This window comes from Phalacrocorax aristotelis, chromosome 5 (genome assembly GCF_949628215.1).
Source record: "Phalacrocorax aristotelis chromosome 5, bGulAri2.1, whole genome shotgun sequence".
NCBI lineage: Eukaryota > Metazoa > Chordata > Aves > Suliformes > Phalacrocoracidae > Phalacrocorax > Phalacrocorax aristotelis.
Window position 1 is genome coordinate 25,711,460 of NC_134280.1, and position 529,850 is coordinate 26,241,309.

General features: G+C 39.9%; 4 protein-coding genes and 5 long non-coding RNA genes across 45 annotated transcripts; 5 read left to right on the forward strand and 4 right to left on the reverse strand.

Moving 5' to 3' along the window:
- Nucleotides 1-76,535: 76,535 nt before the first annotated feature.
- LOC142057481 (uncharacterized) lies at nt 76,536-84,852 on the reverse strand. Its single transcript, XR_012660658.1, has 2 exons — nt 84,506-84,852; nt 76,536-78,350 (listed from the first exon to the last, which is right to left on the reverse strand). It is a non-coding gene; the product is annotated as an uncharacterized LOC142057481 (long non-coding RNA).
- A 423-nt stretch (nt 84,853-85,275) lies between these two features.
- Nucleotides 85,276-345,476, reverse strand: LOC142057482 (uncharacterized). Its single transcript, XR_012660659.1, has 4 exons — nt 345,396-345,476; nt 340,922-340,974; nt 243,880-243,926; nt 85,276-91,930 (listed from the first exon to the last, which is right to left on the reverse strand). It is a non-coding gene; the product is annotated as an uncharacterized LOC142057482 (long non-coding RNA).
- On the forward strand, nt 160,914-201,179 carry LOC142057092 (uncharacterized). Its single transcript, XR_012660532.1, has 3 exons — nt 160,914-160,998; nt 161,859-162,043; nt 200,978-201,179. It is a non-coding gene; the product is annotated as an uncharacterized LOC142057092 (long non-coding RNA).
- HNRNPA3 (heterogeneous nuclear ribonucleoprotein A3) lies at nt 345,448-367,509 on the forward strand. Of its 36 annotated transcripts, none has more exons than XR_012660648.1 (14): nt 345,448-345,547; nt 349,566-349,677; nt 350,147-350,170; nt 354,173-354,295; nt 354,386-354,532; nt 354,613-354,823; nt 355,066-355,155; nt 355,217-355,324; nt 355,410-355,520; nt 356,579-356,725; nt 357,986-358,111; nt 358,199-358,270; nt 361,330-361,404; nt 364,065-367,509. XR_012660648.1 is itself a non-coding variant. In XM_075093554.1 (13 exons), the coding sequence occupies exons 2-12, from the start codon at nt 349,612-349,614 to the stop codon at nt 358,249-358,251; spliced, it is 1,206 nt and encodes a 401-aa protein (XP_074949655.1). In that variant the 5' UTR covers nt 345,448-345,547; nt 349,566-349,611; the 3' UTR covers nt 358,252-358,270; nt 361,330-364,040. The 36 variants fall into 36 exon arrangements, 25 of the variants coding, with proteins under 25 accessions (XP_074949655.1, XP_074949666.1, XP_074949679.1 ...); XR_012660649.1 differs by having other exon boundaries at nt 364,120-367,509; XR_012660647.1 differs by lacking the exon at nt 364,065-367,509 and adding an exon at nt 363,725-364,040.
- On the reverse strand, nt 366,518-393,012 carry NFE2L2 (NFE2 like bZIP transcription factor 2). Of its 2 annotated transcripts, none has more exons than XM_075093552.1 (5): nt 392,847-393,012; nt 372,159-372,428; nt 371,902-371,997; nt 371,035-371,193; nt 366,518-368,984 (listed from the first exon to the last, which is right to left on the reverse strand). In XM_075093552.1, the coding sequence occupies exons 1-5, from the start codon at nt 392,874-392,876 to the stop codon at nt 367,776-367,778; spliced, it is 1,764 nt and encodes a 587-aa protein (XP_074949653.1). In that variant the 5' UTR covers nt 392,877-393,012; the 3' UTR covers nt 366,518-367,775. The 2 variants fall into 2 exon arrangements, with proteins under 2 accessions (XP_074949653.1, XP_074949652.1); XM_075093551.1 differs by having other exon boundaries at nt 371,035-371,214; nt 392,847-393,009.
- Nucleotides 393,013-397,526: 4,514 nt separating this feature from the next.
- On the forward strand, nt 397,527-405,118 carry LOC142057483 (uncharacterized). The gene is made up of 2 exons (XR_012660660.1): nt 397,527-397,869; nt 399,336-405,118. It is a non-coding gene; the product is annotated as an uncharacterized LOC142057483 (long non-coding RNA).
- Nucleotides 405,119-407,004: 1,886 nt separating this feature from the next.
- Nucleotides 407,005-416,982, forward strand: LOC142057485 (uncharacterized). The gene is made up of 3 exons (XR_012660661.1): nt 407,005-412,012; nt 412,709-413,007; nt 415,261-416,982. It is a non-coding gene; the product is annotated as an uncharacterized LOC142057485 (long non-coding RNA).
- An 8,047-nt stretch (nt 416,983-425,029) lies between these two features.
- Nucleotides 425,030-482,369, forward strand: AGPS (alkylglycerone phosphate synthase). The gene is made up of 20 exons (XM_075093580.1): nt 425,030-425,325; nt 435,433-435,522; nt 438,413-438,503; nt 444,102-444,222; nt 444,294-444,368; nt 446,031-446,102; nt 447,912-447,991; nt 449,888-449,968; nt 452,153-452,278; nt 454,338-454,446; nt 454,882-455,009; nt 457,561-457,612; nt 459,905-459,981; nt 463,506-463,618; nt 465,250-465,319; nt 466,300-466,361; nt 468,208-468,297; nt 468,738-468,837; nt 470,585-470,642; nt 478,977-482,369. The coding sequence occupies exons 1-20, from the start codon at nt 425,135-425,137 to the stop codon at nt 479,096-479,098; spliced, it is 1,908 nt and encodes a 635-aa protein (XP_074949681.1). The 5' UTR covers nt 425,030-425,134; the 3' UTR covers nt 479,099-482,369.
- Nucleotides 482,370-522,439: 40,070 nt separating this feature from the next.
- IFT70B (intraflagellar transport 70B) lies at nt 522,440-525,021 on the reverse strand. Its single transcript, XM_075093581.1, has one exon. The coding sequence runs from the start codon at nt 524,940-524,942 to the stop codon at nt 522,951-522,953; it is 1,992 nt and encodes a 663-aa protein (XP_074949682.1). The 5' UTR covers nt 524,943-525,021; the 3' UTR covers nt 522,440-522,950.
- Nucleotides 525,022-529,850: the final 4,829 nt, after the last annotated feature.

The window sequence follows — 529,850 nt, forward strand, 5'->3', positions numbered from 1 at the left end:
GTATGGAAAGACAGTTGCCGCCACTAGGACCTTAAAAGTCTAGCTCTGTCATCAAGCCAGACACGCTGTAACTTGATAGTCTCTCCTGACAATGTTAACTGGTTGCCTTGTGTTATACAACAACTTTGGGCACACCATAGTGAAAATTAATCTTAGTATATCTGTAGCCCTCTGTGACAACTTGCTACTAATTACAAAGCTTACATTTATTACAGGTGCATGAGGTCACTGTTGACATTTCAACTCTTAATGGCCTTCCTTCAAGTACACACTAGAGCACAGCATGTCTCTGTTGTTTAGTGCCATGCAGGTCTCAAACCACCAGTGGGGCCAGCCATCATCCAGTAGTGACAAATTCACTAGTTGCATGTAAATTTCCTACTGGATCCTAACGATTACTATGGAGAAAACCAACAGAAGTGAGTACTTGGTTGTCCTCTAACAAATGACTTAAAAAAGTTAAAAACCTGCACCACACTGCCTGCTACATGGCAGCAGTTTGAGGTGACCAAGTTCAAGTAACATGGAGGCTGTGAATTTCCCTCCACCCTGCAATGCATAGCTGAGGTACACTGGCTAGACACAGTGCAAGCTCCCTCTGCCCTACTTTTCTCTCCTCTCCTATAGATAAAGTACTATAATCTCTAGGAGCTGTCAGTCCCACCATTTGCATGAACATTAATTTCACAGAAAGATAGCAGTTCAAGCTTAGAGTGGGTCATCTCTCCAGGCTACATACCAGTTAAATTGTCTATTAAAAAAAGAAAAAGCTCTTAGATACCAGCACGCAGTAGCTGTAAATATCAATTTATGAATCATGACTAACTCGGAAAATATGAATAAAGATGAAAGTAGTGAAAACAGTGACTGAAAATTTTATGACTGAACATGCTGAATTTGACTTGTTATGATTAATGGGGGGCACATTTTGTTCCTTGTAAATAGTTGAGTACTTGCTGTAAATCTATGAAAACATTCACAAAAAGTGAAAGGTTTTAGCACAAACCTCAACCCACACAGGAAACCTGTAATGTGTTACTACAGAGCTGTTCAAAACCTAAATTCTCTACAGCTTATGATATTACAATCAGTTTTCCATTCAGGTTCTGGCATCATTGTCCATTTCCTCACCCGAACACGATCACAAAACACCCCTGTGGCAGCTGCAACTCCAGCTATGTAAAAAATATTATTAAAAAAACATGCACACGTTATTGGCTAGTTTGAATGTTTCCTTTAAAAAAATGTAATCACTATGTTCATGGATCTAATAATATCACGAATGCATCAGCTAAAAGTAGCTGGGGCCAAAATGGGGACATGTCAAAAGACAGATCTTGAAAACAGCTTTCAGTGCTTCAGCAGTGATCCAACTGGCTGCACAGAGTTTCATTTGGTTAGAGAAAGCAGGATGCAACTTAAGAGATCCACTTTTGTCATAAAGAAATCTCTATGACATCGCATTCAAAACATGATCAAAAAGTCTGCAGGGGGGAGAAATGAAAACTCCTGGCCGGTCTGTCCCTAGAGCTTGGAGACTGCTTCTCTACCCCTGCCACCCACCAAGCTGTCCACCAGCCTGCTGGCCCTCAGTCAGTAAAACTCCTCACATGGCTTGTCATAGGTCTAGTGCCCACGAAATCTATCACTGTTCAGGCTGAAAAAGCGTTTTCTTTATCAATTCAGGGAACTTTCTGAATTCTAATATCCGGCCATCTTACCTAAAGAATCTTCATAGGCTCTTCAGGTAGACTTTACAGTTAGTGTTTTAACTCTGTCTCCAGGAACAGACTATCAAGCTCTTCTTATCCAGAGTCCCAGTGGTGATTTAACATCCAGAAGTCCACACTTGAGTTCTTCAAACTTAAAATGTAACATTGCTGCTAAAAACTGAAGATGCAGCAAGATGTATTTATCAAAGTCATTTCCGTATTTGATGAATACTGCCAAGCTGTGCAAGCAATGTTATCGAACTGTATCTGCCTTAAGTTAAAAATATCAGCCAGCAAGTGCCAGACACAGGGTATAAAAATGTTCCTTATTGCTGCATATTTACTCAATCAGCTCTCCAGACAGGAGCATAAAGGATCCACAGGGAATATCTTTCAGCTGTCAGGCAAAACTCAGGTTGGTTTACCTCAGCACCGAAGGTGTTTAGGTTCTGAAAGCCCATTTGTCTGCAGAGACTCTCCTCTCTAATGAAAATCTGAAACATTTGCATTGCTTTTAAATCTCTTCAGAGGTTTTGTGTTTTCTGCTTCCAGTATGGCTAATGATATGAGTTTTCAAAGTAAAAAAAATTCTTATGTTAGCAATGAAAATATATTTTCATTCCAAGTGAGTTCATCTTTTTTTTCTCTCAAAGCAGTGTCCAACTTTATACCTTGACTTCTGCTTTATTAATCTGCCTTGAACAGACTTGCCAAAATTTTACCAAAAATGCTCCTTTCTATACTGCAAACCAGGACAATTTAGCTTTTTTCTTGTTCTTTGAAAGACCGTTTTTACAACACTCTTTCCTGATCAGTATCCTTTGACAGCAGTGAATCTCTGCTTTCCTCCAGAGATCCCTTGAATATGTCCTTCCTTCAGGACTGCTAATGCTGCTCCTTGCACAGCCAGGAGAGGCTGGCTAGTGGGTAACTTAATGTCCTCGAGTCGGTGTCTCCTTTGCAACACTGTCAGCCAGGAGTCTGGGTTAAATTGAAAGCACTGCCCAAGGCTAATGCCCAGCAATCTGGGCTGTAGCCTCTCTTGTAAGTGCAAACATAAACAACTATTATTACCTGGTGGTGCTGCAATATTAGCTGAACTGAGCAGCTTACATGGGATGCTTATGAAATTAATGACTGCAAAATTAACCTTCATTTTAGTTATGAAACTGATACAAGGATTCAGTGTTGTCTTCTTAACCCACAGCTTAAGTCTTTGTCACTGCATCCTCTCGTGCGCATGATGCTTCTGCACCAGAAGGGAATTGTCAAGGATAGGAGGAGTTAGCTAGAAGTAGGAGATTTATTTTTTCAGACAATGATATCTGTGTTTCTGGTGTCCAAGATGACCCAATGGTAACATCTGTCAGGTGAAAAGGTAGGAATTTTCACAAAATACCCAGGTTGCAGGGGAAAAGCCTACAGTCACCATCCACTTCAGTACCGTGATATAAAAGGGTTGTTGTGAAGGTTAAAATCAGACTGCTGGGAAGGACTTCCATAGTAATATCCTCTAAAAAGTCATGTACAAGGCCCAAAAGACAAGAGATCCAGACTGTCAGAGCATGGAGGAGATGATGGTGTAGACAGCAGGAATTTAGCTGGGAAGCAGGGAGCCATTTGGAACAGAGGAAACCTGCGCAGGATGGATGGGCTGCCTGTTCATCATAAAAATCAGCACATCGCTACAGGAGATGAAAACAGTCATTGAGAAGCATCAAACCCAGGAGCAGAGAACAAGCCAACAGGTGCAGAAGCACTCAATTCAGATGCATGAAGTGGTCATAACTAATGTCAATACGTTTCTGAAAGAGCTAGGAGGAAAATAAGCAGCACATTCTCAGTGAATGAGGAAAGGTAAATTATACTGCGTACCATGCCAGCTGAATTGCATGGGCAATAGTAAGCAATGGTGTAAGGCCAATACTTGGAAGTACTTCTACATTAATGCTAGAAGCCTAAAAAGTTAGAGATGGAGCTAAAATGCTTGGCACCAAATGACAAACTTGATATAATAGGCTTCTTGGAGTGTGAGGGAAGGAGGATAACTAATGAGATGTCGTATTATCTACTTGATAGGAATGATGGAATAGGGGACATAGGCCAGGGGGAGGCACTGTATGTGAAGGATATTATTCAGTGGCACAGCATAAAAATATTATGGGGGAAAAGAAGCACAATGGAATCCTTGTGGGTGAAAAGCATGGACGTTAATAATAATAGCATAGCTGTGCTGCCAACCCTCTGATTAGGGCAATGCCAGAATCATTGGCTCAGGAAAAGCTTCATGAAATTAGAGAAGCTGCAAATTTAGGTCAGGTACAAATTCAAAGAGACTACAGTTGACCTTTGCAGACTGAGTTAATGCTTCATTAAGATACAAAAATCTAAATTTTTGGACACACGCGAGCTTGCTACTTAAAAAAACATATTGGAGTTGGTCTCAGCTGGTGGACAGGACAACAGCTAATAATGGGAGAGGTGTTCTGCATTAGTGATCACCATACACTACAGCTTAAAACTAGAAAAAGAGAGGCTAAATAGATCTAGTTCATGGCTATTCCATGTCAAGAAAAAACTTATGTTGAAAAAATTAGCAATTATGAAAAGTAAAAACTAACACAGCCTCTCCCCTCCAAAAACTCTGAAAGGGTTAATTCAAAAGCCAAGAAGTCTACATAAAGCCTGATAGTCACAAAATACGCTATACTACTAGCTTAGGTAATGCATGGGACACAGACCAGGAAAAAAAAAAGCAGTCCAAATCCCTTCTGCACAGATGGGTCAGTAGGAAAGCAAAGGAAGCATTCAAATGCCGAAGATCAGCATTTTAAACAAACAAAAAAACCCAGAAAGCTTTCTGACATGAGGGCAGAAAAATCCCATAAAGTAAAGCAGCTCAAATGTAAACAGGAAATAGAGAGGGCTAAAAAACAATTTGAAAAGTGACTTGCAAATGATGCCCGAACTGATAGTAAAACATTCTTTGAACACATCAAAAGCGGGAAGCTATCTTGAGATTAGTGGGACTAGTTGATGACAAAGGCATAAAAAGGACCATAATGCCACTGCAGATGCTCAGTGAACTATCTGTTTCCACCTTTACTGCTGAGGTTGTTCAGGAGATTCTCATGCTTGACACACTTGTTGTAGCACAGAAGTATGCTGCTTGTATTGGATCGCTTTTTATTTTGAAGTGAAGTTACAGAAGATTTAGAGAGAACCAATGAAAATCATCAAGGGGACAGAGCAGCTATCTCATCTATGTAGGGTCTCCGACACTACATCATCTAGGACCCTCTCGTTGAGAGGGGAAAGTAAAAAAGCAGGTCTGTAAGAGTTTACAGTATCAGCAAAAAGTGGGTAGCTGAATGCCAGCAGGATCAAACAGAATAAAATCCTGCAACAGTAGAAAAAAGTTGTAGGGGACACTATGAAACTAATAGGAGACTGACTTAATTCAGATGAAAGTACTTTCTACAGTGAGTAGTGAACCTCCGGAACTTTCTGCCACAGGAGGCTGCTGAGGCAGACATTATCAACAGTTTCCAGTGGGAATGATGCAAATTCATGGGAAATGGGTTCATGAACACTAAAAAGACTATGCGTGTATATGGCCTCTAACATCCCTAATACACCAGCTGTGGTGCTGAGAGAGCATGAGAACAGACCATGGAAGTGGCCAAGTTACCTTGCTATCCCGAAACAGTCTCTCTTACTGCCTCTGCTGAAGACAGAAACAGGCCAGACCCATCATTGGTCTCAGGCAGTTAGGCATTTTTTTATGAACTTCTGCCCAGCTTCTGCATCTCGGCTTGTGTTATGCTGCCTTTTTAATTTCTCAGCTAAACAGCCCATCCCATAACAGGTGGTGTCATTCTTACCATTTCCAATAGATTGCCATTGCTTCTACAACTTGGGTATGGATGTTCTGTGGCTGATACATGAGTGAAGTCTGAATGATTCATGAGTGAATATCCAAAACTAAAAGTGATATATACTATTCCATAGCAGCAGTTACAGAGAAAATAACACCTTGGCATGTTGCAGATTTAATTTTCAGTATCAAATACTTCTGTGTTTAATAAAGGGGCCAGAAATCTGATTGGGAAACAGGTTCAGAAAATTATATTAGTATTGATTAACCAGGACATTACAGAAGTTAGTATCCTAGCGAGACCTATTCTAAGAGTAATAAGTAAAAGCATAAAGGAAAAGCTGGAGAACATTGGATCAGAGTTAAAAGGAGGAAATTTACTCTTCTGCAGAGTAATTTCTGAAGCTTCTGATCTACAGTGTTGCAAAGCATACAACAGCAGTAAGAATCACTGAAAAGATGAATGCTCTATCCCAAAAGAATTGTAAATTACAGCACATTAACAGAAGTCACTTGGATATGGTCATTAGTACAAAAAATAATGCAATAAGCAACAGCACCCCCACTGTCCTTCACTAACAATCAGAGGAAACACAAACAGATTCCTCAGCGCACATGTACCAGACTCCCATCTGGAATATCCTGTATTTCCTTTCCCCTCAGAGTTTGACGAAAGGTGATAACAGATACTACAAATCATCAGCACAAGCTCACTTATTGGATCGATGGAAATTCTGAGCAAAAAGATGTTGTCAACAGTATTCCAGCCATCTCTTTTTCTAATTTGTTGGTGCAGCACAACATACAATCATCAGAGAGAGAGTTTTACAACCATTGCAATAGTGCTTTCTATTTATAACTATTGGAATGTGAATTTATGGTCTGCGAAAGGCTTTAGAGTTCTGAGTGACAGCCTGGGAGTCTTATTTCATAAACACTACATGATTTAATAAGCAAGAAATCAGGAAGCTGATTCTAAGAAATGAACCTACAGAAAGTTATTTTTCAATCTGAAGACAACCATGCTAATAAGTCTGAGGTTATCCTCTGCGCGTTGTTACGCACAGATGCACATGTGTTGCTGTACAGAAACACAGCAAGTTGCAGGGTTTATACAAACTCCTAGAAGAGAGAAAATGTTAAAAAGAGCATGCTAGTGAGACAGCTGAATCAGAAACCCACCGTAAGAAATAAATGACTTTTCAAAGGAAGCATAATACATGCTTTTAGTAAGGACCATTTATTAGGGACTAACACATCGTTTATTTTGAGTGCAGCTTTGGAAAAAAAAATTTGCAAGGGCCATTATGGTTAAATCCGAAGATTAAATTACTAGTTTGGAATTTTCAACTGTGCTAGTTTAACCTTGCTCCCCTTAAAGTCAAGAACAGGTTTTTCCAATGATTTTAATAGGAAAGGAACCGAAGGAAGCAGAGCAATGCTTAAAGTTCTGCCACAGAGGTACTTCAGCTTCCCTCTTTACAGGAGTATTAGTTACATTTTTCTGTGAATATCTAGACAAACTGGGCTGTAAGAGCTGTCTCGAGAGAACGTTCTTATTAGCCCCATAGGTCTAGGAGTTCAATCAAACTTTTAAATATTTTGTTGAACTAATTTCATACAAGAATTTAGTGATGGGTCATATCTTTCTAAACGCAAAAGCTGTTGACAGAATTACATTGTTCAGCTTCAGAAACTCTCAATGAACATTACAACAGTGTCAAAGTTTATACTTGCACAGGCTTTCCAAGTGCCCTACAAACATTAATAGTTTTAGCTTAAAACATCCTGGTGAAGTGGGCTATACCCATGATTGCCTCCAACACCTTTCTTCTTTTTAATAAAGATGAGGGAGATAAAATATAGATGTTGCAGCAAAGAAGAACCTACATAGCCAATACAGTCACAACCACATGGAAATTTGTGGCTTCAGGCCATTCTCCTGCAGAGAAAAGGAGCAGTTGGGGTATTGCTGGTGAAGAAAATACTGACCAGTGCAGTTCCTTAATAGAAGATACCTTCTTGTCTGAAAACTCATGGGTTCCAGAAGGCTGGAAGCTGCACAGTAAGCCAGCCAAGTAGTCATTAAAGTACTGAGTGGGAAGAGGAAAGCAATCAGTCCTTGAAGGTACAAAGGGTCTGAAACAAGCTGGACACTCGGAAAAAAAGGTGAGCATGAAATAATAACGGGAGTCTGGTCCCCTTTACAGCTTTAGTTGCAGAAGTCAGTAACTGTGATGACACAACTTTAAAAGTGTTGTACTTGTTTTCCCAGAGGGCACTGCTAGGATTTGCAATGGAAAACCAACTTTGAACATTTTCCAAAACAACAAACAAAAGTTACATCTGTCAGCACTGGGAATAGATTTTACAATTACTTCTTAGGCACAGCTTCCTTTTGATATTATGGAGATGGAAGGACTTGTTTTCTCAGCAGCAATTTAGAAATATCATCTAGAAGTTTCAGAAAGATAACCCCTAAAGGTACTACATCCCACACCTTAAAAAGAAATCTGTTTTGAAAATCATTCCTGACCTACACTTCTCCCTCTGGGCATGCTACACACCAGGCTAACATCTGCACATCTGTTCTTCATACCTGAGTGTCTCTCAAATGAAGAAATATAGAAAATAAACTACTGTCTAAATCAACAAGATATTGTATTACACTTTATGGTTCCCATTAACTTAAAGCAATCACAAACTCTTGGAAATGAAACCCTATTATTAATCATAGGCGTTTAACTTACTTTATGTAATATTACAGTTAAGAGCCACCTAAATGCAATCGATTGGTACCAAAATCTGGAAATTTATTCAGATTGTGATTTGCTCAAGCCTGGCCTGGAAAATGCGCAAGGAAGAGATACTCAAAATTGCTGCTACTGTACAATAGTAGCACAATTTTCTTTTCAGCCAGCTCAAGCAACCTATTCTGCTGCCCAGTCTGTCTCCAAACTTCTCTTTGTCCTACAAAGTTTCCTTATATTCTTTTTGATCACCTAGATGCCCAGCCCTCCTTCTAACTTAGTATCTTAAAAACATACATCAGCTCATTTGCTATGCCTAGCTGTATGCAGGTTTCACAGTTATTACTGATTGGTTCCCCCCCTCTTTTCACCTACAATGATATGCTACCTGTGACAAGGTCACAAAAGCTTCTGCAAAAACAGTCTAATAATATTCATTAGGATATCCTATTTCAGACAAGCATAATTGACAGAGTCAATATGCAACACATGTTCTTCCAGCTGTTGCTAGATGTGATCACCATTAAGATATGAAAGAAAGAAGTAAAGGGAGAAGAATTCTAAAAACCAACCAAGAATAAATAATATTTCATAAAGGAACTAAATGCAGTCTTCCATGCTGAACCTACTCACATTTAATGGTGGGTCACTGTTCCTCCCTCTCAATGATGTCAATACATTCTCTGGCCAGACAAGCAACACTTTAAACTGGAAGAGGCAATGGTCTTTCATGCCCTTTTAAAACTGTATCTTGAAGCAGGGGTTTGATGAAATTCTGTGTCTCGTGCCAGCTGGCTTGTGAAAAAGACGACAAATACTTTGTCTAAGACAATACCAGGACTAGGGAATTGATTGTGCCCCTGTATTTGGCACTGGTGAGGCTGCACCTCAAATACTGCATTCAGTTTTGGGCCCCTCAGGACAGGAAAGACATTTTGTTGCTGGAGCGTGTCCAGAGAAGGGCAACAAGCTGGTGAAGGGTCTGAAGAACAAGCCTTATGAGGAGAGGTTGAGGGAACAGGGGTTGTTTAGTCCGGAGAAGAGAAGGCTGAGGAGAGACTTATCATTCTCTACAACTACCTAAAAGGAGGTTGTATTGAGATGGGTGTTTGTCTTTTCTCCCAAGTAACTAGTGATGAGAGGAAATGACCCCAAGCTGCGTCAGGGGATGTTTAGATTGGATATTAGGAAAAATTTCTTTACTGGAAGAGTGGCCAGGCATTGGAACAGGCTGCCCAGAGAGGTGGTTGAGTCTCCATCCCTCTCTCATTCCAGTTCCCCAAACTTCACAGTTACAACATCTAACCACACCAACCCTGTGGCAAGAGTTTACATTAGACAGCAATGGAACAGATACACGTCTTAATTCAAACTAGAGATGCTTCTAGTGAAAAACACATGAAACACACCTAGAGCTAATACTGCCTTTCTCACCCATGCTAATTGGGACCTTCTTTAGTGACTCCAAATGCAGAGGAACTCAAGCTTACAATTTAACTCTGCTTTTGCAACACAGTACCTATTGTTTCCTGGGACTGTCCACCATAAAACAATTACATGAGGTATTTTTGTTTGATGTTGTCTCGTTCTAGAAGTGGCTCATATAAAACCAAACTCTTAACACGTCACACTTAAGATTATTTTTTTCAGTATTTATTACAACAAAGTTGCTATCACTTGTTCACACAGCTTAAGTAAAGTGAAATTAAGTAAAATTTTTTGGCATGACATTCTTTCCACAGACAGATCAAATAAAATGGCATTATTGCTCTGCACATGTTCAGCATGCTCCTAGCAGCTAGAGGCACAGGAGAAGACAAGCCCTCCAGACACCATTGCACATTTTCTAGAATGGAATGAATACTGCTACATTTCCCTTCAGTTTGATTATTGGTCCAAACCACCTATTGCCTGCACACAGCTGAACAGTGGAATGACACAAAATATCAACACAACAGCTAACAAAAATGAGACAAAGTGTCCTCTCCAGTCAAGCCAAATATATAAATTCACCAGTCAACACTACATTAAGTATCTTAAAAAAAAAAAAAACCCACCCCAAAAAACCCACTTGAACTTCAACTTCCTTTCAACGCGCTTAATGATGCTGTTTACAGTATTTTAGCACGTTACCAGGTTTTAATACAATAAATGTGCTCAGCTCCTGTTGCAGTACTCAGTGTTTAACCCTGCGACACCCCTGGCCCAGCACACGTGACTGCTGCCAACAGAACGCACGCTCAGGGAGTTTAAATCTCAGCAACGAACATGCCTGAACGTTTCCTCTCTCAGTACTGCAAATGCTTGCAATAAATTACTTACAAAATATAGGCCTGATTCCTTGCTGCATTACACCATTTGTACACAGCTGACTTCAACAGAGTTATACTAGTGTAAAAGAGAAGTAGGGGAGGGGTGAAGCAAGCCCTGTGTGCAGATAATTAACCATCTTTTTCATTGAACCATAATATACTTTCTCCATAAACTGGCAACAGAACCAATCAGTGTACACATTTCATTTCAAATACAAAGTAATTTTAGGAGCTAGCATTATTGTACCATTTGAAATATTCTCTGTTCTCATCAAATGATTCCCCCTGTAATTGATGTCATAAAGAATATCTGTGTTAAGCTGTCTTCATTTCCACAGTTTTCAATCCTTATGATGATCAATTATTTATATACAGACTAGATGAAAGGCAAGATTGTAATGACTCCAAGAGATTTAAGAGTGATATAATAAATCTTGAAAGCAGAACTCAAGTGGGTGATGGTAACAAAAGCCAGTACTGGACAATCATATTTTACTATTTTTGGAAGTCCCCCTTCATGCCCTCCCAAAAAATGATCACCAAAGCAGCACCTCCTCCTGCAGTCCTTCTCCTTTTGTGCTAGCAGTAGACCTTCTGCTTCCCCAAGAGATCCCTGCCATCCTCACCCCTTCCAGCTTATTCTTCCTTAAAAAGTGCGTGTTTGTCACTGTCTTTATTAGCCCAATCATTCTGGTTGCCAGGATGACCTCACTGAGTGGCAGGGAAAATTCTTTGGTCTAATTTTTCAAGAAGTCCTCCTTGTACAAAGTACATTACACACCTTTACCATACTAACAATGACTCAGGGCTTCAAAGTTTACATTTGTATACAAACTTTCCAAAAACATCTGGTTGGCTTTGGTTCAAGGCCACAATAAACACAAGCATTGTCACCAGTCAGTATCCATGTCATATGTAACTTAAAAAGGACATATACTTCTTCATATGACTCTCATCAGACTTGAAAAAGAAGCCTGGCAAGAATATCAATTACTTAGATAAATCAGAGATTTGAACCCATGCTTCCATCTGCCTCCTTTTTACCACAATTCTCCAAAGAAAAGATTCAACAGCTAAGGGTCACCAGTCTGTTTTCTGTGATCACACTGAGCCATCAGATATGTCTAGGCATGTGGGTTCTGGCCTGCTTCCAAGTGCAGCTTCCAGCCACATTTAGGGACATACATCCCTACTAATTGTTCAAACAAACAAACTGACACTAAAGGATATCCTTTGGATTTCTCTCAAAATATAATAAAGACAACATCCTAGTCTTACATGTCGTCTTCATGCTTGCAGTGATTCTTTGTAGTAACTTGGACATGCATCAGGTATTAAAACACATAATATATTTATAAATGTATGTTGCAACACTGACCAATAATTTGGGCAACCAATTTTGGACAACCGTAAAGAACTTAGTTTTCAGATTTGTTCTCCACTGCATGAACTCCAAGCTCAGTTAAAAAGTCTTCAGTTGGGACAACAAAAATAAAGGATCACCAGATTACTAATAATTTTTCAGAGTTAAGGCCAAAATCTGAGGTTAAATATAAGGCAAATTCCAAAGCCTTTAAGTAATACAAAAATTCTCACTAGCATTTTGTTTCAACAAGCAATTCAAAATTTTATTACTTATATTAAAAAGATGTACAGTAGATAAACCTTGCAACATGATATTACATTTTTAGAGTGTACTAAAGAAAAGATTACATATTCTAGGACCAAGTTTTGCAGTAAAACAAATGGCAGTTTTCCTCAATTAAGACTCACAGAATATGGTCCTAATTGATTTGTGTAACAATAAACACAGCCATGGTTACAATTAGAGCCAAAGCTTTTTGCCAGTTTATTTCTCTTTCTCTCCTTTGGGATTTCTCCTTTTCATAATACACTTGCAAGAAACAATAACTCTTGAAAATGTCTGCAAGGAGTTAATTCTAAACGATAAAGCAATCCAGTCCAGCAAGCAGCTAAGATTGAGTTTATGTCAACAGGTAGAATTTACAGTCCCACAAAAAGAAATGTTTAACAGTCAAGTATTTAGCTGCAATAAATTAGACTTTCACTGTGTTCTTATCACTGCGATCTATAGATGAAAAGCAGTATATAGTAGCTAATTATTAATTTTATTTATTACCACAGGCAGGATTTTCTAGTAGTATTCTGTTCCTTAATGTGAAACTAGGGATCAGAACTTTATGATGACCTGAAGCTGATTTCTTAACAGTTTCGATTTCCTGCTCTTCATAGTCACCATAAATCTTGTTTTCCTCCTCAAAACTTCAGATGTTTCTAACTTCTTATCTATCAGCCTCTAAAGTGCTTCCAGACTCCCACAAATGTTTTAGCAGACCCCGCAGGCTTGCCTGCCACTCTGCTGAGTGTCAGGCCATATATCTCTTTTGGGGGAGTTCCCCACTGAAGACACCATACCATGAGAGAAACATATAAGTAGGAAGGACCCAGAGGCACCCCAGTCTCGATTGTATTTAAAGTCTGAACTCATGCTGTCATCCTACCTTGCCTAGTGTACAAACTGATTGGACAAGCCTATGCTTAAGCTCACCAGGCTAAAGCAAGAGACAAGCTTCAAGCAATTCTTCCCAGTGTCTGCAATCCCAAGGTCAGGCAAGGCTATGGCCCACGTCCCCCAGCAACTATTCCATAACGCTTTGCAATGGCATTGTATGACTGATCTCAACATGGATATGTGAAACCCAGATCATGGACCACATTATGCTTTATCCAAAACTTTGACAGCAGAGATCTCATCACATAGGCATTGGTAAGTTTCCAGCCTTAAAACTGGTTGTCTTAAAAAAGGAGGGTGGGGACTGAGGAAGGAGAGGACAGATGCTGGAGAGAGGAGTGGTGAGGAAGGAAAAGGAATTTGTAAAGACATGCTTCACCACAGCTTAAGCATTTGAGAAGTAGAACCGTAATGAAATAGCTTACATTTGCCCTATCTATGCTCTTTGCAAATCACAGCCACCAGGTCAATAGAACTGACACTTTTCTGTTCAATCTGACTTGGTTGAATCCCTTGGAAGTGTCCTCACGCAGCAAAACCAGGACTTTTCCTCAGCTCTGCTATGAGCTGTCAGGAATTGTCACACTTCTAGGGAAAGCACGGGGCAAAGTCAGAAGGAAAGGAAAGGGACTTACAATGCCTGCATAGCTGCTAGAGGTGCTTCTGTATTACAAAATGCTAACAGCAGTGCAGCTCAACAAAGCCATTCTTTTGAACAAAAGTAATCTTTAAAAGAAAAGCATGTAATAAAGGATATCCTGGTACTGAAAAACAAGCAGTGTAACATGGAAGGACAGTGTGATATGGAATAAGAAATTTTGCATGACACACTGGCTCCTCATGTAAAAAATGGTCTAAGAGGCCATTCATTACTTTGGTCTGCAGTTCTTCAAGAATACAAAGTGAATATACGAAGGGTTTCTGTCCTTCGATAGCATTATCCTTTCAAGTGTGAGGGTATGTTTGATTAATGTCTAGCAACCTAAGGGATAAGGTGTCATGTTTGTGTTGCATGAAACATGAAATGACACAGGACTCATTGTCATGTTTCCTGATGGTGCTTTTACGTTCAATTATGTTAGGTTTTAAGCTGTTTGTTTTGCTTCTGCTGTTTGCATGGGCTCTTGTGAATAGTTTAGTATTTGGGTCATGTGGCTTTGGTCACATGTGGCAGAGTTTATAGTATTTTATACATTCTATAAATAGGTGCTGAGAATATACTGCCTTGTCTCAGCATTTGACTCCTAGATGCAGCATTCACAGATGAAACTCCCTTGTGCGAAGCAGAGCTGAATGTTTACATATGTGTTTGACAGAACTAGCTTTTCTGCTAAAACCACTTTCCAAATCATGTTTCTCTTACTAAAATGAGGTTCATAAAAATGGGAATCCATGTCTGATGGGAAACATGCTGCTAAGAAATACCATCATGTTGTGAAACATAGGAAAAAAATGTGAAGGACAGTTGTATGATGTCATTGGAGACTGGTTTTCTCTAATTTTGTAGAGGTAAACAAGGCAGCTGCGATCCTGTTTATTTAGCTTTCCCCCCATCAAGAGGACCCTGTCAGTTGGATACTTCACTAGGTACAAGAATAACTGACTATTTTCCCCAAAGAAAATGGGATGCTCTTGTATGGGCTTGTTAAAATTTTTTTTTAAATGACTATTCTGTTATACCTTCTGCACTGCCTGCAGTTGCCAGAGCTTCCTTCTCTTCTCTCTGCCCCGTTTGCAACCCCAGGCAATGGAGTCTGCTGGGAAGCACAGGAATGAAACCGCGTTCTCGGGATTCCTTTTCTCCCCACACACCCTAACGTGGCTCTTCACTGCCGATGTAATGGGTTGCATTGACAGTTATAAAATTACCCTTCTGATTCTGATTATTTTTCCAGACAGACGCCGCTAAGTTGCTTTGTTATATTTGGATGCATTCTTCTTATTATTTACTAATTCACATTTCTCAAGCTCAGGGCCTGCCTAGGATCAGCAAAGGGCAGACAACTCTCATCTTGAGGCATCTGCTCTCAAGCACCCCACTCTATTGCTGTTGATTCTCACTGCATGCTTCCCCCCTCCTAACTCTTCTGTGCCTCAACATTTTTGTCCACTTTGCCAAGTCCCTCAAACATCTGCTTCCTCCACCCCTGCTCTCGCGCTCAAGAATGTCTCTGGCAAAAGTCTGTAATGAGAATGACTTTCCCCACCAGAAACCTATTCTTCCCTCTTTTGGTCTTGCCCCTGCAGAACACCTCTCCCAGCACAAATAAGTCTCTGGACTGCAATCTCTTGTGACCTCAATTCAGATCTTTGCCTTTCTCGACTTCCCTTTTCATTGCACAAGCCTGTGACAATCTCTCAAAAGAAGCTTGACAGAGCATGACTTGGTCTTCCTTTTATCAGTTTACCTTTGCCTTCAGTGATTACCCCCAAGTCTCTTCCATATAGCCTCTTCTGCAGATGCATAAGTTTCTCATGTGTTTTCTTCCACCCAGCCCATGACCACCTCCTGAACTTCACCCTCAGGCTCCTGCTGCACTCTTTTACTGTTTTCTCTTAAAATGGAAATATAGAACATTCTCTTCCTCCTAAAACACACGAACAAAAAAACCCAACCACACAGAAACACAACTGACTTCTTTCATCTCTATGCTCATTCTATGTCTCAATATCATTACACAGAGGTGTGGGGTTTTTTTCCACACCATTTCCAGCTAAGATCCTCTCTAGGATGACTTTCTTCCTCACATTTCAATAAAGGTGCTGTCATTAGAGTTTCAAGTGATTGTTTCCTAGACAAATCTCGCAGCCACTTATTCCATTTCCTTTCCATGTATCGTTATTTTCAACACTCTCCAGTCCATACGTTCAAATATTTACTTCCTCACACCCCTAATTTCATTGTCATCATCATATCCCAATTGCTTTATTACTTCAACTCTAGATCCTCTAGAAGAAATCTCCCATTCTTTCCTCCAGTTTTCTGTGGGACTTCTGCTCTGTCCCACATCTAAATTATGTTATCTTTTAATATATTTCAGCCTCTTTTCAAGATTAAAGACTTGCTTGTTGACTCCCCATGTTCATGGCAGGAATCTTTATTAGCACCACTGAAACCTAATAGATGAGTAGCCACCAGCTAAAGCCTAGTATTAATTAAGGGGCAGGCAAACATGGGTGACGCTGTTGTGGGTGTTTACTACAGGCCACCTGATCAGGAAGAGGTAGTTGATGAAGCCTTCTACAGACAGCTGGAAGTAGCCTCACAATCACAGGCCCTGGTTCTCATGGGGGACTTCAACCAACCTGATGTTTGCTGGAAAAGCAATGCTTCGAGACCTGCATGATCCAGGAGGTTCCTGCAGAGCATCGAGGACAACTTTTTGATGCAGTTGGTGGAGGAGCCAATGAGGCAAGATGTGCTGCTCGACCTTATCCTAACAAACAAGGAAGGGCTGGTTGAGGATGTGAAAGTTGGTTGATGATGTGAGAACTGGGGGTAGCCTTGGCTGCAGTGACCATGAGACAGTGGAGTTCAGGATCCTGTGTGGTAGAAGCAGGGCAGCAAGTAGGATTACAACCCTGGACTTCAAGAGAGCCAGCTTTGGCCTCCTCAAAGACCTGCTTGGAGGAATCCCATGGGCTAGGGCTCTGGAAGGCAGGGGGGTCCAAGAGAGCTGGTCAGTATTCAAGGACCACTTCTCTGAGCTCAAGATCTGTGCATCCCCAGGAGGAAGAAGTCAAGCAAAGGAGCCAGGAGACCTGCATGGATGACCTAAGAGCTTCTAGAGAAACTCAGATGGAAGAGGGAGGTTCACAGTATGTGGAAAAAGGGACTGGCCACTTGAGAGGGATATAGAAATGCTGTCAGGGTATGCAGAGATTCAAAGAGGAAGGCCAAGGCCCACTTGGAACTAAATCTGGCAAGGGATGTCAAGGATAAGAAGAAGGGCTTCTTCAAATACATCGGCAGTAGAAGGAAGACTGGGGAAACTGTGGGCCCACTGGTGAGTGAGTTTGGAGCCCTGGTGACCCAGGATGCAGAGATGGCGGAGTTACTGAATGCCTTCTTTGCTTTGCTCTTCACTGCTAAGGCTGGCCCTCAGGCATCCCAGCCCCCAGGGGAGAGAGGTAAAATCTGGAGAAAGGAGGACTTCCCCTTGATTGAGGAGGATTGGGTCACAATCACCTAGGCAAACTGGATCCTTGCAAATCCAAGGGCCCCAATGGGATACACCCACAAGTGTTGAGGGAGCTGGTGGATGTTCTTGCTGAGCTACTCTCCATCATCTTTGAAAGGTCATGGAGGACAGGAGAGGTGCCCGAGGACTGGACGAAAGCAAATGTCACTCCAATCTTCAAAAAGGGCAAGAAGGAGGACCTGGGAAACTATAGGCCAGTCAGCCTCACCTCCATCCCCAGAAAGGTGATGGAGCAGTTCATCCGGGAGGTCATCTCCAGGCATGTAGAGAAGGCGGCTATCAGAAGTAATCAACATGGATTCACCAAGGGCAGATCATGCTTGACCAACCTGATAGCCTTCTATGATGGCATGACTGGCTGGGTAGATGAAGGACAAGCAGTGGATGTTGTTTATCTCGACTTCAGTAAGGTGTTTAGACACTGTCTCCCATAACATCCTCACAGACAAGCTAAGGAAACATGGGTTAGATGAGAGGACAGCAAGGTGGATTGAGAACCAGCTGAACAACAGAGCTCAGAGGGTCATGATCAATGGGGCAAAGTCTGACTGGAGGCCCGTAACTAGTAATGTTCCCCAAGGGTCTGTACTGGGTCCAGTCCTGTTCAACATATTCATCAATGACCTGGATGATGGGATAGAGTGTAACCTCAGCAAGTTCACTGACGATAACAAGCTGGGAAGAGTGGCTGATACGCCAGAAGGCTGTGCTGCCATCCAACAAGACCTGGACAGGCTGGAGAGCTGGGCTGAGGGGAACCTCATGAAATTCAACAAGAGCAAGTGTAGGGTCCTGCATCTGGGGAGGAACAACCCCATGCACCAGCACAAGTTGGGGGTTGGCCTGCTGGAAAGCGGCTCTGTTGAGAAGGACCTTGGAGTGCTGGTGGACAGCAAGCTGACCCTGAGCCAGCACTGTGCCCTTGTGACCAAGAAGGCCAACAGTATCCTGGGGTGCATTAAAAGGAGTGTGGCCAGCAGATCAAGAGAGGTTATCCTCCCCCTCTACTCTGCCCTAGTGAGACCACATTTGGAGTACTGTGTCCAGTTCTGGGCTCCCCAGTTTAAGAAGGACAGGGAACTGCTCGAACAAGTCCTGTGGAGAGCTACCAAGATGATCAGGGGGCTGGAGCATCTCCCTTATGAGGAAAGGCTGAGAGACCTGGATTTGTTCAGCCTGGAGAAGAGAAGACTGAGGGGGGAATCTCATCCATATTTATAAATATCTGAAGGACAGGTGTCAAGAGGATGGGACTGGACTCCTTTCAATGGTACCCAATGACAGGCCAAGGGGCAATGGGCACAAGCTGGAACACGGAAAGTTCCACTTAAACATGAGGAAAAACTTCTTTACTGTGAGGGTGACAGAGCAGTGGCACAGGCTGCCCAGGGAGGGTGTGGAGTCTCCTTCCCTGGCGCCATTCAAAACCCACCTGGCTGTGTTCCTGTGCCCCCTGCTCTAGGGGTACCTGCTCAAGCAGGGGGGCTGGACATGATCTCCAGGGGTCCCTTCCAACCCCTGCAATTCTGTATAACTTTATTATGCTCTTCCTCTATTTTAAGTACTTCCCACCATCCCTTGATTTCAGTCATAGTGAACTACCCCACATGACTACTAGCCTCTTTGTGTCATAAATTTGAGAAGATTGTCTTTGGCTTGACCTCTCTAGTCTTCACATTCAGACTAGGTCTAATTTTCACAGCTGAAACTCCCCATAGCTCTCATCCTTTCACAGCTCGGCTGAAAATCCTTTCTTCATCTAACTGAAGTAGCTTTGTCTCACTGTAAATGAAAGCAAGTTACAAAGACCCTTTTTCTAGCTCCGGGGCTTCTCTCTAAACATCTCCTGAGTTGCTGCTCCTTCCTTACTGCATTTTCTTTTTCATTTTTCTGATGGTCATTTGACTTCTGAGGGTCTTAGAGACATGAGATTAAAACAGCCATGGAAAAACCAGACCAAAAGTTACTTACACCCCTCCTCTTTCCCTAAATCAAGCAGAACTCCTGCAACAGGCAGGAAGGGGTAAAATAGCTTGGGAGACCGAGGCAGCTGGTCTCATCAGACAACCGCACCCAGCTGTTTTGTATATGGGACAGGAAGAGGAAATTAGAAGCTGGAGTAGGAGGATAATTCCCTGTTCAGAAGCTTAATGTGAAAAGACTGTTGTATTAAAGACCATATTTGTTTGTACTACATAAAGACTTGAACAAATAGGAACTATTGCCACTGTTGCAGGGAAAAAGGGGTCAGCATTATTTTTCCTGTAGCTTGTGTCTTTTTTCTCTTTGCTGTGACACTTTTGCTTTGAACGTAGTTTACCAGAATACCAAAAATTGAAACTGGTTTTGTGGGATTTACCTTTCCATTTTTTTGCCCTGTTCTTATGTGTTTTCCTTTAACAGTCATTTGTCATAAAGTACTAATTATAAAAATTAATAGCTTCTCTAATTCCTATGAAGGTTTTAGTCTTGACTCCATGCCAATTTAGATAATTCTTCCAACCTAAACTTTAGCACAGGATCGCATAGCATGCTTGGTCTCCAAAATATTTGTATTAAATTTCTATGGCCTATCAAACATCTGGCTTGGACTATCAAAAGGTCACTGGAGCAAGTAGTGATTTCCCACTTTCAGTTTGTGAAGCATTTTGGGAAAATGTTGTAACTAGATTGAACTTTTTAGCTCAGTTGATATCAAAAGGAGCAACAAGAAGAAAATGCATGTTCTCCCCCTGCTCTTACTCTGTCAATAATATATCTATTTCTCTGTTACAGAGGTAACTTCTTCCTTCTAACACCTAAGTAAATTCACTAGTTTATAGCAAGAAGCCCTGCTCATAAGGAAAGAGAGGAATAGAGTCTCCTGTCTTTCTACAGTTTGTGATTACATCATTTTTTCATTAGGCATGGTTTGTATTACAAGGAATACACAGCTTAGTGCTAATCTTGTCATAATTTGCAGCAGAACTACTATAAGATGAAGCAAACTAATTTCTAAACATCATTACAATCTTTATAACTTCATTCTTATTTCTCCTTTCATTAATAAAAAGACACAGCTCATGCTACATTTTCTATGAATCAATGAAGACTAATGGAATCACACTTTACCCACTTGAAATGTGAATTAAGTAAAAAATGAATATGGAAATTAGTAGAATGTGTTTAGAAATTTACCATCACCACACTAAAAAACTACAGCAACATAATAAAAAAGGCCCATAATGGCTGCAGATCTATTTCATGGATTCATAGTTTCCCTTTTTATCACAGAAATTTTAAACACTTCTTAAAATGTTTCAAAAGTTTAATTTCTTACGTTTAGCTTCCAAACTCTTGCAAAATAATATCTCCTGCATAATGAGAAAGTTTTAATGCCAAGATCATTTGGTATATGTGAGAGACAGACAACAGTGTTTTCACCTGGTTTTCATAACCATTGCCTATTCAGCAGGTGTCAATTGCTGTATTTTTTCCTTTGAGTTCTGTCATCCTTAAAGCTCAAAGTGTGAGAAAGATTTGTATTGTTGTGGACACATCTCAGGTTTTTTGATGGTGCATCTTGTTAGAATGTCTTCTGTTCCACAACATTCATGGAGTGGAATTTTCAGTTGCACATGCCATCTGTAATGATGATGATGCTTCTTTCAAGTTTGGGAATAACAGAAGAAGTGGTTTTGTGTGATCTAGTTGTCTAGGTAAGTCACTTGCTGCAAACACCTCAGAGCAAACACACCAGCTGAGTTTTGATGGTGTTCCACCTTCTACAGGAAGCTTTAGGCATATAGTAGATTCCCAGATTTCATCTTAAGCTGTCCCAAAGTAAAATGAGCCTTGTGCTTGGAATCCAAATATTTTCCTGTCAGTGCTATATATTGTTGTTTACAACTATGCCAATGCTATTTTTGACTATGATTTTTTTTTTACTTTTGTCAACATCACTACAATGCCAATGAAATGTATTACTTCCAAGTGTTTAGCATCCCTGGAGTATAAATGAAGTATATGAGCTGCAGATAAAGTTTTCTTCACATACATAGAACTGGCTTCTGTGAGTAACCTTGCTGAAATCACTTGAAAGCCTTGCTTTTTAAGAAGTCTGGGGGCTTACATATATAGTAGAAACTTATATGAAATATTCTCCCGATTACTTATATTTGATGAATGCATATTGAATATGAGAAGAGGGAGAAAAGCGTTCATAATCACTTTAGCCATAGCTGCTAACTATGATATTAAAATAGATATTTGCATTTGTTTATACTTAAATAAGACTGAAAACCTGAACCAATGTTCTTAAATACGTCCTTAAGGACCACCTAGTGGACAAACTTTATACAGCAGTTTTACATAATATCACCTCTGCAGCATTACACACTCCTCTCTTTCAGGAAAAAACGTATGAATCTATATAGGGGTGTAAAGGAGAGGGGAAGAAATGCAAACTTCCAATAATATTTATCTTCTTTTGATAAATGTCAGTGTAGAAAGAAAATTTCTTTGCCCAAATAGATATATTAAAAAAAATAGTATGTTGACTTTGTTGTTGGTTTTTTTTTTCATGGAGAAAGACTGGAACAGCTGGGGTGTTTAATGAAAAATGTGGAAAATTGTTTTTCTACTAAACATATGTGTAAAATTCAGTAAAATACCTGCTTAGTTCTACCAGAACCCGCATTCCATGCAACCATGTGTTGTATCTTCAGTCTCCAAACCAGAGTAAATTGTAAAGTGGAAGCAAACAGCCTCTATATTAAAAACTAATGATGTAAAAAATGTCTTCAGTAATAATAATCTAAAATGTGAGTAACCTCAGACATGCTGCCTTCCTCCATTATGGAAAGTTAAAAATATATTTTCTCAATTCAATTGTATTCCACATAGTTAGCAATACCTATTCACCCTATTACATAAAGCATACCTTGTCATGTGCAATGTGGAGCTATTGCCTATGTTATAAAGAATAAAGATGTATTTGTTTGTCTTTATAACAGGATTTCCTCAATTTATCTTCATTCAGATTTGTTAAATATTCATTTATTCATTGCAGAATCTTGCATATTTCCTTATTCTGCACTCAGACAAAGTGTTAATAAGGGACCTTAACTATAAACCATACTTTTCTGTTATTTGATTTTTTCTAAATATACCACGAAGCACTTGAATATACACTGAATATACCAGGAAGCCCAGCTTGATGGAGGTATTTTTTCTTCTTGTCCTTTCTATCACTGGCACAAGACAGCATATTCTGTAAATTCATAAAAAAGGGTCTCATGATTTGTGCTACTTATTTTGATATCTTACAGATTCTGGAAATAAGGCCATTACTGTGCAGCTATGATGTAAATTAATTTTTACATAGCATTCTCTATGGCATTAAATGGTTATTTCTCATTATTCCTTATAAAGTGAAACCTTTCTATCACAGGAACTCTTTATAGGGTCAGGACCAACCAGTTCAGGGCAAGTGTTTGTACTCAAGAGGAATATGGCATCATGGAAATTCACATGGCCCAAGTTATTCCTGCAGAACATTCTACTGTTGGAGAAGCAGAAGACAGTGGGAAAAAAGTGCCCATTATGTGTGAAGCAGGAGTCCATGTGTGAGTGGAAAATACATGCTTTAGCAGCTACCAAGCTGTAGAAGCTGAAGTGGGCCAGCTCTGGCCAACAGAAAATTTAAAATTTGAACATGTTTGCTAATGAAAGGAAAAGCTTTCCAGAAATTAATGTGAATGGGGATAAGGTCAGAACTGAGTGACAAACACATATCTCATCAGATTTTAGAGATGGTAATGATTCATATTAAAATCCTAGTATTCTTCTGCTGTCTTAGCTATGGACACAGTCCTCTAAGGAGGTCTGTCTCTCTTGGCCTGAATGCTATTTTCATGTTGGTGTTATGCCACATAACCAGGATTAATCAGAGATTCAGATTAATCTGAACGCCCAGTAATGGGAGGGAGGGAGGGAATGGCCCAGCCTATTCAAGCCCTCTCCTTCAGTGGACTGGTAGGACATCTGGCACCTCTTGTCACTTGCCTGCCACTTGTGGCACTCTCCACGAGTTCCTCATCTCCCCTTTGCCCATGGGGTCTTGGTTCAATGAGGATTTGGCTAGGTGGCTCTGAGGAAAAGGGAGGTTTGGGCAGCTGCATTCCTGCAGGCTGGATTTTACCTGTGGGATTAGAAAAGGTTATGTCATACTCTAAATTTTGGAAAAAATCTTTTCTTCAAAAGAACACACAGAATGTATTCCCACTCACTTGAAACACAGAGCTAGTAGATGAGAACCAGGAATGAAAACAATCATAAATAGCCCAGAATAGCTGCACTGAACACAAGCTGAAAAACAAGCAAGCAACATAATTCATGTGAAGTCTACTTGATACTTAAAGGGTTTCTGTATGAATGAACTGCAGTTTCTTCAGGAATATGGGTGATGCCAAGATCTTTGTCATCCTTAAATAATGTCTATGAAATTATTGGGAAGGGATTGGAAAGTTAGGTGTAAAGTGGCTTAAAAAATTTCCCTGGTGTCCAGAGCCTGAGTTATTCTGAAGCCTCGGGTAAGTCAGCTAAGTTACTGTAGTCATGCAGAGGACTGTCTAAATTGCACAAGTTTCCCTCTGACATTCTAGGGGCCAGGACGCTGCTTAGACTCCACAGCGCCTCCATCTAGAACCCCTGCTCCTTGGCACACATACCATGTACTGGAGCTTGGAAGATCTCTACAAAGCTTATTCCACATTCTCTACATCAAAGGAATCCTTTTGCTGCAGAAATGGGACTTTTATGACTCCTTTCTGCTACATTAAAGGGACTGGATTGAGGGTCTTTACCATTTGTGCAAAAGACTTCCTTCTTCTGTGTTTACTTAGGGTTAAACAAACAACTTATTTTTATATGGCCCTCAAAACCAGCTTGAAAGCACCAGAAAATCAGCTGCACAAGCTGTGTTCTGCTACCAGCAGCAAAACAGAGGAAGACTTCAACATCTGTGATTTTATTTAGAACAACTGTGCCTGGGACAATTGCTACAACTGCTGGATGACAGGCAAAGAAATCTCACTTGCCTGTTCAAATTCAGTCCAGCAGTCCAAAAGGGCTGATAAGTGTGATCATCTGATGGTTATCCATATAAAAGAAGTCTGCAATTCTAACAGAGATCCTCTTACATACAGACTACTGTCACCAGCACATCTTACTGGCTGGGTTAACAGAAGATAGCATCCCTGCCACAGGGTTTTGTGGTTTGTTTGTTTGTTTTTTTTTTTTTCTCCAGGATGGACACACCTTGGTTGAATACTCACACTTCTGCTGTTCATGTTTTATTTATTCTATGGATAAATTAACAAATGAGGTTGGAAGTAACACTCGTAAGAGAACAACTCCCTGATGAACTCCAATCTAATCTGTCTAGTAGAGAAACAGTTACATATTCTCAGGGGTGGGGACTGGCTTCAATATGCCCAATTTTGCAGTAGTTGCAAGATGTTCTTTTGTTCTTTTTGCCTTTATTGATGTCAGGCCATGACACAAACTGCACACAGCAGGTTTTGGGACCCTGACACCTTTCCTATAGCAGCATTTAGAATGTCCATAAAACATGGGATTGCTCATTCCTAAAAACAAGGAAATTAGTAAAGCCGTTAAATGTGGTGGATTAGCCAAAGCATAAAACCAAAAGAAAACCCTTGTACTCATGAATTCCTTCTGGCACTTGTTTGATGTTTTCCCCAAGATCTGTGATAGCTATCTGCACTTTCTGATTCGTGTTATGCAGCAGAGACACTCAGTCTAGCTGCCAACAGCTTTTACTGAAGGTTAGCAGGCTGGTGGCCCCAACTCCAGCTTAACACATTAGTTAGTTTGTTTTATAAAGACATTTTCAACTTGTGGATATTCCCACTAAATTCTAGCTGGAACTGGCAAATTTCATACTTTTAATGACCATGAGAAGTGCATTGGTAAAACCACGAGGGATGATTTAAGCCTGTCTAGAAATGCTTGTAGTTACACACTTGTCTGTGATTTGCTGTCAGAGTAGACCTCTACTGAGTGTGTGTGCCTCTGTGTGTGTATGAGGAGGGAAAACCAAACAAAACACTACTGGCTCCCAATCTGTTCCTGCTGCTACTGTAAGATGTCTTCTCATAGACTGCCAATGCTCCTTGCATCAGTGCTGCTGATATTGATGAATGTAGATTTGTCATTTGAACTGCAAAATTTTAAAGCTGAATTTACACAGCAGTTTGCTGTGACGAGAACAGTTCCAAAGGTCCCCTCAGTCTAAAAGGGATTGCAGCACTCTTCAAATGTCTCATTTTATTATGGAGATACAAAACACCTCTCCCAGTAAAGTCAGGTGAAGGGCCACAGTCAGCTATTTTGGAAAGTTCATGGACTAGGGAGGAAAGGAGATGAGCAGAAGAACGTGTTCTTGTTTATACTGTAGTAACAAACTGCCACTAGTTCCTTCTACAACTTGCTAAGGCATCATAGACCAGAAGCCCGGTTGTGTCTGGCTGGTGACAGCTGTGTCTGTGTAAAGACCTTCCAGGGCATGAATGACAGGCTGCATCCAGCTCCCCTCCACCTCAGTTTTGGAAGGAAGAAGGGTGTAAATCCAAGGACCTCTCCCATTCCTGCTCTCTAATGGTGGCAGTGTCCCCAGAGAGAAAATCCCACACAGCAAAGGTGAGAGTCTGCCTCTGAAACACTGCTTGAGCTGGAACTATGCGTTTTTGCTCTAGCTGTTCCATCATTTTGAACAATTCAGAAAAAGACAACATCTAATTCTTTGACACACCCTCATTTGGGTTGAGTCTTTTTCCTGAAACAGTTAAAAGGCTTGATTCTGTAGTGGTTTGCATTGAGTCTACCTTTTTAAATCAACAGGTTATGTCAGAGTAGAATTGGTTTCTTTACACATGTCTAAAGCATTGAGCATCTTTCACCTGCGCATGCAGTTATCATGAGAAATTGTTTCTACTACAAGCTTCTCACCTCCTAATTTCCATTTTGCTTCACCTTTTTTCAGTAAGTGTTCAGAACACCCCTGCACATGGGAGCGGTTCCAAGCAGGCGTGCTGTAGGGATCTATCTAGACATGGCCTGTTGTTAAACAGCAGCCCTAGCCAGACAGGCCCCTTTCACTATAATCTTGAAACACTCCTGAAGATGGATCGCCCTGCATGATACATGGTACTGGGAAGAACCCACCACTGGGGCACTGTCCTTGTCCCCCTTTCTGGGGGGTCACGGCTAGGGAATGTCACCCTGCCACACGGGGCTACTGTGGGGATCGGAAACCACCTTCCACTCAGGACCAGGCAATGCCATCAAACAGGTTCATGAACAGCATGGCCTAAACACATCTCTAGGGACAAAACTCAGGGATAAAGTTGAGAAAGGTGTAAGTTACATGATGAAAAATGGCTCTCAATGGGACCTTCGCATGAAGGGACCAGGAAAGGGTGCACATTTCCCCAGCTTTTCCTCCCCTCTGGAGAGATAAAAACCAAAAGCACCTGCTGGGCGTTTACACCTTACACCACCTCCTCATGTCCTCTGCTTCTGAATGTCAGGCAGCTCAGCGTGCTCTGCCATTTCTACTGCAGCGAAATCCGTCTTCATCTGTGATTTCTAGGACAAGCCCTTGTTCAGCATTCTTATCACTTTTCTGTCCTTGATTTGATTTTCTCTTTGCCCCCAAATTCAATTTTCCACCAAATTATCCCAGCTGCTCATAAAGCCTCCCCCGAGCGCCGGCAGCAGGCTGCGTTCCTCTGTGGCACCCGCTGCTCATCACATCTGCCCAGCCCCGGCCGCCGCCCCCCTCCGCTCGCAACGAGGAGCAACGGGAGGCGCGGCGGTCCGCCCGCCGGCTCCGTGAGACTGCTGCCACTCCGGGCCTTCCGGCAACCGACGAGCGGCAACCCGAGGGGCGGCAGTGCCGGCAGCCTCTCCCTCCCGAGGCGAGCGCTGCGCTCGCTGCCACCAGGCCGCCCCTCACCCAGCGGGGCGCGGCAGAACAAAATGGCGGCCGGCGCACACAGTAACGCCTCGCCTTTTGTATTGCTGCTGCCCCCCCGCCCTCCCGCCCGCGCCGCGGGCGCCCAGCCACAGCGACACCCAGCGGCGCCTTGGCGCGCCGCGGGCTCCTGCCGGCCGCGTCCTCCCCGCCCTTGTCCCGCCTTCAGTCGTTGTCCCGCCTGTGACGTCAGAGGGATGCCCCACCCTCACTCCTTGTTACCGTCTATGACGTCAGAGAAAGCAGGCTGCACGCCACGCGTGTGTCTTGTGCCGTTGGCCGGGATTTCCCCTCGCTTCTGCCATAGTAAATTTAGCTGGTGGTGCTGGCTGGGGCTGGCACCAGGCCCCCCATTCCTGCCCCGTGCTGGGTGGTGAAGGCCACAAACACAGCACCTCTCACAGCCACCTACGGCTTGCAGAACATCCCCCTTCAGGCTCAAGGGAGCGGAAGAGGATCTGCACCAAAAGGGACTGTGGAGAGGATGGCCAGTGCTACCTTACCTGAGAGCCTTCAGGGATTGCCTTCAGTGCAATAGAACAGGGTCAACGAGAGCAAATATTAACTTGTGCCTTACTGGATGGAGATTTACATGCCCTGCCCTCAGGAGCAGTCAGCATTTAAGCAGTTAGTGTGACTTGCAGTGATCATCTGTGAGAGGCAGATGCCCAACTCGTACCAAAGAGGAGCAACAGATTTGTTCTTGAGTCACTGAGCACTGCAGAAGGTCTCATTCACTGCAAGGGCCTGTAATCTGCTTCTTTGAAGTGCAGTAGGCGGTGAGTCATGAGAATGTGACAATCAAATGATTCTTTCCTGTGCTTTTTACAATTCTTTACATTCAGCTGACAATTACAATATTCGCTGGCACAGGTGGTGATAGTCTATGGCCTTTGATATCAAGATTATTTTCCTTTATCTGTTTAGGTATTTGTATATTTTGCCTAATGAAAAGATGTTTACAGCTGGATATTTCTAAGAATAAATACATGAATAAAACCATGTATGATCTAGACAAAATCACACTATTTGCTCAACCTTCCAATTATTTGTTTATTTATATAACAATTTAAAAGCCCCTCTGAAATTGTACTTGAAAAGATAATAAGACCTGCTGATTTAAATCAAACACTCTGAACACATACAAAGTTTCATATTCCAAATACACAGTTTTGCATAAATGCAATACCTGAAAGGGCCTGAAGCAGTGTAGACTACAGGTTTGCATTAAATGTGTGACTGACCCTATTTGTGTAATATGAAAGAAAATCGTTGTCTTTCATGCATACCAACGAGCAGTGCTGTAATACAAGTTGACAGAATGGATCAGGTTGGGGATGACAGCCAGCGAAAGCTGATGGTCTGCAGAGGGTATGGAGAGGATGTATGGAAGAAAAAGAAGGGATTAATTATATTGCAATCACTGTAAAAACACGCACATCTGCAGTTTCCAGGAAGCTCAAAATCCCCGTGAGGTTTTGTACCAGCTCCCACCCTTACTCTGCGAGGAGACAGATTTGAGAACATTGAATTTAACTGAGGAGTTTGCTTTTCTATCTCACCCTCCATTTCTACAAGTCTCCAGTGTCTAATAATGTAGCTAGTCTTGATTTCAGTGTTCTATAGGGAAAAATGTCCTCAGGTGACAGCTCCATGCATCACTGGTGCTGCTCTGGAACTCGGTTGTTCTAAATACGGATCAGGCTCTGACTCTGGGTGCTTTTCAATAAGCTTTTTATTAATCTGGCATCGTTTCCTACCAAAGTATTAGGGTGGGAACTGTTCCATTGGCAAGATTATGCCTACGTTTATACTTAACTGCGAACTACTTAAACTAAATAATGTTGCTGTCAGATATAGTTATGTCAGCTGCATCACAACTGATTCAGTGCTTTTGGCACGTACACTCATCTGTAACATCTTCTCTTTGGGCTAGCTCAGAGAAGAAAGAAAAATAGCATAGGATATATAGCTTTTTTTCCACCTGCACAAGCAAATGCCTGCTTTGCTTTTGAGGAGTTGTTGCTTTCTGGGCTTTTGCTTGATTTACTTTGATTTTGGCACGTGATGAGTCTTAGATTTTCCCCATTGTCACTTTTCATTTTCAGGCAGCGTAGGACATCTTCAGCCCTTCTCACAGATTCATCCATGTCTAACTAGCCTTCCCATGTTCTTTTCAGTTATTTTATTCAATACAGGGGAAACCACCTTTCTAGTACCTTTAAACAAAATCCCAGATAAATTTCTCCTGTATACTAGCAACAGGTGCTGGGAATATGCAGCACCAGCCACCTTGTGCTAAAAGCCAGATGTACATTTCCACTGAGTTTCATCTTAAGGTAAATGGAAGAAGACAAATATGTACTTACTGGAGATATATGTAATAACTATCAAACTGGAAAAGGTGCAATTTATCACTATGCTATGGAAAATACCCTGAGATTATTCTTAAACTGTTGTTGTCCTTTGCTTCTCCAGTGACGATGTTTTCCTGAGGAAGCCATAGAATTGACAGTCTTTAACCCAGTAATGGACTTTTATTCTCTTTCTTTGGCTTTTCTGTTACTGTGAATAATTTAGATTCCTGTACTGCTTTGGTCTGTGCATCACTGTCCAACCTGAAGAAGCACATAATGCTTTTCTGTCTGGTAAACAGTTTTATTGCCATCAGCTGCAATACTGTCTACTGTTCTGCTGAAGAAGTCACTTGAATTTTTAGATTTTGTCTTCCTGTGCATGCTCTGCTGATGGCTCCATGCACATTTTCCCTGGGCTGGCACTTCCCCTGCTGCCTGCTGCTTGTGTCAGAGCAATCACTCCTGTGAAAATTGCCTTTGGACAAGGTGGGATTTTTAATGTCATGACAACTTATAATTACTCACAAAAAACCCCAAACAAACAAACAAACAAACAAACAAACCAACCAACCAACCAACCAACCAACCAACCAACCAACCAACCAACCAACCACCAACTAATCCTGTACTGTTTCACTGAGATTTTCATTCCAATTCACAATCCCCAAGTCCTACCAGTGGCCCACCCCAAATGGCTCTGTAGCAAATCTTCACAAACTTTTGCAACAAACTCTTTTGTTGCAAACCCCTCAGAAGGATACACAGTCCTAAGGGAACAAGTTTGCCCTCCCAGCCAGTGCTAGATCCCATATTATATAGGCAGACCTCTGGCATATGTTTGCTTTTCGCAGTGGCTAGCTCCCTCCAACCAGACCCTAAGTCGAGAAACCAAAGAGGACCCATGACATGGCACTAATGAATGAGCTTCCAGAACTGCAGCAAGGGGACGCAGGATAGGGGTTGATGGAGGGAGGTGATGGAGGCCATCACTACACATGGTGAGTCCATGACTGATTTTTATAACACTTTCTTCTTACAATGTCAGTGTGAAAAACTGTAGCGTGTATCTTGGTCACTCGGTGGGGTGTGTAGTCTTCACAATCTGTCTGTATGGTTCATGATTAGCCGTCTTTACCTAGAGTTAAAGGAGACCTGTTAAGAGTACAGAAAACTTCAGAGCCAGAAATAAAACCAGCTTGTCTTCCTTTTACTTTCAGGTAGAAGAGAATTCACTCTATTTCAGTGAATTTGTGTGTGTGGGGAGGTGCTCATTGCTCCACTCCTCCAGGTTGAACACTTTCTTAATTCCTTTTTACTCTTGTAACTGTGGCTATTCAAGTCCAGATAACAATGGTTTTGACACACTTTGGTATCACTGTCAGTAAGGTACCCATTGCCATTAGAAGATCTAAGATGCGACACAGAACGACATTTGCTGCAGCCCCGCTTTGTCCAGTGCCTGGTGCCCAAAGGTTGTGCGTAGCAGAGCATTACAGGGGCCCCCGCAGACCTGCTCCGCAGCAGGGTGCCTGCACCCTGGGTGTGACGGTTGCACACAGAGTACGCCTCAGCACTAATCACCCCTCTACACACTTCTTATAGATCCTCCCCAGCTGAGAGCCTGCTTGAGCCTTGGTGTTGATACTAATAGTTGAAGTAAAATGGTGTCTAGTTCTAGGTAACTGGCGTAAGCTTTTTAAAAACGGTTTTAGTACTATGGGACTTGTGTGTCTAGATGCTACTGTAACTTTATCATAATAGAAAACAGTGATACATGTGAGTGTTTGAATTGTAGGAATTATTTCAGAACAGTAGGACAGAAATGGCCCTCTTCTCAGCCTTTCCAGCTTATTGAAACTTGTTGTCTTTTCTTGCTTTTCTTGGTACACAATAACTGCTATTTACATCTAATTTATTGTAAGCACATGTTGAGTAATAGACCATAAAGCTTTTGGAACTTCTATTTTCAGTTACATTGTACCACTGCTGAATAAGAACTGCAATTGTTGAAATTTGTTTTCAATGGTATGTTGATTAAAAGCTGCTTGAGTTTAAAATTTCCAACCATCTAAAATGAAAACCCTTCACATGCTTCATATCCCTGGCCAGCCAGAGAGTTTATTTTCCTACAGTGTATAAATAATGGATTTTGCTGTTTATATGTATCCGTCATCAAACTAGGTTGAATTCTCAATTGGCAGTGTGAATTGTCTTGCAGTGAAGCTAACTAGCTGGAACTAATTTTGAAATGGGTATAGTGCATAATTATGGTAACCTAGTGTACAGGGACTGATCCACCTGAATCAGTCATATCTGATGCAGAAAAACATTAATAAAAATGACACTGAAAACATAGCTGCCTGGTTATAAACTAAATCCATTTTTGTTTAGTGATTTAAATCCCTTTACTTAGCAGAAAGCAAGTGTCAAAATGGAGTATTTCACACTAGCTTTTTCAGTGAATGCTTTAAGCATAACCATTGGCAACAGTTTATGGATAATCTTGCCTCTGAAGAGGAGGAAAAGATGTCCACAGGGGAAGTGAAACCATTCAAACAAACTTCATGGTTTTAAAATTTACTTTGACTTTAAATCTTTTAGGTTTTGAGTACCGGGGTTGTTCAGAAACCATCTTGTTAAAGCATTTGCCGTTGGCCTGGTGGCTGCAGGGAATTCCTGTATTCCAAGCTGAGCAGCACACAGGCAGATGACCAGCAAGGTCAAAAGATGTAGCAGGGACTTGCCAGTCGTGCTGGAGTTTGAGGATATCTGAACTAGAGAGGGACTGGGGGAAGGGATGGAGCCTTTGAACACAAAGAAATTTATGGACCGCTGAAAGCAGAGATAAAGATAAGGCCTTTCAGAGATGGCTGAAGATGAAAGACTCACAATTAATCTAACTTTGTGAGATATATCTAAGGGAGCTGCAAAATTTAAAACTTTTGTTGCTGCTGCATGACAGGTGTTACGGCGTTGTGTCTCCCTGGGTAACACCCTGTGGCTGGATGAAGGAGGATTCCAGTTACCTTCCAGCTCTGTGCCTTGCCAGGCTCATATCACTTCTCCAGTGTTATTAACCGGCACGAGCTTCCTGACACAACCAGAGTACTCAGGCTTCTTTTTTCACCTTAAAAAGAAGAAAGATACACTTGTATCTAATATTTACCTTGAATGTAGGTGATCATGAACCCAGCTGAGTCACTGAAAGGGTCTGTGGATATCAGACTGCTGATTTGTTATCTGCATACAGTAGTAAAAACAGGTGCTGAGACTTTCACCACAACCCTCAAGTAATGAAAGTACTTCTCTAACAACAGCTATTGTTTATTTCAGTGTGATGAATGCCAAGGTAGCAAACAGCACAGGGCAAATTACATATAAGAATGTAACACCTTTACAAATGCAGTTATTTCTCCTATGCCCAAGTCATCTCCCCAGAGAAAAGGGACTTGTAGACTGCACCCAGCTCGGCTACGTTGGGATGGATCAGAGAGGTCACTGAGTTCAGACCTTGGCAGTTGTGGGCACATGTTTCCTAAGGGATTTTTCAAGTCTGTGTTTAAAAGACAAAGGTAAAAGCTCCCTGTCCCTTCTACTGGGGAAATTATTCCACAGATTATAATATTTCCTGTTCAGGAAGAATTTCTTGATACTCAGAACATGTTTTTGCTTCTCAGTCACTCTCTGGGCTCTTTGCTGTTCCCTGTTAATCCTGCTGAAAAAAGCCTTTCCTTCACTGGTGGTCATCTTCAAATATTTGTAGGCTGTTATCATGTCCCCCATTAATCATTTCTTAGCTCAGCAATTTATATATTTAACTCTTCTAATCTCTTCTCATAAATCAATCCTCCTAGTTTTTGGATCATGTTTGATGCTCTTCTCTGAACTCCCTAATTTGTCAATATCCAGAGATGCATATAATATTCCAGATGAAGCTGTACCCGCACCATACAGAAAGTGGCTATTTTTTCCTTTCTCAGTGATGTGATACTGTTTACTCTGCCCAATATTGTACTGGCCTTTTCACACCATATCGTGTTGCCAGTTCATGTCATTTAGCATGAGATATCTTGCTTCAATCTCTTTCATCATTATTGCATCCCAGATTTGTCCTTCCTGTTATTCCTTCTTAAATGCTCTCCCAGACTGCATTTTTTCAAAGATGAGTCTCTTTTAGTTTTTTTCTTTCCACGGTTTTATCTTCTCTAGGAAATTCTCTATTATTTTCTTTGTACACTGATCTTTCTGTCTTTCATACTCGCATCTGTGAGTTTCATCAAAGTGCTGTGCACTCCCTTTTCCAGACCATTAATAAAGAAGTCCGACAAAGACTGTTCCTAGCGGTCATCTGCATGGTAGCCAGGAGACACTTCCCACCACCTTGCTACATTGCAGCTTATTTCCTGTAATTTCATTACTTCAGCAACTTGAAAGCCATATGGAAATGGCCAAGCCAATATGAATTACTTTTTCAGCTAAAATCTTATGAGATACAGTATCATACCTCTACTAATGCTTATCTGCACTTGTGATAGTTCCTTGTCCTTGCTAAAGGCTCTGTACCCGAGGCTCACTGAAGTCAGAAGTGACTGGCAGGAACAGAAAGTGGATTTACGAGAGACTGTCTGGCTGCGGTACCCTTGCTCTTGTTAAAGTTGGTAATGTTAATCTTCTCCTCTGCTCTAATTTTTCAGTTATTTGGTTTATGCACAGTGAACATAAAGGAATTTAGCTAATTCTTTTAAGTCCTGTAGGATGCAGGTTGTCCAGGTTTTTTAAATTGTTCAGGTTTCCCTAATGTGTTCTTTATCAACTGTTGCAGTTTCTTTCACAGGACATTCATCCCACCCTCCCTCAGTGCTCCAGGATTTCTTCTTGGTTTTTCCCACTGAGGAAGTAGCCGAAAAGGAACTTGGTATCAGAACCATTTCTGAGTCTTTCGTTTATTCCTCTCGTGTGTGAAAGGATCTGTTCTCACTAGCATTTCTTTTCTTCAAACAATACTTATAAAAGCCCTTGAAAGAGGCAAAGTCAATCTCCTTGAACTCTTCGGCTCACATAAAGTTTTGCAATATGTTTTTTTTCAGTTGGTTTGGGAGGGTTGGAGGTTTTGGGGAGGAGTGTCTTTTGGTTTGGGGTTTGTTTTTTACGTGTGTTTGTGTTTAACGTGCAATTCTCGATTGACCAACTCAGTCAGAAGAGAACAATTTCTTTTTAATATAGCTCCAGCATCTGTGTGAGGAAAATGAAATCTTTGCTGTGAACAAACTTTTGCACCATAACTTGATGCCAGTCTTACTGTCCCGAAGCACTGGTTAACTTACACTGTTTGAAATAAGCATAACTGACCAGGATTTCTTATGCTAGACCCCAAAAGTGGATTACAGTATATCTAGTTTGTCTTCGTTTCATCATTTCCATGTTTAATTACAGTTAGTGATCTCCAGAATAAGATGAAATTGAGTGGTTTTACACTTTTTAAATTACACAACTAAAAAAAATCATTAGAAGCGTAACCTTGGATGGTTCTCTCTCTCTTCAAATAATTGATGAGAGAAGGAGCAGAACATGATAGCTATCAGAGATGAGTCTTGGCTCTCAACACGAAAAGGAACTGAGAAACACAGTGAAAGACCAAATTATGTTTCATATTGCCTCTGTTCTTTCGGTTTGAAAGATTTTGGTAAGTGATAAGTAATCAGCATAACTGTTTTGGGGAATAGACAGATATTACTCTCTCTCTTATGAAAGATGCAAAGCAAAGGGGTGGAAGTGAGGAAAATTGTGTGGCATGAACCAGACTTATAGCGAGGTACCATTAAAAAGAATCTTTTTCTTATTCTATTTACCCAAGTTACTTTATCACTGCAATAAGGCATATTTAAAAAAAAAAAACAAACAAGCACCCCAAAGCACTAGAAAGTAATGTTGCATTATCAGGAGAAAGGCATGAAATCTGATTTAATAATTCTTTCACATTTCTAATACTTGCCTTTCTGAGTTATATTCCTGGATAGAGCAAATTTTTGAGATGCTGGCCAGTTCTATCAACATCTAAGTTTATGTTATTAAGGATATTTTTACAGTGATTAATTTTATTATGGGTAGGGCTCACTGTTTCAGAAAAGAAGTTCTCGAATATGCTATAAAGATTGTTTGTAGTCCCCTCAGATATGCTAGCAGTGCACTGCAGATGGGTTAATTGACAGAACCATTGTTTCACCCCACCGTATGTTGTCCTTTTTCCATACTGCTCAATGCAGCTAATGTTCAATACCGCCTATGCAAAGGCTGCTATTGATTTCAATGTGCTGTTAATCCATTGCGCTTATGTAGTATGGACTCAAAGCAAAGCATGTTTATTCTGCATGTGTCAAAAGATGTTTTGCTACAACCTGGTGCCTTACATGTGAATCTTGTGAAAGAAATGGATAAAAATTCCAAGAAGTGCCACATTAATAAGGCCAAGTCTCTGTCTTTCATTTGATTTTATCCTTTTAAACAAACTAATGCCCAGTTTTACATGGAATGCAGTAAATATCAATGTTAGGTTAGAAACAGAATTTAAAAAATGTATTCTTGGCTTGCTCAGAGATGAGGAGGAAAGAGATGTCAACTAATAGTATTGGCTGTTGAGAGCCTACTTGTAATGAACAGCTAGTTTCAGCCATGTTGTGAGAAAATGGATGACTTCCTTATAAAACTTTATCATAGTTGGCACTCTTTCTCCTATTGAAAAGAAACAAAAGACTGATCTGGCATGAAGCCTAACTACATTTTACCTTTAATGGAGATCTCTTCAGATCTATGTTTTAGGCAGACTCATGGGTTTTATCCATGACGTCCATCTTTATTGTTTGTTATGAATGTGAGTTTTATGGAAAACAGGGCTATCAAGCTAACAGCTTTGTGCACTTACTAAAATGTAAAGGTTTTTTTTTTAAACCTGGGACTAGATCAGTATTGGGACATGCACAGTGTGCACGCTCAAGAAATGAAAGCGCCTGAAAAATAGTGTGCATTTAGGTGACTAACAGCAAATGTGTGTGGTCTAAAGATAGAGCAGTGAATATTTAAGTAATGGCTGTTTCTCTGGCTACCTTCCCTCAACATAGGTGTCATGTGGGGCTCCCTCCCTCTTCCTTTGCACAGCTGTTCTGGAGATGCCATTGGTGCATGCAGAAGTATGAAGGTTTAATGCCTTCCAGTTGCAGACTGCTTGAACCTTGTAGCTGGTCGGTGCCAGCAGCAATATTTCAGCCCGACCCTTGCTCTCTGCTGGGACAGGGTTGGTGGTGGCTGTAGGCACTGGGAACAGCCTTGAGGGAGAGTGGGGATGTGCTGCCCGGCCCCAGCCCAGCAGCATGGCTGTCCCATGTGGAGGTGTCGCCAAGCTGCTTTCGTAAGTCTGCAGAGTCTCTCCTGCTGGTCTTTGTACAGTTGAACCTGAGTTATCTGAATTTATTGTTAGAAAAACCCCTCTGTTACTTGAAACATGATCTTAGTGCTTTCTGGTGTTTATTCATTATACTGGAGAGGAATGTGGTTATATTAACATTTGATTATCTCTTGTGTTTCGGCTCCACTGTTGCATTTCTGTAGCTGATGTTTTCCTTTTTTGGGCTGAAATGCTTTTCCCCACGTTGTGTGGGGCCCGGTCCCTCACTGTGTGTGCTGTAACCCCTGGCAACACCCGGCACCTCAGCACAGACACGATGGATGGTGGCTTCCCATGTATGGGTGCACGTCTCTGGCGCCCACCCAGCTGTGGACACCACCCTGTGGGGCTGTGGTGGCCCAGCACGCTCCCCGACTTGCTGCCAGCCACAGTCCTTAACCCTGGCCAGACTTTGTTCGTTAGCAGCAGTGCAGCTAATGAAGTTGCCGTGAACTTCTTCATGGTTTACAGCATGTGAGATTTTCAGACTCGTCCATCATTTGGTTTATTTTGTTTCAGCAGGTTTCGCTGACATCAATAGCGACAGAATGAGGTCAGCACTGAATTCTTCTGAAAATCTGTCCTCTAAGGAATTTGTTTTTTCCTCAGTAAACCAGTAAATAAATAAATCTGGTGCTCCTATAGTGGTTTAGCTTCCTGAGAAACTTCAGCGCAGCAGCAGTCTGTGACTTCCAGAGAAGACCTGGTTTTGCCTGGCTTGGTAACTGGCTTGGCAGAGGAGCAGCAAGGTCAGGTCACCTGTCCAAGGGCTTTGCCAGGAGAAGAATGGACCTGGGCTAGCCCCAGGTGTGTCCTGGATCTGTGAATTCACTTAAGCTAGAGGTGTTATTTTGCATTTTCTCTTATGCTTCTGCATCCACAGTGTACTAAATAGCCACACTAGTTTCAAATAATACTTCTGATAAAGAGAAGCAAGGAAAAATGTGGTGATTTAAGGAAGGATGGGCAGCTATTTCTGTTTCTTGTCTGTGTCTGTGTGGAGACGACTTGAATTAATGGAAACCCCTGGGAGTGTTTGAACACAAAAGTTGACCAACTGAGTATTTTGCCATCTGCTTTCTTTTGGAAGAAATATTCCAGAGAAAGTTGGGAAAAAGTCATGAGTGCTTTAGAGCTAGCATTGTGATATTATTTCCTGAAGATTTATTGCCCCTTGATGGCAGTCTTTCAGCAGAAACTCATGAGTAGTTATGTTGTGAAGGAATTAGGAACTTTTGTGGCTTGTCTTTAATTTACAAATCAGCAAGAGTATATCTCTCTGAGGTGACATGCGATCTGGAGTAATTTACATTATATGACACGGCAACTTTCTCCTATGTGCAAATTGCCCTCCAGGAATGTGACAAAATGGTAGTCACTCTCGTTTAAGTGCTGGCTTACACCACAAAGTTTAGATCCAACTCTAAAGTTTTTTTACAGTTGTGAGTGGTCCCATTAGAAAAAAAGAGATCCAAAAGCTGAATTCAAGTCAAATTGGAGTATCCTCTGTAATTTCAATTTGTGTGGATGTAGGATTTTAGTTGGCTCATCTTGTCTTTCAATAGAACACGAATCGTGATAGGCCTTTTTGTGTTTGGTATTTCTTTGTTTAGAAACATCCTTTTACACATTTAAATCCTTCCATATGTCTATGCACTTTATATTTTTGTTACATGTTTTATCTTATCTTATTTTGCTTCAGGATCTGGATAGTATATTAAATATACAGATTTGTGTTGGTTCTCTTCACCCTTATTGCCTACAAAATTCTTAATTAGGAGAGTATTTTCCTATTCATGTCTGGGAATAGCAGATTTCTAAAACAATTCCATAGATCTAGACTTACTGCAAGGTTTTATTTTGGAAGGAGTTATTCTCCTGATGAAAATACAACCATCATATCAATTTAATATTCAGTCTAACTCCCTGAATCCCATGTTTATGGCAAAGGATCAAGTCAATAAGGCTTTATGACTTTGTCACAGTAGAGTCCTTTCCTCATTCAAGGAGTAAATCCCAGACCACACAGAAACCCATTATGCATTCTTGATATGTAAACCATTCCAGAATAAAATTTAATAACAGTAATGAAACTAAATCAACATGACAAATTTCAAATAATGCAGTGGAACATTTTTTTTTTATCCTCCAGCTGTTAAGACTAACTGAAATGGCAGAATCATGATGTGCAAAGTCCTACAGAATAATGCTATGGACTTTGCTGCTGCTGCTGCAACAAGAAACAACCTTTATCAAAAAAACATCTGCTGAGTTCCCTTTGCAATCACCGGCAGCTGAGACCAGTGCACAGTAAATTACTTTCCCCATTCCATCAGCCCTCTTCTTTATTCCTGATAGAACATACAGTGCACCAGTAGTTGTTAGAATATTTGTGCTGCCTGTGAGCTTGCTCTTATATTTATAAATAAAGGGCTAAAAAGCAACAGGGAAAAGTCAACATACATAGGTTTCTCTTCAGGGCTTCTGCCCCTTGCATATGTTTAAAAGGAGGTGAAAACTAGATTTAAGGGGCCTCAGTCTCATTTCCGTTCAAAAGGTAACCTGCCTCAGATTCTATGGCAGGGAACATCACCTGGATAATAAATATGATCAGCCAGATTTTTGATTGATTCAAATCAGTGTATAGTTTGGACCTGGCCTAGTTTTTGCTAAGTCCCTTCTTGTCTATTGTTAGAAATTTTCTGAAAGCTGTAGATCTCCATTGGTGTGTGCTTCTGGAGAGCTAGCAAACAAAGGCTATGTTAACTAACAAATCATGTCCCCAGAGCTGTGGTGGTTGCTGACATGATGGATGGTGCTGCAATGTCAGGTAGGGCCCTACTTAGCCCCCGCCTTCAGGGACTCAGGAGACTTCGGAAGGCCTCGTGCATTGGTTGCATGTCAGGACTTCCTATGGAGAAGAAAAGTCAATCCCAGTTTGAAAGGCCCAAGAAAAAGAGCAAAATAAAATCACACCTTTCCACTGTGCAGTCAGTTAGCTGCTTTGCATTGAGCCTGTCTGCATCAGTTCCTCATTTTCTCTCTTCCATGAACCCCAGTCCTACATCTGGTAATCCTCCCTTAATGAAGTAACAGCAGTTACTGTAGCCCTAAATAATGCAGGAGGGAGAGGTCTGTGATATGATCTGGGTGAAATAGCCAAATCTGGGTTTTTAATGTGCTGGCCAAATCAGCAGTTAACACCTTCACCCAAGAAGAAGGCTCCCTACTAAGAATTTAGTTGTATTATGGGTGAAAACCTGGAAGTATCATAGGCCTGTTGCAGAGGGCTAGCACATGTGGTTGGGTTTGCACCACCTGTGGATACCACAGAAAATATGGAGAAACTGGGCTCTGTGAAAATCAGGCAGTCAGGGTGTAGATAATGGTCTAATAGGGAAGTAAATAAATAAGGGGGGAGGGGTGGTGGAGACTCCAGCCACATGTCCAGACCATGCCCATCACTGGCATCTCTAGGCCTACTGGAGACTACAAAAGCCAAGAACAGTGTGGGGCTGGACTGCCAAGGTGGGTGGCACTGGTGGATCTGCAGCTGTAGGGAGGGGACACGTGGCTTACGTGCTCTTCAGGGGGGTGACAAAATGCTGCCTCTTCCTCAAGGGGAAGTGGGGAAGGAGGGCCTGCCTCTGGGGGGAGTTCTGCATGTGGAACAGACTGTTCCCCCTTGTGCATTTACCCTTCCTGTTTATGCCTTACTCCCATCAGTAAGATAGTTAAAAACAACTCAGATCCTGATAGTATTTTTAATATACATGGTCTGTAACTGTAAAGGGCTATTTGCTATTTATATCATTCAGTATTTCTTAATTACTTGACGTACTTTTGCCTCTGTGGAGCCTTCAGCCTGTTGTGCTTGCAGAGCTATTTATACTCTGCCTTGCCTTGGGACTACTTTCAGAACAGTTGGTATTCAACCTTTCCAAAGAAAAGTCTTTAAGCTCTGGAAGCAGACAATAAAAAACTAGAATGCAAACAACACAACAAAAATACTATTAATTATTTTAAATTATTTTAAAATGTCCTTCAGCTCAATTAGAGAGGAAACTATTGGCTTCTTGGCTTAGAATGAAAACATAGAGGCTGCAAGATGGGCTGTGGTCATAAGCATTCCCCTGAGCTCTGATGGGAATGGAGAACAGGCTTGTGTTCACTGCCCTCACTGTGTACATAAGGTCAATGTATCAGAAAATAGCCAGTCAAACAGCTAGTTTCAAGTGCTTTCCTGCACTGATTATGAACCTTATTTTATTGTTAGTGTTCCTTTTAAGCTTGACATTAATCTTCTTATTGCATTATTCACACAATGCAATACATTTTTTTTTTTTATGTATAAAGGAAGATTAAAAATACTCCTGAACTGTCTATCCACTTCATGGAAATATTAAGCAACAGACCCAATGTGTGACAAGATGGGAATCCTCTCTCTCTGGGATTTCCCAAGGGAATAAGGAGTCACATGTAGACTGGTCCAGCGCTTTACATGAGAAAACAATAGTATGTTTTCTCATAAAACCAGTGAGTCATGACAATGATTTCAAGAAAGGGTCAGTTTCAAAATTTTTGGATTCAGAAACCACTGGGAAAATATTTTAATTTTTAAAGGGCTTGTGTCAACATTTTCTTAATGGAAAACAAAAATGGCTTGAAGTAATATTTTCCTTTGAAACTCAGGCTAAGTCAATACAAACTTAAATGGTCTGAAGGGAAATATCTTTAAATGAATATTTTAAAATTAATAAAAACATATTTGACTCACTGTCACCCATTTTATTTTCAGTTTAATGAATTTTGATTTCTTGTATTTTTCTAACACAAGGAAGCCTTTCTTGACTTGTCGTTCATGGATATATAGACTCTGAGAGAAATTTATTTGGATTAAATACACAAAATCTTATTAACCTGACTGTACTTTGAGTGAGGTCTCCTATGATTGACCACAAAGTAAGAGACATTCGTTACTCACGTTGCCTGCCTCCTTCCTGGTTTAGCTCTGAGATAGCCCGTGTTCCATGTGTGCATGTTACCCATCCCTGAATGACATTTTGGAAAAAATTAGTTCAAAAAGGATCCTTTTGGGGTGTTCAGAACATCCAGAGCTTGTTATATTGTCTCTTGGTTAGGAGAAGCTGAGAAAATGCTGTCCTGCTCACCTGCTTTCACTAGATAAATATCTATTTTGTGGGATGGAAGAAGTAGTAGCTGCTGTAATGTATATAGGGTAATTGGTAGTCTGAGTGTAAGAAAAGGTTTTTAACTGTCTTGAAACACACATACATCTTCAAAAATATGTTTAAAATGATAAAAAATCGCACGTAGTATGTGTCAGTGTTGTCACAGTCTAACCTGGTGATTTTTAAAATTCTACTTCCCTGCTTGCTGGTTACAGTTCCACTCAAACTCTTCCTGCAGTCACAGTGTAATGAAAAAAGGATATGCACAGGTATAGTGACTTAACTGGTAACTGGTATTCTGTCTAAAGTACAACACATCCTTGTGAGCTGGCAATATAAAATTTCACTGTATATTTTACGATCCCTGTTATAGCCCATCACTTTGTTTTTACTAATCATATTGTGATTTCCATGCCATAAATACACAGGAAGGCACGGCTGTGTTTTCAAGAGGTTGTCTGAGAGCTTTCCCATGCAACAGGAACCGCCAAACCCCTGACCCAGTTACAGCATACTTGTGGTGGGGGCTATCTGTAACTGTGGTTTGTGTCCAGGACAAAACTTTCCCAAAGTCCCTCAGACAGCTTAAACTGCAGGGTATTTAATTTGATTTTGGCCAACCATTGTTTGAATCTGGATTTCCAAAGAGAGAAGACGGCAAAGGTGGGATGAAGGGAAGCATGTAGGGGGGCAGATGGTAGCTCTCTCGCTGGTATGACATCCCCACCTAGACAGGTTGCTCCATCGCAAGAAGGACCATATCAAAAAATAAATGTTCTCAAGATTTGTCTAGCTATGAACTGTGAGGCCAGTACAGCCAGGCGTTGATTCCTGGACTCGTCCATCCCTGTTCTGTAGAATGTCTAGGTTTGACTTTAAAATTACCTAAAATTAACTTTATGTCTGGAGTGCTCTGCTGAAATAGGGCCTCCCAATTACTGAATAGCAAAAGGTGTTTTATAATTTGCAGTAAAAGTTGTGGCAGTTAGAATCTTCATTTATTTCCCTTTTACATAAAATGAGGCCATGTGCATAATAGAGGTTAAAAAAAATCCTTGTTATCTGAGTTATTTGAATACCCCAGTTCTATCAGTTTCTGTATGAGTGTTTCTGGGTAAGAGTCACCCTCTCGTGACAGCCATGACTAAGAGGAGTGGTTTGTTGCAACGTGTGAGCTGTTTTGCAGATATCATAAATGTGAATAATTTAGCAGGCTCTGGTAATATTCAGCCTTTCCTTCATTGACTTTCTCTGGAGAAAATCAGGATTTCTGACTACATGTTCTCATGTTTGAAAAATCCAGACTAACAGAGTTGTTGCTAGTTACAAAAATCCCCAAATGCTATTACTCTTGTTAAAATATTCATTAAAGAATGGGTTGAGGTTTTTTCTTAATTATACTGCTATTAATCTTTGAACTGTTTTGAATGGATGTGGCTTTATTGTTCTCTAACCAACTGAGCTTATAATTCTATTGCCATATTTGTGGTTGGCCAGGCATGACACATTGTACCACACTAACTTCTAATTTTTTTTTCATTCTGTTATTAACAGTCTAGTGATTTTTTTTAATAAGCAGAAGCGCTATATAACGTGCTGTAGTTGATTCTTGAAGTACAGAGGAGGATAAGCTTGTGGCAGTAAAGATGTAACAAAAAGAGGAGTATGAAATTATGAAGCAAAACTAGCATTCCTTACTGACAGCCTTCTAAAACAAGAAGTTAAATAATTGTTAAAAACATAGAGAGAAGTGAATAGTTCTGTGGTTGGCTTTTGAATACAGTTGCCTAAGAAATTAATATATGCAATTTAATGTAATTATATGAATTATAACTAATTTTTCTATTATTGCCATAATGACAGTACACATTTTGAAGTGTGCTGAAGTTCTGAAGAACTTTCTTTTGCTATTTTCGCTTTAGAGGACACTAACACTAATATAGCAGTCAAATTTGCAGCAGTGACGATGCAGCTGGACATTTTCAACATCAGTGCAAATGTATCTCACTCCTCTTCTGCCTGCATCTCTGATTACCTGTTTTTAGGTGCTCTTAAGATTGTGGGGTTCTGCAGTTGCACAGAACCCCCTAGAGGCAGATGAACAAATTATCATGGGTGGTGGTAGGTGCTTAAAAAAAATCAGTTGCTTCCAATTGTAAGAATTTAACATCCTGTTTTTGTCTTTCTACAACCTCGGCTCTCTCAGTAGTTCCAAAGCTGCATTCCTGCGTGTTTTTAACAGGATGCTACAGCCATTTCCTTATTTTGTATGGCTATTTTTATTAGATTACAATTACTTTACATTATGATTGATTGAGGGCTAAACCTCAGCTATTCATTTGATGTTCATATAGTAAAAAATATTTCTTTGAAGTTAGAGTTCTTTTTAAAATAATTTTTTCCCTCAATTTTGTATACAGTTTGCTAAATTAATTAAAAAAATCTATAGTACAGAAGAGTGCATATCATCTGTCCTGTGTATGCACAATCCTTATTGCTTTGCATGAATTGAGCTGTAATTTGAAACTGTAAAAAATTTGTTTTGTTAAAAAGACATGCTTGCTTTAAAGACTACATAATGCATTGTATGCACACCTCATTACTCTATGCTTTTCTGCTGCTGTTAAACTGCTGTCAAAATAGATCATGATAGCAAAAATATTCTCAGTTTCTTGGTAAAGTTAAATGAAATAAAATATAAAGTTTGTGATACATTAAATCACAAATATAAATATATTCTTTACAGCCAGCTGTTATCTCTAAATGTGCACATTTTAAAATGGAAACATTTATCCAACATGCTGATTAGCAATTTCAGTTCTGAAAAGCCTGATTACACTTCAGATGTAAAAGATTAAAATGACTCAACAGCTAATGTTAATAGTTCATCTTCCTTGATGGTTTTATATGTTTAAAATCGCACAAGTTACACCAGAACTTCTTGCATAGTAAACTCACCAGATATAGTATGGTTGTAATATACGTTACCACAAGTTGTAACCTCTTATGGCCAGTGTTTAAAAGAAAGATTCTTGTTGAGAATGCCTGTCTGTGCTTCTTTTATGATATTTACACACACGTCTAATTTAAGCTACAAAACTACATAATATATAGTTGTACTAAAAATGCATGAAAAGAATAATCAACTCAATTACTAGTAGAACTCTAACTTTTGTGAAAGTTCATGTTTGTTGTTAATTCATTTTTCAATTATTCTTCTGCTCTATGAATACAATTAACTAAAATCCAAAAAAAGTCTGGGTTTACATTTTGTCTAAAATTCAGTCCTGCATTACAGGTTTAATTCTTGCATTTTTGTTATCTATTTCGTATACGTTTGAACATACAAATGCAGAGGTAAAAATATTACTAGCCCTTTTTTATACATTGGCAATCAGTGGTTCAAAAGTTCATGCAATACCATATGTCCTAATAATATTTATCTAAATCTAAAATAATATGGAACTGTCAAATAGGATCCCACATGGTAACAAATGATGGAATGCAGGGGAACTCTTAGATTTAGCCTTTTCTTTTTTGTCCAACAAGCTAATGCAATAAGACCAATAATAAAAGGTTGTGTAGTAGGCCAAAAGTCTGTGACAGATAAAAAAGAAATGTTGGAAACCAATGAAGCTTTTGCACAATTAGATTTTTTGAGGCAGTGCTGTAAGGATTGTCCAGGGCCTGTTCAGTTCTGATTGATGGTAAAATCATAACTACATCACATTAGCTGTAGAGTTCACTGACAGGTTACTGCAGATTAATATTGCTACTGCTGTTCACTTACCATCAAACTGGTGGAAATATGAATTGAGCTGCTCCTACAACAAACCCTGCATATTAAGAGGTATGGTGTTTTACTGAACCATCTCCATTCTGTCATTAGGGAAGGAGATGCAAACAACATTTGTCTCCAAGGTGTGTAGATATATAGTAACATACCAATTAGGTTTTCCGGGGGACCTTGGTGATGCTGACCAGGTAGCAATCATGCGCGCTTAGTGTTGCTTTGAGGTTTAGTTTATGATTTAAAATAATACTTGCAAATGATAACAAACAATGTTTTCTTCTGATTTAAATATTTAGTCTCATGAAAATAGTAATAGCATGTAATGGATACATGCTTGTTCTGGAAGATGAAATGAGAGATACTTTTAGGGCCCAGGCTGAGGGAGGTGCTGCACCCCTTCAGTCCTGGCTGGAGATGCGGGGCTGGCGTGTGCTGGAAGTCAGCCTGTGGTGCCTGGTGTCCACAGCCAGCACATGCAGCTTGTTGTGGCGTGGAGAAGCCCAGGGCTGTGCCTCACTAATCACAGTGGTAAAAGCAATATTGTTGCATTTGAAGTCACAAAGAGCCCTCTGTATTTTGTTTCTCTCTTTGTTGATATTGGGACTTTGTTCTGCCAGGATCTCCTCTCACCCAGCACCTCTGGCAATATTTACTCTCTGCCCAGCAAGCCTTGAGAGATGAACTTCCTTTTTCCTGGGAGGAAAACCCAACTCTGGCTGTCCCCCTGCTCACCCTGTAGCTATTTTCTTGCCATTCCCACTGCCAATGACCATGACAAGTACTGTTTCTCACCATTCCCAGCTATGACAAAAGCATACTGACATCCCATGGTGGGCATCTCTTGCCCTCCCCTATCCCAACTGCTCTACATATTTCACCGAAATCTGCCTAAACCCTCCTGTTTCTTTCCTCACAAAACCACACCATATCACCGTGGTTTTGGCTAGAGAAAAATACGTATTTTTCTAACAAACAAAAAGTCTAAAAAGCCCATTTGATCTCAAAAAGAGCAGCTAGAAAAGTACTTCTCATGGGTAGTCAGAGTGGAAGCAAGGTCCCTGTTGCTGGAGTTGTCAACCATGTTAAACAGGCACAAGTAGCCCAAAGCCGCATTTACTCCTGCCCTCTGCTTTGAGCTTCACTTCTTCCCTGGTCACCTTAGTGAGGTCCTCTGCCTTTACAGTTTTTCCATCTGTAAATGAGAATAATCCTTCCAGCAATGTGGCAAGAAGCAATTCATTAGTGCTTTCTGGGACTCACAACAGGAAATGTACTACTGAAGTGCACAGGTTTACAAAAACAGTTCCCCAAGTGTAACATAATAGTATTTGTGACTTTAAAAATGTGGGCATGAATCTTTTCTGCAAATCTCAGCTGAGTTAAATGTATTTTTTGTCAAGGAGACATTGTTTTTTCAATGATAGCTACTCTGTGATTCATGAGTCAACATGCTATACAAATACCAGAAGGCATAAGTGAGTTATAGACATTTCTCAGGAGCGGCACAGTGGTTCTCCATTACCCAATTCAGTTAAAATAATCCTATTTATCACACTTTTTTTTCTTTTTAATGCATGAATCCTGTGATTTTTAGTTAAGTGAAAAGTCTGTGTGAGGGAATGTGCTCTTTAGCTGGAAATTAGTTTGGGTAAGAATTACAACTTACATTATAAAAACAATTTCAGAAAATTATATATAATAGTCTCGCTGTAAATTATACATCTTCAGTGGCATTTAATAGCCTTTCATTTCTATCAGTTGCTCATTTATTTTACAAGACACCTAGATTCTTTTATCTAGGTGTTTTTTGATATTATTTCCCCTTGACACGAGCAACATTTAAGTTCAAGTGTATCATCCTTTTAGAGAAGTTTTGAATGTGTTTGAGGATATAGGAGGTTGGCAAATTTGTGGTGATACACTGTTCATTGAAAAATACCTACCTGGCAATAGAATGGTTTGGGTTGGAAGGGGCCTCAAAGATCATCTAGTTCCAACGCCCCCGCCGTGGGCAGGGACACCTTCCACTAGACCAGGCTGCTCAAAGCCCCATCCAGCCTGGCCTTGAACACTGCCAGGGGTGGTGCATCCACAGCTTCTCTGGGCAACCTGTGCCAGTGCCTCACCACCCTCATAGTGAGGAATTTCTTTGTTATATCAACTCTGTATCTACCCTCTCAGTTTAAAAATGTTACCCCCCATCCTGCCACTACACTCCCTGATCACGAGTCCTTTGCCATCCCTCCTGTAGGCCCCCTTTAAGTACTGGAAGGCTGCTGTAAGGCCTCCCCAGAGCCATCTCTTCTCCAGGCTGAACACCCCCAACTCTCTCAGCCTGTCTTCATAGGAGAGGTGCTCCAGCGCTCTAATCATCTTCGTGGCCCTCATCTGGACCTGCTCCAACAGGTCCATGTCCTTATGTTGGGGCCCCAGAGCTGGATGCAGTACTCCAGGTGGGGCCAGATGAGAGCGGAGCAGAAGGGGAGAATCATGGCCCTCAAGCTGCTGGTCGCACTTCTTCTGACGCAGCCCAGGATGCGATTGTCCTTCTGGGCTGCAAGCGTACACTGCTGAGTCATACTGAGCTTCTAATCAACCAAACCCCCCCAAGTCCTTCCTCTCAGGGCTGCTCTCAGACCATTCTCTGCCCAGCCTGTATTTGTGCTTGGGATTGCCCTGACCCATGTGCAGAACCTTGCACTTGGCCTTGTTGAAATATGAACACGAATATGAAAAATGCTTTCTGGATATGCAAAAATCTTTCAATGAGAAAAGTCAGGTTCAGAACAGAATTGCTACTTCAGTCCAAAAAGAAGCCCACGTGAGGCCAGGAAAATGTACACCTGTGAAACATGGAAGACCCAGGTTCAAGTCCCTCCAAGAATTTGAACCTGGACTTTCTGCATTCAGGTGAGTACCCTGGCAGTAGGGCAAGGTTAGACCGCGCCTCTGTGCATTTTGAAAAAAGTCAGGATATTTTGCTTTTTGTTCCAGGGCAAGATGAGACTTCTTTGGGGACTTCTGAAATGTTCCAGGACAGATAAAGCTGTTTCTTTGACATCACTTGTTTTTGGAAATTTTGGGGAGACCGGATAAGTTTAAAGTCACTTAGGAGTTAAATGGATCACAGGGACAAATTTAGCCATGACATAAACTTGTTGACTGCCAGGTTGCTCTTATTACCAGCAGGATTGAATTTGGCCAGTAGACAATATTTATGCAGAAAAGCAGCACATTTAGTAAGGAGAGGATCAAATGCTCATGGGGGCGGGGGGAAGAGGACATATGGGGGTGAGCTGGAAAGAAGCAAGGGGAAGACAGAAAGAAAAAGGTCATAGTGTGAAAGGGTGCTGTGAATTCCAAAAGTGTCTAATTAGGTTTCTGGCTGTGGAATTTGCCTTTGCCCCAAGCCAAGAAGCCCAGCTGTTTTACAACAGGGCTTTTGCCTCCTAGCAATGACTGCAGACAATGTGTGACCTAAACTGCAAGTGTATTTATAAGGACAACTTCCTTCACTCTTCACAACAGATTCCATAAAATATGTTCAAATGTTATTTGGAAGGTCGCATAACTGTTTCAGGTTTTTATGCACTTTTTTTTGCATTTGTTGGGTGTCTAAATACAATTTGGAAAAGTCCTAAAAAGAAGGAGATTAATTTCATTAAAGGCACTCATCTGAACTTGTATCCCATTGGATTATTTTTAAAAAGTGTCAGTCTTCAAAATAAAATGTTTGATGGAATATTAAATTTGATGAATCATTGCCAGTTTCCATGTTTGTTAGCTTTTATATACCACATTAAAGCATTCATTAATAAAATGTCACACAACACTGCTTTGATTGAGTCCTAAAAGGTTAATGACTTGATACAGGCTGGTATTCTGAGCTTTACTGTTTGCAGGCAGTTTGTGGTGAATGTGAAGTGCTTTGAAATTGTAACAAAGAGAAATCTTTTATTTTTCTCTATTTCAAGTCCAGAGGTGTTCTCAACCGATCTGGATGTGCAAGATGAACTAGAATTATCACCATTAAACTACAATAATTAAACAACAGGAGGTACAGTCAGGAGAAGCAGGTTTTTTTTGCTTTGTTTTGTTTAGTTGGTTTTTTTTTCCTTACAGGACTTACTCAAATTTAACAGTAAAAAGCTTCGTGTTCATATGACTGCTCAGAGAAGGGTGCAGATACATACAAACCCAATATTTGCTGTCCACCTACTCCTGTTTGTATCTTTAAGCTGCCTAGCCAATCCATTTTGGGGGCTGCAGCTCTCTTTCCCCCATTTTGAAAGTGATTAACCAGCCCAGAATATTTTGCTATTTTTAGATATGCCAAATATTTTCCAAATTGTGAGAAGCTTTCCAAAAGTGCCTTTTAAGTGCTACTGCTGTGGACGTGTCCGTGAGGGTAGGCTTTGAACGAGTCAGAATGCAGGTTGGAGACACAACCAGTATTTTGCCCAGTGTCCTCTTGGTAATGGCCGAGATGGGTAGCCTTGTCAAGTACAGGCTTTTTATACACTTAGGAAAGTGTTGCATTTATGTTGCTCAAAAAATCCATGGGTGAATGGGCAATATGGACAGCAAAAAGAAAGGAAATAACATTTCCAAAGTCTGTCCTCTTAACTACACTGTGTCCAGATTTTATGAAATTTGAACTCTCCTGAGATGGAAATAAGCTTCTTGACAAAGTCATGTGTGAAGTTAATTTTGTTTTAAGATAGTATTGAGGTTCTGCTCTGAGGGGAGTTGTTAGTAAAACAAATGACTCTAACTGTTTTAGTATGGAAGACAAATCAAAGCATTTCCATGAAGTAACAGGGGTGACCTGCTGTAACTTAACCATTTCCTGAGCAAATACAAGCTGCTCTATTGGATGTGGGATAGTTCCCATGTCAGCCATTGTACAGAGAAAAATAAAAGTTCATATAAAAGAGCCCACCAAGGGTTATATGGCTGCAATTCTTTCCAAACCGAAACAACTTAGTATCTGTTTATGATTGTCAGTATCATGTTATATTGTTCTTGTAGAATCCATAAAACCTGAAAGTCTGCAGTATTGCCTCTAAACATCCAGTGGCTGCAGCCAGGAGATTTCAGAGCCAATGCGTTTAAACAGAGGGGTGGTAAAACGCAAAAGTTAATAAAAAGTTGACCTTGATTTTATTGACCATCTTAATCTAACTTTGATGAGGTGCTTCATTTGAACATAGAAGAACAAAAAGCCAAGCCCAAGATGATAAGATTAAGGAACTTAAACTTGCATCCTGTAAACATTTCTTTCTTTTGTTCAAGCATTGGAGATGTGAAGGAAGAAGCAGTATATCTGAATTCCAACTTTCTCACCCTCGGTCATGTTTCCACAGTTCAGAATCATGCCCATTATTTTTCTGAGCCATTCAGCTGTACAGCATGCTATCATATTAGCAGTACTTAGACGAGGTTATTAATTTGCATTTTCATAGTCACTTCCCTTGCATTGTGTATGACAAATGACGCAGAAAATGAGTGGGCAAAGATGTGGTTCTCCACTCAGCAAAACTCTCCCCTGGAAGAAGCTACAAAACCACTCAGTGTCTCAGAAGACAGAGGTGTCACTCAATACAAATATAAACTATTCGCTTTTTCATAAAATGCCAAAGTGTTCTTTCTAAGGAAATCATGTTTCAAAAGCTAATGATTGAAAAACAATGCATACTTGGGCTTGAAAGCAAGATGATGGAAAGATAGATAGAACAGTCATTTGTTGGTAAATCAGATGTACTGTCAAGTACTTGTACTGGCTAATTGCAGTGTCTTTTTACAGTCTGATTTTAGGAGTTTCAGGTTTCTCTGTGTTATTTCTAGCAGTTCAAACATTAAGACATTTAGGGATAGATACAAACAATCTGCTCACAAGGTGTACATATATCACATGGGTATCTGCATTCTACAAACCTTTCTGTAGGAATAGGACCGTGATGATGACAACAAAAACGACAACGATGAGAGAGAAGGAGGGAAAGAGGGAGAGAAAAAACCAAGGGCACATCATCTGATTAATCCTATCTCAAAGATACTTCAAAGCAAATTATGCAGAGTAGCTCTTATCAACTGCAGCTGCTTAGTGGGAATGTCATGTGAGCAACAGAGTTTGGAAGATAATGGATTTATGTCTAGCAGGAAGTCAAATGTGTGATGACTTCATGCAGATTCTGTTGGGAATCATGTTGCTAATATTTTTTCCCATCTCAGCGATGTCATACAAAACAATGAAAATTTTATATTTGAAGCTCATATCAGATGACACGGGGAATGCAGATGAGAGGGAGCTTTATTTCAAGGACAGATTGCATTAGGAATGATTCCTTTTAGAGTTGTCCTTGCCAGAAGCAAAGCTCTTAGCTTTCCTGATTCAAAAATAAGGGGCACATCCTCACGTGGGGTAAGTGTCATTGTTCTCTTAAAGCCATCAGTGAGATGGTAATTTATGATTTGGCCCATGTACTGATGAGTCTGATAGACGAGTTTATATTGCTTGCTCATAAACAAACCCAGTTTGTTCCAGTTCTCAAATTAGGACTCTATATACTCACAGGTGCTCAGAAAATGAAAGAGAAAAATAATCACACTTGCTGAACTTGAAAAACTCAGCACTTCCTATTTTAAACCAGTTGTTATGTCTCTCATAATAATTTCATATTTTATTACCCTTGCCTTCAGTGGTCTTTTTACCATGCCTATATAAACCTCATTTCTAACGGTCTCAAAGGACATACTTGGTATTTCCAGAACAAAACAAAATTAAAACATGCACCCAGAAACCACACACATGCACACACAGTACTATAATGCTTAAGGCTTGATTCAAAGCCTCTGGAGGTTTCAGTGTGAGATCTGGGCTGTGATGACTGACAGATTGGGCTAACAGAGCTGTGACATGCTGAAGAGCAGCTGAGCCTCTTGCCTTCTCCCTGGCTCCTCTAGTCAGCAGCACTTGTGGGGTAATTCAGAGAGATGTTCGTCCTCTGTGGAGATGGTACTTTGTGTCATCCTGAAACAGCCTCATCTGGCTGCCATCACTGCTGAAACACAGACCCCAGGGGGTAAAAATGCTGCTCAGCCCAACAGCAGGCTTTAGGAAAAGGAAGACTAAAAATGGCTTGTGTGGGGAAAAAAAGCTTTAGAAATTTTCTTAACTAATTGTTTGTTTTTGTAAGCTTATGGAAAGAGGAGAAGTGATCCAACAATGTAAATGGCAAAATATGTGAAATGGCTAATGAATTTAAGGACTTCACAGTAGGAACTCTACTGAACCGTTGCGACTGATTCTTATTTGTACTGTAGCAGGTTTACCAGGAATAGTCCAGGCATAAAACTCTTACTCCACAAAGCTCCCAATTTTAACTGGAAATCTGTCATATTCCAGTGGGAGGGATGGCGTTACACATGCAGCATGCTCACACACAGAGCATGCACACACATGCAGTACGTGCACATGCAGCCTGCACGTGCAGCTGTGCTGCCACATTTACTGGCATGCAGATAGCAAATTAGCAGGTATATTTCTATGCATTTTCATTTCCTCATACACTATCTCGAGCCATGCTACATGTATTACATATGCTTAGGTCACAGAAGGGTTAGGAACATAACTACTGGATCCCAAGGGACAGATGGAGCAAAGCCAGCATAATCTCTGAATCCAGCTTTCTACTATTGCTCTCTGATCATGAAATGCCCAGTGAACTTTGAACAGACACTTTCATCCAGCAGCTGTTTGCATATCAGAGGCTAAAAAGGTACATAAAATCTGAGGGAAGGATTTTTCACACATGCTCAAAGCAGGTAGGGAACCAGAGTTCTCTTCCTGACATGGCAGCAGCCCTGAAAGACCAGCTCAAGTTTTCTGTGCAGGCTGCTAGAGGCTTTGGGCTATTGCACTCTTCCAGTGCATGGATTGTCCTCTCCCTCTCTTCTTTTTTCTGTTTTTGTGCAGCTCCCAGCACAAAGAAGGCCCTATCAAAGCAGAGCACTAGAATTATATAAATGCTTAGTGCTATTACTATAAAAAGTAGCAAATATCCTCATATACTCCTGCCCCTCCCCATGGGAGTTCTGGCCATAAACTTAGGCAGTCTGAACTCAAAAGTATAGCCGTGGAATTGCACCCTATGCATTTGCTTTTTTTGACATAAGAGCTGTATTCTCTCCCACAGGCTGGTGTCTTCCTTTTTTCCCTGTAGGAAACTCAAAGTGCTTCTGTTTTACAGATCTCTTTCAAGAATGATTAAATTGGCCTCAAAGGAATGGGATTTAACTGAAAGAAGGCCAACTGGTATTTTTTAACCATGCCCTAGAATCCATGCTTCATAAATAACAACTGGTAAGCCCATCGCCATGCGCAGTCAGAACTCCACCAGATGAACTTAAAGCAAAAAGCGTGTCTTTATTACACTGTGCTAAAATGACAGGAGACATGTATTTTAGAAAAAATAGGTTTTTTTCTTTCCCCCCTCTGCTTCTTTTCCATAAGTTTGGTTTTGTAAATAGCTGCGCGAGTTTTAGTGACAAAGGCACACGAATCTGTTATGCTGCCCTATAACACCCCACTTATTAGTCTTTACTAGTTTTCCTACTGAGCTGTTTAATTTAATAGATTCTAAGGACTTTCACCTCAATCCTTGAGCCATTCAGGGTGTAAACCCCAAACAGCAGTTTCTGCATCAGATGGGGGTTTTCTATTTGAGAGAGGGAATTTCTTTTGTAAAGGTGCAGTCTTGATTTAAAGACTTCAAATGATCTACCACATCCTGCGGTAGGTTGTTCCGATGATTAATGGCCCATGCTAGAGAAAGTACAGCAGCTTCCAACCATTGGATCTTATTGTGCCTTTTTCTGTTAAGGCTAAATAGCTATTTGTTATCAGAAATCTCTTCCTTATGTAGATACCTGCAGACTTTGATTAAGTCACTTTTTAACTCCTTCTTGGATAACCTTAACAGATTAAGAGGTTTTCCTACTCTTTTTTGCTTTGAACTCTTCATCCCAACCTTTTTATAGTTTCATAATATACTTCAAGGACTGACCCAATATTTCCACAAGCATTTTCAGTAATGTTATATGCAGGTATAATAGCACCTTCTGAAATCTAGTTAATGCTGTGTATCTTCTCGTCTTCACCTCCTCCTCTGTATATTGTACTGAAAATCTGTGTTCCTTTGTTTAGCTACCATTATTCCCAAATCCATGCTGAGGCCCTGAGTCACTCTGCAAGCTCTTCCCCCCTCAGCCCTGCCATGGCTTTGGTTACTCCACTCCATGGCTGCTCTAACATGGTGCAATTGTGTAACCCTGGATTGAGCTCCCATGAAAGCAGCTATGCTGTGAGAGAGAACCATGCGAGAAAGAGCTGCGTAAGGAAGAGTTGGACAAAGCCTCGTGTGGGGCTTTTGTCCACTGGCCTGGAAGCTGCATTTAAGCTCAGGCTTTTGCCCTTGGTCCTTGGCCAAGTTACGTTTTAGGTGTGCCTGTGCCAGCCTTGTACTGTGCTGAGCCTGATCTAGCCTTGCTGAGCTGACTTCCCAGCTTGACCTCAGACCTGCCCTGGGGCCTATGGATTTGTCTGAGGTGCATGGACTTTTGGCTGACCATGGTTACTATTGCTAGACCTGCTCTTGTCTGGGTGGTGTGTCCCTGCCCCTGCCTTGCTGTTATCCTCAGCTAGGAATAGGAGCGGAAAAAGGGCCAGTGCCTGTGGGGCCTCAGCAGAGGATGGTGGCTTTCAGTTCCCAGTTACTCAATATAATGTTTCTTTGGTTTAGGCCATTTAATGTGAGTATGTTGCTTTGTTGGAGTTTCATCAAAAAGCCTAAGATCACACTTGTTTGACAAGACTTAACTTCCCTGAAAATGTGCCGAGACGAATGTTCTGCTGTGTCATTTAATTATTTACTGATTGTCTCCAACGTTAAGCTTCCAAGACTGGGACGACAGCTCTTTTCAGCTGAATAGGCTGAGTGACTATTAGTCATCACGTTTACCATTTTAAAACATTTGCATGACCTTAGCTTCTTCTACAGTCCTCGCAGACTCTTCCAGCTTTTCGAAAAGTCAGTGTATGTAGATCAGAGTGTTCCCTGGCAAGATGCTTTCATACCCCTGAGTAAAAGTTGGCCAGTGCTGTTTATTTGCTGTTGGGTAATATTTCTCTGCTGGCTGATGGGACAAGAGGCTCCACAGCCACTTCAGGATCTATGAGCACTCCCACACACAGAGGTGCTGGTGGGAGTATAAAGTAAATGCTATCATTAGAAGGACTTTAAAAGGAGTTAAAATATTTGCAGAAAGATTAAAAGATCGGATTTCCCATTATTCTGCTGTGCAAAGGAGACAGAATAGTAGCCCTGGCTGTAAGCCCTGCCTGTGTCTTGTATATTAAATACTGCCTGCCTTGAACTTGTCTAATATATGCCTTGCTTCCCCAGCCCAGCCCAAGTCTCATCTAGAATTACCATCCAGGCCATAATACCCAGACTCCTTCATGGAGAAGCTGGAAGCTTCAGCTCAACTCTGGTCCAGACGGCAGTCTGGACACACCAGCTCCCGGCCACGAGGAGCTGCCTTCCCACTGCTCGGGCAGGCACAAAGCAGCCTCAGTCCTCCTGACACCTCCTCGCTGTTTTGAAAAGCACTTCAGTTCTCAATGACTGGGCAGGAAGCGCCCCAAAGCTGCAGCTTTTGGGTCTTGCTGAAACATTTTCACTCATATTCTAGTGCAAAAGCTGGAGAATGGACCCAACCTTTTTTATTTTTTTTTTTAACAAAAGAAAGCACAGTAAAACTAGCCCCAGAGCGAGCAATTACTGGTGAAAGAGCATTTGTTTCAGGAGCTAAAAGACATGGGAAAGTGGTCAAAATAATCCAGATGACTCTAAAAAAGAATAAGTGTGAGAAATAATTGAAGTCACCAATAATCATGCATGGGCAAAATATTTTAAGTTTTTTCCTTTTACTTTGTTTTACTTGGAACACTTTCCGAGTTGAAGGCTATATTGAGAAATTCCATAATATGTTAAATAAAAATGTATTGATGAGCCACCTGCCATTATTAAAGTACACTATTATAAGCTAAAGGTATCCTTTCCAATCTGTAACCAGAATTTCACATCTCCCTAATCCTTCTTGAGCTTCTCTCATCATTTTCCCTAAGTGGAACTTAATTGTTTGCGTTAGTTTATTGGGCTGTGCCAGTGAGAAAAGCAAAGGCTAGGGGAAACAAAATAATGTTCCTAATAATTAATTTCTTAAAACAAGATCCTCCCAGCCTGCTGTGGTAAAGACGCTCATATGGTAGGGGTTAGTGCTTCTTCTAGGATACAGCATTTGCTGTGTCTGGGTTAGATCAGGGCCCCGTTGAAGTCAATGGGAGTTTTGTGCTAAAATGTATCTCGTATGCTGTCACTTGGGCAAATGTCCACCTCAGGCTACAGCAGAAGCAAAATCACCACATTTGTTTTCACTTCTGACTTGCTGAAAGTAGGATTATGTTACTTGTACACTTCATTCTGGGGTAGTTTTTTTTTTCCCCTGATTTAAACAAAGATACCACTGTGGTATAATCTGATACCAAGTACTGTGCGAGAGGCTGGAGAAGTCAATTAGAACTGAAGTTGCAGACTTCGTTTACTGTTGCCTTGCTTTTACCTCAGTGTTTTTCTTCATAGGCAATCAACACATAATTTCCTTTCTTTGGCTTGTACTTTCACATCTCACAACACAAGCAGTGGCACTGCTCACTCCAAATTCCCAGGTTCTTCTCACATTGTGCCACTCCCTTCATATTATTTAACTCCATCTTTCTCCTGCACAGATATATTACAGGGGAAAAATGAACGTAACTTCTAACAAGTTGCCGAAGGAGTGCAGCAAAACTGAGCCATGCTGAGACAGTAAACACTGAGTCAATTTTTCACTGTGCCAACTGTATTTATTAGTATTTCGTTCAGATAATCCAAGGGCTGAGAAACACTCTTCCAGTGACTGGCTAAATCTGATTTTTGTTTGTGACCAGAATGAATGCTGACCTTTGCCTTCCTGACTGATCTTTGCATCTCCTAGAAAGTTCATGGAAAGGTCACAGAGCGTCACTGACTTCCTCCACATGTGCGTGTGCCTGTGTGCCTGCGTGTGCCTGCGTGTGCCTGCGTGTGCCTGCATGTGCGTGGGGACACCTCTTTGCCACTAGCCCATGGAAGGGCTGGCCTTGCCCACTGATGCTTTAGTTTTGTGTTTGTGGAAATCTGGACCCACTTATGCCAGCAGCAACAAAGTCAAACCAGGCAAAAGGGCACATCATTCTTTATTAACCAAGGACCTTTGTTTGCCTTGCTTTTCACTGGCAATTGCTCCCTATTTAGCTTTAAAGTTTTGTCTCAGTTCAGATACATCCTTAGCTTAAGGAACTGGTACCACACAGAATATTTGGCTTTGTAAAATGAAATGGCTAACGTGGCTTTTTCTTAAATACACACGTATTAAAGAAAATGAGTTCTTCCCTTAGATTGCTTTGGCATAGGTGAATAAGAGAAATAAAAATGATTTCTTGTATATTCTTTCGCTGATTCCTTTCACGGAAAAGTTCAGTGCTGCTTGTCACTGCGAGAGAGAGCTATGAATCTCACTAAAGCTGCTCTGCTGACACCATCAGCTGTACAGCACCCGCTCCCAAACCAGACCTCGGGAAGCAGCGCTGTTAGAGGGTTTTAAATCTCTGCTCAGAAACTGTATCTATTTACAAACAGCAAGAATAGCTCTGAAATTGTGAAAAATGCACTCAAGTCATATTAGAATGATTGTATGTGGGGGATATAACAATCCTTTTCAAGACTGTAAGCACTGCGTATATTCATATCTTGTGCTATTTATCTTGCAGATATACAGCGTTGGAAGTTGCTGGCTGCAAGCTGGTAAGCTTGTAGCAGTGAGAAGGAAAGATCTCTCCGTTTGTCACTGGCCGTATATCACCGCAGCTGTGCCCTTTGATTACACAGAGGGCTGCTCCAGCCATTAATAATAGGAAACACTTTTTGTCTGGTGAATGCATCTCAACGCCGTCCTCTAACACCTAGGCTTTGCAGTGAGGTAGAAGAGGTAAATTAAGGATGGAGCTTGTTCATTTTACATTTACGCTAGATGTGTAAACAAGGATAACCTTTGTTTTCCTTGGAAAAGAAAATATGCCATTCTTTTTCCTACCACCGCCGTGGCTGGTTTTTTACAGAAACAATATAGCACTGCCAATTACAACTTGCTGAGGAAGTGACACTAATGAATCACAATAATGCTGCCACAGCATCATGGAAAGTCCTGTGACGCCAGCCTTCCAGATTAATTGCATCACATATAATAGCTGAGGCACATCTGCTGGCCAGGTGTATCAGTGCAAAAGATTTTCCCAGAAAAGCAGAGCTTAGAGGAAATCAATATATAGGCTGAATGAAGCGCTAGATATGAATACTGCATTGCCAAAATTAGATAGCTATCTGAAATTGTCACAAATAATTGATGCTAAGATTGGAAAATTCTAAACTGGTGTAAATCGTTTAGCGCCAGAGAGCACTACAAAAGGTATTTCATGCTTGATCTGCAAAATGAATCAAAATTAATGCTAAGCTCATGTGGCATGCTGTTGCTCTTACCTCTTGCAGCACAGTGTATCTGAGCTGCTCCAGAGAGGTGTTTGCAGTCAGTGGTGCGTGGAATCTCTCTGGGTCTGGCCTACATTGATCATCTCCCACAGCATCTTTGACACAATAGGAAAAAGCTAAAGATCATTCGTCTTAACACTGCTTTTAGTCATGTGTCAAAACCTTGCTTTAACCCATCCAATTTTTATTTAAAATTAGGACTTTTGAGTAGCAAAAAAGCCCAACAAAAACCATGAGCCCCTTCAAAACAAAGCCTGCTCTTCTTAGCCATTATCTCACATCCTCTGCTCTTCGATTGCTAGATGTAGCCATCCCATCAGTCAGCCCACAACTAGATTTGCACTGGAGGAAAGGATTCTGCAAAATGCAGTTGTTTTGGAGGTATTCCAAATATCGTACAGAAAGTTATAGTTCCTGTCTCTGCATTTATCCCAAACGGTGCCCTCTATTTATATTTTGGTAGAAGCCACAGTTACTTCATTGGTAGTCCTGTGACTATGACATGTTCCTCTTAAATCTGTGCTGACAACGTATTTTGGTCATGGAGTCAGAGTTCAATTTCCTCAAGTCAGATTTATTCCCTCAAGCTGTAAAGAAATAAGAAAGCGCATGCTTGTTGCTGAGTCAAACAAGGAGCTGAAAATCTCCAAGGTGGAGGCTTCAGCCAGCATACTGTGCATCTTTTTTCAGCCTTAGTTAGTCACTTCACAGTTTGAGAATTTGGAAGCTGAAGCAACTGCAGGATGCTCCCTGGCCTCAGCAGCGGGCACACACGAGCACTGCTGCCCACCTCGCTCCACGGATGTCTCGCTTTATTGAGTTCTGTCTGCAGGTGCTGAGGTAGTACGTCATTCTAGAAACTGCAGTAAATCCTTGGCAAGAGAACCCATCCTGAGTTATGTGAATAACATAACATATATGAAATGCTAAAGTATTTTATTTTTATATAGTGGTGTTCTTCCACGGACACATGACTTAGCTGAAAAATACCATCTATCTATATGAATACCCAAATAAGAATTAATTAGATGTAACTGGCTAAATTTCACCAAGAGAACATATCAATCAGTTTAACATATTTTTCTAGAATCCCAGAAAACTATACAAAGCTTCCTTTTTGCTATTTTTATAATCTACCTGCCCCAAATACAGTTATTATATTGGTCACTGAATTTAAATGACGAATTTCCCTGCTTTTAAAGCTAAGAGGAAAAGATTACTAAATTTCTTATCAGGAGATAGTGATAGACTTTTCAAAAATGCACAGCATCTTGAAAGTTTGGTTTCATATCACCATTTATATTCCTGAGAAATAGACATGTCTCACATTCTGTAGCAGTGTTTTGTGACATTTGGATTTACAATGCTCAAGTTTAAGTCTCTAGCCCTTTGCAGTCTGTCAAAAACAGCTTCTCTGTCCATTTATTTTTGTCTTCTGTGCTCAGTCTGAATATCTTTTGTAAATTTATACTTGACAACCCTCGTATTTCAGCAGCTGGCTTCGTTTCACGATCTACCTTGCTTGCTCTGTTGCATTAGCTGAAACAACAAATTTAATCCATGATATCAATAGTAAATTATAGTGGAGATGTAATATATGCCTGACATCACTAAGGTCAAGGCCATGGTGAAAATATTGCAAATAATAGATGCACCTATGAGGTGTCCTCACAGCAGTAGTTGCTTGCTGCACATTTAATGTTATGAGAAACAGATTAGTGCTGCACGCTGCATTATGTTAGCCTTTTAGTTATAGCCAGCATAAAACTCTGGCTAATGCGAGAGTGCTCCCACAACATGAAAAGAGGTTCCAGAGAAGTTTGCTATGTCATTATATTTCATATTTTCTAACTGATAAATAATTAAAACAAGAATTACTTTACTGAAAAGATTCATTTAGTGCGCACATTTTCCATTACTCTAACTATTTGGAGGGGTTGGGGAAACATTTATTGCATACCTTGCCTAAACTACCTTGCCATTAGAGTATCTAAATTACCTCAGTGAATTCTGAGCACAGAAGTGGTTGATGAATTGCTTTTTGCATAAATGCACTTTCCGTTTGCTAGAACCTAATTTTGTGTATAAACACACACACACACACACGGAGAATAAAGCAACTACTGAACTCTCTCAAGAAGAAAAATTGAAGCCTGGAATTTTCTCTGTGTAATGAAGTTTTTCTAAACGTTGCTTGTATTATAAGCATCCTTGGACTCTCAGAGGACAAGCCAAAAATGGGCTCTTCTACAATGGCAAAGGAGCAGTTAATGAATCATTTTTTCCTGTGTGAAAGTGCTCATTCTTGTTAATTTGTCCATTTTTACAGCCAGAGCTTTTTTAATATCAAAATTCACTTTCAGTTTAAAAGTCCATTTAGTGCCAAAGGGGAAAAAAATTCATGTTAACTGAACCATAAACAAAGTCAATGTATGGCAGAATATGGAGATTTCCATTCCATCAAGCTCTATTATTTGTTTTATCTGGCATAAAGAGCATCAACAACCCAAGGATTTTCAATCTGCAATTCATCCCTTTAACTTGGCTCCAAAGCATTTTCAGTCCTTAATGAGAAAGGATGGGCCAAATTTACAAAGCTACAGAATATACCAGAGTACAGCTACAGTGCTTGACTTTCCACATGCCCTGTCTGAATATATGTAATTTAATAGGTTTCCTTCTCAGAAGAGCGGGTTACCTTTGTTTCCTTGTTTTCCTACCTCCCACCGAATGGAGGAAGGCTTGTGTGGGTTACACCTTTTGACCTCCATTTCAGCAAGGGGCTTAGGTTTAAGACTGTGAGTAACCCCACGGGGTGCAGAAACATGCAGGGGAAAATGCTTGACCCTCCTGACTTGAGGGCTTTATATACAAATCCACATTTTTTGGAAAGATGAGCAATAACCCCTTCTGCAGGAGCTTTGGCCACCGTGTGCCTTCGCCTATATTCTTTACTCCTTCATTCAAATCCGTGCCAGACTAGAGTGACCAAAAGTAACGGCCATTTATCTTGTCACTGTATTTAGTGCTCCACATGCAATGAGTTGATGGATTTGGTCCAGTTCTTGTGGGCTGCATGTGCATGCCATGCATATATTTTGTTGATGCCTCTGTTGGTCCAAGCAGAAAAGAAATGGAGTGAGAGACCACCTGATAATCCTTTCTGTAGGTTGTCTGGCAAGCTTGAGTGAGGTAGGGTTAAAGAAGGGAATTACTGAATCTTGTGCTTTTGACCTCTGGGCTGGTCCTTTTGGAAGGGCAGTTTTCATTATTGATAATCTGGTGGTCAACTGCCATGAAGGTATTATTTTAAGGATGTAAATATTAATGAGAACCCCAAACACTGAAGTTCTTGTGATATTCTCTTATATGCAAACAAAAAGTAGAAAAGGGAATCAGTGGCTGTTGGAACAAATCAGCAGTCTCAGTATGGGCTGCTTTGATGACTATTTAATCTCTGCCATAAAAGAAGTTTAAATAATGCTGTTACGTGCTGGTGCTCTTAGCACTTGCTTTAGTGCATGATGTATGGCCAGTGTCTGCTCCAAGAATCAACAAATGTGCATTATTCCATTAGCAGTTTTCTGTTTTCTACAAAGCTTTACAATTTATTAGAGTTATTTATGTTAATGTACTAGTGCCTTATTTTACATATTTATAATATCTTCTTTCCTCTGCCATGAAAAGCAATGAAAAGTTTAGGTATTGCAGATCAGCTCAGCTTACATAACATTTACAAACGGTATTTATAAAAACAGTATCATAGAGAGTCCTTTCTAAGCTTGGAACTGCTGTTTTAATGTATGTGAAGCTCTTACTGACATCAAAACAAGACTGAGACTTTTCTAATCCTCTGCTCCTTCTTCCCTGCTATTTTTCAGAAAGGAAGAGAAAGTCCAGCTGTATGAGATGACACTTTTGATCCAGTAAAATTTGGGAGAAGTGTAGGAAGAGGAAGAACTCATAGGGAGCAGTGTGGTGGAGTCCCAGAGGGTTTCTAGATGCTTATTTATTCAACAAAAATGTAGCTGATATCACTGGCTACCTAGCAACTTATTCCTGTGCCTGCATCATGCAGCAAGGGATACAACAACTTAGACACAAATGAGTTGCTTCGAACTGACTGTCTTCCCTTTATTTCCATGGCACAAGGTCTTCACGGCACTTACTGATTCTGAACATTGTCAGCATCATGGATGCATAACAGACTTCCTAACTACGTCCTTTTAAGGTGTCTCCATTACACCCAGCACCTTAGATCTGCTCATACAAGTAATTTACCACAACAATGTCACTCTGGGTTAAGTGCAAGCAAAGGCACTGTGTTAGTGTGATGCTTTTAGCTTTGGGTGCTGACTGTATTGGGTCAATACTGAGGCATGGCTAGTTCCATCTCTGTCCAGCGTTGCAGTTTAAAAGCAGGTCCGTGGGATGATAAAAGAAAGTTTCATATTTCAGGATGCAAATTATTTGTTGGTTCCCCATATGTTCCTTAACCATGTATCATCAATGTTTTTAGGTAGATTCTATTCATTCAACACAGTGACCTACTCTACTACAGCACCTCAGCAAGGGCTGAAGTTCATTAGCATCTGATGCCTCCTAGGAGGCCTGTGTGAAGTGAGCTGTCAGTGTTGAAGCAGTTTCTAGATATTTTATTGCTGAATTTTCAGACATTTTTAGTTGCACACCTGCAAGTGAACATGTCCCTGAACACAATGACAGTGAAAGAATATTTTAGTAAAAATGTTAATGTACTGTTTCAGGCACAAATCTGCTTTATCTGTAGAAGAGTTTCAAATGCCTTTTGATTAGCCACAGACTGCATCTGACTTCCCCTTTTCTGCCCCCACAATGTGACTCAGCTTTAGCCACAACAGTTCCTCAATTCCAGTGTAAAACAATGAAGGATGCCATGCATGTGATAACCACTTATTAACTAAAAACTGCATCAACACTGACAACTCACTTCACACAGGCCACCTAACAGACATGAGATGCTAACGAGTTTCAGCCTCTGCTGAGGTGACATCAATTCATCTCAGCAATGGAGAGCTGTGCTTTGTTGCCAATACCCCAAACACTCCCAGTCCCAGAAGGCACCTGTGGACCCACATTCGATGACTTCCCACAATTTTGATTTATTTGCCTTTTCCACAGATTTCATTATTACTCTTGACATTTCTGAAAGCATTTCTCAGATATAGAGAAATCCTTCTCTTTCCAAGGACATTTCCAAGGCATTGGATTATTTAGGGCTCAATTGACTGTGTTATTTATTTAAAGGTAAATTTCTCTAAAACAAAAAAATTTAAGAGGACTAGAACTTGTAAATGTCCCCTAAGCTTCAGTTACCATCAGCTTGTCAGTTTGCCTTTTATTTTTTCTGAATATTCAGAAGTGAGAAATTTCACCCCAAAACCAACAGTTTAAAATGACCCATCTTATGCTACCTATCTTACAACACCCATAATGTTCATGATTCTCCTTTATTATCAGAAGCTTCTTAAGAGTCCTGATGGGGTGTCATGCCTGGTCAGGATCTGTTGATGGGATGACAGGGTTTCATTGGTCAGATAAAATCTGATCTACAAGGATAAAGTAAAAGTGCAGAGCAAACTGTTAACCTTTATGGAAAGAAAATAATGCCTATTTTGCTGTAATAAAGCTGCTTCAACCATTTTAATTAAATATATCTGTACTGATTTCAGCTCTCATCTATAATGTCATAGTCAGGATTAATTTGGTCATCCTCAGAACAAAACGCTTGCCTTCATAAACTGGTTTAAAAGTAATGCTAACAGTCCCCAGTCAAAAGTAGTGGCTGGGTGTTTGTTTAATTTCAAAGAACTGACTAGAAATTGAAGATTTCCAAGCTGTGACTGTTAGTGGTAAAAAGCAAATGCACAATATGAATCACAAGCTAGACACTATTTCTCCTATTAGAGTCTGTTCTTCTGCAAGCAAGCTCTCCCCATCAGGAATACTTCTTTTCTGAGAAATACTTTCTGGGAGGAAGGCTTTCCTGATGAGAAATGCCCACTACATAGAGAGGTCGTAAGACAGCTCTCTTGAGTTCTTCACATCCTTCCTGACAGAGAAGAAGTGTGCAGATCTAAGATGTTCAGGTGAGATGGATTATCTAACATAAGTAAGGGAAAGGATCATTTAACCTGGAAGGTCAGATCCTCCTGAGAGTTCAGCTCCATCTTCCTCTTCCCTTCATGGTGCACCCTTCCTATCTCTGTTCCTCCTGCCATAGTGCCTTGCTCCTTCGTCAGCAGCACTGGCTCCAGGGGGAGCTTTCCCTGCCTGACATGGGGTCTCTCTCACTAGAGCTTGTCCCTCTCCCAAGTAATGAGGGCCATGGAGCTCAATTCCTCCTTCATGCCACTGCACTGACCAGTGAATTCACTCCAAAGGTACGTTGCAGCAGAAACAGGTGAAGGAGCAGAGGGTGGCTTTATGACTGGGAAAGCAGGATGCACAAGGATAATGCTTTTCGGAAGAGCTTGTGTCAGGACGCAGAACATCAATGGCTCCTCTATTCCAAAGCAAGCCAGTGCTCATACTTCTGGTTCCTGTCCCAGTACTAGAATATACACAACTGCCCCAATCACATACACTGCAACCTTGCTCCTAGAACTTCCACTCTTTCCAAATGGCAACCTTCCTGAATTAAAATATAAATAAGCCCTTCTATAAAAGGGAAAGAAAAGGAAAGTTCTGTTTTCTGCAGAAAACCCAGCTGATTTGAAAATAAATATAGGGGAAATATAGGGCAACCAAGAGTAAATGTTGTTTCTCTTCAAACCTGTAAAACTCCAAAAAACAAATAGTCTCAAAATGTGCTCTCTGTCTCTAGTCTTCCAGCAGCAAGCTTACTCGGAGTTCAGAACACTGGCAGAAATAAGTTACAAGTCAGTTCATAGGAAAAACATTTCTGGAGCAATTTTTTTCTTGTTTGCAGAACTGTATATCTTGGTAGGGCTTGAAAACACCGCTTTGGGTTTCTCGTACAGCAGGTAACTTCTTTGGGGAAATTAAGAAACAATTTAAAGAGCCGTTTATGGCCACTGAAGCACTCTGAAAGCATTTATTAATTATTATGAACATGTTATTCTTCTAGATGTAACCATGTGCTGCGGTCATAAATTATTATTTGCACTGAAGCAGCCCCTTATGCCATATCTGAAAGAGGAGACCCAGGAGTGTCTCTGGAATGTGCACCCAGCAGTGGGAGTGCCTGCTCCAGCAGTCGCTGAGCCTCCTGCAGGTAAGACCCAGCTGTGCTCAGGTCTTCTTCCCCCAGCTTCTCCTTTACCCTTGTCTTCCCACGAAAGAGAAGCTGAAGGGCACAGCTCTGACGGCAGCCCTGAGTACTCCAAAGCTGCCTTGTCAGGGTTCCCAGGTGCCAGCTCCTGGCACATGCCAGCAGCTGCTCCAGCCCTGAAAGGGCAGTCGTGACCTGGACCCCCTTGTACTCGGAGCCATGCAAACCCAGGGCAGTTTTCATAGTCCCTGCATCAATGCTTTACAGTCTTACCTACAAGATGCTTCAAAGATGAAGACTAGAGAGATCTGCTCTCAAGAAAGTAAGTGTCCCGCAGAAGTAATAAATACAAAGAACTTGAGAAAAATTCTGTTCTTTATGCAAGTTCAAAGTATTTTAAAAATTTGCTTAATACCTGGGAAGGTAGCAAAGCCCGGTGAAGAAGTTCAGACGCTTTCCTATGGCAACCTTAAGTAAGAGATAGATAACATGCTTTATTCTGACAAAAATATTCAAAAATCTATTTTGTATTATTATTTGTCTAGGCAAAGTGAAGTTTAAATTGTAAAATCCATAACCAAATGCTGAAAGGTTTGATCATGCACAGACATAAATGGGTAGGTTGTTTCCAATGGCTGGGAACTTTCTGATTAGATAATTTGTTCATGCTTATTTATCAAAATGAGACATTTTCAAGGGAAAGTTTCAATATCTCCTTTGTCAGGGAAGTTTTCTTAGCTTCGTTTTGTGGTTAAAAACAGGGATAAAAGAGAATAGGCAGGCTCAGCCCTGCCTAGCAGAAGGGTCACATACTTAAAACACGTGAGACCTGCGTGGAAGTGTCTGCTGTTCCCAGTCCACGCAGACAGTTCATAGCATGACCTGCAGAACCCCTGATCACATCTATGATCTGTTTATCCATTTATTTGTTCCCTTTGCTTTTTTGCTATAGTTTCTCTTTTTCACTCACATTTTGCAAAGGTTTTAGCTTTTTTTTCTTTTTTTTTTCCTTTTTTTTTTTTAAGTGACTTGGCCGTATCCAGCTCAGAGCAGCTAACTGTTACAAATTTTGAAAAGTCTTATGGCCCAGAACAAGGTTTCTTGCCTGGCTCCATGTCATTGCCCTCACCTCTGAAAGCATGGAACCTGTGTGTGCTCAGTGCCAGGGCGTCAGGTCAGCTCCTGCGTATGCAAACCCATATTTTGTGAGTTGTCTCTAGCACAGTTACCAAAGGCAAGACAGCCCTCCAACCCTATTTAAAGCTGCAACATATTTTTGTGGTGGCTAGAAACAGGTCTTTGCCTTCCCTTCCCTGAGCTGGGCATAGGTATTTAGAGGTGCTTAAGATTCACTTGCGGAGTACTACAAAAATTCAAAACCCTACTTATAGCATGTACAAGGTTTTCTGGAAAAAAAACAAACAAACCCAAACCCTGTAAAGAGATCTTAGATTTTGTTCATCTTGGCATTTGCGTCTGCTCTGCTGGCAGAGAGCTCTAATTGTCAGGGACACAATAGGCTGTGCTCTTATCTGTGATTAATAGACATGATCTTTCCAGAATGATAAATGCAGGTAGGTAAAGCCTCTGTGACTATATCTACACTACATCATAGATTATCAAAAACCCTACAATGTGGACATGATAATAAGCATTCATGGTGTCTAAAAGTGCTGGCTAAGAGTTCCTAACGTCTAGAATTTGATTTTTATGATTTTAATGAGGCTTTGTGTGGGAATGTCCTCCACAACATTGAAATTCAGTATTCAGTTTCTTAGCTGTTGCTCAACTCTCTGTTCTGGAGATGTCCCCCACGTTCCTCTTTGAGATTCCCTTTAAGCAGAAAAAGGGATCAGTGCCCTGAGCAGTGGGACAGCCTGGGTCTTCAGGACAAGTGTGTACCATCCCCAGTGTGGGTCTTGGGGGTGAAGAGGGACAAATTGACATTCCTCACAGCAACTAGCAACGATCTCTTTTTTCCCCCCTTGCCATGGTGGCACCAAAACCCTCATGTACATTTTCAGCACACCACCAGCTATAATTATCATTGCTGAGGCAAGGGGTGTGCCAGCCCCTGCCCATTTCTTGGTCCAGCTCAGGGTGAGAAGAAAGCTTCTTCCCACAGCACCCCCTTCTCTTCCTTAGGCATCCCAGGACTGCATCCTCCAGACAGCCTCCTGCAGGCTATGTCGTGGCTGAAACAGGGGAGGCCCCACCACAGAGTTGTCTAAAAGTTCTTCCAAATCATTAACTATGTGGTCACCTCTTCAGGGAGACAGCGTGCCATGCAACATCCCCCTCCTGACTTGCTCTCTGCCGCAAGATAGAGTTTAGTATTTATCATCAAAATGATAAAATACAGTAAGTAGGAAAACTACCTGCTGGATTCAGCTCATTGACTGCAACATGAAGCCAACATTTAAATATGAAGTAAGAGTTGTTGTTCTAGACCAGCCCTGTCTGGCCTGTACCACAGTACAAAGTTTAGATCTGAGTGCCAGAAAGCTTGAAGATGCTCATCCCGATGATTTGAATTAAATCATATTGCTAGTACAATGCCTTTATTCACAGCCTGCTTTGGAAATCTTGTCTTTGTTAAAAGCAAGAAGCCATAGATAAGCGCCGGAGTGGAGGGGAGTGGGGTCACAGGGACTGGGGACAATGAGGCTTTGTTCCATACGTGTTCACACAGATCCGCACCAGACACTCAACAGGAAGGTCAGTAAAACTCCAAAATGCTTTATCTTTCTCACCCATCTTTACTTCCTTGTGTGCTCTTTAGTACTTCAAAGGAAAATGTTCCCTGGTTTGTAGGCAATGGTATGTATTTGTACAGGTGATGTGGCAATTGCCAAAGTATCAATTGCATTATGTAGATCAACAAAAGGAAATCAGGCTGGTGAAAATGTCTTAAGGCAAGGAAAGATAGGACTGGGAGCCCTTACTCCTCTTCAAAGCCATAGCCAGTAAAGAGTTTGCATTTGAAGCACTTTTTGACTAGGTACAGGTGTCACAAATGAAGTCTTTTGGGAAACTCACACTGCTACAGCCCCTCAAGGGAAGAATTTGGAACAAGATTTTCTTTTTTTCTGACAGCAATGTTTCAGAAGACTGAAGTCCTCTGAAAGTTGCTGCAGTGATGAGCTACCAACAGTAATATATCTCATACCATCCAGTCATGAGGGGAAGAATGGTGGTTGCAAATGACAGCCAGCATGATTAGAATCACCCATTAAAGAGATTATGAATCTGCAATTGCTGTGGAACGTAAGATACAGAGCACCACGCTACTATGCAGATGGAAACATCTGTAGTAGAGATGTGACATTCAGAAACGTGCAACAAGTTTTTCAAACGCTCTTGCAGCCTGAGAAGCAGGCCACACACTGCGAGCAGATGGCTCCACTATGCTTCATCATACACAGAAACATTCTGTTGTCATGCCATGGTGGAGATTTTTGTTGCTAGCAGGTTAATGGCATTTGGCAGTAACTGTTGTGCAGCCTTTTTTTTCCATTTTTTGGTGACATGGGTTATTTTTCCACAAAGGCACACGGTGAGGTGCTGAGGTATCCCTTCTCTGGTATTTCCTCAGACCACCGTGGTAGGTTTGGGGAGTCTGTGAGGCAGGGAAAGGAGCAGCTTAGTTCTTCTCTATTTGCATGGGAGCCAACGACCAAGCAGGAGGTTTTGGCTCACATACAGCTGTCTGAGGCAAGCTTTGTGATGACAAAGTTCTTCGTACTTGGATCCTGAGAAGCATTATTTTCAATATATATATTCTGTACCAGGCAGCATAAGGATTAAACATGGTGGAGAAACTTGCATAAAATTGAATGAGGGTTGTATCTGCTTTTTTATCTCAAGTTTGTGATAAACTTCCAGCCAGAGCAGTAATGGCCAGAAAAGGTTGGCAGCAAACTCTTACACCTCTTCCTCTTAGACAATTCCACCGCTAAAACAACTGATGGTTTTCTTGCCTCTGCATTAAACAAAAGCAAACTACCCAGACCTCAGGGTTGTGCTACCTGAAAGCTCCAGCGAAGTTAGCGTGAGCCTACCTGTGTTGCAGGCAGGCCAAATTTGCCCAGGTGCATCAAACCTCTCCTGTGGTGTCCCTGACAAGTGACACCCCTCTGGGGAGAGCTGACAGTTATGTTCTGTGTCCCTGAAGCCTTATCCACTTAACCCACCAAAGCCCTTCTCTTTCCACAGGGGCAACTCTGTTTTACTGAAGTACTTCACCTGGCAGACCCAAATTAAGAATTTCAAAGAAAGAGGAGCCAAAAAGGTCTGACAATGGTTTTCCCACAGAAAAATGTTTAAGTCCATGACTGGCTATGCCTACTTTGTAAGTCATGTCTCTTAAAACATTTTATTACATCAGGATTTATAATCTGTCTAATCTCTAGATTTTCTCCAGGACTAATTAGTTCCTACAGATATCCACTCCCATTTCTGTATATGAACAACTCTTAATCTTGTAATGCATACTGAGAAAATATGGGGAAGCCTGTCTCCTAAATACTGATGATAATGACCAAGGTGGTAATATTCAAACACATTTACTAAGCACATTTATTCCCATAAAGCACACAAGCCATAGAATCTTTGGGTACAGAGATAAGATATATAAACAGTTTTATTTACATGAATGAAGAATCATCTTCTATTTTTAAATAACAGAAGGTACAAAGACTGAGAAGATGAATTATCAACAAATTGAGAATTTGGCAGGCAGAAATACTGTCAAAGAATCAACAGGAGAGAGGAATCAAAAATATGAAAGAAATTTTGGGACAGCTGCAGAAAAACGCCCACTCTGAAGCCATGGGAGCATTATTGGATGGCGTACACATGGAAGACCAAAATAATTACTTTTCTATCAGCTTGAGGAGATTTTAATAGGTTGGACAACTGTAGGAGACATTTCAGGAGAAGCTTTAGACTAGTCACCTGATTAAACAAAGTTAAGCACGTGTTTAAGGGACTTGCTGCCTTGGGATCTTAATTATTACGGACAAGTTCCATGTGTGCGTTTGCTTTAACATTGTCTCCTGCTGGAGAACAGCTGGCTGCAAATGGGCTGGCAAGGTAAACAGAAACAGGCCTGCAATGCCTAGCAGCTCAGACAAGTCTCATCACCAGCACAGATCTGTTGCCAACCTGACAAGCATAAAATGTCTTGGAAGGATCCTCATTTCATAGCAGTTGTGCCTCGTGGACTGTGTCATAGTCCAGCAACAAGATATTCAGGGCATGGTGATCCAGTCATTGTTGCATGTCAAATGTTGAGGAAAGAACATAGATCTTTACCAAATAATTTTTCTTCTGAAATATGTAGGTTATTTTGGTGTTTGTGAATAAACTGATGCTCGGTTCACCTACAGCGTAATGCTGGCAGAACTGGCTGGTACTGTGCTAGTAAACCTCAAGAGCTTATTACTTTTGAGTTAATTCCTATTTGTTCAACTCCAAGAGTGAGTCAGGTGAGTCGCAGGTTGATATAGAAAGAAAAAGCTTGCCTTGAATAACCTAAATCAAACAGTTAGTTGGAAAAAAGAAAGGGGAGGTCGCAGTGGATATAAGACAGTAGAGCCGAGTTATGAACTAAGGGCTTAGTGAATTGGGGTGTCCGCACAGTCAGTCAAACAGCCAGGGATGTTGGTAATTCTGTTGACAGAAACTAATGTTCTTGTGCTGGGAAAAGAGAACTTAAATAGAAATGGTGATTATGTTTCTGTAGTTTCCTCACAGAACTCTTGTGCTTGGTTTTTTTCTTTTGGTCCTGGATTCCCCTGCACTGCTAACTGTACTAGCACAAGGACCTAGCTGCAGTGTGTACCTGTGGGACACTTCTCCAGTCACAAGTCCAGTCACAAGCTGACGAAAAACACCCCGAACAGCTCCAAACAGTAACCATTTGCCTATTAAACCAGGGTGCAAGTCAAAACCACAGCCTGGAAACTTGCCTGGATTTTGGATGGAATTTCATTGCCTCTCACAAAGCACAGCTACCACTGTCCAAAATAAGGCCATATTCTTCTGCCATGGTCTTCTGCTTTGGGAGACGGGTTGATCTGTTAGTCAGAACTACTGGTCTATCTGTCTACATGCCTAACTTTTAAATGACTATATTAAACAAATATAAACAAAGCCATGTGAAGAAAAGGCTGCCTGCATAGAGTTGAGTCACTCCATAGCTTGGATAGAGAGAAGCTGTATAGAAAGAGATGAAAACAGATGTACTAGGGAAAGGTTATCTATAGTACTGAGGAGTGGAATGGATACTGGCAAAAGAAAGCAAATACCTAATGATGGTGCCAAGGTTTTGAGCCTGACAAGATAAGAGAGTTGAGATGACTGAGGAGACAGATGGGATGTGATGGAGAAAATTAAGAGAAAAAATAACATGCTTTTGTTTTGGAGAATGACAGTCTAATGTAGTCATCTAGAGCAGGCAGCAGAGAAAGCAGCAGGGCAAGGGTGCTGGGTAAGACAAAGAGGCAAAAAGCAGGCTTTGAGGGGCAGTTGGAGAAGATGAGGTTGAAAAAGAGGGAAAAGTGGAAATAGAAGAAAACAAGCAAACAAAAAAAACCCAAGAACCACAATGGGGTAAAAGGGATTAGGAGACTCCGAGTACCTCACATTTTCCCTATCTGCCTACTCATGAACTTATTGAACTGTGCGTTAAAGTACACAATAAAGAGCTTCTCCCCTCGACTTCACTCATAATGAGCTAAGTATAAGTGATAGAAGCTGGTTATAAATGGCCTAGGACAAGTACTCAGCAGATGAAAATGCAATAAAAATAGAAGTTAAAATATCAGCCTTTGAGGAGTGGCTCAGCTTCTCAATGGCATGGGCTGCCTGACGGCCCTATCCATGCTCCCTCCTCGGAGGTCCTATGTGGGAGGCATTGCCCTTGTAGCCTCTCTTTTTACAGGCAGCAGGACACTCCCACCTGCATGATTCTGGTCTCAGTGGTCATGAGCCTGCAATGGACTGGGCTACTTTGCTGGCAGGGCTGAAGTATTAAGTCGAAAAATCTGAAATGATGTTCAAAGAGCAGAAATAATGAGTGGGGCCACCAGGGTTCACAGCAATGATACAGCAGCAATGATACAAGTATAATTATGTTCTTTACTCTCATATTCCACAGAGGCTTAATACTTCCCAGCATGTTGCCCTACCAATCAATAAATAACCAACATTTTCCTTACTTCATTAGTTTTCAGATTAATTAGTTCATTCCAGGTCCCCTATATTTTTTTGCTAACATACGCCAAATAAAAAGTTTAATATTTAATTACTAGGATGGGGAGATCAGCATTTTTGGAAGTTGTCAGACTTGAATGCAATGGGTTAAAATGAAGAAACTTTGGGTTTCACTGCTGATTGCCACGTAAAGGCAAGGCCATACTTTGCCTCCATTTGTCCTTCTCCGGACTGGCTTCACCTAGCAGGTACATGGAGAGAACAAATATTTACAAAGCATTGTTGAAATCACAGGGACAAAAAGCATCATGAAAATACTAGTTTACTTTTTCTTTGGAGCAGTGCATGACACTGCAGCAATCCTAGCGAGACCATGCACTCACAGACCTCTCAGTGACTGGAGGAGTGTGCTGTGTAACTACCAATTATGTTGCTACAGCTCCTGAATGGCACCATTTTGTTGTTAGAATGAACAAAGGGTGCCTACGAGGGAGTGAAATGTAAGGTGCTGAGAGAAGAAAGTTTTCTGCAGCGTGCTGGGGGAATGTGGGCAGCATGGCTAACATGACAGGTCGTGATGAATGATGTTACACGAAGAGAGGCTGGGCCAGATGTGTGCATGCAGTGAACGTCTGTCCTTGATGAGCTGGGCAACTTAATGGGAGTGAGCAAAGAAAAGCTCCTTTCTATGATAGGATTTCATCCCCCTCTCTCTGTCAGGACCTTTCATTTAAAAATGTTACTCTTGTAGCAAGGATGGCCATGGGCTACACTGCATTAACCTGTTTTGACACTAGGGTAACATAGTGGAACAGCTTCATCAGCAGGCAGGAGTGACACAGGCTCCCTCCAAATCAAACACTCAGAAACCAAGCTTGCTATTGATGAAATAATCACCACCTCAATTCTTGACAATTAGCACAAGCAAATTTGAATCTAGATATATACTGCAAACTCACTGAAATTGGTATTAGGTATTCAGAACCATTGCACAATTAGAAGCGTCTTGACTATCTTTTAGGATTGACTCTAAAGACAAGAAAGGAAAGAAGTTTCATCTAATGACAAAAAAAAGTTATTTCATTTGGGGAATTTTAAAAAAATTCTTTGTTTACGCAAAATTCTGATAAATACTTGACTGACGCATTTTGCCCACTTCTGGTTAGCAATGCCGTATCACTGAAATCTTTTATGAGCAGATAATATTTAGTTCCAGAACACAACTAACATCCTACTCTGTTGACTATTTGGATATATTATTGACAACGATATATGGAGAGGAGTAAAGTTAAAGTGGTAATCAGGTAGAATTTAGCCCAGTGATCACACCACTTCTAACACCTGTCATCCAAAAAAGAAACAAAGGAAACTACCAAAGTCTCCTCTGAGTAGGGATTTCCTTTACACTGTAGTTTTCTCTCTTTGCTAATGAAATATACATAAATGTGCCAATAGTAAGGACTTTTTTGTGCAGTTTTGCACTGAAATCTTCTGCGTTGGCATCCTCCTGTACTGAGAAAGACTTTTTATGTTACAGGCCATCTCCAGCCTAGATGTTGGTAGAAAATGCATCATGAAGGGAGGTGTTAGGTGTGGGTGGGCTCAGCATCAGAGTAATGTGACATTGCAGCCCATAGTGGTGAAATATAAACATTAGAGGTAGCAATGAAAAATATGGCCAGTCTGTGTGGCTCTGGACTAAAGAAAGTGTGCGTAAAACTTGTAAAAGCATTCTGCACCTTGCTGGTGATCAGCTCTCTGGAAGAACAGCATTTTTGAACAGCTAAACATTACACAAAGGGGACGACTGTGTGCCTTTCAGTTTTTTTTTTTCTTTTGGCTGACAAAATTTCAAGCAGATTAACAATAAAATCAATTAATGTAAACTTTATGTGACTCTTCATTTGCTGTCAAGGACAACTAGGACCCACCAGCTAAAGAACCATGTTCCCTTCCTGAACCCATCTCAGTGTATTACAGTGAGTTGTCCTTTCAGTGGATGTTTGGTGAGGAATGTTTTTCCGAGTCCTTTTTAAGGCAGGCAAAAATGAATTGGTCCCACTTTACTGACCTACATCAGGCAATTTATCTAAGCATTGTAATGTAGTCATATATAAAAGTTATGGCAATTCCTTCACTGCTCAAACCATGTAGCAATTAACTTTGTGTATTTATTTCAACATGCTAGAGATGTCAGTCATGGGGCTATAGTTAAAAGTGTATCAACATTTCCCCCTTTCAGACAATTATGTTTTAGAAAGCTTTAATTTTGCTTTACCTAGGTGTAGTCACAAGAAGAAATACATCTTTAACAATGAATGAAAATGGTTTGGATACATTGAAGTTACAAATAGGCACAAAATTAAAACAAAAACTATTATCAGGACAGGATTTTATTACAAAACACTTGTAAGCAGCTTTGTATTTTAGTATTTTTATTTGGGCATACAACTGGCAGCAGTTTCCTTTCTATTTTCTCTTCTCTGGGTCACTGGGCAGAGCAACAGGTGAGATTTGTAGTTCTTGCCCACCTACTTTGCTGTTAAATGTTCTTGCAGATATGCCCTTGATTTCCAATTGATATGGCGTGTTATAAACTAGCACTTGTATATATGAGAAAGGGGAAATGTGGGACAGTACCAGAAAAAATCCTTGAAGTATTTTCAGTGCTTTGAAATAGTAAAATAGTAAGAATAGTGAAATATTACATAAATCTTGCTATTTCAACACACGTACCGATGTCTACCCCAGCCCTTTGATGGTAACCAGTGGCCATGCACAGCCTCTCTGTGTTCACTGGAGCTTGCAGAACTAAGTGCAGGATGAGGGTTTCATGTTCTCCTGGCTCCGCTCATGCTGAGGAGTACCTTTCCTACTGCAGTCGGCTCAAGAACCTGCTTATTTAACTCAAGAAAGCAGAATCTGGCCTTTGGCAGATAGTCTTACCACTTCCCACGGAGTAAGTTGTGATCTCAAATGCACAATAAAACACACATTAAGTGATAGCCATGGAGTGAATGTCATGATTGTTACAAGGTCCAGACGCAATACATCAGAGAGAGAGCGCAGCATTACATGTTCACAGTCTGCATCTATTGTAGGGGTATCTTGCGTTAGCATCTGTTGGCGTTACTTCAGGAGGCGCTTGTGTGCAATGGTCAGAGCACTCAGCTCAGAACGGGGTCTGCCAGCCCTGGGGATTGATCCTGCTCCCAGTCTTTATGTCACACCTTATGGCTGAGAAAGCTAAAACTCATGCAAACCAGTATTTTCTTACACTGACTGGCAAAACTGGCCAAGCAGATCACCAAAGACTATACTGGCCTCCCTAAAAGGGGCATGGCAACTTGCAGTCACCAGTGTACCAGCAAGGTCTGAGCAGCGAGTTCTTTAAGGCTGAATCCATAGTATTTCTGGCAACCTGCTAGGAATGGGAATGAATTAAAATCAGGAAACTTTTGTTAGATTTCAAAGTGACAGTGTCACTGATGGATGGATGATGACTAAAAATGGTGGTGGCCCTTTAGAGGCTCTCAGTGATCCACATTACAGTCAGACTCACCATCAAGAGTCATGCATAACTAGGTAAAAATGCACTATTTGAAATACCTAAATATGTTGGCCTTTGGCCTTTGGCAAATACTATGTAGGGGTTTTTTTTGTCTCAGAAGTAAATAATGCATGTTTTATAACCATCAAGAAAATTCTCTGCTTTGCCTTCCTCACTTTAGATCATCACAAGAGAAAAGAAATGACACAGACAGCTATTGTACAATTAAATAGACTGACTGATGTTTTTAACATTGATATTTCTTGTTTTTTTTTTTTTTCCTTCTGCATTTGGAAATCATAGAAAAGAAACAGCAGCTATACAGCTTCAAAGCACTTTCTAGCACTGGATGTCATTACAGATATTTCAGCTGTTCTTCCTACTCCAACGGCTCTGGCTTTCACATGCAGCATGCTCTAAAAAACAGTAAGCAGAGAATGGATGACAGTTTACTCACACACAATTTTGCTGTAAGTATATACCAGAAGGGATGTGCTTTCCAATTCGATTTCAAAATTCTGCTGGCTTTGCTGACACTGCAATCATGTGAGCTTTGAGACGACCAAGACGCTTTGCTGGTTAATGGACTGAATGTGTAAACCATGAAGCAGGGGTGTGCGTGTGCTTTGGTGGGTGCTGCTGAAGAGCCCTGAGCGAGGCCGAACTGCAGGGTGGCAGAGGGGCTCCAGCCCATGAGGCTGGATCCATCCTGAGACCTCGCTCCCCAGGTCCAAAAGTTACAGAGTTTGAGGAGGAACTTTTTAGCTTATCTGCTACAGGAACGATGACACAAGAAGAGGAGACTTTATTGTCCAGAATGACCAGGACATCATACATTCAGCTTCATTTCTGTCTTAGATTGCCAGGTACACTGATGTAACTGGCTGTATGGTTTGTGTAAGAAAATTCTCTTCCCAGACAAAACTCTCCACTGACAAAATATTCCAGCTGCAGTCAGAAAAAAAAAAAAAAAGGGACTAATGGTCTCACCATTACCCACACTAGGATAAGGCCAAAGCAGGTATCTGCCACTCGGTATCTTATTTTGGATCTCTCTTGCTAATCATCAAAATTTTAACCCTCCTAAACCTAGCAGTCGTCGTCTTCCTATAGCACTCCACCTCATCCTGTATTGCTTGATTCTGATGTGGGCATAAGCCAGATTCTTCAGTGAAAGACAGTAGTACTAGATCCACCTGTATTCCTTCCACTTATCCAACTCGCCTCCCTCACAGGGCACACCAAATACATGCGGATTCAGCAAAGTCCGCAATGTGACACAAGGGAGCAGAGTGACAGGAATGAGAGGTCCTGGTACCAAACTGTGGCGTTCCCTTTCCCTGGGAATGCGCAAGGCCTGGTAAGTTTGCATTTCCCCTGCAAATGGACAGGCTCCACCAGCAGAAGAAGCAGTTTAGCCGGTTATTTGTGTTGACAGGGCTTGCCATTTAATAGTTAATACTCTCTTGCACTGAAAGCATTGTTATCAGGCCTCTGAGGTATCACATTTGATGGGCACAATTCACACTTCTCAGAACCATTATTCCAAGCTTCCTGCCAGCTCCTTAGTTTACTCAGGCTTCATATTTACAAGGTTATTTTTGCAGCGACAAAGGCTGGAAATGTAAGGCCCGATTCTCTGCCAGAAAGAACTGGCGCAGTCCCGCTGCCTGTGCCCTGGCTGCCTGCCTGCGCACTGGGGCACCGCTGGGGCAGCGGACGGGCTCGGGGAAAACCACGGCTGCCCCAGCAGGGACTCTGTCCAGCTCTGGTTACAAGCCAGGAGTCAGCCAGCCAGGCTGACGTGTCTCTCCTTCAGGTCCACGGTAAAACACTTCTACCAGCTTGAAAGCCATAAATTTTCTTACCCACCTTTTCACTATGAAAATCTGCGATTTCTTTTTTTCTTTATCCCTCTTCACTTAGGCTCCGCAACCTAGGCTTTACTGTACTACCAGACCTAAAAGTTTGATATCCACAGGCAGCGACTTGCAAATGAGAATCACGCAGCAGCTGATAACATTTTAGTGAAGATGGGTAAATATAGGGCCTGAGACACAAAGTATGAGCCACAAACTGAAGGGAAGGCGGGGAAGCTAATCAGGAGACAAAAACACTGCTCTCTACTTCAAAGTCAGGAAATAAGGACATTCTTTCAAAACAGCAGATTATGAGTATGGAAAATTACCTACAACCAGGAAAATGTGAAGCTAGTGTTTTCAGGTTTATATTTGTTCCAGTTTAATGGACTGTATCTGGTATATATTAAAACAGTCCTAAGCAATGCTGCTGTAGTTAAAGATAGGTCAGGTTTTTTTAATTGTAAACACAAATTTCAGAACATACAGTTCAGCCGTGTAAATCCACACCAGCTTAAGCTTGTGATATAACTGCCATGCCTGGGTGCAGTTCCTCCTCCCCTACACAAGACTATACAAACCAGCTACGTTGTTTTTACTTGAAGAACAATGAGTAAAAAGAAATTCGTTTGGGCTCAGTTCAAATATTGCCTGTTTTCCCTTTGATGAGAAAGAGAAGGATTTAAAATAGAGATGGGAATTTCATAACAAGTTCTTTCTCAAAGAATATCTACTACTTGCTGTGGATGTGGATCAACTCATTTTCATAATTATTTCCAACGCGGAGTTCTGTCAGCATCTGGCACTGTCAGTGGGATATTACTGAAATATACACAGTGAAGAGTTTAGTCCAATGAGGATATTAGGTCCCAAAGATGCTAGTGTGGCTTTCCACTTCAGGATATGCACAGTGCAGATTATGCTGCTAAACAGTAGCAACAGATCTTGTCTACACATGGAGTTATTCCTCCAGAATAATGTCTGGATCCTTCTTATTCCAGAAAAAAAGTGTGTTTGATGCTGTGCTTAAGTCGTTTTCACTGTAAATTAAAAGAACTGAAAGGAAGAAGTTTTATTCTACAGTAAGTGAGTCCATAGGGTTCTTTAAATATCTTTTGCATTATAAAGCCACATCCTACCATAATCTAGACCTGAATTGCAAATAATATTCTATTTATAAAGTATACATTCTCAGGGGATGAGAAATATTGCTCAAAATGCCATGCAAATGTTGAAAATGTAATATTTACACTGGATAGGTGCCATCGTTGACTGGCAGGCTAATGGATCAGAAAAAACTGTCTGTGAAAAGACGACTGTGGGAGTGGCTGGGAGTCCAGCAGTTTCTTCCCCCGCCTCCATTTTTAACAAAATTGTACTTCCTGGTGCTATGGTTTAAATCAGATTTTAAGAAGTCCATTATGATGCATCTGTTTAAAATATCAAGGGGAAGCACAATTCAATAACACTGAATGTGCAGATGCGAGGGCTGTGAATTAATACTGCCTCTCCCGCTTAACTAACTGCCTCTTGTGTTAAAGCATCATTGACATACAATTTCACATCTCCATGGTCCTAAAGAGTGTCAGGTACTGTAAATAGTCAGTTGTGCTTTTGAATGTCTTCCCATGCCCTTGCACCGTCCAGATCAGACCTGGTGGTCTTACACAGAGTAATCCAACCATGTTAATTTTAAGTTAATATTTTAGTTCAGTTATGCTGTAGTTACAGGAAATCAAAACGTTATACAGCTATTTGTCTTTTTGGCAGTTTACACTTAGCGTTGCCATTTATATTACCTGGAGAAAAAAAAACAGATAACAACCCATGCAAATCACTTGTAGAGGAGCTAATTTCTATTTCTTCTAAAGCCAATTTTAAATCTCCTCCATATGGCTGATACAAAATACTACGAAGCAGCTGATGAAAATGTGGCTCCAATGAAGTCAATGAGTTTTGTGACTGACTTCAGGAGAGCCAAGATTTCATCCATTATCTATTTCTGTAGCATAGGGCCCAGCTGTATTACAGTAAAAAAAATAAAAATAAAAAATCCAACAACAAAAGCCTGAAGCCATTAATCAACTCAGAAAGAACTGGTTAATGTATTGCAAGATAGGCCTCTGTTGGATGGTGCGTGCCTTTAAATTCTGCAAGCACTTAAAGAAACCCTGCAAAAGAAGTGACGCATGTGCAGCCCCAGTCCCTGAGCCCAGACAATATCCATCCCGCCTGCTGCAAGCATCATGGTCTGCTGTAACTGTGCTTTTCTTCCTCACCCTTTGAGGCCCTTCTGACAGGCAGACTGTAAACTTCCCCAGGCAGGACTCCTGCGTTTGCTTGTCGCAGCTGGGGGTGCAAGGCACAATGTCGGATATTGAAAGGAGCGAGTCTGGAGCTGGATGTAAACAACGTGAGTTCCAGCCTTGCCCAATGCAGGGTCAGACATTTGCCCATCAGGCCTTTATTATGTCCGTTTAGACATAACCTATAGTCGCCCATCGTATTTTTTTTGGAATTTTACATCACATTAGGCTGATATAAAAATTCCATTGTCGAAGTAATGCCGCATACTCAAAACCACCCGCCATAAATTAGAACGCTAAATTTAGGGGGGAAAAAAGTTTCTCTCACCACTGAAACCCAGATCCTGCACACATAAGCATGTGCCCTGATTCATGTCCATAAACCCCACGGAACAAATGGGATTGTTCACACAGTGATACCGTACGTGTACTTGCTCAGGCAGAGTGCAGCACTGAATAGCAAAAAGCTGATCCACCGGATGACAGAGTTAGGCTTTGAAAGAATGTATTTAAAAATAAAGTGGTGGGCGTCTGCACACCATAGCATAAAGGGGGACTTCCTAGAAATGTTCCCAAAATCCAGCAAATATTAGAACGGATCCTGAACAGCCTTTCAGTAATACAAACTAACTCCCCAACCCCTTTGTTTCATTTAAAAACTCTTCAAAGTTATGTAGGCGCGCACACACCTTAGCCACATGTATGTGGAATTCTATAATGCTTCGCTAACTTTTTAATTCCTCTAAGTTCAAAGCTTTGATCACACTGCTGCTACACTTTCTGTTTGCATTTTTGCAGTCTTTACATTATATCTGGTGACAGAAGACTGAAAATTTCATTACAGGGCAAAGAAAATAATTATTTAGCATTCACTGAAAACTTGTGTATTTCCATAGATGGTTTAGAGCTCGGATTTTTTTAAAAGGCAGTAGACCATGTGAGGTGGTCGCTTTCTTTGGCTTAAGAAGTACAACTTCCTTCTGTGAGCATTATTAATTGCAGTCATTACTGTGAAATCATTGAAGATTTATATAAAAATCTGAGATGGAATAAAAGCAAAGTTTTTTCCTATTTATTAAAACGTATTTTAATTCTGTAATTTGTCAGTAAATATATATATATGTATGAATTAGTAATAGCCTCATTCTTTTAATCAGAGGTGATGAACATAAGGGTATATAAAACATTACAAGTTTTGAATCAGTGAGATAAATATACATTTTATGGCTGTATGGTCTGCATATGCACACAGGTCTAGCCAACTTTATGTACAAACAGAAACACCTATTTTTAGAAATCAGATTTAATTTAAGACAGTCGAGCTGAATCAAGCACTACTTTACATTATACCTACAACTTTCCCATTAATTTATATGGCTCAAAATAAAGCAAAATACTGTTTATGGTTTTCTTTTTAACCCTACCTTAATACACAGTGTAGAGATCCAAAATTACTAAAGTGCAGTTTACTTACAGAGTTGGTGGAATTTCTGTTAAAAGTAACTTCATGGTTATTTTTTTCCCCTTAGTGAGAACAAAGCTCTTTGTTCCTGCTCATATACTGTATATCTTTGAGCCAGTTTTTGCCTAAAGATCTCTCACTGCCTGCTCCCCGGCGGGGCTGGTCCAGCAGCTGCACTTCTGGTCCACTTTTACAGCGCGCACCAGCCCAGGCTCAGAGACAAGGCAGGCTTAGGCAGCAGGTCGCTATTTTTCATACAGTAGTTGGCCTTGAACATCAGCCTTGCACATGAGAATCAGTTATCCTCTTCACCTGAATAAAACGAAACTTCAAATCTATTCTACCCACAAAGCTGAAGTCTATTTCCTTGTTTTATTACTATTTTATCCTCCCCGCCCCCACCCCCTGCCCCGGCCCCCCGCGGTAAGTTTCGGGCGGCTTTGCCAAGCCGCTCCATGTGGCGGGAGCGCGGGCGCTTCCTTCCCGGCCGAGCGCGGGTAATTCCCGGTGCAGCCCCCGAGGAGGGACATCCCGAGGGGGGCTGGATGCCACGAGAGCCTGGCATCGCCGCCTCGTCCGCTTCCCGGTGCCCACATCCCAGCAGCGGGGTGCTGCCGCCGCCAACACCGGTGCCCCCTCCCCGGCTCACGGGCAGCCGGCGCGCCGCGGCACGGCACGGCACGGCACGGCACGGCACGGCACGGCACGGGGGGAGCGCGGCGAGCGGCGGCAGCCCGCCCCGTCCCGTCCCGTCCGGCCGCCCCGCCGTGTGCGCGGCGGTGCTCGCCCTGCCGCTGCCCCTGCTCCTGCCCCTGCCCCTGCCCCTGCCCCTGTCCCTGCCCCTGCTCCTGCTCCTGCTCCTGCTCCTGCTCCTGCCCCTGTCCCTGTCCCGGCCGTGCCTTCTCCCAGCGCAGCACCGACGGCAATGGAAAGGTTGAACTTACTTGGCTCCTGCGGCGGGGGAGCACTCTCTGCCGCCTCGCCTCCGGCGCGGGACCCCCTGCCCCTGCCCCTGCCCCTGCCCCTGCCCTGTGGCTGGCGCGGGGGCGCGGAGCCGGGCCGGCGGCGGGGAGCGGCGCGGCCGAAGCCACCGGGAGCCCGCTCCACCGCTGCCCGCCCCGCCCGGCGCCTTCCAGCCCAGCTCTACCCGCATTGTTTTCCTAGCTCCATTTTTTTTTTCCCCCATTTGCAGGAAAACGCCAAAATCCCCGTAAATGGCTCATTTCTGGGGTGGGGGGGGGGCGCTCCCGGCGGCCCGCGGGGCTGGGCCGGGGGTCGCGGCGCGGCGCGGGCCGCCGCATTCCCGCTCCCACAGCGCCGCCTGGCGGCCGTCCCGCGCCCCGCCGCGCCCCGCACCCCGCCGCGCCCCGCGCGCCCGCCCGCGCGCTCATCCCCGCCGGTAACACGCGAGGATCGCCATAAACTAAACCCCCGTGACCCATATTTAGGTCAAGTGCAATCTTGCTGCCTTTTTCTTTTTTTTTTTTTACCTCTTTTTTTTTTTTTTTTTCCTTTCCCGGATCCTCTTTTAAACCCACTCCACACCGCCGCGCTATTACATGCTAATTTAATTTTACTATGGACGATATTTTCAGCATTTGCTGAGGACAGTAAATTTTGTAGTTTATGTTATTTCACTTTTTATGACTTTTTAACACTTAATAAAATTTTATTAGAGCACTTTTGTGTTTACAAGGCCACAAAACTCTTGGCAGGTTGTCAGAAGTCCTTTTTATTATGATCCTACTGATATACTGCGAGTAATGAAATAATCATGTCCAGAAATGTATCAAAGGCCAGAGGGATTATCCAATTTAATGGCTCTACAGATGCGCTGTGAGGGATACGGACAGGCAACGCGTCGACAGGCTAAAACGCGTGTGCGAGGAGGAGGCAGACCTGCTTAATTTCTTTCCCATTGCGGGCTGGTTCTGCGCTGTCCTAAAGGCTCCGGGCTGGGTCACGTGACTTTGCACGCTTTCAAGAAAAATGGGTTTATCCTATTGCAAAAAGCTCTTTTCTTTTCATTCTCCTTAGGTGTGCGTCTAGCGCTGATGTGCCCGTGCTGGCGTTTCCACCGCCTGCGACATTCATTAAAATACAATTTGCTGGAAAACAGCCAATGTCATCGTGCCATTGTGCAGCAAACAGTGGCCTTGGGCATTAGGATTTGGTCTTGCAGCCAAAAATTAAATAAATAGAAAAAAGAAAGACCAAAATAGGCAAACATAAATAAAAAGTGAGAGGCAGAACAGGCTGGTGAGATCAACTACAACCCAGATATTTCACAGTATTCTGTGAAATGATCGCTTTTTGCTTTTGTCTTTGCCAGGGTAGGGTTGCGGGAGCGCTCCCGCTTGCGCGTGTGCCTTCGTTCCACAATGGGCTGTTTTCCTGCGCTGCTGTCGGTGCTATAGCCTGAGATACTGCAGCTGTTTTTAAGGTCATTTCCTTTTATTTTAAATAATTGTTCATTTAACATATGTTGTTAAACTCATTCTTGCGTCAAAAGGAGGCGATTGTACTTCCTGACCCTGAAAGCAAGGTGGGTGGCTTTGTTTTATAATTAAATTTGCTGTGTTCAATTTTGTATTTTTCTTTCTCTGCTGTTTCCTAAAGAGCATGCCAAAAAAGATAAAAGGCAGCAGTGATATCAGGAACACTTCAGTGCCAGTCTTCTCCCTTTAACACATATTGTTCCAAACTTTTAAGCTTCACAGGGGCACCGGAAAGATAACCTTTCATAATTTTACAGTTAATTGTTTAATTCACTGTGATTTAAAATGCCCCATTAAAGCCTGGAACTAGAATGTGTTCCACAGTTTCCAAAGTAGAAGGAGGACTTCTTTCCTCCAGCACAAACATATGTAGCATGTTCCAAGGTATCTGGTGATACTGCCAATAGGGATTTCTTTTGAAGAAAACAAGTACTATCTGTGTGTTTTTAAAATATATTTGAAATATTTGCAAGGACTTTACAAACAGACCTGAAGACAAGGTTAGGAGAGATCAAAGAATTTAGCTTCGAAATCATGACAATATATTAGTGGACCACATGTTGGTATATTTATTCATATTGTGAATCTGCCTCACCTTGGAAGAATGCCTCCAAAATCAGCGGGGCTTCTGGGGGAGTTAAGATAATGTACAGGGTTAGTAAATACACCAGAACCTGGCCTGGGAGAAGTAATATAAATCATTAAATGCGGTTTAGCTTCAGGACAGAAGTTTTGTTATTCCAGAACAATATCATCTACTGTAAATCATAGGTTTGCAGGTCAAGGTCAATTTAAACTTCTTAAACCTTTAACAGCCATCAAACTGGAAACCTGCAGGATGAAATGATGTGGTGAAAGACGTGATGGACTGGAAACCGTTAACCTTGGAAGAGGAGCGTTTGCTATTGTTCTTTTGAGAGAAAGAGCAAACTTAGAAATGCCTTGAGTATAAATATGTAAACCTGCCACAGATTATTTAATCGATGAAGCACCTGACTAATTTAACCCTTTCCTGGGGGCTTCAGTTTTTTTCCTGGAATGTCAAAAAAGGCCCGAGGAAGCAAGTGTGCCGTTCCCACCATCATGGAAACAGAAACAGAGAGGCAGCATTCAGTAACTGGACCTGGGCTGGCTCCTAGGTGAGGTGTGCAAGGCTGGCAAGAATGTCCTGGCTGAAAGAGGACAACCTCAGTGGAGCAGCATGATTAGGGACGGCCCCGTCCCCAGCATGCACAAATGCCAGCCCCAGGAGAGGACCCTCAGACCCCAACGGGCACCCTCAGGTCAGTTATGTGGGGAGGGACGTTCCCTTCTACTGAGGACAGCCAGAAGATGCTGATAGAGACATGGGGAACGTGGGTCCAGGGGGAATCTGTGGAAACTGTGTTACCATATTTACACAGAACCCCTGTTTATAGCCTGGTTTTTCTCTTTAATAGGCCGTCAAGCAGGCGCACTCGTGAAATGCAGCATCCGCACAGCACACAGTACACTGCCGAATCTACTGATGCTCCGCTGAAAATGAGAAGATACATATTCATTTTAATGGGCCAAATCCTACACCTATTCAAGTCAAGGGAACCTGTGCCATTGTCAACAATGAGACTAAAAGTGCAGTCACAATTAATTAGTTAGTAATAGGTATTTACCTATGAGTTTTGTAATGACTTTTTACTATCAAAAGCACAAAGCTGGGCTATGGTGTGCTACAGACTGATGGAATGAATAGTAGTAGTTTAACAATTTATCATGTGCATATTTACATGCAACATGCCAACAGCCTTTTTCATAAAACAACTATGAAAACAATAAATTATGAAAATCAATCCTGAAGTCTTTAATTAAAGAAGACAAGATGTTCTTTGAGAGCTATTTGGGTTTTAGCCACAGAACTCCTATGGATTTGAGTGGGATTTGTGCATCTAAATCCCATTCATATTTCTGAGAACAAAGGTCAGGTTGCTGATGAAGGCACAAAGTCAAGCACACTCCCTTCTGAAATCTATTAAAGCGACTTCAATCAGGTCTCTAATTTCCTTTTTGCAAAGCTGATGGGAAAACAAGGGATAGGTACTTCTTCAGGGCTGCTTGTTATTCTTATTTTTTGGTTGGCAAATCACCTGCTTGTTAGGAGCTCCCATTTCACAGATCAGGAGAAAAATGTAACAAAAAATTTGGGCCCCTCAAAGCGAGGAAAATATTTCCAGAGGCTTGGTTACTATTACATGAGAAGAAAGACCTGATTCCTATAGATTAGATATTAATATACTCCCCTGATATTCAGGAGACCATAAAACAATCTCTTCTCTAAATTCAAGCAGGCTGGACATCCTGACTAGGTCATCAAATTGAGAAAAACACACCTTCCTATCGAAACTCTAGCCTCTTCTTTCCCGTGTAGTCCCCTGCTACAGGGATTAGTATATTGCAGATGTATGAAGGAATGAATGTGCATGAAGGTGATGATATAAACTTAAAGTATATAAAAATAAGACTGTTGAAATGCTACCTGCATCGTAGTTTTATTACAGCTTAATGGACATACGCCAATGAGCATTGTGCCTCTGTGTCCAAACTGATAGATGTACCCCATGAATGTTTTCCTCAAAAGAAAGTCAGATAAGTGAAACTCAGTAGAAAAATAGCTGTACTTTCTGCAGCTATAGATTATTCAATCAGTAAAACTCCTATCTAACTCAATACTGCCCATGTCCTTGGATTTCCTTTCTGAACCTGAAGTACAAACTGGCTTCCAAACTCCTCTGATGAGTGTGGTAGTTTTGAAAGCCCAGAAACCCTTCCTGGGGAGTAAACAGTAGCTCCAGACTATGGGTTTTATGGCTGAGACCGGAAAGGGATAGCGTTTACAGTTCTCAAGACAGAACTTGGGATTTGCTTTCTTGCTTAGGAGCAAATAATTTATAATGCAATGTTGTTTAAGTACTTAAGCTGAGTGGTAGTTATGGAATCATTTAATGTTCTTTATTATTTTGGCTTAGTCCCATTTTTATTTTCCTTTATTTTCACTACATCTATATCTATATCTATAACTATATCTATAACTATATCTATATCTATATCTATCTCATTACTAGTTCTCAAGAAAATGTTAACATTTCTTTACTGTCTGTTTCCTGGTAACTTACGGAGACAACTTTATTAATGGTAACCATAGTAATACAGAAACAGAAACTAACATGACCGCCTTGAAACACCCAACTCAGAATAACTACAAGGAACCCAAGGTGCGATTCTTAGCCAGAGGAATTATAAACAGGAAACCCAACTGGGGAACTTCCCACCTTATACTGGAAAGTCCTACCAAACTGCTGTACTCATCCTGCTGAACATTTAGGGATTAGCAGCTGCTTCAGTTTTTAACACCCCTGTACCTGTCCTGTCCTGTGCCTTCTGTGTGTGAGGCATTGGCACAAGTAACAAACATAGCAAGGGTGCTCCCAGAGCCACTGGGAAGCCTCTGGCTGCCCAAGTGCTGCTGTGGTTACTACTGCAGGACAGCACCTTGCAACTTGCTGGGTACAGAATCATCTTTATAACCATTTTTCAGAGGGATTCAGCTTGAAGGTATTTAGGTCCCTGGGAAATCTCGCTAGGTGCTCTGTTCTCACAGAAACTGCATGTCTTCTGTCTTCATCCTTACCTGCCTAAAATATTCTTGTAAGTTTAAATTATATTTCCAAATTCTGCAGGTTCAAATGGTGAAGGACTAAGATAAATTCATAGCCCCCACGTTACTGGCCTAGCCCTTAAGCACAGTGGGTAAGGTGGCATGAAATCTCCTACAGCAAACTGCCTGCACCATCCTGTGTAAGATATGGCGTGGCAGGGAATGAGCCTCTGTGGGAAGGATACAAAATGCACAGGTCTCATGGGCAAGTGGGTGCCAGGAGCAGCTACGGGAGACGAATTAAGCTGGGGTGTCATGTGTGGCCCAGTGCGGTGCAGGTGTCAGGGAGCTAGGGCTTTCAGGAGCAGCAGCTGCACAGCAGCCAGTGCACAGGGAAGCCTGGGCTCTCCTCCTCCTTTTGCTCTGGGCTGGAGAGGCAGCTCTGTTATCCTTTGGGTGGCTGGGGACAGGGGCAATTTCAAGCATAATCTTTTTGACCCAAATTCTGCCTTTAAAGGAGAATTATGGAGACTGCCTACAGCTCACCCTGATCTCTCAGACCACATTGCTTCTCCTTCTCTTCTTGAACAGTCCCAGCCACACTACTGGGATGGTTTGCAGGGGGGAGGAAGGGCTGATACTACTTGCAGGCTTTTTTCTCCCTCTTGATCTGTGTGCATGGCTTTCCTGATGCACTCTGAGGCAAGGGTGAGGAGATATTTATAACTCCCATATCAGTGAGAATTACCAGGATCTTAAATTACTGTTTAGAATTGCTGTAACAATGAATATGTTACATCAGCAGTAGCTCTTTAAAAGTTTCTCATGTAAATAAAGACTGTCTCCAAGAAGAGTCCCATACATAATATTACACAGTAATCATTAGCTTTAGAAGTTATTACAAACAAAATAAAATTCAACACATCAAAATAGATTTGGGCTATGTGACTGTTCAAAGGTTATTAAAATTACAAACTTGAAGAAGAAGCTGGAATGCTTAAAACTCAGCACTTGTTCATGTGCTAGTTTGATTTAAAGAAGACTCCAGAGGCTTTCTTGAGCCTCTCATGAATTACTCCGCAGACTTCCATGCTGGCCAAAATATGGCCATCGCTAGGCCCCAGGTCCCTCCCTCTGTGTGGTCTGGCTTTTCACAGAAGATTCAAACCTGACAGTCTTCTCTCTCACTCCCATACTCTTGGCAACTCTTTATTTTCCTTGGGGAATTCTAGGGCCTTTATCTTCTCTCACACTTAAAAAAGATATGGTTTGCATTGCTTTAACACTTCCACTAATGCAGCAGTTTCTTGGTGTGTACCATAAGCCCGGAGTCTTTTCTCTCAGTGTGAAGGTGTGCTAGGGCATGTTGGCACTGCAGCCTGTGGTGTACTGCAAAAGTGCCTGAGCTGGCACTCCACTGCCCAGCCTTGCTGCTGCAGCTCCCTCGCAGGCAAATTGCCACCTCTGATGTGTGAATGTGGCCAAGGCGTACCTCTACCTTTTACAGAAACTTCAGTGGAAAACTGCCTTTCTAGTTTCTCAGCTTGTTCACACTTCTTAGCTCAAGTCTCTCATGCCCTAGGGGTAAGAACAGTATCTTGTTGCAAAATTATTGCCCATAAAGTGAAAAGTTTACAGCAGTATGTGTTGAACCAGTCAACTGCAGGAGAGCCCCAAATGGTGATGTCCAAACAAGCGGTGCCTGTTGTGGGAATGGGAGTCAAGAAGGAGAGGTAGAGAGCCCATGAGGGAGTGGAGGCTACAGAGAAAGGTTTTGGTCATCCTTCACCATGAAGTCCATGAAGTAAGTTTGGCTCAAGGAACAGGCAAGGGTCTGGTCAGCTTTTAGTCTTCTGTGAATAAAAGTTTTGGCAATTCATCTGGCAGGACAACTTTGCACATCAGGTTGCTGTGATTTAAGTGACATCCTTTTTATCACGATGACATTGTACCAACCTGAAAAATGTTTCAAGATACTAAATCCTTCAAGCTTGATATTTGGAACGGGGTCCTCTTTCAGAATTGGAATTTTCCCATCACTGATGACATCTTTGTATTATGGAGTCCCTTATCTTTCATTCTAATGGTATTGCATAGACCAGTCTTTGTGAAATGCCGAAGACCTGTGATAAAGTGATGCAGTGAATTTTATCACTGGAATGTAAGAAAAAGATGACTCCTGGTCAGCTTCTGTTCTTTCTGACTTTCTTTTTTTCTTTTTTTATTTTTTATTCTACAAAATCCTGTTACAAAACACAAAATAATTCAAAGCAGATAAAGTTTTAATTAGATATCAGATATTTTCAAAAGACAGTAACAATATCACAGGAAGAAGGTGATCGTAAAGGCAAACAAAATACAATACTTATTTTTAAAGTGTCTGAAAAATGAGCTTATGTTTTGTTCACATTATTTGCATGTCTTCAGTGCTTCAAATTGTTACTGTCCAAACATTCTTCAGCCATTTCCCTGTAGGCTAACATTGTGATACGGTGAGTGTATGTCACTTTAACAGCACATTCTTTTAAAGATGTCACTAGAGCCAGATAGGACCTTGTCCACTGCCCTTGGAAAATCAGTGAAAGCTTTTCAGTTACTTCTAAAGCCTTTGAGTTGGTTGGTCTCATAGTGAATGTTAGTAAAGGATATGAAGATAAGTGATTTCTGTTGATTTCCCAAAAGCTTTGTACCATTTTCAGTGTACTCCCACATAAGCCTGTGCTCACTAACTCAGTAGGCCTGTGTAGGTGCTTCAGAAAAGATACATAAAATAGGATGCTGTTTAAAGAGAGAAGAATCTCTAAAAATTCCTACAAATACTATAAGGAACATACTTTGACATCAATTTTAGTGTTAGTCCATTTAAAAATGCTTTCAGCAGGTAATACACCTGGGAAGAACACCCCGTGCTAGAGAACTTGCTGCAAATGTTCCAGACATTTAATTTAATCAAGATATCAAACATCTTTTACTACTGTCCAGTTAACCTTTGTAAACTAAACAATTATTTACAGGACTTTCCTCACAAGGTGAACTTCTGCCAGTGGATATATAAACAGATTTTGTGGGCTGAGTCCTTTTCCACTAACATACTTTGGTTTTGGCACAGTAAAAAACAAGAGGGGGGAGGGTGGAAGGGTCAGCTGCTTCCCGACATCTTTATCTTTATCAGTACCAGCAACCCCTCGGCTGGTGTCAGTGATTTGTGGTATTGTTGTTTATCTGTGTATCACTCACTCAGACGCACTGTTTAGATCCAAAGGTCTCAAGATCATTTGCAATCTCTTCTAGGTTTGCTGTACCAGACAGGGCAGACATCTGGCTGTCAGTTATAATTGCATCCTGCACCAGAAGTTGGTTTTAAATACTCCTGATTCCCTTTGAACGCAGAACTGTGATGCACAACAGTTTCAAGCCATTACTGCAAGAGGCAAAGTCAATCCATGGCTTCAGCCCAGTTTGAAACAAGATTTATGAGAGACAGCGGGGAGGGGGGCCATTTTACAAAAGGGTGGCTGTTTGAGCCTGCCTGGGTTTTAATGATGCAGCAGTTTCCTTTCCAGCCCGTACAACTTATTCTTTGAATGCTGACAGAAATAGTGCATCAGAAAAGTATATTTGTGGTGTTGCCATGTTTACTGTTTCCTGTTGTCTTTCTTTGGAAGTATTTTAACAGAAATTAGGACTTCACATAAAAACCCCATAGGCTCTGGGATGAAAGGATTTACTATTAGTTTTCCTTCTCACTCTAACATGGTGGACTGTGATTTAAACCCTACAGACTCATGACAGGGTATGATCCCAATTAAAAACATGAAACCTAATTTTTTGACAGAATAATCACATAATCCCCTTTCTATTATCTGGCTAAAGGGTATTTGACAGCAACTTTATGTCTCGGCCCAAATCCTGGATTTATTAGGCTAACAAACTGCTCTTGTTTAAGTTATACAGGCCAATGAATATTGTTGAATGTCCAGGCGCAGAACTACATGCAATATTGTAAAGGGATGTTTTTCCCCTGGTAATTGTCACACTGGGTCAAGAATGCACAGAAATGTAAGTGGACAGCTGGGTTTGGTTGAAAGCAGAGTTCTGATTTGCTGTTTAATACCAAATCAATTACAGAGTAATTTAATAACAAATCTTATAAAGTGAAATATTACAGAGAAAAAAAATCAACTGGAGTCTCTTCTGAGCTCTGAATTCAGTTTGCATGGAGTACATAGGAAATTTGTCAGAAAAACATTACTGGATTAGAGGCAAGAAGGAGTTTAAGTTCTGCCTCTCTGAGTTGCCAGTCACGACTGCTTGAGCCCAATACGGGATTTGCATTGCTGTGCCAAGGCAAGACTTTTGGTAAGATAGGCCATGCTGGTGCACTGTTGGATGTGAACTATCCCTCTCTGCTTTGACACCTGATCTGACACCAGTGAAGAGTCCAGAGGCCAGTATTTGCCATTCAGTTCAGCTCCTGGTGGGGTGCTATCTATATTACGTATCGGTTTCCCCCAGGAATGTTTCACATTTAGACACATTTTGTGCAGCAGTGTCTGAAATGGGGAGGAATCTCTCTCTCTGTGTCACACACACACTTACATAAACTGGAGCCTGCAATTTCCCTAATCACTAAAATCCCTTCTCCCCACGTGTAAGTTGTTAACCTTCATTACATCCCCAAGGGGACATACACTAAGCAGAGGCCTGTTAAAATGAAAATAACCATCCCTCCAAATTGCCAAATCATCATATTAAAAAGTTCCCTTCCTATAAAGCGAGGTTCATCATTTGCAGTGCCAGGTTAATTCCTGCTCAGAGTTGAATGTAATTATTTCTGCTGTATGGTTTTATTTTTAAAAATACTTAATTGGCTTTCTTCTTAAAGTCACAAGTTCTAAGATGAAGGCACACCTTACAGTTATTAGAAAATTCATATGGAGGCTGCTTTCACATGTATACCTACATCATTTTCTTTGAGCTTCAAGGTTAATTTTTACCCTGTGTGTTTTCCAGATGCACGTAGGATTTCCCCCTCATTTCCTGTCTCATTCCTAATCTAAAATCTATTGCCATTTCATAGTAATTAAAAAAAGAGCTGGGCTGTTGAGTGAGCAGAGGAACTCCGGTGCTGAGTCGGGTGTGTTAGTCTTTCTGAACCACCATTTTATCGCTGTTGCATGTGGGCTGCAAAATGGTGGTTCCTATGATTTTGATGAACAGGGACCTGCAATACACTCGTTGTGTGGTCATGAAAAATGCCCTCATCCTGGCTAAAAATAGGCTGTCTTCTCTTGCCGGTGCTTGCCTTTGTGCTTTCACAGCCCTCGGTTGCCTCAGGACTGCCCGTAATTCCTCTGTGAGATCTTCAAAGCCACTAAACGCTGATTTCTAATTTAAAGTTCCTCAGGAATAGCTGCAGTGCTGTGTGCATGCCATACAACCCCAAATGGTAAGAGGACAAAATCACAGTAATTTTGTGTCTTGTGTGTTTATTAACAGAGGACCGAATGTCACACAGACAGTAGTCCCAGGACCAGTTTGTATGGAGAATGCATGTTTTGCTCATGAATAAACGGTCCCTCCAGATCAAGGTTGAGGTCATTGGCAAGATCTAGGCGTTAGCTCATTCTAAAGCTATGTGCACATGTGAATAAAGGAGTTAATATTTGGACTGTCAGTATCTCTCTTTCCTAAGAGATATGTTCAGCCTAATATTTTTAATAGTTGGATACAAACAGTTTAGCCCACACTTCAGTGTAAATATGTTGCTGGCAAAATAGCAGCCAAAGCAGGCAGTGACCTTGGGCTACCACTAGCTAGCTGTCAAAGAGCACCACAAAAGAGGGTTAGGAAAATGCTAACGAAATGAAAATTGCCTGTGACTACCCGCAGCAGGATGAGCATCCTCTTTTGCCTGTAAAGAAATAATTTCCTTTCAGCCAGGTACGCAGCTACTGTAGTGCGTAAGAGAAAGCAGCTTCACGGCATGCCAGTAACAGCGGATGATACATGAATATGCTAGCAGTTGAGAATCTATGCGTAGTTTCCCCCTGGATAAAATAGATCCACAGTAACAGTATTTATGGTCTACACAACAATATTATTTTTCTCTCTTTGGTTTGCAAGGGTTGTAAATAGAAAAAAAATGACCAAGCTATTAAATCTAGGAATAACAAGGCTCTTAAAGCCAGGTTTATTGTAGCGGGGTAGGTAAAAGCTTTACGTTTTTTGATCTGCGGGTGTTAAATATCCTGTCTGCGCCAGGATTCCTGCTCAGATGTTATTTATCTCTCTGAATCTTTGGGAGAAGAAGGAGCAGACAGATGTCCTTAAACTGCGGGCACCACCTGGCGGCTGGCGCGGGGTGGCCAGGCCCGGGGCCGGGGTCTCGGGGCTCCCTGCGGGCCCCCACCGCCCGCAGCCCTGCGCGGGTGGTGGTGGGCTGGTATTTTGATGAAAATGAAATGAAACACTCCCTAGTGTTTTGATTTTACTGACTTTTAAGTGCTCAAGCCAAGCGTTATCCAATTTTTCCCATACAATCTGTTTGGAGAGCTAGCAGTGCATTTCAAAATGGCTTATTTTGATGACACGGTCATAATTCTAAATAATTTGATTTCCAGATATATACATCATGTTGTGGCCTTGCCAGAAAATCATTCTATTGAAAGACTTCTGCCTTAAGATTTAGACTAAATAAAGGAGAAATTATTACATGATCTAAACACCTTTCTGGGGAAGGGGGTGGGGTAGGCTGCTGTTCGCTGGAAAAAAGCTAAATAAAGAAAATATTTTCCAAACCCAAAAGCTTCTTTCTGGGGGTCATGAACTGGAGACATTGTGGGTACTGTCAAAAATCTAAAGAGGAAATGAAAAATAGCACTTGCTCCATTTGAATGTGTGCGTGTGTTTTCTTGATGGCTGGAGGAGACTGCATTCTAACAAGGTTTCTCAGTGCATTAGAAAATGCAGAAATATGTCATAATTCCTTGATTCCTTCAAACTGAAAAATCAGAGGGTGTGTTTAGCATACAAGAACTCTGTGTGTGTGTGTGTGTGTGTGTGTGTGTGTATTAGCTTGTATCTGCAAAGCAGAACTTCTAAGTATATATGTATGTATGGCAGAATTTAAATCTTCAGCCTCCAGTAAAATTGTATTCTGTAATAAAACTGCTGCACCTTGACTCCAGACTACACTGAATCCCAAATTAAACACCCCATTTACTCTACTGTAACAAGCAGGAAGGGTTGCTACAGTGAACACTATTACAGACAGGAAAGGCATATTATAATTCTCTTTACCTTCTGTACATACAATAGCAACACCTAAACAGCCCCTGTGAGTCATATTTTTCTCTAGTTCCTGGCTCCTCTTACAAGAAAGAATGGATGAAGGGAAAAGGTGGATGGAAATGCGATATTTAATTTCACATCGCCCCCTTAATTATTTAGCTGTCTGGACAGACAACTCCAGCAGTTTAAAAGCAAGCAGGTAGCGTATTTTACTACAAAATGTCTTCCTGGATTTCATGAATAACTCAGTGTCATAAACAGAAACAGCTGGCATGCTGAAGGCTGTGTGAATTTCTTTATGCATTATATATAATGTAGATGCTTCCCACATAATGCACATGAACTATCCGCTTCATATCAATGTTTGTAGCCCACAAATACCATAAATAATATATCAGGGATATAAAATTAGGGGACTTAAACTTGTTAATTCAGGTTATATATTAAAATGCCATTGTTTAGTGGCCATTTGTCTATTGTTTAAAGGTCTAACATTTTCAGATGCATACTGTTCTAGGGTGCTAATTTCCCTATATTTCTCTAGGAGAGTCATTATAGGTTTTGATGTTTTTGTTGTGGTTATTAAATTAGAAATTGGAGCTCAGTGAGGGTAACAGGAGGTGAGAAAGACTGTTAATGTCGCTTTGTCACGTTAAGTGAACCGCAGGCGAGCCCAGCACGCTGTGTCTGGGGCTGGGCTGAAGGCTTTCAGCTGTGATCTAAGGGGAGCTACCCTCTAGTGGACTGATGGTGAATTTTACTCCCCTTTTCATGCCCCATCCTGGTCTTCATTTATTAAATACAAGGTACCTTCTCTAAGGATATTCTTGGCTATTAACCTTCATGCATGAGACAGGAGCTGAAAGTTAATAAAGAAAGTATTTCTAATCAACTGTGGTGATGTGAGGCATGGAGAAGTCATACTAGCAAGCCAAGAATGTGAATCCCCAGGCCTCTCACAGCTGAGGTTAATCTGAAAGGAGTTACAAGTTTGAAGTTGTTTTGGATCAGATGTCTAAGGCAAAGAAGGAGGGCTCCATTCCCAGACATCTGATCTAAACCCTTTGAGCCTTGAGAATTTTGACTCCAGCTGAAGGTTCCAGCTCTGCAGATGATCCTTATCTTTAATGGGACCAACTCAAACAACTACACACAGATTTCTTGCCATTGCAAAGGACCCAAAGAAAGAAGTTGGCTCTCAGCCAACTGTAGCTTTGGGGGAATTCATTCCTTAGGCACGAGTAGTCTGAGTTTGGCTCACCTCTGTTAAAAAGTGGAGTAACCTAGGAAAAAGAAACAGGCCAGGGAATTGGAAAGCTGAAGAATAAAGGATGTGACTGAATTAGAAGTTTTTCTGGGCCCATGCAAGTTGTTGTGTGTAGCATTACTGGGCTAGAGACTCTATTAGCATCTACTGTAAGTTTTGTTCCAAGGGATCAGATTTCTGGAGCCTGAGACCAGTTACGATACATCAGAGGAAGCCTCGTAATAGGAAGCTTTATTGCCTTCTGCTAAGTGAGCCAAAAGTCAGGGGCTTTCCCTTGTAAGCATAAGGCTGGGAAGGGGGGGAAGGGGAAGGGGAGGTGGGAGGCCTTTTTTTCTTTTTGCCTGATGTGTTTCATCCTTCTCCACCTCCAACATCAAAGTGTTTGCTAGGGCAAGTCAGCCCTGTGATTCTGGAACTGTGTATTTCCCCTCTCCCAGTAGTTTCCATGCCCATTTCCTATGGCCCAGCTGCCAGAGCACTAACCCTCTGCTGCTTTAATCACTCCATTAATCAAGCCTTTGCAGTGATCAGCACACTAGCTCTCACTGCCACAAGGAAGCCTGTTACTTCTTCAGGACACATAATCTCCCACTAACCCGCCTGTTACTTCTTCAGGACACATAATCTTCCACTAGCCCTCCAAGGGCTTTTACTCAACTGAGCCATATTGCTTCACCAGCTAAAAAGGGTATTTCACTCCATTTCGAATTAGCTGTGTTTTTAACATAATGTAGCTTACATAAGGCACAACTCAAGAATAGTTCTTATATTTTGGGTACTATGGAGGTGAAAAGACATACTTAGCCATTTCCTATCTCAGCTTCACAGGCACTCTGATTTCATTAAACAGATGAACACTGTCATCAAAACAAAGATCAGCAGATATAAACAAGTAATTTCTGCTGGCTCCTAGAGAGCCATGATTGCATCCCCATGGGCATGGGGGGCTGTCATACACAAAGGCATGTGTATAGACAGTCTTCAGTCCAGTCAGAGCAGTTTATCAACTACTATTTTGTACTGGGTAATGCCAAAAGATGGCAGATCCTATTATGCTAGGAGACTTCGAAAAATTTAAGTGTAGTCATAAAACAAAGGATCACAGTAAAGCCACAGACAGAGCAAAAATAAATTAAAGGAAAGCTTAGTAACCTTTAGTAGCCTCACACACTTCTGATTCTTGTCAGAAGTGTATCACTTGAAAATTATTTTGCAGTGTCTTTTGCAGAGTGAAGTCTGGGCATTCTGCTGACTTGCAGGATGAGGATGTCATTTCCGAAGGTTAAGGGGAAGCACTGAGAGTCCTGTGTGCTCAGGGAAGGTGCAACTCCTGCCTGGCGTGAGGTGGGGCAAGGCTTGTCGCCTGGTAGCTCGGCCTGCCTTTGCTAGGAAACCTCTCTTCCCACGTGTCTGTCCCCCAGCATGCCCTGCCTTTTCCTGAGCCATCCATTTCTTAAGCCAGAAAAATCAGGGAAAGGAAAGGAAGAAAAAAACCAAACAACCCAGAGCTGCACTAGAACTCACTCACATCACTACCACCATCATTCCAGCAATATGTGAGAGCAAAGGCACACGGGTGGGATGTGAACACAGCGGCAGAGAGGAAATGAGCTCGGGATTTGAGAACCCCAGCTTGCTGGGAAGGACAAAATCCTTCCAGTTGTGGCAAAGAGCAGTGTCTGAAGGACTGGAGACTGCAAGAAGTGGAAGTGAGACCAGCCTGTTTGCTGATGGCAATGGGGGCACAGAGAGCAAGCATATTGCCATTCATGAGCTTTGAGTCTTTAAGCATACGCACACTTTAAAATTTTCAATGTCCAGTTTATATAGCTGTTTATTCCCTTCCCAGACCCAGATTTGAATTCTGCAGCTTGGGCAATTTGTGACTGCTGTGAGCAAAGCAGTTCTCTCACATGAATGCACGCACGCACACGCGCACACAAACACCCACGCACTCTTGTGTAGGACATCTGCAAAATTATCAGCAGCAAATAGAAATGATAACACCTAGAACAGTTTCTGAATACAAACACTGATGCAGTACAATCAGTACAATAGTTTTGCAGAATCATTTCACTGAAGTATTTACTTTTCTGTCCGCTGTGACTGTATGTTTAAGCATGTCTTCCGGTATATTAATGCTTGTTTTCCCATTTAAGTTCTCTAGCTCTGGCTTCGTAAACATGCATCAAATCCAAATGACATGTTTGCATGTGTATTCTCAATGAACAACACAAATTATTTATCCCTTGGGATAAAGAACTTGAAAATACAGATGGTCTTGATACAGTCTGATAAGAATGTAAACAGGAAAATATCTTTGTTGACTTATTTCTTAGTAATCAGTAATAATTAGTTATTGTCTAGAGATGAATTATATTATTTCATAAACCTTGCAACAAACAATAGCTAAATAAAATCACCTTTGATTTTCTTAGGATTACTAAAGATAACATCAGATAACTTCCTTAGCAAAGTAACAAAAGCCATTTCCCATTGTTTTTTGGTCTACATCAAATCTAAAGGCAAAACTCAAGATCACAAAAAGTGTCCCAGAATATTATCTTGCTCCTCACTTCTATGGTTTTGCAGATGAGCTTATTTTATTTTATTTTTTAATTTTTTAAAGTGTGCTTTTGTATTCTTCTGGTTACCACCTTCATCAGATGTCAATATTAAATCTGTTGAGTAGCTTTAGTTCTTCTCAAATAATTTCTCTTTCTCACCACTTTGACCAATTATTTCCACCCCAGGAGCTATGGTTGGTGTCTTGCCTACAGTATGTTCTTCTCCTCCATTTCATCTGAGGAAACCCAAGCAAAATCTTTTTCTCTGTTTGTGGTTGTTCCATAGGCTGATTAGATTCCAGACAGTCATATCTATGTCTTGTGATAACTTAGCAATTTTTCAAGAATGTTTCAATTTGTGGATTAATATTGGCAAGAAACTAACAGCTGAGCTCTATTTGGCTTTAGTAACACTACGTTGTATAATGCTAATCCTTTCCCTAACTCCTTGTGTGAGGGAATCACAAAGTTACTGTGAAGGTCTGCACATACAGCTGTCCTCATGCCAGGGCAAATCAAATGCAAAAATGATCACAGGGAGAAATTGAAAAAGGATGTGAGCATGGCTGAATTAATAAAAACAGCTAGTGAATGTTCCTTTTTCAGCCCTTTTTGCAGAGCTGTGAACTTGCACTGCCACAGACTCTGCTGTTACTCCTCCTGGCCCTACCAAGCCTCTCTCTGCTTCCTGCCCTGCTTGCTTTTCTGCCTCACCTCTGCCTAGATCTGTTCTTGGATCACCTGCTAGTCACAATTCAGTGCTCCTCCACCAGCCTAAAGCAGTCCTCAGACATATTCAGTGTCTTGTTCCTATTGTGTTTCATACATTGGTAGCACCATAAGGAAGAATGGCTTAATCAATTGGTTAAGTGCAATGATGGCTATCTATCTTAAGGTGGTTGTTGTTGTTATTTATTTTGGTACAATTTCAGAAATACCAGGTATGTGTTTTTATTTTTCCAGCTGTAAGGCAATTAGAACCTGGGCTATATTTTCTAATGCATCTGTTAGTGTGCATTAAAATAAAATAGAAGGTAAATTCTGTTTCCCCCAGATAGTCAACTGTCTAATGCAGACTGTATTTCTGAGTGGTCAACTGCTTACAGAACGTGCCTGAACCTGTAAGAATTCATGTATTTTCTTTGCAGTGAGGTGACTCTGTGGTATAACTAATCTTGGACAATCAGTTGACAAAAATATTTGTTAATAATTACCTGTGATGGGCGAAGTTATCTGAACATCTGTGTTGGTAATAGGTGACTCCAAGGCAGGGCAGGTGGGGTTTACTGAGGCTGGTATCTGAGCCTCATTAGAAAAAAAAACACATTTTCTGTTGCATATACGTTGTCTGAGGATGACTCAGACATTGTTAAGGAGATCCCTATGTTGTTGCTCAACAGCATAACTACCAATGGCTAGAAACTACGCAGTTTGCATTACAGCTTTGTTTGAAGAAGTCGAAATATCCTTTTAAATATGGGAATAATCAAATTAGCACCCTACCGGAAAAGCCTAACTAATGCAGAAAAATACCAAGGGAAATTACTGAAAATAAAAGATATTATATGCTGACTTGTAGATTGGTATTGATATATGAAACTGTAGTGCTAATCTACAAGAACTGCTTGTCTTGTAAAGCTATGCTTTATACCTTACTAGTGCTTGACTTATACCAGTTTTTGACTTACACTAGTGTTTGACTAGTGTAGAGTTAGTGATTGACTCAGCACAACCATGTGGACTGGTGGTTTAGAGGGACCAGGGTTTGCTTCAGTCACTGATAGCCGTTTGAGAATTTTAAAAAAGGGGAGGAATGTCTCAGTCAGGTGTACCAACCAAAAGGTCACACAGGATGGAGAAACCTTCACCTACAAACCAGCCTGATGTAAGTAAAGGTACCCTACAGGGTAAAAATCACTGTGAGATTGCCCTTTTCTGGCAGCTTTCAGAGGAGACTGACCACATCCTGGGGAGAAATTATGGGACTCACATAGCAAGACATAGCAGCCCCCCGTTGGACTTTCCATCAGTCCACAGCAAATAGGCTCCCATTAAGCTGCCTGCTTCCTAGCTGGTTCTGCCAACAGAATAGGGCCCAGGAGTACAAGTTCACTCAGGGCAAAATTAAATTTACCTGCATACTGCCTAGTAATTAAGCCTACTACCAAACTGGGCTGTAGTTCATCACTGGCCAACTAAAAGCTGTGAGCTCAGCACCTGGGGGATAACGATCGGGGTGCATTATCTATAAAACCAAAAATTACTTGGGTGAATAAGGCATACACTTATTCTACTTTAGTATAAAGCTAATAAAAACAAATCATGCTAAGACAGAAAGGATAACATCCCCATATTATACGTATTTCTTCCTAATCTTCACAGCATTCTTTCAGAATTCAGGTACAGGAGTGAGGAAGCGAATCTACCCCCTGGATCTACAAAACAGCATCTTCGATCTCTAGCCCAGTCTGCCATGGATTCTTTCCAACACACTTGTCTGTCTTAGCCTCTCAGCTTTTTAAGTGGGGGTAATATTAATTCACCTTTGTAAAGTGCTATGAATTCTTTAGATGGAAAAAGTGCTGTGTATGTCAAACCCTGAACTCAATTTTGGCAGGTAAGTGAAGAAATTGATTTTGAGCCTATATTTATTTGCAGTTTTAAATTGCACTAACTTCCTTAGATTTACTCCAAATGCACAAATGTGTAATTGACAGCAGAATTCATCCCATACCTTCTTATAGACCACTCTTCTAACCACTGAACTACAGCAGGCTAGCAGACAGCAGAATCTGGTTCCTTGTATCTCAAGTTGTTTTACAAAACCAATAAAATCAACTTCACTTTTATAGGTTTATTTTTTTACAAACTGTTAAAATCTAGTGGCTTTTTTAATATGCAGTGCAGAAATTTAACGATGCTGCAGCAGAGTACAGTAAGGGCCACATTCTACTCTCCATTATTTGAGTAGGTAGATAACATAAATCCATTGGTATCAAAAGTGCTTCTTTTGGTTTAACTTTTTGATCTGTTGAAGTACAGGCGTGAAATATATTTATTTCATTTTGCAACAGCTGACTTTTTTTTGTAATGGCTGCTACAAGAAATATTGACTTTTTATCTTTTAATAAATAATATTTATAGATTTAGAAAAAATCATTAGATATGAATTATAGCTACTGTAATCATTATAAATACATTAACAACAAATGGTCAAGCCAAATTAGAAAAGCTCTATTAAAAATTAAATAAAAAGATCTATTGAGTAAACAGATGTCTCTTCACAGCAGACATATCCCCACAGTTATTGACTGAAGCACTTCTAAGTATTAGGAAATGACCAACCATGACAAAACATTACTAAAATAATGCTCCATAAAATACAACTTGCAACATTGCCTTGATCGGGGATGATCAGAAGGCTAATTAGCAGATTTGTGTGCAATATTCTCAGAAATCCATTGGCTTCTATAAGGAGATCTAAATGACATGCTTAGAAATAATTAAAGAGTTCAGGCAGCAAATTTTAAAAGAATAGCTATTGTCCAAGACGGCTGCACTTTAAAGGTGACCATCTATCTGTTGAGGTCCTTTTTTACCTTCTGCAGATAAAAGGTTCAAGAGAACGGTAGAGAAGAAAATTGCGGCAAATGGACCCTGAAGCTTAGCAAGGTAGAGCCCTCAATTCCGATTTGAATCAACTCAAATAGAGCCGGGAATGTGTAAAATCTGGTAGGATTGGGCCCCCGATTGCTATTAGCATGTTATAAGAACTTATTCAGCAAATAAGTAGATGACATAAAAGGTATAATCCTACAGTGTCAGTGGCCATCTTTAAAAAGTACATAAACAAGATTATACTTCCATTATTGTGCTACTTTGCTTTTACAGAGGGCTAAATCTGATGCTTTAGATTTAAAAGCAGTGCTAACTTCCAGGCTAAAACAAAGCTGGTTTAAGGAATTGAAATGGCTCCAGTTCTTGATTTAAAACAGGTTTTTACTCTCCATAATCTCTGGCAGTAAACACACATATTTTTCTTTTCAAGATGGTTTATGATCAGTGATTTCAGTCCACTCCACATTACCCTACCACATGTCCTGAACTGCTTGGGACAATCCCAGATTAGGAAACACATTCATAGGTCTCACAAAGACTACTTTATACAGAAATAACAAAATGTCCTAACATCTGTTCGCAGCCCATTTAGTAATAAGCTCATATACCTTGACACTTTCAAAGGAGGTCTTCCTGGAAGATACCATTATCTCTGGGAGACAAGGGAACCAGGTGGGGTTTGCCACACATGCTTTCTTTTAAACTAAATCTTATTATCACTGATGTTATTAGAGAAGCCATTAAATTCTGTCCTTGCTTCCAAGGTGGAAGACCTTACCTCATGTCGCAGATCTGAAATATATAGGGGCAAGAGTGAACACCCACTGCCTACCATGAAGTTACAGTTACAGAAAATCATCATATCCTCTCATATGGGGACAGGAGACCAGTGGTCCAGGGAAAGGGAGACCGATGGAGCCATCTCTATACTATGGTATCTACACTGGTAAGTCTCTTGAGAGACCCTGAGTCTTCCAAGAAAGAAGCAACATGGGGCCAGTATGAGCTATTGCTCTTTGACATTTACACCTTCTATTTCAGACCAGAAGGGGGGTTTATCCACTCAAAAGTTTTGAGTGTCTTTTTTTTTTTCTCAGTGATGGCAATAGCTCTAATAAAATGTCACTTGTCCCTATAAACTTGCTGCACTGGCTCCTTCACATACTCACAACAGCAAATCCCCATCAGAGTGATGCCTGTTTGGCACTCAGATGACCACCATTCAGGATTTGGCCTATCTGGACAGCAACAAACTGTTCTGTAATCTGGGTCCTTAATTTTTTAATACTGGAATGATAAAGTTTTTTGCAGTTTTAGTGCCCATTAGGAAATTGTCTTCCCACAGATACACTGATTTAACGTGAGACACTTGATTTATTATGAGGCACAATGTGAATACTTGTTTTCACCTCCTTCCTCTCTCCACCCCCAGTTCCCATGTGTTCTAGTTGAAAAGTTTTGCAGCATAAGTGCCATCATCATCAACACATACATCACTCAACCCTCTTGGTAAGGATTCCTTTACTGAGTGCTGAAGCCTACAAGCTTTACAGTGTGAGCAACCTAAATCTGTGAGATTAATGCTATTTTGGAATATGTGCATGACCTAAAGTGATATTTTTCATTGTAGTAGAGATACATCGTTATAAACAGGAGACATAAAAAAATCCAGTAGTGTCTGGAGTGCTTAACACTCAGAATAGTTTCTAATTTGTTTAAGGCAACTGTTTGAGGAAAGAGATGATACTGCAAGTAAAAGTAATAAAAATCTCCTGCAAAATCATTCATTAAAATAACAATTGAAATGTACATATTAAGTAACACAATTGACTTGCAGCTGGATAATTTAAACCTATTAATATTTTAGTGGGAAAAATGGTCACTGCTGCTGCTTGGCCCAATGCAGATCAGAATAACAGTGCTGTGTCACTTAATGTTGTGTGGTAACACTTATGCTCCATCTGAAAATGCATTAGAGATAAATAAGAAATAATATTGGGGAAAAAATTACAGGGTATAATGCACAGGAGAAGTGAGAAGATTTCAGCTGAGATTTGAAATCAGATTGAGAGTCAATGAGGTAGAGAGATAAAGAAAGGCTGTTCCAGATGGTGGGAGCTGCAGAGCAGAAGGCTGTCTTACCTCCAATTAATTTAATGAAACCCACCCACCAGTTTCCCATCCTGACTTTTTTCCCCGAATCATGTTAGGCTCATACCTCGTGGTGTGAAACCACAAGAACCCAATGTGAAAAATTCCATGCTCTCGGCATGCCGTGGTGAGAAACTCCCATGTGCAGATCTGTCTGCGGGAAGGCCCTGCATTCAGACAAAGGCCTTTCACTTCCAAACGTCACCGTTAAGTCCAACAGATGATCCTCTCGGAGCCTTTGCCTGCATGGTGATGAGCACCTCCATCTCCAGATCGCTCTGTACATCTTGGAAGTCACAGCTGATCACTGAGTAAGCAGCCTAGCAAAATGGGATAGGTACTGCTTTTTAGGCAGAGCATACAAGGAAAGGCTTTCACGGGTGTGCTGGGAGGTAGTTCATGTATAATATTTTTCTCTGGGGTGAAGCCATGCCAGCTTACAAGGCACATCATGGTGTGACTAGTTCGGCCTTCTACATAAGCAGAAGCACCCCTGAGATGCAGAGGGCTAATACCACCATAAAGCAGCCCAGCTCTTTGGCTGAGCCTAAAGGGAATTTCTCCCATCCAGGGCCGGCTACACACACATCATACTAATATGCTCCTTCAGAGGACTCTTATACATCTGGAGTTTAAGGCAACATAAACCGACCACTGTGATAATTACCTTTGCACAGTGGAATTCACTGAAGTGAATGTAAATATTAATCAAATGACCTACGTACTGTTACAAGAGAAAGCCTGCATCAGATAACATTTCTAAGCACAGCTTGCTAACGTAGGGTATCTCCTGGTAACTAAACAGTTCATCTAACAGCATCAACAGCTCATCCTGAAGAAAAGGGCTTTGTCCTGTCCTATGGAGCCCATGAGAACCAAGCTATTTCAGACGAGACATAGAAGTGAAGGTTCAGAAGTCATGCTCAGCTCAGACTGGAGCCTCTATTCCTTGGTACAGTGGAGCTTTTGCTGATATTACCAGCACAAAGGTAAGAGAAGCAGTAATTCAGACATTTGGATCTCAGGCAGCACAGGGCTTTCTAGGTTAAAAGCAAAGCCTTCATTTTCACATAGAAAGCTACAGGTACCTTATAGGTCAGTGGTCAGTCTGAATAAGGAAACATCCCGGACCATCAGGGTATTGTGCTCTCCTTCAGCTTCAATTTCTGGATAATTTCCCCTCCATATCTGGAAATCTGATTTTGTGTTATCCGATTTTGAAGCAAGCATAATCAAAAAGTCTGTTTTTATGGTAGCAATCACAAACTTTTGACTGTATGTAAGTGAAAAATATAAGCTGATTTAGTTATGGCTGTTTCCTCATTTGATAGCAGTTAAAAGTTCTGGGATATACTTCCACTGAAAAACAAAGAACCAGTACATGTTATCAGTTAAATCCATGACCTTCAAGTTATTTTGGGGTAAAACTGGAATAATGCGTGAGTTGCCTCCCAAACACTGTAAATGTAGATTCACAACATTATTTGATTTTATTCCTTTGCATAATTCTACTTATCACAACTCTAAGAAAACCTAGATAGAAACTATTAAAGAAGTGATGACAAAAATGCCATGTTAGATTTCCATTTATTTTATCATTAAAAAGATTTACAGCCTGTACTGATATCAGATTATAAAAATTAGGACCCTCCATAAATTAAGAGCTTGCTTTTGCTGAACTATAATAAGGGAGCTAATACGTCGGATTTGAAAGGTCTAAGAAGTAGAAAAACAAGCAGCAATGAAAAGTGAGATCTTAAAAGCATGTAGAGATTTTAGAAGTAGATTCTTGTGGAATGCAATGAAATATTACTAGAAAAAAAGTAACTTGCCAAAATAACTGCACTAATCCTCCTCTGATAATAGCCTTCATGGCAGAACTAGTAATACTCTTTTTTTTTTTTTTTTTTCATTAAACAGGCTCTGATATAATGACATTGAATTCCATGCAAATATTCTACTTCTTTAGGAATAATTTATTGTAGCTTTACTGGAAAATTTTATCTGGATCTTAAAGGTTTTATGGCCTCAATTATAGCACTTTTACTCCTAATAATCAATATTGATTTTACCCTATCATCCTTTTTAAAGTTTCTCTTGGTTTACCTAGAATCCAAATCTTGACTGAGTTTATAATGTGATAATATTTTCATTCTAAAATCATATTATTTTAGATAATTATTCCAGCTCTTCAATAGCTACTTCTGCTATACCACTGAAAAGACAAACCAAGCCTCACTTTCTATGTTAGTAGGAAGCAAGTGTAGTGTAAGGCAGTAGGAGAAAGACAGCTGATTAGCAGGATTGTTCAGTGACCTGCAGTTGCGCTTGTCCCTTTACATGTTTTCATTATGCTCCAGAGCTTCATTCACTGTATCACAGAGTCTGTGTCTCATCTGCAGTTGCAGCCTGCACTCCTGCTGCAATGCCCCAGAGAGGAACCTCAGGAAACACTACGCGCTGACCTACAAAGAGTTTTCACTGTACATTTCTGCTAGGAAGCAGAGTCTTCCGAATCAGCTCTGCGACCACAGGCAGATGCGGGGATCTGTCTCGCGTGCCTGCTCCTCTGCACAACCAGGCTTTTCCAGCTGTACAGCTCTCTCAGGAGCAGTAATACCGCTGCCTCTGAATTGTGACTTCTCAAGCCAACACATACCCAGTTATCATCTCCTGCAGATGCCATGCCACTTTCCTTAGCATTAACAGTACTGTGTGCGAACAGTCTGAGCCACAGAGTGCCCACCCTTCAGGTCTGCTGCCCCTGCCCGGGCTTCTCCTGGTCATGGACAGCAACGAGGTGCCGTCATGCAGGGTGTCCCAGTGCTCACCGGGGCTGGGAGCTGTGAGAAAGGCTGTGATTCAGGCTGCCAGCTGCTGCCTCTTTTCAGTCCCGCAGGGAATAACTTCCTTGTCCTTTCCATTGAGCGAAACAATAAGGAATAGATGCACTTTGATCGGTTAGCCGCATGTTTTATTCAGTTTTAGACAGATAAAGTTTGACTCACTTTCCCTGGAGAAGGGCAGTGGTCAAGTGAGATCTTTGAAGGCTCTGTCTGCAGTGGGCATATTTGTTTATATTTGCCAGGACTATCTCTATTTTCCACTAAAAATATAAGCCTCCTTATTTTGCCCTTGCCTTTTCTAACATAATTAAATGGCGACACAAATATATATACATAGTTTAGATATTGACTTGCCTTTTCAACTAGGAAGAATAGGGAACAAACATAGGACAAAAGTTATATGAAAGGAATAGTATATAGAAAATTTCTGTGACTGTTTCTATTGACTTATACACCTGCTTTCTAGGTTCTTTCACTCTGTCCTTCTGCTCCCTTACACTAGGTTTATTTCAGCATCTTTGGAAATAAAAAGATCCCCTTTTGTTTCAGAATTAGTATTTGACTGATGAAAAGAATGAACCCCAGGGGCTGTCTTTTCCAATCAGGCACTGTACAAGCACTTGAGCTGACTATGTTCTGCAGAACATTGAAAACATGGCATGCCCAGGAAATGTTTGCCATCACATTAGTGATGCTGTAATGGGCATCACAAATCACCTGGACATTAATAGAATGAAATCACTTACTGCCTCTGAAAGCAGCTCTATTCTCAGTTGGTGTCCTGAAGGCACCATGTGTGCAGTCTGGAGTTTCTACCACAAATGAGAAATTTTCAAATATTATAAAAGTCCTGTTTTACTTGCTGCTTTTGGAGTTTGTTTAAGTCTCTGCCAATTGTTTCTGATAGCAATCCCTTAAACACAACTAACGTTGGAAAAATAACATTAAAAAAAAATAGTTGTCTTACAAACTTTAAGTGATCTCTGATTTTTCTAAAAGCTGTAGCAGGGCAGGATACACATGACTTCTAATGACTGCCTTGCTCTCACTTAACTGCAATAACGCATCAAACGTGTTTCTTTACCCTGTTATTGCTGGTTTGTAATTTGACCATCAGACAGATTTGAATTCTCCCCAAGCTGTTCCAACGTGTCTGTAACAGAAGCAGAGGTACCTACGTGCACTTCCCATTTTGGTCAGAAAATAGAACAGCTTCAATGATCACAGCCCATGTGAAGCAGACAGCAGTGGTTAAATTAACGGTTGTGATCAAAGAAATGGGCTGTTAAAAATACCTGATTTCCTATTAGAGAAGACTTTTTAATTGTGCTTCTGGTGCCTAGAACAAGATGAATTTTTTATGAGATAATCCAGGTAACAGTCCATTAGAAAGTGTATTTGATTTAGCCTGAGGAAGTTTGGGAAAAGAGAGAGCACTCCTATGTGAGCAGTGGCTGTCCTCCACCCCCTGCCCTTGCCAGGGCTGCCACTCCTGGGTAGCAGAGCGAGTGGCATGCCCACTCCTTTGCCCCCACAATGCACAGTCAGCTGCATGGATGCACACCAAAATCAGCTGCAGGTTACCTTAATATGTCTGGGTGTGAGCTACCGCAAATGAAAAGCCCAGTCTGCTTTCCTTGTTACAGAAGCAGCATCCTCTGCAGCTAAAATCAAGACATCAGGTGTCAAATCCTTTACTGTACCTAAAAATAAAATACCTGGCATCTCAGGCTTCTCTTTCTGCTTTTAACTTATTTTCATTTTGTATTAATAGAATGTTTGTTATACCGTCTTCAGGAAAGCATCTAGTTTCTCCAGTGCTACTCTAGCAATAAAACTGATAGCTGTAAAACAGATAAATAGGAGCTGTACACCACCGTTTCTGCTGGCCCATTTTTCATTTTTTGAAATAAACCCCCCAGAGTCTTTTTGCAGAATAAATTGAAGATAAAGAAGTTATCTTTTGATGCGGATACTTTGAACATGTCAGATTTGTGAAGCATTTTCTTTGGCGAGCTTAACACTCTGCCTTTCAAAAGATGCATAAGGCAAAGCACAGCTGTCAGAATTTAAAAAAAATAGTTGTATAAGACGAAATTAAGTAGCTCTATTAAAAGCAGAGGATCTTGAAAGTCAGGTTTTACTCTCCTTGTTAATACCAAGCAGCATTTCACTCCACAATGCTTCCTTACTGAAATAAATTAAATTACTTGGGAAGGGGGGATAATAGTATGAGGAAACATGCCTAAGTCTGGCCTTAACTATTCTGTTTGTGGCAGTGAAGCTGCCCTTACAACCTAGGATCCAGCAAATGCCTCTTGCTCTTTTCCCCTTATTCCTAATAGGAGAGAAGAACAACATAATCCTGCACAGAGCTGAACAGTGGGCTCACTGGTTACTGGGGACCCATTTATTTTGAGGTGTTCTTTTGTGACTTTAAATTATACTGTGGGAATCTTTGGCTGAGATGGAAGCAATAAGGAATACTGTTTTCCTTTCTCATCCCCAGTTCCTCTGCAAAGCTAAAGACTGAATATATTTTTTCAGTATATTTATAAGCAAAATATCAAGTTTAAACATTGCAGAATTGAGTAATTTTACACACTATTCTACTTCATGGTAAGCTATAGAAACCCAATTACTTTCAGCTCTTGGAAAGCTGGTCATGTCAGGCTCTGAAATAATAGATCTGACATTATTAAAGTTAATAATTCTCAGTATTGTGCTGCTTCATTTTCATTTGCCATGTAGATCTTCAGCAGTTCAGCCAAATATGTGGCAAAGATTATTTTACACTGCACTGACTTCCTCAAATGTTCTTAAAGTCTACATTTACACACCTAAGAACACAAACTGTTGCAGTTTTACCCTGCTCCTGCTTCTAGACCATGGAACTACTGATTTTATTTACATTATTCCTGATTTATTACCTAAGTTAAGATTACCTAAGCAGGATTTTCCATCCTGCTCTCTGAACCTGTTTTATAGAAACCAAATCATGGAGGATAGGGACATAGTAGGATCAGGCATTTTTTGGAAATAATGAATTAAATCAACGGCCTTGTGTCCATTTCTTACTGTTGTTGCTAATAGGTGATTAGTACGTTTGTTCCAGCATGCCTGCATTTTTGATGCAGTGCAGTCCTCCAAACACCTCACAAAAGCAATTATCGATCAGGCAGAGTCCAAAACCACCAGGCAGGATAAGGTCCTCTAAAGTTTAAATTTTTGTATCAGTGCAGGAGTGGGGAGGAAGGAGAGGAGCAAGATTAGTAATCTTGCTAAAAATATCCACTTACTTGAGAAAGTAATAAGTCTCAACAGTTCTTGTTGTTAAACTTCTAGTCAGAAAGAAGGGAAATCTCTCTAATTGTCATGCACTTTAGTGTTAAATGTTCCACATTACAGGAAAAGGTACATTAGAAAAAATTAATCCTCCTTTTGGAAAGCTTTTGTACTAACTATGAAGACTGAATTAAGTTCTTACAGTCCAAGACAAACGTATTTTCCCCTGATCTGTAGGAATGTCAGTACAGCCTTTTATTTAGAAGTTACTACTGATGCTTACTAACATTTTGTTAAGTCATACAGGTGCATCATTTCACCACCCATGTGCTGATCATCCTCTTCTTGCCTGCACAGCCTTAGGCTTTAGGCAAATAAGTGCTTGCTCCACTTTGCCTGTGGAAGTAGTAACAATGATTTTACGTAGGGAAGTGATAAATTTAGTGCAAGTGTACACATCTGCTTCATCAGAGACTTCACTAGTAAGCTGCTGTGAATCAGGGGTGTGATAAGAAGCACCAAGCACAATGGGGCTCTGACTAGAGCTTTTAAAAGCCTTAATAGCATGAACAGCAAACATGATTAATTCTGCTCTGTGTTGTAATTTAGACTAGATCTGTTCAAGGAAATGAAGAAAATTTAGTTGAGTAACAGAGCTAAGAATTTTGGTCACTGACACTACCTTGAATTTCTTAGTAAAAGCTGGATGTACAGTATCCTGGCTTATTATAGCCGAAGAGAAGGCCATCTCTGAAAGATTAAAATAGCCGTGTCTCAAATGACAAGTAGTAGGTGAGATGGGAAATTATGGCCTTCTGATCAATGGAAGAAAACATCCCAGTTATCTGTCAAAGTCGGTTGCACTGTTCAAATGAAGGAAGGTATTGTACAGCAGTGCTAGAAGACATTAATAAGAATTGTTAATATAAAAATATGGACTCCACTCCTTTCATCCTAAATGTGTAATTAAACTCTTTAGTACTCTTCAGTGGTGTAAATTTGTCTTTACTATATGTAATACTACTCTATTAAAGACCACCTCACAGGAAATAAAGGGGGCAACTAGTCAAAGAAAATAAGAGGCATAGGGTGAATTCCTGATCCTTCTGAAATTTATGCCAAGGACATACCGCTAGTGACTTCTGATATTCGTCTGTACGTGTCTAGATTTAGAGACTCTCACATTGTTCCGTAAAGAGGTAGGAAACATTTGAGTCAGAGAAACTTTACCTATCTGCTGATAATCTGTTAATACTATGGAGCAGATGTAAACTGCCACACCAAAGGCAGACTGAGGTGATTCATGAACAGCCCATATTCAGGGCCTGTGTGTAGGAACATCCCCATTGCCGTTTACATAGAGCTCAGCACTTCAGCTAAGACTTGGGATAATGGCTAGAGTTGGGAAGAATCAGGATTTTTGCTTCCAAATTCATCTAGGCTGTAGGAGGTTGAGATGGCAATGAAAGGGGACTGGTTTGGTATAGAAGGTCCTAGAGAAAGGGAAAGGAGTCTGTATAATGGTTTTGGTTGAAAGCAGTGGAAAAGGCTTTAGCCTTGGTCTCTATGCTCCCACATATAGACATTTGTGCAAAAATAAATGAAACTACCCAAGTAATAGAAATTTCAGTGCTTCATATAGAATCTGGTCTTAAAAAGGTTCCTACCTCAACTGGACGAAAGCCATCATTTTCAGGTTAATTTTCCCTCTGAACATCAGATTGAGCATTTGTGAGGCAATGTCCTGTGAAAGGAATTTCCCTTCACTTAAAAAAAATCAGTTAAAATATCTCCTGACAAATATATTGAGTGAACCCAGTAATGATTTTCATTTGCTGATGTTCACCCAGTGAAGAAAGGAAGCGGCACCCTTCCTCTCAAAGGAAATGAAGAACTCTGTTCTCAGTATGGGGGTGTATGGGGAAAGCTAATTACTTTTTCCATGCCAGGAGAGACATGACATGTGGCTAGAAAGAAATGTGAATTCTGCTGACCCCGCAACCTCTGCAGAAACGTGACCTTGGCCTGTAACGAACTGTGCTTCATGGTGGGGTGCGTGCACAGTGCAGGGGGCCCAGGCTCAAAGGCAAAGAGGAAGAAGTACAGCTCAAGAACCAGAGAAAAACCAGCATAGGGGAAGGGCCATGACATGAAGTAGTCTATGTTTCTGTATGGCCATGCTTCCTCAAGCCAGAAATTCACTAATCGGGTCTGAAATTAGTTTGAATTTTATGAAGTTTGATTGTGAGTTAACGGTTGTAAAATACCCTTTACCAAAGTGGTACTTAGAAAAACTTGTACCACAAAGGAGGAAACAAAGCACTGTTCTTTCCCTTTGGCTCTGAAACATTTTCCTGTCTTTTAATCACTGTTTGAGAACCTTCTGTTTCCAACCACTGGCAACTGTCATCTGTAAACTGACTTTTTCCCCCCGATGCTTGGCTTGTCGTTTCAACTCCAGTCCTCTACAACTGGCCTCAACAGTAGTTTTGTACCAGTAAATTACTGGCGCACCTGGGAACAGAACACTCAGCACCCCACTCTTCATTGACTGCTCTCAGAGCAATGCCTCACCGTTCATGCAGTGCGAGCACTGCCGGCGTGCTGGTGTCCCTGCTGTAATTGGAGTGCGGCTTTCTGTGAGCATAAGCGGCTGGAGCTGGCAGTTGGAGGTAGACATTAGGACATGTTTCTTAATTAGCTCTTGGGGATTACTGTTCTTTTTCTCTTAGGTATTTTCCAGGAACAACTTTTTTCCCCAGTAATAGCAAAGATACTTTTACAGTCAGACCCTTTTCTGCCCTCACAGTGATAAAAAGGCAGTTTAGCTAGGATTATCCATTGTTTGTTGGATTATTGCTTTTAAAATTCAAAGAGAAAGTATCAACATAGGAGGAAAGCTTCACACAATAATTAAACAAGTATGTGGAAGAATGTATTTAAACTTTTGTTTAAATATAAAAATACAAAACAAACTACATCCTGAGATACAAAACACAATGATAACTCCAGAGAGAAGGACATGGAGAGGAGAGAACATGGTAGATAAAAAGATAATTTGAAAGAGTAAAATAGCTATTTTACAGGAGGACAATAGTAATTCATTAAAATATTTATAAACACCACAAAATCTACTATGCATAAAAGAGCACTGTAGGAATTTTCATACAAACTACAATATAATGAATGTATTGCAAGTCCTTGTATTATTTATATGCTTCCAGTATTATGTTTGGTTTTTAAGACTTCTATGTCTCACATGACTAAGAATCAGATGTTACAAACATGTCCACTAGCAAACCATCCCTATACTCTGCAAAAGGTAAATGAATAGATTTTAATGAATTAGTACACAGAAAAATAATTTAACTTTATAATAAAATAGCTTCTGCTTAAATGAAAACAAAATCAAACCTTCAATATTTATGCCATGACTTCTTCTCATTATAGCAAATACATTTAACTTTGTTACATAAAAGGCAGAGAAAAGTCCACTTTCTTCCAAAATGAGTAAACATCTCTTTTCCATGTTATCGGTATAAAACTCCCTTATCTCCATTGCAAAGAGAGTTAACAGCAAAGTTACTTGCTGAGGTTGCTGTAACAAGGGATATAGAAGATTCACCCCTGAGGTGAACAGCTGTAAAAAAGTCTCCTTTTAGATTGTTCTCAGGTACAGTAACCTTTGTCTTCCCTTCCTCCCTTCTCTGAACTTTAACCAGGCATGTGACAGGATAGTCAAACATCTGTCCTACTGACCAAAGACCTTCTTGTGTTTTTATATATTGAAATATAAATTCTTGCATTTTTACATATGTCCTATGTACTATATTGATGAACTTAACTCCAGGGTTTAAAGTTACATATACCCTTTGCTAACGTAAGGTCTGAAAAAAACCCTGCCAATCAACAAAAGCTGGAATAAAAAGGAAATATTGATTTGTTTCTGTGTTACAAGATATTTATTTTCATTTTGTTTCGTTGTTTTTAAAGGAGCATGGAAGTGTTCATGATAAATCAGACAAAAGCCCCAAGCTTAATTAAAAAAATAGAAATACAATTGCTAGACCTGTTCGAGGTGGTCATTCAAATCCAGACCTGTAGGACTGAGATAAATTACTTGCGGTAACATTTTCCTCTTGGAAAATCACAGATGAGACTAAATGAGACGTTTTATATATATAGTAGCAAACAGTCATAGGTACATTTCATTTTGAAAGTCCCATCTGTCTTACAGCCCAAACAGTTTTTGACACCACAGAATGATTGCTGCACTTCACATTATATGAAAAGGCAGTAAGAGTTGATATACACCAGGGCTCTAAACATCAGAACTCCATTTTACTATACTGAGCATTTATTCTAAGGAACTGGGTTAAAAAAAAAAAGGGGGAGGGGAAGAAAAGATAAGATAGATTAATAATTTATATTCATTACCCTAAAAATATGATCAAGGTTTGATAGCAAGACTCTGAATTACCTAATCCCTAGAAGGATCATCTGATTCATAAATTCAAGCTGTTGTATTTTTTCCATAGAAAAGTAAACAAAATGCATGAATGTGATTTATTGTTTGATCACATTTTAATTTACTGCATTAAAGCTGCAAATATTAAGGGAACCTCAGCCTGTGTACTTCTTGTAGCCTGATTCAGCACGCATCTTAAAGCTAACTGTGTGTGGCAATCCAAAGTCAGTTTTAAATTAATAATATAGACCTAAATACTACCATCAAAGCAAAGAGTTAATTGCTTACCTATTTGGAGTATGACACTGAAATGCCACAAGAGCTCAAAATGATTGTTACCATCACCAGGAAAACAAGTGTAGGGTTTATCCAAGATGAAAGAGGGATTAGTGTGCTGTCTTATTGCTTAATAAGGAGCTACCAGCAATATGTTCAGTCACAGCTACAATCACCTTCCTTATCAAGGCATTTGCAATTATCTTATCTACAGTATAAAGAAACAGTTATTTCTAAGATTCAGGTTATGCCTCTGAGCAGACACTTAGTTGGACCCTATGCATTACAAAATCACATACAACAGACAGAAGCATATCATCTACAGTCCCCCCAGAAGGATCACTTAAATGACTCTGAAAGGCAAACAAGAGATATTTTACCCTTTAAATAACTCATAAATGTCTACAATAGAGGAATTTAGGCCATTGAATCCATTCAGAAAACTAATTTCTACTGGATATGGAAGATGATTTTTGTGTCAGACAAAAGGATATTTTCTTTGTAATAATTGGTATCTCTGGAATGCTTGCATGGTTGTAAAAGAATCCAAGATCCACGACGGGGAGTAATTTTTGGTACTGGTCAGTTTACTGCAGGAGTAAAGTCAAGGTCTTGCCCCCAGTCTACCCTTGTGAGGCTTTGTAGGCTTCGGTTTGCCTTGATATAATCAGTATTACTGAGGATGATGTACTGCTGACTAAATGATAATTGTTTGCTCCTTTTGGTCCCCATGCTGGCATTTGGAGGGATTGATCAAAGCAATTTGGACTGGAATGAGAGAGCAGCTGCGTGGGCCTTCTCAAATTTCTAAAATGTTGTTTCTAGTGGTTGTTGGAAGAAGTTTTCCTTTGAAATTTTTGCTTGCAGATACAAAGAAGGTTGCTAGCTAAGGAAAACTAAGAAAGAAAGTCTGCCTCCTTAGCATTCTGGCTTTGCAGAAGGAAGGGCTTAAATCTCTATAGAAGAACAGAATAGATAAAGACTAATTTTAATATTTGATATAATCCAAGCCAATGTACTATGCTACATCTCAGCGTGTCCTGGTAGACTATAACAGAACAAGTTATAAAGGAAGGCAGGTACAACATCCGTTTTTCACATTCTTAATGAACAGTGTGAATTCATTGCTTTCAGAATAACAGATGATTTAATTGAATCTGTATAATCTAATGCAATCAATCTCATTTAACTAAATGTCACACAGGCTTTTTCACCAAGAGGCAGTTCATGTACACACAACAAGTAGCAGGACCAATTTCTGAAACACTTACAAGCGTGAGATCAGTTTTCATGAGTTGTCCAGAAAAAGCAGTGCACTTCTATTTTGTTTCTAACTTAACTGCTAAAAAATACTCTTTTCAAGAAACATTCAGAAGGCTGTGGTCTAACAGCAGATAAACAAAAAATTATTAAAAAAAGAAAGAAAACACCCTCTATTTACTATACTCAATCTGGGTTTTAAGCAAAGGACTGGACAGAATTTTAAGACTTTTTTCCAATAAATAAATTGTAGTTTTTCCAGGGGCCAAGCACAGCTTTCAGCTTTTGGATATTTCTAAATTTTCCATCACATATTTCATACATCTTGCAACAGTGTAAGCACTGTTATGAATATGGCCGAGCATTCAGCACTCACAGATCAAATCCAGAGGGTTTACCTACACAGGTCTCACATCAGCAGATGAATCTGTCATCACGTCAGAATAAGTTTGCAGTGTCTCCGGTCTGTAGAGGTGCAGGGCCTGGAAAGCAGCACCCTCCCTGGTCCTTGCCCTGTGGCTCCTATCTGCTCAGCTGCCTGCAATTCACACACTCTCACCACTCAACGTTGTCTGCTTGTGTTACTGAGAAGCACAGATGGTTCAATTGCTAAACCTTTGTCAAACAATGCACTGCAGGGTATGGGATGGAGGGCTCTACCCAGGCAGGCAGGTAGGCAGGTTTGTGGCCAAAGCTGTCCTGTCTCCGCCACAGGAATGAGCAAGCTTTTGATACCACCAGGAAATGATGGTGGTTGTGGTTTTTTTTTTCCTGTGCTGTGCTAGATTTATTATAAAATGCCAATGGCTGAGCACTGGCTTTCATCTAGCATGGACACATGCTCAGTTTATACACAGATGTACCATCCCCTGACTCAGTAGACAAGCAGTATTATTAAATAAGTCTTTCAAAGCAAAAAATATGACTCATTATTTTGCAAAGAAAACATAAAGAGAGTTTCTTTGTGAGTTTTTCTGCAAAGTAGAATCTGTAGGATGTAAATCTTGAAAATGAGCTTCTTTGGCTGTGTTAATGCACCCAAATAATTCCACTGAGTATTCATGATGGTTTAATATTCATCTAGTTTTAACTGAAAATTAATCCTATCAGAAGGATGTGAAGTGAGAGAAAATACTTAAAAAAAGAAGTGACTTGGCAGCTTAAAATTCTGGTCTCAAGAGCTAGGTAGAGTAAAATATCTGAAGCCATTTTAGCACCTAAATTCACTTTGCTTTAAATATACGAAACCTATGTTTATGTACCCTACAATGCAGTGCATAAATACGTTTTCAAAAGAGGTCTTGGAACCTAAACCTCATTACGGGAGAGAGTTGCCTTTGAAAATAAAACACAAGATTCTTAAATCACTCTGTCATTTTGAAAATAAATCTGAGATCATAAGCGACCCCAGTGGCCTTAAACCTCAATCTAGAGAATGACACCACTAGTTGCATTTCACAATTCTCCCTAATTAATTGTCATTTTGCGTCAATTCACAAGGAAGAACAAACTCACAAAAGTAATCATTTCTGGCCTATGCTTTACTTAAAAGTTCTTTCATTTTTCAATCCCTACTTTCCTTTTGAAATTTGACAGGCTCAGAGACCAAGAAAGTAGGGGAATAAGTGATCAAAAGATGCTGATTTATGATCTAAAGCATTTGAACATTTTTAAGACCTTCAAGAGTACAATTTAACGTGTCCCCAGGTGACTTTAGTTTACACAGCCAACGCTTACAACACAGATAATATAGGCAGCCGTTGTCTTTGGCAGCATTACAGGACTACATTTCACAAAACTGGCCTGTTTGTTAACAGTTTTTCACTGTTTCAGACAGCCACTCATGCATTATTTATGGCATCAGGCATTGCTATATGTTTTCTTTCACCTTCTATTTGATTACAGAAACGTAATTGTGGCTAGCAGAAAAGCAATGGAAATATTGCAAATGTAGATTTAGTTCTCCTTTGTGTCTCTTATCTTTCAGGGTGTGCAGGAATATTTGGCTTGGGGACTTGCTTGAGTTTCTGTTTGGCTTGAGTCACTATTAAAATTATAGTCATACAATATTTGATTCTCCAAAAGAGCTTCTGAACCGCTGAATACTAACTGAATGGGCTGTTAATCTATGGTGCGCTGAGATCCAGGATGCTTGCCCTGTAACCATCCCCTTATTTGCAGTTTACAGGTTAGGTTATCTGAATAAAACATCCGGGATCTACTTATTTTCTTGCAGTCGTTTATACTCCTCCCCTCCCACCAGCATCCCAAAAATATACATGGGAAAAAATGGTGCTGGAATTAATCGGAGAAATACCTAGGCTCTATTAGCACAAATAGAAGGAGCACTTTTGCAGACTATCAGCAGAATGACTTATCCATTTTTATCTACTTGCCCAGTTTGTCGAGAACAAATTACACTGAGGTGGGGGTAGGGTAAAAACTGAGTAAATTTGGGTTGATTCATCACCTGTCCTACCTTGCAGATCAATCAGTTAATAATTTCATTGACCTGGAGGATCATGCAGAACAATATATTTAATTCAGTCATGCATTTAGTTTAATTAAGGTTTGAAGTTACAGTGCTCTGCTGGCAAAGAGATATTAAATCTGTTTTCTTTCTGCTTTCTATTCACCATGTGAATTTCCTCTACTTGGTATCATTCATAAAAGATCTTTTAATTTAACTAAATTGCCTGCTTATTCTGTGAAATTCTGCACCTTTCTTTGGAATAAGAACCACCTGAAAATCTTTCTGCATCATTTGATGAATGTGCTAGAAGTATTAGGCATCTTGGACGCTTCAGCAAATGGGGTTGGGGGGGTATACAAATCTTGGGAACCAGCTATTTGAAAACTGTATAAGAGAGTGCAAATGATCTGATGCGGAGATGCAACTGAGAAAGCGCACAAGTGCTAAGTGGCTGTCAGCGAGCAGGAACTACAAGAGACTGAACGTCTCTTGCAATGGCATGGCAAGGAATAACCCTCACTAGCAGGCAGCTTTGTGGCCATTTTCCCTAAATGATACAGGGGTTTTAGATTTAGCATCAGAAAAAAAAAATTAAATATGTATTCAGATTACAGTAAATAAAATAACCAACAATTAACCTCAAACTGTCATTCAGCTGATGTGGAAACTGAGAGTTACAGGTCTGTGATAATCAATATGTACGACGAATATAGACAGAGCTCCACAAGCTGCCAGTGCTGAATTTGGTCCCACAGATGATGGTAGAACATTTGGGGATACTTTGCTTTATTGTGTGCTCTTCTCATAGTGCCATTTTCCTGGCAGCTGCTACCTCTTTTTGCTTGTGTAACTGACTCTCATGTTTCAAACCCCTGCAGATTTGCCACAGGTTGAAAGCTGTGTTCGTGTTGTGCACTGCACTGTTGTGTGTCAACAACGTCACTTAACATGACCTGAGGGCCTCTGTGGTGTGTGTCTGTGCAAACCTTCACAACAATGAAGAAAAGCTGGATTTACACCATTTCTCTCTGACTGTGGCTATCAAAGGTTAGTTCATTATCACCTCTACGAGATACACCTTAATTTAATGGGAAGAATCTTACTGGAACACTGGTTGATAATGCCAACAAATCTTAACTTTGGAAGGGCAATGGTTTGAGCTTTGCAGACATATCTTTTAGGCCTGCCTTGAGGTCTAAACAGTCCACGTGCGTTACAAGACTATAGTTAGGAATAGGACATTTTTCTTGCCCCTTGATCTCCTGGCACAATTTGACATGCTCCAGGAGGTTCAGTCAAACACTGGGCTGCACATTAAGATCTTCCTCTGTTCTTGGTTTGCATGTAACTGGCCAGTCTCTTCTTTTGGTAAACTGCCAGGCTTGGAGATCCAAAAATACGAAGTGGATGTTCTTTATTACTTATGCTAGGGCCATTACAATCTCTGAACTGCATTTGTGTTAAGTTGTACGCTTTCAAAACAGCAATGTTTTGATGTTGCATGTTCTCTGTTTTATAGCAGATGCATGCACGTTCCCCATTTTATAGAAGATCGTGTACCTGCAAAGGCAGTAGTGTTCAGAAGGAAGAGTTACACTGGGCATTTCACTCTCGTGTTTCCTCAATGTATTAACTGAGACGATCTAGACACCAGATCTCTCCTGTTATTAAGAGATAGTTACCCCTCTGGGACTTGCAGCCAGATGATTTGGGAATTCATTTGCTTTGAATTAAGGCTTTACTTCAGCAGCTATGGTTTCAACTAGCAAATTGGTTAATGGCTCTGTAGGCAGACATAGGACTCTGACAAGGTCCAATACGCATATCCATCATTCACTTGCTGTGTAATTGAAAGCAGTTTTTGTTCTGGTGGTATGAAATGCAGTGCACATGATTTGATTATACTACTTTTCCTACTTTCTTTCTTTTCTATAATTTACTTGTGGAAGCTGTTCCAACAGTCCTGGATCCTCAGCTCTCATGTGGGTGACAGCATAAGGGACCAGTCACATGTAGGTTTTGGATGCCTGAAGGGCTGTATAGTGAAGCTTGTAGTCGCTTTTATTCTTCACTGTGATTTATCTAGGTACATGCGGAAATCTCCAACACAGATCAGCCCCATTGTATTATATACCTGTATCATAAAAAATGACATTCCTATTGTTTTCAAGGCATTACCTGAGAAATCCCAGGAGATTAATTGCCAGCTGGAGAAAACAGTTGCAAAATAATTTCACCCAAATGTTAGTGTCTTTACTCTTCATTGCTAAGGCATGAATTTTACCAGGAAACAGATATATCTGATATCAGTATTTTGGTTTCAGAAGGATGAAGTTGGAGAGACACAGGTCTGGTTTGAACGCATATCCTTGAAAAGCCCATTTGCTGTTTGGAATGTTATTTCCCCCCAGTGTGGAGAAGGGCTGGGCAGCGCAGCACGTCATTCATGCTATGGCTGTCATGGCACACAGGGAACATGTCTTTCTCAGTGATTATTAACTTTCTCCGTTGTATTACTGTGTATGGAAGCGCAGGTAAAAAATAGCCCATTTTTTCCCCTTTGCAAACCGTGCAAAACCACTATTTTCAATTTTGCAGTCTGCTCCATGAAAAATTATAATGGGTCTGCATTAGTTCTGTCCACTAATATCTGAAAAAGCACTAAATATGTCGTTTTAGTGGCTTTTTCTCTTTTCAGATAAGTCTAGTTTTCCTATTTTTGCAGTGCTTACCCTTCTACTTGAGCTAAGTATTTCTCTGTTCGCAGAACAAACTTCTTTATCCTTTACATTTTGATGCATGCTCCTTCCAAGAAGCATCACACTGTTTGATAGCAAAAAGATACTTGAAAGAAAAAGACATGTCTGCAGTACTGCAGGACTGTCCCCCAGATGTGGGCCTCTGGAGCAGTGACCCTCTCTGGCTCAGGGTGTATATACAATGTCATTGCTTCCCATTTAATAACCTCACATCAGTCCTCCCTCAGTATCGTTCTTACCTCATCTCACTGTGAGTTTGTTCTTGTTAAGGGCCTGATCCATCAAAGCACTTAAGCACATGGCTGTGGGTTGTAAACCCACTAGGGTAAGTACCTTGACTTTTTATAACCCTGTAAAGTGTGTAAAGTGTGTACCTATGGCACTATAAAAGATGGGTTTAAATGATGTCTGTGATAAGAGGTAACCTTTTCTGTTCAGCACTTATTCTCCTCTGTAACACAAGAAGTTTCTGCAGCTTGTGTTGCATATATTTCAAACAAGGCTGGTTTTGACAAATTGACTGTTTCTTTTTTAGTTCTGTCTTTTTTGCACCTGTCTAAAAGAGTGTCTACACCTAATAAATTTTTGAGCTATTCTTGCTTATTTGTATTCCTCAAAAAACTGTTTAGATTCTATTAGACACCCTGAAGGATCACTTAATACTTAAAAATTTTCAGTTCAGCTTCTTAAAAGACTTAAAGCAAAATGAGAAAACAAGACCATCACAGCAGGCTCAAGCCCTTTCCCTGCAGACGCCACCAAGGGTAAATCTTAGTGTTATAACCTGTTCTGAGATCTGAATTAGGTCCAGTGCAGAATTTTAATTTCTGTAAGCACTGGAAATAAAAAGTAATTAAACCTCTGCATATTCCTTGTGTACTATAAATATATTAATATAATAGGCAAAGGAAATCAACTCCTAAATTATTAGCAGTAGTAAAATCCTGAATATTGAAACACAGTTTAACTTATTAATTTATAATTTTTATCAGGCTAAAATAGGCCTCTAGGAGCAATTTAAGCGTTACAACAATGCAATTGTTCAGTATAGTCAGCAGTTAGATACACAGCTATCTCTGTATGAAAACAAATAGCAAGCTAGTGGCAAAGTCCCATGTTTCAATGTAAATTGATGGTGAATTTACACAAAGCCAGCAGATTGTTCTCTCATCTCTTTTATGAACAAACGACTTCTGTATTTCAGTGTGAAAACTACTGGACAGTGAACCAATGCAGGTGGTCTGGTTCAGTGCCCACAGAATGAGTCAAGCCCTAATTGTAAAACTTTTAGGTAACCAGTGTATCTTTAAGTTAGCATATATAAAATGTAAACCTCCTAACCCCAAAATGAATGTAGATGCTGACTACCTGCCTTGGATGTATTTTAGAGAAAACTGGTTAAGCCCAAGGCAAACCATAACAAATAAATGTCATATATTAATAGCAGAGACAATTGGAAATCTTTTAGCTATGTATTAGATTGTACATCTGCAAAAGAAAGATTAGCAGGTAGGCATTTTAAAGCTAAGACTGTTAGGGGAAAGTTTTCGCTCAGTATTTCCTTATATGAAAAAGTGCTCTTAATCCCAGTCTGCTGCACAGGGCCAATGACATGCCTCACAATCCTCACTAAAATAACATTAACCCACCGAGAAGTTCCAAAATTGCTGTGGTGGAGATCAAATCTGTTTGAAATTCAGTAACCTTTCTCAACTTCTGTTTACAACTACAAGGAGCACCCACGGCTGAGGAAAAAGCCTGAAACATTGTGTGACCAATCCAACACATGCTGCTTTTCACATCTCAAAGGACTTCAAGCAGTACTTCTTTTCTGGAGCAGTACTCAAAAGTACTGAGAGGAGTGACCTGATCCTGTTATACTCAAAGGTCTAACCATCTTTTAGAAGACTTTTGATATCAAAGTAGGGGAAAATGAGTGGACCAGAAATCTGAATAGTCTCCTTGGTGAAGCTGTATCTTGATATTCTGCTTATGTCCATTTGGAAGGGTTTCTTCCAGAAACATACGATGTTAAGATAATGAAGAGTTGAAAGGGACCTCAGGAGGTCTCTAGTGCAACCTTCTGCTCAAAGCAGGATCAGTTCTGAGTCAGATCAAGTTACTCAGCTGGAACGTGTTCTGTGGACATTGCTCCAGTGTCATCCTCAGGGAGATGTTTATAATATACTGAAACAATTTTTTATAAACAGCTATTTTAAGATTTTATTATTCTTTAAAAAATGCTTTTAATTCAAGCTTTATTAAGATATTTTCTCTCTTCTGCTGCCTATCAGTCGGGTGTCTTTCTACCACAGGTTTATTACTCAGGGCCCAAAGACTGAAAAACTGAACACTAGCAATTCGTTGCCAATAAAGGTGGCATTAAAATTGTTTCTAAACCAAAAAAAATCTTATAAAATGTGTTGTATCCTCATGGAACATAAATCATTAAATGGATTTCTAACATGTTGTAAGATGTCAAGAAATTATTTACAATCTTAAATATTTTTTGCACCCAAAGAAAGACTTGTTTATTTGTAGAGATTGCATAGTTTATTTTCAACAGGAATATAATACAGCCTAACTGAGATGGGCAATCAAGAAATCTGTGAAACCCCATTTCACTGTTTCCATAGTAACCTCCTTAATAGGCTAGTCACCTTGGTTAGGGACAACCCTATAAGCAAATATAGTGTAAAAATTTCTCAGTAATAAAGAATATCAACTCATTGTTTGGCTTTTTGTATTGCTTTCACAAATATCTTGCTCCTTTTTCAATTTCCTTGTTATCTTTAAGAAGCAAAACCTGAAGCAAAATATGAAAACCTACCCTTCCCATTGCCTTCAGTATTTAAAAAGGCATGTTTCAGGTACAGTACATTTACTTAGGATTTAACTACGTTGGTAGAAAATAAAAAAGATAACCAAACTCAAATAGTAAAGGAATTGACTTGCATGTTTGCCCAGAAAATGAGCAAAGCCTTTTCAAGATTATTAAAACTGCAAATCTGGGAGTTAATACTATCTGCAGAATCACTTGCCCAGCTCCCTGCTCTTAGCAGACCTATCTTTTAATTTTAGCAAAGGCTGCAGCTAAGAAGAAGACAAAGGCACTTGATTTGGTTTTGCACAACCATAGAGGACTGAAAAATATGATTTAAATCAAAAGTTCTCCAAGTTCATGGAAGTAAACACCAGGGTTTGGGTTTAAACTATTTGCGCTTACTTTTTGTACCTGATGAGATGTGGAATGCCCTGCTCTACAGCAGTTTCTCAGACTGACCTGCAGAGCCCTGAGCAGTGGTCCACAGCCATGCTAAGACATAATCACTTACAAACAGATCAGTTGGATACAGCTGTGCACGTGGTACACAAAATGTGTGGGGCTGGCTGCGTCAGGGCCCCGTAGGGGCTGGGGGCTCCTGTCTCACCCCTAGCCAGAAGCAGGGCAGCTGGGGGGACACCGGGGCTGCCCCAGCCCTGGGCATCAGGCACGCCTCTGGGTCAGAGACAGGCAGAGGCTGTGCTGGGATGTGGGCCCAGCACAGTGGAGTGCACGGGGAGCTGGAGACCAGCCCAGCTGTGGCATTGCTGGGGCAGGGGCTGCTGGCCCCAGGGGGCTGACATGGGGTGTCCTTGTGACCCTGACAGACTGTGGGTTTTGGGTAAAAAGTTTCTAACCGTTAACTGAAGGGGAAAAAAGCCCGACCTTTGGAGTATTTTACCACAGCTAGAATTAAGAAGCATCAGAACAATAAAAATCAACATGATATTTTTATGATCATTACAGAGCCCTGCAGTACCTGAGTGCCTTGTAGTAGGTGCCAAGCAAACAAAGGATGACATAAAGCCCTTGCTTGAACAGGTCATCCAGTTAAAGTCCCAGTTCTGCACAAAATGCACACGCTTCAGCATCCTAAAGCAAGGCTGTGGCTAGATGCCACAAGATATGTAATAATTTTTTTTCTTCTGAGCAATTAATAAATGGATAATGTACAAATGTAATTTCACTGGAGACAAGATAGCTACTAGTTACGATACGAGATACAATCCTTTTCAAAATTAATAATAATTATTTTAAACACATCTAAATGACTTCTAGTAATCTCTGAGGGGATTAACACCTAAGAAAGTATGCATGTGTTGATGATAGAAAGCAGAATGAAGTGTACTGATTTACTGCAACTCTTCATTAAGTTTAAAAGCATTCCACTGTGATGAAGACATCAACCATAGGCTGTGTTATTTTCACACTGCAAAGGAATAGTTAAGGGCAGGAAGACAAAAAAAGAAAGCAAACAATGTCTTAACTTGAATTCAAGCCAGATTTCACAAAAACAAGACCCTATTCAAATCCCATGAAGTAAAACATGTTAAAAGTATCCACCACTTTTCCCTGTTAAGGCATGGATGAAACATGCTTGCTTATGTGTGTGCTAAAAATTTTACTAGGTAAGGTAACAGCAGTTTAGTATATCACATCAAGATAAGTATGTAACTGACTTTCCTGTAAATACTTGAATCTGGATTCTCTTTCTCTGTTACCTACAATGATATAATTCTATTGATTTAGGTGGAATTAGATTTAAATCACCACGTTATGAGAAGGAGCTTTTCATATTTTTTGTCCAGTAAAAATTCTGATTTAAATTTTTTAATTAAAAAGATCAGTTCAAACTAAAAAAAAAATCAGATCAAGAAATAATGTGAAGTTTTAGGTTATACAACAGTTATGATAAGGTTTGTTTTGGACCTTATTTTTAATGAGTTGGCAGAAGAGTGTTACATACCACAGCTGTAGGTTTTGGACATAGGCAGCACAAAAGCAGAACAAAAAGCTGACTGCTCTTTGCCAAGCAAAATGGAGGTATTGTAAACTTCTAATTCAAAAGGAAAATTCCTCTTAACTCCAACGGGATCAAGATTTTATCTTGTGTTCCTAATTATTTCCTGGCGAGTTTTACACATGCAAATATTACCAGCAAAAGTCAGGTCATTAACGCAAGTACCTCAACATTGAAAAATACCGAATGCATGCTTATTTCCCAGATGACACGTGGCCCTGCAGTCTGTGCATGTATGTGTCCTCATGTAATAGAGCTGAAATTCTTCAAAAGCATTATCATCAGTCATCTTTCTCAGAGGAAAATGAGCACATTATGTCATTATGTCTAGGACTATATCACAGTTTGGCTACTAATGGGCATTGGGCCAAATTTCAGAAAAAAAAAAAAGATATTTATTTTGGAAGCCTCTCAAAACAGGGGCTCTCTCTTTTGTGGTACTTAGCACACTGACAGCACTTACAAATAAAAATAATTCAAATTCTGATATTCAGTTTTGGCAAAATGCTCTGAATACTTATCTGAAGAGAACTAATTAGACAGCTGTAATTCTCCTGACTTAAAGCTTGGGTTGCTCCTGCCCCCAGCTTTTGATAACACATCATCTCCACTGGGCCTCCTTGCTCCAGAGACCCTCTCTCCAAAGCGTGAGATGGGATTTGCAGAATCCTCAAATATAAATGATGCCTTGTGCCCATCCAGAACTTTTGCCTGGAAAAATGCCATACCTTGATTAAACTCACTATTAAGTTATCACATTTCCTACAGTTCTCTGTAAGGGTCAGAGAGAAAGTTTTAGGTGCATTTGGGTTCTCTAGACACAACACTGTCTCTTTAAGTGCTTTGGTGGCAGTAGAGGTGGCATTTCTTTCTGTGGACTGATTGATCTCATAATCCTGGGCTTTACACTCCATATTCTGTACTCCTTTACCTGTATCTCCTTGAGGCTTATAGAAATGTGTTTTTAAGTACCTTCCTCAGGAGCGCTGAAGTGTGTAAGTCCAGTTTATTCAGACAAAATTGATCTGAAAGTATGTGGGACCTCATCAACATCGGTACACTGCTCCTGACCATCCCAACAGTTATCTCCATCTCCAGTCATACCTTGTTCCCACCAGCACCATTCACAAAGGGAACACTCCATCCCTCTCCAGCTGGCCACTATTACGCTTACAGGAGGATCTCAGCACATCTATGGGGCAGAGCTCAGCTTGATGATTGGACTTGGAGTATACTATTGAAGCCACCATACTGCTTTGTTCTCCAGGAACGTTAATAGGTTTGGGGTTATTTATGCAGGAGAGAACAGCTTTCATATTTTCTTCCCAACTGCATATGATATAACTTCAACATTACTGACTGAATATACGTTTTCTCTTCCTTTAAATCTTTGTCAAAGTGTGCATTTTAAAAATATTTCAACTTCTGTGTTCTGATCATCTACTGTTAGGTCTAACAGCCCCTTTTATTTCTGTACATGAGTTCAGAAGAGAAATTTTTTTGGCCCTTAACCCACCCTGAGGGTGAACAGTTGCTGGTAGAGTTACTTTGTGCCCTATACATGCAGATATATACTGACTGAGGTTTTTAGAATCATAATAAAGTACGTGTAATATAGCAGTACAACCCCAGATTTCAACGACAGACTGTGCATCAAAACAAATATTAAATTCATCCCTCTGTCTCATAACATTCCCTTGGAAAATACTAGATCACAAAAAGTATTCCTGGTAGAGCAATTTCCAATTTTTCTGCTGCTGTAGATGCTGTCTCAGTCATTCTGTTCCTTCTGGTTAATAAGTCATAAAGCTTGTCATGATAAGTGTCTTTTCTACCATAATAGTTTTAGTTATAGTTCCCAGAATAGAAAAAAACTACCATGTGAGAAGTTGCTATAGAAAGTTGCAGTAGATCCTTTTTCATCTGAGCTATGCTATTCAGTGGCTTCGGAGGAATAAGAGTCATCACAGTTCTAGGCTAGATCTCTTTTTCTAGGGTTATTGCCTCAGAGTTTTTTTTTCTTTCTGAGTACACTTACTAGAAACTACTTTGTTATCGATCTTCAGTACTAGGTTTCCACCCTACCTTTCTTTTGGTCCACTTTCCTGTAGTTTCTGAGGCCTTAGTCACTGGTGGCTGGTGAGAGTCCTTTTCTGGCAACTTCAGCAAATTCTGAGGTGATCTATCTTTACCTGGAAAACCCCAATTCTTCTTCCAAAAGCTGATATTTATTGGATCTTTTAGCTGTTAAATAGGTTTTTAAGCTTTTATGTAACCTGCAGATGAGGAGTTTCCATCCCTGCAAGTCTTTCAGAACAGATTAGACAAGCATCTATTAAAAATGAGATGGATACTGCTGCTTTGCAGTAGGACAGTGGACACAGACACCCTATTTTCTGTGTTGTAATTGTTTTTACCAGCTTCCAGCACCAATAACCAGTTTTCTTCCTTCCCACAGATCACTCCAGCAAGAAACAAACACAGTATTTCAAGAGGAGAAAGTGAGACCATACAGTCCATGACAGAATTCATAAAATGTGAAGGCTAGTATTATGCCCTCCCCAATCACCTCTGAAAGACGTAGCTCAGACTTTGAGTACCATGTAATGAATACTTACAGGAAATTCTTCATAGAAAACTCACCAGAGTTAAAAAGAATTCCTGAATACATTTAAGTAATGAGTAAAATCCAAGAAAATCTTTATTGTTGGTGGTTATGAGCAGGATCATGTTCAGATGACATGTCAGCATTTGTGATAAATTTTCCATACTATTTTACTATGAACAGAAAGCTAGTCTTGCACCTCTTAGGTTTTCATTTAAAAAAAAAAAATCAGAGCTAAACAACACTACATGTTCTTTTTGGTTTGAAATATCTCCACTGAGGTTACTTATTGCTTTGGTCATTCATCACTATGAAGGACCTAGAAATATAGGAATATAAAGAAACTCAAGAAAACTAAAAGTATATAGTGATAGTCCTGAAAACAAACTAACAACTGTACATGACAGTACCTCTGACTTCACAAAACATGATTCAAACTAGGAAAAATATAGAAAATGTGTTCATAATTCTGCCACCATTCCTCAGGAAAATTAAAGTATCTTATTTGGAGATTGTTTTACTGAAGAAAGACCTGTGCCTACCTGACATAGCTACTTTGCAAAATTAATAGCACACGTCCAGACTTATGGGCAAACTTTCTAATACTGTGAGTTAATTTTAGCTTGGGAATTGAGGCTTTCTCTAACTCCCATTTGATAAATTTAGAAACTGGAAAGTTCTAAAAGTTGTGTTAATATTAGATTTTTAAGGCTCAATAGTGTCGATATTCAGAAAATGGAAATAAATCCTGCTATTTTCTTGTTTGTATCAATTATTTCTCTCTACTAAATGTACAATGGAACCCAGAAAGCAAAAAGGATATGAATCATAAAATGAAAAACTGTAATTGTTTGTCTGATATTGTGTTGGATTACAAGAGGATGTGGATTAAATATTAATTCCAGCTAATGAGAGTAAAGAATCTCTTATACAGATTGTGATTGCATGATTTTGCTAAACTCTGGCAGTATTCTGGACAAGAAAAGCCTGTCATAAGCGGAATGGAAATTATTCATTCTTGCTCTGGCCTGGCAGATAGCCCATTAGCTTTAAATTAAATAAATATCAGCAATAATATTAAATAAAACTTATATGTTGTCATAAAATGTCAACTATCATTTATTTTATGACTGCTACTCAAAATAATGGTCATTGTTATAACTATGTCAGAGGGAGGTATTTCTCTCTCTGACTTCTAATTTTCTGTATCAGTAAGAAACTTCTAGTTTATATTAGGAAACAGGTTGTCATTCCAGATCAAGAACACTGAGCTGGTGTTGGACTTAGCAATCTCCCAACCTACTGGCAAAGTTATTTTAATTAGCCTTCTCCTAACAACGTTAAACAAATCCTATGCTGCCAGGGAAGGAAGAAATGACTTCTCAGTCAGATAGTTTACTTAGTTGTTTTTCTCCATTGCCATAAATCTTGGTGTGGAGATTATTAGGGACTTAAGACTACTTTTTTAAAACCATGAACTGTGACCACTTTACCCACTGAAAAGCTCACACATCATTCAAGTATAAATGTCCTGTTTCTGCATGGTTTATTTTCACACCATTGTTGGGTGCTAAAATAGTTTAACACCATTTATAAGGCACGGACCTTTTAGCTAATCCATCCAGTCTGTTACAGGTATGCCAAAGGTAGAAAAATAGTAGTAAGTAACCATGTGTATATGCAGTGCTGTAGGTACCTATACTGGAGCCAGACATGTTTGCCTAATCCTAACACATTATTTGAATGTCAGATTAACCGGAAGTCATGTATGAATTCCATGATACATAGATAAGTTCAGAATATACCTTAATGTGAATATGTGAAATGATCAGGAATGCATCTTCCAGGAGCAATTTACTTAGAGACTTGTGGGCCAAAAAAAGTCCATGATTTTTGTCCACATCCAGTGAAAAAGTTTCGAACTCAACTACCTACAGTCTACAAAGACCCTGCATAAGGTTTGGCTTTGGACCTTGCATGCTTTCTTCACAAAAGAATTGTTGTCTCTTTCCTGAGTCTGAACGTGAACTGCTGTGAGTGAGCTCACGATGTGCGTGTGTGTGCGTTGCCCCAGCATTTCTAGCTAAGGCAGCCCAGCGCTCCATGCGGTTAAGTAAACACAGCATGGCTGCTGGGGCATGCAGCCAAGGCTGAGGCCGGGAGGAGGGGATGAGGCTGGGAGGAAATAAGAGCAAATTCCTCTGAAATGATCTGACAGGAAATGACAGAGTGTCAGCCTTATACAACCACACTGCGCGCGAGAGAGGGAGGGCGGGAGAAGTTCTTCCTAAACACAGAGTGGTGCCAGATCTCAGTAGGTGAGGATGATGAAATAATAAAGCATTTCCCGTGTGTGTTTTTCATTAGTCCTGTTTTGTTTTTCTTCCAAGTGCTGTGGAAACAGAACAGAAGCCCATGTTTCAGCCAGTACTGCAATGGCCTCCTCCCATGGGAATAACAGCTGCATAAATAGGAGGGAAGTCCTCAGTGGAATTGCTTCCAACACCTTTCTAATGGAAATAATGATTTGCAAAGCCCAGTTTATACCTTTGCCACGTAATTAGTAGCCAAGATTAAAAACATTGTTCCAACTCCCAGCATCCTTGAAATCTGGCAAGACTTTAAATATTCCACTGTGTTCCAAAAAGGTAGCCCATAAGTGATCATTGTAAGGACAGTCTTGGCCAGTTGAGTCAAGCCCTTGAATCAATCAACACTTATTATATGGAAATTAACCAGTTTGATGTCAATTAGTGGAAATTTGTTAGCAGACATAACCTATGAGACACTTTATTTTGAATTCCTAGCTCTCCTCATTGAAGCTAGCTAAGATGGGGCTGCGGACCAAGCCACGCATTTCTTAAGACCTAGAGCAGAATCAATTAAAAAGAGGGGTGGAAGGAAGCTGATTCAAAATATATAAAATTTTTCCTGTTTATTAGGCAAAAGAAGCACAAGAAACTGGATATCAGATTTTTTCCTATAAAGAGCCAAACTAGTCACAGATTTGAGTGCATAACTGTCTATTCAGTATGTGTTGATAATAAGTACACAACAAAAAAATGCTGCTAGACTAATGGCAACATCTACCCTCACCTCATGTACTTTTAAACTCTTTTTCCACCATGTTCTTATAAATTATATTCTCATATTAATAAAGTAGAAGTTTCTGAATTAAAATATCTGACTTGATCATTAATTTTCCTCCAAAGAATAACTTTAAAAGACCAAAATTTTGGCTAGCTGCTCAAACCAGAAGGGGTGACAAAAGATTTCCTTAAGGCTTAAGAACATTGCCTGTCTGGCCCATGGGGTGGATTTGACTTTACTGTGAATTCCAACTTTTGTTTAAAATTAATATAGTACCCTCACATAACTTTTTACCTGTATATAGCAGCATCCAGTATGACAGACTGCTGCTATTCCATTCAAATTAAATATTAGAACCATGGGTTCAATCCCAGAGCAGTACACCAATCCTAAAACACTCACAGCTAAGAAATGAATACAGGATCAGAATCTTGCTATAATATGAAAAACTGCTGTCAGTTTTGAAGCCAGGGTTTCCACACAGCTTGTGGAAACTCCTCTGTAACTTCTATTAACTGACCATGACATATACAGCGTGTTACCCTCCCATACAAATGGGTGTTCCTAAAAAAATGAGCCTGACGCTGCTTTCTAGAGTGCACATTCACCAACTCATTATTTGCAATAACATTGGCCAATATTATTGCAATATCCAGAGTTCAAACTTTTACCTAATCTGAAGGGTTTCTTAAAACTAAGTGTTCTAAAAATTCCCCCAGGCATTTTGAGTTGCTAGGAACAATTTTTTCTGCTTGTTTGATTTATAAACAGTTATTAAATGAGCCATTCAGTGTAGTACAGTACAATACTTCCAGAAGTTGACAATGGAGACACCACTGTCAAACTATAATGTTTTTCCTTTGATACTGATAGGGGTTCTGTAACCTACATGATCAATGCAATTTATCACCAGATGACAGGACTTACTTGAGAACAGCCTGATAAAGTTGCAATTATTTCTTGATACTGTTGGCCATCCAAGTTTCTATAATTTCACTAGTAAAAACTGCTTCGAAGGCCAGCAGCCTCTTTCAGAAGGGTCATGTTTATGCATGATCACATAGCTACATTCAGTAGCCTGTAATACCACTGGAAAAAGATGCTAACATAAAATAGTCTTTCTCTGCCCTTGTTTAAGTAAATTTAAACCTTAACAATAAGCATTGTTCATTCTACACATTTAGTAAATTAGCCATGTTATTTTAAAATATGGGCAAACCTTGTTTTTCTCAAAATTAAAGATAGCAGTGCCATAAATGTTAAAAGACTAGAAATGTGTAAAATTTATTACGGGGTGCCTAGAGATTGTTCATTTAGTAATGGGTCTGCACATGGCTGCTGAAACAGATGCATAAACGGTAGTGGAGTAAAATCAATTTATGAAAGAACATATTTCAATTAAGATCAGTATGTTTTGCATAAAAGTTTTAAGTACATGGCAAAAAGCATGGAACGCACTCTGAGGTACCTTTCATCTCTGTAGATGGTGTCAGAGACTACAGTTAAACTCCCATTTGGAGATTAAGTATCAGGATAAATCCTTGACTCTGTTGAACTTTATAGGAATTTTGCTATCTACCTTAGTGGATGCAAGACACTAATTCTGGAATTTTATTTCTGCAGTAATAGAAAATGCACATTCAACCGCAGTAGTCTAAGGGCATGTTCCTCAGCCAACAGCCAGGTAACTATCAGGGTAGTTATTAGAACCGTACTTTCAGTAGTTTCCAGAAGCTTTTAACTTCGGCTTGCAGTTCTAAGATGAAGGATGTTGTAGGACTCAAAACGCTCTGTGTTGCTACAATACCTTCTCAGTTCATATGGTAAAATGGATAGTTTTGGAAATATCAACAAAATGACCCAGAAGTAAGGATTCCTTTTTTAAAACTAGTCTTTAACAAAGCACTTAATTTTTGCTAAAGCAATTAACATAATCAGGTTATTGATATCAGAGACTCCTATTGGCTTTAAAAGAGTCAAGTTTATGCATGATCACATAGCTACATTCAGTACCCTGTAATATAATTGGAAAAAAGTTGTTAACAGAAAATAGAGCCTTTCTCTGCCCTTGTTTATGTGAATTTGAATCTTAACAATAAGCATTGTTCAAAAAACTTTTTATTTATATTTGTCGAGAGCAGCTTGTTCATTCCTGTGATTATGAAAATGGCCTACCTGTAAATAGGGGACCAAATTCTAACAGTATATTTTGAGTTCCTTGGGGTCTTCCTGGGCATACAAATTAATGTACAAGCTGCAAAGCTGAGGGATAGAGCTATTACATTATCAATCTTTTCTGTTCCAGTTTTCAAACTAGCCAAGTACATTAAGAGGCCTTAAGAACCTTCAAGACCTCAGAGTATAGAACTCAGGATCCAAGAGACATTGCTGTCAGAAACCTACCCTTTTCTTCTGTCATGGCATCAGAAGGTACTGCAAATAATTTTCAAAAGGTCTTCATATAATGAAAGAACAGAGCTTCCTGTGTCCTTTAGTGCTCTTACTAACTACTCCTTGAAGGCATAATAGTTTTTGAGATAGCATATAATTTTCTCTGACACTTAAAAATAGTTTTTCTATTTATATGAATTAAGATAACTGCAAGCTGTGGAACTCAGTGTATCTAATGGTTTTACACTGTACAATTTCCATTTTTCTATAATATACAGCTCAAACCAATACGTAAATTCTAGACACAAAGGCAAACTAAAAACCTGTTCCACAGTTCTTTGTATGTAGAAGTTTGATAGCAATGAAAAGAAGTACAGAGCAAAATTAATACTGAGCACCTACTTGCCACACAGTGACAATGCCATCTCTGCACCAACTGAATGAGAATATGCAACACTAAAAAATTGAATCACTTTGGGTTAGATTATTTTAAATATCATTGTCCACATTCCATTTAACTAACGTATTAACTAGAAAATCCTAGAGAAACCATCTGTTTTCACTTGGTCTTCAACACTGATTCGGCATTTCACTGGTGACTGAAATTGGGTTTAGGTGAAGTTAGTGAGTAATGGTTAGTAAATAAAAGCAAAAACTTCTGGTAGTGCTGCTGTAAGGTAGGCTAGCCATATGACTTGTTACAGTCTCTGCAACCGGTTCCCGTCTTAGAGCACCAGCAAAAAGCCTGACATTTCGTAATGGTCTGCAGCTTTAAAGAGAAACCCAGTAGTGATGTCAATTGAACTGTGTGGATGTTGCTGGCACTAGATGGAGGTAACAGGCATGTACATTCAGTGAGATCTGTGTACATTGTTTTATATATACTTTCTGTTAACTGGGATGAGAAAGGAAATCTCTAATATTTCATATTCTAATTGTATGGAATGTTTTCCTGAGGATGCAAACAGCATGCAATTGGTGGTATAAACAGAAGTTGTTACCCTTCTTCTGGTTTAATTTGAGTGGCACTTCATTACATTTTTTCAAATGGCCTCAACCTGCATCAGGGGAGGTTTAGATTGGATATTAGGGAAATTTTTTTTCCTGAAAGCATGGTTAGGCATTAGAACTGGCTGCCCAGAGAGGTGGTGGAGTCACCATCCCTGGAGGCGGTCAAAAAATGTGTAGATGTGGCACTTCAGGACATGGTTTAGGAGGCATGGTGGTGTTGGGTGGATGGTTGGGCTTGATGATCTTAGAGGTCTTTTCCAACCTTAATGATTCTATGATTCTATGGAAGTGTTGTGGTTTAATGGCAGCCAGCAACTAAGCACCAGACAGCTACTCACTCACTTCCCTCCCTCTCAGTGGGGGAGAGAATTGGAAGAGTAAAAGTGAGAACACTTACGGGTTGAGTTAGAAACAATATAATAATAGAAATAAAATAAATAAAAATAATAATGATAATAATAAGGAAAATAAAAAGAGAGAGAAATGAAACTCAGGAAAGACAAGTGATTCAACTGCTCACCACCTGCTGACAGACACCTAGCCAGTCCCCAAGCAGCGATCACTGCCCCCCAGACAGCTCCCTCCAGTTTATATATTGTGCATGACATCATATGGTATGGTATATCCCTTTGGTCAGTTTGTCTCAGCTGTCCTGGCTATGCGTCCTCCCAGCTTCTTGTGCACCTCCTCGGTGGCAGAGTATGGGAAGCTGCCTAGTCCTTGACTGGTATAAACGCTGTTTAGCAACAACTAAAACATCAGTGTGTAATCACATTATTCTCAGACTAAATCCAAAACACAACACTGTACCAGCTACTAGGAAGAAAATTAACTTTATCCCAGCTGAAACCGGGACACGAAGCCAAGCACGCCGAAGTTAAGAAATGCTACAATGGAAGTCTGTACAAAACTATTTCACACCTCTTACATGTATGCACCTAACCAAAGCCTTCAGCTGCATAACTGCATGCTGTTTTTGTCACAAGTTCCACAACATTTTTCTCAAGTTCCAGGATGTGGTAATGCTTGGTATACAGGATGAGCAGTGACCACTAAATAAGAAGCTCTTGAAGCATCAGTTTCTCCCTTACTGCCAGTGAATGGTCCCAAAGATTATCTCCTATGCACTATTCAAAGCATGTTCTGAGACAGAAGTTCTTGTTTTATCAGGTGAATGCCTGTGGTCCTTATCAATAGAGCACAAATACATTTGGCTGCCCATTTTAGATGGTTTATTTTGGCAAGAGAGAAGAAGAATGACTAGCAACATGTAGGACTTCATACATTCAAAATTCAGCTGCCAGTGACTTTTACTGTGAGCAACCTTTAGTGCTGAAAGCCACAGCACATAAGAGTTATTGACCACATCAAATTTGCTGCACAGCAAGATACATGTCATCACTAAGACATTGTGTGGCAGAGAAAAACCCAGGAAGATCCATGGAGAGTTTTTCTTTGGTTGACCTTAATTTTAATTCCTAATTTTTGATCAGTGATTTCAAAGACAGTCCAGTTCTGCCATAGCCCTGGTCTGGATCCCTGTTCTTGGGAGAATTCTATCAGGTGAAGTATCAGCTCTGGCTCACTTACTCCAAACATCTGAGCTGAAGGAGGATTGACTAGATTGAAGATTTACTATTCATCCAAGCTAATTGGATATCAAATAAATAAATTTCCACAAGGCTGTTCCTTGAATAGCAGCTGAGATAAAGGCTCAATAAAATGCCGGTTATGATGTCTGGATATTACAATGAAGTACAATCCATTTTTTTTTCCTGAAAATATAGCAGCAGATTTTTTGTTGTGGAAAGGAAGAATAGCTTCATAGCTACGTATTCCAAGCAAATATTTAGTGTAAAAATATGAAGAACTGGTGAACACAAAATGAAGTAGGCAAGTGATGAGAAGACAATGTAAGAAAGAGAAAGAGATAGAAACTGTAACAGCAGGTTCTTAACTTCAGTGGATAGGAGAGAGGGAAGACCTCTGTGAGGCTCTAAGTGTGGCTTGTTGTGCCTCTGAAGTAGACCCTGAAAAGCAAAGACCTAAAACCTTTTCTGCCTTGTAAACCATTCTTAGAGTCAGACAGCATCAAAATGCTGCATCGGCTTAGAGCTCTGTCTTTTATTCTGTCAGCAACACAGTGAAGGTATGAATAGGATGCAGAACAGCCTATATGCACACTGACACATTTGGAAATTACTCCAAGATGGAGAAGTTTCCAGGCTGCTAGTCTACACCTAAGGTGTTTTTCCAGACAGTGCAAAGCATGCTGAGCAATGATCAGGTTCTAGCCCAAACCCAAGCCTTCTTGTGACGTGCACCATTCCTCTTCCCTGCTTAAATTCTTCAGGAAACACAAATGCTGAACTCCTCCAAAGGCTATTCTATATCCCTGTAAGTTGTCCTTTGGTGCTTTCTGAATTAGGCAGCAAATATACATCCTAATTTGCACATAAAGGATCTGGGGTAGAAATCATATTTCTTCCATGTAATTGGTTTTCTTTTAATCCTGACCTTAATGTATATCATTCTTGATGAACTGCTTCAAATAGGCTTTGAACTGGGATTTTTTTTTTTTTAAAATGTTAAATAATGAAAGAATGCCATCTCCTTTTACTGCTTACATCAAGATTCAGAGAGATGAAGAACAGTGACAGCATGGCTGTTCACCCATAACCCTGGGACAGCAGGTAAACTGACAGTGTGGAATTACTAAGAGGTGATATTAAGTTAAAACATATAGCTAAAGTAATGCTATTGCATATGCATCCCTTGGTTTTCAAGGCAGTGTTTAAAATAAAAAACCTTCACTGAGACAGAAAAACTGCTATAGTTATATCATAGCACACTGAGTTGCAAACCTTTTAATGAAAGACATAATTCTTCTGCTGTCTGCATCATACTATATTCTCATGCAAAACACTTTAATGCATCGTGTAAATTATCTAAGACTTTCTTAGTATGTATTACATTTCTTAATCATAGATATTGGGTGTAAAAAAAAGAGAATTATGTGACACGCTGCAAAACAAATTGCTTGGTGTTAGCATATACTAGCTGGGTCTATATTTGAAAAATGCATGCATAGAAGGGTTGGATTTTTTTTTAAATGTGCGGAACTTACTTCTAAGTGCATATGTTATCAACGAAGCAAAAATGACTAATCTGAAATGATGGCAGTCTGATTTTCACCCAATATCATCAGTTTGAAAGCAGGGGATCTAGATTAGAGTCTCAATGATCTACTTATTCTGAATTTCAGAATAAGCTTCATGTCTGGAGGAGGATGTATATAAATAAACCAAATGTTTTCATCCACTTTTTCTGTTCAATTACATTCAGTTTAGCTATAAAGTAGTTTTAAATGCAAATCTTGTTTTCAGCAATAAAATGCCTTTGTTGCCAAGTTAGCAGACAGGTTTGTCTTGGTGCTGTCTCACCAGCTGAACACTACCAGAGTGTAAACGGTGGACAATATCATCAGCACCTTGTAAGCTATAAGTTGCTCATAAATGTCCCTTCTAAGAACAGGATCTGATGCGATGTGCTATCTAATTTTCTGTCAACTTTGATTGAAGGTAATGCTTATTTACATTATATTAATGTTGAATAATTGCGAGTACTAAGCAGAGAGTGGGACTTAGCATATTCCATATTATTTATTTCATAAAATTTCATTCAAAAAGATGAGATATCTGCTTTGAATGCAACCTGAAAACCATGTGTCAAACACTACCAAATAAATGAGAATTTGTGAAGGTTAAACCCTTGTGGCCCTTGCAAAAATATAAATATATATTCCAATTGCGAGTACAGAGGAATAGGACCCCTCTAGACTGGTAGGCGTTTAACATGGACTTCTGGGAATAAGACGTACAGACATACACACTAAGAAAGCCATGATCCACAATTTAAAAATCGATTGGTAGCAATCATCATATTTAAGCATTACAGATATGTTGTTCTATGTATAAGCTCTCAGCTCTCTAAAGGCCAGGTTGATGATGGTTTTATATGTGTTCGTTGTTGCTAATATACAAATAGTTGTGCAGATTCTAAGAGATGTTGACTACCTGGAGGTAGTGTTCTTCAAATCTTAGTGGCTTTTGAATTATGGTCATAATCCAGGGCAGGGGTGGAGGGGACACACACACAGAGCAATGACAATGATACCAAACTATGCCTCCCATTGTGTTCCATGCCCAATTTCTTTTAGTAGACCAAGCTATGATAATGTGAACTATATTACTAAATGCAAAGTATTACCAATTATAAGCAAGCATGGAAATATATGGAATGAATTGTTAAGCAAAACATACATGTTAACATGCACATTTATATAACAAACAAACCCCCCAATTTTAATTAACGTAGACCTTAAAAATAATTGATGCCTTTAGTGAAATGTAAATAGAAGTAATGTCGTAAAACAGACAACATCAAAAGACAGTAACACATTTTTAACAGAACACAAAAGGATCTAACAGGAATTGCTTGTATATCTTTTGGGTTTTTATTCATCCTGTGGATGAATCACTGGCTGATGTTTGTGGCGGTTATTCATGACATGTCTGGTGGTGTTATGACCTTCCCTCTTTTATTGGTTTATTTGATGTTTGTGGTATTTTATATAATTGATTTATGCCTGGTGATATGTTTGGGAGCTTTCTAGTAATATACAACAGTGATTGTATGTCTGTAAGGGATGTTACATATTGCTGTTTGTGAGCTTTCTTGGCCAGGTCACCATTGTAAATAAAACTTGTTCTCAATAGATTTTTATGTGGTTAAAGATTTTGACTACTTGAGTGACTGATTGACTGGAAAACACTTGCTAGCAGGACATCAGAGTATCATAGAAAAAAAGTGTCATTTATATTTCTGATTCCAAACCCGCACCATTTTCAATCTTTTAAAGTGAAATAGGTATTATAGCAGTAAACAGTTGCCTACCTTTCTTAGTTGTCCTGACATGTGTTGGTGCCCACAGCATTCATAGCCTTTCTTCCTCTGGCTTATGGTAATGTTGCAGTGTTTGGCTTGTTCTTAAGTAATTATCCTCCACACGCTTCCTCTGGTACTCTACTGAGTTCTTTACTGAAAATTCTACCAGAAAGAAGTATACTGGAATTCTTCCTTTCCTTCCTTCCTTTTCTTCCTTCCTTCCTTTCCTTCCTTCCTTTCCTTCCTTCCCTTCCTTCCTTTCCTTCCTTCCTTCCCTTCCTTCCTTTCCTTCCTTCCTTTCCTTCCTTCCCTTCCTTCCTTCCTTCCCTTCCTTCCTTTCCTTCCTTCCCTTCCTTCCTTTCCTTCCTTTCCTTCCTTCCTTTCCTTCCTTCCCTTCCTTCCTTTCCTTCCTTCCCTTCCTTCCTTCCTTCCCTTCCTTCCCTTCCTTCCTTCCCTTCCTTCCTTCCTTCCCTTCCTTCCCTTCCTTCCTTCCTTCCCTTCCTTCCTTTCCTTCCTTCCTTTCCTTCCTTTCCTTCCTTCCCTTCCTTCCTTTCCTTCCTTCCCTTCCTTCCTTCCTTCCCTTCCTTCCTTTCCTTCCTTCCCTTCCTTCCTTCCTTTCCTTCCTTCCTTCCCTTCCTTCCTTCCCTTCCTTTCCTTCCTTCCTTTCCTTCCTTCCTTCCTTCCTTCCTTCCTTCCTTCCTTCCTTCCTTCCTTCCTTCCTTCCTTCCTTCCTTCCTTCCTTCCTTCCTTCCTTCCTTCCTTCCTTCCTTCCTTCCTTCCTTCCTTCCCTCCTTCCTTCCCTCCTTCCTTCCTTCCTTTCCTTCCTTCCTTTCCTTCCTTCCTTCCTTCCTTCCTTCCTTCCTTCCTTCCTTCCTTCCTTCCTTCCTTCCTTCCTTCCTTCCTTCCTTCCTTCCTTCCTTCCTTCCTTCCTTCCCTCCCTCCCTTCCTTCCTCCCTCCCTTCCTCCCTTCCTCCCTCCCTTCCTCCCTCCCTTCCTCCCTTCCTTCCTTCATCCCTTCCTTCCTTCATCCCTTCCTTCCTTCCTTCCTCCCTTCCTTCCTTCCTTCCTTCCTTCCTTCCTTCCTTCCTTCCTTCCTTCCTTCCTTCCTTCCTTCCTTCCTTCCTTCCCTCCCTCCCTCCCTTCCTCCCTCCCTTCCTCCCTTCCTCCCTCCCTTCCTTCCTTCCTTCCTTCCTTCCTTCCTTCCTTCCTTCCTTCCTTCCTTCCTTCCTTCCTTCCTTCCTTCCTTCCTTCCTTCCTTCCTTCCCTTCCTTCCCTTCCTTCCTTCCTTTCCTTCCCTTCCTTTCCTTCCCTTCCTTTCCTTCCTTTCCTTCCTTCCTTTTTTTCTCTTTCTGGTATTTCTTGTCGTTCTATCTTTCTTGCTTCTTCTGTCATGTTTCTAAGACAGAGGGAACACCTGTGAATGAATAGGCCAACTACTATAGTAATGGCTTTTCAAAGAGAAATCCCAAATTCTGTCTATAATATACAGATTGCACAAATTAATGACATTTTTTTTATATGGGTCATGCTTTGAGTTTCTGCAACTAAACCTCTAGAAATTCTAATTAATAGCACATACAGACTATTTTGTACTGTCCAGACAGTGAAAAGACTGGCAGTTTTTAGTTCTTTACTATCCCTGAACTTGTGCTAATGAGCACATGCAACTACTATCCAGATGTAGAAGAGGTCAGAGAAGATGACAAGTAACACAGATCTCTCTTGGTTACACAGCAACCTGTTAGCAGTACCTCTGTTTTAAACTCTCATCTCAGCATTTCCTGAGTCTGATTAACAGATGTTTGATGGTCTTGGTCCAGACATAGTTTCACTCTGTTTAAAGAGTCAAGACCCTGGCTGGATATCTCATCCAAAAGTAATGCTCACTGTTGCGCATTCATTACCTTTCTGACTGAATGGAAGCTCAGTGCAGGGTGCAGGTACAAATTAGTATACTAGCTTTGGGTTTTCAAGGGAAAAGAGGAAAGGGAAACGAAGGATCTCATCTGACCAGCCATGACCTTTTTTGTCTTAAGAAACCTGAAGAGATCAAAGCACAAAATCTTAAAAGTAATGCCATTTAACAGCAACTGCTATTTTCCATTTCCAGACATCTTTGGTAAATGATGAAACTTACTGTCAACAAAAGAGACTGTTGTACACCCCTCTAATTTCTCCTTTCTCCCAGTTCCATCTGCCACCCCTCCTTGTTCCGTAACCTTATTCAGTCCACACACTAAATAAAAATGATGCAGTTAGTTTCTGTTAGTTCGGTGTTTTGAATGGGCACACAGGGCAGTCAGAAACAGGAAGAGGCAGCACCAGAAGGGAACTATGGCTTCCCCTATGGCTCTTTGTAGCAACAATAACCTACAAAAGCTCAGGCATAATTTTGGGTGCACTGACTGGTCACAGAGGATCCTTGTGTAAAATATAGAAGGAGGAAAGAAACTCAAAGCTTAGAGACTTTTCAAAACTTGATTTCAACATATACACACAAGACACCAATGGAGGTATCGAAGAATAAATACAGAGGAGAGATGAGCACAAGTCCTTACCCAATTTCTGTCTAGTCCTAGCTTCCAAGATAGCATTTTTTAACTCTTTATATTGTAACTATTTGACAGTGAATTGGGGAACAAGTATTGCTTCTGCTTTTTTTTTTTTTTTGCCAGAAATAGCAACTGGTTTGAGCTTAGGATTTCATGGATCCTAAGAGATTTGATTAGATTTTACTGTGGTTCTGAAACAGCAAAGCAACAGGAGAGTGAAGAGCAGTGGGTTAGTTGGTTTCTTGATGCATATTTAAGGCATAGAATAACAAATTAACTGAATTCATAAGCTTTCTTAGTGTCTGTGTGAATTTAGAAGATTATAATCAGTTGGGATTGGAACAGAAGAAAACCCACAAGGCAATAATATTTAGAAACTTTGCCTTACACATGGTCTGCCTGAAAGTTACCAGGGAAAATGAGATACCTGCAGAAACTTTATCATGACTGTAAGCTAACATTCCTTTTTTTCTTCCCTCAAGCTCTGATATAAAGCTTTAAGCAAAGATAAATCAATTCATTTCCCATTCAACTTTGGAAAACCTCTAACTACTCATACAGGTGCTGGCCATTTCCATCCAAGGCACATGCAAGCTTCCCTCTTCCTTCACACAAATGCAAGATTCTAGCCAGAGCCTACATTTTTGCTCAAAAATTTGGTGTGCAAAAATGATTCCAGATTTTTCTTTAGACATTTTTCCATATTTACCTCTGAAGGTGTGCTTTCTTTGCTTACAGTATATGTATGACCATTTCTGATGCTGTGAAGCAGAAGTATCACAGGAGGTTGTCCCTGCAAAGGCAGAAGTTGGGCTAAGCTCACTACCCTTTCCTTCCATTTACCTGTTTTCCCCCTTGATGAATAATATGTTTGCATTTGCCTCTTCAAGAAAGTGTCCCTGAAAGCAGCATTCCAGCACTTAAGGGATATTATGGTAGTGGGAAGGGGAGCTGGCAAGAAGGGTTGAACAGTAGAATCATGCCTTAACATTTCACAACCTTGAGTTAGCAAAACTGGCATACAGAATCCTCAAGAATAATGCCCTGCAAGCAGTATACAGCCTTAAAGGTAGTCATAGCACTGGACAATTCTAACTAGTAAATATGCCCACACAAGCTCCAGAAGGACCACTTTCTGAAAAATTCATATAATGTAGAGCTCCGGCATGCTTGTAAGCAGAAAGCAAAATGAAAAACTGAAAAATACCCCATCTTTGATCTGAAGAGCATATATTTTAAGAGTAGACAAGTGAACATAGCGTTACCAAGCCAGATTGGATCAATTACCCTTCAAGCTCAGAACTCTGCCTTAGCCAGTGGCCTATGTTAGGTGCTTCAAAGAAAACAGCTGGCTAATTACGCAATGTCCTACATGGCAAAAAGGGATGAGGGACTGTTTCTTATCCCTGTGATCAGCTAACACCCTGGAGTATGAATTTGATGGCCCCTCCTAGTACATAAAATTACAAATGATATTATTGGTCATAAAATTAAGAAGTCCCTTTAAAAATCCCATTACAGTATTTAACTCTTTGACCTCAGTAGGTTAATTACTATTCATGCTGTGAATGGAACTATTTCATGTTTATTTTTTAAATCATACAGTAAGTTTCTTAAAGCCATTAAGGCAAATGATGGAAATACATTCTATGTGAGACCTACAAATGATACTCTTAAGTTTCTGACGTCTTGAAGTCTTGAAAAATATTTGGTGTTATTAAAAAAACTATAAACAAGAGAAGTTACATAAACAAGCTACTTACATAACTAAGCACTAGAGCAAAGCTGAAGTTAATTTGTTGGGGCAAATCATGAGTTGATACGTTTTGATCTAATTCATGTAAGCTTACTCCCATGAAAGTCAAATTTCTTTTTCTTTTTGCCCTTCCTTTATCTTTAGTGCATGTATTTTAGGCATTGAAAGCAGACAGCTGAGAGAGCTCTCTAGTGCTGGAAAGAGCACACAGAACAACTTGTACAGCTCTGCTTAGCTCTGCTAAGCCGCTCTGCCTACATGCCATCCTCCCCTGCAGTACCTGGGTACGCTTATTACCAAGTCTATCTATTTCAAACAATTACAATTATGTAAACATCAGTGACGATTTTGTAATAAAACAAATGCCCATTGAATAATGCACTGAGACAGTCAAACTACCACTGACACCCGGGGTTCTTTGCTAAAGCTTTAACCCTTTGAATCACAAAGCCTTCCTGAAAATTGTTTAATAAGCTTCTTTTACCAAAAGAGAAAACATGAGGAGAGAAGGAATAACACATCTTTAATTAGAAAAATTCAAATCAGCTCTTAATTTAATTCACCATACCAGCAGCCATGATTAGATCTGCATCATGATATATCTCTAATACTATCAATTTTCATAAATGCAAACTTTCCTGAATATGGTTCTGATGTATCTTGACATTTTAAAATATGTCCTATTGTCCTTTTCTGTGCAGCAGACCAAGCACAGAGTGTTCAGTCCTATATCACTGTCACAGTGGTATTAGACCAGATGGCTGCTTCCTCGCAGAATCAAGAATTAGAGATAATTTATGCTGTTCACTGTTATTAGAATGTAAAAATATAAAGAGTTTGCAGCACGCATACGTGAAAAGCTTCTTAGATCCATCAGTGACACCCTGGTGAAAAGGCATTCGCACTGTTACCGCACTCTTAAAGGTAAAGTCTTATTTGTTGAAGCTATGGACTTCTGTAAAGCCTATTGACTACTCTGCATAGGATACAGTGCAGGGAACTATCTGACCTAGGTTACAGTGTTACTTTGGTGGGGAAAGAATATTCTGAGTTGGGGAAAAAGTCCAAGAGGTGCTTTCTTTCTTCTTTATTGTAAAATAATTCTACCACGTGATCGTTCCCATTAATATGTGACAGTTATTTTTGTGTCACGAAGAATGAAGTTAAAAATGGAAGCTTTCTTCATTCAGTCTGTTAATCAGTACAGGAGAATACTTCTCAGCAAAACCTCACACCAAAGGTCATGAAGATTACAGAAATTGCCTCCTGTGCCAGTGAGGACAGTGGGTTTTGCTTGTCAGGGCATCACTGCAATCTGTAAAGGTACTTGCTCTACCTGTATGTATATATGCACCAGTTGGTGTCAAAATACTGAAGAGAAAAGGATGTCAGCTTACCCATTTATTGAGTCTGAGCTCATTATAGGTAAGAATCTTGTTGTCTGCATTTCAAACAGCTGAATCATTTGATAAAATAAATATTATTAATGCAGCGGATTCATTTGGAGGGACTTCTTAACCTGTTCCAGAATTAAAATGTCTCAGGTTCCTAAAACAAGGGATAGAAACAAAGGGGAAGACAACTTAGTCATCTTGTCCATCTTGCTGCAATAAATTCTATAAAGACAGAAGTAAAAAGGACGGTAGGACACCCAAATGTCAAACATTGTATGCAGGTAGCAGTATTTTGTTGCTTTATCTTTTCGGTTCAGGAAGTTTAAAGCAGTACTCCCTTTGGATGATGTCAGAGTTGTAGTCAGATTAAGGACAAACACTCTCACATCAGTATTTAGGAATATTACAAGAGGAGAAACTTTACTGGCAATCGCTGAAATGACACACTTATGCTGTGTGATCTTGCAAAAAGTGTATCACTGAGAGAATGACTTGGTTCACTTTAAGTTAATCTTCAAATTATACTAATAAACATTACTATGGACAGATTTGCTTTCAGGTCTCTGTGAGCATATAATTTGTATTTATGGAATACAATGAAAGTATTGTGACTTTGAATGACTGACTAGCACCTTACAAAAGTCATTACTTTTGTATCAGGAACAATATTTGTAACATAATGTGTTCTTAAACTGATCAGGACAGCAGGAAGCAGCTAAGTGGATCACTTATCTTTATTTTGCAATTTAACCTATGTTGTGACAGGGAACAAAAAAATTAGATAATTTATAATTTTATGTCAGTGTTGCATACTTTGAGGTAAGCTTGTAACTACTTGGTATAATGGAAAAGTAAGGAGATTTGGCTGCCAAATAAAACAGAACAAGAAAGATTACTTTAAAGCATAATGAATTACTAGCTGGCAGAACAAGATCACAAAGATTTCTTGCATTTTTATTTCCTGAGCAGTGCTGTCGATGACTGGATTTTTATTCTGTAAAAATCCTAGTACTAGTTTTATTAAAATAAAGTCTATCGGAACAGAAGATAGTTGTTATGCAGGAGCAGTAACTCGCATAATATGAGATAGCATTTCTTTCCAGCTCTTGCTGCTCCGCTGGTTCTAATAGCAACCTGGAGCTCAATTTCCTCCTCAAGAACATTGCATTTCATGTGGAATGTCAATTATTAAAATGCAGTGTCCCGTGTCTTACTTTTCACTAGATGAATTCATTTGCAAATTTGCTAATTTATGTAAATGAACCTTAACCTGTAACTGCCTGGTATGTATTTCTCAGTGCCTCTTTTCAATTCAGAAATATATACAAAGAATATGATGCCAACAGCATGTATGTTAATTGCCTTGTGCCACAATGTTCTAAAACCCAAAGATTTAATTTCAGTGTAACCCAGAAGGAGTATCTGATGTTTCTTTCCACTGTTGCATTTTCAATAACATTAGACCAAAATAGGTAAACGGTCTTTAAAAGATCACCTAGAATACCTCCAGTCATTACCATTGGTGGTAAGTACAATTTGAGTACAATATTTTTGTGACAAGTCATGAGCTGAAACTCCCTGACGTTTAATTTGATTTTCAGTTTTCAGTTTTTTCAGGATGTCCTTGTTACTTACAAAGGGCTAAATCACAGCTCCTAAGATTTGATCATTCCTAAAATTCTATTTTCTGCAGCTAAGACTCTCCTCCGCATCTGAGAAATTAATTAAGACAGACAGGGTATTTCCTTCAGGTAGTCAGTGGTCCAGCTGCAACTCATTCTTCTTCTGATTATATATGCATGGATACCATTCTGGATTTGTCACTCTGTTTCTGGTTCTACCATGAGCACATCCACTGTGCACCCATAAATGTTTGTTTCACTCTCCAAATGACCTCAGGAAGTTCGAACTCCTCTGGTCTGTCTGCAGTTCTTATGAATGCAGGAACATTAAGAAAACCTCAGCAGAAGATACTAATTTTTGCCTGGCTTCTTCCTGCTGCCCACCTAAACCTCTTCTATGGTCTCAGGCACCACCAATGGTTTAGAACCTGTCGATGAACTTGGTCCAAGTTGGGGATTTTAGCAAAACCTGAAATGAGGCAATTTTCCTCTGTGCTGTTGTTACTGTTCAGTGACTTCCCACAGTCCAAATAAAATGATTCAGATTCCCTGTGGTGTAATTGCAGGCACAACTCCATTGATTTCAGTGACCTGTGAATGGCAGACAGGACTGTGGCCCAAGGTCTCCTCTTGACAAACCAGCTACAGCTTGCTTTCTCTTGATTATTATCTGATTTACATGTCCTTGTTTTAGATGCCCCCCACAAGGGGCAGGTGAACAAAGCTCTGTTTCACAGCCAACTACAGAGATCATTCCTGGCCAGCATGGAGTTCCCATGATGAGGACTCGGCTCCGAGCTTGGGCTGCAGGGCATATGTCCTTTGAGGTGCTCCTGCCTAACTAGCCACCCCTGGGGCCTTTGCTTTCTTCAGCTTACCCCAGATTTTGTTTCCCCTGGGTGTAAGGGAGGGAGAAAGGGATGAGGTGCCGCCAGCTGACAGGCCAGCATGCTGTCAGGCCAACCCCAGCATGCTCTTCCGGAGCTGGAGCAGTCTTGCATCTCAGTGTTTAGATTGGCTTTAGAAAGTGCAAAGCTGAGAAATGGTTGGCTGCCTTATCCCTGTTTCAGCATTCATATTGCTAAGAGGAAATGTCAAACAGCTACTTGCTGTGTGCTCTGCAGACATTTTAGCACAAAAGCGGCATCTCCAGTATCACCTGCTCACACTACCCAGAGGTCTCAGGAATTTGATTTAATTTCTGCTATGATAGCAGCAGGGAAGACCTGCTGTAATTTTGTTGTAAAATCAGTTGTAATTTTGGAATTACAAAGTCTTTCATTGTATTTTGTTGCACTGATTACCTGCAAAAACTCAAATATCTGAGATTCAAAGTAGCCTTTAAGCTACTGTTTAGTTTTCTCCACAAAGGACATACTTTACAAGACAATGTCTCTTTAAATCTATCCTGAAGATATTCCTCCTGGCCCAGAAGATGCCAAAATGACTTGATGATTTATTTATGTGGAGCTTGGCAGACCATAGTCCAGATTGTGGCTGAGGCTGAGTTTTATGAGCATTGCCCCTAGTGAGCATATTTAAAAATTTAAAAAAAAAAAAAAAAAATCAAAAGAGGTCTTTATCGAACTTGGCATGAGATTCACACAAATACTATCAGGAAGAAGAATGGCTAGGAAAAGAGTTTCAGGAAAGAATATAAATCTTAATTTATAAATAATATTTTGTGTTGAGAGAATTAGAATTGTCTCCTGATCTTCCTGATCTTCAAAAAATCAGAAAAGTCTAGGAGGCTTTTCTGATGTCAGCAGAAGCTAATGTTTGGTCTGGAATTTTTTTAGCCATACACAGCTTGGCATTTTGTACTGGGAACTGGCATTTTTGTCCAGAGAAAGATGGATAGATCATTGTCATTCCAGACCATACAAGAGGCATGTTGGTGCAATGATGTAAGAAAGCAATTTTCTGCCCTATTTTATTGATTTATAGTATTTTAGTAAAGCGATAAAAACTTAATGCTAGGGATAAAAAGGAGACCCATCTGATGTAGAGGCAGTAGAAAAGAATAGAGAATGAGGAGAATCCAGCATTAATATTTATTTGCCATGTTTTCTCAGGCCTCTCCTGTACTAGATCATTAACTAAGTTATAAAACTGTGTCTAAATGCGTTGACTAAGATATTTTTTAGGCATTAATCCCTTCTTTTGAGGCAAAGCTTGGTGCAGGACTCTGGCTTTTTGAAGCATGTACACACACAAGCACAGGCAAATTCTAAGGGCCATAGCAACAAGGACAAATGTTGATAGTCCCGACTCTTTTGGCAGGGAGGCTCAGTGCCAGGGAGACAGAGGCTGGGGCTCTTTTGCATAGCGGGAATTAGCAACAAGAGAGAATGTGACTCTACAGCATTTCATCTGCTTCACAGCAGTTCCTTGGGTGGCCTCTCCAGGGGGTGTTACAGCACTCTGTGCTAAGCTCACATTCTTGCTTGCTGTAGGAGAGCTCCTGAAGCAGATGAGCCCTGATGCAGAAACCCTACATCCATTGGGGAACCTCTTGTTGGGATACTCCCTCATCCTTTTGGCTCAGCATAGGGGCTCTTGCTACGCCCATTCAAGGAGCATAGCTTTGATCCCCTGCCTCCTTTCCTAATTCCAGGAAACAAGCTCCCTCAAGCCCAGATCTGTAAAAACTGAGCTTGTACCAATATAAAGGCAGGCTAAATTGCGCTGGAAATCAATTCAGCTAAAACTATATTACACACTGCTCTTGGATGTTGTATACAAGTGAATATATGTGGGATGTCAGTGAATGAAAGCTGCAGCATGCCTAGGAAACAACATTTTAATTCACAATATCATCCCCCACTTTCCTCCAGACAATATAGGGAATGTTCCTGAAGCTCCCCTCAAAGGGAGCTTCAAAGGAAATTCAAAAGCATTTGGGACATTCATTATGCTGCTGACAAATCAAGGCCAACAGGAAAAATACTCACAGTGGCTACACCTATGCTTTTTTGGTTTTGTTTGGGTTTTGTAGTTATATTGGAGAATTCCTCACACTGCAAACTTAATGGGAGATGCTTTTTATGGCCAATCACCAGACTAACCTTATGAAGTCAGATCTATTCTAATTCCCCAAGTGAAGTATTTATTTGCCCTAGGAAAAGGGCTGAGTATGAACTAAGCTGTATACAGCATAGGTATCTTCAGGACTGGGAGCCCTATGTGAAACAAAGGCAATGCCAGTATGACAGCTTAGTGCAGCCCCATTGCACAATATTAAAGCTCCTACAAGGAAAATGCTTGCTAGATCCTAGTCCTGCTTGTAAACCATAAGCTGATGCACCAGAAGCACTGCTCCACTTCTAACCAAAGTTATTTCTAAAGGATACACCTGGAGTGGCTGAGAGTGTATGTCTATTGCTGAAATAATTTCAGAGGATTGAAAATCATGTCAAAACTTGTGGTCAAAAAGGCACTGCATGGAACACACACAGCTGGTAAGGCTGCCAGGGAAGCAGATTTAAAAGCCAGAAGGAAGCAGTAAATGGCATTTTTGACTTCACATAGTAAACTGCCCAGGCCTTTACCTTTGGAGAAATCTACTGTGAAAATTCAGCCACCAACACCAACACCAGGTGAGGAACAATGGAAACAAAACGAGCAGTAATTTAACCTCATCATTTTATTTCACTCTGTTATATATTGAAACTAGTCCATGTACTTGACTCCATTTTGTGTTTTTAATGACCTGTCAAAAGCTCAGTCAGGGCTTATTGTATTTATATTTTTAATTAGTTTAGTAAGAAGCTGGACTGCTTATATTTGATTTTTTTAATTAACTGTGAAAATTTCTGCACCAGGATGATATTTTTCACATTGATATGTGTACTTACGTTATGTTGGGTTTGCTGTGTGATATACCGGAGACAGAAGAAGTGTGACAGCAAAGGCACGCCTAAGTAGTGCTTCACAGATTGCTGGAGCACTGATGGGAGCTGGTTATGTGTCATGTAATTAATTCTTTATACTCTAACATGCAACTCAGGCCAGTATTAAAGAAAATCAGGTCAGGTCAGGTCATGTCCTTAGCATTTTTTATGTCTGTGTTATACTGTAGATGTGTAGACTTTACTGCTTATGCAAAAAAGTCACACCTTGTCATCTCTGGCGACTTCTATTCTCTGGCCACAGAACAACTACCTCATTGACTGTGGCTTCTGGCTGTCTTTTGATTGCTACGGGATGCCTCAGCCATGGCCTTCTTGAAATCCTGCTCTAGATCTTCCACTGTTTCATCGAACTTGTGTCTTTCTTGGTCAAAATTCATAACTCATAAGAGTGGGAGTGAATTGAGGGTGCTTAATTTGTTTCATAAATCCCTAAACAGCAACTGGGTGGGAATGAATGTTTTTCAATGTAATATTAAGCTCAATTTCAATGAGGGTGCTAAAAATGGAGGTACAGCTCTTCATACCTCTGTCCCTGTAATCAGTTTTCTGCTGATAACATTAAAAGTAGGAATTGCTTATAGAAAGCAATGCATTGCCCTGGCAGGTTTGGATCCACATACCCTGCTGAGATACCATCAATGTTCTAACTCACTTGCAATTGTTACAGGACGGGAGAAGAGAAAAATTACCAAGCTACTTTGATTTGCACAGGTGACCCGAGCTAATTACACAGTTACCAAACAATTGCACAGGAGGATTAACACAACTTACTCTGTAATTACCATTGCTTCCAGTGAAGTTACTGTGTGGTTAACCATGTAATAAAATGCCATTATTTCACAGTAACTATGCAAGGACTCAAGTCAACAGAGTATGCTGCACAAACGGAGCAAATCATTGGTAAGCTAAAGAGGTCTGAGTGTTTCAAGGAATGACATGAGTTTTATTAGATGGATGATTTTCAGGTTTTTATTAATAGCCTCAGAGGTTTGGAGCAGAGCCATAACACTGCTGGAGGAGCTAAGGAAGAAGCCCTCAAGTCTATCCAAGGAGCTCCCAAGCACAGAGGCATCGGCTCTCACAAGTACATTTATATCCCTTTTAACTAGTCCCACTGCACGAGGCAATGCAGAAAGCAGATCATTCTTGTGTTCCCTCAAAGCAAGCACTAAATTTTGTTTGACCTGTAAACATCCAGACACTGGGGGAAGATTCTTAAACCCTTGCCTTGTACAGCTAGCAGGACTAGCTTCAGATCTACTTTAAATAAGCCATCTTGCCTGCAAAATACAGGCCTTGTACTTTGCTTAAAAACCAACTGACTTGTGCTCCAGACACCAAGGACATGAACACAAAGTGCCAAAGAAAATGAGAGAGATTACTCAGCCAATCAAGCACAGACCACGGAAGACTTGTAGTCCCGAACACTGAGGTTGCGTTTTTAAACAGACTTGGACAAAGAAACCATTAAGAAATAGAAAATAAGGAGATATTGCTGTATAGTTAATGTAACGGAGAACAATGTTTTGATTAATGCCTTCCCATTAGCATATGGACAAGCTAGATTGTGTTTCAGGATTACGGGCTGAGTTGGTAATGCAAAGAAAAAACATGCTCAAAACTGCAGTAACAACAATTATGGTTCATGGGTGACACCACTAGGGACGGCTGAGAGACAATATTATGAACTGAAGGGCTCTAAAAAATTATTAATACCTAATTGTTCATATATATTTGAATTTGTAAATTAATCTCTTTTCATGCTTCTATTTGCATTGAATTTCCACACTGAAGTAATGGCATGTCCGCTTGTTAAACTATTCACAGAAATAACCCACATTAAAAAACTGAACTTGGAGTTTCAGACACTGAGCATTCAGGACCATCTGCTCACAGACTGTGGGGCAGGAAGTTACTGGAGTAATGTGACAAATTTCAGTTACTGATTAAATTAGTGAAAATCCCAAGACAATTAGCAACAACCTGCAAGCTGCAAAATACGGCAGTGTAACAGAAGAAGTGTACAGATAAGATTTTTGGGGGTGTTTGACTACCACAGGAATGGACCCAACATAATGACCCAGGAGGTCCCTGAGTATCATATGTCCTGATCATCCTAAATTATGGGCTCTGATCTGTATGCAACAGCACACAATGCTGTATTTTAAAATGCTTCTCTTAATCTTCTGCAAGGGAAGCGTCTGCCAGAGCATCTAAAACAAATGGTTCTAAATCTTGCCTGATTGGACTTAAATGCACCTACAGCCTACCTCCGCCTATGTTTATCTATTGATGTTTAAATCTGTACATGTTACTCTCATTGCTGGAAAGATACAGTAACGCTTCATGATGCTCTCTTTCTATTCTAATGCTGCATGGCAGTTGCTTTCTTTAGGCCCCAGCTCTTACCTACATCTGTGCTTACTGAAGTGAGACTTTAATTTGCTACACCACGCCAAGGTATTAATAGACAATTATTTATTGCAAATCTGAACCATTTATACTGTTTACTGGCTGACACAATGTAAAATTTTGATCCAAATGTTAATGTGTCCATGACATTGCATAATTCTGTTCCATGCCAAGGTTTTTTCTTTTCTAAATGAATCGAACTTGCAAAATGAGGAAATAGAGTTTTTAATGGATGAATGATTTACAGTCTCAAACTTATAAGACTGCTTACTTGTACAAATAAGGGAAAATTGACTAATTAAAATAGCACAGCAAATTAGAAAAATTTAGAATTTTACTGGAGGCAAAATTAATGGGAGAAAAATGGAAATAAGTTGCACACTACTTAAAGGGTAACTGAATAAATCTTGCGTTAGTCATTTTAGGGTAATTGTAGTTTTAGCAGGCATCTTTGAAACCTAAAAGTCTTATAAACATCCAGTTGAGTAGAGCACAGATAAAAGCTACCTATTCCTAAAGAAGGATATGGATAGAAAAGCACTTCAAAGTCTCCAAATGTCTTATGAAATTACCTTTACATATATTTCTTGCAGTAGAAAAAAAAAAAAAGAGCTTTATAGATAGGCAATTTTCATTATACTCATCATATATTTTCATAATATTAATAATTTCAAGTGTTTACCTCCTCAAGTTTGGATATCATGCCTTTAATGCAATCTAGACATGGAATCTTCTTTAATGTATATCTGCAGGAATCTTCAAAATACAGATGTTGAATTAAAGTAATATTTTTCTAGAGCTTATTCCTCTTGGCTTTTTCTACTGAACCTTGCTATTAAGTTAATCTTTTTCCAGCTTTGCAAGCAAAGATATTGTTACAATCAAGAGTGATAATGCAGTTCTAATTAAATCTCACATAACTAAAATCAAGTAGTAGTAATACCCAGAACCTGTGGCCAACTCAACCTACAAAAGACATTTAATGCCTTTGCAGTATTTCAGCTTATATGGACAAGATTACATTGGAAACAGCTCTAGCAGTTAGACTAAACCTAATTTAGTACCAGAATACATTTGACCAAGAAAAAAATAATTACCATTTCATTCACCCTGGAAGGGTGCCCTTATTCAAGACTTCATCTGGGGAACCGCAGAACAGCTCCATTTTTTCCATTTGTTTTTGTTTCTTTCAGATTTGGCAAGCACATAGAAGTTAGCACATAAAATGATACCCCAGATATCATTCTGGGATATCAGAAACACCAACAATGACACTACATGAGTATTGGTTTTATCTACATGGCACAGATTTGTGGCTGACAAGCTGTAACCCCATGGAAGCAATGGTAACAGGTAGAGGTAGGGAGATGCATTTCTGTACATTACAGCAGAATAAAACCAGCCAGTGCAACTTTGTGTGCTGGCAAATGGACACACTGCTCAGGTCTAAGATCTGTGAAATAAGTGGAAATAGGAGCACACCTGTAAGTCACAAGCCAGCATTGATACAGATTTTTTTCAGGAATGTTGATACTGACTTCTTTTTGCACCAAAAGTGCAAAAATCATGCTGAAGTGGGAAAGCTGCTAAATTACTTCCTTTTTTTGTTACTGATTTTAAGAAGAAATAATACGTAATTGTGATTCTATGTCTGAATGGCCTCATCAACCTAACCATTGCCTGTGGTCTTGTCAATAGGTTAGCATTCTAGGCAAGGCATTGCAGTAGCAGCTAGGTTGCTCAAACACCGGTTGCTTCTTTAAAGTTCTTTAGAAAACAAATATAAGAACAGTTATTTTGAGGCATCTTATAGTACTTTGTAAAATATGACTGTGATACACAGGAACTAATATGCAGCCAATGATTCCAGTGATGGAGATAATGCCACTGTGAAGCTGAAAGAAATGAAGAACAAGCAGGATTTTAATTACCATCCCTCCCTCCACGTACAACAAACAGAGCTGTCCCAAACAGTCCCTGTTTCTGCTATGATTTAGGCATCTTTTTGTTTAACATACATTCACATTGAGATGCCTTTCTGAGCTACCAGGATATATGCTGTTGATACATATTAATGACAGGATGCAATCTTTATTATTACTGTTCTGTAATACAGAATATGTCTAACTATGTTTTGTTTATTATACAAAATACACAATGACAGAAAACACCAGAATGGCTCTTTTGGAGACTTCACATGCTAGGCTGCAAATGTGTATTAACAATAGTACACATTTCTATGTTACGGTTTCATAAAATGCATTTGCATAATATGAAATCATAATCCCAAATGCACAGTAAAAAGCCTATGAAAAATAGTTACTTCTCGTATATGACACAATGGTTGATTCTAATCTTCACTGTCTCATATGTGGGACTGGGTATTAGGGATTCTTTTTTAATGGGAAAAAAGCCTTGCCCATCCTACAGAATTAAGTCTTGTAAAATAAACCAAACGAACAAGAACCTTCTCTAAAATGGAAAAGATGGCTTGCTAGTAATTTGCATGCACACTTCATTTAATATACTTCCAGGCTGAGATGTTACTTCCAATATCATACCAGAGACTGAAATAAACAGGAAATGCCGGCAGGTCTGGCTGCACAGCACTCCGGGGGCCTATGCATGCAAAAATGTGCAATGGGAGTGAAGCAGAAATTAGCTCAGAGTAGAAGTCACTGGTGCTAGGAAGCCATCCTTCGGGCTCAGAGGGAACCTTTGCAAGGATGTGATGCTTTCAAATTCCACTGTCCAATGAATCCCAAGACAGTCTTCTCCCAGTTTGATTGCAGAGATGGGTAAGTCTGTTTTAGTGTTGCTTACATTTAATGGCAGCCACTTGCAGGAAAAGATTGACTAGCTAGTCGTAACTCTTAGGTGTCGTAACAAAGGCTGTATGTATGTCACAGCTACAATTTCTGTAAGGGGAAACAATGGTTTCTACTTCTCTTCTTTATAAAGAAGCATGGTATTTTTCACCTTGACTGGCTATTGCGCTATTTATTTAGATAATTTGACTTTTGAGCTGCTTTTCCTACATATACATTATCAAATGATTAATGGTTAATTAGCATTTTGCTAATGGAAAAGAAATCTAATAGGAATGAGTGTGTGCCACTACATTTCCCCTTTTAGCTCAAATTATCACATTTGCATTTTTATCAATAAAAATCTATGAGTTTTCTTTTTGTTATGCCAAATGAAGAGTCTTAATTATATTTAAGGCTCCAGTCCTTCAACAGATATCATCTGGTACCCTGCTGCACTCACACCTGTCTATTGCATCTTGCCAGCTCTGACCTTCTCTTTCCTTCCTTAAAGCACTGTTTCTTGGTATATGGAAAATCTCAGTAGTCAGTTACCTACCAGAATTTCTGAGCTCTGACTCCTCTAAGGCCTATGGTGGCTTGTTCAGACACTTAGCTCTTCGCAGATGAATATACTGGAATTATCAGGATGTTCTGTTTGATGGGGTGAAGGGGAGAAATGAGTCTTCATACTAAAACTATCATTAACGTTTTTACGGAATGAGGTGGCTTGAAAACTAAAGGAGGTGGAAGTCTCCAGAAAATAAATATGAATCTATTTTTTTCACTGCAGACTTCCGCTGATTTACAAACCATCAGAAAAATGTACTTTGTATGGCTGCTAAGAACGCAGCTTGTCTAGTCACAATACAGTGTACCCGATTATAGCTAAGACTGAAAACAGTAAAATAAGCTCTTCCTACAACAAAGAATGATAGAGTTATTCCTTTCATTCACCTGTCCTTTATATCAATGCAGACAGCTAATCCAGGTGAATCTGCCCACATCTGTCATTGCCAGTGAATGCAAAGCATACGGAATTCACACAAAGGAACACAATTTCACCTTTCTTAAGTTTAATTGTGTTATAATTTATTTATCCGGAAGGTGGCATTTTCAGACACAGCTATTAATGCCATGCTATGGCTATTAGTAATCAATGAATGAGAAAGTCATGAGAAAGGGGAGAATGCATTTTAACATTGTTTTTTTACGATGAGTTTGTGCTGTCACCAGAGCTGTGCTGAATTATTTTCTGAGAATGTCCACTGTCACCTTGTCATATGCAGCAGATGATAGAACAAGGGCAATTTCCAGCACTGGAAATGGCAGCTAACTTAAAGACTTATCTAAAACCAACACTTGCAAAGCACCCCCAAGTTTCTTTCATCAGTTGCATTTTATGGGGATGGATCAAGACAGACACTGCGCAGCTACTGGGAGCATTCAGTTACATCAATATTTCATCCAGATATTTGCAGCTGAGAAGAGTGACACAAGAACTGAGTGGCACCAGGGAAATGGCATCAGCCAGAGCTTGCAGAGAGCCTGGAACCATGCTTGAAAGAAGTGTGACATTTCTGTCTTTCAATAGAAGGGAACCTCTGCTATTGGCCAGGGTGAGAAAGGACAGACGCCACCCCTAGCTCTCATGACTGGGCCAATCTACACTGCCTGATCTCAGTCTGGAAGCCTTGCGTAACGTAACTATGGCCCCTGAGTGACACTTACACACACTTCTTTAAAGGATGATATCCTGTCCACCTACTGCTCCAAAAAGGACACAGAGCTACAGAGATTGAGGGAGGATGGAAGGTGTTATGCAGGAACGGGATCTATTTCACACATCTAAGAAACACTGAAACTTGTGTATTTTGTTGTAGGGTGTCTGACTTGTTGCCAAATGTGTTTCACATGATGTGTCCACTACAGTTTAGCAAAGGTGGTTCTTCTCCTCTCCAGCAGTGGTAGAGCTGCAGCAGTGAGGGTAGTTCTGGTTTGCCTTACTGGCATGCAACCAAAGTCAGCAGAGTTTACAGGAAAGTAGAGTTTGGCTCTACAGCAGACAACTGCATTGCACTTTCAAACCTGATATGCTTCAAACCTATTGCCAGCAAAATTCAGAATTTGAAAACCCAGGCTCCCTTTTTGCACATGAAAACTATAGGAGCAATTAATGGCACTTAGACTTCCAACTCCCTCGTTTGTAGGCACAAGCAGGTAGTTAGACATCTAAGTAGCAATAACCAAGAGCCATTAAAATATGTGACAAAGAATCAAAAAGAGGGAGATGATTAAAAATGGCAGACAATGAAGAAGAACCTAGAAATGGATGAAGTTTTCTATAATCTCAAGTTCTACTTTTTAATGACAAAAATTTACAAGAATAAACAAGAGGATAACAGCAGGAATGTGATGTACAGAAGTAAATTTGGACCTAAAATAGCAAATTACTTTATAACAGAGTACACTTGAGAGGTATATTGCTACCTTTAAATATTAAGCTATTCCTGTAAGGTGCCTTTTTAAGGTGTGATATAATATTTTTTTCTCACTTTAATAGAAATAATAAAAATGAGATACTAAAAAGACATCATTACTCAGAGGAGTAAGAAGAATTTAAAGCTCCTACTCTTAACAGAAGAGAACACTACCCCAGCACTGACGCTGTACCTGAATATCAGCAAGTCGCCATTTATTTATTTATTTTTAATCACATGGGGTGAAAGGCAGTGACCTGCGTTTCAGGTAAGGCTCATCTACATGTGAACTCTGCATGTGTATAGTTAAAAACTACTTTATTTCTGGAAAAAATAAATAGCTGGCAGTAACTGAACTCTCTCTTCATTGAAAGAATGCTATAGGGCTGGATATAGCCATTGCAATAGTGCAATAAAATGAGATGAGCTTAACACTACCAGATGGTACCCTGTACAGTGCCTGAAATAAAATGGAGAATTAGGGTGCCCTAAGGTGTGCACAGGGAAGGCAATTACATGAAATAAATGGGCCTCAGGCCTAGATGATGCTCAAGTATGCTACACAGGAGACAGATAGTACATCTGGTGAACAGATTTTATCACACACTGGAAAGCTATAAAGCATGCTGTTGAATTTCAGATCTGGGTTTCACAATGACATTTTACCTGTGTTGGTATTCAGTGCTGTTTATTTTTAAAGGTGCTGTAATCTCAATGATGTGTTTTAAAAGCCTTCTTAACATTGTTTTCTGATGTGCCCCATTTTTTGGACAGATTGATGTAACAATGCTTTTTCATGGACAAAATACAAACTACTTTGGCTGTAGACGATCATGTTTTTATTTAATATATCACGTTGCTGATGTGATTTTAGTAATATGGTTATACTTGTCAGCACTCACTGCTTGGGAGAAAGCCAGTATGTTTTTAAAGTTAACTCCCACTTCTCCATTTTATTGCAAGGTCTCACTCTCTGTAAACCAACACAAATTCCTTGAGGTTTAAAGCAGATATATTAGATTATGTAAGGATATCTACTAGAGTGAATCAAAGTGATATTTTACTCTTATCTCTAGAAGAAATTTCACTTGGTTTTGTAAAATTCCTCTCCATTTGACATTAAGATCTTTAAAAATTTATATTCATCATAGCAGCACTTAAATTGTTAAAGGTGCTGATCAGAGCAACATTCAGTCTGTGGTGCTGTGACTTCTTTTTAATGGGGAAAACATTTAGAGCTCTCCTCACTTTTTTTGGTGTCTTTCTCCAATTCCTCCTTTTTCACCTCTTTCATATAAAGCTATCCTAGGGAGTTAAAAATGCTACCAAACTTGCATAAAAAGAAAAATCTGAGAGACTGTAAGGTGAATATTCCTGACAGAAAGATCTATGGGCTGTGAAATAGTGTCTCTATGGAAATGGTGAAAACTCTGTTCCCTCGAGACTTAAAATTAGAAGAAACAAAGCACTAATACACTCTGCGGTTAGAGGGCGTGTTCTGGCCCCCTGTGGAGAGACTAAATATTTCTAATATCTGAAATTCTATATACTATTATTGTTCATAATGCAAAACTACAATTTAATAATGTTAAAGGTTTGACTTGAGGTTTGTTTAAACAAGAAAATTTACTCATATTACTATACCAATATAATTATATCACTGTAGTTGTATCAGTATAATCAGTATATCTCAATGCTGCCTCTGTAATAAGTGCCTTATCTGGGTTATTGTATACCAATTCTAAAAGCCATGGAAGTACAATAATGCAGGTACATTTTCTACACTAAACTCACCTTCCCAGGTTCTGGGAAGCTGGGATTCTTGTCATTATTAAGTTCTAGTTGGACAAGAAATGCATAAATTCAGACATGACGTACCAAATTCCCACTAAAGTTTATTGTCAGCTGTATATGTCATAGAAGATGGATATTGATAGCAAAAGCAAAGTGTCACTTAAAACTCACAATGGTAGCCTCACTTGCAAGACGCAAGCAAAACTATTTTGTGTTCATGGTGTGAACAAACTCGCTCTCCTTTTTGCTTATGTCTAGACAGTCTCATAACAGGGCTGTTTCTAAGCCCCTCCTCAACACTTCTGAATTTTCTTGCTATTAGTATTGTAAATTAGTATCAAAAGACAGGAAAATTATGGGAAAGTTTTATGGGATTTTCTCTGAAGTAAACTAGTTACTTCACCAGAGTCCTTCCCCTGAGAGTACGTCTACTGCATAAAACCATGCAAAACTTCTAGTCCATAATTTGAAGCAATATACAGCAGCATTTTGAGAAGACCACTTGGGAGTTTTCTTAATTGCAGGGAATTTACCACAGTTGCTATTGAGAGGAAGCAGAGGTTTGGAATATTTTCATATTTCAATTACAATTGTGGCACCAATTTTGAGTTTTGGGTATCAGCCTAAGCAAATTTTCAAGGCTAACAAAGGTTTATAAAACATATACAATGACAAGTCATTAAATAGAGCAGTGCAGTTGGGCAATACTCTGTGTACAATTAGCACTGCCAAATAGTGCCCCTTTCAACCATCAGTTATTCAAAAGCCCTGCTTGTCCTGCCATGTCTGCATTTCTGTATTTCACTAAGCTACAGTCCTGAATGCATCATCTTGAATAGGCTGCTGAATAGGAACAGTTCTTTAACCAAGCAAGAAAGGATGAAGAAAATAAATATGGGGAAGGGAGAAATAAAAAGAAGGGAAGAGAAAGTTCCTTAGATTGCACACATATTCTCCCTGGCCAGCTGTATAGCTCTGCAAATCCCTCCTCTCCCCACCCCCTCCCCCCCAGCATCCAGTCCTGAGAGGAGCCTCATCAGCCAGAATTTCTGTTGTATAGCTTCAGTCTAAAAAAACTAACTCATTTTTTAAGTGGCAGTGACCTCTATTCTGCATTGGTACAGCTACAGAAATCATGAAACAACAAGAGTAAGACCTCCCAGAGAGAGAACATGGGTGAATATGGCTCCTCCATAATGAGCTGCTTCTAATACCCGCTACTTGCTGATTTGACTACAGAAGACTCCAAGTACAGACAGAGGGCCAAATCCTCTTGTAGTGTAAATTATGTGAGCTTCAATATACTCAGTGGTACCAGCCAATTTACAACTATTAAGGATCTTGTCCTCAGGGCTTTTCCCACAGAAACAATGTTCCAACTCACTGAGGGCTAAGGCTGGGATTCAGGTGGATATAGGATCCAATTGCCATTGCAGGCATCCAAGTTCACAAATTAAATTCTCAGTTGCCCACACATACATGCAACCCCCCAGCCGTCAAAACCTCTCGGCGCTTAAGCATTCAGCCTTACCTGTGCCTAAAGTTCTGGCCATACTCAGAAGACTTTAGTGTTCACTGTGCTCAGCACATTAAAACCAATCCTGTGCCAAAGCCCCGCAGGGTCTCCAGCATCAGGATTACGCCATGCTTCTGCAGCTTTATCCAACATCCAGGCGATGTTACGGTGCGTGCGGCAGGCACTGTACAAGCAGGAGGAACAGGTGACGGGAATATCTTTGTTATACCCACCCTGTGGCTGGCATACATGGCCAGCACTGAAACCCTTTGTGTCTGCCTGACAACGCTCCATCAGTGACATGCAGCAGTTCTTTGCCTGACTTTCATTTTTTCATCTGTTTAGGTAACACAAACTGCTCAGCATATGAGGGCTCAGCTGCACCGCTTAGATGCGACTGAGACTGTTACACTTTTTCTGTTTCTTGAACAGCCAACCCTAGTCAGCTGTGCACAGCGGTGCCGATCTGAGCCTAGGACAGAAGATTGTGCAGGTCATTTTACATTTTTGCCCAGGCCTGTGAGGTTCAACTGATTAGTGGCTGTTGATGACAGGGAGCACAAAAGGGATATAATGATAACTGCAATTAATTCCTGTAGAAATTAATGCAACTATTCAAAGAATTTTTTCAGTCATTTTTCATTCACACCTTCCTGGCTGTTACAGCTCTTCCATGAATACACTTTTTTCATTTATGTGATTCATATTTTTCTGATTTAAATACAGTATGGTTCACTCAGTAGAAAGGTTGGTGGTCTGAAAATGCTCTTTACCAAAAGAATAAGCTCTAAAATGAGTTTGCTGCTAAATAAACACCCCAAGTTGCCATAAGCGAATATTAACGAACTCGCAGACTAGTTGTTTTGCAGGAGGTGGGTTTTAAACATGATGGGGTAATGTAAATAAAAGAAATATCAATACCAGTCATTTATGTGCATTCAAGAAAACACTCATGGTTATTACAAAGAATGGGCTAACTTTCAGTAATATTATGGAAAATTGGAATCACTTCACTGCAGTACTGATGTTTAAAATGTACCCTCTGAGGAACTGCAGGTCTTATCAGTTTGGTATCCACAACACGCAAGACAATAGAAGTACCTAGAAGCAAAGCAGAGGTAAAGGGACAGTGGATTGTCCTGCTCTCTGAATAGGAGAGGGAACTGAGCACACTTGTTTATTTGGACTCATAGTGCATTAAAGGAAAGTGCTTCTTTGAAAATCTGTTTACATATTACTTACGAATCATGATTAACCTATAGAAATACAATGTGACAATATGGCAAAAAGAAATAAATGTGTATTGGTTGCTTTCTGCATGATTAATGCTTCTTTCCATCAGACACATACATTTCATTTTATTAAAGATCACATTTCTGATTGCAAGAACTTGATCATAAATAAAGCATGCAAGTGGAAGTTGGAAATCTTCTAATATTAATGACAAGAAAAATGGATTTATTGAATAGTCACCTGCAGTTCATACATACATAAGCATATAAAATGATAACCCAACAGAAGGTATCATCTCAAACTTGGGAGAAGACATTCTGTTTTTTAAATAGCTTAATAATAACAGCAGTACATTTCGAGAAAATGATTTCTGTCTTCTGTGGCTAAAAAGAGCACAATAACAGCCATTTATCAGCTACTTTCTATCTTGTCCCTCTACCTAGGAATTATAAAACCTGTCTTCACTTGTTCAACTCTGAATCCAACACTGATGGACTTCGCTGTAATACTTCTGAACCCATTTATTTTTTGCCAGTTTGGGGGGAAAAAAAAAGCATGGCTGATGAATAAAGAAAAGACAAAGAGCTAATCAAATGGGATTCTTTGTGCAAAAAGCTGACACAGGGAAAATCTAGTGTATTATTGAAAACGTATAATTCTGGAAAAAATAATTAACATGACATTAAACAAACAGAATTGAAACACAGCTAATAGACTCCACATAAGATAGTACAGTGTTGCTGAGGCTGCATAGGTAGTGTAAACATGATTAAAGCATCCAGCAAAACTGCTGAGGAAATTTCTAGAGCAGTACAGGGCTGTTAAGAATTAGAAAATTCCTCACTAAGGCCAGTGGGCAGCAGAAATAATACAACTGCACTGTGAAAAGCATCTGTGAGAATAGCTTAGTTTGTGAATAATCCACCAAGAGGTTCCACATCACCCATATGAGGCTGCCCGCCTGTTTCGCCCACATGGAAAGGAACATCTGAGGACAAATAATCTTCAGGTCCAACCCTTGTACGGTCCGTGCAGGCCCGGTTCATATATACATGAACAGCTTCTGCCTCATTAGAAATTTGCCCCATCAAAGCTGCTTACTGTCACCCAACTCTTCTGGCTAACTACCCTTTCACAGTTACCGCCAGCTCAGCAGCTCACAGAATAGTCCCTTGCTCGGTCAGTATCAAAAAGAACTGGGTTATTGCAGACATCCGTTACTCCTGGCACAAGTTGACAAAGTACAGAACAGACAGGGAAGAGCTGGGAGATTCAGAGGGGTAAGCAGCAGGTAGAGAAAACTTGAGCAAGCTTTGGGATCACAATGAGCACCCGATCATTTTGGAGAGAGTGGCCATGGAAGATCTGCTGCTTGCATGTCTCCACCAGGCAGGGCAGCTGTCCGGGCCAGCATGGGAGACATCCTCCAAAGGATGGCCCGGTGCATCCAGGGATGCTGGGAGCCAAGCTGAGAAGAGGTGGTTCTCACATGAGCACTCTTGCAGGATATAGCCAAGCCTATGACTTGTCAAACAAATTATTTTAAAAATAAATAATAGCACTTGAAAATGCTACAATCTGGATTTATGTTCCCTACTACATTCACACAACCTCACATAGAAATTAAAAGACAAATCTACTGACACTAAAAATGTGTCCTCTAGACAAGTTTACAGCAGTCACACATGCAACTATAAGAGAAGGGTAGGAACTGTCATGGAAAACAAACAATAATTTTTGTGCTCAAACAAAAATAATTAAATGGGAGATGATACATGCCTCAACAATAACAAATGAATTGAACAGCTCCTTGAAAACCAATTAAATCAACATCTTACTTTCAAGACTTATAAAGAAATTAATATAGCCTCAAATAAATGACATACAATTAAAACTTTAAGAAGCCATTCATGTAAAAATCGTATCAGGTTGCCATGTGAACCCACAGAAAATAATTATAATCTAAATATTTCCAATTTTGATTTGGGAAATTTAGAGTCAGATCTTTGTGTTTCTGAGCGGCTGCTTGCATTATGCAGACTGCAGAAGGAAAGGGGCTCAGGCCACTTCACAAGTTTACATACCTGTTTAAAAATACTATCTCAAAAAATTATACAGATAGAATCAAAGTTGATGGAACTTGTCACAGTTCCATTCCCCCTGATGAATATATTTTTCTCTGTTTAATTATTCAGATACATATCTTAAATCAAAACCACACCCAAGCCGTTGTTTCTAGCAGAAACAAGATGGGACCAGATCCAGCAGCATCTTACATGTTAGTAGCCACCTCCACTTCCTGCTTCCAGGCCTCTCTGCTCAGTTCCCATGCCAAGCACCATACCAGGAGGGAGAAAAGAGACCTGCACATGTGCCTGCTTGCATATGTGTGTTCTCACACACACGCGCCACCAGATAATATATATGTAGAGAAACATTTAATCTCTTATTTTATGCTGTGCCAAAACGTGGATAACAGGTGCGTTGATGTGAGGTGTTTGTACCTTACTGTACTTCTAGAGAATTAATCATTGCTTTCTTCTTTTTTCTTATCTTTTTAAACTAACTTTCTAGTGCCAAGTCTTTTTTTCTGCTTTTTTCAGCTTTGAAGCTATAACGTCTCATGATTTTTGGTAGCAATTCCAGTGTAAGAAACTCCCTATCCTCTCGCTCACAACCCTCATTCTTGTCCTGCTCCATCGCTCTGTTGCACTGACATGACTGTTTGTAGGGACACACAGGAAATGGTTCAAGAAACTGGGTTTTAATTTAAAATAGCACTGAAAAAGTAGACAAAAGCAGAGGAGTATTTTAATCTGACCCTACTCCCTCATCATGTTTTCCAACACCTTTGATACAAACAGATTTGTTTCAAAACAACTAGAGAGGCAGGTGCAGGTCAGGAAACACCAGCTGAGGCCAGAAACTCTTTAAATATTGTTGCTGAAAAAGAAGAATGTGAAGCTGCACAGTTAAACTGTACTAGGTATTTATTTAGCTAGTTAAAGAAGAAGTAATACAGAGCTTGGGAGGTAAGGTTGAAGTCCTGTTTGCCATTAATCACAAAGCAATGCAAATTGAGAGTCCAAGTCAATCTTTGAGTGTGCCACTGATGTTTGAAATGTTTTCATTAAAAAGGAACTGCAGGAACAGTAAGTACATTTCAATTAATTACAATTTTTAATGTTATTTTCCTGCAGAATTATTCATGCTTGTGGTGAGTTTATTTGGTTTAAGGGCTGCAGGTGACTATTTTACTCTGCAGTTTTATTACTTATATGTTCTTGCTCCAGTGCAATAACATGATTTTTGCTTTTTTGGTTTGAAGGCTTTTATCCCCCCAAAATTATTGTTGCACGATAGAACAACCCACCTGTAACTGTCTAAGTGAAAAGGCAGTGAGAGCCTTGAGACGGGAGGAAATGAGAGGGAGCAGGCTTCTCCAGAGACTGGGGAAAATTTGCGTCAAATTGTACGTCAAGACAAGAACACAATCTACCTTTTAAAGAAGGATTGAAAATAGTTGTATGGGAAACTTTTGGCAGAGAGCAAAGGTTTTCCTAGGAAATCCTGGTCTCCTAAGAAGATCTTTTGCTGCTTCCTCAGTTTCCCGTGGTTCTTCAAGATTGATTATCACTAAGAAAATACAGTTCAAATGCTGACACACTTTATTTTATAGTTAATTCAAGATTTACTCAAAATTCTCAGAGTTTGGCTCCATCTAGAACAGTGTATTTAGGATTTTTACACAGTACTATTAATCAATAACTACTCAGCTGGTTAGGCCTTATTTTTCAAACTTTAAATCTATATTTTGCCACATTTTAAAATTTCTAATGTCCTCCTAGGAAACTTTATAGGAGTGCTAGAATCCAAGGTAGCAACAAGGAGGTGATTTATGGGTTTGGTGGATATTTTCATTGCTTCAGAATACAGAAAAAATCTTTTCAAGAACATGGAAGATGCCAGTTTACTGGTTCCTGTATCAACTTCTTGTAATTGGAACACAAAATTGTTAACATCAAATTCTAGTGAAATTTTTAAACTAATGGTATTCAGACACTCAACCTGGTTGAAATTCTCCCGATGACTAAAACAGTAGCTAAAATTGTCCGACATTTAGGAACCTGTAGGGTCATTTCTGTCAAAGGGAGGAATTGACAGTATTCCGAATATATTGTTTCAGACAGCCATGCTTATGAAGAATTAATGCAAAATCAGCAGAATAAGAACAAATACTTTCTTTGTGCACATTTTCCTAATCTGACCTTCCACTCAGTTCTCTGTCCCAAGGCATTCTGCTTCTTAGTGTCTGTTTTCTTAGTGTCTGTCTGCATCTTTCCTTGTCTGCTGGTTTTCCTTTGCTAATATAACTGATTATGAAACTTATTAGAATCTGTATTTGTGATTGCTGTCTATATGGCTTAGTTTTTGTCAGGCATTGCCATTTGGCTCAAATATCAGCAATTCTTTCTTTTAAAATATTGATGTCATTGATGGTGTTAATGTCTTCAAGCTTAACAGGAGGATGGTGAAAGTTCATAAACTATTCATTTTACATTTTAAGATTCTATTCAGCTAGTTCCAGCTCACATAAAGGGTAGTGCCTGTCTTTATTCAGACAAGTAAGACAACACACTTCCCTTCTTTGCTTTTTGAATCTACAAGGATCTGGGATGGGGATCCAAATCACAGTATCACAGAATCACAGAATCTCAGGCTGGAAGGGACCTCAGGGATCATCTACTCCAACCTTTCTGGGAAGAGCAGAGTCTAAACAAGATGGCCCAGCGCCCTGTCCAGACGACTCTTGAAGGTGTCCAATATGGCTGAGTCAACCGCTTCCCTGGGGAGATTATTCCAGTGATTGACTGTCCTCACTGTGAAAAATTCCCCTCTGGTGTCCAATCGGAATCTCCCCAAGAGCAACTTGTGTCCCTTCCCCCTTGTCCTCTCCATGGGACTCCTTGTGAAAAGGGAGTCTCCATCTTCTTTGTAACTACCCCTTAAGTACTGGTACATGGTGATGAGATCCCCTCTGAGCCTCCTTTTCTCAATGCTGAACAAACCCTGTTTTCCCAGCCTATCCTCATATCTATCCTTGAGTTTCATATTGTCATGTATCACAATATCTTCAAAGTACTTGGGTTTAGAAACCAGCTTCTGTCCTTATCCAGCAGCAAATGGGCAGGAGGGAGGCAATGCCTGGAGTCTGGGTTTTGGGTTTTTTTGCCATTGTCTCTTGGAGTTGGAGAACTTACGTTACACCTTTTGCTGCAATATAGCTAAGCCTAGAGGCTTAGTCTAATATTACATCCCAAGTTATATTATAAATATTATTTTATTCGTTATTTTTGGACCCTGCATGATGACAGCATTGGTCTTCATTCCAGATTACATCTAAAATAAGAAAAAGAAAAAGGAAGACGGATTTCCTAATAAGCATTATCTGTTTATCATCATTTGCCAGGAAACTGCACAGTAGCTTAGAGAAATGGGCTGCTTTTTTCTACAGCTTGGGAGTCCAGACCATTGTGGGAATTATGAAATTGGGAATCCACAGGTTTTGTAAAATTTCTGTCTTGGAAATAAAAATATTATTTTAATTTATTTAATACTAAAGGTAAAACAGAATAATTTTTGGACTAAAATCCTTAAAGAGGCATTTATGTAATAATGTGACCAGAAATTGTTTTCATATCTCTAACACTCCTTCCCCATTCAAAGAGCTCACAGTCTGTCAGCCACAAGTGCTTATTTGCTTGTATACCTCTTAAAGAGTACAAGAGATAGACAAAGAGATAGCCCTTCTAGTACTGTGATTAGCCATGTATTATTAACTAACCACAAATTAAAGTAATTACTGATGCTTATGTATATAAATATCCCTGAGCAATGTTTCTATAGGAACTCTAAATATGAGCCCAGATTAACTATGAGGTATAATCAGTTTATTCAACTTAATGTGATAATTGACTCAACAAAATCCTTCACCACAAAGGTGTGCAGGTTAGAAGAGCAAAGTTCTGAATATAGGTCAGTAGTTGTCCTTGTTTTTCAGTAACTGAACCATTTCTCTAACCTTGTAGAAATAAAGAGGAAGCATACAAAGTCAATAACTTTTCTTTCTGGCAGTGTAATCACACTTAAATCCCAGTCAGTACCAAAGTTAATCAATGGAGCAGGCTTCATTACAAGTATCACCTGTAATTTTAAATACCCTGCAAAGAAATACTTAACTTTCACAGCTTTTAAAACATGGCTATGCCATTGGAAAAGTTATGTACCTGTACAATTTATCCAGGAGCAAGTGGATTGCATAAGTAGATGTAAGTTTAGCAAAAGGATTGAGAAATTGTCCCTTGCCTCCTTCATGTCCTGAGGGTATTCATATCTCCTCTAAACAAAGTGCTCACTTATTCTGGCTTTTAAGTCAGATTCAGAGTTGCTCCTATTCACTCAGTCTGCTTATCCTTTAACTTACCAACACAGCTTTCACTAACATCAATAAAAATTGATATTGGTTTTGCACTGAGAACAGGTTGCACCTCTGAAAATCTCATGCTGAACCATAGCTTTACTTGTTCAAAATTTTGCCTCTGGATGCTGTTAAGTTCTGCAATTAAGAACTACAGGATAAAGGCAAAGATCTGCAAGTCAATATTCAAGATTTGGAACTGGCTAACCTGCTAGTGATATCTTGCTATTCTTTTTAAAAATAATGTTTCATTTACTATATTTATAATTTGTAAAATAAGATAGCAACCTCTGCCCCAAGATTCGTATATAGGAACATTTCAGTGGCTTTCCTGTAGCTGTTTCACAATAGTGACCCTACACAGAAGCAAAGAAGTCCCCTCTTAGTGAGGAATTCTTTCAGATTAGGTATGCTTAGACCTATTGCATAACAACAGATAGGTGAAGCATGTAAAATATCTCAGAAAAGGTAGCTCAAAGCAACACTTTTTCTGTGTGTCCAACACACATGTGTTACAATCACAGATGCCACATACATGCTGCTGATGTTCCCAGACTGCTACCTCTTTAGTCAAGAACCTAGTGAGATATGACACAAGTGATGGATCCCTAGACAGAGTTAATGTAACAAATGAAGCAAACATTATATTATCTGATTAAGATTCTGGGGCCCAACTTTACAAGCTTTTCACAAAAATTGTAATTAGGACTAGAATTCTCAAAGTATATGCCAGTTTTTTTAAAAAAAAGCTAAGTTTGTAGCTTGTCAAGCATACCTAAAAATATGTCCATGTAAGTCTATAGGTGAGACACAATCAGGCCAGAAAAAATTCCCCTAGTAATAGGTATTTGGAAATGGTTCTAATAGGTGTAATAATGGCCCGATTAAGTCATCTCTCAACTGAGGCTCAGAAAAAACTCTCCACTCTCCTCATGCAATATGCAACTGCAAATAGATCAAGATGTCTCCTGATCTGCCTTTCTGGGAGCCTTTTGAGCCAGAAAATTACCATCCCACTTGTTTAAAAATAACAGGTACCAGTTAAGCAACAGATATTGTACAAGAGGTATATTGGTTATTTCAAGCAAATCAACCACGTCTACAAACTTAGAGGAGAAAGCCAAATGGCACATATTAAAACATGGAATTATAATCACAGATAGCAATACAGCATAAAACCTCAGCTACCCAAAATGTTCTAGACTGAAGAGACCTATTTTTAGTCCTTCTTTGATATCTATCATCTTGACATCCAAAGACTATATATAAAAATACAGCCTTTAGACTTTTTTTTTCTTTACCAGTATGTCACTATAGGCTCTTTGCTGCTTTTCTCACAGGATGTGTTTTAAAGGTTCAAGCCCATTGGTTTCACTTCTTAAAGGAACAGAGGAGAGAAAGCCAAACTCACAAGAGAGATTTTCACTTTTTTCTGTTTATTTCCAGTTGAAAAAAAAAACCCAAAACCAGCACAAATAAAATGTGCCAGGTGCAGTCCCTTTGAAGTTCTTACAGGAAGCTGATATACATCCTCACAAACTTTCACATCCCTCACAAAAAAGGGAGAACAAGTGAATAAGGGGAGCTATGGTCTGGGTGGCTTTATACCACGTCTGTCCTTAGCTGCTAAAACATCCCCATGAGGCTACAGATGGTCAAGGAGTCTCAAGCTGCTCTGAATTATGCCTGGGACTCATTCTAGAAAAAGAACTGCAGAAGTCTCTCTCCTTCCCAGCTATGCCAATGATTTCTCTGTTGCAGCCTTTATTCTTACCGGGATTCAAACTACAAAAACAAAGATGAAAAAGCAGTATTGTTGACACTACCTCTCTGAACAATGAAGATGTGAAGACCAACCTTGAATTAAATTTTAGTCAATGGAGCCAGAATAAAGAGTAGAGAGGTTCTGCAGAATGTTCCCATCTCTCTTTTCTCCTCAGCAAACAGTCAACTGAGCTTGAGCTACCAATGTGGCTGTAGGTCCTAGCCAGAGACTACAGCTGTAAACCACCTCTGAAAAAAAAAAATCTGAGGAAATTGTCCTCCATATTATCATACTTATTCTTTTAACGGGTATATTGGTAGGCTTTCATCTTACTACTAGGTTTTTATCATAGCCCACATCCATGTTTTACAGTCTCTCTCTAATTTCCTCTAATTTCCATCTTAAATTATTAGGAGACATCCTCTCTGCTTCTGTATTAACCACCAAGAACCTCAAAGTATTTCTTTTCCTTTATATTTTTGTAAGCAAGTTGTAACAATAGAAAAGAAACCTGATCAGTATATTTTGTTTAGCAGGTATAAAGTCCTTCATTTAGGCAATATTATTGAAGTGCCTACCATGAACTCTATAGCAGCTGGGAGTTTAATTGATTCCTAGAAGTGCAATGAAAGTAGAGCAGATAAAAAATGACAGAGTTGTTGCTGATGGAAATGAAAATGATACAGCAAAGCATCTGGGGAGAATACTGTAGATGTTTACATTTTCCCAACATGCTTACATTGTTTCTTCCACATTTTCCAGGCAAAGCTCACCTGGTTTTGCTCAAGGCCTGGAATGCAGCGAATTGTGTACAGCACCTAATATTTATTCATGCCATTGTCAAGAACATCTTTGCAGCTCCTGCCAAAGTCTGTCATTGAATGTGTTTGTTCAGCTGCATGGCAAAAACATAATACACAGTCATCATTTTTACTTCGTCACCTACTCAATATTTTTCTTCTCTGATTAAATTAACTATAAATACTATAGTTTTCATGCCAGAAAAATCTTACTACATCAATTCAACTAACACCCGTTTGTACATTCTTATGTTCTTGAACATTTGGATACTTCAATAATAAATTCTGAAACAACAGAAAAGCCAAATGCTCTAATTTACCTGGGACTCTGGAAACTCTAATCACAATTCCAAAAGATTATGTATTCAGGCAAAACTTTCTGCTAAGCTAAATTTCACCATTACTATCAACCGTAGAAAGCTGCATATGAATTGAGAAAACACAAGGATAGTGAAAGACTTGGTAAAAAAATAGTTTAACACCCATCTGCATCTTCACAGGAGAAGACTGACTGCAGCACAGGTGACAAAGAATAATGTTAGTTAGCATGAAGAAAAACAGAGCATACCAGGGATTCTGGCTAGACACTTCAGCTTCTAACCCAATGGTGTATCACCTTAGTTGCTGCTGCTACCCATGGTAGGTAAAACATGGATACTTTCTTGCACTGTAAACACATCTACTACCTTGGATGGCACAGAAACCATAGCTTACAGACATTTATTTGACGTTGTGTCTAGGAATCAGTGGAAAATTAGACTCCCCTGGGAGGTCTCTGCCCTCTCTCTAGGCAGATTTAATTTATGAGAGATGTTCCTCTTAAACCCATTCTTAAACATTTTCAGTGATGAAGACCCCACAGCCATCTCAAAAAATAAGTTTTGCCATCTTTAGGGTCAGAAAGCTTTTTCCTAAGGCCTAATTTGAATTTGCCAGAGCAAAATTGTTCTATCTACCAGAGAGAAAAAATAATTCCTGTAAAAGGCTGTTGTAAATAAAATCAAAGGCTGTTCTCATGGCCCATCAGTCTTTATTCTAGAGAAAGATATACAATACACCTCTTCCAATTTTTCATGGATGTCATGTTGTTGTGACCTGGTTATTCTCCCTCAGACTCTAACTACTTTGTGTCTTTCTAGGAGTTTGGTGCCCCCAAACCTGATATAATACACCAGCTCAGGCCTTAAGAAGTGCCAAGATATTTTTTCAAGACAATGTCATGCAACATGGTGACAAACAGTCAGAATATCTGTGACCTATCACTTTTCCACTTTACTTGTGGCCAGTTACCCTGTTTTAGGAGGAATTGAAATTGATGTGACATGAGTAGTTACTCACAAATCCCTGTTCATCAAGTGGATGAATTTCACAAATTCATATTGGCTGCTACTTATTTCCTTCTTATCTTTTGGGTCTTCAAAATTCATTATGAATTATGGAAAAAAATCTTTGGATAAATATACATATGGCTAGCCAGAATTCCTATGCTCTTCCTCTCCCTTTCTGAAAGAACTGGTATCACATTTGACTTTTTACAGTTTTTCTTATTGGTCTTCCATGTGTCCTCCAAAACAATCACTAGCAAATCTGAGGTGGCCATGATGAACTTCATTCTGGGATAATTAAGAAATGTGTCATAAAAATGAAAAATATTTGTCCTACCCCTATTTTATTCTAGGCAGAGGTTTTACCCTTTTTAGCTGGTGTTAATTACACTAGCCAGCTGCTATAGTTGATGCATTTAATAGAGTCTGATCCAGTAAAAATATTTCAGCTGTCACAGCACCATATATCCTTTTCTCTTGAGCTTACTTCCCAATTGTCTAACTTCAGAAGAGTTTATCTTCCTGAATTCTATTGCTTTGCTTTTGCTGCTTTATGTTCTTCTCTTCCTATGCATTGTGAGTTCTGTCTATCACAGTCACATCACCCAAGTGATGTTGCCCCTCATCTTCTGCAATGGAATAGTGTCGTGTTTAATGTACATTCCTCACACCTCAGTTTCTTACCATTTACACAGAGGAAAGTATTGAACATTTGCTCAGGTCCCTTCAATGTCCTTGAAAATTAAAAACAAACACTACTTGACTGAGTGAATCAGGAACTTATAAGCGCTCAAAATTAACTGCCTGACAATGAAGACCATTCTTTTTCTCCCTGGGAGACTACACTTTCCAGGACTTTAAACAGCCAAGGCACAGTCACAATGTGCACCCCCAATCACAGTGTACAGCATTTATGAAGGCAGCCTGCAAATGTGAGCAGAAAAAAAGAAGTTTAGAATAGGCCCTCAACCAGCAAATTGAGAAAGATGAGTTACGACTTATCTAGTCCTGGCTGAGAGGTCTAGTTAAGCCATGGGCCTGAAAAGATGGCTGACAAGAATAATCTATCCGATGAAGGCAAAAACTAAAAGAAGTCTGGCTCTGCATTGAAAGCCCAAACAGAAGGACCCTGCAGCTAAACTGAATCTGGATTAAAATGAGCCTGATCTTCACTGAGCTTTAAACATGGTCCCTACATTTTCATTATTCAGTACAACAGTGCTAAGGAAGGTGAAATCCCTGCTGTCTTTACTGTCCTGGCTTTGAGCAAACCACAAATATCATCAGACCTGAGGGGATGCCTGGGACCTGTTCAGCAAGTCCAAAATATCCTGAAGTTTACCTTTTGCCGGGGGAAAGAGGGTAAGTGAATATCCAAGGAAGTCTCTTGATTGGAGAACAGTGGCTGGGGAAAAAAAAAAACTCAACTCTTTTGGAAGACTGATTCACCCCCAGTTCTTCCCTTTTAACTAGCATTAAGCAAGAATTTGCTGACCAATGTGTTCCACAATATGCCTTTACCAACGCTTCAATAGTTAAAGCACATAGAGTACAGGCCCTTAGAAGATTCAGCTACTTAATTATAAAATCTATCTTTCACTTGTTCTCCCAGATTAATGCTTTGTAGTAGACCCTAACTGTGAGATTGCCTATGTCTGTTTCTTCTTTATCATCATGCATATGCTTTAAGCTCCATTTTAGACATCAGAGCACATGGTATCCTTCCTTGCTTATAACCTGCTTCTCCTTCCTGAACAATCTATATCCTTTATATTAATATTCTAGCCATATGAATTCTCCCACCAAGTATCTGTTATGTCAATTCACCTGTAATCATGAACAATTATTAGGATTTTCAGGGATTGTTGTTTATTCTTTATATTTTTTCCATTAGTATGATTGTTAGAGATTCTCATTACTGACTCACTATTTTGTTTCTTGTCCTTGTGACTTTATTATGAATAAACATCTCCCTATTACTTGTAGTTTTTCGACCCTCATGCAAGCTGGTTGTGGTTTTTTTGGTATATGGGGTTTTGCCAGCTCTTCCCTTAACTCTTAGATTAAAGCCAGTCTTTCCAGGTTAGCAAATGACTGTTCAAAGATGTTTTTCTTCCTTCAGTGTGGGCTCAATATTTTTCCCAGCAACTTATAGAATATCGCTAATAGTCAAGGTAAACTAACATCCTTCCAGTGTCATAAGCATGGCTACACATTCATCTTTGGGCTGTGGCTTGACTGTCAAATGGGAGGTTTCACACGAGTCCCACCTGAGTTTCTGATCTCCATATCTCTGTCTCTTTCTGCAGATCTTTTGATCTGCCCCACACTGCTTCCAGCAGTATCTTTGTGACAGAAGAGGAAGATGCACTAGAGATCAATGAGGCAGGTGAGCTGCAGAAATAGTGACACTTTGACCTAGATTTCTAGGTAGTAGTATGTCTTTAGGGACAGTCAGATGTTAACACTGCCCTGAAGGTGATAGGACTTACTTACCACCAACTTTTCTCCGCTTTGGGGAAAGTGGCTGCCTGTGCATGAACCTCAAAGTTCTTGATGATTTCAGCTCTTCCCTCATTATCACTGGGGCACTCAATCTTATTGTGGTCAGAACAGGTCTATTCTCAATGTTAGCAGGCGGCTGGCATGGGATCAGACACTTTGCCTACAAAATGCAATAGACTAAACATTCCCCCCTTCATTGCTGGACATCACCTTATCTAGTTTACATTATCTATTTGTCTATTTTCTTCAGTGGTGATTGTATGTATCCTGCTTTATGATAACAGATGTATCTCTGCCTGACCACTTGCAGCTCTCTTCCCTGCTTCATAAGGGATTTTACTAGCAACCGCAATCCAAACCAGATGTCCTTTCCTACCCAGCCTTCTTTGGAAGAGAATGTAGGTCACACTCCCTACAAATCTAATGCAGGACCAGAGCCAAGGCATACAGGATCAGGTCCCCATCTGGGCACGGCATTCAGTTTCCTAATTGCTTGCACAAACCAGGATGTTATATGTATAAAGAATTACATTATTTGGTGCACTTCACCAAGGCACAGTTGAAAACCTGTAGTTTCAGGGTGGAAGGGAGAAGGGGGAGGAAGAGCAAGACAGAGGCAGCTTTAAACCGTATATGTGCCTCTGGGGAATGTTTCAAGAGCCCAAGTAACTAAGTTATGGTGCACCCTGAGGTGTTAATGGGCTGCCCCAAAGCCAACAGCAACTGAAAATCCACTTAATTAGGCAATGGAAACACTCCCTCCAGTCTCAACATAGCCCCATGCCAGTCAGAAGCTTTTTCCTCAGTTACTGAGCAGAAGGAATGTTACCCTGCCTAGATCTATTAAACTGCTCCTTAGACCTCTGTAGCTGGAGTACAGGAACCACAGCCCAGGTAAGAATATGTTGCTTTTTCCCACAGAAGGCTGACATTCTTTATGAAAGATGGAATAGTCTTTTTTGTCATATGACCAGAATATGGTTATCACCTTGGCAAAATGCTGGCTAGATGGATATGCACCTACCACCTGAGCAGCATTCTTGACATGTGGCAGCCACTCTATCAGTCACTAACAGGAGGAGTAAAGGGAGGCAGTTTTCTTGCCATATGAAAACTGGAGGTGACTATTCAGCCGCCAGAGATAGGGCAGAAAACTAACAGGGGAAGAGCAGGTCCTCAATTGCTTTCTCTTTGAAGTTTTATTATAGCAGAACTTCCTTCTGAGTATTCGACTGGCTGCAGCAGGAGTGCTGCACTTCAGCCAGCCTCTGTCAAACTCCCTCTGATGAACATTAACGTGTAGGCTTGGGAAAAACCTCTACACTCCAGAACACATTAGGATCTGCTAAATAACCTAAGTCTCGCCTCTGCTAAGTGTTGTACATACTGGGAAAGGAGGCCTTTTGTTAAAGGTTTTACAGCTATTATTTGCTTTGGGTTTTATTTTGTTTCCAAAGAAGGGAAAATAAAATTAACAAGTAGGTTTCAGATTTTTACAAGATAAATTGATAGATTGATAGGTTTTGTGCAGTGATTCTCATGTTTTTAAATTATAATACCCCTTTAAATTACCCTGTTAGTCCACAGTGGTGGAAAACCTGGTGAATACATATGGAACCCTTAACTTGCCTTTGCAACTATTTGAAGCATTTAGGAATCCATCAACCAGGAACGAGAACAGCATATTGCAAGTACCATATGGGCATTAAATATGAACTTGTCAAAGGAAGAAAGAATAAACCATTTTTTACATTCCTGATGGCCTGTATTTTTTTCTTTCAGAATATGATTTTTTTCTAGCCATATTTTGTTTTCAAATACTCATCATAAGCCAAGGAAAGAGCCAGGTTAGTAAAAAACTTAGCAGGTTTATGGTGTTCTCCAATGATTACCTAATCCATTTGTCTCATCTGCTTTCCTTGTTGTGTGAAAACACACTGAGGAAACGTGCAAATGCAGTGAATTGTTCCCAACTCTTTTATTCACCTTTCAGCATGCTAGTTCCTTCCCTTGGCATTGATATCATTATGCATTTGTCAAAGATAGACTGTCACTTTAGAGCTTCTATTATGTGCAAGATTTGGCAGCACATTTTACCTTTGGGATTTGCTTATATCCTTTGCATGTTATTGTACTGCTTTGGCATTCAGTAAATTCAATACACCCATTTCTTTGATGTTCATTCCAGCCCCTAAATGTGGAAACAATGACTGAAATTTTGGATCAAAGCATCCCATAGATGGCAGGCAACATAATTTTGTGATAATTTACATGAACAGAAAGAAATCCCATAGCTGGAATCTAGGCCTGTAACTGTTCTACAATTTATGTACTCTAACATTCAAGAAAAAGAAAAAGAAGGGGAATAAAGAACACAGAAGTCCAGCTGAATTCATACCAATGTGTGTGAAAAAACATACCAGTGTGTGTGGAAAACCTCTTGTTTTTCCAGCAGCAAATGCACATTCTCATAGAAGTGTAAGAAACTAGAGGTTAAAGACTGAATTGAACAAGGACAGACAATATCTGTCTCATATTTTTTTCTAGAATTGAGGAAAAAAACAACGTTCACATTTCCTCTTGTTTCCTAAAATATAGTAGCCAATACAAATACAGTAGCCAATCAAGATCAATACAAACTTTCATCTATGATTTAAAAGAAAAGAAGTAAAAAGATTTAAAGCAGCGAATTACTTTCAAAACTAGCAGTCCCAGTTATATTTTGTAGTGAAAATGAAAATGGTTTGGTCTAGTCGGTTTTAAATTAGGCCCCACTGACAATGAGTCAGTCTAAAGTCAACATCCTCAACATTCACGTGGGCAGATAAATGTGTGTAAAGGAAATAAAGTATTTCTTTTTGCTGGTATTTTATTTAACATAAAAAATAAAATAAAATAAATAAAATAAAATAAAAAACAAAACAAAATAAATTAAACAACCCAAAATCTATTATAAAATATGTGCTCTTTTTTGAAGCAAGGGAACCTGAAAATGCTAGGGCAGCTACTAGGGGGTATTACAATATTAAAGCAATTTTTTAATACACAGTTTTTGACATCTCCTGTCTTGCTATGTGACTGTAACATTATGGTACAGTTTGCTTGGCCGGAAATCCCATACCCACAGGTACGTGTAACGGCCCCAAACTTCATTTTCAAACCGTGGGCTTTAGGAGGCAAGTTTTTTTCCTGCCAGCTATATGCAACAGTGCCATCCAGTGGCGGCTCGGGCTACCCACACCTGCATAATCCCTAGGAATCCAACAAAATTACTATTCAAAATGAAATAAACACTCCCACCCCACATCCCGAAAGGTAGCAAGCTGCATTCAGATTAAACGTTAACTACAGCGCATCAGACCAATACATCCTGAGTTGCTACAAAATCCTCTTATTGTATCCATGGGCAGATTTTATCCATAAAGCCAGAGTGTGCTTTTCTGAGTTTGGTGGTGGGGCTGTGCAGGGGTTGGGGCAGTCCCCCAGGTGGAGGAGAGCACTGAGCCCCAGGCTTAGGGGCTTTTACAGTATGCACAGGGCTGGTACTAGATCATGTCTTACCTGAATTGTGAATTCACCTCTGAAGTAAGACCCTGTGACTAATCTTGGCATCAATTACCATTTAGAGCTGCTGGTTTAGGACCCTAAAATCCCACCCCTCCTTGTCCTCTATGGCACTGACTTTCTTTCAAGTGATAGCAGCAGCTGTACTTTGTGCTAATGTAACACTTTTGATTGCCACATTTAAAACTCTTCTGTCTAATATTCATATGCAAATAAACACCCCCTCAGACCAATACACATATATGCATTTTGTATAGTACTATACAAAATAAAGTATTGCCATGGTAATTTATTCACAAAGAGTATTAAATATCCCCCATTGCTTTGAAAAAGGTCTATGAGGATGCACAACAGAATTTGTGCATTTGATAATTCTCAGCGTTGCACAATTTCCTTGTTTTGACACAACCTGCTGAAGGCCTTTAACTATTTAAGTCCCATGTGATAACTGCTTGCAATGTGTCTATTATTTTAATCACTTTAAGGATGGATAGACTGAAACAGAGAAAGTTTAAATTCCTTCCCCAAGATCATGTTGCAAAGCATTGATACAGCTAAGGATGGATCATGCAGGACTGACCTTCAGTCTCTAACCCAAGCTACTAGCCCATGACAGATAAAGGGAGGGTGGTTGTCTTTTTTATTATAAGCAAGAAAAAAAAATCTATTATTTTAAATGTAAGAAAAAACACAGAGTAAGTTTCAGGAAAAAAACCCAAATGGTTAAAGTTTCAAGGCTGAGGAAGCATCTGCTCAGGGGAACAATCATACTAAGCTCTTGCCTAAAACGTCTATCAAGGAAACAAAACCAATCCCTATCTTCAGAAACCAGATGTTCTGCAGGGCTTGAGCCAATGATCAGCACAGAAAACTTGCTCATTTAGGCCCTGGCCCAGCAAATCCTGTTGCAGAAGTGCTGTTTTAGGCTCGTGAGCAATACTTTGGAAGTACATAGGCATAGTTCCTTGCTTAAAGTTATAACCATGTTCAACCATTCTTTTGGAAAGGACCCTAATGATAAATGAACATGAATATTTCAGTGTCTTCTCTGGAGAGAACGGGATATTTCAGAGACCAGGAGCCAGTAACCTGCTCTTTGGCACACAAAGCCTCCACACATCACGTTCAGCCTCTCCTTCTACTCCAGTGCAGGGGAAGGGCCATCTCTGCACCCATGGAAGAACCTTTTGGTACCCTCCACCTTCCTCACCTCAATCTCTGCTCTCCTTCCCTGAGCTCTGGCACTCGTGTGCTGGGCTGGCCTCCCCCAGGTCCCCCCATCCCCACCCAGCCAGCGGTGCTGGTTGTTCCCCTCCAGGAGGGCTGAACCTCACCTCTCACCAGCACTACCAGGTCCTGCCACCTTGAGGAGCAAGAGACCGGCACTAGGAATCAGTACTGTCATGTTTTGGTGACTTATGGTGGGTTTTTGAGTGTGGGAAAGGAGTCCATGGTGGTCCGTGTATGTTTGCCTATAACCTTCAGGTAACCGTGTACTTTATTCTGTTGCTTAATCTAAAATTGCATTAACTTTCTTAAGGATACTTTATACTTACATGCAATCATTTGATGGGATCTTGTACAATAAACCTGTCTGACCAAATCCAGACTTTAGAACACAGCAGGAAAATTTGTTTTACGTGGTCAATTGCTCAGTTTTGTATCTCAGAACATATCAGAGTGTCCATAGGAAAAACATAAATTCTATAAACTGGTAGCAGGGTTTCTGATTTATTGACAGCTGCTGGTTTGAGTTTTCACAAAAATATTTAGCTATAGGACAGTGTATTAGGTGTATTCTTAAAGGTAAATAACTGCAGCCAATAAAAGTTCAGCCTACAAAGGGTCCCATCTTCTAGGAGTTTTCTGCACCGAGAATTACTACCAGCATAATCATGGCTCCCTGCACACTAATATTTCCTCTGATACAGTATGATCAATGTTGTGGAAAAACATTTATTATATTTCTTCTAGCTACTTAAAGGCATTACTGAATTATGAGCATCGCAAAATGAATCCACTGTGCATTTTTTCTTTATGTGACGTTTTTACAATCTTCATTTTCTGCTTTGCAGCCACTGAGCTATAGTGATCGCACCATGCACCCTCTTACAACTGACACAGGGGCCAGGAACTCCTTTCTGCTTTATTACATTTGAAATGCACTTCATATGACAACATTCATTCTCATTCTGCATTGGACCCTTATTCAAAGGGAGAAGCCATTTTTTAATGGACCTGTACTTAAAGGAAGAAGTCATGAAAGAAATTAAAATGAGGGAAGAGCGTTTAAACAGCTGTTTCAAATATGCCTAGTTAACAAAGGTGACAAAGTTTTGACTCAAAAGGGGAGAAAATGGACAAGGAGGTATCAGTGCACTGATCTGTTCTTAAAATGCTAATAATTTTAAAGATGTCAATCTATTTTCTTTTATATTACACAGTTTTGAGACACGGTGCATTACGGGGGATATATTATCTTCACCTGAACAAGGAATAAATGAGTAAGGAAGGAATAAATGAAAGTTGAGTCAAGAGTAAGATTCAGCTACACAAGATACAAACTTGAAGAAGGCAGTCCACCAAATGGTTACTACTCACAGCAGCTGTAGACTCATTAAAACCTTGTGGTAGGAAATCAGTTAAAATAAGATGGAAATAGTAGCAGGCTCATTGAAATTACATTTTCCTTTGGTAAAAGAAAACAGAATGCTAGTCTTCAGAAAATAATCCTAATAAGTCATATGTAAACCTATTCTACTCTATAGGTATGAAATAATTGTTCCCTCTTCCTGCCTTCGTATTCAGTGAAAATTCTCATCCAAACCAAAGTATTAATAGAAAAATAGTGTGAGGCAAGAGAGAAATGTATAATAAGTTTGAGCACTTGAACCTGTGATTAATGGCCTAGAGCTACAGCCAACTTTATTACAAAAATGACTTCACCTATTATAACGCTACCCAGGGCTCTCTGGAGATGATAGGGGGCTCAGCAGCATTCAAATATAAGAGGTGTTCACAAACAATTCTAGTCTCATTCTCACTTCCCTTTCCTCTCTCCTCCTTAATGCATACATATCATCTGTTATCTCCTTTCCTGCTCCTTGATGTAGGCAGATCATGGTGCTTCTTCCTGTCTTCCTGTGGGAATTGGCCACGGCCTCTCATTTGTCACAAGCTCTGACTGAAAGGTTCCTCTCATATTTTTCTCTCCTCCTGCCTGAAGGAGAGCCCAACTCTGAGAGTGACCCCTCTGGAACCCTTGAAATTTGCTAATGATGGTTGTCTGTGCACTGCAGCTGATGATGTTGAAGATTTAACTGCATCTTTGAAGCACTGCACAATACACCAACTAGCCTTTCATTCTGTGAAACTATTGCATCAATTTCCAGCAACTGTTTTATTAAATATAGATCTGTGAATGTTTTATAGAGATTGCATGTCCATTTGCATTATTCCAGGACTCTGTCTTTAACCTGTCTAGCGATAACCCTACTTAAGACAAATTAACAAACTCCGAATGGCATTAGAAACAGAATTTCATTTCACAGATGCAGCCAAAATACTGGAGCCCACAACAGATGGTTAGCCAGGCCAGTTGCACTACTACTTATGGCATATCATACAGGAATCCTGAAGTTATCAACAGAGATGACATTTCTTCAGGTGCACAGAGATGCTGCAAGCACTGTTATAAAGATCATCTTTGCCAGCCATGACAAAGCTTCCTCTGGCATGAATGGAAGTGACACAGAGTGCCCTGCTGGCATCCTGGGGGTCTGTAAATTATACAGGAGCAGTGTATTTAGCATGAGGTGATCGACACCACAGTTACAGGACACGGCCTCTTCAAGTAGCGTAGGTTGTTTTTCTCCAAAGTAATAGTTATTTTGGTGGTATACAAGAGATACAAGACTGGCTGTCAGCCAGATTTCAAAGCATAAATAAGCCATAATCTCATTTATGTACAGTCTTTACAGGCGACAGTAATATGTATGAGTGACTGCTATATTTAGGAATGACAAGATGGGCATTATTAATAGCTTAATTGACATTAATGCAATTACCCTATCCTTATTACAGTTTGTAGAATTACACATAAAGCACTGACTGGGGCCTTATTTTCCCTAGAGCTACCCAAGGATACGACATTTTCCACCATGCCAAATCTAGTCTTTGACATTAGATACTTAGCTACAGAATCATTCCAGTAAATCATTATAAATGCATTATAATAAAGATGTTATGAGCTATTGGATATTAACCCCCAGCCCCTGAAGAGAGAGAAATACATTGGTTGCAAGATTTCTGCTTTTGTTTTGCAATGGAAAAAGGGTTTGCTTACAACTAAGGAATTATAAAATGTTATGATGATAAGTGAAAAACAGAATTCACCCTCTCCAGTCAGATTAAAGCTAAACACACCCTCAACATAAAAAAGAATATAATCATAGAATATGAAGAACCAAATTTTTGGTCCATCACAACCAAGCTTCTCATTTACAGATGCACATTTGTGTGTATATTGTTCGGAGACGCAGCTATTGTATTTGTGTATGCAAATGTCTCCATTTAAACATCTGGTTGCTATGCCTCATCTCCAGGAAACTTGCTTCCTTTTTTTTGGTTTTTGTTCGTTTGTTTCTTACTCTTGATCTCTCTTCAATACAGAAATGCAAGATTTTCTATTACTCTCTGATAGAGGAGTACATAATCTACATGTTCCAAGCTCAGGAAGTCAAAATAAATATAAATTTCAGGCTTAGGACTTCCTAATATTAAATTTTCATCAACTTTATGGAAGTAATGGATTAATTCCATTTCCAGCACAAATAGAAATGGAGAAATAGAAACATCATGACCATACATTAATTATACTGAAGTAATATACAGCAGCATTTAGGACCACGGTGCTAGGTACTGGACAAAGACATAACAAAACAAATGTGCATTGTTTCCTTCCCAAAGAAACTGCATTGCATTTCAAGCAAAGTAAACACAAAGCACTGATGCATACTTGTCTATCATTACAAAACCCAAGGAAATAATTATCACAGCACAGCGTATAAAAATCCAAACTGGGATCACAAAATTAATTTCCAAACCAAATATTAATTTTTTCCATCAAAACATGTTAAAGTGAATGCCCATATGGTTTCACGGCATTGCTGGCTTTCGTTTTCTCTAATTCATTAAACCCAGATGATTTGGGATTTTGTGTGATTGACTCTAAAATCCACTGTAACAAATACTGTTACATGTAATTATCATTATATACATGCATATGGGGTTTTATGCCTGTATTAGCATGTGTACGTGTTGGTATGCACATGGGTAGTGGAAGGTTTTGTTGTTTTCCCTTTTCTTATTACCTCCTGACACTAATCTGTAGGCACATAGATTACAAACTTTTAAAGGTGATATATCATTATGGTGCATTCCATTTTTAGCGAGCCTTTCTTGGAGGTGACTGGGAATAAATTCAGCTTGAACTAGTGCCTGAAAGAGATCTGTCTCCAGTATAACTGACTGCTCAGCTATGCTAGTTTGTCAGCTTTCAGGGCAGGGTTCATGTGCCTTATCTGTCCTGGCTATGCTCCTGATCACAGCTCAAACTCCCAGAGAGAACAACTCCCATAATAAAGAGTGAACTAAAAATGAAGCTTTAACACCAACCAGGCACTTCTTATCTTGTAAAGTGTTAAGTCAGGTACTTCATTATACTTCAGTTCTTCTAAAACAAATACAGGTCTTGCATCTGGTGAAAACACTTCCTGGGAAGGCTTCATCTCTCTAAAGTGAAACTTGAGACAATGCTATAGGATATAATTCAGTCTTTTAATTTAACTCTGAGTTTGCAATACACATTGTGTATTTTTGAGGATAACATTTAAGTGTTTGCAAAGCTAGTGTATTTTTTTACATAAAACATTTATTTTTGACTACTGAATGGTTAATTACTGAGCCTTATCAGCTATAGGGGCAAAGTAATCAGGACAATGGTGGATGTCTTGCTTTTTGATCTCTCCAAATCAAGTTTGGAGGCCTATGGAGAAGATCCCATGATCCACTAAAAGGTGTGAGACAGTGTCAGGCGAGCTGAAATTCTACAGTCTATAAAATATACCGATGATCTATTAGCCCTTTTCAGCCTTCAAGGCTAGCACTGTTTAGATATGTAATATGCACAGAAGGTTTTAGAGGAGAAAATATTTAAGTCTGTGTTATTTTCTTAATTATTTCACGTCACAGAGCAAAGAAAAAAACACAAAAGTAGTGCTACATAGGTGCTACGCTAATTAGCTGAGATCCAACAACATTATGAATCCCATCCTCCTCTCAGAGGAGAGAACAGGAGCTTCTGCAGCATTAGGGGGATGGCAGTAATGGCTGTGGAGCAGTCCAAACCCCACTACAATGACCAGTTTGTGAGCTGGACATCAGAGAATTTTAAATTCTGGCTCAGTTCATTGAATTCAAGTCTGGCTTTGGAAGATAGCTCTGGTATTAAGAAGGTGTAACATGGCTCAGAAGACATGGACACATTTCCTGGCTCTGCTTCAGATTTCCTGTGCAACGGAGAGTATATGGAACTATTTCTATAAGTAACTTGGCTTAAGAGAACAGGATTCTTCAGTCGTTGCCCAGATGACCTGTTGGCTCTGCTTCTCAGTCCCTTTTGGAATAAGCTGCAGCAGCTAAAGAAATTACTACTCTAGAAATTATTGAAAATACAACCCACCCACTCCCTGAAGAATGTGTGGAGCCTGTAACAGAGGCACAAAGGGGTGGTGTGTAAACTTCCCAGCTGCTGCAGTTCACAGCCTTACATATTAATAACAGTTTTGTTTTAAAGGTAATTGAAGTTAATCTACCAGGCTGTGAACAATGGCAAATGAAGGCTTTGATTCACAACCCTACTTGGACTTGGCTGCAGTAGCGGAAGAAGTTACTGCCCCTCTTTGGCAGTTACTCAGTCCCTGCAGCTAAAGCAGTGAAAGATGACCAGCCTATAATCTAATTCCGGTTTTCAGGCTATAATCTAATACTGATTTTCAGCCAGCCATGGAGTGTCATTACCAAATGTCTGTACAATGTGTGACCAAATATTCCAGATAAAAGTGAAAGCTGACAGATGCAAAAAGAGAAAGGGAAGGTACAGAATGGATATATTTTAAAACTAACTTGATGGCACCTTTTGCATAAAAGAGAAAGGAGGGAAATAACAGCCTTACAGCTTGCCACCTCACCTGAATATCAGGCACCAATAGCCAAAGACAAGCAAGTCCCAGAAATGACATCTGATGGATTTCTGACAACAGCTGTATGGCTACAGTAAAGCAGACCCACAAGTCAAAGCCAACAGTGAAGGGGTTATTGGACACTACCTGTAGATTTAGTCAAAATTTTGCCTAAGAAGGTCAAACCTTGCTGTTGTGGAAAAAATTCACACAGGCTTAGCTTTGAAAACAAGCTGGGAAGGGGCAGAAGAAATTACTTTTGTGTTATGCCACTGTCACAAAAATAATGAGCATCCATTCCCAGCTCCTAGGATACAGGACAATTCCTGAGCATTACCTTAGGAAACACACTTGTACTTCTGAGGAATGTTCAGGCTGCCTTCATCCACTTGTCTATCTATGCTGTGAATTCCTTGATTGGAGGTTGTATCTTACTACTACTTTCATTACTATTATGTAGTCTCAATCCCGACTGGGGCTTCTCAGTCTTAACATAATAAGAACACTAGACTAATGCACTGCTTTGCATACTAAAGAGTAAAGCTTACTGTGAGTTTTTAATAGGATTTAAAACTTATATGTGGGAAGTACCATCAGAATGTACTGAATCAAAATGATTGTGTTTTAAAGCAAGTTAAATGAGAAATGGGGCAGAGGGGAGGGTGCTACTTCTAACCACTACATTCTGTCGATTACATCAACTTGAGTTTTATCACTGTTCCCTGTTTTGTTTCTTTTGCACATTAAGGCATAGATCATACCAAAACCTTTATGAAATGACACCCTGATGCTGCATCAGGCTTTTCTTGCAAACAAAGTGACTTTCATACAAACTCCCTTTCAACTTCAAAAGTAAAACATTTTTGTAGTTATTAATGGTCCATTCTTGTGACTATCCATGAGTGAAGGGCATTTGTCTCACTCACATCTTTAATAGCAAATAATTAATGAGGTGTTGGAAATTAACAACAATTAACAATGCCTGGGAACAACAGCAGAAGGTGTTTGATCCTCTCTAGATGAAGTTGAGGGAATTTGTTTCTCAGGCAAGGGCTTGTGTCTGCAAGGAGGGAGAGATGGAGGGGGATTTCTAATGCGATCCTCCTTCTGAATTACCTTGTTGAAAGTCATTGAAGTGACTTGTCAAGTTGAAAAGAGAACAAGAAGGCCTGTGTCTCTGCAATACAGGTACACCAATTCTAACTTCCACAGGGACTTTGCACCTTAAGTTCAGAGCCTTCAAGAAAAATCAGAGCTTTCTAAGAGGGATCATAATTCAGAACTATATTGCTTTGAAAACCAAGACTTTCTGCAGTAACCTAGCCATTTCTGTAGTAAACACAACTTTCTGGGCTTTCATATGTGATTATTCCTGGTGACATCATGGTTGCAGAATGTTTGGAAGTGTTCATAAAGGATAGATATGCTCATGGAAGATGTTGAGCCACAGCTCAGGGAATACAGCAAGAATATTCTGGGATTATTCACTGCATGCTTGATTTGTCCTGTTGGTCTTTCCCAGGCATAGACAAGATACTGGGCAAAACAGACCCTTGATCTAATGTAGTACAGTCCTTTTCCTCTTATGTTATATGCAAATAATTCACACTAATAGTGCAAAGTGGTCACAGAAATGTGCAAGATAGTCAAAGGCACACATAGGAAGAAGAACAGGACTGTTCCCCTCTAAGTGATACATTTTCCCTGCTCCACAGAAATGAAAAGCTGATGAAGAAATTCAGCTCTGCTTTTTCCCAGCTGCCCATGCTCCACTCAGTGCAGCATACAGGAACAAGGGAACTTTAAGATACATGGTCAAGTCCCCACTCCAACTCCTCATCATGATCTTGCAGAAAAATCTACTATAATTGACCTGAAGAACATAACTGTGTCAGTTTATTCTCTCTGTTAATTTGAACAAGCAGCTGTGGAAACAGCTAGCAACAGCTGACCTTGTCCTTTACTGGAGAGCAATGGATGTAGAGAAATTTGTCAGGAGCCTGCTCAAAACAAGCAAAATTTCTTCAGCCATCTAGCTTGGAATCCCTCATTTTTAACTTGTGGGATGTAATTTAAAGTGTTGTCCAATACCCAAGAGCATATCTAACAGCACACAGCAAAAAAACAGATCGAGGAAAAATACTTTCTCTTGAATAAATGTAAGGGAGGCAATAACATTCTAATCTTTTTAATTTAAATATGAAATTGGGAGTGTCACATTTCCAAGAATGAAATTATACAGTAGAACTGAATGATAATGGTACATCACACTCCTCCCCTCTCCTTGGCCCAGGTGAACAGAAAATATTCGGATAAATAATGTTCTAGATGTAAACCATCAATTTTCTCCTAGCATGAGTGCAGTCAATCATCCCAATTTACAAAAGAATTATCAGTGTTTTGTCCCTGAATTTCCACACCCTCAGAATATGGTGTTACATTTGGCAGTTCTATACAAAATGGGGAGTTTTCAAAAGCATGAGGAAAAATAATATCTTTTTTTGCAAACGTTTAAGGTTAGAGGTTTAAGAGACTGACTCCAGAAGTAATTCTTCTATTCTCCCTCTGTTCATTAATGATGCAAAGACTACAGATGATAACCTGCTAATTCCATATGCAGGAAATTTAATAGAATGCCCATCAATTGCTTTTGGCCTTTGGATTCACACTGTGGAGGTGATTTCTTGTGCCTCCATGTGGATCTCATGATCAGTAGAAGAGAACGTATACGTATCACTTCAAAGTGTTATTCTCACAACTTTGTATTTCAATCAGGCACTACCAGGTAATATAATTTATTACCTATATTACTTGGATTTGTGATGGGAATACCTTAAAGAACTGTAACAATGCAAATACTGGGGCATCATAAAAAGATATGCATAGAATGCATATCCTGAAATACATTCAATGATATTTTTAAAAAATGAGTTTGTTTGGTGCAAGAAAAGAGTAGCACAAACCCAAGCAAAGTACAGTGGATGTTACTCCATTCTTTTTTCCAGAGCCACATAATGGGAAAAAACCAAAATCAAGAAGAGTGTACGGAATATAAAATTCAGAGAACAGGTCTGCAACCATAGAGTCCCAGACACCTTGTCTGTAATGAATAAGATGGGGAAAGACTGGAGAATGTTTACAGAGATAAAGCAGATGCCTGAAACTTCAGAGGCTTCCATGTAAGGTTAAGCCTCCACTTCTCAGGTCAACTGCTGTGGACAAATTTGTCATTCAGTGCATTGTGACTAAGTGATGGGAGCTCTATTTCATTTATATCTACAAGCAAGGGTCAAACACTATAGGATCAAACTGAGAGCAGACAGTTTCATCTGAGCAAACCAGGTAGAGAAGGAATGCACTTCGACTGTTTTTAACATCCCATTGGCTTTATCTGCAGTTCTAGGCATGACAGCATGCATGGTATTTACGGCTTAAAAGAATTTCCGTCTGTAAGTTTATCGCCTTGTAAAAATCAGTGAGAAAATGACTTAAATATACCAAACCCAGCTTACAACAGGGCAGATAGATTTTATTCTCACTTTGTACACCAGAAAACCTATTAGCACGTTGCTATTTAAAGGTTTAATTATTAGAGCTCCATTGTGTTTCTGAACAGCCATACTGCTTCAGCTCAGCAGGTCCAACCAGTGTTTTACTCTGCCTCCAAGGTCGTAAGCAGAAGACTGCAGAAGAATAAGAGGGCAAATATACTTCCCGCTTGTATTCTCCAGCCTCCTCCTATTTTCAGCCTGGGGACATTCTGAAGCAGAGGTGGTTCTTACACATTTACTGACCAAAAATTAATGCCTCTCCCATGAACCTCTCCACCCCCTTTTTTTGCCACTGTAAACTGTAAGTATCTACAAGATGCTCCAGCAAAAATTTCCAAAGATCTGATATCCACAGCATAAGGGACCCCCGTTCTTTCATTTATATTACAGCCTATGATTAGTAATCTATTATTTTAATAATCTTATCATAGATTTCTTAGTTGTTTCATACAAAGCCTGGGTGTGCAGTCCTCCTTTAAGCAGCATTTTCACTGAATCCAAGTACTGCAGGTTTGGGAGCTGAGTTGTTAACCCTGAATATACCACTAAACCAGTGTACTTCTCTGAGAGATTTTTGTGCAGAAGATCAGGTGTATAAAACTGTTAGTGTAAGCTGTATATTATTGAGAAGTATAGAACAGTCAGAAACAGCTGGCACTACAGGCTTAGCTTTGTCATCAACTGATGAGCCTTTATTCAAAGCTAGGTGCATTGCTAGGTTTTAAATAGAAGGCAAAAAAACACAGCACAAATCCACATATACAGCAGAAAAGACCATCTGTAAGGAGAGTACATTAATTTAGACATACCAATACTGTGATGCTCTGGATGTAAATGCAAAGATTATGAATATAGACCTTAAATTTATAGACTTTCTTCCTCCTGTCCATGGGCGCCCAAAGCATCTATTTCCAGAGCATCCATCCACAGCAACATCTTCCAGAACCACTAGAGAGTATCATATTTCAGCGTACCATATGGTCTTAAAATATTAGTGGTGGGCAGGCCTTGGGCATAGATGCTTCACAGGAAAGGTTCCAGCACTACTTGCACAGTGAGATCATACAGGTAGCAGGGTGTTCTTTAAGTGTCAAAATTAGCTATAAATTACAAGATAAGTCAAAAATTATTTGGACATTAAACTGCCAAAAGGACAGAAAAAAAATACCTTCCCATCCTAGGCATAAAGAGTGGAAATGAGGGAAGTCAGCAAGTCATTGCAAAAATACAAATGATAGCACAGCACTAGGCACAGTCATAATGATGAATTTATGAGCCATTATTAATTACTTTGTAAAGTCACTAACAGAGGATGAGTCAAACAGTAATAAAATAATAGGTCTAGGAGTCTGCTTTTTAAGGTGATTAAAGTTAGTAACCTAAGCCTACATCAAGTGCCTAAGTGGTCTTATTTTCAGATCCCCATTTTGGATACTAAAAATGACACAGCTTGCCATAAGATCTTATTTTAAGAAGAATCACATTCTCAGATATGTATCTGGCAAGTGGAGTAGATGATGACTATGCATCTTCTACCTTCTTCAAGAGATTCAGCAACACTTTAACCCTCCAGCTGGATACTAATCAGGACTAGCCAAAGAAGGACACTAATACAGCTTGGGCCTCCATCCTGCACATTGTGTGACTTACTGCAGGTGTAAATATCTGGCAGGGAAAACAAAATTTAAACCAAGCAAAAAAGAAAACCTGCTAGGAACTATATTGAAACATGACCAAAAAATCAAAAGCACTAGGCGTGCTACTGAGGATTCTGATACATACGACAGCGATCTGCTCTTCATACAGCTCCTCAGGGATGGCTTTCCAGCATCTTTGGCTTCTATTAAAGTGGGTTTTCTCTTTCCAAACTAACCAACATGTATTTCTCTCAACCAATTTAATTAAATTTTACAGGGGAAACGAAGTCATCTGAGTACTGAAAAAATCTTGCTCTATTAACTCTGGATATTTTCTCACTTAGGAGGAGTGTATGCCATTAAATCCAGCAACATGTAAATAAGTTCTCACAAATACATTTGTTTAGTTTTTGCATGATGTCAGAAAATAATATACCACATTTAATTCACTGGAATATCTAGAGATTGTAGTAAAGAAAATAATGCAGTATTCTTAATTTGAGTTCACAATTTTTAATTTAGGGATTCTGTACATTTTCTGCAACTCAATGGATACCTAAATTTCCCTTTAAAAATTCTACATTTAATCCTCAGTCTGCGTTTCTACCTTCTTTATGTCCACTGCTCCCACATTATGCACTCTGACCTTGTTTCCAGCATCCCACGTATTACCAAGAATTCTTTGGCCAAGAGGATAGTATAGTACTATCACATTCACTGTACAAGTGTCCCATTTACAGCCATAACTTGCAGATCCTTGTTAACTAAGCTGTTGAATTTGCACCTACGTTGTTTGTATGTAAACAGCCTTTGTTCGTTCACCAACTTAGATGACTAGAGGACTCTCCATAACTGTACTTTAAACACAAGAGCTTCACCATCCTATTTGAGCTCCAGCAATACCTTGGGAAAGCTGCATGCCCTGAAATCACATCACCCGTAGCTGCTTCACTGTTAGTGGTCTGGGCAGATTTACAAGGGAGAAAGGATGAACTTAGAAGGGCTTTAGCTCACTCTTTAGTGCACCATGCAGTGGCATGGTCTTCCTTTTCCCCATTTCAATTGGAACTGTGTTCCAATCAAAAGACATCCTTTCCTTTCTAGGAAATGGAACAAGTAAATGAACAAGTAAATTCAAAACATGTTCATTCACTTTCTTCATTAACTATTTAGTGAAATGTTATCCAAGTTTTGTTTATTGCTTTATGGCCTACTGACAGCTACATAGGATCCCCAGTTAAATGTATGCTTGCATAAGTTCCTCCAGGTAAAATACACTACAGAAAGCAGGTAAATGTAGCATGATATGCTGGGTACCATACTGGAAATGGTACAAAGCCATCTGTTTGTAAAATCTTCTTCCATCTGATAGTATTGATGATGTCATTCACAATAAAAAAGAAATGAGAGGATTGTCAACAAAGCCATAAAATGAAATTATAGTCCCCTAATGTGAAGCAGAATCTAACTGCACCCATTCCTTGCTTGTCCCCCTCACTGCAGCTGTTTGCTTACCTTCACTTGCAGATGTTTCAGATTGTCTTGTCTCCTCCAAGGCCTCTCCTATTCCTACCCACCCTGCACCACCCCTTTCCATTCCAGACTCTTATTTTAAGAATTCTGAAGCTGTTGCATACTCTTTACACAAAGGGAATGTATTGTCAAAGGTCAAAGCTGATCATGGCACAAAACCTAGTTTGCATGAGCCAGACTTCAGGATAGAAGTACTACCTCACACTGAGGTCTTACAGCTACTTGACTACAGGGACAGTGTAATGCCAGGCCTTGAGGACCAAGGCACCCTTATTGCAACCTTCTTTCTCCTCATCAAGCCCAGTGCTGTCACAGATCAGAACATTTATTCAGGGATATACAGGACAGAAGCTCCAAATACATACACTTATGTAAACATGGACAGAGTCAGTCAATGATTCATGCATAACTCCACATGATTGTCAGAAAAGGTCCATGAGTTCAATCAGAAGGGTAGAACAGGACTCTTCTGTTTTTTTCTCCACAGAGATATACTATCTGATGAAAGGTTTACAGTAAATTGAATCTCGTCTTTGGCATAATATTTAAACCACCAACAATATGTCTCTGGGTTTCCTACTATAAACGCTTTTCTTTTTACTATTAGTTGGAAGATTCAGAAGGAAACAGAGGAGTGACAAGAAATTCATGGGGGAAAAGGGAGGGGTTTTTTATATTTATGGGGAAAACTTACAGTAGCTTGCAAATTACAACACAGATATTTATTCCCCAAAGGCACATTGGTCAAAAAGGAAGGTGAACCACCACCTTGCATTGATTTAAGCCCTTTGGTATATCACCTTCCCAACTGTTCCGTTTGACAGGAGAGTTCTCAGCAATAGCTTGCTTTCTGAATGTAACCTTTTATTATAAATATTGTCTGAATCTTCCAAGAGGAGCATGTTTTACTACCATTTTGTATCAGAATAGAACGGGACAGGTTTGTAAAATGTACAGTTTTGACATCATAACTTAAAATTTTACTACACAAATATAAAAACAATCACTAGCTCAATGGGTCTGACAGTTTTATCCTCAAATTTAAGTTCCAAAAGCATGTAAATTGAAGCCAAAATTGCTGTTGAAATTTTATTACTGAAAAGGTCAACCCAAAATGATCAAACCAAAAATCCATAGTAATGGGAACCAGATACATAAAATTAAATCGATGGTCAAATTTTGAGCTAGATTTGGTCCCCAATTCATATTGATATCATTATAGTTTATCCAAATTTACACTGAAATCTGGTGACAAAATAGGCCAGATAGAACTGTAATGTGGCAAGGCACTTAAACACCATGTACATTTTTATAGTCCCCTGCTTCTTGATCAGGAAATACTGTATGCATTATTAAAGATTTGAGTAAATACCAGGCTTAGGAGATCCTAGCAGTGCGTTCAGAAGTACACTGTGTTCTCACACTAAGGCCATTCTTACCACTACTACTGATCTCTTCCTGTGTTAAGCAAGGGATCATAACAGCAAAAAATACCTGTGCTCTAAAATATATTGTGGACACACCACAAGATTAATATTTAAACTCCTAGTCATGATTCCTGTACTGGATCAGAAAAAAATTTTCACAACAGTTAGTAGCATCTTATTTATGGTGGGCTAAACACTAGACAGGGGCTTGTATTCTAAGTGAGTCTGAGCAAAGTTAATTGACTTAACCCTTTAAAAGGAGTTGACAATAAGGGATCTGTGTGCCACGACCCTCATAGCATCTATGCTGGGGGTGCTAAAGAATTCTGAATTATCTTGAATATTCTAAGCAACACAGAGGATGTTCTCAAGGGAGGGAGAATGAAGTACATTAATTCTCCATGAATGGGAGTTCTCCATGACTAAGGAAATGATCAGACAACAAACAGAAACAGACAGCATCCTTGCACCTATCAATCAGTAATCACCAACTCAATGTCACCTACCTGCCTCCCATTACCTACAAGTAAAACTACTTACTGCAACTGCAATGTAGTCTTCCTTCCAAGTTACTTCCATTGCATCCTGCATTATGCAACATGATTTGATATATATCACAGAAAAGCAGGTGAGTAGGGGATCAGTCTACACTGGAAAAGGTAGCTGGCGGAAATGGCATTTTCCCATTCTCTCTTTTTTAAATGGAAAAAGAAGGAAGATAGACAAGTTAGGTGTCTCTCTTCAGTGTAATTTAAAATACTTTCTTATCACTAATATCAGTTACAAATGTTTATTCTAATTTATGAACACCTGCTTGACATCAACAGAACTGACACACCCCTCCAATTACTTCTTATATGATGGCATATTTATTTCACTCTGATGAGATGAGGCTTTTCTAATTTCCTGTATAACCACCCCCAGCTCTCTGTATACCTCCCATTAAATTGTGAGCAGGCTTCACACATATTTTTAGATGTTTGAAAACAGCAGGAAGAGCTTTTTGATGTTTCAGAACATGTTCGGTCCCAGTGTCTCAATATTGTTTGCTTGCTAACTCCTCAAGCTTATGTCATCCATATGAATGGACTTCTGGCTTTTGAGAAAGTTTACCATATCATTAACATCTGCCTAAACTGCTGCAGTCAGAGGTCTTTCCTTCTAATGTCAGAGCCACTTTGTAAAGAAAGTTGCAGGATTCCTCCATGTCTTAGAATTTATTGAGAAGTCAGTGTCTTATTTTCTAAGATTAGTCTGTAACAATGTCAAGTGTGAAATTTAAATTAATGAGTGCTTCACTTACTGAAATGACTTCAGCACTTCTGCTACTTTCATTGATTTCTATTTACTTCAGCAACCACAAATATGAAGAACACATTTCTAGATGTGACTAAACAGACTAATAATATGCTAGTATACATGCACTTAGTGATAGAACATTACATTTAAATCTAAGCTTATTTTGAAAAATTAACATAATAGGAGAAATATATTATTTATAAAGCACTGTTCATTTCCTGCATTTCAGACAGTGTCACCTTTATTTTCTTCCCTCTCTCTCCACACTAATGATTGGCCTACACTACTGAAACGCAGCAGTAGATATGGTATCAACATTACCCCTCCATAGAATCAATTTAAATTTGAACTAATATATTCATCATCCAGTAAATACCACCTCAGCAGCAGATAGTGCTGTAGCTAACCTTCAGGGTATTTTAGCCTCCTGACAGAGGCCAGTTTAAAAGAAGAAGCCGTATTTGATTCATAAGAAGTAGAGACACGTGAAAACCTTTCCTTCCCCTCTGTCCTTCCCCACAGATCAAACAGCCATTGATTTTATTTGTTAAAAGTCTTAAGCCACTTGCATTTCTTGCTACTATCTAACAGAGTGTTAATCAGTGGAAAAAGCTAACGGGATACTTGCTCAGAAAAGACAGCCAAGGCCATGATTCTCTGCTCATAGGTTGGTTTGGGGCTTTTTTAAAGACAAAAAAAAGATAAGAAAAGGTAAGTGGAAAAGAGAAAACAAGTCTCCCCAAAGGCTGCTCAGTGTGTTTACAATGCAGCAGGCGGCTCAGAGACAGCACTGTGCCTGCTGGAACTCTGCACAACCTCCACGACATGGGGTTACCCTTGCCCTTCTCAGAAACATGTGTTTTCATATAGCACAGCCAAATCCACAGCTATTAAAACTACATTCTCATGTCAAACAAACAAAAAAAAAGTAACTAAGGATGGAATCTGGCCTTCAAACAACAGAATAATCACCAAAGCAAATCACCACTCTGTGAAATGGATGTTATATGCAAACATGGATTTAAAAACCAAAAAAGATTAATACAGTAAGAGAATATGGAGGGGTTGAATTTTCTTACTTTTTTTTTTTTAAAGCCAGATTCTGCAGGCCCTTAAATTTCCCTAAGCAGCTGTAGCTACACAGACCCTTGCAATATCAGTTATTCAGTCTCTCAAAACATTTATCTGCTAATACAGAAACTCAGATAATGACCAGTGTAGCTGTGACTGTAAACTTGAAGCCGCTTGCTCCTGCAGAATTGCATGTGCAACTCCTGCAGGCATCACTGGAAGATGAACAGTGCAGCATCATGTATAGTCTAGAAGCTTCAACATGGTTGTCTGTTGATGCAGGAAATTTATGAATTCTTTCATTTATGGCACTTCAGGACATGGTTTAGGAGGCATGGTGGTGTTGGGTTGATGGTTGGACTTGATGATTTGAGAGGCCTTTTCCATCCTTAATGATTCAATGATTCTATGATTTTAAGTTTGAAGATTAACTGATCTCTCTTCTTTCGTTTCCATTTTGCAGCAAAACCTGTTTCCCCTGAAGACACCAGCTGGGGAGTCTGTTATAGACCACCCAACCAAGATGAAGGAGTAGATGAAGTGTTCTACAAGCAGCTGGTGGAATTATCACAACTGGTTGCCCTTGTTCTAGCGGGAGACTTCAATTTACCACATGTCTGCTAGAAATACAGCACAGCAGAGAAGAAACAATCTAGGAGGTTCCTGGAGTGTGTGGAAGATAACTTCCTGACGCAGCTGGTAAGTGGGCCTACCAGGGGAGGTGCCTTGCTTGACCTGCTGTTCACAGAGAAGGACTGGTGGGAAACGCGGTGGTCGGAGACCATCTTGGGCTTAGCGACCATGATATGATTTGAGTTCTCAATTCCTGGTGAAGTCAGGAGGGGTTCAGCAGAACCACTACCATGGATTTCCGGAGGGCAGACTGGCCTGTTCAGGGCACTGGTTGGGAGAGTCCCCTGGGAGGAAATCCTGAAGAGCAAAGGGGTCCAGGAAGGCTGGGCACTCTTCAAGAAGGAAGTCTTAAAGGCACAGGAGCAGGCTGTCCCCAAAAGCTGCAAGACAAACCAGTGGGGGAGACAACCAGCCTGGCTGAACAGGGAGCTTTTGCTGGGACTCAGAAGAGTTTACTGCTTTTGGAAGAAGGGGCAGGCAACTCAAGAAGAGTACAGAGATCTCGTTAGGTCACGCAGAAAGAAAACTAGAAGGGCAAAAGCCCAGCTAGAACTCAATCTGGCCACTGTTGTAAGGGATAACAAAAAATGTTTTTACAAATACATTAACAACAAAAACAGAACCAAAGAGAATCTCCATCCTCTATTGGACACAGAGGGGAATGTTGCCACTGAGGATGAGGAAAAGGCTGAGGTACTAAATGCCTTCTTTGCCTCAGTCTTTAACCGTCAGACCAGTTATCTCCAGGGTACTCAGCCCCCTGAGCTGGAAGGCAGGGATGGGGAGCAGAATCCACAGTCCAGATCCATAACCCAGGAGGAAGCAGTTTATGGCCTGCTGAGCCACCTGGACACTCATAAGTCAATGGGGCTAGATGGGATCCACCTGAGAGTACTGAGGAGCTCACCAAGTCACTCTCTATCATTTACCAGCAGTCCTGGTTAACAGGGGACATCCCAGACACCTGGAGGCTTGCAGATGTGACGCTTATCTCCAAGAAGGGCCAGAAAGAGGATCTGGGGAACTACAGGCAAGTCAGCCTGACCTCAGTACCGGGGATGATTATGGAGCAGTTTATCTTGAGTGCACTCACCAGGCAAGTGCAGGACAACCAGGGCATCAGGCCCAGCCAGCATGGCTTCATGAAAGCCAGGTTCTGCCTAACCAACCTGATCTCCTTCTATGACCAGGTGACCTGCCTAGTGGATGAGGGAAAGGCTGTGGCTGTTGTCTACCTGGACTTTAGCAAAGCCTTTGACACTGTCTCCCACAGCATCCTCCTAGACGAGCTGGTGGCTCATGGCTTACACAGGTGTACTCTTCACTGGGTAAAAACCAGGCTGGACAGCCGAGCCCAGAGAGTTGTGTTGAATGGAGCTAAATCCAGTTGGCAGCTGGTCACGAGCAGGGTTCCCCAGGGGTCAGTGTTGGGGCCAGTCTTGTTTAATATCTTTATCGATGACATGGACCAGGGGATCAAGTTCACGCTCAGTAAATTTGCAGATGACACCAAATTGGGTGGGAGTGTTGATCTGCTCGAGGGTAGGAAGGCTCTGCAGAGGGATCTGGACAGGCTGGATCAAGGGCCCAAGGTCAGTTGTGTGAGGTTTAACAAGGCCAAGTGCTAGGTCCTGCACTTGGGTCACAACAACCCCATGCAACACTCCAGGCTTGGGGAAGAGCGGATGGAAAGCTGCCCGGTGGCAAAGGACCTGGGAGTGCTGGTTGACAGCCGGCTGAACATAAGCCAGCAGTGTGCCAGGGGCAAAATTGAGCCTAAAACTGTTGTGCAGGAGTGCTCTACAGGTAGTGCTACAGCTGTACTGGGAGGAACCAGTAGTTCTTGGAAAAGAGCTCTCTTGTGAGGAATTGTGTGAGCCAACCTGGCACAACGAAAACACAGCTGAAACAGAAACCAAGGGTCTTTGACATCTCAGAACATCTTACTGCTGGTTTTAAGGAACTGACCTGTAAATTCAATCCATCAGCATCCCAGTGACTCAAGAACAGTCTTCCCTAGATCCTTCTTTTGCTTTCTGACTCTGTCATAGTCATAACACTAAACACGTAAGAGTTTTGGGAGCACTAACACAGATATCACTGAAGTATAGACACTTGGCATTTTCCACCTTGCACCATCAAACGTAAGAACCTGCAATTCATAGAAATACAGAGAGTATATACTGCAGCTGCCCAAAGTTTAAAGGACCAATTTGGTACTAAAATGGTATCAGTCCACCATTATTTTTACCTCTTTCACTGTGCTACTTATTTGAAAATATATACATTGATTGCTGTCATTAAATAATTGTTTTGCCCCACACAATGCAGTGTTTTGCATATTTGCTGATGTTTCCCCAAAAGCACTGGGGGAATGAATCATTACTGAAACAATTTACTTTCAGTTAGTGCATGAATGCCTTCCCATGATGCTTTGATGCTTTGTTTGTCCTCCTATAAAAATTATTTATGACCCAAGTGTGATCTTTTAAATCAGAATACTTATTTGGAAATCAAAGCTCCAGCATGTTAATGCAAGTAGAAGCCCTGACTAATTTTTCAAAGCCACGTTGAATATTCAAAAGCTAGAACTGAAGGAAAGGAGTTAACATTAATTAATATTTGAAGCAGTAAAATAAAAGCAACAGTGAAGCTAATTTTGCAGGACAATTAATCATGAGTCTTGCTAATTACACATGGGATTTTGCAAATGATTTTTTTTCTCAGGTAGCGGAGTAAAAATGATAATCCACTACCCATCAAAATCATTGGCTCCTCACCAATGTCCCCAGCAAGAGCAATTAGTGGGAACAGCAGAGCCCTAGTAATTGCATGTCAAGAGAGGAGAACGTTAGAATTTTAATTGCTCCAAATAAAGACCACTTGCTCATACATACACCTGACTGTCCAAAACTACTCTGCAAGCCGGAGCAAGTATGTAACCACTTCCAGGTGGCGGCACAGAAATAACTCTGTGGGAGAAGCACTAAGCAACACATCTTAGCAGTTTCTGGAAGAAAATATCAATATGCACTTATATTCTGAACTGCAGTGTCATCACTTGACTATAAGAACTGGGAAAAAAATATATCACCCACTTGGGAAAAATGCGCATATTCTTTATATTTGCCAAATATTTATTGCTGACATTTTTTGAAGAACTTTAACTATCTTCAGGGTGCCAAGGGCTTCAAATTTACTGAATTTTAGGATCACCGATAAAATGTTTTTAACAAGACATCTCAAGAGGGCATAAAATAAAAAATTACCATATTCATGAGAGCAAGCCTGTAAGATTGCAATGCTATAAACTGGATGTCTGTAATTTGCTTGTGGCTTTCTTAATTTAAAAAAAAAAAAGAAAAAAACAAAAAACAACCAACCCAGACAACTAGCAATTAGAGACTCCAGTTCCATTTTTGCACTTGATCCCAATCACTGACATGGTGCCGTTACTTTTTTGTTTAATATACCTACACATGGATGCACACAATTGCAAATAATCAATAATATTTAAGTACATGTCCAAGATCTAAATGATGATGGATATATTTAAATATTGCTTTCCAGGAAATTATTACTTTACTGGTCATGTAGTAACTTAAAAAAATGTATAGGTTAAAAGAAATCTCTGCTTTTTCTCCATTTCTTTTTAAGGTGTTTACCATTTATGCTCATTTTAAAACCAAATGACTGAGTTGCCTTCCAAGTACTACTAGCTTCTACTGTCTTTTGCTCTCTCCTTCCATTTCTATGTATATGACATTGAGGTGCTAAACCATCTACTTTCTGCTTTTAGCTTTGTTAAGTATTAAACCAAGAGTAGTAGCCTTAACTTGACTAAATATATTCTTTGCATGTTCAAAATCACTGTTCACTGTTTATTACACTATGACTGCTTGAGAGAAAAAAAGCAGGTCATGTAGAGTGCTGCTTCCTTTCCTGAATTACCAGCAGATCACAGGTGTTTATCAGACTCCCAGAGGTGATTCAGGTAATAAACACCAGGATGGCAGTTTAAATGGCTAGAAGCTTTTCCATCAAATACAGTCCTTGCAGTCCTATCGTTTTGCATATATTGCTCACAAATGGCAAATTATTTACGCAGCCTCCTTAAGTGGTTCCTTATGGTTTTTACTTTATTTTTCCAAAGCAGGAACCTTTTGAAGATATGTGTTCTCATGACAAGGCAAACTATCATTCCATCTGTAAGTCTGACTCATCTCTTAAAGCTCACTGTAGATATATAATGCCAGTGACCTTGTTTTGCCCTTCTGTTTAGCTCAAATGTCTTTTCTAAGAAAGCACAAGTGTCATAGCAGAAGTCACTATTCTGCGCTTGTACAAGGAAACCAAGAATAAACTGCGTTGACTAGAAACTGGCTTTTAATCAGCAAAAGCTTTTTCAAAGCTTTTCTTGTGAAAATAAAATGACAATAGGCATTGGCTAACGATTGCTACTTTGAACGCAGGTTTTAGAAGGATTTGCTGTAAATTATAATAGGATGAGCTTTTGGAAAGAAAATGTTTAAATGGAGTTTATTTTTGTATAAGCTGAGCAAGTTCAGAGATGAACTTCTGTAAGTTTATGCTACTACAGAAAGTTACTGACTGAGACATACCTCTAGCAATTGCCCATTACCTATTAATAACTGGAGTTTGTTTCATGTAATGCCACGGTTGTCACATAAGCCAACTTACTACTAGGCAGATCACCTGCTTCTTCCCTTCTTGACAAACAGCTTTGCAATAATCATGTAGAAATTCCTTATATGTAAAGTAGATTTCAGGAAAGGATTTATGGTTGTTCAACATAATTTAGCACCAGGAAAGAAAAAGGAAAAGCCAGAACAATATGAAGTTTCTAAGAATCACCAGATCATAATTACTGCACCAGTGGTATAATTTCTGTGGATCTCTTAAAATTTTATCAGTTACGTCCTCAGCTTGTGAGATAACACTGATTTCCATAGAACTGAAGGTGTTGGGAAACTCTCAGAATCTCCAAGATTAGTTTCTGCTATTTTTCTACAGTTTGCAGATTACCTCAAGCCATAGACTAAAGATTATGGCTGTGTCATACATACAGGGTAAGTAACAGAGTATCGCCAGCTTTTATCATGGTGGGTAAGAGTAAAAAGAAAGCAAGTATTACTATTTCTACTTTTTTACAGTATAAAAATTAGCCACACAGAAATTAAGCAACTTGCCCAAGAACACACAGTAAATCTATAGCAGAACCAAAACCTGAACTGAAGTCTACCAAGCACTAAAATCCTACTAACCAAACAACTCACCCTTCTTTTGTGACTGACTCTCACAAATAAACAGACTATTTTATAATCAGTATTTTTACAGCTTAATGAAAACTTACTCAGAAGATAATATTAGATATAATGAGGAATACCAAGTATTGTGCTATTCAGTATGAAATTCAGATTGAACTCCACTCCTTTCCTGTTTACTAGAGGCCTAGGATGTAAGTTCTCTAGCACCGGCCATATTTTCATCCCATTTCAGACTGTCACTGCAGTAAATCTGATCTTAGCTCACAGGCTGTGAAAAACTTTATAGGACCCTCACCAATGTATGTGAACAAAACGGAGGACAGCAGAAAATGCCAGTAGGTTGAAAGCAGATAAGAAAGGTTTTCTGTGACTTCAGTTTCAGAATTCCAGACACTTCAGAGGACAATAATTTTCAGAAAAAGGCAAAGTGGTTTTATATGCCAGCTCTGTTTTAAAGGAAGAGAAACAATTTAAAAATGAACTCATATCACAGGAATGTCCCACATGCATTAAACAAGAAGGATTCCAAAAGATTGGCCTGCCCAGGGAACTTGTCTTTTTCTAATTATTTTGAAAGAAAAACAAGAAGAATTCATTTTGCTTCAATAAGTCATGACCTAATCAAAGCCAATCAAGAAATAGGTTAAGAAGTGAAGCATATTATTAAACCAAAAAAGTGGGTTGGATTGTTGAAATGAAAAATAAAGAAACAAAAACTCTGCAAGTCAAAAGTTCAACCCTCATGTAATCTCATGACTTCAAGATACTGATATTACAAAGTCTTACTACAAGTTTTGCTCTATTCCATCAACCTTTCACCTTTGATAAAAACATAATATCCCAAAACACCTTAAGCACAGCAACTTAAACAACTGGTACTGCATATGGTATGCAAATTGCATGGGTTAAATAATATACATTCGGTGCAGCTGGTTTTTATCTGGCGAACAGGTGCTAGATTTTGGATTTGCTGACTAGCTACAACTTTAATGACTTTTCAGTGAAAGGTGAAATGAGGACCTGGGGAGTCTTCCGTTCATGCTTGTCTAGGTATTTTGGTTTTGTTTGTTTGCTAAAAAGTTTCAAACAAACAAAATGTATGAGTATATCACAATACCCTTCCACAGAATATCTTACTCTGAGTAGCAAACTGGCAGTTAATAAGCCAGAAACTAAAATACTTAGATACTAGAGAAAAATATAGCAGGTGATGTGGCAGAAGACATTTTAAACACTTCAAACTGAAGTATCAAGTGCTGCATATCAGAGAAGGTACTTTAGATTTCTAGCTAAAAGCCTGGCCCCACATATTCAAATACATAAGAAGATAGCTAGGCATTAAAGACATGAGGTTCTCTCTCTCTCGGGTTTGGAGGAACAATGTGGTGTAGTTCCTGCATCTGCCCACAGGTTTCTCTGGTTCTAATAGCTCTACCCCATAAACTCTCCAGCATGTTTGGAGACATATTTTTTAAGCACTTCAGGGTGGGAGGGTTTGAGGTCTTTTTGCCTGCAGAACACAATGGTTACACAGACTCATGGTGGTGGAGCACTAACACTTCCTCCCTCCCTACAAGTAAGATAACTGGATCTGCTGTTAAGCTACAAACTGTGGGTTTTTTTAATATTTTGACCCACAAAACATAAATATGAAAACTGGGGCACAATTAAAGGTACATTAATATAAACAAAAGATTAATATTTGGTTTGACTGCCCACCACTGAGGCACAATCTAAAATAAGACACTGTCAGTAAATACAGAGCTTAACTATGACCTTCCTTCTTCAGGGGATGCAGAGTGTGGAAGTGAGTCCTATCAAAACTAACGCCAGAAAGGACTATCAGAGTAGTAATCTAAACTGAATTAAACACCTGAGCAGATATTACAGAGCAGGATCATTAGCTAAATGATTAGACAAAGCTCCTGGGCATCCTACTTACCCTCTCAGTTATAAAGAATGGTAAAAATATTGCTCTACTGAGCACAAAGTAAGAAGACAACATTGTATTTTGGAACAGGAGAAAAGCTCTGACTGGGAAAGAAACTTGCCTAAGGTTAATACAATTGTCCAGTTTCAGGTACTTTACAGTCTCTCTCCAATATATCACTGCACAGTTGCTCAAAATGCTATCGCATAAGCACAGTAATCCTACCTACTCATTAATTATGCCATCAGTCACCTATCCTAAAGACACTGTAGATGAAGAGAAACTGCAAGATGCATTTTCTTTTCCTCAAGGCTCTTTACCTTGGCCCAGTGTCTATTTTAAGTTTCCATACACGTTCCCCCTCTCCTACAGTCTTTGACCTATTTAGCCGGTTATTTGGCATTGTTTCAAAAACAGAAATCTAAAAAATGTACAGTGAGGGAGAGAGAAGAGAGACAGGGAAATAACCCCAAGTGCCAGAATCTACAGGGTGTTGATACAAGAGATCCAGAAGTTCCTTCCCACCAGACAGATCAATGAACAATTATCTATAAAGCATAGGGCTAGGCAGCAGAGTTCAACGCTGCTCAGAATTATTTACTTCTCCTGCAATTTTAAAAACTATTCTCCTTGCCCTTCAGCATGAAATATATATATGGAGGGGCTCTGAGAGCTGAAAATTCATATAGATAAACTGGGAACAAGCTAAAAAAGCAAGCTCCCTGTAACACTAATAAGGTGGGGGGGAAAAACACTCTCCTAGAGCATCTGCATATGACTATAATCAATCTGCTATTCATCACAGCAAATATTGGTACAGAAGTAACCAGCCAGAAGTCCCTTTTCATTAGGGGATAAATACTGCTTGCCTTTTGCAGGAGCATGGAGCAACTGTGTGAAGAGTTTGCAACGTCTGTCTCCATACTGCAAGACGCCCACTCACACAGTCTGGACAACACTGATTTCAACCTCAGCACCTATCCCAGAAAATTTTGTGGCTTAATTGTTCCACCGTGTCCTCATGCTCTGCAAAGCATTACCTCCAGTCTCCAATGCTGTTTCAAAGGCCTTACAGCTGAGACAACACAGGTGGCCATATTAAGGTTGAGGCTTGCACTGTACCAGCAGCAGCTATCTTCAGAGTTGCCACCTTGGCCGGGGATGAGGCACAACCTTCTTTCTATTTAGACACCAACACATGGGTTCATGCTTTCAATAATCTGACCCACATCCATGATTGCTAGATCAGCTACACCCAGATGTCCTGGCAGAGATACAGGTGGAACTAGGATTGGCACCAGATGACAGTTAAATAGCAAAGACAGTCCTACAACAGTGAAGCTAAAGGCTGGGGATGGGGAGGATGATAACTGTAAGCTGCTGCAGGGAAGGAAGATGGCATATGATCCTCTTGAGCAATGAATTCAAGGATATGGGGTCAATCTGAGAGAAGCCTGCTTTCTTTGCCCCCAGCTTCTCGCTGCACACCCAGAGACACGTACAAGTCAAGAACCAGGGAGGGTGTTTCTGGAAGTCGCTGCCTAAGCAAAGAGAAGGGAGATGGACTCAACCCTAGAGGAGACTATACCATGTAGTCTTTGGGCACCAGCTATGCAAAGACGGAAAAGGGGGGAATTGATGCTTGCTCTTACAGGGACAATTTGACATGCGTGCTGTCATGTTTGCTGTATAAGCATGAAGCACTCTTCCCTGAATGGCCTACAACACTGAACTCCTAATGCAAGGAATGAAGCAGCACAGGCAAATGCCATCTACCAGACATGCACCTCCTGGCAGGCCCTGCACCATTCCAGTGCTGAACTTGGAAAACAATGAAAGTGTTAGATGGTGTTTTCTCAATGGAATTACGTCAACTGAGACCTGAGACTAGCACAGACCTGGAAATTTCCCACTATCCATTTAGCAGAGAATGAGGGTGCAAATGGCAGGCTTGTGCCTGCTCTGGAAAGGACGCAGGAGGACTTGCAGCAAGCACTGAACACAGCTTCTCTAGAGATCGGACATCAGACAGATTGCTACATCAACAAGAGTCTGTGCCCCCTAAGAACGCTGTCTATGCTGGAAGCATAAGCAGCAGGATAATGAGAAGCTCCAGGTACTCCCATGGAGCTGACTTTGTGATCCTAGTCACCAGCTACAAAGGAAGGCTCTCAGCATGGCGGCATCTGTTCCTACACCTCCTTGCATTGGAAGGCAAAACATGCCCAGAGGCGTTGTGCAATCTAGCCAGCTGGGAGGCTGGAGGAGGTAGGCTCACTCCAGCTGAAGTAATTGGCCTGGCATTGGTGGGATAAGTATGAGACTGAGAGAGGATTAAGTTAGCAGGAAGGCTGGCAAGCACAGCCTACAGGGATCTAAAATATATGTTTTCAAAAAGTGTATTGTGGACACAGCTTATCCAGTTCATGGGCAGACAGACACCCCATAGTCTGGATCCAAGGTCTGAACTTCAAGAGGTGAGAGTCTCAGGCCCCTTTATTTTTGTTTATATTATATTTAAAGACACAACTAGTTCTGCAAGGGCACTGTCAACCTAGTTGTCTGTGCCCAGCTAGAATATGGCCTCTTTTTGTGCTCCTCATCCTTGTCAGGGTAGGGTAGCCAAGGCTCTTTTGACGAGATTTGGGGGAATTCCAGGCGGCCTCAGGAAGTGACCTCTCTTCTAGCTTCCTGTAAAAAAGCTCTGACTCATCTTTATGATTAATCATAAATAGCTTGTTTGGAAAAACTTGGTGGAAGTTGACCTAACTGGACCTAACTAATCACACAAAAAAGCTGGGCCCCGTGTATGAATTCTCTCTGGTATTTTTTCTTCTGTTCATCCAGCAGTCCCTGAGTGTTGTCTAAACTGTGTACTAGCTTTCAGGGTGTTCCCTTTGCCAACGGCCTCTTTCTGTGAGGGAAGCAAGAGCTTTTCTGATGTTTGACAAGTTTTTATACTTGAAAATATATTTTAAAATAATTGTATCGGTAGCAAGTGTCCTCCTTATCGACTCTATTCTTGTAAGATTCTTAGCTTTGCAGTCTCCTCTTGCTCTTTTCCCACACTGAATTGCTGTGTTGCAATCTAGGAGGTGTTCAATTACCTTCCCCAGAATGACATTTGTTTCTGCTCTGGAGCTACTGTCAATTCATCATACAAAAACAAGAAACTAGCCTCTGCATCTGGAAATTAGCAGCCCCCTTCTCATATAGAGAACAAAGTAATCCCTCTAACAGGCTACGGTGATGCAAGGCAGATTGGAGTGACACAAGAGAGTTCAAAGGCATCAGCCTACAACACCTGTGCCATGCACACAGTGTGTTGGAAAGCATTCAGCCTGAGCCTGGTGCCAGAGCCAGTTGCACAAGTATGGCACCTGCTCTGAATGTCTCTGCCAGGATGCTTGACCAGGAGCCAATACCTTTTTCCAAAAGAGGTGTTAACTCATAGGTTCACAGTCTAAACACCTCCCAGAAACAGAGAGTAGATGGAGAAGAAACATGATTTATAAAGTAGATGTACCAAGTGGACCATCTCTCTTAAATCAGGTTTTGCTTGTCTATATAATGTAGAAAGTGTCTGCCAAACTGCTACAGTTCTGTGTGCAAAACTGTTAGAAAGAGAGAGAATTTAGTCTTCATCTGTGTAAAGGTGACTGGAGATAATGGAGCAGGTTGTAATAAATTTCTTTCTTTAATTAATGCCTCTGAATCTCAGAAAGGGGAAGTCTGCTCTGTAATTAGGTATGTGTTAAGCTTTAGTCTACATCAGTCAGGCTTTCCACTGCAAAGCAGCATATCTCATCCTAGGCTCAGAAAGAACAGGGTTTGTTTTGTACAAATATAACTGCATCTAATGAGCATCATTTATTACTGAGCCTGTGATGCAGACCCAACCATGCTCCCTAACACATAACTTTTCTCAAAGCATCAAAAGCTAAATTAGTGTCGTGGCTGTTCTAAAGCTATTCATAGCACCAAAATGTATCGGCAATGCGATATTTTAACCCTGTGAATACATGGCTACCCAGTTTGCCCAGGAATGACTAAATAGATTTGTCCAAGTTGCATCTTGAATTGGTGGAAGGGGTGAAGATGGAAGTAAGTAAATGTACTCAGGAAAAAAGGCCACTGTGGTATCTGTAGACACTGATCACGAAGAACATAGCCCTGCTGAGCAAATGCTTCAACACATCCACAGAGCTTCCTCCATCTTGCTAGAATATTTCTTCCACTGCTTCTTCACTACTGTCGTTACGACAGGCTTGTTCTTTCCACCACTAATGTAAGACTATCATTCTCCTAACTAAAGTCAGTCCCTTTTGAGATAGTTCATATTTAATCCCGTAAGATCAAAACATCTCCAAAATAAACCACAGACAAGGAAAGCTGAATTTAACATAGACCTACTCTAACACAGACCTTCACAAGTCTACTCTCAGAAGTTCTTTTCTAACAGTGGCAGCAGCACAGTGCATTTTTTCCCTGTAACATCCATGGTGCCACTCCAGACACCATCAGATTAAATGATTAAATGACAGGCATGGAACCTATTCTAGCCCCTTTGTTTTGGACTTTTGGAGGTAGTTTTTAAACTACTGTAAAGGGCCAGTCTGATTCTTAACAAAAATCAAACTTAAATCCCGAGAATAAGGCCTACTGCACTGAGCAAATAAGACCTAACTCCACCTTTTGGTAATAAATTGCATATGTAAGTGCTAAGTATAATTTGCTATTAATAATTTATTATTATTTATGTTATTTAATAACAGCATAAGCATGTCCAGGAAAGGAGGCAGCATGTCCCACCACTTTCTTAAGTGAACAAGTTCCTTCCTCTGCGTCAGTATTCCGGCCCAGAGGTGCTTTATGTCAGATGAACTGTCCAGCCCACCTCTACTTTTTACATGTGAAGGAAGCTTCCAGCTAAAGGAAAGAACAGTCTTAAATATGAGGTACACAATGGTGGAGACCATAATGGCATCTAAAAGCATTTCCAGTAACACAGAAGAATCTTTATTGCTTTCTGTATGCTTGTTAATTACATTAATCATGATGAACTTTAATATTATTATCTACTAATAATCTTATATTGATACCAGGGTAGATGCAATATATAATACTGTAGGAGCTCCACACTTGTCTGCATGGAGGACAAAGAGAGTGTATTTTTTTCATTATAATTTCTGTTGTATTTTCTTCCTACACCCTGGGTAAAGTCAATCATGTATTGCCATGAAAAGAAATCCATAACTCATACTGTTTTGAGGTCAGCATTTCCAATTTTGGGAATGGAAATGTTCACTTAAGTATAGGCATAGAGGTTGTTATATAGCCCTGGTAAAAGGCTAGCACAGTCAGAGATTCATATACTTAAACCAAAAAAGCATAATGAATGTTCATATTAACTGCATAGAAGGAATTTGAATATGAAGATTAATTAATCATCCATTGCCAGACAACAGTTTATATTGGAGTGTCAGAGAAGAAAGTTAACTCATGAAATGGCCACTGCCAATAAAAATGCTTAATACTGCTTTATATAAAAAGTACTTACATTTGTCATTACCAGAGAGATTGACTAAAAGCTACCCAATACTAGAAAGTCAAGGAAATTATTTGGGAAGAAAAGCGCTACAGAAGAGAAAAGGCATTGATGGTGATGGAAGAAAGGACTCCTGTAATGCCTTAATAATGAGATAAAGCAAATGCTGTGATAGGAACTTTAAAAAAAATACAAACAACAAAAAACTGGCTGCACTGGGGTTTTTTTGCCACTGGATTTCTGTCTGAGTTTGTTATAGGACATACCTAAACTAAAGACCAAAGAAATTACCTCTGTATTACGCAGCCAATGTGCAAGTAGATGCCAAACAACCAGTTTCCCTCCATAACTAATATGTTGTGCCTTGGACAGCTAAGACCCAGGTCTGAAAACATGCCCCCTTTTCATATTGTCCTAGACAGCTAGGCAGCCCCAGGCCTGCAAGATAGTCCAAAGCTATTCCCTCTCATTGCCTCCTCACCTCCTCCCCTGACTCTTGCTTCTTCACAACTTCTTACTCATTCATCACATCTGTCACAACTTCCTTCTGTAAAAGACCTTGAACAAACATCCACGCTCTCTGCTTCTGCTCAGACAGCATGACACCAGGGCTCAGGAAACAGTACTGACTGAGGGGAGGCACTAGGACATAGATGCTGAGCTATGCCCACCAGGCACCGATGGGAACCAGAGTGGACCAGAATGCCTGATTGAGGCTGTGATGCCTCAATCAGGGTACTGTCACCTCTGCCCTGCTTGCCGCCACCCTTCTGGCCTCAGCACAGCAGGAGTAGATATGACACTCATTACATCCTTCATAAAAACAGGTGAAAGCACCTAAAGGAGTCAGTGCTCAGCATCCTAGACACAGAGGACACACAGGGCTTCCCTACTTTTTAAAGGTACTCTTTAAAGGTACTCTTTAAAGGCACAGCCCAGGCAAATGGCACAGACCCAAGAATCCCAACAGAACCTTTCTCAGCAATATCCAGACCACAAGAGATTTCCTCCAGTGTCCAGTGCATGGTCAGGGGCAGAGAAACACAGGTCTTTTCCAGAAGACTGTAGCTCTGAAACAGTTGGTATGATAAATAGAAGTCCAGGGGAAGACATACAGCTGCCTTTACTATCAGGGTCACAGTAATGAAAGATTCAGTCATGGAGAAGCATGTGGGCATCTTAGCACACACTAAGAGGTAGTAAGGCAGTATTAAAACAGATTGTTGTGCTGACAGAGCTTTCTCAGATAGAACAGCACCCTCTCTCAGTTTCACTTCATTCCCTTACTCTTCCCACGCATGGACATTGTCAAGCCACTGATGGCTTTGGATACCCATCCACCAGCGGGATGGCAGTCTTGTATAGCACTGCAGATCTGCCCTTCTAAACATGCATCTGTGATACTCACTAATCCCAAATCTTTATCAATGGAAAATTAATTCTTAAGAAAGAGTGGACAAATAGGAAGACTTCTTTCTGATTCTGCAGAAATTTCTGGGGTTTTTTTCTTATCTCAAAAAGGCAACTCTCATTTATCAAGAGCTTTCTACTAAGCCATACAAAGAGCTGTCACCCAGCCCTATGTATAATTTCCAGCACTATTTCTCTTATGAAAAAAATCTTTTGCACTGTCTCATCTTTTTGTGTTCTGTTTATTTAGGGTATTGCCATATAGGAGAGCCTTTCATTTTTTCAGCCCCATTATTTCTCAACTGAAACCCCAGGAAAGGCCATTTAGCAGTCTTACACCTGACTAAAGAGAGTGGAGCGAGGAAGTAAAAGCCAGTTGCCAGAACATGGAGGAGGTATCTCAGCCAAGCCTCACAGATTCATACTGAGGAGGAAGAAGCTAGAAGTTCAAAGGGAACTCAGCCACATGAAGTCCCTGGCATAGTGAAAACATCTACTGGAAATACCAGAATTGAAGGGTGGGATAGATCTCTGCAACACTCACATGGCTTCAGGCAATACCACACCCAGTCTGTCATGGCAGGTAATTGATAAACATCAAGTTGGTAAACGTGTCCCCTCACATCAGAGGTACTGGATCCCCAGAACTAGTGTTAAATCACAGAATGCATCATGACACAAGAATCACAGAATAAAACATGACACAAGCATTCCTAACCTCAAAACTCCTAGATGGGAGGGTAGATGAATCCCTCACAGGAGGGTTTTACAACCATAGGACTACCAGGAAACCTTGTCACTGGTTGTGCTGGAAGTGTGATCTCCAGCTGTACTGACAAAACTCTATTTGCTACTAGTAAAAAACCCTACCCCATACAGGCAAAATAAACCATGCCAGTCAATAGTTTTGTAGATACACTGAGGATTACTGCTACCACAGTTACATGATTTAGAGATCATACCTATTCATACTGCTAAAGCAATTCAGAGAGAAGCCATAGCTAACGACACACACCATAGCTAACGACAGGTTGGGTATAATTAGTCATCTTTAGCCCTCCAGGGGGTAACTAATAGATTTAGCAGACATTCAACATGTAATGTAGAGCTTTTTCCAGATTTCTCAAAACCAATTTTTTTTTGGGCCAGCTTAGGAAAAACTTTCTGAAAAAATAAGAAAAAAAATATGGCAATTAAGAAATCTGCATACTTTTGACCAACATTAGGAAAGAAATTTAATACTGGTTGTTTCTCCAGGATATGGACATTTATACGAGATCCTTAACAGAAGGAGCTGATCTGTTTTCAATGGTCTTTTTTTCCTCGCTGAAACAAAGTGTTTAGTAGTTTGTGTTGTAACTAAGAGCATAAATATAGTAATACCAGAGCTCTGACTGGTTGCATTTCTGACAAACAAATCAAAATTAAAATGTAACAGCAGTACCAGGAAGGACAAGGTGCCAAAACTGGAGAGGAAAATTCCACAGAAGACAATGGAGCTGATTCTGACTTGACTTAACAGCAATGTCGATTAAAAGTAATTGCCACTGAACACAGAGAAGTTACACAAGGGGAGGGAAGGCGATGGAGAAGGAAAAGGAATAGCAGCTTTCAGAATTCCAGGCCATAAAAGACATCCAGAGCCAAAAAAGAATTCCGTACTGACTTTCTACTGCATTCACATTTGGGAAACAATTTCATTTCTTTCGATAAGACCTTTACATTTCCGCAGCTTCTTAAAGACAAAATATTTGGTCGAGTGTGTTACATTTGCAGTAGTTAGCAGAGCAGCCACTAAGAAACAGTTGTTGCAATGAAGCGTATCCACTGCAAAAAGGGCCACAATAAGGAAGGGAACAAAACTGATCTTCCACATTCCTGTTCCAAATTGGAGGACACAGTGCTGAACAAAGCTCGGTTTGGGTTCATTTTAATTGACCCGTGGGAATTCATTACACAGACTGTAAGATCCAGCTTTGAGAATTTCGCTCTCCTTCTCTAGGCCTCCATCTCCTGAGAATCCTACCCTCAGTTTCAACCTCTTCAGCATTCTCACTGAGCATAGCTCTCTCTGTGGGTCATGGAAAGTTTATATACGAAGTTGGCCAAAGACTACTGGCAACCTAAGACTTTCTGCTGAGTATTTCACACACACATTTGCAGAGATCATCAAGCTTCAAGAGCTGTCCCTTGGCTATACTGTGCTCACGGCTCACAGTCCTGGCCTGCATTAGCACATCTAATGTATAAAATACTTCTTCCTGTCCCAAACCCTGCACTTCGGCAGAGATGCTATCAGTACCGTGTCTGCATTTCTCTGCCAGTGAATCATGAAGGGTACAGAAGGATATCTGTAATGACAGCAGAATCTCAACCCTTTTGTACTTGTGCTGCTGTAGCTTCTGTATGTCCACTGCTCTGCCTACCTCTCAGCACCCCATGTTTTTAAGTTGTCCTCACTGCTATGCTGCTCTGACTACACAAGGGACTGGCAGCTTTTCAAAGTTACCAAAATAGTGACATTCTTGTTAAGTATGCCTGTTACATAAATAGTTCTCTAATCTCCTTTGTGTCCGATACTGCTGCCACAGTGTTTATAGTTCACACTTCGACAAAGTTTTTCAGAATTCAAGTATTTCCACAGTATTAGAATGTCCAAACACAAATGCAAGCTCAATCTCACCTCTCATTTTTATTCAACTTTTCCTCAAAACTATGCAAAACCAAACATAAGCACTTCAGAAAGGACTGTCTCATCTAAGCGAGCAGCAGGTCATCTACACGCTAACAACTACCACAGTGGAAGCAAATCAAACTCACTGAACACTCTGCTCAACCCAAAATGTGAACTAGACCAGAACCAAATAACAGCTGACATGGCCACCCAGAAATAAAATGAGAAAACCGAGTCACCACCAGACCTTTGTCTGTACAGTTTTTGAATACTAAAAAAATGTTTGCATTTGGGTTCTAGTGGAGGATTTTTTCCACGTATCAAGAGGGCTATGTCCTTTTTCAGTCATCTGTGTGACAGGATCACAAAAATGATATAACATTAGAGATCATTCTCTTTAGCCCAGAAAAGTTAAACAGCCTTCCTTAGAAAAAAAGGTGGGTGGGTAGGGAAGGAAGCCTGTGTTTGAAACTGAAGGAAGGAAAGAATGCAGCGTTCTCAGTTCTTCCCTGTAAATTAATTTTATTGCACCTAAATCAAACTGTCAGCACATGCTTTATTTTCAGTTACTTTTATAAACTGTATATTATATAGCTGTGATTTCCTGTTGCATTTCAAAAATACATTCCTACAAGGTGTATTTCTAAATAGCAGAAAGTGTCACAATTCTTTCACCTGGCAACACCTATGCCTAATATCTTTCTGAACCGTTCTAGTATACAAATAGCTGTACTGTTGGTGTAATTCCCCTCGATTTTGTCCATAATAGCAAGCAGTAATAGAAATTTCAGAAAAAGATCCAGGAAAGCCTGAAATGCTTTCTGGGTAGACTAAGAAGAGCTTCTTCCTTCTCATCAGATAGATATGTCCTAGAATATGAAAATAACCTTTTTTGATATATCCTGTTTGTATAAATGTTACTTTTAAAACCAGCTCTTGCCTGTTGCATTGTTGCTGCTGGTTTTTTTAGAAAGGTCTTGGAGTTCTTGATCTCTCACAGCTATGAATTTCCATGAGTCAACCATGCATTATCATAAACAGGACCTCACACATGCACATGGCATTTTGTGAAGGAAAGGGTAGGTGTGAGATGCTATGAGTTTTCACTGGCATTGTATTTTGAAAACCCACATAACAATCTATTTCCTCAATAATTACAAGTACATGAGGCCACTAAGCCTATATGTAATACCATCAGAATAAGCAATCATATTAATTTTACATTTTTGCAGTATAAAACATGAAAACAGTGTATATACATGTAGTTATAGGCATATGGAGGGTAGCTATGTGCATCTAAAATTTGGTAGCTTGTAGATGCACAGTATTTTTATTATTGATGTACCAGAGAATGTTGGTCTATGTGACTGACTGACAGGTCACTAAATTTATATTTACACTACAGAATGTAGCAGGTTTGGGTAATTATGGTATCACATCAGATACCACTCTTTTTAAAAGTACTATAATATATATTTTCATGGCAAGGTCATCGATTTGCATTTAGAGAGCTTCTAAGTTAGGCATTACTGAGGTTTTCCTTTTAACTGCTTGGGTGCTGCTGGATGCTGCAGATGCTTTACAACCTGATCTCACCCTTCCACAGAACTTCTGTTTCTGCGATATCTCAGTACAAAATGGGAAGTATTTAAGTTCTGCAGCCACTTTCAAAGATTCTTGCTTTTACCTATGCCAAAGGTAACATTTCTAGAAGTCAAAAGTTGTAACAGAGAGATATCTAAAGTAATGTTTATATTATGCAATGGCTAGATAAAGTTTATTAAAAAAACAGCTCTCATGCTCCTAAAGAATGCCACTGCATTATGTAGCTACCTTAATGTTCAGCCTGTTATATCTCTGGTTGCCATGGCAATATCCTCCTAGGTATTTGTAAGGTCACAAAAAGAAGAGCTAACCCTCTTACTCCCAGAATAACTAATGCAGCTCTGTTACTGGCTTGATGTAAATAGTCTCAGGTGACAGCAAACTGTACATATAGTCAATTACAACTGCTCAAAGGAAATGATTTGTTGTAAGAGCCACTGTTCAACCTCGGTGACATCAATGTTTCTATGGCAACAGTTGCCTCTTGCACTGCTTAGAATTGAGTATTGATCACACTAGGGCTAGCACTATTTCAGAGACTTGCTACTTTTCTGTGTGGCAATTTACAATAGGAACTCATAACATCACTGTATATTTCAAGCCCCAAGGAACCAATTTAGAAGACAGTTACAGTAGAATATTAGCAGAGGTCAATAATGGAAGTCTGATTATAGTCCTAGGACAATTATTCAATGCTTTTGTTGTCTGCCCTTTCAGCACTCCACCAGCTATTAAAATTTTCAAATAATAATATTCATCCCCGAAGAAACTGCTGAATTCATTCATCTTCTATTTTAAACTTTATTTTTCATTGTTATGTTACCTATCAATAAAATTATTCAGCTATATTAGCCAAGCTCTGACCTCTCAGAAGTAAATAACTATTGATCAAGAAGTGGAGCTCTGATGGCATACTACAGGGTTTCCATTAATGGTCTCATTGGTCCAGCAGATAAGGTGATTCTTGCATGAGAGCAGACAGCGTAGAAGTAGCAAACAGCACCGGGCCATTCCTGGCGGTGAGCAGAAAGGCACACCACCATTCTGTGTAGCAGCATGATGGGCTCCTCTCCCAGTTCTGTCAGCAGTGAAAGAGAAAAGCCTCTGTAAAATGTGTGTGTTCTAGAAATAACACTAAGACCTGTTCTACACCTCTTGCACACAATCCCTGCATCAGGGCATTCTCTCATTTCAGAGGAAAATTTTTTTGTCACCTTGCTTTCCTTTATGAAAACAGATAAGGCATGATTTTTTTGTGTGTTAAATGGCAAAAATGGCCAATCTGAGGATTAAGAATTTGTGATGAGTAATAGTGCTGAGAATGTCAAGAGAGTGGTATTACTTTAAGAATGTTTCTTCATTGCCTGTGAATGGTCACAGACTGAAGAGGTTATTTGCTTCTTGATTTTAAAAACCTCACATACAATAGCCTGTGATGTGTCACTACTTTTGCTCCTACAGTAATTTGCCTTTATGTTTGAAATAGGGAAATGAAAGAGTACTCTTTGTGATGTCTACAATAATAAAGAATTTACTGCATTTGATTTGTCTAACTGTATCAATTAACGGGTACTTGCAAAATTAGCCTATCTGTTAACAAGATGCACTTTAAAAAATACTGCTTTCTTATACTTCCCAGCTATTTGCAAAATGAGATCTTTAGGGGAAGCAAAGTTTGTCTCCTGTTCTTCCACCTAATTTAGTAGGTCAACCCAGAGATTTTAGTTCAGGCCCTTCTCCATGTAAATTGTGCCTTAGATGCACATACATTTTCATTCAAATCAATAGGAGTCAGACATATCAAAGGAGGAAATTATCCCCTTATTGAGTCTTCTTCTCCCAAGTAGATTTATGTAACTCCTACACAGAGATAATACAGTTAATTACATTCCTCTTCTAGTACATCAGTGGGAAAATAGAATACAACCATCAGGGATGTTAAGTAGACAAATTCACCAGGAATTGAGAAAATTCCTTTTCTCACCTCCAAAAAGAGAGGGAGACAATTCCAAGCTCAGCAAGACCTAAATGAAAAATCTAGAGGAAATAAAGAGAAAATGAACAGATCATTTAGGAGGATAGTAAGATTCTCGGTTTGTCACCATTCTCATTTAACTTGTTTGTCATTGTCTCCCCAAAAAGGGTCAAAAAGATCAGGCTGTGATGTCACCAGGACACCCCTGGCAGCTTCCCCATCTTTTTTTCATTAGGTTCAGGCTGTGTTGTTTCCTGTCTATCTCAATGTCTAGCCAAGATCAGGGCCTGGATGAAACTGGTTGGCTGATACACAGTCCAGAGCAGGCAGATGTTCCACTGGAACTGGCAAAATGAAAGGAGGTGGAACATATGTAACTACCTTTTCAGTGGAGGACCAGTTGTAGCAACCTAAAAGTTTTTAGGGAGTTCTCTCTTTTTGCTTATCAAAGAGAAGAAAAAAGAAGTCATAAGTGCCTTCCAAGTCTAGTATTGATCAAGGATAATGGGAAATTTCCATTGCAGCTGCAGAAGTCACTCAGGTTCCTGTTTGATGGAAAACAGTCATATGAGTTTTCTGAAAGTGTCTAAGGACACTTTAGAAGAATGTTGTTAATAAAATGCAGAAATGGTTTGTTACTGAACATATTGCAGAAAGTGTAGTGCAATGACTGCCCCACTGTTTTCTAAAACAGCAGTGTAAATCAAAACTTCGTGTTTGACTTGTAGAACAGGTAGCTCTCCTACACTTTGGGATTTTTTTTTTTGTATGAATGGGCTATGGCAGCTAAAAACTGCCACAGTGTTCAAGTGTTTCAAGTGGAAACAAAGTGGGCTAAGCAGAAGCATCAACCCAGCACAGTTTTTATTATCATTTCTGTGGACTTTTGTGGGGTTTTGCTTTACATACCATTTTCTCCTGCAGTGCAAGAGAAGTGTGCAAGTTGTACCATTCACTACATGGTGTTAAAGTGGCTAAAATTACAATGACTCCATACTTTAAATAGAAAATGGGGTAGGGTGAAAGAATCAAGAAAAAAAAATCACAAATTCTAACACTATTTTAGGGTTAATGCCAGCTGTTTCCTGCTGGAACTAACAACTATATCTAGGCTGAGTTTTCAGCTTATTGTCCCATTTAGGCATAGTCCTTTTTGGCATCCTGAATTGGACCTTGAATTGATCAAGGAAGAAATTGAGTTCAATGAATGCAGGGACAGACTTTTCAGGTAGTTCTATGTGGTTCTGATCAATAAGTATGTGGTTTATGTTCTTTACAACAGCATCTAGATTTAGAGAGCTCTCTTGTAGCCTAAGACATAGTATTCCTGTATTGGGATGAGCTACAGTGAAACAAGATGGAGACTATGAGCTCACCTATCTATCATTTCTCACCATGGTCTGCAGGTAAAAATATAACACCTCATATTTTTTATCTTTCTGTATATCACTGTACAATCAGCAGTACTTTCTTTTCACCAAAACCTACCTGACAAAAACTGTAAAATGTGAAAAAGCAGTATGTCTTTCATGTTGCAGAAATACAATCCACATCAGGCCCAGCCTTTAAGTGAGCCAATCATCCAAGTAGAAGATACAAGCTGCCAGGAGTGCTTTGGACAGACTGCTTTTCAATGTTTTTTAATTTCCTTGTGAGCTGGTATTACACAATAGCCATCAGCATCAGAAACTAGCACCAAGGGCGCACCAAGGGATGCCACTTCTGGATAAATTAAACTACTCACATGCAAGCAGTTTTATATTAATGGTGTTCAGTCCTTTTCACCAACTAGAAAGAAATGGTTATACACTGAGAATGAATTCTGAATTCATACTAGAAAGAGAGAAACCCTACCAATTCACAGTAGTTACAGTTGAGGAAGGATACACTTTCCACTTGAATGGCCATGCAAGAAGAGCAGTCAATCCTCTAATGTTTTACAATAAAGATGACTCTTTACTCTGCATTTCAAAGAGTGTAACAGAGATGGACTTTTAACCTTTCAGCCTGCGAAACACCAGTGCTATTCTTCTCTCCTCTGAGTAGTTTAGAGAAAGAGCAGTTAAAAGCTGAGAAAGAAAGAAGGGTGTGAAGAGCTGTCTTATACCTTTGCTTGATGATGTATCAGAAAGGCAACATCCTCAAAACGAATACAGCAGAACAGCCAACAGAACCAGAAGTTACCTTTGAAATATGTTCCTAAACTTCAGCTTACAGAAAACAAATAAGTGAAATAACAAGGGAGCTTACATACACAACTAACAAGAAATACAAAATGGGATCTTACATGCATAGCTGTCACTATGAAACTTGATGTATAGCTATGTCTTTAATTTCTGCTGAAAGCTCAACAGATGCCAATTTCCCTGCAATTAAATGCTTATCACAATAAAAGGGAGCAAAAGAAACTTGTACCAGACGCTTATTTTCAAGCACTGAGCTTTAAAATGCTTGTGCATCAAAAATGAATATTTAAAAATATATTTTGCCATTGCACATCAGGAAAAAAGGAGACAATCTTGTTGAATCCTGCCCAGTAAGCACTACAGAATAAGCCTTCTCATGGCAAAAGCAATATAAAACTTCTCCTTTGAAATAACACTATTACAGAATTGTTTTAATAGGAAATAAAAAAGCTCAGTTTCTCCATCTATAACTAGAAACAGTAATAAATCAAAGATGGAGAATGCTAGGGATATTCCATGTGTTTGATTTCAAACATATTTTGTTTGTTACAACAAGCCCCTCAGAAGTAAACGCTACAGCTAAGACCATGCAGGTTCTGTAACAGGAGCTCCTAAAGGATTGGCAACATGAAGACTTTGAGAAAATCTCAGAAAGGCAGTTAGAAAAAAATCCCCCGATTAACTGATTTTTTTTCCTTAGTATTGAACTGGGCAAGTGATTAAGTACTGTCAAGTAGGTACTTTTAGGGCTTCCAGACAACTTGTTTCTTTTGATTAGAGGATTTGCTGAAAGTAAAATTAAAAACTGAACAAACTTTCATGTGCTAAAACCCCACATTCTTATGTTCCTCACTCTGGCTTTGCTAACATAGGTTAACACCCAATCCACATATTTCAAGGTCAGAAGGGACCACTGTGATCATCTAATCTGAAGTGCTGCAAAACACAGACCATAGAATTTCACCCAGCAATTCCAGTGTCTAGCCAAGTAATTTGTGGCTGAACTAGAGCATATCTTTCGAAAAGCTAGCCAGCAAGCTCTTAAGCATTTGTGGAACTTCATTCGCTTGAGTATGTTCATTTAGCTCACTTGAGTATATGTAATTGTTTAGGCTTAAGAGTGTTCAGGGTCAAAATGCCAAGCAAACAAAACTCAGCTGCCAAAACCCCAAAAGTTTTCCATTATTAGTGAGGGAAGGCATTGCTTTGATTCACAAAGCTCTGGGTCATTCTTGCAAGATATAAGTTTTCTTGAATTTGATAGGATCTGGAATATTTAGAGCTTAAAAAAAATCTGTCTCAGTAATGGCAAAATCCTTTGGCTGACCTCACAGGCGAAGGCACACACACAGATCATAATTTCCACAGATTTTGGAAAGAGCAAACACTTGCCAGGCTCTAAAAAGTAATCCTGAAAGTGACAAAAAAAAGCAAAAAGGGGGGGGGGGGGGCGGGGGGGGCGGGGCGGGTGGGAAGAATACTTGACACATCTTTTATCTTTCGATGTACACATACTGCTTCCCCACAAATGAAGGGAAATCTCATCTCCCTGTTCAAATCATCATCCAACCCATTTGCATAGACTGAAACACCTTTATTTTATTCTGATTATTTAACTGTGTTCTCAAACTCCTATTGAAGAGGAAGTATCAAGCTGCAAAGTAGGTTACATTTCAGACAAACACTTCATAATTTGAGTCTTTGGTATAGGCTCAGCTCTGAGTGTAACAGAGCTTCATTTCAGTAAGTCAAGCCCTAGCTTTTATAGAAGAGGTTTCACAATAAACATGTCATCTTTTCCTGAAAGGCAAAATGAGGCCAATTTCTTTATGGAAAGAGTAGAAGTAAAAGAAGTACCAGTAGAATGATAAAGTGCTGTAATAAGTCAAAACATACAGATAGGTTCTATTTCCAACCCTGCTACCAATGTGGAAAATCTCTTCCTTTTTTCCATGTCTGTTTCCAAGGTTTGTTCAGAAATCTAATTAAAATTACAAGCCTAATTAAAGGTCTAAGCTTCCCAGAGCAAAGACCATACTTGCTGTGATTGTGCTTGCATGACGTACTACTAACACAAGTATTTGAATGTTGCTTGCCATTATGTGTTATAGAACCGAGATGGCCAAGAACAAAACTGAGGAAGAAGGTGAAAAAACCTTCTGAAATAAGGTAATTTGAAATACCTGTGGGATTACAAAGCTAAGATGCTAAGAACAGTAGAAAAGTGGGAAGGAGATAAAGATGGGGAAAATAGCAAGGGTGCTGAAGTAGATGAGACAAATGATAAGTGGAGATTTTTAAAAAATCAAAAAAATCTAGCTTGAAGTCAAATACCAGAATGCTGTATCCTGACAGGGATAATCTGCAATGTGTTGCATCACCGTACCACAGTAGTAAGACGGATATTACATAGCTAAAGCTTTGAAGACAGTGCTTGGCTTGCCAGTATGGAGCCTGACTTCACCTTTATTACTGAAGGAGGGTGTTCTTATTTGCCTAGTGCAATGCATTGTGCCCATAAATTCTGTCCACTCAGCAAGTCAAATTAATGCTAACCTACAAGATACATTATTTATGTGTTTAAATCAGTCACTTTTTAAGATATACTGCAACCTAGTTTCTATCCAGGTTTGCAATATACTCACCATTCCAAATACCCTGCAAACATTCTTCAAGATGCATTGTTTGTTGAGGTGTCTCACCTTTGCCAGCAATGTAAAGATGTAAAGAATACAAGATCTAATTTGTGTTTCTCCATGATCACTACCAATGAAACTGCAGGCTGCCAAAACATTCCAGTGCCATGGGAAAATGCCCCCAGCTGAAACACGTTAGTTAGTCACATATAGTAAAATTTACTACATTCCATCATGAGTAGTTTGCACTGGGATTATGTGACAATGTGAAACCTTTTCAGGTGATATTAAGAAAGAGAAAAACTGATGAATTATGTGTGAACCTTTAATGGTGTATGGCAAAATTAAGGTCTACTTAAAGGCGATGTGCAAATTTTCTCCACTTACCAAATTGTCCTATTTAACATTATATTAAAGCATTTGTGTGCATAATCAATTATCCTCTATAATGTGTATGTATCAATTATCAAAAATAAAGTTAACAAAACTGATTCCTGTAGTTGCAAAGCTATACCTAGTGCAATCATTTTAGATGAGAAAGGGGTAGGAAAGACAAAAGGAAAAAAAAATAGTAGGGAAAGTTTAGAATACAGAAGTTTCTCTAGAGGGAATGCAGGATGTAGATATATTTCTACCGCATGTGCCACTCCTTTGTCAATATTTACCCAGCAAGTGGAATGATAATGTGCAGTCATTATTAAACTCAGCCTTTTAAAAGAATAGTTTCTGGCTCTTGATACAGTTGTTCTGTGTAAATTATGCCAGGGATTAAGCTTGGATTTTGCCACTGGCATAGTTATTTCAGATCTACATCTTGTTTCCAGATGGTTCATCTGTTTGTTTCTTTAATATATTTAAGATTCATTGTGTTTGCCACAAATTTACACATTTTTAATGTTGGTTAGTCAGATAAATCTGATCTCAGACAAAGGATAAAGACCTAACATCTGTAGGCTTTCATGCTACTGCTAACTTAAAAATTTCCCTAGAAGTGAAAGCACAATAAAGTTTTTGAAAGATTAGCCAAGCATCAGAGTTTTTCTTGCTCACCAAATATTGTAGGAAGCAAAACAGACCTGCTCAGTTTTACCAAATGATTTCTTTCAGTGCAGGAAGCCAAGACATGCATGAAGCTAGCCATAGCCCATATTTTTCCTGCCAAGTTTCAGACTTTTGTTCCTACTCTTGAAACAAAGAGTATTCATAAAACAAGACAGATTCATATAGTCATCCCTTCGAAGCACTTCATGGCATTTATTGCTGCTTTTCTGCAAAAACAGGTACTGCTTTCATGGACAGGGTAAAAGATAATCAACAATAGGCCTCAACTCCAAGCTGTTTTTTCAAGTTTTCATAGTGGAACTTTGTAGCATCACCATATTTTCCCCTTGCATCTTCCATACATTTCTTAAGAGACTGTCCACAAAGGACAGAAAGGGATCCATCATTTCTACAAGAGCTTTGCATTTTTGTTACATATTTTTAGGTACAGGAGATATTAAAAGTGTCTGCTAAAATAAGGATGTCATTCTCCTGGCTACTGTCTACCTACAGCTTGGGTTCCGAAGGCTCATGGTCTAGTTAGGAAACTCAGGCAAATAATTACTATCCCCAACATATAGGTAAGAAGTGGGCATAGGAGAGTGACTTGCCCAGGTCAAAAAAGACTGTGGGAGACATTCAAATGGAGCTCAAGTCTCAGGAGTTCCAGTCCAATGTGTCTTACTTTTTTCCTAGATTATTCTAACAAAGGAATGTAGAGATGAGTGAAATGTTAAGAGCTTCCTCTGATAGACAAGAATATACTCAGAAAAAATGTAGAGGAAACATATTCTGAATGCTAAGTTTTCTGTTTCACGAACAAATCCTGTCGTGTTACAGAAATACAAGAAACAGTTCTTCATGGCATACCTGTTTGTAGAAAGTACTGAGCCATAACCCCTGATTATCAAGTCCCCCACATTTTGTTAGCAGTGTGAAATGACATTTATCCCCAAGCTATAGCATTCCCACTCGTATTTCATTAACTAGCACTAAATGCTGATGAAGAAGCAGAAACCAAGCTCAATGTCCTGGCCCACAGGTCACAGAAAGGATTATATTGCAGCACAGACCATAGGTCAATAGAGGTAATTTCAGAGAGAACTCCTCCTGAACTGCTGTATTTTCATATTCAGCTCCACTGTGACCTTTGCTTATCAAGGCAGCGTCTCCAAATTTTAGCAACCTTCATGTCTTTGTGCAATATATATTACTTTATGGAACATATACTATCTACAGTTTTCTACTACTCAGCTACCTAGTAGTTTTGACTTCCATCTGCCAGCTCTCATAACTTATTTCCCTCTCCAAGCCCTGTCACCTTCATAGGCCTCGCATCTACTTGACTACCTCATTTTCCCTAGAGAAATGCTACTCAGCAAACTATTCTGCCACACATGTTTTCTCTCATAACTTTCCTAAACTCATTACTAACTAGTTAGTTGGTATCCAACAACCCAACCTTCTGTTTAAAAGCAACTGCCACTCCTCTTCACGAGCTATGTACCTCAGCAGCAACCCCCAAGGGGAAAATCTAGACTTCTCATTGCTTTTAGCAGATTTTGAATGTACTTCCCTGACTGGAAAGTCTGATCAGGTGTGGGAGCAATCAAAGAGGCTGGATGGAGGCTCAGCCATTAGTCAAGAGTATATGCATATTGCAAAATGATTATAGTAAAAGTTACAAAACCTACTAGGAAAGGTTTCCTGTAGTAAACATTTTCTTGAAGATAAGTTTTGCTCTTCTGCTTAGAAGCAACTAGTTCTAGAGGTATATTTTTATTGTTTGGGGAGGGGTTTGCCTGTTTTTGTGCTTATGCCCAGAATAAGGGGATTTTGAAGTGGAGTTTCAGAATGACATAATTCTGAACTATTCTTTTCAGGTGAAATGTTAAAGCCTACCCCTGACTGAAGAACAACTGGAAATCCACACATAGTTCAATTTCTGCTATTAATCCAAAAGTATACACAACTTCCTCCAGCTGATCAAGAACCTATGGTTAAGTAGCACATAAAGCCAGCTAGCGTTTCCTGCAATTCCAATATTTTCCCAAGTTATTAAATTTCAACCCTTCTGTCGGAAACACTTCAGAAAATAAATAACTTAGCTTCTTGGAATCTCCGTCTCTCAAGTCAAACAAATAGTAGCAAATGTTGGACAGGGTTGTCAGAATTTCTTTCATAGTCCTATAAAACCCTTAGGTTTAATTGGCAGAACCATGTCTGATCTTTTAATGCGGAGTGGTTCTGGAATTTCATAAACCTGACAGGTTTGTCAGATACCATGAAGTCAAAAGCCACAGCCCAGCTACAGAGGAGTGAACAGCTATACAAACAAGCTCAAGCAGTGCTGTTCCTCAGTACTTTAATACTAGAAACAAACACTGTATTAAGCAAGGAGGCCATACATTTGGGGTTCTGTCATCTAAAAGCCTGCGATCACCCATATCGAAAATAAAACGCCACACATTTGCAGAATACTTGTGGAATCTGTGCAAACATCAGTGAAGATACCATTTTTGCCCAACAGTATTTTCAGGTCTATTTCTGAGATAAAGAAATGAAGCAGAAAAATATCTTCAGCCTTTTAAAACTGCTAAAAGTTCCTAGAGCTTATTTGTACATGCATATTATCAATCAGTGGCATCATTAAGGGCTGCATGTAAAGTTACACTTGCAGTTATATTGATAAAGTTTTGGGTCAGTGAATGGGAGGTTAAATCAAGTGCTTAGTAAAATAATTCAGGTCACAAAGAATGCATTGGACCCAAAACAATGAAAATTAAGCTCTCCCATTCCTCTGTCCTGGGCCTCAACCCCAGGAATCTTTGCTCTGTACTTGACAGTCTTCTTTTCAAAGCTTAAAAAAAGAAAAATTTTTGCAGCCACAGAAGCATGTTCACTTTTCTCCAGACAGTACGTTTGCAATTCATCAGTTCACATTCTGTGTTAGATAATGAACCATTAACACTGTTCACCTGCACTGTGATGAAAATGATATCTCCACTTGCCTTTTGAATAAGGCAACAAAAGAAACAGAGCCCATGCATGGTTTTAAATATATATCTATCAGCTCTCAGTGGCATGTCACAGCAAGAAGGCTGAACAAATATGCAAAAAATTATTGTTTAATGGGGAGAAATAGAGTAAAATTGTTTATAGTGGGGCAGTAAGTTCTCACAGGCAAAGTAAATTACAAACAGATTTTTCAATGACATTTTAAGACTTCATACTAGATTCTTATATACTGTTCAAAAAACAATTTTGCATGGAATTTCTGTGAGCATTCCATTATTAATAATGGAGACTGCAGTAGGCAACCCTGGCTGCACTCTCACAACAGCAACACCTGATGGGGAAGAATGCTGCCACACATAATCGTTGCTTTACAGGACTCAGCCCTGCCATTCCCTGCACAGAGAATCTCTATCTAGCGCTAGGCCATTATGCCATCTGTAAGCAAAAGAATGTTAAAGACTGGGGAGGAGGTGAATTATTGGTACATCTCTGCAGGTCTTCACTTTACCTGACTCAAGGTAATTTAACTTCTGTGAGCATTAAATTAATCCACAACCTGTACAATTAAATTAAAATTGTTATTCTCATAGAAACCAATTATTAACATGTATGAGAATTTTAAAAAGAATGTTTACATAGATACAGAATGGGACTAAATTATTTCTGCTGTTTATATAATGGAAAGACGGTCACTTCTTTTTACTGAACAAGTCCCCTTTTTATCTAATTCACTCTGGCACTTCATCTTTCCGTATCATTTATGTAGATGGCATGGTTTTGATTTAATGAGTAATGATCAGAATTGGGATATCTTTATCCTAGTAACGTCATGTAATCCACATCTACATGATTGTACATTGAATTACAATTCCCACTATGCGTCTCATCTTCAATTTCTATATGCCTGAGAATACTGCAGATCTCACGTTAATTGAGGACACACTGAAGTATGTGATTGACTTTAAGCACATGTTTAAGTGCTTTCACAAACAGACCTGGTATGATGCTTTCACAATGAGGAGATGAAATGCAGAGCTAGATCCAAAATCTTGAGGAAAGTCAGCAGAAAGGAGAGGCTGCTGTTGCCCTCAAAACCAACACTGCTTAATTGCCCCATGTTTATGTGACCTGAGGTTTTCTTACCTTTTAAATGAAGAGTTAAATGCTCTTTCCTGCATTCACTGACCCTTATGTTTACAATTTAGTAATGAAAATTTTCAGATAAAGTCCATCTGAATAAGAAATTCCACATACTGAAGAAAAGTCTCATAGCCCAGTGTTATTATATAGTATATTAAATAATAGAGAAGTCTGTGTACCTTGATTGGCTAACAGATGAAATCTGAATAGTGCCTAACACAACATAATTCATTGTTCAGAATTTATGAGACTCATCATCATTTAATTAACAATATAAATATTAAAAAACATTTTCTAATAAAATTTTATAATTGTAATAAGACACTCCACTATATGAATTATGGAGTATTAATTCACACCCAGTTGTGTTGAAACTGGGTATGAATGAATAGATCATAATTCACAACTTGTCATGTCCTAGTGCTAAAAATAAAAATGCATACAAAATAAAATGGAGTAATACCTTACAGAGACAAATTAGCTAAAATTCAAGTTATTAATATAATTTATTGTTCCAGCTCTTTATTAGCCAGCTTCTCACATATTACATGATGCTTAATCTCATAGTTCTTACACGTGGAAAACGTCTGCTTCAGCAGACAGTGATGTGATGGTGATGACTCCAGAGATCTTGCCAGGAACACTAGTAGAGATGCTCAGATTTGCACCAGCCAAGAACTTGGCTGATTAGCTTAATGAGCAGTTTTTTCTAGTGAAAGGACTCCAAAACAATAGATCTTAACAAGTAATTAGGCTAAGTGACATGTTTTCATAAATTCAAATCATAAATTGATTTGTCAAAATGACAATTTAACCGGAATGGTCCAAGAACCAGAATAATATTTATGGTCAAAAACGGGAGCAAAAAGAACAGAAAACTCAAAACACCTTTCCAGTTTCTAACTGGAAATTTTTGATTTTTCATTTCAAACTAATGTCTATTTTTGATTTGTGAGCACTATTTAAAGTGTGTACATGTTAAATAAAATGTTTTCATTTGTTCTGTGAGCCAGAATGTCAGCTATTTCCTAGATCTGGTAAGAAAATGGAGGGCTTGGTCATACATATTTAAGACACTCAATATGCAAAAAGTTTCCAGAGCCTCAACTTGTGTGAATTTTAGGGATGTTTGAATTTGAATCAAGGTCAGTCTTGGAAATCAGTCATCCACTTCTGGGATGGCTGATACTAAGCTCCATCTGACTCAAGACAAAATATAATGATCCACCCGGTTTCACTAAAGTTCCTCTCAGTGTGCATCCCCTGTCTATGAGCAAGAAGGAATGCTGGAGTACTGTAAATCCAACAGAGAAATTAAGAGGAATTTGAGTTTTATTCTGGTTCTTGCTGAGTGTAACAAAAGATGCCACAGACCCAGTTTCCCTCAGACATGCTTCTTACCACTGGAAAGCTCCATATTGCCCTTCCTCTCCAGTGCATGTTAGTTCTTATGTCATTTCCCAGTGATTTCCTTTGTTTCTCTCTGAAAAGCCTCTGAGATAACTGGCACTGCTAATATTTACAGACAACTGTGTGGCTACTATAACTATAAATCTCTATCCCTCTCACCCCAAGAAAAGAACTTGATGCAAGCTGGAAAACTCAGAGGAATGGATTACATTAAATCAGCAATAATTCAGTTCTTGCTCAAAAAGGTAAGAGAAGAGAGGAAAAGAGGACAGGATGCTATTTCTCAACATCGGCTCTTTGTATTATTAGGGTGGCTGAACATCAAGGGTGAAATCTTGGCCCTTGCAAAATTAGTGGGAAATCTGCCATTGACTTCAGTGGAGCCAGGATTTTACCCCGGCTAAGCACAGTTCCCATATGTGCTTCCATAATGAAAATTAGGAATGATTTGTCTGGTAGCATATGGAATCCATTTATGCATTATGAATAAAATTATTATTTAAAATTGAAGAGAAATGTAAATTAACGACTATATTCATGTATGTCTTGCACATACCAAATATAGAACATGGAATGAGTATCCATTACATTCTCTTCTTTTTATCTCTATTAGGTAAAAGTCTAAAAATTTTGTTGGGGAAGAAACTTACAGGATGGGGGAAAGGCAACCAGAAACCTATCAAATTCTTTGCTAAGTTTTGCAATGATACAAGCCAGGTTGCCTGGCTTCTAGATTTCCTGCTGCCTGTCCGCTTAAATGGATCTTTAACATTGCTTAAAGATTTCTGTTTGTGAATTAATTTTACTATTAAAAGAAATATATTCGAAGGAATAAGAACCAAGAAAAAGCTGAAAAAGAAAATCTCAGCCCTCATGGCTCTGTACTGCCTGACCTTTCCCACCAGAAAAAATATTCTGCCTCTTTGGAAACATGGCTCAGTGCCATCCCCGCTGCAGACATGGTTTCAAACTGCCTTGGAGTTGTGCCACGAGGAACCTCTGGCTTATTATACAGGACGGATGCCAGACAAACTGGCTGAGGTGTGGTTGGGTTTTATGGACTTCCAATTTGAAAGTTATGCTATACATAATGTGATTAGATCTGACTGGAATGTTATTCCTTATTTTCTTTTATTGAAGTTTAATTGTTTCCTTATTCCACTGTCATCTCTCCATTTGACTAACACTTGTGTATCACTGGTAAGATGTAAGACTCAGCCTGGCTTTGTCTTTATACACCATTGCTCTGTGGACCCTTTTATGTTCGCTTAAAGAAAGAGAAAAGGCTCAGTCCTAAAGTCTTTGCAGAAATCCTGTCTACTGCAAATGTTTTACCTGAAGGAGTATAACAAACATAAGCCATCAACCAACCAACCAGACCTCATTCTCACTAAAAGGCACACGTAGTTTAGATGGCCATCACATTCATTTTTTAGCCCCTAGTTGTGCGTTCTGATCTGCACATGCAGATTGCTGAACACGTCCCATATAACTCCACCTCCTCTGAATAGGTACAGTGACCACACAGTTTGATAGAAATAAAAGATAAGGACCTTCATTTACATGGTTTTTATGTTGGGATCAAAATTACTACAATTTAAAGATTTTATATTTGCCATATTCCACTCTAGCAAATCAGTTTGGCTAAACAAGCTTCTGAGGTGAATGAATTACTTCTATGAGGTGTGGTGCCAGAAACATGTTATGAATATATAAGATTTACAGACATTCACAATTTCTAAGGTCAGAATGAGTGACTAGTTATAATGTCTTTGCCTAAATCAAGTGCCAATTTACCTCATGCACTCTTCCTACTAGTAGTGATCAGCTGGACATGCCATCACATGGCATGGTTTGTCTCAAAGTGCACCACATCCCTCTGCCTCTCATAAGCTCAGGTCTGCACCTGCCATTAATATTTTATCTTTATATACATCCTGTTCCATTACCCCTTAAGTTTATAGCTTGCAAGGATTATTGACAGGTGATTGACAATAGAAAGCATTATGGTTTGGTCTAGTACATACTGTCCACACTGCCAAAACCCTCACGTGATTAGAGAAGCCCACAGGCTTTGTGATTATACAACTGACTGGAGGTCCCTGACTACTACAGGCACTACAGTGAAGACAATTAACTCTATCCCAGCCAAAACCAGCACAACAACTAATCCTCAACGCTAAAGTTTATTCAAGTGCATCTAAACTTGTAAACTTTTTTCCCAAGGAAACTAGAGAAACTTGTAATGAGGATGTATATTTTTACCCCTCCTGGCCCACTGAGTCTCACAGGCATATATACACTTCTTGATTATTTTTTGGTAGAGGTGGGAGCTAATTGGCTCAATAGCTGTAAGGAAGACATTCCCTAAGTGGAAAAAAAGAAAGTTGATCAGATGCTATAACACAAGTATTTAGCATTAACAAAAAAATCTCAAAGATGCAATTTTCTTTTATAAGAAGACAATAACTTGGAAAAGCCAATATATGACTAAAGAGATTCATACAAATGCCACCTTTACAGTGCCAGTGCCACTGGAAGAGAAGTCATAGAAATAGGTTGGGCTGTCCTTGACTGTGTTTCCTCAGGAAGCTAGTGCTAAGTTGGGGGCAGAGGGGGAGATGACACAATTTTAGTGCTATTAATTTTTTTTTTTGTTTCAAGTCAAAGATTTTTCTTTTCTATAGCATTATGGAGGCAAAAATGTAGGCATCTTAAAGTCAAGTTGCATGCTTATGTCATAGGTTAACCTACTTAGTTACACATCATATGGAAAAATCACTTTATTAGAGGTGTTTATATAGAAGACTGCAAAGCCTTGTTTTGAACACCCAAGTGTCAGCACTAGGAAAACATGGGCTAATATGGCTAATATGCAGGCCTTGCCATTATTCACTTCAATTCCTAATAATATTGTTCCTTGCCTATAATGTCCATGATTCTCATATCACTGCTTTTCTCTTTTCCCTAGTGCTCCGTGACCTTGCTTTACTATCCAACAAAGTACGAAAGCCAGCAGGATGCTTTTATCAGCAACAATCATTTTATATGAATGTTAGCATACCTATTTCCTGTCTGTCCTGCCCTCTTCCCCCCGTTCCCTTTGGCAATAATTTATTAAAATTATTTTGATTGAGTGCACGTGGACCCCTGCCTTCTACTGGAGAATATCATATGGGTTCAGCTGTGTGTCATAAACCTCATTCCTTTAGTAAATGAGAGAAATACTCTAGCCTTTCTTGAGGAACCAGTCATGGTTGGGAAGTAGAAATGTCTTTGCTGGGGCTATGAAGTTCCAAGTAGCCACAGTATGCAGCACAGCGCCAAGAGCAAAATTGCTACGAGGTCATGGATTTGTTAAAATAAATGTTGTTTTCTATCCAAACCTCAAGTGACATTATAACAAGGTTTTACTGTTCTCGCTGTCACTTTGCATTAAAAGTCTTGGACTGGTGAAGAAAGGCAGAGCTGAGGAGTAGAGGACAAGTAGGGAAGTGCAGAGACGCTGTGTAGGTTCATTTTTGGTGGCAAAGAAAAAAAAGATTTCAATGGCTTGACAAAGCAGGAGAAATGCAGATTGAACTGTAAACTATGAAGTTCAGTCTCAGGCTTCAGTGCACTAATACACCTTAATTGCCCCACCTGGGGCCTCCATACACCCTTGCCCATGGGCTCAGGAGCCTCATTTAAGCTCAGGCCTGGGCACCCACTCCTTGCCTGAGGTATGCTGTAGGTGTACTTTTTCCCAGACCTACACCTGAATAGTTCCTTGAATTTCCCAGACTGATTTTCGACTTGATGTGTTACTTTGCTTTTGCCTTGGTCATCACTGGTGTATCAACAGGACGTGCTACTGTCACCACTGTGCTGCACTTTCCTGGCTCAGGTGCTTTATGGCTTTGCCCTGTCAGTGAAGTCATTGCCTGGCCTCTGTTCTGACCACCCTGAAGGAGCAGCTGGCCCTTGCTGCAACAGAGATAGAGTTCTCCTTGGGGAATGCAGTCTGGAGGAGAACCAATAGAGTGCTACATATCTGAGAAGAGGAAGGAGAAGAACTGTGCTTCCCACTCTATTTCACCTCCTCCAATCCCTGATTAGAGGCAGAAAGATCTTCCCTACAAGGACGTGAAATGTGTTTCATGAATTTCTGAAAAGAAGGCAAAGGCAATTGTAGACTCTTGCAGTCTCCATATTACTGGCAGTCATGCAAAGAAGTTGCTGGCAAACTGCATGGGAAAGCAAGCAGTAAATACATGCCAAGAAGTAAAAATAAAAATAATGACGGTTCAGACTTATTCAGTTTCCATAGTATCAAAATTTTAGCCAACAAGACATCATTACTTACCTGATGTAGGATCTCCAGTAGCATATCAGCCTTTTTACCAAGCCCCTGTCAGATATTACCATAAAATAATTACCTACATTTAGAAAAAAAGAAAAAAAAAAACAAAGCCCACGACAAAACCCACCCACACACCATGACCTGAGGTTCATTGCTTTGATAGAGGGAAGTCAATAGTCAGGAAGATGTCAGAAACTGAAGCTGTATAAAGAACATATTCTTAACTTAAACATAAAGAACACAGCATACAAACTGGGAAAGGGGTCTTGAACCTGGTGGTACTGATAGCTCTGCAGTTATATTGCTATGCTGAACAGGCTGACTGTAATTGAGCATAAGAAGATCCTCATAGCTTATTACAGATGAGTAAAAATAAGGCCCCGAAGATGGAAGTGATGAGAGAACTCTACCTCTTTCAGCTCAAGTAAAGAGGCTTTACTTTTCTAACTGATGGTAGAATAGAAATGGAAAAACATTCAGATTACCTCTTAAGAAAAAAAACCAAACCAAAACAAAATACCACAACAAAACACCCAGAAAGGATATTGCTTGTGTCTTTTGGCACAGGTCAGGTCAGTAGAATTCTCCTCCCATGAGATGTGGAATGGCTGCACAACTACTCTGAAACAGTTTTTATAGCATCTGGGAGCTGTTCTGAGGCTTACTCGCCTGAGGGTTGATGCTTGGTCTGTGGATCTCCACTGGCATGGAAATACTGATCATGCCTCTCCTGGACTATCCTCATTCCAAACATCCTTCTATACATTCAAGTGACACTTTTTTCCATTCCATTTATTTTGTAAGAGCCAAAAGCTTTGACCAGGATGTGGGAGGACTCTGTATTTTTATACTTCTCAGATCTTAGCACATAACCCACAGGAAAGAAAGAGCTGAAGTTACTTGTTTGCTTCTTTTATTAGAAATAAAAAAGTTCACAGCTCTTTATCTGTCAGTCATTTTCCCTGTTAAACGTCAACATGCATCTGAGGTTGCTAAAAATGCAATATCCGGGTAAGATTCAAAATAAAAAATAAAAAAATATGCATGTGTACCAGACAGTCCTGATTAATTTCCAGCCCCTTTAAAGTGGCCTTTTTCCTCTCTCCTCAGATTTTTTTCCTCTGTTGTTGTTCTCACTATCACCTGTCATTACAAATACAAACCCTGTTTCCTATTTCACTGTAGCTAATGAAGCTTGGTTAAAAAGTATGGCCTCTAAAACCAGTAGTTCCAAGGTATTCACAGTCTCTGTATAAAGAGTCCATGTATCCAAAGCAAGGACTAATGTAAATGGCAGTGACAGGGAGACCCTTCTGCTCCTGGCTAGGGCCTGCTTTTCCTACAAAGATGAATAATCCAGAACTTATTTGCCTCTTTATGATTGTTCTGACTGATAATTATTGGAAAAGAATGTTGCACTGAGTGCACACTGTTTGTTTAGCCATACAGCTTAGACTGTAAAACAGAAAATAATTAAATAGCCAAGATGCTCATCTTTCAAACAAGCATACTGGAAAGATGTTCTAGCACATTCTGTCCTCTGCAGCCAGAGTAATCAGTGTTTTAAAATAATGAAGGTTCCTGGTAATTCTTGTGTAAATTCCTAACTTATTCTACAAAACATCTAAAATGTGTATCAACTATAAAGGTGGTGTGCTGAGGTCTCCATTTATGTTCATATGCTGGGAATATAAACAGCCCTGCATACCTTTTTCTTAAACACACTCACCGTAGATTTGTCACTCTGTTCAGTTTGTCTCAAACCTAGAAACCTTGTAGAAGTAGTTTTTCATGAGCTGAGGTCATTGTGAGGTTTTGGGCTTACCATGTAATAGGTTCAGGTTTGTGCTTTCAATTTACTGTAAAGTGATTTTAGTACTTAAATACCAGACTATCTCAGAATAGTTGTATGCATTCCCACTCTAATAATTCAAATCAATCAGCATATATTGCTTTTTCTATTTCTTCTAAAATTATTACATTTACAAGCTACTAGTTCATTAGCAGAACTCACAATAGCAAGAGATTAGGGGGAGAAATTGATGCAACTAATGGAATAATGAAAATGAAATCATTCCCACAAAGGACTGCATTTTCAGCAAAGTTTTGTTCTGTGGTAAAACAAAACTACAGCTGTCAAAAATATGGCACCCCAGCCCCTTAGTAAATTTTAAAAATACCATCTGCAGGCAATGCAGTGCAGATAAACAGATGTCGCAGAAGTACAAAGCCCAAAGAGAAAATGGTTTGACAGTTCTAAGGTTAATATGCCTGAAAAAAAGATAACATATGTTTCTCTGATGAAGAAAGAGACTGCAAAATGTAACAATTGCTAACGTTTATAAATAGCTATTGACTGACTAATACACAGTTAATACCTGCATTCGTTATTGTTTTGAGTTTCCTTAAGAACAGTAAGTAGATCAATTAGAGAGGACTACAGGTTCAGCATCTTTCTGTGTAGCATTAGTTGTTTAGTTTAACTGGAGAAGGTCCCTACACTATCTTTAATCTGCTTGTGGGGTTTTTCTTCCCTTGTCCAAGAACTCCTCTCATTAAAGCAAACTCTTTTGAAATATGCAACACTGGCTAGCTTAGTCCCACTTACTAATGGTCCTGAATTGATTCTTAATTAGTTGCAGTTTTGGTCAGAATCCCATTAAAATAGCTGAGTGCTCCAACAGGAAAGAAGGAACCAGCGGGTGTTCTGCTGTGAGCTGCTGAGACAGGGTGAGCTTGCACCCACAATGGCAGCTACGCAAAATGCAGTGAGATTCAAATCACGCTCCCTGTCCTGGTTTGAACACAAACCTTCGTATGGTAATTTATCCTCCATCTATAAAACAGGATGAAGAAAGGCATCCAGATGCTGTTAGAAAACTTGCATTCTTCCAATACTCTTCTAGCCTCTTCTTAAGGAAAAGAAAGGATACAAATTCAGAAGAGTATGAAACCTTGCAGTAAATCCCTGGTCTTCTTTTTCTGTATAACCTTATTTGCTATATATTTTCTAACCTTCTGTTTATGTTCTAGAAAGCCTCTGGGAAGCTAAAGAGTACATTTTCGTGTTTTTCTTCCAAATGACTATTTGCTATGAACTGAAGCATATTTTTGTTTATGAAGGGAATCAGTGGTCAGTGTACAGCTATTGCTTTATGATTTGAGTTTAATTATAGAAAAGTGGGGTATCAAGAAAACAAGCTCTTCTAAAGCACTATCTGGAGCAAGTGTCCCTGTTGTTAGGGGACAGTGATGTCACGTGAGCAGCTTTTGTATTCAGCAGTAATAATTCACTGCCTGCATGGGAGGATTGATCCCAGCTATGGTATCCCCAAAGGAGCCTCCACTAGGAATGGGCTCACATACTTTGATCTGCAGATTAACATGAGCAGGATCACAAGCCTTTGTCTCCTGTAAACATTGTATGTCCCTAAATTTGTATCCAGCAAAAGGCTGAGTCTTGTGTTTATTTGGGTAATGAATTGCAGTAATTAATGCATGCATTGATTCCTCTACTGACTCTCCCCTAAAGGCCATTTCCATTTTTAATTTATAGAAAATGCATACGATTCCTTTAATCAGAGCACAGTCTGGAATCTAAAATAAACACTCACACAAAAAAATATAGTAAATAGAAGTGAGATTACTGAGCAGAATTAAGGTAGGAATTTAGGTATACAGAAGTAGAAGTTGTATTTAACATTATATTAAAAGACACAGCAATACTACATAGCAAGGAGTATAAGAATATGCATTTGGAATTTTCAGGGCACATCCAACTCTATAATCAGAGAAGCACAAATCCTACTATTTCATTGAACAGGCTTCCACTTACTTCAGGGCTCAGTTTGGTCCCTAACATATGAATGCATATTTATGTCACATATTTCTATTACAAGGATATTTTGATGCTGTCTTTCTTTCAGTTTTTTATGGCTTCTGCATTAAAAAAAGACCCTACCATTTACTAAATATTCTTGAGGGGGGAAGATTCAAAGGAGCAATGTGTGCTTCCTTTATGAATTGTGACTATTTCTTATTTGCTAAGTGCCAAAACTGTACTCAGCATTGCACAAGATGCAAAATGCAAACAGCCTTTCCCTCACAGTCCTTCAGCCCAAAAGCAGTTTCTAGCATTCCAAACATTACCCTGATATTAAACTGGACCATTCACAAACAACGTTGGCTTCAGAACAAAGCAAAAATCAAGTGCAAACCAAATAACACAGTTTAGGAATAAAAAAAAACCCAACAACAAATTATATCTGATTTTCTCTTTTTTAATGCTGCAGTCCTTTCAGACATTAAGATTGTCTTTTTCATTACTTGGGAAATGCCTGCCTTGTATCATACAGTTCCTTGTGTATTTAAAATTTCCATAGACATATTGAAACGCATGTAAAATATGCCTGGGGAAGTATAAAAATACAGCATTATAAATATACAGCAAGGCAGATGATGCTGTGCTGAGGAATGCATTCTAATATTTTTCTGAAATGTACAGGTAATATAAGTTAGAAAATACCCCATCTTATGTATGCAGCGTAAAGGACACAAAAAGAAAGACTGATTTGGAAGAACACACAAACTAAAGGAATACCTGATTAACCTTTCACTGACTCCTGGGCCACGTGATGCAAAGCTTGCCTTCCTCTTAGAGTGATGGCTTTAGAAGAAGATGTTAAATTTAACCTCTGGCGCAATGATAAATTGACAATAAAAAATTCAATGGCTTGGTAATTACCAATCACTTTGGACATCGGCAACATTTTTCAGTTCTGTCAGTGCTCATTGGCACAAAAGCTTCAGCTGAAATTCTCTCGATCTCCCTCTTTTTAACTTTGTTTTCATGATGCAGATTAAATCTGCCACCCTATTACTGATTCATTTTCCTAATTTTTCATGTCTGCACCATGCCCCAGCTGCACTAGGCTGATAATTGTGGAGCCCAGCCCTGATGATTAACATCAGAAGAATTAATTATGCCTGCCATTAAAATTCCAGGTTGCACATGGTGATCAAGAAAAATTAAGTTTCTCTAGGCCTCTAAATCATTTCACCTTTGAGGAGAATGATAGTGCCTCGACAGCTAAACTGCAGCCTGCGTTCCAGAAAAGGTCTAAACCACACACCCTTTGTGTAATTCACTAAATGCCTTCCTAGTTATTCTCACTGGTTTATTCCACTTGCTAAAAGGATTTACTGCTCTCCAAATAAAGACAACTAAAGTATCTAGCTGACTGCTTGATTCCAATATAAAAGTCCTTTTTTTTCCTTCTTTCTGAGAATCTTTGAGGAGTATCTGTTATATTAATTTCCAGATTAAAGCATCACACAGAGAATGAAAGATCCAGGCACAGAAGTAGTTTCACAGAATTGGTAGATAATTTACTTTTATGCCAGTTACAAAGTGAAGGGAAATTATGATTTTAGTGCTAGGTGAAGACAATGATATTTCTCAGAAATAAATTGATAATGAAACAAAAACAGATTCCTAAGATCTTCCTATGATTCTGAAGGCTAAGTAGCAATGAGTAAGGAAAAGCCTGTTGACTGACTCATTTCGAAAATTATTTTTGCATGGGAAATTCAAAATGTATTTGGTCTAGCCTAAGGTATGACATTTACTACAGCCATAAAGAGTAAGATGATATGCATTTATCATGTTCTTTTTCTACACTATGTTTTGTTTTTAAATTACCATAATCATGCATATTACTGGCCTAGCTTTAGAAGACTGTGGTGAGGAGTCACATTCTGATGAACGGATGTAAATATCATATGTAAAATGGTAAAAGTCACTCACTACTCTACAAAGAGTATGCATGAACTATGCATCATATCTGCTTCCCTTGTTATGTTTAGGCAGTACCACCATAGTAAAACTATTTAGATGTGGATATTCTTGTTAGCTTTTACAGATGACAGATTTCTAGAATAAACTTAACAGAATCAGACCAAAGAGCAGCACAAGAGCAATTATCTTCCCCTATAAAATATGGTACAAAATGGGAGGACTCAGTACATTTAGAGATTAACTTCTACGGGAAGTCATGTGTATGGTGAAATAAGAGAAAGACCCTTCAATTTAAAACTTAAATCCTTGAGTTTAACATGAACATCACTGCTATAGCTCAAGGATATTGTATTCTATATAAAATAGGCCATTTAGAACTTGTGAGGACTTTATTGCACTGTCTCACGAATGACAACTAGCATAGTATTCGTGATTAAATGAACATTTATTGTATTTGTAACAGTATTCCAGGAATGCCATAAAATGAAGCATGAAGTCATCCATTTAAACATTTTTAAAACATGTCTTAACTGAAAGCGTTGAAAGTATCTCCTTACAAGACTTTCAGCTAAATCCAGATTTTTTTTCTTTCTCCCCCAGGACACAAGGAATAGCTCAAAGGTACCAAGATTTTCCACAAATCACAGATGTCTCCGCAGAGGATCAAGAAAACAGTCAAACACATTGTCAAAAGCCTATGAAATAAGGTGAGAGAAGTCTGAATATACTTACTGGTCTTGTCCATTTCTAACATCCATGGAGAGAGAGCAAAGGAAGTCCTAAAAGGGGAAGACATGACATGCAACACAATGATATGGGATTAAAACAGTCATGTAAGATTATGTCAAACATTTTCTGAATTAGACCAGTATTCAAAACCATAAATTCCATTTTTAGCAAGCATGGCTATCAGGTGATAAAAGGTTCATCACAGATTTAATTTTAAGACTTAAAAAAGCCCAAATCTAACAGTAGCAGGGTGAAAATTAACTGTAGTGATTTTTGATACATTTAAAACTTACTGCAAATAGATTTACTATGTAAATACATAAATGCTGTACCAGAATAACAATCAGCACAGTATGAGCTTTGGGAGAAGAGTATCTTCACTGACCCCAGTCTTGAGAATGCCAAAAATTAAAATAATTCATCTTGAAAGCAGCTTGAAAGGTGACTCTGGGATTAAGGTTTAGGCCTGGGAAGACAGGGGTTAATATGTTCCATTTCCCCTAAAATAATCAACAACCTTTGTCCAGTTTATTCTTACTAGTTCACAGATGACTCTTGCTCCTACATATGTGCACATAGTACTTTATCTACCAGTCAACTGAAATAGAACAGAAGCTAAAGAGTACAAGAGTACAACAGAACTAACATCATCTCAAGTCATGGAGTTAATACCCAGTCCAAATCCAGGCTTCCTCATTTATGGGAACTTGAATATAATATTTGATTAATTATTGTAGTGAACACAGAAAACTTCAATCAGGGTCTTACATAAACTATTTTGGTTGTAAGAGATTTCAGTTCTGAATCTCTAAATTTTGGATAATGCTAATTTCTACTCAAAACTTGACACATTAGCACAGGGAGAAGAAAAATATTGTAGACTGGGAAGGGAAAAATAGAAAAGCTGCTTGCAGAAAGAATTTTACATAAGTACAGAAACATTTGCATTGTCCTCTGACATCAGAGAAAATTCTGTCAGAACAATGTCAGGATGTGAATTCTTTCAGCCTACTGGAGAGCAGCTACAAGAAGTGACACTGTTTCTTGCAAAAGTGAGATTCACAACCTGGCTTGCAAAACCCCTGTAATACTTTGATGGTTAGGATGATCAGCTCTAAATAACAAAAATAAGCCATACCCAATTTCCAGGTAACTGGCAAATTTAAATTGAGATTTAGTTATCAAAGATCTGTATGAAATGTACTAGATAAAGAGGTCTCTGCCATTTTAAGAGATACAATTCCAGTTTTTAGCTGCTCAGCCTTCTTTTCCCCTTAAAAAAACATTATCCCATCCTTTCTAGGTAAACACCATCTACCATGAAAAAAAAATCCTTTTGCATTGTCATTGATGGTTACCTTCTGCCATCCTTTATCCTGATTTACTTTGCCTGTTCATTCCAGTGGCATGATTAGTGAAATAAGTTACTACTGGGCATCAGGAGAATTTGGCCTTTAATCTTCTACTGGTAATTCCCAGCACCACAGCTGATTGAAAGCCCCTGTGTCTGCCATCCAGATTTTTGCTAATGTGGTTTTCTACAATATCACATTACAAACTTGTATTAGACATACAATGTGCTCACCTTTGGCACGAAAATAACAGCTATCATGTGCACAACATCTTCCTGAAGGACAATGAGGCCTTCAGCCTAATCTCTTGTGCACTTTCTTTTTGTGATCTTTTTGGCATGGCTACTATTCATTGGTTTGAGTATCCACTTGAATATTGTTTACTAACAGACTTTTATTTATTTATTATATATTTGCATTAATGTGACCATGAACTTGAACCCACTGTTACAGGTGCTGTAAAACACAGGGGGTCTTTACTCAGAGCTCACTTTCCAAACAAGACAGCTGATGATGACGGACCAACAGAGTAACATAAGTAAGCAATGAGACTGAATGTGTCAGCATATTGTTATAAAGTTTTTGTAACCATCACAAAAAAAAAAAAGTTTTGAGAAGAATAATGTAAAACCATTCCCTTCAAGCAGAATGAGAATCATGTCTGACATTTTTTATTACACACACATTGATACAGCAAGAAGTGCTTTTAGCGGTGATATTTCCTCTGTGTTATATTCCTCCCATCCATGTTATTTAGGTATTTCTTCATCTCCCAAATCTATATTTTTCCCATGCTGTCAATGTGAGACTTATGTCTGTGCAAGCAACACGTGACGGTGTGAGAACACATACAGCACAGCAAACAGTTAATTTTGAGTTGCCGTCTGGTGCATGAATTCCTGAATATTAGCCAAAGAGTTCCAGAGGAAAGCATACCTCCTGATCATCAACTTTGCCCCACAGCTTCACCTGTCAAACAAATGAAGCAAACTGGTAATGCTAGACACCTCTGTATCAGTCTTTTATATCCCAAGGCAGTTGATGCCCCTCTAGCCCCACATACAAATCAGGTGTACCTCTCATGCACTATAATGAAGTAGATTGGCAGGTCTGATTTCAGCATTTTTCCTGTCAATTTGCCACGATTTCAGAGCTGTATCAACTCGCTAAAGATCAGAGACAACATTCCAGTGTTGTGTGAGAATCATGGAGGGGAAAAAGAGAAATAATTTACTTTGAAGTGTAGCAGGCTTACAGTTATACAGTGATGTTGCACTGATGCAGCTAGACATATCTGTCTTCTATACAAAGTAAAAACCACTTCATAAATACAGGCAAAGGAGAGGAAAGTTCTTTTTCCGTAACTGTTGGTGAATGAGATACCACTTCAAGAACCCTAGTCTTGCTCACATGAGTAACCACTGACTCCAAGAAGATAACTTGTATTTCTAAGGAAAAAAGTTGTATGAGCAATTGTAGAATCAGCCTCCAAATTTGCACAGTAACATGGTAAAAGCAACTACTAGTGAGGAATGTGAGAATCCAGGGAGCATCATACAGCTTGAAGTCATAAATGATAAAATGTTCCTGCACTGTAACACTGTTTTCTGTGGCTGGGACACTGCAACAGACTATCTTGGTTCCTTCTCTCTGTACCCACTACTGGCAAAGGAATGACTGGCAAGCCCTCTTGCTGTAATCTGCATGTTGCTTTGTCACAGGCTGTAGCATGCCTGTCTCTAAGCCGATACAGATGGTACTATGTCCGCTGTCTTCTCCACATGCGCTTTCTTTCTGAGCAGTCATGCACTGGGCTACTGCTCTGTAATGTGCATACAAACAAAGACACAGCACAATGCAGTGTGATATTGCATATCATCTCTTTTTCTAAGGAATTAATAGTCATGACTTTCGAACAACGCTTAATTGCTATTAAAGTTAGCGATATTGCTATGGAGATGCATTTACTTTTAGAAAGTTAAGAACAACAACTAAACTTTTATGCACACAAATTCTGGACTTATTTACCCTACTGATTTCAGTGAAGTGTACCAGTTTAAATAATTCCAGACTTGTTTACAGTTAACTCTTAAAGAAAATAGGATAATTTATGCATACATCTTCAGTTCTATGCTAACCAGATGTGGGCTCAACCTCCCTTGCTCTCTGTCACTGTAATTTGACTTGCACCATATCTGCCTGAAATAGAATACAGTGCAATCAGCATATATTTATCTATATGTAAATCCAGAAGATATATACACTCAAACACATAGCAGCAAAATTTTGCCACATGTTTATGGGGCATTTCCTATTACAAACTCCCTGAGGATGTTCAGTTTTCAAGTCCTTTCCCAATTACACTGCAGCAGGCCAGGGAGCTTTCCTGTCTAATGTAAGCCACTAGAAGACAATTCTTCCACGCGGGTGTCGTGGTGTGGAAGCTGGCCCGTGCAGTTTATGGTGCAGCAGCCTTTTAGCATTTGAGTACCACCGGCTGGTCACTGAAAGAATATTTTAGCTCTACAGCTCTCATCCTACATATTCCAGCTGTTAAACTCTCAGATATATGTAGGCTTTCATATTACACATCTTTTCCCAACTCTATGTTCATAGGATACTATCTAAATTTGGAACATACATTTTCTGTCATCACTCAAATCCATATCTACAACCTATTCAAATTGCACCCTTTCTCAAGGATTTCTCTGTCCTGAAACAAAAACAAAACTAAGTCTTCCTGCTGACAGGTCATTGCCTGTTTCCACCGTCTTTCACCTGGCATGTCCAGTACAACTCCTAACCAACTCAGATGTTAACTAGAGCCAGCTAATACCACTCCAGTGTTTGCTAAAGTCTAAGCAGACTGTTCATTCTTTGGAAGGCAGATAACCATTTCTGCAAGGCAGGGCAATGTTCACATCCCAGAATAAAGATTTTACCACACAGAGTTAATCTTATGTTCCAGATACATATATAACTCGCTAATCACATCTTTTACAATCATTCAGGTTCACGAAATTGCATATAATTGGTCAGAGGGTGGGTCCTGATGCTGTAGGTTTAACAGCTTTAAATTATATTTAAGAATATTCTTTTTCTTCCAGTAATAATTTTTACTAATTTACTGTCACCACCTGCATACGGAACTCATCCAAAACATAAAAAGTAAAATTATGTTTATTTAGGTCAGCCCATTTTGTTGGCAAGATCTGGTGGGACAATTCACACAAGTAAAGATTTGGCAAAAAATTCCCATGACAGTTTCAGTTCCAGATCTCCAGGGAAGTCTATGGAGATAGCAAAATACAATTAATTAATTTTTATTTAGCAATCATCAGAATAAGGATAACTGAATTGGCAAAAAATTCACAATCATTTTTTCAGAACTATACTTAAAATATTACGTTTCCCAATTAATTATATTGCTTAGGAAAAAAAACCAAACCAAACCAAAACCAAAAGAAACCCCAAAGCACACAAGAGAAGTAGTGATTAATAATGTTCTAGTTTGTTACACTTCCATTTGATGGGGGCCTGGTAGCTTGGTCAATATTTCATCCCCGGTGATTTCCCTTTTCACATACTACTAATCCATGCTCCGGGTTTGGAGAATAGGCCACTAGTTTTAAACAGTCTCTAATTCCTTCCATTTTGCAGTGTCAGCTATGTTTCCTTTTAAAATATCTTAACATTGAAAAATTAGTAACCATCCTCCATATGCTGTAAAATAACAAAACTAGCAAACTGATGGCAATTTAATATATTCTGATTTTAAACAGTAATTTACAGAAGTCTGACATTCACTGTCAATGTATTTTTCCACAGTGAAGAAATCTGCATGACTTCCGTACTAACATACCCTTACCTGACCTTCCAGAAAATACAATGGCAATAACTTTTTCATAAATAATACTTTCTCATATTCTTTGCAGTGACAGTAATTGTTAAAAACATAATTTGGAATGAAGATAAATCTAGAAACTTACAAAATATCCTCACATTTTCTGTAGTGACTAGGCTCAATTCCTCAAGGGATTGATGGAGAAAAAAGACACCTTTCTCAGGGCAGTTTCCCCTCCTTATCCTATACTCAACACAACCAGTACCAGTCAAAGGTCAGGGGACAAATAAGAGCTACTCAGCTAAGTGAGGCTCTGCAAGAGACAGAGGTAAATTGATATGGATGTGGGAAACTCGAATGAATGAAGAATTAAAAAGATGTTCCCACTGGTCTGGCACCTGTAACAGAAGACAGAAAACCACATATCCTACTACCTATTTCAAAACTGTTCACCTTTCAAATAAGACTGGCTGGGAAAAGGAGTGTGACATCTCTTCAAAATCATGAAGTCAAGCATTTTGGTGTTTACACAGGTTTTACTCAGACACATAAATTCCAGATTAGGATATATCGAAAGATAGGTCATATACTCTCACATCAGGTTCTCTGTTGAAGAACTGGATCTTTATATGCAGACTTGCTTTACCAACCTTTCTGCAAACATACTCAACTAAGGACCAAAGTTGGAAATCTCTTATAGTCAATCTTTTGATGAAATTCTCAGCACTTAACGATTTTAATACAGTCAAAAATTCCACAACTTGTTTGAAACTGAAAAAAGTTTGCCTGAAAGACAAAGCCTTGCAGATTCAACAGTGTTCAAGTTTTGATTCTGCTTTGATTTAATTCAAAATGCTTTGCTCTTTCTTCACCAGCTGATACCATACAGGAGTAAATCTTCATACTCCTCTTTAAGAATTGCTTCTTTCTGTGGGGGGATTTGGCTTCAGCAATATGGGGAAGACTCCAAATGATAAATAACTTAAATATTGAACAAATGGCAACATTTCATTCATGCTGAGCAGGAAAATTTAGCCCCCATGGGTTATGTTACTGGGAACTCCTTAAATCAAAATATGGAAACTCAATATCGAGGTACATAAACTATAAGCTTTATTGATCATGTCTCTTGTGACTGGGCATTCCTACCATGCTGGAGACATAATTCTGCATGGGGCTGATTTCCTTCAACACTGACTTAGGGGTGCTCAGTGTATAAAAAGTCATAAAATCCTGTTTCTGCACACATGTATCTCAGAATAGAATGTGAAGGAATTCTCAAGGGTACTCTTTTCTTTAGCTTTTCTGAAATCCTGGTCAGGCATCTAAGAATCCTGAAGAAAATTAATGGATATGCTTTCCAGTGGAGGAGGTTGCCTATTTGGCATAAACCGTAGTAACAGTATGAAATGCCTTCTGATAAGAGGCCAATGTCATTTTGTTTTCTGATCTAGTGCAATGCTAGTAATCCATTCTTACATATTTGCATAACTTTGCTTTATATCAATTTGAGTGACTATTTACCTGTCATGTATGGCATGATAGTGAGTAGATGCAGAAAAGGACAGCCAGCAGCGGGTGAAGGAAGATGCCAAGGTTATAAACCAGTGCTCATATTTACATTCCAGCATTATTTTCAAGAGAAGGTTGTCCAGCACAGACATAGGTGCAAGTAGAGACCATCAGAGCTCTCTATCAGGTAACACCCTCTCTGGCCCATTTCCGTAAATTCTCCTTAGTGGCATGTTTTATTGCCCCAGAGACACCACATGACGGCTATTTATTTAATTACTTGGAAAGCCCAGCCAAAGAAGGGTGTCTCAAGTTTGGCATGTTAGTTTCCTGCTTGCAGATTTACAGTTTAGCACTATTTGGGTTTTCAGAGTCTCCTTGTTAAAAGTGCGAGGGGTCCGTTTCACCAGGTGAAGTACCACTGCTTTGTCTGTCTCCGAACAGCTGAAATCCCCCAAAAGGCACAGAGCAGAAGTGCAGTCTGCTTGAAAACTGGTGTGTGCCGCCCCTCCAACCACTGATTAATATTCAACATATTCTGCAAGCAGAGCTCTATATCAAGTTCAGTATTTTCTCTGTCCTGTCCTTTCCTTCCCTCCTCCCGCCTAATTTTGTAGACAGACAGCCATAATACGCAATAGAAGCATAACTCTTTAAACTGAAAATGTCATCACTTAAGAATACAAGAGAGTGGTATGTGTCACGTATGTCTGCAAAATGCAGTTGCTGTCTGTTACAGTCTGTAGCAACTTTTAAATCTGTCATCACGGCATGAATTTCATATTAAGCTCCTTCCCAGTGCTTTAGCCAGGAAGTAAAGGGGGGAACATACTGTATCATTTATGGGCATGCTGGTGCTGGGTCAACCATGACATCACTCTCCACTCCGCTGAGCTGTAATGAGGTGAAAAGGCAGCTTTAGAACAACATAGCACTTTATTTATTAGGAAAATTTAAGTGTGCGTGTATTTCAATTTATGATAAAACTGAAAACAAAGGTTATGGACTGTAGCTCTCCTACAGCACAAAGTAAGGGGGGAGGGAAGGCATTTTGTGGATGGTGAAAGATTTAATGCACATTAAGCACGGAAGATTGAAAGTTCTGGGCAGGCTAAAATCCTGTACTGACAGCCCAACCAATTAGAGGTGGTACACAGTGCATTTTGCTGCAGTCAAATCGTACTGTATACTTCGCTGAAGCAAGAGCCTAATTGAGACTAGCTAAAATCTTCACATTCCAAAGGACATAAGCATATAAATTGAGCACAGAAGAAAAGAATTTGGTGAGAGTTGGAGGCTATAAGAGCCCTTGATTGCAGAAGGTTCCCTAGAAACCTGCAATGCTTTTTTAATAACCTTAGAGAAGCTAAACAGTTCATAGCATCTCTCCAGATTAATGCTTAAATATAAGACGGACATTTGTACCTTACAGTAAGGAAGGTTTTTTGCTCACAGCTGGAGATGGGACAAAAGAGGTACAAAAAAAGTAGAAAACCACAATGCAGAACAGGTCTGATCAGACTTGCAATTAACTGCTCTTGTTCCTTTTTTCTCAATTACTTCTTCTAGTGTTCAGTTTTATTTTTAAGGTTGGCTTAATTGTTTTTCATGCTCAAGTGAAACAGTAAGGAACATATTATTTTTACTGCAGGCAGAGTACCAGCAGTTGGCTTCTTCAGGAAAGCACTGCAAAAGCATCGCTGTTACTTACTTCCCTATATTGAATCTTGCCTTGCTTCTAAAAAGGGCATCCCACTGCCAGCTGATCACTAACCTGGTAATTCTGACTCCCTTGGCATGCACAGGAAACCCCACACCCATAGTATTCGAACAATATTTTTAGAACACTACATGCAAGCTGAAGCTTTTCTGTCTGCAAGATCTGAACACGGTAAGTACCAGATCTATGACATGAATTTCTAGGCACTACTTTAATGCAAATAATAAATAATAATTTACATAAATACCCTGCCACATATAATTAAATAGATAATCATATCTAGGTTTAACTAAGAAATGTAAATTTTGATATTGAGATTCTTTTCCCTATTACAAGATATTACTTTAACAGCTCTGGTCCTAAGAAAGAGAGAGCCTGAAATTTGTCTGTAGCCAGAATATCTAGGGTTATAACCTTCCTAAATCTCACAAACCTCTAATACCTAGCAAAAGTCTGAACAGTATTTGGCAGAAAATACTCCATGAAAACCCATCTGGAAGGGTCAGTGTCAGCCCCCAAAAAGGTGGTATTCTTTTTTTCAAATTAGTGGTAAGATGCTGGGGTTGTAATTTTTCAGATGAAATGTAGAACTACATGCCTCAGTGTTCATAGAGGTTTAAGAAGCCATTATATGTTTCTCAAAGCAACTGTATTATTACTGGCCAAACTCTCACATGGGGGAATTAATTCTGCACAGTATATTTATCCCAAGAAGGGAAAACAGTTTCTTTTTTTTTTTTTTCCATTGCATACACGTACCAGGCAAATGTCTCAAACATTTTTAAGATCATGCTTCAAAAGTTAATATCGACCTTCTAGAAAAAAGGAATGAAGTAGGCAGAAGAGATAATTTTGTATATGTTCTTATTTCTGCCAAAAAATATCCACTAGACAGCATCAAATATTTCATGAGTTGCAAGGGCTACATTTCCAACCATGCTCTGCAGTGTATACCTTAAAGAAAGTGCTGAGTAAATGGGGAAACACATGCAGTAGGCAACTCCTCAATCCAAAGGCAATCAAAACGTAGACATCTTTCATGCTTTCTTTGTTCTTTTCTTGATTTTTTGGGTAAGGTTAGCCTTCTATATTGTCTTTTTCTACTTTCTCCCTATTCTAATCAGGTTGAATCAATCTATGGATTTCCTTGCTTAGGAAGAAAGGTCGAAAGAAATGCCATGACTATAAAGACTTTTAGTCCAACATTCATTCTTAAAATATCTTTGTCTGCCCTCTCAGTACACATTTGAAAAATAGTTCTGGAAAATTATCCAAGGAACCTCTTAATTAAAATATATTTATTTAAATTTGACTTGTCAATCATTCTCTCTATTTCCCCTCACATGTGTTACTTGTTTCAAGTACCACATGAACCAACAGTAAACATTGTTTTCCATCTCTAGCTGTGATGGAAAGCACCTGGAAGACAAAAAATGACGGAGGGAATCAAACCCAAGATTATACAGCATGAACCAAATTCATTCTTCATATGTTTCTTCAAATGATGACCTAAATTGAATTACATTGTGAGTCAGTCTGGCTCTTTATCTGCATTTCTTATTAAATTGCTCGATGTTAACATCTGCCTTTTCATTATACCTTGTGGCCTTTTCTTTCCCGTTAATAACCTCGCCATATGCCCCAAGTTCAGTACTTCCTCCACTGAATTTATTTTGTCATCTACAGATTTTTTAAACTGTTTCCTTTTTCAGTATGTGAAACATCTTAGTAGAAGACAAGAAGCATAGTCTCTAAATTATCCACTACTTGCATGATGCTCTTTTCAACAGGTAGCCCTCTGCATCCTTCTCTATTTAGTCACCCTGTTTCTGTCACCCCTGGTCACACTGAGTAGCATGGTACTCCCTATGAACCTAAAGTCTTCAGAAAGAATAGAGAAAAAAGCAGAAAACATCATCATGTCACTGTATGAATCCAGAATGAGCTACTCTTGAGTACCAAACACAGCTTTGGTTTCTCTAGCTCAAAAAAGTTGTAGCAGCATTTGAAAAGAGAAAGGAAAGGGCAGCGAAGATAATTGGGACTTGGAGTGACTTCTACACAGAAATTATTAAATACAGCAGGACTCTCTAGCTTAAAGCCCTGCCTCTGGGAAGACATGATCCTAACTATAAAACTCAGAAGTTGCATGAAGCTGAAAGGTCTTTCCTAATACAAGAATTAGTATAAAATGAAAATAGTTCAATCAATGCACAGTTATACCAATAAAATTAGACAGAGGATGCTGGGAATGCTGAAGATTTAATGTGAATTTTAAAAGCTGTTAGATATTTTCATGAAAGAAAACTCCATCCAGGACTATTAAACACAAAGATATCACCTTTGCTTCATGAAATCCTAGAGCCATACATCAACGAAGACTAGAGGAACAGAGAGGGGATTATCACTATATGTTTGACCTAATCTCATGCCCTTCCATAGGCAGCTATTAGTGGCCACTGTTGGAGGAAGAAATCTGGGCTAGGTAGGCTGACAGAGGAACTCCAGTAGCGCTAGCAGCAAAATTTTAAAATCTCATTGTCTGACACAGCTTACTGCCTGTGCAAAGAGAGTTAGTAAGAAAGAATGTGTACTCCTACCCCAGCTGATCCAGTTCACAGTTTCAGTTAAAACACTAAACTGAGCTCCGGAACATAATACAGACCTTGGTCAACTTCTCCTGTGACAGCAGTGACATTCAGTTAGTGAGGAAGCAGAGAACTACTCAGCAGTGCCTTACACTGCTGTAGTAAGATTCACAAATGCTCTTCTGACAATGTCGGTATCATCTGCATGTTATACTGCATAGCAGCATGGCTCTAAAGTATGTTTGTCTCACTTTCAGCCTGCTCGTTAGCTGACACCACAGACCTTCTATAAATACTTACCCTACATTTTTCTGTGTTCACAAATCAGAGGGTTCTTTCCCACTTTAATTCTCTAATATTTCTCACAGTGCCTTATAACCTGTACAGAAAAAGCTGAACGTGAAGAAACAAGCAATGAAACACAATGCAGGAAGATGCCAAATCAGTCAGAAACCCCCACCCTATCCACACACAATCAGCGCCAGCTGTAGTCCAATTAAACTTAATCTAGTCACATGCTCATGTGTTCCTCAGAAATTAGAGGAAATCAATTCAAATGCTAATGAGAAAACTCATAATTTATTATCTGCTGAGGAATGCATGTTACATTAATTTTAACTGTAAACAATTATTTTTATTGCAAGATTAATTACACCATCCTATACAACTTCCTTTTTTCATATTTTTTGAAGGAATTACTTTTCTGCTACTGTTTTGTTGATCTGTCACAGTATTTTAAGCCTGGAAATGTATAATTAATTTAGGAATACTACAAATGTGGTTTTCTATTCTTCTGTCAAAGGAAAGTGGAACAAATGCCTGGGGCAAAATACAGAAAGATCCAGCTAAAGCTTTGGCCTACACAAAAGTACAAGAGCTGAAAACAGTGCATTCCTTATTGGGAGTCTGGAGCTAAAAATGTAAAGGTGAGAAAAGAGAGACAGTCTAGTTAAAAGCAAAAGTAAATTTTCATGGCTATCGGCCAAAAAAGAATGAAAAATAGAATTTTGAGTTAAGCTAAAATATCATTCAGTTAGCCCAGTAGCTTGCTTTATTTTTACTTGATCCCTTTTTATGTGATGCTTTCTTTTCTCCTGTACATAATTTTTTTAAAATAAAAATCAACTTCATTACACAGTCAGGAAGTTGCAAAATATTTTATCAATAAAACACAAGGAAGTAATGGAAAGGAGAGGCATTTCAAGAAAGCCTATCTTGTTTGCTGACCAGATTCTTACTGTCTTTCTATATTGTGTGTGTACAGAATGAAACATCTGCATTATAGCTGAAGTTTATTGCAGTGATACAGAGGCAGAGAACAAGAAAAATAATCCAGATAGATAGTATTTATTTTTTCAGTTCCCAGGTTTTTATTTTTGTTTGAAAAGCCTCTTCTAATCTTAGAAGATGTCAGTGATAAATGCCTTATCCCAAGCAGCCCATTATTCTTTTTGTGTGTTTGATTTTTAACACCTATAAGAATTCAGACACCCTTACCAAAACGAAAACCAAACCAGAAATGCATTTAAAGAGTTAATTTAATGGCTGGACAAACAAGAAAGACCATCCAGTATAGTAGTTTAATTTCACATTGATTGCTAGGAGTTTCCTCAACACAACTACATCTGGCCTTCAGTTTTTTGGGATGACTGTGGGGCTCCGGCTTTGGGGCTACAACTAAATAGGAGATTTTTCTTGACAAGTGTTTTAGTGATACCATTGGTTACATCACTTTATGGGAAACATGACAAATGTAGCTCTTTTCCGCCTTGCAAATCCTTTGCAAAACTGATTTGCACTTTCACTAATTTATTAACTACTCATAATGTATTCAAAGAAGACTTTAAACATATTTGACTTTGTGTATCATCTAAAAAAACCTTTACACTACTTTTTATTCTTGTCATGCGTCTAGTAAATGCAATCACATGTTTCTGTTTATAATAAATAGTTAGCATACCTTTTAGCTGAGGAAAAAAAGTGTAACAATGCAAATAACAAAACCCAAAGAATAACAGATAACACTGTTCTGCAGAAATAGCCTTGTTCACATGCATATAGTGCAGAAGATAAGATCATATTCAACCTACAAACTGTAGTGCAAACAGAATACATTACAGTAAATATTCACCAAAAGCTTCTGAAGACGAGTTTCACAAGGTTGGGCAGAATGAACTGTTTGTCCTCAAACTCTGTTTTTAGCATTAAATCAGATCAGTATGTCGTTGTAGAGAAACAGGGGACCAGTTCATAACAGCTGGCCCATTTTATACCTGAGGGTAATGGCTTAGCAAAAAATGCCTCAATTTCTTAGTGTTTCCTTCGCTGTCTTTACCTTTCTAATAAACATGGACTGTACTGCACACCATGGTCACTCTTTTCTTCTACCTTCGTGTTAAAAAGAAGCATCTGTTTTAAAAATCTCTCACAGAGGATTACCACTAGTTACCGTGAAGTCTTGTTCATGATGCAAAGTTAAAAGGAAACAAAGGGTGAGGGAAATTCAAACGTCATCTGCATTTGAATGTTGCTGGCCCTATACTTCAGCAGACCAAATGGTTCGGCAGTCACCAGAATTATGCATTTCCTGCTCTAAAACACCTTTGGATTTCTAAGCTAAGCTTAGCAACCAGTGCTGCCATGAAGCTCTGATCAAGCAGTACAATCTTCATTCAGTCTTCATGCTTCAAACCCATACAGTTTGAACTCCTTCCCAATAAAACTAGGGAATGTGATGAAGCTACCCTGGATGCCTTTGTACTTCACATACGGATGACATACAATGACCAAAGGAATTTCTCCTTGGCACAGGGTATTATGTTGCCTTAGCGTGTGTGTACCAACACCCCTTCCTTTCAGTTTGCTTGAGCACAATCTTCAGTTCATTCTGACTAGCAGAAGCTTTGAAATCTGTCTTTACTGACAATGCTCACCAAGTAAGAACAGTGCTGACATTTTCCAGTAGAAGAATGCAGGATTTTTCAGAGATATTTAGTGGGACAATAATAGCCACTAGAGTTGTAAGAGTGTCTTTAAAGACAACCTAAGTAGAAAATGGAACCACAACTCTAATCCTGTTAAGCAAAGAGCCCTAAAGAAAAGTCATTAAATTTTGTATTTCAAAATTTTATAGTTCAAAGTCAGAAAGAATTATTAGATGCTTCCAGCTGGCCATCTGTTAATCAGAAACCATTAAGTTTCATTCAGATGGCCCACATTGATTCCCAAAATTTCTAGTTAACCCAAAATACTTGGCCCCATCGGGGTATTAAATTACCTACTGAGGCAGAAGGTGGAGGAGCAAAAATAAGAGTCCAATAGGCAAAACTTTAACACAGGCATGAAACTGATGAGGTGAGATATGCCCGAGCGATCTCAGCAAATGAACTCTACCCTCCACTATTGAGGGCCTTCCCCATCTGGGTTGCAGGTGTATTCCCTCCTAGACAGCAGTCAGTCTAACACAAGTACGTGAGCAAGACAAGACAGCCACATCTAAGAGGTTTCTCTGTACAACTCAGAACACTGGCTCACATTATCTGGTGTCCTGTGTGTAGTTATGATCAGCCTCTCCTCCTTTAGAGGAAGCTGCAAACAAACAAAATCCTTGGCTCTATATACTTAATTGGATGTCTGGGGAAATTCCTTCTTGACTGGCTGAAGCTCTGAATCTTGATTACTCTTCATAACCATTGTCTTAATGCAGAGCTGGCTGTGTCACAAAAACAATGCAAAAGCGTTTCAGAGAGAGCAATGCAAGCATTTAAGTTCCTGCTACAACCCACAAAAGAAAGGAGGAACTCAGATTTACAAACTCCATCCCCACATTTCTGTCCCTAAAAACACCACCCAGGAATTAGAATTTCTCACTGAAGCTGGATTACAGTTTGGGGTTTGTTTGTTTTGGTCTGGGTTTTTTTTTTTTTGTGTGTGTGTGTGTGTTGTGTTTTTTTTTTTTTAAATATCTAATCTTCCTTCCTTAAAAATCTAAGTAATGGTGAGTCCTCTACCTCACCTGGCAAGCCATTCCTGCATCTAATTACTCTCTCAGCTTCCAGCCACCCGATCTTGTTATGCTTTGTCAGCAGGACAGAAAAGCCCAATTATCACATTTTTTTTCCATGGAAGGGTATCGGTGTGCTTCTTGACCTTATCTTTAAGAAGCTGTGTAAGTAGAACTCCTTGCTTCTTTCTTGGAAGAAAAAGGCTTGCTTTCTAGCACCTGCATAATTTTTGTGGCTTGCATTTGAACTCTTACTTCCACATCTACCTCTTGAAGAGTAGTCTCCAGAAAACAACACAATCTTTCCAATATTGTTTGCACTTCTTTAGCTCTACAGATACTTTTCTTCTCATACAGCCAAGGGACCCTTTGCCTCTTTTAGCTACAGCATTGACAGCTCATATTGAACTGAATATTCATAAGGTACTGCATTCTTCTAAGACAGAACTACTGCTTACATTCTTAACTTCTAGGTAGAGCATATCTTCCTATATTATAGCAAGTATCTGTAGTATAGTATCTGTAGTGATACTAACACACATTTGGAAATCATATAATGACTGTCCTGTGGCCATGTCAGTAGGTCACTGAGATCCATTTAATAACTGTGCTTTTTCTTTATTGTGACTGACTCATTAATGTTTGTCTCATCTACAGACTTTAGCAAGTAATGCTCTTCAGCATTGACTAGTTTTTCTGACAAAAATATTAGTATCAAAACAAGCCCAGATCCCTGGGGAGCTCCACTGGAAATAAATTTACCAAATTAATCTCTCCCTATAAACGAATATATTTTGATATCTGTCATTAGCCTATTTTTAATCCTTTTAATAAGTGCTCTGCTAACACAAGTTTTTTTCTAATCAAAATGGTTTAAGATGAAAGATATATGCAGACAACCGCAAATAATATAGTCAGTTTGGCGCTTATAAATTGGACATATATATGCCACTTGTCTGTTCCACTTGAGAAGTAAACCAGGTTAGCTAAAGTGAAAGTGGATTAACTAGGACATTCACAGCACAATTGCAATGGGCCATACCTGTGCAGAGCGACTTAACACAACACACCGCACGTGTACCTCAACACAGATTGCTGCCGCACTTTACCAGCTGCATACAGCTGCACTGAAGATATTCCACATAAGTGCAAGATTCTGCATGGCTCAGGGGGCGTTAAAGGGCCTTTCCAACCCAGACCAGTGATGGAAACATCACGTAGAGCTACATGGGATGCTTGTACAGGCAACTGAAGAACCTCCCCACTAACGATCTGCAGCCTCCAACTTTTCAGAATCTCATTCCTCAGCCAAAGTTCAGTGGACTGGCATAACTTTTTGTGTACAGTGCTGTGCCTTTTAAATATTGCACAGACCAGTTTTCACAGTAGACTGATAGATGTCTAATTAAAATGCATTCTTTTTGAAAGCTGTATTAATTGCACAGGATGTGTCTGGTAAACTTGGTCTTGTTCGTGGTCTACCTATGTCTCAACTGCAAAACTTCTGTCAAAAATGCAACTGCCAAATTTTTATGTACTTACTGGATGGCATTCAAATACAAAAGTTGCTTGTAAACCTAAGAGCTAGTAGCAGATTACACCCAGAGAGTTAATTGCTCTCTTTTCCTTAAAAGACTTCCTAGTTTGGAATCTCACCTTTTGGGTAAATGTGCAAACAGAAAGCCTGAATTTTTGAGGGTCATTTGCTGCTTATCAGAAGCCATGATGAATATTTGAGTAGCCGTACAGCCTTAGATGTGACAGTTACCTGTGTACTGCCATAGCTTCATCACAGATAATGTTGTAAGCATTCACAACACAAACTCAGACGTTATCCTATGAGCAGGTTGATATCAGACCATCTGTGAGTATAAACATTTGTGCAGATGAATTCCTGCTGCATATCAGCTGATGAACATATAGATGAGTTTCCTTTGTGTAAAACAAACTCTTTGTGACTAATCAACCTTTGCATCTTGACACTTCAGTGGTAGAGTATATACATCCTTTCAGCTCTGCCATCAGAATGTAATAAATCTTCCTGCTCGTGTCATAATACTCTTCTCAATATTTATAGTTACAAAAATTTAACTCTTGACTGCATGTTAAAAAATGCAGAGAGGATTGATTGTTAAAGTAAAAATCAATCTGAGGGTTTTGATGATTTAACAAGCCTCAAAAGCATATAAATGTATCACAAAAACTTTGATTGATTTATAACTTTGTAATCCATCCCTCCTCATCTATTATACTGTAAGTACTATTTTATCAATCATTAGTAGCAAGACAAGATAGAGCACTGACATCTTCCTGACACAATATGACCATAACTGGAATCTTCTAATATACAAATGCTTTTACCTGGCTATTAATAGTACACTTCACTAAAGATGGACTGGTATTTCCAGCCATATTGAACGACTGAAGTTTGCTATCAATCCTGGAAGTGTCTGCTCTGGATGGTTGTACCTACCGGAACAATAGTGGAGTGCCAGCCAGACTACAGTATTACTGTTCTTACCAGTACTTTCATTTATCTCTGTAGAAAGACAATCATTTCAAATTAAATCCATAGTAGTGAGGGAGAGGTGGATATTTTTCAAGATTTTAGAATCAGAATCTGACTCTGATCTCCATGAAAACATGTTTTCATTTTTCCACAAGCTTACAATTCTCCCATGTGCATGAGACTTCAAGATTATGGGCACAGGCTAGGACCAGCAGTGATGTCAAATAAAGATCAAGAGCTTACTACATAGCACCTCTTTGTAATGTCACTATGATAGCACTTTTCCTAAGGTTTTAAATTCTTTCTAAAGATTTTTATACAGGATAAAAGAGCAAAAAGTCTCCACCAAAAATTAATACCAAACCAGATTGCCATTAACTTCATTTTAAACAAATTCTAAGAAAAAAGAAGTCTTTGTCACTTATACACTAAAAAGGCAGTGTAGCTCTATAAATTATATACACCATGGAGGTCAGTGGTTTAAGCAATATAGTGAACAGCTTGGGCCACAATACATTTTGTTTCTTCATCCCTTTGGCAATTTTTTTTGGTAGGTGACACTTGTGTTCAAGCTTTTAAAATTCTTTGCAGAAAAGGTGTTGTGAAAGCCCGACTAGACAGTAGGCTCTCCCAGGGCAATTCAAGGCCCTGCCAGACGGAATCCCTCCTAGTTTCCATGTATCTCTTACTGCTGGACATTTTCACCCTATAAATGGATGCATTTTACTGCTGAAGTGTCTACCCTGGGCCAGTTTCTTATCTTCTTTATACTAGTGTGAATCTAGAACAATTCCTTTAATGACAGTGGGGTCATTTTGCATTTATGCTTGTGTAAATCAAATCAAACTTTGTAATTTCTGTCTGCACTTCGAACGCTAAATATTCCCATTAACTTCAGTCTTGTTTTTAGCTGTGTAGCAAATCCATAACAATGGCAATAACCTGTAACATGTTTAAGACATTTAGAAATACATGGCATTATATAATGTGGTCTATTTCATATGCATTTATTGTTTTTATATAAGTTATTCCTAAAAAAATTCCTGCTGTACCCTGTTGAGAGCCAGGCTGTGGGTAATTCTATGTCAAATGACAAGCTCCAAAATTTTTCCAACAGGGTTTTGTCTACATGAGCAGGGCTGTGAATTGGATCTTCATATAGATGTCTAGGCTAACTTTTTGGTGACAATGAGCCACTCCAGGATCAAATCTTTTGTTAAACTGTTGTCTTATGCTTTCATATATGGACTTACTGCACACCTGGCACACCGCAACACATTTAAAATATAATATTTAAGGACTAGTAATTAAGTGTTTATATTAATCCTAACCATGAGACAGTCTTTCTGCATCAGAGTGATTCACCTTGAACCCTGCATGTCGTCACCTTCTATGTGCATATCATATCTTTTATTCACAGAAATAAAAAAAGATCTCTGGGAACTCTAAAATCCTGACTTTTCCCCTTTGTTCCAGTGGGCCAAGGAATTCTTGTGGGGAAACGAATACTAGAAATGTCTGATGGGAACCAACAGTAGCCCCCGTTGTATGTATACTCATTTTCTGAAGATCAAACCAGCCTCAGGCTAGATTATAATTTTTAAGATCCTCCTTCATGTCGCTAATAATATGGGGAAAGTTGGAAATGTCACTGCAGAAAACTAGTATGCAGCTCATCAGTGCCACTCTACCAGCAGTAAGGGGGAGTATAGAGGGCTATAATCCCATTGAAACTGGCAGTAAAGCTTCCACAGATCCCAGAAGTTAATTGAAAGAGTGTCAGAAAATAAATCAAATGGGAATTTGGGACCAGAAAGAACAAATAGATGCATGAGACCTCGTGGATATTTGCAAGAAGCTCATCCAGTGTGAATACATGACAGAACAGGATTGGTCATGAAAACAGCAAATTCATATAAAATTACATAAGTACTTTGCTCTGCAAAGGAAGAGGGTGTAAATCTTCTCAGTGAGTCAACAAGCCTCGAAGGTTACCTTCTTTAAATCCAGCATCTCCATATACCTATTGTTCTGAGCTCCTCCTTATTCAGGCCCAGTCAAGGAGTATTTCCAGATTTGTCCTAATCTTATTATTTATTTCTTATTTCAGATAAATAAAAATCAGACAGGCAAAATAGCATAAGGCATACAGTCATGCTGAGCACAGATTTTGAATGAAGTGTCACATTCGTACTTGCATGCTAGGTAGCATATATTGTCCACTGGGTATCTGCAGTACAATATAAAGTATCTGTAAGAAAACTCTGGGTCTGCCACATTTTCACCAATGAGCACTTCATAGATTTCACCTTAGCCCTTATGCAATCAAACCACAGCTGAGAACTGCACACCTGAATATTTATGAAAGATCTTACTAAGCTGCTTCTATAGATGTGTTTTCCTTCCATTGTGCTTTCTTTCTCCCAGAAAGCACAACTCAATCGACACTTTTAAGAGTACTTTTTAAACATTGATTGGTTTAAACATTAAACTGTCACAAGCCTAAAATAAAATTTTATTAAATTACCACTATACTGAAGACCATGGCCCCAACCTGAAGACAGCTACGTGTATTAGTAGCATTACTGCATGATTAGTGTTAGCAAATTAATGAGACTGCTTTAAGCATTTGCAGGAGCGTTTCACCATTCACAAGTGCCCATTAATTAGTTAATAGCTCATATACATTAATATCTAGGCAAGAATTCCTTAAAAATTATTCAAACACTTGTCTTACTCATGTAAGTAGCCCCATTAACATCTATAAAGCTACTCCTATGAGCAAAATACAGTTCATGGGTGTTTCCAGGATCAATGGTTTTGGCATCCTTGGAAACTTTTGAATTAAATTGGTTTTAGAAAGAATGAGTGAGCTGCTGGTATGTTCACAGTTCTTTACTTCTGCAAGTGTTTGCGGAATCAGGGGCCTTTATTCATAACAGTAGAACACATTTCCACTTCATTCTTAGTCCAGGTGTTCTTTGCATTTTGAAATTCCTTGGAAAATATTACTTTTGTGAATATTGTCAAGTTTTAAATTATATAGTGGGTGAACTGTACTAATATTGTAGTACTCCATTTCCACTCCACAATAAATTATTTTTGTTAAAATCCAATTTGCATTATGTTATAAAGTTGGAGATATATACATATAGATACATAGTCCATTCTTGATATATTTTTCTGTTTTTCTTTCTCTCTCTTGCATGGCTGTTAAGTGGTTATCTAACACACCAAGAATCGTTTTGGAGGGAAGGAGATCACTGTTTCTAAATGGGCTATTTTGTGTGCAGCAGATTCTGTCATCCTCAAACAAGCAGTACACAAACGCTCTTATTTAGCTGATGGAGACACTGTATAGATTGGAGAATCTTTAACTAGCACAAGAACAGCACATTCCACTCCTTTGTTTATGATACAAGGAAAAATTTTGTAAAATTTAAATTTACTAAAATACTTTACACATAGTAAAAATAAACAAAAGCAGTACTGTAGTCATTATAGAACTGATCTTGTAATCATGCAAGTGCCAGAAATTCTTTCCTTCTGACTTCAAGTCTTTCCAGAAATTGCCTCTATGTGAGCATACTTTCTGGATCTTCCAGTAATTATGGACCTGATCTGCAAATACCAAGTCACCAAAGACTTGTTATAACAACTTATCACCACTTATGAGTCATCCCACAATAATTTACAAGGTTGGATTGCAATTTTATAGACATAATTACCGCAATGAGTACAGTAACACACTCTTCAATGTTATTTCCCATCGCACTGCAAAACTTTTCATTCTTTAACACCACATTACAACAGACAGGACGAGTAAGGATGGTGTCAACAGACAACTACATGTACTTAGGAATAGAAACCAAAATATTTTGTGTATTAATGCATAAAATTCTCTCCTCTTCTGGCCATTAAAATTGCCCCTTCTGTGTGAATGTTAGGTCAGGAGTTAGCCAGGAGTGAAGCACCCCATTCTAAGTGTGATGCTGTCAGGGTCTGTGTTGTGCGCATATGGCTATCTGCAGGCCCAGATACCACATAGCCAAAGGTCACCAAGGAAGCCTGTAACAGAATTCCCTCAGCTTACTGTAAGTTCAAGCATACCAAAGATGCTTTCTGTTTGCAACTGAATTTCAAATCATGTTCAGAAGTTATTTTTGTTCCAAAGGCTCTGAGGTAGCTCATTCAGAGCCATCTCAAGCATGACCACAAAATCCACTTTATCATGTACTCATTTCCTCAACAGTCTGGACCTAGAAGATATAAGAAAAACACCTCAAGCTCTATGTAGAAGGCTGTTAACAGTTACACTCATCTAAAACAGTGGAATCATCAACAACAAATGATTGTTTGCCTACGGAACATGGATCTTTCTCAGCTCATCCAAATGCATGGAGTGAACTCCCACAAAAAATAAGGACTGCTGCGAAGTTCATGCTATTCCATTCCCAGTGCAAGGCACATTTCTTTGATGTTGCTGTCCCTAAAATAAGCCCATACCAACTTGTGAATTTTAAAATAAAACCTTAAATCTCTAGCAAGCTGAGACATTCCATTGCACATTCCTCTTCCCTGGGGAGGGAGTGAGAGAATGACCAACATGTGACAGATATTAGCTAAATTCTTTCATGGGCTGCTGAGCCCAGAACTACAATGACAAACATAATTCCACCTAAATATAATGGAATCTTGGAACTAAACCTATGTCTCCTGAGAAACGCAAATGGAAAGCTTTAATAACAAGACAGAGTCTTAATATGAAAATGTACAGAGGCAGAAACCACTCACCTGTGTGATGTCTGTCGCATGTAACTGCAGATCACCAAACAAAATACATTTTAGATATTTTTATATACGGAAAACAGTGGTCTGCATTTCCTACTAAAATTAACAGAATGTAAATGGGTATTTCCTGGCTTTATATTCATAACCATCTCTCCAGAACCATTTGTTCTGATCACAAGAAGTGTTTAGACCTATACGCAGGAAGATTTATGCCTAACAACAGTAAAGACATAGATCTAACTTATTAGTCTGAAGCAATTTATTTTTCCTTGATCTGCACGTGCTTTATGCACATTCATGTTTAAGGAATGCACCCAGTGAATCCTTCTTGGAATATAATACCCAGACAAGAACAGGCAGCTCCACAAATAAGAAAAGATACCTTATTCAGAATCACCCTCAACTGACAAAACCTAGAAATCAGTCAAAATATCAATTCTTGCTTAAACTAACCACTACCCATACTCTCTCTCTTTTGTTATGAAAGACTGACATATTGAGGTCTCTTAAATCCAACAATTGCTGTCCCTGGATTTATGTTACATCCAAATAAAATTAAATCTCATATTTAAAATAAAATGTATGGAAGTACTACAGTTTGGTTTTTATTAGTAGCAGTGCTACTGGCCTCCAGAAAACACTTTTATTTCCATGTCCTTACACCTTTTTCCAATGTTCCCCATTTAATCTCCATATCTTTTAGCATAGTCTTCCTATGAAGACATGCCACACTATGTATGACAAGACATAGGCTTATAATAACCTTCACTGCATGGGTGATATATGTTAAAATGCATTACAGGATTTTTTCTTTTTTGAAACACAAATATATAGAAGAGATATATCACCTGAAAAAGTAATGTGTATGGCATTTAGCAGAGGGTGTAATTCTTTGACCAACTCTAAACAAACTGTATTTGTGGATCTGGGTGAAGTTTCAGCCTATTGCCATTAAAATTAATCTCACAGTTTAAATGATAATTGATATTTGCTTCAGGCCATTCTTGCCATACTAAGAAGTTAAGAGTAAGCTTGATGTGATCAGGGACAACAGGAATCATGGCGTCAGAAGCACGTTTGTTAAAGTGGCAATAATAAACAAAGTAAAATTAAGAATAGCAGTGGACCAGAATCAAACTTCTAGTTCCAAATGTCACTGAGCTTTAAACATCCGTGAAGTCCACGTTTAAATTCTGTGGATAACCATCCTCTCTGGCGAAGCCAAAATTCCAAGGATAAACACCAGTGAACCTTAACTGAATGTGACTCCAGATACAGTGCAGAGCAAGAAATGTGTGGCTTGCTACCATGCAACATATTTAAATACAAATTAAAACAAGCAATAGACCAACAAATGCCAACAATAATTCTAAGAATAATACTAAGGACATGCTTATGGGAAGGTACCCATCCAGTTTATAACTGAAATGTGTGCTTTAATTGTATGCCTCAGGTTTTTTGGGGGGTGGGGGCGGGGGGAAGATAAAAAAAGGCAAACAAAGCTGAAACTAACTTTATTAAGTGGAATTTCTAGGCTAAGAAAGAATCACAAGCATTTGGGAAAAATAAACAAAAGAACCAGCAAAAGGCAACCTTAATATTTGTTTAAGAGAAGGGAGGAAAGGAGTTCTACCATTTTGTCATTTTCTGTTTTGAGTCATTTAACAAATGCTGGGATAACTGCAAAGAAATCAGCTGGATGCAATTATACAATGACAACACGCCAGCCTCAGTAATGCTAGAGCTCTAAAATAAGCTCAGAGCTCCCTCTCAGCCTAAAGAGTGTTATTACATACTGTTAAAAGGTTATTTTCAAGCAAACTTCATTACTTAATATTGACGTTACATGACCATTGAAAGGTCCAAAAGATGTTTGTATCTATTTACATCTTCTGATCCAACCTGTGATTCTGTGATTACAGTAAGGCTTTTATACTTCTTCCGTTTTGTTGCTTCTACATGCTTTGAATTTTTTGTCAAGTCACTATTTCACTATTATCAGGTCTTAATTTCAATTTCTTCAGAGGAATACATGGATTTTTATATGAATGGGCCAGATTTTTATCTCTGGCCTATTCAGAATACATTAATGACATTTTATGTCATTTATGAGACATAATTCAGATTATGAAAATTGACATAAAGCTGCCACTATAAACTCAGCATCTATGTGTGCAATTATAGTGTACAAGAAGAGCTAACAGAACAAGTATTCTAAATAAGCAGTTAAAATAGCTTATTGACATTCAGAAAAGTCCCTTTACACCATATTTCTTATGCAACTAATAAAATATGCAAATATATAGGTATATTTGTACAACACTTGCTATCTAAGAAGACACACTTAAGCTCAATTTCATAGTGCATAGGAGATCCGGCTATGTTTGGGTATGACAGTATATGAAAGACAGAATGAAAGAGAAAGACAACTTAGGACATTATGCATGTAGTAAATAGTACTATCATTTCACAGCGATTTTCCAACTATTGTATTGCTTTCAATAGAATAAAACTAAAATATATCACGTATGGAAAGTTGCTTTTGACTTCAATGGAAGCAGAAGTGGGGCTGATTCATGAGATACAAACAATGTTTCTGAAAGTGTCTATTCCTCGAAGGGATCTTTTTGCTTGCAAGAATGCCATGTATTACCACCACCTCATCTTATGAAAGACAGACTATGATTTTCTCAACTTTGACAGAGAAACAAGCATATTAATGAATAAGCTTATAACTGCCTTATTTCAGACTGGTTTTATACTACATAAAATGTGCATTCAGTGAGGAAGAGATTACAGAAAGTTCCTGAAATTTTTAAGGAATAATCAGCTAGCAGCTATAAAACAAAGAAAATAAAGTACTTTTTTTTTTTTACAGAGTGCATAATTAAACTGTACAACTCAAAAATATATATTAAGCCAACATTAATTAGATAAATTATTGGCAGATAGTTGCACTGATGGCTAATAAGTAGTGCTGTACAACAGTACTAAAGGGGTTCATGATTATTAGTCTGGACTTCACATCAGCACACTAAGGAGGAGGAAGACAGCAAAAATAAACAAGTGGGTTGGCAATAAGGAATCAGCAGAAGTCTTGTGGCAGAAGGTGTCAAAATCATGGCTCACATTCATTAGAATGCAGAATTTTTTAAAAGCTGCTCCTTCACTTAATTCTTTACACAAAGATAGCAGTTGAAGCATGGAACAATAAGAAGACAGCAAGTAAGGCTCCTTGGGAGCAAATAGCAAATGACAAGCTCAATGAAAGTTAAATTGACTTTTGTATGGCATGTTAATTCTTTTATTGCCCCTTTACTTCATATTTGCACTCACCCCTCTTCCCTGTTTCATTATGAAAGCTGTTGAGGATGAGGGACAACCGTGGATTAATGTACATTTAACATATGGAGAAACACAATCAAAACCTAGAAAACTCTAAATTACAAAGCACATATTTATTAATATCTTGCTCATTCATTCTAAAAATCAAAAAGTGCTTCTCTGGAGATATCGTAATCCAGTCCGTCACTACTTCATTTGGTGGTGTGACTTATCTGAGCATGTTCAGGGCCAGATAACCCAGTTACATCTGTAGCTCTCTATACTGCCACTATACAAAGACCTTTAAGGAAGTAACTGGCTCTTTTGCAGCATTCTGGGAAGCAGCTGATAGATGATACTGTACCATGGTGCTGATATTCAAATGATGATTTGCCTCCGTGGAGGTGAAAAATTTTGTAAAAGTTCCATCTTATTATGTCAGGTTACGCTCTGCAAATATATTCGTTCCTGTGAAATAGTAGAAAAAATAATGTATCGTAATTTCATTGTAAACCTGCTTGCTGTTAAAATAAATAATAGGCAGTCAGGTTCTTTTTTCTTCTGAAGAGATAAGCACACTGTAACTCAGAATGCAGAGGAATAAGTCACTTAATATTTCTCAATGAAGTTCTTGAAAGCACATACACAAGGCTATGGAAATGTGAGAAAATCAACTCTTTAAGGCCTTTATCTTCATTCCTTCAGATATGTATGAAGGGAAGCATGAGCCTGACCTGTGAAACAAATAATGTGATGAAACCACATCTCAAAAAAACCCAAACAAAACCCCAGCCAGATAGTGAGAAAACGTATCTCCTCATGCACCTACAGTTGTCGATCAACCTTCACTCTCCAGCCTTCTCTCTCCCTTACTGTGGACTCAAGAGACCATTCTTCTGCTAGGGAATATTTGCTGGCTTGGGGTAAAGTGCTGCTGGAATTCCACTCAGAAACCGAGATGTGAAACAATAGAAGGGACTCTAGTGCCCAGAATCAGGAGCTGGGCCAGTATGCGAAGCTCTTGCAACCAGCAGATGCAGCTCATATTCACAACTTATCCTTGGTTTTTAATACTATTAAAAGTATCATCCTATTTCTTTCCCTCATTGCAAAGGTGTAAAAGAATTGCTAGACTTGAAAACCATGAGCTTCCCTAGGTTTCCGAGGGGCAGAGTTGCCAGGCATACACTCCCTGGCATGCCCAGGGGTTAGGCCTGGCCAATCGGTGTAATAAAATGGATGTAAACGTGCACATTTCTTCTGCTGCTATTAGTATCAGTCAAGGGGGATGGAGGGAGGCAGGAGGCAAACTCCGGAGAGTTCATCTCATAGCCATGCTGCAGACCATTACCTTCAGCCATCTTGTTTCGCAGAGATAGACAGTTAGGATCCCTCTGCTAGGTGCTAGGCAGGCTAGCAACTCTTTCCCTCACCAGCTGACATTTGTCCGAGGTCTGTGTTTATAAAAAGGCATTGCACATGCAAAACCTATTGTGGACCTTGTCATATAACATGCTTTGTCAGGCAAAAAGCATTGCTACCTCCTTTGTTGTAGCAGCCCAACCTTTCTACTCAAAACTGTGAAGAAAAAAATATAGAAAGACTGATCTCACTTTAAATGCAAGGTCTAAGTAGCTGGTACCTGTGCATAAGATTTGAACATTGGCACAAAACTCTGACTCAGTGAATCCTTACAACTGTGTGAAGGACTGTCATTTTCAGGTGTGGAAAGCACTAGGGAAATTTGATTACAATTTTAATTAATACTAGCAACTAATATCATGATGAAAACACATCTGTTAATTCAACAAAATGTCCATTCAGATGAAGAAAATCCCACTTGGTAACCTTTTCCCAACTATGTGTCAGCCGTTCATTTTCATTTTGCTGATGTTTCTCTTCTCTCTTTGGTTAACACATTCCTGGTTATGCACTTTATCTCATTTTCCAAGAAGGCCTCTATTTATGAAGTCACAGCCATTTTCTTCTGGATGGAAATGCTGCCCTCAAGCTGCCATTGTAACCTGAAACAAGGATGCTTCATTGCTTCAGAAAAGACCCCAGGGGCTCTTATTCATACGTGTATTTATCTTCTTCATGATGTACACACAGATTTCCATTGTGAAGAAAAGCTGTGTGATTCCAAAAGGCCATGCCTTTCATGAAATGAAGGTTTGTTCAGGATTAAGAGTAAACTGCAGCATTCTGGGGAAGAGAAGGAATCTTACCAGAAAAGCACTTCAGCTACCGTAAGGAACTGAGCAGAGTCAGATCATGGTTTTTGCTGTATTCCTTCCTCCTCATTTAATTTCCTTTCAGGTGTCTATTCCCTTCCAGTCCCCCACCTCTGTCTTCTAAAATCTGTTGGTTTTCAGATTGTCGTGGTTTAGCGGCAGCTCAGCCCCACACAGTCGCTCGCTCACTCCCCCACCGGTAGATGGGGGAGAGAATCAGAAGGGTAACGCTCGTGGGTTGGGATAAGAACAGTTTAATAATGAAAATTAAAAGAAACAACAATAGAAATGCAATGTAAAGGAGAACAACGAGAGGCGCAAAGCCCCGGGGGAGGGGGAAGGGAGGGGAGGGGGGGAACAAACCGCCGGAACAAACCGCACGCGCCGCAGCCGCCCGCCGCCCGCCGACCCCGCGCCGCCTCCGCGCTGCCGCTGCTCCCCCTCAATATACTGGTCATGGTGTCACATGGTATGGAATGAACCTGCCATTGGCCAGTCGGGGTCAGCCGCCCCCGCCATGGCCCTGCCCCTCCCAGCCCCCCCCTCCCTGCCACACGGCAGAGCGCGGGAAGCTGGAAAGGTAGCCGACCCCCACAGTGAGGAGAATTAACCCCTTCTCAACCCCTTCAAAACCAGCACATTCTCCACCCCTTATTCCATACCATTTACACCATGCCCAGGTCCCATATGATGCAATACAACCGTACCCTACAACACCATACAACACCACCCCTCCCCTTCCCATCCTTTAACATAATACACAGACATCATTCCCTTAGTTCATGGACCTTCCCTGTAAAATGTCCACTAAAATGTCCATTGAGTTCACCCAGTCCATGACTCTGGGCTCCATCTGTTGTATCAGTCTTTCCGGGTGGGAGAGATGGTGTGTGGCGTTGGGTTGCTGCATACCGAGTCAGTCATTGTTCCATCACTGCTGCACGGCTTGTTTCATAGTTGATCTTCCATGGGTTGGGAGGCTCGTACTCTGATAACATTGATACAACACAGAGATGACACACAGTATTATATAGCAGTTCACATTGTGCCATTCAGTTCATTGACTGTTTTCACCCAAAATCAAATCCCCTTGAGGCACACATCGGATTTCTCCATCCTCCCGCATCACCCACCAAGTGCACCCGGGTCCTCGAGCAAAAGCAATCCCACGAATGGGTTTGCCTTTGCCGGAGGCAGGAAGAACCCAGACTGTTTTGCCCAGCATACTTTTTGTGTGCACTACAGGGACTCTATCCCCTTCCACAGTATGTAGGATTTCTGACTGGGCAGGGCCAGCTCGGTTGGCAGATCCCCTCGTATTGACTAACCACGTGGCTTTTGCTAAATGTGTATCCCAGTGCTTGAATGTTCCACCCCCCATTGCTCTCAGTGTAGTTTTTAACAGTCCATTGTACCGTTCAATTTTCCCAGAGGCTGGTGCGTGATAGGGGATGTGATACACCCACTCAATGCCATGCTCTTTGGCTCAGGTGTCTATGAGGCTATTTCGGAAGTGAGTCCCGTTGTCTGACTCAATTCTCTCTGGGGTGCCCTGTCGCCACAGGACTTGTTTCTCAAGACCCAGGATAGTGTTCCGGGCAGTGGCGTGGGGGACAGGATATGTTTCCAGCCAGGCAGTCGTCGTTTCTACCATTGTAAGCACATGGCGCTTGCCTTGGTGGGTCTGTGGGAGTGTGATATAGTCAATTTGCCAGGCCTCCCCATATTTATATTTCAGCCATCGTCCCCCATACCACAGAGGCTTTACCCGCTTCGCTTGCTTGATTGCAGCGCATGTGTCACATTCGTGGATAACCTGTGCAATAATATCCATGGTCAAGTCCACCCCTCGATCACGAGCCCACCTGTATGTTGCATCTCTCCCTTGATGGCCTGAGGTGTCATGGGCCCACCGAGCTAGAAATAGTTCACCCTTATGCTGCCAGTCCAGATCCACCTCAGCCACTTCAATCTTGGCAGCCTGATCTACCTGCTGGTTATTTCGATGTTCTTCAGTGGCCCGACTCTTGGGGACGTGAGCATCCACATGCCGTACCTTTACAACCAGCTTCTCTACCCGGGCAGCAATATCTTGCCACAATGTGGCAGCCCAGATGGGTTTGCCTCTGCGCTGCCAGTTGCTTTGCTTCCACTGCTGTAGCCAGCCCCACAAGGCATTTGCCACCATCCAGGAGTCAGTATAGAGATAGAGCACTGGCCACTTTTCCCGTTCAGTGATGTCTAAGGCCAGCTGGATGGCCTTTACCTCTGCAAACTGGCTCGATTCACCTTCTCCTTCAGCAGTTTCTGCTACTTGTCGTGTAGGACTCCATACAGCAGCCTTCCATCTCCGGTGCTTTCCCACAAGGCGACAGGACCCATCAGTGAACAGGGCATATTGCTTCTCATCTTCTGGCAGTTTGTTATACAGTGGGGCTTCTTCAGCACGTGTCACCTCCTCCTCTGGTGATAATCCAAAATCTTTGCCTTCTGGCCAGTCCATAATCACTTCCAAGATTCCTGGGCGACTGGGGTTTCCTACTCGAGCCCACTGGGTAATCAGTGCAACCCATTTACTCCACGTAGCATCAGTTGCATGGTGTGTAGAGGGGACATTTCCTTTGAACATCCAGCCCAGCACTGGCAGTCGGGGTGCCAGGAGCAACTGTGCTTCAGTACCAACCACTTCTGAAGCAGCTCTAACCCCTTCATATGCTGCCAATATCTCTTTTTCAGTTGGAGTATAGCGGGCTTCAGACCCTCTGTATCCCCGACTCCAAAACCCTAGGGGTCGACCCCGGGTCTCCCCATGTGCTTTCTGCCAGAGGCTCCAGGTAGGGCCATTCTCCCCGGCTGCAGTGTAGAGCACATTTTTTACATCTTGTCCTGCCCGGACTGGCCCAAGAGCTACTGCATGGACTATTTCTCATTTAATCTGTTCAAAGGCTTGTCGTTGCTCAGGGCCCCATTTGAAATCATTCTTTTTCCGGGTCACTTGATAGAGAGGGCTTACGATCAGACTGTAATTTGGAATATGCATTCTCCAAAAACCCACAACGCCCAAGAAAGCTTGTGTTTCCTTTTTGCTAGTTGGTGGAGACATGGCTGCTATTTTGTTGATCACATCCATTGGGATCTGACGACGACCATCTTGCCATTTGATTCCTAAGAACTGGATTTCTCGTGCAGGTCCCTTCACCTTACTTTGTTTTATGGCAAAACCAGCTTTCAGAAGGATTTGGACTATTTTCTCACCTTTCTCAAAAACTTCTTCCGCTGTGTTGCCCCACACAATGATGTCATCAATGTATTGAAGCTGTTCTGGAGCTTCTCCCTGTTCCAGTACAGTCTGAATCAGTCCATGGCAAATAGTAGGACTGTGTTTCCACCCCTGGGGCAGTCGATTCCAGGTGTACTGGACGCCCCTCCATGTGAAAGCAAACTGTGGCCTGCACTCTGCTGCCAGAGGGACTGAGAAGAATGCATTAGCAATATCAATTGTGGCATACCACTTGGCCGCCTTTGACTCCAGTTCGTATTGAAGTTCTAGCATGTCTGGCACAGCAGCACTCAACGGTGGAGTGACTTCATTCAGGCCACGATAGTCTACTGTTAGTCTCCACTCTCCGTTAGACTTCCGGACTGGCCATATGGGACTGTTAAAGGGTGAGTGGGTCTTACTGATGACTCCTTGGCTCCTCAGTTGGTGAATGAGTTTATGGATGGGGATTAGAGAGTCTCTGTTGGTGCGATATTGCCACCGGTGCACTGTTGTGGTGGCGACTGACACCTGTTGTTCTTCGACCTTCAGCAACCCCACCACAGAAGGGTCCTTTGAGAGACCGGGCAAGGTAGACAGCTGTTCAGTTTCCTCCGTCTCCAAGGCAGCTACACCAAAAGCCCACTTGTAACCTTTTGGGTCCTTGAAATACCCTCTCCTGAGGTAGTCTATGCCAAGGATGCACGGAGCCTCTGGGCCAGTCACAATGGGGTGCTTCTGCCACTCATTCCCAGTTAGGCTCACTTCGGCCTCCAATACAGTTAGCTCTTGGGATCCCCCTGTCACTCCAGCAATGCTGATGGGTTCTGCCCCTATATAGTTTGATGGCATTAAGGTGCACTGTGCGCCGGTATCCACTAAAGCTTTATACTCCTGTGGGTCGGACGTGCCAGGCCATCGGATCCACACAGTCCAGTAAGCCCGGTTATCCCTTTCCTCCACCCGGCTGGAGGCAGGGCCCCTCTAGTCCTGATCATGGCAGTCACAACTCACTTTCTGTAAATGTGAATCAGGAGTCCCTCTATTACACTTAGAAATAAAATCTGCGCTTCTACTCCTCTGTCTGGGGACTTGCTCGCTGGAAACTGGAGCAGCAGCTTTCCTGGAAGAGCCTCCCTGAGTGACTGTTCTTCCTTGCAGTTCATGTACTCGTGCCTGTAGGGTCGAAGTAGGCTTGCCAACCCACCTCATCATGTCCTCTCCGTGGTCACGCAGGTAGAACCATAGGGTGGCCCGTGGTGTGTACCCCCTTCTTTGAGCCAAAGGACGCTTATTCCTAACAGCTGAGACACTGCTCTGTCGAGGTGGGGAGTAGGACAGATCTTCTTTGAGTTGCTGGACCTCTTGGGATAGTTTCTCCACAGCAGAGACAAGCGAGGAAGAGATATTTGTGTCGTAATCCCGGAGTCTATCTATCACCTCTGCCACCGTTGGTGTCTTGTCATCTTTCCAGGACATCACTGCCAATGAGTTTGCATGCGAAGATGGTGCGCTCCATACAAACTTCCGCCACATGGGTCGTGTGCACTCGGCTTCATCTGGATCTTTGGATGACCGTTGATCGTCCAGGTCACCATAAATCACCTCAAACACAGCTAATTCCCTTAGATACTGGATGCCTTCCTCCATAGTTGTCCATTTTCCTGAGCGATATGTAACATCTTCTTTAAAGGGATACCTTTCCTTCACTCCAGACAGGAGTCGCCTCCAGAGGCTGAGGGCTTGTGGTTTTTTTCCAATTGCTTTGTCAACGCCCCCTTCCCCAGAAAGGGATCCCAATTGTTTGGCTTCTTTCCCCTCTAGTTCCAGACTACTGGCCCCATTATCCCAGCATCGGAGCAGCCAGGTGACAATGTGCTCACCTGAACAACGCCTATAATCTTTTCGCATATCTTGCAACTCGCTTAAGGACAGGGATCGGGTGGTCTCTATTTCATTTATTACTTCTCCCTCCTCTCCCCGCGATGGCCCTGGTTCTTCATCATCCCGTTCTAAACGAGTTGATGTCCGCTTCCAATATTTTGTCTTGTGTATGGGGGCAACTGATACTGGTACGGGTTTATTTTCTGAGCTAGCTCCGGTACTTGTTGTGGGGGTTTGAGTGGCTGCAGTGCCTGTCGTCAGGGCTGGAGTGTCTACAGTGCCAGTCACTTTGCATTTCAATCCAGAGACATTCTCTTCCCCCTGGGGGCACTGAATACTGTTGAGCAGGGCTCGGTATGCATGGGCCAGACCCCAGCATGTTGCAGTTATCTGTGTCTCTCTGGAGTTCCCAGTGTAACAACATACTTTCTCCAAATATTCTACTAGTTTTTTAGGATTCTGCACTTGTTCGGGGGTGAAACTCCAAAACACTGGGGGTGCCCACTGCCCTAGGTATTTGCCCATGCTATCCCACATGCCCTGCCACTCGTAACTATCAAGTCTCAGGGCAGGTTTCTGGGTGATATTCTTAAGTTGCTTAGTCAAAACCAAAACAACATGCCCAAAAGCTAACAATAAGTGCACCTTAACCACCCAAGGATGTTCAAGATACAAAAACGTTGTTGTAACAAAGGCACAGACATCATAGAACAAAGTTGCAAAGGTATTATTCTGTATTTCCTCCATATAAAATCTCTCAGAGGAGGAGGTATAATTGCTAATTGCCTCAACAAGGTGGTATCCGAAGTACAGTAACGGTTTCAGCAAAAACCCCAAATACCAGATAAAGCTGAAAACGAGTGTTTGTATAACAAATCTTGTAGGCAAAACATTACTAATCACAGCAGAACACAGCAGACTCAAACAACCAACACCGATTTTTAACACCAACTGCAAAAAGGACAACATGGTGCTGTGACCAGCAGCTGTCGTTATCTCCAACCCTTGAGCCCCACGTTGGGCGCCAAAATGACTGTCGTGGTTTAGCGGCAGCTCAGCCCCACACAGTCGCTCGCTCACTCCCCCACCGGTAGATGGGGGAGAGAATCAGAAGGGTAACGCTCGTGGGTTGGGATAAGAACAGTTTAATAATGAAAATTAAAAGAAACAACAGTAGAAATGCAATGTAAAGGAGAACAACGAGAGGCGCAAAGCCCCGGGGGAGGGGGGAAGGGAGGGGAGAGGGGGAACGAACCGCCGGAACAAACCGCACGCGCCGCAGCCGCTCGCCGACCCGGCGCCGCGCCGCCCCCACGCTGCCACTGCCCCCCCTCCATATACTGGTCATGGTGTCACATGGTATGGAATGAACCTGCCATTGGCCAGTCGGGGTCAGCCGCCCCCGCCATGGCCCTGCCCCTCCCAGCCCCCCCCTCCCTGCCACGCGGCAGAGCGCGGGAAGCTGGAAAGGTAGCCGACCCCCACAGTGAGGAGAATTAACCCCTTCTCAACCAAAACCAGCACACAGATCCATTCCTGACCCTCAGCTATAATCCTACTATTTTCCTGCACACTACCCAGTGTGTTCATCTACATCCACCTTTTTAATAACATTGTTAATGATTTGAGGGGAGTAAATCACAGTCAAGATAACGACTGCAAAAAATGAATAGACATTATTTTTATGATATAATATACTAGTATACTAATCGTCTGAACAGTTAATTGAAAAGCACTAAATATTTTATTATTAATTTGCTATTGCTTTTCCTTTTATCATTCATGTTTCTGTTTATTTTTCTTTCTTTAGAACTTTTTAACCTACAGTTCCATCCTAATTTATATTCATTACAAAATTGCACCCTACTGTCATCGAATCATAGCACTTTAAAAAATATTTAAGAAACTGAGAATTTTTTGGACACTGCTGCAGATGAGATGGGGAACACAGATTCCATTTCAGTATCTAGAAAGCTTGCTGTAGAAGGAAGTCTTATTTTTTCAAACATTTTTTAAAAAGCAGACTTAAACTATTGTCACTCTGAAGCATGCAGATTCATCATGACAATCAAGCTTAGACTCTTAAAGAGACAGAATACTTGCCAGTCCAGCAATAGCTCGAGGCTTCTGTTTGTCTCCAACACTGTCCAACAGCTGAGAGGACAATTAAAAAAAAAAAAATCACAACAGGATCTATCATCAGTTGAGGGGTTTTTCCAAAAATGTCATCATAGTTAAAGGTTGATTAGGTGTAAATTTATGAAAATGAGCTTTTTTTTTTCCTGGCAGAGGGTTTTGGGGTTTGTTTGTTAGGGGTTTTGTCTTTAATGTTAGCACTTCTCTTATAGTATTCAAAAAATGAAATGCAGGGCATATCCTTTACACAGCCAATGGCTAGCAGTAGAATACACCAAAAATGATTAATTGTGTTGTTTGGAATTTGTAAACGTACCCAGGGGCTTGCTTAAGTAACAGACTTGCTTCTTTCATAAATAAATGCATTGACTAAAACAAAACCAGTGTTAATTCTGTTTAGGTTCTGGGGGAGGGTTGTTTTTAAATATTGAGTAGTGAGCTTAGCACTTGTGAAAATATTGCACATACAATTTAGAAGGCGAAGAAAGGGCTGTTACTATATTAAGCAACATTGTCTATAATATCACAACCCTGTGATATTCATGCTGCAGTCTTCCTGCAAGGACAGTCCCACTAAGCTCCATGATGATCCTGTGACAGTTAATATAGTCACACACACAACTACATAAAACTGATGCTAAATTAGCAAACCAGACACTCAAACTTTAGTAGAAAGCTCCACATAGTCTGTGATAAAGCTTTTAATGAGATGGCTGCATGCAGTATTTTTCCACAGATCCCCGCCTCATTCAGCAAATGAATACTTATGCAGTCTTTTCTCTACATGCTCCACAGAGTATGTGCCCCCAAATACAGAATTTTTCAGTTCTGTGTGGGCCTCCCTCTAGAGCTCCTCATAGAATGTAAATGAATTTTTCTTAAAAAGCAAGAAAAAAGCCAAAATGTATGAAATTAGGCAGTATTATTATTTTGTGTGGTACTATTTTATCACTTTCCTGAAAGGAGAATAAAGATATGGGAAATAGCTACCAGTTACCAAAAATATCACCAGTAATTTTGGATGCTCATAAAAAGCTGCTAACACCTGACTCTCAGATCACCATCCAAAGCACTTTATAACATTTTACGTTCAAAACACAATTCCCTCTGACGTCCTTTGCAAGTGCTGCCATCTCAGACCCGTATGTGTCTATTGTCTCTATAAACTTCAGTCCTTCGAGGAGGACTGAAGGAGAACTATGTCAACCAGTGCCTGAGCACATAATGAGGCTCTCCACGTTGCAAGAATCCGTCCTCTAGACATGAGCTGCAGGTTTACATGGGCATATCCTCTGTAAACCTGCAGATCTATTCTGATAATGTTCAATATATTGCAAGTAACTGCAAATAATATGAAGGCTTTTATTTTCACTCTGACGTTCTAAAAGAGTTATCTCAAGTGTACATATGAAAGCACAATAAAAACATTATTCTTCATTTGCACGTGAGTACATGCTTTGGCATTTTTAATACCTTTCCCCGAGTACACATACAGCCACACTCAAGACAGATCTCTGGTAAAAAATTGAGCCCTGAATTTTCAGATGTGCATAGCACCTGCAATTCCTGTTGACATCAGCTGGAGCTGCTAGGCTCTCAGCACTTCTGAAACTCGGGTCTTAGTTTATAGACTGCCACAGGCATACTCATTCTTTAATGAGCAGCTAGCATTTTCATACACTTTAATGTGATAAAGGCGCAGATGAGGGAAGCAGAAAAAATGTGGCAAGACTTGTAGTTAAACTGTTCAGAAAACCTATTAATTCTGGTGTTGCCATATGCCTAAACAACCCTGTGTTTGAAATGTATTAGCTTAGCTGATACATTTCAAGGGTAGGTATACACTGCACATAAAATATATCCATAACTACCTCTTCCTCTCACATAAAACACCTTGTTTACCTGTGTGGAAGTGCAGCTTCTTGTAGAACAAGTCCATATGGTCAATGTCACAATGCAACTTTCATGCTCAGTGTAAGGATAGCAAAGGCTAGAAGCCACAGAGAGGCAGCTCTCCTGGGTAGCTGGGGGAGCTATACATGACCTGCAGCTGTGGAGACAACTGCACACCTGGAAACAGATAACTAGCTCGTTCCAACACTGTAGCCCCTGTGCTCTGCTCTGGAAGAAGCTGATGGCCAGTAGATTACAAAGAAGAGCAATCCTACCCTCTCTGTGAAGATTTCTCTGTGCTCAGCTATATTACTGTGCTCATTTTCCAACCGATCGGTTAAATCCTTCATTTTTGATATGCATCTTAGGATATTTTATGACCTTGTGACCATACAAAATGACCTTTCATTTGCCCAAAGCTGTTGTGTACATTCAAGACTACCTTAGCTAGCCAATCCTCACCTTTCATTGTCAATATCCCCATTCGTATTCATTTGTATTCACTTGACTCTCAAGTAAAAAAAAATGTTTAATTACATTGTCTTATAATATTAATTTACTAATGTTTAGTAAGAAAAGGCAATCAATTCTGTTTCAGACTGTATTGTATATTCTATGTGAAAAGGATGGTCTTCTGCTTTTCTGAGGAAAAGAGCTTGTCTCATTATTATTACAGCAGCACAGGTTGTGCGCTTCTCTGAGGCTGTTGTGGTAGTGTTTCACAGACAAGGCAAGAAATAGAAATCTCAGCAGTTCCTCCTGAAGCGGCATCAAAGGTGTCACACAGGACTACTCCCAAGGTGAAATTCAGTCTAGTTCTAAAGACAAAACAATTTTTATGGTATTCTTGAATATTTTGGCATTTTAGGAAAAACTTAGAAGGACGGGGTGCTATATTTATTAACGTATGGAAAAGTAGGACAAGAGATGAGTTAACAATTCCATTGTGTGGAACAGAACAAAGTAAATATTAACAGAAAAGGCAGGACATTTGCTTTTGTGCCGTGAGTTTTGAACCTATTTTCTATAGTGAACCTATCTTTGTTGGTTTGTGTCTGGTTAATGCAAAACTATATTTGATAGGTTCAATTTTGAACCTGCATTATAGCTTAAGAAAATCATGGCAAGTTGTACTGATGATGTCAGCTAATTGGCTTTATTAGTTACAACTGCCAAATGTAAACCTTATAAGAGGAAGAGCTTTCATTCCTTCTCATGAATGAACCTGCCAGACAGAGGTTCTTCCAAGTCCATACAGACAGCAACCTGATAGACATAATGGAAGCCTTGGACACAACCAGTCAATGTTATGACTTGAACATCACTTTCCAATTACTATTTCTTACCGTGTTCTCCTGGTATTAAGACTAAGCTCTTACCCATTTACACTGGGTAGAAGGGCTGCTCTGCATCCTTTGAAGCCACTGAGCTCTCATGACAACAGCTCCACTGGCACAAGAACTGAAAGCCCATAGGGTAGGACTAATAGGTTTCACAGGACTATCATAGTCTCCTGTCTCTAGATTGGGAAAGGGCCAGAGTGCGAATACGGGCACTCTAAGCTTTCTTACCCAAAGGCCTGCAAGCTGACATCATTTCAGAGTCACAGCCCAGATTTCTCTTTCATACAGTGACCCATCTAGATTTCTTTTTGGCTTCTGTCTATCTAACAATGCTTTTATTTTTGACATGTTCTAAGAAGGAGTATGCTTCCAGCATATACACAAAGACAACAGACTTGTTTGTTTTAGGAAAATTACCATTGCTACAGATAAAGCCTTACATATGATAACTATTTAAAATAACAGAAGGCTCCCATTCAACCAAGTACTGAAAAGATACCACGCATTCACAATTTGGCTGCTCAAACTGCTTCACCAATGAGTTCAAAACAAAGACAGCCTGAAATAAAAGGGTTGTGAGGGTGGCCAACACCTTTTAGAGCTTCTAATGCAGCAATACCCTTCTCTTGTCAGATATCCACAGGTGACTCTTGAGAAGAATTCAAAATACAAGAAACTTTATATTTTGATTCATGATTGCCCTGAAGAAGGGCAATATGATGTGCTGAGATGACTAAAAGTCATGAAGACTCGAGAGGTATGTCTTGATCCCATATGATTAAGGACATGTCAATATAATGTTATAATGCATAGTGATAGCTAGGTTAATGCTATACAACTGGTTTTTCTTGGTTTTTCAGATGCTAATTACACTTTCTCCTCAGATTTACATCTTGTAACTAAAGTTTCCCTTCCAAAAGTGCTTTTTTTTTCCCCTCAGGACAGATGTTTTGCTGGTATGTATCACTCCTCATCATTGTTTTTGCACAACACTTACACTTTGTGAAATAAATGTAAATATTAAAATGAAAATTAATGAGCACAATGCTACATAAAAATCATTAAGTAGAGCCTTTTCAGTAAAAAATGGCTCTTATTTTAACCTCACCAAGGACCTTAACATTCAGCTAATGACAACTCGAAAATAATTTCTTAAGTTAGGTAAACAGAGGCACACAAGCTAAAGAATTCCCTCAAGTCACATAAGGTGGCAATAACAGAAATAAGAGTAATGTCCATAAATACTGACTGTTGTGATTCTTAGCTTTAACTACAAAGACTGATGTCCTTGATATTAGTCCAAATATCAGAGAGACTAACAACTGTAAGAAGAACTACTCTGTGACAAAGGACTAGTGCTGTCAAAGTAATGATATTACAGCAGTGTATCAACAGAAGAAAAGCCATACCAAAATCTGTCTAATCCCCCATCCTATCTTCTGTTATGGCCAATAAGGATGCTTCAGAAGGATTATATATCATATACTGGTATTTCTCCAGAATACTTTTTCACCGCCTAGCAATCTGTACTTTGGAGACCCTCTGGGCCAAAGCAGTAAATTTGTATTTAACATTTTTCTTTCAGAAATTTGTCTAATAGTTTTTTAATCATAATGAATTTTTTGAGTGTTCAATATTAAACCTAAACATTGAGGTCAGGAATTCCACAATAGACTCTGTCACTGAGAACTTAATCTCCAGAAGCTATCAGTTTGTTTTTAAATAAAATATTTAATAAAAAGCAATGTTTTGGGGGAAGAGAAGCTGTTTTCTAGAGACAAGTAATGGTTTTAGATTAGGTTTTCCTTTCCAATCTTCACTTTTAACAGTGTGACATTTGCCCCAAAGACAGTACTCTAGTTTGTGTTACTATCCCTGGGAACAACATGCCCTAGAGAGCAGCTGTTTAATGAAAAAGTTTTTATAATATATTCATGGTAGTTAATGTGAACAAATATTATGTCCTAATAAAATATATCCTTATCATCGCCATACAAATCATTCATCACTCCACTGTAAGGGAGTTTCCCAAGAAGTCACTCCAACAACATCAGTAGAAAATAAATACATACGTACATACATATATACATAAGAAGTTTTGGGTTTTTTAAAGCCTTATCACTGGATGTGGTTTATAATGGAACTTGCTGCTAAATTAAAGTTTACTTGCTCAAGGACTCCTATGTCTCTTTCAAAATGTTTTTAAAGCATTTTACTCTTCAGTAGATCACTGCAGCGCCATGTAAATAAAACTGATTAATAAGAATTCAGTGAGGAGAGAGAGACATTTACCATAAAACCAGGAATGCTTTGAGCGCTGTAGAGATTCCTTTCTGCCACACACAGCTCGGCTGGAAACATTCCACTGGTCCCACAATGCACATGTTTTCAATTACAAACTACAGATTTTATCAGAGTTTAAGTTAATTATTTTATACCTCTGAGATGAAAGCAGTTTATGTTTAAAAACAAATGTACATATCTTCCTATTTTAAAGTAAAAATATTTGTACTTCCCAGGAATGGGCTGTGAACCCTTTGGAATGATTTTTTACTTTTAACATCATTGTGATAGGGAATCTGTTCCTCTTTGGTGGTTTACCTCTCTTGAGTTATCAAGCCTTCACAGCATAATGAGAGCAAAATTACATCTTGTGGCAATCTATTACGCTCTTGTTATTTACAGGCTTCTTAGAAAAAAACAGCCCCTGCACTAGTTTCGTAAAAGTGATCCTACCCACTGCTGTTTTCAATGTCCAAAATGTATCAAAGTAAAACAACCCAAAGGAAATGAAGCAGTTTCTGTCAATATTCCCAATGTGCCATATGAAGTATACATCCAGTATAATACTTGAGATTTATATGTTAATAATATTGGCTTGTATTTAATAAATAAATCATATATATTATTTTACAAAATGAAAAGAATCATCGGTTATCACAGATAAATCTCTAAAATATGTTACTAAACTTTATGCCAAAACCAAAGTTATAACAGTGCGGGAATGTTGTATTTTCAAAACTCAGTACTAATACATATAACACCCTGTCCAACAAATCAATATTTTTTGGTCTTTCTTCTCTGAGAGGAGAGTACACACACCATGATATCACACTGTTTAGTCAATAATTTGTCCAGCATTGTTTTTAAAAATAGCACAAACACCAGAAAATAAGATGAATAAGAATTAATGAGGACTCCACTTCCATTGCTGCAAGCTTATTTTCTTTAGGGGCATTTGAATAATAAAATCTTCAGGTTTTTGAAGTAGAAGATACCAGAGGTCTGTAAGGAAAAAAAAAACCAGAAAATGGTGTTCTATTTTCCTTTCTTGTCATGGAATTGCCACACAGCTGTGGGCAAGTCCACACTGCACACCACCACCTATCAGTTTATCAGTCTTTGAAATAGGAAAGATGATGTTTGCTGGTCTAATTTAGTAAAGCACCATGAGATTTACATCAAAAGAGTGTTGTGTATGAGTGTAAAGTAGACAGTAAATATCCTACAGCACAGGAATGACTCATCAGCAATGAGCTAATTTGTGGCAAACGCTCATTACTTTAGCTAATTTGTTGCAAAAAAGAAAAAAAAAAACATATCAAATATTATCTGGCCAAAATAGAACTGAATACAAAGGGCACCCTGGAAATAATTTCTGCCCTTCTAGCTTCATGCAAATTGTCATGTAAATCAGAGCTAAAATTACACCAGCTGGGAAAGTAAAACGTTTCTTTTGTTTCTTGAATGACCCTCAGAAAAGTTTTCCCCACCTGATTAACTAACATTGTGTTTGTTTTGTGGACAATAAAATGTAAAAAGTTTTCCTTTTCCTGTCAGCAAATGATGAATACATGTGGAACAGATTATTTAATACCACTAGACCACCAGGGAAGAAGATTTAGGTGAGCAGCAGCAGAGCTGTACCATTTATTTTTATTACCATGCATTAAAAATTACGTTTACAGATAATTGTTTTTCTCCCTCCAATAAAGCAAGATAAAAAAAAAAATCAAGGAGAATATTTAATAATACCAGACCACCAGGGAGGAATTTTAAAAGTTGATTTTTTTTATTGACAAATTAGATTCTCTTTTTCCTTCTTTTCTTCTAAATTTCCAATTATTTTTAGCTGCAATTTGTGGAAAAAAAATTTGAAAATATAATGACAAAATGAGTTTTCAGCCAGGGGAGTTTCACAGAGATTAAGTTGTCCCTTTATAAGGGTAATTAGCTAATCAAATAGTCCCTCAACACCAGCAGTTTTATAACACCTGTGCAGCTGCCCACATGTTATATAATGTTTTGCAGATGTAAGTCCTCAAAGGTCTGGTCACATGGTCCTGTTTCCTAGTATTCTTTGTCATTCCTGCCCCTACTGAAGTCTGATACCATTGCTATCTGTTTCTGAGGGAGTGTTACTGGGTATAAACTTGTTGAACTTACTTCATTTTCCTGCCAGGAAAATTGCATTTTATATAAACCTCTATTTTAAATTCCCAATTCCAATTTGAAGGATTGTAAGAAAGGTCATTCGCTGTTGTGATGTTCCTGATGCTAGGAAACCCCAAAAAAAAATACTGGAAACATAAGTAGTCAGTTTGCTTATGCGAGGACTCCAGATGATTTATCTATAATAGGAATTTGGGGCCAAATTCTCAAGTCAATGCTCATTAGCTAAACAAAGCTGATATGGGCTTCAAAGTCAGTAGTGATTTTGCCTAGAGTAAAAACAGCAAGCCCGTCAGGATCTGATAAACATCTGAATGCCTCAGATTTAGAAAAAGAAAAAGAAATTAAGCCACTGAATGTTTAGCTGTTTGTCTATTACAGTATGAAAGGAACCAGATGTTAGAAGAGAAGTCTTTGCTATTCTGTAGTGCTGGCCAGGTTCACACTATTTTCTATTTGAAGAAAACAAACAATTCTGCATGCACAGCAGGGCCATAAAAACATGCCGTGACACATGAATGTGCAGTGAACTTTTTCAAATGTGCACTGACTTTTTGAAATTTCAATGTTGGCTACTCAGCAACCACCTACAGCTCCTATGGCCACAGCTTGGATCTGCATTTGCTAGTTCACAAAGTGGCTATAGTGAGGTTTTTCTTATACACAACTTTAAAAGGAACAAACATGCCTGGAAGTCAACATTTGCTACATACATTTTCAGTTCTATCCTGATTGTTTTATCATCAATATACACACCAACCAACCATTAGCTTAAATAATGTGAACCACACACTCTCTAGGAAGGGCTTACAAACTTTCCTATGTTGCCTACACATGACCAGAAGACTCAAGCAACAAAGTGGTAACAGCCTGCAGTGGCACATTGCTTGTCTTGTTTGTGTCTAATGAGACAAGAGACCTAGTCTGAACCACTTTACTTTTGCAGCCAACTGCTGCTGCCATTGCTGCCCAAGAGAGTGTATGGGATGGTGTTTATCACTGTGAGTTCCTCTCAGCAGATGTTCCCAGAAGAAGAAAGCCCTGCTCTAATGAGTACAGTTCATTTCTCAATCCTTACACCATTCTTTCCCAGACCTGGTTCTGGTCTTAATCTCTCACACAGAGGAAACTCTTCAGACTTTGCCTTCTTCCTCTTCCCCTTCTTTCCGCTTCCAAGAGACTCAAAAGGTTGAACAGCAGCTTCGGTTTGGAAGGAAAAAAAGGGTCCCCAGAAAGGCTGAAAGGGGCAAACAGAACCATGTAGCTGCCCAACCACCAATGACAAACTCAACAAAGATGCATACCTTGACACCTATTGAGTATTTCCAATTCTTTTTCCCTAACTCCTTCAGAGCACTCGTTGCTCTTTCCTGACTAAGCTCTCCCCAAAAGCTCACCTTCACACTGTGGAGGTGATTTCCTATGATTTCTCAAAATGAATACTATGATCTCTCAGATCCCAAATTCTCCAGAGCTCTACCAACTCTGTAAGTTTTCATCCCCACCTACAATCTTCTAAAATTCTCCCTCTGAAGCCCTACTGACCAATGCCTGCTTTCAGATCCCCAGCAACTGAACTTCACTTTCCCCTAACATCCTTAGCCTCCTCAAATCCTAGCCTTCATTCTCTTCCTCCCCGAGAAATCTGTACCACAGTAAAACTGAGTTTTGCCTACATTGCTGGTACCACTGAGGAGTCAATCCAGACCTCATTGAAATCACTTGAAACTCTCCTAGAAAGTTGAGGGGGGTTATTTTTTTATTAGGCCTTTAGTTTTCATTCTAGCCTTCCTGTACTGGGGAAAGGTCAGTAGGTTTGTGCTTTTTTTCTATACTGTTTTCAAAACCTGGAAGATGAAAGGGAATATGTTGGCAAATTATTTAAATGTAAAAAAGACTGATAAATTTTTATAAGATTCGTGAATCTTCACATATTTAATTTGCAGGCACATCAGAATATTAAATCTAAAAATGTATGCTTTTTCTTATTTTTTTCAGCTGTAGCTAAGAGGACAAAGCAGTAAAAACACATGTTCACAAGCCATTCAGTATTACTGTATGTATTTGTCAATAAATATGTTTAGTAACTAAGTAATGGAGTTAAGTAACAAACAACAGGAAAGAGAGAATATGTTTCAAATGAGGTTTGAAGTGAGGGGGAGAGTCAGCAAATCAGAGGAATGGGAGTTACATATGCATACCAATCAGAGAAAAGGCTTAGTTCTGAACATGAAGAAGGAGGAAAATACAAATTTCTCTTCTCTCTCTGGATATTACTTAATCACAAGCAGCATTCAGAAATTATTCAAGGTCTGTAACAGCAGCAACAAACTGATTTCTAAAGGGACACCATAAATGCTCTTGCAAAATCAGGTTCAGCTACTACAGCCACTGGAAGTTGTTGTCACCTGCAAAGTTAAAAATTAAAAATCAGCCAAATCAAAAGGCTGGGCACCTCCCAAACAACTATAAATCCTAGGGCACAGAGTCAAGAGGCTTTCTAGCTCTTCTGATGTTGTAAGGGTTCAGTTTCAGATTCCTCACAGAGCAGCAGTCTCATTTGCCTTACTGCTCACAGCAAGTACAAGAAGGAAACAAAAGAAATGCAAATCTGTCTGGCCAAAAAACCAAGATAAAGCCAGGAGAGGCAAATACCATACCAGTTGCCCAGAGCAACATCTAGCTGATGAATGAAATAACAATGATGGACAACAAACTCATCCCTATTCCCAAGGTAAATCCTCATTCACTAAGTAAGTTAGTGAAATCATCAATATCGTTATTATATTTACCTTACAGAGCAGCTGCACTGTCCCTGCTGTTATATTTTATTTTCACTACTTTAGTAACCAGTAGTTATTCAGAAGTGTTGGCACAAATATGAAGGGAGAATAAGCAAGGTGAGACATAGTAAATGGGCTTACAAGATAATTTTATCCAGCAGTTTTACAAAGTGAATTGTAACCATTTTCACTATGTTGGCCCTGCTTCCTTTGCCCCTTGTCTTGAAATGCAGTGTCTGTCTTGGCAAGGGAATGATGTTGCTAGTACTTTAATTTTGCCTGTTGAGTGACTGAACATAAGAATAAGTTCTGGCACTGGAAATAATTTGTTTCTGAATTTTTAATGCTAATGAACATACATTTATATAATATTCATGATGCCTTGCACTTAGCACTTACAATTCCTCAAGATTCAAAAGCACTTTACAAACAAACATAAAAATAATATGTAAGGGTCACTCACATCATTCTCCTTAGAATACCTCTGTGCTGTGTCACGCCACAGAAGGCATTTTGAACACATCAAAAATAACATGAGTATTATTGTTTGAACTGAATTTGGGCGTAAGACACCCAAATGAACTCCTCTTTCTTTACAGAAAGTGTTGTAGGTGGTCAAAGTCCTCTGCTAAATATTACCCAGCAAAACAACACATACAGAGTCAGAGCACCTTAGTATTGACTTGTTCCTGAGCACCACAGTTCAATACTAGGGAATAGTACCAATGACTTACAACTTGCTTCACACATTTCCTTCAGTATTGTCCCATGTTCCTCCTTTGGCAATATTTGCACGGTGACAGACTTAATTAATGCACAAGCGTAAGACCTCATTTCATAATTTTGAACTTAGTTGGATATAGGTAGATGAAGTTCAAGGCAACTTTTAATTGCCTGAATAAGCAACAGCTCTCTGCCAGTTTTGGACTGAAATGAAAAGTATTTTCAGACTGAATATATTATCCAGCTGAAATGAAAAGTACATCTTTCCCTGTTAAGGCAAAAAAGTGTAGCTTTTAAACCCCAATTGCTAATGTTTTCTTTACTTGCTACTGTGTTCCATGCAGTTTGGAAGCATCTGTTGCATTGTTTTCTCTGGGAAGATATCAAGTTTCAACTGTAATTTCTGTCATGCAGGATGTGTAAAGGAGTGTGACTTATGTATGCGTTCTGCATGAAGAATTCTAGCCAGTGCAATGATTTGTTTTCACTGATATACAAAGCAAACCATATTTGGTAAATTCAGTCTCTTTCCCTTGTTTCACTGTTTTAACTTTCTAATTGTCGGGAACAGCTGTGTACCTTGCCAGTCACCTTCCTAAAAAATAACAGGCCTCCAATGGACAAAACTTCTATTCTCCTGCTAAATTTGTTTTTAATTATATTACAAGTAAGGAAAAAAAATCCCCAGCTGTTAACACCGACTCAGAAAGGCCAAAAGTAGATGTAAAGCAGACATTAGGAAATACTTTAAAAAATTTTTGTAGTTCATCATGCTTCAGAAACAGATATTTCTGGCTTTGAATGAATTCTGAAATATTCTGAGATGACAGATTAAACAATAGACTCTGACTATTCTTTTCAGATTTCAATGCCTCAAATTCTGCTTCAAAAACACTGTGCATTAACTCTGTATTTGCAGGTAAATACTAAGTTATTTGTCATAGTAACTTTACAACTTTGTGTTTCACCTTGTCTTGCCTTGATTGCTGAAGGTAATAGGGCCTGCTTTATTATGCCCATAAATTGAGTCAATTGACTTATCCTTATATCCTGTTTCCTGAACTTAATGAGAGATTCTGCATCATTAGGAAAACACATCATCCTACAACAGGATCAAAAGCAAAGGAAGCTTGATAATAAGTCATTTGGATTTCAGAGAACGTTCACAGGCAAACTTTCAGTGTTTTGACCTGAGCTAAGACAAACAACTGGCTTTCTGAGTAAGTTTGCCAATTCCTGTGCTTACTTTGCCAATAGCCCAGAAAACACAAGCAAAACTGACCTTTTTCTGAACATAAGTTGCATTCGGCTGAGTATAAACTCCACGTGCTTTGTATGAAAAGATAAAAAAGTTCAGAAGTCCAAAGAATCAAAAGAAGAAACCAAAGCAACAAAATAAAGGAGCTGTTTCCAATAAAGTAATAGAATTTTCTTTTCAACTTTAATGTATTTTCACTACCAACACAAAACGTCTATTATGAATTATATTATCATCATGATATTTGAATATAAAGGCTCCCATTTTATAATCGAAACAGGAGGACAAATCTCTTAAATTCCAGGAGATTGTGTTCATTGGGCATCTGGGCACATGAACAGAACACGGGTACCACACCTGGGTAGAGGGATTCACTGGCACAGAGCAGGTCACGGGAGAATGCAGCCCCTCTGCGTCACATGGCATGTGCCACTGTTTTGCCCATGTCAGCATCCACAGTCCATTCTGCATTCCTAGCACCATTTCAGGTTTTCTGTGGTTTAAATACAAAACACTACCATCCTTATCATCTTGCCCCTGCTCAGAAAATATAAGAAAATAAAAACTGAACTACAATTTTGCAACTGATGCTCAAATGTTCTCAATGCATAGAAGTACCTAGGAAGTTGCACAAAAGAACTTTCAGTTGTTGATTTTCCACTTGTTGCTATAAAGATGTTTTTATTCACACACAGATAAAGTCAAAACTTAAAATGGGAGTACGATCTAGAAAGAGAGAAGACTCTGTTTAATAGACAATGTTTTCACCAAAGCTGAAAAGTAAACAGTGAAAGTATTACAAATAAAGCTGTTTTCATGCCAGACAGATTTTTCATGACAGATTTTCAACCTTAGTTCTGTCTTTGTGCTTGTGGTTATATACTAGTGCATCATTACACACTATCTATCTTTTCTAGAAAGGTGACTGTTTCTTTTTGATAAGATGATTTCTATTTTGATTGAATTCAGTTATGAAATAGACAAACTCATAGTGGAAGAATATTAAATATGCTATGTATATTGTCTTGAATTAATCTAAAATCATTAGTAGGAAGGTTTTACTGCAGTATGGGGTTTTATTGTCAAATGGAAGTTCCAAGAGAATACCTCTGAGACTCAGTCATCCATAATATTTTCCACTGCAAAGCACATACAAAATAATTTTATAGGCATGTTATCAGTATGTGGTAGCAGTAGAGGATGTAGAGTTGGATGTGTCATGGAGTGGTGCAGGAGACTCCAGCCTGCAGACTAATGACTTCTTTTCAGTAGCCATATTATTGACAGTGGAGACCACAATGGTCAATTGTGTCAAGGTCTACCTAGTCTCTCTTTAGTGCACAGATTCTTTACACTAAAGCTTGTAAAACCTCCTGTAGAGTTGTTAGAGTTTCTCAATAAAGATTTTGTTTCAGATCAGCCACTGTCCTGCAAAGTTACCATGTTCTGGTGGTCCAGATATATTTAGCATCTGTTGAGGTGTCCTGTAACACCTCTCAATTGTGAAAATTTCTATTCTCTAAGAATTATGCATTAAAAATTTATATTCCGCAAATATATTTTTGCTGGTTTTTTTCTAGGCACTACATAAGAGAGACAGAAGTTACAAGACAGTGTAAGTGCTCCCATGGCCACAAATACCTTCAGTAAACGATTACAGCTGAAAGAGATGTTGTTCCTAGTTAAAGAAAAATTAGTAAATATATTAATTATATGCCCAAAAGTCGCATAGTCTTGTTAGTTGACCAGTTTAATGGTTCTGTGGTTAAGGTTAACAACATCATGCAGCACATCCGTCACGCAGATGGCTTCATTTCCCTATACAGTTTTATGATAGCAAAGGATATGTCCTTTTCTAGGAACAGCCTCAGATTCTGAGTGAGTCCATGCAGATCATTTAGATACAAAAGGCGAATTCTTTTTTTAAAGTGTTTAGTATAAAATTAAATAAATACAAATGCCAACAAGCAGGTATGAGTTAATCTTACTTTGGAGAGGCTAAGAGCTTCATATGTATTGGCTGCATCAATTAAACATTGCAATTAATACTGAGAAAAATAGCTGTAAAACCCTACTGCAGTAATTTACACACAACAAAATCTGGAAGTTAGCCTCAGAAATGTATTTGTGGCCCTTCCAAAACAGTTGTGCAGAAGTACTCACTGCTGAACTGCAGAAACAAATTACTACCTAGAACTCCAAAGACCTTTCTGGGATGTCACATATATCCCTTCGCTCTTGTGATAAATTCCACTAATTCCAGGACAGGGGAACCTCAGCTCCAACCTGTTATCACTTCCAGGATCTGTTAAGAGGATGCAAACACTGGTATCCTCTGGAAAACTAGGGACCATTGCCTTTCCCTAGAGGTGGTTAGCGTACCTTCTCTGTGCTTATATATCTGTATGTGGATTGAGCACAAGCCAGTTATTTCTGCAATCAACATACCAGGAACCTTCAAGGAAAATAAATGTGCTCCCTGTTTGTCATTTTAGCATACTATGCCTTCAGGAACCCCGCTCTTCATTTATGAGACAGAAGGAAATTGCATGTGCAAGGAAAAAAGGGGTTTAAGCCTATGAAGTGGGAACATGAATGGTGTGCAAAAGGTCCATAAATCAGGCCTTTCTTTATCAGAAATGCCAAACATACTGCATTATCTTTACACTTGTTTCTTTTCTTGGAAATACTTTGTGGATGTTTAAAGGGTGTGGAAGGGAAGAAAACCTTTCGCTAAAACACTAACGTTGGCAGCCATTCAAATTGCTATGTAAACTTACTGTAACCAATCCTAAGTCTCTTAGCTAATATTATGTAGTATTTTATATAACACCTCCCAAAGGGTTCAGAGGAGAAATTTTGAAGTAGAAAAACTTAATTACAAGTTTGATTTTTGTACTGAACTCTGAAATAATACAGTCTGGGATAATTCCTCCTCAAATAGATCTGTGTTATTAAATCCATATCCAGCTTTTGTAAAATTCTTTTTCATGCACTAATGTAGTTCTAAGTCCTCCCACATTGCCTGACACTTTCTTTGGCTTTATAAATGGCCATGGACAAGGTTGTGCTGGTGAAGATGTAAATTTTTCAGATTGCTATGGTCAGAGATAGCTTGAATATTGGAACTGAGCTCCAATCCATAGGGAGCCAAAACACAGAATAACTGGGTAAAGTGTTGACATTGTTACTAGCCATACAACCGTTACAGTTTAATTAGAGAAAGCTTTATTCATGGTTTGTCGCTTCACTGCTAGGTATAGTATGTAATAACACTTTCCTGATACCATAAAAATCCGATGATTTATTAATGAATAATAAACCTCATGAATAGTGAATGTTTGCATAATGACAAATACTGCTAGCTAAATTAGCAAGGACTACTCGGCTGAGAACTTCCAGATCTGTTTGATAAATGCATATGATTCTTCCTCTTTTACCAGAAGCAAGAACCATTTCCCCCTCTACTGTTTGTGAATAACATCCTCTTCTCTCTTCCTATCTTTTATATATAAAAGCATGTAACTTTTGACTATTTCCTAGAATATAAAGGATGCTATAAGCATCACGGTTCACAGAGATACTTGGAAAAACTACTACTTGTAGTACTCCTTTCAGAAAGACTAGCTCTTATTCACAGTCAGATCCAGAACTTTCAGCAAAGCCAATCTAATTGTTTATAAATTACTTCTAGCCATTTGCACAGCTTTGTTTTCACCTTTTTCCGACCCAAATGATGCCAAATAACAGGTTGAGAGTTTCTAGTCACACAGTACAAAGCTTTCACAGAAGTTGCTTGGGCTTGGGCTTGATTTAGGGTTTTCTTCTTAGCCAAAGAGACATATTTAAATCTCTGCAATTTACTCTGGATATCTTCTTTTGGCCTGACTGCCTACAGGAAATAGCTTTTAAATACCAAGCGTGCACTATAGTTGTCCAAGCTTCAAACACGGATATGAGATTTGTAACAGTTTTTATCGTCTTCTAACATGTGCCAAAGAGGAACACTTTGAATAGCTTGAAGCATTGGAAAAGGAGAGAGAATACACCCAGAGGTGTATCTTTCTGTGTGAATTTCCTCTGTTCCATTCAGTAGGCCTTCTTCATATGGAAAGACTTCATGTATCTATAGCAGCAGTGTGAACAAAACAGCTTTCCACTCACCGGGAAACAGAAAGAAAGGGAGCTGGCTCAAGAGGCCACTAGAAGTCCATTCCTGATGCTCTGTTGCTATTTCACCTCTCATTAGAGGAGGGAACTAATACTCTGAAATACTGAAGAATTGACAGAAGATTGGTTGCCGACAGTTTATTCCTTCAGTGGATAGCATAAAGTCTCACCGTCATCATTATAATGAATACTGCAGTAGTATTAAGGATGACCAGCACATCTTTTATCTCCCCTAACTGAAACTATGAAAGAATATTACCTCATTTTTCAAACTGTTGAGAGCATTTGAAAAAAGCAAGTTACCAGCTCTTTAAGATCCTTACCAGTTGTGTGAGGTTACCTTTTTTCATAAAATTTTTCATGTGTGTCCAATTTCTGTGTCTTACCGAAACTTCAGATTGTAAAAAGAATAAAGCACAATTTGCCAGCAGAAGAGGTGATCGGAATGACCAACTACGGCCAGAATACATGGCCAATATGGCCAGTACCACCTACTACTCCATGCAGCAAGGACAACTACTAGGAGATTATCAGTTCTATTAATTTCAGAGAGTAGGGTGTTGAAACCAAGTGACTGGAAAAGAACGGTAGTTTCTTTTTTTTCCCTTTTTTTAAAAGTAGGCCTACTTTACTTGTAGTCTTGATTTTGGTGGCTGACCTGTGCATGGCATGCTCGACTTTGCCCTACTTGGCAAGTGGCATAAGAAAAGTAAGACTGAGCAAAACATAAGAAAAAGACAGGAATAAAGAATCGCATCTGTGCCTGAAAGGAGTTCAAGGAATAGAAAATAGGGAAAATTAAAAATCAAAATTTTCTAAATAGTGATGTCCTAAGCAGACTTCATGATGTTCCTAAATAATAGTTTTGCCTCTCCCTCCACAGACCAGACATAGTGAGATAACATTTTTTTAAAATGTTGCTAGACAATATTCTGACCTGTAAGATATTTTAAATGAACTTCCATTATCTTAAATATAATTTTGCAGTATTTCACATTGCTTTTACTTTTAGCACGTATATTGATAAAACTTATAAATAACAGAAGAGTATTTTTTTGAGGTAAACATTTGTTTAATAGGTATATAGCATGTTAGCCCTGAAAAGTTAGTCACCTTCTCTGATTCACGTGAGTCTTTCTAGAAACTCATAGGAGAAAGACATTTTAATAAGAAGACAAAACGCCATTTAGTAAAAAAGGAGAGATGCAATATCTTTTTTTGCCTTTTTTTTTTTTTTTTTTCAATTTACAGTGTTCCTTTAAAAAAACTTCAGGCTCACTGAAGACTTAGGAAAGTCTTAGGTTTTTTCCGTGAAAAGTGTTTATTTAGAGAATTACCATATTTAATCATTATATACAGTTTAAAAAACCCACTTGTTTCGTGGGTTAGAAAAACAAAAAGAAAAAAGTACAGAGAACACCCTCGAGCAGCCCATCAGCAGAAACCAACTGCGTGTGATGGCAAGCCTTACAGAGAATCCATAGAGCAGCTAAACAGACAACCAACTAGGAAGCAACTTCTGGACAGCTGGATTTCTGATGCTTATCCACAGGGAGCCAGCTAGATGGACACAGTAACCACACCTCAAAAGCCAAGGAGTTGAGGAAAGAGGCAGTTTGTGGAAATGGCATTTGAGGAGCTAAATAGAAGAAGGGAAAAAAGCCAGTTAGCAAGACACTTGGAAGCTTAGGCGAGCCATGAGCAAGCCACTCTCTGATCCATACAAGCAGCCAGAGAAAGAGTTGGCTGCCCATCAAATGGTGAACTGGGATACTGAGGAGCTTGAGAGCTTGCCAGGTCAAGAGCCTAGAGAGCCTAGAAAAGAGGTCACACAGCTGTTGACAAGCTGGTTGATTGGTACAAAACCTGGCAAGAAAATAAAAGCTCACCTTCCTGCCTGTTTTCTGTTGATAGCTGTGACAGTATGAACATTCCTGTGGAACATTTCTGTTCCATCAAACAGACGTTGTTCTATTGGAAAAAAATTCTGCAAGCTCTACTGAAGGAACATTCTGTCTTTCTTCTAAAAATACCTATTGGTCATAAAAGATGTTACCATCCTGGATAACTAACTAGTCTGTAGGACTACTTCAGCTGCTTTCTTTGCAGTAATGGAAGAAATGCCTCAGCCAAAATTCAGGCATGAACACAAAAAATGAAGTTCTGGATTTCAGCTCTATTGACCCTAAAGACTGAGGGACTTTTAAATAACAGATATATGAGAGTAGATGACAAAATGATGCCTTACTACTGGAAATAATGGCCAAGAAAAAATGGGCAAGAGCCAAAATATAGGAGTTCACTACAAACATGTCAGTCTCTACTGCCTGTATTTTCTAATTTCTAGAATATTCTCTCTAAAGAGGCCTAGATTGCATTTTGTTGTAGAGCAGTGAAGATTGAGTTAAAATAAAAAGCTGTTTTCTGCCAACTCTTCACTTCAGCAAAAACAATAGGAACATTTTCTGGCCAAAGTCCAAGGTTTTCATGCTTTCCTGAACCAAACAAGTATACAATGTTAGCAAGGGTGAGAAAACTATTATTATTTTGCTAGAGACAGCTTTTTAAGTTGCAGAGAGTAGCTCAGTTAGGTAGTAATACTTGTAATACCATGCAAGTTTCACTGAACTGGTGAATACAGACAGCATTATTAAACATTGCTGAACAGATTGACTATTACAAAGACACTCCTGTATTCTTAAGGTAGATATATTTTCCATGCCCTTAGCCAAAAAAAAATTCAGTGGCATCGGGGAGGTGAAATAAAGACATATGCTTATCCTTACCTTGGCAAAATAGGGTGAGCTGTGTTCCAAGCTTGTATTTTTTATTCTCATTCTGACAATCACAAACACTTACTTAAGATGAAATATTGGACCATAGCGCAGATTTTAAAATATGATTTCTGAAACTTGAACTCTTGACTCATATTTACATGAGAATTATGACATTCTATCCCTTAATGCTAAGGCTTGCCCATTACACTAATACTATACTTGTGTTGTTCAGCTGACCAATCCCAGCATAGAAAGTCCCACCACACGATGTAAAATGAGTGATAAATTACTTATCTCTCAACACCATTATAAGCCATAGCAACAAATAACAGATCTCAAGCTATCCAGTTCCTTATTTTCATGAAGCTGTATCAACCTTATATTTCTCAATATGATTTTGTTTTACAGTCCATCAATTTAATTCATGTTTTGTCCATCAGTCACTGAGCCCAAATTCTCTTCTTTTTCTTTTTTTCCTCAGCTTCTTGCAGCCTTGAGCCAAAACTTTTAAACTTTCTATCCACAGCAACCATTGTAGCCTGGATTACATCCAATCTTTTACTAACATCTGTCAAGTTCATACTTGTGGTTGCAATGGAGTGGAATAGAAAATAAAGATGGATGGCAATGGATTAACCCTAACACTTCTTTATTACACTGGAGCCATTTTATATGTCTCTACTGCATTGAGTCCTACTAAAGTTTCCATATGGTATCTTCTCCTACCTTCTTTATCACCTAGTAACAGAAGATAAAAGTAATTCTTTTCATCTAATGAGGCAAGTTTTAGATTAACATTATCAGTGACGCAACTAAGATTCTTAAGTCTGAAATGCAACATTTTGCCTTTTCCACATAATTGTGCATGATCTGTTTCAAACACACTGAAGCTCATAGAAGTACCTAAGAGGAAAATATTTTTGTCTGCAAAGAGTAGGAGTAAATTCTATAAATAAAGATTTTGTTTTCAAGATTCCAAAAACTAGTACTGGTAATTTTTACTTCTACTACAATTCCACCCAAAAATCTCACTTTCTTTTATAAAAATTAATTAACCCCTGTGAGGCAATTCTTATAGACAGCAACTAAGGGAGATGATACTGAACAATCCACACAAGCTAAGCAGAAGGCAGATCTGACATTTTGCTTGTCAAACTCAAAGCAAAGAAAGAAGAGTAGTTCTTTGATGTGCTAATGAAAACTATTTATTTCAACAGCCTGGTTTTTATTATTTTTTTAATGTCGATGTCTGTAGAGTTCCAAGTGCAGCTTTTCTTCAGGGAAACTCAGTGGTCACTGAATTCAATAGGTGTTTGTATGCAGCCCTTTTACTTAATAAGAAAGAAATCCTTCGAGTGCATAGCGTAAATAAGAGTGTTTTCCACCTGAAGGAGTCATAAATGTGGGATATTTGAAAACTTGAAAATTCATTAGCTCCTATTAATTTCCAGTAGAGTCTCTAAGCTTTACTTTTCACACAAGCTTTGTAAGAGGAGAGCATTTGCTAAACTTGTGCAGGTATGGCACATAAGATGGATATGACGATGAATTACAGCTGAGCTGTTTACTGACACTGGAAAGAAATGAGCTTGGAATTAAGTTTTTTTATTGATTATATTCCATTCTAAGCATAAAGGTAGGAAGCTAGATAACAACCCTGATCACAGAATATAACACATGATAAAAAAGTCCCAAAAGGATTATTAAAAAGTACTTCGGTATTTAAAATTATTGGGTTTCTTCCAAGCTCGGTAAGACACACTGCCTATTACTTTAATGAAGCAGTTACAGAAATACAGTTTGGCTTGATGTTCTAAATCAATGTATGTGAAAGAAATTTTACAAGTGCTTGAGTTGTTTTCTTATATAAGTACCTAGGGGACACGAAGAACTTGATTAGTCAACATGTATGCTAGATTTTAATCTAGAACCAGCTGTTAGGAAGGCAAATTCATCCTTGGATTTGTTCTTATTTTGTGATTACCATATCTGAAAAATGAGCTGCAATGGTGTCCAAAATCTGCCAACATACAGTGACAAAAGAAGATTGCCAATGACACTAAAGATTGCCTAATTATCATTTGAAAAAATAGGAGAGTAACCAAACATTACTAAGCCAATAAGGAAGAAAAAGAATATAAATGAACAAGAAAAAGATTAATTGTTTTAATTTCATTAATTCTGATAGAAAGATAAAACAGTCCTTCATCTCTAGGCTAAAAGCCACTGAAGTAATTAATAAATTCTGTTCTGATTTGGGCTGCATGCTAGTCCCCTCATTTCTTGCCAGGAAGTAACTGTCATGGATTTAAAAGGCTCTGTAAATGAAATGTAGATACTAGTGTTGTCTTTTACTATTTTCTAAGCATTTATGTCTATGATCAATATATCAAACGGAGAGCTGTTTTTCCTAGCGAGGGTCAAGCTGATCTTGTTGATGTATTTTTGAAAATACCAGATAGACAGGCACATCAGTAGAATTTGCAAGATCAGTAGGAAGCCGCAAGGAGGACTCTGCAAGTAGGACAAGAGATCTGAAGCCTATGTACTATGGAAACAACTGGGCCACAGGAACTTTTCCTATGCTCGTTAACAGTCTGTCTTCACAGAAAACAAAGTAGAATGCTCCCCCAACCCAGGAAGTCAGGAACACACAAAAGCAGTTTGTGGACTCTCAGCTTATCCACAGCACTTCAGAGGAGTGCCTCCCCATTCCACTGATGGTCCTTTGCAGGAGTAAAAAGTGAAAAATTTCAGTCACTGGCTATGCCAGCTAACCACCATTGCCTGTGCAACTCCTACTGCCATCAGTATCTAATGAAGCTGTGTTTTGACTGAACTTTAAGAACAACAAACATGAAAGGGCAAAGTTCCTGAAGAAAATGATGCAGAAGAAATGGCAACACATTTGAAAAAAAATAATAAAAGATTGCTTATTTTGTGAGATGGAAGCATTCTTCCATTATCAGCATGTGAATGTACAGATAGACTGTGTATGCACACATATGCTTGGGGAACAACATCGTGGCTCCCAAATCTGTACCTTCTGGCAAGTTTAAAAATTGTATTTTAAGTTGCAGAAGTCAAAGCTCTCCAGCAGTCTGTTCTACCTAAGCCTTTGTGAGTTCTGAGTGAGTCTATGTTAAGGAAGGAAGCAAGGAAAATAACAACTGCTACTGCAACAGCAATGAGATTTGGAGAAACTCAAGTTGTGGGCCATAAAGAAACCTATATGGTCTCTGCATTCATCAGAAACCTTACTAGATTGATTTTACCACATATATGAAGTGATCTATCTTTGTAAATTATTTCAAGGCAGAACTGATAGTTGTGTCCTTTACCAGTTGCATAAAAGGCCACCATTGTAACACTAAGTAGCTTTCTAGGGTCTTAGATTAAAGGACATAAGTTGCTCCTTCAAAGTTCTGACACAGGACTAAGAAAGAAAACTTTTTCTTGCATCGATTTCATCATTTGTTTTGACATCTTCTGCACTGATTTGAAGGTAAGATTCATTCATAGCTAGTCATGAGTTCAGTTTGACCGCTGAACTATTTATTATATGTTTGCCTATTATTATTTTAATAACAACCATTAAAAAGTGTGTTAAACTAGATTTTTCTTACAAATTTTCATCCTGGCCCATAAATGTGAAAGAAAAGATATCTGAGAAGGACTTGCAATAGTTGTAAAATCATATTTTTTTCCTGGCAGATACCTCAAAATAATGAAACGGTTCCACTTATTTTTGTGCTTGTATAAATTGATGCTTTCTACATTTTAATTTAATTTTAAAGGTCTTCAGATTATTTCACGTGCCATAGCTAAACTGGCTTTTTTCCTGAAAGCCTAAGGTAGTACTTAAAAAAACAGAGGGACTTAGTCACATTTAGGCATCACAAGTAGTGTATTTCTGCCTCTACCACCTCTCAACAGCACGGTACCAGCTCTACAGTGAAGTGTTGTCCTCAGAAGTATGACTCACTCTAACGAAATTATAGATCTTCATAACTATAAAGCAAGACAAGTTATTAAAGGGAACCTCTTACTGGCCTTCATATCAATGAGTCAGCTAATATCTAGCAGCACCTAACTCCCTACCCATTCCTCCTTCACACTGAAGACTTGTTATTCTTTTAGTTATTCACTGTTTAGAATAAGAATATTTCAGCTGCCCACTCTAATCTATTTCATTTGCTAAAATAGATATTTATGGTAACTATCACTGGTCATGCTTTAGTTGTAAATTGATGAAATTATTCCAAACTTTGGAAATCTAGCTCTTCATCATTCTCTGCAGAACATTTTTCTTTTTTACAAAGTTGGGTTATTGCCAGAAAGTCTATCCTCCCTGCAGCATCTGGCCTCCAGGTTCTCTAAACCAAGGGCCAGCCACACAGAATTAAAATAAGAAGGCTGATATTTATGAAGTTCTTTGCATGTAAGTATAACTTCTTCAGTACATCTCTGCCAGCTTCCAAATATGACAGAAGAAAACACAGAAAAGTTGGAAATATTTTTCTTCACTATAAATATATATAAATAAATATTTTTTTTAATCAGAATGGGTGTGGCTGGCTGTCTTCAAGCAGTTCAAACAGCAGCAGGCAGAAGTTTAACAATAATCACGTCCCAGACCAAGGGTACACATGGTTTTAGGCTGGCATTATGCATAATTTGCAGTAATGGAGATTGCTCTGTAAATATTTATCTTGCTAAAAATGCTTCCTGATGCTCTTAGCACCAGATCTTCAACTGAAGGAGACTGCTATCACAGTGATGAAATTCCACCAACTGAGGTGTAATTTCTAGCTCTGTTGCCTGTAATTCATCTGCTGACTTTCCTATTGCTACTAGGCAGTGCCATGACAGTAAAAAAAAAAGCAGGCACAAGTTGAGAAATTATAGTCAATGAATATTCAGAATACATCTTTCCATGGCCCACTATCCTGCCAAAACACTTGGTGAAGAACACAATTATTCATCAAAGTTACACCCCATTTTTGGCAGTGAGGGGTTTTATTTTATTTAGTTACTTTAACTGAATAATTTTAACTTTAAGAGGTACCTAATTTCACACACAGAATTTCACACACACAAGACTGAAGTTGGCAGGGGCCTCTCAAGATCATCTTGTCCAACCCCCTGCTCAAGCAGAGTCACCTCCAGCAGGTTGCCCAGGACCATGTCCAGCTGGCTTTTGAGTATCTCCAAGGAGGGAGACTCCACAGCCTCCCTGGGCAACCTGTGCCAGTGGTCAGTCACCCAAATATTCAAAAAAAAACCCCCCTGTCTCCCAGGCTCTTGTTTGTGCCCATTGTTTCTTGTCCTGTCACTAGACACCACTGAAAAGAGTCTGGCTCCATCTTTACATCTTCCCTTCAGATATTTATATATACTACTTCTTTTCTCTAGGCTAAACCATCCCTGCTCTTTCAGCCTTTCCTCCAGTCCTACAGTCATCTTAGTGGCCCTTTGCTGAACTCTTTCCAGTATGTCCATGTCCTTCTTGTACTGGGGAGCACAGTACTCGACAAAGTATTCCAGCTGTGGCCCCACCAGTGCTGACTAGAGGGGAAGAACCATCTCTGTCGACCTGCTGGTAATAATGCAGCCCAGGATACCTTCAGCCTTATTGGCTGCAACAGCACATTGCTGGCTCATATTCAGCTTGGTGTCCACCAGCATCCTCGTGTCCTTTTCTGCAAAGCTGTTTTCCAGCTGATCAGTCCCCCGCACGTACCAGTGCATGGGGTTATTCCGACCCAGGTGCAGGACATTACACTTCCCTATCTTGAACTTCATGAGGTTCCTGTCAGCCCATTTCTTCAGCCTGTTGAGGTCCCTCTGGATGGCAGCACAAGCCTCTGCTGCATCAGCCACTCCTCCCGGTTTGGTGTCATCAGCAAACTTGCCGAGGGTACATTATGCTTCATAATCCAAAACATAATGATGACATTCAACAGTACTAAGCCCACTATTCACCCCTGGGATCCACTACTAGTTATTGGCCTCCAGCTAGATTTTGTACTGCTGATCACACCCTCCAAGCTCAGCCTTAAGTTCCTATTTACATATGAACTAGTTCCTGTTACTAAAGACATGATCTAAATAACATTGGAGGTAGGCAGGATCTTTCTTCTGCAGAATCATGCAAAAAAGAGCAACAGTCATAAATCACAAAAAAAAAAAATTTACTAAACCCTCTAAGTAGTGAACAAGTTTGCTTATTAGTGTTATGAGATATGATGACGAAGGTGTAAAAGACAATGATGCATCACCAGTGATGCATTTTTAGTCTGAGAAAGTGATTTGTCTTTCTTGCATGAATTTTTAAATTTGCTACAGATCATTTCACTAAAATGCAAATAGCACTTTGGGAATAAATCTAACAGACACTTTTTTGCAACCATAAACACTGGTTAAAATCTATTTTCAGTTACATGCAACTAACCTGGGGGGCTTTTGAATTTCAAACTAACACTTAAAAAGCATGTTATGAGAAGACACAAATTCTGAAAGTGTCTTAATAAAATAAAATTATTTATTATTAAAGCAAAAATTATTATAAAAATGTAAAATATAAATATTAAAATCAAAGTTCTCTCTATTTCATTCCTTAAATGCTTCCCAAAATGGTATTTCTATCTTGTCAGTAGAACAGGACTTTCATATTTACTGAGAATCTACCTCCACAAATGACATCTGGTAATCAGTTCTTTAGTACTTAAAGAATGAGTTAGCATGCAGTGGTGATGTAACACGTAAACTGCTTCATTCTGCAGCGTAACTGAACTCAAACTGACCCAGTGGTGCTGAAATGAAAATTTACAGCTTCCAATCAGAGTGGGATTAGCACACACTGTGTGCTAAGCTCTGTTGCTGAGTTTACAGTTAAGACCTGCAGCATTCACTGTTTCAAGATTTACCTTTGGGTTGAGTTGAATTTCACATATAACTCACATGCCAATAAATATTTATGGAAAGTTGAGTTAATTAGCTGCCTGCTCAAAAGAAAGAAAATTATAATCATCATGAGCAGCCAAACCACCAGACAGTAATATGGTGATAAACAATAAAACCATGCATCTCCTTCCCTTTCATACCAGTGGAAAATGTGCCAGGATCTCTGCATTTATTCACTTAAAATTACTACAGAAGGAAATACAATTTGCAATAGGCTCTGCCTCAAGCAATAAATAAAAGTAATATTTCACAGCTTAGTATACATCTACAGCACTAAGATCAGGAGGCTATATAAAAAGCATTACTTAGTGAAATTTCTCTTTTCACCACTTGTGGTGGAGGTGAAAGTAATCACTTCTGTTGCATCATCACAACACTTAATGATTTCTTAGTGAAGCAGAAATGGCAAGTTCATTTTTGAAGGTGCAAGTAACATTCTCTCTCCTCAGTGTTGTGGATTACTGTCTAACTAGTAGTAGTCATTTTGTATAGGGCTTTCCCTGCTAAATTAATGTAAATGTTTTTTGCAGATGTATTCTTCTGTAAATCTTTCACATACAAACGCGTACACACACACCTGAAAAAGATTTGAGACTGCAATCGTTATCTTTCAGGTCAAGGAATACAGGCCTGAACCTAGGAAAGACGACTTTTACTGTCCCTTGTAGAGGCAAGTTCCCCTTATCTTTAAGCCAGACATTAGAGGACAATATGACTCCAATGTATACGTTAATACTCTCCTCCTGACTTGAACAGAACTTATCCTTAACTTCTGACTTTCCTAAGAGTCCAAAAGCAATGTCAAAACCAAAAACGAGTTCAAAATCATTTGTCACCATGGTTGCTTTCAAGTATCTCCACACTACTAGGAACTTTATTCATAAAACTGAGTGCATTCATTCATGTTCCACATTAATAGACAGTTGCATATGAAACTGATAGCATTAGATATTACTAGTCATACTAATAAGGGGGGTTTGGGGTTGATACTTTAAAAAAAAAAACCAATCACCCAATTATCATTGACTTGAGTACAAAAACAAATTCATGCATAACATGGTCCTGTCAGTCATTAGTTTCGTTGCCACATGAAATTTTACTTCTTCTCAGTTACATAAAGAGCAATAACATGTTCTCGTGACTGTGATTCTTTCTTAAACCCTCATCCTTAAAGAGAATACCACTTTCCACAATTGTTATATCTTCTCTTCACTATAAGTAGTATTTCATTAATTTGAGCGGTATAATTTTAAAGAAATGCTTTCCCACCAAAATCTTGCCAAATGGAATTCCATTTTCCTCATTTCCTGTATCTTTGACAAAAAAACCTACTAATTTCTAAGGCCTCCTGTTTGATATCCTTAGCAAAAAACCACTGAAAGTGTAAGACATTCTACTTAGTTTCCAACACTGCTGGATAAATTGCTGCCACACAACTATCAACACAAGTAAGTAAATTAATTTTATGCTCAGTTATGACATTGATTGCTTTCCTCGCTATCGCTAAAAGCCCATTGGTGTCTATACCACATCCTCTTTAATTTGAGGAAGGTATGTTTATTTTTTCATATAATGCTATTTTAAGAGAGGTTTCCTTTCAGGTACTTTGCCCATTCATTCAAATCTCACAAAAAGTGTTGGAAAACACACCACCTATTTAAATACTTCAATGGAGGCAGTATTTTGAGGAGAGTGAGTGCATGGGACCAGAATCAATATGCATTAAGGGGTTTTGTTACCAGTTTTGTCACAGATTTGTTTCTGTTTGAGCAAGTAATTTACTACTCTGTTCTAAGAACTGCAACATCTATAAACACATAAAACAACAATTTATAAAGTAAGCCTTGAACCCTCATGTGTATTCAAATATTCAGCAGCAGACACCATGGAAATATTCAGGCATGTGAAAACCATACAAGTTCCTTAAGGATTATCATATGAAATACAAAATGTGCAAATTATTCATATTCTGTTACTACTGTTTTTCTATAAAATTTACTGTAGTTCAGCCACAGGTCATCGGAGTCAATGAGGAATCACCAGGGGAAATGGTCTATGGTCAAACTAGATAATCATAACCATTTCCTTTAGCCTTAAAACTCCATGAATCCATGTTAAAGCTGTTGTAAATCTGGAGAGTTACATTAAAACCTCATGACTAATAAACACAAATACATGCATTTAATTCTCTTTTAATACATTATAAGTTGTTACATACTAAAGAAAGCCAAAATGAATACTAACTGAAACAAACAGAGCTGAAAATATTAAATTTAGATGTTTTGTTTTCAAAGCACTTGCTTCCTATATGAAAGGTATTCCACACAGCAAAACTCAGCACTCTCAAACTGTATGTGCATTTTCTTCTGTTCTCAAAGCTTTTTGCTTTACTTTTACATTGTAAACATTTTACAGAGTGGACCGAACAGGGTTCAATTACTGATTCCTATCGGAAGTGACTTCTATTCAACAGTGAACAAGTAATAAGTCTGGTGAACTTGATTTCTGGTGAGTCTCTGCCTTTTCTTTTTTAACCAATTATTTATGCTCAGCATTTGCATAGTTGGCCCTTACCAGACCCGTACATATACTTTAACATGGGTACCTTAAATTCTTGTTGTTGCAAGTTTAATCAACGCTGTGTCATGTGGCATCAAACTCATTTTAAAAGGATCTTAATAAACACCACCATTTAATTGTTCGATTATCAGACAAGCAACTGCTCATCTAATAAGTGTATATCTGTGTTTCTACCCTCTTCATTGGGTTAATGGTGATTCAATATATTTAGACCTGGAAGCTACTTCTCTCAGCTTAAACATTTGAATGAAAAACGGGTAATTCGGCTACATCTCCCTTGGCAAAACAATACATTTAATCAGTGTTATAGTTTGTATCTAGACAGTAGGTTTTAATCAGAGTATCTATCTGCTAATTCTAAATAGGAGGAAGTAGCAGGAGCAGAGAAGGGAGTGATAGTCATTGTATCATTGCTGAGTCAGTTTATTTCCTGTAACTATCCATCATAGGAGGAGAAGCAGCAGGCAGATGCACACTTACTTCAGAGGAGATTACCTTTTTCCCTGGGGATTCTAGTGTTGGATCCAGACAACATCTGTTCCACCCCTCCAAAAAAGGTTTAGTATCTTCTTCTGTTTCTCTCTGTACAAATGTGCAACTGTTTTAGTCTGTCATGTGGCTATATCCTCTAAAAGATGTTATGGGCTTGGCATGGAAATTACGGGTTTCAGTGACAGGTGGAACAAAAGTCGCATGACTTTTACACAGGCAGTTGGGTTAAATGAATATGATGTTATCTCCTTGTCTTGTACAAATATAGAGCAGGATCGTGAATAAGGGCTTCAACGACTGGTGTTTTCTTTTGAAAATCTTTCTACTATATCCACTGTCTCTGATCTACCATTGGATCAGAGTGTGCTATGCGGTGACACATTTATCAGCAAACATAAAGCTGCACACACATACAGCCATTCAGCACATATTATCTAATTCTCTGATACAGTAACAAATAATGTAAGAAAACCTGAAAGCAACAATTTTAAAGTTACTTGCTCCATCCAGACAACTTTAGATCTAAAGCTTAGCTTCCTTCAGTAATCACCCCATGGAAGTGCATGTCTCTTCCCATTATGTCTGAAGATAGTCTAAGTACCATACTTTTACAAAAGTGCCTAAAGTGAGACACTATGAATCCTGTCCAAACAGAACAAAAAGGCTAAGATTTGGCCTTCTGGCCATTACCTAAAGAAATTCAAATCTATTACTTAATAAAACATTTCTAGGACAATAAAATTCTGTTGGTAAGTGGAAGAATTCAGCTGAATTTAATGGAAGATGCTTCCTAAAGCTTTGTATTCTAAGATTTTTAAAAATAAAGTTTCTTAAAATACATTCCTGACATCACATATTTCATATGTTTCTTCCCGTTGCATGTTGCAGTGAAACTGATTTTGTACATTCACAATAGTATTTTGATCTGTAACATATAAAATTCAACAAATAAACAGGACAAACAAAAAAGTCCAAGAGAATAAAAGGTGGTTGTTTTGTGTGGTTTTCCTCTTTGTTTTCATACTGCCATTTTGTCCCAGAGATATCAAATAATTTAACTTAATTTTAAAATGCTGAAACTCTGTTTTGAAATGACCCTTTCGAACAGATTCTATTCACCGCAGAACACTCCTCTAAATACTCCTTGATAGCTTTTCCCCAGCGTCAGGACCATTGTTACCAGAAGTCCTCATCTGTATATGATCGCACAGCAGTAACATATACAGTCTGGCTTCCACATGAATGATTGGATTTTGTGAAAGAAGTGACATGGGACATTTAGGGCCTTGTTCTCCAAACTTTCACTGATTGAGCAGCTAAGTCAATGAAGAACATTACAAAAATAGGAGTCTGTTGGATCAGATTATAAAATTGGCCAAGACTGAAGAAAATTGCACAGACAATATAAGCCAAAAATCATAGCTATTTAGAAATGCTTGGAAAATTTCCACTGAAAATTAATTTGATATCTTTTAAATTCTAAGAAAAATGATTAAGTGTAATAAGAAGATATGGAAATGGCAACTAATAGCAAGTCACTACCTTTAGTAATAATAATGCCCAATATACACATTCATACCCTACTTCAGCAGAATATGGAAGCTTATTTGAAGCCAATGTAACTACTCAAATTGTGATTTTAAGCACATCTTTATGAATGCTCTTAAAGAAGCATAGAAGTTTAAGATCCTACCATCATAGATGAAATCAATAACAATAATGTTACATATGTAGGTGTGTTTGCATGTATACACACCCACACACGTGTGTGTAAACACACCCATATATTTATATATATGTAAGCATACACAAACTTTTAATTATAGGACATAAAAGCACTTGGCAGGTAGTATCTAGAAGCATGATATCTCTGTGGACAAAGTGTTATACCCATTGTGAACATGGGGGTTTTTGAGTTTCACTGGAAAGTACCAAATAGGAATGCTCACTATTTCCAGGGCAGATCATAAAAATAGCCATGGTAGCTCAAAACAAAGGTAGCCTGGTAGCCTGTGTCCAGCAAAAGCCAAACAGTAAGTGCCTGGGGAAGACTATTAAAACAGAGCAATTATACAGCAATACTTCCCCTGGACATTCTTCCAGCTCCTAGCAATATGTGGGAGAGACTTCCTGAACTAGAGGTAATATCTGTGTTTAATAGCCCTTGATGGATTTTTCTTCCACATATTTATCTAATTGCTGTCTAAATCAATGTAAACTTTAGCTTCCACAATGTCCAATGACAAAAACAGCCAAACTAAAATTTTTGAAGATATATTGCCTTTGTTTGCCTGTCACCTTGTACCTTGATTTTGTGGCCCCTCATTTTTGCACCAGAAGAAACTGTCAATGCCTATTCCTCCTCTCTCTGCCTCTCAAGATTTTACAGGCATCTATCATATTTCCCCTCATTACCTGTTTTCCTAGCTGAAGAACTCTAATATATTTAGTTATTTCTTTTATTGTCATTGCTGTCTTATGACTTTTCTGGTTCTACTGTGTGAATTTTAGGTGAAGGAGTCAGAAGTGCAAGCAAGTATTGAAGATATAACTGCTTGATGGTTTTAACAAAGGTTGATTCCTATTTCTTTCCTAATAATTCCTAATATTTTATTTATTTTTATCATTACCCAGCACTCAATAGACGTCCTCCCAGAGCTAGCTATCATAACTCCAGTATGATGGAGTTATCTCTCTCTTGAATGTCAGTAATCAATTCAAAGATCATCTCTGCATATATAAAGCTGGAAGTGCTTTTTTCCCATGCTAGTTAATTTACTTTTATCAGCATTTAATTTCACCTGCCATTGTATAGTCCAGTCTTTCAATACCATGTAACCTTTTACTAACAGATTTCATTTTTAGTAACGTGAATAGCAAACTTTCAGTTATACATAGCACCACAGATAGATAAGCAGGGGCAATACATGAAGAATTTTCATGTTCTTAGAGAGGGCAAGCATATGAAAATGAATAATCAAGTCTAAGTTAGATACAGGTATCAAGATTTGAGTATCCAATTCTGGAATCTCAGATTATTCTCAAAAAAACTTGCTTATATTTCTCAAGACGAAGACCTTTACCGTTTAAAGATTTTTGACTCAAAACTGCTTCAGTCAGTGCCCACTTTAGCTGATCAGCATAATGTAACATAAGCCTTTGTAAAACCTAATTGATTTATATTAGCAGAATCAGATCCTCATACAGACAGGATTCCCAAACTCTCTCACAAACACATAACATTCAGTATTAAAACAATTCACAATTTTAAATATTTATAGCCATTTTTAAACTAAATTATCAAAATGTTTAATCAGTCTCTGAGGATCTGTTACATGGTCCACATCTCAGATCTCATCTGAGATCAAACAAGTATTTTTAAATAAATGGATATGGATATAATATAGTTCTGGACTTTCTTCCACAGAATTTATTTTAAGTTTTCTAGAGAATATAACCTCAAATGGGGTAAAAAAAATCCTGATACCAACTTGTTTCTGGTTGTTGAGTTGTTTTTTGGTTTTCGGTTTTAGGGTGTGGGGTTTTTGTTTTGTTGGTTTGGGGTTTTTTTTTCCAGGAAAAAGAAAAGGAAATATTCAATATTTTAAGGCAATGTTCAGGAACAGAACATCTCAGATTCATAGTTATATATCTGATACAAATACTCACATCATAAATCTGACCTGATAAGTACAATAGGAAAAATATCAGATGAAACTTCAGTAGCATTTTCCTTGTTTTCTTAGATTTCCTAAAGAAAGATAAATTACTTTTGAACAACAGTATTTAAATCAAAGCCCATTACTGTCAGACTTCCCCCAGCAAAAAGCTACTGAGCCTATTGTTTTCAATATCCTATGAGTATTTTCTTTTCCCGTAAAATTAAAACATTCAGGAAGTGGTCTCTGTTATTCAGTAAGTGGTTTCTTTCTCCTACAAATCAGTGTTGAAACAATGTTTCAGCAACGCTAGGAAAGCATTTGGCTGGTGATGATACCGTGATTTGAATGAGACTTAAAACTGAAGTTGCTACTGATCTGAAGCACTTCAAAATCCAAGAAAATAAATTATTGATTTCAAAGGCTTTGTATCAGGTTCCAAAGTCATTCCAACTTTCATAACACTTTAGTGTCCACACTGCAACACAATTACTTATTGTTCTGTATATTTCTGGTTTTACATCTGCTCAAAAATATGTCCCTAGGTATTTACTATTGGCTTTTGCTGGTCACTAGGTGTACCTATGGACCGCTCTACGCTACTCCGTCAGTCTAAAGACTTCAAAGGTGAACAGAAATATAAACTGTTCTGTTCTCTGCTTAAGTTTTCTATATACTGTCCAGCTGTATTTAAATGGGTATAAAAATAAAATGAGAATCTGACCTACTGCGTTGGTGCCCAATAGTGCTCCTTTTTTCCCAAACACATTCTTGACAGTCTAAGAACAGTTAATTAAGGGTTCTGATTCTCTGTTCTTATTTTTCTCAGAAAAGCAATAGAAATGTAAGATCAATATTACCTCTTCACATAACACCAAATTTATCATTTATGTTATAGAAAAAGGAGTAGTTTACTTTTTAGTAGATGTTGTACTGACACCATTAAAAAAGAAAGCGGGACAGGGCTGGGAGAAAGACTACTAGACCGCTGGTGTTAGAAACATGCCATTAGGGCTAATGAATGCATTTTGCAACTATATGCTATTGGCTTTCCTTTTAAAAAAAATCAATACAGCAATCCAGGTGAATATTTTCTAACATAACTACATTTTGACCTTGTATTTTTCATTTTCTAAAGATTAAGTCAGAGTGTAAAAAGCCACATCTATAATACAACATGGGGTTTTTTTCTCCTTTGCTTCCTGAAAGGAATAAGTGTGCACAGCATTTATAGAAAAGGTACCATTTATGTCACAATACAAAAAGATTTTTACTGTACTTTGACAATAGCATTATAAGTGAACAGGAGGAAAAAGTGAACCTTGCCACCTGATGACGTCAAATGTCCAATAATTGTATGTTTAATCGCTTAAGTTTGCTTTGATATCATCAGAATCAGATGATATGGTCAAAGGGGAAATAATTAGCATCTTAACTGATAAGGGTACAATGCTAAGACAGTTGAGAGCTATGAAATTGGATTGGGTTCAAGCTGAGAATTGTTTTACTGTGGAAGTGTAGTGATCTCTAGAGACTACTCTTCAATTGAAAATGATTTTCCTGTTTATAAATATACATCACTTGAAGCTGGGTTGTTGGGGGTTTTTTTGTTCGGTTATTATCTTTTGAAAATTATCTTGGCTCCCAGGAGTTATTGGACTTATTTAAGGTGACAGCTTTCTCTTTAAACTGAAATCCAAACCCATTTGCAATTATGTAGTTTTATTACCTTTCCAACTTCAACAATTAAAAATGGAAACATAGGCATTTCATTGAGATGATTTAGAATTTTAATCCTACAGTACCAAGGCATCAGTTTGCTAGGAAAACAGATCTTATTATGGGAAACCTGAGTGTTAACTGCCAGGAAATAACCATTTTTACATCACAGCTGTTGACAATTTGCTTTAAAAATACAGCAAAAGAAAAACCATTACTACTTATCTGTAGAGATGTTCTATGTCCTTTCATTAAAAATAGTGCAGTAATCACTGAAAAAAAAATAATTCTTGGATACTATTGGACAGATTCTGAGCCTCCTGGATAGGCATACACTTAAATATACTGCATAAGCATACACTTACATACAAAATACTGGATAGGCATACACTACTGGACAGGCATACACTTAAATAGAACATAATAGCCATATCCTTTTGTTCTCACTCAAATAAAAGTTACGCAGTCATTTGCTCCCAACATTTCTACCATTTCCCCAAAATATTCCATCTTAGCCAATTACCAATCCAGTCAACTACAGGCACATAAGCTTGTAGACCAAATAAATTAAAGACTGTTCTGCGATTCAGATAGAATGAAGAAATGGGGCTTCAAGTCTTAAGCATGTACATATAAATACTGCTGCACATATACCTTGTGACTGACAAAAACATTCTGCTATATATTACAATGAGGTGTTGAAGTAGTATAATCTGGATCTGCAATGTGTATCAGAGACAGGGCTGATCCAAGTCATCTGTATACTCAGCAAACTTAGAAGTCTACCCTCCTTCAAACTCCCAGGAGGAGAACAACACAAGCCTTAAAAGCAGACAGAATTTTTAGTGTCTTGTAAAGAGCTGAAAGGATCCTGTTTTCAAACATTCAAAACCCTGATAAAAAAGAGTGCACGTGCTGCGTGCAGAGAATTAATTGCATATTATTAACGCTTCATAGAACACCTACTGGAGAAATGCCCAATGGAAATATTGCTTTTGATTTTTAGCTGTTAATATTTTTTCCCCAAGACTCTATTTTCTTCATATTCACACACCTAATAACAGCAGTGAATCAAATTCAACACCAGTTTACATCCTGCACTAATCTACTGAATTGAATGGCCCAGCTCCAGACCTGTTATAACTGAATGTGGCCAGCAGAGTTCCATATATTTCCATCAGGACTGGATTAAACCATTAGTGTATAAACAGCTCCTGCAAGATACATTCATATAACATTTAGTCACTATAAATAGCCAGTTAAAAATAACTGTTTGACCCATGTGTCCTTTGTGGATTAAATTTTGGATAGAAACATTTCCTCCCATTCTGTTTGTGACTGCTTGAAATAAATAGATTTTTATAGTTTGTGTATGCATGCAGAAAACCAATTAAACAGAAGCCAAGTAGACATAAAATCTACAGGCTCTTCCAAACCACCACCAACATTGATTTCATCAACAGTGAACAGTTCTCATGATAGAGTCTACAGGTAGCAGCCACATTGGTAAGACTTGATACACAAGGCACCAAGTCCAGCTGACTGTTATTCACTGAAAAATATCACCCTTCAACTACCAAACGGAGTTGAAACTTGCACGTTCCCCATAAACCTAACTAAAGCAAAAGTCATTGTAATACCTAGAAGGATCCTGATAAGCATAGAGAACAAGAATTTCAGGTATGAGTGAGAGACAACAATAAGGACTGAAAGAAAAGAACTTCAGATAATTTTTTCCACGGGAACCCTATCTGACTGCACAGTTTGGAGCTGCTATGTGCTAGAATTTTTACAGAAGACTTTTTAGACTCCACTGCTTCATTTTCCGCAGAAGGCAGAAGGGTGCAGGTGTACTCTTAATGTGGAGTTACAGTAAAAATTCATGTGCAGTAGAACTTCGGCACTTGGGAGTCCAGCCACTACAATTGAAACTATCCTTCATTTTAGTGAGTCAGACTGATTGTGACAGAATTCAGTCTGATATTTCCAGAAGTACCTTCAGGACCTCACAAGTCTCCTCAAATCAGATTCTCTATTTAATATGCTTGCAGTCAGCCATGAAACAAGTAACCACTTTAACGACGCCTGGGTTGTTGTTTCATAAAGCTCTCCTATAATGTTCTGCATCTCTCACTCCAGATCTTTTTATCTTCTTTGCCACAACCAGAAATTTTTGTTACATTATGTGGGCTAACTATAAGTATTAAAAGTCAGTAGAAACAGAATGGATGATTTCTTGAATAAGGCGGTTGAAACCTGCCCTAAGGAATTAGATGCTATCACTGACTTAGCCCTTATACACCAGGCAAGTCACTCAAAGCAAATTTTTTGTAAGTGATCACCAAATGTGTGTTCTTCATGCATGACAGGAGTAATTGAAATCAATGGAAATGGTGCTTTTAATGTGCTACTATATTACTAGTGCTATTATATAATACAGTGCTATTATAATACTAGATACTCAGAAAAAAACAAGCCAGTACTGTCAAGCCATGCTCCTAGAATTAGTAGATTCTTTTGATTCTTGTTTCTAAATGCCTGCTTTGCATATGTAAAATCAAGATAATGGCACTTTATCTCCCAAAAGTTCAGTTAAAATAAATTAATTATTATGAAGAACACCAGTGTGATAGCAAAGACCACTGCGTAAAGCTCAGGAGGCAATCAACTTTCATATAAAAAATTCCAGTAGTGTGCTGCAAATAAGTGTGCCTATTGAACAACAAGAAGAAACTAAAATTGCTTATTAGCTGAGTGTAAATTAACTGTAACTTAGAGTAGGCTGTTAAAAGGGCAATAAAAGGTCCAGGAGTTGGCATGATAGTATAAAACCACCCTGTGAAGGTAACAGGACACATCTCAGGAATGTAAGGATCACAGACTGCAGCCTTTCTGCTTTTCTTTTCAAAGGCAGCCACTTAAAACTCAAGTGAAAACAGAAAGAAGTACACACATGCAAGGTTTTCATACTTCCAAACAAGAAAACACCACATACAAGACCACTTCTCCTTTCAGTAGAGGGGCTTCTCAGAGATGCAACTTCCAGCTGTGCCTTTTGCAAGCTAGTCTCTCTTCCCCATTTTCTACATATGTATTTCTATAAAATATTGGCTACTGACCAAATCTGACACTTGGATAAGATTTCTACTTATTCTTGAAAACTTGCCAGAAAAACTGAAGCCAGGGGAAATTTACTTCAGAACTGAACACAGCCTGTAGGATTTGGTGTCAGGCAACTAAAGATTTTCTCATGCGTAGCTCCAACAGTTTTAAGTACCCTTTGCATCAACTTGCTAAAAAAATAATTAACATCTCTAGAACCTCTTATAGGACAGTGAAGTCAAGGTTTTAGATGGGACAATCTAGAATCTTGTACTGTATCTAGTACAAGAAAGGGAAATATTGTCTCCCCTCTGCCCCCTCGACCTTGCGCATCTCCCTGCTGCCTTCCCTCAGCTCTTGCATCTAGCTGCATGATCCCACCTCCTCTTTCCTATCAGCTCTCGTGCTTACTTAATGCCTTGGCACGGCCATCTAACTCACTGCCAGCAACACCCAGTTCCTCACTGAAAACTATCCTCAGTTACAAAGTGACATGGAATGAGCATTTCAACTCCCAGAAAGTAAGCAGTAGAAAGGCACACTGAAGTGTGGAGTGAAGAAGCTGACATGGGCACAGAACATCATCTCCCTTTTGACGGTGGTGAACTGGTACGTCGGGCCGTGCTCCACCTCACTTTGTTTCACTGATATTAACAACAGGGTAGGCTGATAACAGTCTCTCTGGCTCTTAGGCTTGTGGTCATTCCTAACCATTTTGTCTGCATAGGTGAAGTTTAATAATATGTGTATGCACATTTAATTATTTTATTATTGAATTTATTAATAATTCAGATCAAAACTAAAAGAAGCTTAAAACTAAGCTCCAAGAGACAGAAAACGTTATGGAGCAGGGTTTGGCTTCTGGTTTTTGTGGTTTTGTTTTGTTTTGTTTTTTTCCCAGGAAGGTCCATGGCAAAACTCTTGTTTCTTGGAAAGGCGTATGGCTTGGTTTTCTCCAGCAACTGTGTTAGAGTCTTTACTAATAATCAGATAAAAGTCATCCCACAACCTTAGGATAATCCATTTCCTGTTCACCTGCAGCAAAGGACCCAGCAAGAAAGCAGGGGGAGCGGGAAGCACTGTAACATCAGTATTAACCCGTTGCTCATCTCATTTGAAAGTGTTCTCTCTAAGCCATCTTAGCAATGGGTATTTTGCCTTTTTTTTGTATCTGAATCATTCTATTTTGTATTAAGATTGCATCCAATATTCATTAGTCTACACATCTTTCAGAAACTATCATAATTGTTTAAATTTGTACGTATATATTTATATATAAAAAGTTAATAAAAAGTTAATACTATATTTTATACATATATTTTTATATATTATATACACAAACCTAATTCAACAAATACTTAAGGCTATTTCTAAAACCTAGACACTCATTTAGGACAAGAAATAATGAGCTGCATTGCTTACAAAGGCTCCTACAATACAACAGACACAGTTTCATTAAATCTTGCCTCCAGTGACTAAACAATCTGTGGACAAGTCTAGTAATTTCGTAGCTCTTGATTTTGGAGCTATGAGCAGAGCTTCCCAGTCATGCAGAGCCATAGTTTTTTTAACCGAATACAGTGTGAAAACGGATGTCACAAAACATTACTGAATGAATCAGCAAATTTCTGTACACCAGTAACAGAGCTAGAGTGGTAAAACAGGCAGCATAAATACAAATATGTGTTGCTGTCTACATCATCAGTGGGAGGAAGCACAGAAAAATAATTTAGCTTAATAGAACTTTTTTGAAAACAATAGAAAATTGCACATTGCAAATTACTACTGGTCTTAAATTCTTCAGGTTTTCTCCTCACTGCTGAAAAGAACAGTTGCCATTGTTTGGGTAGGGACTGCTTTGGGTAATTAATACATGTTAACTATACTAAAAATATATATAATGTAGATAAAGTGCTTTGTGGCTTTTTAATCAAGAAACCTAGGTACATGCAGCAAAAAAATCTGACATCACTTCATTTTCCTGGTGCCTTGTTTGCCTCATGTGTCTCTCGGGGTCTTTCACACCTTTTCAGCAGCAGATATGAGACAAAACGTTTATGATGTTCAATGAACAAAACAGATTAGTGTACAAGGAAAATTCCATCTGCACCTGAAACAGCTGGTGCACTCACCACACTACATGACTCAAATACTAGTGGAAAAAAAATCACTAGAAATGATCATGTCACAAACAAAAGTAAGCACAAGGGATTGAATGGAGCTGGATCATCATTGTGTCAAGGGCACTTTTGAATATTCCTCAGTTATGTTTTCCTATCATTCAATATGGTGGTTACTCAATGTGATACATCATAAAGCCATAGGGCATGATGGCTACAACAGCAACTAGTAATTTTGAAAGTCTATTCACAAATTCTTTAAATGGAAGATCTCTGTGTCACTGCTAATGTTTACATAATAGCATGTAGTATAAGAACATAGTGCTGTGGAACCCTGACTCTAATTAAGCAAAATACCAAATAAAAAATAATTGAAATCTTTTAAACTGGCTAAAAATGTAAGAAATAGTTTCTTTTAAAATTTACACTTCACCTCAAAGTCCAGATTCTAAACTATATAAATGCCAAGAAAGAAAACTGCCTTTGAAAGGTAACTGTGATAAACTAGAGAACACACACTGGACTAAATACACTGTAGAGCAAAGACGAAGAGAATTACAAATAACAGATACTTATGGTTAGATGAGCGTCACATTGTTAAATTTGCCAGTTTCAGAGCCATACAAGAATATTTTTTTCAGGATTTTAAATTCTGTATAATTAGAGATTCAGATAATTTAAATACTCTTGAATACCACCATTGCTAATTTGCTATTGCATTGTTTGTGATACTGATTTAAATAAAATTCTTTCTATATAACAGCAACAGCAGATAGCAGGATAGGTGATCCTTATTGTAAAACTTTCTTTTCTGCTTGGGAGCTTCTAACCAACAGTGGTTCATTCTTAGTATTTATTGCATATATGATTGTTCTCTTTTTTGTCAGCTTTTTATTGTTTTCTCAAATATTCCTCAGCCACAAAAATTTTTAGGGCTACTGCTATTAAAATTACGGACTTCTCTAGAAGAAAAGGCTTTTCTTAAAACATCTTGTGTTGGAAATAAAACTAAATGATCTTTTATGATGAATAAAACAAGACTAAAAAGGTACATCCTCAAAATATGAGGAGGCAAAACACTAAAAAAAGACATAAAAATTTTATTCTCTCTTGACAAGAGTATATACTGAAATGGTAGTCATTAACAGTTGTCAATGATAACTTACTGGATTAATTCTGCTACATATTGTTAACTTCTCTTACCTGAAAATCTAATTCATTAAAACTGCTGAATCTCTTGAAATCTGTAACTATCATTTACAATAATATTACAGATTCCATTAATATCTCATGTTATTTTCACATAAATACATGGAATTCTAAAATAAAAGGTTGGGGTTTTCTTCAGAAGTCCCAGAGTCACATTATATTCACATACTTAATAACACAGATATTTACAACAAATAGAACATGCTGAAGATACGTTGATTGCATTGACTGATCTTTGTCATTTTTTAAAGCATCACAGCTTTAATGAAAGGGTAGAATATTATTTTAAATGTTTGATGTTCAAATATAAATTCAGAACTCTTACGGTTGATAAGAATTCCTTGCAATTATATGTGTCTTCCAGATTAAGAACTCACAGTACTTTACTTAAATTTCACTAGAGCCCTTCAAGGCAAAGTATCATTACTTCAGCCTTCACTGATGACATGGAAATTTTGTACAGAGCAATGGAGCACCTAAAATAATTAATACACACAAACTCACTTTTCCAATTGGAGTCTCTTGGCCGGACCAGAGTGGATTCAGCTCGATGTAGGCCCATTCCCTTCAAAAGAAGGGCAGTAATTATCACTACCAAAGGGTTTGGCCATCTTGTTCTACAACGACATGGATGCATTCATTAAAATATGTGAGCAGGATAAATCTCCCATTTAGGCATCAGATTTGGCTGGCTATTCTGTGGGACATCCTAATTGTTCATGCTTGTGATTTTAATAACAATTTGTTTAGAAGTGAATGTGGTCTGACACATCCAATTTGAACACAGATGAAAGCTGAGCTGGATATGGATCTACTGCAAAAAAATACTGCAAAATACAGTACCTCATTTGTTTTGAGCTAGTTTTCTGATTCTATTTTTACTCACTGTGATTTACCACCAGTATCCTCTGGGTGATAGTTAAGGAAACAGATGCTGGGAATCTCTGTCCCTTCAGTTCCTGAGAGGAGAGCTCTGAGTCACATTTGTGCCTAGTCTCTCCTTTGTGCTCACACATGCAAAGGGTGGTTGTGTGAAACTTAAATTACTGCTTGATTTCCAGTTTCTCATTGCCAGTTTCCTCAAAGTTTCCACTTACGTATTTTACAGCTTTACCAGTTTCATTTGAGCAGCATTTTATTACACATTTCCCCTCCCAAAACCTGAACTGCATGTTCCCAGGATAAAGTTAAATTCTTTTATTTTAAAGTGCTCTATTTATTTGGGATTTTCCAATGAAACTGGATAGAAAAAATGTACAAATCTGGGACAAAGTTGAAATTAATTTTTAACAGATGTTTTAGTCTGAATTTTTCCTCTACCACCTTGAACAAATGCATATATGGAACATATATAGAACTATTGAACAGAAAAAAATATAGCCCATGCCTGTCTATAGGGCTATCATGGAACTTTCCATTGTCTGTGTGCAGATATGAAAAGGCTTGCTGGCTGTCATTGACAGACTGCGGTACTTAGTACGGTGCAGGAAGAACACTTCTCGATTGAAGGTATGGGCAAGACAGCAGCAGTGTTCCTCCCTGGGTGAGAAAAGGTACCTACCATTATGACCTAAAATGCAATTACTTTTTTGAAAATGTTGCCCAAAACACAGCCTTATAGTAATGAAGGAGTTAAATGACACACTTGATTTCATTCATAGAAGATTTCTATTTCACTAGAATTAAAATCATAGTACAGTTCAGAGAAGAGGTCTAGTGTCATTTAGCAATGAGTTGCCCTGGCGGAGTTTCTAGGAGAAATAGTCACAATATTATTAATCTGGTGGAACAGCTGGATACACAGACTGCAATTAATTTTGCTCTGAGTATTAACAGCTCCACAGCAGTTGAAAAGAAATGATATCAGTCAATAGATTTTTTAATTAAGTAGGTTGTGGGCAATAAAGCAAATGATTGTTGATATTGTAAAACTTGTTTAAATCAACTGAATGATTACAGTAAATCTGCATACTTAATAAACCTGTACTAGTACTCATTTATGCAGGGGGAAAAAAAGAGATTAACTTTTCAACTTCTAACTAAAGAGGCAAGAAATGTTTTAAATAAACCATTGGTCTTCTTCACTCATCAAACTAAACAAATATGGACCTGTTTCGTTGTTCAGTATGTAAATGACATATCAGAACAGTGCATAACTAATATCCACACATCAGAAACTTGTTTCTTGATTATCCAGAGATATAGGCAGTATCTCTTTAACAGTTTCTTGCAGGGAATATTTCTCCAATAGGAGCTGGACTTCTAAGCAGCCGGTCACTGCACGAGAAACAGTTGAACAGTGGCACCCAGAGGTGAAGAGTGTACTGCTCCTAAAGAGTTATTCCATTTGTTGTAATCTATTTCTCATCTTTTCCTTCTGTCATTCCCATCCTTTCTTTTCCAAGTAACAAATACCAGAAAAAACATGCTGCAATTTGGAAGAATATACTCTAGAGTTTAAAAAATAAAGCCCCTGCTTTGTTATAACTATTATAGTTGGGAACATATTTTAGAAACACATTTTTCCTACATATTTTCTCTAACAAAGAACAGAACAAAAATAACCATGGAGAAGAGAATTCTTTCAGATGCATCTCCTCAGATGGAATTCTGAAGCCACAAAGCCTTGCATTCTCCCAAAATTCACTAGCTGAATTTATCATGCAGGATTATAACTGGAACCTGAAGATCCAAACACAAAAGTTGGTGGATTTCAGGAAAAAGTCTTGGGACCATAGTATAAATATTGAATTATATTTATAACAGTCCATAATATCTCAGATGCCTTGACTTCAGATGTTTGGTAAGACTTATTGTACCACAATCCTAAAAGCACCGGGCTGAGAGCATCACCCCTCTGTGATAACCTCCCCAGGCTCCTTGGCCAATACCCATTCTTATATATGCATAAATGCGCATAAATATATATATATATATATATAAAATATGCCTGCCAGTTAGTTATGTCACAACAAGTTTCATTAAATACAAAGAAATGGTGTGGCTACCCAGCATCAATCTCGGGAAGGCCCAATAAAATGAGGCCCATTGTTTCTTAATTAAAAAGGGCAGACTTTTCCAATTTGCAATCGTGCCTGCATCTTTCAGTTAGAGTGGGACTCTGTACACTCAAAAGAGAAGACAAAAAGAAACAAGTGTTTGTTTTGCTTGAATTTTAAAGATAAAGTTTATTTCTGTGGATTAAATGAAGTGGGTGAGGTGTCCAGAATGTTTCTGATGATTTTCCCCAGTAGCAAGTCCTTTTGTCTGCTCTGCTCTTCACCCTGGTTGTTACTTGTATTGCTATTATCATCATCATCATCATCATTATAACTTATCATTATTTATTATCATGTAAGGAGCAGTGGTAACTTGGTGGGCAAAAAAATGAAGTTCACCTTTCTACATCTGCATCTCTGGCCTGAGCATGAGGAAGGAGTTTCCATAAACTTCAGACAGAGGTAAATGTTCCTAAACTCATCTCTATACCCAGTGCATTCAGGATTGCACTTAAACTACTATCTATACAAAACACATCAACCGAGGTCAGTTTCCAACAGTTTACAAGGTAGGACATTTCTCCACATCTGCCTTTCAACCAGGTTTTTAAAGAAATACGTGAAAGCAATACGGAAAGGAATTATGGCTATATGCAAATTGATATCCTTCCTCCCCCCCATCCTACCTTTATTTTTCTATCTCTTTATTAAGACCGCGACTATTTGCAGGAAGATTTTGTTGCAAGGCAGTGACAGACCGCAAGGAGCTAACGCGTCTAGGGGGCTGCCCCTGGACCGAGAGCGCGGGGCGCAGCTCTGCCGGGCGGAACCGAACAAGCAGGAGCTCCGCTCCAGCACGGCGCCCCGTAACGACGGCTGGCAAAGGGCCGTAGCGCAGGAACGGTACCGGGTAACGTGAAGCTCATCGCGCGAATCCTCCCAGCGCGGGGGCGGGGCGGGGCGCCCCCTTGCGGCGGCGGAGCGCGGCGGTGGCGCGCGGCGGTGGCGCGGCGGGAAGGGCCCCACCCCGGGCTTCCCGCCCCGGCCTTCCCGCCGGCGGCGGCTCTAAGGGCGGTGGGTGCCGGCGGGCGGAGGGGGCTCTGTGCAGGGCGGCCGCCCGCGTTCCTCACGAGCACGGGCAGCACAGCTCTTCCAAACGCTCCACACAGAACCTGCCGTATCTATTATTATGTGCTATTACAGATATTTTTTGCCTCAGATGTCCAGAAAATATTTTAATGATCTTAATTACGATCCTGTTTGGCTGTTTCTTGCACTCAGTCTACACTCTTCTTGTACACACAAGCAGGGATCTATGTGGTTTTTGAATTTTAGGTTCTAGTTCCCAGAAAACGTCACCTTAAAAGTGATCTATTCCTTTTGAAAGAAAAGTTACTTAAATGCACGGCTGGAAATACGAAACTTAACAACAATGGTTAGACCACAGTTCCTCTTCCAGGACTGTGCTGTAAAGGAGGTGTAAAAATAAATAATATTTATTGCCAGCCAATAAATAATGGCAACACCTTTTAATTCCATAAAAATACATTGAAATAGGAGAAGTATCGTGTGGAGGGGCAGAATAGAAAATCAGTACATACTTTCTTCTGCAAAAAGCAGAGAATTTTCTGTGTCCTATAAAAGCACAGGTGTGCTATATAGGTGGAAGAAAAAAAGCCAACAAAACACAAACCAACAGAAATCAACATATCAGTCCTATCCCTACCAACAGAAGACACTCAGAGAAAAGTTGAAACAGAAACGAATATTCTTGTTTCAACATCTGCATGAAGTACAGCGCAAGAGATGGGGAGGGGGATTCACCCTTCCTCCATTTCATCATTTAACTTATGACAGCCCTTCAAAATGGCCTGCCTTTTAAAAATCTCTCACAGGAGAAGGCATTGCGTTAACCCTTCACACCTTACTTACAGCACCCAGGCTGATGAGGTGTCCCTCCTCATTTCGCCCCCTGGCCCTCACACTGTTAACTAAAGAGATCTTCTCATATTTAATTGCACGCGTTATGCCTCGCAGCCCAAACATACATTTTCTGTTTTGCAAGCACCGCAGCTTATTCTGCTTGGCTGTGACGATAGAAGAAAACAGGTATATAGCTTTGCACTGGGGGGTTAGACACTAAAAATTACTCCTGTGAATTCTCCTTCAAAATTGTATCTGCTGTGTATGTGTGCAGCTAGAAATAAAATGTTCTGAGTATCTTTTACATAGGCTCCAAATGCCTTATCCAGAGAGCTAGTGAGAAGCCCAAACTTCTGCTGTTGTCAGTGAAAGATGGAAAACATTAACTGTCTGCATATCCCACCAATATTAATATGTGCTACAGATTTTCAGCATTTCTGGCAAACTAAACTGCCAAACAATACTAATCAATGGTCTATTTATCTAACCTAATTTTCCACCACTCCAGGGGCATATAGAGGAGCTTTCCATGAAGGACGATCCTAAGAATAAGCTCTCCAGCTTGACATGGCAGTTGGCAAATTTCCCCCAAAGTCTGACGGATTGAAAACATTTAAATTTAAATTAAATTTAAAACATTGAATCTACCATGACTGTGGATGTCATTATTCCTATTGTTGGCTAATATCTTGTTTAAATCTTGATACAGGAAGACATTTAGTTTTCCATTAGAAATGAAATATTCTTCTGAGAAAACAGTTGTTAAAATGGATCTCTGCAAAAGGACTAGCCCAGATAAAATATCACCTGAACTAGCTGTGCCCTGCACATGCGAGGAGATAATTTCCATTTCTAACTTCAGTGACTCCATGATTAAAAGGTTACAGATCACTTGAACAAAGTTAGTTAACTTAATCAAGCTATGCCAGCACCATATAAGCAAATTAAATGTTATGCCTGGACATATACGAGTTTTATAGTAAATAAGACAACTTTACATATTTTGTTACTATTTAGAAAAACATATTAAGCAAAGATCATTACATAAAGTCTAAAATCTGAATTTGAATCTACGTTGGTAGATTCTCTGCCTATGTGTTATGTAAATATATGGAAGTGCCTTTATTTAGTGAAATCAAATTATAGTAGATAGTCTGCTGACCATCTGATTTTAACTAACGAATACACTTATCAAAATGACAGTACTATTTTCATAGCTGCCTGAATGTAAAACTAAGTTCAATTTGACATGTAATGTTCATATTAATCCTTTTAAACATTTGCTGCCTTTCCCCCCACAGGTTCCTGCAAAATGGGTCGAGTGATTTATCAAGGTCTGACCCAGCAAAGTGCAGAGAAGGCTTACATCCCACTGGCTTCATGAGCAATGAAGGGCATCTCCATGCACCTTCCAGGATCAAGCTCTGAGGACTTGGCAGTCCTTCTGGACTACAGTTTTGTTCAGATTTTTGGATGCTAACTTTCTTTATCATGCTTTCATTTTGCACTGAGGTAAAATAACAGCTGTATCCAAAACCCTCTTACTGAGCAAAATTTTCTTTTAAGTCTAGATGAGTTTGAGCAAGAAAGGAATGCAGGCATGAGTAAAAAGTTTGTCAGAGCTAGCTAACATGGCAAAGACTACTTAAGAATTTCATGCTACAGATATTTCACAATCTAGACCTGAAAAAATTATAGCTATCATAGTTAATAGTTAATAAATACAACAGAAATCTTTCCACTATAATGAGTAGTTTGTAGACCTAAAACTAATATTCAGCAATCCTATATGAGTTTGTTTCTTGAGAGTGTCACTCTACTACAAAACAACATGTAAATCAATGGAAAATATTGGAAAATGTTAAGTTAATAGTAGTTATTTTACTAGTAAAAAGAAGATCCATTATTCTAATTTTTCTTGTTTGCTGTTTGTCCTCATACTTGACAATTTTCTGTTTTTTCTTTGATAATTTAAAACCTGGGTTTAGGCAGTCTGTTAAGTAACAGTGGTCATGAAAATCCGCAAGGCACTTGAAAGGATCCAAAGGATTTATCTGCCTCTGATTGAACTGATTGACTAAGCAAAATAATAATTCTTTTTGAAAAATATATACCACTTTTTAGAACACAATGTAAGAGCACTCAGTGTTCTAACAGGTAGTCTAATTTGAACACTAGTAAAAAAACAGTACAGCATCCTTAAATTCCAGAAAAAAATGTGTTGTTCTTTCAGTTGTGTCTTTGCTAACAATTTGGAAGCATCCATTGTATTACTACTGCAGTGTTATTGAGCTAGTTTTATTAAGGCAAATTTATAGCAATGTTAGAAATTAATACCACTCTTATTTCCTCCACTGCCTGGCTTTATTGAATGCCATGGGGCATATTAATCAGTAAAGCCAAGTAGTGCATGAAATAAAAGTATAAATTAACCTGTAACATGAATGTAAAAAGGGGCTTAATAAAATAGAAATAAATAACACTTTAATGATAATCAACCCCGCCTGGCTTAACCAAGCACATAGTGTAATAATGCTAAATACAAAAAAAAAGTATTTAAATAAAGTTGAAATCATGAGGCAAACAACATCATTTACAAAGGAATACCTAATTCACTGTATTGTTTAAACACACATAAGATTGTGTGAAAAAACACCCTTCTGTCCTGACACCACGTCATGTAAAATTCCTGTCAACTCTGGGAGCAGGCCCACAGCACAGTGACTATGAGTGTGAGAATGATTTCAGAGCAATGTTGCATTCTAAGAGTCTATGCATTTAGATATAACTGAAAAGGAAGTCTTTGCATAGTGTATTTTGCATACACCAAAAATGTACCGCCAACCAGAACAGTCTCTTCAAGCCTATTTCACACAGGTGAACTGCACACAATGCGTATAGTGATTTATTAAGGGCTTGACCTTGCAAGTGTGTGAAGTCATTTTAACCTGTCCTTAAATTTATGTTGTGGTTTCTGTAAAGACAGTGTATCCTGTGCTATAATAGAAGGGCTTTTGGGGGGAAAGTCTTTTCCCTCCAGGGTCCAAGAAAACTCCGTCCAATGAATTACGGCCAGTGCACAAATCAATATATGAAAGTCTTTGAAAAATCAAAGCGAATTTTGTAATCATAAACCAACAGACAGCTCAGCTTTTCTCCACAGTTACTGCACTTCCAGAGCACAAACATTTGGTCACGTTGTCATATATAATAACCACATATATGAATATACATATATTTGCAAAAACAGGGAAAAAAATTGGCCCATATCCATAAGTATCATAAAACACCAGTGTGTATGCTCCCTCTGCTGGCTCTGCTGAAGGTAGCTACGAAACACACCTGCTGTAATTGCTCTGCTACTGACAAGGCTGACGTAATATGTAACAACTTTGCTGTAAACACCAAGTAACAAGAAGAAAGGTAAGATGAGAAATTCTGCATGAGTGACTGCAAACATAACAATATAAACATGATACCAAAGCAAAGGTTTTACAAATACAGATGTATATTAGAAATGCATTGGAGTTCATTGCATCACAGTTGTGATATCATTATGGAGACCCATATTTTTCACATTTGCAAATTGTATAAAACAGGGTTGCAGGCTGGTTACTTTCAAGTTTATCCAGGGGCCAATAGAAATGGTTAAGCATATTACTTCGCAGAAAATGTAGTGGTGCTGAACAGGAGGCAAGCTTAACATTTAGTCCAAGTGATGTCCCCATACTCTTGGATGATGTTTGCTAGGAGTTCTGTCAGCTAATGAGCTGAACCATCTGTAGCAGCTTCCTGACAGATGTGGCCAACTCCCGTACTGGGCCACTACATCTTCTGGCACAGAGATCTGCGGAGGGTTCCAGTGACGGCATTCTGAGCGAAGGGCACAAAATGCCGCCACCAGGTACTCCAATGTGGTAGATCTTTGTAAATAATAAAGCAGCTTTTTTTTTACCAAAGGGCCTGCCAAACACGTTCCTTTTGACTTCAAAACTATTATGAATCTTTTTTCTCCCTTCATCAGGCATGGCATTGAATTCAGGCCAAACACAACATCAGTGGATGTAAAGGAATTACATGACAACTCGATTTAGGCAGGGATTTTTCTTTTTTTTTTTTTAACATCAAGGTTTATGCTTAAAATTTGGATTCTTCCGAGTCCACTCAGCTTAATCTATTATACAGCTTTTGCAATGCACAAATTTCAGAGAATTTTGAGATGCACAAGTGTATCCGGTTTAGAATACACTAAATGTGTATTATCTCAGTGCTATTATGTGTTCTACAGTAGTAAAGAAAACAAATTATTAAATTCATATCCAGTAAACGTGAAAAATAAACCTAAAAATACCCTTAAAATTTGTTTTCAAAAGAACCTTTTTGTATCATTCCTGTCTTCTGCATAAAGTATTCATTTTGGACATGAAATACATTTGGAATATAATACCATGACAGCTAAAGGACTGCTAATTCAAATGGATATTTCAACATAATAAATATTGGTCACTGTGTTTAGATCATTGAACTCCCCATTATTTTCTTTGGAAGTCAAATACCTTGGCAATTTAGCCTCAGTGCTGACAGCATTATAGTCATAGGTCCGATAAATGACTTTTTTTTTAATGACAGTGGAGTTCCAATAAAATAAAATAAAATTTTTAGCACAAATATGGTGTTTTAATGACATACCATTACAACATTTATGGACAGTTGTTTAATTTAAAGCACAAAAAAGAGAAAAGTGAAGCTGGAGAATGCCACATGTTGGTCTCAAACTCAAACTGTACACCTAATTTTTTGTGACTGTTGCAACTGGGCAACACATGATAAGTTCTTTGAAAAACTAAAACGTTACTGAATCAGTTATGTGTATGTCAAGAGACTAACAATTTGCAGACTATCCCAAATCATTTAAGTAATAAATCAGAGTGTGAAAGACCTATTATAAGACCCTGTAGTATTAAATTAAAGCAACTGTGTTGTAACAGCACATGAAAAAAACCAGAAAGTGCACACCTGTCACAAACACATTGTCTATGGAAAGTGGACCAAAAGTAAGTGCATGATGAAAATATGACAGTATATTTCAAGTAGTCACATGCAACGAAACAAACATGCACCAGGGGCCCTTGAAATTCTTTCACACCTATTAGAATAGAATTTATTTTAATAATAGAAGACTGTTTCTTGCATAATTTAATATTTCAAGCATCTTTTTAAAATAAATTGATTGTGTGTCTAAATCGGTTGATTAAATCTTATACAAAAAATTGTTCCATTTTCTTTATTCCCTTGTAATAGAAACATCCCTGTAATTTGACACCACTGTAGTCATATGCTTTAGACTGGCAGTAAGGCTGTGACAGCTCTGCTTACTGCCTGCAGCTGCCACTAACACTAGATCTATCTTCACAAATATTATTACAAGTGTGTTCATCTGAGGTGTCCTTATTCACAATAGCTGACCTTCATGGCTATGTCTGACATTTAAAAAGAAAAGTTCTGCTTTACAACCTTCAGTGTGCCTTCAGTTATAAATTACTTGCAGAGTATTAGTAATAATAATTGATTTTAGCAGTAAGTAATAGAGTTATAAACAGCTCCTAGTATTTAATGAAAGAAATGCTTCATCTTCTGGTTTTATTTATTAGTATTCAAGAGCCTTCCACAACCTCACTGAGATCAGTTATTGCTTAATTAAACTAGAAAAGATGGCCTGTCAATGACTCTTTGTTCAAAAAGGACTAAAAATATTAATTATTTTTTACATTTCTTTACAAATGTTCTTAAGGTTTGCTTATTTTTCTTTTCTGTTATGAGCTCATTTGAATACAGGTAATGCATGTGAACAATGAATTGTCGGAATTTTCCTTCCATGTTAATAAAATACAGGATTTTCATCTTAGTGCAGTGTATCAGTTACAAGTAAATATAATCAATGAAGAGTTTTACCCTGTATTGGCCACACTAGAGCTCTCCTCGGTGTTCACAAGTGAATCAATTGCAGAAAACGTCTAAGCATCTTTTTGCTGCTCACAACTAAACTCTATTGCTTTTTTTAAGAAATTCAGGTTTCTAGCAAAGTAAAAGAGCACCTACAGGTTCATAATGCATAATAACTGATGTTCACACATGAGAAACTAAGGACTAAAAGACTTCACTGGCAAATGGCCTGATGAATGATGCAATTACTCCATCAATAATGGCAGGAAGGTTTCAAATAAACAATACCCAATTAAAATCCGACTGGAAAATGATAGCAGCTACTGATTTTATTTTGTCTTTTTTTGTCACAAGTGTTATAACTGACAAATAAAACTTAATGTTACCTTATCATGATGCAAATAAAAATATACTGTACACTAACATAAATGTCAAGCTTGAGGTGCTGTCTATCATCTCTCACCACTAGCTGGCACCATAGCTTTAAAAATGTCATGATGCGTCTTGTTTATATCTTACTAATTAACAAGCCAGTTTCCTAATTTTCAACAGAAAACAATTATTCAAAGCAAACGAGAAATATTTGGGGCAATAAACTAAAATGAGTCTGAAAGCAATATTCTCAGTGATGACTGGTAAGATACATCCTGCAAAGGGAAATGGATAATAGTTAACAGACTCAGGGCTTGTTTTTATTAGATGAAAATAAACGGTACTGTGCACAGATGGGAGAGTCTGATATTTTTGCTACTGGCTGTGAGATTGTAGAGGTCAATATCTTGGATTATGAAGAGGATGAACCCCAACAAACTGCCTCCCTTACTGGGTTTTTTTATCCCAAATAAACTCAGAGGCCACTTCAGGTTCATTTCCAAAGAAGCAGCTTTATTACATGGGCTAATAAATTTCACAGAATCTGTCTCCTTCACTGGCTTCCCCTTTGTCATTAGAGCCTGCTGCTTTCATTGTCTGCTGGCTGGATACAGATGCCCTAAGAGGCATCTTGGTTTCCATTCTCTGACGGCACTGGTTCTGACATTGCAAGAGACTTCACTGCCATGTTGTGCTCTGATTCTTTCACACTAGTCACTATGGGCTGACTGGACACATGCATTGGCATGCACACCCACACATCCAGACTCACACAAAGTTCAAAGCAGGGGAGTACAAGGTGGTCATCTACCGCTCAGCCTCAGCAGAGACCAAACAAAAATTCAGGCAACTGCTGCCAAATGGCTACGTATTTACAGGTTGGGCAAAGAAACCCATAAATGTTCACACAATACCAATAACAGAGCACTGTTAATGTACAAATGTATCATATTTGTGGCCGATCTGTCAGCTGTGGTCTGAATAGACACTGAAATACTTCTATAACGTAAGAAAGCACTCCCTAAAAAGAAATCAAAGCTTTCTCCTATTATAGGACTGGTCCTCTGCAGCTGTCCAGCCAAAGTCACTCTGAAAGCTGGGATGTACAGACAAGATTTCAGTATCAGTAATGGCAGTCAACTCAAGAGAACCCTGACGTTCTAGCCTTGGCACCATTAAACAGTATAACTCATGAACGTACACATAGTCTTTTTTATAACCTTCCATAGGACCAGAGAGACGATAATATACTCTGTGAACAACAGTGCTATACATGTTACAAATTCTGCAGTTGGTCCACTAAAATATCTAGCTGATAGCTCTCTCCCTACCAAAACCAAAAAAAATGACAACAAAAAAGCCCTCACAGAAAAACATATACTGTCAGCTATGTAGGGAAAAAAGCATTCTAATTCTTACTCTGAAAAAGGTCACCTCCTGTATAATTTTATAGTGACGTTTTTGTCCTACCTAACAGGGAAATGGTGAACCTAATCTGCACCTTCACTATTATCTAGACCAGTTAGATTCTGCCATTTGCACACTACAGTACCACTGCCAGGCTACTTTTCAGCCCACTTTAAGTACTGCCCTCTGATCCAACAGAACAGCAGACCAAAAAGCAGCTCACACACACTAGTACTGAGGAGATTATGCATACAGACTGCACCTATTCTTCCAGGATAATCACTGACATCATGAACATGCTGTTGTCTGAAATGACACAACCAGTTCTAACAGATTGATTCAGAAGACCATGTATGGAATGACTTGGGTTACGAACACAGTTATAATATATATTCAGGACTGGTATGGCACAAATTCTTACTTTCCAAAAGAAAAAAGAAACCCAAACAAAAGAAAGACTGGAAAGTCTTTTGACAGGAATCCCCTTAGATCAAATTATTTTGGTGTTTTAAATCTCTTGAGTAGCTTCATATTTGCTAGTGAATTTTATCCTGCACTAATACAGGTATTTTGTAAAGCCTTATTTTGATCCCATACTGGCCAGTATGTACACAAACATTAATTGGCTAATTTTGTCTTGGAACAGAAAAGAACAATTAAGAGAGGTTACTTTTTTCTCTTCTACTTCAAACAAATGCCGTCTAAGGAACACAGATTAGGATCACATTTGTTCTTTCATAAGAGGAAACTTTACATGGCAACATTTCTCCATTGTATCTGGACTTCTTAGATTCCTGCTGCTGGCAAGTTACACTCACAAAGTTCACTCTGTAGCCAAAGGTTTTGAGTCTTTGTTTTCTGTAACAAAAACTGTCAATAAACAACAAATTAGTTGCCCCAAGTGTTTTAACAAAGCCATGGGAGCTGACACCTTTTTGCCGTATATGCTCCACGGGATAAACCCGCTGCCAGCATCAACTAATCATAATGTTAAGAATGTGGTGGGTTTGCCTTGTTCCAAAGTTATTTTGAGGTCATTTTGGTAGTCCTGCAAATAGTCAACAGGGCAGCCCCTTATAACTGAGCCAATTCCACAGAATTCAGGACAGACGGCAATGTGAGAGGGAGGATCATAAATTGGAGAAAACCTAGACTTAGCGAATGCAGCAGAGAAGCTTGTAACGGCTGCAGTATAATAAAGAAGTGTTAGAGTTAATCCACTGCTATCTGTCTTTATTTTGCTAACCCACTTGAGTGGACACCACAGCATTGAGACTACATTAATCAAAATTTGGAATGACCTGCTTTTCATTGCAAACTGCAGTTATCTTTCTTTACTGATTGGCCTTGACCTGTCAGCTGCATTTGGTACTGCTGACCCTGGGGGTTCTTTTGAAGAGCCTGGAGTACTATGAAAGGTTGTCTGACTCTGTTCTTGCTTGGTTTAATTCATATTCTACTCAACATACCCATTTTATTTCCAGTAGAAATTGCTCATTTAATTGCATTGTAAGTTTTATGGGGTATGCCCCAGGCTGCGTTCTTTATGCCAAGCTTCTCAGTATTTATATGTGGAATGGTGGAAAAGGGGAAAAAGAAAGTCACTCACTCAAAGCTAGACCAGGCTTCATAATACCAGTAATTTTCACTGCTTTAAATTGTATACGAAGCTGTTTTGGGGATAAAACACATGTGCATGTCACCATCTGATGTTTATTTGACATCAGATGCATTGTTTTTCACTTAATACTTTCAAGCCAGGTTCATCATCTTTTTAGGAATTTAGGAACCCTTTCTTCAATGCTAGTATAGATTAAGTCTAGTAAGAGACCTATATTATAACTTCATATCTAACCAACCCCAAAGCTGGTTGGATGAGAGCCGCAGTACTACAAACCCGAACAGTTCATACTCAAGAAACAAATATTCTTTCAGATGATACTATTGTACTGGTGTCAAAAGTATTTGATGTCTTCCTTCGCAAAAGGGATTCAGATTTTATATCCCCAATCCTGATTCTTCCCAAAGAAATAATGTAGTATAGCATAAATCTACCTTACTTGTGGTGTTTGTGAAAACATACAAGATTTTAAACCTGATACCGCTTAATCTATTTAATTAGTTAATGTATATATGACAAGATGGTTTCAAATATTATGCTACACATAAACCACCACCTTTATTAGTAAAAGATAAATTGTACTCTTATATCTAGCATTTAATTTTGCCGGTCCACTTGGACGCTGTCAAAATGAAGAGAAACATTACATGATTTAGGAATGTAATATCAAAAGAAATACACGAGGTAAACTTTAATTTTGTTCATATCTTAAATGAATAGATTACTTCCACAAACAGGGCTGAATTTATGGCTCAAAATATTTTACTTTGCATTAGAACTGATAAATTATATCAGTATCATTGTTATGTATGAAACTGAAAAATTTAAATCCATCATTCAGGAATCATCTGGATCCTGGTCATCCAATCAGTTTTGTAAAGAACAACTACTTCTTTACCCAGAACCAACTACAGTGGAACGCTGTGCAAGGATTAGAAATCTGTGAACAACAATACAAGTCCCAGATTCAGACCTTAGAGCAAAATACTAATGTGCATTGCAAGTAAAATGTATTTATTATAATAATTACTTATTAGCATTTAATTAAATTACCTTTGTGCTGCGTCAGCCATCCTATTTTAAAATACAAAGTAGAGACTGAAAAAATACAAATTATAAAAACAAAATTATGATTAACTTAAAAATTTTTACAACATATTTTTAAAACAGACGATGGCAATAAAAATGGAAGACAATAAAAAAATTAAAATAAAGGGAAGCTACAAAAAGAGCAAAGCTGCTGTTCACTCATGAGTAAAAACAAACTAAAAGATAATGTCTATCAAAAGATCAGAAAGCAAACCTGGAAACAAAGCACCTCCAGGTTATGGAAAAATGCAGCTCAAAATCTGGATTTTGTGAGCTAGGACTTATCATTAGTACAATGGATGTAAGCTTTAGCGGACATCTTTTCACCTATTGCATAAATATATTTGAGCAAACTCTATGTGGACTCAAGCACTTATTCTGTTATTGTGTGCTCTAATTTGATACTAATTCCAGCTGATTTAGTACCAATTACCTTATCTGTAAATACAATCACAGAAAAGTCCAGAGTCTGAAATCCACCAAGCATTTATATGGAAAGGAAACAAAGGGGCTTATTTCTTTCTGTTACCTCCCTCCATTAAGTTCATCAATCCCCTTCTTTCTTATATCATTTTCCCCTGGTATATATAATTTTTAAGAACAACAGAAAATGGGAAAAAAAACAAAACCAAAACCCAAACAGAAAACCAAAACAACAAAACATTAAGGTATTCTTTCTGATTAGGTAGGAGCTAATGACTTTTTTTTTCCTTGCTGTGCCTCACCTTGACTTCTTTTTCCTGAACAAAGTCTGTCTGTTGAGCAGTAATTGCTAGGGCAGTATTACCAAAGTAATAAAGCCAACTGCATTAATACTTTAACATTCAGCTTAACTGCAATGGTAGCACACGCATTACAAAAAAGGAAAAACATACACACAGTTGTTTTTGGTTTTTTTTTCCAAATGAAAAAACATTGCTTTCTACTTTTGATGAATGTCACAAATTACTGATAACAACATGTGGCACCAGAATAGAAATGAGCCAACAGCTGCAGAGATTTAAGTAATTTGCACACTGCCTATTCTCTGGTACCTCCCCTGCTGGAAGTTACCATCTTCAAAAAACAGTAAGGAGAGGCGAATGTGGGCCTACACTTCAGCTGCTTCAAGTCACAATCCAACATGTTAAATCATGGGATGTAGGAAAACATCCTCAATTAGCATAGCTGAAGTCATAACCAATCTGCCAGTAGTTAAAAAAAAAAAAAAAGAACAAAAAAAACCCCAAGTATTCAAATCCAGCATTATGAAAGCAGCATTTTGCCAGATTTTATCAGACACATACAGATTTTTTTCCCCCAGAAAGTAACAATGAGCAATTATGTATTATTTGAATTTTTCAAAATACTCATAATTCTGTGCATATTTATAACCCAGTTCCTCCCAGAATGGTTAAAGCACAGATGATTGTCACAACAGAAGTAGAACTCTAGTCTACTCTTCTTCCTGAATCATGCTACCTAGACTGTGACCTTACAAGACTGCGCTGTTATTTAGGAGTAACAAGGTGGCAGTCCTACAGTGTTATGTAGGAAATTTCCTATACATTCCTCAGCAGAAGCAGGAACACTCACAGAGCTCTAGGAAGAGCAGCAGTGTCCAGGAGAGCCTCAAGAGGGCCGGAGACAGTTTTGGCAAGGTTGAGGAGAATTTCTGCGCTGGTTGTATTCATACAGGGGTAAATAATATGGGTTATCGCATACTAGTATCGTTTATGTAAGACAGACAACAAAGGAACATGGTCCCTGCTATGAGGAACTGAAGGTTTGCGGGACACTTATCAAGCTAAGATAATATCTAGCAGCATGTAGTAGGGACATGTGTGTTCCAAAAGAGACTGTATTTAATACCAGAATATTCCCTTCTCCTCATTACCCTTCCCAGGGAAGCAATTCAGCAACTGCTCTTTTGGTCCAGTAATTAGCTTTTGTTAAAGCTTGCTCCTGCAGATATATAGAAGTCATGCTAGAATGGACTAAAGTTTATGTTCTATTTTTGCTGGAATACCACTAAAGTAAAACCCTAATAAGGGGGTGAAACGTGTACTGACATTTTTCAGCTTATATACTGCCAATTCCCCCAATATCCTAAGACCAAAATGCATGTAAACCACTTGGAAACATACAAGCTTGTGTCGTAGTGTAAATGGGATCTCAGATACAGATTTCACAAAAAGACAACTTGGGTTCAAAAGATGGACTGCAGGCAGATTTTAAAATCAATATTGACAGATTTAATCCAAAGGTCAAAACAGGAAAACCCTCCTCTAGTCATTGAAGTGAACAAAACAGAAAAAGGAAGAGCTTTAGGCTGGTGGCTGATGTTTCAGCAGTGCTGGAGTCATGTATAATTTAATACTCCATGACTGGCTAATAATACCCTTCTCTGTGTTCCTATCACAAGTTTTGCAATAATGGTCAAGATTTGTGGTTTCCAGCCGTCAGCTTGGAATATTGCCTCGCTGCTCCAGGCCTGACATAGTAGTCTTAGTTTTCCGCTGGGATGTGCTATATAATTGCATCAGTCTGCTTTCTGAAACTCTTGGGACGGTGTTCAGCTTTTTAAAAACAACAAAAAAAAAAAAAAGCAAGACAGAGGCTTTGTTTGGGCACAGGACTACAGGACAGAAGGAAAAATAACTAATTCAGTTAATCCCAAGGCTAACTTCATGAGAGGGAGGGAATAAAAGCAACAGGTGTACTGGAGAGCTAGCACACGTCCATACAAGGACATAAAAAGAAGTTAATTCTTGCTTAGATAAAATGGCGACTTTAATTTACAGAAATATCCAGGTGCATGTTTTCTACATTTGCATGTTGCAAGCACCTTTCTTGATTTTTAAATAAAATATTGTATACTCATAAACACAAAAATATAAGAAGCTATTTTTAGCATTGGAAACTCTGTGGTACAACTACAGCTAGGATTCAAAACTGCACAGCCCTCCTGGTTGACTAAACTTAGGAACTCCAAAGTCAAAGTCCCAGGTGACACTTCTTCAAGTTGGCCCCACTGAAGTGAGGCAATCAGACCCATTCACCCGTGTGTTTTGAGTAACAAGTCTCTGAAATGGCGCCCAGAAAAAATATAAAAATGGACAATATCTGCTAATTACTTAGCCCTGCTTAGATTGTAGGCCTCATCCTCAGCCAGCATAAAGTGCAAGGAATGTACATCAGACAAGAATCTGGTTTCCTAACTCTAAAGCCTTTACCCAGAACTTTTTCTATGCTTTGGGGACCTTGTTAAACAATTTATTAAATCCCTCACGCACCAGAAAATCAAACTATGTTTTAACTGTATCTGGTACAAGGTATTGTAACCAAGTCCTCTGACATCTGGATAATGTAGATTGATGAAATACATGTTAAATGCAGATGACACAACTACAACAGTGTTATGATTGCAAACATTAAAAAGGTAATAGTTTTTATATTACATTTCACCAAGAGTGATAGGTTTCAGGGGAAACTCCACAAAAAATACTTATCTGTCATTTTTCCAAAAGCAAATTAGCCACGTTTTAAATGAGTTGTTCCTATTTACACAACTTAACTTATCTGAAAGTTACAGTCTTAAACATTAGTACATGTTTATGAATTAGATAGTTGACCTTATGTTAGATTTCTCTTGCATAATCTATCTGCTTATATTACCATCTCTTACAAACACAGAGAAAATGATTAATTATATGGCCAATGAATTCAAACCATGTGTGTCCTGAAGGCAGAAATGTCATCAGGTTATATATTGCCATAAATATTTCCACTACTCAGCATTTTCCAGCTGTGTTTATTACACATGACCTGCAATATTTGGTAAACAAGCATGTGCAACCATTTCTGTGGCAAATATTCTAGCATTACAGGGCATTATTTTAAACTTACAATACAATTTTCCATGGAATACATCAATTCATACACCTGAGGTCTCTCAGTGTACAAATGACTGACTACCAGCTGCAGTTTTCTCACCTTTGGCTATATTCTCCCAGCAGTTTCAATATATTTCTCTTAATTCAGTGATTTAATCAGCCACAATGAGTAGATTGGTTCCTGACATTCTCTAGAGTTTTATTCTACTTGCCTGGCATCTCCATTGAACTGGTATTGGTCAGTACAGACATTTTAAATGCAGTGAGTAAGAATTGTAAGATACCTGGCAGAATCTATTATAATGCTTATGCTATTGGTTAAATTACAACCACTTGTACTTTAGGGCATATTATTTTGTATTTAGCAATATCTGTTTCTAACTAAATAAAAAATTTCTACCTTAGAAAAGAAAAAAGAAAACTTCTATGAATTCATTATGAAGACTTGATGATTTTTTTAAAGAGATACACCTTAATGTTCCAAATGCAAAGATTAACACATGTGGTATTACCCTCTGGACTTTAAATTTATTTTGGCAGCTTTTGAAAGACACAACCTTATTCACATATGTTTCATGCTGTATATAAAGAACTGTACATATGTCCTTGCATCACAGTAGTCTAAAAATCTCAAATACATGTTATAAAATGAATTAAATGTTTGTCAGCAGCAACAGACCAGAAAATAATTATGTAAAAAATCAATTCACCCTATTTTGAAATATCTGACCTGCCAGAGGGGTGTAACACTTAAAAATGTAGTACAATTTACAAACAGATTAAAATATAATATGCCATCAAAAAGCATGATCCTAGCAGCTTAAGCACAGCTGGGAGAGTAAGTACAGGAAAGGAATCAGCTATGTAGCTGTGTTTTTAAAAAATCCTGTCTGTGACAGTTGTTGACAAAGTAGTTGTTAGGGTAGCTACAGTGTACATCAGATAAACAGTCAAAATTATGTTTGATGTAAATCATAGTACAAAGAATATGTGCAAATTCAATTTAGAAAACAAGAAATGAGAGGTTTTCATGTTTACCAGTCAGAAAAGGCGTTTTGAGACACACAAATCCAGTGCCAGATGTAAAGCTAACTATTGGCTGAACACTGACCATGTGTTTGAGCCATGCGGATATGAAAACCCCTCCCAGAGACAGATCTGCATTGCAGTCAAGGAAATAACAAGATTTATTTCCCCTGCCCTACACTGTCACACAGATACGTAGGCAAGCAGGAAATCCACCTGCAGTTCCTCACCCTAATAAAACATATCAAATATACTTACTATTTAGGTAGCTGTATAATTACTGTTAACTGGTGTTTTCTAAATCCTAGTAACAAAGAATGAACACTAAGACCAAGTACAATCATATACTACTCTTTACAATTTTGATTTCAAGAACAGCAGATATTACCTTCTACATCCTCCATTTTTCTTCTTTCTTCTACATCACAAGCTTTTTTCTTCCTGTGTAGACAACATTAATCCCAATTAAAAATTATTCTAGAAATCTTGTATTTCTTACCTTTTTCCCAGTTGTGTTGATTTTATTACAGAGATTTTACAACAGCTGACTCCACGTGCAGTGGCACCTCAAAGACAATATATTAAATTTCATTTTACCTGGAGTTTTTAACTGTAAGTGGCTATCACATTCTTTTTTCCCCCTAGGAATACATACACTCCTTCCTATTTGACCTACATTTTTAAAAAAATGTATGTTTGCTAACAAAAAAAAATATAGGATAAACAAATTATATTGCTTTTAAGAAAGCCCTAAATTTACCCTAGATCCTTGTGTAAATGAAGCAGCATAGAATGTTGGACATACAATACTTTATCTCAAGTAAGCTCCTTAAATATGATTGTAGACACTTTAACATGACAACTTTACATTTCGTCTAGGGCATAATTTTGCTAGTAACATAATTCCCCCTATCCTAAGATCTAGACAATAAATGTAAAATTCTTGTGCATAAAGTTACAGAGCCAACTGTGTTAAAATGGCATCTCAGAAGCTATCTTTCCTTCACTGCTAGATGTTTTATCGTTTGGTTAGTCCTAATATCATTCCCAATGCACACTCCTTCCTTTAATTTTTGTCAGAAGGGTTCAAGCAAATAAAATTTTAAGAAGCAAATTCAGATAAAACATAGAGAGAGCAGGTTATGAAATAAAATAGAGTCTAATATGTTTGGATTTAATTAGCATCCAAAGAAGAGTAGAACAAATGGAAAAAATATTTAGGAAACTATTCATTTTTATAGCAATCCAAAAGGCAGGATTATTTTCCATATTACATATCTGGTACAAATATAAAATGTTCTAAAGAATAAATATTTTATATAGAGATCCAATTTGTAGAAAGAATTAGTCCCATGTCCCTGAATGAAACCAAAATATACAAAGGGAAAGCAGTTTAAAAGTATTTTTAAATGAGCTAGTTGCTAATTGTTTGATCTCTCTCATTTCCTGGATCACAGCTCTGAGATGTAGCTCTTGAGGAATATAAGTCATGCAAAATTGATCTAAGGTCTCTGACAGATGGAGTGTAACAGGCATAGTTGCAAGATTTTGGTGTTATTTCCCCAAATGTTTGCGGGAGATTACTAAACCTGTGCTAGGCTGGTGGACCAGTATGTGCGGTTTTGCTTCAAACTAGCTCATAGGCCGACACAGTACTTCAAACACACCTTTATCAATTATTAAAATTAATACAGGAGACTGTAAATTGAAGCAGCTAATGTATCTACAGGCAGTCAGTGGCTTGCACAGGAAAAACACAGACAGAAACGGGAAATACTATCTCAAACCACTGCAATTAAGTCCTCCAGAGACTGCCAGAGTTCTGGGGCAGAAGACACTTGAATTGGCACAATCTGAAGTGGAAGGGATTTGTTGTTTCTGGACTCTGTGTGTGTATACAAATGTATGTACTTATATGTATATGTGTATATAAAAAGCATTAATAACAATTTCTGAAATAATGCAAATACTGTAGCATAATCATGCTACTAATTCTGATATCAAGAATCAGGTTATTGATTCTATGTATTTTTTTAATTAATGAAGTAAAAGGTTTTTGTGCATCCTGCACTACATACAAGTACAAGAATTGTCAAAATGTTACCAGACTTTACACTAATATATTATCCTGTCTTTGTTCAGCAAAGCTCAGCAATTTAAATCAAATTCAGAGATGAAAAGAAGATAGCAGAAGCTGCAGTTGCTTGCAGAAGAGTCAAGTGTTTGCAGTAACACTTGCCCACATTTAAATATACCATGTTTTCTACAATGCAGAAAAAAGAACTAAATGTTAAATAATCTTTTGTCCTGGAGCTCACATGAATGTTTTACTATACAGCACTCAGGGCTTCTTATCAAAATTGTAGTTTGTGTCCTTTTCAAAGTATGAAACTTAAATATATTCAAACTACAGCTACATGTGCAAAACTATCATCACAATACTAACAATTAATTATGAGTCCATTTGTTTCTGCAGTCTAACAGGCTTATGGAAAATAGATTTGGTTCAGTGGATTGGCTCCATTAACACTACTATTCTGGGGACTAGAACTCAAGATCAATTTCATATGCCCATCCATATGCTCTGTGTAATACAAAAAACACCAACCTTTGGACAATTTCACCAACAATATTTACATATCCAAAGATTCACTACACAAACAAATGCCATGTAAGAATCAAGCAATAAAAACCTCCAACAAACCCACAAGAAAAAAGGAAAGTTAAGAGAAACTGACATTTCAGCCACATAAATACATAAAAGTCAAAAGCCTTTCCCTTTTTTTTTTTTTTTTTTTTTTTGAGCCAGGTGCAAACTACTGTTCTTACAAACAGGAGAGTATATGTTTCCAAACACTGTTAGGAAAAAAAGGAAAGCATGTTAGCCATCTGCAGGATCACCAATACCGCATCTGCTACATAATATGAAACTACACCTGACTGTGAAACTACATCAGCCAGAATAGGTACAGATGTATTAAAAGCTACATTTTCTCTTAAGGAAATGGGTGATCCAAAATGGGAAGAAATATTCTACTAGTTGACAACCAACCTGAAAATACCTTGCTAGCAGGAAACTGTTTGCCTGAAATCAAAATTATAATTTTTCATCTAAGGCCTCAAACTTGTGGATAATTTTCATCAGCAACTGTGAATCTTTGTAAAATGTGCATCTCCCTCGTCTACTGACTTGTCTTTTATGTCAGTGCAGTAAGCACAATAATACAAAATTATCACGTTTTGTACAATCAGTTACACATAGGAGAGGACAATCCTGAACAGAAACTATAGAATTCAAATGTGATCTGCCCATGGCTGTGCAACCAAATGAGACTGCAAGACAATCAGCCTCCATAAGTGACACTTAACTGTGAAGTGAATGACAATCAAACTGTTAAAGGGACGGTATTCTCCAAATTCAGGGAGGCAGCTCCTGTGTAAACTACAAGAACCTTTGAAATGAACAGACATATTTAACCAGTACTGTTGTCTGTCTCACAGTATTCTCACCCTGTGGGTAACAGGGGCAAGAGACCAAGCAACATAAACGACACATAAGAAGAACTTTATTTGAAATAAAATTTAAATTGTGTGGCTTACTTCGTTGGGAGAAGGAAGATGACAAATTGTTGGGTTTGGCCTCAATGCAAAGAATATCTGGAGGCTGCTGAGATTTCCAACGAGTTTTACTTTCTAGGAAGTCACCTACCTTCTCAGAGAGATCAAAACGCAGGAATAATCTAAAAAACTTCTTTCAACTTCTATGCACAATAGTAGCAAGAATATTTCAAAACCTATTGGGAATTTCTCTACTTATTAAGAAAATTCTCTTTAGTTAGAGAAATCAAACAGGTTTTTATACTTTCGCATGAATGAAAAATGATAATCCGAAACTCAGAGATCACATTTTCCTTTTTTTCATAGGAACTGCAGGGTAAAGATGTAAAGGAAATGAAATTAGCAGCTAATACTGAACTTCCAGTGATTCATAAACCCTTTCAGTCAAGCATTGTATATGGGGGTTACCCACCTATAAACCTTTCAGTAAAATCACATCAACTGGTTTACTCCTTTATATAGCATATTTCTAAAGGGGGTAGGTGCCAACTCCTCCTGCCTAGGTTAGGTCATCATACTGAAATAGCTACTGGTAATGTGAAAGGACAGAGAAACCAAGATACAAAGAACTTTGACTTTAAGGATAGGTTCTTATAATGCTGTTTTCCTGATAAAGTTTTCTGTATCTTGAAAAATGGCATTATGTATGTGCTTAACTATACTTTATTCTATACAAGATTTGCGCAGAAGACCTTTTTTTTAAAACTCTCTATGCTATTTTACGATGGCAAACGCCATTAAAAGGTACAGGCGGTGCCTCTGCTTGAGAAGTTTGTAAAATTTATCGCTTGGATGTCTTTTGGTATTCAACTTGAATACACTGACCTACCCTCACTTTCAGAGGGTGAGTGCTAAGCAGTCTCGGGAGAGCAAATCTTTTTGTCGCCTCTTTGCAGCGTCTCCGGGATTAAAACTACACGTGGAGACAAATAACTCCTTTCAGAAGGCCCTGGTCACCTCAGGCACGCCCTGAGCCCCCTGCAAAAGTCCTCTGTAACCATCACACTCCCTCCTTTCCTTTCCTACAAATGACTTTAACCCATCCGATGAACCATCTATCTCCCTCCAGGCCGGTATCTCGATGGCTCCCCTTTCACACAGCAGCCCCACGGCCGCAGGCAGACGATCGGTACCGACCTGCGAGCCGCGGGCTGCGCCTGGGGCCCCACCCCGGCTCGGCGCCGGGCGGGAGGCGGGGGCGCGCGAGGGGAATAGGCCGCCTAGCGGGGTGGGGGCGGCCTTACGTGACGCGGGGAGGCGGTTCCCGCCCCTGCGCAGCAGTGACGGCTGTGCGGCGGCACCGCCTACTTCACAGCGGGCGGCGGTTAGTGCGCGGGGCCGGCTGCCGGCGCGGGACCGAGGCGGGCGGGAAGGCGCTTCGCTGGAGGCTGGCACGGTTATACCTCATCTTCTTTCACCCCCCAACTCCCTCCTCATCCTCCTTTTCCAATCTCCCGGTGGGGAAGGGGCCGCTCCGCCGAGCGCGGCGCGGGGCTCGCGGTAGGCGGGGGGGAGGGGCGGCGCGACGAGCGCTGAGAAGAAAGCGGTAACGGCCGCTGCGCGCGCGCGACCTGGGCTGCCAGCTCTCCCCTCCCCCTCCCTTCCCGCCCTGTCGCGCTGTGGCTGGAGCCGGCCTTCTCGCCACGTGACGCCCCCTCCGCCCTCCCCCTCGTCTTCCTTTCGGCTCCATATTGATACCGAGGGAGGCGAGCCCGGTCACAAAATGGAGGTAACGGCCCGCCGCGCGGAGGGAGCGGGGCTGGCTGGGCCCAGCGGGGGCGGCAGGGGAGGCGGAGCGGCCCCCTCGGACCCCCTGCGGCAGCCGTTTTAACCCTCCCCGCGTAGGACGCGGCAGCGCTGGGCGCGGCGGGCTGGCGCGGCGCGTAGGGCGCCCATCGCGGTTCCCGCCGCCTCCTTCTGAGCCTTTTCTGCCGCGCTCCTGGCTGCTTTTTCCCTGCGACATGGTGCATTGGCCCACAATGGCGGCCGCTGGCAGGAAGAGAGGGGGTGCGGGAGAAGCTGCGCTTCCGCCGTGCGGCCCCTCGGGCGCGGCGGCTGCGGCCGCCATTTCGCTGCGCTCCACAGCGTGGGCGAGTGCGGGAGGCTTGGCTCTCGCTCTGGGACAGCGTTGTGGGTAGCAGAGTCCTCCTCAGCTATCCTGGAGGACACCGAAATGCTTAGGCGCCTATTTGGGCGAGAGTGGGGAGAGGCGAGTCCCACACATGCGTGTGTCATTGTTCGGTCCTCCCTGGGTGGTCCCCCATGTAAGCTTCCCGGGATAGTGCGCTAGGAATGTTCTTTTCCCACTTATTTTCCTGGGAAGAGGCTTTTAAAGCATTACGGTTGTTTTGTGCCTTGCTCGGCTTCTCGCTGAGGAATGCTGGTACACTTTGCAGCACCTCCCCAATATCCCTCACCCCCTTCCCGAGGGGAGTTAGTACGTGTAGCGAGCCTTTGCTGCCCGGGAGGTGCAGAGCTCTCTCGGAGTTTCCTATTTCCCTTTCTTCACTCCCCCAACCACGCGTGCATAAGAGCCACGACATTCGGTGGCATCCTGCCATGATTCTGGTGAGCAATGCGAAGAAGCAGTCTTGCACAAACCTTGATTCAAAATTTCCTCAACTTGAAGGAAGTCGAGATCAAATGCACACTGGGGCATCATCCACACCGCATGGGAAATACTGTCACGATATCCCTCCTTGCTTTTCCTTCCTCTCTCCTCAAAACCTACGGTTTTTTGCTCAAGTACTTCAAGTAAAGTGTGGGGAGCGAAAATGTTGCAGGGTTTTTGGTTTTGGTTTTTTTTTTTTTAGTTTGACCCCCTTCATTACAGACTGAAACCTTAGAGAATTTAGAACAGAGAAACCATCAGGTCGTCCTAGTTTCTGATCCTTCATTAAAAGCAGAGAAGAAACTGGATCCCTTAGCAAAACAGCTGAAAATAACTTTTCCATATAAGCAATTGTTTTAGCTGCTTCAGGACTGTTGAATAGGTTGACAACTGGGAGGGATAGTGAGTTTAAAGCATTTGAATGTGCTTCAGTAAAGCTTGGAAGCCCGTCACTTAAGTTATTAAGCTAATACCACCTTGGTTTTTTTTTCCCAGCAGACGTTTCTGTTGGCATTGGGAATAAATTACCAACACACTTAGAGCTGAAAAGCTATTATTTTGCTACTTTAACTCTTAGGTTTGGCGCGACGTGCTGTATTTACATTAGGCCCAACTTCAGCTATTTACAAAAAAGACCAATACATCTTCATAGTATTCTCTGAATGGATAGGTGAACGCCAATCTTTAGAATGTTTCACCTCTTATCCTACTTGTGCCTGTAAGAGATACAGTAGCCATTGTAAGTTCCTTTGAGTAACAAGGCATCTCCTAGTGACTTTCTGCTCGTAACTAACAGATTTGTTCTGAGACTGCTTTCAGTTCTGTAGTTCAGTTGCAGTACACAACTGTTTCAATGCTAGTTTAACTCCGCTGATAAAATTTTGTTTTGAATATTTTTATGTAGAGTTGAATATAGTATTTTGTTGATGTTAAGTATAAAAAAGCCAATATTGACAGCTATTTTTAACAACTTCCTATGAGACAAAGCAGGAATAGGGCTGGACGGGGCTGTGTTCCACTTCGGCTGATGGTATGCATCAGCAAGGAGAGACAACTCCTTTTGACCGTTGTGGCCTTCAGAGGCCCTCGTGGCAGAGACCATGTCTGAGAGCTTTATGTTGGCCAGCATGGAGCCTCGTTGGGGAAGGCAGCAGGTGACAGAATCAGAGAGGGATTGCATACTTTTCATTACTTAAAAATTATTTACATAGGCTTTTCCCTTTCCTCCCTAACAATTCCCAAAGTTTTATTTTGCTATACAGCTGCTTTTTAAAATGTCCCTGAATTGTTAATGATCTGTGTCATACGTCCTCTGTATGACTTAAGGAATTGAGCAGCCCAGTTGAAATTCTTAGTATCCTAATACCTCCTAAGTCAAACTGATGTTTGATTTAAAGGATTTCAAGAGCAGGTTTAACACTGTGTAGAGAGGAACTGAAGATAGTAAAATCAAAGTGTTTGTATTATATGAAACCTTTAAAATTGTTAATACATTAAATTGTGCTACTCATGATTTCACAGTTGAGTTTAATTTGAAACTGGTTTTTAACATGGAATTTTTTTCAGAGTGAAAATTATTATTTAATAACAGTACATATTGGTCGTCAGTAGAGACCTGCCTGCCTTTCCCTATCCAGTATTTGCAGGAGTTAAACTTAAAAAAAACAACCAACCAGCAAAACAAAGAAAACCAAACCCAAACAGCAAAATCCCCACTAAAAACCTCAACTCAAACAAAAAACCCACCAAAATATACACCTAATTTTGTAAATATCAATGATGTTAATGCAGCACAAATGTCCGTTCACAGGAACGTTTGATTTAGTTGGCTGTATTCTATTTTGGCTACTGTAATAAAGTTTCAAAAAATATCCAAAGTAGTGATGAACTGTAGCCAAAGATACTAATACAGTGTAGTAAGACAAATTAGGTAACTGAATGATCTTAGGAAACTTGAAATAATAAAGACTAAAGGGAACATGATCCTTTTTGTTTGAACACTTAGGTATGGGTTCATTCACTGAGCTTATCTTGTGAAATACTTTATTTTTGTAGTGATACGTACATAACTAACATTTATTTTGAAAAGTTGGGCATGTAAATAGAAAGTACAGGGTAGTAATCAAATACATCGCTTGGAAGCAAAAGTAATGCAGATGGCTAGTGCTACAGATTGCTGAGAGTCAAGTGTTGTAGTTTCCGATGCTGCAAGAATAGGATCAGTAAAGGGTTCTTGCACTGGTGTTAGTGGAAAATATTTTTCAATACAGAAAACATTTAACACATCCTCTAGTGTTCCAGTTTCCAGTTTTGTAGGCTGCTGGATCACTGGTTACAATAGGTTACACATAATTCTAACAAGCAGTGTTTGCAAAATGTTAAACATTTTTGGATTTAAAAGCTAGAGAAGTAGAATTTTATTTACGTAGAGGGTTTGGTTATCAAAGGTGAAATTTGCCTGCCGTGTAGCATTGTACAATATCAGTTGTGTTCATGATAGTTCTGAAAGACCATAATGGACGTAGGTTGTTTTCTACAGATTTTAGCTCTAGGTTGTACCTAGTTATTCCAAGAGTTGTAAAAAGACCTTTACTAGGATAGCAGATGTTCCCTCTTCAGCTCTTCTCAATCATGAGCAAAAGAGTTTGAGGATTTTAACTCTACCCTTTTAAATACTTTTTTTTTTCTACTTTCACCCCTCTCCTGTTTCCTCCTGTAAAGTCACACCCTTGCGTTGTATCCAAAGAGGGCCCTGCTTCACAGGACTTGGGGTAAGTACTGACTTATCCAACCTGTTTTCTAGGTTTCCTAGATCTAAAAGAAAGGCTGAGTTAGAGTACCCTTCCAAAATGGCTGCTCTTAAGGAAGAGAGAGATGTGGAAGACTACAAGAGGAAAGGAAGACGATCCTCACAGGTGAGAGGACTGCCTTTTTTTATTATTATTATTTTAAGAGTAGCTTTAAGGGGTAAAGATAAACAAAACTTAACCATTTCTATCTGATGTATTAATTCATAGCTTTTTTTCTACCTTCTTCATCCCCATATTAGCAGAGTAACTTTAAATTGCAGTATATTACTTAAAATTTTAAGGGGTGGGGTGTTAAGCATAGTGGGGAAATTTTGCTTTTCTAGTTTTCTGTTATAACAAAACTGATTAAATGTATGTTTGTGATTAAAGTGAGGTGTAATTATTTTTTTAAGAAATTCATGCATCCCCAGAGTGTCAGCAGGAACTTGATACCTTCCTATCTTCAAAGTCCTGTTTTTAGTGGGAATGAAGACAGGTTCTTTTTTTTCTTTTAATAAGAATGGTTGCCTAATAGTCACTGCAAATGAAAGTGAGGCTGTACTAAGTAAAAATAACTGTTTTCTTTTGCTTCTAGCAGAAATACCGTAGACTGAATAAGGTGCGTAGTATAGAGAAGATGTTGGGGCTGTTCTGGGAGGATGGGAGCTAGTTACTTTGGGGCAGGGTGTGGAAATGGGAGGGGGGGAATAAAAAGTCTTGATACCCTTCAGAAAATAAACTCAATGCTAAGATCAGCATCAAGGGTATTAAATATGCTTCTGTAGCTTATAACTGAGACATTTTCTGATTGTTCATTTTTATTCGTTTGCTTTCTAACATTACTTTTCCAGGGTGCCTGAATATTTTAGCTAGTTCAAAGCAACTTTTTCTGGAACGATACGCTACTGTAATGTGGGAGGGCCTGCACACTTGAGCTAAGAACAAACCTTGTCCGAGTTGCATGTATCTGGTAGCATATGGTTATTTTGTATTGAAGTATGGTGTGTAAAGTCCTTCTGGAAGGAATGTTGCAACTGTCTCACTGCTCTTGGACTTTGGATAGAATGTAACTCGGGTTGCTCAGCTGTCTACTTAATAATCTCTTGTAGTTTACAAAAGTAGCTTCGCCAGGGATGTACTTAAAAGCTATTAAGTTTCTAGGAAAAATGTTTCACAGGGAAAGTTGGTGAGGCCCCAGTTGTCTGTAAGCTTTCCCCTTTCAGAAGGCAGTGAAGGATTAAACTGCCTGGAGACAGAGGAGTTTCATCTTACAGGTTTAGCTGCAGATAAACCTGGGTGTGGCACCAGGTATTTTGTGGACACTTGCTGGTGTTCATAGAGGTACACTGCATGGGAGGACTCCACCTGAAAACAGTGCCTTTAGAGAGAAATACCGCAGCTCCAAAAGGCTGATCATTCAAAACCCTTGCCATATGAAAGTTAAGTTTATAGCAAATTCAGAATAGAGGCAGTGTGTATCTGCAGCAACATTTTCAAAAGGTCCTGGGATTTCTGCAAAGATCAGTTTTTCACAGGAATCCCGGGGGGTTGCTACTTGCCATTTTTTTCCTCTTTTCTGGGGGAGGTACAGTTAGACCGTGCTGAGTGTTGGGATTTTAGGTAGGACGTAGGAACCAGTAGTTCGATTTTGATGGCAAGAAAGGGTGAGCAGAGGAGAAGGAACCAGATGCTCCCCCGCAATGCTGGCTTCTCCCTGCCTTCCTCCTGGGCTGCCTCTGCAGACCCGAGCGCTGGGTCCCCCTTACCCGCCCCAGCTCGGGCAAGGGCGGCGGGACCGCGCTGTTACGCGCGCGCGTCCCTGCGCCCCCGAGGCCCCGCCCCTCCGGCTCCATATTGAGGGTGGAGGAGGCGAGATCGCTCACAAAATGGAGGCGGTCGGTGCTGCGCAGAGCTCTGGCGTGAGGGAGGAAGTCACTAGGCAAGGCTGCAAAGAAAGTTCCACGCCTCCTCAGAGCCTATTAATATGTTTGGGAAGTCCTTTAAACTGTTTAGGGGGAGAAATGAAGCCCCTTGCTGGCTACGGGCCGGCAAGGCATTCTTACTGCTCCGCCTCTTCCCCCCCCCCCGACCAAAGGAGCGCTGCAAAATGGCGGGCTGGCCCGCGGTATCAGCTGAGTGGGAGGTAGCCTGCTGATCTTGAAACAGTGGGGTAGTTAGGCTAGGGAGGGAGAGATGTGTTGTGCAAGGATTGCTGCACAGGAAAGGCTGCTATTAAAACTAGCTTGCAGCAGCAGGACTGAGAAACAACGTCTTGTGTGACAGAGGACAGACCCCTGAAAACCCTATAAATGCTTATCCCCAGTGAGAACAAAATGCCTGAAAAACCCCAACTAATTCCCGAAGAAAATGTTGCCATTTATTCCTGTGGAGAGTTCCTGTAACATAGGTGTGTGCTGAGGATAATCACTCTCTGATAGGAGAGAGAAGCTGTGACAGCAATTGTTGTTCCTCCCATATGAGAATGGCTGTTTCTGTGCACATAATAAAAATAGGCAGAAAAGGACTTCACTTTTCCTTTCAGGAGTGACCTGAAGAGTTCTGTAGTCATTCTTTTAAGGTAGAAGCAGTCTGAGTTGCTAACTGAAAACCCTGTAGCCTTGTGGGGTGTCAGAGAACTGTAAAATGTCTGTCCAGTTTCTCCATATATAGGTTTTTGGTTTTGGAGAAGTCTAAACTCTATAGTTTTATATAATAGATTTCCTTTAATATGCATAGGAGAGTTTGAAACATTTAATATTCCCAGCTTTAACATAACCCAGCTAAAAATTAATTAGTGTCAGTCGATTAAAAAAAAAATGCAATTAGTAACAGAAGACAATATTTCACTTAACCTAAAGTAGTTTCTGTATAAGTGGGTATGTTAACCCTGTAAGATTTTAAGTTTATGTATAGTTAAAAGGGAGATTTTTTTCTTATTATACTTCTGTAGTCTAGACTACTTGGAAGACTGTAGAAAAAAAGCTTTACTTTGTAGTCACAGGACTATTGACTGTCAATCATTTATATAATGTTCCTGTAGTAACAAAGTTAGTGCTTTAAATAGAAACTTGTTACTAGGAATGGTGGGGCTCTTTGTCGCTAAGTTTAGCAGGTGTAAGAGCAGGGATCTACTTGCCAGCCAGCTTTTAATAATCTTAGACATTGTTTCCTGTAGTACAACCTGAACATTATAAACCAATATTTTCCTAAAGTGGAATATAATTCAGAAATTCTCTTTTGTTGCCATGTATTGCTTCACAATCTTCATTGCTCTTTAGAGTGGTTGTGTTGCATTCAAGGGGATGTATGCTTTTCTGACCCACCCTAGCACCACCACTCCTTTTATTTAAACTGTGCTAGAGATTAAATACTTCACATTCAGGTTTGAAGAAAGACTTCTACATGTAGAAGTCTGCAGCTGGTTTTACGTAGTTCAGCCCAGGCTAATGCTGCATCTAGTCTAGGTTAACCCACTGCAGCAGAAACAGTGAAGCCTGTTAGGCGTTCATGCTGCAGAATTGAAGTCATACGCAGCATAGCTAGCCAGCACCTTTTTGTGGAGTGTTTTACATGCACAGAAGTACCTGCTTGCTAAATAAGATTTTAATCCAGTTGCTTTTTGTAAGACTTCTCTGTCTTGGGGACGGGAGAAAGTTGTAAAATAATTTTTCATAAACTCCTGTCAGATACACGGGGATATTCCCTGCCTAACTAAAAAAAAATCATGCAACACTGAAAGAGAGCAGAAACACTTATGCACTTGTAAACCCACTTTAATTGTGGTATAGAAAACTGGGCTCTGAAAATTAGCACATTTTTAAATGTGACTGGTTGTATGGTTGATATTGTCAAGAGCTTCAATTAAACTTGTTTGCTTTACAATGCTTGCTAAGATACCAGTCTTATTCCAGTAGTTGTACCCACTACTGGTCATTGATTAGTCATTACTCAAGACTTGTTTTTTTATCTGTAAGACATAAATCCATGTTGCTTCACATTTCAGAGGTATTTCCCATAACACTGGAAACCACATATATACTTCTACTTGCTTGCATGCACTCACCTTCCAAAATTACTATTTTAAGGAATTAAAAATAAATTTATTCAAAATGCATAAAAATAACCTGTCAGAATGGATATCACAAAAGACTAGACACTCAGTTTTGACAATAACCTTTTTTCTTCTACACTGTGTTCTTAAACTTTTTTTAGTTCCTCATGATTATGCTTCATAAAGTGTTAGAACTTCCCTTTATCTAGCAGTGCTTCATTGCTAATCCCTACAGAGCAATATGCAACTCGAACATCAGATAGAGGCATAAAGTGAATGCACTTCCATGGGGGCGGGGAACAATCAAATTATTTAGTATATTGAAATCTCTTTACTGGTGTTTGCATTTGAGAACTCTTAAGTTGTTAGTTAGTTAGTGTTTTAATTAAAATCACACCTCATTAAGTGTTTACTATGCTGCTGTCTAAACCCATTAGAAGTCATTGTTCTTATGTAAATGTATTCCACTGATTTGTAGTTATAATGTGCACATATAATTTTTAGTAATTCTGTGAAATTTTAGCTCTGTGGTTTGTATTCAAAATGTATTGTTGTTTTTTGATTTTGCAGGGCCATGAGCCAAAGGAGCCGGAGCAGTTGAGAAAGCTGTTCATTGGAGGTCTGAGCTTTGAAACAACAGATGATAGCTTGAGAGAGCACTTTGAAAAATGGGGCACACTTACAGACTGTGTGGTAAGGTGTCAAACATTAGTTTCTGCTTTTGAAAGGGTATAGGTACTGAATCTAGTGCAGAAATTCAGAGGATCCCCAATGTTTTTGCAGGTGATGAGAGACCCACAAACAAAACGTTCCAGAGGTTTCGGCTTTGTGACTTACTCTTGTGTGGAGGAGGTGGATGCTGCCATGAGTGCTCGACCTCATAAGGTTGATGGACGAGTGGTTGAACCAAAGAGAGCAGTTTCAAGGGAGGTAAGTTAGTGTTTCAGTTAACCTTATTTCCTAATCTCTGTAATAATTAAAAACACTGAATGTCATTTTTGGTGTTGTAGGATTCTGTAAAGCCTGGGGCGCATCTCACAGTAAAGAAAATATTTGTTGGTGGAATTAAAGAAGATACCGAAGAATATAACTTAAGGGAGTACTTTGAAAAATATGGCAAAATTGAAACCATAGAAGTCATGGAAGACAGACAAAGCGGAAAGAAAAGAGGCTTCGCTTTTGTAACTTTTGATGATCATGATACCGTTGATAAAATTGTTGGTATGTAACTCTTTAATGAGAAATGACTTATGGGATAAAAGTGTAACATTAGATTTCAGAACAGCAGTGCAATGTAAGATGTTGTCATAATCAATTGCTCGTTTATTGTAAGAGATGGGGTAGGTTTAATGTTACTTTTAAAAGTGTGGTCGTGCCTTACAGTAGCTTTCTATGGGAGTTTTTCAGCATATTGCTTTCAGTGATTTGATTTTCTAACTCTGCTATTTCACAACTTTCTCTAGTTCAGAAATATCATACTATAAATGGACATAACTGTGAAGTGAAAAAAGCACTCTCAAAACAAGAGATGCAGACTGCTAGCTCACAGAGAGGTGAGTTTGGAGTTGCGCATGGTTATTTTATGCAACTGGCTTTCAATTAATGTAATTAAAGTAAAATATTTTGTAGGTCGTGGGGGTGGCTCAGGCAACTTCATGGGTCGTGGAAACTTCGGAGGCGGTGGAGGGAACTTTGGCCGAGGAGGAAACTTTGGTGGAAGAGGTAAATGACTGGAATGTTTATATAGAATGTTATTTCTATTTTTTTCCTGTGTCAGTTGGCTTAAACACTTAACACATGTGTTCAGGAAAATATTCTCATCTGTTTTGTGTTCCAGGAGGCTATGGGGGTGGTGGTGGCGGTGGTGGGAGCAGAGGAAGCTTTGGGGGTGGTGACGGATACAATGGATTTGGTGATGGTAAGTGTATTGTTCACTCTTCCCCCCTCAACATTATAACTGGCTGTAAGTCTTGTCTTCACCTTGGAAACAAGTGTACTTTGGTGATAGTTTTCTACATTGTAGAGGTGTGAAGAGTTAAAGGGTTTTCCCCACAAAATGATGGGTAGAAAAAAAAAGTACTACTCTGTATTTACCCTTTAAATAACCTCATGCCATGAGGTCATAGAGCAGCTGTTTATGGTTATTGAGAACTAAATGAAGATTCTGGTGTCAGTTGAGACAGCTAAAACTGAATTAAAGCAGTGACCAGCTAACATACCAGAAATATTTTCAATCAAGTGGGAGACTTTTCATGGCTCAATAGTATCTTCTTCATTCAATTTTGGATGAGTATCCAAAATGCATTTGAGGACAACTGTGGAAATTACCACTGCAGAAGTAGCTTTGGGGGGGGGAGGGTGGGAAACGAGGGAAGTAGCATGTAGTTACTTATGTCCTGATTTTAAAGCAGTTATATGTAGTGATGGTGAGTTCTTTGGAACTATTTCCTAGTTCAGAACTACTCCATCAAAATGTTGGAGACCACATCATCATCTGGAATACTAAGTCTTTCAGATGTGCTTCATGTGACTAGAAACAAAGAATGTCCAGTAGCTTTGACACGTGTAAATAAAGCTGTACATCTAGATAAAAACTGTAAACTAGAATTCTTCTGAGGGCTTTGCCTACTGAGTCATTTCAGTTCAGAGGAGTGAAGAGGATGATAGACAGTACTGACAAAGCCATTTATGTAAAGAGGCAGTTATGACATGTAATGGGTGGTGATGGTAGCAGCATGTCTATGTGTTCTTGTGAGCCAGAATAAACTTCTAAGTATCGTGCTTCAAAGGTATACGTGAACGAATGGGGTACTTCTTGTTCGGACTAAATGGTTTAGATAAAATGTAATATCGGGAAAACACTGTGGAACATTTTTACTGTGTGTATTTGTTGTGGGGTTTTTCTGTTAAATAGACCTTTTCTTACTATTATTTAACTTGGGTGTGTTTAGTTTAACTCCTTTCTTTTATTCAAAGGTGGCAACTATGGAGGTGGTCCTGGCTATGGCAGCAGAGGAGGTTATGGTGGTGGTGGAGGACCAGGATATGGAAACCCAGGTGGTGGATATGGAGGTGGAGGAGGAGGATATGATGGCTACAATGAAGGTGGAAATTTTGGTGGTGGTAAGATGCCAGCTTTAATTAGACACTTTTTTTTTTTTTAGGCAGGACTGAGTTGTACGATGCCCAAAGTATGATACTGCATAAAAGGAGTTGAACAATTAGGTCTTAATGCAGAATTGCACATTACATAAGGGAAGTTATTTTTCTCTGGATCAGCTTTGATACACTATACAACATTGGTCTGCCTAGGACTTGTTTTTCAAAAAGCAGCAGCTATAAATCTGTGTGTGAAGGCAGAGTAGGAGAATTCTTAAACTTCTGACCATTTGAAGTACTATTGCTGTCAGATACCAGTTCACATCACGTAGATCACGTACTCCTTGGTGAGGACTGTATGTCTAAGTTTCTATAAGCTTTTTTTCTTATTTGCCTGTGAAATGAGCTACTCCAGTTACTTCTATAGAAGCAATTCTTTTGCCAGTTACACGTTTCATTAGACTAACTGGAAATTGCATAATTATAATACACTAGTTAGGGCTGTAAAAAAGTAAAGCTTTGAGTATATTTAAAATCTGTGTTAATATCTAACCAAATACAGCTAGCTATGTCATGTCATATGATCAGTTTAGCTGTGTTCTACATTGTCAGTATTAATTTACCTGCAAGGATTTCTGAATGATAAAGTGAATTTTTAAATCTGGGGTAACTTCTATAGGAGCCTTAAGTAATAGACAGGATGTTTCTGGGAAGGGTATCCCACAAATACAAAACCAGCTTAGGTGCTATACTAGAATTGTTGGAGAAGGAACAGTAAGAACTTGCAGGACCTAGTGCAAGTTTGGGGAGTTAAGCAGCAAAATCTGCTGCATACTTTGTCTGCTCTGATGTGTATACGCAGCATGTCTGTTACAGTTCTGCTCCTTTTTAGAGCAAATAAATTGTGTGTAACTTACATTATTGTCAGACATGCAAAGTGGCAGGCAGTGGAAAATGGCAGTGAAACCCACGGGCTCTTCTGAGTTTGGAGGCCTTAAATTTGGCCTTGTGTGTTAACTTCAAATTGCCTGCTCAAACCTGTATCAATGATGTAGCCTGATGATTTTCATCACCAGTGAAATACCAGTTTTGCATCTTCAAAGTGCTAAGGGACTTCTCTCATTTGTGCATGGCGAGTAGAGGTAGCATGCAAAGTACTTGCAATTCTATTTTAAAGTGCTTTAAACAATTATAATTTACATTTGTGCTGGCTCTCACAATTAGGCAAGCTTCATGTCCTCGGTGTTGAACAGAAGTGGCTTTATAAATCTGCATTTGTTTCAGGTAATTATGGTGGAAGTGGAAACTATAATGATTTTGGCAATTACAGTGGACAACAGCAGTCTAACTATGGTCCCATGAAAGGTGGTGGCAGCTTTGGTGGCAGAAGTTCAGGCAGTCCCTATGGTGGTAAATACAATTTTGAACGGCAAATATTTTTTTGGTTTAAAAGTCGTTGTGGTTGTTGTGTTTCAATACACACCCTGTCTTTTGTAGGTGGTTATGGATCTGGAAGTGGAAGTGGGGGCTATGGTGGTAGAAGATTCTAAAAATGCTACCAGAAAAAGGGTAGGTGTCATGCATATTTTTAATGATGATTAATAATGTACAACTGTTCACTGAGAGTAATAATTTTCTTATCCTGTATTCAACAGGCTACAGTTCTTAGCAGGAGAGAGAGCGAGGAGTTGTCAGGAAAGCTGCAGGTTACTTTGAGACAGTCGTCCCAAATGCATTAGAGGAACTGTAAAATCTGCCACAGAAGGAACGATGATCCATAGTCAGAAAAGTTACTGCAGCTTAAACAGGAAACCCTTCTTGTTCAGGACTGTCATAGCCACAGTTTGCAAAAAGTGCAGCTATTGATTAATGCAATGTAGTGTCGATTAGATGTACATTCCTGAGGTCTTTATCTGTTGTAGCTTTGTCTTTCTTTTTTCTTTTTATTTTCCCATTACATCAGGTATATTGCCCTGTAAATTGTGGTAGTGGTACCAGGAATAAACAAATTAAGGAATTTTTAACTTTTCAATATTTGTGTAGTTCAGTTTTTCCACATTTAGTACAGAGAACTCTATAACAGAAATAAAATGTAGTTTAGGGTGTTTCCTTGTTAGTTAATAGAGAGGATTAATGCATTTCTCAATTACTATTTTGTATTAATTTAAAGTTAACAATAGAAACACCTATTGATTTGCAGTCTTAAGGGGTCTAGTCTCAGTGTATATATGTAACTGTCATTGACATGAGTTACATAGGCATACAGAGGGAGAACATCTGTATGTTGCATTATAGTTTGTTTAGATGTATAACTAGGATTGAGTTACTCAAATTAGTGTTTGTGAATTATAGAACTAAGCTTTACCTTAATGAAAATTTCAAATTACTTTTTGGTTTGTGCATATTTTTTTAATTTGTAGTTCTGTATTAGTACTAGCGCTTCAAGAAAATAAGGCATGATAAATATTTTAACAAGACCAACTTTAGACACATGAAAGCTGTCTCCCGTCTCATTTGAGATGTATAAGGGATAACTGCAGTCGCTTAAGTCTTGGGTGAAGAGAAAAAAGAAACTTGCTTTTTACCTTTATATTTATTGTACTTCCCGAGAAGTTAAGGTGGGGGGGAAATCAAGTGCCTGTTTCCTTGGGATATACAATGATTCTGTTTCAATAAAACTATACTTTGGGGAGGGCGGCTTGGAATTTTCATCCCTTTCCTTTGTCCCCATTTCCCTCTCCCTCGCACCAGACTGCGCTGTTTCAATTAAACAAGGCGTCATAGTGAGAGTAATAGGTATGTTCCTCAATAACTTAATGGCTATATACTTTCTTGCATGCACCCTAGGCAATTTTCTGGACACATTCTTCTGACTGGGAGCCAAGGGTAGCGCAGGTGTAATCACTGACAGTCCCAGGTAACGCGTTCCAAAAGCCCGTTCACGATGGGCTTTAAGTAGTATAGTTTCTAAGCTTTTTCCCTTGTGAATGTCTACACTCAGCTGAGAGCTTGAAGATAAAGCCAAACACGACCTAGTTGTATTTTACTGACTAGAAACACTTCCCACAACATAGAACGGTACAGTCTCGAGCTTCCACAGGTAGAACGATAGTGTGTTACGATTTGGTTTGATGCACTGGAGTAGCAAATCTTATCAGCACATATGGCTAGAAAGTGTACTTAATTCTCACTTGAGACCCCCAAATTAAGGCACTACAGTCTGTCCTTTGCTCAGCTGATGCAAATTCTCTCTCGACTGTTGCCAGGACAGTGCTTTCTCTCAATTCAGATTCAGAGGAGTAGGGGCCCAGTCAATAGAAGAAATACTCAGACACTTGGCAATATGGTATTGGAATTACTCACACCTGTTTCACTTCTGGGTCAATGTGCAGTATAAGGTAAATGCGATTCCAGTGTAGGAATGAATCTGCAAAGATGTATGAAATGGCTCAAGGCATAATCAGTCATATTAATAATGAATTAAAATTTTAAGAAGTAGTAGAAAAATGAGTGTGTTGTTTGAAAAAAAAAATTAAACTATGTTATTTTAAACGCTGTTATTGGAGTGTATTTAGACCACAGTACACTAAAAGAAGGAACCGATGTCAAGATGGTAGCCTCCAAACTGGATTTCAAAGTCTGCTTATTCTTTTCTGTGGAGTTCTAAAATATCTCTAAAGTTAAAGCAAGAATGGGTGATTTAGTGAACGCTTCTGTTGTTGTACATATTAATTTGGGCTTGGGGTGGCGGGGAGGCTGTATTTCAATAAAGGCATTTTATAAACAACCCATTTGGAGTTTGAAAACATTGGAAACTAAACCACAACTCACTAGGGAGTGAGCCACCTAACTACCGACTTGTTTTGCACGTTACTACGCCTAGAAGACTTGTAGACTTGTACTTGGGGCCTGCACCTGATTGCAGGGGCAACTGGAGGATGGGGTTGATGTCCCTTCTGACAATTGATCTGCTATTTCTAAATTTTTTTAGAATGTATTGACAGTGTTCTTTTTAACAGGGCCTCTTGTAGCTGTACTGTGACAACAATGTTAACTTTGAAAAATAGTGTCGTAATAAACTTTATGAACAAGATCTGTATGCAGCCTTTTAAGAGATGGATGTAAGTGACGGCTTTGTAGGCGGGCGGGGTAGCTTAGCTGTCGTTTGTGATGTGGAAAAGCGTAAGGACAGTGATTAACCAGCCTTAAAGAACCTAGGACGTACTTCTGTGATCCATACTTTGCTAAGGAGACAGGACTTCAGCAGCCTATTGTGTATGGAGAAGTCAGCATAATTAAAGAATGACAAGGCAGCAGGAGCAACAGCTTCAACTTCCAGAAAAGTGAAGGCATAAGATACTGTGCTGATAGTGAGCAGCTTTCCAAAGGCTAGTTAAATCTGCTTATCACAGCTGAAATATCGAAGAAAGTCTAGCAAGAGTTCTTCACCTTTTGGAACCTCCTTGAGTGATAGCTACTTGAGTTGACTCAAAATCAATAGGTCTAGCGTTTAGACCTGAAAGGAAGGGCAATGAGCATAGGTAAGGTTTGCCTTTAAATTTTTCATGAATTAAAAAGAGTAGCGGGAGGTTTTTAAACAAGGTAAGAGTAATTTCTTTAATTTTCAGGTTGAATGAGAAGCTGCTGCTTGACAAAATGGGGAATGTCTTGCACATCCTCTTCAGTTGAAGGTTTCTGACTGGGTAAGATTTGTAGTGTATAGTAAACCACTTGTTTAACCCTTGTTTCCTTCTAGGCTTTCCTTTGCCAGCCTTTTAATGTCAAGGAAAGCCTTAAGTGCTAAGGAGCAAGTATTCCAGCATATGTCATCCAGCGCTGCCTGCTCTGGATGAGGCTTGCTTGCTGGCATAATTGCTATTGAAGAATCTTCTGTTCCTGGCAGGTACAAAATTGCTGTGTGTCTGAGATCAACAAGGCAGAAATGATAAATGTGTTGAAATATGTGCTCTGGTTTCCCTGGGGGGTGTGCCGTGGGGGTTTTGAGAAATTGTTCGGTGCCTTGTGATAGAAAGAGACACCTTACAGGAGCCCAGAAAGGCGAGGACACAGAAGCGGGTCGTCACGGTTCTCGGCAGTGTCTGATGCGCTGCTGCTGCAGTAATTCTGGGAAGGCACTTTGCCTTGGCCAGAGCAGTGGTTTCCCTCCTAATAAATTAGTCTTGGCTTTCCAGGTGGGTTTCTATTTATCTCCAAATCAAAGAGTTCCCTTTCAGATTTTTGGTGCTTTCAGGCAGGGTAGTTCAGGGGAGGCCAATACTGTCACGTGACACCTGGCTGAAAGCACAACTGCATTTATACAGATGAATGGTGATGAAAGAACTCTTCATGGAATCTGCTTTTGTGCACGCTGGTTCTTAACTCTTGGAACATGTATTCCCTTTTCTGCATCTTCGATTGTTCTGGGCTTGGGATATTTTTAACTCCTTTTATATGGTGGTCTAGTACCTATTTAAACTTAACACATTTCTGAGCCTGTGCGTTATTTTCAGTGAAGTGGATTTCTGTTTTAGCATTGGTTATGCTTCAGTTACTCAGAAAATAGTCAAATGGAACCCCTGCATCTCAGTTTAACCCAGGGCTTAGGCGTGTTCACAGACTTATTCAAGCATTTAAACTTGTTTACCTGCTGTCTGCAAACATCCAGAAAGCAAACTCTTGATGCTTAACGTACAATTAAAAGTTAGCTTGGAAGTGATTTACAATGGCAATGTTGAGATTTTTCATACCTTCAGGAGCTACTTAACGGAGATCTCACAATGACTGTATTTTTAGAAAATGCTGGCAAATGTTTTTGGCTGGCCAAGGGTGAGCCAAAATTTAAAACTTCTGCAGTAAGGTCAGGGTCTCTCCACAGTGCAGCGTGGTAGCCAGCATGTTGCTGAGGTGACATGCTTGCTTCCTAACACCTAGAGGTGGAAAACCTTTGCTTTTCCTCTGCTAGGCAGAGTTGCTCTTGTGAGCTCACCCAGGCATCTGTACGTAGCAACACATAACGGGGCGAAGCGTTAGTGTGCCTTAGGATAGCACTCGGCTGAGGGCAAACGCTTTTGTACTTCGGGGGAGGGGGAACCTTCCAATTTTTTAACAGCAAAATCTTGAAAATGTTTTATCAAAAGTAAGTTTTAACAAAAACTCTTTCTAGTTTGCTCCCTGTTACTAGGCCTGCATATAGAGCAAAGCTCTACCTTAACGTTAGAGGATTCCACATTGTTGCAGGCTTGTTCTGTGCTCTGGAGGGGTCTTTTTGCACCACGTATAGAACCACATGTTCGCTGCTACAATTATTTTCACACTTGAATTTACAACACTCTTGTTAGACTAATTTGCTTAATTTCAATTATTCATACCCCAATTTGTTCAGAAAGAAGCCTTGTCAAAGATAAACGCATCCTTACGGAGTACTTGGCCAAGTGTATCTTTGGCCAAGAGGCACTTCCAAGAGTTAAGAATATTGTTTCACAGCTACATTTTGCTGTAGTGGCTGCTATTGAAAATAGCAGCTGTAAATGTAGGTGGAGATGTAAAAATGTGAAGTTAACGAAGCGTTGGTCCCTAAGCTGCAGTTCTACAGAAGTTTGTTTGATACCTTATACCTGTGCGTTAATCTAAAAGCCAACGGTACTTCCAGGTAGTAAAAATGTATTTCCCGAAAAGGGGCCCAGGGCTGGTGCAGGTGTGGTAAGTGTTTTGTTGTTACAGAGCGCTGAAATTCAACACAGCGCCCTAACTGATATTCTTTAAATATTTAAGTCGGGAAGGGGAATGCTCCTACTCTTTCAAGCATTGACTGTGTGATGTACTGACTTGCTGTCTTTGGTTCCTGTGTTTAAGACGTTAAGATGTTTTCATATACTGTCTGCGCTGCGGTGGAATATTCACTGATTGGTCTGTGGTCTCTGACGAGTGTTTGTATCTTAAATTGTGTGGAGCATGAAAAATCTTCGATATCTCTACAATTCAGATATCTGATGGTTGATTCTTTTTCTGCTGTGGGTGCTACAGGTTGACATCTCTAGCTAAGATTAGCTTTATCCTGAACTAAAGTAATCCAAGTATCTCCGTAGAAGAAAAATGGCCTTCATGTAGAAGATAATATCGCAAGATTGGAAACAGAATAATATGTTGTAATAACTGGCAAAGACTTCAAGAGCAATGGTGCTAGTGTGCTGAAATCTTAGAACTTGTGGTTAAACAAGTTTAAAAATAGCATGGAAATTAAAACATTTCAGTATAGTCCATAATGGATTGAAATTTGTTAAAATATTTCAATTTTGTATCAGAATAAAGTGTACATTGTCAAATGACTTACAATCTAAAATGTGTTGCCATGACCTTTTTTTAGCGCTGTGAGGAACACAAAGTGGTCTTTAATTATTGCAACACATTGTGAGTTACAGGATCATCTTTTCACCGTGGGACTGCAAGTCAGAAACCCTTGGTTCAGCCCAGCTCCTCCACTTCACTTTTAATAGCTTGAAAACTGAATGTTTTAATCAAGAAATAAATGGTCTCCATGTGGAGCCTTGTCAGTGCAAGAGGTCAGCATTGTGATGCATCAGACTTGGCAATGTCACTAGTCACTCTCAGGCTTGGGAACATACTCTGTACCTCAGTAACAATAATAAAATGAAGGATAGAGTTTGTGATCTGATGTTTTCACACATACAAACTAACGCAACGTGGAGTGTTTTTTTCCCTTAGCGATGTTGGGCGTTTGCATGCGAGTACAACATTCACTGTGTTCGTGGTGTGAAAAATACTGGTTTAAACTGAATGCATGTTGTCATGGTCCAAGTTACTGCAGCCTGATTCTTTGCCTGCTGGAATTCGAGGCTTCTGCATTAACTGCAGGCAGTTTGTTGTTGCTCTTTTTCATCTTTGCAATGGAATAAGTATCCCTGTATTAGGTGTTAGACCTGGGGGTAGTACAAATACAACAGCCCCTGCAAAGGCTGTATGAATGCTGTTTGCCTTCAGCTGTTTATATAGCCTATGTGTAATTAAGCATTTATATTACAGTTAGAACGTTTTTCTCTGTAAGCCTGACGTTTGATAGCCTAGTTAGCGGTAGGGGGGAACCCAGGAGCTCTTCCTCTTCAGGTTCTCTGTGCTTTGCCATCAGACCTGCCGGTGTATTAGAGCTACCGTGTGCTGGTTTTGAAAGACTGTCCAGGGCCGTTGCTCAGTGTGCTTCCTCCTTAATGCTGCTTTTGCTCTGAAATTGCCATCCTTAAATATAGATTAGATCCCCTTGCTGTAAATGGCAGCAGTCTCTCACATTCCCCCAGTGGTCACCTAGGCTTGGCAGTGGTGAGGGGTGTTTTCCCTCCTGGGCAGTACTGGTGGCAAAGTCAATAGGGGCACATTTGAATAACAGCAGCAAGAAAATATCCCTCCCTGCTGCAGTATCTTTGATTTAGTTTAGCTGGCTGCTCATTGGCTGGAGCAAATACACCTGCTTCGCCCAGCAAACGCAGCCTCTAGGTTTTTAACTGTTGGTATTGACCATTTGCTCCAATAAGAGGAGTGTTGCGCTTGGAGTATGTCATGGACTGTGCAGTGGGATGGGCTGACATGCCCTTAGCGAGGAAGAAGGTCAGTATAAACAAGGTAAGCGGCCTCAAAGGGTGAGTTGGGTCACCTGGATTTACGTTTCCCAAGGTCTTCTGCAAAAACACAAGCGTTACTATCTGATGTAACGGGCAGGGTTCCTAGCACTTCCGGGGATGTTGGAAAACTCTTTTTTCCCCTAACTTTGCTGTATCCGCTGCCTCATTTTGTAGGGTAGGACCTCACAGCAAGTAACACAGTATGAGGAGTTGTGTATGAAGCTGTTACTTTTCCAGGGTTGGAACATCTGATAGGCCCAGGTTTACGTACCAAAGACTTTCTTCTGGTACTGGCACTTGGCCATTACACTTGCCTTTTAAAGAGGATATCGTCTACAGGATCACGGTTCCTGGCATTGCACTGCCCTGGAGCACAACTACCTTCCTGGTGAAACTGTTATCTCTCTGCTTTCCTGCCCCTGCTCTTCTCTGGTTAGCTATGGGTGCGCTGCAGATGGGGAAGGCAGAGAAAGAGTTTGTACCAGGTACTAGAGAGGCCTCTGCTATTCAGAATCAGTAAATGAGCTAACAGGAAGATGAATGACATGGATTAGAAATAAAAAATTATTTGTGAAGAGTTGTGCCCAGCTGGACAATAAAATGGTGTCTGAAATTGTGTGCATACAGGGAAAAGCAAAACCAGTACCTACATAATTGTAGGCTCTAAGGTAGTTCAGGTGAGAGGGCTCAGCGTCACTGGGGTGTTGTATGGAAGCAGCAAACAGAACAGTCAAATGCAGAAGCCCTTCCACAGCATCCTGTGACACAATAATAGTCACCAGAACTATGGCTTTCCCTACTGCCTCAGCTTTGGGGTTTGTTGTGTTTTTTTTTTAAGGACACTAAGAAGATCCATAAAAAGTGATATAGTACAGAAGTGGGGTTATGATAATCTAACATTGTTCCTTTGGTTTTCATGGCCAGTTACGACAGGAAATGGTTTCTGCTGGATATGCAACTCCAGCACAGCTAAAACATTTGGGAAATAAAACCCTCAAGACTGCATTCACCAACAACTGTATCATTTTATTTAGCGTTCCTCTGACTTTGAGTATTGAGCTAATGGAAGGCTGGTTTCCTAATCTGATGCCCCTCTTTATAGGAAAAGGGTTTAACTTTATTAAACATCTACCCTTTTTCAGTAACTCCAGTTCCTTCTTTAAAAAAAACCAACCATACCATAAGGTCTTGCAAAACAATGGTGTTTATTATACTATATGAAATTATGCATAATATGGTAATAGACCAAATATTCCTAAAATGACATAGAAAAATCAGTGGCAGAAAAACACATTTCAGATTACAAATGCCTTTTAGAAGTTTCATAGGGAAAATGAAGGAATAAGATATGTTTTTAATGCATATTTCAAATTACACATTTTCCATATTCAAAAAATCCACACTGATCAAGTACACTGAGTCCAGTTGAAAAATAAACCAATGCTATATATTGCCCAATTTTTATTCTCTTATAAATCACAGTGCTTTTCAGTTAATTCAGCACAGGTTCCAAACTGTGCAGTTGGCGGGCAGTCGGTATGCCTTCTTCCGTAAGCTCCAAAATAATAGCAGTGACAAACGATGGTCACTGATCAGAGTCGGAGACACAGGGTGTGTTTCTAGACCAATTACTCAAAAGTGTACAGAATTTTTAGTTGGAAAATGCATAATGCTGACAGTGTTGAATTAAGAGATTTTACATGCCTTTGGAGGAAAGACCTCATCATAAATTTAAGTAGTGTTCAAAGAGCAAAACAAAAATTATGTAAACTTAGCATAGACTCGAACCTTTACTTTGTGTTACACAGTCCTTCCAAACAGCAGTTAACATCACACTGAACAGACGTTAGTAACACTGCCAATGCTGCGTGATACATCCTGGGTATTTAAGCATATTTGTTACATTAACACTTAAAATGTTAATGAACTGATAAATCGAAATCAAACATTAAGTATCAACCTTCATACTAAATTAAAATATCTTAAATATGAAGCAAGTATAAATGTGTAAGAAATGGGAAACAAACACTACTGCATATTTATAAAAAAATCAGAAGCCATACTGTTCGTCTTGCAAGAAATATTTCAAAGGCTAAAATCATTTTTATATATATCTCAAATCTATGAATATAACAAGAGATAGGAACAGTATATAAATATGGTATCTTTAAATATTTACATGTATGTGGAAACTAGTCAAAGTGGTGATCTAAGAAGGAAACATCTGTTATAAAAGTGAGATTACAAATTTTGCATACATCCATCTGCATTACACTATTTTAAACCTGCATCTTCCATAAACTAATTATGAACTTTAAAATTATCATTGCATAGTATTACTTGGAAAATATTACCTAATTCTGCATTCCACCTCATAGTAAAAACTATCAGGATAACGATACAAAAATAACAGCTCGGACAACAGTAGCCAGCTGTGCCGCCCTTCAAAGTTTAGGCTCCGACTTCTTGCTTTTAGGAACAAGGAAGACATTGCCGTCTCTAGTTTGCTGCAGCGAATATTCACTAGGAGAGTAAGACTTCCCATCTTCGTCACGTAGCATGCTGAAGACCTCAAGGTACAAGGTGGTTAGTTGCTTTTTCATTTGCCGAAGGCTTTTGTCATGCTCTCCTTTTTCCTTCAGCAATTTCTCTTTCTCATCTTTTAGGTTACTCAAGTCTTGCTCCAGTTCCACTATATTTTCCAGTTTTCTCTTACGGCAATTTTGAGCAGCCACTTTGTTTTTGCCTCTCCTGCGTATATCTCGAATCAGTGCAACCTGGGCTTCACTGAACTGCTCCTTAGACATCATTTCATTGAAGTCATCAACAGGGAGATTGATTATTTTTTCAACAGGAAAAGGGATCTGCAGAGCTTTTGCTCTTTGCTCATCTCTTGTGAGATGAGTTTCAAGGCAGCCTGAAGGTTTATCTTTTGTGAACAGAGCTTTGGGGTGGCCTGGACCGGCAGGGGGTTCTTTCTTTGGTGTGTTTGTACACTGCAAACTAGGTGTTTGAGTGCTTGGCCCCACGGAGGAAAGCACTTGGTCCTGGAACTGCAGGGAGTATACGCTAGCATTGCTCTGCGGCACGCTTCCAGGAGCGCTATCCAGGTCTTCCATTTCAGAATCGCTACAACCGAGAGTCTTATCTCCATAGACAGATGATTCAACAGAGTGTTCAGGCGATGCTACACTAGAACTTGCATTCAACGAAATCCCAGAGTCAGAATCATTACATTCTGGTATGGTTCCTGAGTGGTTGCCATTAAAAGCTTTACACAGTGAGAAATCAGAAAGATCAATAGGTTCACTTAGAATTTCCGCAAGTGATTGACTGATAGTGTTTGTCGTTGCTGTGTCACTGTTTGCCTTTGTGTCAATAAAGGTGGTGTAGAAATCCTCACAGAAATCAGAGTTTGAAGGGGACATGTCATTTAAAGAGCTCACACTCAGCTGGCTGGTGTCTTCTGGTGGCAAAATGCTGGAAAAGGGGCCCTCGATACCATCCAGGAAATCAGGACCGCAGTTAACATCTTTTCTCATGACGGGTAACGAGCTGTAGTAATTGTAGCTGTTGTGCATCTCTGATGGCTTGGTTTCAGGGCTCGTGATCGTGCTTACCTCAGCCAGGTTATCATTTTCAATGTTAAGACACTACATGGGAAAGGCAAGAGAGAAGTTGAGCAATGCATCTCCAACTGATAAAACCTTTTTCTCTAACCCACAAACAATAAATATTTTAGCAGTGAACACACACATAAAATGGGTATTACAGCACTGCTGTGACCTAGATGACTACAACACGCTCTTACTACAGGGAGTAAATCTAGGAAGACCAGATACCTAAGCAAGAGTATGAAGCAACTTGTTCTGGACAAAGCTATTTAGATGACAAGAGCAGAGCCTCTCCAGCTCATAGCAAGATGCTGAAGAGACCCATTCCGCCACTATACGGAAGCTGCGCAGAGCCCTCCTGTTCTGGTAAATTACTAGTGGGGATCCTGGAGCTGCCAGGCCTGCACTTCTCACAGGCATCACTGCTTGGAACAGCACGAGTACAGCAAATGTAAAATTACTGAATGAGCCTTAACACATTAGACATTACTAGCAAACCATTACTTTTCACACTCAATTTCATGTTATATCATAGATTTCTTTTCGTCAAAAAAGAAGATTCCTTTAGGACTTACTGAATGAAGCAGGTATTCGGTGCAGTAAAATGTAATTCTCAGTGAAGTAAAGAGAGTACCAACATGAAGCCTTGCAAACCTTAACTCACCCCACATACTTTTAGTTAAGGTGGCTAACATCAGTGTGAGTGTCGACGACTGTTACGCTGATGGGCTTTCATTGGCTACAAGACCAATGTTCTTTCTAACAGGGTGGCAGTTTCTTAACTGAAACTGAAATAAGTGTGCCTGCTGTCCCCAAAGAATTGGGCAATTACCAAAATGATTCTGTTTCTCTTAAGGGACCACACACTGATTATTTAACCAGAGCTTGTTCAAGGCTTAAGCAAAGGTTTTGAATGTGAGAGCTCTTTTTTCCCTTTTCTTCAAAGATAATTTCATAAAAGGTGATGCCCTCAATTTAATTATCACACTTTTCAGAAGATTATTCAATTACTATTCAGAATTACTGCAACAGATAATTCTGGTTTGGTGCTTAATGTATTTTCAGCACTACTGCTGCCTCTTCACAGCCAGTTGCCCTTCTTACTTATGCGAGGCTTTTAAGCCTACCACAGCAGTAAGATTAAAAGTAGGAGAATTTTGAAAAATATAAAAAGACGAAGGGAAAATGTGGAGCAGCAGGAAAAACAGTCGTTCCTGCAAACGACTTTTTTTCTTTTTTAAAAAACCATGATTTGGATCTACAGGCATTCCACTGAGCATTCATCTCTTGTGGTAACAGCCTAAAGTAGAGCAGCATCATGCTGAAGCATGATGACATTCTACAGTAATATATTAGAAAATAAATTTACTCGATTTTATAGTCAAATCTAAGGATAATATAAATAGAAACAAAAGGATAGGAGAAAAGAACCCCAGACTACTTCTGTGATGCACAATTTAGAAATATAGCAAAGTGATTTTTTGCTCCTTTGAAATATTCAGTTCATGTATGTTACATAATTAGTTCTTCCTGAACATATATAAACAGTAGTTATATAACTATACCTGACACTTCTATGTATCTAAATATATGTTCTACCATCACCTTTATAAAACTTTTTCCTTAGAGAAGTTGAATGCAAAAGTAACCATCAGTGATTCACACAATCAGACACCACATTATGATAATGCTTGTGGAAGCAATGCCTGGCATAGAGCCATAATTCAGAAGTGTCCATTTTTAAGCAACTGAAATTTCAACCATGACCACGCTGTAACAAGTTGCATACAGAGGCAAAGAATGATTTGCTAAACATGGGGAAGTTCTGATCGGGAAGATAGATTGTGTTTTGTTAAGGCTGCCTGATAAGCAACTAATTTCCTTCCTCCTACATGTTTTTCAGTATATTACTTTTAAAAAATTAAATCTTACATTGATTTATAGACATCCTACAGGTATAGGATCCAACATGAGTGTCATAATCACCATCTGTAAAGATGCTATTGTACTGCATTCTCCAAAATACCATACTCTTCCAAAATATCATGCTTTTTTTTTTTTTCAGGTGCTTATCGTACTAAACTTTTACCTGTAACTCTGGAAGGGACAATAATTCTTCCCAAACTTGCTCTATGTTCTGCATATTCTCCGCATCAGTAAGTGGAACTAGAACAGGTGATTCAGGTGGCTGAGTTTGATCAGAGGAAATGAAGACTGGGTTGCTATCAATCTGAGCAGGAACCAGTGACTGAAATGCAGGTGAAGAAGCCTGAAATATTAAAAAAATAAATAAATAACACTCCCCCCCAAAAAACACAAAAACCCCTAACAGTAACAAAAAACCCTGCTCAAAAAAACAACTTTGAATTTCCCAAAGCAAAAATCTTTTTTGTGTTCTACCATTTCTGCAGAACAGACAGACAGGCATTTCTTAAAAAAAGCTTTTTTTGTAAACAATGGGATAATATGAAAATATTCCCATGAAAGGTGTTCTATTAAGGAAAGAAACAGGAAAAAAAAAATTTGGAAACCGGCTGGTGAAGGGCTTATCCTTACACATCAAGCAGTCTGGGTCAGCACATGGAACTAAAGCAACTGAAACGGACTAACTCCAGTGACCCCCACTAAGCTCACTGTAACAAACCGGCCGAGTCCGCTACCATCATTTGCAGTAACTGGAACCGTTGCCATCAGCCAGCGTTATACACCAAATCCTGGCTGCAGGATTCAATAAGCACAAGGAACAAGTGGTACAAGAGTACCACTCTACTCCCTCTGGGCACAGCCCTAGTTCAAGCATCCTACACTGCTTTATTCCAGCTGGAGTCAGCTTGAGGACAAAACTCAAATCATAACACAAATTAATATTATGCTGAAGACAAGTCTTAGTAAGAGAAGACATGAGACTGATCCCCTAGAAGACCACCTGTGAAACTGCTGTATTGAGCATTTTTACCTCATTGTCATCTAAAAATGGGAATGCTTCTGCCAAGAGCTGCATGCAGTCATCAAAGGATAAGGCCTCTGCTTCTGGTTTTGAAGTCTGTGTGGTCTAAATAGGAAAGTTATGAAAAAACGTTACTGCATCTTTGAATAACTGAAGAATCTTCCATTACAGCAACGAATGCAAATTCGTTTTAGGTAACCACTAATATTATGTCTTCCTGTGAATGGAAAAGGGTTTAAACACACAAACACATACTAAGAGTTTACCTGTGAGAAACTGATTGATGGGTCAGTACTTTCTGACTGAACACGCTGAGCTGGCTGAACGGGAACAAATTCACCTGTCTCTTCGTCTAACTCCAGCTGAGCCAGCAGGGCTTTCTCCTGCTCTTTTTGGAGCTGCTCTTGTCTTTCCTTTTCAAGTTTCTTCTGTTTCTCGAGTTCATACTCCTTCTGTCGTTGACTAAAATCAAAAACTTCACGCCTTGCCCCAAGGTCTATATCTTGCCTCCAAAGAATGTCAATCAAGTTCATGTCCTGTAAGAGAAATGCCTTTTTTAAGCAAGTGTCCTCCCCAGCAAAACTGATTTAGAACAATAGCAAAGCTTTTAATTTCTGTATTAAACAGGTAGACTCAAGTAACTGAGGCTTATTAATCTTACTAAATTGTCTAAATAAAATACGGCTCTATCTGACCTTTCTAAAGTTTCTGAACTGATGGTTTGGTTGCCCTGGCCTGCACACAGGCTCATAGAAACTAAGTAATTTGTTACAATTGGTAAGGTAATACATGAAATAGCCAGAGGATAATTACATTCTTCTTTCCTGAGTTAGGTCATAGAAAACATGAAGCTATAGAACAAATTATGCCACATTAGGAAAGTAATTTTCAGGAGAAGAGAACAGAAACTGAAAAGTTTGCCCATGTAAATTTTTTCCAGATAATATTATAAAACTGTAAAAGCTGACTAAAAACATGATGGGGGCTGTCTGAAGTAACTAGAATAGTCATACTGCTAAATGTATTTTTAAAATATTTACGTTCCATCCTGGTATTTAGGTATTAATCTTAAATATCAACAGAACAGGGCTTCAGAGTCAGAGGGTAACTTGGTTTCGAAGTCACCAAGTGACATAACATCACTGTAGCACTAAACACAATTATTAAGATTATTACTAAAAAAAAAAAGTAATTTAAAGCTTAGTCTAGGTGATCTTCTAAGTGCACTTGGTTTGGAGCAGCTGAGTATAAACTACAGGTCAATGGGGGTTAAATTTTGTTAATCAGTTGGCCTCTGGCTCATCACAGAGTCGATCATTATCAGACAGCTAACAATGACTGCATTTCTTGGAAATCAGCCACCCTTGCACCTGTAGTTTTTCAGAAGAAATTAAACTCTGCTATTTAGGGAAAACCAACTGGTTAATATTATTTGATTTAGCTACAACTTCTTTCAATTTATTGCATAAGGGTGGGTGGTTTGTTTTTGTCGTTTGTTTTTTTTTTTTGGGGGGGGGTATTAGTGGACTGTTTTGTTGGAGGTTTTTTTGCTTTATTTTTGTGTTGTTTGGTGGGTTTTTTTGTTGTTTTGTTTTTTACTGTTCAAATATTCAATATTTTTAAGGGCTGAAGTTTGGACTATTTTCTGCTGTGAAGAAAACCTAACACTCAAAAATAATCAGTTAGGATGTCAGCTGATAAAGAATTTTAATACTTGGTAGCCACATTTGTCAGATGGGTAAATGCCAACAATTTCTAGCTGGTGCCTGGGAGCTTTGATTTTATGGCATGTTTCATTTTTCTTAAAATTACCCTTTAGCGGCAGCACACAAAAATAATGTTCAGTGTTGGGCATTTTCATCAGGCTAGCAACCAACAAATAATATACTGAATGCTACATTTTATTTAAACATACCTTTACTGATTCAGTTAGCAGTTCTACACCCAAGATACATTTATTTAGCCATCATATCAAATTAAAACACTCCCTTATCTCTTAAGACTATTTTCAAAAGGAAAACCAAGTAACCAAACGCCAGATCATGTTACCATTCAAAACGATCACTTCTGTACAACAGTTATGGCAAAAAGCTTTAGGGCAAGTCCACATTTGAACAACGCAATTCAGTAGTCTCGTTTTTTCGTTAAAAATGTTATAACGCTGACACTCATATTTATACATTGCATGAACTACTTCTACCAGTTACTAAAAAAATTACTGTTCTCTAAAATCGGGCAGTTGCATAAAATATCTGGGTGTAACACAATGCAGGCTTTCCCAAATCTAAGACATATTAAATATACCTTGCTGGCAGAGATCAAATTCAGCTTTAATGGCCAGCAATGAAGATGCTGAAATAATTACAGTGGCTGCCCAAGACAATGTTTGGTCTCTCCAGATTGGCAGGGTAAAACGAACTAATTAAGTTCTGCAGTAATTGCAGATATTGCAATATGGTATAGCTTCATTAAGGGCCAGTAGTTTACCAGCTGCTCACTGTCTCCTTCTGCAGCAGATTCGAAACTGTTTCCTAGTCTCAGAGCATTTGCAATATGTTCTGGATAAAACTGTAGGATCTGGATTTCAGGGCTCACTTCTGAATTATTCGTTTACAAGGCACCATTAAAAATGTGACTTGAAAGATATTTTTTTTTTTTTGCGTGTGTATAATGCACGAGGCTGTGACTTAACAGAGCTGTTTTCCTCCGCGAGTTGCAACAGACTACAGCCCAAAAATAGAAGAATTGGTGCTCAGTTTCAGTTTAAATTATGAAAAACAAAAGTGATCAAAAAGAGGTACAGAAGGCATAACATGTTTTCCTTAAGAGGAAAAACCACGTAGCCTTAGTGCAAAAAGGTAAGGCACAGCCATTAAATCTTTCAGCCATGCTACTAGCTATATTCATTACCAAAATAAGTAGCTTTGGGTGCTGCCTCATTTGTGGGATGAGAGATCTCCAAAGACACCAGCTGGCCAAAAGAAATGCTGTGGCTGCACACCACCTCTCTGTGTGTGCAGCGATCAATTCAGCAAGCAGGATTATTGTTTGAACAAACATGCTTGCATGGTTTTCAGGATTTTCAGGATCTTGGGCTGTCAGTTGAGAAATAAGACAGCATTGATTGACTCCCGTCACCGTTTTTCAAGGGACCATATTCAGCCCAGTCTCTTATCTCTGGCAAAGGGCTGAGGTTTGCTAAACAGTGTTGTGCTCTACCCTGGAGAGATATGCTTGTTAGCAGCATCTTCTTTTATTTTATTTTATTTAGTTGTGTTTGTGGCACGTAAAACCAAAAGGGTGGTTTGTTTTTTTGTTTGTTTTTTTTTTAAATTATCACCATATAAATGGAAAAGAACACTCCTATTTTCTATTTGAAAAGTTATAAATAATTACAGTAATATTAGCTTTAACTTTGAATAACAATTCAAGTAATTACTCTTCACATGAATGGATTGCATGGAGGAAACGCTACTCTGTTCAATATGCTACTATATAATATCATCAAACAGCACACAATTAAATATTAACCTGCCATCTAACACTTATCTACAATTTCAGCCGACACTTTTAGTAATACTGCCCTTTTCAAGAAAAAAAAATCTGAGCATTAGTCCAAAGCTCAGATCAAAGTTAATAGAGTGAACACTGAGCAGTGATTTACTCCTTAGTGAATGCCCAGCAGAAGGTGATGGCAAAGAACTTAAAAAAAAAAAGCACTAATATTTTGCAACTTTGCTCCTTCAGCCTTCCTCTTTAATTACTTCTCTGCCTTGTTGAACACTATCACACACAGAGCTATCCAGAGACACAAGCAGGCGCTCTATTTTAGGTTTATCACTGAAGCATTTTTCCCCTTCCATTATGAAAGCATCAAAAAGTAACTGCATATTTGATACCTGGAGTGTTTAACTAAAGCTATTAAAAGGTATTTTACTTCTTGCCTGTGCACCAGCTACTCTAATTTTTAGATGCTCAACATGACTCAAAAAAATCATTTGGAGGGACAAGCGAGCGCAGATCCGCATCCGAACTGGAGCACATGCACAGAGTGTCCTGTGAAAGACTCATCTGACCCAGGGCTGGTTGCTGCCCTTTGGAGCCACGCTAACCACTTCCCTTAATATCAGACATATTTACTGTAAAGGCGCCAGCAGTCCCTCATGTGACGGAGTCCACAAGTGCCCGTTTGTTCTTTCCTCTGTTGTGCAATTTCTTGAATTGCATCAGAGGAAACGATGGTTTTGGCAGAGCCAAGAGGCAGCGCAGGAAGAGCCAGCCCTCCCCTGCAGGAGGAAGGACCTGTGCCTGGGAGCGATTGCAGCAGTGATGCTTCCCCCTTGTCGAGAGCTCAGCTCTTTCCCACTGAACACCAACGCCTATTTTGAGGGGAAATACATTATGGTATTTAATGTGTATATTACCCATTGTCTAATTTTTCTAGCTTCTGGGAAAGTAATATATTTTTAGTATTTTTCCCAAGCAGACAAACAGTGATTTGATTTTATTTATATTTTCTTGACCATTTTGTAGACAGAGAAAGAATTTCTTTCAGAAAAGGACACTCTTTGCTTTCCCATGATCCATGTAAGCAGGAGGTACCTTGTACTCATGGTTTGATATTTTTTTGTTGTTGTTCATTTAGTGATATGCTCTTCCAACCACAGTGATAGCTTAGTTTGGACATACAAAGGCACTTTTAATAAGACAAACCTAAATGTTAAACAATTCACATTAAGCCACCATCTGGCCCCCAATGGAAATTTTCATGTTTTAGATTTACATATCAGCATTTGCCATCTGGGCAGAGTCTGTTATACATTTTATGAGAAAATCTCTGACTACATTGTAAAGTTTGACAATTAACTCTTATTGCTCCTAAGCAAACATGTTTGCAGTAGGGTAAACAAAGGCAAGAAACCCTGTTTCCATGTTATTTTCATAGACTGACTTTTGTGCTTTAAACAATACGCTAATCTTCTGTTTCATCCCTGTTTGTTTTATCTGACTGGTTTTGTTTGGAATATAAACCATTTACAGGTAGCATAGGTGAAGCAGAAACATCCAGTAGTACAAGTGTCAGCAGAGAAACAATCTCAGAAAGCACTCTCAGACCCATTATTAGCTGTTCCCTTAATACAGAGCACATCTGTGGGTTTTGTGCATTACTTCTTGAAGTCATGCCTTTTGCAACATAGATAGGGAAAGCATTAGCAGTACCTCTCACCAGACAAGGATTTGCTTTTCTTTCCCATGATCCATTAGCCCCTAACTCTGAGAGAAGGTTTCACATGCTAGCATGAATAAATGAAAGAGCAACAGAATCAATAGATATTGCATCCTGCTGGGGAGCTCAGACAGGAACCTTACAAGCAGCAACAAAAACACTCCTATAGCGTATTCACAGAAAGAGAACTCGCAAAGTATCCTCAATTCCTATTTGCTTTCCAGAAAGCGAAAGCAATGAACAAAAAGCACCTTAAATTTTTGCTGTATTAAAAAAAAAACAACCCACACTTGTGGGAAGTGAGAACTGAGGACCTGAGATACTCCAAGGCAAGAATGAAAGGGAGGGGATCAAGTAATAAAGCAAGTGCAAGAGAAGGAGCTGGAAGCATTTTACCAGTTAAGAAAAGCACAGGCTGTAGAAGCAACAGCTGAATGTTTTCCCCTCATTTATCCTCAGGAGGAACTGTTTTTGCTCAAGCACCTTTTAAGAATCATTTATAAATCATTCCATGTTTTCAGATGATCTCTGAAATCACCAGAACTAGCGTTTTGTTTTCAAAATCTTCTTCAAAGCAAGCTACTTATTTAATTACAACTCAATTACAGAAAAAAAATCCCAGATACATGATCTTCATGCGTCAGAGAAAGCACAGAAAGCAGATAAAGTTAACCCAACATCAACTGAGTTTCGGAAGCTGACCTATAATTTTAAATCCCTTACATCTGTAAATCAAAGAACAAAAGTTAATTCAAGAATGTGTAAGGGGCAGCGAGGACGTGAAAAATCTGAACGAGCAACAGCCCTTATGAAAAGATTGGGGAAAAGAGAACTGCAGAAACTATTTATGCTGGAGGGCAGTGGGGTACAATAGCAATTTTAGATGTCTGGATTTAGGATTTGGAAATGTGACAGAACAGACAGCTGTCAAACAAAGCCACATGACAACCACCTGTGATTTGTAAATGCAGAAGGTCAAATCCCTGACCACCTTGTGGAGCTGCCTGCTGTCCCACGCTCTTCACCAAGACCTTTCAGGCAATCTAGGAGGAAACAGGGTGCTTGAGCAGGTATGAGGGGGTGTCATCTTTTCTATCTTTCATACCTGTGCCACTTACTACTGGTGTGACTGGACTTACACTAAACCAGCCTACTGCTTCTCGATGCCTATTTCCTCTTCCTGGCCCTAAAGAGTCTTTGGATGGCCAATATCTTGGTCTGCAAACTCTTTTTAAGCCCTGGAAGTCTAACTTATCTGAAAAAGAGCTCTGAAAGGGTTGAAAAGCCATAGCTTTAAAGAACTGTCATAAGAGAATTTCCACTCTGTGTCTATATAAATAAGCCTGTTGAAAAATGCTGACTGTGTGTCTTGGGACATTCTTCTGCTGCAACAGAGACATAAGCTCAGTCCCTGAAATATAAGTGTTTGTAGACAAATTTCATTTTCTTACTGAAGAAACAAACCTCTAGAATGCTTTGCCAGGCAAGGAACAGAAGTAGTCTTGATATTTCATTAGTTAAAAATGTTTAGCCTCTATTTTCTCCTAACACACAACTCATCTTTCAGATTGTACCTCCCACTGTATTCCAGCAGGCTCTCCTAATAAATGCCAAATTGTCAGGATCTACTCTTATAAATTAGATTAGTTTAAAAACTCCCTGGCTGGATTGTCCAGCATTCTTAAGTTTCACTACAAGCCTTGTCTGGGCATTATTCTGACAAGAACATGGAGAGGGGCTGGCTGGCTGGCAGGACAGTCTTCCCCTACAAGTGCAATTCTGGGCTCTACCCACCCACTCTCCCAACCCTCACTCCAGAAATAACTCTTCTGAGAGGTGGATAATTTAGGTATTTCTCCTGAAGTGTCATCTTCCAGGAATGGTATCAACAAAGGCTACAACTGTAAGATCTGTATAGCTCCCGAAATGATGGTTTTCCCATATGACACATCCTACAGCAAGCAAGCTTCCAAACTGCCAGAGAAAACATATACCTCATTCTCCAGTAACAGTGAAAAGACAGGTTTCTTTAAGCCTGAAGGATGTAAAAAGCTAGAATTTAATTGCAATAAATAGCCATTGGAGGCTATTTATGGCCATTAATGTACTAACTTCATTCCAACTACAAAAGCTGTAAAATCCTAATGCTAACAGTAGAGTAAGACCACAGCAAGTAAAGAAAAACACCCTCATCAGAAAGACAACAAAGAGAAGGAGAAGGAGGAGCATAAAGAGCAGTTTACTTCACTTTGACAATAGTTTTCTCTTTTCTGAAAAATCAGTGCATCCTCACCTCCATGCCACTCCTTAAAATACTGAACATGCGTGAACAACACTCCCTTCCAGCCTGGGTCACAGCAGCAGGAGCAACATTTTCCTCTCTGGCTCATTAATTTCTGTAGTCAGAAACATAAACATATCCTTTTCCCACCACATTCGGTCTGCCTTGAGGTGACCATTTCTTGTATACAGACAAGGGGATTCTTGCTCAGTGCTGCAGCTATTTTTGCAGAAGATTGATGCTCTCAGACACTCCAGGAGTAGCTATGTTTCTAATTTGTTTAATCAATACATATTTTAGAAGGCAGCTTTAAAATAATACAGCTTAATATAGAGTATGCTGTTTCCAGGGGCTGAATGGTCCCAAGACTGATCCTGCCTCAATATCTTTCCAACAAAAAAAAAACCAAAACAAACCCCACAAACAGGGGAAAAAAAGCTGAAACCCACTGTCTCATTTGAATGGCTTATGGAAAGCAAAGTCTTAAACCTGACATTGATACTTATTTTCTTTATACAATATCTGATTTTTCAAAAGTTATTCTCTAGTATTCATGGCCAAATACGTCATGCGTTATATCTGCTCCAAAGTCCCCTCTTTCTGCCTTAGCCGAAAGGAAAAGACAGAGTGAGGTCTAATGTTGTGAGGTAATGATGATGAACTTTTCTTGAATAAATTTAACTATGCCCATATTTACAAGTGCTACCCTGGCTGCTAAGCAAAAGCCAAAAATGGTCATGGGTGTCATCCAGCTTCTTCAGACTTAGTCCTAAACCTCCTGACATCACTGAGTGCTTTCTGGAACATCAGTATCTAAGCAATGAATCTTAGATGTTTTCACAGCCTTGCTGTTTCAGTTAAATGAGTTCCATTCCTCCCTTTACCCTTTTATGTCTTAATTATATTGTGTTAATCTAAATGCCACTTTTCCACAGTATATTTGGCTGGTATAAAACCACTGTGGTCCCTTTCTACTCAAATTCTGAATCCCTCCTTCAGCTTAGAGCCATTTACTTGCTACTTCTTTACTCTATCTTGCATCAGCAGCATTACAAAATGATTAAGTCAATAAGCACACAAAGTTAATATGTATTCAAGTTACAATCTATTACACAAGTTGCATAATAAAATGGGGAGGCTGGCAAAAACATGGGACTGTTTTATAAAAGAGTGGGTTAGTCAGTCTATTTGTTTTTACATGCTTGATACATCAACAAAACTCTGCTGTGTTGCCCCAGCAAGTAAACTGAGTGATTCTTTTGTGGCTGACTTTCTAGCTGTAGTCTAATTACCACATACTGCACCCCTTAACTCAATTTTGAAAGGTATTCAAATAGCAGCCATCTCAGAAGTCTACTTCATTTCAGGAAAAGCTGGTCTTAATGGCTTTATTTGCATTTTTTTTCTCCCAAGTTAAAACTGCATCATAAGAAAACTGGCATTTATTAGATTGTCATTCATACAACAAAAAATCTTTACCCTACATATAAAAAAAATAATATAAAAATATACAGCATCTGAAAAAACTGCTATTCTTTGAACCACAGGAACACAAAAGCCCATGTGTCCCAATTCCTTTTATATATTGAACCTACAGTACTTGAAAAACAATTACCTGTTAAATGATTATCTTCAAGCTAGCCTGGCTGGGTTCAGCTGGAATGTACTGTGTGCGGACATTGCCACAGGCTACTCAGTTTATCTACAAGAGGATTTATTTATAATAATGGCTCAGTCATCTGGGAAACATAATCCATTCAAGTTATAGCACGCTCTTATGTCCAATGAAAGAAATCAGGAAGCAAGAAAAGACAAACATCAAAACAGAGAAAATAACCTAACAAAATTCCAAATAACACATTTATTAGGTTGTATTAACCTTGGATTATAATCTATTAGCCACTATTCTGATTTCATCAGGATTACACACTTTTTGGAAAAGCATGTGTCAAACCAAACATGAAAACACTATCGAAATACTGTCCAGGATTATTCAGAATCTTTCTTGAACAACACATTTTCACTGTACTGGGATTTTATTGTAAAGTCCCCATTTTTAGGTGTCATTTTGCTGATGGCTAGGCAAGTTATGGCAACAAGCACCAGATGGGCCATTACAGCTGCACTACATCCTGGATGTGGAAACTACGTGCTCTAGTATTACAAGAAGCATGTCTCACCAAGTTTCACTTCGCTGATCTCGCAAGCAACTTTGTTGTTGTTGTTCATGGGCCAAACTACAATGGCAAGCAACTGGAATATCTGTGTGGGTTAGAAAGCAATGAGGTTCACTAACTGTACTGCCAGCACATATCCATCAGCCCTCCTTCAGTAACAGACATGTACTCCATAAAGCTGCATCAAGGAAATTCTTCCACAGTTCCAAGCTGAGCCCACAAGTAAGGACGTTTTCAAACTCAGAGAACACGCCACACAAACACCTCATCAGCCTAGAAGTAGTATCTTAAGACTAAAAGTTTAAGAATATGGTTACGTTGCAGGGAATAAAGTTTGCTCCAGACGTGGTAGGCTATGACATATTCTGTATACACCAGCCCACATACGGCAGAGGTGCCTACCTCCCATGGCAGTCTGTGGGGCACGGGCGTTAAATACCTTGTCGATGAGAGTCTTGCAATTAATGTGCACTTCTCACATACATAACTTACATAGGTAATGCTGGGAATTTAGTGTCAGTTCATAGCTTTGCATAAATAAGCAGGGTTGGTTTTTTTTTTTTTTGAGCGTGCAACTTCAAATACACTTGGAAAGGTTATTTAGTTTCTACAAAAAACAAAACCAACCCAACAAAATAAAGGCCACTAATACATTGCTATTCAACTGCTTACCACGGGAGAGTAAAGGATCATAACAGATTTGGGGAAGGGAGGCCTCGTGCGGCAAATTTTTGCTGTGGTGATACTATCTTTCCAAAAAAGTAATTCACAGTTAAATGGCTTATTTAACACCATGCACAGCCTTCCTTAGTGACTGCATCTGGGTCGGGGCAACCCCCAGTATTGATATAGGCTGGGGGACAAAGGGATTGAGAGCAGCCTTGAGGAGAAGGACTTGGGTGTACTGGTGGATGAAAAGCTGGACATGAGCCAGCAATGTGCGCTTGCAGCCAGAAGGCCAACCGTATCCTGGGCTGCACAAGAAGCAGCGTGGCCAGCAGGTCAAGGGAGGTGATTCTGCCCCTCTGCTCTGGTGAGAGCCTCTGCAGTGCTGCATCCAGCTCTGGAGCCCTCAGCACTAGAAGGACATGGACCTGTTGGCGTGGGTCCAGAGGAGGGCCACAAAGATGATCCGAGGGCTGGAGCACTTCTCCTCTGAGGACAGGCTGAGAGAGTTGGGATTGTTCAGCCTGGAGAAGAGAAGGCTGCAGGGAGACCTTATTGCAGCCTTGCAGTACTTAAAAGGGCCTTATAAGAAAGATGGGGTCAAACTTTTTAACAGGGCCTGTTGTGGCAGGACAAGGGGTAATGGTTTTAAACTAAAGGAGGGTAGATTTATACTAGATATAAGAAGTTTTTTTACAATGAGGGTGGAGAAACTCTGGAACAGGTTGCCCAGAGAGGTGGTAGATGCCCTGACCCTGGAAACTTTCAAGGTCAGGTTGGACAGGGCTCCAAGCAACTCGATCTCGTTGTAGATGTCCCTGCTCACTGCAGGGCGGGGTTGGACTAGATGACCTTTAAAGGTCCCTTCCAACCCAAATTATTCTATGACATACTACATAAAAGCTTCAGTAAATAACAATACCAGTCAACTGTGCACTGATGACCAAAAACGCTCTCCCTAAATTTACATTAAACGTCATAGAAATAGTTATTTAATTTGCATGAAGGAGTCTGCTTTTCCCCTTCCCCCAAGCCACACCAAGATACATGATGAGAGCTGTTTTTCCATAGAATGAGGCAAGGATAGATTTTACTCATTTTCTTAAGCACTTGTAATTCACATATTTGACAGCAAAAAGCAATCCTCTAAAAGTCATCAACCCCCACAAAGGTTTCAGGAGGCTCTTCCACTTGAAGGTCCTGCAAAGTTAAACAACTAAACCAGAAAGCTCAAGAAGGGCCAACATGTCAGGTGTCCACATGTCAATTTATCATTTTTGTACATAATGACAGCTTTTGCTTAAAAAAGGTAAACCCTTCAAGGTACTGAACAACACTGTGTACAAAAATGAAGTTTTGTTTGTGTGATGCAATCCAGCGCTCGCTTTCTGAAGTTCTGTGTAGTACTCAATTTATAAATTTTGAAAGCAAAAAGAGCTAATTCATCCTCCAAGGCATGAACCAGAGTAGGTAAATGGTTTTGTCCTTTTTAGCAAATGATATAAAAGCAGCAATTCTTGATACCCTCAAAAGAACAACAAAATTCCCAACTCAATCATCAGTAATTGCATCCTTCCACCCAGATCGAGAGCCTCCGGTGCCTACCACTGTCTTCAGGGCTTCCATATCTGTCCCCTTGGAGTACACAGAAGGCTCACCGGCTCACAGCCTGTACAGGTGATTATCACAGGGCTGCCTCTTTCAGCCTTTTGATTAAATGGGTAGATGTACCTAAGAAATCAAGGTAGAGGCCAATCCCCGATGTGTCCCCCCCTTACACATTCTACCAGCACCTATGATGGCCAAAACAAGACTGTTTGCCACAAATAATAAACATGTCAATATACCTCTTCCATCATAAGCAGCAAACAAACTCCAGGTTTGTTAACACGGTTATCAAGCACTAAATACTGAGGGAGAGGCAATCCAGTTTGTAAGTATATTACAGTACTGTCTCTAAAATCAGCATTTACAGCTGTTTTTTCTAACAAACGACATTACAGAAGACTTGATTGCTTTCCAGACATAATTAGAATCAATTTGTCGGGCAAAAAGGATAAGATGGTCACTTGTAAAATAAGAAAATATGGAACGCAAAGAGAATGTCAGGTTTGGATCTTAAACAGTTTTCTGCCTTTGACCAAAACACTTCCTTATGCCTCAGTAAATACTTGGCGGGCAGGGGGCAGGAACCAGATCATAGCAAATGATCAGTAAAAACTGTAAGATCCTAAAATTTCTCTATAGCGTAGTTAATTCAGGCAGTGAGAGACAGACCTTGTTAGGGTAAATCACTACTCACAGAATCAGCTATGAACTGTTAATTCTGTCATTACTATTTTGTGTTTTATAAGACCTTGTTCACCATCTCAGCTGCATACACACACAATTTATCAAACTCTCATCCCAAGATTAATTTTGAATTTAAAATAATTCTATGGCTCTGACCTTAGTAACAGAGTTTTTCAGAATAATTTAAAGCACTCCATTAACAGTTTCATTACTTAAGTGGCTTCCATTCTTCATTTTGCCAGCAAAAAGAAACTTTGAGAGATTAAAGATGTCTTGATATGTTCACATTGGTTATTAGCTGAGCAAGAGTTCCCAAGAGTGGTAGGTGCAGACTAAATTCCTGAAGTAGCAGATGATAAAGCATCACAAATGAAGCTGGAAGACATTCTACAGAACTAAAACATTCCACTGAGTCACAACAATTCATACTAGTTGAACTGACCTGATAATATTCTAGTTCAAATACTCAAGCCAAATTAGAAAGCACAGTATCAAAAGTCACTGTGCTGTAATTCTCTCTGTTACAGCATACACAGCTATGAGGCACCTAAACATGATATGCATTACCATAGCCAAAGGATTAAATTTAAATAATTTGGAATACCCACTGACATAAGTTATTACTTACTTTCAAATATAAATTCTGTTTTATCATATTTTGCTATTTTAATAGTACCATTTTTGTTACTGAAGTACTTCCATTTTCATCCTTAGGTATCTTAAATCCTACTTGTTCCAAAAGTTTACTCAGCTTTGTTTGATTTATTTTACAAATATCAGCGGGACAATCTTCCAGAAATTCCTCAGCTGATATAGACCTGCTCAAGACCCATCTACAGCAGAAAAAAAAGTGCAAATATAATTCAATGTTATAAACCAGAAAATATCTCCATGCACCTCGTCAAATAATTCATAGCAGATTGCACCACGGTCTACAGTATCCTTGTTCCAAGGATGCCTAATGACTATATTATCTGCACTGGTGCATATTTTCAGTCACTACTTCTGCAATACTGGTGAATACAAGCGTTACTGTAACTAGCTGGGGTAGAATACTCCCGTTGACACATCTCAGATGACTTCTGCCACAAAAGTCTCTGTGTTCTCCTTCCAGCCATGAAGCTTCCTAAAAATTATTACCCACCTAAGCTGAGCTGCACCAGCCTTCAGAGCTGTCCACCCACTCCTGCCACCCTCTTTGCCCATTGTTTTATTACCCAGCTGACTGCGGAACATGTCATCTGGTCACAACTGCACACAGTCTAACTGGAAATACCCTGTTTTAGGACAAAATTCAGCCTTCTTCCCCAACAGCACGTAACTTAACCAAACAGTTCCTGAAGACAGAAAGAAGAAATGACTGAGTGCCTAGGCCCTGGCAGCACAAAACACAAACGCCAGTCACAGAGCAGACAAAGCCTGGCCATCTTACATGGAAGCAGGCAGCATTCAGAGCTGCAGACCTGCATCGACCACGTGGTGCCTGGGAATTCTGGATGAGGATCTTCCAACGGTGCAAGCAGCACAGGAATTGCTCCATTCTAATTATAGCAATAAGTAGGAAGGTACTAATTTTACCACAAGGTTTCAAATAAACAACCCCCCCAGGATCTTTCTATCGTAGCTCTTTATGGCTGAACAGCGATGATGATCTGATCAGGAAGCAAATCAAAGTCACAGCAGCTTTTCACATAACTCAGCTGTAGAAGTCACCGCTTCAACACTTAGTGGGCATTAATTTCAAACACAGCAAATAGGCACACCCTTAATAATAAAACAAACCTCTTAAAGGCAGGCTATCAACCAAGCTCCTTCTGAGTCAATTTCTCAAGTATGCAAACTTTGTTTTGCAAGCAGTCTCCAGAAGTAGATTTTTTCATACTTGCAAGAGACAGCATGTAAAACCAATACAACGAACAGCAATAAAACTTTGAAACAGCAAGACAGAGGTGGGGGCAAGGAGGGAAAAGCTGGTATCTTTACATTTCATAGTCATACAGAAGATACTTCCTTAAAACGTTTGAAAGATATGGTTTCAAATTGGTCTTACATAACTTGTTGCTACAACATCAAACTTAAAGGAACTTTCTTTTCCTTTCTTTTTTTTTTAATTGCATTGCTCATAATACTGCAGAAGTTGCATTAAAAGTCTTAAGACACTGCACTACAAGTACAAGGCTGGGTGGTCTCAACTCCCACAGTACTGCAACAGCATCAACAACAAGGACCCATTTCTTGAAATGGTTTAGTTTAAGGATAGGAAACATTAATAGTCATTTACAGCACCTTCAAAATAACTTCACTAAAAACACACTTTATACTGGGAAGAAGGAATATAAAAAAGTGCCACTAATCAGGACAAAATCAGAAATCTAAAAGGACATAATGAAAACTTCAACCAGATCTGTGGTATATAAATTGCACCCACGTAAGTATTATTTCTAAGTTATACCCCATTCTACTCCAGCCCTGCCAGTTAGTACTTCTGCTAGAGATTACAAATATACCACTGAGCAGCAGTTTTACTCTGCTGGTAAAACAATGCTAACTTAACTGAGCTATTAACGCTCTCATTAACTTCTACTGGCTTCCCATCATCTCCATGACCAACATACCAAAACACTTGAATTAATCCTTTTAAAGTGAATATTAAAGTAGAAATTAAAAGCCAAACACAAAGCCCATGTATCAACACGTGACTTTAGAAAATCGATATGGCTGTTAAACTGAGCAAACATTTTACCAAGAATTCAAAATGGCTAAAGACAGAAAACAGAAGATGCTTCCTAAGATGAAGACAAATCCTTTTCTGTAAAGCAGTCAAATAATGAAACGTTTTTAACTTTACTTGATATTGTTAAAGACTGCTTGGTTATCCAAATTAATATTTAATTTAATTGTATGGTTCTGAGAGACTTTGCTTCCATCTGAAAGAGGCACTGTTGACTCATGCATGTCAAGGTAAAACTAAACTAATATTAAATGAAGATATTCTGCTGGGGAATGTATTTTTTCATTTCCTTATTTTAAAAGGTAGTAAAGAAAAATTAAGAAACATCTAAAAATCACTGAAAAAGAAATCCTGAGAGAGCCCTGTCCCTGTGCTTGCTTCAGTACTGTGCTGCACTGAGTAGTAATACTGTTCTTATACTTTAGGAAAACTTAAGCACTAAACGATCAATTAACTTCTTGCTCCTGCCAGTTAATGTGTGACTGTCACTAGCTTTACTTTTCCTGTACAGAAAGCAGTTACTGGGTAGGAAAGATAAAAGTACACAATGCCTATCTTTACTTGAAATGTATTTGCCGGTATCTGTTTCAGATAAGCCTTCCACAGTTTAATGCAGTTTTATACACCACAGACGGCGTTGCTGGCTTCATTTTTACTGGCTGGTTTAATTGTTTACCTTAATAAAACAAATATGCCATAAAAGTATTTCTGTTGGGCAATCCTGAGCAGGATTTCAGTTCATTGTATATCAGTCATCTTTGGATAACACGAATTCAAAGTCATGACTTCCAACGCCTCCTACCTGACTTTTCATTGGTCTACACAGAAAGACTTGCATGGGTAGTAGATGAAGCGTTTCCAAATCCAGTTAAACTAGACTATTACCAAAAAAGAACTAATGTGGCCAACGCATTGTATTCTTTTCCCTTCACCTGAAGCTGTATTCTGTGGCACAAAGTCCAACTTTGGTATAATGCACAATCAGAAAAACTGAACAGACTTCAAACCCTTTCAAGTGGTCTAGGAATGTGCTATATTAAAATTACAGGTTACTTGGGGTTGGAATGAGATGGAGGCCAAAACAAACTTTAACTAGGTTATTAACCTGGAGACTTTGGAGGGCTTTTTGCTGGCTGCAATTCAAGCACAGCAGCAAGGGATTAATATTTAATTCATGCCGACAGGTTACTGCCTGGACTTGTACAGCACTAGCCTCAGCCAACACGATCATTGCAAATACATTACACTTTCACAAATTGGCCTAATTTTAGTGAATGGTTTGGTCATTTGAAAGCTTATCTTTACCATTTCGGGGGGGGGGGGGGGGGGGGGGGAGGGGGGGGAGGGAAGAAGCAGTGTTCTAGATACAAAAAGTCAAACAAATGTCTTCTTTCCAATGAAGAACTTCTCCAGCATTACAGGAATGGCCACAGTTGGTGTCATTTACTGTCATCATTTGAACTTTCTATAGTGTCTCCTCTTGCCCTATGCTCACCTTTTTCCTGGGCCTGCAGTTGACTCTTTTCACTGTCCTTTAGAAGTCCAATGCATTCCAAAATGTTTAAATAACAAACTCTGACAGCTTTTGTTGTTTTGGAGTTTGTTAGTTTTCTTGAAGTGCCAAACATGACAAAATTTCACAACTACATAGGAAAAGTTATATTAAAAAATAGTACTAATTGATTTTACTGAGAAAGTGAGTGACAAACATGTCACTTAGTCCTTCCACTCCTAGTGTTCCTCAACATCAGCTCACAAAGCCCAGCATATACCACAAAGGTACCTGAGATTTCTTTAACAAAATAAATATGCTATTGCGACATTTGTTTCAGTCAGGGTCACAAAAGTACTAACACCTATCAAACAGATATTTTTCTGCTTTGCAAATTTAAGATATAGAACTTGAGTAAGAAACCATAAGAATTCAAAGGGGTATCCAGGTGTAACAACAGATATAATAATTGACACATTTTTAACAGTATCTTGTCCTTCAGGATTATACATAACCTGCTGCAGTCTTATTCAGGATAAGTATTATACCATCTCTACTTTTTCCACTAAAAACAACACAAAAAGATAAAAGTAAGGGACCAAGAACCAAAATTTAGTCTTGCCCATGAACTTCAGCAGGAAGCATACACAAACCTTCCTAACCACCCACACAGTGCTATAAAAATGTCTCAAGTTCTTTAAAGCACACGAGATCATCCAGCTGCCCTCTGCTTACGCTGAACATTCTTTTTTGTTCCTGTTTGGTCTCTTTCAAATATTTCCCAATAAACTTTGAAAGCCAAATTCTCCTCCAACTTTGAGTCCTAACCACAAACTTCAAGTCATATTTTCAGAGGCAATTAACATCTTGCACTTCCATCAATTTCAAATACAACTATAAATTCTTAGCCCATTTTAAAGACAAACTACAGAACAGTGTTCATATGATGGATATTTACTGCAATAACAATAAAATCCAATTCGCTGTTTTCCTGAAGGGATTGACACTGTCAGCTCCTATTAGCCTACGTGCATTTCAGCTAAACATACTATGCTGCATTACATCTATACTACCTTAACTGAATTTTGAAGGAAAGAAAGCTCTATCAGTGCAGCCCAATATCAAGGTGAGCACAGAAGAACCGAGAGGAACAGAATAAACACATTTTTACTTAAGCTACCTTAAGCTTGTGATATTAATCTACTTCCTCCAAGCTTGTCCATAATTTTAGTAGATAACATTATATTCAGAAATGTGGATGTTTTCTTATATTGAAATTTATCTACATACATAGATAAAGAGATATTTCTACAGATATCTTGATCAGATATTCCCATTCAACAGGGTTATTAAACCTCATTATCAAGAAACTAAACAAAACAAACCCAAAAAACAAAGACTTGTTGCCAGGCCTGAGTGGTGCACTTGTTTGTCTTTGCCTGCAGAATCTACCTCATGTGGAAATGATGGGCCATTAGGGAATAAAAAAATAAACCCATTCACTTGACAATGTAATGCAGCATATAATAAAAAAAGTACGTGTAATTCCTTGTTAAAGCCCTTTAGATGGAAGAGATCACTCTAATTGAGCTCGAGACTCTTCAGGGCAGTTCTCTAGGTAGACAAACCCTAACAGGTCCACTTACACAGGCACTCAATTATTTGCTTACTTGGTTTTGGCAGTTGTTACAGTTGGTCTTCAGTCTAAGTGCAACCCACAGCTTTATTCTTTGTGTTGGAAAGTGAACTCTTTTTGCTTTCTTCTTGTCATGAGTTTCAAAATTTAATAACTGATGAGCTTGTTGAGCTGTTTTACAAGGTTACAAGCAACCAATTCAGTAACTTCAAATTTACTGAGAACAGCTACTACAAGAATATCATGCTTTCCCATGTGATTCCAAACATCTTGACCCTCATTCCATTGCATTCTGTTTTTCTTAGATGTTTTGATGTCTGTGCTGTTAATGGGTAATAGGCAACATCCCATTTCACCTCTGCATACAGAGGTGCATCCTATTTCCAGGCAGAGAGATAGAGCAAAAGAATGCGCTTTTTTTCAAGAATATTGCAGGCAATAGCACTGCTAACTCCCACAGAAGTATGTAGCAGAAAGTGGCGATTTTACACTCTGGTTTAAGGGGCTACATCAACCCCAGTCCTTCACACTCACATTTACTGCTCTGACAATTGCTGTCAGGCACATAAAAGACTAAGAGCTTGTACTGTATCTGCACAAGCGCACACCCTTCCCATCCACTGGCTTGCAAAAATCCAAAGGGCTAAATGAAGAGTGTGTTCCCCATCTCTTATTTTGAATGAACATTTTATGGGAAAGGGTATTTGAATTTTCCATTTAATAAATACATTTAAAACTATATGGCAAAGACAGTAATCCTTTACTATCTAAAAAACGCAGTGCCTTTTCAGGGTAGGTCTGCAAGAGAAGGAACCAGCAGCTGTTGAGCTCAGATAGGAAAATTGCAACAGGTGGCCTGGTAGAAAGAGTTTGACAAAGTAGGCAAACAAGTAACAAAAGCTAGGTTTGCTGGCAGAGAAGTCACTGTGGGTAGGGCAAGAAGGTACAAAAGCAGGTACAAGGTATCAGCCTGTCAAGTTGCTCTCAGGAATGAGAACAAAAATGCCATAGCTGGATACTACAGGCAAAAAGAAATTCACAGGGTGTTTACATAGCACAGGCCTAGAGCCTGATTTTTGTTGCAGTGTTTTCTAAGAAACCAAGGAGGCAAGGTGGAGGTCATGGCTGCACTACCTGGGGCTAGAAAAACAGAAAAGCCAGGCAGAGAGCTATGAGTAGCCTAAGACAGAAAAGGAAAAGCATTCAATGAACAAGAAAAGGTATATCCAACACTGCTAAAGAAGTGTTACTTGCAGGAAGTATCCACTTATACATCCTAAAGGACGACAGACAACGTTTAAAGAAGCTCTGTTGTGTAGCACACATTGTACTGACATATGCTTAAAGAGCCTCAAATCTCCCGAGTATTAAATTCATAGTATTAAAAGAATTCAAACAGCTTCAGATTGTTTCATGTATTCCTTCTTTAAACCTAATAATTAGTTAATAAGAGTACGATTCCCATTTAAAAGCCCCAGAAAAAAATGTAACAATCACATAAATTTATAATGGAGTTCAATTATGTTTTCAGTAATTCACCCCACTCCTCGGCAATTAGCCTGCAATGCAGAAGTGCTGAACTTCCTCAGGCTTTCAGAGAAGAGGTTTCGCAGCACAAGAGCACAAAACGCAAACACATCCAAGTTCGCCCAGGGCTCCGAGAGGTTTGCCTCGGAGGCCTCCGAGACGTAATGCCCTCCTGGGCCAAGCCTCCGGGAAGCTGCCTAGCCCAAACCCTCCGGAGGCGTTTCCAGCAGGCGGGGGTGCGAGGGGCGCACCCCGGTCACAGCCCCTCACCTGCGGCCCAGGCCGAGGCGCCCCGGCCCGGGCTCCTCCGGCCGCCCCTGCGAGGCTGAGCCAAACCCGAAGCCGCCCCGGGGAAGCGCGTAATTGTGCAACAGCCCCCGCGGCCCGGCTCGACCGCGCGCCGGCGGGACGGGGCCCGCCAGGGCCGCCGCGAGGGGCAGCGGCGCGGAACCTGCGGTAACTCACCCGTGGCGGGAGCCAGCGGCGCCCGGGCACGCCGGGGGCAGCGACGCGAGGCCGCGCCCGGCCCCTCCGGCGGCGGCGGAGGGCGCCTCCCCAGCCGCTCCCTCAGGAGCCGGCTCCTCCGAGCTCCTGCTCCCGCGGAGGCGGCTCCCAGAGGCCCCGACTGACCTTCCGCCACCAGCGCGGGCGGGAAGAGGCAAGACCAGACCAGACCCGACCCGGCCCGGCCCCCCCCCCCCGGCGCAACAGAGCGGGGGGGGGGGGGCGCGGGGACCTCCCGCCCCGCCCCCGCCGTGACTCAGCGCCTTCGCAGGGGTGGGGCGGCGCCACGTGCTCCGCCGGCCTCGTGACCGCCCGCCCCGCCCCTCGCCCGGGGACCCGACCGGGCGGGGACGCGCCCCGCAGGGGGAGGCGGGGGTCCCGCCGCCCGCCACCCCCGCCCACCCCACGGCCGCGCTCTCACCTGGGCGGCGGGGGGCAGCTCGATCTCCATGACGCAGGGCCGGGGCACGGGGAGGCCGGCACGGTGCGGTGGCGGCTGGCCCGGCACCGCCTGCCCGCTCGGCTCCGGCGCTGTTTGGGGACGGGGGCGGCCCGGACCGGGCCGGGGCAGCGGCCGCCCCCGCGCTCCTCCCCGCCGCCGCCGCCCAGCCACTCAGCGGCTGCGGGAGCCCGTGGAGGCGGCTCCTTTCCCGGCAGCGGCGGCGGCGGCGGCGGCGGCAGTGCCCGGAATCTCGGCCGCCCCCGGCGCTTCCGCGGACCCCGAGACCCGCTGCGGCCCGGCCGCCCCGGGCGGGCGCCGCTGTCCCCCTCGGTGTGCTCTGTCGGAGTTCCCGGCCGCCCAGCGCCCGCCACCCGTCTGCAGCCAAACCAAAGGGCGAGGGCGGCACCGGCGCGGGGCGGAGGGACGTGGCGGCGAGCAGCGGCGGGGGTCGACGCAGAGGGCCGGGAGGGGACCTCGCGGACCTGCCCGCGTACCGACTGCCTTCTGCCCGGCGGCAGGATGCCGAGCAGGGGCCGCGAGCAGGCCCCTCGCTTGACAAGGCTTGCAACCAGACTCGCAAACCAGCTAAAACAGGGAGAAGGGGATTTGGGCTTTGATACACACCAGTTGTTTGGAATTTACACCTTCAGACGAGGTGTCTTGTGTCCCGTCCCGTCCCCCAGAGCAGAAATGTCACTGGTCCTGATAACATCTGTGTCCACCTTTTGACTTCTTCAGCTAGTCAATATGCGCTCAACAACACACTGTATTCCTAAGGCGTAACAGCGAGCGCGTGTCACAGCACACCCAAAAGTAGGAGGGAATGCTTTGGAGCAGATGCGCCACAGGTCTGGATCCCTACCCCTACATCATAGTTACCAAATTCCTGGAGTGCCTTATCTCAAATCACTTGTCGTTATTTGGTAACTGACATTAATCAAAGTGCTGGCTGAATTCCACTTGGAAATACAAGTAGCAGTCAAACAGTTAATCAATTCAGCACACTGAATAAGGCTTTAAAAAGGGCATGAGCACTGCTGTTGTGTTTGTAGCCTGGCTGAAAATATATGACAGTATATACCTTTCAAATGACCCTTTGGTCACCTTTGGGCCCACTTTTTAATCACAGAATCATAGAATCATTAAAGTTGGAAAAGATCTCTAGGATCATCAAGTCCAACCATCAACCCAACACCCTCAGGCTTCCTAAACCATGCCCTGAAGTGCCACATCTACATGTTTTTTGAACAGCTCCAGGGATGGTGACTCCACCATCTCTCTGGGCAGCGTCTGGACAGCCTTTTTGAGACTCCTTTCAATGATCTAATATAATCAAATAGCGTGGAATTAGGACGCTTACTAGCCACAACAGAAGACCTAACTATCCCTTTGCAGGCACTTATTTAGCTTCTGTGGCTTCTGCTATATCCTCTCTTAGGCTGGTACACAAACCCTGCTTTGGGTATCCACAACCGCTGAGCTGAGTTAGTGCACCTTGCAATTTAAACGGGGCTAATGTGAAGATCTCATTTTCCCATTTGTCTTACAAGACGCAAGAGTGTGACTGAGAGGGAACAGCTTCAAGATGCATCAGGGGAGGTTTAGATTGGATATTAGGAAGAAGTTCTTTACCGAAAGAGTGGTCAGGCATTGAAACAGGCTGCCCAGAGATGTAGTGGAGTCACCATCCCTGGAGGCATTTAAAAGACATGTAGATGTGGCACTTCAGGGCATGGTGGCACTTCAGGGCACTTCAGAGACATGGTAGTGTTGGGCTGATGGTTGGACTTGATGATCCTAGAGGTCTTTTCCAACCTTAAAGATTCTATAAATTAAAAAATAGCACAAGTGTATACATTTAATAAATCTGTAATAATTAAAAATTTCTTTGCACCATCATGCTGCAGGTGGGTGTCTACCCAAAGATACTGCTCAATGTAATGATATGAAATGGATAGATCCATTTGAAGGAAGAAGAACCTGTAATCTAAGTTGGTTTATTTTATGTATGTTTGATAACTGTATTAGTAGAGTGGAAGCTCTTGCCTTACAATGAAAGTTTAGTTAAAACACACCCAAAGAGCCACTCAACATATTATGGAAGTCTAAGCAGAACATGTGCTCCACCGCTGAATGAGCTAGGTATATTGGAGGAGCTGTTACGATGCTATGGTTTTGATTCCTCGGAGGGAGAATGCACAGCGACAATAAATCATTTGTAATGGAGAACCAGCAGCAAAACTTTAAGTATATTCCTGTGTATTATTTTGTAGTACCACCTTATTCTGTGGTCTAAAAGTGAACCCTGCTGCATCCAGCTGAAAGGACTCTGTTGGAGACTCTGGAGAAACAGAATGGGCTGTCACGAGTTAAGAAACCTTTGAGTACACCTGCTGCCAGCTCCTTGCAAATGATATTTTTATTAAGTACCAGCTTCTAGCTTTTTCAGTGTTATATGAGAAACAGCAAGCAGACCACGTTAGCACAAAATGAGTATCACACAATGCCAGTTCGTGAAAAATTGCCCTGAAGCTATAAAGGTGTCTTTTCTACATGCTTTATTTAATAGAAAGCAAAATAAAAGCAAGTGTGAATCTTAGGCGTTGGCATAGATTGTATCATAGTGCAGAAATAGTATGCAAAGCTAAGCAGCTTACTTGGAGCCTGGGGTGAAAAAAAAAGGCAAGGACACTTTCTGGCCAGGCCAGATAAAAGAACATTGACTATATATTTCATTTGTGTTCCTCACTTAATTTCTTTTCTCCTTTCCTTATCTTCACACCTTGAGCTCAGGCAGACCAGTGCTTCATTTCTGATGAGCAGGCAGCCATCCAAAATCAGCTTAATGAAAATGCTGTATCTCATGGCACTATTCCCACCATATGCCACTGACGAACAAGGCGTCAGTACGAGCTTTCTGAAACAAAATATGAGCAATACTTTTGCAATATTGTTGTTTTCATTTGATTAGATGACCTGAAATACCTGTAAACACAGGGTTGTTTGTTAGTTGCCCTTTCTAGCTTTTTCAATAATAAAGTCTTGAAGAAAATGTTTTCAATGAACATTGCATCCTTCTGATCTTGGAGTTTTCCTGGGATATAGTAACATCTCCTTGTGGTATACCTAGAGGAATATGGGCCCACATACAATGCTTTGGTCTCGACTTGTAAAGATGAACTTTTGGCTAAGCAAAGAAAAAATCTAATTGCTTTTCCATTTGCTGTATTCCTGGTAGTATACGATCATCAACCTTATAAAACTTACATACCTACTCTATATGTATTGACACCCATTACTGCAGTATTACAGCTTGCATGCGAATGAGATAATTTCCAGCAAATTTGAAATTGCTGAAGTAGTATACTCAAGAACATCCCATGGTAGTACTTTACTGAAGAGTAACAAAGAGTATAGAGAACTTTTTATGACACATATAATTTTAAATTTTATTAGTTGCCTATTTTTATATTAGATTCTTATTATTCCTGTTCTTGCATTAAGACTTTTTGTCGAACTTAACATTTAGAAAAACATTTATTTTATTATCAGAATTTATTCTGAAATATTTTCATGCTCTTTTTAAAGTGACAGGAAAATGGCAAGATCTGGCCATATGTTTAGATAATGGACTATTTAACAACATCTTGATGAAATTCATTCTAATGTATCCACATAATATTTTATATTATCTTACATTAGAATAATTATGAAGATAGAAACTTCATAGTGCCACCTACTGCTGAGAATACACATTTTAAAAACATTGCTACTTTGGGTACCTGCAAATGAAAGGGCAATGGAGGAAAATACTTGGTGTCATAAAATCTGTCGAACCTCTGAAAAATGTTGGAGACAAGTCCTGACTTGCCAAATGAATTTCAGTCACACTGAATTTCTGAACTTTGAACCAGTGACTATTTTGACTGAGACTGTAATGGGAAGTGTCTCTCAGGATCTGGGATTTTCGCTAGAAGTTTTTTTGATGTTACATTCTTAATAAGAACTCTTGTTTTAAAATTAGTCTATGTGATGTCACTCGAAAAACACTGATGAAAGGATTCAGTGAAACAAAATTTATTTTTCACTCAGTGATAAGGAGACTTCCTCAATTTTACAGAGAGCTCTGCACAAGATGTAAACCAAGGAACCTGGAATCAGCATCATGTGCAGCATAAGCTCTGTTCCCTTCTTACAGCACCAAGTCATAAGATGGACCATGGATCCCTGCTTGGTTGTTGACATAAGATGGTGTGTCCTCAGCCAGGATGGCTGGAATTCATATTCCCTAACCTGTACCATCTAAAAGTTGGATGAGGTTAACATACAGTCTAAAGTACAGTAGCTGGTTCCTTCTTCTTCATGGAGAAGACTCTGTCTTTAGTACTAGTGAAATAGTAACCATACTCCTACAACCCTTTCCCACGTCCCAGACATTAAGTATTGGTTATGATCTCATTCCCAGGAACAACAGAAATACAGGAAGTGTAGGTCTTTGTACATGAGTATGAACAAGTAGGATATAGACCCTTATTCTTCCTGAGGAAAGTTCAACTTTAAATTTGTCTCTGAGGAATCAGGATTGTTTTAACATCTGCTAGTACTTGTCTCATCCTGTAGAATAAACTGACATTGAAATGCTTTGAATGCATGACTGTCATAGTTTCTGTCTTAGAGAATCAGAGAATCATAGAATCGTTAAGGTTGGAAAAGACCCTTAAGATCACCGAGTCCAACCGCTAACCTATCACTGCCAAGTCCACCAATAAACCATATCCTCAAGCACCACGTCTACCCTTCTTTTAAATACCTCCAGGGATGGAGACTCAACCACTGCCCTGGGCAGCCTGTTCCAATGCCTGACATCTTCTTTTGTGTAGAAATTTTTTCTAATGTCTGACCTAAACTTCCCCTGGCACAGCTTGAGGCCATTTCCTCTCATCCTATCACTAGTTACTTGGGAGAAGAGACCGACCCCCACCTCGCTGCAACCTCCTTTCAGGTAGTTGTAGAGAGCGATAAGGTCTCCCCTCAGCCTCCTCTTCTCCAGACTAAACAACCCCAGCTTCCTCAGCTGCTCCTCTTAAGACTTCTTCTATGTACCCTTCACCAATTTTGTTGCCCTTCTCTGGACACTCTCCAGCACCTCAATGTCCTTCATGTAGTGAGGGGCCCAAAACTGCACACAGTACTCGAGGTGCGGCCTCACCAGTGCCGAGTACAGGGGCACGATCACCTCTCTGCTCCTGCTGGCCACACTATTCTTGATACGAGCCAGGATGCCATTGGCCTTCTTGGCCACCTGGGCACACTGCTGGCTCATGTTCAGGCGGCTGTCAACCAACACCCCCAGGTCCTTTTCCTCCAGGCAGCTCTCCAGCCACTCCTCCCCTAGCCTGTTGCATGGGGTTGTTGTGACCCAAGTGCAGGACCCGGCACTTGGCCTTGTTGAATCTCATACCGTTGGCCCCAGCCCAGCGACCCAGCCTGTCCAGGTCCCTCTGTAGGGCCTTCCTGCCCTCCACCAGATCGACACTTCCACCCAACTTGGTGTCACCTGCAAACTTACTGAAGGTGCACTCAATCCCCTCATCCAGATCATCAGTGAAGATATTGAACAGGACTGGCCCCAACACTGAGCCCTGGGGAACACCACTCGAGACCGGCCTTGTTATGGCTTGATGACTTAAATTTGAAAATTAATTTCTTTTCAAGTTCTTGAGAACAACGTATTTAAAACAGATGAAGGAGCTTATAAGGACAACTTAGCCACTTTGTGGCAGTATTTTAGAAGCCTTTGGATGCTCTCTGCATGTTTGCATTACCCCCCTTTTCATTCACAGAGGAGAAGAACTGCTGTTGTGACAGTATAACTCTGTAGTACTTCATTTTACAACAGCAGCCTGATCTACTCAACAGATAACATTTTTCAGCAGAGCTTTTTGTAATGTACAGATGCCTCTGTTCAGGCAATTTTGGGTGCACATTTTACCAACATTGCACATTAAGAATTCACCTCCTATTAAGTTAGCATGATAAAAAACAAGACAAAGGGCATGTCTTAGTTGTTGAGCTTATTGTGACTTACAAGCAGTGAAAATTCATGCTGACTTTTTGGTCAATTAAACAATTATTCTTTTTTATTTGCTGAACTGGTTTTGTCTGGGACAGACAATTTTCTTCATAGTGGCTTGTAGGTGCTATGTGGTGGAAACTGTTAACACAGGGATGTTTTAGCTATTGCTGAGCTGTGCTTGCATAGAGTCAAGGCCTTCTCTGTTTCTCAGGTGCTCCACCAGCGAGCAGGCTGGGGGTGCACAAGGACTCGGGAGGGGACACAGCCGGGACAGCTGACCCCAATGACCCAAGGGATATTCCACACCATATGATGTTGTGCTCAGCATATAAAGCCAGGGGACGAAGGAGAAAGGGGGCAGAATTTCAGAGTGATGGTGTTTGTCTTCCCAGGTAACCATTACACGTGATGGAGCCCTGCTTTCCTGGAGATAGCTGAACACCTGCCTGCCGATGGGAAGTAGTGCATGAATTCCTTGTTTTGCTTTGCTTGCACACGCAGCTTTTGCTTTGCCTACTTTATCTCAACCACAAGTTTTCTCATTTTTACCTTCCCAATTATCTCCCCCATTCCACCGGTGGAAAGCGAGCATGTGGATGCATGGTGCTGAGCTGCCCACTGGGGTTTAAACCACAACAGTCTTTTTTTGGTGCCCAACGTAGGGCTCAAAGGATTTGAGGAAACAACAGATTTGAGTGGAGTTCGCTAGGCTGAATTTATAGCTGTTACAGCTATTTAGCTATTAATTGGCAGGGTCCTGTGCTTGCCATGGGGCTTGCTTGCCTTGCTGTACATTAGAGTCTAGTGCTTGTTAGTGGCTCCTTTTTGCTCTTGCTGTTTGCTTTAGAGCTTATCATCTCGCCCTGCTGTGCCTGGGAGTGTTTTGATAACAGCAGTGACCATGTGTCTGGGCTGGCCCATGGCCAGGGCATCACTGCTGTTCCTGTGCTGCTGTGCTGGACAGGCTGGCGCTCCAGCGTCACCTTGAGTTGAAGGGACTTGACCTGTGGATAAGTCCATGCGGGAACAGGACGTCCCAAAGTGTCTATGGCTGTGGATAAGTCCATGTCAGAGCAGAAATGTCTGTGGCTGCAGATATGTCCACACCACAGCTGGTATACCCCTGAAGGGATTGTGGTCAAGCATAAGTCCACACTGGAGAAGGTTCACCTTGAAGCATCTGTGGCCATGGAAAAGTCCACAACACAGCAGGTACACCCCTGAGGGGACTGTGGCCCATGGATAAGGCTGCACCGGAGGAGGTACACCTTGAAGCAACTGTGGCTGTGGGTAAGTCCAGGCCACATCACATATACTTCTGAGGAGGCTGTGGCCCATGAGTAAGTCCATGCCAGAGCAGGTCCACCCCTAAGGGGATGGGGTCTGTGGTTAAGTCCATGCTAGAGCAAAGGCAAGGGGAGGAGTGCGCTGCTGTGTCCAAAGAGACCAGAGGTGGAGACTGTAATGGATACACCTTTAAATTGTTGTAACCTGTGATTTGAGTTGCATCTTGTAGGAAGTACTATAGCAGGAACTGCCACTGGTGGAGGATGAGCCTCACAAGAAGCAGTGCAAGTGCAGCAGTGAGCTGACCTGAGCTGGCTTTGGTACCCAATAACTCCACACAACACTGTCCTGTCCTGACTGACCACCATAACAGAAAGAACCCAAGTCGTGGGACTAATGAACTCAATAGACACTTCATGGACATTTTATGAACATTTTACAGGGATGGTCCATAGACTTAGGGCATGATACCTGTGTATACATCAAGAGATGGGTTGGGGTAAGGTGGCTAATGAGGATCTACTGGATAGTGTGGGACCTGAGCATGAGGCAAATGGTATGGAACAAGGTGTGGAGATTGTACTGTTTTTGGCTGGGATAGAGTTAATTTTCTTCATAGTAGCTTGTATGGTGCTATGTTTTGGATCTGTGATTAAAACAGTGTTGATAAAACACTGACGTTCGTGCTTCCCCTTGTGATCAGGGGATGCCCACACTGTGATGAAGGAGGGAGGATGAGCACTCTCACCATTGGCTAGGTAATTATTTTACTCATAGGTGCACGAGTTACAAGTTATGAGTTAATGAATTGCGAGTAATGAATTAGAGAACTTGTGAGATAGAAACCACGTGACTTAAGTGATGAATTAGTGAATTCACGTGCTAGAGTAGCCTGTACAAACGGAATTGAGCTTGTTTGTTGTGTTTTTCTTTCCTAATGAGCTCATAGCATGTAGTTTAATTTAGAGAGTACGTTGTCCTGTAAATTTGAGAGATCCAAATGGAGCGTGACACAGTAGTCTGTGGCCATTCTCCCTATTACCTGTCCAAATACTTTAAAACTGCTTCTTTCCAAAAGAGCGAGCAGGCGCTGACTAGGGACACTCCTTTGAAAGGAGTAGGAGAAATCCTTCACAAGACTCAAGTTCTGTGTTGGTGTTCTACCCCAAATTCCTGTTTTCCTTTAAAGGCCTTGCCAAAGACCTCTGGTGCTAGCTCCTCTTCCTGGGTCAGTTATAATCCACCCGGCCCTTCCCCCTTGTTTCACTCTCTATGGACTATGGACTTTTAGTGTTAATGTGTGTCAGCCTAAATAATTAAAAGCAATGCACACTGTATCCCAGAAAATTAGAAAGGTTCAAAATGTGCGTCTTCCTTCTCAAAGAAAGGTGGAAACTCAAATCACAGTCAGCAGAAAAATGAATAAGCTATTTGATGATACCATGTACAACAAAATAGCATCATAAAAATGAAATTATTTGAAGTAATATTCAAATGATGCAGTCATCGTTGATTTAGTTTCCAATTATACAGAGGTAATTGTATTAAGGAACTGCCTCATTCAGTTTGGTGGGATAACAACTGGAAGTTTTAATGTCATGGCATCTGCAGATAATAAATGATGTGATCTGTGCTCCTAACTCAACTAGAATCCTAATTCTTGTTTTACCCAGGGCATACTACAATATCGCTATGCCTGATGAAAGATACTTCTATGACCTTCTGGAGCCAAAACAATTCCGTAATAATTCTAGAATAGAATAGCTGTTCTAGAATTAAATGTTGTAGTAAGCTAAAATAGTTGAAGGAACTTATTAAAGAATTAATGACCCTGTATATATAGCAAATTAAAATCCATGTTAAATTCCATGAATAGAAACATTTGCAACCTGCATTGTACTGCAGAATCTGGGAATAGTTTTAAAAGACTTATTTTTATGACTTCAACTGCTGAAGCCAGATGAACTGTAAATAAACACATTACAAAGAGTCTAAAGTGCATCATGTGCTTTGGAGTCAGAACCCCATGTCTGATATGCTGTTGAACTCCCCACCATCCTCTAAGTGTTGGAATACATTTATGCCGTAGCTGAGCTGACCCAGCTCCTGCCTGCCCTTTATATTCTCAAGTGTTCCCTGGAGCTCAGAGAGCCTAGACGTTTCTCAGCTGCATCCTATAATTGTTCATGGATTTTTTGTTGCCCCTTCCAGCCCCCAAAAAATCCAGAAAGTGTGAAAGCAAAATAATACTGAGGTCTCTTTGACTTTCATTTTCTGATGCAAGAGACAACACAAGTATTGGGTAGAACATCTATCCTATCAAAGTATTTTAGTATACTATACTAGCAGTATCTACAGAAACAGAATTAAAAACTCAAATAGGGTTTAATCTGTGACACATTCATAATCTCTTCTAGGAAGAACCTTATCCTCTACCTTACCATTCTGTATGTCCTCTTACTATAACAGTAGTGTTTGCTAAATATGGGAAATCCCAAGTTATTTCCTGTGTTGATTTTCAAACAGAAAGGGAGAAGATGGTTGCTTTACTGCTATTTTTTTTCCTTGTCTTTTCTCTTTTTATTTTGAGATTTTCCTCCTGACAGCCACATGACATGGGAAAATAATATGTTGTTTACTCCTTCAGCCTTTTGTCATGCCCCATATATTCTGCTAACCCAGCAAGCAGTCCTTACTTACCATGTTTAAAATATAAGCAGCCTGCTGACTCTATTCACACTGTTCTGCAAGAGCTGCTCTTGGAGCAGCCACATGCACAGGATGCTGTGCTTCTCGTCCGCAGGGCTGTTATGCAGGCAGCCTGTTAGCTATCAGCAACTGTCACTGCTGAGCCTGTCCTGATTTATCTGGTGGGACGCTAACTTCCAAATGTGCTCAGCATTGTGAAGATGGGCGTAGGCAGGAGGGCAGATGCCAGTGCTGCGTAGGAATGCTCGTGCAGCCTCACTGCTAGCCGGGCAGCAGAGGTAATAGCTGGAACAAGTTGCACAGACTGGCTTCCAGCATTGACGTGTCCTCCATGCCTCAGTATGAGGACAACAGTCAGAAATGCAGAAACTCTGGAGTCATGATGTTTCCCTTGGTATTTTGCCTGCTGGTTCTTTTTTTTCTTTCTAGCTTGACTTGCACCTCTTTCTCCTCTCCTAAATATGTCATTATGTTGCCAGCTATTAGCTTCACTCCTAACCTCATCTCTGTTAGTGTGCTGTAGGGAGATGGTAATACATAGGCCTAGGGATGAACAAAGACTGTATTTGAATAGGAAGCAATCTCAAGCAATCGGTGTGATCCTCGGCACTATACTGGACCGTGTGTCTACCTTTTATTTAAACAGGTGGTAGAAACAGGGAGGTTTGTCTCTGGAAGTGAGTTTCCGAGGAAACAAAAACTCAGCCTGATTCTCAGAATATAAATGCAACCCTCATTTTTATGCACTCTTTTGGGATCTGCTACTACCACTCTTTTGGCAGCTGCTCAGCACGAGCAACTAACAAAGCAGTGTTGGGATCTCCGGCAGCCCATGACCTGCTGACCCTTTTTTTTCTATTTTGTACTTCTAAGTACTCTGTTCCATAAGAAGTCATCCATTATGGGTTCCCCTTAATCACTCTTAAAGGTTTGGACAAGTTAAACATATACACGTATTTCCAAATAAATCTGGCCTCCAGAATTGATTGTTATTCTGGCTTTTTTCAGAACTCTTCCTCATCTATCTTTGGTCTTTTTGATAGTGCTGTTGATGGAACTGAATATTTTAAGCCAAAATCATAAAGAAAATTACTTAACCTGATGCTGTTACAGCTCTTCATGTGGAGTCCAAAATGACATTGCTCTTATGCCTTGCCATATCCTGTGCAAACTCGCATCTAGTTGCCAGGGGAGAAGAAGGGGACTTTCCCATCAGTCTCTTTTCCAATTCATACTATTCAGGCTATTCCTTCCACTGAAAAAGTATTAGAATTATTTGTACGCTATTTTTCAATTTGCCTTATTTTAGATAAAAACTATTACTTTTTGAGTGCATCATTTATTTACACTCCATCTATAATTCTCTCTTCACTGGTATTTCCATGTTTTTGTGATGTACAATTGTAAATGTCAGCAGCATGCTGAAGTTTACTTTATTTTCCCAATGAAAATATTTTTAAAAATCAGCCCTCACACCCATATCTATCATACCCCAAACATCTCCTCACAGTTCAATGTATTGTGTGTCTTTGCAACACTGTGTTGAGGTTCCCAGTATATACTGGGGTTTCCAGCATACTGTAAGACATGTTTGAGAGGGAGAAGCCTACATGGGGGCCGGAGCAGCAGTTTGGTAGCTGGCAGAAGGAGCCAGCCCGAGAGCTTCCCAGGGAAATAGCTTGCTGCTGGCAGGGTGTCATTAGTAGCAGCAGGAGGACATAAGGAGGCAAGAGACACAACAAAACTGCATATGTGACTGGCAGAAGACTGGTGTCAAATGGTCCCAACAAGGCCCACCCCATACGATCATAACCCTCATTTGAGATTCAGCTGCAGGGCTGATAACGTTGCCGCTGTTAAGCGTTAATTGTGCTTAAGGGAGTTGTCCTATTTGTTCGGAGAAAGCCATAAAGCAGTCGCATTACTTCTGCAGACCCTGCATGTTAAACGAGGACAGCCTGGTAACTAGAGCCTGCAAAGCCTCCTGCCTCCAACACCTACAGCGCTTGGCACTGAGCAGGGGGAGCCCCAGCTGGGAGGGGGTGTCTTCACCCACCATCAGGGGATGGGTGCCCCACAACAAACTTACAGCTTCCCTAGCAAAGCCAGCCTGAATTCATTTTTCAAGTAAGATTTTTATGGAGTATGATTTGAAACCTTAATAAAATCTATTACGTTACATCTGCTGCCTTCTTTTCAGCCATTCCTTTTATAAATCTGTCCTAATAGATCGCTCGAGTTTGCATGGCAAGATTTTTTTTTTGGAAGACCACAGTGTTTGTTGCTTGTGGCCCTAGAACATTCCAGTTGTTGAGCGATAGCTATGCAATGCTTCTAGTATTATTCTCTAGGAACAGAGCTTAAGCCTAAAAGACACTGCTGCCAAGTACCACTCTTTTTTCCTCCGAAAATTGGTGAAATGTTTGGTTAATAAATGCTCCTTGGTTTCCCCCACCTATTGTGATGATAATTTATGCTAGAATTACAGCAAGTGTATCATGTGCATTCCAGAAACTATAGTAGAATGCAGCTAACATCCCTTAACCCCTGCAGTGAACATAAACGATTTCCTGTATTCACTTACAGCTTCTTAATCAAACCATTTTCAATCAAGCTATCTGTTTTCAAGGTCACCAAGGCTGTTTTTATTAGTGTGTGGGGTGTGTTACATTAGCTTGCAGACTGTTTGCAAGTGCAACAAGAGAGCTGGAGGTATGTTGCTTGACAAAAACAAGTCTGCTGAACACCTATGGTTTGCTTAGGTGAGCTGACAACATCAAGCAGAAAAAGCAGTCCTGGAGTAGTCCATGAGCTGTAATTTGTGATGTTCAGGAGCTCTGCAAGTCTTTTTAGGTTATTATGCAAACTTAACAAGAATGAGAACTTTTCAGACTATGAGATTTTTACTGCAGTTTGTGCATGCAATTTTTTCTATGCTAATACAGACAGTAAGTTGGATATATTAGTTGGCTAGCTTTTCAACAAACTAAATTTCTGGGACTCTGTCTGACTTCCTTGGAAAATTTGAAGCTGTTTTTAAGGAGGTTCTGTGAGAAAACACAGCACAGTGAATTTCACTAGCTTTGGACGGCTTATAAGGGAAAGGCTTGCAGTTACCCTCAGGCATGAACTTGATTACATATAGAGTAGGAAATACAGAATAAATCATATGCTTTAATTCTAAATTACATTATTTGATGTAATAAGAACTTCCATACCAGATCAAATCTAAATTAGTTGTCTGCCAATAGTAATTCCCAGATGTCTCTGAGGAAATTGCCCTATTCTTCAACCTCCTTTCCCCCCTCCACAAGTATAATGGATAATTATATAACAGCCTGACTATAGGGGAATTTTTTTTCTAACCTCAGGCTGGTGGCTGATTTATGCCCTGAACTGTGAACATTTATATCCATTATGAATTTTTATCAGGTGCAATCTAATTCCCCACATAAATGTATGAATATGTATGTATAACCTTTTACTGAATCTTGCTAAGCACTTGGCCTCAGTGATACCATTTGCCAGCATGTTTTGCAGGCGTATTACCTTCACCAATTTTAAATATATTGCCTTTTACTTTCATTATTACAATCACTGTTTACTTGGGGAATGGATCAGTGGTAGCAATATCCCCTAGTATACTTTTTCCCCAGTCACTCCCTGCCCTGAACAGCTCTGAAGCCCCAGCTGGAGCCTGGGTGCCTGTGCTGGACCAGAAGGTAGCAATCTCTGGCCTGGTGACACTTCCTTCTCCATCCCCTCATAGGCCAGACCTTGCCTTTTACATTATGGGTTGATGGAAGTCAGAGGGATGATGCCTGCAGTAAATGAAAAGGTTGAAGTGTCTCTAGGACTACTATCATTCTGCTGCACTGTGACTTCCTGAATTAGCAAGTGTCATTACAATTTAATGTCAAGAGAAGAGTTTATTTTGGGGGGAAGTTGATTTGGACTATGGAAAATAAATTTATTTTGATTTGTGTTGGGTCAGGTCAAAGAGGTGCTTTTGTGCAATACTGGGAGGGGAGGGCTTAATCTTGGGGTGGGCTATTACAGCTACGTTTTATTGTGGGAGGAGGGTAGACTATCTTTGATTATGAGTCAATTGCTTATACCTGGTAAAAGAAGGTTGGGTTAGGAATGATTCTGAATAGAGAAGTAAGAACTGTTTTATCCAAAGAAGGAATTTCACTCTACACCTACGTTGGGTGACTCCTGACATAAAAAAAGTGGTTGGGTTTTGACTAGAAGCAAAAGAAGATGGGACAGACTGTAGGGAAGACCATGCAGAAGAAGCAAGAAAAGACAATGTTTCCTTTTTCCTCTCTGACATGGACATTACTGGTGGTATCTGCATTCATAGAACTTTGAAAGGCAGACAATTCCTAGAAAAATCTTGAGTTTGTGAATCCTCAAAACACACTCTCAGTGAGGAAATATTATTGGGCTGAAAAAGTTCATTTACAGATGATGGGAATATATGCAAAGCCAACAGAGATATTCAGAGCTGTTATAACAGACAGCAGAAGTCAAGAGGCAATAACTGCAGCTGAGAACTTCGGTGATCAGGGTCAGTACAGGGCATCTACGGACTTAGCCACAAAGTTTCAATTTTGGTGTAAATTCTTTAGTTTGAGAATGCTGAGACATGGTCTCTTGTTGGTTCACTTAATTATATAATGAACAGCTGTGAAGTTTTTATTTGGATTAAAATTTCCCTGGAACTCAAGGTAATTTAGATCTGAGCTTTTGGCTCCAGTCCCTTCCCAGCTTGTACTCAATATAAATTACTGCCCTAGAACCATGACATGTTCAATTTATCCTCCATTTTAGATGGTTGAAAAGTGCATGCATAATTCTGTGCATACCACACTTTCTGTAATCTACTGTGACAAATAGACCAAATGACTGAAACTGATAGGTAAGACACTTTATTTTAGTCACGAACCCACACCCAGCCTTAGTTTAAATACCAGGCAAAAATGACGTTTGAATTATTTGATTTGAATCAATGCCAAATTCAATCTTATGCAAACTCAGAAAGAGAGAGGGAAAAAAAGTCTTGGAATAAACCCAGTGATTTATGCATGGGAACATAAGGCAATAACAAGCAGCAATCGATTCAATTGTAATGACAGGAGTGGACCACCATGAAAAATCTGACAACTTTTCATTGGAGCTACTGTGACTGAGGGGTTTGGAACAGGGTGATATTTTTACACATGGAAAATGACTACGAGAAAAGTAGACCCGGGGACCAGCATTCCCAATCCCACCTTCTACCAAAAATGCTGGTCAAGCTCTGTATGCCATGCTCCACTCACACTGCTGTGAGGTTCTCCTTTGCCCAGTACAATGGGGGATGACAAATATTCCCATTCCAGAGAGAAAAATAGAAAATAGTTATATCACATCTATCTGAGAGAAGTATATATTTTTTCATGATCTAATTCCAAATAACTATGTTAAATTAAGAGCTGTACTGAGAAATGATGAACCTTGGTGTTGAGTTTTGATCTTCTAGGTCAGTCCGATTTGCCCGTTAGTGCCATGAGGCACAGGGAGGTAGAGTCACCTGAACATCCCCCACGGAGAAAGCAGGACTTCCTACAGTTTCGTCAGTGTTACACATCCCACAGGGATAATGCTTTCCAGGATTATTTTATACTCTGGAGTATTACTGTTTTTCTTAGGGCTTTCTTTACTGTGTAGCAACCTTTGTAATAAAGCTATGTTTGCATAAGCAAACGCTAGGGGTTCAGTTCAGAAAGGCAGCCAAGACAACTTTTTAGCTATACCTACTAATTCCAACATTCAACTCAACCCGAGAAGAGAGACTGGGGGGTAGCTGCCTAGAAAGTTTGTTACTGCAGTTCTCTTTGGCCACTTGTACCCAGAGAGACTCTGACTGAGCTTTCTCTGAAGCAATTTCTCTAAGCAATTTTGTCCTCAGCCCGGGACCTATCCTCTAATTTGATGCCTCTCAGTGGAAATTTTTTTCCTCTGAATTGCCATGCCAAACAGTTGTCTGCTTTGTTGTTTTTTTCATAGGAAGGCACCTGTTCAATTTTAGATACTGTTCAGCCTGTTCCACTTCAGTGGCCTGCACTACTCCTCTGAGAGCCCTGAGCTTTTCACATATTTCAGGCTGCCAGGTCTCTTATGTGCTTTTCCCCAGCAGCCAATTTTGCTCTGAAGCTCTCACGACTGAGCCAACTTCCATTCCTTCATAAAGGGATACCCTCTTGTTATTGCAATTGAGGAGTTCCATAAGAGGCTTTTAATGTCTCCAGAGTGTTGTTATGTACGATAAAATCTTGAATTAAGCTTTACCTAACACTTGTTCATGCAATATTCATTTATTGGCAAACTGCATTTGATTCTGCTGTTGACAAATACTTTTAGGTTTATTTCTAATACCACAAGTACATGATCAGATTAATATATGACTGAATAATACGTTATATGCTCTGTTTGAGTAGCAGGAGTACTCGAAGCCTGAATTCACTACAATGTACGCTGCCATCTTGTGTTCTGAAGTTCTAGATGATATAGAAATGCACACTCCACATACAGCTTTTCACGAATAGGAGTTGGCCATATGAGTGGAATATGCAAGATTATCAAAAGATGTTTACTGTCATTTTCTTTTCTTTCTTGTAAAATATGAAACAGTCCTCAAAAGAGCAAGTCTCACTGATAACTCTGAATTAATTTCTTCTAAGGATCCGTTCCATTTAATTAGTGATTTACAGGTAGCCCAGTTAAAAAAAGACTACGGAGAAAATTCTGCTACAGCCGAACCCTTCTCTTCTTCCAGCAATAAGGTCCAATATGGACTCCAAGGAATAGGTCTGTTGCAAGGCAGCCTCTGAGCTGGTGTAGAGTTGGCAGAGGAGTTGTATGCCAAATGCTCTCTTCTCTAAAAAGGGCATATGATAGAAAAGAGGGAAGATTTGTATTTATTCTTACCTGGAATCTCTGTCCCTTTAGAACAACTGTAGTCTGAACATAACTAGGTCATCCCTGAGGCTGTTCCAGTATGCACCAGAGTACTGGTCACTTGGTTGAAAGAGGACCTAAAGTGACATTTACTTACAAAGTTAAGAAAGCGAATCTAACCTCTCCGCCTGTGGTATTTATTCAAAACTGGATTCCAAATATAAAACCAATAACACATCTTGGTGAATGAAATAAGAACTGCATGCTGTTCATCTAAAAATGATTGTTCCTTCATAATTTGCTAATCAAAGAAATCTTTTTGTACATGCTTACTTCCAATTGCTTTCACTGTATAACAGTATTTAGCTCTGCCTTCTTATTATGTTTTTATTAATTCCAGCTTCTTTCTACATTTGTTTACTATTGCGAACATGTAGGAGCACTCCTAAACACAGCTTTGAACAATGGCTCTATAAAACCCAAAGGATTTATTCCATGCAGCTGCTGTTGCCTGAAACAGGCATAAGCATGAAAGGGAAAAGGGTGCCAAAAATAAAATACTAAACTTAGAGACACCTGGGGCAGGGTGGGAAACAGTGAAAGCATATCAAGGTAACAGCTGCCAAGGTAGAAGGGCAGAATGGCAGAGAACATTAGCAGGGGAGAGAAATGCATTTGGCCTTTCTTGCTCAAAAGTTCCCCTCAGGTGAGTTGCTTTCCATGCCAGATACCTTTCATTCCACCTGTTTGGCATTTCTTAGCCTGTTTGCACATACTTTTGTATGTGAACTTATAGTATAATTTGCCACCTCTGAAAGGCAAATGCTTGTTGCACCCATTATTGACTGGCGCAGGCACTGTCTCCCAAGGTTACTTTTTATGGCTTACCTGCATAATATACCATGGCACAGAGTTTAAACAATCTCTCCCTTGTGAAATAAGCAGTTGGAATGATTCAAAAGAGCTTTTGCTCCTGTAATGATACTTTGATAATACTTTACTGCTTTTTAAACTTGTCTTCAAAAGGCAACATGTGTATTGTGGTCTGGTTGCAAAACCTCCTCTTTCAGTATGAGGAGAACATTAAAACTGTTCATACAACATATTGCAGTCAATGGTTAAGTAACGCAAAAAGCTTATTGAAAAGGACTTTGTCATTTCAAAATCTGGAATACCTTGCTAAGATTGTTAATGCTATTTTATTTACTTTATCTGCCTGCAAGGTTCTTGCCCGTTTTCTTAGTTTTCTACCATAGAGTCATACTTTCTTAATTTATATTCTTTGCTGTGTTGCCATCCAAGAGATTTTCAGAAAGAAAAAGCTAATTGGCTACATATGAAGAAAATAAAACAGTGACTCAAATTATGCTAGAAATTATATCAAATAAAGCAGGAAACTGTCTTCTGTAATCTCTGTACTACAGTAATTTTTGACAGGGTGTACATATACCTCCCTGGTGATTGAATAGCGCTGGCTGTAATAGTTACAGGAAAAGCAAAAGAGGGAAAACTACTGTAAACAGAGCAGGTCTGGGAGGGGAGCTGATGTCTACTGTGCCCTCAGTTCCTGGTGACGTGGGTCAACAAAGCCTGTGACTGTGGTCAGTCTAAGCCTCTTAAGCACCCCATGCTCCAGCTTTTAAGCATCTGCCAACAGTTGCCATACTGTGTTAGACTGCATAAGTCCTAGCAATGGATGAAAGTTTGTTGTTTCCGTTCCTAGTTTGTTTTCCATTAGCTAGTTAATTTTGGCATTGTGAGACCTTTACCGATGCTAGAAGATGCCCGTCCATCAGCCTGCCTATGCTGGTAACTACCTACTGCCTGAAAGTTGATGGTGGGAGTGAAAATATTAGGGCTAAGTCTAACCATGTGAATTGCACCTATCCCTTCCAGATAAGTAACTGTGCATTGCAGTACCACGTCTGAGCTGCTGGGTTAATCCTGAATGTGAACTTTGGAGAAAATACTAGCTCAAGTTTAGACTTTCACATTCCCATCTAGAAGCGCCCTCCAACAACCTAAAGTCACAGGCATTAGGCAGAACTGCAACCACGGGGTGCAGCTGGGTCCAGCTAAACCTGCAATGTCCTTGAGAACAGCAACAAACTTCCAGAGAAAGGACAAGGTGAGGGAATGGCAGATAGCATTTCATTGAACAAAACTTCAAAGCATTTATTTATATTTTCTCCTGTAATTAAGCTTAATATTTCTAAGCTTTTCCAGGGACACAAAGCCTACTGTTTCTGTTAGTACAGCCTTTTGCACTCCTGGTAGAAGTAAACCACCACGCATCCCTGGAGCACATGCTACAGTTCCCTGGGGCCTTGCATGTATTTTACTACTCAAGGAGAGCTGTCTGAAGAAAAGGGAGATCCATCACAGAGCACAAAATAATCAAGCCTTGAATTTAAAGTTATCATAGGTTTTTGTTCTATGTTTTAACAAAGCTGCCTTTCCTTTAAAGTGTTCATCTGCAGGGCTATAAATGTTAGCAAGAAAGCCTCTGCTTAGGTTTATTTTCTGTTACCAAGAGCAGTTGGCCATCTGCTGGGTAAAAGGAAAGCTGTGCTTTGTTGCATTTGGAAGCAAAGGTCACAAATAGCATACCCCAGTCCTTTGCCAATGACACGTTTAGGCTCTGTCTGATCAGAAAATATCTTGTTAACCCACCCTGCTCAGCTTACCAGATCTCCTTAGATCAGAATTCAGTATTGGGCAATTTTAAATGGCTTTGACACAGAGATGCTGTCTATATGAGACTCTTCCTGTCCCCAGATGTGGTAGGACATAGGAGAAGATGAGTCTTGCTTTTTGTCACCAGATTTCAGGGTACAGCTTCAGACTCTGCGGTCCAGGATGTGAGGCGGGGATGTCCGTCCTGGCTGGGGACTCCAGGAACCACTGCCTGCTCTGCCTGGCCTGTGCTGTGACTACCTGCAGGAATTTGCAGGGCTGAGAATGCTACATCAAAACCTCACCACAGAGGTGCTGATTCGAATCACTTCGTCACAGTTCAGCACTCCAGAATCCTGGGAGGTGCTTGTGCGCAGGGGCTGCTGACTCCAGAGTCTTGCTCCAATGTTTAGTACATTTTAAAGAGTCCTGGGGGCAGTGTACAAGGTAAGATGGAGCGAAACGTGAAGGGTTGATGGGGGAAAAAAATTGGAAAGCTTTTCTGCTAAATCTAGTCAAAACATAACTGACTGAAATCTAAAGAATGGTGAGGCATAAGGATCAAGTCTGCCTGTTCTAACACAGCCAACAATGCCATACAAGTCAAGTAAGAGCTATGGAAAGCAGGAAGACTCGGCAGTTCTGGGATACATGGTATCATCAGGAAAAGAAATCTGAGACAAATAATTTTTCCTTTTAAATTTTTTAATGGTGTTTAGAGACTGGTTAGAAGCTACAATAAAATATATTTAGAGACTATAACAAATGTGTTTAGAAAATACTTTGCTGATAAACAAAGACATGCTTCAGTTGACTACAAAATAACTTGATGATAAAATGATACAAAACATCTTATTGGAGGAAGAAGACAGAAATGATCTCTAGCCATTTAAGGAAAAATTCAAACAGAAGAAAAACTCAAGTTAGGAACTCTGGAACAGGCATTTCAGCTCTGTCTTGCTTTCCTGTGTAACAGGAGTCTCACCCTCTCCATTCCAGCTGAAATTTGATATTTAAATACAGGTAAGGCAGTTTTAATGCTCTTGGCCCAAGCTGCTTTGTACCAAGATGTCCAGGGTAAGTACTATTATTGTTACAGCAAGACAATCGTCCTGATTAATGTCTCAATTTTCTATCTCTCCCTCTGCTGAATTTATTATCATGGTCTTGTTCTTTCTTCAGTCACAAGGTTGTACTATTATCCTTAACTAATCCATACATTGGCCAGGAGGGAGTGCTCTAGCAGGGGAGGCAATGCTGTTATCCTAGTGTCTTGCTATTCCAGCAAGCTTGGGAATGATTGCCCTGAGGTTTCTCACCAAGCTGCCTTCAGTTCACAAGAGCATGAGGAATCACTCAGTACTGCTTTTTATGCCTAGCCATTAGGTATATTTACAGTAGTACTTTCTCCCTCAAAGTTTGGCACTGCTTTCTTTGCCCTCACTTTCTGTTTTACAACTGTTCTTTACCCCTAAACTTGCAGTGCTGCACCGCTGAGGAACCATGAACACAAGGACAGTTTGTTTTTTTACTTCTGAACATACAAAGAATGTTATGTTAAAGAGAAAATAAATCCTGTTTTTCTCTCATTTGAAAATGCCTACCTTCTTCAGCAATATCATCGCATGTAATGGAGCAGTAAGCTGGTCCCCTCTCAAACAAAGAAAGCAGTAGAGATTAATTATCTCACAAATATTTTGGAGAATCAAGCAGTTCACCCATTTGTGCTGCTCCATTTCCCATGTTTTCAGCTGAAAGAGCAGGCTGCTGTCTAAATTGATGGCATCTTTTTCAGCTGAGACCAGCTTAATCTATTTTGTGTTCTTCAAAAAAGGAGCTGCCTTTGTTATCCCTTCTATGCACCACATTTCTCTAATGAAACAAAGCACTGGTGAACAGCATTGGCTTGACAGTGCCTGAGACTGGAGCCCTCAGGTCTGGCAAGGCAGCAGCAATAGGAGTGTTTATGATGTCCTGCTGGTGCAAATTCAGCAGGATGAGCTGAAGCTATGCTTTAATTTCATATACTTAATTAAATGTCTACACTACAATAATCAAATATGCAGATGAATTCAAATCATATCATCATTGGGAAGGAAACAAAATTTGAAAATATTAAAATCAACAAATAACCAATAATTCCAGAAGTGAAGGGGAGACAGTCTGCCAGGCTGCCTGCTAGTGACTCTTGCAATTCACTCTGCTCTAGCAGTGCTTGCTTACTTATCAGTAATGATACTCTTTAACAGTTCTTTCCCATGACTGTCCACTCTACCCTTCTCCAGGAGGCTCTCGCTCTCATCACAAAGACAGTTTAGCTGCCTGTGGAGCAGCTGCTGAACTGCTCTGGTTTATAGCCTTGCATATTCAGATAAATTGCCACTCATTCCTCTTAATATACTGTGCTGTAATTTGCAAAATCCTGATGAAAATCATCCCTTTTTACTAGCATCTTTGATGTTAAAACTGTATTTTAAAAACTGCAACAGACTTTCATCTGAGTAAAAATGTTGCTTTTAGTCATACAAATATTCTATTCGGCTGCCTTTGACTCCCTAGCCTAAATTATAGTTGAATTGACATTTGTTTTGTTTCACAGGATGACAGAATTAGCTACATTTGTTCAAACTTCCTTGATTTACTACTTGATCTCATTATTATTACTTCAACCTGTCTCCTCCTTCTGGTTTTTTTTCTCAGGTGGGGCAAAACTGAAGCGCTTAGACCCAGTCCAGGAAAAGGAGAATGGAAATGAGGTGCGGCAGCTGCGTGCTTCTGCCCAAACCAAAATGCAAATGCTACAGTACTGGCATAATGATAATTTAGCTGAATGTAAACCAGGAAATCCCTCCCTTTCTGCTGTGGTTAGCCATGAGTACACTGCCACGTGGTGGATGGTACTTACCAGCCTGTGGCTAAGTTCCCTGTTCACAGCTCTGTGCCTCCAGTTCCTCTTTTGGTGACAGAATTCCCCCTTCCCATTACTCCTTGAGGAGTACTCCCATTCCTTGAGGAACAGCAGAGTTACAAAAGAAACATGGTACAAGGATACAGAAGATCTTGTGTTCATGTTCATGGCATTGGTAGTCTCCTTCTGAAGCTTTCTGTGGCACAAGCACATAAAAAGCCATTGCTGGGTATTCAGTTTGCCTCCATTATCTTGCCATGTAATTGCTTAGGGTGCTTGATCCCCTCTTGGCACAGCACATGAAGAGACCATTAAATGCCTACTACCACCACATGTTTCTGTCTACGCTCTGCTTGACTTTAATCTGTTCTCATCATCTTTGCATGTATTCTTAAATGTCTTTCTAAACTTAGGATCCTGAAGTATGTATCTCAAAATGAAGGTGAATGGTATTAGTCCCCTAGATCTACTTAGTGCATACAGGGAAAGCAGCTTTGATTTGTCAGAAGGCACCTCTGATTTGGCAGTGCAGAGGGAAGCTGGGACAAACTAGAAGGAATAATAGAGTATTGCAGGAAACTTTGGGGAACAGACTAAAAGGGAAGTGAATATCACTGAGGGCTGAACAAATATACAAGTACAGTGGACCGGGAGAACAGTGGCTCTCTGGATAAGAGTGCATGCTGCTTAGTGCATAAACTGCAAATCTGCTGCAGGACATCAGGACATAGCTTAACCCATTACCCAGCAGACCTTAATGGCACGGATAGTATTCACTCTTAGCTGTGTGTTGAAAGACTCTGGATCTGAATTATAAAAGCATATGGTTGCCTGCGTATGTCAGAAAAAATGCAGAGGCTACAGAGTAGTTGTATTCTGTCTACCATTTTCACAAAGCACCAATCATGCACTGGGAAATTCAGATGTTTAATAAAATTCTCTCTTATGAGTTATAAAATCTTAACTTTCCATTAGTAGCTACCTTTACAGGACAACTGTACTATTGTGTGGGAGATAATTATGGAGTAATATAAGATCATATGGGGATAATATAAGTACTGTTGAGACAGAATTAACAGTTTTAATCTAAGCTGTAGATGTTTCATTCTGCTCTGACATCTAGTTCCCTCAAGATCACGGAAAAACCTATAATTTTAGGCAAAGGAGAAAAAGAAAGATCAATTTTTTCATGTGAAAAGTGACCAAAACAATGGCACCATGTGAAGGGGACCCTAAAAGTAGAATCAAACACTTCAGTCAAATACAGCTCACGCTTAAAGAGTGTTTTGTTCATTTTAAAGGTCATATGATTATTTGTCAGCCTCCATTCGGGAACAGTTTTTGCATGGTCTATTCAAACACACTGCCTGTCCCAAATACGGTGTTTACGCAATTACATTGCTTAATTGTGTGTCTGATGTTGCATACCTTGGTATTCCCTAGAGCATACCCAGGTAATTGTCTTAAAATGTAATAGACTCTAGAAGAAATTATTCCCTCTCATTAAACTCTGAGGAAGGATTTGCAATAGCTGATTTGTTGTTAAGCTGCCTTGCTATCTGATCTACAAAAGGGTTTGAGTTAGCCACAACAGTTAAGCATTACAGCTTTAACTGAAATATGTCCAACATTTCTGCTGTTATCTGATAAATGCCCATTTTACAGCAGTATAGAATTCTGTAATAAGACTCAGTCAAGACTGCACAAATGCACTAGGCTTTTCATCAGCACCTTTTTTGTATTTTAATTAAGCAAGTAAAAATGCAACAGACTTAAACTGCATGCAAGCACAATCAGCCTTCTCCATACCCTTGTACTTCTCCTCCCGAGATGCTACTTCTCACCCCAAAGTTGTAGACCTCTTGTCATACCTATAATCTTCTCAAAAGGATACAGCGGATTGAGTTTCTAATTAAAACCCAAGTAACATTCTCTTCCACAGTACAGTTTATATGCTTTATACCCTTAGGATTAAAACAGTGGTTATTAGAACCAATAATATGTCTAGGGACACAAGCAAGGGAAATACAGAATTAAGCAAATGCTGCTATTAGGTAATTTCTTCTTCCTCCTCTAAACTCTGGGAAATTGTGGCAGATTGGGAGAATTTTAGTGCAAGATTTTTTCTGCATCAAACTACATACTTAGAATGGATTATTTAACAAAATGCAATAATACAATTACAATCTAGATTTCAGTATCTCCGTGGAGGATCGGATGTACATAGAGATCCTAGCAGTATCCTGAGTTGATCTCACACTCCATACACATTATAGCACAGGGGACAGGAGAGTGCCAGGATATAGGATTATCAGGGGACAAATTGTTGACCTTGATTAGCGTTTACTACCTCCAGCTTCACCTGCCTCAATTCCCCATGGAATGTTTCTCTATTGTCTGCTGGCTATCGAAGTAATATATTTTTGGAAAATACAGAAGGGCATCTTTACTTTCCAAACATACATAGCTATCCAAATGAGGAGAGTATAATAATTATATGAATTAAATGTCTCAAAAGGAAACTACCAACTCTTTTCAGGAGAAATTAATAAACTGGGCTGAGAAAGGCAATGCTCCTTCTCAAAAGGGTATTTTCAGAGTTGCAACACTTCCTGCCAAACTCTTCCACAGGAGGGCATAAAGCTGGAATGAAAACTGGAGCTACTGAAAGTAAAGAGAACTGAGAATAGTTATGAGATGAAGTCACCAAGACAAAATGCAGGTGTACAGGAGTTGCAACAGCAGGAAAGTGTAGAGGCAAATAGTTTCTGCAGAAGATCCCTTGTCATGCTGGGCAGTTACATTTCACTTTAATTGACAGCTCCCTTAAAAAAGGTGAAGGAGAGAAAGTCTTGGGGCAGTAAAAAAGAGTATCCAAACCACACTTGAGCTGCTTTGGGATACGCACCTTGAAAGCTAACTGTCTGTAAATGTCAAATTATGCTTACTTTCACCGACAAAGCCACGGGAAGACATATGTGGTAACTATGTTTGGTTTTACTGCACTGCCTCAATAAATAAATATGAAAGCCTTTTCTCCTGACAGGCTTTTGACATGCGTTGTGGAAGAGCTGAAGCTGGGCAGGGCTAAACATCTCTACGCAGAGTTTTCTAGGAAGCTTGCCTCTCTCGCCCTCAGTTATTTGGATGCAGCAGGACTGTCATTACAGTAGAATGAAGACTGTGAAATGAGTTCACTGGGAACCTGAGAAGCATGTACATAAACATATCTGCCACTATTGCTACCAGTGATAGAGTTTAACTGGTTTTACTACCAGAAGTAATCAGAAGAAACAAACAGAAATGTGTCTTATTCAGTTTGCAAAGGCTAACCTTGAACTGATGGATGCACAAACTCACCTGTGCATACAGCTAACAATTTAGCAGGTATTTTTCTTTCATGCAAAATGTGATATACGGAAAAGTCAGATCTGGAGTTATTACTAGTACAGAGGTGATGATGATGATAATAATAATAATATATTACTAATAACTCACCTTGGGGCACAAGTAGAAGGCTTAGTGAAGTCACAGCAGTTTCACAGAGGAGTCGATATGCATTCTTTAATGTACTACAGACAAGGATTTAGTGCTTGCTTCTCAGTGATCAGCTCTTGTTCAGACACAGACTTGCTTCTAAGCTCTAGCATTTCTAAACTGTTCAGATCATACTGTTGACTGAAAACTGAAATAGTTTATTCTCTTTGATATCTTCTCTCTCTACCAAGAGAGAGTTGACCACAATGTACAAAAATATCTATATTTTTTGCATGTTTAAAGAGAGAACACACTGGCCACTAACCTTTCCATGTAAAAAAGGTCAGCTTCTAGTTGGACATCCCTAGATAGGAGGTTTCATTCATGGCCAATACTCTGCAGGCTTTTATCACCTTTTTCCTAGGTTCAGTTTCCCCTACCCTTGTGTATCCTTTACAAATCCAGGTTGATCCTTGCCAATAGCTTGAGGTCCTGCAGGCTCCTCCCTAGCTGTAAGCTCTGAGACCTGGGCCTTTCTCGTTCTGCGGCACCAAGGCCTGCAAGCTGAGCCTCATATTGCCATAAGCTGTCAGTGGATGGGTGGATGTGGCACCTTTCCCCCAGGGTCTCTGCCGACTCTGTAAAAATGGCACAAAGCTTAAGTAGGTCTTAGACAAATTGGCTCCATTCAGGAAAATATCTTGGCCCAATCAAGTATCAACAAAACTCCTCCCAGAGCATTAATTACTTGGTGTTGAATGACACGTTCATGCAAGGGTGTAAGCTTTCTTTTTCTTTTTTTCCTCTGGCAAAAATTTTACTAATCCAGAGGTGATCTCAAGGGCTTATGCCCTTTTTCCCCTTTTATTGCCTCATCAGCTTCTTCTGAGCCCGTGATTCAGCTGTGGATGTCCCACACCCATCCTGTACCTATGGTGGCCAAAACCCCACCCGTTCTGTAGGTGGTGTTTTTTTGTCCAACATTACAGAACAAAAGTGTTCTAATATATTAGTGTCAATCACTACTCTGAATAGTAGTTGAACTGGAGAAAGCAAGAACGTCTAAAGCACCCCTTATTCAAGTAGGCGTTTCCTTCTGGTTTAACCTTGCAAGTAGTGCCATGAAATGAAGACTCGAAAAAATTAGTTTCACATCTCCCATCTTTCTAGAAAGCAAAGGACTCTTTGTGTTCATTTTCTCTTTGGCTACTATGACGACAATGTTCTTCTGTTGTCCTCAGAAACAGTGAGGTAAATTAAGAATTATAACTCAAAGCTGTGCTACTTTAAAAGTGAAAAATAAATTTAAAAATCCCACAACCTTTTTCTGCTATTTAGTCAGTAAAGGAACAGCACAGACATGTAGTACAGCACTGGCAATCCCTGCTAATTTCAACTGGGACCAGGAAGTTCCTCAGGTTTCAATAAAACTTCTTTGAAATTTATCAAAATTCTTTTTACAGTTTAAATTGAATATAGTACTCTACATTCTCTTCCAGATGTGTGTTCAGGTACTATTTCAGCAACTTGTAAGTTGCTGAAGCTTCTAAGGCTGAATGTGTATCCCATCAATTAGTTTTCCACATCTGATATGTACATCTCAAGGGCTCCCATGCTAAATTAGGTGACTTTAAACAATCTGTTGAAGAACTTCATTCAAGGCAAGGAAATTTATCAGAAGAGTATTTTCTTTTCACAGCCTGTGTATGGGTTGCCCAAGAGTGTAGCATTTTTCCTGAGCAGCACGTTCCCTCTGTGCTCTCCCATGGGACTACTGTGTAACAGAGCTCTGAGACACCTTGTTATGAAGACCTCTCTGAAAGTTTAAAGAATTTTGGCTACTTTGTTTTGCATTAAACTGCAAACTCTCTTTAAAACTATGTTTCTTGAAAATGCCAGTGTGCAGCGTTCTGGAAATGCACGTCTTTGGTAACATGAGGAGTGTCACAGTGAGCTGGCATCTCACTCACGCTTGCAGATGCACTCTGGTATGTGAGAAGGACAGCTCATGGAATGGCGAATGCTGCCGCTTTGGCTCGGCAGCAATTAGCGTACTTCAAACTACCATGTTGTAGATCTACTAGTATTTTTACTTAAATCAGTTCTCTTTGGTGTCACAACCATATTACTTTCAAAATTGTTGTGTTTCCTAAGTTTCTTTTCAGCACTTCTACGTATTAGATAGACTTGATATGAATCAATTAGACATATTTTTTGAAAATATCATAGAATCATAGAATGTCCTGAGTTGGAAGGGACCTGCAAGGATCATCAAGTCCAACTCCTGTCCCTGCACAGGACAACCGCAAAATTCATGCCGTATCTCTGAAGGCATTCTCAAATGCTTCTTGAATATCGCCAGGCTTGGTGCCGCGACTGCCTCCCTGGAGAGCCTGTTCCCATGCTCCACCACCCTCTGGGTGAAGAACCTTTTCCTAATATCCAACCTAACCCTCCCCTGGCACATCTTCCTGCCATTCCCTCGGGTCCTGTCATTGGTCACCAGAGAGAAGAGATCAGCGCCTGCCCCTGCTCCTCCCTTTGTGAGGAAGCTGTAGACCACGATGAGGTCTCCCCTCAGTCTCCTCTTCTCCAGGCTGAATAAACAAGTGACTTTAGCTGCTCCTCATACATCTTCCCCACTAAACCCTTCACCAACTTCATGGCCCTCCTCTGGACACTCTCTAGTAGCTTTGTATCCTTAATATACTATGGCACCCAAAACTGCACACAGCACTCCAAGGTGAGGCCGCACCAGCACAGAGTAGAGCAGGACAATCACCTCCCTCGACTGGCTGCAATGCAGTGCTTGAATCAGCCCAGGACATGGTTGGCCCTCTTGGCTACCAGGGCACATTGTTGGCTCATGCTCAACTTGCCATCAACCAGAACCCCCGGGTCCCTCTCTGCAGAGCTGCTCTCCAGCCTCATTCCCCAGGCTGTAGGTACATCCAGGGTTGCTGTGCCCCAGGTGTTAGCTATACCTTTGCTCCGCATAAGACGAGGGCTCTCACTGGTTTCTAAACCATACCACCATGCCTCTACTATCCCCAGTTAAATCTCCAGCCACATACACACTTGAAAACTAATTGGGAACTTTTTTGAGAATTAAGTTCTGAGGTGGTGACAAATATTGCTTATCAGGTACTAGCCGAATTCAATTTTTTACTGAGAACCTCTATGATTAGGATCAAATAAATGAGCAATGGTCTCATTATTGTTCCCAGATTGACTGTGGTACAAAGAAACGTTCTAGGAAAATCTGAAGCCTACTACAGTGAATCTAGCATCTCTTTGCCAGTGTTCAGCAATGTGGAAAGACTTAGATAACTATGACTTAAAGTCCCCCCAGCTATATCCAGAATGTCGGTAAACACTGTGAATGGAAACTCAGTCGAGAGACCCATGTTTGTTCCCTACAGACTGCCTCCACAGCAGCAGACACTTAAATGTGGATATGCATGAGTTAATCCAGAAAGTAGTATACAAATTATTCACAGGGGGGGAATTTAACTCCATAACCAAACTATCAAACTGCCAGAACAGCTGTTTATGTTGCAGTACTACCAGAAATGTAACCTAAAGCTGAGACCCCACTGCAACTAGTGCAATTTCTGCCCCAGGAAGATTACAGACTCTTTTCTAGTCAAAGTACACAAAGGGCATAAAATCAATTAACAACAGTGAGAATAAAGCAAAACAAATAGTAATAATATCTGTGTGGCTTTTATGTACTGCTTTTCATCAGTAGGTCTTATAGGGGTTGATCCTACATTGTCACACAGTCCTTAGTGTATTTATCTTCAAATCAGTCTCTCTAGGGAGATCCTGTTATCCCTGGGTTATATATGGGGAGCCATGACTCAAAGAGGCACCAGTGTTGCACACAAAGTAGGGAACTGAACTGAAGTCTCACTGCTTGTGCATTACATACTGCTCCCTGGAGAACCTCTTGGCTAGATGCTGCTCCCTGGAGAACTTTCTGCTAGTTGCTTAGCTAATGGAAAGGTATCATGTTGAAGTACCGTGGGAGAAATAGGTCCCTGAAAGAGATTCGGAAGAGGGTAAGAGTTTAATGAATTTTGTTTCACATACATGACATAACAAGCATAGGGGTGTATGAGGAAGGAATGAACAACTAAATCAACAATGGCAGGCAAAATGTCGTTACAAAGGTATTAATAATCTCAATGATATTAATATTCCACTTCAAGACTTCCAAAAAGCTGGTCAGTGCCATCCAACTGTAAAAGCTGATCATGAATGTAGGTCCTGTGTGAGAACTGAGTAGGCTTCAATAGTTTGAGGTATTTCACGTCACACAGAAAAAAGTTGGAATTAATTTGAGTGGGTCACCTAGCCCATCAATTTGCCCTGAGCAGAACTGCTTCTAACAATATCATTTCTGATAGATGTATGTTCATTTTTACTGCCATTAGAAAGTAGTCTAATGCTAATACGGAAGCTATATCTTGCAGTTTGAGCTTGTTACTTGTCACCAGCGTTGCTGGGTCATGAAGGGGACGCTGCTCCCTTTCACTTCATAGCAGTCTGGACTCAGTTTGTTCAGCCTTTTTTCATTTTCTGATGAAAAAAGCCCTCTTCTCACCTGTTCTCCTTTAAAATCTTTCCAGTTTCCACATCTTTTTCTGAGTTGAAATTCAAAGATGACCAAAGCACTCTGGTCCTAGTAGCAGACAGCACCTGGAGTTGGCATCACTTCTGTGTCTCCCCTTGAATCCCAGTTCTTCTCCCTCTTCAAAGTGATGCTACATGGTAAATCCTAGCTGTCCCCACAGGGCTCAAACATGGTCAGGTTTGACAGTTCTGTACTCAGCAATGGCTGTCCCAGCTACAGAAGGGATATATTCCCACCAGTCAGTCTGCGTTCATTTTGTGGTGTGGTTTTATCAGAGACAGCAGATCATTGGGAGCCTGGAGCCTCTCTACTAGCAATGCCCGCTGTGGGAAGAACAGCCAAGTTACACGGGCAGAGGCACCTGGCTCAGCAGTTCTCCACTCACAGAACCACAGACTCAGAATGGTAGGGGTTGGAAGGGACCTCTGGAGATCACCTTGTCCAACCTCCCTGCTTGAGCAGGCACACCCAGAGCAGGGGGCACAGGAACGCATCCAGGTGGGTTTTGAATGTCTTCAGGGAAGGAGACTCCACACCCTCCCTGGGCAGCCTGTTCCACTGCTCTGCCACCCTCACAGGAAAGAAGTTTTTTTCATGTTTAGGTGGAACTTCCTGTGTTCCAGCTTGTGCCTGTTGCCCCTTGTCCTGTCATTGGGCACCACTGAAAAGCCTGGCCCCATCCTCTTGACACTCACCCTTTCATAAGCACTAATAAGATTCCCCCTCAGCCTTCTCCAGGCTAAACAAACCCAGGTGTCCCAGCCTTTCCTCGTAAGAGATGCTCCAGTCCCAGATCATCTTGGTAGTTCTCTGCTGAACTCTCTCTGGTAGTTCTTGGTCTTTCTTGAACTGGAGAGCCCAGGACTGGACACAGCACTCCAGATATGGCCTCACTAGGACAAAGCAGAGGGGGCCTTGTGTACCTGTCAACAATGATAAAATCTGTAACTCCTGACACCACGGCCTTGTGTCCCTATCAACAGTGACGATAAAATCTGTAACTCCTGTAGGATTATTTGCCACCTCACCAATCTATCTCTTAAGTAACCCATCTATGTCATTGCCGTTAATTAGCATTTCATCATTAACTTAGGCAATCCTCATCTTCAAGGAACACGCACCTTCCTGTTCTCTCAAATCTATGTAGACATCTAAAAGGCCGGTAATTATAACACAAGATGTGAGAACCTCCAATAAAGCCTTTTTTCTCCCTTGTTTAGTCATGTAAGCCCAGAACTGCTGAGGCAGGCAGCTATTCCGGGGGGCTGTGCGACTGCTGGCGGGAACGGGCCTCGGAGCTCCGGCGGCTCGTTCCTCCTCTCCATTGCTGCCTGAGGCCAGGAGAGCCGGGCTTACCTCGGCTCAGCTTAGCCGCGGGGGTAAGGGGCGGCGGGAGCGCCCCGCCCGCCTCACGGGGCCGCGGGGCGGGGCAGTGGCTCGCGGGCGGCGGTGCATGCCGGGATGGCCCATATGAGGGGCGCTCCGGAGGGCGCCTTCCGCTCCCCCGACCTCTCACCCGGCGGCGATCGGCGGCACAACACGGAAGTGCGATGGCGGCCGCGGAGGCGGCGGGAAGTGGCGGCGGCGGCTCCCCGTCCTCCGCCCGGCGACGGCTGCGCATCATCTCCGGGCACCTGCGGGGCTCGCCGAGGGCTCCGGAGCGGGAAGCGCTTTCCCCGAGTCCCTGCAAAGCGCAGGGGGACTCCGCCGGGCCGGCCTCCGGCTCCATCCCGAAGAAGCGGTGGGTGCGGGCGGGGGTCCCCGCGGGGCAGCGGGCCCCCGGAGCGGCCGGCTTTCGGTGCGGGTCGGCGCTAGCGCGCCGTGTGCCGGCCGAGGGCGGTTCCGCTCCCGCCTGGGAGCGGGCGTGGGCTGGCGGGGCCTCCCCGCGGGGCTGGCCGGGCCGGGAGGTGGCGGGAGGGCAGCGACGGGGGGAAGGAGGCGAACGAGGCGAACCCTAAGGCGGGAAGCGTGCTGAAGCGATGCACCGCTGTAGGGACCGGATGGAACCGAAGGAAGGCGGTCTGCAGCCTCTTACTTGTTGCTGTAGTAAGTGGAGTTGTGTTAAAATGGAAAGTCATTCACAGTCACCTTGATAACTGGAACAGACGTTCAACGTTTGCAAAATACTTTGAGGCCGCATTAATGAAGAATGCAGCACGTGTGAGGAGCAAGGTTTTTATGTGGGGTTTCAGTCCTACCCTGTTCACAGGCATGTGAAGCGTTCACCTTATGTAAATGCTGACACAGATGTACTCATAGATTAGGCTCTAACTCAAGTTACTTAGAAATGAATAGTTCTAAGCATGTTAACTACCTTTTCTGTTTCTTAAGGTATTTAATAGTAAAGACTCTCAGGTCATATGAGACCAAGGGAAGACAGTCAAATTGTCTAGTTCAAAGTTGTTTCACTGGCTCTTGAATTTATCTTTCTAGTAGATTCTCTTAAATGTTACAATTAAAATACCATGATATAGTTTCATGTAACTTATCATCATGAGGCCCACCTCTCTGCTGGGGTGGACTTATTTTGTGATTTCCCCTTTCTTGCATGTGGATTTTCTATATGTGTGTTGGCTTGCTGTCCTGTAAGAGCATTTTAAGGCTTAGGTTATAAACATCCTACTGCTCTCCATGGAGTTGTGTACAGGGACTGGTGTGTTAGTGTATGGAGGTGGTAAAGAAGTAGGGCAAGTAGTGGTTAAAAGAGTTGTTGCTCCTTTAAGGAAAATCCATTCAGCCCATGATTTGCTCTCAGCCTTTTTTCAAGAAGAGAACAAGACACAGTCTCACTTTTTCTAACAAGCCCAGGGCCACAAGCTGAGCTTGCTTGCTTTGGGAGGGCTGGGATGTCATGGGCATGTAGTCAAATATTAACAACTTGGAAAGCCTTTAGTTCTCACTGAGGGGGATTTGATGCTCTTGCAGGAGGTGTGTTAAATACCTCACTGGTCATCCCAAAATTGCTGCCTTCCATATTGAGTTTTTCTGTGTTTTGAATTTAGGAAAAAATCACTGTTGGGGGGAGGGTGGGAAGTTTAGCTAGTTTCAGTGATTTATTTCAGATGGATTATTGCCTAATTTCTACAGCCAGTTATTTCATCCTTGAAGAGCAGGGGAAGCAGGCTTTTGAGAAGAGGCATGTGACCTGAAGGATAGCTCCTTCTCTGTGGAAACATAGGTTTAGTGTACTTAGCACCTCTACTTCTACAAGTTATTGACGTTGCTTTCTCATATTAGGATTTGCTATAGGATAACAGATTGGTATTTTCACTCTAAATAACTTGTTCTGGATTAAGAATAAAAATTGTATTGCTTCAAGGAGCTTATGATTAAAATGATACAGTAGCTAGACGCTTTGCTGTGGGTGTAAGGGAGCTGCTGGAAAGCTTGGTCCATGCCATAGGTACAAATGTCTTGATGTAGCTAGAGCCCAGCCTTTTTGTATGTATAGAAACAAAAGAACCTTAAACGGAGCTGCATCTGTCTTACATTTCCTTTTAACATCTGAGATGTGATTGAAATATGTTTGAGATGTTGCATGTGAAAATTCTGGTATGTAAATACAGCTTGGATAAGAGGATCTAGGTAGAGCTTGTATCTGAGGATAATACCCAGGTTTTAAAGGGAGGAATGGGGGAGAAGGACAGCTCTGTTGCCTATACTGATTTGGAGGCAGCGAGTGATGAACGCCTGAGTCCTGTTCTAGTGACTTCCAGCTAATCTGGAGCTGGTTGATGTATTCATAAGACCTAGAAAGTTGATTGAAAAATGTAAAAATAACTGACCTATAGACGGGTACAGTGATACCGCATGGCTTTTATCAGCAATATTAGGAAACTCCAGATGCAGGCAGTTTTTCCTTACTGCCCCCTGTATGATGATTCAGCTTTTCTGCCTCTTTTGAACTATTACTTTAATTTTCTCTAGCAAAGCTACAGCTGAAAGATCTTAAGCAAAATTTTCATTTATTATGCTTGTTGCATCTTTGCTGTAGTGTTTGAAATGGTGTCAAAGCTACAGACATTATTGTACCAGATTTAGGTGCACTCTCATGTTGCATTTCCTCTGCAAAGCAGAAGACTCCCTATGATGAAAAAAACCCTTTGCAGTAGTTTAGCTGTATGGCTCTGATCACAGAATTTTTCTTCTGGCTGCTTATCCAGTAGCCACTAGACAGTGGCCTGCAGAAACATGGCTTTCTTGTTGGTAGTTTGTTGTGGTTTAATCCCAGCTGGTAACTAAGCCATATGCAGCTGCTCCCTCCCTCCCTCCCTGGTTGGATGGGGGAGAGAATCAGGAGAGTGAAAGTGAGAAAACTCAGGGGTTGAGATAAAGACAGTTTAATAGGTAAATCAAAAGCCGCACATGTGCACAAACAAAGCTAAACAAGGAATTCATTCACTACTTCCCATCAGTAGGCAGGTGTTCAGTCATCTCCAGGGAGGCAGGACTCTATCATGTGTAATGGTTACTTGGGAAGACAAATGCCATCAGTCTGAATGTCCCCCCTTCTTCCCCTGGCTTTACATGATGAGCATGGTGTCATATGGTGTGGAATATCCCTTGGGTCAGTTGGGGTCAGCTATCCTGGCTGTGTCCCTTCCCAACTCCTTGTGTACCCCCAGCCTGCTTGCTGGTGGGGTGGTGTGAGGAGCAGTAAATGCCTTGGCTCTGTGTAAGTACCGCTCAGCAGTAACTAAAACATCCCTGTGTTACCAACACTGTTTCCAGCACAAATCCAGAACATAGCCCCATACTAGCTACTATGAAGAAAATTAACTCTATCCTAGCCAAAAGCAGCACATAGTTCAAAGAACAAACTGCTAAGGATCTTATCCACACATTTTTCATCACCAGTGAGAGGAGGAAGGAGAATATTTGGGATTGACTGAGAGTCTGTGGGTGCTCATCTAACTGTCCCTGTTTCAAAAAAAAAAAAGACCCTGAAGGATAAACAGTGTGTTTGCAAATTGATGTGTCTAAAGATTGCAATATGCTTCCTGCTTCTTAAAATGACAGTTATTGAGATGGGAAAATTCCTGAAAAAGACAAGCAACTCTATTCTTAGAAGAGTATCCTCTTGAGGCAAGCCTTAGGCACTATAAAAATGGAGAGGTATTATTTCTTGGTGGCATTCCTGGCGTGAATTTTGTGTTTTAATTCAGTGTTGCAGTGGAAGGTGAGGATCATAGTTTTGCAATGTGTGTTGAAGCCTTAACAGGATGATGGGTGTGCTGAAGTGTGGGGTCCCAATCCTGGTGCCAGACTAATGTCAAGAGTCTGCTGAAGAGGGAGATGCCATGATGAGGCCAAGGTGAGGGGCAGAACTAGGTGAAGACTTGGTAGTCACCCCTAGCTTAGCCCCACAGCCCCAACTGTGCAGACTCCAATAATATGCCTCTGCCACTCCCTACGCTGCTTGTGAGTGGCCAGAAAATTAGGCCTAAACTTATGTCAAGAGCCTAGACAGTTTCTAACAAAAACCCTGAAGGAAGTATTTAACCTTAATCAAGGAGCTGTCACCCACTCATAGCTAAACACTAATCACAAGCACAACTCATGGTTGAGGGTTTAGTTGTGGTGTTCTTTTGAATTATAGAGCATGAACATTTTTGCTGAACCATGAGGCCTGCCTTCCTCTTTCCCCTCATTTATCTACCCATACAGCCCCTGTTCAGCTCTAAAAGTCATAGCAGGGTGTGCTGTGGTGATTAAGACTCTGGGTACAAAGATATGTAAGGACTAGGGACTTTGCATCAGCTATAAAATTGGAGAATGGGAGTAACTTAGTGGAGCTCCCTCTCAGCTGGACTGAGATCCCCATCACCTATGACCTTGTCGTGGACTACTGGACCACCAAACAGATTGTATCCCCCTTCCCCTGATTTCATGTGTCTTGCTCTACCAGTTTTTGTCTTATTTATTAAGCTTACTATATGGGTTAAAGTGACTTGCATAAGGACAGTGGAAGACTTAATATGTTGTGGTGTATGTTAACCACCTGGTGTCTCGTCAGTGAAGCGTGTTAATAATCAGAATCTGTCATGCTGTGGTTAATATTCTTTATGACATGAAGAGCTTACTAAAAGAAAAAAATTGAGTTCGGAAAACAACTTTTCCTTGAAATTACTCTTTCTGAACTCTTATACTGTTGACTTTTGTTGACTGGTTATCAGTAAGCTCACTTTGCTGGTGAGACTTGAGTTAAAAACTTACATAGTTATTTTGAAGATTAAGTACATGAAGTGTTTAACCTGTATTGCTTTGGACACTGTGTCCAAAGAGCAACATAGCTGTTGACAGGTTTAGAGAACAAGTCTGAAGAGCAGCTGAGGGAACTGGGGTGGTTTAGCCTGGAGAGAAGGAGACTGAGGGGAGACTTTATTGCTCTCTACAGCTACCTGAAAGGAGGTTGCAGCGAGGTGGGTGTTGGTCTCTTCTCCCAAATAACAAGTGATAAGACAAGAGCAAATGACCTTAAGTTGTGCCAGGGGAGGCTGAGATCGAATAATAGGAAAAATGTCTTCACTGTCAAGCATTGGAACAGGCTGCCCAGGGAAGCGGTTGAGTCACCATCCCTGGAGGAATTTAAAAGACATGTAGATGTGGTGCTTAGGGGCATGGTATAGTGGGACTTGGCAGTGCTAGGTTTATGGTTGGACTCAATTATCTTAGAGGTCCTTTCCAACCTAAATGATTCTGAAAAGAGTAAGGTGTTACAATTCCCTAGAACACCGTTGTACCAGAGTAATTATGTATGCTAGAAAGTAAGAGTGCCTCAGAGGCGGAGCATGCACTGATGTTAATCTTGCTTGTATTATCACTTACTCAAATCAAACTTCAAACAATTTGGCCCTTGTTAGAAGGGAGTATTGATTGTGTGTAACTAAATGTTGATTGAGTAGTTCATAGGCTTAAAATTTTTCTGTCTTGGAACAAGAGAGAGCAGGGCAGGAATTCCTGATTTTTTTCCTATCTCTTTGTGGAGAAGCTTCTTTCCTGTGGGATGAAGAGAGACCTTTTTATTATGGGCATACTGTTGCCCAGGGTAAACTAAGGAATGAGTGTATAGCCACCTACCCGATCTGTATCGAGTTAACAACCAGGTTAGGGTAATGTGTTAATACTGCCATACCTTTATATAGACTCCTGCTGTAGTACTGGTAATGATTATGACTATATGAATTAGCAACATGAATTAACTCTCTTAGAGTTGATACTATTTGAATTTAACAGCCAATGTCAAAGAGGCTTCATATCTTACCACCAATACTTAGAGCAAGCTTTATTTATTATAAACACTCAACTCTTAAGACAACAGTGTTTAAGCACACTTGACACCAAACCGAATCCTGGTATAGCAGACTTCTAAGTGTAAGGTGGTGGAAACTTAGGGCAAAGAAGGAAAGGGCTGGTACCGCTGCTAAGAGGGTCCTAACAAATCAGAATATTTAAGAGCCTGTTGCAATGAGGAAGGTGTGACAGTTCACAGGAGGCTCTGTGATTGTTTCAAAGCAGTTAATTGCTAGTCAAGGTTAATGCTTGAAGTAGTGGAACAGGTACAATGTGAAGATTCTCAAATGGAAACACTAGCCTGATAAAGGAAAGTGTCATAATCTGAAGGCAAATGTGACTTCGTATGCAATAGCAATTCCTGTCTGTCATCTAGCTCCAAGTAGTTGAATACCAGGCAGATGACACGTAAGAAATCTGTAAGAATTTAGTATGTATTGTTAGATCACTTGATACCAAGTAAACTGAACTGGATATATGAATTCATTAAATTTTATTAGGAAAAAACTTAGCTACAAGATACAAGTGTAAATTACATTTTATAAAGTACAATACAGATTATTATATGAAAGCAAGTAGCAGTTTACAGCAAAAACTGAGAATTCTGTAGATCAATTCCTTTATATACTGAGATCTGAACTGTTATGTACAAGAAAAGAAGTGTGTGTATAGATAGCTATTTATTTAAACTTTGTTTATTTAAACTGAATAGAATGGTCTGTTAATGCAATAGATTAATTACTAGGACTTCCTAGAAGCTACTTTGAGCTGGAGTAAAGTAAGGACATCTGTAGTGTAACAGGTTGCAGCCAACTAGACTTTACTGAAATGTTACTATACCTCTTAGGAGAGAACAAATAACATGAAGTATTTAAAATCAATTGTAGGCTGAATGTGATGGACAAGCATAATGCCTGTGTAGTGATTATATCCAAGATGGGGCTGCTGAATGCAAGTCTGCAGCGTTGATGGTGTAGGCCAAAAAGTGGTCTTCATCAGTTATCTGATGTATTTGCTACAGAGCCTGCTAAAAATTCTCTGTGTGATAGTAAAACAGTATTGTCCAGGAGCTAAGCTTATTTTGCTTGAGCAAATAAACAGTAGGTGATTCCTTCATTAACTTGGTTTTTTAGATAGTGAAGCAGATTTTTTTCTGGTTTTGCAAGCTTTCAAAAAATACTTCTCAAAGGATTCATCTCAAGTGTTTGAAAAAACCTTTAAGTGTTTGTTCATTTACTGCCTGGAAGTAGCCATGTGCATGCAGTTTTGTAGTAGAGCAGTCTCTTCAGTTGTCACCAGTTTCATTTTTATCTTTGAAGTAGTAGCTGGAATAGAGATAGCTTCTAGTATTCTGTTGCATAAGAGTCGTCATTTGGCAAAGTGTATATTGAGAAGCATAGGTAAAATATCTTTGCCTTCCTGAATCTTTAATTCACCTTAAATGATTTAAGCTTTCTATGAAAGAACACTAGAGGAACACCAATTTCCGGATTCCTTGGGGCTTTGTTTATTACAATGTGATGAAATGAGGAGTAACGAAACAGTTGAGGCTAGGAACATGTGTTCTGATAAAACAAACGTTTACTCTCCTTACACTTCTTTTAAAAGAGTGCACTGTGCTTTGGAGTACCTAAACTCTTGTGAGAAGACTTAAACAGCCTGGTCTTTGCTGCAGTCCATGTCAATTACAAATCAGAGCTGACTAATCAATCATTCTTTTAAAATCTTGTCTTTTTAGCTTCTTTTTTTAGCAAGCCGCATACAATATTTCCTCTAACTTGTTCTTAGTGTGTAGACATGAAGTACTAGAAGAAACTACAATAAGTAAATCAAACAGTTGTTTTTAAACTGGCAGCACTCTGGTATGGTGGAACAAAAGAAAGAATAAATGTAAGATGACTTATTACAAAAACAGCCATTCCTGTCTCCAAAACAGAAACCTCAGACTTGCTCAATATAGTTTTGAATATAAAAATTAAATGCTTAACTTGTTGTTGTGGTGTTTACCTGTCACAAGATATAATACTGCCATTATGCGGCGGTGGGGGGAATCTACTAAATTTGTGTTATGAGGCAGCTGAGATATTTTAGAACCAGTTGTTCTTCTACAAACATGCAAACTTACATTAGATTTAAATTTCATTCTCATCACATCAATAACAAGAGCTATGTTGTTTGGCAGAATAAACCTTTGTATACTTATTTTATTCAGGAATAGGTCAATCTGAAAATAAACTCTTTAAGAATTAAAACTTTTAACGTCTGTTCTGTGTTTTAAAGCCTGATGAAAGCATCAGGTAGTTTAACACCAACCTAGGCAAGTAGACCTTTAGAAAAGGCAAACAACTGGGAATGCAGTCAGCTTAGCAGAAAGACCTTGTATCTGGGTCTTTGTTCAGTGCCTTAATTAACAGTACCTCCCTTGAATTTTGTGGAAAGTATCTATCTGTACTGGTCAGGGCTAATGATAGTTTCAAAGCTGTGCTTTATCAGTGTATCTCATGTCACCATGTCCTTTAGAGCCTGGTCTTTTCTGTCTTGGTCTGTCTGTCTCCAGCTTTGCAGCTGGCTTCTCTAACCTGCTTCATCCATTGTACTTGGCATACATGTTTTGGCACTGCTGTGGAAGAGGACTTACCTTTCTAAATTAGCGGGTGAAGCTGCTTGAGCCCTCAAATTTTGGTTATTAATATCAGGTTTGTTCTGACTTTACAGGATTTGACAAACTAGAGATCAGGTATGTAGAAATACTACATTTAGTCAGCAGAGGGAGAAATCTTGCCTTAAGAACTGTAATGATGGGAATTTGAGGGGAACATTTAGTTTAAAAAGATAAATGCCACTTGAGTTGGCAGATTCTGTGTCTGCCTGTTCACAGCTGGGAGCAGCTCAGCTGTGTATGACTTAGTGCCTTTGTGGAATTTCTTGTAAATACACAACACTCATAAATATACATATAGAGAATATAGGAATACATGTAAGAATAGGTGAGAATGCATAACATGCATTAAGAACACTTTTTCATAATTTGTCATGTCAATGCAGTAGCACAAGACATTCCTGTGCTATCGAACATGAGTGGATCCTTGCCCTCTTCTGAGGGCTATATGTTGAAGCCCTGAGACACGTGTAAAGATCAAGTCTATTGAGAGGGGAGGCAGCCAAACAGGGGCTTCTGTATCTGGACAGCTGTCTGCTCAAACAGTTTAATTTTGGCTGAAAATTTAGGATAAGTTCATCGATGTGGAAGAACAAGTTAGACTGGCTATTTCATAAAACTGTATCAGTTACTGAGTACTGAAACCACTCTAAAGTTTGCTTAAAGTGCTAGATTTGTCAAAGGCTTGTTGAAATGTACAATTCAAACAGTTATAATAAAATAATTTCCATGGTTGTTTGATTAAAACCTTGTGTACAGACAGTTTGAAGAAAATTAATTTTGATTAAGCCAAGTCTAATTACAACACTGAATATGTCAGCAGCCTATGTTAATGTTATCTTTATAATGAATGTATTTGGTAATCACCCAGTTATCTGGTATGTAATGCTGGAGCTATAACTGACTTGAGGTGGTGCTTTCTCTGAATCATGAGGTCTTTATGAAATGGTCACCACTGATCGTCTTATTCTTACAATATATGGTCAAAGAGTAAGAGCTATATTCACTGTATATAGTGGAGCGAGGTAATCTGTTTTCAGACTTCTTTAAGATGCCTTTCTATTAACTAAAACTCAGTTTTTAGGTTAGTACTTAATTTCTAATGTAAATAAACAGCAAATGGTTTAAAAAGTCAGATTAATGTGTAATTACTCTTTGTGTATCTCTGAGTCTTAAATATGTTTACATTGATATAGTTCTGATGACTTTATTGTAATTAAGAGTTCCTCTGTTTTGGTATGGTTGTGCCTAAGGTATTTCAGTTTAGTAGTTGTATTGGCAGTTGTGGGTTTGTTTGGTTTTTTTAATATTCCCTTTCTTATGGTGGCATACTTTGAGGACAGATTCAGGTTGTATTTGCTATGTTATTCCTGCAGTTCTTGAGATTTTTTTTTGGCTTTCCAAAATATATTTTCAATCCAAATGTGACTCAAAGTGCCTCATCAAGTAAATGTTATTAAGAATGCAGTGGGAATACAGTACTGATGTCAAAAAATAAAAATTATTCTCCTGACAGAGAATAATAATGCTACATGTCATTTTCATTTTGAAAACATTTGGCTGTTACCTATTTGTGTCAGTATTTATTTCTGTATAGCTTTAAAAATGAGCATCTTTCAAACATTGCTCTTCCCAATTTGATAATATCACCGTACACTGTGCATTGACTTAAGCTGGCTGTTTTTATAAAGCACCTTTCAAGTCTTAGGATGCAATCTGAAAGAGTAATGGTTGTGGCTGCTGAATGACTTTTGCTCTATTAAGCTATGCACTTTTGATATCGACTTGATTTCTTGACTGGCAATCTCATAAGACTTTTTCCAAAGACGCATAACTGCAAATTGTTTTGGGCTTACAATATGCTAACATTCTCACTTATCTTTTTCTCCCTTTAAGGCAAGAACTTCTGAAGTGGAATGGATGGGGATATAATGACACCAAATTCATCTTCAATAAGAAAGGTCAAGTAGAATTCACAGGAAAAAGGTAAGTTGAAAATTTATATAACTGAAATATCTTATTTGATTTTTTTAAAAGTTTAAAAACTGTACTGTGCAGTTAATCCAAAGAAGGCAAAAAAATTGCTTTATCTCATAGAATAGATTATTAGTTGTTCTGCATTTAACAGGTTTTCTGAATTCTAGACACTAGTCTAACATGTAATAAAATAGACTGTATGGATCATTGGAAAGTTTATTAAAAGTATTATAAGGACAAATTAATATGAGTCTTCTCTGAAACTTGATATACTCTGTGCATTAAACTTCCCTTGGAGAATGGAATCAGACTGAGAATCTGCCCCATGTTCTAAAGCTTTAAATAACATGCAGTAGGTCAGTGCAGTTTTGCCAGTTTGGAGAATCTTTTGAGCATCAATAAGTTGCTTTATTAAACTTCCAATTTGTGTTTTAGGTTTCTTAACCGTTTGGTATGGAGCTACTTTATTCTCTGAGCTTAAAATTTTTAAAAAAACCTGCTCTTCAGTTGTATGTTCTGTAGTGGCAACACTTCTGGTTTATTATCTACTAGATCTTTGTACAGCAAGCTTGTTTTTCTGACAAATATATATTTTTTGAGGGAATGACATGAAAATTAAGCCTACTTGGGGATCTCTTTTACTTTCTTCCAGAGATATTAAGCTTGTCACTTGACATCCTGGTTTTTTTTCTTCCTCAGTGGAAAGCAGTCTTGCAGTCTCTTCCCTGCTTTAAAACACAATTTTTGTAGGAGTAAAGAAAAAGAATGGGGGAGAGAAATAAGTGTGAAATAAGTACTGTCCTTCACAAAAATTCCTTCCTGGTCTTCGAGTTTGTGTAAACTAGTGTGAACTAGTTTGAGTCAAAGCTGCAAAAGCCTAAATGGGATGTTGAACGTTTTAATCCCTAACTTAATTTTTAGGCCCAGATTAAAATGCAAAGCCTTATCTTAGGCACTTGAGTTCACTGTATAATATTTAGGGAGATACTGGTGGCCTCTCTCCTCTTGCCAGTATTCTGACTCTTGTCACTTCGTCACTTTTCTTTCATCTGATACCTTAGTTTAGCTGGGGTAGGTTACACTGCACAGAAAACTTATGCAGTGCACTTTGGACGAGTAAAGGTAAAGAGCTGGACTTGGATTTTCTTGGGGGGGCAGAGGAAGCATCAAGGCTGCTGTTTGAGTACCAGTCAAAATACATTGCTATGGTACTGAAGGAAAGGTTCTTCTGTGGAGTTATAAAGGAGCGTGGAATTTGATGTTCATTGTATCCCCTTTATTCACTTTCTGTTTTCACACCCTGATAGAACTCCAAGGGTTAGTGAGAAAGGATTTACCTTTATAAAAGCCATGCTGACTTTCCCAGCAGATCATGCTTTTCCATGTGTCAAATGATCTTTTTATTATAGACTCTATGACCTTACCAGGGATAGATGACACTTGCTAGTCTGAGCAGCTAAACTTTTTTTTGGGGGGTGGGGGCGTGGGGAGGAGGCCTTTTGGGGGGCTGCTTGCACCATCAACATAAAAGCTTGTTCCCTGAGCAATCATGCATTGCATTCTATGCAGTAAACTCACTCCCTCTATGCTGTGGCTTCTGTGTGTTTTAAGTTAAAAGTTGTTGGTTTTCTGATAGCTTTAGTTTGTCCTTTGAGTAAGTCATTAAGGATGCCCTTGCAAGCTAGCTATAGTAATAAGTTTGCAATACCAAAAAGCATGTTTAGAGAAGAAAACACACCAAGGTGACTTGAGTCTCTCTGCACCTTTGTTGCAAACTCCTCATGCAAATGCATTAAATATCCATTGCTTACTGCACTTTCTGTTTCATAGAATTCATGTAACTGTTTTGTATGGGTATGATCGTACAATAATATCTGTGATGGGAAGAATGACTGAATGCTGTCTCCCAGTCTGAAGAGCTTAGCTTGAGTTGAGATATGGTTGTAGCCTTTTATCTCTAGGAATAGAGTAGGGTGTTTTGCAATAGGAGAACTGGGAGGTAGTTGACATGAGGAAACAAAAGGAATTGATCTTTCTGTATAATAGGTGAACTTAGTTGTAGAGTTGGTTGCAACAGCTGTAAAGGACAGGGTCATAACTGGATTAACAGTGATTGAATAATCTTAGAAGGAAGACCTATGAGGCATAATGTGGTGACCTAGGTACAAACTATAATAAGGATTCTCAGCTGAAAGCTCTTAAAGAAAGGTCCTTTTTTCTCTCAAAATGTTTGTGCATACATAAACATGCACAAGATGTGTATGTATACTACTAATAGCAGGAGTTTCTACCTGTTTAAGTGTGCCCCCAGCCTTATTTGTTTTCACATGTGGTACATATGTTTGCAAACAGCTCCTCTGTCCCTTGTCTATAAGTCTTCATCTGTCACATGGTGAAGCTCAGGCCAAAGACTTTGCAGTAGAAATAAATTCACATTGCTTGATGGATTCTGAAGAGAGGAGAATCTTTAACACTGTTTTTCAAAATGTGTAAGATACACTGAGCTGGCTTTGTGTGTCTGAGACCGCTGTTTACATTGCGGTGTGTCCATACGTGCATGGCCTCTACCTGTAACTGGTGTGCAAACTGTGACACTGCTTTCTGCACTACTGAAAGGGAGAGACCTTAAAAGTAAAGATGGGGGTTGGGATATCTGAAAAGCCTAATGCCACAATTCCCAAAGATCATGCAAGAAAATAATACCCAAGATGTTGACAATTGATTTGACTGTGTGAAGTACAGAACAGTTAAATACAAGGAAATGTGCAGAAGCTTTGCAGGCTTGTAAGTAAAGAGTTTGATTTAAAACTTAATTCTATGTATGCACAGAGAATTGAAAGAAGTATCTGACCTATAGTCTTTTAATTTAAAATGACCCTATGTAATATTGACTTTTCAGGTACAGATTAGGTGGTATGGTATTACCAACTTTTAAGGAATGGATAGAAAAAACCTTTGGAGCAAGTCTGGAGCACAAAACTACCTCTAGAGTAAGTAAATAGCTGAACCAGTTCCTTTGAACATTAGCCTTGGTGATAATCAAGACCGCAGTGTTAGAGATGATTTATCTGTTGTCCTGAAGATCATCTTGCACATGATTTAAATATAGTGTGTTAATACCTCAGTTTTTGAGTGTTCTACATGAAATGTTCAGTGACTTAGCATGACTTGTGGTTCCAGGTTAACTGGCAGTACGTTTACTGGAATAAAAGTATCCAACACAGGGAGGGTTTTTTGCCCTTGTTTGTAGGTTGCTTTTCAAGATTGTAGAAACTGTTAGTGTAGAGGGAATTCTTTATGCAACTTCAATGTTGTTCAAGATAACAAGGACATAAGATACAGTGAAGTTATGGTGCTGTGTTTTCATTGTATTTAATGATATCCAAGTCCTTATTTGACAGTAATTTTTTTACATGATGGGTGCTGAAAAGTAGCTACCAGAATACTCAAGATTGCACTGAATGTTTTCAGATAAACAACACATTCGGAATGTTCTGGGTTTTGTGAAGCGTCTGTATTTTGCTTTCAAGAAGAGTAACTCACATCAGTCAGGAGACCTGACTCTCTTCTAAGAATTCCTTTGAGGCTGCAGGTTCCTGACTAGATAGCTGCTTAAGCAGTGTTGGAAGCAGAGCCTACCCATTTCTTGAGTGAGTTCAAGATTGCATTTTCTGTGAAGTAGGTAATCTTTGAACCTGAAAACTTGAACATTTCTTCAGTCTTCTGTTAAAGACATTATTTCATCTTCTATGACTTGCTGGATCTCTATCCGCCAATATATTTTGAAAAAGTTCATCTTGATATATTTTTCTTGACCAGGACTGGTCTTAACTGACAGCTGCTTTAATTTGCTGTGACCAGAGGTCCTGAGAGATGTTGTCTTTCTACATGTAGAGGAAATGGAGAATGAAGTAGTTGGACAAGGGCAGCTTCTTGAATAGTATCTTGGTTCCACAGCACATCTTGTGAAACAGCTCTTCAGGATGTCTGCCAGCAATATCAAATGCTTTCGTGTTATGTTGTGCACCTCCGGTTCTGATGTTCTTGTTGCAGTATGAAACAGGCTGACTACCTTGACACAGAATAGGACTCTGGAGTCTCCAGGATGTATCTGGACTTCTCATAGCTATTCTCGAGTACTACTGCAGGTCCCCCATTTTCATGTCTCTCTCATAGTTCCTAGTTTATATTTCAGGTTGTCATGCTATATTGGTTTTTCACCTTCTACTATAATGAGAGCATGAACAAACTCAAGTATAGGAACAGCAGTAGAAGAGGAACTTCTTGGTCCATTTGTCTTCCAATCTTTTCCTGCCTCTAGCCTATAAGACTGGAGGGTTCCATGTTGCATGCAATTTTTGTCTGTTATAATGAACAGTGAATGTACTGGCTTCTGTGATGCTTAAGGCCTGATGACGTTTTTTCCTTTTTCAGGCTGGACTTACCACAGACAGCAGTTTAGACCTAGTTCACATAGGCTTCCTGTCTCGCCTTTTAGTGCATGAATCTTAAAATATTTCAGTCCCATAAGAATAAATAAAGGTATATTTTTGTTTGGCATTGTGTGTAAGATATATAGGAATGAGTAACTCTTCAATCTTGAAGATGAAAACTAAAGGATTAAAATATTTGTGGAAGAGATAAAAGTCAAGACACTTAAAACCATCTGCAAGGAATTGTTTTAAGTGGTTTGGGCTCCTCTTATGGAGAGCAAAGATCTTAAAGCAGCTGGTGTTCAACTTGAAATGATAAGAAGTAGTTCTGTCTATGGAAATCCATGAAGAAACCGGAGTTTAACATGTAAGCACAGCTAGCAGGGATTTTTTTTTTAAATTGGTTTTAAAGATTTTTTTTTTGGTACCTACTTGTGCCTGTTGTGACTGCCCCCTAAAAACATCATCTTGGTAGCAGTGCACCTCTTGCCTAAGCAACACTTGATCTCAACTTCTGAGTTTGTAGGTGACAAAGTGAATATGTTGGAGGGAAAAGCATTTTTCTCAGATGTCTGACACCTTATTTCAAGAAGTATAATGTGTTTAAAGCAAGTCAGAACAGCATATATAATCTTCCAGAAGTCAAATAATTGTTAAAACTATTCTTTCAGTAGGTCTCTTGTCCCATATGAAAACTCTAAACCAAACACTTGGCTATCCGTTTGAACCTCATTCAGAACATGTCATGCAGATATTGCTTTCTGAATTATCCCTGTAAGTACTCTTAATTGCTACATAACCTTACATAGTTTCTTGTAGGGTGGGCACTGGTAGCAAGTTCCATTGGATCTTTTAACTACTTGAGAACCTTCCTATTGAAGGTTAAAGTTTCCCTTCTTCAGCTTTCCCTACTTTGAGACTCAACCTATTCAGAATAGACTGCTGCTGTGGTGGTAGATGGGAGACTATTAATCTGTTTTCCTTGTTAGCTTAGTAACTGGTGCTATCCACTAAGCTTTTAACTTAAGACATGTGTTGAAAAAAAGTATCAGCTGTTCTGGAGGTTGCATAGAGCAAAGATAGGCAAAACTAGGGAGCTATAGGCCAGTCAGCCTCACTTCTGTCCCTGGAGAGGTGATGGAGCCGTTCATCCTGGAGGTCATCTCCAGGCATGTAGGGGACAAAGAGGTTATCAGAAATAGTCAACGTGGGTTCACCAAGGGAAAGCTCATGCTTGACTGACCTGATAGCCTTCTGTGATGGCTGGGTTGCCAAAGGGAGAGCAGTGGATGTTGTCTATCTTGACTACAGTAAGGCATTTGAGTCTCCCATAATATCGTCATAAGCAAGCTACGGAAATGTGGGTTGGGTGAGCGGACAGAGAACTGGCTCTACAACAGAACTCAGAGGGTCGTGATCAACAGAGCAGAGTCTAGATGGAGGCCTGTCACCAGTGGTATTCCCCAGGGGTCTGTGTTGGGTCCAGTCCTGTTCAACATATTCATCAATGACCTGGATGATGGGATAGGGTGTAACCTCAGCAAGTTCGCTGATGATACCAAGCTGGGAGGAGTGGCTGATATACCAGAGGGCTGTGCTGCCATCCAGAGAGACCTGGACAGGCTGGAGAGCTGGGCTGAGGGGAACCTGATGAAATTCAACAAGAGCAAGTACAAGGTCCTGTATCTGGGGAGGAACAACCCCATGCACCAGCACAAGTTAGTGGTTGACCCGCTGGAAAGCGACTCTGTTAAGGACCTGGGACTGCTGCTGGACAGCAAGTTGACCATGAACCAGCAATGTGCCCTTATGGCTAAGACCAACAGCATCCTGGGCTGCATAAAAAGGATTGTGGCCAGACCGAGACGTTATCCTCCCCCTCTACTCTGCCCTAGTGAGACTCCATTTGGAGTACTGTGTCCAGTTTTGGGCCCCCTAGTTTAAGAAGGACAGGGAACTACCTGAGCAAGTCCAGCAGAGAGCTACCAAGATGATCAGAGGACTGGAGCATCTTCCTTATGAGGAAAGGCTGAGAGACCTAGATTTCTTCAGCCTGGAGAGGAGAAGACTGAGGGGGGGATCTCATCAATATTTATAAATATCTGAAGGACAGGTGTCAAGAGGATGGGACTGGACTCCTTTCAATGACAGGCCAAGGGGCAATGGGCACAAGCTGGAACATGGAAAGTTCCACCTAAACATGAGGAAAAACTTCTTTCCTGTGAGGGTGACAGAGCAGTGGAACAGGCTGCCTAGGGAGGGTGTGGAGTCTCCTTCCCTGAAGACATCCAGAACCAGCCTGGATGTGGTCCTGTGCCCCCTGCTCTAGGTGTGCCTGCTCAAGCAGGGGGGTTGGACAAGGTGATCTCCAGAGGTCCCTTCCAACCCCTACCAATCTGTGATTCTGAAAAGTCCATTCCAGGAAAAAAAACTTGGATGGGTGGGTTTGCTTTTTTGTAGAAGACAAACTTCAGAAGGTGAAAAAAAAGCAAGTTCAGTTTTGCTGTTTTCTCTGCGTACTTGTCAAGAAGCATAGGCTAGGCTCCTCAAAGAAATGTCTAAGTTTCTTTGACTGTGTGGAATATCTTGCACAAAATACAAGATTGTGGTAGGGCTGTAAGCAAGCTCTTTATGGCATCATTAGGCAGCCCATAGTCTTTCTGATGGCTTGATAACAAAATTGCAAGAGTTGTTCTATTTGAGTTGAAGGTGATGTCGGTTAATTTGCCAGTAAGGTTTTCATGACAGAAGTTTGAAAGCACTGCACTATGTTTTAACTAATTTTTGTGCAACTCCTGATTTTTAAGTATATTTAAAATATGGAGCAGTGAAAAATTTTCACTTCTGTTCTTAAACTTGAGGGACTTCAATAACTAGAAATTATTCTTGACCAACGCTTTCATTCAAAGTAGAAATTGAAGTCCAGAAGTTCGTTTTTAGTTTTAAGACAAGCTTTATATCTCATTAACACCTTAATTAGAGGCCGTTAATGATAGAAAATATATTCCTTTGAAGAGGTTACCCATAGAAAAGTATAAATGAATTTACTGGCTCCTTTTTTAATCAGGGGAAAAAAGCCTGTTGGTTTTTTTTAAACCTTAAAGCCCTTAAAAGCATTACATTTAATGTCTACAAAGATTACCATTTTTTGGAACTGGGTCCTGTAAAGAATCCTCATTCTTTAAGTGGCTTTTAAAAGTCAACACATGAATTATGTTATGTGCTTAATATCTGAAGCGGACATTAGAGAAGAGAATTAAATGGCTAGGTCTGCACTTTGAGAAGCCATAAGAATACTATATAAGATGCCTGTCCTAAGGACCTGGATGAATGGGTTGCTAGAAAAACTTAAGCGGGGGTTTTCCGTCTGGACTTACGGAACCTTGTTTCAAGGCCTGTTGATAAGCCAAAATGTCTAGTGTAACTTTTGAAAGAAACTTTTTTCCAAGGTGTTACTCAGGACCTGTAGCTAGAGGCTTTCTGGATACACCAGCATGTTAGTGACTGAACATGGATTTTACAAAGCCTTTCTGATGTGTGACATCAACTTAAAGTATGCTGTTTATGTTAAATCAGCCAAACTTAGTTTTGCCTTGCTTCGGACTTCTGGTTAGGCTTTGGTCTGAGATGGATTTAATTTCTAGTATATGACAGGAGGAGGGGAATTGGGTTGGTGGAAACAGGGCTGTATATAGAAGAATTTGCGGAGTGGGTAGTTGCTTTAGTATGTATTTCTCTGTATTGGAGGAGGAATTTATATTCAGAAAGGAATTTTGACCTTCAGTCTTTACCCCTTTATCAACAGGAGAGTCTCTAGTTCTGTTCAGGCAGCTGTTTTTCTTGGATCTTGAAGCCTTTATAAAGGTATTTTGTTCAGTATGCACTCATAAGCTAGTACATTTCTTCAAATTTCTCAGGAGGAAAAAGGGCAAGATTGTGCTACTTAAATAAAGTCTCCTGTGTGCATGACTCAGCTGAGTACCAGGTAGGACAAGTGGGATCAGTGAATGAAGATGAGGAAGAGACCCAAATACCACTATTTAAGATCAGAAATACAGAGGTTATCAGTTAGTGTTAACCTGTGTTTCTTTCCGTTGTACGGAAATGCTGTAAGAGTGAACCTATCTTTAATAAACTTATTTTCATGTACTGTAGGCATCCTTAAATGTCAATGATGTACCTCCATCCATTGTAAATGAAGAATTTCTTCAGGATCTTAGAGCCACTAAAATCTCATATTCGCAGGATGCAGAAGATAGGGTATTCAGAGCTCATGGTAAGAGAACTTCATTTATGTAACTGCTGGTTTTGATGCTTCCTTGTTTGAACTTATTTTTTGTGTTTTAGGTCACTGCCTACATGAGATATTTGTACTCAGGGAAGGAATGTTTAAGCGAGTTCCTGATATAGTTGTATGGCCTGGTAAGTTTTAATTGTCTTATTCTCCCTTCTGATCTGGGAGGCCATTGTTTACTAAACTCCTGTGCTTTCTTGTCATGGGGAAGCTGTCTCTTGGTTCACTGACTTCACTTGTCTTTACAGAAACTGAAGGAATTTTCTCATGAATGGTAATCATGTACCACATCTGGATTGCAGGTTGTGCCTGTGAAATCCCATCATTTCATGGGGAAGTTAAATTTATTGTTAAATATAGCTGAAATTTCTGTTGACAGCTGAATTAATGGCTTAAGTAACAGTGTGATTTGAACTTGTATGTTCACCAAGAATAGCTGTCTAAATGGCAGTCTAAGTCTTTTTCTAAAGGAGTATACGATGGCAGAAGGGTAGTGAAATGTTTGTATTAAAGAACTTTGTCTTATGACATGCTGTACTTTAATTAAAAAATGTATAACACCTATAACTCCTATCAGAACACTTTACAAAGGATCACTGACTTAAAGAGCAGTGCAATCCGAGTACAGGCTAGGCCCCCTTTAAATGAAGCAATAGCTAATGCTGTTGTAGATGATACATAGTAGAAAATATGCTTGCTTCTGTCTAGTAGGATACAAATACTTAAACTGATAGACTTTATTTGCACACTTGTGTTGAACTTTCTACTTGAGTCATGTTTCTCTGGTCTGTGGGAACTGCTTTCCATGGACCATTCTTCAGTAGTGAACCAAAAAGTGATTTCATCTAAGTACCTGTCAATTTCTGTTCAGCTGTATGAATCCAACTCTTCCCTTACCTTTTGTAACTCTTTCTGATACTTTGGTAGCTGCACTGCATTAGAAACCCCAAAACTTGCTGATAGGAACTTAGCCTTAGCTCAGTTCTGCTTCCTTTATTTGGTGTAAAAAAATAACAGATGGGAAGCGTAAAAAGAGGCACTGTAGAATGCATCTCATGATTTGAGGAGAGATACTGACATGACAGCACCGGTGACTATGAACAGCACTTGCCACAGCTTCGTTTTGTGCAGCTCCAAAAGCAACTGAAATAAAATGATTGACTACCTTTGTTTGAAGCTGCTCTGTGTGGCAAGAGAAAAGTAGCGAGAGTTCGTAAGCCTATCTATTCAGTCCCGCTCTTTCTTTACTCATGTATGCACTGTATTTGATCTTTTTTTTGATCCTTTTCCTTGCCTGTGGATAAGCATTTCTGCTTCCCTCTTTGAGATACAGAATGTATTCTGAAAAAGTAAATTTCACCAGCAACTCTACTTTTGAAACTGAATGTCAGCCAGAAAGAAAAAGATGCTGTTCAGCTCTCAGAAGACTTACTTCTCACTTAAATTGGACAGCCTATTTTCAATAAAAGCTTTAAACTTTATCTGTTCTCCAAGATACCTAGATTAATTTTTAATGATTTGGTAGTTCATCTTGCCCTGAGAATTTTCAGGAGGTCTCAATCTATGAGTAGAGCAGGAGACTAAGGCTGTAGTTAGTTCTCCAGATGTAGAATTGTTTCAGGTCTGAACTTCACTTTGGAACTCTGACACTTGTGAGCCCAACTCTTATTTAGAGTGTGACTCTTTGAAATTACTTCCTTGCTGGTGTCAGAAAAGGACTGCTGCTTATTCAGACTGCAATAACAGTACTAAGCACAAATCCTCTTTTTTAACTGTTTGGATTTTTTTAGTTTGCCATGATGACGTAGTTAAGATTGTGGAATTAGCCTGCAAACACAACCTCTGCATAATACCATTTGGTGGTAAGTGTTACAAAATCTCAAATCTGTACCATCACTAGCGAAAATGTATTCTACTTCAATTCAACTTAAATACGTGATCTTAATAATATGTTGTAGCAATGATTGAATTGTTAGATTTTAAGTGCAGCCTTAATTTTTTGTGATTTTGAAGTATTAAAAGCTGCTATATTCCATTTAGTGGAAGTCATTAAAAGTATGTTAACACCTTGAAAATTGAATGTGCAAGAAGGGTAATCATATGAAGCTGAAATCTATCTCTGTGCTTTGGAAGTCTTTGAGGAAATAAGCCAAGAGATTCAAATATCTGCATTAGAGGTATCATGGTTTTGGATGTGTTACTTGTGCTCTGTTCCCACAAACATGTTTGAATTAGGGTTTCTTGTACTGTTGAAGCTCATAGTTCCAGGGAGGATTGTGGTCAGACACTGTACTGCAAAATCATTAACCACAATTCTAATTTCCTTTTAGACATTGTTCAGTTTGAAAGTTATAGTAGAGACTCTGGCAAGGGTTTTTCAGGAGATGTTCTAGGTACAGAGTACAGATAAAGGCCTATATCCTGGGTCATTCTCAGCCTAAAGAATTTCTGAAGGACTTCAAGTTTTTATTTGTGGATGCTTTCACCTCTAAGCCTGCTGAAGTAAAGTGGTGAGCTACCTTGTTTTGACTTAGAACTCAGAAAACATGGGATATTGGCTTTCATGAGCTCATTCTGTGGGAAGCTTTTTGTCAAGAAATCTTAATTCTGTGGGATAAATGTGTTTTATTTGGTACTTGCTTATGCTATAGGAGTATAGCCCCTGTAGGAAGGACATTTACTATTTGAGAAGATGAGTATGTCCCTTGAAGGTAATACCAAAATAATGGAGCTGTTTTCTCCCTAAAATGCTCTCACCCTTGCCAGATACATGTGGAGAGCTTTAAGACTGCTACAAGTCAGCTTTGGTACTAGTAAATTGGTACAGCTGAAAACAGCAATATTGACTCTCTCTTGTTCGTTGACCAGGATACAGAAAGATCTTCAGATTGTTTTCCAAGTCTGTTTATACTGAACTGTGGTCAACTTCTGGAGTTATTACTATAGGGTATTAAAGGAAAATGCCACCTTTCCTATCATTGGAAACAAAGGTGATGGGCTTTACTGCTCTTGAAGTGTTTTATTAGTTGTCACTGCCTTTGTACTTGCCATTGATTGTTCTTCTGGTAGTTTGCTGCGGATCTCTCTAGCATCCTAGTCTCTCTTTTCCTGTGGCTTTTGTAGTCTTTGAGAAGCCAAAGGCTTCTTGGAGACTGTTCTGCGACATCCTATAAAGATATATTAGAAACCTCCAGAGAAATCTGACAATTGGTTTTGCCCATTTTTTTTTTTTATATTTATACCCTTTCAGTTCCTTTCTTGCTTTCAGGTAAGTATTGCATTCCTGTATTAAGTCAACATCTTAAGCCAGCTTTCTAAGCATAGTGGCTTCCATAGTGATCTCAAAAGAATATATAGAAACCACAGCTGTCTTTCTTGGATGGCATTCTTATTTCTTATCCTTTGTTTTAAAACACTATTCTGGACTTAACAGAAGCAGCTGAGATGGCCACAGAACTTCATGGTTTGTTACCATGTGCTGTTACAGCATTGCCAGCTCCAACGCTGGCATGATTTTTGTGAAACCTTGTTTGGGAGAAGACACAGCCTTAAAAGGCTAATCACTTCAGTGATCTTTAAGTTGACTTTTAGAAAGGAGGAAGAGAGGGATGGTATGTGAAGTAAAACTACCTGAGAATTTTATGGTCACAATGTCACTCCCATATTTGCAGGAGGGACGAGTGTGTCTAGTGCCCTTGAATGTCCTGAAGAAGAAAAAAGAACAATTGTCTCACTGGATACATCACAAATGGTATGTGTCTCTCAATTTTTTGTATTATTAACCTATGGTTACTTTGATTGGTGATCACTAGAATGATCCTCCTTTCTTTGCAAGAATAAAGTAGGGATGGAAGTATCAATCTGTACCATGCATGGTTAAAATGGTACTCCTTCAGCACAAGTGGTATTTTGCTGACATTAGCCCTGTACTACTTCATATGACCTGTACGTATTTAATAAGAACAGTGATTTTTTTCTTATAGCAGCTTTAAGGGAAAATCGGAGGAAGCTACTATTCTATATTGAAACTTGTATCTGAGGTTAAATGAAATGCTAGGAAGAAGTTATTGCAGATTTCACTAGTTTTTGTAGACTTAAAAATACTTAAAGCAAAGGTTGGTAAGGTGACCTAATATCTATAAATCAACTTGAAGGATCAACTTGAAAGAAAACAACCTAGATTTTTGTGTAGATAGCATCTTGAGAATGTGAAGTTCATAGCTTTATGGCAGTCTAGAAGTTAAGTTCTGTGAAGTCTGGCTACAAAGTGCTCCTTTCTGCAAAGGTGGTAGCTGCATATTGAAGGAAGCTCTTCGTGTCTTTATACAGAGTGAAACCCAAAGAGTACGATACTGACTCAGGCCTTCATCTGAGCTCACTTCATAGCCCACAGCTTTGACTTCTTTCTGGTTTGGGTGTAGGAAAGCAATGTAGTTAACTCATCATCATGCTTTTGTGTCAGCTAGGTATGTAAGTGTACACCAAGTCAGAAAATAGTCATTGAAGACACATGAAAGTGGTCAGCCAGCCAATTCTTGTAATCATTAATGAGGAGGGAAAATAAAGAAATGAAGGTGCAAAGAAACATAGTTAGAGTTGAAGCCTGGATGTCTCAGAGCAGTTAAGATGATTGGCTAAGCTTTACTATTTTAATAGACACTTAATGGTTACCTTCATCTTATATATAGGGTCTATATTACATAAAAACTGATTTACGTAAGCACCTTAGATCAGTTAAGCAATTCGTGTTGAAACTTAAGCTGTCTCAAAGGAGCTCAAATAGCTGGCTTTGAATGATTAGTTAGCCCAGATGTTGAGGGGAGACAACCATGTTAAAGCATAGTTTATTGGACTACAAGTTGTCTACATTTCTGTCACCTGAAAAATCAAGGTAAAGGGGAGTCAGAGCTGTTCTTCTATATAATATTAATACCCAATTATAGAAGTACACCAGAAGTGTATGTAAGAATGAAGAGTGGAAGCTGAAGCTTCTGTGATGTACTTACTATAAACAATGCTAAAACCATATTTAAATTTCTTTCACGTGGATTGTCCTCATTGACAATCATGCTTAGTGCACCATGTGGCTTGCAGTGTTTACTACTTTTTCCTATTTAGTGGAATATATTGATGGGACAGGGAGTGTCTCACCAGCCAAAATCCTTCCAAGTATCTTAAATTTCTGAAGTACATACATACTCTGACATCCTGTACTACATCTTGCTTCTAGCCTGTGTCAAAATCCAGGAGCTGAACTGGAATAACTGAAGTCTATTTAACCCATGGAGTATGTTTAAGAATACTTTTCTTGGAGTATACTTAATGTCCACATAGATTCAGGAATATCACTGTATTCTTTAACTTCTGTAAGAGTTTTGACATAATTCTTTCTGGCTTTCCTGCCTCGTTCCTGTAAACATTCCTAGTATAAATTGACTAGTAAGTATGTTACTCTTATAGTGGCGACTTCATAAATTGTAACCTGTTTTGTAGCTGTCAGAGTGTGGGGTCTCAGCTTCCACTGCTGTAATAACTGGAGTTGTATTAACAGTAAACTGTATGACCAAGCATGTTGATCCTATAGCATTGGAGATGGAAAGAAAAAATCTTAAACAGTGATACTTAGTTCTGACTGGCTTTTCAACAGAATCGGATTCTCTGGATAGATGAGAAAAACTTAACAGCATGTGTGGAAGCCGGCATTGTCGGGCAAGATCTGGAAAAACAGGTATTTTTAACTTGTCAAGCATCTAGTATTTGTCCATATTCTTAGCTGATCCTCATATCTTGTCTAAATCATTGAATTCTAGCTCAATTCTTGTGTGTTTTCATGCACACTGTCATAAGCATTATATGCATGGCTATGAACCGTATCACATTAAAAACTGTATTTGTTGAACATCTTAAATTGTTGTCTTTTTATCTCTAGCCACAAAATGCAGTTACAGTAAGAAGTTGACAATTCATAGGATGTAATGCTCTACTTTGTTTCAGACCTTAGATAAACCCTTGTGGTTGCAAGGCATGATGGCTTGGTACCAGTTACCAGGAAGAGTTCAAATTGTGTTGTGATGCGTGTTTTAGCCATTTTGGCCAGAGGTAGTTTCCTCAAAAAGGTCAAAGCATATAACAGATTTGTTGTTGTTCCTGTTGCTTAAGGCCAGCTACAGAGGAGTAGCAGAAAGGATGGAGGGTTGCCCAAAACAAGAGGCAAGTGGAAGACTAGATCACCTTCATTTCTAAGTGACCTCTAGTGCTTTTAATTGCAGTTTATTAGATGAGCCACAGCACCCTTCCTAGGGTCTTTCTCCTCTATAATCAAGTTGTGGATGTGTGTTGCTATTCTTCAGGCTCTGCAGTTCTGCTTATTTAAAAAAAAATATTCTAGGACTTGTTTGACAGCTAAACATTGTCTGAACTTCTCTTGGTGCCTAAATGCACTTTATAAATATGTGGAGGCTGTACGTGGGGCATTCAAAATCAATGTAAACTTCACACATTTGTGTGTCTTAGTGACTCTAGTGTGATTAAGACACTTCTGTGGGACGAGAACTCAGATATTAGTGGGCTCTATAGAGAAATGTCAAGTTACTTTTTTTTGTCAGAACAGACTATGGAATAATAGTTGTTAGATGAGGACTAAAGGTAACAAAAAGATATTGAAGATAGAACAATATTTGATATTCTTTTTTGTAATAAGCATTATCAGATAGTGATTCTATAGGAGAAGCTAGTACATGCTCGTGTTTTCTGGGTGAGGTTGTCTGTTGCATCTGCAAAGTACATAGCATAATCCCTCTCCTCTCCCATAAGGGCTCTTGGTACATATACTGTTCATACAGCAGGATTCAAGGAGTACAGATGAAGTGCTCTGCACACGTACAGTCAGTTATAAGTTCTCAAAAGCATGGTTTTCTGCTGTGCTTGTGCTTATACAACTTGTAGAAATTGTTAAGTTGTGACTGAAGCAAATTTTTTGTCATCTTGGGGAATGAGGAGGGTGCAGGCTCCAACCCTTCATTAATATGAGAAGTAAGCATATAAAGCCACAAGCTCCTCTGGCATGAGATGACCATGGGCTAGATGAATCACCATAGGCATTACATAGAAGTGACTTTCGATCATTTAAGTTAGTACTACTTTGTACAACATAGTTAATAATCCACATCATGTGGTATACTTAAATACCTATGTCGAACTGGATTGTTATCAGTTGGTCAGTGCAAATTGATCATCTCATATGCACTAACACAGTTATCACTTAATGTGAGACTGTTGGGTCTTTAATTCTTCCTGTCTGACAGCTTTGGTGTTGCGATTCTGAGGGCATCCAATCAACCTCAGGTGCTGTGCAGATGGCAAAGCCAAGCTAATACAGAAAAATGAGAAACAAGTGACTACTTAATGTACAGGAATGCGTGATCTGCATAACAAATAGTTGACAGGGTTGCATACAGGAAGCCTAACCAGATGGCTGTATATTAAAACACATCACTCCTTGAGAGAATTAAGTACAGGCAATTTGCTCACACTTTCTGCAGACCTGCTGTATATCACATTAGGATGGAAAGAACAAGAGATTAAGTGCTTTATTGGTAGCATTTGTGCAAAGTTGGCAGTTACTTAGTTATAATTTTTTTCTATATGTATTTGAATTTGTACCTTCTTAGAAACAATAGAAGTCTTAGTTCTAAAATATGGCGGAGGATTATTACAGGTTGATATGTAGCACAGCATCTGCAGAGTAAAAGTAGAATCCATTTGTATTTCATTTACATGTCAAAGACAACTTGTGCCTGAATAAATAGATATGTGGTCAGGATACTACTTTTGAAAAAGAGAAACCTAGAATACTGAGATTTGGAGTACTAAGGAAATGTAGGCTCTAGAATGTGCTTTTTCCTTTCTTTAGCTTGCTGAAAGCGGCTTCTGTACAGGCCATGAACCAGATTCCATGGAGTTCAGTTCACTAGGAGGATGGGTAGCAACACGAGCATCAGGCATGAAAAAAAACATCTATGGAAACATTGAAGATCTGGTAAATAGTTCTAATGCTTTTTCCAATTATTCTGTTTAGAGGTTTGACTCTTATGACTCACAGTGAGAGGGAAAAGGGATTGTAAATTACGGTTCTCATAAGTGATACAGTTTTGGCATGAAATCTTGACTGAAATGCTTGTTTGCTTTTGGTATTGGTACTAATCATCCTTATCACTGATCTAAAAGTCAGTTTCATTTTGGTACTCACTGGCTAGCTTAAGCAATTGTTACCGTGTCCTGACTCTGCCTTCTTTCACTGTTTTGTGCTATTAATCTAATGTAATCCTGTGAAGCTTTCAGGGTGATTCCAAGAGGCCCATGTTCTTGCCTCTGTTGTGCATTCCTGAAGTTGTCTAGTTGGGTAATCTAAATCTGACAGTAAGCTAGGTCTTTCCACGTTCCTACCTCCCTCTAGGCTAGTAGTTTTTTCAAAACAGTGGGCAGATCTAATTGACCACGTGAATGCACAATGGTGAAGTCTAATGCCACCATATGGGCTGTAGGAACCCTGAGGAAGAAAGCAATGGACTGGGAATGGCAGTAGAATACTCTTGAATCTGTTTTTTAAGCATTAAAATGATTCATCTTTATATTAGCCCAGGTAACTGTTTTTTAAAGCGTAATTCTTGATTTAAAAATCTACTGTTTCTGTTGTAACAAATATATTGAATATATTGAAGTTAAATCATCACTGTTCAGACTTTGCCTGCCTTTTTGCTTCAAGCTTCTGCCTTTCTTTTGTAGTTTGTACAATAGTTCTTCCACGCATGTGGGTTTTTCCCTCTTTCCGGTAGCACACTCTAGGTAATGTATCCCTGTCACCTCAGGCTTTTTCATTAGCTCATAGTTCAGACATGTTTGTCCTGCGCACAGATGTGACACTTTACTATCAGTGTCTGAGCTTGGCAGGAACTACACACAGTTTTTATTCGGTAAGTCTATCTGAACTAAAACTACTAGCACATACAAAGTGTTGTCTGTCCCCTGCTGCCTGAAGTGTTACTGAATGGTATAGTTTTGCTTGTACTGGGAGATGTAAAGCAGAAGGCTTTTCTACCATGGAAGCATAACTTCAGGCTAAAACAGCTTCTGAAATTTTCATTAGGAGAAGATAGGACTGAAAATTGATTCAGAACAGTTAATGAGTTTCAAAAAGCCACAGTGAGAAAGTTTCAGGGAAGTGTTTACCTTCTGAGGAAACTTTATACCTAGAAAAGTTGTGTTATACAAACTGCCTAAAACTAACTTATTACAGAATCAACAGTTCATAAAATGCATATAATGAAATTCTTGAAAAACTTGGAAGGATGAAAATTACCTAGCTACCTGTTTTTGAAAGTTTTAAAGTCATTAGTTGTAAATTTGCTTCATTTAGAGGCTTCGCTAAAAAACCCAAACCCCACACCTCCTTGGTATAAAATAATTGAATAAAGGAATAAAAAAAGAAATCTGTGTTCTGTATTGCAGGTGTATTAATAAAGTTGGAAACAATGCTGAAAAACATTTAGAAAAACCCAACATTCTAGCCTTACATATGTATCAGTCTTATGGCAGACTTAATATTGATAATCTGTTTCAAAGCTTACTTCTGTCTTTCTTCCTAATACAAATATTTCTGTAGCAACTGATGACTGAATTGTATTAGCTTTATCAAGCAGCAGTTTTAAAGTAAAAACTTAAGCAAGATGTAAACCCTCACTTTTTTATCTGAAGTTCTGTGTATACTATATATATTCTGGATTAAAATCCTAGTACTCAAAGTACTGTTTACACTGAGAAACAAAACAGTTGTAACTGGTACTGTCTGCTTGTAGCCAACAGCTGATTTGGTTTGGCATAGAAATGGAAAAAATTTGTGTGGGCAAACCATGCTGTGTTAGAAATAATTGTGGGGAACAGTCCTCAGGTTATCCCAAAAGTTCTTGGGCCTGCCTACAGTATGTCAAAAGTTTACAAAGCTGAACTTTATCAAGCTTAATATATATTTTGTAGAAAATATCATATAAAGATCTGTGCTTAATGCTAGTATTTATAGTCATTGCATCTCATTTAAACAGGTGATTCATATAAAAATGGTAACTCCTAGAGGAATAGTAGAAAAAAACTGTCAAGTACCTCGCATGTCAACGGGACCTGATATCCATCACTTCATTATGGGATCTGAAGGTATAAACACAGTAGTTTCACATAGCTGCATCTTAATTCAGCTTCTCTAATGGCTTGATGATTTGAGCATCTTTAATACTGTGGCTTCCAGTGTCTCTATGGGTAGCATTATGCCTGCATGAATTTCTTGTGTTAGGATAATACATTGAGACCTTAATTAGGGCTGAAGTTTTTAAGCAACTCTGAACAGTGCTTAAAACAGGTCTGTGGAGTTAGTCTACAAGTCTAGTAACAAATGTAATGATTTAGAAGGTATCATGTAAGAATTCGCCATGTAAATAGTCAGGAATAAATTGCCTACTATTGCAATACGATTTTTTGGGATTTCTGATTTGTGTTAACTTACAGCATCCTGGTACACAGTGGTTAAGGTGTGAGTAACTTGCAAGGAGTACATCTTGCAATGCTTTACTCAGTTTTTCTTTCTTCCTGAAGGAACTCTTGGAGTGGTTACTGAAGTTACGATAAAGATTCGCCCAGTCCCTGAATACCAGAAGTATGGCTCTGTAGTCTTCCCCAACTTTGAACGAGGGGTGGCCTGCTTAAGGGAAGTGGCAAAGCAGGTAAAGAAAAGCTGCATGTTGACTTCACTCAAGAACAGATTCTAGCACTATGGATGTGCTGATGCTCTAGTATTTCTGGCAATTAATAATCAAAGATTTGAGATAATATGAACCTCTAAGTGTATATGGTCCATAAAGCTTTTGGCAGTGATTCCAAAAGTGAGGATTGAACGTGGTCTGAATTTGCTCAATGTTCTGAGCCAAATTGTGGATGTGCCTTCTGATGGCTTTTTTCAGTGGGAATTATTTGCATATCTCAGCACAGAAAGTTTGGTTTTGCACCTCCTTCAATGGAGAGCTTTGTCCTGGGATTAATTCAGGACTATGTAAAAGGGACCAGTAACAGAGTTACAGAATACAAGTAGAGACAGTTGAATTTATGGCTCTGAAGTGACAAAGGAACAAAAGTCATGCAATGGAAGAATATGGCCTGTGTTTAGAAAACACCTCCTGAAGCACAGTAATGTGTTCAGGTGAGCTGGATATTTTGAGGTGGAATTGTGCTTACACTGTAGTATTTAAATAGAGCCTCTGAATAGTGTGGTTAGATGGTTTCAGGTAGCAAAACTCAGACATGGGTATCCAAATTGTGAAATGCTTTTCCTCGTGGCTATGCCTCCGAGCAAACTGTACACTGGCTAGCCTCTTTCTTCACAAAATTAGGCTAACTTTTCTTTGTTCTGTGCAAAAAGTATTGAATAATTTGTGAATGGTGTAAGATACCCTGAATTGGGGAAGTAATTTCACAAATGTTTTAATTAATGCCAGGCTAAACACAGCTTTACATTTTTTCCAGTGATTGGTATAAAATAATGACTTAATGTTCCAAGTCAGATGTTCAAACTGGTATGTGAATGACGTGTACATGCTAGTCAGCAGCACTTGCCAGTTCTTCAGCTGTGCTTCTACTCCTAGTGCTTGTTCTTCCTGTAAAAGGTACCTAAGCAGACTGTTTGGGAGTGCTTAATCGTATGACTGATCAACACTTTAAGTCAATTAAGGAACTAGTGTCTTTTCCCTAGCTATGGGCTTAGTTAGAAGAGGGAAAAAGCTGCTATTAGCCGTTTCTAAGCTTGTTGCTGCTGCTGTTTCATTGCTTATTTGAGCCTGAACTACTTGTTCCTCTCTTCTGTTGCTGCTCACATCAATCTTGGTTGTAATTACAATGATTGCTATCTGAAAAGCTGTTTCTTGTCGGAACTGGTCTACTTTTAATGTAAGAATAACAAAGCCGCACGTGGGTTGGTCTCATTTAAAACTCCTCATCCAGCTTTCTTCTGTCAACCTGTCTGCTGAGCCATCTTAGTTTTTCTTTATGTTCCTTCTACCTATCATGTGACCAAATATGTACTAATGATATGATGGAGGGTGAACATGACAAAACAAGTGATAGAGGAGTACTTCCGTATCCATGCGATTAGATGAAGACTAGCCTAAAATTCAGGCTTTGTCATATTCCTCTGGCCATATGTTTCGGTATGACTGGATGTGGCCATTGCAGATTACATGATGTAGGCATATGTATGACTGAAGGCAGCTATTCTTACTGGTTTTCAGATTTCTGTACAGTGCAGAATCTAGATTGGACCGAGATACGGATTTTAATTGCAGCCTGATGGTAGACCATTAGTGTACTGTGTCTGGCTGGAATGGAGTTAATTTGCTTCATAGCAGCCCATGTGGTGGTATGTCTTGTACTTGTGACCTGAACAATGTTAACACCGTTTTAGCCATTGCTGAACACTGTGTGTACACACTGTCAAGACTTTCTGCTTCTCACTGTCCTCCCACCAGCAAGTATGACACCAGAGTGTGGACAAGAAGCTGGGAGGGAATGCAGTTGGGACAGCTGACCTAAACTGACCAAAGGGATATTTCATACCATATAATATCATGGCCAGAAATAAAACCAGAGGGGGGACTTTTCTAGGGGTTGCCATTGCTTGAGGACTGGCTGGATACTGGTCAGCTGGTGGTAACAGGTTGCTCTTGCATCACTACTTGGTGGGTTTTTTCCCCATCTTGCTTATCAAGCTGTCTTAATCTCAACCCATGAGTTTTCCCACTTTTGCCCTTTGGATTTTCTCCGCCATCCCACTGTGGGGGAGTGAGTGAGCAGCTGTGTAGTTCTGCCTACCAGGGTTAACACACAGTAATTAGACTGTTCAGTGGCTTTGGAATGTATGTGTATCTTTGATTACATAGCAACGCAAGCTTGATATTCTTAAGCATGATATCTTTAGTGCATATGGCAACTTAGAAAAACACTCAGTACTCGAAGGCCAAAGATCTTTGGACTATTCCTGTGTTGGCTTGAGGTTAAACTGGAAATTCTCAATGCACTGTATCTAGACATACCTAATAGATGTTGCTATTCAAGTGAAAAGAAGCTTATAGTCACCCGTTTTCAATGATGATGATGGTCTCTGATACCAGTGTGCTTTCTTGTATGCTATTTTTAAATTAAAATTTGTTTTTCATTAATTTCAGCAAAACTGTACATAATCTTTTTATTCTTCCTTCCTCTCATTCTTCTAACTTTGTCCCCAAGAGATGTGCTCCTGCATCAATTCGCCTTGTCGACAATGCTCAGTTTCAGTTTGGTAAGTATGTAGATCTTCTTGGACAAATATCTGTTTCCAAGGGTTTTGATTTTTAGTAAGCTTACATCTGTTTTAGGTGGTAATTCTTCTGCACACAACTAGACAAAGAAAGCAATGAACCCAAAGTCCAGACTCCAGATAGTGCCATAATGTGTACTTCCAGGAACACAAAGCTGTCTGTTTTTCAGAAAACAGTCTCAACTATAACAGTCACTAGAGAGCCATGCTCTGCATATAAGTACATAAGACTTTTTTGTTACCTGGAGCAAAAATCTGGAGGCACTTCCTCTATTTAGCTGTGAAGGAGTAGAGATTATAGTTTTGTAATATAGTACTTGAAACACTTTCTTACTAAAAGTACTAGTGACAAGTTGGGTATGAAAAAAATCATCAGAATGTAGGCACCTTACTTTGAAGGTAAGTTGGTTGAGTCCTTTAAATTGCATAAAAGCATCACAAGTGGTATACAGATTCCTTATAAGTAGCGGTTTTTTTGAAAATACTCTGTCAATGATTGTTTGGGTAGGAGAGAGGCAATGATATGCTTGTCCAAAGTGAGCTATTTTTAAAAGAAGCTCAGATGTAATAAATGCCATAACTGTATCCAAATAGAACTAAGCTGTAGACTTTAAGTATAGAAAGTCAATGAAGCTACTAGAAGATTACTGAACACAGAGGTTTTGTGAATTTTCAGCTAGTTCAAACACCTAAACAGAACAATGTCAGGCACGCAGAGCAGTCATTTTTGAGCACTTAGCGAAACTGTCATTTTAAACTGGAAAAAATTTGGCAAAAGATGTCTTCTGACTTAAGATGCTCCTGAGGAGAACCTAAAGTTCCACAACCCAAAAAGCTAATACTTTACAGAACTTGAGGGTCTTGCTGAGACCATGCTATTTTGATTGTACCCAGAAGATCAAAATGTGAAGTTTGACTGACCTTGAAAACCTATATTTTAATAGCACTTGAACAAGTCAGAATATCTGAAATTTCATTTGGACAGAAGCCTCAGTGATGAATCTTGACTTCAGCTGCCATTAATGTGATGGTGTTGAGTTGAACTTTGGCTTTCAAATCAAGGAAATCAGGATCTGTATGACCTGAGAGCCCAGCAAGCCTTGCTCCTTGTTTTGGTGACTCTTTTGTGTTATAATGTTTCTCTGACTTGTACAACAGAAAGCAGATGCATTTTTCTTTTTTAATTGGCAAGAAGTTTGACCAGTTACAAGCTTTAAACCCAACACTGAACAAATAATTCTTCTACTTTTTAGCTTTGATCTGAGGCTGCAGCTTATGGTGACCTACAAAACATAGGTTGAGATGTATCAATATAGATTTTTCTTGTGGTCTTATTAAGTAGGTTTAAATACAATAGTTTTTACAGATTGTGGTTTAATAAATTCATGACCTTTCATCTTTTTGCTTTTTTTGTGTGCTTGCTTAGGTATGCTTGGAGGTGTACTCCTTGGGGTTTATTCATATCTGCAGGGAGGGTCCCTCTTTACTGAGGAGGGAAGGAGACTAATCAGTTGCTGAAGTTCGTGCTGTATTCAGGAGGAAATACTTTGTAAAGTATTTTAGAAGGAAGTAGCATGTAAATGGTGCATAACTTTTTTATGAATTGGGCTCACAGCATGTAGGCCAGATGCAAGACTGTTAAAGTGAAACAATAATGGGAGTTCAGAAGTTGCTTGTGACTGAAAACAATGGAACAAACAGTAAAAGACTTTCATCTCAATTAAACCCAGTCCTGAGGCAGAGATGTTAATTTAACAAACTCCAAGACACCATTTATATATCCTGGTAATTTTAGTTCCCCGTATGTGATTAAGGAAGCAATTACTAGCTTTATGTAGAAAATTTTGCACAAATGACATAACCGTTAAGGAAAAAATTGCTTAACTCCTAACTTGCACTGTTTTGGCTACTGGTTTCTGTGGTTTTGGCAGAACTTTAAGAAAGGTCACTGATTTTGCTTAGTTTTGTAGTGTAAAAACTAATGAAGTGCCCTCTTAATATTTCCCATGTACCATATACTTGTGAAGATATAAACTAGGGCAGCCTTAGTGTCACATGGAACACTTGTGCACAGTTGTATATATGCCTTTAAAAAAAATTAACATAAACCTTTTCCTAAATCTTCCAAATTATTTGAGGTCTCTCTAAATATGATAAAGGGCTCCAAGTGATTCTTGCAACTTGACTACCAAGCTACTTTTTATTTGCACATTGAAGTAGAAATTTTAAGAGCACTGTTTGCCTTAACACACCTTTATCCACTTTTTGCTAAAGGTCATGCTCTTAAACCACAAGTTGCTTCCATTTTTACGTCTTTTCTGGATGGACTGAAAAAATTCTACATCACAAAGGTAACTTTTGGGGGTTTAATACTATTTGGAAGTTGCGTGCTGTTCATAAAATTCAAGAGATTTTGGTATACTGTCTCTAATGCAGCTGAGTTTGAGTGTAACATATCCTATGTTGTAGTATCATTAACTCAAGATTCTCAAGGTGGTTTAATCCAAAATGAGATTATCTGTTTGAGAAGTTATTCCATGAGAGCTGTTCTCACTGGTCATATCTGTAGATGAGATTAATGTGCCTTGTCTAACAGGGAGTCAGTGACAGAGCAAGATTGGAACCAATTTGTCTAGCTTGCAGACAGCTGATCATCAGTTAATACTGACGGAGCAAGGCTAACACTTTCTGCTATCTCTTCATCTTCCCAGATTTTGTCAAGGCATGATCTACCTTGTTGTTACAGTGAACAGCAATTTTGGGAGAACCTAAAGATATTTGCCTTGAATTGCCCATATGAATTGTTTGTCTTTCTGGAATTCATCCCAATGGATACTTTTTTAAATCCAGAATTATCTGGTGCTAAAATGATTTCATGTAGGCTTTTGTATTAAATAATTTGTCTTGTTACTGATTTTTTTCTCCCAGTTAGGTAACTGGACAGTTCCTGCAAATATGGGTATTCAAATGTAGAAATTTGAATCATCCTGGATTTAGATAACTGTTAGATTGGAGGAGGTAAACATTCCATTCTGATCTGATAATATTGAGTGTCTTCAGGAGTGGGCTTACTTGAGAGACAGTGGCTGGTGTTGATTCTGCTACTTTTTCTTGTGCTACTGAAATAGAAGATCTCATGCCTTGAGACTACTTTTGCTAGGGAATACCTGTTAGGTTTAGAGATAGCCCAAACATTATTTTGCCTTCCCTCCCTGATCTGCTATAGTGCAGGAATATCTAAAGTAGTAGAAGTTTTGGCAAAAAGATGGCTGTCAGTTTGAAGCAATCCTAGTTGGCAATGTCTACTCCTTCTGTAGTTGGCAACAATCATCACTGCTTCCCGGGATGTTGTATCACTAAGGGATGTATGCCCATCCAATTCTTCCAGCTCTGCAGGACAAAAAAAAAGGAGAAATGAGAAATGCAGACATTCCAAGCTGGTGGCCAGTCTGGAGCTCTTATATCAGGGCTCAGTCTCCTGGTGTACATGAACAACTGCTATTTCAGAGAAACAGCTGGGATGGGAGGTAGAAGTAGAGAAAGGAGCAAGTTAGTGACCCTGAAAGTAATATTGCAGGTATTACTGGGACTAAGATACTCAAATCCATATTACACTTACTTCACCTGTGAATTGCTCCCTGTAACAAAAAGCAACAACAACAACAAAAAACCAAAACTAACTAAAAACCAAACAAACCCCCCAAAAGTAAGTATCAGAATACAGAACACATCAGATTAACGTGTCATTCTTTTATTGAATGGACCAGTTGTTCAACTGATACCACTTGAGAGAACAGGGCCAAAGTCGTCCTGGTTTAGTACTCAACGTAGTTAGGAGTTCACTGATACATGAATGCTCTAGGTATTGTTTATCTACTAATTCATGTTGTAGCTAGTTCCTCTAGTGCCTCTTAAAGAGAACTCTAAGGTGTTACCTGAGCATTACAGCCAAAAGGTGGCAGAACAGATTAAAGGATTCATACTAGATGAAGTACAAGTGGTTCTAGACTAAGAAGGAACCATAAATAGCATCTTCATAGACTTCTGTTCCTGTTGTTGGAGTTTATCACTGTAGTGACAATATTTCTATTTGTTAGCTATGCTGGTTTTAATAGGACTAATGGATAAGACAGATCCTTTGCCCAGGGATGTATATTCTGTTTCACAGTGGTTTTCATGGTGGTGTTTTGTTGGGGTGGTAGGATGCAATATCCTTTTCAGAAATACTGATTATGATGTCTCTGACAGTGGGTCACTGGGCAGATTTGAGCTCGCTGGCTGGAGGACTGAGCCACCCCAAGATACCCTGTGTCCTTGCTGTTCTTTTGGACCCTCCTGGTATCTTCAGTTAAATTCCAGTACAGTTAATCTATTCAGTTAAAGGAATAGTAAAAGGAATAGCAATTAACTGGGGTTCTTCTCAGCATAGCTGTTGTGCATAAAGGATGAATTTTAATCTCTTGACTATTAATGTAACTTCATATATCCTTGCTTGGTGCTTAAGTAACAAGCTACCACAAGCCGAGTAGAGACTGGAAGAGATGAATGGCACTGGAAGGGGAAAGGCTTAAAATAAAATTGGTGGTCAATGTACATATTATGAATACATTGTTCTAAATTATAAATTTTTATCCTTTCTAACTGTGGAAAAACTATTAAACTTTATTGCAACTTTATATTCAACTCCATTCCTTCTGAAACCTGCTTAGTAGTTCACTGGAGCTAACTAATAATAAGAGGTATGTAGAAAATAAGGCCCTTACTACTTGGATGAGTTGCAAAGATATGGCTCTCGACTGTTACTCCTGAACCAAAGCCATACAGACAGCCTCACAGCATTACTAGTAAACCTTTAATAGTTGTCCTGGTTTCCACTGGCGTAGAGTTAATTTTCTTCCTAGTAGGTGATACAGTGCTGCATTTTGGATTTAGTATGAGAATTACGTTGATAACAGTGATGTTTTAGTTGTCGCTAAGTAGTGCTTACACTAAGTCAGTGGGACTTTTCAGCTCCCCATGCTCTGCTGGGTGCACAAGAAGCTGGGAGGGGGCGTAGCCAAGACAGCTGATCCAAACTGGCCAAAGGGATGTTACATGCCATATGATGTCATGCTTAGCATATAAACTGGGGGGAGTTGGTCAGGGGGCAACTGACATCTGATCATTGCTCGGAGAGTGACTGGGCTTTGGTGGGTGGCGAGTCGTTGCATTTTGTGGTTTTTTTTTCCCTGGGTTTTGTTCCCCTCTCATGTTGTTTTTCTTGTCATAAAACTTATTATTGTATTTTATTTCAATTATGAAACTGTTCTTATCTCAACCCACCAGTTTCCTTACTTTTGCTCTTCAGATTGCTTCCCGCATCCCACCGTGGGGGGTGGGGGTGCGAGCAAGCAGCTGTGTGGTGCTTGGTTGCCAACTGAGGTTAAACCGTGACAATAGTTTTCTCCCATCCCCTGCTAGAAGTTACTTTCCTTCCATTGTGCTTTGCCCAGCATAGAGATTTTCTGTGGCACACTGCTGATAAAACTATTTTGAGAGCAGTGACATTTATGGTCATCAGTCATCTTCCTGCTTTAATACAGGAGTAGTTGATCAAAGCATTTAAGACCTGTTCATTCTTCAGCATAGGTAGATAGCTGTTGTGTCTATCTTACTTTTTAACAGGAGAAAAAAGGTCACAGAGATAATCTGTTATTTCAGTGGGCTTGTGAATGTTTGTCCTGTGAAGGAAAGACTTCATTGTTTTGGGAGTAAATTTTTGAAAGATGTTTTTTCCTAGTCTTTCCTCTTAGTTGCAGCCATACTTATTAACTAGAGCACATGCTGTGATTTAAAAAGTAAAAACTTGTTGCTTGTATTCTGCCTCTCTTTGCAGTTTAAAGGATTTGATCCCAACATACTGTGTGTAGCTACCTTGCTCTTTGAGGGTGACAGAGAGAAGGTTCTTCAGCATGAAAAGCAAGTCTATGATATTGCCACCAAGTTTGGGTATGCTTTTCAAAGAACTTTTTTATATGAAGCTGGGAGTTAACTTTCCAGGAAAAAATAGGATTACCATATTTTTCTAGTGATTACTGTATGGGTATGTTCTCAGTTTACTAATTTGAAGTGGCAGTAATCAACTAGCTACTGAATATTCCTGTTCATCAATATGGCTTGTGCTAACTCTTAATAGGTAACTTTACTGAAAGACTTCAGCTGTCTGTGTATTGCAGAAAAAACAAATATTTGACTAAACGTAGAATTAATGTTATTGAAATGGAAACTAGCCCTTGTAGTTGCTTATAGGTGTGGAAATTGCTTGTTTTGGAAAACTAGACTCTGTCTTCCCCTTCTATAGTTAAAATAAAGTCATAAGGGTAATAATAAATCTTTGCAGCATTGATGTGGGCATATGAATACAAGGAGCTTGTTTAAAAGACGAGTCTGTATTTAAAGGAATGCAGTGAATTTCGGTCCCACAGACAGTTTTCTGTTCTTACAAAGGAACAGAAAACGTTCATTGGAGTGGCAGGCTGAATAATGATCAGGTAGTTTCTGTCCTTCTGCTTTGAAGTGTGATTCATGAAAACCATCATTAAAAATGTGATTTGTCAAGAATATGATTTTTTTCTTTAAGAAAGTTATTGCTAGTATTAGTCTCAACTATTCAAATATAAGAATTGTTTTAATCATTCAAGGCTATCCTTTCTGAAATTTGTGTTTTCATTGTGCTTTCATTCTACCACTTGAAGTAGCTTTATAAGAGTGGGATTTCATGTGAGCAGCTTGCTAACATTCAGTGATAAGAATACAGAATCTTAGTGATCTTAGTTATTTTAATGTTGTATGCAAGAAAAGGCTTCAACTGTGAATCCTATTGTATTTTGTCTGTTAGATGGTGCTTTCTGCACTGCTCAGTTAAGGCTATTAGTTAAGTGTTTAATAGTTTAACCTCATCTAAAATGCTAAACCTTTTAATGGTCTAAAATGCTTTAATTCTGTCCTCCTTCAGGATGTCTAATTCCCACCACCCTCCCTTCAGATTTATAGGAGCTTCTAGACAGACTAATTACAGATACATAGCATTTGTTGTCAGAAACTAATAGTTAAAAACAAATACTTTCATAATGCTCCTAACTTGATAGGTTAGTGAAAACAAACCTTCCTTTTTCTTTTTAGTGCTGTCTTTTTTATCCATTCACACCACTCCCACTTTTGGGATCTTAAGTCTGTAGACTTGCTGTCACGATCTGTGAGCATACAAGTGCACAAACCCAACGTGCTTAGAAATGTAGTTACACGTTCCTGTAAATGAACATCAAGGATATACTACGTCTAGTTCTGTTTCTCCTGCTCTTTTGTGATGTTTGGAGACTTACTTTAAGATCACATCAAATGTTTTGTTTTTCATCTCTCTTCAGATTATGGCATGAAAAGAGAAATGTAGAGAGTTACAGGTCTGGTCTGAAGTAACTTCTCATTTCTAGTGAAGAAAGGACCCTAGTATTTGCAACTGTTTTTTTTATACAGCTTAGACACAGCTAAATGTGCACATGTTTCATAATCAAAGTGTTTTAGAATTTTTTTAAATGGTGACTGCTTTGCAGGAAAGCTAATTAAATTCTCATTATTTGCAGTGGCTTGGCAGCAGGAGAAGATAATGGACAGAGAGGATATATGCTGACATTTGTCATTGCTTACATTCGGGTAGGTTACCTTTTTGTCTGCCTGCTGAAACTTCTGTTAATATAATAAAACATCAAGATGTCTTTTTGAAGATGCTTTCTCTGAAATCTAAATACAGGTTGGCTTGGATGATATCTCAAACTTCTCCCAGAGATTGTATTCATTCCATTTCTGACTAATGCTTACTAATGGGACTCGATCTGCAAAACACCATAAAAACATTCATTTATGTGCTTGTTAAAAAAATAGTTTCTAATAAAGGGTAGAGAAACTTATATTGAAGAATCCACTAGCAGTTACTAAATAAACCTATCAGACTTCAACCTGTAGATTTAGAATATAATTGGAGGCTGGGAGAATACTTGAAATACTCATGTGCTTACTCAGGTCTTACTCTTCTTTGGACATCTGCTTATGGCTGTAGTTTGAATCAGAATTCCAGGACAAATAGTCTGAACTGCTGCAGCTGTTCGTATGAATTTTAGTCATACTGTTTGAGAGGGGTTTTTTTTCAGAATAGTATGCACATCCTGAGTGCTGGATTTTATTTGGCTTTTATAGTCGGGGACAAATCACTGAATTTGTCTTTATTTTGGCATGCTGTATATAAAATGGGCAAAAAGTTTGCCTTTGTTTCTACCTAGATAGAAATTACATTCCAAATAAATATTTCTACTAGATATTATATTGGTTAGCACAGTGAAGCTTTTGGCTTGATGCTATAGTGGTATGAATATTTGACTAGTATAGGCATACTGACAGTCTGACAAGTTGTCTCACTATAGCCATGACATAAAAATGTCGCTTCTGTGTCTTCAAAGAGCTACCCTATTTCCATAATTATAAACTAATGTCACTGGGACAGATGGGTGTTTTTGCTAAATAGGCGTTCTGTTTTTCTCATACAAACTAAAGTTGCTCAACTCTAGCTGTGTAGCATACACCGGAATCCCAGATGCTGATGCTGAATGTTACTGAAATTTCCTTTCTCTATTTATTAGGACCTGGGCCTGGATTACTATGTAATAGGAGAATCATTTGAGACATCTGTTCCTTGGGATAGGTAAACTGTGATTATTCTTTAGAATTGCTTAAGACTTGTATTTGATTTCATTCAAATTATTCCAAACTCATGCTTGCTCATGGGGAAACTTGATTTAATTTAGGCCTTATGTGTATTGGAGGCTCCCTGATGTGCCTCAAGTCTTGCACCTGTGTGTTCTTGCTAAAGTTGCCAGTAAATTACATACCAAGATTTTGTAAATGCAATGTAGGGAAGCGTTCAGTAATATTTCTGCCTAGGTTAGTTTACTGTAACAAATTCAGGACTTGAAATTGCCAGTTTGGGGAGCTGGACAATAGTGACAATAACTGTATTGTGTGATGAGCAGCCGTGTGTGGGATCAGCAGTGTGTTTCAAACAGAAAACTTTGTAGTGAAGATTAAAACATTTAAGTTTTTTCTTTCCCCAGTAATGCAGGGAAATAAAAGAACTGAAAAAGATAACTTTTGCCCAAGATAAATCTTTCCTAAGCTTATTTTATGTTAGCTATGGTTGAGAAACAATTGACTGCAACCAAGTTTAATATATGAAATAATTTGGATGCTTCTGTCCATTTGGTAAGCCAGAAACCTCTTAAAAAGGATCTAAAGTGATTTGAATCAAAGCTTTGCAGTATTTAGTGTCAAGTGGTAAGTGTGCAAAGTGTGGTGACTTAAGCTGGTAAGCCTGTATTCTTGCTATCGAATTTAGTGGCAGTGGTAAGTTCCAGCCTCTGCTTTGAAGATTGGCACATTATCTTAAATTTGAGGACAACTTTAAAGCAAAATTGCTCTTGATTTTACTTTAGCTTTCTAGATCTTGAAGTATGCTAATTGCTTAGTCACCTATTTGTTTTGCCTCTTCCTCATTTCAGGCTAGAATGACTTTTATCTGAGAATTTAAGAAAATATTTGAAATTGTGCTCACAAAAGCAAATGCTTTCAAAAACTTTTTCTATTTCGACTTAGAACTATGTAATATTCCATAAATCAGTTGATTACCTTGTTCCTGACTGGATGAAGATAGTTGAATGAAATATTTGGCTTTACTTGCTTATTCACTAAATGGATAAATTTCTCATGTGTATTGCTTCTGTCTATCTGCAAAGTAGCTTTAAATATGTGTAAAAAGTCTTAAAAATCTGAACTGTATAGTATAGCACTGCAGACCTTTGTGGGAGAACATATAACTAAAGAAATGGTCATTTGAAAAACAGATTTCTTTCAATTGTTCTAGCACTTCAGATGCATGTAGATCTGCCAACTGAGGAAGGGCGGGGAAAACCAAACATAAAATCAAAACAAGTATGGTTTATGACAAGGTTTAATATCTCATTGCTGTATTAGAACTACAACATTTCAAGCTGGCAAACCAGTGTACAGCTGGACTCTCTCCAGTTTTGGCCTTGCAACATACCAAAGGCATGGTATTAGACTATATAAGGCTTTGGAGTTCTCAAGCTTTCTACTGTGAGCTGTATTTGTTAACTACTTTGCCAAAAATTTGAGGTTGTTTTGCTGAGAAAGTAAGTAAAGAGATACAGAAGTGGGTAACCTCCATATTCTGTTGAACACTTTTGACTCCTAGCCCTTATGGGAAGACCTTTTATCAGGTACTCTGCTTCAGAGTAAACTTGCTGTTCAAGAGAAGTACAGAAAAAGCAATACTAATGGAGCCTTGATAACGAGGACTACTTTATCCTTAGAACAAAATCTAAGCTACTTAAAACCGGTTTTGGAAGGCAATCTTCTGCTTTATTAGATGATACTTTTTTAAAAAATATTACCAAAACTGAAGTTTTGTTTTTCAGGAAGTTGTATAAAATCATATACTAAGATTTTATATTTTAATCTGTTTTCTGTTACAGGGTTTTGGACCTTTGTAGGAATGTAAAGGAAAGGATAGTAAGAGAGTGCAAAGAAAGGGGTGTTCAGTTTGCTCCTCTTTCCACCTGCAGGTAAGCCATGCAACAACTTAAATAATTATTTTTCTTGAATATTTGATTAGTAAGAGAACTAAGGAAGAGGTCATTAAACTTGCTAGCTAGTAGGTGAAGTACATCTATTAATGATATTACAAACACTAGTAATCTTGGCCTTACTTTTTAACCTGCAAGTGGATTACATGTGAGTAATTCAAGGAATTAGTAGCACTTGATTAGTCTTGATATTTACTCTTGCTTATATGCACGAGTCAAGTGTAATAACTTATTTAAAGCTTCAGCTCTGTCATAGCATTGAGTCACTCATGAAGTATAAGCAAAAAGGACACAAAACTATTTAAAAAGAAAAAGATGCTACCCTTTTAAAAATAAGTAACCTTATGAATTGTGCGATGTCACATAGTGGCTGGTTTAATAGCATAAAGCTTTGTTTATAATGCAGTTCTTGTCAACAGGGTGACGCAGACGTATGATGCAGGTGCATGTGTCTACTTCTACTTTGCCTTTAACTACAGAGGAATTAGTGATCCTGTTCACGTCTATGAACAAATTGAGGTAATGTATACAAGAACAGTAGTTAAGGGGGAGAAGCTGATGTCCCATAATATATAGTGAATCCACTAGCTAAGCTAACTGCATTTTGCAGGAAAGATCTCAGAAGTCCATTCCTAAAGCTTTAATTGTTAGCAGCTAGGGAAAGAGATATATGCTAATTAATGGTGCACCAAGTAGGGGAAAGACTAATAGGTGACTATTTTAGACATCAGTAAATGAACATTTATGACTAGAGTACAGGAAAGCTTGAACTGGAGTTTGTTCTTGGATGACAGAAACTATTGACCACAAAACCCAAATCCATGGGAAACAAGACTTCCTTAGTTCTATTATTTACAAAGCTACTTCTTTCACTTAAACATGGTAAAACTATCAAGACCATACTTTATTACTAGTGCTGCATGTAGAGAACAATGAATGTGGGGGGGTGTCACATGCTACTTCAGAGAATTAACTGCTGTGGTTATTTCTGTTTAGGCCTAGATTATTGGTGGTCTAAGTCTGCTGTGTTAGACCAGCCGTAAGCTGCATTGACATTTACCAAAAAGCTCTGGAATAACTTTCTGCTTTAATGCTGTGGCTAGTGAAATGCTAAACTTACCTAGTTAGGGGAAACTAATGTCCTTGTTACCTTGAAGGTGTGATATTCAGGCATAGGACTACGGCCAAACTGCTTTTCATTGTACCTTTCCGTTCATATGCTAAAGCTTCAGCAGAAAATGGCTAATAGCACTGTAGAGAAATACTCTGTATTTATAACTAAGATATCATTCTTCTTATGCTTGTTCTTTAAAAATTTCTCTTGACCTTGCCAAGCAGATGTCAAGTTTTATCTACAAGTTCTGAGACTTCTGTGCTGTTGAATCTAGGGCATTGGAGAATGCAATACTTGAGTGCTTATTTAATGACACTTTAATACTTCGATATTACCATTTATTGGGATCAGTTAGCAGTGTGATCACCTGGATGCATGTGTTCCATTGTAGGTGACTAAATTTAACCTAACAAACTGAGTTTGCCAACCAAGCATATCCACTCTGTGCCAGATTGAAAAAATCTGTAACTGCATAGGTATGGTTATATACATTATTCCTAAAAAATAATGTATTATTTTTAATGTTAGGAATAATGTTAGGAAACTTTCTTTGTTACAACTTTTGGAGCTGTCTAACAAGTCATAATCAGAGCTGGAGGGAAAGAAGGTTCTAGAGCTTAGAAGTGTTCAAATTTTTATTAACATAACAATCTACTTTTTTTCTGCCACAAACTTCACCCATGAAAGTTTTCAGTTGTAAAGTACCTCACTTTCTTGACTAGAATCTTGGAGATCTGGGTCTAAACTCTGGTCTGAATAAGGATCTTGAATCACTGTGGGGAGCCTTTCTTCAAACTTCTTTGTTGCGATTTCCTTTTCAGTAGGTACTTAATCATCTTCCAGATGAGCATCCCAGCCACTAGACTGTTCTATTTTTGTCAAGGGGAAGTGATCCAGAATATTCTTTTCTGGCACAATAGATCTGTTGTAACAGATGGCATTTTAAAGGTTTTGATAATGTTTATTTGGAAAATCCCCACTTAGATTTAACATACATATTTCATAGCATAAATGTTTACCTGTATTGTGTACTCTAATTACTTCTGAAACTTTTCATACACCTGTGTAAATGAGTGCAATGGTAAGCATTTCAATAAAAACAAACCTCTTGTGCATTTGCTGTTGAATAAATACCTTTTACTTTCAATTTAGACGGCTGCTAGAGAAGAAATACTTGCCAATGGAGGAAGTCTGTCACATCACCATGGAGGTAATGTTCTCAGTCAGTCTAACATTAATCTCTGATACTGCTAAATATTTGTGAGTACGTAAAGGAGTTTGTAATACAGCTTTGAAAAATATTTCAGAGGTATTAACTGAAATTACTGGGGGAGAGGATGAGGCATGAATCTCCTGGCATTCTTTCTAGAAACTTCTCACCTATTTGCCAGACTTCCATGGGAATTGTCCCTAGACCTGGTTTGATGTGTGAGCTGACATCCAATGTGGTGTATTTATGAGCACCAGCTTCAAACCTTTGATAGGAAGTCTCCAGACTGTCGGAGAACCTGAATATGTAATTAATCAGTTTGTTGTAAGCAACTTCTGCTGAACCTTGTGCAGAGATATATTCAGTTGCAAAGACCTCAAATAAGAGTTTCACAATTTTAAGACAGTTTAGTGTCCCTTGTGGCTAGGTGAATGCTGATAGCCCTAATTCCAGAGCACTTAGTGAAAGTACCTGTGTAAAAGAGCTAGTGACGTTTAACTGAGCTATGATATAATCTACCTTTTGTTGTATAACTGATGTGAGTGTTGGTATTACTGGCTTTTGCTGTCTGTTAACTTGTGATTACTCAGTTTCCTCTCGGAGTTTGGGAATTACTTGTCCTGAGTTACTAGCCTCTTTGCAAGCTATTTTGTGCTTTAATATTAAGAACCAATGTCATATGTAAGTGATACTTAATATACCTGATGCTTTACATATGCTTTTCCCCACATATTCAGATAGCCTAATTTGATTGCATGTGTCTTATATAATGCTGTAAACTGGGATGTCAGGAAGACTTGTTATGAAGTCAGTTTGATTTGTGTAACTAGCTTCTTTAAACTGGTTAATGCATTTCTTCTCTATTCTTTTGGGGCATTGTCTGGCCACAGAAATAAGAGCGAAGAGGAAGAAGTTTAATGGTTTAAAACTAAAAGAAATTTGTAATTCTAAGAAAGCTCTGTGTGTGGAAAACTGAAGGGCAGAAACTTTGCTTTAAAATACGTTGGTGACTTCATGGACTTGAAACTTTTAGCTAGGGCTGTTTTCAGGCATCTAACTTTGATAGAAATGGAAATAGACTCTGCTTTAGCAATATCAGGATATTGAAAGATGGGTAGGTGATGATAACGTGAATGAAAAGAGTTTCAGTATTTTTCATTTAATATGGTCTTACTGTCCTCTGATTAAATCTTTAATATGCTGGTATAGTGGACCAGTCAATTCTTGCATGTGGGATGTGTAATTAACCCCTCAATGTACTATTGTGATCTCCCCTGCTGTGGCAGCTGTATTTTACTGTGACTAGCATTTTATCCATTAACTTGCATGCAGCTGGAGCTTGTCACATGTTTGGATGTATTTGCCCTCACCATATGAAACCTTGCTTACAGCATATGTTAAACAAGAAAATACTACATAACGATTTCTTAAAACCTTTGCACACTTGAACTCTCTGACTCCACAGATACAGAAGACCTGGGTTTTTTTAGACTTCTTATGCTCCTGTTGTATGCATGACTGCCTCTTATACTGATATTTTGTGCTTTGAGTGTTTTTTGTCTGACAGTTCATTGTGTATGCTATTCAAGATCCATTTTTTCCAGTGCTTAGTAGACATACTGCTGAGAATTAGCCTAATAGTATCAGTTCTATTTACTGACCTTCAGGCCTTGTCACTCTCAGCACTACTAAGACTGGTCTATTGTGTGGGGTAAAAGAAAATACTGGTGCAATTTCTTTTAGTATTTGTCTTGTAATTGTGATTAATAACAGTTGTTTTCACTATCTGGAAACAGACAGGCTGGTTTGTCTGCCTACAATCACACTGTGATAAATGGAGCTGGTTTAGCTCTGGTTTTGTGTATCAAAGAAAACAGATGTAGTCTGGGACTTGAGGCTATAAGAAACACAAAGCCTGCTTAAGTCAGTCTTCATACACTTCTTGAGTGAAGTGGTCATATATGACAGTTTGAGATGCATAAAGCTCTAAATTGCTTTACAGCTGGGGAAGTACTAACTGCAGGTGGACACATAGCTGCAATCTACAGCTAGAACTGAAATCATGATACTTTAAATTTTATGAGAGTAACCTCAGAAAGACTTTGGATTCTATTTTAATCTCTCTCTTCTCTCCTCCCCTCCCTCCAGGCTAACAAAAAATATTGTAACCTTTAGGCAAGACTCACTAAAGGTAGCAATATTGTGAGAAGATACACACACACACACACACACACACACACCCCCCCCGCAATGACTTTTGAGATGAAAATTTGTAAGAAGCATAATTTTTGTTTGTCAATGGTTTACATTAAAGATCACACCTTGCAATATGTAAGAACAACATCATTCCAACAAAGGAATTGCAGAAGTGTATCAATACCAGCCTTGTACAGCAAGCATGTCATTGACACAAGAAGCTATAGCAAAGCCAGATGTATATCTGTGTAATGAATTTATTCATTCAATGTAACAATTACTTGTATTTTGGGGTAAAATATCTGGATTTTTTGTCTTTATAAATCTGGATATCATTTCTATAGCACTGCAACTTAAATGGCCTTGTCCTTTTAATCAAATTGTCTTTTTTGAAGTCTTTCTCACTCTTGACTTTAAATATTTAATCTAATTAGTAAGTGACAGGAATGGTTTTCCTACTTTAATGTTAGTATTTAACACTTGATAATGTTCCTGGAAAATGTAATGAACAGAATTTACGTTTAGGAAGAATCTGAGGCATATGTGTTGATATAAAAATACACCCAAAATACATAGCTGATCAGAGCAATACTACTTATGCAGGGGGAATTCAGCCATTCTCCAGTGCATCAGAAATTTATCCTTATAGAGGAGGCTATCAGATTTTTTTTCATGAACCTGACAGTCTTGTCTAAATGTGGTAGGTCTCTTTCTAGGTAAATTTGTTGTGAACGAACTGCTGAAAAGCTTCTTAGTGGTTTTAAAGTAGTTTTAAATGTGTGACACTTGAAGTGGTTTCTTATGCCTTCCTTATCCCTTTTAACTAATCCTATGACATAATTTGTGACTTTGCAAAAGTTTTTGACAGGTATTCAGGAATTAAATATCCTAGTTGTAGCATTCCTTGTCTTCATTTCCTGCATGAGCTTTTTACAGTCTTGATTATAGTTTTCATCTTGTCTTGACTATGTCCTACACTTAGAAAAGGGATGGTGTATATCTTTGGACACAGCTTTGATTCTTCTGTTTTTCTGGCTAGAGAGCGTCTTTAGATTTTGAGTCATGTAAGTAAGGGTTGCTAGAGCCACAATTAGCTTCTAGAAACTTAGCATTTAAAAAGCAGCATTAGGAATGATAATTTCATGTAGATACAACTTTAAGTTTAGGCAAATGATACTTCAGATCATTTACGGGAAGCCCTAAAACCACCCATATGATATGTCACAGCTCACGTTCTTGAATTCCTGTTTCATAAAATAAATTTTTTTTGTATACATAAAATGTGCTGAGGAAGTATCAGTAGGTACAACTTGTTGTATAAATACAACTATAACCCTTTTGGGGTACAGCATCAGAAGGGACCTGGCTGGATTTGGGCCTGATCCGTTCTGTATTACCAAGCTGTGCACCCATGTAAAACTAAGGAACAGTATAAAAATTAATGCTAGTTTGTCTCCCCTGCAGGGAATGTTCTAACTAAAACTGGTTTCTTAAGGAAACAATTACCAGCTTGTGGGTTTGAGGAAAAATACCCCTATTTAGCCATTTAACATAATAGAACTAATTTTCTTCTACTTTCTAGATAGATTGACTAGAATAAAGGTTAATGTAGGCCAGACTCCACAGGTTCAAGTATAGTATCAGTGTCCTGGCAGTTTATGTAGGAAAACTAACAAAACAAACCAAAAAACCAGCAACAATGACAAAAAAAAACCAAAACAAAAAATGCATAAAAACCCAACACTAAAAAAAAAAAGCAAAACAAAAAAACCACCACAACCAAACCCAAAACAACTCCCCCCAAAAAACCCACACCTTATTTGCATTCAGTCGCATGTTTGACATTTCCATTCATTGCAATTCTTTGGCATCATTAAGAGGCTGTGGCTTAAGCTATACACTGCAGTAATTAACCCACACAATTACACTACAATTAACTACGATATCTGGAATGATAAAATTCCCTTATGGAAAAGTATCTTCTTAGCTTTAAGTTAATCTGTGGAGACTGATTATACTTTAATCTTAAAACTAGAGCTTGCTCTACTGATTAGAAAGTTTAAACTCTGACTTTTGTCAGACATGGAGTAACCTTATGTGAAATCGTATATTAAGAGTTGTATTTTCCATCTTGGTCTTGTTGAAAGTCTTAATAGAATAGTCATCTTCAGTGCCTTTTCCACCAAGTAAATGCAAAGGACATTCTGATTCATCAGCACAGAACTCAAAAGTACTTAAGTCCTCTAGATATCAAGTGAAAACGTGCAAGATGTTGTGGTGGTGTTAACTATGTAGTAGACTTCAGGTATACCAGTCCAAAATTCTCCAGCACTACCACAGTATTAGATTAATGTACTGACCTTTCTCAGTATTGCAGAGTTCTCTCTGGAAGAGTAATAACCTGTTAAGCAATTTTGGAGAGATGCTTTCTGTAGAGAGAACAAGCTTCAGGAAAAGCATGCAACAGTTGGAAGAGCCCCATCCTTATAACCAGTTACTGCTCCTTTTGCAGAGCTATTACTCTGCAATAACTGCCTCTTTAAGTTGAAAAGACTAGAGCAGAAGTCATCTAGGGCCATGTGCAGTGCCACTAGAGGCCATGTGCATGGGGACCACACAGTGCTATAAATCTGTTCTGCATGGGTGTAGAGTAGTTCCTGGGATCCATCAGCTACACTAAAACTTTCCTTACAAGCTTGTTCATGTGTGCCCAAGTACTTCATATTCCAAAAGTGAGAAAACCAGTTGCTGGCTGCTGTTTGCTAGCTCCCTCACTAGCACCCAGACTTTTTTCAGCTGTCCAGATGCATTTTCAAAGATGAGCAAGTGAAGCTTTTGTGAGCCAGGAGAGCTGTACTCCCATTTTATCATCTTTGTGGCCAGCAGGTATGTGCTGTCCATCTAATGCACTTCTCTTCAAAAAACCGTGCACATGGGAAATGTGCCACTTTCGGCAGTGAATGTAATGTCAGTGCATGTTTGCTTCATTGATTTTTTTTTTTTTTTTCAAAGGGTGGGTTCTACAGGTGCAGCATAGAGTATGGTTGCACTTCACCAAAGTGTGTTTTACTCCCCAACAGATTAAAAGGGCACTGGAAGCATGAACAACTTTTCTAATGAAATGGGCTAAGGTCTGGAGCAGCATGTATCAGAACCAGGAAGCTACTCATGCAGCTCATTTTTTTTATACGTGGACTGTATTGGTAAAACTTGAAAATACTGCAAAAATAAAATTGGTGTTGGTCTGTCTGAGAATTGCTACTGAACAAGCTTCTTGACTTTCTGCTTTGAAGTACTTTGGGTGAAGTACTTTGTCATGCTAGGGTGCTTGTACTCTGTGTAATAGGCTGGGCTTCAGATTGAAGACTTCTGGCTTCCTCGTGGTGAATGTTTTAAGGCATTAGACTGCTCATCACACCTTAGGAACAGGGCACTTGCTGCTTGTAAAACTTGAAAACTAATTCTCTCGCACTTGACTGTGGATAATTAAGATGTAAGATTAGGTGTCTTCCTCTGAAGAAGATGCAAGAAGGAAGGGCTGTATTTGTTTCCAGTTGGGGCAACAAGGATTGTCTGTGTAATGGAGTGTATAGGTGAGTTGACAAGTAGTGACTTGTTAAGCTACTACAAATTGATTGTACAATGTTATGCTGGTTTGAGAGTCTTATTAATAACGTTATGATGTAGCATATAGAATCAGGTGAATTTGATCTCGGTTTTTAATTGAGAAAAGTATACTGGGCTGAGAACCCATAAGTGGTAGATGCTTGGACCAAATCTGGTTCTGTGTACTCTCTTGCGTCAATTTTATATAAATGGCCTCATCCAGGACTAAAACCAAAAGGTCTGCCTTCTAGGCTAGAAGCAGAAAGGTGGTTTTCTCTAGTCCATGGTAAGATCAGGCTTAACTGAGACTTATTGTTGGACGTTAAGGCTTCCTTGAGCCCAAAGCTGTTTGGCTAGGCTTAGAGCGGAGTTAAGCAAGTTTGACCCTTGAAGTTATTTTTATGTTCATGGTAACACCTTTTACTATTAAAGCATTTTTTTCCTCTTTTTTTCCTTATCCTTGAAGTTAATTGGATCCTCCTATGGAGGAGGAACAGAATACTTATAGGGCAGTACTATGCTGAAGTGAAACAAACACAAACATTGATTTTTCTGAGTGGTTCTCTCATCTGCACAGAGCCTTTCCTTCACTTGGTCTATTTTTCGTTTAATTGCATGGACCAGCTTAGAATTCTAAGAGCCAGATTGCTTCAATGCTTTTTAACTCTAGGATGAAAACTTGAGTAGCTGGAAAATCCATGTGTATCTTATTGATATGAACAGTAGGAACATGGGCTTAACCTACTGTTACCAAGGGGTTAAAATATTTTCATTGAACATGTTTGTGAAGGACTGCTGGTAACTGTAGTACAGCTTTTTTTCTTTCCAGTTCACTAATCAAATGTATGTTAGATTTATTATTGCAAAAGTATAAACCATGGAAAATTTGACAAGATAGATGTGTAAATTATCACTTTGACAGAACTAATGATGCACTCCAAGCACCTTCTGTTTTCCAGCACTTGGTGAGCGACTTCATTAAATATGCAATGACTGTTTGGTGCTGCTCAGACAGTAGTTCAGTTCCTTGTGGAATTGCATTATTACTGGAGGTGTAAAAGAGGCAGGCATGCTAGCTGTTGGGCATCCTGCTGTGATTCTAATGTGCTCCATCTTGTTGGAGCAGTTGTTTGCAGTCTTTTCAGGACAATTACGTCCATAACCACAGGACACATTCACTGAAACTATATTACAGATAACAGTTGAGAATGGTAATGACTGTTCTTCAGCTGCTTGTGTAAGAGCCAGTGTGAGTGACTTGAGGTGATGGTCAAGCCACATCCATGATTCTTTTCTTGTAGTAGTAGTATTAAAGTATCCCCAGATAAAATTCAACTACATCAACTTGCTCAGAGAGTCAATGTTGTGATGGTGTACCTACAGATGGAAATATCTTTTTTGGCCTGGGCTGCAAAATACAACCACAGTTCCTACCACATGACAAATTCTTTTGTCCTTCAGTTATAATCTTTGCTCTTGACGTGCATGCTGCTAATAGTTGTTTTCTAGCAACCTTCACATTTCATTCTTTCTCACATTATTTGCTTTTTCAGTTGGCATTGTGACTAGCTGATATTCCTTACGGTATAAACAAATATACTCTGTTCTCCAGAGGTGTCCCTGTAATTTATTATTCTGATGACAGTTTGATGGTTACCCTGAGAACAGGGCACAAAAGATGGCTTGAATTTAGCTTCAGATACTCTTAAAGCATCTGTGTCTCAAACCTTTTACTATATCGCATCATACTGACAAATGGATTGTGTTTCAGGCTGATTAGTTAAATGCTGTAGTGTGTTTAAGGAAAAAATATCCTTTATTTTGACTGATCTGATAAATCAGAGTTGATGACTTGGTTAATTCTTATGTGAACACTTGGCCATTTAACAGGACTACTGTGAGACTAGTGAAATGAGTTCTTAAATGGCTGGTGTCTCAGCTTTGCTTTGTATTTGGTATATGTTGTGAATTTCCATTTTTACATGGGAAACTGAGCTCTTGTGTAATCGTATGAGCAATTACCAGCCCATGTAAAAGTTTTTTTAATTAAATAAGGTATTTTGTTGATTTAAAACTAGGCTTTAAGCCTTCTCCTTAGAAAACAATTTTTTGCTATATAAACCAATACTGTTAAGTTTTTGAGTTATGTTCTCACTTTAAAGCAATCAAGAGGTGTGGGGTTGTGCTTTTTAGTAATCTCTTCTGCAGCTTCCTACTTAAAATTAGTTTGGTGGCTTTTTAAAACTTACTGCCAATTCCCTATTTCAACAGAATGTGATTTTAGCCTAAGCTTCATCTACTTTCATACTTTCTAAAGAAAGTAGACAGTGTGGAACACAGTCTTCCTCTGGGAGTATGCTGAGCTTAATGAGCTTGATAGTCTGGTGGGCTCAATAAATCAAATAAAGCAAAACATTTCTCATTTTTGAATAAAAGCATTTATCACACAGTGTTTATTCATTCATGGTCACAAGATTGATTGGCTCCTAGAATCCTGCCATATATTGAAACACTTTGTTTTTGTTTTTCCAGTAGGCAAATTGCGGAAGCGCTGGATGAAGGAGAGCATCTCTGATGTTGGCCTGGGAATGCTGAGATCTGTTAAAGAATATGTGGACCCCAATAATATCTTTGGAAACAAAAATCTTTTATAAAGCACTGCACAACATGATGTACTAAAACTTCAAAATTACTGTTGAAATTCCTCCACTTTCATTGTATTGATATCCCAGTAATCAAATATAACATAGACTAAACTTTAAAAACTAGTAACTTACATAGATTTTCTTTTTTCCAACCCCCTCCCTCCAATAAAGTGTAAACATCACTGTTTATGGATTTTTACTTACAATGCTCTTAAACTCTTTAACAACCCACTGGGCACAAAGTGTATTACCAACCAGGAAATGCCAATTTGTTTTTCCAAGTTTGGTTAGGCAACGCAGCTGACAGTACTTTCAGTGCTGGATACTGCCAGATGTTGCTTACTAAAGCATCCCCTGCAAGGAGAACAAAGACTGACAACAGTGTTTTCTACAGAAGCAGCTGCTCAACCCAGCCTCTTGCTAAAAGAAAGCTGCTAGGAGACAGATGAGAGAACACCAAGAAGTACTTCACTGTGCTGAAGGATTAAGCATGCAACAGACTTGTAACCAGCGAATGCTTAAAGTGCAAATTTAGGCCTTGATCAAAAGAGACAATGTAACTCAAACTACTTGTAAAAACTCAGTAGTCTCCCACCGTAGTACTATTGGAAAATCTTATACAATTGAGCTGTTCTGAGTTGTATTTGCATTGCTGGGATAATCTTAAATTAATCGTAGGTCAGTCACTGTAAGTTTTGTACAATGGACATTTCTCACTGTATGTTGAAAACAGGTTTGTAACAAAACTTTGCTTTCATCTGTGCTTCGGTCCTAGTGTGTATGGTTTTTGCTCCTGTTTTGTTTGTTTTGCAGAGATGCAAATATCTTTTTCAGTAAAAAAAAAAGTTTTGGCTCTTCAAATGAAACTGCCCAGCACTGTCTTTTGAAACAGTCTCAACAGTAAAACACTTAAGTGGACAACATACTGTCATCCTGGAAGTGAGATTTCCAATTTTAGTTTTGTACAGTTTCCTATGGCCTTTATGAATAATTTACTTCACTAGTAGCCACAACTTTAATTGTCCGTTTACCTTTAAGAAAATGAAATATTTTCTTGATCAGTATCGTATGAGAGTAAGCATTTTTACATTGAAACTTGAATCTTAATCAGTAAAACAAACTAAAAGTATTTATCAATACTCATGATCCATTTTTAAGGTGGGTTCTTTTCTTAAAGCAAACTATCCAACTTTTTGATAATTAATGTATATGATTGCACAGGATAGAAAAAATACAGACTATCCTTTGAGGACACTGTCTCTAGCCAGCGGCTTCACAGCTCAGTAGTGTCAGTTTGGACACCTTTTGTATTGGTAATGCCCTTAATAAGGAGAAAAACTTAAAATTGCATTTTTGTTTTTAAACTATTTTAGAATACTAATTAGCTCTCAGTTTTGGAATTAAACCAAAACATCCAAAATGCTTGAAAAATACTGCATATCAGACAACTTTGAGCTTGTTTAAAGACTAATTTCAGTTCTATAATGATCAAAAAACATGACCACAAAACATCACTTTGCATGCTGTCAAGGTACTTAAGGAAAACTTTTTATGATCTGCAGGTCATAAACCAGAATGTTAATGTGATATTTGCAATGCAGCTAGATTTATTTCAAGTGGTCTTTGTTTCACATTTCAATGTAAAAATCTGCTCTTTTGTATTTTTGGTTTTTGGCCCCCAGAGTTCATATTTCAGCAGCAACCAAAACAATAGGTGTAGCCTGTTTTAGGAAAGTTGCTTTTTGCGCTGTGGTTGTGTTCCTACAGTACACAGTGGTGTCTCAGCAAGGTGAATCTGTACATGTTTATGCAGGGGACTTCCTCATCTCGCATGCTGCATGATGGTGTCTACATGGCTGCAGCTGCCATCTTGCTGATGACTTGTATCACTCTGAAATAGAGACCTTTCTAGGAGTTGGTAAAGATGAAGAGTGACTATGAAGGGGCGTTTATGTGCCACAGTGAAAGTATATGTCTTACTGTGAAGAATCAATTTTGCAGGAAAGTATGTGAAGCCTTTTTGCAGAATGACAGCACAGATGGAACAAAAACAAGTAGTCATAGCTCAGTAATACTGGGCTCTTAAGATTTTTACTTTAAGTGCTAGACAGGTCTACAACATCTTTCCCCTTTCTTCATTTTCTGACTCTGCTTTTCCCATCCTGTTTTTTGTATTGAAATTAAACAGGCAAAAACTCCTTATGCTCTCTGTTGCTAACCTTTAAATAGCTACTGGCTTCTGAAGTGATTTAAAATGCAGTAAAGATTTTTTTTTTTACTGCATGTCAATTGTCCTATGGGAAGGTGAAATAACAGGCTGTAATGGTCCCAAGGCACTGTCACTGGATACCTCTGAGGAAAAGATTAACTACAAACGTAACGTATTTTTTTAAATAATGGCCACCCTATTGCTGTCTTCGTAAATATTTTTTTGTCCAGAGGGATGTACTTCTGGCTGTCTTTAATTTCACATTTAAATTTCTAATGAAAAGAGAAAAAGTGTAATGCAAATTCAGGAGACCTAGATACACACAAATCATTACCCATTTAAAAAAACTTCCATTCTCTAGTACTCCAGTCTTCCATCACTCTTCCTTCTGTATTCTCTACTTTCTTTCAAAGACTTCACTTCCCATAACTGCAGCCTGTTCAGAGATGGAATTTGATCCATGCAGATCAAAAGTGTGTCTTGGCATAACACTACTTTTTCATTTGCTCAACTATTTTGGCCATATGTAAGTTACAAGCAGTTTTAAGCAAGCTTGTCATGACTACCAATTACACAGCTTCTGCTCTCTTTGAAGGAGGGAAGGTGCAGAGTGAGTATGGATTGACTGTGAAATGTATTTACATTAGAGACTTTTATAAAAGTTCTGAGGGGAAAGAAGAAATTCTGTTAGAAATTGATCCAGGGTCTAAATCTTAGAGTCAAAGAAAAACATGTCTCCTCTTGTTTTGACTTAGGGTATATTGGTTGAGTTAGAGATGTTGTCTTTGCCTTACAGCTGTGAACAGAGGCCAGGCCAAATAGTTCTTCCATAGCAATGTTAATTAACTGAAACCGATTTCAAAGGCAGGGATACAATAGCACTGAAATCCAGAAAACAAATTGCTTATCAATCTTGGAAATGTATGTTTATCAAGGTTTTAACAACTTTCTGCAAATAAAGCCAAACAGTGTTTGTCATTTTAGTGTGAGAATAACTGTAAAACTTCAGTTGTAATGTTAAGAGATTATAGAACCTTATATTATTAATAAAAAGAAAATGGGCCTAAACAATTATGTGGTTTTGTGCTGAAACTAAACAAATATATTCTACTAACTTGTCATCTTTGGTTAGTTTTAATTTGGCAGTGAACGCTTACCTGGGGAAAGCTGAGGAAGGAAAACTATTAGGAAGGCTTTAGCACTTGCAGAGACAAGTGAGGTTGAATTTGTAAACGTATGCTAAGAGAAGCTCTGCTTTTGTGCCGTGTAAAGCAGAACAGGAAAATGAGAACACCAGCAAAGGAAGGGCAAAACACCACCTGAACATCAGTCTACTCAGTTCAGAAATTTCACCTCAGTATTCCATGTTTGGGCAGAAGGGGAACATGTCCAACTGCTCTTGGAAAGTTCTCTCAGTATAATACAGGAGCATACCTTGTCTTAGCTTCCCCATATTTCAAAGACCCGTTGTATTAAGCTATTGCAACAGGTATATAGATTCCTGCTGTTGCATGCATGTCTCTCTTAAAACCTCCTTGTTACAGGTCCTAGAATCTGCTTGGAAGTTCTGTGTGCAAGAATGTACCGCATGTGAGCAGAAAAGGTATTTTTCAGTTATCTGCATTATTGCTATAAAGCCTTTACACCCTTTAAGCTAAAATAGCTCACACTGTATCTCGCTTGAAAGAGCTGTTGAATGTTGATGCAGTTTCTTCAATGGGTATTATTCAAAAACTGAAAGTCGTACTATGCAGGGGACAGGAGAAGGAATGACATGGTTTAATTTGTAGTACTACAACTCTTTTGCAATATTCAAATTTTTTGTGTGCTTCTTCACAGGAAGGAGAAAACTATCTGACAGTCAAGCATTTTGTGTTCCCTTCTTCTAACAGCATAACAATGCAGCATTTTTACTTAGATCAAGATAGTCTCAATTTGAAGATCTTTGATGATGGTATACTTGTCTCAGGATCACAACCAGTTCCCATCAGTGTTCCCTTTGTTTAAAATAAGTAAGTTTTATAAAAGTTGGACCTGAAGTCACAGCTGTGTAAATACTAAAGGTTCACTGTTTATTGTTTTGTGGTCCCAACATGGAATTCCGCATTACCTATAGCATAAATTGATGTCTTTCCCTAGGCTCTTTATGGAGACCAGAATTGCCAGGTGGTTGCTTTGTTCATGTTCAGCTTTAGGTCCGCCATGGCACTCAGGAACAGCAGTGGTCAGAGATATTTTTCAAAAATGTTTGCCATACTGTCTTTTAAAACTACTAGTGCTGTCACTTTGAAGTTATAAATTCAGTTTCAAAAATGTATGGGATATAGTAATTCATATCTTATTGCTACTTGCAATATTTACCAGAAGAGTTTAACAAAATAGGTACCTCTACTGAAATGCTATGAAATGTTTCACTTATGAATTAGTTTTTGCACTTTGGAAAAACATAGTATTCGGCTTTTTATAGGAAACTTAATGAATGTTTTGTTTTGATTCAGAATAAAGCTAAATTTGTTTCAACTGACTGTTCAGAAACACCACTATAAGGTTCCTATTTGAGAAGCATTCAGCCTATTTCTACCTTCACGGTAATATGGAGTAGTCCCCAACTATGGGGACGTAACAGCTTTTAAATGAATTTATTTATTGTAGTACTATGAAGTATCATAGCAGCCTTCTAAAGGGTAGGATGGAAGTGGTGATCACAGCAATGAAGTTGTAGGTGTACAAAAGGATGATGGACAAAACCCTATGACGTGACTGTAATCACGTAAAGTTTAAGCTGATGCTTCTAGGGCTTCAGATCAAATTAGGAAATAAGGGAAAATTGGTTCTGTTTAAAAAAAACCACACATTTTAAAAGTAAACAGTGTTTTCTAATGATGAAGAACGTCAAATGATTGCCACAACTTTGCAGTTGAATACCACGTGGCTTGTTCTAGTGTGACTGACCTCTCAAGATGCTTCTACAAAGCAAAATATAAAGTGGATGGTCTCAAGTCAGGGCCTTGGTAAAGCTACTCCCACTTCAGGCTGCTGGAAGGGCTTGTCTCTATTCCCATGGGTAACACGGACACTCGTGAGTGTGCGGATATCTGATGTTGCTATTGCACCAGTCAGTGCTAGCTCAGTAACCTAATAGTCGAAGCAGTTTGAAGACAGTGGATGGCATTGGTGTTATGTACTTGAATTAAGTTCAGCGAATACCGAAAAAATAAAAGGGCAATTTGCTAAGTTCAATTATTCATAAATTGGTTATTGATAGTGGCATTGATAAATGCAATCTTCACTAGACACAAGCCTGAGGATGTGGGAGTAATGAGAAGGTCCAAACACAGCCGTTGACCTTTCTCCCTCCCAGCCGGTGGCAGCAGCCAGCAGTATTTCCTGTCTCACTCTGTTCCTGCTGCTGCGGAGCAGGAAATCCTGGCTGCCCAGAGGCGAGGGTTAAAAGCTCTTCTGAAACATGAAGTGACACACATGCTCACCTAGCAAATACATAGCAGCTGGGTAAATACATGTAGAGATGAGGCCATAAAAGCTGGTCATTAAGGAAAGTAAATCTGGCTAATGTTAGAAACCAAATGTAAGGAAGACGTGGGTGAGCTGAATGCTGCATGAAAATCTCAGGTTTAGAATGTCACTTGTTGACAAGACCTAGGTATGATACTGACCATGCTAGGGGCTTAGAGCATAGTCCCAGGTATATCTGAAGTTTGTTCCTTGACTTGCTTAGGACAGAATTCTGGGTTTAGCATGATTTGCTAGGAAAACAAAGCAAATCCAATCTCTCTGCTGCTTAGTTTGCTCCTCATTCTTCTCCCTTTGTCCCTACCAAAGCTTTTAAGCTTCATGGACAGCTTCAGCCAAACTCAAATAAAGTAGAAGTCTCAATGTATTAAATTCTTGCAGGTTTTTGTGGAAAATACCAACCCTGATTTGGACTGGCAAGAAAGATAAAAGCTGAAATGTCAGCTCAACTCTTGTTAATACCAGAGAATCCATGTGGTAAAAACGGAAAAGTTAGTTGGTGTACATCCACTTTAAACGGTCAGTGGGCCCTGCCTTGCAGTTCTTCTTGGACCCTTAAAATGCTTTAATGAGTGGGTCAGCCACCGGGCAAACTAGCCTTTTCAGTACTGCTGCTTCTGGAAGTACAGAGTAATACTGTTCTTCCAGTCAGGCTTTTTTTCACTAAGATTTTCTTAATAAATTGTTTTGTCTTTCTCTGTTAATGCTTGTAACTATGTTATGCCCAAGTTCTCAGTTGTGCTAAGCTTTACAGGTTAGCATATTCTAGTGCAGGAACATGAAGAACAGAACCTGCTGGCTTCCTTCAGATGGTATTTGAGTTCATTTTATATGTGCAGAAGCACCTCGGATTGTAGCTGGTAGCCTTCTCCATAAGAGGTGAGTTCCCTTTAAAGCATAACATTGAAGACAGTCTGCAGAGAACAAGAACAAGCTGTGAAAAGGGGTTGGGGAGAGAGAAAGGGAAAGAGAAAAGATGTTGGAAGAAGACAGCAATAAGCTGGGGCTGTATGTGTGTTAACAAATCCTTGCTGTTCTCCTGATGAAGAGTTGCTATATCCTTACAAGCATGGAGTCCTTCCACCTTGTGACACAGCATGGGTTGAGGAAGCAGGGTTTGCTGTCTTAGATGGAGGAGATGAGTGATTGCTGCCCAAGGGGCAGTGGAGAAAGGCTTTTGAGAAGGCTTTTACTTCTGTGCAGTGCGAAGGTTAGCATTACAACGTGGAACACAGAGGCTGTCCATCTGCAAAGCTTCAGCAAGCAGCACAGCCCGTCAACATGCTTAATAAAAACTTCTTTGTACAACTTCACCTGTCTGTTGCATGACTTATTGCTAATGAAATAGTGACCAGGAAGCAAAGAGAATTTCTAACGGGGAAAACAGAGCAAGGGCAGTGCAAGCCAGTGTCTTGCGTGTATGGCTAAATTACACTGAAACAAACATCTGGCAGCAACAGCCAGGCAGAAGGGACCTGGTTGCTGTAGAGAAACGATAAATTTAGGACGGTAACAAATCCTCTGCCTTGGTTACAATTTAGTACTTTTTTAAGGCCGATGAGAGGAAATCACTATCTCTTCATTTGTAGAGCTGTGTGCTGCTCTGCAGACATGAATAAAACATGACATTATTTCCTGTTCTTTTCAGTAGCTCATGTAAGACTCCCCTACATATCCAGGCTTGAGTAGTCAGTGTTCAGGTGTTTACAGCTGAGCATTTGTGGGCTGGCCTGCTCAGCCCTACTACAGTGCTTTGGGTCCTTCCACCCGACCTCTATCACAGTATGATTTACAACAGTAAAACCAAAATTATCCCTGTCACTGTTGCAGAAAGGATAGGCTGATTATTATCTTATTATCTTCAAAAAAAGTGGTAGAAGAGCAAAGTGTTGGTTTAGTTTTCTTCTCTTTTGTTTGTTTTAAAACCACATGCTGATATGCTACAGCTGCAGACCAGTCAGCACACAGCAAAGTTAAAACAGCTGTGAGTGGTAGGGTAGGGAACCTTGTGATGAATGATGCATTTGTAATGAGTTACACAATTGCAGGGACACTACAGCAATCAGCAAGACCTTCAGCAGCCAGAGCACAAGTACTTGCCACTGAAATTAAATGAAAATTCCCTTAACAGCGAGCTGAGCAGGTTTATAAACAAGGGACTAGTGTCTAGGAGTAATTGTGCTTGCATCCATTAGCCTCTGTGCGCAGAGCTGTGTGTTTGGTGCTAATGCTTAGCACCCTGAATCGTAACTGTGACGTTATACTTCTACTGTGAGTCTGAACAACCAGATTTGCTCATTGCTTGCAAATAAGCTCTTTAGAAACAAAATGGTTGTGTGCACTGACTTCCCGGGAAGCTGGCTGGGGAGTTGCATACTAAGACAGCAGAGGTTTGCTCATCTCCCGCCAGCCTGGACTGCGTGGGTGTTTAACACAGAGCTTAGCTGACACACAAGGGCTGTTTTCATTCTCTGTGTTTGCAAACACCTGCCATTTTATTCCAGACAGCCTTTTCTTGCTCTGGCTCTGTATATTCCAGTCCTGAGAGAGGCAGCTTTGTCCCTCATGTGGTTTCCAGCCATACCCAAGCAAATCTCACCTGCCCTTGCCACATCACATGTGGACGCATGCACCCCACCTGTCCCAGCAGCCACAGAGGGAAAGCTCTTGCCTCTGTGGAGGGAATATTTAAGCAAAGGAGAAAGAAGTCAGAAGCCACTATCTCTGTGCTGCCCATTTGAAAGACGATGGCTGGCCCTTTCCCTGCTGTAAATGACTCAACATATTTCTCCCTGCTCCCCCAGGATAATAATAGGTCTCAGCTGTATTTTGTGCCAGGTGAGGAGGAGATTGGGAGACAAGGGGTCAGCCATCACCTGGCCCTCCTCTTCCCTAGCCACAGCTTTTTTCTGCTTACAGAGGGGGACACTGCCAGCCTGTGCCCTGGGTGTGTGATGAGGTAGGGCTGCAGTCCCTGGAGTGGGTGCTCTCTACAGAGCAGCGTGGCTGACTAGAGCAAGCAGAGGCTGGCAGGATGCTCCCTGCTGAGGTAAGAGGATATGCTTGTGAGGATACTGGTGATTTTACTGATTCCTGGCTGCTTGCTGATAGTAATATGACTGCTTTGAGCAGGTGGTCAGTATGGGTTGGGGAGGGAGAAATCTGCAGTGGGGATGCCCTTGGCTGGACAGGGTGCCCTGAGGAGGCCCTATGGCCAAAGGGGCTTGGAGGTGACAGCTGAGTGGCAATGGGTCCCCTCCCTGGGCCAACGTGAAGCTGTGTGAGGTGCTACCTCAGAGACAGGCCCTTGGAGAGGGGCTGGGAGAACTAGGCCTGCCCCAGAGAAAGAGGAAGCTCAGGAGAACACCTGAGCCTAGCTGTGTGGAGGCCAGCTTCCCTCAAGGTGTATCTGTGCATCTGTGGGTACCTCTTGGCTTTTGTTCATGGTTCAGGAGTGTTGAGGCAAGGTTTGCATGTGAGACCTGCGAGTCCCAAATGACTTAAAGAGGCTACTTAATTTCTGTGCAGTTATACTACTTGCTTATGATAACTACTCTGAAAATTATGTTCTACCCTTGTTTATAAGCAGCCAACCCACATGTATCCAACCTGGCTTTGCTAGTGGATCCATTTTTTGTATGTTGAATGAACTTCAGGTTAGTAACCCACGCAGCTGCAAAGCAAGGAGAGTAATTGTTATTAGCCTTTGTGCTCTGAAGTCTCTTAGGGATTTTTAGAAGAAAGAAGTAAAAAGAAGTTTAATCCAAATTTTGCTTGGTATGCTGAGGCTTCCGTGGTGCTGCTGCCAGTCACTTGTGTATTACATGCTCTGGGTTTGGCCTTTAAAATATCCCACTTTTGTATGCCTTTTCTGTCAACTTTGAAACATGACTGTGAAATGTCAATGCATGTGCTTATGTTTTTGGATGTGAAGAATGGCTCAATTTCAATTTTTCTGCTTTTTCAAAATGATACATATGAAAAAAAATCATTTTATAGGGGAAGCTACAATTGAATTTGTTCTTAACCACTGTACTACAGTGACTTGGGTATAACCGGCCTGTAAAACTCCCCAGCTGCTCTAGTTCTTTTCCTGTCGGAAGGCTGGCCATAGAATAAATTAAGAGTATAGAACTGAAACCAAGATGTGAAATTAAATTTTTATTAAAGTAAATCAGGTCCTGGATTTATTTTAAAAGAGTGAGGCCATAAAAGTGAACATATAAAAAATTGCAATTTAAAATAATTTACATTCTTTTTATGTCACTCCTGTTTTCAATTTCATTGGTACAACTGAGATATATTTATTTAAGTTGCGGTTGGAAAAACACAGGTATGCGACGGTGGCTTGTGTGTTTGATGCCCTTCACTTTTGCGATGCCATGGAGAAAGCAGGGGGAATGTAGTGGAACAAGGAAACCACAGAGAGCTCATTACAGCTCCCCAGTTCGCCACTATCTGGCACCAGCACAACACAGGGTCGCCCAGAGGTCTCCTTATTTCACTGCAGGCGGGAAGCCTCGGGCCTCTGCCCCCCACAAGGTGTCCCACAGCTCCCTGAGCTCCCCAACCCTTGTGCGTAGGCAGCTGCCCTTGCTGCAGAGCCCCAGCTGCCATCCTGCACGTTGGTGGAGGCTCGGGCCCCCTCAGGGTGATCTGCACATGGCGCAGTGGCAAGAGGGAGAAGGGACAACCGCATGGGCAAGGATGTTGTGTGTGGGCATTGGGGCTGTTGAACTATTCATTAACTGTTACTATTTAACTTGTAAGGCCCAGTGTCCAGAGCAACATTTCTCTGTAATTCGACAGAAATGGTAGCAAGAGTGAAACATTTGGATTACATTGAATTATATTACCTGTTGATATCATCGGTGTGTATTGCTTGACTTCACTGAAGGTAAAATAAAGGGTGTTCCCTCTTATTTCAGGATATTCTGGAGTAAGGAAGAACGCTTGTTTCCTTTCTGGATTCTTCTGAATGAATTATCTTTGCATTGAAGAAACTAATTCCTCTAAAAGAGCATTTTCCAGTGTGCTCTGCGAGAAAGGCTGGAGGAGGACGGGGAGGAACAGGTGTGTAAGTGGGCAGGGTGCATCTCATACCCAAAAAGGATGTTGTGTTTGCCATAGATGCAAAAAGAATCACCTGAGTGGAATGGAAAAACAAATACTTTAGAAAAAGTATTTGGCTCTGCTTGCTTAGTTTTCTCATTCTTTCTCTCCATCCCATTTGTTTGCACAACTGTGGTCTCAGTCCTGCAACTACCAAGCCCCCTCAATTACCATGGTCTTTGAAGATGCACTAATTGTAACAGATCAAGCCTACATCTCGCAATCCGTCCATAATGCTGCACTGCATCTATAGCGCTGCCATTCACAGGTGGCTTTCATAGGTTCTGTAGTTGCTTTCAGGCACCAAAATAAATTTTTCACCTGTTTGTTACTGAAAATTGGCCTACTTCTGTGAAGTGTTGGCTAGCAAAGGCTGCAGGGGCAATACATTTTAAGGCATTGGGACGGGTTTGCTCAGTGTGCATAAAACACTGCATTCTTCTTCTGAGTTTCTTGTGCAAGTTCCATCAGCAGAAACAATTTCTCTGCTTCTCATGGTGGCTTTCTTTTTTGGATGATAGGGATGTTAACTGGGTCTACACTGGCAAAGTTGTGCAGACATTTTCACGCAGTTCAACATTCTATCGTTGGTTCTCCTGGCATTTGATAAATTCAAATAAAACAATTTATCTGGTTTGCCCAGTTTATAAAGCTGGAGGGAAATGGTTTAGGTTATTTCAGCTGGACAAAAGATGAGATTTGTAATCAAGTATCCTGAGTCAGAGCTGTTTGCTCTGGAGCACTCAAGATTCATCAGCTGGAAAATGAACCCATGGCAGATCTGGGCCCGTGCTTCCTGAGGCTCCCCGTGCAGACCCTTTTCTCCTTAAATCTGCGGTAAGCTGCATACTTAGTGGTGGTCTTAATTCACATCAGGGTAGTCTACATGGAGAATCAAAATACAGACTAGCTACAGTACTGTAACTACTGTGTTGCTAATTCATTCTCTAGTTTACTAGACACAGATAACATCTCTATGTGGATAAATGCTGAATTATCTATCCTGGAGCTATTGTTTCTCAAAAATCGCCCAGACAAGCACTAGCCTGCAAAGCTGATGTTCCTCTCTGGCATTTGGGAATGGGCAAAGCTGCTATTTTGACAACAGGATCCCATTCTTGCTTGCCCCATTATTGTTGCCCTCTGGCCCTTCCACTTTGGGATGGGAGAGATGCAAAGGATGCATCTGCTGCAATGCTGGGGCAGAACAGAGGGGGCTAAAGCTCTTGTGGTTTCTCTGCTGTTACCAGTGTATTGCCAGCTGGAAATTGCTGAGGGAGCCTGTTAATTCAATTTTATTACTGTATATTTTACAGACTGTCAGAGAAGCCCAGGGCTTTGGGACAGGTCTTCATTTTAGTTTAGTCTAAATCAAAATAAATAATAAAATCCTCATGAAGATGTACAGGCACTGTGAGATACTTATCCAACCTGACATAATGAAAAAATAAACTAATGATGTTTTATAGGCTCATGAAAAAAAAATATTTACTTACCTCATATGACTGTGCCAATAAAGTTTTAAACAGATTAAAAGCAAAGATAGATACCAATCACTTTGCATATGAAAAAAAGAAGGAAACAGAGTTATCCCAAATTTAAGCTCGCCAAATCTGATTTAAGTGCACTAATGTCTGGTGCAACATGTACTTTTTTTCTCTTCTAAGACCAAGCAAGTTCTGTTATAGATTTGGCAAGCCCCTTGAGATAGTTGAAGAAAAATGGTACAAATGTATATTGGGTAAGATTTTGGATGAGAAATGCAGTTCAGGAAAACAACTAAGCTTGAAACTAGGCTATTTTGGTCTGAGCGGTTATGTTTCTAAAGATACATGTGATACACCCAGTGGCTGTTAGAGCAAGGTTTTGGTCACCAAAAAGACAGGGCACTTGAAAAGTAAACACGTGAACCCAGCTGCATGGAGCCAAATGCTGTTGTGAGTACAAGTACATTTAAGTGTTCAAGCGTTTTAAGTGTTTGCCCAGGAAATATAAATATCTAGGAAAACTGGGGGACATGACCAAATCCTCTACCTAGCACAGTATTCACAAAGTCCACGCTGCATGCCAGAAACAACTAGTTTTGGTTGTATATGTGTTTCATAGATGGGAGTTACTTTTGGTGAGGAGCTGTACTTCTGCTGTGATTTGCATGCCCTGCCAAAAAAAAGGCAGGTTGGTATCTCTAGCATAAGGAAACTTTGGAACCAAAATTTACCATGTGGACAGCTCCACGATGAAAATGCCCAAGTTCTGTCTATAGAACAGCTGCCCAGTGAACACAGTGATGAGGCTGGTGAGGGTTCAGGATGGCTAGGCAGGGCAGACTTTAGGGATGTATGCAAACATACTTATGTAAGCATAAAATGGAGCATTTGGTAGATGGCACCAAGGAGAGGGAGTTTTGTTTTGAGGATGGAACAGTTCACAAGAAAGATGGAGATAAAAATTACCAGTTCAACACATTTGTGGTACAACCACAACACAAGCACGTATCTTGCCTCGCAGTGTATCAGCATTATTAGCCTTTCTCCCACAGACTACATGAAATAACTAATGAATTTCCATAAGACAACAATTCTCAATGGCTCTGAGAAAGGACCCCGGCACTCTGCCACATGCTTGCTGAGGATTTGCAAAGTGCTGCCATCGTGTAGCAGTGGATTTCCTCATTTTCTCCTGGATGACAAACTGATGGTGCATTAAGAGACTGTTTAAAAACGTTTACTTTTTTCCTTGAACTTGGTCTGCCACAGAAGTGAATACATGATGTACAAATACCAAAAATGTACAAATCAAAAATGGGAGTGAATGTGTTCTGGGCATCGTGAACGAGCCTGGACAACTGCCTTGAGAGGGGCTAGGCTTCATGATAAGACAGCGGTTATCTTAACACTACTGAGAAACATATGACACACTGACCTGGAGCTGAACTTGAACTTTGAATGAGCTATGCTTCTTTTAGCAATGTACATGGGAACAAGCATATCTAGGTTCCCCAGATCTTCTCTGGATCTTAGTTGTGGCTGGGAAAGACCCTTATATCTGATTTATATCTGGGATGAGTTTTCATAAGTCAACACTCTTCTGAGAAGATAATGTTTTCATTTTTTTCCCCTAACTGGTTTATTTTAATTCAGACCTGCAAACTAACTTGTAAAACAATGTGCAAAAGTTGCCTAATGTATTTCTGCCCATGGGAGATCTGTAGCTGGCTTTTATTTTTTTACATCGGATTTGAAAATATCTGAGCAGCCATGAGTGTGGTCAAGATTAACTGCTAAGCAAAATGACTGCTTTCAGAGAAGAATGCTGACCGGAGCTCAGCAAGAATAAAAGGAGTGAGCTGTTAGGTGATACAAATCCATTGTGAGAAGACTGACAATATTTATAATCTTACCTCTTGTTTTTTTTTAACCTCTTTCCTTCCCTTAAAAAAAAACAAACCACAAAACAAAACAACACACACAGAGGGGGAAAAGAAACCCAAACCCCAAAAAAACAAACAAAAAATGTAAACCAGAAGCACAGCAAGATACATCGGCTTATGTCAAAGCAATGCAGTAAGCAGTGACAGGAGCACAGGCCTGCCTGGTGGGCTCTGGGTCAGGCCTATAAATCAATACAATGGCTGTTCAGGGTGGCATATGAGCCTCTTGGTCCCTCCCCTCCTTCACATGCATGTATCATTATTTTCTAATTGGCCACCCTGGACTAAAGTAGATGCTTCTTTTCCAGGCATGCCCATTAGTGTGAGTGCTACATGACTGTGCAGTTTGGGTTTGGTCTGTTTCCTTCCTGAGCTGCTTTCAGAAAGACTCCAAACTTTTTATCATTCACAGCTACAGTAAAAGCTGTCTGTATGTTCAATGGCAGAGCAAGCAACCCCATTTCCTAGCACTTGAGCTAAGCACTTACTGACCGATAAAGCTGTCGCTGTCTCCTACCAGCCATGCTTGAATGACATACGGGACAAGGGAGTCTTTCTCTCCTCTGTCTTCACCAGTGCTGGCCAAAAGCAGTCTGAAAACACAGTAAATCTTCATTTAACTCTAGATTAAAGATCACCTTATGACTGCAAAGGAAGTTAATTCTCACTTTAAAGCCAGGTGATGCAGGTTTGAATGCTAAGAATAAAGATGTTGAAAAAACAAATGGATAATAGAGCATTTACGTAGAGTTACTGGACTTCTCCTCTGTTCTTAAAAAGTGTTTGTTATTGCCACCATGCAGCAACCAAAGATCAGTTTGATGTTATTTCAGTTTTCTGAAATGAGCTTAAGATCTTTAAGATCAATAAAAATTTAATCAAAAATTAGCAAGCTGCTGTTTGGGTTGTTGGTGGCTTTTTGGGTTGTGTTTTTTTTTTTGGGGGGTGGGGCGGGTGTTGAGTAAATGCCTTTCAAAATCCTTGTCTTCATTTTCCCATTGCTTGCATACTATATGCCAATCATAACATCTCATAGGAAAAACTGAGCAACTAGATCACTACTTATGTCAGTGTACCCTAGAAAAGTACCAGCTGGGGTTGGCAAGCTTCTTCCATCAGTTCTTTTACAGTGTCTATCTGGAGGAACCTTGGTCAGAGAAGGAGGAGGAAGATTCCCAGTTCATTTAACCTTTGGGCTTTCTGGAGGCATAACAACAGGAGTATTTATTACTGCTGTTCATTTTTAATGGCCTTGCTAAAGGCCAGCAACTCCTCACATGTTTGGTGGGCCCCTAGCCCAGCTCTGAGTAATGAACTGTCTGTGACAAACTCTGATGTGAATTCAGCCCACACAGGGCAGTTTGCTATAAACATTAGTTCGCTGGCTTCCTTTTTGACAGTTGTCTTTATCGCTCTTGTGGATTGAGCCAAAGGATCTGCTCCAAAGATCCCAAAATAAGACACTCAAAGTCTCCATACAAATGCTGCAGTTGAGGGCCACCTCTTAATCACAGCTGGCCTAGGCAAGAACTAGAGGTGCAACCATGAGCTGCAAGGCTGCAACATCAGAAAGAATTGTTCTCTTAAAAAACACCTGAGAAAAAGCTTCAGCTGAAAAGAGCCAGCCTGTTTGGGTTACCCCCTTCCCTGTGCCAGTGGCAGAGGATGTCACCTCTATTGATGAGTGCTTCAGTTTTACCATAGTAGCTTCTAGGTTTGTTCTCCCAGTCTCTCCCCATATTGCGGTCCCACTGCCAACAAGGCGTGTAGACCCCAAGAGGAGATTTCCTCTCGTGGGAAATTGCCCTTCCTATACAAAAGCACAGGTCCAAGTCAAGCAGCTTTGCTGATAATTGGCTCTGAAACAAGGACTATCCATCAGTTTTTCCAGACTGAGCCTTCCAGTGTTTTGAGATGCCTTCCTCGCTTCGTGTTGCATCAGTGTTTGGGTTGTTTGTTTTGTTTTTTTTTAAAGAATTGAGTCTGACTTCTGTTAGCTACTCTGATTTACCTTTTGGCGGTTTGTTGAACTCAGCTTGGTTTTTGCGTTGTTTTATATGAAAATATAATTCTTTCTGTGGGTGCTGGGTTACAGTTATGAGGTGTTAATGGGCCCTGGCAGAGCAATCGTGCGTCCTGCAGCACATTAGGGTTTGCTTTGGGCCTTTATTTCATTCTCTCTATGCTACAGCTTGAATATGTGTTTGTTTGCTGTTTGGCTTTACTTCTGCTCCATCACTTTTTCTGGCTTTTGTTTCTGTTCTGCCACGCTGAGAACTTAGTGGGATTTCTTCTGTGCAGAAATTCGGCTTTGTGGAGTCCTGAAGTAGCGTTGCTGGTAGTTTGTTAATAAATGTTCAGTGAATGTTGTGCTTCACTAGGGAATGGGCAGAATCAATTTGGTCCTTTGTTTTGTATTTGAATTGGTTAACACCAATAGATTTTATTGTTTCTTTGGTCCTTTTTTGGTCTTCTGTTTCTGCTTATTATAAGGATTTGCTCAAAAATTAGCATGCTTGGGCTGTCCATACATTCACACTTTGTTCTGATCTATGTTGTAACATTCTGTGATCTGTGGCCCCCAGCACAAGGAACTGGCAAGGAAGTGCCTGAAACTGTGGTTTGGCTACAGATACGTGGTTTAGAGTCCCATCCCTCTATTAATCTGCATTACAGACAAAAGGCCAGATCAGTGCAAATTCCCTGGGCTTTGATTCAGCGACCCAAAATTTATGCCAGCTGAGAATCTGGCCTAATGTCTTATTTATAACTGAGATAAAATTTGCAGAGAGACGTAATATCCTTTATTAGATCCCCTTGATTTATTTGAGAGGGGGAAAACACCAGAAGTTTTGGGGCATGCAAGTCTCTTTTCAGGGAGAAGTATCTTTGTGAGGATGACACAGAGATTGTTACAGTCTATCCACAATAAGAAGACTTTCAGAAAAGTTGTGCATGAAAAAAAGTGTGAATAATGATAAAGCATTGAGCTTTCTCTTCTGGGTCCTGCACTGTTCCCTGCCCTAAGCCCCTCCCCTTTTGTCTTAGCTGTCTTACCTGGGGCAAAGATGACTTATGGTCATCTCTCCCCAGATTGGACAGTCTCCCATGCAGCCAGCCCTATTTCTTCCTAGAGCTGATCTGTTTGTTAGGGTTGGTGTGGGACCTGGCCATGCCTCCCCAGGAGTGCTTCTTCTCTCTTTCCCTGAATGAAGGGAGCACACAAAACTGTCTTGCTAGCTTTAGGTACATCGGCTGGGTCCTGGGACTTCACCCTCTCCACCAGGTCCTAAGACAAGTCTAAATTCGTTGAGCTGTCACACACCCAGCACTGCTGTTTGCACCTCACAAGTTAACGGGATGCAATTAGAAAATGTGAATTTGGATGTACTCTCAGAGCTATTAATTTATGACCTCTTCAAACAGGACTTGAGAAGAAGATGACCAAGGCTGTTTGAGTGAGTGGGCAGTGCCGGGTCCCCCTCTGTGAGCCTGGGTTCAGTGGTGGTGGCACCACAGAGACCTTTCCCTGGGGGCACAGCGAGGTGAGGGCTGCCGTCCATTTTCTCCAGACAGGCAGAACTGCCAAGTCTCATGTGTGAACACCAGCTGTAGGTGTGTGATTTTGGCTGCAAGTGCAACTGGTGTGACAGACCCCCATGAAGCAGAGGTGGCAACATCATTGAATGCTTGCGTGCACTGGGTGCTCGGAGTCCTACGTATAAAGCAGGAATTTCATAAACCTCCTCAAGTAAGGAAGCCATTTCCTCAATTCCCCTAAGAGCAAGAGAAACCAATGCCTTGCCTGGGATTCTCATCAGCTGCCGCCGGCAGGTGTCCCAGCTGGGCCTGGGCCAGGGCCTGGCTCTGCTGAAGGTTTACCACTCAGTCTGTCGGCATGAATGTATCCCACCTTCCTCATGCTTTCTGATACCCTGGCAGGGTTTGCTGCAGAGACTTAGATGTCTTCTCAGAATTGGCAAAGAGTGTAATAAGTGAAATGATGGAGGGAGCTGAGACTTAAATGTGGGCGGCACAGGGTACAACAGAAGGAATAAATCTTTGTCCCCCCCTTCCTGGCCAGATGCACCATAAGCCTTGACAGACTTATGATTTTATACAGAGAGCAACATATGCTACAGTTTTTATTTCTCTAACCATTAATCAAAAGGTATTTTGTATAAACAACGTAACTGCCAGCTCTGCCCAGCATGGGTGGGCTGACAGAAAGGCTTTGCAGTTCTCTACAGCACAGATAAGCTTTGCCAGACACTAGCCCTGGTAGCCAGCAGCAGCTGTAAGGACCATAAGCCAGCACGGGTGCAGGGTGGCAGACCAGGCTCCAGCATCAGTGCTGGAAGGGGTGGGCAAAGCTGCCTTTTCTGCTAGACCAGCCTAATGTTGCTAGGACTAGAGAATATTAGTGTTCCAGCAGCAAAGACAAACCCTCTTGCGTCTGTCTGGGTTTTTTATTTTCTTCATGCATTATAGCCTGGATTATGTCTGCTCATTTTGTTGTGATACCAAACCTGTAATTTTTCTTTCCTTAGTTGTGACCGAAGAATATAAAAACTGCAGAAAAGAGGGCTTAGTGAACACTAGCAGGCGACTTCTTGCCCTCAACCCAAAATACAGCTGGAAACGAGAAATACTACAAGGCCTTTCCCTCGGTGCAGGGGGCAAGGGAACGACAGGAGCCAAGGGCTGGATTTGGAGGGGGGTGTGATGTTTGGGCAGTGCCTGGTGGCACTGCTGGCAGCGAGCTGGGAGGGAAGTGCTGGGCTAGACACCTTTTCATGGGTCTTTTGAAAACCAAGCCTCAGGTCCTTTCCACCTTGTGTGAGTCTGTGGGAGGGGAATGGCTGCACAGGGCTATGCTCTTGCACAGATGCTTGAGCAACTGTCTTTGGAGGACAGGGAGTTTCTGGGCTCTGTACAGGTGCCTGCTGTGAGCAGATGGTGCTTGGACAGCTTCTGGTGAGCCAGCATGAGAGGACAGCAAAGCTTTACGGCGTCAGAGTTATTTCTTGAAAGGAAAACATTTTATTGTCCATTTTTATGCTGCTATTTGGTGCAGTGGTCATTTATCTCAAAGGACTGTTTCCAGGCTACTGATGCCAGGTGATGTGAAGCTGCGGCCAGGCCAGGGCTCTGGTGCCAAGGTGATTTTGAATAGCAGCCAGTGTGAGCGAGAAGTGCCAGGATGATAACAAAATGCTGCTTTTGAAGGCATTTCCAGGAATTAGCAATCTATTTTAATTTTAAGAAATCTGACAGTTTTGTGAGGGCAATTTCTAAAGGTCTGGAATAGATCTACCAAAGAGCAAATGCTCTGATTCTCTTCTTCCAGAAATTTTCTCTGAGGAATTTAAAAATACCAGACTTACTGTAGAATTAATGCACAGATGGCACCAGAAACTGACATCCGTATTACAGCAACAAAAAATCATGCATCTTTGTTATTGCTATCTTAATCTGTTGGGAAGGATCATATCAACTGCAGATTATCTCTCAACTCCTGTAGTTACCAAAAGCCCATCAGTGGCAAACAAGGCTAATGTGAGGTGTGAAACATGCCACTGGGTCAGCAATCCTCCCCCCGTCTAATTCCAGCTGTTATATGGTGTTAGTCTGTTTTGGGAGTGCTGGTTCTGTTACATTTAACTTCCCTAGAAATCATCATAAAAGCAGGGGACAAAGGGAAATGAATTCAGCTGTAGAAATTGCTCCAACACAGTTGCCCTTGCAGGTTTTCTGCTTAACTTGGTCAGCTTTAAAGGGTTACATAAAACTTAGAGTATACTGAGAGAGTTGAGCCCTGAGCAGAAAATTTCAGAGCCAAATCTTGATGCCCAAAAACTTGCAGAGATTTTAGATCAGAGTTTTGATTCAGCCAGTTCTAGAAGTAAATTCCTTTCTTCAAAACTTGCGCTGGGGCCAGGCTTGCATTCCTCACCACCTCAGAATTTAGTGCTGGTTACTTTTGTGAGGAAAGCAGATTTATATTTTGCTGGTCTTGAAGTGACTGATTTGCTGAACATCAGATGATAGAATTTGCTATAACAAATTGTTGGATTGATGATCTAATGTACAAGTATGCTGTTGCTGACAACATGTGATGATTCAAAGGCAACAAACGTATTTTGCTGTGCCATCTCTTAGGGGAATAATTTCTTCCTGACACTTGTAGTGATCATCTTACACCATGAAGCATGAGATTTGATTACTGATACTTTAGCATGCATAACTACAAAGGTAGTTATTTTTAATGCAGTGGACAGCATGCCTCACGAGAGTTATAAACACATTGTGTGGGTTTGAAATGTGATTGTTGTGATTTGGCTGATTCTAATACAGAAGGCTTTGCACAATTAGATTAGCTGATGAAAATACAGCATTGCTCAACAGATCAGCAGGATTAATAGTTAACATTTTTCATGAAGTCTCTACGTAAGGCTGCTATTTTTCTCATCAGTAATACGTCTATGATGAGTAGCAGCAATTTCTGCTGAGAATGCCAGGGCTGGGAACAGCAGCTTGGAGTTGGATGTACCAGAAATATCAGTTTTGTACGTCTTGAAGTGAGAGTTGCAATGGCAGAGCACTATGATTCAGAGTGACCCATCAATAAAGTAAATTAATTTTTCATCACCTTTTTTTCCCCTCTCTTCTGTGGTGGTAATTCTGGCCACTACCTTGCAAATCAGGACTGATCTTCTGTGAACATCTTCTCATGATATTTACAAACACTCCTTCAAAAGTCAACATGAGCTGACTTCAATTTTTGATGCATAGGTGTTTCAGAAGTAGCAACATGCTAACATCTCACACACACAGGATTTCTCTAGTTTGCCTGTATGTGTTGTACAAACGCTTTTCTCAGATTAAACAACCAGATTTACTCTGAGCTAAAAGGCTGCACAAGTAACATTCCTCTGGTTGATTCTGAAGTTCCATGTGAAATGAAAGAGCTTAAATAACTTCAGAATGGGCTATTAGCATACGCAAAACCTGCTTTTCTCGTATTGTTTATGCAAACAGATTATGAACGATTTCAGAGTACAGACTGTGTGGGATTTGCTGCTGCACTGTACTCTCTGCACAGGATGACAGTAAAGGTGAGGAGTTGCGTCACCTTTGGCCCCATATCTGGTTCTGTAGTTTGACTTCCCAAAGCAATCAATTTGAGGCTATTTACAGCCTGAACACTGGATTTACACTTTATTCAGCGTGCCCCGCACATAAAGCGTGTACATTGCATCAGAACATGCTTTTGTGATTAGACTTTGTATTTCCCAGTGGATTGTTTCTCTGAAGCATCTCCTCCTGTTACAGGGTGGGTACTTTTTCCTCTTGCATGATATCAGCATTGAAAACTTGGTATGGGGCTATATAGGGTATACAGTCTTGGTATAGGAGTATGCTTTAACAGATATGTGATTAAATTCTGCCCTCCCCTTACTTCAAGATACAATAAACTTTTAAATGATGGCAAATATTGACTTACTCTGTGAAAGCTGATGAATGCGTATCACAGACAGAAAACAGGAAAACTAAGTTCTTGTCAACACTGGTGCTTCAAAAATTGGGCGGGGTTCTTGGCAATGCTTTCTCTTTAAAATGAACTTTTCAGTTTCTAAGTGGCACTTTAAGCGAACAGGCAAGTCCAAAAAATATGGGGAGACCTCGACCCCTAAAAAACCTAAAAATCCTCTTGCTAAAGATAATGTTCTCATCAATTTTCAATATAAGGTAAAATCCTTTTGCATTTGGGTTAGTTCCAAGTCCAGAGGGATGTATTTCTCTTTCAGCTTTCCTTCTCAGACAAATGATCCAACCAGGAAGATCCTACATAGTCCTCTCCTGTCCGCTCTGATTTCAGCCACGACCTTAAAGCTGGCCATGGTTACTGTGACTCATGGCACTCCTTTCATGCCCCTCTTCTGCCTGGCCCATCCCCCAAAAGCTTGAAACACCTGAATAGATGAATAGAGAAGAATAGTTTTACTTAAAGAAAAAATAAAATAAAATAAATCACCCTTGTGCTTGGTCTTATCACTGGACCATGTAGCTAGGAAGGAAGCTCTTGGTCCACAACTCAACCCTCTTTAGCTCCTTATCAGAGCTGAATGTGTGTGTGTCTTACTGTGCTCTCCACTAACAGAGATTTTAGACCTTTAGTTTCTGTGAAACTAAGTAGAAGTTACAAGCTGCCTTAAATATTTATGTAGTTTTAATGGGCAGTTTTTTCTCTCCCTCCCCCCCTTCTTTTTTGATGGCTTTCTCGTTTAGTGCTTTTTGGATCCAGTCCCTGCATTTATAGATCCCAGGGGAATGTTTTGCCCACATGTCTGCCTACCCACCCCACTTTTTGATTTTTACGGAGACCTGTAGCCATGACTGCATTTACAGTGTGGCAAAACGGAATTTAAAAACAAATTGAATCACACCTTGTGGCCACCACAACTCAATCCAAATGCTGCAAGTATGAGGACCTTAAGTTATTATGCAGAAACCCTTATTTTCTTCAAATATGCAGACCAAATGTTCTGTGTCTGTTTTGCCTTTTCTTCATTTCACCTTATTTCAAATTAGAGTGACAATGGATATAGAGCATGCCTGTCTGCCTATGTCTGGCAGGATTTTGTTAATCTATGAATTCATATTGCTTTTTTAATATTGTTGATAAGTGATAGCTTTATTTCTAGACCGTCTAGGGGATACAGAAATCACGTTAAGCCTTACACAGTATAATCAATGCAGTGGCCGAGCTCACATTCATATGAACTTACCAACAAACTAATGTTGCCAGATGTATGCAGAGAATTAGGAAAAGCCAAAATTTAAGATGTCCTAAAGCCAAGTTTGTTTTCCACACTGGAAGTTGAGATCAGGTATATATTTGTTATGTAAAGTAGGTGAGAAGTAAGATGAGTGGTGTTAAGATGCATTGCTTACAAAGACATTCTGGATGCTTTTTTAAGAGGATTATTAGTGGGCAATGAGTTGCCCATTGAAGTACCCTGTGCTTTACTCTTGAAGAGAGACTTGTGTGCTTCTGGACCACCGAAGCAACATTGGATGGCAATTATTCTCTCTTGGATAGAAGTGCTATTGAGAGTGCTAATATGAATCATCTCGCTCCATGTTATCACTCAAACCTTTCCAGTTCACAGCAATAAACATACTCATACTTACTAAGGCAACAGTAACAACCACAGGGGAAAAGCAGCCTTTTGTGCTGGAGCATAGTTTTATAAGCAACGTGCCTCTCTGCCTGCATCCGTGCGGTTTAGTGTTTCGGACTGTTTCATTAACCACTCTTCCGACAGCTTCTCAGCTTAATAATGGGTAAGGCTACAGCTGCAGTAGGTGTCTCTTAAATTCTCCCTGATGCAAAGAAATCATGCAGTTCCTCTGCTGTCTCCTTACTATGAAATGCTGGTTCTAATCCCTGGTAAATCAGCTGATTTGCTAAAAGAATTTCTAGTTATTTATTTTTATGTCTTTCATTATTGGCTACTCATAATCACTTTCAGCCTTCCTAACTTTCATGCCCTTATATTTTATTTGTTTTAGTTCATATTGCCTTTCTATTGGCTTCAGATAGGCTGAGCGTTCATTTTTCGAAAGGCACCTGTTTGGCTTGAACAATATCTTGCTGTTTAACCATGTTATTGCTGTCCCCCATACTTTCCTGCCTCCTTCCCCCCATGCACTCCTCTCTTCTGTGCTCTCCATGATTATGTTCAAGCTTCTTAAATAGCTTCCATGCTGAGTCCAAAGATTTTAATTTCCTAACTTCTGAATTTCAAATCTTTTTAATAGCTACTGCACTTAAACACAAAGTTTCCCTTCCATGGTGTCCTTTGATAGGATGAGCTCCTCCCTGGCACACCAAGTTACAGTGTTGCAAGGGCCAGGTCCTTCCTAACCACCTCCTGGTCATCTCTGTCACCTCTCCCCTCTGCTCTAGCCTGGCCCCATGCTCCGATTAATGAACCTGGTGGAAAACTGCCCTGTGAAGAAAACAAAAGGGAGTTTTCTGCCAGTCTTGGTGGAAGGCGCAAACAGCTCCTGAGCTCCAGCAAGGAGCTCCAGCAAGAAGCTCCATGTTTCAGCCAGGGCTGGACTCAGTTTCAGGTCCTGCCATGGCCACATGGTACTAGAAGATGGATGAAAAGGTGGGGGATTGTCTGATGTAATTGGGAGCAAGAAAAAATCTGTTTACCCCAAATCTTTATTCCTCTGTAGGAGCAGTGGTTTGCCTGTTGCTTTGAGAAGAACTGGAAAGTCTTGGGATATGGAATTCTGTGAGAAACTCTGAGCTGGCAGAAGCGACTTCAAGCCTGTCTGCAGGGATCCTGCTGCTAATTACCTGTGCCATACCCAGGCTTTAATGCACTTTTATGGGGGCACAGCAAGCCAATTGTGAGGATGGCTCTGATGAATAAAATCATAAGAGCTCTCTATAGATTTGCAGGCAGAATAATTGGGATCAGAAGATCTGGAAACAACAGGAATCAGTGATGTGTGCTGGCTTTTTGTTTTTATTTTCCTTTTCCATCGGTGTTCTCTTATTTTTCTTACTACTAGACTGTAAGTGATTACCTGCAGGGAAAAGCCAAGTGTGTATTTTAAATCTCCTTTTGTATTACTCTTACATCCCAACTTGTTTTTATTCTGTATTGGGATTATGTTCCTGTTAGGTGGAAATAAACTACCTCTAAATCAAAATAACTGGGTACCTGGCAGTTTGCACCAGTTTGCTCCAATAACGTCCTGAAACCTGATTTTACAGGTTTTTTTATACCATACAACTGTGCTCTGCCTGTGCTGACCCTGTGCACCTATCAGGCATCTGTCTCTCTGGGTCCAGGTTGCCCATGGTACGTAGGCTGCTGGGAGCAAGAGACACAAATTTTCTCAGCAGGTGCCTCATGCACTGTCCCTTCTTCCTTCATGTGCTTCCCTCGGGTGAGTTCAACACAGCAGAGGCTGTTTCCAATCACATAACTAGCAGCATGAAGACTCACTTGTTGATATTTGGGGCAAACAGGGAAACCTGCCTTATTGTTTTGGAGTAGGCATTTCTGTTTTGTCACCAGACTTGGTTACCCAACTCAGGAATGAAATGAGAGTGGTGACAACTGAGGATTGGATAACTAGTGCCAGGAGCAACTATTTTGGAGGAAAAAGCTGTGGGTGGATTTTGTAGTTGTCCAAATCTAGCTCAGCCATGCGGCTGGGTAAGTAGAGAAATTGGATGGGGTTGCCTAGTTTTGTTGTAGGGCCGGTGTGCTGCAGGTTTTGGCTGATCTTCACCGGTGTCAAAGAGGTCAGTGGGGGCTAAAAGACTGTGAAAAGCCACTTTGGAATATGTGTGTCCATATGGAAGAGTTTTAACCTGCTCATTTCAAGGTAGGATGCCTTCATTTTGCACGTTGCTGGTGTTAGTGAAGAGCAGGAACAGATACTTGGAGGTAGAATGTTATGTGGAGGAAGGACGACACTGGCTTCTCCTACCCAAAACTGCAGGGACTTCTGGTGGAAAGGAGAAGCCATTTTTTAAGTTTAGTGGCATAACTCCAGGAAATTCAGGAAACTTGTAATCTTGACAGGGTGGTGGTAAAATCTAAACAAAGATTTCAAGGTACAAATTCCTTAGGTTTTAAGACAGTTCTTCAGATTCTAGAGCTCATGTCTTTCCTATTGAGGACTGAATGACAAAAACAGAAATCTGAACATTGCAGAACTGAATCCAAATTGTGCAGTTCTAGCTCAGCTCTGTGTTCCTTCTCTCTGCATCTTGAAACTATGGAGCTCTATTTTTAGCTATTAACTTTTTGCCATTCTCTAATGCCAGAGTACAAATTTTCAGCCTCAAATGAATTTTTATCATCAGGTTCCAAAGCCCTTAAACAAGTTATCTTACTCAATGTACTGTTAGGCCTTTGACTGGGGCTGTGCTAGCAGGGGCTGCAATAATATATAATGGCACTATGAGTGCTGTGGCTGCTCTCTATTACTACCCAAAGGAAATCCAGCATGTAAAAGAAGAGAAGAACTTTAGCAAGTGAAGATTTCCCCATGGCCAATGGGACTGTGCTTGCTAGAAGCGTCCCTTGACCATCCTTACAAGATAAGACATGGAAAATAAATTATAGTTATTTCTAATGACTCTTTATCATTGCAGCAAAGCTATGGCTAGTCAGGACTGGTAATGAGTTTAGGTGACTCCCTAGCTTTGTTACATTCCTATGCCTGGAGAGTTTATTTAATTGAACTTCTGCATTTTTATTACAAAACTTTCCAGGCTTCAACATAATATAAGGCAGTGCATGGGCAGAGGTGTGCTAGGAGAGCACAAAAAAACTTTAATTGTTTCAGATTCCCATATGCTATCCCTCCTCCTTCACCACTGCTGTCTCTCCAGAGGTGCCTCTGGGTCGAGGTTGAATTGAAAAGTCATTTAACGTAAATACTTTAACATGCCTTAGTCCCACAGGCAGTGGGCAAGATACCAAACTTCCAGGCATTTTAAGAACAGCCTGAGGACGGTGTGCCAGAGCAACATCGCTGCTGGCTACAATCACAGCTTGCATGCTTTTCTTCACCAACACTGTAATTCCTGCTATACTTTAAACAAGAACAGACACTGTCCTTTAGGTTTTTCTCCATAAATGTATACAAACCGGGCCAAACTCTTTCCTCAGTCCCACTGAAGTAAATCAGAAGTAATTCCACTGGCAACTGTGAATGTCGCAGTGAAGTTACACCGGTTGAGGGCAGAAGTTGGACTGCTACGCCTGCCTGTGTATGTAAAAGCTGTCACTGCCAGCCAAGCTGAGACACTCATTTACTGCAGCACATGGATAGCATTATTGTTGCTTCAGACTTTGTTTGGGTGGGAGTCAGTGGTTAAACACCTGAAATCTCAGTAGACAAAAGAGAAGACTATAAAGTTTTATGACTGTAGAGTAGATTGCAACATGTAGGTTCCATTAAAAAAAAATCAGGAACTATGTTATATTACATACTTTAGAGGTTTTGTCACCGAGTTGATTAGTATGACTTAGTTATTAGCTGTTACTAGAAGCTTTCCACTGAGAAATGGAATTAGAAATACCAGTTGCTGTATTTTTATTCAGTCTTGTTGAATTCATCTCAGTCTCGCAGATGCACAGAGAATGAGTCCTAAGGCTGTTTTATATGTTTAAGTATTTTCCTATTTCTTTGTGGGGTCAAAATGCAATCTGCGGAGAGAAAACTAATGTTTTTTAACAGCTGGGCTTCAGACGCACACAGCGGAGCAGAAAGGGATGGGAGCTATCAGCCATATTTGTGCTTAGGCAGCTGTAATTCTGGTGACTGGGATACGTGTTTTCCCAGGCCAGCATTAGTACCTTACTTTCTGAGTCTCTGCAGCATTCTTCTCCTATCCTTTAGGTTTCCCTCCTCTTTTCTCTGCCCTCCTTACGATTCTCCTTCACTCTGCACCCCCCTGTCCAAGCACTGTGATAGCAACCCTGACCATGAGAGAAAGGCGAGAGATTCAGTAAGAAAACACGTTTAAAAGACTGCCTTTTTCTCACATGCATGAGAACACACAGATATAATGTTATTGCTCTTTCCTGAAACATATGAATGCATTCAAAATGATTTTTTTTTTGCCTTGCAGCTAGATCATGTACATCTTAAAAACCCAGAGATGTTACTTGGCTGGGAACGGTGAAAACCAGTTGGCTTTTTGTCCAGCCTCTGACTGAACAAATACAGATATGTTCAGTGCCAGCACATACATGAGAGGATTTTTAATTGGTGGGGATGGGGGTGTTGATATGATGGGTACCTATGGACTTGACTCTGAAATGCAATTTCTAGGTGTCTTCTAGGCAGCTAAATTCACTACTTATAACATTATGTTCTGATTACATGCCTAACATCGGAACAGAAAAGGGCTTCAGCCGGACTGTTGTGAATTAATTAGAAATACAAAATCATGTTTTCGGATAATCATTTATAGTATCTGTCCAGCCCTATTCCTGTACAAAGCCCCCAGGTGCTTCCTCTTCCTCTCATTACCATTCCAGTTTTCACATCTTATCCTGTGTGTATCTAGCCAGTAAAACCAGTGAGATCCAGCCTCTACCTGAGTCAGGTGCCATTACATAAATTCACTGGACAACAGCATTTACAGGCAAGAAAAGCTTGCATTTAAGCGCAGGAATTGGAGAGGGCAAGTTAAGAACTAAAATGAGCTTTTGAAAATGTGGCAGACTCTGAATCAGCCCATCCCAGTGAGTCTGACTTGTGTTGGTTGCAGTGAGTGAGTCTTGATGTTCCTCCAGTCTCTCTTAAAGCAAGCAGCTAAAGCCAATGGGCCAGCTGCAGTGCATCCTCCTCAACTACCATAGCAGGATACTTCCAGGTCTTGCCGTTTGACCTCACCCTGAGAGATCTTGATTAGAGCATAAAACATTGATAATGTGAAAATTTCAATTGCTTTCACATTTGTAGTTGAGCTTGGTGTGCCCATGGGAGACTTGTGGGTGTTCAGGAGTTAGCTGGTAATCTTATTTTACCCATTTTTATTACTCATTGAAAAGTGCAGCGTTAAGGGGATTTATTTTTTTTGGTCATGTTTTTGCTGGTGGAGAAATGCGAAAGAAAGAAATCCCTTTTGGCATGGGAAATGATGTTATATTTTATTTAATAAAGAGTAAATTTTATTGTGCACCAAGCCAATTTATAAACGTGATCTCTGTAACTTGCACTTTTAATTACAAGGAGAAAAACTGAATGAGTTCATTAATGCTGTGAAAAGGAGCAGTGACCTACCTGCCAAATGGCAAGGTGGAAATAATTAATTTGGTCAATTAAAAAGAAACTGATAAATTAAAATGCAAAGCCTTCCATGTGGTGCATTAAATTAGGGAGTCACAATTTCCAGAACGCTTGATGGTTTATTGTCAGACTTGATCCTTCCTTTTCTTGCTTGACTTGATTCTGCATTTGGCAACTCCTGTTAGTGAGGTGTTTGGCATTCAGAGCTAACATACAAATTCATATGCCCAGGCATATTTTGCAAAATCAACCTTGCAAGATCAAGCTCTTTATGAAATCCAACTGATGAAATGCACATGCCTTGTTTTTATTATCATATTGCAAATCCCCTCTTTCCCTTTGCTTTGCTTCCTTTCCCACTGTTAAATGTCACTTGCCTTTCCTTGGGCTTTAAAAGACCCAGGCATGGGGCTGAATTGCCGGGGTCATCTCAATCAATTTATGACCTTAAAAATCCGATCCACACGGAAACTACTGAGCTGCTGGAGCTGAACCCTAAAGTATACAGCATATTTGCTCCACAGAACTGGAAATAGTAAAACAGTTTCTTTTCTATAAATACCAGTAACTCCTCTTGACATTTACAAGTACATAGTATTTTTTTTTACACACTGCATGATCTCAAAAGTGCTTAACAGATCAGTGAACTGTGTATCTGCTCAGCATAGGTAACTACAAAGCCATTATATGCCCTGCACCATCCCTCACAAAAGCTCAGGACATTTACATTAGCTCCTGTCCATCTCAAGGCCATAAATTGTGGTAAGAAATATGGGCTACTTACTGAATGGTTGACCAGTGCTCTGGTGCAGACTACAGGAAAATATGAATGTTATTGTTGACTTTAACTAGGGCATATATCATACAGAGCCAAGGTCTTCTCGTTTGTTAAGATGAGAGTTGCTCTCATCAGAAACACTTTGGGGTATGTCCCGTTGCTAGGGAAAAATCAAATTGAAAATCAAAAGCCAGGCAGAGGATGGTCTGAAAATTTTATACCTGAGGTGTTAGAATTGGCAAGTATTAAAAATACAGTGAGAGAGCCAAGTCAGACATTTCTGTGATGTGGTAAAAATAAGCAGTGTGTGTTGTAGCCTCTTCAGGAGGCGTGGGTTTGCCTTGCAAGGGGGAACAGTATGAGATGGAATAAACAGCTGCGGCCAGAAATCAAATTCCTGGCAGTTCAGCAGCTCCGGTCCTCCTCCTCCAAAACTACAAATCACCAGGGGGATTCCCCTCACCCCAGCTCCTGCCAGCAGCTCTGCAAAATCACCAGACAGCCCCCACAATGTGGTTTTAACTCCTGAACGCTCACATGTGTCAATAGATTTCCTCTCTAAATCCTTAGGACATCATGATTCAGAGCTGAATTATACACTCTGGACCCATTTTTCCTATCGAAACTAGCAAATCATTGCCTGTGTCCCTCTGGGAATTTCCTCCTGGAGAGGGGGGACACAAGCAGCTCCTATCGGTGACCAAGTACAGGGGTGCAGCTTCAGGGGGAATTGCACAGGAAAGAGGCAGGCAGGGGAAAACAAATTTATTTACAGTAAATGAGCACAGAATATATAACTTGCAAAATTCTGTTTAAAAACATCAGGTTTCCCAATATGTCTGTTAACACCTACTGTAATACCCCTCATAAAAACTGAGGCAGTGTCATTGCTGTGTGATGAAAGCTATCCCAATTAAAGAGATAAGCCTTCCAAAAGCATCCAAAGTGTTGCTGAGGTCAGATATGTAAGGGAAGCTGCCCTGACATGGCAGGCTGTACGAGCATTGCCAAAGTCCAGGGAAATCCCAGCACCCTGTCCACTGGGAGCAGCTGTACCATGCTCTGGACTTCCCTGCCGGCTTGTGAGGCTTGCTCTCCTTTCATCCCTCTGTCTGTCCCGCTGGCCTCTACGTGGGGGCTTTCATGTACAGTCCCATCTCGCATCCAGATGTTCACCTGAGCTGTGTGATGAGCCTTCTTATCCTTCCTGAGCACATAATGAAGTGCTCTTTTCGTGTGCCACAAGCTTAGGCTGTTTAATGGAAACCGCATCTCGCCTCCTCGCTCTCATGCATTCTGCCTCAGTGCTTTGCTGCCACAACTGATGGTTGTGGATTTGGGGAGCTTAACCCTAGCATTGTGTGTAACAGCAGAACTGGTGTAGGAATAAACCACACCCAACCCATGTTTCATGATAGCACCTGGTTTTAAACCCACAACCCAATCATGGAAGATAAGAGAGGGTTTCAGATGGACAATAAACCAAGCTGCTTAGAAAGTGTTGCCAACAGGCCACCAAGCTCAGCACCCCATTTCTGAGGCCCAAATCAGGAGGTGAAGGTCTGCCTGCTTGGTGGGGGTTGGGATACTGTTTGGCCCCAGGAGCCGTAGCCTGGCCAGCTCCTTGTCTTCCACAGGGGTGAGCAACCTTGCAATAGCAGCGATGTAGCCCTGGCGCAGGTGTGCACTTTCAGGTGGTGTCTCAGCACGTCATATCCTAAGGCATGGATTCCCAAAGATATTTGGAAACCTCTTGCTGAAGTGGCTAGGCTCAGGTGCCTACATGCCACGCAGAACTGGGCCCAAGGGCTCTGTTGCTTCATCTGTAATTTCTTCACCCCTGCCCTTGGGCCAAAGCAGGAAATGGCAGGGGTGCATAAAGATCATTATAAGCCACTTCTACACTCAGGGCCCAGCCTCAACATCTGCATGGTTCATGTCCTACTTCCCTATCCCTGGGGTCAGCAGAGGAGCTACTGCCTGCTGCGCTTGGGACTGTCACCCTGCCCAGGACAGCCCCTGTGGGTGTCCCTGGCCAGGGATGGGCCCTGCTCGGGGCCAGAGGAGGGGAGGGGAGCACAGTGCACAGCAGTGGCCCAGCATCAGTATGGCAAGCATACGATCAAAACGTGAGTCATGTTTGGCCTTCCCTGCTCATGCAAGTTTGTATTTTTCCAATGGACTGTGCCTCCTTATGCTATAGTTTAATCCTCCTCCCTTACTCTTTCTGCCCCCATCACGTGCATGCTGTACTTGTCTTCATTTTGAAATACAAACATGCACCTCTGAGCAAGCTCCCAGACTGTGGCATGTTTTATGCATCTTTATTAGCTCAGTTCCAATTCTGGAGTGAGATTACATGATGTCTGGATTTCCTTGCAGTCAAACTTAATATCCTGAGAAATGGGAAATTTTACTGAAATCCTGCAGTGCTGGCCAGGGTGTGGGAGGGTCCACACCACTGTTTCCACACCCATGTTGTTGCCGTGGATGTGCAGAATTATCTGACTTGAATATATTCCTTTTCTTTGTTTGTTTTGGCATCTTTTTGTTGGGTTTTTTTGGGGGATGGTGGTTTGGTTTTTTTGTTTATCAGGGTGGGGCAAATTCACTTAAGATAATTCTGCCACTTCCCAGTTTATATTAGTGTCAAATTGTGATGGGAATTCAAGATCTGTAAATGTGAACAAACCGATAGGGGAAAAAATTATGGTGAAAACTGACCATATTGCATGAAAAAGGCACTCAGTCTACTGAGCGCTATGGGAAAATAAACAGAAAAACTATGAGAAATAATCAGGAGGATATGAAATGCACACCGGTTCTTAGCTAGTATAAATATTTATTGCTTCAGGGGCGCCAGGCAAGCCAACATCACCTGATGATATTAGCTACATGTCATGGACTGAAATATTTCTTTTCGTGTGAAGGTGGTGACCGTTAGCAACAGCATTTGTGGGCAGAGCGGAGACCAAGTCCCTCAGAGGCATGGGAGCATTCCCTGGCTCCCCTGCAGCCCTCCCTGAGCCCCAGCCCAACCCCCTGCAGCTCCTGCCCTGGGGAGCCTGGGCTTCCTCTGGTGCCTCTCATGGATGTCGTGCCCTGTGCCAGTTTACGCACTGAGGGCCTTTATCCTATGCCAACACCCTCGCTGCTGCTGGCGCTCGTGCTCAGCTGCTCCCAGCCTGTGTTTCTCCCTGGGGAGCTCTATGCTGGGCTCTGCTGTATAAGCAGGATGCTTGGAGAGGGAGGGTGCTGGAGGGTCCCTATCAGAAGAACTAAACTAGTCCTGAGGGCTCCACAACGATGTGGCTTTATCCAGCTGCAGGGTCACTGACACACAGCGACAGGCTTGAAATGACCCACCTGTGAGATGCCCATTTCTGCCCTCTAATGAGGGTGGGCAGGCTCTCGGGGAGGCAGCATCACCAGCCTTACTCCCCAGGTTGAAGGTAAAACTCCCATTGCACAAATCCGCATTAAATGGAGACATGGTAACTGTTAGTGATACAGTAGCACCCCAGAAGGGTCTTCCAGTACTGCCTCAGATTGCAGGGATTCAAATGCAGGAGGTAAAGAAAATGGCAGTCAGGAAAATGTGTAAGTGAATCTGTCTTTGTTCAGTGTCAGGGAATTAATGCCAGCTTCTTAAGGCATGGGAAATGACATTGGCTGCCAAATAAAAAGTGCTCTGGATTTCATGGGAATAATTATGATAATGAAATATATTCTTATCTTGACCTTGGGCCACATACTAAATGGAAAGAAGTAAATTTGGCACTAGAAATGCAAACTGAGTCACGGTAACTTATACCCATGGAGGATCTGGTCTTTCAGAGCCTGTTCCACAGGGCCAAATCCTGCTGTCACTTATTCTGGTGTAAATTGGTCCCCCCAGTTTAAGAGGGATGCAGAACTGCTTGAGGAAGTCCAGCCAAGAGCTACCAAGATGATCAGGGGCCGGAGCATCTCCCTTATGAGGAAAGGCTGAGAGACTTGGGTTTGTTCAGCCTGGAGAAGAGAAGAGAGGGGATCTTGTCAATACCTATAAATGTCTAAAGGGTGGGTGTCAGGATGATGGGACTAGGCTCTTTTCAGTGGTGCCCAATGACAGGCCAAGGGGCAATGGGCACAAGTTGGAACACAGGAAGTTCCACCTAAACATGAAAAAAACTTCTTTCCTGTGAGGGTGACAGAGCAGTGGCACAGGCTGCCCAGGGAGGCTGTGGAGTCTCCTTCCCTGGAGACATTCAAACCCTCCTGGATGCGTTCCTGTGCCCCCTGCTCTAGGTGTGCCTGCTCAAGCAGGGGGGTTGGACAAGATGATCTCCAGAGGTCCCTTCCAACCCCTACGATTCTGTGATTCTGTGAAATTGGACTGTGTTTTGCTGAATTGGACGGAAGTATTGGGGCTTGCATTGGGTAAGCGTGAGCATAATTTAGCACTTGGTGAGGACTGCTGCCTTGTGCAGGTCAGCGGTATCCCGACTGAGCAAATCACCAGCTCGTGCGGAGCTCTCACAGGCACACTGTAAAACAGGGAAGTAGTGGTGAGGCATAAAGTTATCTCCATGCTCCCCTGGGAACGCTGGACAGGGCTTGATAGAAACGTGGTCTGAGACGACAATCGGGCATGACTGAATCCTAAACAGAGTTGCATCACTGTTTGCAGACAACTGACTGGAGATAAATTAATAGACAGAGATGCCTTTCTGAAAGGCTGAGCACACATTCGCCAGCGGCTAAAATGAAATCTCTGTTTTCGTAGCTCTGGTTTGTATTTGTGGATGTTTCTAATGTGTTGATTACTGATCTAGTTGTGCTCGTTTGTCTCTTGCCTCTGACATCTCCTTAAGTTCAAATGAAGAAACAGTTATTACTATTATTGCGTACTTCTTTGTATTTCTTCTCACCCCAAATTAACACCTGATGGTTCTGGGTTCAAACACCAAACAAAGCGACAGTGCCAGGAAATGAGATTAGAAGCTGTTTTGCATTCTCATTCTGGGCTTATTTCTCCCAGTTAAATTCAAGAAAACTTCAGAATAAAAAAAGTAATACCATTCTATTGGTACAACAGGATAAGCAAAACCTGGACTTAGACCAGCTTTTATTTTCATCAGATAATGGGAGAACATAGCAGACAGGCAAAAATATTTTAGGAAGGGAAATAAAATGTCACAGCGCACTTTTGGTTTACTTTTTTACAGTAGATACACGGCAGAAATAATAAGCAAGTGTTGTCACATAGGTTACCTTCCCTATCAAGCTGAAGACAAAGCCTATTAAGGTTAAAACTCAAAATGAAAGCATTAGTTGTTCGGGTTTCTTGTGTAAATATACATCTGTTTCACAAACAGAAATTAGAGAAATAAATTCCACGAAATGTGGTAGAGCCTTAAATTATGGAAAGTTAATACACATCTTCAGTGTTTTCAAATGCAAAAGACAGGAGGTATCTGTTTGACGTGTCTCCCTGGGGAGGAATTATCTGACTTCTAACATGAGAAAACACCAAACCCAAGGCAGAGGCCTGCTGTTACTCCATCATGGAAGAACATGTTCTTTTGAAATTTCATCAGCTAGAAAATCAATGAGTAGGGTTTCAGATTTCATAGAGGAATTTTACTGGGTGGTTTTTTTAGGTCCAAATGATAAAAATGCTATAAATTCAATCTTAGACTCTGCAAGTGAAAGGTTTAAGAGATTATGTGAGTAAATCATTCATCCCTTCTGAATATCCTGCCGATAAAAGGGATCCCCTGATGGTGATATGTACTGTCAGGTTTGAATTTGAAGCAGAGAATTTCTTTCAAGTTCCCTTTAGGGAATCTGTACATTTTACACTGAATATTAGGATAACCTCTCCAGGCATGGAGAGGAAGCCAGAATTAGACCCTAAAGCCATAGAGAAATTATCAGAAAGAGATAAACTGGTTTCCTTTTTTATTAAATTCTCCTATAACCAGCTTTATAACCTAGCAAGTCACAAAAATTTCACAGTACATTACACATGCTCACTCGCAGGCATTTCACAAGATCAGGGAGGCGTCTCTGCGTTTCCTGCCCTGGACTGAGCACAAAGGCTGAGGGCAGGGCTCCTTCATCTCCCTTCCTGAGACACCAGTCCTGCGCTAACCGCTTTACGTTTTGTTGACTGTTTCATTGCTATTAACTCTCATTACTGGCATTTCATGTCTTCCAAAACCCCGATGTGATTCTTGGGCAGGAGCAGGCCAAGAGGCTTTTGACGTGGCAGAAAAGAAGGTGCCACTCATTATGCTGGGAAAAGCTGTGGCTTCTCCCCATCTCTGCAGGAAGATGACTGTCTTGCCTGCGATTGTAAGGGTTCACTAGAGACTACTGGGGAGGTGCTCTCACGTTTGTAAACAAACACTCCCTCTGGTAAAACCAGCACAAGTCTACAGAGGCTCTGGTGAAGTCAGAGCCATGCCCTGGACTGCACAAATACGTGTAGGTCAGACCTATGCTTACCTATGGGCACATTCTCCTCCAAGGTGCAATCCATGTAAGGGTGCTACAGAGTGGTGCAAGGGGTGAAGGGACCACAGGGGTACACAGAAACACCGCATCTCTGGGGGTGATGGCAGTGGTACCCAAAACTGGTCTATTCCCTGCCTCAACACGGCTGGCCATGATGCTGAGAGGCAGTGTAAAAACCTTGCTGCCTGCCCATGCATGGCCCTGCTCCCTCTAGATACATGGAAACCAGCAGCAGGGAGCTCCTGGAGAGCCAAAGGCCAACGCCTGGACCTGTGGGGCAGTGATCTCTTTAGGGCAGACACTGCACTAGGCCACTGCCTTTCACCATTCACTTTTGGCTTCCCTTTTTCCCGTCCTTCTCTCCAACCAGGAGGACCAGTGAACTCTAGCACGGACTAGGAAAAAAGGGATTACCTTACCCTTCTGTGTCTGCAGTGAGTACCAGCTGCCGGCATTTGTTCGATCCCGTTCCCAGCGATCTGTCTGTCCCAGTCCCATGGCAGGGACCCGAGAGGAGGGCTGCTAGTCCTGGGGATGCTGGCGGTGTGGCTCCCCCCGCCGCCGGGTCCCAAACCTGGCGTAGCAGCACCCTCTGTAGATCGGCCGGGGCACGGCAGCAGCCGCCCAGCCCTCTCCCTGAAGGTTACACAAAGGCATGCGCTGCCAGGGGAAGAATAATGCTGCTCTGATAAATCAGGCGGTATTTCCTAATGGAGCTGTCTCCACACCTGCCTCGCACCTACGGACAATTTCGTCGATTATGTTAGTGCAGTGGCTATCTCTGTGCTATCGAGATGGCCGAAGTAGCAGTCGGATGACAGCCACCAGAAGATGGGGCTTTTTTGGTTTTAAAAATGCGATGTGCGTTGACCTGCTCTGCAGGGGAAGAGCGAAGGATTTACGTGTGCTCTGAAACCCCCGTCCCTCAGCTCTGATGGAGAAGCAGACCCTCCTGCTCTGCATGGGAGCTGCAGTGATAAATACTATTGACAGAGCACGAAAATCAGATACGCCATGTCAGAGCTCTTGCGTTTCTGTTTGCCGGCTGTTTGAGCGGCCGTGAATCAGTGGAGGAGGACACAAAGAGCTCTGTGAGGCACCAGAGAAATGCAGTTAAGAAAAACCTGAGCTGTGTTAATTTTAATTTGGAAGAAGGCTGTTAGAAAACATTTCAACCCAACAGGATCTGAGTGTTAGCCAACTCCTTCTGCCCTCTCCCACGGGAAAGAGAGCTATAAAATAAAACTGACTCATAAAAAGCTGTTAGTCAACCTGTTCCCTGCTTGTGACACAGGATGGCAAGGGTCCTAGAGGCAGAGCTGGGGGGAAGGAGAAGGTAAGCAGCAAGGAATTCAGAGAAGGGCATGACTGTGCAGCAGAGGACAAAAGCACCATGGAGAAGTTCAGGCTGTTCAAAGCCAGTGTGTAAATTCACCCCGGGAAGTTTAAAAGTGATGATTCCCATGTTCCAGAAGAAAATCTGGCACTCATGTTTTCTATTTCCCTCTCCAAGCAGTTGCTGGTGGGGTGGCCATTGGGGTGCCGTTGTTTCCCAGGGCAGGGTCTGTGCTGCAGGGGTAATCCTACGCTATGTGGATGAGATTCATCAGCCCTGTGCTCAGGGCCATAGTGGGCTGTGTGGGCTGCCGGTGAAGGCTGTGTCCGACTGGATCCAGGGGACCAGGATCCCCTGCTGACTTCTACCTCTTGTCATGCAATAGCAACGTTTCCTTAACGTGCAGGGGCTGCACCATGGGAAACATGGGGTTAGCTGTTTTCTAAGCAGCATTTTAAGTGGGTGGAAACAAGGGATTTTGTCACTGAATTTGACTGGGGTTGTAGCGTTTCAGTACTTTCAAGAAGCTGCTCTTGGATGGCTTGAAATAGGAGTCTGTGAAAATGGATATTTTCAAAGGTGCCAATTTAAAGCTCATTGAAGTTAATGGGAACTTTTTTACTGGCTTCAGTTCAGGCTATAAACTATACTGAATTTAGGGGAAGGACCCCCAAAATAGAAACATTCTGAAGCTGTTGGATTTGGCAAGGTCTGCTGTATGACCTGGCTTTATTCATTTAAATTCAGGCAACATCTAGGAAAATGATGCTAATCAAGAGGTTCTTTGGAAAACTAGTCCAAATTTCTCAATTTTTCTACTTAATGGAAAAGCATCAGCTATAAAAAGAGTGTTTTGCTGAAAGTAAAGCTTAGAAGTTTGTCAGGACTGAAAGCCTCTTTTACTTTATTTAGAAAATGTTTCTTTGCAAGTCATGGGTAAGTCACACTGTCCAAATGTGGTGCAGAGGACTGCAGAGCAGCTGTTTGTTGTATCAGTTATGTCTCAGTATTTCTCTGCAGCGTGTCCCAGACTTAGATATCCTTATATTACTGACTAGCAGCAAATTGATTGAAGCTGGGCGGATTTTAACGCTGACTCACTTTTCACCATTTCCATGCTTCTGTAAATCCTCCCTGCCACCCCCTAGGACACCAGCCAGGTTCATTTCTGCTGCTACTGGTTTTCGTTGTCCGTGTCCCCACTCCAGTGCAGAGCGACAAAGCCAAGTGTGCCGTTCTCAGAAAGGCCATCCTGCTGTTCGTGAAAGCTGACGCAGCACCTCGTGCAGGCACTGAGAAAGGTGCACACCACACAAGCATCAGTGCTGCGTGCCCTGGCTCTGTGCGTTAGAGCTTCTGCAGGCACAGGCTGCACCTCGCTGAAGCCTCCTGTACTGGAGGCTGCCATTTTAATGTGGTGGATGTGCAAAGAAAGCCTAGAGAAGCCTCTTGCTGTGCTTGTGAAAGGAGGTGGTGTTTTACCACCCTCTCTCAGCTCTTTGTGCTAAAAGATGTTTTTGCAGGAAATTTGTTTTGTGAATTAGTGCTTGGTAAACCAGACGACATTTCCGTGTTTATAAATTTTCTATATGAACTACATGTCATGATGTAAACAACTTGCGCGTTTTCCCAGACATACTCATTCCCTAAGAAGACAGCAGGATTTAGCAGAGGCCCAAAATTTAGAGAAGGTTTTATTTCCTGAAAGGCCAAGGGGAGATAAAGGAAGAGAAGCCTGGGAGAGAGGAGAAGATGGATCTTTCGGTGCTTATCTTTCCGCCCACACAGCCATGGTATCACATTGGTGCCTCAAATCTGCAAACCATCAGTCAGGGCCAGACTCTGGTGCTTTTGCTGAGAGCTAAAGCCAATGTGGATGTGTGGAAGTTTTGAACTCGGGCATCTAAAATAGGATGTTGTAAGTAAGATATTGTGGAACAGGCTGCCCAAATCAGCTTTTATTCTTGTATATAACTTCACCATTTTTAGCGAAATAACATTCCTCTCCTTGTCCACCTTCTAATGGGGCTTGCTTACCCAGTAGAAACATCCCTGACTTCCCTGAGGAAGACTAATCATGCTCCTCCCAGAACTATACAAGAAGAGTCTTTAGTCTCATCTTTTATATCTGTCTTACCATAAAGTCACCCATCCCTTGATTACTGATATTTTTTTATGAGCTCTGACTGTGGAGCTGATGACAAGTGTCCCTGGCATCCACTACCTCTGCTGTGCTGGTGGTGTCAGCAGACATTTGATTAACTACAGAGATTTGAGCACCAAGGGGACTCAAGGTGGCACATGAAGTAAATCACATCCCAGGCCCTACATGCCTCCCCTGCTCCACCCGCCAGCGCAGGCAGGCTGCTGGCAGAATGGCAGTTCGAGGCCTTTCCTCATGCAATGTGCACTGTAATTACTGCAAGGGTAATTGGCAAAAAAGATGATCTGCTTGCTGCAGTACAATACAGCTTGTCACCTGCAACATGGGTGGTAAGCCCTCATAAGGTTTGAGGACAAGAACATCTCACAAGATGCACTGTAAGGACAAGGTGCAAAAGAGGCTATTAGTTCAAATATCCTGAAGATTGGCCTCTGTACAGCAGTGGTGGGTGTGGGAGGCATCTTGCGTTGCTCATCTTTCAGATATTGATGCAGTGGCAGAGGGCTGAGTGTTTCTTTCCCCTTGCTTCCACCAAAAAAAGCAGAGGCTTTTGCTTAGGAATCCCTGCTTATCTGCAGCTGTTTGCCCTCGGCAGCTCCAGGGGGCATATGGTCAGCTGGTTCTCAGTAGTGTTTCCTGCTTGCATTCTTTTAAATGAAAACGGTGGGTTTTGATTGTGGACAAAAGAACTGTGCTGGCTTAGGGCATTAATTTAGCTGGATTTTACTATATTTCTAAGGAGCATAAACCATTATTTGGTGTCCTCCCTTTTCTCCAAATAAAAATGTATGTGCTTCCCTTCAAAAACTTACTTTGTGTGTAAGTCACATAGTGATAACGTTAAATGCAGTGTAAAGATGGTAATAAAACTGGTTGTAACATTTATATATTTTTCATGACCCAAGTGCTTTGCAGTTAGAGATGCTATAAATGCATGCTTGCCACTGGAGGAAGAGACACACTTTCACTGCAAAAGACAACAGCCACGTGACCCCAGGACCGACCGCTCTGGGCACAGGAGGGGCAGGCAGCTCTCTGGGACAAAGTGGGGGCTGGGGCGTCTGCCCCAGCATGCTGCAGCCACAGAAAGGTTGGGTGGCTGTTGCTGAGAAAGAGGGTGTGGTGGAAAATGCTGCTAGGACGGGGAGGAGACCTGCATGCACTGATGCAGCAGAGGAGGAAGCACCTGACCCAGGTCTCCTCCTGTTGTGTCTCAGCTCTGCCGTTTACCCCTCTCCTTTCAGCAGCAGAGGCCTCTCCACACTAGGGTCATGGTGTTCAGCATCACCCAGCCTGCTCAGAAACACTGGGTGCACAGTATTCTGGGAGGAAGAGCAGGTAGAAACAGAAGGAAAAGGGAAGAAGGGGGGAAATGTGCTACTGACATTTTCCCCGGGGTTTTCTGGTAGGGTTTTTTTGTATGGCTGATCTGTTGCAACTGGATGAAGCAAGTTCCAGACAGGCTGACTGCCCTCTAGCTGTATTTTCTAAAACAGCCACAACTTTCACAACTCCATGTCCTTTCATGGGACTTTTTCCTTTGGGATGCATGGCTGTTGTCCCTTCCCACCCTGTGGCTGAGGGCCCTGTGCCCTCCCTGGAGGCTGGCAGGATTGGGAACTGTGTGCCAGAGTCGACTGACCCTGTCACCTCCACTTATTTGCTGTGGACCCCTGTGAGGCCATGGATGGTGAGAAAGAGATGAAGCGCTTAGCGCAGCTCATCCTGGCCCTAATGAAAGTCACGCACCGGTTGTAGGGAAACCGCTAGAGCATGTGAACATCACCGAACAGTCAGCCGTGGAAAGGTCTCTAAATTGCTCTCCATTAGAGAGCATTCAACATTTGCACAGGCACAAATCTACGAAGTGAAATTTTTTTTTAAATGTCCACTGACTTTTACAGAATACGCACAATGAATATTAAATAAAGGGCTCATGTTCCCTAAGTCGTTGCCCATTACTGCACTTCAGATGCCATTATGTGGTGTGACTTTTAAAAACTTTTTTTTTAAAGGTCATGCTGTTTATGCTGCGTAATATATATAATACAATTCCACTGTAAATTAGAAACATACTTTACAGCCTGCTGCTGTGCTTCATGGGGGTGAACAAGATTTGAAATCATGGGTCTCCTCCTCATGGGGAAGCACTTGTGGGAAATATTTAATATCACCATAATCGGGGGCTTTATGGACTAATAATGAGCTATGGAGGCCTTTCTCAGACACCTTGCCGCATCTCCTGCCTGCCCTCCAGCCTCTCGAGAACATTTTCCCATTCTTGACACTTAAATTTGACTTTACTTTACTGTTATAGGAAGTTTTGGGTGAACTGTAACATTACCTAATCCACAGCCGTTCCCTTTAGCTCCAGAGGATATGCTCAGCCCTGACAGGTTTCTTTCCCAGCAGATAAGCCAAACTGACTTCTTGTATGTTGAAATGGTTGCAGGCCTGTTCAGCCCCTATATACACTAACTCTCTGGAGGGATGGAGTATTCTATTGCTTTATAATAGAGCAACTTTCAAAAGTGCTGTCCTCTTTCTTTCCAGGTAAACCACAGCATAGAAACTGGATTTCAAGAGAAGTGCAGCCTGATCCTAAATTCCCCTGTGGCAGCTCTTCAGGGAGCCAGTATCAAAGGTAAGCAAGGTATCTGAGGTAAAGCCGTGAATCTTTGATCCTTATTTCAAAAACTTCAGATCATGCATTGTTTCAGAAGGCAGAATACACAGAAAGGAAAGCAGCCATAGGGCACAAAAACAGACTGCATAAAAACACTGAAAGGTATTTTGGTCTCACTTCACTGTGGAACATGTGATATGGTTGAAAAGGTATGGGAAGAGTATTGAGAAAATGCACTGTCTGACGCCAGTGCAATGGAGGTGCAAAGTAAAGGAATTAAGCAAATAAACAGGGTTTCAGAGAGGTCTTAAGAGATGCAGGAATAGTAGCACAAGGAGGAAATCAAGAAGTGGATTTCTTCCATCTAAGGGTAGAATTCGTAAGCCTCCGCATGAAATGGGAGTTAAATGCTTTTTGAGAAATATGGAAAATAATGTAACTTCACATTCACAAAGGCTTTTACTGGAGACTGGTATATTCTAAGATTGGATTAAAGGGGCAGGCCAGGCTGCAAATGGAGGACTGCGTTACTAAGTAGGCACTCGCTACCGAGCAGGTCAGCAGGGCAACAGCTGTTGCTCGGGTGGCGCAGGCACGGGGACTCTGGGGGTTGCAGAAGCGGAGGGGCAGCACTGGGCAGTGTCTCTGAAGCCAGTTACGTCCAGTCATAACAAACTTTACTGTAAGGGTAGACCTAAACTGAGGTGTCATCCTAACATATTCTTCTTGGAATATATTCCTGTCCCTGTATTATGTACACAATTTGCCAGAATACTCCCGCATTATTACTGAGTCAGCAAACAGCAACATTAATGCTTGTAGGACTGATCTTTTTATTATAAAGCCATTTTTTGTGTTGAAATATACTATCAACATGGTCTGTAACATATTAAAAATACCTTGGAAAAAACAGAAGAAAAACATTTCATACACAGGCACAAATTAGAGAACTAAAACAACCCACTCTCTTCAATTTCTGTGCTAGAAAAGATGGATTACTAATTATTTTCAGCTGTCAACCAAAGAAAAGAAACTTGATCAAAATTTCAGAAGGATAAAGTATTTAGGTGTATATATCTTCAGGTGTACGTAACACGACAGATTACTGAGAATGCCCCTAGTTGTTTGGTGCGTGTTAATTCCACGCAAATATTCTGTTTTCCACTGCATGTTGTTGAAGTACAGGACAAGATCTTTAAAAGCATGCAGTTGAGAAAAACCCATACCGCTATGGACCACCAGGGCGAGCACTGCCTCACAAGTGTAAGAAAAGAACAGACACAAAGTTCTCATTTCTACTGTATGGGAACACCATTTACACTGTTCACCCAACGATCTTATACATCAGCGCCCTCAAAAGCCTGGCTTCGTAGGTGACTGTATTCTTCCCACTGTGCATCCTCTTTTCTTCAAGGGGTTGCTCAATGACAGCTGGGATGTTTCTTCCATACAGCTCACATTGCTTCAGAAACTGAATGCATTCCTGAATAACGCTGTCACGTAGCATTATCATGTGTTTGGACATGTTCTCCAGCAAGGACAGGAAACACCGTTTGGCATAATACCACGTATCAGTGCTCAGTTTTTTGTGATACGGCTCCAGGCTTTTAATGACCCTTGAAATACCGAAGTCATAGTTTCCCTTCACACAGTAGAGGGTACCAATTACTAGATTGACAATGCAAAGATGGTAGATATTTTTATCAGGATTACTATAGGACAGCTGCTCTTCTCCCTTCTCAATCTTCCTCATCAGTTCCTCTGCGTCTTCATTCTGGCTTGTCAGGATGTAGGAAACGCAGAGGTTAGCTAACACAATGGCACTGACGTGGAGAATATTGTCATAGTGCTTTTTAACTATTGGCTCATAGAAGCTAATAGCCTCTTTATATTTGTTCTCTTGCATGAAGAGCACGTGAGCCACGTTGAGCTTCCACACCTCATGTTCGTTACAGAACTCCACCGATTTGCGGAAAATCTTTTCTACCATTGTGTAGTTCTTCATGTCCCAGTAGATCTTTGCCTGGGCCATCAAGACAGGTACATATTTATCCAGAGTCTCATCATACTCACTAACTGCCTTTTTTACAGCTTCATCATCCCAATTTTGCCTTGCTTCCTGTACCTGCTTCGTGAGTTTTCTTAGCTGCTCAGCCAGTGTCCCTGCTGAATCGTCTAGCTTGTGGTAAGCCTCCTCGGGGGCAGTTTGACAAGTAATAATGGCATCCAAGAAGTTGTACAAGTAAGGTGTAAGCAGTTTGTAGGTCAGATGGGCATTCTCTGCCAGCACATCAGCTGCCAGGTCATAGTACTGATGCTTGCAGTAGAGGAGTAGCAAGTTTCCAAAAGTTTCTGGTGGACAGGGGTTCTGCAGCAGAAGAAACTGCAGTTTCTCAAACCCTTCAGTGGGCTGGCTGTCCATGTTCATTAGTGCCTGGTTGTGCAGTGTGACCGGATCCAACTCCTCTTCAGCCCTCGGCGGCATATCTGTGAGTGCTTCCTGGGCTGCTTTCAGGTTGCGCAGTTGGTACTCAATGGCCGCCTTGAGGTTGAAGGCCTCCACCAGCGCCGTGCGGTGCAGGAGCAGAGTGTTGCCCACGCTGCGGACATCGATGCCCTCGGTGGTCATGCCCACGCTGAGCTCCGGGTGCTGGTGGATGCCGCGCTCTATGATATCAGAGATGTGTTTGAGGGCAGGGACGTACTGCTTGGCCGCGTAGCAGCACAGTGCCATGTTGTAGGACAGCTCCGGGCAGTAACCCAACACTTGCATGGCGCCGGCAAACTTGCCGCTGGCCTCTTCGTGCCGGCCTTGCCGGTACAGCAGGCAGCCCAGCATGATCTCGGCGTCGGCCTGCTCCGAGGGGTCCTCGGCTGCGCCGGGGCCGCCTTCCGCAGCAGCGGCGAGCGCCTCCTCCACCAGGCTCTTGGCCGCCGGGAGGTCGCCCTGGGCGTAGTGGATGGCCGCCTGCAGGCGCAGGGCCCGGCCCTGGTAGGCGGGGAGGTCGAGCAGCGGGCCGGCGGCCCGCAGGGCCTCGGCGTAGAGCCCGGCCTTGTAGAGGGCCTGCGCCTGGTAGAGGCGGTAGGCCTCCAGCTCAGGGTGCAGCGCCGCCAGCTGCTCGTAGCACTCGGCCGCCGCCGCGAAGTCCTGCAGCTGGTAGTGGCAGTAGCCCAGCAGGGAGAGGCCGCCCCGGGAGCGGCAGCTCTTCTGCAGCTCGCGGCTCAGCAGCGACACCGCCTCCGCGCACCGCCCGCCGCCGATCAGCCGGTAGGCGACGGCCGTGTACTGCCCGTCGGGCACCGCCGCCGCCTCCATCCCCGCTGCCACGGCAACGGACCCGCCGGGCAGGCAGCGGAAGCGGAAGCCAGGCCCCCCGCTGCCATGGCAACGCCTGCCGCCGGAGCGGAAGCGCTCCCCGGGGCGTCGCTTTGCGGGCGGTGGCTCCGCGGAAGCGGAAGCGGCGGGGCCCGGGCCCGGGCCGGGGTGTCGGGCTACCCTACACTCCCTGCCCGCCCGCCCGCCCGCTCCTGCACCGGCGGCTCGCCGCGGCCCGGCCGGGCGCTGGAGAGCCGCGCCTGGTGCCGGCGGGAGGGCGCGGCAGCGGCCGCTGCGCCCGCGTTCCTGCAGCCGCTGGGTTTTCTGCCATTTTCTGTTTCCTTTCGTGCTTGTACCTCCCGAGGAGTGAAACGGGCTGTGTAGTCGCAGTTCAGTAGGGCTGCGTCAGAAGAAGTGCGACCAGCAGCTTGAGGGCCATGGTTCTCCCCTTCTGCTCCGCTCTCATCTGGCCCCACCTGGAGTACTGCATCCAGCTCTGGGGCCCCAACATAAGGACATGGACCTGTTGGAGCAGGTCCAGATGAGGGCCACGAAGACGATTAGAGGGCTGGAGCACCTCTCCTATGAAGACAGGCTGAGAGAGTTGGGGGTGTTCAGCCTGGAGAAGAGATGGCTCTGGGGAGGCCTTACAGCAGCCTTCCAGTACTTAAAGGGGGCCTACAGGAGGGATGGCAAAGGACTCGTGATCAGGGAGTGTAGTGGCAGGATGGGGGGTAATGGTTTTAAACTGAGAGGGTAGATACAGAGTTGATATAACAAAGAAATTCCTCACTGTGAGGGTGGTGAGGCACTGGCACAGGTTGCCCAGAGAAGCTGTGGATGCGCCACCCCTGGCAGTGTTCAAGGCCAGGTTGGATGGGGCTTTGAGCAGCCTGGTCTAGTGGAAGGTGTCCCTGCCCATGGTGGAGGGGTTGGAACTAGATGATCTTTGAGGCCCCTTCCAACCCAAACCATTCTATGATTCCAGATTGATTCAAGCAGGCCAGTCCTCTTAAAAACACTGCCTAGACTGAATGTTTCCTGTTTCAAAAACCTAGGCAGCTCTGAAGAATAAAAAGTAAAATCAAAATGAGTTCACTGACTTTTTCAACTCCTTTATTTCTATAACTTGTGTAATAGACTTAGTTCTCTTAAGCAGTAAGTGGTAGTGTGAAAGCAGGCCCTAAGCTAAACATGCAGTCTTGGAATACGGGCTAGTATTGCATTGGTGTCTTGGGCTTTTTGAAATATGAAACAACCCCTTTACAGCCTATCAAGATCCAAAGTTTGTCATGGCTGATGGAAGGAAGGATGTTTGTATGTTAGCACAATCTGCCAGCTTTCCTGCAGCTTTAAAAAAGCAGAAGAAAAGATATCTCACTTTTCAGTAACTATTTCAACAATGTAATTGTTCTTTGGAGGGATTTTTTTTTTATCTTCCCACAGTATTTCTACTGAACAATGACGCATCCAGTATCACAGACTATAACCTGTGTAATTTCTGTATGTGTAAATAGGTCTGCTAAAGTCAACAGCCAGGTTTGCTTTCTGGTTACAGACTAATGCCAAGCATATCCAGTGAAGTTAGGTTTGCTCCTAGGAATGAGTGCTGCAAGGTCATGGTTCAAAAATCGTATCTGGGCCACTCAGTCTCGCGTTTTTTCCTGCTCTTCTGTTTGTGTGATTCAGTAATCAATAGCTACAGCTCTGATTCATCCTGACAAGGTATTTTAAAAGAAAAAAAAATCACAGCAAACCATTAAAATGATTTATTATTATTTTTAGAGAGACCAATAAAACCAAGTTGTCCATTTTAAAACCATGCTTAAAAAGCTGAATCAGCATTGTTTGATCTACTAAAGCAAAACAGTGAGGGTAATGGTCTTTAAATGCAAAAAGGTAAAGGATGCAGAAGTTACACGTTTTGAAAGTATGTAGGATTCACTTGCATTAGAAAATACACACAGTATTTCTCTGTGTGTGTCAGTTGTTTCCTATAGGCAAAGGTTCAAAGCTTACAATGGTATTCCCCACACAGCTGTAAGATGCAGTAGCCAGCATGCTTATAAATTGGTAATGAAACACAAAGTAACCCAAGAAAGAAAAGGTAGCAGGCAGGATACAGTACATGTTCCAATACCGGCACATTCAAGTGATGGAAATCGCATTTCAGCTCATTTGTACCTCCCCCTTTGTTGTTACGTTAGAAACCATTCACATGATTTTACCCTTTAAAATCTTCTGTTTCTTTGACAAAGCCAATAAAAACCTTCTTTCTCTATGTTTTCTTGCCGAGAACACTCTTAAGTATTGGAAGTGTCTGTTAATATGTTTTACATAACCTTGAAATAAACCTGTTCTAGAATTTCACTCAATGTATAAACAATCTATCAGTAACTAAAATTATTTTAATTTTGTGAGGAGGAAGTAAATATTTGGCCTGTAGACTGAAACACTTCTATTTTTCCACTAGGATTAATTGGTCTAAATATCACAAATTTCATTAGGCACTGCTGGTTGCAGTTCTCAAAAATAGTTTGTGAGTACTAGTACTGGCTTTGTTGATAACTACAGGCACGTAACGAGATTGCAGTGCGCTCTAAGGAGGAGCAATTGGCGAGGTCACCAGTCCTGGTAAATGCAGCTGCTGTACCAAGGACACCATCTGAAGAAATACCTGAGCTAAAATGCAACATACTTGTCTACTCTACGGCTATTTTCTGCAGGGCACAAAATGTACTAATGACGTTCTCAGCAAGATCCCTGGCCCTGCAGGTAGTAGGGGCTGGCTGTGGCAGTGCTGCATGGGGAGTTCAGTGTCTAATTGCCCCACGAGGCATCCCATTTGAACTTCGGTGGGCTGCTGCTGCCTAACCTTGTAAGTGTGATTCTGCTTTGGAGCAGGAGCAAAATTGTGCCCTGACAGAAGCAGATGTCTACATCCTGATCATGTACTGTTGAAGCTGTTCTCTTTTGCCTGTAGGTCCTAGGCTGGGAGAAAGGCAAAACAATAGGGCACTTGTAGGGGAAATTGATTTGACTACTCAAACTATAGCGAAAAATGCCTCTTGGACATCTTGTTCTCAGAAGGTGGGAAACCTTTCTTCTGTCTGAGCCACAGGAGAGCCTCTACCCCAGGTGCTCCTCACCTTGAACAGTGTTTGGTTTTCTGGTGGGGTCACAGTGTTGTGTTGCAAGGGAGCGCTTTAATCCAGGAGGATGCACATACTAGCCCCTCGTGAGATCTTCAACCAAAGCCTGTCTGCTCTGTGCAGCTCCCAGGCATGAAGCAGAAACTGGAGCTGTACCCCACAGGTGTCCCATCTCCCTGCTGGGCACATATAAAGGGCTTTGGTGGGAGGGCAGGAGACAAGCTCACCTTTGTGACTCCCCACAGGCTGGTGGGGAAGGTGCACCCACAGCTCGAACGCCTGCTCCAAATTAAGTAGGAGTTGAACACCAGGCTCCTTCCTGATTACTCTACACAATGCCACAATGCCAGAGCAGTTCTGCTTTTTTTTTCTTTCTTTTTTTTCCTGGTGAGGAAAGGTTGATTTTGGTAAGGGGTGTCACAGGTGGGAATCCTGAGTGGAATTACTGTGTGGCCTGAACTATCTTTAAGGATGGGGATGAAGACCCAGGTCATCTTCTGAGCATTTTTCTGCTGATAAAGTGAGGGCTACTGGCTGGCTCCTGTGAGACCTCATGGCCTGTAACCCATGAGACAGGAAACCTGACTGAATTCAGCCTGCAGTTAGCACTGGTTGGGAGGACACCGAGAAAACAGGCATTGCAGTTGAACCAGCTCAAAGCACCGTTGGGTGGGGGGGACATGGGAGGTGGGGAATGACCTTATGCTCACCACATTTTAGCACTGGAATTGTAAATGTTAGAGCCTTCATTCAAGGCAACGTTTCCACTAACAGCTAGGGCAAATGAGGACTCTCCTATTGCTGAGACAGACTAGCGTGCATCGGGGCATCTCCATGGGAAGGCCAGGCAGCGCTTTACTACCACTGTTCTGGGTAATGGTGGGGTCTCCGTCCTCTTCTCCACATGCCCTCTAATTTGTCCTTGCCTCTTGTGGACCTGTGTTTTATAAGCAATTGAAGAACTAAGCTGATTTCAATGGGTTTTGAGCTCTGCTTGTGCAGTGGGCAGGTAAACAAGTAAACGATGGAGAATTCCGATTCAATAACCTACACAGTCATCTCGCCTGAGAACACCTCGGAAGAGTTTGACAAAACTGACTGAAGTACCGGGAAAATGCTTCCCTATCAGAAATAATGAAAAGCAGATACAATGGCTCTCTATCAAGCTTGCAAGCACTAGCTAAAAAGTGTTTTCCACCATCTTAAAATATGAGAAACCTGGAATATGTTTCTTCACCATACTGCATGATTCCACAAAGAATCTTCTTTTTCTCTCAAAAGTGTAAATCTTTTGCAGGTTCCTAGGCTGAGTGTTAAAAAAAATAGAGAGAGAGAGAGTAAGATTTTAATTTATTTGTTAAGATTGAGCTGTACCACTTTCAGGGACCAAATGCTTTTCTGAGATGCACTGCTGTGTCCTCCTGGTTTCAGTAGGGTTGCTTCGTTTTGCCTGAGCACAATTTGATAAAGATCTAGCCGTGCTCTCTCATTTTCTTCCTTGTGATGGAGGAACAGAGCCATAACATTAGTCAGCAGTTTCTGAATTTTGACCCACAATAGCAAAGATACCAAAAGACAGGGGAAATAGATGGAGGCAATTACAAACAGTCACTTGATTGATGGTTGACATTGTTAGAGCTTCAGCTGTATGTCAGGTTGTGGTGGTGTTGAATCCCCATCCCTGCCGGTGGGTGTTGCCATGGGCAACAGCGCACTGAAGCCAATAAAAAGGAGAGGAAATGAGGGGAGACTCAAC

Bases quoted from the DNA above. Each gene is read 5' to 3' on its own strand.
- HNRNPA3 (XM_075093554.1), top strand. From the start codon at position 349,612: ATGGCTGCTCTTAAGGAAGAGAGAGATGTGGAAGACTACAAGAGGAAA. The intron at 349,678-350,146 runs GTGAGAGGACTG...TTTTGCTTCTAG, and splicing joins AAGGAAGACGATCCTCACAG to CAGAAATACCGTAGACTGAA. The intron at 354,296-354,385 runs GTAAGGTGTCAA...ATGTTTTTGCAG, and splicing joins GCACACTTACAGACTGTGTG to GTGATGAGAGACCCACAAAC.
- NFE2L2 (XM_075093551.1), bottom strand. From the start codon at position 392,876: ATGGAGATCGAGCTGCCCCCCGCCGCCCAG. The intron at 371,998-372,158 runs GTAAACTCTTAG...TTTCCTATTTAG, and splicing joins CATCAATCAGTTTCTCACAG to ACCACACAGACTTCAAAACC. The intron at 368,985-371,034 runs GTAAAAGTTTAG...TTTCCCATGTAG, and splicing joins TGTCCCTTCCAGAGTTACAG to TGTCTTAACATTGAAAATGA.
- AGPS (XM_075093580.1), top strand. From the start codon at position 425,135: ATGGCGGCCGCGGAGGCGGCGGGAAGTGGCGGCGGCGGCTCCCCGTCC. The intron at 446,103-447,911 runs GTAAGTGTTACA...CCATATTTGCAG, and splicing joins CTGCATAATACCATTTGGTG to GAGGGACGAGTGTGTCTAGT. The intron at 459,982-463,505 runs GTAACTTTTGGG...CTCTCTTTGCAG, and splicing joins AAAAATTCTACATCACAAAG to TTTAAAGGATTTGATCCCAA.
- IFT70B (XM_075093581.1), bottom strand. From the start codon at position 524,942: ATGGAGGCGGCGGCGGTGCCCGACGGGCAGTACACGGCCGTCGCCTAC.